Below are 485,519 nucleotides of genomic sequence, written 5' to 3' on the forward strand. Positions count from 1 at the left end.
TTCTAAGGGATTCCTGCCCACAGTAGTAGATATAATGGTCATCTGAGTTAAATTCACCCATTCCGGTCCATTTCAGTTCGCTGATTCCTAGAATGTCGACGTTCACTCTTGCCATCTCCTGTTTGACCACTTCCAATTTGCCTTGATTCATGGACCTAACATTCCAGGTTCCTATGCAGTATTGCTCTTTACAGCATCGGACCTTGCTTCTATCACCAGTCACATCCACAGCTGGGTATTGTTTTTGCTTTGGCTCCATCCCTTCATTCTTTCCGGAGTTATTTCTCCACTGATTGCCAGTAGCATATTGGGCATCTACCGACCTGGGGAGTTCCCCTTTCAGTATCCTATCATTTTGCCTTTTCATACTGTTCATGGGGTTCTCAAGGCAAGAATACTGAAGTGGTTTGCCATTCCTTCTCCAGTGGACCACATTCTGTCAGACCTCTCCACCATGACCTGCCCGTCTTGGGTGACACCCCAGGGCATGGCTTAGTTTCACTGAGTTAGACAAGGCTGTGGTCTGTGTGATCAGATTGACTAGTTTTCTGTGATTAGCACAGTCCTATTGTATTTAGCATTTGGGGGCCATGTATTTTATATTTGAGATATACCTTTCAGATATTTGTATTTGTTTATTCGGCTGTGCCGGGTCTTAGTTGTGGCACACAGGGTCTTCAGTTTTTATTGCGGCGTGCAGGATCTGTAGCTGTGGCATGTGAACTCTCAGTTGTGAAACACAGACTTTTAACTGGATGTGAACTCTTTAGTTGTGGCAAGTGGAATCTAGTTTCCTGACGAGAGGTTAAACCCTGGCCCCCTGTATTGGGAGTGTGGAATCTTAATCACTGGACTACCAGGGAGGTCTCTAGATATAACTTTTTTTTTTTTTCATTGTATGGACATACCACATTTATTTATCTGTTATCAGTTGGAGGCTTATATCTCTTTGGGGCTATTATTAACATTTGTATACAGGTTTTTGTATGACCATATGCTTTCATTTTTCTTTTTTTTTTTAATTTTATTTTATTTTTAAACTTAACCCTGTGTACGAGACAGCAAAAGAGACACTGTTGTATAGATCAGTCTTATGGACTCGGTGGGAGAGGGAGAGGGTGGGAAGATATGGGAGAATGGCATTGAAACATGTATAATATCATGTATGAAACGAGTTGCCAGTCCAGGTTCGATGCACGGTACTGGACGCTTGGGGCTGGTGCACTGGGATGACCCAGAGGGAGGGTATGGGGAGGGAGGAGGGAGGAGGGTTCAGGATGGGGAACACATGTATACCTGTGGCGGATTCATTTCGATATTTGGCAAAACTAATACAATATTGTAAAGTTTAGATATAACTCTTAAAAGCAAAAAAAGTTCTAGATTTTGTTTTTCAGTTTAATCTGAGGCTTTGAAGAAATTTTAGCCATTTATGTTTATTGCCATAATTTGATACTTAGACTTCACATATTTATCCTATATTTATTGAACACCTTTCTGGAAATAAATACATGAACAAAGCAGAATCCTTGCGTTTTGGGAGATCACAGTCTAGTAAAAGACTGTGGTAATCACCACCAACAGTAACTGTAACCAGGGAAAATGAAGTACTGTTATGAGGACTGACTCTAGAGAAAAACTGATTTTAAATTCTAATCTGTTATTCAGTCCAGTTGATATGAGGATACTGCTGCTGCTGCCAAGCCGCTTCAGTTGTGTCCAACTCCTAGTGACCCCATGGACTGCGGCCTACCAGGCTCCTCCGTCCATGGGATCTTCCAGGCAAGAGTACTGGAGTGGGTTGCCATTGCCTTCTCCGATGAGGATACTAAAAATATGCTTATTCCTTGTTTCTTTTTATGGTTACACAGGGGACCTTTTTCCCTATCAAGTAATATGTTGTAAAATAAAGGAGTTTCTTGGATCCTATACTCAGTGTATGATGTTTCTGGAAGAGTAATTGCATCTTTGTAACCACTGGATCATTTCAGTGTTATTTCAATGTACTTTTTGCCTAGAGGTTGAGGATCAGGTATGTAATAGAATACCATTTTGTAGGCCAGTGGAGTGTTTCTACCCTAAAAAAGAAGACCTTTTTCAAATAAATGAGCAAGTTTCCATCAAACAGTTAAGACCTTTTTGATTTTGGTGGAAGTGGGGGGCAGATCTGAGGAGAGAAAAGTTAAAATGTAACTACTTCAGATAATTTGCCTCTGAAGACAGAGGACGTTGTCATTTACAATACTGCTGGCCTGGTCGGTTGATGGGAGGCCTAGAAGGATTTCCGATCTGGTCCTCTAGCCTTGCTCCGGACAGGGAGCATCTAGATCAGTGGATCTGTCACTGTGTCTGTTAGAGAGGACGATGGAGAACGCCTTCACCCTGGGTCTTTGGACCAAAAGCCAAGGATGAGTGAGTATATCTATCTGCTTTGATAGATATCACAGAGGCTGGCTTGCAATTCCAACCTCAGGACTCAGGACTCTGCTGTTCTTTGCAGCTGGAGAGGATGCTGGCAGAACTCAATTACTTTGCTAAGAGCAGCTGGCAGCTCATGCAAGAAAAGTGACCTGGTTTTCTCCAGTCTGTAGTACAGCCCACCTTTCCAGGATGAAAAAATCCCCTTGTTCCTTATTCCCGACTCTCGCGTGGCTGTTAGGCATGCTGGCTGACCCCTGCCTTCCTTGCCCTCTTCAACCCCTCCACCCATCAGACTTAGGGTCACTTGGGTGTTGTATTAAAAAGAAACCAAATGGATGACCAACATTGGACCAGCACCAGTTTAGAGTTCCCAGTTCACAGGGTGACTGTACGTCCCGGTTGCCTGGGACAGTCACCCTCTACGCTTGGTGTTTCAGCATGATTATGAATAGCTTTTCTTTTCACTATCAACAGTGTCCAGATTTAGACAAGAAATGGTATGATTACTCTGACTTTTCATCTGTGACAAGACCCATTCTTTGGCTTATACTGACACCTGTAGGCTTGCAAAATGGCTTTGAAGAAAATGAAAAAGTGCCAGGTTTTCCCCTAACCTCAGCCTCTACGATTTTAGCCCACCTCCTGAGGATCTGAGAGCCCTAACTGTGGGGCATATTCAGAAGGGGGCCAAGGCGGGGAAAGACTTCGCCAGAAAATGCTGACTCTGCTGCCGTGAGGGTCCGGGGTTGTACTGACACTTGGAGTGACTTTTTTTTTTTTTTCTGTTTCAAATTCCTTATTATGCATCCTGGTTGCAGTTTCAGGCTGTGGAGTGATGTTTAGATTACTCCTGTTGGCAACAGGAATCACTCTCGGTTTCAGGTGAAAACGAGAGCCCAAACAGCTCTGTGAGCTCTGACGATGGTGCCTGGGTTGGGAGGTGCGGTACTCTGGGCTGGGGAATCTTGAGGCTGTGGGTTTTCATGGCTGGGGAGCCTTGGAAAGAGAATGTAGGCAGGTCAGTTTCAAGGTCCCCCAGCTCATCTGTTGGAAATTAGGTGACCCTGGGTTTCCTTGGACCAAGAAGATGCGGACAGTGGAGGGCGGATGTGAGCTGCAGTACCCTGGGATCTCATGCTCTCATCTCCCTCAGGCCCCATCTTGACACCTGGATTCCAGTTTGAACATTGAAAACAACACAGTGCACTTAAAAAAAAATTAAATTCAGAGGCCAGGATAGCTTCAGGCAGGACTAATCAGTGTGCTTGGGTGTCACAGCGATGGATTTGAGACAGATTAAACCGTGGGCTCCTGAGACTAACAGCCCCGAGGGCACCCCCTCTCCCTGCGTGAGGCTGCCTTTGAGGGGGGCCCTGTCCCCCCCAGAGGCCACCCCCTCCTCTTGCCTCACATCCCGGAGAAATGAAAATAGACCGTTGCCAAGATAAGAAAGGAAGGCTCGAAAGGGTGTTTGCCTCCTCGGAGTAGATCAGGCTGAGGAAGGGAAACACAGGATGTCTGACTTCCGGCTATTCTTGTAGGGTTTTACTGGCGTTCTTGTTTTTGTCTTCTTCTTTTTTTTTAAAGACACTAATATTGTAAAGTCCCTGGCAAGATAGAAACCTTGGCATTCACCAGTTCCCTTGGAAAGGGCTTGCACTGGATTCTTCCAGACTGTGAGAAAACCCTGGCCGTGCCCCCTGACCTGCATCTCAGGGAAAGGGGGGTGGCGAGCGGGCTGCCTTCTGGCTGTCACTCGCTGAATGAACAGACCATAATGAGTCAATTCTCTGCCGTCTGCTATTTAAAACAACGGGTTCCTTCCTGTTTCCTACGCGCTGACTGAGGCTTCTTCTGTGTTAGGGGAAAAAAAAAGGAATTCAGGGATAAAGTGGGCCCTCTGAGCCTGAATGAGCCATACATCTCGGCCCGCAGTGGCACAAAAGCTCCTAACTGTTTTATCTGTACAGATGGCTCTAATTTGGTGTTGGTGGCATGACTCTGTGAGCTAATTTTCCAAATACTTGGTTCATTAAAGTGGAAGGAAAAAAAAAAAAAACCAACCCTGTAAGCCAAATGAGACTCCTCCAAAAAATAGAAGTCCTGAATGTTTCACCGCAGTGTTGCTTCCGACAGGGCAGGAGGTGGGGGGGTGAGAGCCTCCAGGCCACAACTGAGGAGGCTCTGGACGCTGGCTCCTTTGTCCCCCACCCCAGGGAAGTCCAGGCACCCCCTGGGAGTAAACCTCTCACCTCTTGCCCATGACCTGGTCCCAGGGGGAGCTGGACCGAAGGGACAGGTGAGGCCTCAGATGACGGGCTGGGGTCTCAGTGATGCCACGTTAGGGGCTGACTGGGACTTTTTCTGTTTCCCCAGCCAAGTGTAAGGGATGTTAGGAGGGGTGTGACTGTGGTGAGTATCAGCAGCAGCCGTAGCAGGCGGGGCAGCCCCTTCCGCCTACCCCACCCCCAACCTCCAGGACACTGCCTCACTTCTGCTGGGGCCTGAGACTGCATCATCCCCTGGTGTTCACAGCCCGGTGGCTCTGGGGCTGGAGCTTCCTGGGGGTGACAGAGAAGTTTCGAGAACACTTGGAACACCGCAGGGACATCTGCTCACTCGCTTCTGTAGCAAGCATGCTGAGCCCTGGTCCTGGTCTTGGGACACATATTAGTGACTCCTGTCCCCTCCAGAAGGGGTTGTCATCTCCATCCCCCTGCCTCTCCCATCAAGGCAGACACATAAGAGATGCAGAAGGTCTTCACTCCGCCCAGCAAGCAGGCACGGTGCCGCACAGGGGGCGCTGTGGAGCCTAGTCACAGCCAGTGGAGAGGGGAAAGCGCAGAAAACCCGTGTGCGATGTGCTTAAGAAGTGGTGACAGGTGTCGTCTCCCAAGTGCAAAGACTTGTCAACTCTAAATAATCACACATATGAAGGAGCAGATGGGCGTAGTCTACACATGCATGTGCACGTGTGGGTACATGGGTGTTCGTGTGGGGGTGTGGGAGGAGGAAGGTGGGGTGCATGGCTTTGCCAGGTGGGCTGGGACAAGACTGAGAAAAGCCTGTGGGCAAACAGGAGCCTAGAAAAGTTTTTAGAGCCTCAAAACAGGTAAGAGTTGCTTGGAATGAAATAATCAGACAGGTATTCCCAAAGTTCCTTGTAGATACCATCGGGGAAGTGCTGGAGGGACGCTGGCTGGTGAGGAGGTGGCTGCGGGGCCAGAGGGAGGGACTTGGGGCTGTGGAGACACATCCAGAGGCCAGGCCAGAGCTGGAGCAGCAGGGGTGGTGGGGAAGGCAGGGGTCGATGGCCCGTAGACCACCCATTGGGTGCTGAACATGGAGGGGGCAGCAGAGTCAGGGAAAGAAGGTGAGTTCCACGTTGTTGAACCGTGGTTCTGAGGAGGCAGCAGGACCAGGCCCGTCCCACGGTCACTGGGCCTTGTAAACAGAGGGGAGGGACAGGCAAGACCTTGGAGGCAAGGCAGCAGGGGCCGATGGAGGAGACAGACGCTGGGCAGGGAGGGGTGGGCGTGGAGCCCGCCTGCAGTGGGGATGGGGGCAGATGGCTCACGGTCAGAGGGAGAGGGCACAGGGCTTCCTGCCACAAACGTGAGTCCCTCCTGCTTTTGGCCCTGGTTTGGAGATCTGGACTCAGGGGGCTGTGCATGTTAGTCGCTCAGTCATGTCTGACTCTTTGCAACCCCACAGACTGTAGCCCGCCAGGCTTCTCTGCCATGGAATTCTCCAGGCAAGAATACTGGAGTGGGCTGCCATTCCCTTCTCCAGAAGATCTTCCTGACTCAGGGATTGAACCCTGGTCTCCTGCATTGCAGGCATATTCTTTACTGTTTGAGCTACAGGGAGCTTGTGGGGGCCAGATGAGGGGGGAGAGCACAGGTGGGGGGCCAGGCGAGGCCACGGGGAGGGACGTGTGACCCCCCTAACATAACCACCCACAGTCAGACCCCACGGCCAACTCCACATCCTGGACTTGAGCCCTGATTTCTTGTCTCAGGAGGGTCCTCCTGGAGCGGGTGGGAGTGAGCGTTGGTTGGTGGCTCCTCTTTCCAGGGAAGGGTGGAGAATTTTCTTGGTACCAGTGGTATAGGAATAGGGCCCCTTCTACCATGAGCTTCTCAGGGTACAAGGCTCCCCTTTTTCTCAGAGGCATGTAGCATGGGGTTAGGGATTCTTACAGGGAGAGGAAAAGGAAGAAGATTGTAGTTTGGACCAAGAAGAATGGCCCAAACCGGTGGGAGCCTGGAGTCAACAGTTGTGAGTGGAAAAGCGCCCTTCCTCTAGTTCTACTGAAGGGCCTTTGGCCTTTACCAGAAAGGGGAACCTGGGAGAAGACTTCGAAGAAGAAAGAAGGATAAATGGCCCAGGTGGGGTCTCTGCTTCTTCCCCTCAAACATCCGGGTGAGTCACTGTGTCTGGATGAGGCAAGACCACCTACTGTAGCACAGGGGTGTCTTGGAGGAGCTCAGAGGCGGTCGAGGTGAGATGGGAACCAGGACTGGAAGGTAAGGTCTGAACCTCCCTGAAGGAGCCACGGGCCACCAAGAACGAGGTCAGGGATGGGTCAGTGGTGAAGCAGTCCGGAAGGTCTGAGGTGTGAGCCAATGCCTGAGGGTTGTGTACCCAGGGAAGGGAGTGGGAAGCCAGTCCCATAGCAGAGCACACTGGAGACTCTTGCCTTCATTATGCTTGGAGAGAAGAGAGCATAATGGTCTGGGGGATGCATAAGGGTGGAGTTAGAATGAGCTCGGAGGAGTCATGAAAACACATCAAGCCTTTAGACTGGTGTGTGTAGGCCACCCTGGTCCCCACACTCTGAAAAAAGTAGCTTTGTCCCCTAAACCAGCAGTCCCCAACCTTTTCGGCACCAGGGCCCAGTTTTGGTGAAGACAGTTTTTCCAAGGATGGGGGGTGGAGGGATGGTTCTCAGGCGGTGATGTGAGTAATGACAGATGCAGCTGCCATCCACTCGCCCACCCCTCACCTCCTATTGTGTGGCCCAGTTCCTAACAGGCCATGGCCCAGGGGATGGGGACCCCGGCCCAAATGGCTTGCTGGGAGTGCTTCATAAATAACTCCCTGCAGACCTGGGGGAGCCTCTGCCCCAGGCTTGTGATCTGAAGGAGAAGTTGCTTCAGGGAGTCTGGGGGAGCTTCCCACTCCAGTAAGAAGCCCACACCCACAGGGCCTGTGGGGTCACTTGAAGGTCACATGTTCCCGGTGGGACAGCTGCAGTGCAGGGTGCCACCCGGCCTGCGTTATACTTCTAGAAGTGAAAAAGACTCCCGCATTTCAGGGCCTCTTTTGTTTGTGTTTTGTGTGTGTCTGTGTGGGTACTGTGGACCACTCTGTTGATTTGGTGAAGCCTGTAGATTTCTCCCCAGAAATGTTTTTTTTTTTTAATCAAAAAGCATTTTTTGGGGGGTTATCTGAAAGTGGGTAAAATAGAGTACTAGATTAAAATTCATAGTCAAATACAGTTAGTAAAATATGAAAATTGTGATAATTTAATATGTACACTTCTTTATTAGTCCATTATAAAATAAGATACAGGGGGAGATTTCATAACCAGAATCCTTTTGAAGAAGTGATGAGTATAAGGGTATTTTGATATAGACAAAGTAACTTGTAACTTGATGTGAAAATGTCTAATTTCTATTACAAATACTACCAGTACTAATGTGACTTACTGACTACATTTATTATTGAAGTGCTGAGTTTAGAGAAAATAAAGATTTTTTTTCTCCCATCTGGGTTCACAGCTCCCCTGAATTCTAAGGTTCCTATGGGGATCCTGGGCCTAGATTAGGGGACTTCCCTGGTGGTCCAGTGGTTAAAACTTTACACTTCCGATGCAGGGGGCATGAGTTCAATCTCTGGTTGGGGAACTAAGATCCCACATGCTGCACAGCATGGCCATAAAACCCATAAAATAAAACAAGAGCCCCTGTTATTGTATAAAGCCATGGAGGTTTGGGGGTTCTTGTGTCCCAACAGCAGCTATTATATTAATTATCCTAATACCTTTGGTGGTCTTATTTGGCCTTGACCTCCATGTCCCCTTATTATGAAGGCTGAATAATGCCCCTTCCCCCTCTGGAAACATCCATGTCCTCATGTCCAGAATTGTGAGGATGTGACCTTACATGGCAGGAAAGACTCGGCAGCTGTGATTAAATTAAGGACTTTTAAGATGAAGAGATTATTGTGGATTATCCAGATGGGCCCAGAGTTAACTGCAAGGATCCTTACAAGAAGGAAGGTCCAGTGGTCCAGTGGTTAGGACTCAGCACCTTCGCTGCAGTGGCCCAGGTTCGGTAGTCCCTGGTCCTGGGACTGATGATCATCCTGCAAGCTGTGGGGGTGTGGCCAAAAAAGCAAAGAAGGAAACCTGACAACAGTCGGGGTGTGATGACAGAAGCAAGAGGCTCCAGTGATATGAGAAGGGGCCACGAGGCGAGGGACACAGGTGGCTTCTATAGGCTGTTCAGGCAGGAAAAGGCTCCTCCTCAAAGCCTCGAGAAGGAACTCAGGCCTGATGATGCTTTGATGGTTCATTTCTGACCTCCAGTGCAATCATACATTTCAGCCATCTTAAGCCACTGCTTCTGTGATAATTTGTCACAGCAGCAACAGGAAGCAAATGTTGTTCAGTCACTCAGTTGTGTCCGACTCTTTGCGACCCCATGGACTGCAGCATGCCAGGCCTCCCTGTCCTTCACCGTCTCCCAGAGTTTGCTCAAACTCATATGTCCTTTGAGTCGATGATGCCATCCAACCATCTCATCCTCTCTCGTCCCTTTCTCTCCCGCCTTCAATCTTTCCCAGCATCAGGGTCTTTTCTAATGAGCTCTTTGCATCAATCAGGTGGCCAAAGTTGGAGCTTCAGCTTCAGTATCAGTCCTTCCAATGAATATTCAGGACTGATTTCCTTTAGGATTGACTGGTTTGATCTCCTTGCAGTCCAAGGGACTCTCAAGATTCTTCCCTAACACCGCGGTTCAAAAGCATCTGTTTTTTGTTGCTCAGCCTTCTTTATGGTTCAGCTCTCACATCCTTATATAACTACTGGAAAAAATCATAGCTTTGACTATACAGACCTCTGTTGGCAAAGTAACACCTCTGCTTTTTAATATGCTGTCTAGATTACGGAAGCAAATATGCTCATGTAGGACACAGCATCCCGCTTTAAGATGTTCTGTGGAGGTGCCTGCCTGCCTGCGTGCAGTGCAGTGGTCTTACACACACCCGAGTCACTGTTTAACCTTTATACTCTGTGTAGCCGCCCCCAGACCAAGACACGGGGCCTCCCAGCTCCCAGGCAGTATCCCCGTGGGAGCCCTCTTCCGACCTCAGTCCCCATGGATTAGGTGTCACTTTGCCTTCGGGTGAGTAAGTGCCCAGCTGCTCTCTGCTCGTGTCACAGTGTCGCGTCTGCAAGCGCAGCCGTGCTGCCGCCTCTCCCCGTGCATGTTTCATTTGGTCTGTTCATCTGTTTGGTGTGGTCCCTGGTGGCTCAGATGGTAAAAAGTTATCTGCAATTCAGGAATCCCAGGTTTGATCCCTGGGTTGGGAAGATCCCTGGAAAAGGAAATGGCAACCTACTCCAGAATTCTTACCTGGGAAATCCCATGAACAAAGGAGACTGGAGGGCTACGGTCCATGGGGTCACAGAGTTGGACACGACTTAGCCACTAAACCACAACCTACCACAGATATACCTGTTCTTTTTCAGAGTCTTCTCCATAGGTTGTTACAAGATAGTGAATGTATTTCCCTTTGCTATACAGTAGCTTGTTGTTGTTTATCTATTTTATATATAGTAGTGTATATCTGTTAACCCCAAACTCCTAAGAGAAATCCAGTTTTAAGGCTGTGGCCATAGAGGATTTTACATTATTTCTAGTGTTTCCTTAAGCACTGCTTTTTTTTGGCCAGCACTGACAAGATTTAATTTTTATTTTTTGGAGGTGGTGTTTGCACCGCGCAGCTTACAGGATCTCAGTGCCCCAAACAGGGCTTGAACCTGGGCCATGGCAGTGAAAGTCTGGAATCCTAACCACTAGCCCACCAGGGGACTCCTATTTTTCATTTTTTAAAAAACAATTTTAAAATTTTTGTACAGTTTTTAAAGATGTCTTTCCATTTACAGCGATTACAAAATACTGGCTATCTTCCCTGTATTGTATAAGACATCCCTGAGCCCGTCTTAAAGCCAGCAGTTTTATACCTCCTGTTCCCACACCCCATATTCTCCTTCCCCTCCTCCCCACTGTAACCACTAGTTTTTTCTCTAGCTCTGCCTCACTCCCCTTTTTCATTAAACTGACTCCTCCAAACTTCCAACCCGCCTGTGTGAGACGAACTACAGCCTGTGATTTGAAAATAAGGGCAGCCAACACAAAGTTGGGGCAAGAGTCAGGGGGTGTTTATGAGCTTTATGTAGGGGATGCTCGGGGTAGAACAGAGGGAAGGGAGGAATTCTGCCCCTCTAGGAAAATCCCACCCCCCCCCCCCCCCCAACCAGGACTGCAGACAAACCCCTTTAAGACAGCCTGCAGAGTTTTGTTTAGAAAGCTGCTCCTCATTCCCTCCAGGAAGCTCAGGTGCCTCGGCCTCACCAGGGTTTTAAATAAGAACGATTTGTTGTCCTACCCTTGTGAGTTCTTTTTCTTTTTTTTAAAGAAAAATGAGCTCAAGAAAGAGAAGTCTGCACATGAAAACATCTCTAGGTTGAGCCGGAGGGGCGAGAAAGGAGAGGTACCTACAATTCATCCTTGTAAACATCATAATCCTTGTAACACGGATTTCAACAGACGGCTATAAATAACATCTGATGTTTGCACTCAAGAGTTTCAGGCTCTCAGGTGATGGCCTGGACAAGTGGCCGCCAGCCCTGCCCTACTGGCTTGCAGCCCGGTCACCTAAGCCTCCCTGTTTTCAGAGGTAGTTTCTGCATCTCACTCGCTAGACCCTCACTCTCCAGACCCTCCCTTGCTGGACCCTGGGCCTCCCCACCCCAGGCGATCTGGGGGACCTGCCCCCTGGCGGGAGGACACGTGATGGAGGGGCCGCTGGGTTGCTGGTTTCCTTCCTCAGCGACTCACAGGCCAGCGGCCTCGCACATGTGCTCTCTGGGTTTGTTTTGATAGCTTGTTTGAAAAACAGTTCCCATCCACCAACTGCTCAGATAATAATCTTCCAAGTGGCAAGCAACTGGGATTGTTTTGGTTGCTGTTTATCCTCAGCAGCGTGGCTCAACTGGAAGATACGGGACTGGGGGAGTCCCCTTTCTTGCTCTGGTAACTGTCGCCCACATCGTCCATAAGGAAGTCTCCTTTCCAGCTTTCCTCCCTTGGGAGCCCCGTGTTCCAGGGGAGAAGAGGAGGGACAGGAACCTGATGGAAGCTTCGGGAATGTGGGTGCTGTAATCGGTAACCCTCACCCAAAGGCAGACCATCTCACCACCAACATCAGGGGCTTTTGTATCCACTCGTGTAGGATAGGGGGAAGGCCCTGCTCGAGGGTTGATCTGGTTCTTTGAACTTTCCCTCCAACGCCCAAAACCTTCCAGCCTAAAAATCAAGCATCCCACATGTCCACAGAGCCCCAGCATGCCTGCCCTCTTCCCTAAGTGTGCAGGAGGCACCCACTGCTCCCCAGGCACCCAGACCAGGCCTCTAATCCTCGTGACCTGTCCCTTGGCCTCCAAAGGTAGGGGTTTGCTAGGTCTGGCTGAGTCTCCTGGGGGAATTTTTTTTTTTAATCTCTCACCTCTATTTTGCCTTCCCAGCCTGTCTCCATCCACAGGTGCCCCATCAGCGGTCCCTTCCACTGTGGCAGGAACTTTCCATCCCAGTTCCAGCATCTTTCTCCTCTTCCATCACACCCTCCCACCCCTGCTGGGCTTGGCTTCCTAAAGCCACCCTCTGGTGTCACTTATCTGCTTAAAGCCCCTTAGCCCCTGCCCACTGTTCACAGTGTGGAGTGACAGCACCTTGTCTGGTGTCCCAGGCCTTCTGCACTCTGGTTGCAACCTCACCCTGGCATCTGATCTCCGTCTGCTGCTCTATCCAGCTCCCTTCCTATTTCCCCGATCACGTCTGAGCTTTCCAGCAGGGCAGATGCCAGGCGGCAGACTCAACAGACTCCATGAATGCACTACCTGGAGCTGTCAGCCTGTGCGACCAGGGCACCTCGGGCCTTTGTGCCTGCTGCTTCCTTGTTCTAGAGGGCCATCCTCTCCCCGCCACCTGTGAAAACCAAACCCTTCTTCACTTCTTCCAGGAAGTCCTGGATCACCACTGCTTGAAAGGGTAGCTCATGTAAATGGATCCCTGAAAAAATAAATTGTACCTTCCATTTATGATTTTTTTGTATTTATGTTAATTTTGTTTAGAACATAAACCTCCACATGGATAAAGACTGAATTACCTTTCTGTATATCATTTGCTGTGTCTCATACTGGGGCTGGCACATGGTAAGTGCTTAGCATGTTTTTGTTGACTAACAAAAGAATGAATGATTTCTGTTGGGCTTGGCTCTGCTGCATTTCACTGTGAGCCTCTGGTTCCATTTTAATTCAGGTCCACAACCTCTTCTCATCCTTATTTTCTATTGGAAGTGGAGAAGGAGTGAGTCAAACCCTAAGGATGTTCCCTGCACTATGCGGACTCACATGATGGTGAATCAGGGGTTCTCAGGTATGTGAGCCCATAGAATACTATTATTACCTGGTCCATTGTTCAGGGTCCCAGGATATGTCTCTGGGTGAATGAGCATTGAGCCCCAGCCCCCACCTCAACCAAATCAACTCTGCTTGTATCTGCCTCACACCTTGAGGTCTGGTAGACACTGTATTCAACCAGAGGCCAAAACATGTTTTAACAGAAAACCAGAACTTGCAAAAAGAACACACATACATATATATAGTTCAACTGGACTTCCCAGGTGGCACTAGAGGCAAAGAACTGGACTACCAGTTCAGGAGACATAAGAGATGTCAGTTTGGTCCCTGGTTGGGAAGATCTCCTGGAGAAGGATGTGGCAACCTACTCCAGGATCCTTGCCTGGAGAATCCCATGGACAGAGGAGCCTGGTGGGCTATAGTCTGTGTGGTTGCAGAGAGTCAGACACAACTAAAGCGACTTAGCATGTAGCATGTATAATTCAACTGGGTAGACATTCAAAATTCTTAGGAGAAACGCCTGTCTAAACATATTTGTAAGGATCTTAAAAGGATCTGTCCAGTCCAGAGCCGTCACCCGCTCGGTCATGGGACAGCGCCCCCCACAAAGAGCTGTTGGGTCCAAGTGGCCACTTTGTCCAGGGACAAACAGGAGGATGGGAATCGGTGCCAGGGTTTAGCCGGGTTCTGCCTGGATCTTATTAGAAGGTCCTTTTCTTCCCTCAATCCTGTAGCTCATTTACCAGCGCAAGAGCAGGGAGTGCGCCCCACTGTGGGAAGGCAGGGGGCACAGTGGTTAGGGACACCCAGGTGTCCCCTGATGGGGGCAGGGACTTTGGGGAGAGGGCACCAGGGCAGGAGTGCTGAGTGCTGGGCGCCCCGGTCTCCACCAAGCCTGTTGATCTGGGTGGCCCACTCCAGCTCCGTCACTCGGAGCCTGACTCAGCCGCCAGCCATGGGGCCCGGGTTGCCGGGGGAAATGCTGTCGGCACATTTATTCTGGGTTTGGATATTTAAAGAGCTGGGTGTGTTGCACGACATTTCGGAAGTGCTTGGGGAAAGAGGGGGTTGCAGCCCAGGCTTTTTTTTTTCTTTAAACCGTTATAGATATCCTGTCCTGATCTCTCGGTCCACAAAGAGTGAGTTTCTTCCCCTAAGAGTCTGACGTGGGGCCTGCCCATTGTGTCTGCCTGGCTCTGCAGCCCGGCAGGAAGCAGGTGGCCCAAGGTGGGACCTGTGCCCAGCCTCAACCCTGGCCTGCCCAGGTCCCCATCCAAGTGCACCCTGCTCCCTGTACTAGGAGCCTGGGAGCCCCCCTCTCCAGGCGCCAGTGGAGGGGCAGACAGAGCCACAGAGCCGTGGGCTGGGTCCCCAAGGGCACCTGAAGCAGGTGCTCCTCCACCTGGGGCGACAGGATGGAGACCTCTGGCCTTAGGGGCCTCAGCGTGGGTGGCAGCACAGGGCCCCCGGGGGGTTCTGGGGGCACCAGCTTCCTCTTCCTCAGTGGCTGCACTCACTGGCTCAGGAAACGCCGGCTGAAAGCTGGGACTTTGTTTTCAAACCCCTGCGTCAGTTTTACTATTTGAGTGGCCACTTCGGGCTGCTTTTAGGAGTGTGGTTCTTTTATCACTTCTCGCTCAGGATGTTGTTGCCAAGAGACTTCCTCACAGACACTGTGTGCTGCCTTTGTTTTCCTTTCCAAATGCATATGGAGGAATCTTCCAGAACTGAGACCCCATCGGTGAATTGCACCTGCAGTGTGGTGAGTGGGCGTGGGTAGTTTTTCTCTCACGACATTTATTGTTTTCATTTCTGCTCCCAGAGGTCATTTTGTCCACACGCTCATGATGGCACATTTGAGAAACAGGAAATAAATACAGGTGATCTTGGAGGAAAATTAGTATCACCCATGGTTCCACCTGAGCCAGAGATCTACACTTAGCAGTCTGGTGTTGTCTTTTTTGTTTGTTTGTTTCAATTGGGCTCATCCTGCAGACGGTGTATAGGAATCAGCTTTTCACACCCAGCACCATAGCATCATCGATGTCCCCATCCTTGAAGTTTCATGGACGCAGTTTTCAAGTGTCATTAGCTCTCCTTTGGCTCTGTCCCCAGCAAAGTGACATTCAGGACGTTAGCCCGAGTTAAGGAAGCTGATGTCAGATGGGACAGGGAGACTGCACGGCAGAATCCAAGTCTATGTGTAGAGTCCAGACGGGTGGGACTGTGAGTGACTTTTAGTTAGTCATCATCTCCTCTCTCTTCTAGGTCCTGCACATTTTTCTGTAACAAGCCCGGGAATAGAGGCAGGTGATGTGATCTAAGGTGCAGCCTCAGGTCGCAGGCGGGCTGTGGTCAGTCCTGCCTTCAAACCAGGTGAATTGCTTGGCCACTCTGGGCCTCATGTCCTCATCTCTAAAGCGTGGACGGTGATGCTGCCTATCTCACAGGTATGCTTTGCAGATCAGGTGCATGAGAAAGCCCAGGGAACACCCATGAATGGGACTCATTGTGGCTTTACAGGATAAGCATACAGATTCTAAGAGTTACAGCCCAGTGGGCTGATTTACATCCCCCAAACACTCATTGACATCCTAACCCCCAGGACCTCAGGAGAGTGAAAGTATTTGGAGACTCTTTATAAGGGTGATTACATTAAAATGACGTCCCTGGGATGGACCCTAATCCCATGTGATTGGTGTCCTTAAAAGAAGAGTTGATTAGGACACAGACATGCACAGAAGAGACACCACATGAGGATACAGGGAGAAGACGGCATCTCCCAGCCAGAGAGAGGCCTGGGAGGAGACCTTCCCTGCAGATGCGCTGATCCTGGGCTTCCAGCCTCCACATTGTTTAAGCCTCCAGCCTGTGGTCCTCTGTTAGGACCACCTGCATGAACTCAGTAGCAATGTGCTACTGAGTGAACACACGTGCTAATCTGAACACATGTGCTCAGTAGCAATGTCCGTGTCATTGCTGTTCGTGGTCTCTCTCTCCACCCTGAGTTCCTTACGATCTAAGAGCCGTGCTGAGAGTTCTCCTTCAGGCAGACGCAGCCCGTCCCACCTCCAGGCCCCTGGAGCCCCTCCTCTTCCTGGGTACCCAGGGTCCTGGGCATGTCCCTGGGGGCCCCATCCTCTGTCACTCCCCACCCTCCGGGACTGTTTCTCCCCAGATGATGGCTCCCGACTTCCCTAGAGGGAACGTGAGTCTCTATCCTTCAAGAGCCTCATTCAGCCGTTTTCTTGTTCAAGATACTCCCTCTTGAAGGTGCCTCTGCCCTTCAGTGAGGTGGTTTTAAAACTCTCCAGATACCAGCAGGAGAATGTGTTCATGTAGGCTCCAGTGGGATCACCAACACCATGGTCTTTTGTGGTGGGGTAATTTTTTTTTTTTTTAATGTTTAACTCTATTATGAACTTTTAAAAATGTTGGTGTGTTAATAACACTTAACTTGAGATCCATCCACTTAACAAAATTTTGGTTTTGTTTTTCTGGCTTGTAGGATTTTACTTCCCTGACCAGGGGGGTGCACTCAGGCCCCGGCAATGAAAGTGCTGAGTCCTAATTTCTGGACCCCCAGGGGATTGCAAACAGACTTTTAAGTACATAATCTATTATTTTTTAAAAAATTTATTTAAATTTACTATTATTTTTATTGATATATAGATGCTTTACAATCTTGTGTTAGTTTCTTCTGTATAGTCAAGTGTTTCAGTTTTCCGTTATGGCTTGTTACAGGATATTGGTTATAGTTCCCTGTGCTATACAGTAGATCCTTGTTTATCTATTTGATATATAGCAGTTTGTATCTGTTAATACCCAACTCCTAATTTGCCCCTCCCCCACTCCCTTGATAACCACAAATCTGTTCTCTATGTCTGTGATTCTGTGTTTCGTAAACAAGTTCACTGGTGTTGCTGTATCTCACGTATCCTGTGAGTGACATCAGATGATTATAATCCATGACTGTTGACTGTTGGTTCAGTGTGGTACAGCAAACCCTAGAGTTTGTTCATTTCACTTGACTGAAACTTCCTGCCTGTTCATCAGTAACTTCCCTTTCCCCTCTGTTTCCAGTCTCTCGTAACCAGCGTTCTACTCTTTGATACCATAGGAGTTTGACTTTTTCATTTCACATACCTCATATAAGTGGAACCAGGGTTTTTTCTGATTGACTTATTCACTGAGCATAATGTCCTCAAGCTTCACTTCTGTTGTCCAATTTTGCAGAATTTCTCTCTCTGAAGTCTGAATGGTATTCTTTTGCATGTTCCTGTCGCATCTTCTTTATCTGTTCATCTGTCGCTGGACATTTAGGTCATTCCACATCCTGACTGTCATGAGTGATACTGTAATGAACACTGGAGTGCTAAGACCTCTTTGAGATTCTGATTTCAATTCTTTTGGACAAAAACCCATTGGTGGGCTTGCAGAGTAGGATTCTGAACATGGAGGAGAGGAGCCCACTGGGGGGTGTGTGTGCAGTGCTCCCTCCGGTTCTAAATGCTCTGCCGGCCCTGTACTGGGAGCACAGGAAAGTGGGTATCAGGTGGGGATATTTTTGTGTTTGCAAACTGGAGGCTGGCTGTGTCTCCTGGGCCAGGGAGTTAGCCAGTGCACCTCGTCTGCTAAGTCATCCCCTCTTTTCGCAGGAGACAGTCTTATAAATTTGGCTAATAACTCCCATTTCATTTCCCCAAACTCCATTAGAGGGAAATTATAATGAAGCTCAAATACTCGCCAGGTTATTCATGGGAAAGACCTTTGGCTCTTAAAAAATATATTTTAGATGGCTGGATTAATCTAGTGGCACATTATAATACGGCCCTGCTGAAGTTTGCAGGAGACTCCTGGCACCAGGCATTGTGCCTTCCACAATGCTGCCAAGGAGCATGAATTATCTTTACAGGAAGAGGCAGGAATTAATATGTCAGATGCAAAAGACCCAGGGGTAGCGCCCTATGAAAGCCTAGGACCCTTGTTCCTTGTCAAGGTTCTGCAAGGTTGGAGTTATAATCACATGATTCCAGAGCAAGGTCCGTTAGCCAAACCTCCCTGAGAAGGGCACTTGACTAGGGGCTTAATTTATGACAAGCACGTTGGAAAAAACATGCTGATTTCATTCCTTTTATTACCTCCCTGGCACAGCAAGTTAATTAAAAAAAAAGTATGATGACTGCTTTGTGCTCACATAAGAGGTTGATTTGTAATGTAAATATATTCATGTGTATGGTACATACATTAATATAGAAGTAATAATAACAGCGGGTTAGTATCTATCACCAAATGAGCTTTGGACCCTGGGGAAGGTGTTATGCGCAGATTATTTATAACTCTACCAAGCCGACATTATTCAATTCATTTTGTTGATGGGGAAACTGAGGCTCAGGGTGGTTAAGGAGCTTGCCCAAGGACATATGGCTGATGTGTGATGGGATTCAACCTAAGTTATAAGATAGTGTTTATGGCAGGGTGAACTAAAGCTCCTCTCTGTATGCTCTGCCTCAGCCCTACCATTTGCCTCCATTTAATCCCCATCAAGGTCAAAGAGAAAATTGAGCATGAGTGTGAAGGAAGATTGATGGGCCCTGTTCATTGTTGTATATGTGAAGAAGCTGAAGACTCTAACCAGGAGAAGGCTGTATGCTTCAAGAAAGGCGATGTTATTAAGACACAAGTAGGTTAAGAGTGAAAGGATTGAAAAAAGATATGCTAGCTCCTAATCGAAAGAAAGCTAGAGAGAGAATATTAGTATCAGACAAAGAAGATTATAGAACAAATAATATATCAGGCATTAAAAAGTGTCCTTTCATAATGATTACGGTATCCATTCATCAGGGTGACATAGCAATTCTAAATGTTTATGCACTGAATAACAAAGCTTCAAAATAGATGAAACAGAAACTAATAGACTTGCAAGAGGAAACAGACAAACCCACAATTACAGTCAGATTTCAACACCATGCTGTCACTCATCAGTAGAACAAGTGGACAGAAGATCAGCAAAGATGTAGACAGCTTGGATGACACCCTCCACCAACTCAGCCCAATTGACGTTTACAGATCACATCACCCAACAATAGCGGAACACACTTTCCTTGCTAGTGCATGCGAAGATGTACCAAGATGGGTCACACTCCAGTCTGAGACTAAAAAAAGTCAAGATTCAAGTCCTGTAAAGTGTGTTCTCTGACCGTGGTGGAATTAAATCACAAATCAGTGACAGAAACTTGGAAAATCTCCAAATAATTATACATGGGATGACACATTTATAACTAACCAGCAAGTCAAAGAAGAAATTATATAATTATCTCAGTAGCCATAGAAAAAACATTTAACAAAGCCCAACATTTGTTTCTGATTAAAAAACAAAACTCTGGTAGTAGAAGGGAACTTTCTCAGCAGAATAAGAGGCAGCTATGAAACAAATGTATCAGTTCAGTTCAGTTGCTCAGTCATGTCCGACTCTTTGCGACCCCATGAATCGCAGCACGCCAGGCCTCCCTGTCCATCACCAACTCCGAGAGTTCACTCAGACTCATGTCCATCGAGTCACCTCTGTCGTCCCCTTCTCCTCCTGCCCCCAATCCCTCCCAGCATCAGAGTCTTTTCCCATGAGTCAACTCTTCGCATGAGGTGGCCAAAGTACTGGAGTTTCAGCTTTAGCATCATTCCTTCCAAAGAAATCCCAGGGCTGATCTCCTTCAGAATGGACTGGTTGGATCTCCTTGCAGTCCAAGGGACTCTCAAGAGTCTTCCCCAACACCACAGTTCAAAAGCATCAATTCTTCGGTGCTCAGCTTTCTTCACAGTCCAACTTTCACATCCATATATGACCACTGGAAAAACCATAGCCTCGACTAGATGGACCTTTGTTGGCAAAGTAAAATCTCTGCTTTTCAATATGCTATCTAGGTTGGTCATAACTTTTCTTCCAAGGAGTAAGTGTCTTTTAATTTCATGGCTACAGTCACCATCTGCAGTGATTTTGGAGCCCCCCCCAAAATAAAGTCTGACACTGTTTCCACTGTTTCCCCATCTATTTCCCATGAAGTGATGGGACCAGATGCCATGATCTTCGTTTTCTGAATGTTATAATTAATGGTGAAAGGCAAAATCCTTTCCTTTTCTAAAGATCATCCTTTCCTTTTCTAAAGATCAGAAAGAAGACAAAGATGCCTGCTCTCACAACTTCTATTCGACGTTTGTACTAGAGAAATAAAGGACATTCAGACTGGAAAGTTAAAGTTGCTCAGTCATGTTCGACCCTTTGCGACCTCATGGACTAGACAGTCCATGGAATTCTCCAGGCCAGAATACTGGAGTGGGTAGCCGTTCCCTTCTCCAGGGGATCTTCCCAACCCAGGGATCGAACCCAGGTCTCCTGCATTGCAGGTGGATTCTTTACCAGCTGAGCGATAAGGGAAGCCCAAGAATACTGAAGTGGGCAGCTTATCCCTTCTCCAGCAGATCTTCCCAACCCAGGAATTGAACAAAGGTCTCCTGCATTGCAGGTGGATTCTTTACCAACTGAGCTATCAGGGAAGCCCTCAGACTGGAAAGGGGGCAGCAACAGGTATCGTTCTTTGCAGACAGTATGACCGTCTATGGTCAATATGATCAACTAATAAGTAAATATTGCACGCCTGTAGGATACAATATTAATAATACAGAAATAAAATTTATTTATATATACCAGCAATAAGCTATCCAGAATTGTAATTAAAAAAAATCATATATTGCATGCTAAGTCACCTCAGTCATGTCCAATTCTGCGACTCTATGGACTGTAGCCTGCCAGGCTCCTCCATCCATGGGATTCTCCAGGCAAGAATATTGGAGTGGGTGGCCAGGCCTTCCTCCAGGGAATCTTCCTGACCCAGGAATCGAACCCAAGTCTCTTATGTCTCCTGCGTTGGCAGGAGGTTCTTTACCATTAGTGCCACCTGGGAAGCCCAAGTACAAAAGTACTTGCAGTTTTGCATTGTTGAGTTTTGCTGTTTGGTAATGTATTACATTCTTAAATAAACGTGGTTATGCTATACATGATTTTAATGCACATTTCTCACTTTATCTTTGTTAATGACTTATTACTTGCTGTGTATTTTATATTTATTTTAGACTATGGAAATGATAGACAAAAAGCAAATTAGAGCGATTTTCTTATTCAAGTTCAAAATAAGTCATAAAGCAGTGGAGGCAACTCGCAACATCAATAACACATTTGGCCCAGGAACTGCTGACGAATGTATAGTGCAGTGGTTGTTCAAGAAGTTTTTTAAGGAGATGAGAGCCTTGAAAATGAGTGCAGAGGCTGGCCATCGGAAGTTGACAGCAACCAACTGAGTGCATCATTGAAGCTGATCCTCTTTCAACTACATGAGAAGTTGGCAAAGAAATCAACATGGACCATTCTACAGTCATTGGACATTTGAAGTAAATTGGAAAGGTGAAAAATCTTGATAAGTGGACACCTCATTAGCCGACCAAAAATTTAAAATCTTCATTTTGAAGTGTCGTCTTCTCTTATTCTATGCAACAACCACGAATCATTTCTCTATTGAATTGTGACGTGCAATGAAAATTGGATTTTATATGACAACTGGAGACAACCAGCTCAAATGACTGAACTGAATCGAAGCTCCAAATCACTTCCCAAAGCCAAACTTGCACCAAAAAAAGGTAATGGCTGCTGTCTGGTGGCCTGCTGCCTGTCTGATCCACTACAGCTTTCTGAATCCTGGTGAAGTCATTACATCTGAGGAGTATGCTCAGCAAGTCAATGAAATGCACCAAAAACTGGAACACCCGCAGCCAGCGTTGGTCAACAGAAAGGGCTCAGATCTTCTCCACGACAACACCCAGCTGCATGTCACACAACCAATGCTGCAAAAGTTGAATGAGTTGGGCTACGAAGTTTTGCTTCATCTGCCATATTCACCTGACGTGTTGGCAACCGACTAGCACATCTTCAAGCATCTCGACAACTTTTTGCAGGGAAAATGCTTCCACAACCATCAGAAGGCAGAAAATGCTTTCAAGAGTTTGTCGAATTTTGAGCCTCAGCTTACTAAGCTACAGTAATAAACTTATTTCTTTTTGGCAAAATATGTTGATTGTAATGGTTCCTATTTTGATTAATAAAGATGTGTTTGAGCCTAGTTACAGTGATTTAAAAATTCACAGTCCGAAATTGCAATTGCAATTGCATTTGCACCAACCTAATACAATAGCATCAAACATATGAAATTAGGAATAAATTTGACAAAAGATAATATGTAAGATCTGTACACTGCAAGCTGCAAAACATTGTTGAAAGAAATTAAACAAGACCTAAAAAATTGAGAAATATATTTACCCTGTTATGGTATCAGTAGACTCAATATAAATTTTAAAATGTCTGTAGATTTAAGGCAATATCTACCAAAATTCCAGTAGTTTTTATGTAGAAACTGTCCACTGATTCTAAAATTCAAATGGAAATGCAAAGGACCTAGAATAACCAAACAACTTTGAAAAAGAAAAACTACCTGAAATGGGGACTTTAAGCCCTTTCTTGCATCTCTTTTTAAGAGCAAAACCTTGTTCATGACTTCGCAGAAGTCTTCTCATCGATCCAAGAATGATCACTGAGGTTGTAGGGAGAGTGGGTCCCCAAGGAAAATCTGGGGGCTGTTCTAGAGAAGGGGGAATGGATATGTACTGGACAGGCAGAAACAACAGATTTTTTAAATATTTATTTGTTTTTAATTGTTTGATGATTGCTTTACAATATTGGTTTGATTTCTGTCATACATCAACATGAATTACCCATAGGGGTACATATGTCCCCTCCCTCTTGAATCTGCCTCCCACCTCCCATCCTTTCACACCCCTCTAGGTTATTACAGAACCCCAGTTTGAGTTCCCTGAGTCATATAGCAAATTCCCCTTGGCTGTGTATTTTACATACGGTAGTGTATATGCTTCCATGTTACTCTCTCCACTCATCTCACCCTCTCCTTCCTCTCCGCAGCTGTGTCCAGAAGTCTGTTCTCTATGTCTGCATCTTCCTCTCCGCAGCTGTGTCCAGAAGCCTGTTCTCTGTGTCTGCACCTGTATTGCTGTCCTGAAGATTCAGGTTCATCAGTACCGTCTTTCTAGATTCCATGTATATGTGTTAATACATGATATTTTTTTTTCTCTTTCTGACTTATTTCACTCTGTATAAATAGGCTCTGGGTTCATCCACCTCATTAGAACTGACTCAAATGCATTCCTTTTTATGGCTGAGTAGGCTGCAGTCCATGGGATCGCTAATAGTCAGACACGACTGAATGACTTCTCTTTCACTTTTCACTTTCATGCACTGGAGAAGGAAACAACAACCCACTCCAGTGTTCTTGCCTGGAGAATCCCAGGGACGGGGGAATCTGGTGGGCTTCCGTCTATGGGGTCACATAGAGTTGGACACGACTGAAGTGACTTAGCAGCAGCAGTATTCCATTGTATATACGTACCACAGCTTCTTTATCCATTCATCTGTTGATGGACGTCTGTGTTGCTTCCATGTCCTAGCTGTTATGAATAGTGCTGCAATGAACATTGGGCTACATGTGTCTTTTTCAGCTTTGGTTTCCTCAGGGCATATGCCTAAAAGTGGTATTGCTGCATCATATGGTGGTTTTATTCCTAGTTTTTAAAGGAATCTTTATGTTGTCTTCCATAATGGTGGTATCAATTTACATTCCCACCAGCAGTGCACCCCCTCTCCAGCACTTGTTGTTTGTGGACTCTCTGATGATGGTCATTCTGACTGGTATGAGGTGATTCCTTATTGTAGTTTTCATTTGCATATGGTTTTTCCAGTGGTCATGAAGAAAGCTGAGTGCCGAAGAATTTATGCTTTTGAACTGTGGTGTTGGAGAAGACTCTTGAGAGTCCCTTGGACTGCAAGGAGATCCAACCAGTCCATCCTAAAGGAGACCAGTCCTGGGTGTTCTTTGGAAGGAATGATGCTAAAGCTGAAACTCCAATACTTTGGCCACCTCATGCGAAGAGCTGACTCATTGGAAAAAGACCCTGATGCTGAGAGGGATTGGGGGCAGGAGGAGAAGGGGACGACAGAGGATGAGATGGCTGGATGGCATCACTGACTCGATGGATGTGAGTTTGAGTGAACTCTGGGAGTTGGTGATGGACAGGGAGGTCTGGCATGCTGTGATTCATGGGGTCGCAAAGAGTCGGACACGACTGAGCGACTGAACTGAACTGAACTGAATAATGAATGATGGTGAGCATCTTTTCATTTATTTATTGGGGAGCCTGGTAGGCTGCCGTCTGTGGGGTCGCACAGAGTTGGACACAACTGAAGTGACTTAGCAGCAGCAGCAACAACAGATACTTTGTTGCAGCGAGCCCACTGGAATAAATAGAATTCAGTCTGAGCCACGGTTTTTCTCTCTGGCAATTCCCAGTAAAACATACGGCTTCAGGGGCTGTGTCTGTGCTGGTCAGGCTCCAAACCTCAGGGCCACAGAGCCTGGGAGTCAGTGAAGGGGGTACCCAGGAGAGAAGCCTTGATAAAGAACTTGACACGTTTCCCCTCATGAGGCACATACAGTCCAAGTGAGCAAACCTTCTGCCTCTGTCCCTCCTCCAGGGAGGTTACCTGTGGAATTGTCCCTACCCTGTCCTGCAAAGGTGGGCAGGGCCGTGTGGCTGATGGAAGCTGGAGGGACTTACCTCTCCCTCCTGGTGGAGGGCGATGGGAAAGGTGGGGATCACAGAAAGGCCAGGAACTCAGGGCTGCCAGAGAAAGTCTGAGGGGGAGAGAGAGTAAGACCCAGTCCTCTGATGACGCTGTGCAGTAGACAGCCAAGGGCTGTGGCCTGAGCACACACGGAAGAGAAAGGGACTCTCAGCTTCTCTCAGGAGTAGCTGCTCTGAGGCCACAGACCCAAACCTGACCCAGGGCCCCTTTTCCTTACCCTAGCTTACCCGCTGGGTCCACGGAGCTGGAGAGAATGTGCCCCCACTATCGGAAGCCTCCAGGTGGCCGTCTCCTTGCCGCAGGGTCCAGGGAAGCAGACAGGAGGCTCACAGAGAAGACAGCACTCCCCCGCCCGCCCACTCCAAGCTCAGTTCTTGGCCCCAAACCATCTTCCCAGGCGACACAGAAATTCGTGCATCCTTGGGCCTTTGAGAGACTTCCCCAGAACACTGGGAGGAGGATAAAATTGCAGAGCTTACTTAGCTCCCCTAAGTCTTGGATGCCCACAGCCTTCTGAGGCAGTTACTGTCACTGTGCCCACTGAACAGTTGCAGAGAAGGGCGTGGGCATGTTAGTGACTGAGCCATGACTCCACAGTGCATGGGGGCAGAGGCTGACCTCTGAGTCCAGGCGGATTGGCTGCAGAGCCCACCGTGATCCCATAGAACGTATGGTTCCAGGGTTGGAATGTTCTAGAATCTTCTGTCATAAACAGCATCATGTGTGAGATGGCAAGTCTGACTCGGCCCTCCTGCCCTGTCTCTTTTCCCGGGCCAGGGGAGAAGCAGGCCCACCTGTCCTTCCCATCCTCCTCTCTGTTCAGTGCCGTCTTCTTGGAAACAGCAAACTGCATGCCTGGTGCTGTAAGAACAAGGTCATCCACAGGCACCATGTCGTATGTCGTTGTTCAGTCGCTCAGTCGTGTCCGACTCTTTGCGATCCCTTAGACTGCAGCACGCCAGGCTTCCCTGTCCTTCACCATCTCCCAGAGTTTGCTCAGACTCATGTCCATTAAGTCAGTGATGCCATCCAACCATCTCATCCTTTGCTGTCCCCTTCTCCTCCTGCCTTCAATCTCTCCCAGCATCAGGGTCTTTTCCAGTGAGTCGACTCTTCACAATAGGTGGCCAAAGTATTGGAACTTATACCATGTAGTATACACCCCCCCAAAACAAGACATTTCTCCACAGAAAACAACCACGCCATGCTGTGAACACACACTCACTTCATCTTACTAAGAGAAATGCTAACTTCCATGTCTTTTCCAAATTACATTCAGTTTCCTCAGCTGGTTCTTAATTTTACTGTCTCCAGCCTAAAGTGTTTTTTTTTTTTCCCCCCAGGAAAAGGAGCATTTTGTCCTAAGAGAACTTCATATCTCCTTAGAAGACCAAAACTGTAAGAACTTTGAAAATGATAGTTTTCTAACTGCCAGGTGGGCCAGGGTGTTGGGGGTGTCAGGGAAGCGTAAGAGCGGGAGCCTGGAACTTCACTACAGTTCCCACCCCAGAGCATATCAGACCTGATGTCAGAATCCAGACAGCTCTTTGCAGCCATCATCCCTTCTCTTCCGAAGTAACTGTAGGTTCCTTGGAAGCTGTGAAGATGGTGGAGAGAGGCCTTGGGTACCACTTATCCTGTTCCATCCAAAGGTAACATCTTACACAACAATGGAACCATGTGGAAATCAGGACTTCGACATGGATACAGTTGTGTTGCACATAAGTGCCATCTTATCACATGTGTGCATTTGTGTAACCTTCCCTGCAGCCAATACCCAGAACCTTCCACTCACCACAAAGGTCTCCCTGTTCCTCTCATCATTCCTATCCCTTGATAAGCTCTTTCATTTTATCATTTAGAAAATGTGATTTAAGTAGAATCATCCTGGCAGCTCTGCTGGTAAAGAATCTGCCTGCAACGCAGGAGAGTGAAAGTGAAAGTCGCTCAGTCATGTCCAACTCTTTGCAACCCCATGGACTACATACAGTCCATGGAATTCTCCAGGCCAGAATACTGGCCTTCTCCAGGGGATCTTTCCAACCCAGGGATCGAACCTAGGTCTTCCACCTTGCAGGTGAATTCTTTACTGTCTCAGCCACCAGAGAAGCCAAAGAATGCTGGAGTGGGTAGCCTCTCCCTTCTCCAGTGGGTCTTCCCAGCCCAGGAATTGAACCGGGGGCTTCCCTGATAGCTCAGTTGGTAAAGAATCTGCCTGCAGTGCAGGAGTCACTGGTTCAATTCCTGGGTCAGGAAGATCCCCTGGAGAAAGGATAGGTTACCCACTCCAGTATTCTTGGGCTTTCCTTGTGGCTTAGCTGGTAAAGAATCCACCTGCAATGTGGAAGACCTGGGTTCGATCCCTGGGTTGGGAAGATCCCCAGGAGAAGGGAAAGGCTACCCACTCTAGAATTCTGACCTGGAGAATTCCATGGACTGTCTGGTCCATGGGGTCCCAAAGAGTCAGATATGACTGAGCAACTTTCACTTAAGTTTCTTAATTGCTACCGACTATTTACTTTCATGTAATTTCTGGTATGTGAAGGGCCTAAGTCTGCCCTTTTATTTTTTGTTTTCTGTTCTTTGCTTTTATTTTCCCATCTTAGTATTGGTTACTTGAACATCTGTTTTAGAGTCATGTTTCAATTTTTATATAGTGTTTCTGAGTATATCTCTTTGTATAGCTGTTTCAGCTGTTGCTCTGGATATTATATTATGCATATATGATTTATAGCAGTTAACTGCTGTTGACATTTTACCAGTTTGAGTAAAGTACCCAAACTTTACCTCCCACTAAGTCCCTTCACTCAACCTTGTTTAAAATATAATTGTTTTAAGTATTTCTTCTCTATACATTTAGAACCTCATTGAATAATGTTATAATTTTTGCTTCAACCAAACAAAATTTATAAAACTCAAGAAAAGAAATATATTGTATTTATCTTATTTATATGGTCTTTCTTCTTTCTATGTGGTCTAAGAGTACATATGTAAATATAGAATTCATTTATTTTATAAATATTTAGATGTTAATTTGGAAAATGTATGTTAAATATTTTAATATATTTATTATTAAATGTAAATTTATAAATAAAATTACATGTTAATTCCAGGGTTTCTATTTGTACTTTATAGGAAGAATAAAGAGAGGTGTATCTACTCCATCTTGGTCCGGAGACCTAATCTTTTAAGAAAAGAAAGTCTGAGGGGCTTCCCTGGTGGTCCAGTGGTTAAGACTTCCTACTCCCAACCTAGGGGGCCTGGGTTCAATCCCTGATCAAGGGACAGAGATCCTGCATGCTGCAGAGTGTGGCCAAAATAAATAAATAAAATAAAAAGACACCAATTAAGAAACCCTGAGAAGGGAGAAACAGAAAGTCTTAGCACCCCTCTGCCCCGCTACAGCTTTGAGACAGCACGGATGGCAGCCTGGGAAACCATTTCTGCAGCATTCCCCTTGGTCCTCAGGCATCTTTTGGAGAAGACTTTGGGCATCCTGGAAATACAGAGCAGGACTGAAAAAATGCAGAAGGAAGTGAGATGGGGGGTACTTGAGTTACCTTGTCTCCCTCCTGAGATATGGTCAACCACATAACTTCCCAAACCAGGAAGTTACGGGCATCTAAAAACACTGGGTTTTGATTCAGAATCCAACAGGCTTTCCTTTGTCCACCAAAAGCCCTTGCTGAGGCTTGTCAAGGGACGTTGCCACACACTGCTTCCTCAAAGCACCGCCCCCCCCACCACCCCCGGAGTCTGGGCGTCATCCCCACCTCTGTGTCCCTCATCCCCCCAGGGAGCCATCCACACCAAAGGATTATGCTGACCACTGCCAAGGACCCTGCAGCAGCAGCTCAGTGGACAGACCACCAGGATCGGAGCAGGAACTGTGCAAAGCAGTGACCACCCGACCTTCAACTCCAAACACACGCTTGACCCATTCAGTAGGTTACAAATCCTCTCAGCTGGTTTACTTCCTAGATTTTTGCTTTAAGAAACTTTGGGTCATTCGCAAAAATAAGCCCACTTTGCAAAAGTGAAAATTTGCTGTTGTGTACAATAAAAAAACTTGCCGACCATGAAGATGTTTCTAGGAATATTGCTGAAATGCACACTGGCCTCCGAGGGAACATGTTTATTTGGAGTATCACTTCTGAAGGGATTGTTTGTTAAACAAAACCAAACAAAAATAAGTCAACTTCCTTTAGACATAATCACTCCCATCTACCTTCAGTGGCTCATGGGGACTCCTGGGGGCTTCTGTATTCTTACGACTTCCTGGAGAAAGGCCAGACTCTGGTCTCAAATAAATCCACAGAAATGTGCTGTGTGCCTGGCATGGAGGTGCTGACGAAAGCAAAGGATTTGGTTTTATCCCTGGAAGTGTTTCAAGACTCAATGACCAATTTCTCCTGCAAATAAGTTCCCATCTCTTGTGGCTCAGATGGTAAACAATCTGCCCGCAATGCAGGAGACCTGGGGTCGATCCCTGGGTCAGGAAGATCTGCTGGAGAAGAGAATGGCAACCCACTCCAGTATTCTTGTCTGGAGAACTCCATGGACAGAGGAGCCTGGCGAACTACAGTCCATGGGATCGCAGAGTTGGACACAACTAACTACAGGCCAAGCTTCACAAGAAGCCCCACCTTTCTACCAACTTTCCCCACTCCCAAACCTTCCTTCACTTACTCATTCAGTAAGTGTATACTGAGCATTTATTTTGTACCAGGTACTCTACTAGGTGATGGAGAGTACATTGAAGAAAACACCCGAAATCTTGCCTTTATGGGAACTTACTTTCTCATGGGAGAAACAGATGATAAGCCTAATACAAATAAAGTATATGGTATGTTATCAATAGAAGGTATTAAGTGCTCTGTAGACAGTGAAGCAGGGGTGCAGTTTACAATGAGGGAAGGCCTCGTTGAGAACGCGACGTGCAAACAAGGACTTGAAGGAGGTGGGGAGTGAGGCTCGTGGATCCAGGGCAGGATGCACCGGGCGGTAGCAACAGCCCTGAGCTGAGAGGGCTTCTGGTCTTGTCAGGGACAGCGAGGAGGCAACGGAAGAGACTGTTTTCACTAAGTGAACTTCTAGTCGGGTCAAATACAGACCAGTCATTTTTTTTTTTTTTTTGTAGCTTATTGCTACTTAGAATTTATTTGGCTTTGTTTCTTTTTTAAAATTTTAATTGAAGTCTAGTTGCTTTACAACGTTAGTTTCTGCTGTACAGTGAAGTGAATCAGCTCTGTGTATACATGCGTCCCCTCTGTTGTGAATTTCCTTCCTGTTGAGGTCACCAAGAGCACCGAGTGGCATTTCCCATGTTCTCCAGGCCTCATTAGTCCTCCGTTGTATGCACAGTGTCAGTAGCGTGTACACGTCAGTCCCAACCTGCCGTATCCTCCCACCTGTGTCTCCCCTTTCTCCTTGCTAGCCATACCTTTGTTCTCTACATCTATGTCTCTATTTTATAAATAAGATCATCCATACCAATTTTTTCAGATTCCACATATGTGCATTAATACATACTTGTTTTTCTGACTGACTTCCCTCTGTATGACAGTCTCTAGGTCCATCCATGTTTCTACAGATGATCCAATTTCATTCCTTTTTATGGCTGAGTAATATTCCAAAATAAAGTCAAGTCTTGCAAGCAGGATCTTCCAGGGAACCACCAGACAGGTATGAGAACAGGGTTTTGACCCCCTTTTGCCAGTTCACTTCAGTTGCTCAATTGTTTCTGACTCTCTGTGAGCCCATGAACCACAGCATGCCAGGCTTCCCTGTCCATCACCAACTGCTGGAGCTTGCTCAAACTCACGTCCATCGAGTCAATGATGCCATCCAGCCATCTCATCCTCTGTCGTCCCCCTCTACTCCCGCTCTCAATCTTTTCCAGCATCAGGGTCTTTTCCAATGACTCAGTTCTTCCCATCAGGTGGCCAAAGTATTGGAGCTTCAGCTTCAGCATCAGTCCTTCCGATGAATATTCAGGACTGATTTCCTTTAGGATGGACTGGTTGGATCTCCTTGCAGTGCAAGGGGCTCAAGCGTTTTCTTGGGGACTGAAGGTTGTTGGTTTTCAAGCATACTGGGGAGAGGGGGATGAGAGTAAGTGAAGTTCCAACACCATAAAGGTCACCATTCTTGCTGAGATCCTGCCTTTCCCCACTAGCAAACACTCCCTGACTGCTGCAAGCCTTTTGTTAATTTTCTGAATTCTGCAAAAGATGACTGTGATGATTTTTGCACAGCGGTCCTCAGAGAGGATGTTCAGGAGCTTTCACCATCCTTCCTGCTGACACTACTCTTGAAGGGACACTTGGGGGCTGGAAATTGACATAAACAAACTGGACTGAGTGGATGTGTGATTATGAGAGGGGAGCAAGATTTGGCTGGATTGGGGGCCCCAGGCAGCAGGATGATGGGAATCAAGGCAGGATGCGCAGCTGGGAGCTCTGTGCAAACTGGCATCTGAAGTTTTCAAGGAGAAAAGTGAACATGTATCTTTTAGGAAGGTTAAGCTGGCAGGGGGCCAGGAGATGAGCTGGAACAGAGGGAAGAAGACCAACGACTAGTCTGTGCACATGGGAGAAGCACCATGTGCACATGGGAGAAGCTGGATGGGAGAGCAGTCCTCAGGAGGCTTCCGTTGGTGATGGGTCACTGGGGAGGCTGGTAAGTCCTGTTGCTGTCTGGAGACACAAGTTTTCTTCTTGCCAGCCCAAAAGTTATGTCGGTCCCAATGGGGTCCTCTTGGCCTCACCCTTATACTGTTTGCCCCCTGTGAAGGACCCTGATGTGTTGAATACCTTGAGTATCTTGAAGTTCACAACCAGTGATGCCCCCTCTTGGGTGGGGAAGCAGAGCTGGGTTCACAGAGCTGGGCTTTGCCATAAACACACAGGACGTTCTTGAATCCTATGGGGCCCCTCGTTTAAGGAATCGATACATTAGTCATCCATCTGGTGGGGGGGCACTGTGCAGAGAAAAAGAGGGGCTTGGCACCTTGCTTCTGGGGGATCACTGATGACCAAACTCTCTCTGGTAGGTCCCATCGCCTGAAGGTAAGGGTCGGGGGAGGGCAACACACAGCTGGTGCCTAGAGTGCCCCGGGCTGCCATGTCTCCAGGTGGTAGGCCCAAATCCTTCTTCAGGACATTTGGATCTTTTCAGACAACCTGAGAAATAGCTCAGGTTCCAGTCCAGCTCAGGCCAACAGTAACCTTAAAAGTGGAAAGTGGAAGAAATGATTTGGTCAGACACTGCTCTCAGGAGGGCTTGGAGAAGACCTCAAGCTGGACCCCCACCCCCACCCCATCTGCACCAGAGCCTCCCGCAGCCAGGCCCCCGGAGCCGCCTGGAAAGCCAAAGCTTTGGTTTCCAGGAAGTCCAGCTGGGGCCTGTCACAAAGTTCTGCTTGGTCACTGCTCCACTCCAGGGAGGCATGTGGATGCCAGCTTTGTGTGTCTAGTGGAAGCAACGGAAGGCTTGTGTAGGGTCACCCAGCCAGAACAGACCGTTTCATCCGGTCTTTCCTGGAGGATTAGGCCAGGCAGGCCCAAGCCCTGGGTCTTGCAGCACATTCTGTGTCTGGTGGACTACACAGAGGTTTTAGCCAGGCGGCCGCTGAGGCTGGATTCGAGGAGCTTGGGCAGAACTGTGAGTCTGCAGGTATAGGAGCACACAACACGCGCACGCACTCTCAATACTGCCAGCGGCCTTGGTTCACTGCCTACAGGGAACCACGCCCATCCACACCAGGTGCTACGAATTACGTCAGATTTCAGATAGCCCGCCTCCTGCCCTCCCGGCCCACACACTGACACCCACTTACCAAGCAAACTTAAGGTGTTATTCAAGGTAAGTCACCAAACTTACTTGTAGTAGTTATGAATGTCTAAACCACAGAACACGTGTTAAACAGTGCTGCCATTTTTATTGGCTCTTGTTCTGTCGCTTCGTCGTGTCCAATTCTTCTGCAACCCCATGGACTGTAGCCCGTCAGGCTCCCCTGTCCATGGGATTTCCCAGGAAAGAATAATAGAGTGGGTTGCCATCTCCTCCAGGGCATTTTTCCGACGCAGGAATCAAACCCACATCTCCTGCATTGGTGGGCAGATTCCTTACCGCTGAGCCACCTGGGAAGCCCTTACTAGCTTTTGGGTGCCCCCAGCCCCAGCTTCGCCACAAGAGCAGGATTTTTTAGGAACACCTTTGTTGGATCATAGAACCAACTGTACTGTCATATCCACTTTAAAGATGAGAAAAGTTGAGATTTAGAAGTTGCTGGTCCCGCTCGGTAAGCGTAGGACCCTGACTCAAATTCCTGGCTGAGAAGCTAGACTCTGACTGGCCCTGTGCCCGCCCCTTGCGCCCAGGTGTGGAGCCTCAGCTCTGCATCCTCGTGATGGGAAAGGTCACGTGGATGAAGCCCTCTTGTGAAGGTTTCCTCATTGGTCTTTGCTCCCAGCCCCGCCCCTCTGGTGCAGTGGTCCCGCCCACCTGGCTATGCGTGCCCTGCGCGAGCTAGAAGGTTTGGCTACCTCTCCCTACTGTCCTGGTCCTAGGTGTGCTGGGCAGGGCCTGGGCCCTGACTAGACCTCAGAGATGTTTCCGGAGCCATACTGACCTGAAGACGAGGCTTGCTGCAGAGAGCTGGCATAAGGAACTGGAGCCAGGTTCCTGGGCAGCCTGGGGCAAAGCAGCAGGGCCAGTGGCTGCCCTACGAAACTCCATGTACAGTCAGAACCTGCTCCACTAAGAACGGAAGCCAAGAAGACAGTGCCCTGCGCCTCAGGACGTGGTGAGCTCCCCTTAAGCTCCCCCAAGGTCAAAGTCAGTCCCCCCGACCCCTCCTACCAGCCCACTCATCCTGTATCTGTTGCTCTTCACCCATCTTTAAGGGGTTGGTCAGAACCCTGCCTAGGTATTTCCCTGGTGGTCCAGTGGTTAAGACTTTGCCTTCCAATGTAGGGGTAAGGGTTTGATACCTGGTGGGAAGGTAAGATCCCACCTGCCTCCTGGCCAGAAAATCAAGAAGTAAAATAGAAGCAATATTGTAACAAATTCAGTTCAACTTTAAAAAGGGTCCACATCAGAAAAGAACCTCACTTGCATTTCATAGCTGACCCCACACTTCCTGGGTGTCCAGGGAAACCCCCGTGCCCCGCCACCTGCACTACCGTGGCTCTGTCTCTTCAGTGCCTGTGATTCTTCGGTGCCCTGTGGTTTCTGTGCTCCTTTGGTCATGAGTCATGTCATTTGGTGATGCCTCAGCTTCTCATATACAGGCAGAGCCAACTTCGTGATTTGTGTTCTCAGGTGAATTGTAAGTGGACCATCGGAGAGAACGTGTGTTCTGTACAAGCTGTGAGGATGCAGGGCGGGCCCCCAGATGAACTTAAAAAGGCCTAACAACCCACAATGTGGCTGATCTGGGCCATAGCAGGGTTCTGAGTACTGGGGGGCTGGGGGAGGCATGCAGGAGCAGGTGGGCAGAAAAGAGTTGCTGCTGCTTGAGCTTGAAAGCAGCTGTGGGGGAAAAACCAAACAAACCCAAAACACTGAAACAGTTGGATGTAAGTGCCTCCATCTCACCTGGATTGTTCTTCCATATACTGTCACCCTCTCTTCGGTGCTCAGCTTTCTTCACAGTCCAACTCTCACATCCATACATGACCACTGGAAAAACCATAGCCTTGACTAGACGGACCTTTGTTGGCAATATGCTGTCTAGGTTGGTCATAACTTTCCTTCCAAGGAGCAAGCATCTTTTAATCTCATGGCTGCAGTCACCATCTGCAGTGATTTTAGAGCCCCCCAAAATAAAGTCTGTCGCCGTTTACACTGTTTCCCCATCTATTTGCCATGAAGTGATGGGACCAGAATTGATGGCTGAAGAATTGGTGCTTTTGAACTGTGGTGTTGGAGAAGACTCTTGAGAGTCCCTTGGGCTGCAAGGAGACCCAACCAGTCCATCCTAAAGGAAATCATTCCTGATTATTCATTGGAAGGACTGATGTTGACGCTGAAACTCCAATACTTTGGCCACCTGTTTTGAAGAACTGACTCATTTGAAAAGACCCTAATGCTGGGAAGATTGAAGGCAGGAGGATAAGGGGATGACAGAGGATGAGATGGTTGGATGTTATCACCAACTCAATGGAAATGAGTTTGAGTAAACTCTGGGAGTTGGTGATGGACAGGGAGGCCTGGCGTGCTGCAGTCCAAGGGGTCGCAAAGGGTCATCGGACACGACTGAGTAACTGAACTGAACTGATGGGACCAGACACCATGATCTTACCTTTCTGAATGTTGAGCATTAAGCCAACTTTTTCACTCTCCTCTTTCACTTTCATCAAGAGGCTCTTTAGTTCTTCACTTTCTATCATAAGGGTGGTGTCATCTGCATATCTGAGGTTATTGATATTTCTCCCAGCAATCTTGATTCCAGCTTGTGCTTCATCCAGCCCAGCGTTTCTCACGATGTACTCTGACTTACTTGTCTGACTTACTTCACTTATGATATTTTCTAGGTCCATTCCATGTTGCTGCAAATGGGATTCGTTCTTTTTTTTAATGGTTGAGTAATATTCTGCTGTAAAATGGTACCATACCTTCTTAAACTGATCATCTGTTTGTGGACACCCCTTGTCCTGGCTGTCGTGAATCGTGCTGCTGTGAACAGTGTGTGCATGTATCTTTCCAAATTAAGAGTTTTCACCTTTTCTGGGTGTACGCCCAGAACTGGGATTGCTGGATCGTATGGTAGCTCTATGTTCAGGTTTTAAGGAGCCTGTATACTGGTTTCCATAGTGCTAGCACCAGTTTACATTCCCACCAACAGTAGAGGAGGGTTCCCTTTTTGCCACACCCTCTCTGGCTTTTATTGTTTGTAGACTTTTTATTGATGGCCATTCTGACCAGTGTGAGGTGATAGGTACCTCATTGTGGTTTTGATCTGCATTTCTTTTGTAATTGGAGATGTTGACCATCTTTTCATGTGTCTGTTGGCCATCTGTATGTCTTTGAAAAAATGTCCATTTAGATCTTCTGCCTATTTTTTGATTGGCTTTTTAAAAAAATTGAGTTGTATGAGATGTTTGTATGTTTGGGAAATTAATCCCTTGTCATTATATCATTTACAGATATTTTCTCCCATTCTGTAGGTTGTCTTTTTGTTTTATTTATGGTTTCCTTTGCTGTGCAGAAACTTTAAAGTTTGTTTATGTTGCATTTGTTTATTTTTGCTTTTATTTCTATTGGCTGAGGAAACTGATCTGAGGAGATATTGCTACAATTTATGTCAGAGAATGTTTTACCTGTGTTCTAGGAGTTTTATGGTATCATGTCATATATGTAGGTCTTCCAGTCATTTTGAATGAATTATTGTGTATGGTGTGAGGGAGTGTTCTAACTTCATTGATTTACATGTGGCTGTAGCACTTGCTGAAGAGACTGTCTTTTATATATTCGCCTCCTTTGTTGAAGGTTAATTGACTGTTGGGTTTATTTACGGGCTCTCTTCTATTCCACTGATCTCTATGTCTGTTTTTGTGCTGGCACCACACTGTTTTGCTTACTGTAGCTTTGTAGTATTGTCTGAAGTCTGGGAGTGTTATGCCTCCAACTTTGTTTTTTTTTTCCCCCTGAGGATTGCTTTGGCAATTATGGGTCTTTTGCAGTTCCATATAAAATTTAGGATTATTTATTCTAGTTCTGTGAAAAGTATCATGGGCATTTCGATAAGGATCGCACTAAATCTGTAGTTTGCTTTGGGGTAGCATGGCCATTTTAACAATATTAATTCTAAATATATGAAGGAATTTTAAATTATTTTTGGAAACAGATTGGGCTTCCTTCAAAGATGGCCACGTGCTCCTCATTGCTGTGGTTCAGGAAGCATTAAAAGGTGAGGGCCATCAGTTGGTCAGAAGATGGAAGAGTGAGGGAATGTTTCAGTTGACTCACGTGAGTTAAAAAGTTTGAGCCAACATTAAAGTTGGGGAGATTTTACATACAATATCAAGTTTCTGACTTCTGCTGAGAAAATTGGAGGATCTGTCAGCATAAAGCCCTCTTTTCTGCATACTGACCACAATCAGCCAGAGCTAGCTGTCTCTTTCTCTTGACCCTAGGCGGTATTCTCCAGTTCCTCCGAGTGTTTCCCATCGTTCAGTGCATCCTCCTGACCAGGGCAGTTTAGCTCATTTCTGTCACCTGCCCCCTGAGTTGTAAGCCCTGGAATTGACACCCTGTAGTAGAGGAAACTCAACTGTTAGATTTGGGCACAGCACCCCCTCAGCCTTCCCCTGCTTTCTAATGGGGGCTGCCCACCCGGAGCCCCTGCAGCCAAGGGGCTGTGTTTTGCGTTACGTTCCCCCATTTTTAACTGAGCAGTTGAGGTTGATGCCTGATCCCAGGGCTGTCAGTTCACTGGCTGATGGTGACACATGCTTACTTGGGCCTGGAGGGGGAAAATGTGCTGAGCCAATCAAACCTTCGCTCTTGGCTGTAAAAACTGAGAAGTACAGTGTGAACCAGCAAGTTGGCAATGGTTCTGTGCCAGGGAGAGGCCAGAGAAGTCACAGAGGGCCCTGAGCAAGCTGAAAATGGGAGGCACTTGGAAGAAGTTCATTTTGGGAGGTGTGGGAGGGAGTGTGTGGACTAAGAAAGGCAGTGATACCTTAGGGAAGAGACAGAGAGAGCCTGTGGCAGAGAGAGACAAATCTAGTCCTGGGTCCCAGAGCCGTCTTGGTTCCTTAGAGTTTTTCAGCTTCATAGCCAGTTCATGTGTTTTTCTATAATAAACTCTCAATTCCTTGAGTGAAGTAAAGTGTTCTTTGTCCCTGCACTCAAGAAAAGCTAATCAGGCACTCTTCAGGCCTCTGCTAACTGTAGAGTCTGTGGTTTTGCCAATGAGTTAAGGGTTTACATCCACGGTATGCCCCCACCCCCCACTATTGGCAGATAGCACATGGTGGACAGAGAGCAGATGCATTAGGAATCAAACTTTAAGACTACTTCCTCTTCTTTTTTTTTAAGCTGATTTTTAAAAAAATCAAAGTATAGTTGATTTACAATGTCACGTTAATTTCTGCTGTACAGCAAAGTGATTCAGTTATATATGCATTCTTTCTCATATTGTTTTCATCAGGGATGATCACAGGATATTGAGCATAGTTCCCTGTGGAGTAGGACCTTGTTGTTATCCATCCTGTATGTTCTAGTTTGCATCTGCTAACCCGGAACTCTGAATCCATCCCCCTCTGCAATACATTGGCAGCCATCAGTCTGTTCTCTGTGTCTGTGAGTTTCTGTTTCTTAGATAAGTTCATTTGTGTGTCATATTTTAGATTCCACATATAAGTGATATCCTATGGTATTTGTCTACTTCCTCTCCTTTGGCTTCTGCAGCAAAGGTATGCATACGATTCTCAAGGCACAAACATGCAGGCATCTTAAGATCTAATTTTATTACATTATCATATTCCCAACAAGAAAAAAAAAGTGTAGGTAAAGCTGCTTGTTTTCTTATATACATCTGTCAGCCCTAATCAGACAAACCCCACTTAGGTGATAGAAAACTATTCAGGGGTTGTCATCCTTCTTGTGAACCTGAAGAATATTTAACTTGTTGATTAAGCACTTAACATTACAAATGAATGCAAAACTGTCTGTCAGTTCTGGTGTGATTGTTTTGGAAATGGTGGAAGTGTTTAGGTTGCCGTGACAATGAATGACCTTTGGGATAATTAAGGCTGCCATGTTGCATCAGCTTTTATGTGGAGTTGCCGTGCGTGTTCCAAGGAGAAGAAAAGAATGATGTGTATTCTAGCTCATCATAAAGTCGCTGATTTGTGTTTTAAGCAACTGCTGCCTAGATGAGATGACAAAGAACTTGAGGCTGTAGCTGCCCCAGTGAAGGGAGTTGAGGAAGGGTAAAAACAATTGTGTCATTGGGGAAAGCTGCCAACTATGATGGTGTCTCCGTGGCACCAGCAAACAGTCTGAAACCTGAACAGCCACATAGACTGGGGGACACAGAGATGAAACAGCTGGGAATTGACCGGAGTTTCCTTTGTAGCCAAGTCTTGGCGTCATGGAGATTAAGACTCGACTGATCTCACTGGAAAATTGTTCAAACCTTTGCTGTGCTCTTTCTTCATAGATACTCGTTTTGCACTCCTAGGGAAAAAACAATACACACCTGCTTAATCATTTCAAACACAACAGAGTGCATTTGTTACAAATTAGTTAAAAAAAAATCGTTTCTCCTCTCTTCATTTTTACTAGGATTTCAGAGATTTCATTTGTCAGAAAAAAATGGTAATTTCTAATAATAAAGACAAATTAACAAGAAAGACGGTCAGAACAAGTTTTATTCTCTGGTTAAATTTATTTTTAATTTATGTAAAGTACAAAACAGTAAAATATGCCCTTTGTGGTGTACAGTCTCGTGGGTTTTGACAACTGCATATTTCTAAGAATTGTATATCCATGAGTATAATTAATTGTATAGGAAAAGTTCCAACACCCCAAATTCCCTTCAGAGTCAGCCCTGCCCTCCATCCCCAGTTCTGCCAACACTGATCTGTCCTTTGCCTTGATACTTTTGCCTTTTCTGGAATGTTATATAAATGGAATCATACAGCATATAGCCCTTTTGTTTATTATTAATTTATTAACTTAAAAAATATTTATTTGGCTTTGCTGAATGTTAGTTACAGCACGCAGGATCTTTAGTTGTGACATTCAGGTTCTTTAGCGTGATATGTGGGATCTAGTTTCCCGGTCCCACATCAAACCTGGGCCCCCGGCATTGAGAGAGCAGTGTCTTAGCCACTGGACCACCAGGGAAGTCCCTGTTAACCTTTGCTGAAGTTTTCTCCATATAATGTTCTGTGCAGAGAGAAGAAAAGAGGGGAAAATATTTGAGGCTGGGTGAATCTTGGAAGACAAGATTGAGGAAGTGGGGACGTGACCAGCTTCATCTTCAGAATTATCTTCATTTGTGCAAAGAATATATCTTCGAGGCAGTGAGAAGCCAGTGCAAGGGTTTGGGCACCTGACAGCCTCTACGCACACAGGGTTCAAAGGAAGCACCGTGGGCGTGGCCTTTGGCTGTCTGTAACCAGCGCTGGGATCTGACCCAGGGCTGGGTAATTAACATGCATAATTAGCTCCTGTTTAGTTTTGAGGGCAGTTGGCGGTGCAGGCAGCGTCAGGCTCGTGTAGAAAAGCACAAATTAACACTGCCATTGTGCTCTGGAGCGGCCACCCTTATTATGCTTTATCAACACAGCAGCTGGATTAGCCCTGCATTCAGTTTGCTTTGCCTCATTACAATAATTGCCTGGTGAACAATGGCATGAGTCAGTGTGATCCTCCTTACTGGGGGGACAGGTTTGTTTGTACAAGTGAAACTGCAGGCGGGAGGGGCAGCTGGCTGGGCTAATATTTGGGTCTTGAGGTTGATATTAAGGTTTTTTTTTGGTTTAAAAAACCATTTGAATTCAGGATTGAATCTGGGGACGTGAGTTTATATCAGAACTATACCCAGCCTTCCAGTCATGCGATACACACACCGGTTGAATTCCTGTTGGAAATAATGTGGTCAGTTACATGGTGCCTGGAGTCGGGGTTAGATTTCACCTCTTTTGTGCATGTGCTAGATGGCTTTAATCCCTCTGCTCTGCAGTCCTGCATGTTTATTTATTTAAAAATTATTTTATTGAGGTATAATTTACAGTGTTAATTTCAAGTGTACAGCAAAGTGATTCAGTTATACATACATATATAAATACATGCTTCCCTGGTGGCTCAGACGGTAAAGAATACACCTGTAATTCAGGAGACCTGATTTCGATCCCTGGGTTGGGAAGATCCTCTGGAGGAGGGCATTCTTGCCTCGAGAATCCCCACGGACAAAGGAGCGGGCTATGGTCCATGGGGACCCAAAGAGACACAACTGAGCGACTAGGCACACAGATATAAATATATATTAATTTATTCTTTTTTTACATTCTCTTCTATTATAGGTTATTACAAGATATTGAGTAGAGTTCCGTGTGCTATACAGCAGGTTCTTGTTTATTTTACATACAGTAGTGTGTGTGTGTTAATCCTGAACCACTAATTTATCTTGCTTCTTCCCCCTCCCCCATATCCCCTTTGGTAACTGAAGTTTTCTATGTCAGTGAGTCTATTTCTGTTTTGTAAACAAGTTCATTTGTGACACTAAGTTTTGAAAACCAAGTTAGATCTGCTCTACAAGAGAATCTGGGAAGGCTTGCTCTACATCAGGCGCTGTGCTGGGTGTATCCACACACTTGTTTATGATTAGCCCTGTTTTTCAGATGAAGAAATCTGTGTCCCAAGAATTCCCTCCAGCTTCTCTGCCCTCTAGGTTTCCCTCATGTCTGTGGGCTCTGGATGGTTTTGTCCTTGCGGGAGCTTTGACGGACACTCCACAGGATGGTCACCATGGTGACCAGCTTCCACTCAGAGGTGATGATGCCTTCACAGGAGTCACACTCTATGTTTTGTCAAAATCCATCCCTGCAGGAAGCCCCCTGCTGCTGCTGTTGCTGCTAAGTCGCTTCAGTTGTGTCCGACTGTGTGCGACCCTATAGACAGCAGCCCACCAGGCTCCCCTGTCCCTGGGATTCTGCAGGCAAAAATACTGGAGTGGGTTGCCATTTACTTCTCCGATGCATGAAAAGTGAAAAGTGAAAGTGAAGTTGCTCAGTCCTGTCTGACTCTTAGCGACCCCATGGACTGCAGCCCACCAGGCTCCTCCATCCGCAGGAAACCTGAGAGCTTCGCAACCACCCTGTGAAGTAGACTGAGGGCAGGGAAGCCCCTTGAACTCCTGGGATCCTCCGTAGAATGGCTGCCACCACAGCCTCTCCGTGGGCTCCTCCAGCTGTGGTTGGCAAGGAGGTTTAGGAAACACTACTGAGCCCTACATCACCCCAACAAACTCGGGGGGTAGCCCCAACTCAGACTCTCTGAAGGGGACCTTGATCCTCAGAGCAGGGAGTGAGCCCCTGCCTGTGCCACTGCTGGGCACTGCGCCACTGCTGGGTGGGGGGGCTGTGCTGTGGCCCCTGCAGTGTCTGAAGCCCCCTTTAGACTCTTTGCAAATGGTTATTTCATAAAGACTGTGTGTGCATGCGTGTACATGCTCACATATGCAAATTGGGAGGGAAGGAAGATAGAAGAAAATGGGAAAGACAGTCCAGTCTGTTCCTTGGAAAGTTTGTTGGGAAAGAAAACCATCTCAGATGACATGGTGACACCCATCCTTAAGACGGACACATCCCCAAGGCCAGATCCAGGTAGGAGAGGTGGGACTAGCCTGGCAGGGGATGAGAAGCTCAGGCTGTGGGGTCAGCGAATTGTGGCCTCATTTTCTACTTTGTGCTTACCTTCTGTGGGACCCTGAGTGAGTTTCTGAGAGCTTCAGCTTTCCCATCTATAAAATGGAACACGGCATGAATACCTTTGTAGGGTTAGTGTGATAAATAAAATCACACCCCCAAAGCAAATTATCATTTGACTCCAAAATCCACGCTCTTAGGCACTAGACACATACGTACTGTTTTGTGTATGTGTATTATGTAGATACGGAGAAGGCAATGGCACCCCACTCCAGTACTCTTGCCTGGAAAATCCCATGGATGGAGGAGCCTGGCAGGCTGCAGTCCATGGGGTCGATAGAGTCCGGCACAACTAAGCGACTTCACTTTCACTGTTCACTTTCATGCATTGGAGAAGGAAATGGCAACCCACTCATGTTCTTGCCTGGAGAATCCCAGGCACGGGGAAGCCTGGTGGGCTGCCGTCTATGGGGTTGCACAGAGTCGAACGCGACTGAAGTGACTTAGCAGCAGCAGCAGCATTATGTAGATAACCCTGTGTGCATGTGGGTTTCCATGACAGTGAGGTTAGTTGAGAAAGAAATCCACTGAAGTTTTTTCAATTCTAAGGGTCCCAGGATAAAGCCAGGAGGCTGCACGTGGATGTGTAAGCCCTGTTAAGAACTGCTAATAAGTATTTTGAGTATAAGACGGCACCTTGGCTTCCTCCGTGACTCTACCTACTAGTGCTGAGAGAGGGGTGGTCTGTTGGAGCTTTGTGATTAAGTGGTTTCTACCCAACCTCGGGCAGCAAGCGGTGAGCATGTAGTGATCTGGATGGAGTATAAAAGCCTGATTGTGGAGGGATTATGTGCCCTGGTTCCAGCCAGCTATTATCTAGTGGTTTTATTTATGGTTAGTCAAGTGAGAATGGCAACACAGAGAGCCACCCTGGATATGATTTTTTGTGGGCAGTGTGGTGTGTCGGACACTGTGTGGGCTCCTCCGCCCCGCGGCTACACTGCAGTGAAACAGCATGGCAACAAACACCACCCAACGTCCACCTCCTGTAAGCCACGCCCTCCACGCCTGCCAGTGAAATCCCTAAACTCTGGGTTTTCAATGCTTGTTTTAAGACACTTGCCACGTGTGCTTTTAAAAAAGAGTATAAAAAATGATCCTTTATGTGTTTATGGTAGAAAAATGGGGAAATAGTTAAGAATAGGAAATAAAGTAATAGTCACCGACAGGCCCCTCTCCCTCCTGCAAGGTAACCACAGCTAACGTTTGGCATGTGTCACTTCACAATCTTTTAAATGTATGTACACAACACAGGTAGAGTTGTATGCGTATGTGTATTTATAGGAATGGGATTGCTCCACGCACAGTTTATAAGCTGAATTCTTCACATACTATATCATGACCGTCTCCCAAGTTAGGAAGCCTTTGAGGCTCCATGTCTCTTTATAAGGGGCGCTCCCTACAACATTAGGGATCATGTCCCTGCAGAGTGGTCCAAAGAGGCCTGGCCCTGGCATCTACCCTTTGAGTGGAGTGTGAATTCAGGGAGCTTCTGTGGGCTATGGGAGTGCCACGCCGCCCATGCTAGAAGTTGACTTCTGCAGACATCGAATGAGAACCAGGGCTCTGGTGGCCGCTTCCTAAAAGTGGACTGGAATAGTGATTGCAGCCCAACATCTCAGCCTGCAGGCACCCAGGGGCCGCCTATGCATATATGCAACCCAAATAAGGCATCCAGCCCTGAGCAGAGGATGGACCACAGAGCCTGGGAGGCTGGGAAATGCCTCCTTGTCACTTCTTTGGCAAGGAACCCAATCTTCTTACCTCTGACCTACCACAAACCCACAGCTCATTCCCTCTGCGGGAAACCACCTCCAGCCTGTGGACCTACGACCTGAGCTCAGCTTACCAGCAAGCTCTGTATTCCTTTGCTCTTTTTTTTTTTTTAAATTGAAGTATAGTTGATTTACAATATTACGTTAGTTTCAGATGTACAGCATAGTCAGTATCTTTGCAGATTATACTCTATTATGGATTATTGCAAGATAATACTGAGTTTATTTCTCTGTACTGTAAATATATCCCTGTACCTGACTTGTGTAATTCACAGCAGTCCGTGCCGTCCTATCTCCTGTCCCCCTCCGTCCCTCCCGCTTTCCCTCTCCCCAGGGGTAGCCACAGGTTTGTTTAAAGACCCGTCATGTTGTTTCTGTTTAGCATATACATCCATGGGTATTATTTTTAGATTCCATATGTAGTGACATCATACAGTATTTGTCTTCCTCTGTCTGACTTATTTCACTAAGCATAATATGCTTTAGATCCATCTCATTGCTGTAAATGGCAGAATTTTATTCTTTTCAAGGCTGAGTAATAGTCCATTGCATGTATATATCACATCTTCTTTATCCATTCTTCTGTTGTTGGACATTTAAGTTGCTTCCATGTCTGGGCTGTTGCAAGCAGTGCTCCTGTGAACACTAAGTTGCATGTATGTTTATGGATTTGAATTTTCATCTTTTCCAGATATATGCCCAGGAATGGGATTGCTGGATCACACGGTAACTCCGTTTTTAGCTTTTTAAGGAACCTTCGTACTGTCCTCCATGGTGACTATACCAATTTACACTCTCACCAGTAGTATAGGAAGGTTCCTGTTTCTCCACGTCCTTGCCAGCGCTTGTTATCTGTAGAGTTTTTGATGTGAATTCCTCAGAGAGAGCTTTTGTGTTGTGTCAGACCAGTGAGTCTTGGTGCCTTGATTCTGACACGAGCTAATCCTTGAGGTTGGGGAGAAAAGGGGTTTGGATGTCATTTCAAAGTGAAATTAATGGAATTAACCATAACTATGAACCAGCTATAACTAAAGATTTCAAAAGTTGTCCCTAACAGGTAGACAGGTAGGGGTGGGCTAGTTCTGAGATGTTGGGTGTTTCCGTGATTCCTGGCAGAGTTTCCTCTAGCCTCCTGGGGGCTGGGTGGGGCACTGCCTCTCAACCCGCAGCTCAGCCCCACAGTGGGTGATTGTGTTCCCTGGGCCACCTCACTCTTGGTGACAAGTGATGCTCTGCAAAACCCACTGAGGCCTGAGGAAAGAATACATTGAGGGGACTTCCCTGATGGTTCCAGTGGTTAAGACCTTGCCTTCCAGTGCAGGGGTGTGGGTTTGATCCCTGGTCGGGGAGCTAAGATCCCACATGCCTCTTGCCCAAAAAACCAGAATATAAAACAGAAGCAGTATTTAGCAAATTTCAGAAAGACTTTAAAAATAGTCCACATCAAAAAAGTCTTAAAGGACAGTGGTGCTTGTGGGCCCCCAGTGGCCTTGAGGCCATGGATTGTGCCCACTGCCTGCCTCTCTTGCCGCCCAAAGGCCCATTTCATTCTCTGCACAGGAGCATCTCTGTAGCTTCTGCCAGCAGGGCCCTCAGGGCTGGAGTGTGTGTCCAGCTGGCCTGTTGGGGTCCCATGTCCCTGGTGGGTGGGCATGGGTACCATGACTGCAACCCCTCTACAGCCTTGTGGTTGGAATGCAGGGGAGGGTCATCTAAAGATGATGACCCTTCCTTAGAAGTGGGCAGATGAAAAAGGAGAGAGACTCAAGCCCTCCCATGCAGTTTTATTTTTCAGCTCTGACACAAAAGCTATCTGCATCCCGGTCTCTCCTGGGTCCCCTTCATCCTCTGACCACCTCTGCTCACTTGGTCTTGTCTACACTGGTCCCCAGGCCCAAATCCTCCTGCCCTCCCTGTCTACCCAGATCCTGCCCGGTTGGTATCTGAGGGCTCATCTCGTCAGGCAGCTCTCCCCAGCTCCTCTGCCTGCGTCTCTGCCGCCCACACCACCTTGCCTTCTGCTCCCTCTGGGGCTCCTCTTGAGTCCGTCTCCTCTCCACAGCCCTTCAGGGAGCGTGGACCCTGTTCTAGCTCCGCCTCTTCATTTCCATCTGCAGCTTTAACCCATCTCACTCTGGGGACTCTTCTGGCATCCACCCTCCCCAGCCGCCACCTCTTACTGTTTATCTCACTTGACCTTTCAGAAGTTAAAGTTTTCAACGAAAAGTTGACCCCCTATTTCTGCCTTAGAACTCTCTCTTCTCTGGGTTTTTATGACACCAAGCTCTCCTGTTTCTCTCCACTGTAGATATTCCTAACTTAGTCTTTTTAATTTTTTAAAATTTTTGTTGGAGTATAGTTGATTTACAATAAGTTAGTTTCTGCTGTACATTAATATGATTCATTTATACACACACACACACACACACACACACACACATATATATTTGCACTTTTTAAGAGTCTTTTCTCATACAAGTTATCCCAGAATATTGAGTAGAGTTCCCTGTGCTATACAGTAGGTCCTTCTTGGTTACCGGTCTTAAATTTAGTAGTGAGTATACAGTCATCCCAAACTCCCCATTTAGCCCTCTCCACCAGAATGCTCCCCCTTTGGTATCTGTTAAGTTTGTGTTTGATATCTATAAGTCTGTTTCTGTTTTGTAAATAAGTTTATTCATATTATTAAAAAAAACTAGATGCCACTTATGAGTGATATCATATGACTCAGTCTTCTTTAAAAGAAAAAACAACACTCCTTGTCTTCTCTGACAGCTTTCCTGCTGTCTGTCTCTCACCACATCATCGTTCACCATTTTCATGATTTGACAGACCAGTTACATGCCCTTGACCCCCACACTCACACCTCACCTGCCTCCTCTGAGCTTCAGACATAGGCATCCTGCTATCCATTTGATGGCTCTGCTTATGTGTCTCATGACAGGTTAGTGTAATAAGATCGAGCCGCTAAAGGTAACCGACTGATTCACATGCTAATCTCAGAATTAAGATGGCCCCAAATGAGCAAATTTCCCTCAGGAATTTGGCTCTCTTCCACGCTTCCCTGTCTGAGGAATGGTGTTTCCATGTCTGTAGCCACTCGTGCGAAAGCTGGGCTTGTTACCGCCCTCTCCGCGCTCCCCAGGTCCGTCTCTACATCCCAACTCTGCCCTGTATCATCTCTTTCCCTCTGTCTCCACCGTCACTTCTCATTCGTCACCACCATCCTCTTGCTAAGCTTTAACTCACCTGCTTCCTTCTGAGTCTCCCTTCCCACCCAGCAACCAGGGTCATCCCTCTGCTCCAGGACTTTGCCAGGGGAGTTACTGCTCTCAGAATAAAATCCCCAAATCCAAACCCTGTCCTATTCAGACCTGATGAGATGCCAGCCTCCTCTTCCAGCTTGGTTTCCACGCCAGCTCCTGCAGACACTCCCAGTCTCCCTGCCAGTCTCTGTGTTCCCTCAGCCTCCGAGCTCCTTTGGCCCTAGCCCCTCCCACGGCCCCTCCTGTGGCTCCTCAGTCTGGAACTTTCTTTCCTCACTCTCCACCTGCCTCTCTCAGGTCACCATTTAGGTCACTGCTAAGACAGGCCATCCCTTTCCCCAGACTGAGCTGAGACCATGCGTGATCTCTGTCACAGTACTTCTCCTTTCCTACACAACACTTAGGACTGTTTTTATTCTGTTTTTTTATTATTCTTTTATTATGTATTACTTGTGTGTCCCACTAAATGGTCCACTTCACAAAGGTAGGGAACCAGTCTTGTTCATCATGATTTGCCCAGGAACACGGTGTCTGCGCCACAAAAAAGTATTGAATGAAAGAACGAATAAATAAATACAGCTAGATTTTAATATCCCCCAGGGGTAGAGTGGGGGGATATTTCTTTTCACCCTCAGCCAAAAGTTTAATAAATACTTATTGACCTCAGTACTGTATTATGGAAAAAAAAAAGAACAACAGTAACAACAACAAGGAAAAGAATGACAGCGTTAGAAGTCAGTGTGACTGAAGGAAAGTCGTGGGCTGTAATGTCATTAGTCTCAGCAAATGAGGGGCAGGATTATAGCCACGGGATCCCTGAGTTTGTGAAATAGCGATGTACTTAATAATGGAAGTTTGTTTTGCTTGGAAATAGCAGATGAATTGGATGCACATCTGGATATTTGGCATCGTGCAGACAAAAACATCTGGATGATTGGCTGAATGCTTCAACAAAACTAATGTGTTTCAGGGCTGTGTAAACAGTCAGAGAATGACTCTGAAATTATGTTTTTTGGGACGTGGCCACGTGAATAAGTGGAGGAGGAGAGTTCTCATTCCAGAAAGACGATGGACTCAGAGACTTGAAATCCCTCCTATCCCAAACACACAGGGAACTCAGGATGCATGTGACCCTTGGAAGCTGCATGGCCAAGGCCATGAGTCTTTGAAATCAGGAGGAGACTGAAAATCAGAGCCATGTGAGCCCATGAACTGACCTGGGAGTCTGTTTTTGCTCCCAGTAAACCTTGGGAGCTTGGGCTTGAAACCCAGTTGAGGACAGGAGACAAGGTTTTGGAATCCTGAGAAGTCTTAAGTCAGGACATCTGAAGAGCTGAACTCTCAGTGGAAAGGGGGATTAGAAGAAATCTGGCTCTTGGCACAAGGAGGAGACGAGGAAGCTGGCTTAGCTCGAGTAGAAGGAAACAGTCTCCCTAGAGAAAAATGAAGCCCTGGGCTTGCCCTTGGGCTTTGGGTCCAAAACATGTCTTTACTCCACTCAGAAAGCATGCAAATATCTCTGCAAGGCTCAAGAAAACTCCAAGCAGAGAAATAAACATAACAATCTGTCCCAGAGTGAACACCCCTGGAATGTCTGCCCTCCTGAATCACCCAGCAGTGATTCTCCAACAACACTGGCCTCACTGTGCCTTCTCAGTAAATGAGCCTCATTAAAGATGAGCTCATGAGTTTAAAAAATTAGGAAACATACAATGAAATAATTCGCTGTGAGCAAGAGTCAGCAGACACAACAAACAGCAAGATTCCAGTCCCTTGAACTTGAGCTAATAAAGGCACAATCAGAGAGAGGGGGGAAAGTATGCTAAAAATGCTTAAAAACATAAAAGAAGGAATCAAGTCCTGGAGGGAAGATCAAGACACTGTAAATAAAGAAGGAAAGTTTGCAAAATAATGAATAGGCCTTCTAGAAATGTGAAATATATTAATTTTTTTTAAAAAGAAAAATTTATTTGGCTGCATCAGGTCTTAGTTATGTGGGATCTTCAGTCTCCATCGCGGCATGCAGACTCTTAGTTGCAGCTTGTGAGATCTAGTTCCCTGACCAGGGATCAAACCCCAGTCCCCCGCACTGGGAGCATGGAGTCTTAGCCACTGGACCACCGGGCAAGTCCCTGACATATACTCATTGAACAAAAATCTCAGTGATTTTACTGCATTAGCTTACTGGAGGAGAGAATTGCTGAAAAGAAACAGCACGGAGAGAGAAAATGGAAAACATGAAAGGGAATTTAAATAATGAAAATGTCCAATACAAAGCTAATAAAAGTTCCAGAAGGAGATGAGAGAGAAAGAATTAGAGGAAATATTTGAGGAGAAAATAGATGATAATTCTGAACTGATTAAAGCTGTGAACCCTCAATGGAAGAATTCCAGGAAACCCCAAGCTGGCTAACCCCACACCTAGATACTTCCTGTATGAACATTAAATACTAAATAAAGGGAGAAAACCTGCAAAACAAAGGGAGATAGGAGATCACATACAAGGTAACAGTGGTTAGAATGACAGCAGATTTTTTAATACTAACAACAGAGATCAGAAGAGAATGGAAGAGTATCTTCTTAGACTTATAATCAGGAGTGAGGGAAGGGGACTGGTGGTCCAGGGTTAAGACTCCATGCCCCCGGTGCAGGGGGCGTGAGTTCACTCAGGGAACTAGACCTCATGTGCTGCAGCTAAAAGTTTGCATGTCGCAACCAAAGATTCCATGTGCTGCGACTAAGACCCCGTGCAGTCAAATAAATAAATTTTGTTTTTTTTAGTGAGGGAAAAAAATGACTATGTTAGCTAAAAGCAGTGTGAAGAATGATCAGAAAATGTGTCTATGAAGGAAGTAGGTGGAAGGAGGAACAAGCGTTAGCTGTGCACAAGACTCACACGTTCCAGTGACTGGATGGACATCTCTGCAGGCCACTGGTCTGCCTACCATAGTGTGCTCGGCGCTTTACTTCCAGCCTTCCCAGTAGGGAACGAATCTTCCCTGGTGGAATCTTCTTGCGGTTTTAATTTGCTTTTCCTTAGTGACTAGTAATGTTGAACATATTTTCATTTGTTTATTTGCCATTTACATATTTCTTTTGTAAACAGTCTGGTCAGATTTTCTTATTTTTATTGGCTTATTTTAATTAGTGAGTTTTAAGTGTTTTTTATGAACTTAAGTTCAGAACAAATATATGTTTTATAAACATTTTTCCCAGTCTGTGGCTTGGTTTTAAATTTTTCAACACTGTCTTTCAAAAAGCAAAAGTTTTAAGTTTTGATGAAGTCTAATTTTTCAAGTATTTCTTTAATGGTTCTGCTTAATTTAGCCTACCTAAAAGGTCTTAGTTTAACTCAAAGTCATAAGCATTTTGCCTTATGTTTTCCTTTAGAAGTTTTATAGTTTTGAGTCTACATTTAGGTCTGTGATCCATTTGAAGTTAATTTTTGTATGAGGCATAATGGTTGAATTTCATGTTCTTGCATATGAACATCCAGTTATTACAGCACAATTTGTTGAAAAGACTGTCTTTTCCCATTGAATTATCTTCATACTTTTGTCTTACTTGACCATATATGTGGGGTCTGTTTTTGGAGTCCCTGTTCATTTCATTGTCAATATCACACTATCTTACTTGCTAGATTTTATTAGTAAGTCTCTAAATCAGATGATATAATTCCTCCAACTTGTTCTTTATCAAAATTGTTATGGCTACTTCAGATCCTTTGCATGTCCACATAAATATTCAAATCAGCTTATAAATTTCTACCAAAAATGTCTTCTGAAATTTTATTGGCATTTTCTTGAAATCACAGATTAAGTCCAAGAGAACTGACAGCTTAACAATATTGAGTCTTCTGATCCATGAACATGATATATCTATTCATTTTCTTAGGTCATCTTTCATTTCTCTTGGCAGTATTTTGTTAATTTTAGGTGCATTAGTCTTGAATTTTTTTTTTTGACTGATAAATATCCCCATAATAATGAATACATTTGATGCCATTATAAATGGTATTGTTTTTCAATTTCCAACTGTTTCAATATTTTATGTTGAACTTTATTTATTTCTAGGAGCTTTTTTGTATATTCTTTAGGTTTTTCTCCAGAGATGATCATATTGTCTCTATGCATTTTATTTCTTTTTGTTGCTTAATATTTTTGGCTAGGTATTCCAATATAATATTGAATAGAAATAGTAAGAGTGAACATTATTGTCTTGTTCTCAGTCTTAGGGATAAAACACTTAGTCTTTCACCATTAAAGGCAATATTAGCTGTTTTCATATGTGTCCTTTATCAGGTAGATAAAGTTTGTGTAAAATGGGTATTACTTCTTCCTTTAAAATGTAATAAATGTAGTAGAGTTCACTACTTGGAGTTTTATTTGTGAGAAGAATTATAACTACAATTTATTTAAAAACTAACAAATGTTGGGCTGTTATGGTTATCTTAGTTTTTTAGTGGGCTTTCAGTTCAGTTCAGTTCAGTCGCTCAGTCATGTCCGACTCTTTGCGACCCCATGAATCGCAGCATGCCAGGCCTCCCTGTCCATCACCAACTCCCGGAGTTCACTCAGACTCCTGTCCATCGAGTCAGTGATGCCATCTAGCCATCTCATCCTCTGTCGTCCCCTTATCCTCCTGCCCCCAATCCCTCCCAGCATCAGAGTCTTTTCCAATGAGTCAACTCTTCGCATGAGGTGGCCAAAGTACTGGAGTTCAGCTTTAGCATCATTCCTTCCAAAGAAATCCCAGGGATGATCTCCTTCAGAATGGACTGGTTGGATCTCCTTGCAGTCCAAGGGACTCTCAAGAGTCTTCTCCAACACCACAGTTCAAAAGCATCAATTCTTCAGCGCTCAGCCTTCTTCACAGTCCACCTCTCACATCCGTACATGACCACAGGAAAAACCATAGCCTTGACCAGATATAGGACCTTCGTTGGCAAAGTAATGTCTCTGCTTTTGAATATGCTATCTAGGTTGGTCATAACTTTCCTTCCAAGGAGTAAGCGTCTTTTAATTTCATGGCTGCAGTCACCATCTTCAGTGATTTTGGAGCCCCCCAAAATAAAGGCTGACACTGTTTCCACTGTTTCCCATCTATTTCCCATGAAGTGATGGGACCAGATGCCATGATCTTAGTTTTCTGAATGTTGAGCTTTAAGCCAACTTTTTCACTCTCCTCTTTAACTTTCATCAAGAGGCTTTTTAGTTCCTCTTCACTTTCTGCCATAAGGGTGGTGTCATCTGCATATCTGAAGTTATTGATATTTCTCCCAGCAATCTTGATTCCAGCTTGTGCTTCTTCCAGTCCAGCGTTTCTCATGATGTACTCTGCATAGAAGTTAAATAAGCAGGGTGACAATATACAGCCTTGACGTACTCCTTTTCCTATTTGGAACCAGTCTGTTGTTCCATGTCCAGTTCTAACTGTTGCTTCCTGACCTGCATACAGATTTCTCAAGAGGCAGGTCAGGTGGTCTGGTATTCCCATTTCTTTCAGAATTTCCCACAGTTTATTGTGATCCACACAGTCAAAGGCTTTGGCATAGTCAATAAAGCAGAAATGTTTTTCTGGAACTCTCTTGCTTTTTCCATGATCCAGCGGATGTTGACCATTTGATCTCTGGTTCCTCTGCCTTTTCTAAAACCAGCTTGAACATCAGGAAGTTCATGGTTCACGTATTGCTGAAGCCTGGCTTGGAGAATTTTGAGCATTATTTACTAGCATGTGAGATGAGTGCAATTGTGCGGTAGTTTGAGCATTCTTTGGCATTGCCTTTCTTTGGGATTGGAATGAAAACTGACCTTTTCCAGTCCTGTGGCCACTGCTGAGTTTTCCAAATTTGCTGGCATATTGAGTGCAGCACTTTCACAGCATCATCTTTTAGGATTTGAAATAGCTCCACTGGAATTCCATCACCTCCACTAGCTTTGTTCCTAGTGATGCTTTCTAAGGCCCACTTGACTTCACATTCCAGGATGTCTGGCTCTAGGTGAGTGATCACACCATCGTGATTATCTGGGTCATGAAGGTCTTTTTTGTACAGTTCTTCTGTGTAGTCTTGCCACCTCTTCTTAATATCTTATGCTTCTGTTAGGTCCATACCATTTCTGTCCTTTATCGAGCCCATCTTTGCATGAAATGTTCCCTTGGTATCTCTAATTTTCTTGAAGAGACCTCTAGTCTTTCCCATTCTATTGTTTTCCTCTATTTCTTTGCATTGATCGCTGAGGAAGGCTTTCTTATCTCTTCTTACTATTCTTTGGAACTCTGCATTCAGATGCTTATATCTTTCTTTTTCTCCTTTGCTTTTTGCTTCTCTTCTTTTCACAGCTATTTGTAAGGCCTCCTCAGACAGCCATTTTGCTTTTTTGCATTTCTTTTCCATGGGGATGGTCTTGATCCCTGTCTCCTGTGCAATGTCACGAACCTCATTCCATAGTTCATCAGGCACTCTATCTATCAGATCTAGGCCCTTAAATCTATTTCTCACTTCCACTGTATAATCATAAGGGATTTGATTTAGGTCATAGCTGAATGGTGTAGTGGTTTTCCCTGCTTTCTTCAATTTAAGTCTGAATTTGGCAATAAGGAGTTCCTGGTCTGAGCCACAGTCAGCTCCCGGTCTTGTTTTGCTGACTGTATAGAGCTTCTCCATCTTTGGCTGCAAAGAATATAATCAATCTGGTTTCGGTGTTGACCATCTGGTGATGTCCATGTGTAGAGTCTTCTCTTGTGTTGTTGGAAGAGGGTGTTTGCTATTATCGGTTCGTTCTCTTGGCAAAACTCTATGAGCCTTTGCCCTGCTTCATTCTGTACTCCAAGGCCAAATTTGCCTGTTACTCCAGGTGTTTCTTGACTTCCTACTTTTGCATTCCAGTCCCCTATAATGAAAAGGACATCTTTTTTGGGTGTTAGTTCTAAAAGGTCTTGTAGGTCTTCATAGAAACATTCAACTTCAACTTCTTCAGCATTACTGGTTGGGGCATAGACTTGGATTACTGTGATATTGAATGGTTTGCCTTAGAAACGAACAGAGATTATTCTGTCGTTTATGAGATTGCATCCAAGTACTGCATTTTGGACTCTTTTGTTGACCATGATGGCTACTCCATATCTTCTGAGGGATTCCTGTCCGCAGTAGTAGGTCATCTGAGTTAAATTCACCCATTCCAGTCCATTTTAGTTTGCTGATTCCTAGAATGTCGACATTCACTCTTGCCATCTCCTGTTTGACCACTTCCAATTTGCCTTGATTCATGGACCTGACATTCCAGGTTCCTATGCAGTATAGCTTTTTACAGCATTGGACCTTCTATTACCAGTCACATCCACAGCTGGGTATTGTTTTTGCTTTGGCTCCATCTCTTCATTCTTTCTGGAGTTATTTCTCCACTGATCTCCAGTAGCATGTTGGGCACCTACTGACCTGGGGAGTTTCTCTTTCAGTATCCTATCATTTTGCCTTTTCATACTGTTCACGGTGTTCTCAAGGCAAGAATACTGAAGTGGTTTGCCATTCCCTTCTCCAGTGGACCACATTCTATCAGATCTCTCCACCATGACCCGCCCGTTTTGGGTTGCCCCACGGGCACGGCTTAGTTTCATTGAGTTAGACAAGGCTGTGGTCCTAGTGTGATGAGATTGACTAGTTTTCTGTGAGTATGGTTTCAGTGTGTCTGCCCTCTGATGCCCTCTTGCAACACCTACCATCTTACTTGGGTTTCTCTTACCTGGGCGTGCATATCTCTTCACGGCTGCTCCAGCAAAGTGCAGCCGTTGCTCCTTACCTTGGACGAGGGGTATCTCCTCACCGCCGCCCTTCCTGACCTTCAACGTGGGATAGCTCCTCTAGGCCCTCTTGCGCCTGCGCAGCCACCGCTCCTTGGACGTGGGGTTGGTCCTCCCGGCCGCCGCCCCTGGCCTTGGGTGTGGGGGCGTGGGTTAGGTCCTCTCAGCCATCCCCCCTGACCTTGGACGCAGGGTAGCTCCTTTCAGCCGTCGCCCCTGACCTCGGACTTGCGTGGCTCTTCTCAGGCGTTCCTGCACCATCACAGCCTGGCACTCTCGGCCGCTGCCCCTGACCTCGGACATGGGGTAGCTCCTCTCGGCTGCGCTCAAGTGGGCTTTAGAAGTTTATATATTCCCAGGAATTTGTCTATTTAAGTTGTCTAATATATTGACATAGAGTTATTCATAATATTTCTTTATTAAAATGACCATCTTCTGACTTTATTGATTTTTCTTAATTGTTTTAAAAATTTTATTTTTATTTCTTCTATTTCATTGATGTCTGCTCTTTTGCTGTTTCTTTCCTTTTGCTTTCATTGGGTTTAATTTGCTCTTGTTTTTGCTTTCTTAAGGTAGATGATTAGTTAATTGATTTGAAACTTTGCTTTCCTAAAGTAAGCATTTAATACCACAAATTTCCTCTAATCACTGCTTTGAGTATATCTCATAAGTTTTGTTATGGTGTGTTTTCATTTTCATTCAATTCAAAATACTTTTTTTGACTTGTGTTCTTTAGAAGCAAGTTTTTAAAATTTTGAGTATTTGATAACTTTCTAAATATATTTCTATAATTAATTTTTAGTTGGTTGAATTGCATTACATTCAGATAGAGTACTTTTCATGATTCCAGTCCTTCTAAATTTATTGAGACTTATGGCTCAGAATTTGGTTTATGTTGGAAAATGATCTGTGTACCTTTTAAAATGATGTGTAATCTTACTATTGTTGAGTAAAGTAACAGATCAATTAGATCAAGTTGGTCAATAGTGTTATCAAGTATTCTAGATAATTACTGATTTTCTGTTTGTTCTAATGATTATTAAGAAAGGAGTGTTGAAATCTCCAAGTATAATTGTATACTTATCTATTTTTCCTTTCACTTCTATTAATTTTTGCTTCATATAAAGAGGTCATGGTGAATTGACCTCTTTATCATTATGAGATATCCTTCTTTAATCTCATGTAATCTCTGATAAGGACTTCCCTGGTGGCTCAGACGGTAAAGCGTCTTGCTTACAATGCAGGAGACCTGGGTTCGATCCCTGGGTCTGATAACAGGGCAAAATGAAGCAGGACAAAGACTAACTGAATTCTGCCAAGATAATGCACTAGTCATAGCAAATACCCTTTTTCAATAACACAAGAGACAACTTTACACATGGACATCACCAAGTGGTCAATACTGAAATCAAATTGATTGCATTCTTTGTAGCTGAAGATGGAGAAACTGTATACAGTCAGCAAAAACAAGACCTGGAGCTGACTGTGGCTCAGATCATCAGCTTCTAATAGCAAAATTCAGGCTTAAACTAAAGAAAACTGGGAAAAACAATAGGCCAGCCAAGTATGATTTAAATCCCATTTGAATTCGCAGTAGAGGTAGCGAAGATTCAGAGGACTGGATCTAGTTAACAGTATGCCTGAAGATCTGTGGACTGTGGACAGAGGTCTGTAATACTGCACAGGAGGTGGTGAACAAAACCATCCCAAAGAAAAAAGCAAGAAGGCAGAGTGGTTAGCTGAGGGGCTTTACAAATAGAAGAAGAACGAAGAGAAGGACAAAGCAAGAGAGAGGGGGAAAGATACATCCAATTAAACACAGAGTTCCAAAGAATAGCTAGGAGAGACAAGAAGACCTTCTTCAGTGAACAGTGCTTAATAATAGAAGCAAACAAAAGAGGAAAGAGTAGAGATCTCTTCAGGAAAATTGGAAGCATAAAGGGAGCATTCTGCCCAAAGACGGGCACAATAGAGGATAAAAATTGTAGAGACCTGGTAGACACTGAAGAGATCAAGATGAGATAGAAAGAATATATGGAAGAACTGTATAAAAAAGATACTAATGAACCAGATTACTATGATGGTGTGGTTAGTCACCAGAGCCAGACATTCTGGAATGCAAAGTCAAGTGGGCCTTAAGAAGCACTGCTGTTAAGTTAGTGGATGCGATGAAATTTCAGTAGAACTATTCAGATCTCTAAAGGATGATGCCATCAAGGTTTTGCATTCATTACATCAGCAAATCTGGAAGACCCAGTAGTGGTCACAGGACTGGAAAAGCTCAATTCTTTACCCTAATTCCCAAGAAGGGTAGTACCAAAGAATGTGCTAACCATCGGACAGTCTCACTCATCTCCCATGCTAGTAAGGTCATGCTTAAAATCTTGCATGCTAGTCTTCAGCATTATGCAAACCAAGAGCTTCCAGATGTCCAAGTTGGGTTTAGAATAGAAAGAGGAACTAGAAATCAAATTGCCAGCATTTGCTGGATTATAGAGAAAGCAAGGGAATTTCAGAAAAACTGTTTCATCGACTCCATTAAAGCCTTTGATTGTGTGGATCATGACAAACTGTGGAAAGCTCTTAGATGGGAATACCATACCATCTTACCTGTCTCCTGAGAAACCTGTACACAGATCAAGAAGCAACAGTTAGAACCTTGTGTGGAACAACTGATTGGTTTAAGATCAAGAAAGGAGTAAGACAGGGCTGTCTGCTGAAACCCTGTTTGTTTAACCTATGTGCTGAGCACATCATGAGAAATGCCAGGCTGGATGAGTTACAAGCTAGAATCAGGATAGGCAGGAGAAACATCAACAACCTCAGATATGTGGATGATACCACTCTAATGGCAGAAAGCGAAGAGGAATTAAAGAACCTCTTGATGAGGGTGAAGGAGGAGAGTGAAAGAGCCAGCTTAAGACTAAATATTTAAAAAAATATGAAGATATGGCATCTGGCCCCATTACTGCATGGCAAATAGAAGGGGAAAGGTGGAAGTAGTGACAGATTTCCTTTTCTTGGGCTCCAGAATCACTGTGGACAGTGACTGCAACCATGAAATCAGAACGTAGTTGCTTCTTAGCAGGAAGGCAACTGACAAACCTAGACAGTGTGTTAAAAAGCAGAGACATTACTCTGCTGACAAAGGTCCGTATAGTCAAGGCTATGGTCTTTCCAATGGTCATGTGTGGTTGTGAGAATTGGACCATAAAGAAGGCAGAATGCCACAGAATTGATGCCTTCAAACTGTGGTGCTAGAGGATTCCTCAAAGTCTCTTGGACAGCAAGGAGATCAAACCAGTCAATTGTATGGGAGATTGATCCTGAATATTCATTGGAAGGACTGATGCTGAAGCTCCAGTATTTTGGTCATCTGATAGGAACAGACATCTCAGCAGAAAAATCCCTAATGCTGGGAAAGATGGAGGGCAGAAGGAGAAGAGGGTGGCAGAAGATGAGATGGCTGGAGGGCATCACTGATGCAACGGACATGAACTTGGGCAAACTCTGGGAGATGGTGAGGGACAGGGGGACCTGGCATGCTGCAGTCCATGGGGTTGCAAAGAGTTGGATGTGACTGAGTGACTGAAGAACAGTAACGATCTCTGATAATATTTCTTTTTCTGAAATCTACTGTTTTATAATAGTATAGCTACTCCAGCTTTCTTTTGATTACTGTTTTCATGGAGTATATATTCCATCCTTTTAATCTATCTGTGTCTTTAAACATAAATGGGTTTCTTGTAGACAACATGTAGTAGTTGAGTACTTGCTTCCCCCTTGTCCCCGGTATGACAGTCTCTGCCTTTTAATTGTGGTGTTTGAACATATACATTTAATGTATTTTATTATGTCATTGGATTTAGATCTGTCATCTTACTATCTCTTTTCTGTTCATTTCATCTTTTCTATGTTTGTTTTTTCACCTTATCTGCCCTCTTTTGTATTAGGCATTTAAATGATTGCATTTTTCTCCACTCTTGGCTTGTTATACATGCCTCTTTATTTGTGTGGTTGATCTAGGGTTTAAAATGTACATTGTTAACTTATAACTGTCTATGTTCAAATAATACTATATCACTTCATTTCTGGTGTAGGACATTTACAGCAATAGTGAGGTGTCCCTTGTCCTCCTTTATGCTATTGTTCTTAATTGTCCTACATGTGTCATAAACCACATTCTATACTCTACTGTTATACTACTGTGGGCGAGAATCCCTTGGAAGAAATGGAGTAGCCATTCTAGTCAACAAAAGAGTCTGAAATGCAGTACTTGGATGCAATCTCAAAAACAACAGAATGATCTCTGTTCATTTCCAAGGCAAACCATTCAATATCACAGTAATCCAAGTCTATGCCCTGCCTAGTAATACTGAAGAAGCTGAACAGTTCTGTGAAGACCTACAAGACCTTGTAGAACTAACACCCACAAAAGATGTCCTTTTCATTTTAGAGGATTGGAATGAAAAAGTAGGAAGTCAAGAAATACCTGGCGTAACAGGCAAATTTGGCCTTGGAGTACAGAATGAAGGAGAGCAAGGCTGATAGAGTTTTGCCAAGAGAATGCACTGGTCATAGCAACACCCTCTTCCAACAACACAAGAGAAGATTCTACACATGGACATCACCAGATGGTCAATACCAAAATCAGATTGATTATATTCTTTGCAGTCAAACATGGAGAAGTTCTTTGGTCAGCAAAAACAAGACCGGGAGCTGACTGTGGCTCAGACCATGAATTCCTTATTGCCAAGTTCAGACTTAAACTGAAGAAACTAGGGAAAACCACTAGACCATTCAGCTATGACCTAAATCAAATCCCATACAGTTATACAGCAGAAGTGATGAATAGATTCAAGGGATTATCTCTGATAGACAGAGTGCCTGTCTATCTGTGGCACTATCTAACTATGGATGGAGGTTTGTGACATTGTATAGGAGACAGGGATCAAGACCATCCCCAAGAAAAAGAAATGCAAAAAGGCAAAATGGTTGTCTGAGGAGGCCTTACAAATAGCTGTGGATAGAAGAGAAGCAAAAGACAAAGGAGAAAAAGAAAGGTATACCCATTTGAATGCAGAGTTCCAAAGAATAGCAAGGAGAGATAAGAAAGCCTTCTTCAGCGATCAATGCAAAGAAATAGAGGAAAACAATAGAATGGAAAAGCCTAGAGATCTCTTCAAGAAAATTAGAGGTACCAAGATAATATCTCATGCAGAGATGGGCACAATAAAGTACAGAAATGGTATGGACCTTACAGAAGCAGAAGATATTAGGAAGAGGTGTCAAGAATACACAGAAGAACTGTACAAAAAAGATCTTCACAACCCAGATAATCATGATGGTATGATCACTCACCTAGAGCCAGACATCCTGGAATGCAAAGTCAAGTGGACCTGAGGAAGCATCGCTATGAACAAAGCTAGTGGAGGTGATGGAATTCCAGTTGAGCTCTTTCAAATCCTAAAAGATGATGCTGTGAAAGTGCTGCACTCAATATGCCAGCAAATTTGGAAAACTCAGCAGTGGCCACAGGACTGGAAAAGGTCAGTTTTCATTCCAATCCCAAAGAAAGGCAATGCCAAAGAATGCTCAAAGTACTGCACAATTGCACTCATCTAACACGCTAGCAAAGTAATACTCAAAATTCTCCAAGGCAGGCTTCAATAGTACGTGAATGGTGAACTTCCAGATGTTCAAGCTAGATTTAGAAAAGGCAGAGGAACCAGAGATCAAATTGCCAACATCCATTGCATCATCAAAAAAGCAAGAGAATTCCAGAAAAACATCTATTTCTGCTTTATTGACTATGCCAAAGCCTTTGACTGTGTGGGCCACAACAAACTGTGGAAAATTCTTAAAGAGATGGGAATACGACACCGACTGACTTGCCTCTTGAGAATTCTGTATGCAGTTCAGGAAGCAACAGTTATAACTGGACATAGAACAACAGACTGGTTCCAAATCAGAAAAAGAGCATGTCAAGGCTGTATATTGTCACCTTGCTTATTTAACTTATGTGCCGAGTACATCATGAGAAATGCAAGACTGGAAGAAGCACAAGCTGGAATCAAGATTGCTGGGAGAAATATCAATAACCTCAGATATGCAGATGACACCACCCTTATGGCAGAAAGGGAAGAACTAAAGAGCCTCTTGATGAATGTGAAAGAGGAAAATGAAAAGTTGGCTTGAAGCTTGACATTGAGAAAACAAAGATCATGGCATCTGGTCCCATCACTTCATGGCAAATAGATCGGGAAACAGTGAAAACAGTGACAGACTTTGTTTTTTTGGGCTCCAAAATAAGTGCAGATGGTGACTGCAGCCATGAAATTATAAGATGCTTCCTCCTTGGAAGATAAGTTATGACCAACCTAGACAGCATGTTAAAAAGCAGAGACATTACCTTGCTGACAAAAGTGTGTCTAGTCAAAGGTGATTTTTCCATTAGTCATGTATGGATGTGAGTGTTGGACTATAAAGAAAGCTGAGCACTGAAGAATTGCGCTTTTGAACTGTGGTGTTGGAGAAGACTCTTGAGAGTCCCTTGGACTGCAAGGATATCAAACCAGTCCATCCTAAAGGAAATCAGTCCTGAATATTCATCGGAAAGACTGATGCTGAAGCTGAAACTCCAATACTTTGGCCACCTGATGCAAAGAACTGACTCATTTGAAAAGACCCTGATGCTGAGGAGGATTGAAGGCAGGAGGAGAAGAGGACAACAGAGACTGAGATGGTTGGATGGCATCACCGACTCAATGGACATGAGTTTGGGTGAACTCCAGGAGTTGACAATGGACAGGGAGGCCTGTCGTGCTGCGGTCCATGGGGTTGAAAACTGTTGGACATGACTGAGTGACTGAACTGAACTGCCTGATACTGTTATTTCTTTTTTTAGTTGGCTTTATTGACTATGCCAAAGCCTTTGACTGTGTGGATCACAATAAACTGTGGAAAATTCTGAAAGAGATGGGAATGCCAGACCACCTGACCTGCCTCTGGAGAAACCTGTATGCAGTTCAGGAAGCATCAGTTAGAACTGGACATGGAACAACAGACTGGTTCCAAATAGGAAAAAGAGTACGTCAAGTCTGTATATTGTCACCCTGCTTATTTAACTTATATGCAGAGTACATGATGAGAAACTCTGGGCTGGAGGAAGCACAAGCTGGAATCAAGATTGCCGGGAGAAATATCAATAACCTCAGATATGCAGATGACACCACCCTTATGGCAGAAAGTGAAGAAGAACTAAAGGAAAAAAAAAAAAAGAACTAAAGACCCTCGTGATGAAAGTGAAAGAGGAGAGTGAAAAAGTTGGCTTAAAGCTCAGCATTCAGAAAACTAAGATCATGGCATCTGGTCCCATCACTTCATGGCAGATAGATGGGGAAACAGTGGAAACAGTGTCAGACTTTATTTTTTGGGGCTCCAAAATCACTTCAGATGGCAACTGCAGCAATGAAAAGATGCTTACTCCTTGGAAGGAAAGTATGACCACCTAGACAGCATATTAAAAAGCAGAGACATTACTTTGCCAACAAAGGTCCGTCTAGTCAAGGCTATGGTTTTTCCAGTAGTCATGTATGGATGTGAGAGTTGGACTATAAAGAAAACTGAGCACAAAAAAACTGATGCTTTTGAGCTGTGGTGTTGGAGAAGACTCTTGAGAGTCCCTTGAACTGCAAGGAAATCCAACCCGTCCATCCTAAAGGAGATCAGTCCTGGGTGTTCATTGGAAGGACTGATGTTGACGCTGAAACTCCAACACTTTGGCCACCTGATGTGAAGATCTGACTCATTGGAAAAGACCCTGAGGCTGGGAAAGTTTTAGGGCAGGAGGAGAAGGGGACGACAGAGGATGACATTGTTGGATGGCATCACCGACGCGATGGACATGAATTTGGGTGGACTCTGGGAGTTGGTGATGGACAGGGAGGCCTGGCGTGCTGCGGTTCATGGGGTTGCAAAGAGTCAGACTCAACTGAGCGACTGAACTGAACTCAATTAAAAAAGGTTAAACATAATAAAATCCTTTAGACTTACCCATTTCCGCCTATTATGGTCTCTCTTCAACATCCATCTGCCACCTGGTATCATTTCCTTTTGCCTGAAGAACTTGCTCTGATACTTCTTGTACTATTGGTTTGACAGCAATTCTCTCAGCTTTTATTTGTCTCAAAAATGAATGTAATGAGAAATGAGAGTGATAAATATAAACCCAAATATTTTGCTAATTGTGATACATTTTAATGTATTTTACCACCAGTTACAATATAGAGGCTTAGGCTGGATGTTTAAGAATCCAGTGCTGTTTATAAGAAGCACACCTAAAGCATAGTGACACGGAAATGTTGACAGTAAAAACAACTAATCTCAAAAATATACAAGCAACTCCTACAGCTCAACTCCAGAAAAATAAATGACCCAATCAAAAAATGGGCCAAAGAACTAAATAGACATTTCTCCAAAGAAGACATACAGATGGCTAACAAACACATGAAAAGATGCTCAACATCATTCATTATCAGAGAAATGCAAATCAAAACCACTATGAGGTACCATTTCACACCAGTCAAAATGGCTGCGATCCAAAAGTCTATAAGCAATAAATGCTGGAGAGGGTGTGGAGAAAAGGGAACTGTCTTACACTGTTGGTGGGAATGCAAACTAGTACAGCCACTATAGAGAACAGTGTGGAGATTCCTTACAAAACTGGAAATAGAACTGCCTTATGATCCAGCAATCCCACTGCTGGGCATACACACTGAGGAAACCAGAAGGGAAAGAGACACATGCACCCCAATATTCACCGCAGCACTGTTTATAATAGCCAGGACATGGAAGCAACCTAGATGTCCATCAGCAGATGAATGGATAAGAAAGCTGTGGTACATATACACAATGGAGTATTACTCAGCCATTAAAAAGAATACATTTGAATCAGTTCTAATGAGGTGGATGAAACTGGAGCCTATTATACAGAGTGAAGTAAGCCAGAAAGAAAAACACCAATACAGTATACTAACGCATATATATGGAATTTAGAAAGATGGTAACAATAACCCTGTGTACGAGACAGCAAAAGAGACACTGATGGATAGATCAGTCTTATGGACTCTGTGGGAGAGGGAGAGGGTGGGGAGATTTGGGAGAATGGCATTGAAACATGTATAATATCATGTATGAAACGAGTCACCAGTCCAGGTTCGATGCACGATACTGGATGCTTGGGGCTGGTGCACTGGGACGACCCAGAGGGAGGGTATGGGGAGGGAGGAGGGAGGAGGGTTCAGGATGCAGAACACAGGTATACCTATGGCGGATTCATTTCAATATTTGGCAAAACTAACACAATATTGTAAAGTTTAAAAATAAAATAAAATTAAAAAAAAACAAAACAAAAAACAAACAAAAAAAGTCCCTGCAGATGGTAAAAAAAAAAAAAGTAAAAACAGATACTAATAAAACTGGCGAAGCTGCATTAATAACAGATGTATCTGTTTATATTCAGATAAACTATTAGATGAGTATAAGTATCTACACTATTTATATTTTAAACTGCAGACAAATAATGGGAGAATTCAGCAAGTTTGCCATATAAGACTTATGTACAAAACTTAATAGTCCTTCTGTACACCTGCAATAAACTGTCAGTAAAATGGCACCCCACTCCAGCACCCTTGCCTGGAAAATCCCATGGACGGAGGAACCTGATAGGCTACAGTCCATGGGGTTGCAAAGAGTCGGACATGACTGAGCTACTTCACTTCACTTCAATTCATATGCAATTATAGACAGCATTTTTTATAGCAACAAAAATAGCAATAGGATATGTGACAAAATAATGTCTTTATAAAAAAATTACAAAGTGTATCAAAAGACATCAAAATAAGTAAAGAGATATCATCATGATGGAAAGGCTCAATGTTGTAAAGTTCATATTTCTTCTACGTTAATTTATAAATGCAATGCAATTCTACTCCTGACTGATAAATGTCTAAGTTGATTCTAAAATAATTATGGTAAAGCAGAAAAGGCCATGAATAGTAAAGGTGGGTTTGTGGAAGACTAATGGCTGGGCAGGGTGGGGGACTGTTGTAGATACCAAGGCTTATTTTGAAGCTGTGATGATAAAGAGAGTAGAATTGGTGAAGGTTGGATGAACAGACCAGTGGGACAGATTATCAGTTCAGAAAAAGACTATATTTTGTAACTTGGCATTTGACAGGGGTCTCATTAAGTATGTTTTCATGTTACTTCATTTACAAGTTAGGGACTCATGAGAAACTGTAAAACTTTAAGAAGGAAACACACCAGAATACTTTTATGGCATCAGGGTAGGGGAATCATTCTTAGGATAAAAAAAAACACAAATGACAAAGGACAGGCTTGGTCATTTGACTATATTAGTGTTAATCATGCATCATAAATGAGACCATAGTAAAAAAGACAAGCCACAGAGACAGATAACATATCTACAATCTCTGTAAGTGACAAAGGATGAATCCACCCTGTATAAATGAATCATGTAAATGAATAGTTATTCATTTACAGAAAAATGAGCAAAAGATGTGAACAGATGATTCCAGAAAGGGTCCTAAAATGATCAGTGTGGCGATCTCAGCCATACTAATAATCCAGGAAAAATATTAAAATGGCAGCAAATTATCAGAAAGGCAAAGATTAGAAGTCTGATAAGAACTGGCAAAGATGTAGGGGATGTGGGGAAATGGGAACCCCAGTAGCTTGCTGGTAGGAGTATACATTGATACAGTCCCAGTAGAAAATGGGTGCTCTGTGTGCTTGAAGGTGTGCACATGCTTTAACTTGGCAGTTTTTTTTTTTTTTCTGGATGCACTGTGCAGCATGTAGGATCTTAGTTTCCCAACAAGGGATTCAACCTGCGCCCCCTGCTTTGGGAGCACAATCTTAACCATTGGACATCCAGGAAAGTCCCGTACTCGGTTGTTCTTAAAGGAGCCGTGTGCAAGGCTATGTGTGGCAGTCAGCTCTCTGTGTAGCAGAGTCATTTCACCAGGGATAATACCATGCTGTGTTTAACATGAAACATGTGATCTGAATTACCATCCATGCCCCCTATCCCCAGATACACACTTCTTACCCACTTTTTTTCCTTAAATGATCTCTTTAGCATTTACCACTGCCTTAGTGTATTTTTATATATGCAATATTTCATATAGATCAGCATATGTATTTTACTTATCTTTTTTATTCTGCATCTCATGAGAAGAGGGGTTTTATCTTTGTCCTCTTTTTTTCAATTCTGCTACCCCAGTACCCCAAAAGCTGCCTGGTTTATTGTAGACACCGTATAACTGTTTGTAGCAAAAATAAGTGAAATCACAAAAACATAATAATAAGTGAAAAAAGAAAGATGCAAAAGGGTGTGGATGCCATGCATGTAAATTTGAAATAATAGTGCAAAGTTTATGGCTACCTAATGGATATGCCATTATATGCGTCTTCACTTCAAGATAGTGTCAGGGGAAGTTTGGGGGTGGGATTTTAGTCCTATCTATAACATTGTATTTCTTAGAGAGTTCAGTTGATCTGATATAAATTTGGCAAAATGTTAATTTAACATTTTTCATCTCTGGCGTTTGAAACATTTTATAGTTTGTTTAAAGTAAAAAGTGAAAGTGTTAGTCACTCAGTTGTGTCCTACTCTTTGTGACCCCACCAGACACCTCTGTCCATGGGGGTTCTCCAGGCAAGAATACTGCAGTGGGTTACCATGCCCTCCCCCAGAGGATCTTCCTGACCCAGGGATCAAACCTGGGTCTCCTACACTGCAGGCAGATTCTTTATCATCTGAGCCACCAGGAAAGCCAGTTTGTTTAAAATTGCAGGTAAATAAAGAAGAGAAAGGCTGTCAGGTTATGTCTTTATATTAGGTCTATTCCTGGAGTTCTGATGCCCAGGCCTCTGTAGGTAGATGGAATCCTTCATGTTAATCTCACTCTCCTGAAGGTCACTGTTGCCGCCCTAGGCCATCAAGCACAGGTGTTCCTGGTTCTTTTCATGTTGTAAGATCTAATTCCACCACGTCTTATTTAATCAGGGCTCTCTTTTCCTGGGAGGAGAGGGCATCAAGTGCCAGAAATGAGCCCTTGCCTGCATTCAGCCCCGGCAGCCTGTCCCCTCCCTGGGGGGAGGAGCAGATATAGTCACCTCGTTGATCAGATAATGGGAGTCTGCCAGTGAAACCAACTGCAAGGCTGGAGCAGACACAGACGTTTATTAACACAGATAAGTTTTTATTGTGTTAAGAGCAAGCACTTAGAAGGCAGACTCTAGAGAGTAAAGGGATTAAGTCATTTTGAAACATTGTTCTGTCATGGGGGCTAGTGAACATCACCTCGGTCATCTGATTCTGATCCACTTGAGTTGGTGGCGTGGCAGTCATTGGAGGCGACGGAAAGTGCTCATGGGCAGTTTCCAAGGAAAGGCACCCTTGGTGGGCATCAGAAGTCATCTCCCTACAGGACAGTTCAGTGACCAGAATGTCCAGAGAATACACTACTCTGATTCCAGAGGAGAGTGACTTGTGAGGTACCATGATTTTTTTTTTTTTTTCTATTAAAAATATAAGTGTTGATGTACTTTCCTTCCTTGATCAGTTTCTATCAATAAGGGTCAGCTACCTTACATGAGGTGTCTACCATCTTCAGTGGGTTATTATGATCCTCATTAAACAGAAAGGCATGAAGCTCCAGGGAGGTTAAATAATGCTGATCATGGGGCTTCCCTGGTAGTTCAGCTGGTAAAGAATCCACCTGCAATGCAGGAGACTCTGGTTCAATTCCTGGGTCAGGAAGATCCACTGGAGAAGGGATAGGCTACCCACTCCAGTATTCTTGGGCTTTCCTGGCAGTTCAGATGGTAAAGAATCCGCCTGCAATGCTGGAGACCTGGGTTTGATCCCTGGGTTGGGAAGATCCTCTGGAGGAGGGCATGACAACCCACTCCAGTATTCTTGCTTGGAGAATCCTCTGTTCATGGGGTCTCAAAGAGAAGGACATGACTGAGCGACTAAGCACAGAACAGGGGCAGGGACGGTACTCCAGGTGCCAGAACTTCCACTTCTTCCCACTGCTTCTGTCCCTCCCCCTCCCTCCTCTCCCTTCCCCCCGATCTCTTTCCTCCCCTTTTCCTCCTTCCCTCCCTCCCCGCTACTCTGTCTGTCTCTCTCCACTCTGATGACCAAGCCTCTTTGGCTCACATCCTGAATATGAAATTGTGTGTGAGGGGTGGTTGCATATATACTGAACTGAACTAATACTGTATAACCCTGGTAGTCCCACGATCATTTCTCTTTCCCAAGATTCCTAATCGGTGCTTTTTCCTGTCCATCTTTTCTTGTTTCACTGCTTCCTAGTTCTGTTTCAGAAAGTCTTGTTAATATTCCTGCCTGGTCTTCTTTCATGCCTTCAGGAACCGAATGTGCTCGTTGTAAATCCCTTCTGAGATTGGTTCTGTTTTTCCAGAGAGGAGGTTTCTCTGTTGATTATTGTTTGTGGGAGCCCTTTCTTGAGGCTGTGTTTCCAGCATCCTTTAGATCTTTTGTTTACAGGGTTGCCTGGACCAGGAATTGTTTCTGATTTCTTGATTTTTCTCCCTGGTTTTGTGGTCACCTCTACCTGCGCTGCCCCCCACCCCCACCCTACCCCCGAGAGGGCCAGTGTCCCTGGCTCAGGTTTCTGGGTCCTCAGTGGGAGGAACCCAGGTGAGGCCCTGTCTGATCCTAACTCAGCTATGAGGATGCTTTTTTTCGGTACCAGCTACTCTCTCCCTTCCTGCCTCACTCCCAGGAGCTGGCTCTGGTTTCTTTCCAGGAAAGGGGAGCCTTCAACCCGCTTCTCTCCAGGATTGAGCTTGACTTCCTCTGCCTGGAGCCCCCCAGGCCTGTGACGTCAGCTTGCCCTACTGTGTGTCTGTTCAGTTTCTTGTCCTTGGATATGTTTCTTTTGGTTCTAAATGCGACCCTGTCTTTTTTGTGTAAAGAAAAGTTCATCTCTGAGTGCCCCACTTGGAGAACAGAGGACTCATAGGGTAAACTCACACTATCGCTTTGACCTGCAGCAGCCCCCAAGCTGCTATTAATTTCTTTTTTATTCTTTGAACAGGCACGGATGTTTTGTTTAACTGTTTTTCTTGCTTCCTCTTATTTTTATTTCACCTAAAAGAAGAATGCAGAACATTCTCCACTCCCTGTGGAAAGACTCAGTTTCTAAGGGTATTGCAGGATGGTCTGGATTTTTTTTTTTTTCAGATTTTTATGGTCGCACATTCAGCTGTAATGGGTGGAGCCTGTCCCATTCCTGTATTAAGAGGACTAAAAATTGGAGGAAGGGAGGGAGGGGATGAAAGCTGCATTCCACACCTTATCTTTAGCATTTACAAGAACTCTATAAATGTATTCAAAACCCCTCAAGCAGGAAGAGAGTAGTAAAACCCATGTGTTCATAGGAAATTCCGGGGCTATTTGTCCTCAGTGGGTTTTGGAAAGAACCAAGAGGTAAATAGCCAGCAGGGAGGTGGCCTGGGGGCCCAGAGGGGCCCACTGCAGCTTTCCCCCTCCCCGGAGCCACCATGCCAGGCCCCCTCTCTCCAGCTTCTCCTGAGTCCCTGGGGATGCACAGTGATGTTGGGGAGCCAGGATGGGTTGGTGGCTGGCTCCAGGCCTGACACCTGCATCCATGTGTCTGGGTTTTAAAAGGTCTCAGGATTGAAAAGTTGGAGAGACTGTCTTCCTGCTTGAATGCCCTCCACTTTCCGCAATCAGACAAGAGATCAGAGTCTGCCGTCCAGGGTAGCAGGCAGCATGGCGTTAGAGATCAAGAGCGCAGACCTAGGAATCAGGTTAGCATCGCAGTGCAGTCACGCACTGAGCTGTGGCACAGGCTCCTCGGTCTCCCTGGAGCTTAGGCCCCTTCGCTGATGGTAAAATGGGACCAAGTACCTGGCTCCTGTGAAGGCTTTTGTGAAGATTAAAGAAAGGAATGCGTAGTAAGCACTTAGCACAAGGTAAATGACTCTGATTTGCATTATTTTATCATCTGGGCTCATAAAGGCATGGCAGGCAAATCAGAAAGCCAACATTTTTGTTCTGGGGCCAAGTTCCAAGCACTAAGCTCTTCCTCCTGCAGTCCCCACCCCAGCCCCAACCAGGACGCCCTTTCAAATTAATCTTGTAATTCTAATCGCATGTCTATGTCCCTTAAGGTTTATTGGGTTTTGATTTCTGCTCCCAGTCTGTCTGAAACTCTGCTGTTTCCATAAAAGTCAGTTAAAGAGCACATCTCTTCGGGGACTCAAATGCCTGCTGAGGAGGCAGCAGAGAGGGCCCTGAGCCCGGGGTGAACTGAAATCTCCCCACCCCCAGTCCACTAAGAAAAGACAGTAGTCAAAGAGACCACCAGTGATCACTTGGATCTGCTGGTCCCATGTTGCTGGGCTGCCTGCTCACCGCCTCCACCCTTCAGGAGTGATATGGAAAATGAGAAATTGTTGTTCTTGTCACAAGTTGCAGGGGGCTGTGTGCCACTGTTTTCAGTGTGAACCACAATTGTGGAGAGTCACAAAACTGCCTCTGACGTGACTCCTGCTGTAGTAGAAGCCTGGGCAAGCACATATGTGCCTGTTTGCAGGCACATTTTTGCTATACTTTTTGTGCTCCAGGAATGTAAATATGATTAATCGTCAAAATAGGTTTAATTTTATTTTAATCCGTGGTGTTTTTTCCCAGTACCTAATCATTACTCCTCTGCATTGTCTACTTTCCCTAGTCAAACCTGACATTTTTGTTTTATTAAAAATATTTATTTATTTAGCTGTGCCAGGTCTTAGTTGTGGCATGCAGGATCTAATTCACTGACCGGGGATTGAACCCTTGGCATTGAGGGTATGGAGTCTTAGCCACTGGACCACCAGGGAAGTCCCAAACCTAACATTTTAGAATTACTTTTTTCACAGATTGGTGCAAATTCTCTAATGATTTTCTGACTGCTCTGAAGGCCCCAGAGGTCCAAGGACTAGGGCAAGGGGGAAGGGACAGAAGGTGGGGAATGGCCAGGGTTACCGGGGCTGCCCTGCTTGGTTGTAATCCACTCAGCTCAGGTTTTACATAACTTATTGGACTTCTGGCTACAGCTCAGTTGGTAAAGAATCTGCCTGCAATGCAGGAGACCAGGGTTTGATTCCTGGGTAGGGAAGAGCCTCTGGAGAAGGAAATGGCAACCCACTCCAATATTCTTGCCTGGAGAATCCCAGGAATGGAGGAGCCTGGCAAGCTACAGTCCATGGGGCTGCAAGAGTCAGACATGACTCAGCAAATAAACCACTACACCATGGGACTTCTGTCTAAGATTTTGCTTAGAGGAAGAATTCTACTGTGGCAAAACAGCTATTCCAATGCATTTTGTGTTTTACACCTAATGGATTGTTAATGTATGAGTGTGATTAAAAGAATGTAACTATAAGGACTTCCATTGAGTTAGACAAGGCTGTGGTCCTAGTGTGATTAGATTGACTAGTTTTCTGTGAGTATGGTTTCAGTGTGTCTGCCCTTAGTATGATCTAATTGTTTCCAACACAGAGGAGACTTTAAACCTAAATTACCATAGCCTGGTGTTAGCCAAATAAATCCATCCCATAATTGTGGGAGATTTTTTCCTCCTTTGCTGAAACTTTTCTTGTTGCTCTGATTGAGCTTGAGTAATAGAAAAGAGCTCAAATTTATGGCCAGAGTCAGAGCAAGCATAATTAATTGACTGTGCCAAAGCCTTTGACTGTGTGGATTACAATCAACTGTGGAAAATTCTGAAAGAGATGGGAATACCAGACCACCTGACCTGCCTCTTGAGAAATTTGTATGCAGGTCAGGAAGCAACAGTTAGAACTGGACGTGGAACAACAGACTGGTTCCAAATAGGAAAAGGAGTACGTCAGGCTGTATATTGTCACCATGTTTATTTAACTTATATGCAGAGTACATCATGAGAAACGCTGGACTGGAAGAAACACAAGCTGGAATCAAGATTGCTGGGAGAAATATCAATAACCTCAGATATGCAGATGACACCACCCTTATGGCAGAAAGTGAAGAGGAACTCAAAAGCCTCTTGATGAAAGTGAAAGTGGAGAGTGAAAAAGTTGGCTTAAAGCTCAACATTCAGAAAACAAATATCATGGCATCCGGTCCCATCACTTCATGGGAAATAGATGGGGAAACAGTGGAAACAGTGTCAGACTTTATTTTTTGGGGGCTCCAAAATCACTGCAGATGGTGACTGCAGCCATGAAATTAAAAGATGCTTATTCCTTGGAAGGATAGTTATGACCAACCTAGATAGCATATTCAAAAGCAGAGACATTACTTTGCCAACAAAGGTCCAGCTAGTCAAGGCTATGGTTTTTCCTGTGGTCATGTATGGATGTGAGAGTTGGACTGTGAAGAAGGCTGAGCACCGAAGAATTGATGCTTTTGAAGTGTGGTGTGGAGAAGACTCTTGAGAGTCCCTTGGACTGCACGGAGATCCAACCAGTCCATTCTGAAGGAGATCAGCCCTGGGATTTCTTTGGAAGGACTGATGCTAAAGCTGAAACTCCAGTACTTTGGCCACCTCATGGGAAGAGTTGACTCACTGAAAAAGACTCTGATGCTGGGAGGGATTGGGGGCAGGAGGAGAAGGGGACGACAGAGGATGAGATGGCTGGATGGCATCACTGACTTGATGGATGTGAGTCTGGGTGAACTCTGGGAGTTGGTGATGGACAGGGAGGCCTGGCGTGCTGCAATTCATGGGGTCGCAAAGAGTTGGACACGACTGAGTGACTGAACTGAACTGAACTGATAGGGACTTCCCTGGCAGTCCAGTGGTTAAGACTCTGTGCTTTCATTGCAGAGGGCCCAGGTTTGATCTCTGGTTGGGGAACTAAGATGCCATAGGCTGAGTGGCATGGCCAAAAATTAAAAAAAATTTAAATAAATGAAGTTTTAAAAAAGAGTGTAACTAGTTATCAACCAGAACTCATACCTGGTATTAGTGTTTCTCTTTGAAGTTGTCACATTGACACTGTAGACATAGTCCTGTGATATTAAATTTCTCAAAACATTCTGACATTTTAAAATAATTGATTCCAGGGCTAATTTGTATATTCCTTTGGCTATTTTTACTAGACCCAAAATCTCATATGTAAAATGGAGATAAAACTAGCACGTCTATTGTTGTGACGAAGAAGAATTGCTTAGGATTTACTTGAATGAGTGAGTGATAGTCACTCAGTCCTGTCTGACTCTCTGTGATTCCGTGGACTGCAGCCTGCCAGTGGAATTCTCCAGGCAAGAATACTAGAGTGGGTTGCTATTTCCTTCTCCAGGATTTACTTGGAAAAGTGTAAAACACTAAACAAATTTTATGTTTTAAAAACTTCTCTGAGCATCGGTTACATTTTTTGAATGGCTCCAGATCATTGTGAATGAAAACTATTAAACAAGATGGGTAATCAAACCAGGTAGTATAGTAAATGGTCCCAAAATAGGAGTGATTAATACAGTAAGGTTGAAACTTTCTTGGTGGTTTAGCCTTGATCCTTCCAGAAAGCTTTGAAGATCAGAATAATATTACAGGATGATACCTTTGAAAGGCATCTTTGGTGGATATATTCTGCTTATTGACATTGTAACCCCACAACTGGGTAAGAGGATTTGTACAGTGTGGGTCCCTTAAAGAAGTGAATGTCCCTAATCATTGTCCCTAGAACCTGGCACAGTGGCAGGTAAAGAATGGCTGTTAGTTAAAAATAAAGATTTTTCAAGGCTAAGTATGTGCATGTTGATAGAAATATGGATTCCTAAAAGACTGATTTTATAAATGGCAACTGGATTTGATAACTTATATTTTTCTTATATCTTTGTTCTTTGTCTTGGATTTTCAGATGACCCAGAGACACTGAGTGACTCACGCATAGTCACACAGCAAGCATGGGGTAGAGTGCGGACCAAACCCTGAGCTGTGGACGCCGGGCTCAGGGCTCCCTGCCTCCCACCTTGCTGCCCATGACCCAGGCCTGTTCCTGGACATCTGACCTAAGCATTCACGCAGGGCCCTGAGCTTGGTTTAATAATCTACTATTGCTGTCTTGAAATTTGTAATAATTTTCAGAAAAGGGATCCCACATTTTCATTTTCCTCTGGGACCCACAAATTATATGTGCTGCTTTGCTGGGACCTTGGTGGGTGTGATTCAAGGATTAGTCATGTTTCCTTGGAGAACTGTGTTCTGGTGCTACAGCTTCCTGTGCTCTATCTTGAGGATCAAAGACAGAACTGATAGCAAAGGAGCATCACCCAGGACTCGGTGTCTCCTTGGCCTAGACTTCTGTTTGGTGCTTCATGCATGGCAGCTGCTTACCAGGTGGTGTGTTCCAGGCCAGCTCTTCCTGGGGCTCCTCCCTGTGCTGGATGGTGGCCTGGAGCAAACTCCAACAATGCCACCAGAGTCGACCAGCGTCAGAGTAGCTGGTTGAAAAGTAAAAAATCCTCTCCTTAGACGTAAGCACTGGCTCTTTGGTATATTGCTAAGAGTTTAGCTATTGTTTCTGTTTATTTATTTTCTTACTGACTCAAATGATTTTTCAGTGAATTGCCTGAAATGAACAGTTAGTTTTTTTTAATTTTTGTTGTTTTTTAATATTTATTTGATTGCACTTAGTTGTGGTATGCAGCCGTGGGATTAGTTGTAATACCTTGTCTTTCATTTACAGTTTTATTTATTTTCATCTTTCCCCTTTTTCTTAGTCTGGCTAAATAGTTGTTAATTTTTTTATTTCCAAAAAAAATCCAGTATGTTTTATTTTTGTTTTTTCCTAGTCTTTTTAAAAATTTTTCTCTGATATTTATTATTTCCATCCTTCTGGTCTTTGTTCTTCTTTTTCTAGTTCCCTGAGATGTAAAAGTTAGATTGTTTGAGATCTATTTTCTTAATGTAAACATTTATCTCTATTGGAGCTGAAGCTCCAATCCTTTGGCCATCTGATGTGAAGAGCCGACTTATCGGAAAAGACCCTGATGCTGGGGAAGATTGAGGGCAGGAGGAAAAGTGGGTAACAGGATGAGATGGTCGGATGCTGTCTCTGACTCGGTGGACATGAGTTTAAACTCCAGGAGATACAGTGAAGGACAGGGAAGCCTGGTGTGCTGCAGTCCATGGGCTCTCAAAGAGTAGAATATGATTTAGAGCCTGAACAACAACAACAATCTTTATAACTTTACTTTTGGAGCTGCTTTTGCTGTTTCCCATAGTTTTTCTATGTTGTGTTCCATTTCCATTTGTTTCAAGATAATTTTTTATTTCTTTTTTAACTTCTTTGTTCAGAAGCATGCTGTCAGCTTTCCATATTTGTGAATTTTCCAGTTTTCTACTTTTCTATTGATTTCTACATTGTGGTTAGAAAAGACATCTGACATGATTTCAAACTTCTTAAATGTATTTAGACGTGTTTTGTGGCTCAACATATGATCTGTTCTGGATAATTCTCTGTGCACTTGAAAAGAATGTGTAGTTTGCTGCTGTTGGATAAAATGTTCTATTTATGTCTGTTAGTTCCATTTCATTTAAAGTGTAGTTCAAGTCCAATGTTTCTTTACTGATTTTCTGTTTGGACCATATATGCATTGTTGAAGTGAAATATTTAAGTTCCCTTCTATTATTTTATTGCTTTCTATTTATCCTTCAGGTTTATTAATATTTGTTTTATATATTCAGGTAGTTCAGTGTTGACTGCATGTACATTTATAGTTGTTTTATCCTGTTAATGAACTGACCCCTTTTTCATTATATAGTGACCTTCTTTGTCTCTTGTGATAATTTTTCACTTAAAGTCTATTTTGTCTTGATATAGGTTTGTCTGCTCTGTTTTGGTTACCACTTGCATGCAACATCTCTTTCCACACCTTCACTTTCACCCTATGTATATATTTAAAGCTAAAGTGAGCCTCTTGTAAACAGCATAGAGTTAAATTGTGTTTCTTAATCTGTTTTTTGTATGTAATTGTCTTTTCATCCACTCTGTATCTTCTGATTGGCAACTGTAATAATCCATTTATATTTAAAATAATTGTTAATAGGTAAGGACTTACTGTTGCCATTTTGTTATTTTTTTACTGCTTTGTAGTTCCCTAGTTGGTTTTCTCTTTGTGATTACCATGAAACTTACATAAGCCTTCCTCTATTTATTATAGTCCATTTTGTGCTGTTAACAACTTTAACCACATACAGAGACTCTACATGTTACCTTTCCTTCTCCACATTTTATGTTTGATGCCACAGAGTGCATTTTAATACTGTATACCCATGAGCCAATAATTATAGCTATAGTTTTTAAAAATGCTTTGTCTTTTAACTTTTGTACTAGAGTTTAAAATGGTGTATATACCACCATTACAGTGCTAGAGAATATTCTTACCTTTACAGTGAGTTTTATATGTTCACGTGTTTTCATGTTGTTGGTTAGTGTCCTTTAATTTTAACCAGAAGAACTCCTTTTACCATTTCTTACAAGGCAGGTCTGCTGGTGATGGACTTCAGCTTTTAATTAAAATAATTTTTTTTTAATCTGGGAAAGTCTTTTATCTTTTTTTAATTTCTGAAAGACAACTTTGCTGGATATAGTCATTTTGGTTGGTGTTTTTAAAATTTTCTTTAAAAAATTTTTTTATTGGCGTATAGTTGGTTTACAGTGTTGTATAAGTTTCAGGTATACAGCACAGCCACTCATTACATGTATACATGTGAAAGTGAAAAATTGAAAATGTTGGTCATTCAGCCATGTCCAGTTCTCTGTGACCCCATTGACTATTGCCTGCCGGGTTTCTCTGTCCATGGAATTCTCCAGTAAAGAACATGGGAGTGGGTAGCCATTCACTTCTTCAGGGGATCTTCCTGACCCAGGGATCAAACCTGGGATTCCTGAATGGCAGGCAGATTCTTTACTGTCTTGAGCCACCAGGAAGCCTACATATACATATACCCTCTCTTTTTGAGATTCTTTTCCCATATAGGCCATTACAGAGTATTTAGGAGAGTTCCCTGTGCTCTACAGCAGGTTCTTACTAGTTATCTATTTACATTTTGTAGTGTGTATTTCATATATTGTAGTTTTGTATTTGTATTTTTTTTTTTAATCTTCCAGTTTATTCCCCTCCCCTCCCTTACTCCTTGGTAGCCATTAGTTTGTTTTCTACCTCTGTAACTTTATTTCTGTTTTGTAGATAAGTTCATTTTTACCTTTTTTTAGACTCCACATATAAGCAATATCATATGATGTTTGTCTCTGTCTGATTTACTCGCTCAGTGTGACGGTCTCTAGGTCCATCCATGTTGCTGCAAATGGCATTATTTCCTTCTTTTTTATGGCCAAGAGATATTTCGCTGTATATGTGTACCACATCTTCTCTAACCATTACTCTGTGAATGGACGTTTAGGTTGCTTCCATGTCTTGGCTGTTGTAAATAGTGTTTCACTGAACATTGGGGTGTATGTATCTTTTCGAATTATGGTTTTCTCTAGATATCTGCTCAAGAGTGGGATTGCTGGATCATTTGGGAGTCCTATTTTTAGTTTTTTAAGGAACAGCCATGCTGTTTTCCATAGTGGCAATACCAGTTTACATTTCCACTAGCTGTAGGAGAATTCCTTTTCCCAAACCCTCTTCAGCATTTATTGTTTACAGACTTTTTTGATGGTGGCCATTCTGACTGCTGTGAGGTCATACTACATTGTAGTTTTGATTTGCATTTCTCTGACAGGGATGTCGAGCATCTTTTCATGTGCTTCTTAGCCATTTGTATGTCTTCTTTGGAGAAATATCTATTTAGATTTTCTCCTCATTTTTTGATTTTTTTTTTTTTTTTTTTTACATAGAACTGCATGAACTGTTTGTGTATTTTGGAGATTAATCCCATGTCAGTTGCTTAACTTGCAAATAGTTTCTCCCATTCCAAGGGTTGTCTTTTTGTTTATTTATGGTTTTCTTTGCTATGCAAAAGCTTTTAAGTTTAATTAGATCCCATTTGTTTGTTTTTATTTTCATTTTTGTTTTTACTTTAGGAGGTGGATCTAGAAAGATCATGCTTCAATTTATGTCAAACAGTGTTCTGGCTATGTTTTCCTACATTTAGATCTTTAATCCATTTTGAGTTTATTTTTATGTATGATGTTAGGAAGTGTTCTAATCTCATTCTTGTACATGTGGCTGTCCACGTCCCCCAGCACCACTTTTTAAAATCTTTTATTTATTTATTTTTGGCTGTGCTGGGTCTTCTTCATTCCTGTGTGTGGGCTTTCTGTAGTTGGGGCGAGTTGGGGCGACTCTAGTTGCAGTACATGGGCTTCTCATTGCAGTGACTTCTCTTGTTACAGAGTATGGGCTCTGGGCCATGTGGGCTTCAGTAGCTGCAGTGCACAGGCTTAGTTGCCCCAAGGCATGTGGAATCTTTCTGGGCCAGGAGTGGAACCTGTGTCCCCTGCATTGGCAGGTAGATTCTTAACCACTGGGCTGCCAGGGAAGTCCCTAGCACCACTTACTGAGGCAGGTTAGTTGTTTTTTTTTTTTTTTATGTTTTGAATGTATTTTCCCACTCTCTCCTGGCTTGTAAGATTTTTTATGAGAAATCCACTGATAGCCTCATAGGAGTTTCCTTGTACATGACAAGTCACTTTTCTCTTGCTTCTTTCAAAATTCTCTTTGTTTTTAACTTATGAGAATTTGATTATAATATGTTTTGTTGATGGTCTCTTTGTCTTTAGTCTTTTGGAGTTCTTTGGGATTCATGGCTTTGGATGTTCCTCTACCTCTCCAGATTTGGGAAATTTGCTCTCATTATTTTTTAAAACAAACTTTCTTACCCTTTCTGTGTTCCTTCTGAGACTTAATAGTATATTGGTTTGCTGATGTTGTCCTATAATTCTTTTATGCTTTTTTTCTTTTTATTTCTTTGACTTGGTAATTTCAGCTGACTTATCTTTGAGCTGCTGATTCCTTCTTCTGCTTATTTGATGTTGAAGTTCTCTCTTGAATTTTTCAGTTCAGTCATTGTGTTCTTCAGCTCCAAAAATTGTTTGGTTTTTTAAAAACTTGTTTCTCTTTGTTGAACTTCATATTTTGTTCATGTGTTGTTTTCCTGATTTTGTTTAGTTGTTAATCTGTTTCTCTTATGGCTCACTGAGCTCCTTTAGGATGATTATTTTGAGTTGTTGTCAGGCAGTTCATAGGTTTCTCATACTTTGTGATCGGTTACCAGTGCTCTATTTCCTTTCTTTGATGTATTATGTTTCTCTGATTATTCATGACATGCATTGCCTTGTGTTGACCTCTGTGTGTTTGAAGAAGCAGTCATTCCTCCCAGGCTTTACAGACTGGCTTAGGCAGGGAAAACTCTTCACGAGTCAGTCTGTCCAGAGATTCTGGACAGGTCAGCTGATGGGTTTTATAGGCCGGCTTGCTCCTGGAGTCCTCAAAGGGCTGGTATTTTGCCAGGTCACTGGCAGGTAGGCTTGGTACTGGATCCACTGGGGCCAGCCTGATGCCAGGGTCTGCAGGGGTGTACCTGGAGCCTGAGTGTACCACAGTGGGCCTGACCTCACAGGTGTGGGGCCTGGATCCTGGGTCTGTGGAGATGGTCTAGTTCTGGGGTCCACAGGGCCAGGCTTGGAGACTGGGTCCCCAGGGGTATACCTGGGGCCTGAGTATTCTGAAGTGGGCCCGGAGACTGGTCCACAGGTGTAGAAATGGATCCTTGGTCCACAGAGGTGACCTGGTGCCGGGGGCCATAGTGTCAGGCTGGGAGACTGAGTCTGCAGGGATGGTCCTGGAACCTGGGTCTGTGGCAGCCAGTCTTCTGCTGGGGTGGTTTTAGAGCCTGAGTCTTCAGGCCAGTTTGGTGTTGGGATGGACCTGGTCTTGAGTCCTTAGGGGCTAGCTTGGCACCAAAGTCCATGGGGAAAGGCATGGAGCCTAGATCCTTGGAGGTTTGCCTGGAGTCTGAGTTCATATTGATGGACCTGGAGCCTGAGTCTTTGGGGCCTGGCGCCTGGGTTCCTAGGGGCAGGCCTGGAGCCCGGGGCCACACAGGCTGGTCTAGCACTGAGGTTCACTGGGCCAGGCTTGATGCTGTGGTACACAGCAAAGATGGGTGCTCTTTTTACCCTCCTTCTTCCACGCTGTACTGTAGGGGGTTGGAGAGGGTGGTGCAGTGCCTTAGTCCATTCAGGCTGCTATAACAAAATAGTAGACTGAGAGGATTATAAACACAGTGTCCCGGAAGCTGCAAACCAAAATCAGGGTGCTGGCATGGTCAGCTTCTGGTGCATTGCAGAGTGCTGACTTCTTGTGTCCTCACGTGGTGGAAAGAGCAGGGGAGCTCTCCTGGCCCTCTTTTATAAGGACACTAATCTCACATGTGAGGGCTCCACCTCCCAAAGGTCTCTCAAAGGCCCTATCTTCAATTCCCATCACAGTGGACATTAGGTTTCAGCCTAAGAATTTTGGGAGAACACAGACATTCAGACCGTAGGATATGGGTGATGTGAAACTGTCCTTCCTGCCTTCTTCAGTGCATCTTTTCATGCTTCTGTGTGCACTCAAGTGCTGCAAACTCTCACCTGGATTCCTTAGCCCTTGTGAAGGTATTTCATGTATGGATGGTTGTTCAAAGTGATGCTTTTTGAGGGACAGGTGCTGGAAACGATTCTGCTTCCTTGCTGATATCACTCCTAGTAAGTGTATTTTCTTATTTTATGCATTCTTGATACTCTGGCACTTGGGGGTCTTAGACTCTGAGGGAGCCTGCCCTTTCCGAGCTAGCCAATTTATAGAGATAACAAAGGGCTTAGCCAGGAGCACATCTTTCCCATGAAGAGCAAACACTCCCAAGTCTATGCCCCCAGCCACCTCTTCATCTAACTCACACACACCAGGTCAGTATTTTCTGTGTCCTGAACCATCCCAGGGCCAGGTACCAGGCAACTAGATACCACCCATATTGCCCAAAGCCCACTGGAATTGTTCAGTCTAGTGAACCCTAAGCTCTTTACCCTACCCTCTTCCTGCAGAAGCCCCAGGACGGGCTCTGACTCAGCTTTTCCCTCACTCCTATCTTTTGCCTCCTGCCCATCCTAAGCTTTCCCTGTAGCCCTGCTTGGAGTGGTGTTTTCCTTTCTCTTGGGAAATATATGTCATAAATTCTTCTTTCTATGACATTGGCCTGTCTGTGTCTCTTTCATAAATTAAAATCCTACAGTACATTTCAGAACAGAAGGTGCCTAATAAATACTTGCCTGTCACAGTGAATGAAAGAATGAATGGATGAATTAAAAATAATGTCCAGCGATCTTAAGTGGCTTGCCCAAAAATCGCCCAGCCGAGTAACAGTTAAAAATTGAAATCCTCTGTCTCTCAACTTTCCTTAGGGACTTACCTTCCTTAGGGACTCAGAGTACTTGCCATATTGGTGAACACAGAGCTGGCATATCCAAAGAATACACAAGCTGACAAGATAACAACTCTGTCACATCATACATTTGATCTCTGAAACCATTCTTTCAGGCTGTCATAAAATGTGTATTTCCTTCACAACTATGTTTGCTTTTTCAGAATTTAAGTAATTTTTAGGAATGATTCCTATGTTTCGTTTTAAAGCTGTTTAAGATTCTTGTAAGTGCCCTTAAGAATTTTTAATTTTGACGAAGTTCAATTATCAACTTTAATTTGTTGCTTGAAGTTCTGTTGGCATATTTAAGAAACCATCACCTAGTCCGGGGTCATAAAGGTTTATCCTGTATGCCTTCTTCTGACAGTTTCACATTAAAAATTTTTACATTGGGAAAATGGAACAGGATAGGATAGAACGGAATAGAATAAAATAAGTAAAATTTGTTTCAGGGAGAGGGGAACGAAAGCTTTCTTTTTCTTGCAGTAATTTGCCCTGCAGCAAACAGAAGGTTCCAGAACTGTCCCACTGATGAATCTTCTCAAAGGCAGTTATCGTATCTTCCAAATGTTTGAAGGCATTTCTGAGGGACTTCAGCTGGAAGGGCTCAGAAACAGGGTCTCTGGAATGTTTTTTCGTATCATTTCGGTGCTTCGCCACCTCCCACTACCAAGGGCAGCCTGAGGGGTGATAGTGAAGGGAGATGGCAGAAGCAGAGGTCTTACAGATTGAAGACCATCTCCTGTGGCCTTGCTTTCCCTTGTTGCCGCCTGAGTGCAGGAGGAGACCCTGCAGGGTAAACCAAGGAATGACTGCAGGCTCTGGGGAGCCACTCTTCTATGAGATTATCTGAGTGGTGAAGGATGAAAGCAGGGAAGGGCAATCTAGAAACCAGGGACTGTCTCTGTAGTGTGATGGCTCAGAGAGGAGTTGTCACACAAGCCATACGTGGATTTGGATTCTGCCTGTACAACCTTAAATGTGCTGACTTAGCCTCGGTATGTGCATCTGTAAAATGGGACTTAAAACACCCACCTTTTCCTGTTACTCTTAGATGATAGAGCAACATGGAATCAATTAAGTGCTCACCGAAAGGAAGCTATTGTTGCGTTTCTTGGGCAGGTCTACAGGACAGTGGTAGTCTCACAGAAAAGGCCTTGGATGTTTGATGCCAATAACGGGGTGGCGAGCTCAGTGCCAGATCACCATAAATGCCCAGGCTCTGAGACTTCAAGGTAGAGGAGAGAATTGCAAATTTGGACGCACTTGCAGGGTCACTCCTTCCTGGAGCTGGGAGGCCTGCCAGGGGAGCCCAAAAGACGCTGATCTCATTTCTCTGTTCCCTGTGTGTGTCCTGGGACAGAGGTTGGCTGGCACCAGCTAGCACCACGGTTAATGGGGTGTGCTGTGTTCTAGGCACTGGACACTCAACGAACCAGCCAAACACTTGGCAGACTTTATTGATCACCTGCTGTGCGCAATGCACTAGAGTCTGTTCTTGTCCTTCTGTATGAACCAAGTGAGAAGCTGAACATTCCTGGAAGCAAACAGGCTGGAAACTACCTGCTTCTGTCAAGGGCTGAAGTTGTCCAGAGCACTGTGAAAAGGAGTCATTGTTGATCATAAAGTGACTGGCTATTTGGGACTTTCCAATACAGTTTAACCAAGGTCATTGCGAAAATTCAGGAGGAAAAGGTGGAACAATGTGATTTTCAAAGCTGTGAGTTTCTGAGAAATAAAGAAGTAACAATACAAGGGTAATTTTAAGATAAGATCTCCTGTTGAATTATCTCCAACATTTAAAAATAATTTTATTTCTTATTTTCATAAATTTTTCTTTTCTAAGCTTTAAAAATAGTGTATACACTCTTACTATATGTAAAAATTAACTCAAAATGGATCAGAGGCCTAAACTTAAAAGGTAAAACTTTTTCTTTTAGAAGAAAATTTGGGAAAGCTTCATGACATTGGAGTTGGCAGTAATTTTTGGCTGTGACACCAAAACCATAGGTAATAACAGCAAAATAGACAAACTGGACTTCCTCAAAATGAAAACCTTTGTGTATCAAGGACACGATAGAGTGAGAAAGCAACCCATGGAATGGAAAAAATATTTGCAAATTATATATCTGATAAGGGATTAATATCTAGCCTATATAAAGAACTCCTACCACAGCAACTGGATCTAAAAATGGACTTGAGAAAAAGGACTTGAATAGACATTTCCCCAAAGAAGATGTACAAAGAAGACACACAAATAACCAATAAGCACATGAAAAGATGTTCAACATCACTAGTCATTAGGGAAATGCAACTCAAAGTCATGAGACACCACTTCACATCCAGGCTGTTATTAAAATGCCAGAAGATAGCAAGTGTTGACAAGGGTATGGAGAAATTGGAACTGTTGTGCTTTGCTGGTGAAAATGTGAATGTGTACAAAACAGTTAATAAATTCCTCAAAAAGTTAAAAATGGAGTTTCCATAAGATCTGGACTTCCCAGGTGGCTCAGTGGTTAAGAATCCACCTGCTAAGCAGGAGATGCAGGTTTGATCCCTGGGTCTGGAAGATCCCCTGGAGAAGGAAATGGCAACTGACTCCAGTATTCTTGCCTGGGAAATCATGGACAGAGGAGCCTGGCAGGCTGCAGTCCATGGGTCACCAAAGAGTTGGACATGACTTAGCGACTAAACAAACCATGTGATCCAGGAATTTCACTCCTAGATAATATATGCAAAAGAGCTGAAAGCAGAGACTTGAACAGACACTTACTTACATACCAACGTTTATAGCAACATTATTTACAATAACCAAAATGCAAACGTCCGTCAACAGATGAATGGATAAAAAATATGTGGTGTATACATTCAATGGAATGTTATCCAGCCCTAAAACGAAATTTTGACACATGCTGCAACATGAACGAGCTTTAAAGACATGTATACTAGTGATATAAGGCCGATACAAAGAGACAAATATTGTATAAATATACTAGTATGAGGTATCTAGAGTAGTCAAACTCCTCGAGATAGAAAATGAAATGGTGGTTTCCAGAGGCTGGGAGCAGGGAGCTGGGGAGTTAGTGTTTAAGGGAGATAGAATTAATGTTTGAGAAAATGAAAAAACTCTGGAGATAATGGTGGCAATGGTTGCACCACAGTGAATGTACTTTATACCACTGAAATGTACACCTAAAAATTGTTAAAATGGTAGATTTTATGCTATGTGTATTTAAACACAAAAAGATGAAATTCTGATACATGATAAAACATAAGATGAACCTTGAAAGCACGCTTAATGAAATAATCCAGCTACAAAAGGACAGGTACTGTGTGATTTCACTTATCTGAGACACTGAGAATAGGCAAATTCATAGAGACAGAAAGTAGTATAGCAGTTACTAATGAAGAAGTAACGGAAAGTTATGTTTCATGGGTTTCTGTTTGAGAGGATGAGAAAGTTCTGGAAATGAATAGTGGAGATGGTTACATCACATTGTGAATGTACTTAATGTTACTGAACACTTAAAAAAGGATAAAATGGTAAATTTTATATTACATTTATTTTACCATAATAAAAAAGTCATCTGCTAAAGTTAAAACCATTACACAATACAAATAGTATCAAATGAGAAGGGAACACCTCACCTCCCTTTCTCTCTACCCCTCCTCACTTTTGTGTGTTGCCTGTGGTTATCTCTGTGACTCTGAAATCAGAGTATCTATCTCTGTGTGTTGATTCTCCCAGGGTAGATGGTGTCTGACCTCCTCTCAAGAATGGATGAAGGGTTGAGAATACTTCCGTTAACTCCCATCAACCATCTGCCTTTATCACCTCCTTGTGAATACTTACATTATACTTTTGGATATTCTAGTGGCTAATTTTTAGCTTTAAATAACACACTTAAAGCTCTGTCTTCTAAAACTTTTTTAATTATGGAAATTTCAAACATATGCAAAAGTAACATTCAGAAAACTAAGATCATGGCATCCAGTCCCATCACTTCATGGCAAATAGATGGGGAAACAATGGAAACAGTGAGAGACTTTATTTTGGGGGGCTCCAAAATCACTGCAGATGGGGACTTCAGCCATGAAATTAAAGGACACTTGCTCCTTGGAAGAAAAGCTATGACCAACCTAGACAGCATATTAAAAAGCAGAGACATTACTTTACCAGCAAAGGTCTGTCTAGTCAAAGCTATAGTTTTTCCAGTAGTCATGTATGGATGTGAGAATTGGACCATAAAGAAAGCTGAGTGCCAAAGAATTGATGCTTCTGAACTGTGGTGTTGGCAAAGACTCTTGAGAGTCCATTGGACTGCAAGGAGATCCAACCAGTCCATCCTAAAGGAAATCAGTCCTGAATATTCACTGAAAGGACTGATTTGAAGTTGAAACTCCAATACTTTGGCCATCTGATGCGAAGAACTGACTCACTGGAAAAGACCCTGATGTTGGGAAGGATTGAAGGCAGGAAGAGAAGGGGATGACAGAGGATGAGATGGTTGGGTGGGTGGCATCACCAACTCGATGGACATGAGTTTGAGCAAGCTCTGGGAGTTGATGATGGACAGGGAAGCCTGGCATGCTGCAATCCATGGGGTCTCAAAGAGTCGGACATGACTGAGTGACTGAACTGAACTGAAGACCTGGTGCAGCCAAAATAAATACATACATACATACATGAAGAGATAAAGCATAGCTGCAGTGTCATTCAGTTCAGTTCAGTTCAGTCGCTCAGTCGTGTCCAACTCTGCGACCCCATGAATTGCAGCACGCCAGGCCTCCCTGTCCATCACCAACTCCCGGAGTTCACCCAGACTCACGTCCACCGAGTCAGTGATGCCATCCAGCCATCTCATCGTCTGTTGTCCCCTTCTCCTCCTGCCCCTAATCCCTCCCAGCATCAGAGTCTTTTCCAATGAGTCAATTCTTCACATGAGGTGGCCAAAGTACTGGAGTTTCAGCTTTAGCATCATTCCTTCCAAAGAAATCCCAGGGCTGATCTCCTTCAGAATGGACTGGTTGGATCTCCTTGCAATGTCATTACCACGGCTAAAAAAATTCCTTAATAGCCAGCTACTTTAATATCAATATTTTAGTCTCTCTTTTTTTTTTCAGTTCAAATCAGGATTCAAATAAGACTCTTACATTGTAGTTGGTGGACCTCTCTCTTTAAATTCTAATCTGTAGACTCTTCACTCCTCTTTTTCTTCCCATACAACGTAATTTATTGAAGAAACAGCGCTGTTTGATTTGTAGAGTTCCTACAAGTCTGGATTTTTTTGGTTGCTTCTCAGTGGTGTCATTTAAATTGTCTTTCCCTTGTGTCCACTGTATTTCCTGTAAATTGGTGATTAAGGACTGACTCAGGCTGAGATTTACTTTTATGGCAAGAATACTTCATATGTAGTTTTGTTAACTTTTACCAAGTGGTTGTACCTTTTTTAATGATTCCAGCAGCCACTGATGACTGTTGCCTAGATCCTTCAGTTCTTTAGGAGTCATGTTGATTTCTTGCTCCTTAGTTGACAGTAGGAATGCTTATTTAAAAATAAATTTCTCCTTTGCCTATTCTGTTATCCTAAAGTGCAGAAGAAGCAGAACTAATTGCTTGACCCTTTTAATCACTGAAAAAGTGTTTAATTACCAGTTTTGAAAATGTTTAGTAGATTCCTGAGCATCCTGTAATGGTTACCTTTGAGTTCCTTTTTCTTTTTTTAAAAAAATTATTTTAGAATATGGTTAATTTACAATGTTGTGTTTCAAGTTTACAGCAAAGTGATTCATTATACATATACATATATCCATTCTTTTTCAGATTCTTATCCCATATAAGTTATTATAGAATATTGAGCAAGTTTCCTGTGCCACACAGTAGGTCCTTGTTGGTTATCTGTTTTATATACAGTAGTGTATATATTTGTTAATCCCAAATTCCTAATTTATCTCTCCCCCTGCATTTCCATTTTGATAACCATAAGTTTCTTTCTGAAGTCTGTGAATCCGTTTCTCTTTAATTGAGAAGTTCATTTGTATCTTTTTTTTTTAAGATTCCGTATATACGTGATATCATATATTTGTCTCTGTCTGACTTACTTCAGATGTAATCATCTTTAGACTATCCGTGTTGCTGCAGATGACATTATTGCATTCTGTTTTATGGCTGAGTAATATTCCATTGTATTTTTGTACCACATCATCTTTATCCCGGTTCTTTTTCCTGTTAGGATCATGACGAACCCATATTTGATTTATTTCAAGCCATTCATTTCAGTTCTTACTGAGGTTCAAATTATCCTGTCTTTGGCCCATGAAAAAGCCTCTTCACACTTGGTCCTGAATCCTCTTGGCTGATTCCAAGGGTCTTTGGTAATGTGCTTGTGTTCTATCTATAGTATGAACAGGTGGCTCAGGCTTCTGTGATATTTACATTTGCTGCCCCAGACCTGGATTAACCATTTCTCCAAGGAGTTCTGGTTCCTTTTAGTTAGAAAATAGTATTTAGAGATCACAGTTTGGGCATTTGAGTGCTCATTGCTACTACTAGTTTGGTTATTGTTAAATCTTTATTTCTAAATCCTTAAAATCCAGACCAGATTTGTTAACCCCTTCCACAGAGCCTCATTGCCTGGGGGGTGGGGAGGACAACTTTCTTTCTTCAATCTTGTCTATTTCTGTCAGTTATAACATGACTTTTACCCGTCTTCAAGATTTGTATCCTTGATATTTGGCTTGGAGATGATAATTAATCTTTCTTACTTTGTAGGCTGATTATAAAAACTGTAAGCCAAAACTCAGCATTTGCAAAATTACAATTACATAAATATCATCCAGTTATAAACCTCAAAACAGTATGATTAGATCTGTGGCAAAGGAAAAAACTGTTTCTGTGTCACTAACCTGGAACCCTGGAATGAAATCTTTGTAAAGTTTCATGGCTGAATGGATTCTTTTTATAATTGCAGTCAATTGCTTAATGTCATGACACTCTTTATTCCGATTTGTGTTTGTACTATGATGTCATACAGCTCTTTTCCCTGGAATTTCTAGCTGTGTTAGTTGTTGTGTTGCAAGAAGAGACGTATATGCTTTCATCTGATGAAAATTTTCCAGGTTCCTAATCGTTGAATTGTGTAATGAAATACACTTGCATTTTGAAAACTGCCATGGTGGAGTCCTTTGATGCCTCCCATTTTAATTTTAACTTATCATTTTCCAGGCCTGTTGCAGAGTTTCAAGCTAAGATTTATTTTGATTGCACTTCTGAGTTAATTTCACTTTTCTGGTGGGTCATAAACATTCCTTGGGTTCCTGTTTGCTGTGATGGCATTCATCTTCAAATACCTTTAAAAAATTTTTTTTAAGAAAGTTTATGGAAGGTAAACTTTCTAATTTCTTCCTACCTAAAACCGTGTTATCTCCTCTCTGATAGCTAAGTATAGATTCTCAGGTCTGAAATATTTCTCTCCTAGAATCATAACTGCATTTCTCTGTTGTCTGCTAGCATTAAGTATTGTCAAATTATAAATCTCATATCTGTCTTCATAGCAGCTCTTGGTAATAAACTTTTTACCATCCAGTCTTTCCTTTTATTCCTTTTTACCAAACCCTGATTTTGTTCATGTCTCAAGACCATTGTTTTGAAGGAGGGGGCCCTCTTCCCCAACCCCAGGGAGGGGCTCATGATTTATTTAGGCCAGTCAGGAGAAATCCATTCTCCACATCAGTGATTGACTTACTAATAGGCTTTCAAATGTTTATGCTGGAGGATTTGATGATTCTAAACTGTGGCAGGCATTCTGTGACCATGAGAACAAATGTCAGCGACAGCAGAATAGACTGAAAGAATCTGAGTTATTGATAATGTGATTGCACAGTTGAATTAGCCAACCCTAAAACTATCTGAGTTGACCCTTGAATAAACTAGGGGTTAGGAACACCGACCCCAACACTGTGCAGTGGAGAATCCACGTATAACTTTACAGCCGGACCTCCCATATTGGAGGTTCCATATTTGGGGATTCAGCCAGCCATGAATCATGCAGTACTGCAGGATTATTTAACAAAATATAATCTAAGTATAAGTGGACCTACACAACTCAAAACAGTGTTGTTCGAGTCAGCTGTAGGACTTGCCTGGTGGTCCAGTGGTGAAGAATCCACCTGCCATTGCAGGGGACACTGGTTCAATCCCTGATCTGGGAAGCTTCCACATATGAGGGGGCAACTGAGCTCATGTGCCACAACTGCTGAAGCCTGTGCCCATTTCTCATGTCCCGCCATGAGAGAAACCGCCGCAATGACGAGCCCACTCACCTCAACTAGAGAGTCGCCCCCACTCACCACAGCTAGGGAAAGTCTGTGTGTAGCAACGAAGACCCCGTGTGGCCAGAAATAAAAATAATTAAAATTTTTTAATTGGAAAAATAAAAGATATCCTGGAGGTGAACAAGTTCAAAACATAAAAGAGTAAAGAAAGTGTTGTTTTAAAAAAAAGAATCAACAGTGTTTTGTTAAATTTTTGTTTGTAAATAGATTATAGACAGTCTCTTGGTTTGAGAAGCGCTTTTTCTCTTGAAGAGATCATATTTATCACTATTCCTAGCTCCTATTTTGAATCATTGGCACCTGAACATGGCTGATTTTTGTGTTAAACACTAGGCACCTCAGGCCTAATGTTTCTCCAATGTCTTCTTCACAAAGGGGTGAGAAACTTGAAAAAAAAAAAGAGCATCTGTACAATGAATTTGATAGACTTGCAGAACTAAAAAGACTGTCAGGAGTTAATTGAGTCCACGCCCGGGCTCTAAGCAGGTCTCATGAGAAAGTGCCCCATAAAATTGCTTCCTATGCTTTTCATAGACACAGAAGTGTCATCACCTCCCTTGCTTTGATGCATTCCAGCATGGCTTTAGAGTTTTATTCTGAAAGAAACGGTGTGATATTTGTCTCAACAGAACCAGTTGTTATTCTTAGCATGTGGGAAGCATTTCTTGTTGCAGGAAAACCAACTCATGTGCAAATTGATAAAATAGATTCAGGGAAGTGAGAGTTTGAGCTGCAGAAGTGACTTGGTTTTTACAAAAGTTTTCCTAGAATGTTCTTTAAAACACAAAGCTCACCAAATGGATTAAAAATGGAACTTCATCTCAAAAATAAAAATCCCAGATGCTGCCTATCTAATGGAGCATTTATTTTAAGTGCACATGCTGTTAAATATATGAAACCCCTCTATTAAGTGGTAGCCGAGGAGAAACCTCTGGTTTGGGAGTGGCATTCGCCTTTCCCCACCCGGGGCTTTCCTAGGGTGGGGACCTGCTTGGCTACCCTAATTCCTTCCACGTGGAGGCCCTGGCATCTGCAGTTGTAAACCACGGTTCTCTGACACGCAAATCCCAGATGGTGCTTTGACTTTAACGCCCATATTGCCTGCAGATTTCCACCACATGTGGTTTAATTTTTTCCCCTCACTGTTGCTCAATGCATGCTTGTTGTGCAGGAAGAAAAGTAGATAAATATATAACAAAAATAAAGAAAACTCCTGTAGCCCCACGACTGTTCATATTTTGAAATCAATCCTTCTACATGGTTCCTGGGTATGTTCATTTATATGTATAACTTTATTTTTTAATTTTTTAATTGAATTTTTATTTTATATTTGAATGTTTGTAAATAGTTGATTTACATTGTTGTGTTAACTTCAGGTGTACAACACAGTGATTCAATTATACATAAATACACATATATGTTCTTTTTCAGATTCTTTTCCCATGTAGATGATTGGGCTTCCTGGTGGCTCAGATGGTAAAGAATCTGCCTGCCATATGGGAGACCCAGGTTCAATGCCTGGGTTGGGAAGATCCCCTGGAGAAGGGAATGGCTACCCACTCCAGTATTCTTGCCTGGAGAGTTCCATGGACAGAGGATCCTGGTGAGCGACAGTCCATGGGATCACAAAGAGTTGAACACAGCTGAGCAACTAACACACACACCTAGATGATTACCGAATATTGGGTAGAGTTCCCTCTCCTTGTTGGTTGTCTATTTTATATATAGGAGTGTGTGTGTGTGTGTGTGTGTATGTTAATCCCCAATTTTAATTTATCCCCCCACCTTTCCCCTTGGCAACCACAAGTTTGTGCTCTCTGTCTGTGAGTCTGTTTCTGCTTCATAGATAAGTTCATTTGTATCATATTTTAGATACCACATATAAGTTATATTATATGGCATTTAGCTTTCTTTTTCTGACTGACTTCAGGTCCATGTTGCTGCAGATGACATTATTTCATCCTTTTTTATGGCTGAGTTGTTGTTCTTGTTGTTCACTTGCTAAGTTGTGTCTGACTCTTTGCGACCCCTTGAACTGAAGCACTCTAGGCTTCCCTGTCACTATCTCCAGGAGTTTGCTCCAACTCATGTCCATTGAGTCAGAGATGCCATCCAACCATCTCATCCTCTGTTGCACCCATCTTCTCTTGCCCTCGATCTTTCCCAGCATCAGGGTCTTTTCCAGTGAGTCAGTTCTTCGCATCAGGTGGCCAAAGTATTGGAGCTTCAGCTTCAGCATCAGTCCTTCCAATGAATATTCAGGACTGATTTCCTTTAGGATGGACTGGTTTGATCTCCTTGCAGTCCAAGGGATTCTCAAGAGTCTTCTCCAACACCACAGTTCAAAAGCATCAATTCTTCAGTGCTCAGCTTTCTTTATAGTCCATCCCTTACATCCATACATGACTACTGGAAAAACCTTAGCCTTGACTAGATGGACCTTTGTTGTTATGGTTGAGTAGTTCCATTATATGTATGTACCACATCTTCTTTATCCATTCCTCCATTGATGGACATTTAGCTTGCTTCTGTGTCTTGGCTATGAACTTTGGGATGTATGTGTCTTTTCAAATTATGATTTTCTCTAGATATATGCCCAGGAAGGGGAGTGCAGGATCATGTGGTAGCTCTACTTTTACTTTTTAAAGGAATCTTCCTACTGTTCTCCATAATGGAACTTTATTTTTAATTATTTTTTACAAAAATGGTGTTGGACCTGCACTACTCAGGCTACTCCCCATTCTGTGTGTCATGCTGTGGATGTCATGGCCAACAGGTGACCCAGATGTACCCATCACAGGCTACTGCTTATGAGCTGCTACTGGGCAAGGGCCCATCAGCTCATCATAGTCAGCTGTGTTCACCAACATGAAGGGAAAAGCATGGGGGCCATTGCACCCTAGAGATACCATGTATTGAGCACCTACTGTTTGCTCCTGGAGATTTTACATGCGTTATCTCTGCTTTCCAGACTTACCCCAGGGAGAGCTGGTTCCCACATTTTGTGGATGAGAACATTGAAACTTGGTTAAGTCAGAATTTAGACTCAGATCAGTTTGGTTCCAGTGCCTGTATTTCCTGGGTCCCCTCAGTGCTTCCAGCTGGGCAAACCAGCGGGGTCTGGGGTGAAGGCAGCAGGAAGGGGAGGATGCTGTCCCCGGAGAAGGATGGGAGGTGGGATGGGATGAGCTAGACTGACCTGTAATGGACTGAGCAGGGCGGCTGGGGGCTGTTTTCTGCTCAGTCGAGGCAGGGGTTGGGGGCAGTGACTGAGCCTCAATGGGAGATACTTCTAGGGTAGATGTGTCCAGAGATAGAATGGGTTCCTGTGGGGCAGGGTTGGCCTGGGGAAAGCCATGGGGCTGAAAAAGCTTGGTCTTCACTCATGTGCAAAGCTCTCAAGCTCCTCAGGCCCCTTAAGACCCATCAGGGGTCCCAAACCCCAGGCCTGCCTCTCTGGTCTTCTTGGGTGGGACTCTCCCAGGGTACAGATCTCCATCCTGTGGCATTAGAGCTCCCACAGGCAGTAGTCCAGCTCTCCGAAGGCTTTTTCTGCTGACTAAGAAAGTGCAGGCACTGGTGGGTTAATGGGTATTACTGGCTCAGTATACTTGTCTCTCCTAAATACTCGCACTGGGACAGCATTGTTGGTACCAGGGGCTGGAAATATAAAGAGGAAGCCACCTTCTATTAAGCAGCTCACTGTAGTGGGGTGGCGTGACACAGTGGGGAGAACACGGGTTTGAAAGGACGTGATGGAGGTGCGCGCCGCAGGTTATGCTGCTTTGTTGTTCCTGTTGCTTTTTTGTTGTTTTTCCCCTGGGGAGAGGGGCCTGAGAGTAGCCCTGGAAGGAGATACTGGAGTGGGGCTTTGAGGGATGAATAGGAGCTGTATACCAGGCCGAGGAGTCACTGCACTGAGAAAGCAGCTTAACCAATTCCTGGACACAGTGATGGCCTCTGCCCGGACTGGATCATGTAGGCAGAGGCTGTAGGCTGGGCCAGGCTGAGGAGGGCCTCGGGTGACATCCTGGGACATGGGAGCTCTATCCCTCGGGCAGATTCTAAAGCATTTTAATCAGGAGAGAGACTTAATCTGACTTGTATTCTGGGAGGATATTCTTGGTAACTGTGAGGAGGCTGGATGAGTCACTTGGAGAGCAGGAGGCCGTATCACAGAAAGTGCAGTCATCTGGATGTTTTCTGCAGATGCTGAGGATGAGTTTGGATCAAGGTGGCTTTGTCCCAGGGTTCCAGTGAAAGGAAACGTCCTCAAGGATGTGTGGCAGGTGGTGTTGGTCCCCAGGGAGGCAAGCGAAGCAGTGCCCCCCAGCCCCTGGGCCTCATGCTCGGGGGCAATAGAGCCCGAGGCTGCCTTCATAGCCCCTTAAAGAAACGGAAGGCATTGGGCATTCATGGATTGCAGTAAGTCCTGGTGTTGGCCTGGGCAGGGAAGGAGGCCCTGGACACCTTTCCTATGTTCGCTCTTAACGGCCAGCAGGCTTTGTGAAGCTTTCTTGCTTCCAGAGGTGAGGAGCCACATGGGATGGAGGCCCCACACTGGGCAGGGGTGTCCGGGTGGGCCAGAGGGCTCTGACCCCAAGAGACAGCCAGTCAGAGACTTTGGGGAGACTCCCAGGCTGGGTGGAGCCAGCAATGGGCAGGGCCTGGTCTGCCAGACACCTCTTGGGTAGAGTGTATCCTGTGCTTAGTCGCTTAGTCGTGTGCAGCTCTTTGAGACACCATGGACTGCAGCCTGCCAGGCTCCTCTGTCCATGGGGATTCTCCTGGCAAGAGTACTGGAGTGGGTTGCCATTCCCTTCTTCAGGCGATCTTCAGGGATAGAACCCAGGTCTCCAGCAGGCAGATTCTTTAGTGTCTGAGCTACCAGGAATGCCCAAGAATATTGGAGTGGGTAGCCTATCCCTTCTCCAGGGGATCCTTCTGACCCAGGAGTTGAATTGGGGTCTCTTGCATTGCAGGCAGATTCTTTACCAACTGAGCTGCCAGGGAAACCCTATACTCTAATACAAACCAGAAACTTTTAAAACAAGATAAAAAGAGAGGCCATGGAGTGTTCTGTGGTTCAGAGCCAGGCTGTGGGTTCAAATCCTGGCTTCACCACTTCCTTGCTGCATGTCTTGGAAAAGCCACTTCTCTCTCCATGCCTCGGTTTTCCCATCTGTAATATGGGGGCGATAATGACCCCACATTGCGGGTTTATTGTGAGGATGAAATGAGTCGATGCCTCCACAGCATTTGCAGCAATGAGCATCTTGCTAGGATCAGGTGCCTGCTTGCTTTGCCAGAGACCCAGTGCAGCCTGAACTCTCAGGAGGTCAGCCACCCAGACCCACCCTGGTCCCAGGCGCTTCTTCCTCCTCTGGCGTATGCACAGCTGCACCCTGAGACACCACCCTTCTCCCTCCACTTCCTACAAATCCAAGGACCAACTGGTGCCCAGACACACCCAGTTAGAGGGCAGGGGAGAAGCTGCGTGATACCCTGACCCAGCCCTGGAGCCCTGGCTGGCCAAGCCCCATGCCACCAGGGGAGGCAGCCTCCCCTTCCAGAGCACCCAGCTGTACCTGGACTGACGCCCCCCCCCCCCCCCCCCCCGCTCCCCCCAGTTCTCCCTTTGCCTGGAACTTCAAAGAGGTCTATTTTTTCCTTTTGCGTTTGGATTCCAGGAATATTTAATGGGGCGTGTTAGAGCAAACAGCCCCACTCACAGTCTTCTTCCCGAGATTAAACAGGTGCTCCGGCTTCTTTAGCCAGGCTTGGCAGCTGCCGCAGCGGAGAGCTCCCCCCTGGGGCCTCTGTGGCTGCACTTTCCTCCCGGCTTTGGGCGGGGGGATGGGCCCCAGTGCTCCTCTCCCTGCTCTGGGCCTTCCCCCTACTTCCCCATCAGCCCAGCCCGTGCAGGGCAAAGCCATCTCATCTGTGAGGAAAAAACAAGAAAGCAGGTCCTGTCATCAGGTGTGTTTGACTGAATCCACGTAAGTTCTGAGGGTGGGGTGGGGTGAGGCCCCAGTGGACACCCCCCTAGGACAGGCCTGTGGAACCACTTAGGCGGCCATCTTCCTCTCTCCCGAGGGAGGGGTTGCTGCATCAGGCATTGGGGACTGTCCCTCATCCCCTGCCTGTCCTCTGGGACTTGGCTCAGCTCACGAGCGGGGGTCCTGAAGCCCGTCTTCCCCTGCCCAGGCCAGCAGCCCAATTGCCCAGTGCGGTGAGCCCCACCACCCCTCTCCTTTTTTCTGGAAGTTTCACAACCATGTTCAAATATAAACACCATTGTGTGAGAGCCCAGCAGCCCCTCGGGAGTCCCCTGTGGTGTGATGGATGAGCTGGGGACAGAGCCCACATCAGTCAGCTCTTGCCTGGCCCCAGAGCAGGCCGTCAGCCCCGCCTGACTTGCATCATTTGTCTCCAAGTACCAGGGGATTTTCGGCAGCTGTGGAGCCAAGCATTTCAACAGGGAACATAGTTCTGGTCTGCGGTAAGAATAACACACACTGCCTGTTTGCTTCAGCAGCCTGGCCTCGCATCTCCCGGGCTGGGCGTGTCAGCCCCCCGTGGTGACCCCTTGCCCTCCCCACAGCTCCTCCTGCAAGTGCCTGTGCTGGTCAGGAACCCCACGGGTCCCAGACTCAGGGTGCACTTGGTGGAGGACGTTCCTCCCTCTTCCCCTCGCCCCGAGACCTTATTTCCGCCTGACTCCCAGGGGCTGTGATGCTGGAAGCCAAGTCCTGGGCCCAGAAGGATGTTTCCTTCCACAGATGCAGCATTGTTCTCCTTTCTTCCTCTGCCCTCTCTCTGTCTCTCATTCCATCCCCTCCCTCCTCCTCATTTTGTGCCTTCTCCACCCAGAGAGGCCTTGCTCTGAGGAGGGATGGATGCGGGGCTGGAGGAGGGACCCTAGCTCATGGTGCTGGTATAAAAAAAGCAACTACAGAAAGTAGACAGGGTGTCAGAGGCTGATCATCAGCCGGACACAAGGGCCCGGCAGCGGAGCACAGAGACCCCGTGTGGGAGCCACTGAGAGTCCCTGAGGGGGAGAAGAGGGGTGAGGGGAGAGAGGAGATGGAAGGGGAGGTGGCCCGGGCCCCAGGGCCTCAGCGCAGCATCCCTCAGCCAGACTCTTGGCTGCATTCAGCCAGTTCTCCAGGCAGAACTGGAGGCTGGAATCCCTCGTCCTCCTTCCAGAACTGCCTGCCCACGCTGAAACAGAGGGCTGCAGAGTCTCCCTACCCACCTGTGCACCCAGTGCTGCCTGCAGACAGGGAGCCTCTGGGAGCCGAGCCTTCTCGGGGCCTCCCAAGCATTGTATCCAGTTCAATTCAGTTCAGTCGCTCAGCCATGTCTAACTCTTTGCGACCCCATGAATCGCAGCATGCCAGGCCTCCCTGTCCATCACCAGCTCCCAGAGTTCACTCAAACTCATGTCCGTTGAGTCGGTGATGCCATCCAGCCATCTCATCCTCTGTCGTCCCCTTCTCCTCCTGCCCCCAATCCCTCCCAGCATCAGAGTCTTTTCCAATGAGTCAACTCTTCGCATGAGGTGGCCAAAGTACTGGAGTTTCAGCTTTAGCATCATTCCCTCCAATGAACACCCAGGACTGATCTCCTTTAGAGTGATCTCCTTTAGGACTGATCTCCTTTAGGACTGGTTGGATCTCCTTGCAGTCCAAGGGACTCTCAAGAGTCTTTTCCAACACCACAGTTCAAAAGCATCAATTCTTCGGTGCTCAGCTTTCTTCATAGTCCAACTCTCACATCCATACATGACCACAGGAGAAACCATAGCCTTGACTAGCTGGACCTTTGTTGGCAAAGTAATGTCTCTGCTTTTCAATATGCTATCTAGGTTTGTCATAACCCTCCTTCTAAAGAGTAAGCGTCTTTTAATTTCATGGCTGCAATCACCATCTGCAGTGATTTTGGAGCCCCCCAAAATAAAGTCTGACACTGTTTCCCCATATATTTCCCATGAAGTGATGGGATGCCATGATCTTCGTTTTCTGAATGGTGAGCTTGAAGCCAACTTTTTCACTCTCCTCTTTCAATTTCATCAAGAGGCTTTTGAGTTCCTCTTCACTTTCTGCCATAAGGGTGGTGTCATCTGCATATCTGAGGTGATTGATATTTCTTCCAGCAATCTTGATTCCAGCTTGTGCTTCTTCCAGCCCAGCGTTTCTCATGATGTACTCTGCATAGAAGTTAAATAAGCAGGGTGACAATATACAGCCTTGACATACTCCTTTTCCTATTTGGAACCAGTCTGTTGTTCCATGTCCAGTTCTAACTGTTGCTTCCTGACCTGCATATAGGTTTCTCAAGAGGCAGGTCAGGTGGTCTGGTAGTCCCATCTCTTTCAGAATTTTCCACAGTTTATTGTGATCCACACAGTCAAAGGCTTTGGCATAGTCAGTAAAGCAGAAATAGATGTTTTTCTGGAACTCTCTTGCTTTTTCGATGATCCAGGGATGTTGGCAATTTGATCTCTGGTTCCTCTGCCTTTTCTAAAACAAGCTTGAACATCTGGAAGTTCACGATTCACGTATTGCTGCAGCCTAGCTTGGAGAATTTTGAGCATTACTTTACTAGTGTGTGAGATGAGTGTAATTGTGCAGTAGTTTGAGCATTCTTTGGCATTGCCTTTCTTTGTGATTGGAATGAAAACTGACCTTTTCCAGTCCTGTGGCCACTGCTGAGTTTTCCAAATTTGCTGGCATATTGAGTGCAATACTTTCACAGCATCATCTTTCAGGATTTGAAATAACTCAACTGGAATTCCATCACCTCCACTAGCTTTGTTCGTAGTAAGGCCCACTTCTCATTTCAGGATGTCTGGCTCTAGGTGAGTGATCACACCATCGTGATTATCTTGGTCATGAAGATCTTTTTTGTACAGTTCTTCTGTGTATTCTTGCCACCTCTTCTTAATATCTTCTGCTTCTGTTAGGTCCATACCATTTCTGTCCTTTTTTTTGCCCATCTTTACAAGAAATGTTCCCTTGGTATCTCTGATTTTCTTGAAGAGATCTCTAGTCTTTCCCATTCTGTTGTTTTCCTCTATTTCGTGAGCAGGAATATCCCAGAACCCAGAGACTCAGCCAGGGGTTGGCCAGCAGAGCACTGCCTTCAGGACATCTCCGTTTCTTCCTGCCCTAGCGGGGCCCTGTGGCTGGGGCTGCAGGAGCCTCCAGTGGACACTTGGGGGCTGCAGGATTGGGACTTGCCTTCTGTGCTCCCAGCAGGGTCTGGGGAACTGGAATGCTCCCTGCTAGGGGGTTACCTCCTATGTGGCCTTCAAAGCTGTCTCTGTAGGGAGAAAATTCCAGTTTGGGGGACATCAGCCCACAGTGCAGGCAGGGTCACTAAGGACAGCACTAGCAAGCTACCTGGGACACACGTATCCCTGACTGTGACCCCAGATGACTTTCCCGATGGACAACCAGGCTTTGCTAAGTCCCCCCAACCCCCTTCCTCTCCCCTTAGGGTGTGTGAGGAGGGGGCGTGTGCTGCTCGATACACACACCCACAGGCACACGTGTGCAGTCACAGTCACTGAACATACCACAGTACAGAATACTTAGGAAACAGAGACAGAGGAAACACTCCACCCCCACCGTGATCTCACCTAAGAACTGCTGACCAATATCAGGAGTGTTTCTAAAGAAAGCAGTTGTTGTTGTTTAGTTGCTAAGTCGTGTCCGACTTTTCTGTGACCCCACGGACTAGCCTGCCAGGCTCTTCTGTCCGTGGGATTTTCCCAGCAAGAATGCTAGAGTGCGTTGCTGTTTCCTCCTTCAAGGGATCTTTCCGACTCATGGTTCAAACCATCTCCTGCATTGGTGGATAGGTTCTTTACCACTGAGCCACCTGGGAAGCCCAAAGAAAGCAATATAAGAACGAAAAAAAAGTAAAAGGGTCAGAAAAGAGTATTTCCTACTTACCCTTTAAAAATTGTTTTATTGAAGTATAATTGACTTACAGTGTGTTAATTTCTGCTGTATAGCAGTGACTCAGTTATACATACATACACATGTAAATATTTATATATATTCTTTTTATATTCTTTTGCATTATGGTTTGTCACAGTATACTGAATATGTTAATATCTCCCTGTGTCACACAGCAGGACCTTGTTGTTTATTCATTTCATAGTACCATGTCTGTTAATCCCAAACTCCCAGTCTGTTCCCCTACCCGCCCCCCTTGGCAACCACAAATCTGTTCTCTGTCTGTGAGCCTGATTCTGTTTTGTAGATAAGTTCATCTGTGTTGTATGTTAGATTCCACATATAAGTGATATTATATGTTTGTCTTTCTCTCTCTGACTTACTGTAGTATAATAATCTTTAGGTCCATGCTTTTTGCTGCAAGTGGCATGATTTCATTCTGTTTTATGGCTGAGTAACATTCCATTGTATATATGTACCACATCTTCTTTACCCATTCATCTGTTGATCGACCGACAGTGTTCATTAACAGATGAATGGATAAAGATGTGGTACGCATATGCCATATACTATGATAGCCATGTACTACTTGGCTATAGTAAATAATGCTGCAGTGAACAGTGGGTTGCCAAGTATCGTCTTGAATTCTACTTACCCTTTTAAAAATGCAAATACTAATATAAGACACAGTTCAGTCATTCCCTCCTCTCATCTGTGGTTTCAGTTATCTGTATTCAACCACAGTCTAAAAATACTAAATGGAAAATTCCAGAAATAAACAGTAGGTTTTAAATTGTGCACTGTTTGAGAGGCAGGATGAAATCTTCTGTCCACAATCTGCAGCATCCTTTTGTCCAGCACATCTGCCTGTTGGCCACCGTGGAGCCACTAAGTTGTCAGATCTGCCGTCACAGGACCACAGTGCTTGTGTTCAGGCGGCCCTAATTATACTTCATATTGGCCCCAAAGCACGAGGGCAGTGATGCCAGCAGTTCGGATGTGCCATTGAGAAGCTGTAAGGTCCTTCCTTAAGTGAAAAGGTGAAAGTTCTCCACTTAATAAGGAAAGGAAAAGAGATCGTATGCTGGGCTTGCTAAGATCTACAGTAAGAACAAACCTTCTACCTGTGAAATTGTGAAGAAAGAAAAAAAATGCACGCTAGTTTTGCTGTCGCGCCTCAAACTGCAAAAGTCACGGCCACAGAGAATGATGACCTAAGTGCTTCGTTACGATAGCAAAGGCATTGCATTTATATAATACATTTTGAGAGAGAGACCAGATGTATATAACTTTGATTACAGTGTACTGCTATGATTGTTCTATATTATTAGTTATTGTTGTGCATTGCTTACTCTGCCTGACTTGTAAACTGAGCATTATCCTAAATATGTCAACTACAGATTGGTAGTTGCCATGGGCACTTGCCATCTCCCTCTATGAAGATTAAATCATGTGCTACTGCAGCTGCTGACTTTCAGTACCCCCTGAAAAGAGCTCAAGAAATGAGGCCCTCTGTGCTCTGGGGAAACTGGCAGAACAGGTCTTTGGATCGTTTATTTTCAGGAGCCAATTTTATGAGCCCAATTCTTGCATCTCCTCATATTTAGAAAAGCGCTAAAATCCTTCATGGTGACATCTGCCCCTCCTGCCTGGCCTCACGAGACCAGCAGAAACCTGCAAAAATCTGTGCTTGATTGCATGTTCTCCCCCTTCACCAAAATCCCATAGACACTGGCCTCCCCTCCTGCCTCTTTGGAGCAGTTTCTCAGAGCTGTCTAAGGCGCTATCTCTCGGGCTGTAGTCCTCATCTTGCCCCAAATAAAATTTCACTTACAACTTTCATGTTGTGCATTTTTAAAAATCAACAGGTATTGAAAGGAAAAGCTTGGTATATACACAGGGCTTGGTACTCTTCCAGGCACCCACTGGAGTCTTGGGATGCATCCTCCTTGGATAAGGAGAGGAGGTGACTATAGAAGTTTTATTCTCAATACAGTTTTGTGCACTCCTTTTCTAACTTAACATTTTGCCAGAAGAATTTTAGATGAGTAGTCTTAACAGGGATCACTTAGAACGACAGATTAACATTCCAGGAAATGGAAGTATGGTGGTAATAGTCCACGTGTTGTGTCGGACTTTTAAGTGACTTCTGTTTTTTCGCTGCTCCAAGCAGTACTGCACCACAGCTGCAAAAAATACGTGCTAGATTGAACTGATCTCTGGGAGCCACAAACCACAAGCTTCGTGTTTCTTGCATGAGTCCAGCACCACAGATGGGAGCCATCCCTTGGCCATGGAAGTGGAGTGAGTCAGTGCAAGCCCAGCCCCTCCTGGGAGGGACATTATAGGTCATTGTGTTGTCCCAGGCAGGGGAGACCTTCTCTTTGTCTCCCCCTACCCTGGTGCTGTGCCCCCCCGCCCCCACCGACCCATCGTCTCTGAGCTCACCCTTCCTGCCCACCATGGGAACCCCAACTGCTTTTCTCCTCAATGAAGTGTGAGCCCTTGAACACGGAGACTGTGTTACCTCATCTTTGAACCTCTCGTGCCTGGGGACAGGACACTGAATTCTTCACAAATACTGGGCTGGAGGGAAAGAGGACAGAGGGGAGGTGAGGGGAACAGCCACTTCCTTCAGCATGGTCATCGAGGACATTTTCATGGTCGAGTGGTCTAGTTTTGGGGAGGTGGTGGGGAGCTTTGTTTGTGGCTTGCCAAGTCTTCTTTTGTTTGAATTGGGAGAGTGATGCAAAAGGGCTCACGGCCAGCCGGTCTTCACCATCCTGGGAAATGGAGAGACTTGACCACTCTGTACCAGACCCACAACAGCAGGAATTCTGTGAATACGATCCCCAACAGTGGATATGATCCCTGACAGCGGGCACAGTCCCCAGCAGCACATACGATCCCCAGCCGCGGATACAACCCCAAAGGTGTGTTTCTCAGCTCTGTCCCCTTGGAGCCTCAGTTCCCTAACCTGAAAACGTGAATAATAAAACCACCCACTTCGGGGCTGTCCGAGTGGATGAACTGAGCTGCTCCATGTGGCTCATGCAGAAATCTTGGACACATACAAAAGGTTCAGCCCGTCTTAATTGGACCAGAGTTGAAATGAACCAGAGTCGAAATCTGATCTTCAGCATCTGTAGGTCTGTGCACAGCAGCCATGAACATGTGAGCTGAAATGTGACCTTGGACCAGTTCTGAGGGATTGCCTGTCTCCTCCTGGCATCTTCCAGAAAGGAGATAAGGGGGACAGCCCCTTGTGGAGGCTGCTTTCCTTTGGTTTGCACCTTCTAACACCTTTGAAGAGTGTTGCCATTTCTGTCTGTTCTCTCCCGGGTTTTTCTTTGGTCTGCTCAGGGCTTTCTCCCAGGTGACTGGATCTTTCTTGTCCCTGGGCAGGGCCAGGTGACTCAGCCCATTGGGAACAAGACCTTTCTGGATGGCGTTTTGATGCCCACTACAGCTTCTCTCATTCTGGGCTTTGGCTTGGAGAAAGTGGCAGGAACGGTCATAGCAGTAAAGGCCCTTTCTGTTCCAGTGGGGTCTCAGGATGCCTTTGGGTTCCTGTCTTCAGAGGATTTTGCTGTGGTTGCTACTGCAGATCTTAACTGGTCAGCATGGAGACCAAAGACATAAACATGAAATCTACTGCTTGTAACATTACGAGATGCTGTTGAGGATGTTGGCAAGACAAAATTCTCTGAGGTTTCACAGTGAGATATCCCCTCACACCTGACAGAATGGCCAACATCAAAAAACGTGTGTGTGTGCCAAGTCGCTTCAGTTGTGTCTGACTCTTTGCGTCCCCAAGGACTGTAGCCCTCCAGGCTCCTCTGTCCATGGGATTCTCCAGGCAAGAATACTGGAGTGGGTTGCCATGCCCTCCTCCAGGGGCTCTTCCCAAACCAGGGATCAAACCCATATCTCCTGTGGCTCCTGCATTGCAGGTGGATTCTTTACTGCTGAGCCACCAGGGAAGCCCTCATCAAGTAACAAATATTGGCAAAGATGTGGAGAAAAGGGAACCTTTGTACACTGTTGGAGAGAATGTAAATTGGTACAGCCACTATGGAAAACGGTATGGAGATTTCTCAAAAAAATTAAAAACTACCATATGACCCAGAAATTCTACTCCTGGATATGCTGGATATGTACCCCCCAACCCCCATTCCCCAAATGTACCCAGTGTTCACTGAAGCACTATTTATAATAGCAGTCAAGACATGAAAGCAACCTAAGTAACCATCAACAGATCGGTGGATAAAGAAGATGTAGTACATACATACAATGGAATATTACTCATCCACAAAAAAGAATGATGTAATGCCCTTTGCAGCAACATGGATGGACTTGGAGGGGATTATGATAAGTGATGAATCAGAGGAAGATAAATACCAGATGACCTCACATGTGGAATCTTATAAATACAACAAACTAATGAATAAAACAAAAAAGCAGACTCACAGGTAATGGAGAATAAACTAGTGGTCTCCAGTGGGGAGAGGAAAGCAGGGCGGAGGCATTACAGGGGTAGAGGATTAAGAAGGAGGGGTTATTATGGAATTATATAAAATCACGTATGTGAAACATCTGAAAATTTTAAAGCACTGTAGAACTTGAAGAATTATTTTTTTAAAAAAACAACCCTGAGGTTTCAGCATCAGAGCCATGCTTTCTCTAAACCACGGGTTTGTTTTTGTCCTGTGAGCACCATGGCTTCTGTAACTGATGGTTTCACTTATTACTTGGGCTGCTAGGGAGCTCAGAGCCAAAACTGTGTCTCTCTTCCCTGAAGCTGAGGCAGGACAATTGGTGTGCCCTTCTGTGAGGTCATTTATTTTCCTATTCATGTTAGCCTCCAGTCCCTCAAAGGTTTTGGTTGCTGTTCTTCTGATTGAAACCTGTTGGTCACAGGATCAGTTTTCCATAGTCAGCAACCCGGACAATGAGCACCCAGAATCTGTCCATCCCATTGTCTCCACACTGGCCAAAGGCTCTCAGGTCAGCAGCTTGAAGCGCTAGGTTTGCCCTAGTGTGTTTTTGATGTTCATTTAAAATCCTGCCCTGCCATTTATTTTCTTTCAGGGCCATGTGAGACTGGCCTAATTTTCATGACTCTTCACAGGACTCCACACCAGGTGGTAAAGAGGAATGCAAGTGGATCCGTGTGCCAGGCACATTTCTGTTGAGTCAGATGATTTTCAAAAGAAATTCTCTGAGCCTCTCACAGCCTCTTCTTAAGACCATCCTCCCTCCATGCCTCTCTCTTTCCTTTCTTCTTTCTGGCCCTTCTTGCTTTCCACTGCACGCATATGTCCCTTGGTAGCTGTACAAGTCACTTCACTTATTTGAGCCTCAGGTTTTTTTTTCCTTTTCATCCATAAAAGAGGGACCAAAAAAAGTTATATAATGATTAGGTGGATTAAATGAAATCATTCCTGTAAAGCACTGAGAGGCAGGAGAAGCACAATGAATGTTCAGTTCAGTTCAGTGGCTCAGTCGTGCCTGACTCTGCAACCCCATGGGCTGCAGCACGCCAGGCTTCCCTGTCCATCACCAACTCCTGGAGCTTGCTCAAACTCGTGTCCATCGAGTGGGTGATGCCACCCAACCATCTCATCCTCTGTCGTCCCCTTCGCCTCCTGCCTTCAATGTTGTGTTGAGCCATGAATGTTAGCTGTTATCATTCACTCATTCAACAGACATTTATGAATAGCATCTGTTAAATGCTGGACATACACAAACATTTGTCAAGGAAAGAGAATTCTCCTTATTTAAACACAGACCCAGGGCGGTCCAGTGCTTAAAAGACTCCATGCTCCCAGTGCAGGGGCATAGGTTCGATCCCTGGTTGGAGAAATAAGATTCTGCTTGCCTCATAGCAAAGCCCCCAAAACAGGAAATTACACACATACATGCACACACGCACACCCAAACACAGTAATCCAGGGGCAGAGAAGGACTGAGGTTCCACTTGTGAGACTTGCTGGACTCCTAGGACGGGCTGGCCCTTTGGGAGGCTGCTTTCACTACTTCTCGTTTCCTCACCCCAGTTTATGACATCCCCCTTCTCGTGATTGTGAGACTCACCTTCTCTGGTCTGAGGTTCTCTTTAAGGCCCCAGCCACATGTAAGGCTGGGGGCCTCCCAGGCCAAACCCCACCGTCTACTCCCACCAATGTGGCTTCATTGTTACTACCTCTGTGCAAATCAGCCAGAAAAAGATGGGTCTCCGCATTCACTTGACCCTTTATTCCCCAGCCTGGCCTGATGACTTTCAGTTTCCTTCTCTGCCTTTGTGGACTGGTTGTCCCTCTGGCTCCCACAGGCTTAGCTAAACGCCCTCTGTCCAGCGATGGCCTGAGTGATTAATCTGTGGCTCGTTTCCTCCCCTCTTCCCTGGAGCGTGTGCAGGGCCCATCCATCAAGATGCCCAGATAATTGAAGCAGTCCCCCTTCATTCAGGGCCATGCCTAAGCAGAGATGCTGGCTGGAGACCTGTGCTGTTCTCTATAATTACTCCTTCTGAGTGAATCCCTGGGGCTCCTGTCTGCCTCCTTCAGCTCCTCATCTCCTTGAACCATGTTTCTATAATGGCCTCTCCTCCTCCCACCAAGACTTTTCATCCCAGGCTGGCCTTAGCAATTGTTTCACCTTGACCCCTAAGAAGAGCTGTTCCACCGAAGAACAAGACAGGCAGAATCAATTCAGTGCAGTCTGAGGGAGCTGAGTTGGCCACTAGAAAGAACTTTCTTCCCTGAGGCTTGGAGAAAGTCAGTGGGATCTTTCTAGATCTCTGGGGAAGGGACTGAAGAGTCTTTCTTGAGATCTATTAGAGGAATGAATGCCCTCCCCGAGCCCTTCCCCAGTCTAAGGAGAGTTCTTGGAGTTGGAAGAGACCTAGGAATTATCTATCCCACCCTCCCTCTCAATGCCAATTTTGGGAGACTTTGCTTTGCACAAATCCTCCTTAACTGTTCATTTATTCATTCAGCCACTCATTTCACAATACAGTAAGTTCCCTACATACAAACCTTTAAGTTTCAAACTTTTGGAAGATACAGACATGCGTCTGGTTCCAGTGGGGAACCAGAACCAATTCTATCAATGTCAGGCATTAGTGAAATTGCATCTTGCCCTCCGTTTCCTATTGCTGATGACCCTTCAGCTCTACCATCTCCCACCTCCCCTCCCTCCTCCAGTCAGTAACTCTTCTTGCCTGTCCACTCGATGCCAGCTCCTGGATGTCAGCTGTTGTACTGTACAGTGTACTTTTCAAGGTACTGTACTGTAAGATTAAAAATATTTTCATGTTTGTTTTTTATGTATTATTTGCATACAAAGTATGATAAACCTATTACAGTACAGGGTTATATAGCTGACTGTGTCAGTTGGATGCCTAGGCTAACTTTGTTGGACTTATGAACAAACCGGACTTACACATGTGCTCTCAGAATAGAACTTGTTTGTGTGTAGGGGACTCACAGCATCTTATGACCAGATCTTCACTGTCCCAAGCACAGGGTAGGGACAGGTGACATCAGCAAAGTAGGGTCTGACTAACACGGAGGGATGAGAAGGTTGTTTCCAGACCATCAAGTTAATAAAAGCAATAAACCTCCGTGGTGGTTCTAAGGAATATTCAGTAAGAACGGCTTTGCATTCAAGGGGACGTCCTGTCTTTGAACCAATGCCAGTCAACTTGGCAATGAAACGAAGATGCGTGATCACTCCCACGAGGAAACCTCTCACGCGTGTAGTCCTGAAAACGCGTACCGTGCAACAAAGGATCTGAAATCCTGGATTTGGCTCAATGAGTAACTCAGAGATGCAGAGAATTTGAAGCAGTCATTGTGCTTGGACCCTCTGCATATCAAGACATGTGGAGTCTGGCTGCCTCTCTGGGAATCCAAGTCTTATAAAACATGGTCCCAACTTAATTTTCTCCTGAGAGGCTGCTAATATTAGACCTCTGGAGGGCCTCACCGCTGGTGGTGTCCACCCCCACCCTCCAAAAAAGGTGAATATATAGCATTACTAAAAACCATAACACAAGGGTAAGGAAGTCCGATTCTGTTCCAGTTTTCCCCATAATGTCTTTTTGATGCTGTTTTGAAAATATCAAACGAGAAATGCTTAAACAAAAAGGTTGCCATCGATAGCCTGGGGATGTGTGTAGTATGATGGAAGGCAAGCAAGCATTGTCTACGGTCCCCACCAGGACCCCCATGCACTGTTAGCCTGATCCTGACCCCAAGCTCAGGACCTCGAAGGCTCTTAAGCTTCCTTTGCACCACGCATCTCTCTCTTTCTCTCTTTTCCTCCATAATTCTTACTTTTCATCTAAGATTCCCATTCAACTTCAACTCCCAGACCAGCAGCACCACCAGACCTGTCCCCCAACCAAGGAGGCCTCCAGTGGTTATTCACACACAAAGAAAGCTCCCCCGCCTCTGATCTCCCGTGGAAAGTGTTGTCTGCATCACTTAATAATATACTACTTGTGACACGTTCCACATTCTAGCTTCGAGCTTATAATTAACTTTTCAAGTGTTCTTGTATTGTTTTAATGAACCTGTGAGTGTTTGAGGGCAGGACTCAGGTTTTCATTTCCTTCTGGTGCTGTAAGGAATAGAAACCACCTTCACATTTCAAAGATGCTTCTTCCTTGGGTCAGTCCTTCCTAACATGAGGAAGAAAGAGACTCACTTTAGAAGTGGAAATTCTCTGAAACACTGAGAACACATTTCATTTATGAAATATTGAACTAAAGGTTGGTGATCACGTGGTGCCCATACTATGGCACCTTGAAACGCACCATCAAGCACTGGTTAATGTGAAAGGGGAAGTAAAACCTTACATGTTGTAGAAATGCTTAGATCCTCAATAATATCTCTCTACTTTTCCTTCCACCCCATGCCTGCTCCCCACCAAAGCCTTCAACTCTAATCCATGTTTGAGAGTTATCAAAATAGTGAAATAGCTCACCTATTACCACCTCAATTCCAATTATTTCTTTATATTTATTTGTTTATGGCTTCATCAGTTCTTAGTTGTGTCACGAGGGATCTTTTATGTCGCTGCGTGCAGGCTTCCCTCTAGTTATGGCCCTTGGGTTTAGTTGCCCCATGGCATGTGGAATCTCAGTTACCCAACTAGGCATCAGACCCATAGCCCCTGCATTGGAAGGCAGATTCTTAACCACTGGACCACCAGAGAAGTCCCTTAGCTCCAGTTATTTCGTGCTGTGAGTCAGCCTCCCTTCACAGGGTACTAGGAGAACAGGCAGAGGCCAGTTGCATTTCTATGGGGTGAGAAGAAGGTTGGAAAAGAGTAGAGCTTTAGATCCTTAGTACCTTTAGATCCAGGTACCACTTCTACAGGTCACGTTTCTCTATGTTAGAGCAAGAAGAACCAAGAGGAATAGCCTCGAGAGAAGTGTGCGATTCAAGACCAGATGGTTGCTGATGCCAGGTCTGCAGAGCAACAGCACAAAATGAGCAAGTGTGCATGGTTTGCAATGCTCATGGGAGAAGAGGAAGGCAAGAGGGAGCTAGAGTGTGCTGTAGATTCAGTGCAAAGTAGGAGGCAAGAAAATGTAATTGGCAAGAGTAGAGGGGAAGGGGACAGAAGCTTGAGGAGCCTTTGTTTATTTAGTTTGGGAATGGGGAGATGAACACACTCATAACTAAAATGACCAAAGATTCAAGTGACGCAGCGGGTAAAACAAGGATGGCCGGGGTGGTGACTGTGTTGAGAAGGAATTAACCAGAGGCAGGGGAGGGGAACCTTTCCTTTTGAGAAGCAGATCAATATTGATGTTATAATGTATCATATAAGAGGCCTTTGGTTGTAAGTGAGAAAAGCCAAAATTTTATAGTTTTAATTTCATATTAGAGTATAATTGATGTACAGTGTTGTTAATTTCAAGTGTACAGCCAGGTGATTTAGTTATATATATATATTCTTTTTTGGAGTCTTTTCCATATAGCTTATTACAGAGTATCAAGTAGAATTCCCTGTGCTGTACAGTAGGTCCTTGTTGACTATGATTATTTTATATATCATAGTGTGTATCAGAGGATGAGATGGTTGGATGCCATCACCAGTTCAATGAACATGAACTTGGGCAAAGTCTGGGAGATGGTGAGGGATAGGGAAGCCTGGTGTGTTGCAGTCCATAGGGTCTAGAAGAGTAGGACACAACTTAGCAACTGAACAACAAAAATAGTATGTATATGTCAGTCTCAACCTCCTAATTTACACCCCTCCCCCGACCTTTCCCCTTTGGGAACCATAAATTTGTTTTCTTACTCTGTGAGTCTGTTTAAGAGAAACCAGTTTGAATCAGTTAAGTTAAAAAAAAAGAAAAAAAGCATGGCTGAGCCTCAGGAGCTTCTGGAATGTTCCAGACTCTCCCTCCATAGCTGTCGGGTCTCCTCTGCTTCCCCTTCCTTCTCTCGGCCTCTGCAGGTCCTCAGCATCTTCAGTGTTGTGGGGAAAACAGGACTGAGGCTGCAGCCAAAGGAGTGGGACTGTACTGACTTTCTTGACCCCAAACCCAAAATTCTAGTGAAAGTTTCTCACTGGTCCATCTTGAATCTGTAGGAGCCAAACTGGGGTCAACAGATTGTGCGAGGCTGTGCAGAGGCAGCTGTAGGTGAGCACCTGCCCCACTGAAGAGGAGTGTCTTGTCGATCTGTGTAGTTCAGAGGTAGAGGGAAGTTTAGGAAGTCTCTGACAGGTTCACATCTCAGGTTTGTCTTTATTTTTTGTTCTCAGGGAAGTTAGAGCCTCTGCCAAGAATATGGGAGGGAGGTGGATGGAGGTTCAGACTGCAGAAGGTTTGGCATGCTAAAGTATGAACTGAACAAGTCTGTGGGACAACAGAGCAATGTGGAGAGGCAGTCAAGGGTAGGAAGTGCAAGTACGTGAAGGGGTCAGCCCAGATTTATTCACCGGATGAACATTATTGATGACAGTCTATTATCTCTTAACGCTGGACCTGGCACCAATAAAACAGACAGTTGGGCTGATCCAGCACTGGAGAGAGGAAAGATAGCTGCTTCAGGTAGAGGGGGCACAGGAGCCTGGGGCGGGGGCAGAGGGCTGAGGTCGCTGGAGATGGGTCCACAGGAAGGGACGCAGGGACCTCATCAGGAGAAGCTGACACTGTCGTCTCAGTGGTATCCTGTTCATGGCCCTTCCCAGCATAGATGACCTCAGATTAGGTGAATCCAGTCTGTTTTGGTCAGGAATGTGTGTGTGCATGTGTGTGACATGGACTGTACCCTGCGAAGCTCCTCTGTCCTTGGGATTTTCCCAGGCAAGAATACTGGAGTGGGTAGCCAGTTCCTTCTCCAGGGGATCTTCCTGACCCAGGGATCAAACCCATGTCTCTTGTGTCTCCTGCATTAGCAGGTAGAATCTTTACCACTGTGCCATCTGGGAGAGCCATACTCAGGAAAGTCCCATGTGATTATCCATGGCACTTCTTTTCATTACTGACAGGTCCCTATGATGCTAGATCATGTGGTCAGCCCTTACTCAGCCTCGCAGGGATGTCACTTCTTGTGGGTTGTCATTCCTAATGATCTGGAAAGGCTAAGTCCTGGTTCTCAACCTGTGTCTCTCCTGTTGGTCCCACCCAGGGAAATGGAGACATCTGCAAGTCTCCAGTGCCTGCAGTTATGAGGTCCAAAGAGAACGGATCAGAGAAGGAAACACAGCTACTCCGGCCTCTCCGCCTGCTCACAAGAGGGAGACACCCCATCAGCAGAGGCGAGAGGGAATGGCTCCTTTCCTTGTTGGCAGTGGGCTTGGAAATAGCCACACTGGCTTCCCCCAGGCCACCTGATACACCTCCGGCGCCTCAGGGCAGAAGTCTCAGAAACCAGGCATGGTTTCTGACTGCCCACTTCAACTCTGGTTGGCACGAAAAAAAGAAGGGCTGTGCAGGAATTGTCTCTGTGCCACAGTAGAAACCGAAGTAGATTCTCAGTGCAAACTCACGTGATTGAATGGCTGTCGTCTCCAGAACAGACTGGAGCTGTCCTGTCTTAGAGGTGCTTCCGTTGGTGGCCTTGAACTTGGTTTGCAGACAGAAACTGCACTGGTACACCACAGGAGATGGGGCAACTGAGGATGGGGGTCGACGGGAGATTGGCAGGAGCTGGGGCAGGATTTTTTTCCTGACCCCAGCTGGTGATCAGCTTATACCCTAAAGCAGAAGGATTAATAACCAGGGTAATTTTATCCCTGTTAGAATGTAACTACAGATGTGGGCTTACTGGCTGAAACAGCTAATCCTTTCTACATTTGGCTCACTCATGAAATACGATGCCTGAGGTTGTCTAAAGCACTGTTTGCACACGGGCCTGCGCTGGGCGCGGCCTCTCTCTCTCTCTCTCTCTCTCTCCCTCCCTCCCTCCCTCCCTCCCTCCCTCCCTCCCTCCCTCCCTCCCTCCCTCCCTCCCTCCCTCCCTCCCTCCCTCCCTCCCTCCCTCCCTCCCTCTCCCTCCCTCCCTCCCTCCCTCCCTCCCTCCCTCCCTCCCTCCCTCCCTCCCTCCCTCCCTCCCTCCCTCCCTCCCTCCCTCCCTCTCTCTCTCTCTCTCTCTCTCTCTCTCTCTCTCTCTCTCTCACAGGGGAGGCATCTGTGCTCTGGCCTCTTGGGCAAGCTGCCTTTTCACTGGGCCGGTGATGGAGGCGAAGGCCTGAGGCCTATGTGTCTGTGGACTTGAAGGGTGCAGTTGAAGGAAAATGCCAGGTGTTGGAGTGGGTGGGTGCACAGAGAGTCTGGAGAGGAGAGAAAAAAAAAAAACTCTTGGAAAAAAATCTAAGGTTCATTTCGACCTGAAGTCCCTGAGACTCGAGGGATGGGGAGGCAGCAGGAGGGGGAGGGAAGGGGGAGCCCCAGGTCGAGCCAGCAGGCACCCAGGGATTTACAGCGAGGCGATGGTTGGAGGCTGCAAAGCGAGGAGAGACGATTATTAATAATCAAAGAGCTACTGCTGCTGGAGCAGAGATGAAAGGCTTTCCAGGCCAGTCGGTGATGCGCCTGGAGCTCTCCCCTGGGCAGCCACCTGCGGTGAGTAACAGGAGACACTGATCCTTTGGGCGCTGAGGTCCGTGAGTCCAGAGTCCGAGCTGCCCGAGGAGGGGCGGTCCCCGGGAGCCCTGGAGTGGTGGTGGGTGTGGCCTGAGGCAGAGGGCGTGGCTCCATTGAGCAGGCGCAAGTGACCGCCGCCTCCCCACCTCCTGGTGGGCGTGGCCACAACGTCACCGGGCCAGGTCTCCCCGGGACCCCAGGTAACCCCGTCCTTGACCTCAGCCGCTCTAGGCCCTGTGACCCCGCCACCCACCCCCCGTCCCTTCCCCTCTTCTTCCCACCTCTCACCCCTCCCAAACCTGCAGTCTGGGCTGCAGGAACCTGAGAGGTTAAACCTTCATTTTTGAGCGCCGCCTTCCAGAAACTTCTACGGGCGCCCCAGGGTTCTTGGAAGACGTTGAGAGGAAAGCAGAGCGTCCCGCAGCCCCACCCGAAAGTTCCAGAAGCAGAGATGGCGTTTGCCCCAGACCCGGAGGGGGGTTGGGAAGGGCAGAGTAGTCAAGGGGCTTGTAAGAACACCTTCCTCCCCTGTCCCCTTACCTATGGCCGTCATTGATGTCCCACCCCCTCCTTCCAAGCCCCAGCCCCTAAAAACCTACAACCCTCTCCACCGCGGGGTCGGGGGAAGGATTCTGCGTCCGGAGCGGGGTCCCAGGGTTGGGAAGCTCGCATCTCCATGGCAACGGGCTCTTCCGTGGGAATAACGAACTCTCAAAAGTGCGGCAAATTGGAGAGGGACCTGCTGAGTGCCAGCTGGGGCTCCAGGGAGGCGGGGTATGGGGCGGTCTGCAGGGAGTGGAGGGGTGGGGGCCGCGACCGAGCTTGACAGGCGACCCCAAGCCTGGATTCAGGGCTGCATGCGTTCCCTGGAAGTCAGATGGGGCCACACGCGCGGGACACGTGATGTGATGTGCTGCTCTCCGCTGGCCTCCGGGTCCGGGTCCGCTGACTCACTTAGAAGGGCCGCCGCCCAGTGATAGCCCAGGCTGAGGGGGGCGCTTCCATTCCATGGGTCTGTCCCACTCCCCTAGCAGGTGAGACCAGCAGCTCTTGTGGGAGAACAGGAGGGTTGGCTGTGGAATTCAGTTCTACCTGGCTGAGGCCATTGACATCTTTTACAGTTCCTTTTTAAAGTTTTTAAAGCTGTATCAGCCATTTAAAAAGTCTATATGTTTTTTTCAGTTGAGAAACATGTAAAGAAGGAAATGAACATGAGCCACAGTCCCCATCTTCCCACCCGAACGTAACCAACCACTATTAGCATTTCGTTGTCATCCTCCTGACATGCTCACATGGTCACCTAGGGATGTACCAGTGACAAAAGGAGATTCCATGATGTTTCGTCACGGGAATTTTCACTTAACTTACCAAAGACGTGGAAAGACAGAAAAACACGGTACTGTTGAATATGATTTCTAATGGCGACATAGGGTTACTGTGATTTGTTAGCTAATTTCTTCTTGCTGGAAAAATTTAAATTATTTCCCAATTTTTATTCTTCTACACGGTAGAAGGATAAACATCCTTCTACATACCTATTTGCATTCAGTTTTCTTAAACTTCTAGAAGAATTACTGGGCATTAAAATTTTTAATGCGTATTTCTGAATTATGGTTCTGGGTTTTTTTTTTTTTTTTTTTTGAGAGCCAGTGGACTTTATTTTCTCCCTGTCGGTATTAGGAATCAGGGAAAGATTCATTATAAAGTTTATATTCTCCCCAAATCAAGATCTGAAATGAGTTCGGGTGTGAATAGATTTTTTTCTAGAGGCTATCCAGGAAGCAGGCTTCCCTGGTGGCTCTGAGGGTGAAGAATCTGCCTGCAATGTGGGAGACCTGGGTTCGATCCCTGGGTTGGGAAGATCCACTGGAGGAGGGCATGGGAACGCACTCCAGTATTCTTGCCTGGAGAATCCTCATGGACAAAGGAACCTGGCCGGTTACAGTCCTTGGGGTTGCAAAGAGTCGGACATGACTGAGTGACTAAGCACACATATCCAGGAAGCACGCTGAAGGGGTAGCAGTCGGGTGCACCAGTGAATGGGTTACTCCTGTGGGCTGCGGGGCTGATCCCCTTGGGGATCCTCTGGGAGACCACACAGGACCAGCCTCAGAATTGACCCCCATTTGTTTCTGCAAGGCATCAACTCTCCAGATTGGCTGATTTCCCCCCGCTGTTATGTGGAAAATGTCCACAAGTAAATTCTGAGAAAGACCAAGGGGATGTAGCCAGAGCACTCACAGCCTCAGTGACGAATGAATGATTGCTCCTTATACTGAACCCAAGCCAAGGCATGAGGTTAATCCAGGACACAATTGCAAAATGGGTTAAGATTTCATCGGCCCCTTCGTCTTCCCTCTCAGTTCCCTAAACCATCTCTTGGTGCCAACTCCATGCTGCCCCCAGCTTCCAAGGTACCTGATTCTCCAAAACACATGAAAGAGGTCTTCTCCTGATTAGAGTCAGAGACAAAATGTGCTAGTTACTCTTCCAAGCACGTTTATATTTTAAGATGGGAGAATAGCTCTTCACTGAGGACATTGATGATAACATTGGCATTTCAGGCATGGTGGCAGCTAACGGCTTTCCTGGCGGGACACCCAGCCCTGGGGCTTGTCCAGCACAGGAATTCGGCTCGTCCTTTCCTGAACTGTGGCAGGTGAGAGGAGGTAGGGAGGTGGAAGTGGAGGAGGCAGGCAGGGAAGAGTCCAGAGACTTGCTTTGCTAGTATGGATGACACTGGCCTGTGGATTTTAGAAACTGAGACCGAAAGAGGAAATCTGGGCAGGGAGGGTGGGGGGAGGGAGGAATCAGTTGCTGGAGGGGTCCACATCAAAAACAAAAATCTTTAAAAAAAAGATTGAGCAGTTTGTCTGCCCTCCTTCCTCTCTTGACTCTTCCTTCTTGGTGTCCTTTAGGGATCCTACTTTCTTCTGCCAGTCCCCTCCAGGCTGGTGCTACCTAGAGTTCAGTCCTGGACCTGTTTTCTTCTTCAGCTGCACACACTGTGTGGCCAGCATGCCTTCATGGCTTCTGCTGCTGCCACAGCACATGTGTGCTGGCCCAGCTTGTCGGAGGGGAGCTTGGGTCCCGACTGTCCAGAAGTTGACAGCATTCAGGGTAGTGGGAAGAATCTCGGGGCAGACACGTACTCCCTTTGGTGTGTGTTCTCTTCTTGTCACGTTTGAAAGCTAGTGTCCCTAGTTGAGTTGTGAGCTGTGAGAACAAGGGCTTGACTTTGACTCACTGATCAGTGAATCTGCAGTGACCAGCAGACACTGGTGGAGCTGCCCTCTGTGGGCGTTTCTCCACCAGCACCATTGTGGGGACCTAAGAGAGAGGGCTTCTCTGATAGCTCAGTTGGTAAAGAATCTTCCTGTAATGCAGGAGACCCCAGATTGATTCCTGGGTCAGGAAGATCCCCTGGAGAACGGATAGGCTACCCACTCCAGTATTTTGGGGCTTCCCTTGTGGCTTAGCTGGTAAAGAATCTGCCTGCAATGCAGGAGACCTGAGTTCAATCCCTGGGTTGGGAAGATCCCCCGGAGAAAGGAAAGGCTACCCCCACTCCAGTGTTCTGGCCTGGAGAGTTCTGGCCCTGTATAGTCCATCACAAAGAGCTGGACACGACTGAGCGCCTTTCACTTTCAGGAGGATGGGGGCCAGCACTTTTCTGTGCAGCATCTTTGTTTCTACTGACATAGGGACCGCCCCGCCCCCACCCACCACAGCCATTCACAATTCCTCAGAACCTTCTCACCAAATCCAGTAGATTTCCAGTTCTCATCCTCGCTCCTCTTTTTGCAGCATCTGGCGCTATTCACCTCCTCCACCATCTTGAAACCATCCTTCCCTGGCCTCCCTAACATCACACCCTGGCCCCGTCCTTCTGTCCAACGCGCTGTTTTCTTTCATCTCCTAAACATAGTTCTCCCCTAAGACTCCATCCTCTGGAGCGGTGTGAGGTAGTGGAAAGAATGCAGGTTTGGGAGCCAGAGTGGCTGTTGGATCCTGGGCTGTGTCATTTATTAGCTGGGTGACCTCTCTGAGCCTCCATTTGCTCAACTGTAAAGTGCAGATTAATCAGGAGGGCTGAAGATATGGTAGGTAAAGGGCCTGACACAAAGTCATGGCTAAACACAGGGCAGCTGTGGGTGTTCTTGTGTGACTCTGCCAAGCATTACACAAGCCCCTGTTGACTCACCCACCACTCACCTCTGGGCTGAGGGAGCCAGCACTCTTTCCCCATCCCTGAATCCTCTCCTGCATCTGGTCCTGGATGCCACATATGGGTAAATGTTTCCACTTTTGATGTCCTGCCATGACCCAGGCATTGGCCTGCAGAAACCTACCTTGTCATCCTTCTTTCTCTGAAACTCTTCCTGCCAGGATTTCCCCTGGTTCAGCCATCCACATGCTGCTATTTCCCAGACTTTTGGGATAAAGAACTTGGGAGTGTCTTTCATTCAGCCATCTCTTTGGCTTTTCATATTTGGAAATTGCTTTGATTATTGGTCCAGGGACTTCACATGCATTTCTGACTTCATCTCAACAGAACTTTGAAGCTGGCTATTATAGAAACGTGGCCTGGAGATGCAAAATCATCTGCCAGGAGAGTGAATAGTAGAGCAGGACTTGGACTCAGAGCCTAGCTTATCCCATTTCTTGGAAATTCCCTCCCTGGAATGACGGGAAGTCAGACTGGTCCCACATCCCACTAACTGAAAATGTTGGGGTCTCTGCATCTTAAGAACAAACTGATGAACCTTTCCTAGTGTCTGTCTGCAGCTGTCAGCTTTCTCCTGTCTCCCCCTGGTACCCCTCCCCCTGTCTCCCCTCCCACCAGTCTGTCTTGCTTTCTGCTCTGGGTTCCTTAGTCACTGCCAGCTAACATCCACCTCCCTGGAGTGGCCCCCACCATGTCATTTGGTCCCCAAGACACTTTGTGGCCCTCACCATACCTGAGCCCTGTTTAACCTCTTCACAACCCATCTACCAACATGTTTTCCTTTAGCTTCCCTCCTGGATTTCCTCCCACCTGTCTGGCAGTCCTGCCCTAGTGGCCTTGGCCAGCCCATCACTTGGATGCTGCAAATCCCCAGGTTTTGTTTCCGGGCCATGTTCCCTTTATGAAGCCTTTGTTCACCCTGTGGGCTCATTTTCTCTTGGAGTTCAAGGCTCTCACACGCACCCACCCAGAAATACCCATTTCCCCTGTTTCAGTCTCTCAGTCCCTCTCAGTCTGTATCAGGTGCAGACTCTGATGGAAGACATTCACTTTTCTAAAAGTCTTGAGTTTGGTTCTCAGCTTGGTCTACCTCTGGCTCCAGGAAATATTTTTTGTTTATTCAAAATTGCCAAGGAAGCCTCTGTCTCTCGCAGTTTGCTTTGGGTTAGTAATCAACTGCCCCGAGCCTGTAATTTTCTCTTTTCAGTGCCTCCAATGATGGTCAGTAATGGCTGCCGACACCACCATCTTTTAATTACTGTTTGCTCTGTACCTCTCATGTGCCAGAGATATTGCCAAAAAGTATTCCCTTTTGGCTCACCACTGATGAGGGTCTCAGTAATTACACTGCTGCACCAGGCCAGGGTTTTTCCATACTCCCACTGTGAGGAAAGGAAGCTGAGGTTAGATGCTTTTGGAGATTAGGACCTTCCAAAGTAGCCATGTATTCAGGAGAATTTAGAAACACATGTGCATGTACAGTGAAGATGCTCAGATAAACTCTGAAATGAGGCATTCACTTAGAGCTTATTCCTAGGCTCAGAGAAAGTCTAGGTAAGTGGTGGGGTGTCCCTAGGGCAGAGCTAATCTGCAAAGGCCAGGAAAGCTGGCTGTTTTCTCATTTTGGAGTCTTCTTTTGGCATATTTGTTTGTTTGTTTTGTATCTGTTTCGGCTCCTGGCATTTCAGGAAATCTCTGCCAAAACACTAATTGAACACAAGCTAAAGAAATAGAATATTCACAGTGATTAAGCATGACAAGGCATATAATCTTTGCAAAAATATTTTGGAACAGTCTCAAACAAATGTACTATTGTAGCCTTCAACAGCATCGAAGAAAGTGAGGGAGGGGTGAGAGAGAGAGAGAAAGGAGGAGAAAGGACAGAGAAGACTAGCAAACCTTGAGGAAGGGAGGAGAAGTAGAATCTGATTTCCAGAGTTACTACATTATAATAGCCAAATGCACGGTTTTCAACAACAGCAACACAATTGCAAGGCATAGAAAGAGTCAGGAACAGATGGCCCATTCAGAGGAACAAAATTAATTGACAGAAGCTGTCCCTGAAGAAAGTCAGACATCAAAATCAATAGACAAAGACTTTAAAGCAAATCTCTCAAGTATTTTCGAAGAGCTAGGGAAAACATGGATAAAGAACAGAATGAAATTAGGAAATCAATGTGTGAACAAAATGAGAATATTAACAGATAGAAATTATAAAAAGGAAAGAAAAGTTTTGAGCTGAAAAGTACAATAATTTATATAAAATTCACTAGAGGGGCTTCAGGAACAAATTAGAACAAGAAGAGAAAGAAAATCATGGAACTTGCAGATAGAACTATTAAAAGTATAGACTCTGAGAAGCAGGGAAAAGGAATGAATAAAAATGAACAAATCACAGGGATTTGTGGAATGCCATTAAGTGGAACAACTTATACCTTACGAGCATTTCAGAAGAAGAGACAGAGAATGAGACAGAATGATTATATGGAGAAATGGTGGCTGAAAACTTCCCTAATTTTGGGAAAGACATGATTCAAGAAGCTGCATAAACTCTAAGTAGGATGAACTCAGAGAGATCCATACTGAGACATATAATCAAACTGTCAATAGTCAAAGACAAAGAATCTTAAAAATAGCAAGAGAAAAGTACCTTAGCATGTACAAGGGATCCTCAATAGATTATTAGCTGATTTTATATCAGAAGTCATGGAGGCCAGTGGGTAGTGATATAATTTAAAATGCTGAAAGAAAAACTGTCAATGAAGAATTCTATATCTGGCTAAACTGTGCTTCAGATATGAGGGAGAAATTAAGACATTCTCTGATAAACAAAAGCTAGAGGGGTTTGTTACCATTCGACCCACTCCACCAGAAATTCTAAAGGGAGTCCTTCAAGTTGAAATGAAAGGACTTTAGATGGTCATGCAAAGTGGTTGTGTGTGTGTGTGTGTGTGTGTGTGTGTGTGTGTGTGCGTGTGCCAGCTTCAGTTGTGTCCTTTGTGACCCTGTGGATTATAGCCCACCAGGCTCCTCTGTCTGTGGCGATTCTCCAGGCAAGAATACTGGAGTGGGTTGCCACGCCTTCCTCCAGGTGACCTTCCTGACCCAGAGAGAAAACCAGCGTCTCTTGCATCTCCTGCATTGGCAGGTAGGGTTTTTTACCACTAGTGCCACCTGGGAAGCCTGCAGAAAAAGGTAAATATATGGGCAAAAAGTCCATTATTATTGAAATTTCAGTTTGTAACTCCTTTTAAAATTTTCTATAGTATTTAATAGACAAAATTTATAAATCTGTCACTGGGGATGCAGTGTGTAATAATAAAATTAATAATCAATTTCAGAGCTAATCTGATGTCCACTGAGCCAGGAAAGAAAGCAACAGGAATCAGGTTACATGGCACCCAGGGCTCCATTATTGTGAGCTGAGTCTGTTACAGAGAAGTATGGGACGTACTCTTCTTTGAGTTCCTGATCCCAGACAAACTTTCCATAGCAGTGGCTGCTGGTCTCACCTGTTAGAGGCCATGCACACTTTTCCCTGATTGACCGTTCACTCCTGTGTTCATTTGTTTGTTTACTTATTTGTTCACTCGTTGCTGTCATATGTTTAGAATAAAACCTGAAGTCCTTGTCATGGCTTTCAAGGCTCCTGGCAGTTTCTCCAGCCTCATTTCTTACCACTCCCTGCTCAGTCTGATTTCTGTCTAATTGTCACACACATCAAACATCATTGAGTTTCAGGGTCTTTTCATTGCTAGGAGGATTTATCTGCTTCACGCATCTCTCATGCTCCAGCAGGCTAACCTGGGCTTGCTTTCATAGTAACCTAGCAAGTTTCTGAGAGAGAAAGAGAGAGGACCAAGGTCACCCAAGGCCTAGGTTGGGAAGTGGCACTTGGTCACAGCTTTCACATCTTACTGGCCAGAGCAGGTCACAGAGAAATGGGGATGGGGAAAATGCCAAAGGCTGTATGGTGGAGAGACTTAACAGTGGCTTCTGTAACCCCTGCCTCCTGTTGTCCATGACCTCGTATAATCCCTCCTTGAGGGTGAGCTGGACCTTCTATTTGTATGATAGACTATGATAAAGGTAAAGGAACATCACTCTTATGATTAGATTACATTACACAAGACTCTCTTAGCTAACGGGGTACTAGAGACCCTCCTTATGAGCTCAATGAAAGATGGAGCCATGTTGGAGAAGCTTGTATGTCAAGGAACCGTGAAAAGACTCTAGGACACTGCGGTGTCCCCAGCCCACAGCCAGCATGGAACTGGGTTTTCAGTATAGCCATCGGAAGTGAGCTCTGTGGAGAACCTGAATGAGTCTGGAAACAGATTTTTCCCCAGCAGAGCCTCCAGATGATGACGCAGCCTTGTGAGATCCCAAGCAGAAAACTCAGTCCAGACTCCTAGATATGGAAAGTCTGAGATAATAAATGCAATAAAACAATAATAAATATTGTTTTTGAGCCATCAAGTTTGGAGCAATTTGTCATACAACATAGAAAATGAATGAAGTCTGGGTTCAGCTGATAAACAGTAGCTGAGAAGTGGAGTGTCCTTAAAGGAGTCTAATGGTTCTTTCTGACTTTACCTGGGAACCCAGGAGCCCTGAACAGATGGGTTGTGATGGACCATGTGTGCCTGGTATTGGATTTCTCATGTGAACTGCTGCTGCTGCTGCTAAGTCACTTCAGTTGTGTTTGACTCTGTGTGACCCCATAGACGGCAGCCCACCAGGCTCCCCCATCCCTGGGATTCTGCAGGCAAGAACACTGGAGTGGGTTGCCATTTCCTTCTCCAATGCAGGAAAGTGAAAAGTGAAAGTGAAGTCGCTCAGTCATGTCTGACTCTTCGCGACCCCATGGATTGCAGCCTACCAGGCTCCTCCATCCATGGGATTTTTCAGTCAAGAGTACTGGAGTGGGGTGCCATTGCCTTCTCCCATGTGAAATGACCTACCTAAAATTCTAGTGTGTGAACACATAGAAAGACAGACTGTATTAATGGGTGGAGCCCAGGATGGCTGTTCCTTGTAGAGTGGGATGTTATGAAAGTCCAGACTGACCCTCCCTTCCCATTCACATACACACTCAGACCCAGTTTTTCAATGGAATCTCTAGGGGTGATGTGACTGGGATATGGTATTAATTCAATTAACTTGGAGATATGAGAGGAAAAGAGACTTGTCTCAAATTAGTGATAAAAACAGATATTAATAAAAAAAGACTTTAAAATAAGTTCTGTCTTGTCACTGTCAAGCAGTTAAAAGAAGATGCAGTGGTTAATGTATTCTTGTTAGATATGTTTTTATGATTAGGGAAGTAAACCTTATAATTAGCATATTAATTGCTGATATTAAAGTGATAGCTTGAAGATTTTAGTTTCAAAAAGATGAACATTATCACAGTCTTCTTTATATTATCAATTAGTGTTTTGAGAGACAGAGATGGTGCAGCAGTAAACAGCACAGCCCCTGTTTAAAAGTCACAAACAACAAGTGAGCTGGATGCAGACGATCAAATTTTTACTCTGCTCAAATGACATACCTGAAGCACTCAGGTGACAGAAAAAGGAAGGTCATGATCGTGTTTGTCAACTGAAGCCATGGGAACAGCACTTGTCGCACAGCTCCGCTGGGCTGCCTGCCCTGGTGGGATTTAATGTTTTGTCTTCCTCCGTTTGCAAAGTCCTCAAAGAACAGTCAGCAGTTTACGTACGATGTGGGATACTGGGGCAGCAAATGGCATTGGTTTATCAAATTTTTAAAAAATTTGATGCAAAACCCATGTCAGGAAATTGGTAATTGGAATTATGTGGTTGCATTACTTGATGACAGCATATTATTTGATAAAAAGCAGACACCACTTTGCCGACAAAGGTCAAAGCTATGGGTTTTTTTTTTCCAGTAGCCATGTACAGGTGTGAGAGTTGGACCATAAAGAAGGCTGAGCACCAAAGAATTGATGCTTTTGAATTGTTGTGCTGGAGAAGACACTTGAGAGAGTGTCTTGGAGAGACCCTTGGACAGCAAAGGAGATTGAACCAGTCAATCCTAAAAGAAATCAACCTTGAATATTCATTGGAAGGACTGATGCTAATGCTCCAGTATTTTGGCCACTTGATGTGAAGAGCTGACTCACTGGAAAAGACCCTGATGCTGAGAAAGATTGAAAGCAAAAGGAAAAGGGGCCGGCAGAGGATGAGATGGTTAGATAGCATCAGTGACTCAATGGACATGAATTTGAGCAGCTCTGGGATACAGTGAAGGACAGAGGAGCCTGGTATGCTATAGTCCATGAGGCTGTGAAGAGTTGGACATGACTTGGTGACTGAACAACAACAACATTACCGGTGAAGACAGACAAGCATGTGGATTCTGGATTTGGGCCTGTGTTTCCTCTCCCTTCTTCCACTGTCACTCCATAAACTGCAGAGCTGATGGAGAGCACCCCAGAAGGCTGCTGCAGAGGAGGGAGCAATGCTTTTCCCTCCAAAATCCAAGGCAGTACTTTCCCCTGGTGGAGGGTCCAGGCCTCAACCCCGGCAGCCAGAATGGCAGCCCAGGGGCCTGATGTGAAGGAGCAAAACCTTGGGTTTTGTAAATCTTGCCCCAGGACTGCCTTTCCTTCCAGGAAACTACTTCAGAGGTCACGGTGCTGAACTGCTGGTGAAATGCTTAGGTCTTCCCAGAGAAGAGAGGGAAGGGAGGCCAGAGAGGGTGTCAGTCCAACATAGATGCCCCTGGGAGGCCGGCAGGCTGCTCAGCGCAAACCTGCCTCTCTTGCAGAAATCTCCCTTGCATCACTGCAGCCCCCAGGCCTCTCTGTCATCAAGGTCCTACAGCCAGGGCAGAGTTAAGCACTGCTCAGGGCTGGGTTCCAGTCCAGAAGTCAGCTCTGGCATCCCGGACCTGCTGTGCCCACCTTGCTGTGTGACCCTCAGTTGGGTGTCTGAGCAGCTCTAGGCTTCAGGCATCTCTCTCGCCTGTAGGACACGTCCTGTTCTTATGTGGTCCTGTGTGTGGCATCACAGCAGAATCTCATAACCAAGAAGAAGTCTAATTTTTCTGTGTCTGACATGAAGGAGGATTTATTTGGCTGCATGTGAAAGACTCCAGATAACAGTACTTTGAACCTGGCGAAAGTTTCTTTCCTTTTGATGGCAAAGCCTGAAGGAAGGCCCCTGAGGGCAGTGTGAGGGCTCCAGGCCTGCTCAGCTGTCCAGAGGGTGTGGCCTTGAGCCTCAAGGTCCAAGGTGAGCTTCCGCTGTCTTGTCCATGCCCCCAGGGCAGGATGGAGGAAGAGGGGTAGGGGAGGCAGTGGGGGGTGGGGGAAGAAGAGACATGCCCTCCCCACCCCTGCCCCGCTTAAGGGATCTCGTCCGAGAAACCACACATATCCATTGCTCACTCTCCACTGGCCAGCAGTCACCTGGCTACAGGAAGGCGGAGAAATGTGGCCTCAAACCCGGGTAAATATCAGCAGATCTATGGTTGTGAAAGGAGTGGATGATTATTAAAGGGATGGCAAAGAGCCTTTGACATTTGTTTTTATTAACCTTTTCTATATTGATTTTTAAATTTGAAAATACTTGCTTACAACATATCAAGCAGTGCAAAGATACATATATATGTATACACACAAACATATACTTATGAGAGTGTGTATATATTCTGCCCCTCCCCACCACCCCCTCCCCCCGCTGCCCTCCCCACCGCCCTATAAATTCTAGTAAACTCTAGGACTTCTTGGTGGCTCAGATGGTAAAGAATCCACCTGCAATGTAGGAGACGCTGGTTCAATCCTTGGGTTGGGAAGATCTGCTGGAGAAGGGAATGGCAACACACTCCAGTATTCTTGCCTGGATAGTCCCATGGACAGAGGAGCCTGGTGGGCTACAGTTAATGGGATGGCAGAGTAAGACAGACTGAGCAACACTTAAGCTTTCACATAAACTCCAGGCTCCCGAGGGAACTAATATGAACAGTTGGATATATATTCTTTCATGTCTTTCTTGATTGACATGTAAAATACGTAAACCTTCCTGTCTCCCCACATTTATTTTCTTTTTAATGAGAACTGCATTTTAGAGATAAAATATATTTTTCCAAATATGTAGTTTGCTGGTTTCTAATACATAGCAAATCATTTTATTGGAAATTATATGTGGCTCTAACCCGTTCTTTATAATAGCTGCATAATCGCTCATAGTATGGATTTCATAGTTGAATGCACTGTAATTTCTTTTGCCATTCCCCAATAGAATACATAGATTATTTCCTTTTATTGCCACTGTAAATAATGTTGCAAGAAACAACCTTGTACACTATCCTCAGGTGTGTCTTTCTGTGAGATGTTTGATCCAAGGGCCTGCAGTGAGTTCCACTTGGTCACTTCCTGCTGCTGCTGCTGCTAAGTCGCTTCAGTCGTGTCCAACTCTGTGCGACCCCATAGATGGCAGCCCACCAGGCTCCCCCGTCCCTGGGATTCTCCAGGCAAGAACACTGGAGTGGGTTGCCATTTCCTTCTCCAGTGCCTGAAAGTGAAAAGTGAAAGTGAAGTCGCTCAATCATGTTCCTGAAGACTCCTAATTTGCAGGTGGGTGTGGGGCAGGGAGGGGCTGGTCTCAGCCTTCGGCCCCCTTTCACAGACGTAACTCTAGCTAGTGAGTGACAGAGTGGAGTCTTGAGCTCAGAAGTGACTCCCTCTCCACCCCCCCAAATAAAAACCCTTGCTTCCCCTTCACTGCCAGGGGGCTCCTGCTTCTCTAAGGAGGGGGAGAGATGCTGGGGACAGCCAGCTAATTCTTTAGCCACCTCAGCACTTTGTAGAGCATCCTGTTTTTGTGTTGGGGTGTGTTGGGGAGGATGGGTGACCTAACTTCAGGTCAGCTAGGCAGCCACACCCCCTCAAAGTTACTTCCTCGATTCCTGGAATCCCCACTGCCGAGGTTTCTAGCTCCTGGAAGGATGCAGTGCACCCCTCTCCAATCTGAGGATACACACAGTGTGCCCTTGACCCATGACATACACCGACCACAGCAGCCACCCAGAGAAAGTGACCGCTTCCCTTCCCCACCTGGCTGGAGGGAGGAGGGCAGTTTCTTCCACCTCTAGGGACTCTGTGCATCTTGTGCCTTCTAGCCAAGTCATTGCCATTACTGTCCATGGACAAATCAAAGTCGTCAGCTCTGAAAAACCCCAGTTCAACAAACAGCCTTCCTCACTCCACTTGGTAACATGAAGATTCTCAGTTCTTCTCAGCCTGGGCTTAGCAGTCAGCCCAGCCCAGAAACAGGACAGGAGCCAGCCCCACCTGTCACTGTTGTTTAGTCCCTAAGTCATGTCCAACTCTTTTGCAACTCCACGGACTGTAGCCCACCAGGCTCCTCTGCCCATGGACTTCCCGGGCGAGAATACTGGAGTGGGTTGCCATTTCCTCCTTCAGAGGATCTTCCCAACCCAGGGATAGAACCTGTGTCTCCGGCATTGGCAGGCAGATTCTTTACCTGTGAGCCGCCAAGGACACCCAGCCCCACACTGCTCACCTTTTATCTGCAAGTGGCTTTCACAGTATAGGACATTTTGTTTTTATCAACCTAGCCTCTGTTACTCAGGGGCATATATTTAGCTGTTGCTTTTCTCACGTTTTGGGAAGTGCTGATTTTGTGCTTTTCAGAGTGAAGACAGAGGCCAGAAGCATCTTGATTTTGTTTTTGCATCTTGTATGTTTGATTCAGCAGTTGGAAAGCTGTTGCATGTAAGGATGTTTCTGAGTTTGGAAAAGGCTGGGAACAAGGCTCTGGCAGAGCCCTGGATGGTGGGGGCAGGGTAAGAGTAGAGTCTGTGTTGTCCTTTTAAGTCATAGGATCGCAAGCTCCCTGAAGGGCAGTGACTATGTCCTCTTGCTTCTGAGTCCCCAGCACCTGTGTGAGGTCTGCCCTGGAAAGGGCTTGATAAATAGAACTGGGCAAATGCAGGCAGAAGCTGAGCTCAAAGGCGGGCCCCAGGCCAGGAGTGACTGTGCCAGTCTTGGGGAAAGCCAGTGTCTTGGGGGTGGGGGATCCAAGGTGGCTAGAGCCCAAGCAAGAGGGGACCCCCCAACAGCTCTGCTGTAGCCCCTGGAACAGACTTTCGGGGGACTCGCATGTTGGTACCACAGCTTTCCAGGCTGGGCCTTGCTGGGCGGGGAGGCTGCAGGATGTACCAGGTGAGTAGCTGTGCCCAGTGGCAGCCCTGTGTGCTCCAGGGCTGTGGGTGGGGGGCCCTCCTCCTGCAAAGCTCTCTGGGCGGTTTATTTCTGCAACATCAGTTCTGTTCTGAGAGCTGAAATCCAGTGGCCAGACCTAGAAACAGTCACCAAGAGAAACAAACAGCAGAGGAAGCCTGGGTCATAGCTGACTCCCTTTTGGGGGCATGGCTGTGAGGGAGGTGTGTCAGCTCCTGCAAAATGGTCTTATGGGGGTAGGTGGAGGCAGGGAGCCGACCAAGGACCCTTGGGAGGGCCGTGCACAGGGAGAGGAGCACAGCTATTTGTTCTGTGTAATTAGATTGAGCTTATTTCCTTCTGTGGCACAGAGCCGGAGAGTCAGAGTTCTCAAAAAATGTTATCTTATCTCATTTTGTGTAATGTCATCATGGCACAGCTGGAATGGGAAGAAAGAACATTTTTGAGACATTCCTGGTCCTCTTCACGGATTGCGTTCTGTTCATTCGGCGTTGAAGTCAGTCTGATGCTGAGGTCTCCAGGAGCCCAGGGCAGATGCAACACTGTATTTATGTAATCAGCCCACAGACATACAGGAAGGCACTCTTTCTGGATAAATCTAAGGCCTGAGTGAGAGAGGCTGAGAGATCAGACAAGGCAGTCCCCTGGGCCCCAGCATCTTTGCTCAAGAACCTGCCACAGCTGCTGACCTAGGTTTGTCCCGGAGGGGAAATGAGAGAAACAGAGAAGTAGACCTGGGGCAGCTGAGTTCCCGTTTGAGTCACTGTCCTGGAGTGACTCTGTGAAAGGGGGCAGCCCACCGAGGTGGCGCTGAAAAACGTCAGGGAACAAAAGAGGATGACCATGCAGTTCTTTTCAAGATGAGAAGACGAGACACAGGCGGGGGGCTGGGATCCCGGGCAGGCACTGGCGGCCCTGCCTTCGCCCATGCACTCTCCCCCCCAGATTTCTAGCTGCTGTCTTCACGGAGCGCCAGCTGTTGCTGGATGCGGATGTGTCCTCCAGGGCACTTTGCCTGGGGCGGGCTCCCTAGAAGGACAGCCTGGCTGGAGAGACCAGTGGCTGTGCCTCAGCCCTTCCCGACGGCTGGATGCTGTGATGGCCCCCCAGAGTCTCTGTTCTTGCCCGCCTGCCCTCTGGCTCTTGCAGTGACGTGGGACCCCGGCAGGCTGGGCTCCGAGCACAGTGGCCCCCTGCAGCTCTCCCCCCAGGGGTAGGTCTCTGGGGGTGCTACAGTTTGCTGTACTAGAAAGATCAATGATGGATCCAGATCTTAGGAGTGGACAAGCCACCAGGAAATACCTCTAGCTTCCTGAGGAGGGGGTCTCCATGTCTCGGATGTTGAGGACGACACATGGCATTTTGTAATGTGCTGGCGTTTCTCCTCACGACCACACTGGCCCCTGTGGTCACCACATGCTTGTGTCACCAGGAAGATTGCCTGTCCAGCTCCTTCCTCTCCCTCTGCTCCCCATGTCCTTCTGCCAGGTCATCAAACCACTGGCCCCTCGGAGTCTGGATTTCACAGAAATGTACGTGCATACGGCTCAGGACTGGAAGGGACCTCTGGAAGTAGTTGGTACATCTGTCGTGCACTAGTTTTCCATCACTTTCATGTACATTTCCTCATTTCTTTATAAGGACTGCCATCCACCAGTAGACAGCACAGACACAGACACCAAGGTCTGGGGAGCATCGTGACTTACTGAAGGTCATGCCGACTCTGATCCATGCCATTCCTGGAGCTGCAAACCCCCGGGCCTCCTCATTCTCTCCCTCCTCCTTGGACCAGCCCCAGCTCTGGTGCTAAATGGCCCCTGGACAGGGCTGTGGGGGCAGCAGTACTGCTCGGAGCCTCCTGACTTGAGCAGGAGTTTGAGTGGCAGCAGCTGGTTCTCTTGAGCCCTGTCCCGGCTGGTAAGTCTGGAGGCCTTTGTATAAATGCCCCGCTGTGGGGTCCAGTACAGGAGCAGGTCAAACACAATCTGGAATCATCCTTGGTCATGGCTCATCCGTGGCAACCTGAAACGGCTGAGCACACATGAAGCCCCAGTTGTGGCCCTAAGGTGGCTTAATCACCCTCGTGGGGTGATTTCCTCTCAGAATCTGCACTCCTTTTTGTCCGTGTGTCTGGTGGCCCAGATGCCCGGGACTCTGATTAGCCTTCACACACAGACTCTCCCACAGGCCTCAATTCAGTGAGGTCTGTGTGCTCTGGACCCCTCCTAGAACAGTTTTCAATGAGAGGATGAAATACCCCAGACCCTACAAGGGAAAAGGCCATGTTTTGGGACTCCACACCATGGGTGTTCATAAATCCCAGAGGAAAAGAAGATCCCTCGTCCCTCCAGGCCAGGTCACAGATGACCATCTGCTCCTTGTGGTCTGATAGGTATTTAGTTCAGCCTCAGCAAGTCTTCTCTGCCGCCCCCTGACCCCTGGGAAGCCAGATAAATGGTGACAGGAAGGTGAGAGTCTGATGTGTTTTTGAAGACCCGTTCTGGGCAGGAGCACACAGATGAAGGACACTGGTTTGTGGTGATGCTTCCTGATGCCCTGGGAGTGAGCCATCCAGCTGAGGGACAGTGATGAGGGCCAGGTCCTGAGGGGCACACAGAAGGGGCAGCCACGTGAGCTGGGGAGAGAAGCAGTTGAGAAGTGAGGAGCTTGTGCCAGGCTGGGAAGGAAGTGGGGTGACAGGTGGGGGTTGCTGTGCTGTCTGGGGCTGCAGATGGATGTAGGGGCTGGCAGGGCTGCCAACAAGAGCCTCAGATGTGGCTGGCAGGGAGTCCGTGAGCACTTTAAGTCAAGCAGTGACATCCAGTCACCTTGTGAAGCTGCCGAGGGGCAGGATTGTAAGGAGGGTCAGGCTGCAGATCTCTGGCAGAGCGTTGAAGCCCAACACTCAACTCTAGATCTCACACAAACAAGAGGAGACTTCCTTGCTCCTCCAGGGCAAGACATCTTTGCTCAGAGCCAGGAGGCTCAAGTTGGGCTTCTCCCCACACAGGAGAAGTTGGTGTTATGGAGCCAGTTGCTCTGGCCTGCAAAACTTAGCAACATCGTAGGAGGCTGAGATGCTCCTAGGGGTTATTGAGACAGGAGACCCTTTCTAATCTGTGCTGATAAAAAGAATCAGCTCATGTTAATAGGTGGCAACAGCAGGCTTGGGACTCTGGCCATCACCAGTGGCCCCTCTGCAGTCTTAAGAATGGTCTTTGGTACCAGAAGGATGCTGAGGTTGAGGCTGGGGTTAGTGGGAGGGTCAAGGGTTGCCAGGGTTAAGGGTGTGGCAGAGACTCCTTTAAGGTCAGTGCACTGGGCCCGCCACCAGATACCTATTTGAAGACATACAAGAACCGCCCCCACCCTGGGTGCCCACCCCTGCCCCAAACACATCTGAGTGGCTCTGACTTAGTTTTAGGCTTTCTCCCTGATAGAGTAGGTCCCATTGAGGCCGTGGGTTAAACCCATTTCACCTGCCTTCACTAAGCATGGTCATTTTAAGAACCCAAGGCCGCTAACATGTTTGCCTGAGTTGTTTTCTAGAAACTTGGACTCAGCTGTGTCTAGTTGGAGCTGAGTTGGTTAAGACTGGATGGAACCGCCCATCCTTCATCTGAGCGAGCGGGAACACGTGGTCTGCTACTTCTGGCCCATAGCGGAGTCACACATGCGCAGAACAACCATCCTCACAGCTTTTCCTCATCACCTTTCCCCACGCTCCCCGAGCAAACACACTTTGCTGCAAATTTCAGCATCTCAGCGTTCAGGAAACAAACCTGGCTGGTGACACTGGAAGTTTTTTCTTCCCTCTCGTGCCTGGGACTTTGCATCTTGGAAGAGTTGGTGGGAGACTTTCCAAGTGAGGTTCGTATGGTGAAGGCACCAGGGGGCTGGATACACGAGGGAACAGGTAGGGGGTTGCCCAGGAGGTGGGGGAGCAGAGAGCAAAGGCCACAGTCTTCATCTACTCTCCACTGGCTTCACCGTCTGTCTGAGCTGACGTAGGCCTTGCCATGTTCTCCTTAGGCCCAGCCGAGGACGGCTTGACCCCAGGGCTTCTGCTAGACCTCCCTACACCCTGGTTCAGCCTGAAACCCAGAAGGGTAAGTTGTTCCAAGGAGACCAAAGTACGGGCTGTCCTCAGCTTGGGCCAGGGTGTGCTCTGAATGCTCTTTGTTCATGTGGTTACTTCCCTGTAGAAGCAGTGCTGTCCTTGAGGGTGATCTGGGGACTTGGATCAGCCCGCAAAGGCTTGACTGACCCATGAGGTGTCCGGCGTGGTTTTGACAGTGGTCTTGGGTCACCAGCTTTACTCTGAAGCTCGGCTCTGAGCAGGTGGCGGTGGGGCCTCTCCTGGGGAGAACGTGGGCAACAGGAAGGGAGGGAAAAGGAAAAGGAAAGGGCAGGCGCATGTGTGTGTTGGGGGCTTTATAGGGGTGAGGGAAGCCAGGCTCACACAGTTCTTTGGCTGCTCCAGGAGCAGAAGTCGACAGAGCCAGAGGGGGACGCCCAGCAGAAGGCCCAGGGCGGCTCTCAGGCCTGTTGGGGGCACATGTGTGCCCTTCAGAGCTTCGGGATTTGGTGTACTTTTGAGTCTGGTGATTTTTTTTTTTTTGTCTGCTTAAAAAAAAAGTATAATTCGCATATAGTAAAATGGACCCTTTTAGAAAAAATTATAGTTGATTTACAATGAATGCTGTGTTAATGACTGGTGTACAGCAAGATGATTCGGTTTTGCATATACATTCTTTTCTATTATGGCTTATCGTAGAATATTGAATATAGTTCTCAGTGCTAAGCAGTAGGAACTTGTTGTTTATCCGTTCTATATGTAAAAGCTTACATCTGCTAACCCCAGTCTCCCACTCCATCCTTCCTCCGTCCCCCACCCCTTTGGCAACCACAAGTTTGTTTTCTTTCTTTGTTCATAATTCTGTTTTGTAGACAGGTTCACTGTGTCATGTTTTAGATCCCACACATAAGTGGTATCACATCGTATTTGTCTTTCTGATTTCATTTTGTATGGTAATCTCTAGGTCCATCCATGTTGATGCAAATGGCATTATTTTGTTCTTTTATGGCTGAGTAATGTTCTGTTGTGTACATGTGCTCCCTCTTTGTTGATTCATCCGTCGGTGGACAGTTCGGTTGCTTCCACGTCTTGGCTATTGTGAATAGTGCTGCTATAAACATAGGGTACATGTGTCTTTTTGAATTAGAGTTTTCTCCAGGGATATGCCCAGGAGTGGGTTTGCTGGATAACATGGTGACTCTATTTTTAGTTTTCCAAGCAACTCCATGCTATTATCCACAGTGGTTGCACCAGTTTACATTCCCACCAATCGTTTAGGGGAGTTTCCTTTTCTCCACACCCTCTTCATCATGAAATGAACCCGTTTAGTGGACAGTTCTTGAAATTTGACATAATGTATACAGTTGTGTAACCACCACTGCAGTTAAGAACGTTTCATTGTACCCTCCCTCCAGGTAAGTGATGGGTTTTCTAACTGTTACGAATGATTTTCTATTTTATTTCTCCATTGGCTATCATTGGTAAAGAACATTATATTAAATTTTATGAGTTAATATTTTATCTTGCAATATTGATGAACTCTTACTAGTTATAATGACTCATCTAATGGTCTTGTTGAATTTTCCATGCAGATGATCCAATGTGCAAATAAAGACAGCTTTATCATCTCTTCAAATTCTTTTAGCTCTTATTTTGTTTTCTTGTCTCAGTGATTGCCAGGATCTCCAGATTTATAATAAGTCATCATGATGATGGTAGACATATTTAGGTTTTTCTATTAAGTGTAATGTTTTGTTGACTAAGTATGATTTTTTTGTTATTGAGATATTGTCAAAATAAGAAAATACTTTTATATTCCCAGCTGAGATTTAAAAAAATAAAAATCATAATAGGTATTGAATATTACCTAGTACTTTTCTGCATTTATTTTCATAATAACATGATTTTTTCCCCTTTAATTCTTAGTACCTTAGGTCTTAATGTTACTGATGTTCTGATCCTAACGTGCTTAATTTAAATTTCTAGAATAAACTTCTTGATGCTGTTGCATCATCAATACCTGTTAGACTTGGTTGTCTAATATTTTGTTAGGATTCACAAGTATAAAGAACTTTTTTTTTTTTTTTTATTCTTCTTACTAGTTTCAGAATCAGGCATATGATGGTGATTATCTATTCCTTGGAAGTGTGGTAGATTACATCCACGATATCTGTCTTAATTTCGGCTGCTGTAACAAAAATACCATAGACTTGGTGGCTTAAACAACATTTATTTCTTATAGTTCTGGAGGGTGGCAAGTCCAAGGTGCCAGAAGGTTCAGGGACTTGGTTCATAGGTGAGGACTTGGTGAGGACCTGGTTCATAGACCGTTGTCTTGTTGCTTTACCCTCACATGGCTGGAAGTGAATAAGGGAGCTCTCTGGGGTCTATTTTGTAAAGGCACTAATCCCATGACTTGATCACCTCCCAAAGCCCCACCTCCTGATACCTTCACATTGGGAATGAGGCTTCAATATATAAATTCCAGGAAGACACAAATATTTAATACCTTAAGAATACCCTTTGGGTCTGGGTACTTTTGTGAATGCTCAATTTCCCTAATATTTATTAGTCTATTCAGTATTTCTTCCTGTGCCATTTCAAAATAATTTTCATTGAGTTAAAATGGACATACAGCATTATATTCATTTCTGGTATACAGTTATGATCTGATATTTGCATATATTGCAAAACCATCACCATGATAAGTCTAATTATTATCTGTCACCACACATAATTGCAATGTTTTTCTTGTGATGAAGACCTCTAAGATACTCTCTCAGCAACTTTCAAATGGGCTACTCAGGATTATTAACTATAGTCACTGCTGTACATTGTTATATCAGTGACATATTATTTATAATGGGAAGTCTGGGCCTTTGATCCCCTTTACCTATCTTTCCCATCCCCATTTTTAAAACTTTACATATATCCAGAAATATATTTTGCCTAGACTTTCTATGTTTATTAAAGCTGAGTAGTTAATATTTTTATTGTTGTTATATCACTGTGTCATAGTTGATCGTATTTTTTCTTTTTAAAAAAACTTTTTCTTTTAAAAAAAACTTCTTATTTTTCATTGGAGTATAGCTGATTAATAGTGTTGTGATAGTTTCAGGTGGACAGCAAATGGACTCAGCCATACATATGCGTGTATCCATTCTCCCCCAAACTCCCATCCAGTCTAGGCTGCCGCATAACATTGAGCAGAGTTCCCTGTGCTGTATAGTAGGTCCTTGTTGGTTATCCATTTTAAATATAGCAGTGCATATGTGTCCCTCACAAACTCCCTAAATTAATCCCTTCATCTCCAATTCACATTATCTCTTTTTTTTCTTGACCAGAGGTATGCCTACCTGATTAGACAGATTTATCTTCTGATTTGTTTCTACTAGCCAAAGCAGATCCAATGTTCTTTAAAAATTAGCCAAACCTTTTTCACCTTCTGGTAGTTCTTGTCCTCTTTTCAGGTTTGGGGAATTTTCCAAAAAAAACTATAAGTTTTGGGCAACTTTCCAAATCAGATAATTTCCTGGATATCACATTGCAGAGTTTGAAATATATAAATTAAATGTGATTTAATTTATTATTTGATGGAAAAGATCTACTAGATTCCTTATCTCACCATCCATCCCCATAATTCAGGGAAATTAGGGTCCAAGGGGAAATCAGGCTACTATTTAAGTAATAACACAAATATGAAAATTACATAAGTGGTAAGATTTAGGAGTGGGGAAAGGCTACGAGAAGTGATATAGGAAGCACTGACTCAATTATGACCATCAAGGAAAATTTCTCTGAGTAAGTGAGAGTTATCTTGGTGAGGAAGAGAAGCAACAGCATGAGTAAACATTCTAAGGCAGGGAGCCAATGAGATGGGATGAGGAAGATTAAATGAATACATTCAGGGATTTCTGCAGTCAAGTATGAATCAGTGGTGTTGATAGTATTACGTTGGCCAAAAAGTTCATTTGAATTATGCTGTCAAATGTTATGGAAAAATCTGGATGAACTTTCTGGCCAATCCAATATCTTTAGACAGAGAAGAATTGAGAAAGAGTCCTAGGTTGTAAACTGAAAGGTATATGCATTAAAGTTGGAAAAACCCCAAAAGATAAAACCCTATTTGTATCCTGAGAAAAATAGCTGCAAAGACATATTTCAATAACTGAACATACCCTCAGAAAACACGAAAATGTCTCTGGAAGGGTTTGAATTCTTCCTACAATGATTTGAAATGATCAAAACTCAAAATGTTGCAGGTTAAAATGGAAAATAATTTAAAATGATTCTTTGGGATAATATATACCAAAGCAGTATGTTAGATCTGGAATATATTCAACTTTCCCATCATGGCATATTGAAGACAAATATATTTTCAACTTATGAAGTAGTATTTGCTTTTAATTTAATTGTGTGAAGAAGAGCTGATTAGTTAAATTTCAACTCTGCAACAACCAGCCTTTCCTAAGAGCACAGACTCAGATGTGCATGCCCTGGCACCTCTTTCTGCATTGTGCCCTATACCAGCTTTTTGGTTGAACGATAATGTCTGCAAGTACCACATATATCTTGATGAGAATAAGCTACAGGTTTGCTTAAAGGTTACTAACTTCAGTTGCCCCAAATATGTGACTGTAAGCGACAAATCTGGGCCAAAAAAAGAGGCAAGAAATTGAGATGATGTAATTTATAGCTTTTTTCCCAAAGAAGTTGATGCAAGATGATTTGTTCATCTTAATAACATTTTAATAGATTCTTTCCCATAACACGTATTGCAAACCAGAACATTAAGCACTGCAGAAGCCTTATTATGGCTATGGATTTAGTAATGTGACAAACAGATTGCCTTGGTTATAAAACCTGAGATTGCTTTCTTTGGTTTTGCAGCATATGGAATTCTTCTTGGTGAACCATTAAACATGCACCATGCTTTTCTAATTAAAACTAACGGTTCCCTTTGTCACCATTTATCCCATCATTTCCTGGTGCAGAAACTTTCATAGCATCATAGGATAAAGGCCAAATATCATAGTCTAAAATGCAGTTCCTCCATGACCTTCCTTTCTGCTCTTGCTACCCTTTAGGCTCTCATGAAAGTGAAAGTCACTCAGTCGTGTCCTACTCTTTGCGACCCAGTGGACTGTAGCCTGCCCGGCTCCTCTGTTAATGGAATTCTCCAGGCCAGAATACTGAAGTGGGTCGCTGTTCCCTTCTCCAGGCGATCTTCCCAACCCAGGGATTGAACCCATGTCTCCCACATTGCGGGCGGATTCTTTACCGTCTGAGCCACCAGGGGAACCTAGTAAACAGTCTATGTGATTTCTCCAAATGTGACTGGTCCCTTCCTGCCTCTGTAATTTACTAAATGCTCCTCGCAAAGTTCTTCACTTTCTCTCTTCCATCTTGGCCTGCTGAAGCCCTTGCAGTTCTTTCAGAATCATCTTGGATGCACCATGCATCCTGGAGCTTTTCTTGGTCTTTCTAATTACGCTTCCCAATCTGGGTTCCTCAGAACACCAATTCTATGGACCATAGAAGGACATTGCTTTCTGGAGAGTCACAAAATGAAAGGAGCATCTTAAATGCTCAGAGAAGTTGTACAGTAAAGACATCGGTTAATTTTTGTTCAGCTCAGCACTTCCTAAACTTGGTGTGACCATGAACTTTCCCTCCAGATGATACTTGTTAACATCACAGAGAGAAGACTTTAAGAAATATTCCCCTCCTAGTCTGTGTTCCCTGTTCGCAGGTCCTTATTTATTCATTCACTAGTGAACAGATAAAATAATTATAGACTGTATACTAAGTGTAGAGAAGGATTAAAAAAAAATGACTCAGGCTTAGAGTCTCGCGAGAAGCTTAAAGTCTAGTAGGAGAAATAAGGCAGTAATGGCTGTCCAAGGTTGGCTGTGTCAAGTGCCCCGATGCGGGCACCAATGAGATGCTGTGGAGGCTCAGGGTGGAAGACGATCTTTAAACCCAGGGACTATCCATCTGGGTCCTTTAAGAAACAGATTTCCGAATGTGTGCTTTGTAGCTAACTAGGAGTTTCTGGATGATTTCAGATGGTATATTAATGAACATTAACAATGTTTATTTCAGTTCAGTTCAGTCGCTCAGTCGTGTCCGACTCTTTGCAACCCCATGAATCACAGCACGCCAGGCCTCCCTGTCCATCACCAACTCCCGGAGTTCACCCAGACTCACGTCCATTGAGTTGGTGATGCCATCCAGCAATCTCATCCTCTGACGTCCCCTTCTCCTCCTGCCCCCAATCCCTCCCAGCATCAGAGTCTTTTCCAATGAGTCAGCTCTTCACATGAGGTGGCCAAAGTACTGGAGTTTCAGCTTTAGCATCATTCCTTCCAAAGAAATCCCAGGGATGATCTCCTTTAGAATGGACTGGTTGGATCTCCTTGCAGTCCAGGGGACTCTCAAGAGTCTTCTCCACACCACACTTCAAAAGCATCAATTCTTCGGCGCTCAGCCTTCTTCACAGTCCAACTCTCACATCCATACATGACCACAGGAAAAACCATAGCCTTGACTAGACGAAACTTGGTTGGCAAAGTAATGTCTCTGCTTTTGAATATGCTATCTAGGTTGGTCATAACTTTCCTTCCAAGGAGTAAGCGTCTTTTTTTTTTTGTTTGTTATTCATTCTTCCAATTTTATTTTATTTTTAAACTTTACATAATTGTATTAGTTTTGCCAAATATCAAAATGAATCCGCCACAGGTATACATGTGTTCCCCATCCCGAACCCTCCTCCCTCCTCCCTCCCCATACCATCCCTCTGGGCCGTCCCAGTGCACCAGCCCCAAGCATCCAGCATCATGCATCGAACCTGGACTGGCAACTCATTTCCTACATGATATTTTACATGTTTCATTGCCATTCTCCCACATCTTCCCACCCTCTCCCTCTCCCACAGAGTCCATAAGACTGTTCTATACATCAGTGTCTCTTTTGCTGTCTCGTACACCGGGTTATTGTTACCATCTTTCTAAATTCCATATATATGCGTTAGTATACTGTATTTATGTTTTTCCTTCTGGCTTACTTCACTCTGTATAATAGGCTCCAGTTTCATCCACCTCATTAGAACTGATTCAAATGTATTCTTTTTAATGGCTGAGTAATACTCCATTGTGTATATGTACCACAGCTTTCTTATCCATTCATCTGCTGATGGACATCTAGGTTGCTTCCATGTCTTGGCTATTATAAACAGTGCTGCGATGAACATTGGGGTACACGTGTCTCTTTCCCTTCTGGTTTCCTCAGTGTGTATGCCCAGCAGTGGGGTTGCTGGATCATAAGGCAGTTCTATTTCCAGTTTTTTAAGGAATCTCCACACTGTTCTCCATAGTGGCTGTACTAGTTTGCATTCCCACCAACAGTGTAAGAGGGTTCCCTTTTCTCCACACCCTCTCCAGCATTTATTATTTGTAGACTTTTGGATCGCAGCCATTCTGACTGGTGTGAAATGGTACCTCATAGTGGTTTTGATTTGCATTTCTCTGACAATGAGTGATGTTGAGCATCTTTTCATGTGTTTGTTAGCCATCTGTATGTCTTTTTTGGAGAAATGTCTATTTAGTTCTTTGGCCCATTTTTTGATTGGGTCGTTTATTTTTCTGGAGTTGAGCTGTAGGAGTTGCTTGTATATTTTTGAGATTAGTTGTTTGTCGGTTGCTTCATTTGCTATTATTTTCTCCCATTCTGAAGGCTGTCTTTTCACCTTGCTAATAGTTTCCTTTGATGTGCAGAAGCTTTTAAGGTTAATTAGGTCCCATTTGTTTATTTTTGCTTTTATTTCCAATATTCTGGGAGGTGGGTCATAGAGGATCCTGCTGTGATGTATGTCGGAGAGTGTTTTGCCTATGTTCTCCTCTAGGAGTTTTATAGTTTCTGGTCTTATGTTTAGATCTTTAATCCATTTTGAGTTTATTTTTGTGTATGGTGTTAGAAAGTGGTCCAGTTTCATTCTTTTACAAGTGGTTGACCAGATTTCCCAGCACCACTTGTTAAAGAGATTGTCTTTAATCCATTGTATATTCTTGCCTTCTTTGTCGAAGATAAGGTGTCCATATGTGCGTGGATTTATCTCTGGGCTTTCTATTTTATTCCATTGATCAATATTTCTGTCTTTGTGCCAGTACCATACTATCTTGATAACTGTGGCTTTGTAGTAGAGCCTGAAGTCAGGTAGGTTGATTCCTCCAGTTCCATTCTTTTTTCTCAAGATCGCTTTGGCTATTCGAGGTTTTTTTGTATTTCCATACAAATTGTGAAATTATTTGTTCTAGCTCTGTGAAGAATACTGTTGGTAGCTTGATAGGGATTGCGTTGAATCTATACATTGCTTTGGGTAGTATACTCATTTTCACTATATTGATTCTTCCAATCCATGAACATGGTATATTTCTCAAGGAGTAAGCGTCTTTTAATTTCATGGCTGCAGTCACCATCTGCAGTGATTTTGGAGCCTCCCAAAATAAAGTCTGACACTGTTTCCACTGTTTCCCCATCTATTTGCCATGAAGTGATAGGACTGGATGCCATGATCTTTGTTTTCTGAATGTTGAGCTTTAAGCCAACTTTTTCACTCTCCACTTTCACTTTCATCAAGAGGCTTTTGAGTTCCTCTTCACTTTCTGCCATAAGGGTGGTGTCATCTGTGTATCTGAGGTTATTGATCTTTATCCTGGCAATCTTGATTCCAGCTTGTGCTTCATTCAGGCTGGCATTTCACATGATGTACTCTGCGTATAAGTTAAATAAGCAGGGTGACAATATACAGCCTTGACGTACTCCTTTTCCTTTCTGGAACCAGTCTGTTGTTCCATGTCCAGTTCTAACTCTTGCTTCCTGACCTGCATACAAATTTCTCAAGAGGCAGATCAGGTGTTCTGGTATTCCCATCTCTTTCACAATTTTCCACAGTTTATTGTGATCCACACAGTCAAAGGCTTTGGCATAGTCAATAAAGCAGAAATAGATGTTTTTCTGGAACTCTCTTGCTTTTTCCATGATCCAGCGGATGTTGGCAATTTGATCTCTGGTTCCTTTGCCCTTTCTAAAACCAGCTTGAACATCAGGAAGTTCATGGTTTACATATTGCTGAAGCCTGGCTTGGAGAATTTTGAGCATTACTTTACTAGCATGTGAGATGAGTGCAATTGTGCGGTAGTTTGAACATTCTTTGGCATTGCCTTTCTTTGGGATTGGAATGAAAACTGACCTTTTCCAGTCCTGTGGCCACTGCTGAGTTTTTCAAATTTGCTGGCATATTGAGTGCAGCACTTTCACAGCATTATCTTTCAGGATTTGAAATAGCTCAACTGGAATTCCATCACCTCCACTAGCTTTGTTCATAGTGATGCTTTCTAAGGCCCACTTGACTTCACATTCCAGGATGTCTGGCTCTCGGTGAGTGATCACACCATCGTGATTATCTTGGTCATGAAGATCTTTTTTGTACAGTTCTTCTGTGTATTCTTGCCACCTCTTCTTAATATCTTCTGTTTCTGTTAGGTCCATACCATTTCTGTCTTTTATTGAGCCCATCTCTGCATGAAATGTTCCCTTGTCATGTCTAATTTTCTTGAAGAGATCTCTAGGCTTTCCCATTCTATTGTTTTCCTCTATTTCTTTGCATTGATCGCTGAAGAAGGCTTTCTTATCTCTCCTTGCTATTCTTTACTTAGGTATTAAATATAAATTTGGAAATGTCACTGGCACACAATAACCACAGTGTAGGTAGTTGCCCAGAGTTTTTGGTAGTGGTGTTGGTTCCCATAAATTATATAAGTTAAAAGCTTGAGAGAGACTTTTAAATGAAATAGTAAATAGATAATAAAATGGGAAATACAGAGAAAAATGTAGATTCCAAGACAGGATTAACTGTGCAAGGATTGATTAGTCGGTAGGAGCTGTGAGAAAACAGGGAGGGAACTGAGAAAACCTGGGAGAGCCATCCAGCCACAATGCAGCCTGACCCCTGAGTGAAAGAGAAGTTGAGGGTTGGGAGGAAGAGAGGGCCGCCCAGGGAAGATCTGGCCAGGCCATTGGGAGTCCTTGAGCCAAAGCTAGCCTCAGAGCTGTCTGGAGGCATCTGTTATATTCAGTCATGGCCGGGAGCAGCCCGGGGGTGATATGGCCTCCGCACAGGGACAGCACTGAGTCCAGAGTGAAGCTGCTGGCCTGGAGGTCAGTTCTGTCGTTGCCAGCACATGAAGTGTGTTTCCACGGCTGCAGCTGAGCACTGGGGCTGGGTGAGGGCTTCACAAGCTGGCACTGGTGCCTGACCTTGATGTCGTATTGGAACGTAGAGGTGGGAGAGAAGAGTGTTCCAGGGAAGATGAGCAGTAACACAGAAGCAGGAAAATATGGAATTGCCCGTGGAAAACATCATTTCATTTATGGTTGGAATGTAAGGAATGGGAGAGCTGTTAAAAGTTACTGGTGTGAAATCTGGAGTCAGGCAGCCTGGCTAGAATCCCAGCTGCTCTCTTACATTGGGTGAGGCCCCTCACATCTCTTTCTTCCACTTTCCTCATATTTACTGTGGGAATCATGATGGGGTGGTTGTGTCATTCCAACAACAACCTTTGAAACCAACTAGGTGTCTGGCAGTTCTGTTCTATTCTGAACAAACCCGAGTGAGTGTACACCCCAGAGTTGAAGGCTGAGTAGCACTGAAGTGACCGCCCACACTTAAGATAGCAGCTGCCAGCGAGGTCCCCAGGCTACTTGCACATCTGCCCAGCTGGCTGTAAATTCAAGATTTTCCACATACTCACCCCTCAGGTTCAATAATTCACTAGAATGACTCACAGAACTCAGAATAGAGCTTTGCTTACAATGACCACTTTGCTATTTTTTACAAAGGGTGAAACTTCGGGACAGGCAAATGGGAGAGATGCATATAGGGCAAGGAGTGGGGTGGGGGACAGCGCTTCCATGCTTCTCCAGGCACAGCTGCTCCCCCAACACGATCAGTAAGTTCATTAACCTGTGTGTTTATGTAGCATAAACACAGGTGCGGATGAGATGGGATTGTTAAGAATAGCAAAAGACACTCCTGTCACTCAGGAGTAATGTAATGTTTATGTGAAATAGACATATATGAAATACACTATCTTAACAGTTTTTGTAGTCCAGTTCAGTGGTACTAGATACATGCACACTGCTGTGTAGTAATCACCACCCTTCCATCCTCATGACTCTATTCAGCATATAAAACTGAAACTATACACACACTGAGTAATTCCTCATTTTCGTCTCCTTCAGCCTGTCAACCAACATTTTATTCTCTATCCTTACAGTTTTGACTATTCTAAGTAAAGTCACGTAGGTGGGTTCATACAGCATTTGTCTTTTTTGTGACTTAAATAATATCCTTAAAGTTTATCTCTGATGTTACATATTTCACACTTTCTTTTTTAAGGCTATGTAATAGTTCATATGTATAGACCACATTTTGCCTATCCATTCATCTGTTGGTGCACACTTGGGGTGCTTTGATGTTTTTAGTTCAGTCGCTCAGTCGTGTCCGACTCTTTGCGACCCCACAGACTGCAGCACTCCAGGCTTCCCTGACCACCACCAACTCTCGGGGCTTGCTCAAACTCATGTCCATTGAGTCGGTGATGCCATCCAACCATCTCATCCTCTGTCGTCCCCTTCTCCTCCTGCCCTCCATCTTCCCCAGCATCAGGGGCTTTTGCAAGGAGTCAGTTCTTCACATCAGGTGGCCAAACTATTGGAGTTTCAGCTTCAGCATCAGTCCTTCCAATGAATATTCAGGACTGATCTCCTTTAGGATAGACGGGTTGGATCTCCTTGCAGTCCAAGGGACTCTCAAGAGTCTTCTCCAACACCACAGATCAAAAGCATCAACTCTTCAGTGCTCAGCTTTCTTTATGGTCCAACTTTCACATCCATATGTGACTACTGGAAAAACCATAGCTTTGATTAAAGGAACTTGCCGGCAAAGTAATGTCTCTGCTTTTTAATATGCTGTCTAGGTGGGTCATAGCTGTTCTTCCAAGGAGCAAGCGTCTTTTAGTTTCATGGCTGCAGTCACCATCTGCAGTTGTTTTGGAGCTCTCCAAAATAAAGTCTGTCACTGTTTCCATTGTTTCCACGTCTGTTTGCCCTGAAGTGATGGGACCAGATGCCATGATCTTCGTTTTTTTTTAATCTCAGTTTTATGTATTTATTTATTTACTTTTACTTTATTGTATTGGTTTTGCCATACATTGACATGAATCCACCATGGGTGTACATGTGTGTTGAGTTTTAATGTGTGTTGAGGAGAGTTTTTCACTCTCCTCTTTGACTTTCTTCAAGAGGCTCTTTAGTTCTTCTTCGCTTTCTGCCATAAGGGTGGTGTCATCTGCATATCTGAGATTATTGATATTTCTCCTGGCAATCTTGATTCCAGCTTGTGCTTCATTCAGACTGGCATTTCACATGATGTACTCTGCATATAAGTTAAATAAGCAGGGTGACAATATACATCCAGGACATACTCCTTTCCCAATTTGGAACCAGTCCGTTGTTCCGTGTCCGGTTCTAACTGATGCTTCTTGACCTGCATGCAGATTTCTCAGGAGGCAGGTTAGGTGGTCTGGTATTCCCATCTCTTTAAGAATTTTCCACAGTTTGTTGTGATCTACACAGTCAGAGGCTTTGGCGTAGTCAATCAAGCAGAAGTAGATGTTTTTCTGGAACTCTCTTGCTTTTTCAATGATCCAACGGATGTTGGCAATTTGATCTCTTGTTCCTCTGCCTTTTCTAAATCCAGCTTGAACATCTGGACGTTCACGGTTCGTGTACTGTTGAAGCCTGGCTTGGAGAATTTTGAGCATTACTTTGCTAGTGTGCGAGATGAGTGTAACTGTGCGGTAGTTTGAGCATTCTTTGGCATTGCCTTCTTTGAGACTGGAATGAAAACTGACCTTTTCCAGTCCTGTGGCCACTGCTGAGTTTTCCAAACTTGCTGGCATATTGAGTGCTGCACTTTCACAGCATCATCTTTTAGGATCTGAAAGAGCTCAACTGGAATTCCATCACCTCCACTAGCTTTGTTCATAGTGATGCTTTCTAAGGCCCACTTTACTTTGCATGCCAGGATGTCTGGCTCTGGGCGAGTGACCACACCATCATGGTTATCTGGGTCATGATGATCTTTTTTGTATAGTTCTTCTGTGTATTCTTGCCACCTCGTCTTAATATCTTCTGCTTCTGTCAGGTCCATACCATTTCTGTCCTTTATTGAGCCCATCTTTGCATGAAATTTCCCTTGGCATCTCTAATTTTCTTGAAGAGATCTCTAGGCTTTCCCATTCTATTGTTTTCCTCTCTTTCTTTGCACTGATCACTGAGGAAGGCTTTCTTATCTCTCCTTGCTATTCTTTGGAACTCTGCATTCAAATGGGTATATCTTTCCTTTTCTCCTTTGCCTTTAGCTTCTCTTCTTTTCTCGGCTATTCGTAAGGCCTCCTCAGACAACCATTTTGCTGTTTTGCATTTCTTTTTCTTGGGGATGGTCTTGATCACTGCCTCCTGTACAGTGTCACAAACTTCCATCCATAGTTCTTCAGGCACTCTATCAAACCTAATCCCTTGAATCTATTTGTCACTTCCAGTGTATAATCGTAAGGGATTTGATTTAGGTCATAGCTGAATGGTCTAGTGGTTTTCCCTACTTTCTTCAATTTAAACTGCAGAAGGGAATGGAAAACTACTTCAGTATTCTTGCCTTGAGAACCCCATGAACAGTATGAAAAAGCAAAAAGATATGACACTGAAAGATGAACTCCCCAGATCAGAAGGTACCCAATATGCTACTGAAAAAGAGTGGAGAAATAACTCCAGAAAGAATGAAGAGATGGAGCCAAAGTGAAAACAAAGCCCAGTAGCAGGTAAGATTGAAGATGGAAGTAAAGTCTGATGTTGTAAAGAACAATATTGCATGGGAACCTGTAATGTTAGGTCCATGATTCAAGGTAAATTGGAAGTGGTCAAACAGGAGATGGCAAGAGTGAACATCGACATTTTAGGAATCAGTGAACTAAAATGGACTGGAATGGGCAAATTTAATTCAGATGACCATTATATCTACTACTGTGGCCAAGAATCCTTTAGAAGAAATGAAGAAAGCCCTCATAGTCAACAAGAGAGTCCAAAATGCAGTATTTGGGTGAAAACTCAAAAATGCCAGAATGATCTCTGTTCGTTTCCAAGGGAAACCATTCAATACCACACTAATCTGATTCTATGCCCCAGTCACTAATGCCAAAGAAGTTGAAGTTAAAAGGTTCTATGAAGACCTACAAGACCTTCTAGAACTAACACCCCCAAAAGATGTCTTTTTTGTCATAGGGGACTGGAATGCAAAAGCAGGAAATCAAGAGATATCTGGAGTAATAGGCAAATTTAGCCTTGGAGTACAGAATGAAGCAGGGCAAAGGCTAACAGTTTTGCCAAGAGAGTGCACTGGTCATAGCAAACACCCTCTTCCAGCAACACAATAGAAGACTCTACACATGGACATCACCAGATGGCCAACATTGAAATCAGATTGATTATATTCTTTGCAGCCAAAGATGGAGAAGCCCTATACAGTCAGCAAAAACAAGACTGGAAGCTGACTGTGGCTCAAATCATGAACTCCTTATTGCAAAATTCAGACTTAAATTGAAGAAAGTAGGGAAAACCACTAGACCATTCAGTTATGACCTGAATCAAATTCCTTACAATTATGCAGTGGAAATGTCCATCATTAGATGAATGGATAAAGATGTGTTCTATATACACAATGTAATATTACTCCATCCTAAAAAAAGCATAGTATAAGGCCATTTGCCTCAGATTTTCATAATAAGTGAAGTCAAAGAAACACAAATATTATATGACATCGCTTATATGTGGAATCTTAAAAAAGGAAACAAACGGACTTATTTACAAAACAGAAATAGACTTACAAAGAAAACAAACTTATGGCCATGAAAGGGAAAAGCAGGGGAAGGATAAATTAGGAGTTTGGGATTAAAATATACATACTACTATATACAAAATAGATAACCAACAAAGACCTACAGTTTAGCACAGGAAACAATTCTCAATATCCTATAATAACCTATAATGGAAAAGAAATCTGTATGCAGGTCAAGAAGCAACAGTTAAAACCGGACATTGAACAATGGACTGGTGCCAAACTGGGAAAAGAATACGTAAAGGCTGTGTATGTCACTGTGCTTATTTCACTTATATGCAGAGTATGTCATGCAAAATGCAGGGGTGGATGGAGCACAAGTTGGAAACAGGATTGCCAGGAGAAATATCAGTAACCTCAGATGACACCACCCTTATGTAATAAAGATAAAAGGAACTAAAGAGCCTCTTGATGAAAGTGAAAGAGCAGAGTGCAAAAGCTGGCTTAAAACTCAACATTCAAAATACGAAGATCATGGCATCTGGTCCCATCACTTCATGGCAAATAGATGGGGAAACAATGGAAACAGTGACAGACTTTATTTTCTTGGGTTCCAAAATCACTGCAGATGGCAACTGCAGCCATGAAATTAAAAGATGTTTGCTGCTTGGAAAACAAGCTATGACAAACCTAGACAGCATATTTAAAAGCAGAGACATTTCTTTGCCCACAAAGGTCCATCTATTCAAAGCTATAGTTTTTTTAGTAGTCATGTACAGATGTGAGAGCTGGACCATAAAGCTGAGCACCAAAAAAATTGATGCTTTCAAACTGGTATTGGCGAAGACTCTTGAGAGTCCCTTGGACTGCATGGAGATCACACCAGTCAATCCTAAATGAAATCAGTCCTGAATATTCACTGGAAGGACTGATGTTGAAGCTCCAACACTTTGGCCACCTGATGCTTCAAAGAACTGACTCACTAGAAAAGACCCTGATGTTGGGAAAGATTGAGGGCAGGAGAAGGGGAAGACAGAGGATGAGATGGTTGGATGGCGTCACCGACTTGATGGGCATGAGTTTGAGCAAGCTCCAGGAGTTGGTGATGGACAGGGAAGCCTGGTGTGCTACAGTCCATGAGGTTGCAAAGAGTCGGACACGACTGAGCAACTGAATAATGGAAAAGAATCTAATACACACATATATACATATATTTATATACATGCTTGTATGTGTGAATCACTTTGGTTTATATAAAGATAAAGCAACATCAGAAATCAACTACATGCTAAGTTGCTTCAGTCATGTCTGACTCTTTGCACCACTATGGACTGTAACCCGCCAGGCTCCTCTATCCATGGGATTCTCCAGGGAAGAATACTGGAGTGGGCTGCCACTTCCTCCTCTGGAGGGGAGGTCTTCCTGATCAGGGATCGAACCCGTGTCTCTTCTGTCTCCTGCATAGGCAGGCGGGTTCTTTATCACTAGCGCCACCTGGGAAGCCCTGGAAATTACTTCATTTAAACAATTTTGTAGGTAGGTTCTTTGAAAAGATCAAGAAACTTGATAACCATTAGATGAGCTAAGAAAAATTACTAACACCAGAATTAAAAGTGTGGGCATTATTACCAATTCTACAGAAATAAAAATTATTATAAGAGAGTACTATGAAAAAGCTGTGGTACATATACACAATGGAGTATTACTCAGCCATTAAAAAGAATACATTTGAATCAGTTCTAATGAGGTGGATGAAACTGGAACCTATTATACAGAGTGAAGTAAGCCAGAAAGAAAAACACCAATACAGTATACTAACGCATATATATGGAATTTAGAAAGATGGTAACAATAACCCTGTGTACGAGACAGCAAAAGAGACACTGATGTATAGATCAGTCTTATGGACTCTGTGGGAGAGGGAGAGGGTGGGGAGATTTGGGAGAATGGCATTGAAACATGTATAATATCATGTATGAAATGAGTCGCCAGTCCAGGGTCGATGCACGATACTGGATGCTTGGGACTGGTGCACTGGGATGACCCAGAGTGGGGGGTATGGGGAGAGAGGAGGGAGGAGGGTTCAGGATGGGGAGCACGGGTATACCTGTGGCGGATTCATTTTGATGTTTGGCAAAAGTAATACAATATTGTAAAGTTTAAAAAAAAAAAAAAAAGAAAAAATAGAAAAAAAAAAAAAAAAAAGAGTACTATGAACAACTGTATGCCCAACAAATTGGATAATTTAGATCATCTGGTAAGTTTCCTAGAAACACAAATCCTAACAAGAGTAAACCATGAAGAGAAAAACTGAACAGACTTATAACTAGCAAGGAGATTGAATCAGTAATCAAAAATCTCCCCCAAAAAGAAAAGCTGTCAACCTGAGGGCTTCACTTAGTGAATTCTACATTTTAAAGAAAAATTTCATACCAATTCTCCCCAAGCTTTTCCAGAAAATTGTAGAAGAGGGAACACTTCCTAACTCATTCTATAAGGCCAGTTTAACCCTGATACCAAAGCCAGACAAAGATATTACAAGAAAAGTAAATTACAAACCAATATCCCTATGGATCAAATCAGCTCAGATCAGATCAGTCGCTCAGTCGTGTCCGACTCTTTGCAGCCCCATGAATCGCAGCACGCCAGGCCTCCCTGTCCATCACCAACTCCCAGAGTTCACTGAGACTCACATCCATTGAGTCAGTGATGCCATCCAGCCATCTCGTCCTCTGTGGTCCCCTTCTCCTCTTGCCCCCAGTCCCTCCCAGCATCAGAGTCTTTTCCAGTGAGTCAACTCTTCACATGAGGTGGCCAAAGTACTGGAGTTTCAGCTTTAGCATCATTCCTTCCAAAGGAATCCCAGGGCTGATTTCCTTCAGAATGGACTGGTTGGATCTCCTTGCAGTCCAAGGGACCCTCAAGAGTCTTCTCCAACACCACAGTTCAAAAGCATCAATTCTTCAGCGCTCAGCCTTCCTCACAGTCCAACTCTCACATCCATACATGACCACAGGAAAAACCATAGCCTTGACTAGACGAACCTTTGTTGGCAAAGTAATGTCTCTGCTTTTGAATATGCTATCTAGGTTGGTCATAATTTTCCTTCCAAGGAGTAAGCGTCTTTTAATTTCATGGCTGCAGTCACCATCTGTAGTGATTTTGGAGCCCAGAAAAATAAAGTCTGACACTGTTTCCACTGTTTCCCCATCTATTTGCCATGAAGTGGTGGGACTGGATGCCATGATCTTCATTTTCTGAAAGTTGAGCTTTAAGCCAACTTTTTCACTCTCCTCTTTCACTTTCATCAAGAGGCTTTTGAGTTCCTCTTCACTTTCTGCCATAAGGGTGGTGTCATCTGCATATCTGAGGTTATTGATATTTCTCCCGGCAATCTTGATTCCATTTTGTGTTTCTTCCAGTCCAGCGTTTCTCATGATGTACTCTGCATATAAGTTAAATAAACAGGATGACAATATATAGCCTTGACGTACTCCTTTTCCTATTTGGAACCAGTCTGTTGTTCCATGTCCAGTTCTAACTGTTGCTTCCTGACCTGCGTACAAATTTCTCAAGAGGCAGATCCCTATGAATACTGATGAAAAAATCCTCAACAAAATCCTGGCAAAAAGAATTTGGTAGCATAGTAAAAGTATTATACACAATGACCAAATAGGATTTATTTCTGCAATGCAAAGAAGGTTTGATGTATGAAAATTGATCAGTATAATATGCCACATCGACAACATGAAGAAACTGCACAATCATCTCAACTGATATAGAAAAGTAATGTGGCAAAATAAAATACTCTTTCCTGATTAAAAAAGACTCCAACAAACTGAATAGAATAAAACTATCTCAACATAATAAGAGCAAGTTATGAAAGATTCACAGCAAATATCATACTTAATGGTGAAAGGCTGAAAGCTCTTTCTCTAAGAGCAGGAATAAGGTAAGGATGCCCAGTTTTCACCTCTTTTATTCAACACAGCACTGGAAGTTACAGCCAAAACAGTTATAGCCATTAACAATGAGAAAATGAAATAAAATACACCTAAATTGGAAAGGAAGAAGTAAAGTGATCTGTTTGCAAATGATGTCATCTGATATATATCATCTTATATATCATCTTTTAATATCTTATATATTTATATAGAAAACTATATATATAAACTATATATACATATATAACTTATATATATATATAGAGAAAACTCTAAAAATTCCACACAAAAAAATTAGAGGTAATAAATGAATTCAGCAAAGTAGCAGGATACAAAGTCAACACACAAAAATCAGTTGCATTTTTATACACAAACAATAAATCTAAAAAAGGAAATTATAATAATAGTTCCATTCACAATAGCATCAAAAAGAATAAGATACTTAGGAATTATAACTTAACCAAGGAGGTGAGAGACTTGTACATTAAAAACTACAAAATATTGCTGAAAGAAACTGAAGAAGATATAAATAAGTGGAAACACATTTCATGTTTATGGATTGAAAGACTCGATACTGTTAAGAATGTCCATACTATCCAAAACAATCTACAGATTCAAAGCAAGTCCTATCAAAATGCCAATGGCACTTTTTAAACAAAAATAGAAAAACCCAAACTAAAAGTCACATGAAATCTCAAGGGATTCCAAATAGCCAGAAGTGTCTGGAAAAAAGAACAAAACTTCAGGACATGCACTTTAATTTCAAAACTTACTACAGAGATAGAGTAATCAAGAATGGGAGATACGCAGAACGATAAAATAGAATAATGGAATAAAACAGAATGCTTAGAAATAAACATATACAGGGAAGTGATTTTTGACAAAGGTGGTAATGTGGCCTTTTCAACAACTGATGCTGGGAAAACTGAATAACCACATGCAAGAATTAAACTGGATCCATACATAACAGCATATACAAAATTACAAATGAATCAAGGCCCTAACTGCAAGATTAAAACAATAAAAAAATTCAGAAGAAAAGATAGAACAAAAGCTTCAGGACATTGGACTTGGCAATAATTTCTTTGATATGATATCAAAAGCAAAGGTAACAACAGAAAAAATACACAAATTTGACTTCATGAAAATTTAACATTTAAAGACATAGTCAAAAGAGTAAAAAGGCAAAACCGTATGATGGTAAAAAAAAAAATATTTGAGAATCATATATCTGATAAGGGATTAATAAAATATATAGAGAGCTCCTAAAACTCAACAACAACAAAAACAAAAAACAACCTCAACAACAATTCAAAATTAGCAAAGAACTTGGAATAGACATTTCTCCAAAGGAGGTATGTGAGTGGCCACAAAAAGATGTTCAGCATCACTAATCATTAGGGAAATGGAACCAAAATCACAGTGAGGTACCATCTCACACCCATTAGGATGACTACTGTTTTTTTTTTTAATTTTTTTTAAATTTTATGTTATTTTTAAACTTTACAATATTGTATTAGTTTTGCCAAATATCGAAATGAATCCGCCACAGGTATACCTGTGTTCCCCATCCTGAACCCTCCTCCCTCCTCCCTCCCCATACCCTCCCTCTGGGTCGTCCCAGTACACCAGCCCCAAGCATCCAGTATTGTGCATCGAACCTGGACTGGCAACTCGTTTCATACATGATATTATACATGTTTCAATGCCATTCTCCCAAGTCTCCCCACCCTCTCCCTCTCCCACAGAGTCCATAAGATTGATCTATACATCAGTGTCTCTTTTGCTGTCTCGTACACTGGGTTATTGTTACCATCTTTCTAAATTCCATATATATGCGTTAGTATACTGTATTGGTGTTTTTCTTTCTGGCTTACTTCACTCTGTATAATAGGTTCCAGTTTCATCCACCTCATTAGAACTGATTCAAATGTATTCTTTTTAATGGCTGAGTAATACTCCATTGTGTATATGTACCACAGCTTTCTTATCCATTCATTTGCTGATGGGCATCTACGTTGCTTCCATGTCCTGGCTTTATATTTATAAACAGTGCTGCGATGAACATTGGAGTACACGTGTCTCTTTCAATTCTGGTTTCCTCAGTGTGTATGCCCAGCAGTGGCATTGCTGGATCATAAGGCAGTTCTATTTCCAGTTTTTTAAGGAATCTCCACACTGTTCTCCATAGTGGCTGTACTAGTTTGCATTCCCACCAACAGTGTAAGAGAGTTCCCTTTTCTCCACATCCTCTCCAGCATTTATTGCTTGTAGACTTTTGGATCGCAGCCATTCTGACTGGTGTGAAATGGTACCTCATAGTGGTTTTGATTTGCATTTCTCTGATAATGAGTGATGTTGAGCATCTTTTCATGTGTTTGTTAGCCATCTGTATGTATTCTTTGGAGAAATGTCTATTTAGTTCTTTGGCCCATTTTTTGATTGGGTCATTTATTTTTCTGGAGTTGAGCTGTAGGAGTTGCTTATATATTTTTGAGATTAGTTGTTTGTCCGTTGCTTCATTTGCTATTATTTTCTCCCATTCTGAAGGCTGTCTTTTCACCTTGCTTATAGTTTCCTTTGTTGTGCAGAAGCTTTTAAGTTTAATTAGGTCCCATTTGTTTATTTTTGCTTTTATTTCCAATATTCTGGGAGGTGGGTCATAGAGGATCCTGCTGTGATGTGTGTCGCAGTGTTTTGCCTATGTTCTCCTCTAGGAGTTTTATAGTTTCTGGTCTTACATTGAGATCTTTAATCCATTTTGAGTTTATTTTTGTGTATGGTGTTAGAAAGTGTTCTAGTTTCATTCTGTTTAGAGAAGGAGTGGACAAACTGGAACCATTGTGCACTCTGTGGGAATGTAAAAAGGTATAGTTGGTATGTTGGTTCCACAAAACAATTATACGTAGAATCATTAGTGCCACTGGTCCCACTTTTAGGCATAAACCTCAAAGAAGTGAAAGCAAATTCTCAAAGAGACATTTACACACCCATGTTCATAGCTGTATTACTCACAATAGTTAAAACATGGATATGCAAAGATGGATGTTAGGTCCATGAATCAAGGTAAATTAGAAGCGGTCAAACAGGAGATGGCAAGAGTGAACATCGACATTTTAGGAATCAGTGAACTAAAATGGACAGAAATGGGCAAATTTAATTCAGATGACCATTATATTTACTACTGTGAGCAAGATTCCCTTAGGAAAAATGGAGTAGCTCTCATAGTCAACAAAAGAGTCCGAAATGCAGTATTTGGATGCAATCTCAAAAACGACAGAATGATCTCTGTTCGTTTCCAATGCAAACCATTTAATATCACAGTAATCTGAGTTTATGCCCCAACCAGTAATGCTGAAGAAGCTGAAGTTGAATGATTCTATGAAGACCTACAAGACCTTCTAGAACTAACACCCAAGAAAGATGTCTTTTTAATCATAGGGGACTGGAATGCAAAAGTAGGAAGTCAGGAGATACCTGGAGTAACAGGCAAATTTGGCCAAAATGAAGCAGGGCAAAACTTAACAGAGTTTTGCAAAGAGAACACACTGGTCACAGTAAACACCTTCTAACAACACAAGAGAAGACTCTACACATGGACATCACCAGATGGTCAATATCGAAATCAGATTGATTATATTCTTTGCTACCAAAGATGGAGAAGCTCTGTACAGTCAGCAAAAACAAGACTGGGAGCTGGCTGTGCCTCAGACTATGAACTCATTATTGCCAAATTCAGACTTAAATTGAAGAAAGTAGGGAAAACTACTAGACCATTCAGCTATGACCTAAATCAAATCCCTTACGATTATAGAGTGGAAGTGACAAATAGATTCAAGGGATTAGATTTGATAGAGTGCCTGAAGAACTATGGATGGAGGTTTGTGACATTGTGCAGGAGGCAGTGATCAAGACCATCCCCAAGAAAAAGAAATGCAAAATGGCAAAATGGTTGTCTGAGGAGGCCTTACGAATAGCCAAGAAAAGAAGAGAAGCTAAAGGCAAAGGAGAAAAGGAAAGATATACCCATTTGAATGCAGAGTTCCAAAGAATAGCAAGGAGAAATAAGAAAGCCTTCCTCAGTGATCAGTGCAAAGAAATAGAGGAAAACAATAGAATGGGAAAGCCTAGATATCTCTTCAAGAAAATTAGAGATGCCAAGGGAACATTTCATGCAAAGATGGGCTCAATAAAGGACAGAAACGGTATGGACCTAACAGAAGCAGAAGATATCAAGAAGAGGTGGCAAGAATACACAGAAGAACTGTACAAAAAAGATCTTCATGACCAAGATAATCACGATGGTGTGATCACTCACTGAGAGCCAGACATCCTGGAATGTGAAGTCAAGTGGGCCTTAGAAAGCATCATTATGAGCAAAGCTAGTGGAGGTGATGGAATTCCAGTTGAGCTATTTCAAATCCTGAAAGATAATGCTGTGAAAGTGCTGCACTCAATATGCCAGCAAATTTGAAAAACTCAGCAGTGGCCACAGGACTGGAAAAGGTCAGTTTTCATTCCAATCCCAAAGAAAGGCAATGCCAAAGAATGTTCAAACTACTGCACAATTGCCCTCATCTCACATGCTAGTAAATAATGCTCAAAATTCTCCAAGCCAGGCTTCAGCAATATGTGAACCGTGAACTTCCACATGTTCAAGCTGGTTTTAGAAAAGGCAGAGGAACCAGAGATCAAATTGTCAACATCCACTGGATCATGGAAAAAGCAAGAGAGTTCCAGAAAAACATCTATTTCTGCTTTATTGACTATGCCAAAGCCTTTGACTGTGTGGATCACAACAAACTGTGGAAAATTCTGAAAGAGATGGGAATACCAGACCACCTGACCTGCCTCTTGAGAAATCTGTATGCAGGTCAGGAAGCAACAGTTAGAACTGGACATGGAACAACAGACTGGTTCCAAATAGGAAAAGGAGTATGTCAAGGCTGTATATTGTCACCTTGCTTATTTAACTTATATGCAGAGTACATCATGAGAAACGCTGGACTGGAAGAAGCACAAGCTGGAATCAAGATTGCCAGGAGAAATATCAATAACCTCAGATATGCAGATGACACCACCCTTATGGCAGAAAGTGAAGAGGAACTAAAAAGCCTCTTGAAGAAAGTGAAAGAGGAGAGTGAAAAAGTTGGCTTAAAGCTCAACTTTCAGAAAACGAAGATCATGGCATCTGGTCCCATCACTTCATAGGAAATAGATGAGGAAACAGTGGAAACAGTGTCAGACTTTATTTTTGGGGGCTCCAAAATCACTGCAGATGGTGACTGCAGTCATGAAATTAAAAGACGCTTACTTCTTGGAAGGAAAGTTATGACCAACCTAGATAGCATATTCAAAAGCAGAGACATTACTTTGCCAATAAAGGTTTGTCTAGTCAAGGCTATGGTTTTTCCTGTGGTCGTGTATGGATGTGAGAGTTGGACTGTGAAGAAAGCTGAGCACCAAAGAATTGATGCTTTTGAACTGTGGTGTTGGAGAAGACTCTTGAGAGTCCCTTGGACTGCAAGGAGAGCCAACCAGTCCATTCTGAAGGAGATCAGTCCTGGGTGTTCTTTGGAAGGAATGATGCTAAAGCTGAATCTCCAGTACTTTGGCCACCTCATGCAAAGAGTTGACTCATTGGAAAAGACTCTGATGCTGGGAGGGATTGGGGGCAGGAGGAGAAGGGGACGTCAGAGGATGAGATGGCTGGATGGCATCACTGACTCGATGGACGTGAGTCTGAGTGAACTCTGGGAGTTGGTGATGGACAGGAAGGCCTGGCGTGCTGCGATTCATGGGGTCGCAAAGAGTCAGACACGACTGAGCGACTGAACCGAACTGAACTGAACATACAAACACAGCTCCTATACAGCTTTTACCCCACCTTCTTTGGTTGTTGTTGTCACAAAATTACATCTTTATACGTTGTACACCCCAAGTCACTTACTCCTTGGAAGGAAAGTTATGACCAACCTAGATAGCATAATCACAAGCAGAGACGTTACTTTGTCAATAAAGGTTCGTCTAGTCAAGGCTATGGTTTTTCCTGTGGTCATGTATGGATGTGAGAGTTGGACTGTGAAGAAAGCTGAGCACCGAAGAATTGATGCTTTTGAACTGTGGTGTTGGAGAAGACTCTTGAGAGTCCCTTGGACTGCAAGGAGATCCAACCAGTCCATTCTGAAGATCAGCCCTGGGATTTCTTTGGAGGGAATGATGCTGAAGCTGAAACTCCAGTACTTTGGCCACCTCATGCGAAGAGTTGACTCATTGGAAATGCTGGGAGGGATTGGGGGCAGGAGGAGAAGGGGACGACAGAGGATGAGATGGCTGGGTGGCATCACTGACTCGATGGACGTGAGTCTGAGTGAACTCCAGGAGTTGGTAATGGACAGGGAGGCCTGGTGTGCTGCGATTCATGGGGTCACAAAGAGTCGGACATGACTGAGCAACTGAATTGAACTGAAACATAAACTGATAATCATTTAAAATGCATTAATTAGTCCTTTATATTTTGTAGAAAACAAGATTTGGAGTTACAAACCAAAGTTACAGCAATAATAGCTTTTACACTAATAATTTTTTATTTAAATTTGTTAATTTCTCAAACCATGTTGAAAACAAAAAATGCAATTACACATCATTTTTGTAATAGCTTTTATAATTTCCCATCTATTACCATTATTGAAATCTTCATTTTTCAATACAGCTTCAAGCTACCATCTAGTGTCTTGTCTTTTCACCTTGAAGGACTCCCTTGAGCATTTATTTCAGGGCAAGTCTAATGGTGAAGAACTCCCTCAGCTTTTGTTTATCTGGGAATGTCTTAATTTCTTGTTCATTCTTAAAAACAGTTTTTCTGGATATAGGATTCTTGGTTGAAAGTTTTTTCTTTTAGCACTTTGAGTATATTGGCTCACTGTTTTCTGGACTCTGAAGTTTCTAATGAAAAATCTGATCATCTTATTGAAGGTCCCTTGTATGTGATAATTTGCTGCGCTCTGCCTGCTTTCAAGATTCTTTCTCTTGATAGATTGATTATGATGTGTCTTGGTGTAGGTGTCTTTGAGTTCGTCTTTACTTGGAGATTACTGACCATCTTGGATGTTTACACTCATGTTTTTCATTAAGCTTGAGAAGTTTTCAGCCACTATTTCTTCGGCTGTTCTCACTTTCCCTTTTCTCTCTTCTTCTGGGACTCCTATGAGAGTATGTTGGTACACTTGATGGTGTCCCACAGATCCCTTAGTCTCTGTTCACCTTTATTCAATTTTTTTTTCCTTTCTGATCCTCAGATTTGATAATTTTTGTACCCTGATCTTCAAGTTTGCTAATTCTTCCTTTGGCCTACTCAAATCTGTTTTTGAATGCCCCTTGTGAATTTTAAGGCTTCCCAGATGGCTCAGTGATAAGAATCTGCCTGCCAATGCAGGAGACATGAGAGATGCAGGTTTGACCCCTGGGTTGAAAAGATCCCCTGGAGTAGGAAATGCAGCCCACTCCAGTGTTCATGACTGGAAAACTCCATGGACAGAGGAGCCTGGTTGGCTACAGTCCATGGGGTCACAAAGAGTTGGATGTAACTGAGCATGCACAGTGAACTTTTAAGTTTGTTGTACTTTTCAAAAGCTACAGAACTTCTTTTTAGGTTTTTTTTTTAATTTCTATTTAAAAAAATTATTTACTTAATGTATTTGTGTTTGACTGTGCTTGGTCTTCATTGCTGTGCATGGGCTTTCTCTAGTTGCAGTGAACTGGTTCTCCTCTTTGTTGCAGTGTGCAGGCTCCTCACTGCTGTGGCTTCTCTTGTGGAGCACAGGCTGGAGGTACGCGTACCTCTAGTTTTGCAGTCTTCAGTAGCTGCAGTGCATGGGCTCAGTAGCTGCGCACAGGGGCTCTGGAGCATGGGCTCAGTAGCTGTGGCTCACGGGCTCAGCTGCCCCATGGTGTGTGGAATATTCCTGGACCAGGGATTAAACACACGTCCCCTGCATTGGCAGACAGATTTTTAACCACTGATCCACCAGGAAAATCCTGTCTCTGTATTTAGTTTCCATTTTGTTCACAGTGCAGTTTCTTGATTTTCTTGCATCATCCTTTAATTCTTTGAGCATCTTTAAGACAGTTGTAACATTTTCATCTAGTAGATCTGCTATCTGGTCTTTTTCAGGGACAGTTTATGTTGACTTATTTTACCTTTTGAATGGGCCACTTTCCTCTCTCTATGACTTGTGATTTTTGTTGTTGAATGCTAGACTTCTGAATCTAATAATGTCACTCTGGAAATCAGATTATCCCCTTTTGCCAGGGTTTTCTCTTTGTTATTGTTTTATTTTTGTAAACTGTCTCTGAGCCAGTGATCCATCTGAAGTGTAAACTTAAGGTTTTCTTGAGTCTTTTCTGAGCCTTTTCCTGAGCATGTGAAATTACTTTCTAATTTTCTCCATATATTAGTTGTTTTAAATGTTCTAATGTCTAGCTCCCAGAGTCTTTATTGGTATGGAGATGTGGAGGAAAAGGAGGTTAGAGTTAAGGGTGGGGAATTGAGTCAATGCCAGTGAAAATCACTATGAGATACCATTTCACACCCATTGCTGTTGTTCAGTCACTCAGTCCTTTCTGACTTTTTGTGACCCCATGGACTTCAGCACACCAGGCTTCCCTGTCCTTCACTATCTCCTTGAGTTTGCTCAAACTCATGTCCATTGAGTTGGTGATGCCATCCAATCATCTCATCCTCTGTTGCCCCTTCTTCTCCTTCAATCTTGCCCAGCATCAGGGTCTTTCCCAATGAGTCAGCTCTTTGAGTCAGGTGGCCAAAGTATTGGAACTTCAGCATCAGCTTCCAATGAATATTCAGGGTTGATTTCCTTTATTAGACTGGCTTGATCTCCTTGCAGTCCAAGGGACTCTCAAGAGTCTTCTCCAACACCACAGTTTGAAAGCATCAATTCTTTGGCACCCAGCCTTCTTTATAGTTCAACTCTCACATTATACATGACTACTGGAAAAACCATAGCTTTGATTATACAGACCTTTGTCAGCAAGGTAATGTCTCTGCTTTTAAATATGCTGTCTAGGTTGGTCATAGCTTGTTTTCCAAGGAGCAAGCATCTTTTAATTTCATGGGTGCAGTCACTATCCGCAATGATTTTGGAGCCCAAGAAAATTAAGTCTGTCACTGTTCCCCATCTGTTTGCCATGAAGTGATGGGACCAGATGCCATGAACTTCATTTTTTGAATGTTAAGTTTTAAGCCAGCTTTTTCACCCTCCTCTTTCACCATCATCAGGAGGCTCTTTAGTCTTGCTTCCCTTTCTGCCATTAGGGTGGTATCATCTGCTTATCTGAGGTTATTGATATTTCTGCCAGGAATTTTGATTCCAGCTTGTACTTCATCCAGCCCAGCATTTTGCATGATGTATGCTGCATGTAAATTAAATAAGCAGGGTGACAATATACAGCCTTGATGCACTCCTTTCCCGATTTTGAAACGGTCTGTTTGTTCCATGTCCGGGTCTAACTGTTGCTTCTTGACCTGCATACAGGTGTTGCAGGAGGCAGTTAACGTGGTCTGGTATTCCCATATAGGAATTCTCCACAGTTTGTTTTGATCCACATAGTCAAAGGCTTTAGTGTAGTCAGTGAATGAGAAGTAGGTGTTTTTCTGGAATCCCCTTGCTTTTTCTATGATGCAACAGATGTTGGCAATTTGATCTTTGATTCCTCTGCCTTTTCTAAACCCTGCTTGTACATCTGGAAGGTCTCAGTTCACATACTGTTGAAGCCAAGCTTGAAGGACTTTGAGCATTACTTTGCTGGCATGTGAAATGAACTCAGTTGTGTGGTAGTTTGAACATCCTTTGGCATTTCCCTTCTTTGAGATTGGAATGAAAACTGACCTTTTCCAGTCCTGTGGCCACAGCTGAGTTTTCCAAATTTGCTGGTATATTGAGTGTAGCACTTTAACATCATCTTTTAGGATTTGAAATAGCTCAGCTGGAATTCTGTCACCTCCACTAGCTTTGTTCGTAGTGATGCTTTCTAAGGCCCACTTGACTTCACATTCCAGGATGTCTGGCTCTAGGTCAGTGATCACACCATCGTGATTATCTGGGTCATGAAGATCTTTTTTGTACAGTTCTTCCGTGTATTCTTGCCACCTCTTCTTGGTATCTTCTGCTTCTCTTAGGTTCATAGCATTTCTGTCCTTTATCGAGCCTCTCTTTGCATGAAATGTTCCCTTGGTATCTCTAATTTCTTGAAGAGATCTCTAGTATTTCTCATTCTATTGTTTTCCTCTTTTTCTTTGCATTGTTCACGTAAGAAGACTTTATCTCTCCTTCCTATTCTTTGGAACTCTGCATTCAGATGCGTATGTCTTTCCCTTTCTCCTTTGCCTTTCTTTCACTTCTCTTTTCTCAATTATTTGTAAGGCCTCCTTGAAAGTGAAAGTGAAGTTGCTCAGTCATGTCTGACTTTTTGCGACCCCATGGACTATAGCCTACCAGGCTCCTCCCTCCATGGGATTCTCCAGGCAAGAGTACTGGAGTGGGTTGCCATTGCCTTCTCCAGGGAATCTTCCTGACCCAGGGATTGAACCTGGGTCTCCCGCATTGGAGGCAGACGCTTTAACCTCTGAGCCACCAGGGAAGCCCTTAGACAACCATTTTGCCTTGTTGCATTTCTTTTTCTTGGGGATGGTTTTGTTCATTGCTTCTTGTACTGTGTTCACCAATTAGAATGGCTATTATCAAAACACAGAATAACAAGTGTTAATAAGGACATAGAGAAATTGAAATGCTTGTGCATTGCTGATGGAATATAAAATAATGTACTGCTGTGGAAGAGTTTGGCAGCTCCTCAAAGAGTTTAACTTAGAATTACCATTTGATCCAGCAGTGCCACTTGTAGGTATATATCCAAACGAACTGAGAGCAGGAACTCAACAAGTCAGTGATCCTAGAAGCTTTATTCACAATAGCCAGAAAAGGTGGAAATAGCTAGATGTCTATTGATAGATGAGTGGATAAACAAGATGTGGCATATACAGTCAGTGGAATATTATTTAGCCTTAAAAAGGAATGCAATTCTGATACATACTACAGCATGGATGAACCTTGAATATAAACGGTTATGCTAAGAGAAATAAGCCAGACACAAAAGGACAAATACTGCATGATTCCACTCATATGAGGTATGTAGAGTAGACCAATTCATAGAGAAAATACAGTAGTGCATAATAAGGTTAACAGGCTGGGGAGAGGGAAGGGTGGGGAGTTATGGGTACAAAGCTTCTGTTTGGAGATGACGAAAAGTGGATAGTGGTGATAGTATAACATGGTGAATATACTTCACGCTACTGAACTGTATACTTAGATATGGTTAAAATGGTAAAGTTTATATTGTACTTATTTTACGATAAGAAAACAGACAAGCCCCAGAGTAATAGTAGAACATAGCATTTTCTGAAGATGAGATTATTAAAAAAATTTTAACTTGTAATTTGCCTTGAATATGTCTGCATTTAAGAGTTTCCTTCCCACTTTCTAGTACTCTAAAAAAAAGCCTAATCCAGTAACAGAAATATTGAGTCTTTGCAACACAACTCAATATACTTAGAACACAAAGCCAGCGTTTACTCCCTGTTTTGATCTTCTTTTAATTAATAAAGAAAATGGAGGCATTGAAAAGGCTACTTTTTTTTTTTTTTTTTTTACAGTTTTTGCAAAGGTGTATTCCTGTATGGCCACCACTCTTCATGTTATAGTTAGCATATCTGCTCTTCAGATTCATCCATGTTGTATGTGTTGCTTATTGTTGAGTGGTATTCCATTGTGTGGAATACTGTGGTGTATTTATTCCCTGGTTGCTACATATCTGGGTTATCTTTGGTTTGGCTATTATGGCTAAAACTGCTATGAGGGTAAAGCATCTGCCTGCAATGCAGGAGACCTGGGTTCAATCCCTGGGTCAGGAAGATCCCCTGGAGAAGGAAATGGCAACCCACCCCAGTACTCTTGCCTGGAAAATCCCATGGACAGAGAAGCCTGGTAGACTACAGAGTTGGACACGACTGAGCGACTTCACTTTCTTTCTAACTTCACACAGCTATGTTAATTGAGAAAGTGAAGTCGCTCAGTCGTGTCCAACTCTCTGCGACCCCATGGACTGTAGCCTACCAGGCTTCTCCGTCCGTGGGATTCTCCAGGCAAGAATACTGGAGTGGGTTACCATTTCCTTCTCCAGGGGATCTTCCCGACCCAGGGATCGAACCCGGGTCTCCCGCATTGGAGGCAGATGCTTTAACCTCTGAGCCACCAGGGAAGCCCATGTTAATTGTATTACTCTCTAAAAATGTATCGCTAAGTCTCCAATCAATAATGATAACAAAAGACATACTAATATGTCTCCAGTGAGTAAGAATTTAACTGTATTTAACTTTATGAGACAGTGACAAGCTATCTTCTAAAGTGGGTGTATTATTGTAAATTCCCACTAGTAATGTATGAGAGTTCCGGTTGCTTTCTATTCTGCGCAGTATTTAGTATTACCCATACTCTTAGGTATATAAATGAGTGTGTGCAAGTATTCTTCCAGTCTGTATTCTCTTTTGATTTTCTTAACAGTATCTTTTGGAGAGCAAAATTTTTAAGTTGTAATGTCATCAATTACTTTTTTCTATGACTCATTCATCCTTTTTGTGTCTTATCTATGAACTATTTGCCTAATTGGAGATCACAAAGAATTCCTTATGTTTTCTTCCAGAAGGTTTATAATTTTAGCTCTTGTATTTAAGTATGTTATCCATTTGGAAATAATTTCTGTGTATGGTATGACATAAGGTCAAGTTCATTTTCCTGCATATGGTGTGACATAAGGATCAAGTTCTAATATCAACAGTATATTTTGAAAAGATGATCATTTAACCATTGGATTACCTTAGCACCTTTGGCAAAAATCAATTGGCTGTGAATATGTGGGTCTCCTCCTAACTTTTAATGGTTTTCTTGATCTGTATGTACATTCTTATGCCCACACAACCCTGTATTGACTACTGCAACTTTATAGGAAGGCTAGAAATCAGGTAATCTAAGTCCTCCAACTTATTTCTTTTCCAAAATTGTTTTGCTTACCTGAAGTCCTTTGCATTTCCATATAAATGTTGAATAAGGCTGTCAATTTCCACAATTATATGGCTTCAGTTTTCACTGGAATCATGTTGAATCAATAGATGAATTTGAGGAGGACTGACACAGCAATGACATTCAGTCAATCTTCTAATCAATACACATGGACTATCTTCTCATTTGTATTGCATCTTTCTTTTAGCTGTATTTAGTATTTTTGGTGCCCAGGTTTTGCCCATATTTGATAAATTATCCCTAAATGTTTCATATATTAAAAAATTAAATTTCCATTTTATAAAAATGATAGATTTTTGCATGATGACCTTGTATCTGCAAATAAAAAGTTACTTCTTTTTTCTCAATCTGTGTGGCGTTCATTTCTTTTTCCTGTCATGCTGCACCTGATGGGACCTCTAATACAATACTTTAAAAAAAGAGTGAGAGTAGCCGTTCTTGCTTTGTTCATAATTTTATGAAGAAACCATTCCATTTTTCAAAATTATTGTAATAACTATGGGGTTTGTTGCAGGTGCCCTCTATTACATTGAGGAAATTTCCTTCTATTCCTAGATTGCTGAGGACTTTTATGACTTGGTGTAGAATTTTGTCAGGTGCTTCCTCTACACCTGTTAAGATGATCATGTGGCTTTTCTTTTTGCTCTGTAAATATGATAGAAGTATGTACAAATGGTGTTAATTGGTTTCTGAATGCAAAACAACCTTGCAGTCCTGGGATAAATTCCACTTGGTCATAAAGTATTTTCCTTTTGATACACTACTCAAAATGATTTCCAAATACTTTGTCAAGGATTTTTGCATCTACATTCAGAGAAATATTAGTGTGAAGTTTTTACTTATTGTTATGTCATTGTCTGATTTTCCTATCAGGTTAATGCTGGCTCCACAGACTAAGGCGGGAAATGTGTTTTATTTTCTGGACGAGCTTGTGAGGAATTTGTACAATAACTTCTGTAAAATTTTGGTAGAATTCACTGGTGAAGCCATCTGGTCCTGGAGTCTTCTTTGTGGGAAGATTTTTTAAAAGCTCTATTCATTTATGGCTGCCCCGGGTCTCTGTCGCTGTGCACGGGCTTGCTCTAGTTGTGGCAAGTGGGAGCTACTCTAGTTGTGATGGGCTAGCTTCTCATTGCAGTGGCTTCTCCTACTGTAGAGAACAGGCTCTAGAGCTTGTGGCACACAGGCGTAGTGCATGTGGGGTCTTCCTGGACCAGGGATTGAACCCACATCCCCTGCATTGGCAGGTGGATTCTTAACCATTGGACTACCAGGGAAGTCCTGTGGGAAGGTTTTTAACTAGCGGTTTCTTTGTGATTGGACTAATCAGGTTATCTATTTCTTGTTATAGTGAGTTGTGGTTGTGTCATTTTCATCAAAGCTCTCAAGTTCATTGGCTTAAAAAGTTTACAATACTTCCTTTTCATCCTTCTACCCTGTAGAATTTGCAAGAAGAATATCTTCTCTTATTCTTGATGACGTGTCTTCTTGATCTACCTGGCTAGAGGTTTATCAATTTTTTCAAAGAATCAGGGTCTAATTTCATTGGTGTACTTATTGCTTTTCTGTTTTCTATGCCATTGACTTCTTCTATTATTGCCTTTTCCTTGGTTTGGATTTAATTTTATTCTTCTAATTTCCAAAGGGGGAAGCTTATGCCTTCTTTTCTAACGTAAGCATTTAATATTATGAATTTCCTTATATGCACTGCTTTTACTGGTTACGACAACTTCTGATGTTGGACTTTCATTTTTACTTAGTTCTTTTTGTCAGTGTTTACTGAGAAACATGTTAACATAGTTTCAAATAGTTTTGTGGGGCAGGGGGAGGGGATTTTCCAGATGTATTTCTGTTACTGATTTCTAGTTTATTTTGTAGTCAGAGAAAACCACTTTGTTTTTAATCCTTTAGAATTTGAAGGTTGTTTCATGGCTCATAATATGGTTTCTCTTCATGAATGTCCCATGTGTTGTTAAGAAAAAATGTGAATTGTTGAGTGCACTGTATTTGTTCACCAGAACAGAGAAATTTATGTTCTATTTTTTTTTAAGGTTCGAAGTCCATATTATAGTTGTTCTAATATATCCTCCCATTGATCTTAAGAAGTCTAAGTTTGCATTTTCATGTTTTCATGGCTAATTTTAAGTTTACACAGATTTGAAAAAAAAGTCTTTGCCCTTCCTTCTCTTTTTCTCCATGTTATGAAATGTGTATTAGTCTTGCTGACAACTTCTACTCATATTACTTACAGCCAGGCTTAAGTTCAGATGTAGATAGTGTAGGCTATTCTCACATGAGATGTGATACAGGCTAGTTAAGAGCATGGCTCTTAGTGTCAGATATTTTATTCTGCTCCTTAATATGTGTGTGTTCATGGGCACATGGTGTTTCTGTCTTGTAAGGCTTCTGCAAAATCAGCTTTGACAACAGCAGCAAGGAGTCTGTGCATGTGGCACAGGTCAGTGACACCCTGTTACTGGATTTGGGGGAGTGATGGGAAGTGCTGACACGTTGTCATCTTCAGAACTTCTCTGATGAATCTAGAATTCCTTCATTAGCCATTTACCCGTATAAATCGAGCACGGACTTCTTTGAGCTTCCCGTTAGAGTGATTATAGTATGAATGTGTCCTAAGAAGGGTTACTTATTTATTCTTGTTTCCTAAACCTCTACTGTGCTTATTGGGGAGGTTTTTTCAGTGACAGAAGTGAGGCATCACGCTGGGAACATGAGGCCATCAGAAGGGAAGGGGGTCCTCATGGAATTTGTTAGGATGGGTGCTGGCACTCCTCCCAGAGGCCTTGAGCACCTGTGTCATGTACCTTGAGGTTAAGCACAAGAATACACCTAGAAATAAACTCACAAATCAGAACAGAAAGGCAGGCGGACAGGCAGAGTTTACTATTTGTCTATTATGTCTAGTGTTTAATAGGACCTGAATAAGGACATTACCAAATTGCTGAAATCATTTAACATATACAGAAGCAAAAGAGTAGTAAAGACATAGCTGAGCTCTTTTAACATGCAAATTATATTATCATTCAGCACACACGGCCGCATGGACTTGTGCTGGGCACTGGGGCAGGAGAGTGACCTGGCAGGTGGTCCAGAGGACCCTGGTCCTGGTGGGAGGGGCGTGAGTGAGAGTGTAAGGGCTGAGGTGAGGAAGGCGAAGGCTGTGGGAGCACAGAGGAAAGACTGTGAAACCCAGCTCCCCAAGGGTAAGAGGTCACGGATCCGGAGTCGGGAGTAAAAGCTTCTGGACGAGGACGCAAGCTCTCAGTTGGCCATTCGTTGTCACCTCTGACATTCCCAGAAACACCAGCTGCAGGAAAATCCCTGACTTAGTGGGGAATGTCTAAACCACTGAGTTTACCCAAACTCAGCCCAAGATACACCCAGAGCAGGATGACTGTATACCTACTTTACAGAGTCCTCCAGAGAAAATCTTGACAATGATTAAAAGAAGGACAGCAAGTCAGGCTTGTTGATGCATTTTATTGTGAGATGGGGAGTCTGGTAAAAAACTAGAAAATGACCATGGTGTAACAAGGAACTTAAAAATGAAGAGTCAGATTTGTAACTTACATACATGAATACAGGAACAAATTGGCACAAAATGTTAAACGTTGTTCCCAACACTGTTTACATGAGGTTATCCTAATTTGGCTTCCTAAGGAAATGAGAGTTTTATGGTTAGACTAATCTCTTAATAAAACCGCAGAGCATCATGCTATTAGTCACACAGTGAATTTCAAAATTTAAGAGTTTTATATTAAAAACTGGGTAAAGGTAAAATGACTTGATTGCAGTTGTAAAACTAATACATTCCCATTTAAATTCTGTTCTACAGTCCAAGGCAAGTATAAATGTTAACATAACACTGTTAAATCAAATCTCAATGCAAGAGAACCAATTGCATCTCTACTTTAAATCTTATCAACTTTCCAAATTTTCATACTAAAATATATTATTGTATTAATACAAACTACAGTATTATACACTACACTGTGTAATAAATAAAGAAATATAAAAATAAGACACATAAATATAAAAGTTTTCTAAAACTAAAAGTACATATGTCAGTAAGAAGGGTATTAATACTGCCAAGTTTGAAGACATACAGTACAAAAATGTTGCACAGATCTATAAACTAAAAGAAATAAAATAATACTGATAGGTAAAAATCAGCTAATGTTGTTAATAAACTGGGTCCATAATAACTAACATTTGGAAACAGTTATGAGCCAAATAACAATGGCAGGTCCATGTTTGAAATGCAAGTACATGGATAAAGCAGATTAGAAAATTTCCCTTTCGTTTCAGTAGAGAAATTCTGAAAGTCAATTAACGCAAAATGAATACTGAGGAATTAAAGGGTGAAATGTCCCAGTGTTTGGCTTCTCTGACAGAGTCAGTGGTTTTTAAGTTTTATTTTGGAATTTTGATACAAGAAACAAATCAACAAATGCTAGTTATTGTAGGCCACGCATGAACGGAGGCTGGTCAGAGCCTTGAAAATACTGATAAATGGCACTTACAGCACACAGGTCTTGCTTAAGGCCAGAGGAGATACAAAGCTTCATATCACATCCTTCATATTTGTGTACCACGTACGCAAACACAATTACGAACACTGATTCTGACGTCTCTGCTGTCTCACCAGTATCAACACTGTTAGTCCCTGCAATCAGAACTCAACGGCAATCTCGTCAACTCCATTTTAAACCACATGAGTAAGAAACTTCAGCTCTTCTAGCGGCTGCTTTCTTAAGGCTAACAATACACTTTAAATGAGAATACGCTCTACTGTGACATCTAAATATTAGAAATGACTACCTTCTAGGTTGAATTTAGAAAAGGTAGTTAGCACGGTTTGGAACTGCATTATACTTCTCCGTGAAGGGAATTCTGTAGTGCAGAAGTTCTCACATTTTACAAAACATAATAAAATACTGAAGCGGATTTAGCATATGTTTACCAATAAAAAATTATAAAATTCTCCCAATTGTACAGCTTAAGAATAAACTAACGTAAGAGTGCTAATTAATACTGATAAAATGAAACAATGTCAGGTGCTCATCTAATCAATCAGCTTTCTTTAACCTGTTAAATCTCTGCTTTCTGAGCCATTAAGTTTTCTAATCTGCTTCATATTACAAACTTGTTCCTAACTTTGAAAAATGCATGAAAAATTACTAGGTCTGAGGTTCAGGCACACCCGGATTTTTTTTGTGTGGTTTTTTTTTTTTTTGATTTTGTGTTTTTTTAAATTTTTACTTTACACAGTAGTGAACAGAAATCACAGTATACAGGTTACTGTGTTTCCATGAAAAGCATGTATAATATAGAACAAAACTTCATTACCAATTAGAATTTTCTTTCTTTTCTAGAAAAACTATTAGGCTTCATTTGTTTTCTCTTCGGACACCTGCTCGCTGCCCTCACTGACTTTGTGTTCTAAGCTGTGGGCCTGGCCTCCAGCCCCCGCCCCCTGCCCCACACCTTCCGTTTCTGCTCTCTCCCCGTCATCCTCCGCCTCCTCGTCCTCGTCCTCCTCGTCGTCCATCTCCTCCTCTCCGTCCTCCACCTCCTCCTCCACCTCCTCCGCCCCTCGCGCCGCTCCACTTCCCTTCTCCTCCTCCAGCTCCTCCAGCTCCCGCTCCTCCTCCTCCTCTTCCTCCTCCTTTTCGCTGTCCTCATCCTCCTCCCGCGTCGAGCTCTCCCTCTCGTCCGAGTCGCCCTGCCCCGCATGCTGCTCGGGCGGGACCCCTGGGCCTGCGGCCCCCGGCTCAGGGGGCTCCCGTTCCTCGGCCTCCCTCTTGCAGTAGGAGTAGCGGTGGTTCATGTGTTGGGAGTAGGAGCCCGAGTGGGAGAAGCGCTTCCCGCACTTGTCGCACTGGTAGGGCTTCTCCCCGGAGTGCAGGCGCATGTGCTCGATCAGGTGATGCTTGTGTTTAAACGCCTTTTTGCAGATGCCACACTCGTGGGGCCTTTTACCTGAAAATAAGGGCACAGCTATGAAATACAATGGCATGGAGCCGCTAGGCCTTGGGGCACTTCTGGTTATGGAAATAGTCATCAATTCAACTCTGCAAAACTGGCAGCTTCCTTAATATACATACCTGTGTGTTCGTATTTATGTCTCAACAGTGAGCTACTCTTTTGGAATATCTTATCACACAAATCACAAGCATACATTCCGTTTTCTGTCTTCCGCATTTTCTTTTTGGGGGGCGTGGAATCGGAGTCGTTCTGATCCTCTACGTTGGATACTCCTTCTGAGCTAGTGTCTTGCCTTTCATCCTAGAGAAAAGGAAGTAGAAAAAGTTCGTTTAAGATTACAGGATAAACGACAGACATAAATAAAAGCAGAGCTGAAGGAACCACTTTGATTTCTGCTTTCGACAACCTGACCAAAGCAGGCTCTAAGGGAAGGTTCGGGTGAGGGGGCCGTGCAGTCACAACAGCAAAAGCAGCCCAGGGTCGGCGGGCACCGAAAGAAAGGACGCTGCAGAGAACACGCTTAGTTGCCTCTGGATCATTAATTTATGAGAAGTCTGCCGAACATTTTAACTTACCAGTTGGCTAAACAGTTGTGAATTTCTAACTGCATCACTTACTTACCTTCTGGGTTTTACTAAGTGAAAATCAAGACTCTATTTCTTAAAAGTGGTCTTTAAATTGTATCTTCCAGGACCTTAGAATTTTGTGAACTAAACTTCATTGTCTCCTTGTAAAGAGGGAGGTTTGTCCTATCACTTTCCTAAGAGGCAAGTTGGAAAAACAATGCAGGCAGGTCTGTGTTTTTAAACAAGAATCCTTGCTTGATGGTGAATCTTCAGAGTTTTGGGTGAGGGTTAGGTTGAAAACTGGAGGCAGGGTCTCCTGTAGGTGGAAGAATTCTGCAGGGAGCCTGCAGTGGGATTGGGCTCCTAAGATCCTGTGTCTTTCCTGAAGACTTCCATCCTAAACTCACACATTTTCCACAAGTTTAGAGGTTTCCCACAATTTCTTACAGCTTTGTAAGGTGGGAGAGGACTTTCCTGGTGGCTCAGTGGTAAAGAATCCGCCTGCCAATCAGGAGATGTGGGTTCAATATCTGATGCAGGAAGATTCTCTGGAGGAGATGTCAAACCACTCCAGTATTTTTGCCTGGGAAATACCATGCACAGGGAAGCCTGGCGGGCTACAGTCCATGGGGTTGCCAAGAGTCAGATACAACTGAGCTGAGCAACTAAACAACAAGGGGGGCGAAGTGCTGACAGACGTTCTTCTGCCACTTGTAAGCTGCCAATGGTGTTAAAGGGACTCTCTTCATGTTATTGGGTGTCGTTAACTGAAATTTCCCAGTTTATTCTTCAAAGGTGTGAAGAGTGTTTTATACAGTTAAAATTTAGGTTTCATGAAAAATTTAGCCATGTGAAAACTTTTTCAAGGTTACCACGATTACAGGAAGCCCCATTGGTAGCAATATTTAAGGAGACAAAAATAGCAAAACATACTTGAATAGGATATTGTAATTATTTTACAGTCACATCTTCTTATAGTAAGTATTTGAGAAAAAGATTAAATTTATCTCTAGTATTCATTTGATTCAATCAGAAATTGATGGAAAAAATGGGGACATCAAGGTCAGTGACACAGAAAAAGCCTGGACAGTGAAACACACAACAGTCATGCAAAATAGCTTTATCATAACTGTCATGGACTTGGAGAGTGTTACAGAGGAAAATACAAACACAGATTCACAGCTGTAATTCCTCATGTATTATTATGATTGAACACTAGTTTACAGCTTATAAAATCATCAGTAAACTCATTAGGTGAATTCTTTATATACTTAATTTTTGTTTGCTTCATTAAAGCCTTTTATAAACAGGTTAACACAAAAAGTGAGAGCTAAGTTTGCCTGGTGTAAAACATCTGTGAACAAATTTTCATTTACTGATGATCATAAGGCAGAAACTATGACGAATTCTGGGAACTTAACTATAAAACAGAAGTCTGATTAATGAGTATTTGAATTTTACTTTCCTCTTCCATCTCTAGTTACAAACAGTCAGTCTTATAGCTGAGACCCATTGACCCTCTTTTCAGCAAAATAATACTTAAAACTGCAGCTGAAAACTACACTCTGGAATCAGTAAACAACAAAAGCCAAGATGCCACAGCAGCTAAGGCACATAGTCAGCTATTTCCTTTCAAAAGTGACAGTTTAACAAGCTGCTTGGCTCTCTCATGCCTGGTTTTTATTAGAGAAATTCACTAAAATAAATCAAACTAGCATTTGATCAATGGATTGGGGCTGGGAGTGGTTTTTTTCCTTTTTTACCTGATTTCCACTGGGCTGGATCACCTTCAAGGGTGTTTCCTGGACCGCCGGGCTGACTGCAGTCGAGTATGTGTAGGCAACCTGGGGGATCAGGATGGTCTGCTTGTTGGCAGCCAGTGCTCGCAAGCACGGAACACTGTTCTGGTCAGCGATGGCCACGATCGTGGGTAACTGGGCAGTGACGGTAGGTATAGCAATATTTATGGGGTTGGCACTTGGTGGGATTACATTTACAACTGGTTCTGAGTCTGTAACACAACTGTCCTTTTGTGGCTCCTTTTTTGCACAAGACAAGTTCAAGGGTTCTTCCTGGACAGAATAAACACTGTTCTGGTAAACACTAGTGATAGTTGGCCTTTCCAATAACTCGCCCTGCTGCTTTGGTAGTGAAAGATCAAGAGGTTCGACCTGCGGCTCTTCCTGCGCCCCTTCTGTTGGGTATGAGTAACCCTGTGCGCTTCTGGAGGAAGAGAGGTTCAAGGGGGAAGGGGAGGAGGCGCTGCTTCTGGAACCATTGACGGCCGAGCCCCCTGGTAAGACGGGAGAGCTAGCTCTCTTCAGAGGGCTCTGGCGGTTCCCTGTGCTGTCCTGGGCTTCATCTGCATCTGCAGCCTGAGGCTGATCGTCGCTCTTGGCAGGGGTGTTGGCTTTGCCTGGTTCCGGGGAAGATGGTTCAGAAGACTGCACTGAGATCTGTCCCGCTTGCATCTTTTCAAACCACTTTTTCACTACATCCAGTGGTAGGTTCACGGAATCGGCAATTTTTGAGAGCTCTTCTGCACTTGGTTGTGCGTTCAAAGCATAATATGCTTTCAGAAGAGACAAGAGGTTCTTTAAAGGTGGCTGACTGGGAGACAAACTGCCATCTCCGGACCCCGATGAAGCGGCGGCCTCGGGCTTGGCAGCTTCTGGGGTAGGGGGCGGAGGGGGCTGGGCGGGCTGCTTCAGGTCATAGTGCTTTAGCTCCGGAAGTGCATTGAGGTCCCCGGGACAGTCGTCACACAGGAGGCACGTGCTGTCGTTCCCTCCCCCTTCAAAGCTTTTGTCCTTCTCAGACTTGACAGTAAGATCTTCTGGTAACTTTTCGCTTTTGCAATTGGTGGTGGGGACTGGGGTTTCTTTTTTTAAATTCTGAGGAACAACTTGAAGTTGGCTAGGTTGTTCAAGACTGTAGTTAATGATGATTTTGGTGGTTCCATCTTGATCAACCAGAGGAAGACTGATGGCTGAAATAACAGAATGGCCGCCTTGCTGGATGGATGAAGCACTGATTGTTTCTTGTTCTTTGGATGCAAGATTGGCTTGATTATTCTCCAAAACTTGCCTGATGACGTTACCATCTACCGCCACTTTAAGTACATTCTGAATATCACTTAAATTGATACTGATGGGGGACACCAAACCCACCGTTGGCAGAACGACGGCCTGCACCACACCCTGAGGAGAACTGGTTGCCTGTAAGGGGCCACCACCACTGAAAACCCCGTTCTGTAGAGGGGCTGAACAGTTGATTCCTGAAGCAACCACTATGGGTTTGAACTCATAATCCACAGGTTCAGTTTTAATCTGGTTTACGGGGAGCTGCTCCTGCAGGGGCTTGTTCTCTATCTTCTGCCGCATCTGTGGTCGCGTGGGGCTGCCTGGAGAGGCCGAGAGCGAGGGTGAGGAGCACTGCGAGGTCTTGAGCCCTGTTCTTGGTCGCCCGTTCACAGGCATCAGGCTGATACATTTCTTACTGCTTATGTGTGAGCTGTAGGAACCAGAATGGGAAAAACGTTTCTTGCAGTTTGGGCATTCATATGGCTTCTCTCCTAAACAACAACAAAAAGTTACATTCGTAAATTTTCACATATTCACATTTTCCCTAAAACAAGCAGTATCAATTTAAAAAGGGGGTTACCAGGTGTGCTTGTGATACAATTTTATTTAGAATCATCACTTTTAAGTTGAAAACCTTCATAAATGTCAAGCACCAATAAAATGTTAGTCTGAACTATGTGCTGACCAGTAAGAGAATCTTCTCTTCAGGTGCATGTAACAATTTTGCTCACTTTTAAAAGTTCAAATCTTTCTCAGATACCAAAAAATTATATCCCACTCTTTCAAGTAATTTTTTTCTTATCCTGTGTCACTAAACTATGTAATTCTCTATATTCTACTCTACTTAACCATCTATAGGAGAAATTATTAGACAAAAGGAAGCAAAATCTCCCATAAGGCTTAATAAGTGTGGACATCGATCGTTGACTGTATGAGTCATATGAAGAATATCTATCCTTCCTATATTCATAGGTTTCCTTGAAAAGACCTTTTTCAGTGGGGAAGAAAAGTTTAAATACAAGTATTGTTACAAGCCTTGGCTTATTAAGCTGGGATGTATGTGTGTGCTTAGTTGCTCAGTCATGACTGACAATTTGTGACTCCATGGGATTCTCCAGGCCAGAATACTGGGGTGGGTAGCCATTCCCTTCTCCAGGGGATCTTCCCAACCCAGGTCTCCTGCATTGCAGGCGGATTCTTTACCGTCTGAGCCACCAGAGAAGCCCAATACTGCTGGAGTGGTAGCCTATCCCTTCTCCAGGGGAACTTCCCCACCCAGGCACTGAACCAGGGTCTCCTGCATTGCAGGCGGATTCTTTACCAGCTGAGCTACGAGGGGTGTATGTACTCCTAGATCAGTAAGGCAGTGTTCGCTGTGTGCTCAGTTGCTCAGTTGTGTCCAGCTCTTTGCAACCCCATGGACTGCAGCCTGCCAGATTCCTCTGTCCATGGGACTCTCCAGGCACGAATACTGGAGTGGATTGCCGTTTCCTCCTCCAGGGGATCTTCCCATTGTGGGAAGCAACCTGTGTCTTTTGTGCCTCCTGCACTGGTGGGTGAATTCTTTACCACTGAGCCTCTTGGTACGAAAAGCATCTTGGAGTTTCAATTTCAGTGACAGTGGTTACAGTAACTTAGAACATTTAAGTATTAAAACACAGTATACTTTTGCTGCACAAATACAACATCTTTGTGAAATGTCAGGAAAAAAAAAAGAAGCTTCCTGCTTGCAGAGGCCTCAGTTACGTCACTCCCCAAGACCTTCCAGGGTACAAGGTGATCTTCTGGGTCCCTACGAGTACTCTGACAGAAATTTTTGAGTTGAATGGAATATTTTCATACAACCCCATTTTTTTTTTTAACTTTAGTTTGCATATGTTCTAGTTCATGAATGTATAGTCTAAAGGTACCGATGCCTGGGTTCAGGGAGGTCTGGTCTCAGTGCTGTTTACTCCCACATCTGCTGCGTGCAGGTCACAGCGCTGCTCTGTAAGCCTCTGCCAGATGAATGAGTGGCCAACTGTACAATCATGAAGTGTGGTGATGCTGCTTATCTACTCAGTGGCAAAATAAAGCTCTTTATCTCCCCCTTTCTTTTTAATGATTAAAAGGAAAGCAGCAAGAAAGCATAGGACCTGCTAGTCTTGGAATTTCAATGTTGTAAAGATTAAAACAAGTGCATTATATTTTCTCAAATGTGTCTGCATAATCGAATTAGAGTTGGAAGGAATCTAATAAAGCCCTCTAGTACAGCCTCCTTCCCAATGAAGGGTTCATTTCATATCATCCTTGGCACCGGCTCATCTCTGCTTAACCTCTTTTATTAAAAGGAGGTTACTGCCCCTGGACAGATCGGAGGAAGGCAGTCTAGTCTGGCTTTGCTGAGGGCCAGGATCTAAGTTCAGGTTCTCGCTCTGTCACATACTATGTCTATTTTCTTAACCTGTCCAAGCCTCAGTGTTTTGGTGTGTGAATAAACGTAGATGCATCCTCGCTGGACTGTTCTGCAGTTATAACAGACGATGCAGCAGAGCTCAGTGTGCCCTCAGGAGCTGTGAGTGACTCCTTAGAAGAGCACCGGGACAGAGGGTCGGCACTAAGCTAGAGTTGGCCTTCCCTGTTATGCTTGTTTCTGATGCCGCTTGGAGCTGGTCTAACACTTCCTCGACAAGCCAGACTTTGGGTGTGATGAAGAGCTGTCCCAAGTATCCCTCAATTTCGCTCATGCAGGTTAAATGTGTCCAGGTCTTTCACACGTTCCTCATGGGATGTGTTCTTCAGAACTCTTACCCGCTTGTTAACTCACCTCTGAGTTTCTCCAGTTTTATCAATATCTTTCCAATGGGATGCCTGAAATGTGATTCAATACGCAAAGTGCATTGGATAAAAATTTCCAGTGGGTGTAAAACAAGGGATATGTCTTTGCATTTTTTAACATTCTTAATTATTTGATGACCTTTTTAGATTAACTACATGCTTGTTCCCTTGCTGACTAGGAAAATAAGCATCTATAGTATTGATTATTTCTGTCTTTACAGAGCACAGTGGGGATGGCAGTGGCTTTGGAGTCAGGAGGCCTGTGTCCCAGCTGAATGACTGGGGACAAGGTAAGTTCTCTGAAACTCTATTTTCTCATCAGTAAAAAAGGACGAAACAGTAGCATCTGCCTCCCAGGGTTACTGTGAGAGCTGCACGACGTAAAGCAGTTGAGTGTCCAGCTGGTGCTAGTTACCCTTACTATCATGGGAATCACCCAGTTATTTTACTGCTGCTATAAAAAAAGACTGCAGAACAATTATTCTAAAGCCAAAGTCTGTGTTAGAAAAAGCCGTGTTTCTAATTCTAACTTCATAGCTAAAGCACATCACCTCAGTCACTGACCTAGGTTAGTGTTTGTAACTACTACTACAGGAAGTTGTGCTGCTCAAAGTCTGATACATTATGCACACTGACTTTTTTCTAATGGCTAAGGTGGTGTTCAGTTGCACCTGATACAGAAGTTTTCTAGGCTGAAATGACTATCAGGCTGTGGAACAAACCCAGGTTACTTGCTGGGGAGGCTCCCTGCCTGGGTGCAGGGGCTCTTTTGCACCCTCTCTGTGGGCAGGTGCAGTGGCCTCCACACAGCTCCTTTGCACAGTTCCCATGTGCAAAGTTTATATGACAGTGACACATAGGACTCTGCAGAGGGTTCCCTTCATGGACATCAGAAGAGATCCATGCAATTCCAGGGCACATAACTTGAGGGCCCTGACCTTCAATGCCTTGAAAAGTCAGCTGCAAAAAAACCCCCAGAGTTTCCTGAAGGATATGAGGTTCATTCATTATTATGTAATAATAATAAAAAATTAAAAAAAAAAAAGAAAAAAACAAAACTACCTGTGGTGAATGATCATTGTTTTTTTCATTAAAAAACATTTTCCAATCTCCTATGGACTAACATTGTACAGACTATAATGAAATTGTCACAGCACTGTCTTGATAGAAACTGAGGGTAAGCATTTATAAAGTATTATGTTTATCTGGGATGACTTGGAGTAGCCCTGCTCGAAATCTCCCCCTGAAATAAACCACCAGGGAGCTGTAGACTTGGATGGTATCCACTGGGCACCCTGGGGCAGTGCTCTTTCTGAACTGCATTTTGGTGAAATATCACTGGCCTCTATGGAAGAATCTTACTTTAGAAAGAAAACACTATTGAATCCTCTGCTGTATTATTTTAAGGATATTTTTGAGGATGACGTAAATTATCTTCTGGTATTTTCTTCTTAATGATGCTCCAAGGAACAACTTTCTCTATGGACTTCAGTATCAGAAGAGAGTTGTGCTTTTTCTCTCATCTTCTGACATCTTATCCTTTTTACCTACAAATACTCTAGATTTCCATTACTAACTGTAGTTTTCTTACTTCCTAAAACCTAGGGTCTAATTTGTGGTCTCTTCTAGCATGTGCAAAGGAATTCATAGTATTCCTTTTTTTCTTTCTCGTTTTAACTTCATGCCTGTTTTGCTTTCTTTAAGAGATATAAATATGAATGGACAGCAGAGCACAGGAGTCCGTGTGCCAGGACGTGGCCTGAACCTGCCTCCTCTTTCACAGCAGCACCATGCTGTGAGCTTACTATAAAGCTCTTGACCACGAAAACACCTAAAGGGTTGCTGTAGATAGCACAGGCATTGTTACTTGATTGCAGCTGATTTTTGATGATCAGTGCAGATTTTATGATTAGATATCTATTAACTTCTTGTTTCTGGACTTATATTTTAATGTTTTGTACGATCTGTGTTTCCCAACTTCATATAATCTATAGATCTGCGACTCTCCTCTATGACTGCAATAGGACATTCATTTTTATATACGAAATCTTACTGTTTTATTACCCCAACTTCTTCAACATTAAAAAATGAATGAGCTATAATCTCTATCAACAACTTCAAATCATTTCTGGTGAGAAAGTGAAGTTGCTTAGTCGTGTCCGACTCTTTGCGACCCCGTGGACTGTAGCCTGCCAGGATCCTCCATCCACGGAATTTTCCAGGCAAGAGTACTGGAGTGGGTTGCCTTTCCTTCTCCAGGGGATCTTCCTGACTCAGGGATTGAACCTGGGTCTCCTGCATTGCAGGCAGATGCTTTACCGTTTGAACCAGGGAAGCCCTTCTGGTAAGAAGGGTTATTAAAAATAAATTATTGATGTAACACCTATCCTTCTCAAACTATGTTTAAAAATTGGATAGGAAGGAATACTTGTGAACTCATTCTATGAGGTCAGCATCATCCTGATATCAAAACAAAGCACACACAAAATTGCAGGCCAATATCACTGATGAATACAGATGCAAGACTCCTTGACAAACATATTAGCCAACCAAATTGAGTAATACATTGAAACACCCAGGTATACCATGATCAGGTGGGATTCATCAAGGGATGAAGAATGGTTAAATATCTACAAATCAATGTGATATACCACATTAACAAATTGAAGGTAAAAACCATATGATAATCTAAATAGTCAGAAAAAGCTTTTGACAAAAGTCAATATCCATTTATGATAAAAAAAAAAAAAAACTCACAAAGAAATGGGTACAGAAGGAACATACCTCAATGTTATAATGACCATGTATGATAAGCCCATAGCTAACATCATACTCAATGGTGAAAAGCTGAAAGCATTTCCTCTAAGATCAGGAACAAGACTAAGATATCTACTCTCACTACTTTTATTCAACAAGGTATTGGAAGTCCTAGCCACAGTAGTCAGATAAGAAAAAGAAATAAAAGAATCCAAATTGAAAAAGAAGAAGTAAAACTGTCACTGTTTACAGATATGATACTATATACATAGACAATTCTAAAGATGCCACTAAAAACCTACTAGAGCTCATCAACGAATTTGGTAAAGTTGCCAGATATGAAATTAATGTAGAAATCTGTTGAATTTCTAGACATTAATAACAAATAAGAACGAACAATTAAGAAAATAGGTTTAATGATTCTGTATCAATTCATTCTGCTTATTCAATGTAATTCCTATCAAAATGCCAATGCATTTTTCACAGAACTAGAATAAATAACTCTTGAAATTTGCATGGAAACATAAAAGATGCCAAATAGCCAAAACAATCTTGAAAAAGAACAAAAGTGGAGGTATCACATGCCTCAATTTCAAACTATGCTGCAAAGCTACAGTCATTTAGCATGGTGTTGGCACAAAAGCAGATTAATAGATCTATGGAACATAACAGAAACCACAGAAATGAACTCGTAAGGGTGGTTAACCTATGGCAATATACAGTGGGGGAAAAAGACCCTTCAATAACTGGTGTTGGGAAAACTGGACAGCTACACTCTCTCATACTACGCACAAAAGTAAATTTCAGATTAAAGATCTGAAACCATAAAACTTCCAGAAAAAAACACAGGCAATAAGCTCTTTGACATAGATCTCAGTAATATATTTTTTTTTATATGTCTCCTCAGGAAAGGGGAATAAAAGCAAAAATAAACAAAGGGGACTACATCAAACTGAAAGACTTTTGTATAGACAAAACTATGAACAAACTGAAAAGGCCACCTACTGAATAGAAGATAGGGGTTAATATGCAAAATGTCCAAGGAACTCGTACAACTCAAAATCAAAAGATACAACCCAATTAAAAATGGGCTGAGAATCTGAACAGATATATTTATCCAAAAAATACTTATAGAAGCCAACAGTCACATGAAAAGATGCTCAACATCATTAATACGATATCCCCATACACCTGTCAGAATGACTATTACACACACACAAAAAAGTATTGGCAAGACTGTGGAGAGAAGGGAACCCTAGGTCACTGTGGGTGAGGATGTAAATTGGTACAGCCACTATGGAAAATGGTATACAGATTTCTCAACAAACTAAAAAGAAAACTACCTTTTAATCCAGCAATTCCAGTTCTGAGTATTCATCCAAAGAAAATGAAAACACTGCTTTGAAAAGATTATATATACAGCCCTGTATATATAATACACTGAAACATAATACATTTCAATGCATTCACTGCAGCATTATCTACAATAGCCAAGAGAAGTCAAATCATGCTGCTTATACAGTGCTGTATGTCAGTTATATTTCAATAAAGCTGGAAAAAAAAAGTAGTAGAGGAAACATATCCATTGGATATATGCTAATATAATGTTAACTTATATATATATATATATATATGAAATTGATGAAAATTGTTCAGTAGCACAGGAGCTAAGAAACAGGATCCTGATGCAGATGCCAAAAGACAGCTTTGTTTTCCAGACACATTAACGTATAAAAATTTTAAAAAATGTATGAATCTCAGCTTGAGCATGTTTTAAGAGGTAACATTCTTTAGCCCTCAATGAGCAATTCAGCACAACTTCTATTAATGCAGTTCCAAAATAAAACACACGTATCACAAAGCCACCCAACCGTACTTTTTTTGCAGGATATTTGTAAAATCTATGAATAATTGTCAATATAATAATTTTCACAAAACAAGCATGTGCAGAAATCCATAATTTCCCACTCATTAGTTAACAGTTGTCTTTCATTGAAATTATTTCATATTAAATAATCCATCAAAATTAACCGGGAGACAGGGTTCATAATGCGATGTGAATTTTCTTGGTTGCTTTTGGGTAAGTAAAGCCTCCAAAAAAAGGCAAACAGAGCTCTCTTTGTAAGTCTCTAAAATCGACATAATATTTGTACCACGTATTAATGTTCACTTTTCATGTGAAGCTATAGCTGCTGAGTAGTGCAGAACTGAGGGTGAGATGGGGGAAGCCCTTTTCCGTGAAACCCCCTCTCGTGCCACAGTTCCCACCCCTCCTTGTGCTTCCCTCTCCCACAATCCCCACGGTGCACTATGCCATTTCCTATCTTGAGTTCCATCTCTCCTCTTACGGAAAGAACATCTTCATCTCCTCCTTTCCTTGTGCACACGCTTTATCATTCCCTGTTAACTGTGCAACAGAGGCAATGAAATGAACATTCACTGAAAAGCTCATGTCTCAGGTTGTACATCTTGTAAAACGCTATATTCTTATTAGGAAATTCAAAGTGTGTCCTCTTAGCTTGATATACTTTAGCCAAAGAGTCAGATCCCAATAAAATACCGTTTATAAGCAGAAAATGTCTCAATATTAGTGTTTATCCCAAAACCACTGCAGAGTTTGTAACCATATGTGTAGCTCACATGTGATATTAATTTACTATCACAATCACTATGATATTCAAGGTAGACAAAGAAAACAAATATTTACCACTGTGGATTCTTAAGTGCTCTTTTAGATGGTGTTTGTATTTGAAAGCTTTTCCACATTCAGTGCACTTGAATTTACGATTACCCCCAGACTGCGTCACATGTCTCTGTAAGAAAGAATTGGTATTTTATTTATAAAGCAAAAAATCTTTAGACATAAAGAACATCCAATCTGCTAAAAGTAATGTTTGGGTGGTTCTTTTGTTTCTTAAAGGCCTCAAATCGTAGCAGTCACAAAAATCTAACACTAAATGTTACCAAAAAGGAAGAGGACAGTGGCAACAGAATTTTGACATAAAGGAAAATCTCCACTTCCCAGTTTAAAGAATCAGAATCACTCTATGATGCAATATAGCATTTAGCAAAAATATGTACTTGACCGGGAACTAGAGATGATTTCCCTCTCCTGCACTCTAATTGACAGGTAAAGAAACCATGGTCCAGAATGTCCAGGAATCTGTCTCAAGCACACTTAACTAAACAGAAGAACAAGGTCTCCTGAACAGAAGAAAAGGCTGGGGCTTTTTCAGGACTTTATCCTCTCTAGTAAGTTTGGTATTTCCAAAATCTTAATCTGATGATTTAAAAAATACTTCCCTCTTTTCAGTCAAATATGGATTACTGTAATAGCTTTCTGTCTGGTTTATCGAACTCCCACTTTTACATACTTCGAATTAATTCTGCACCCTTTATTCATCTTACAAAAGCAGTGTTTGAACTGAATTATGCGATACATTCTACCCTTAAATTCTAGAGGATTCCTGTTCACCCATGGGCACAGATTCTAAGGCTACAGATGCCAGGTTTCTAGCCCTGAGTTTCCAGGCTTCTTCAGCAGGAGTCCACATCTCATCATCCAGTGAGTCCCACCTTCTGCAATACACCGCTCTTCACCTCCCTGCTCCCACTGATACCATCCCTTACTTCCTGGCTACGTTTCCCCTTAATTGTGACTATTAAGACTCTACCCATCGTTCAAAGGCTCCAGTTCTGCTTGTTCTATGTTCTCCCAAACTGCAATCTCCCTTCTGTCCTTCACACAGGAAGGACAGAGAATGAGCGTGAAGTATGTGTCAGGCTCTACTTCACCCAAACCCCTGGCTTTGAAATTGAATACATGGCGCCAACTCCAAACAGCTCTCTCTAGGTCTCTCCTCTCTCCATTCCAGACTCTCACAGCTTCCTCGACGTCCCCCCCTGAACAGTGACAGGCATCTGCTAAGAGGACTACACTGACCTCTTCATTTCTCTCCTGGAAATTAGCTCCTCCTCTCCTGTTTTTTGGGGGCTTAATCCACCTGCAGTGCAGGAGACCAAGGTTCGATCCCTGGGTGGGGAGGATCAAATGGCTACTCACTGCAGTATTCTTGCCTGGAGAATTCCATGGACAGAGGAGCCTGATGGGCTAGTCCATGGGGGTCACAAAGAGTTGGACACAACTGAGTAACTAACACTTACTTACTCCTGTTTCTTACCTTTGTGAGTAAACCCCTCATTTATCTGATCATTGCTTAGGCCCTAATTTGGAGGAATCCTGGTCCCTCTCTTTCCCTGATACCCTTATCCAATCCCTCAGCAAGCCAGCCTACAGCCACCATCCTCATGACGTCACATCTGTCACACCAGTGCCTCTGGCCTGGGTTACAGCCACAGCCCTTAAGTGTGCTTCCTGCTTCCTTCTCATTTCTCTTGATCTACTCTCCAACCCACAGATCACCTGGCCTTAAAAATAAGCCATAAACACAAAATTCAGTATCTTTCAAATGCTTCCCTATAATACTTTAGAGTAAAATCACAGGCCTTAGCCACGGCTCATACAAGAGGCCTCATCATCTGCCTCCTCCCTACCCAGCCTCTTCGTCTTTCTCCCCTTCGTGCACCCTGGCTGCCTGCTGTTCCTTGGCTTCTGCCTGAGGCCTTCACGCTCCTCTGCTCCCTCTGCACAGAAGGCCCTTCTCCCAGTCATTCTGTGACTGGCTCCCTCACTTCACCCAAGTCCAGGTTCAGATGTCCTAGTCTCAGAAAGGTCTCTACTCTATTAAAAAAAAAAAAAAAAAGCAGCTTCCGCCACTTTCTATCCTCTTTGCTTTGTCTTTTTCATTCTACCTGTGTTTATATTTTACATCTGTTTTCTCTCACCTATAAGACACTCCCGCTATTGTCAGGGACTTGCTCATTTTCACTACTGTGTCTTAAACACCTACAACAGGCCTTACACAGAATCAAAACTCAGATATCTGTTGCATGAATAAGACAACATGGAAATGCTTACCTTGATTTCCAGAGGCCAGCGAGGTGGACGCTCTGCCTCCTAACCTAAACGGTTCCCAATTATACCCCTCATGTTGCTGGCCTCCACATTCTATCACGGCTCCTTTCTGACCTTGGTCTGACCACATATTTCACATATGAAACTGACCGGCTACCTTTACCTCCCTCAGAGAAAGCCTCACACACACAGTGGCCTTCGTGATCATCAGAGATCTTACGACTTATTTTTCTCACAGCATCTCCGGCTTTCCCTCCAGTTCTCTCTGTCCTTTGAGGCTCCTTCCTTTGACAAGGGCCCTTGGGGTGGAGAGGATGTGGGGGCAGCAGTTGCAGGATAGCTCTGCTCCCAAATGTCACCTGAACAGCTCCTGTCCCAGGGCTTGTATAACACTGTGGTCATGTCCCCAGGGCCTGGCTACCCTGTGGCCACGTCCCCAGGGCCTGGCTACCCTGTGGCCACGTCCTCAGGGCCTGTCTACACTGTGGCCACATCCCCAGGGCTCGTCTACACTGTGGCCATGTCCCCAGGGCCTGTCTACACTGGGTCACATCCCCAGGGCCCACCCACACTGTTGTCAGGTCAGGACACTGGGGTGCCAAGAGCATGCTTCTGTTCTGTCTCTGACGAGACCCATTCAGGGCAGATGAGAAGATGGGGTTTGTCTTCTGTGGGTGAGTTTCCTCCTCGTGGCACTCACTCCCACCCCAAGTGCTCCTTTGTGGACTGAAGCACTGACCTCCCCAAGGAGAAGCTGGCCCTGTGCTCATCATGCCTGCCTGTACACTCCATACCCCATGATTTCATGAGTATTGTCACCAGGGTCCTGGGGAGACAGGCTGACCCATTCTCATCACTGTTTCTCTTACAGATTTTGGCGTGGTTTTTGGTTGAGCCATCATAGCCAAGAGGGTAACTTGCGCTCTCTGGGGTCAGTGATGTGGGTACACACACGGAGCAGACTCGTACACTCAGGTAACAGGTATTCCAAGTCTTTTGACAGAAGAGACTGGACATGTGCCCCAAGCACAGCACACACCTTCAACATACCATGTGCTGCTGAACACTTATTTGATTTTTAAATCTAGATTAACCAGATATTGATTTGATTATTTACAGTTGACCTTACAAAAGCAGAACTGGCAAAAATGTTTCTGACTTTAATCCTTAAGTTCAGAGCCAGCAACGTAACTTAAGGATAGTCTTGGTTTATACTTCTAGAAATTGAGGCAAAGTGACATAGAAACAGAATGAAACCATATGAAAAATTGAGTCCTCAGATTAAAAATGATTCAGTCTAAACTTTAGATTCTTAAGAGGCAACTTCCCTTACATGGGAAAAAGCCACAGTAGCTTATATGATGATAATCAGTGTTTCACGAAAAATTAAACTTGATTATTGTTTGATTTTCTCCTCTACTTGGTCAGTAGTAAGTCATGTGGTTTATTAAATGGTATTTATTTTTCTACATTGAACATTTTAGTAGAATGCATTTTGAAATCCAGTTATAAACTTGACATATTTGTTATGATATAAGCAAAATAAATGAGTTGAAAGGGACCTTGTCTAAAAAGAAATGTAGTCACTTCTAAAATAGTGTTCATAGTTGTTTACATGTGCATTTAAACTCAGAAATGACCCGATCATCCAAACGAATAATCACTGTCCTTTTTACAAGGCTGCAGACCAGACACTGTCTGGTACAGCCCCTTAATCTTTCAGTGTGTGAGAGCTTGCCTTCCATGGAGCGAGGAGTTCTTGGTGTGGACAGTGGGTGAATCTGAGTCATGCCACTTACCTGCTCTCGTCCTGATTTGTGGGAGGTCATGTGGCGCTCGAGCTGGGTTCTGTATGCAAACGTGTAACTGCACAGGGAGCAGCTGAAGTTGTCTTCGTTCTTCTCGTGGCGATACTTAATGTGTTCTTTCAGAGAGGTAAAGCGTTTATATCCTCTGTCACAGTACGGACAGGTGAGCAACTGGGAAAATGCATCTGGTGTTCCTGTGAAACAAGGATCGTAGGTTTTAAAGATGTTCCCAAAGTAGCACCAAAGCGCCCACCGAGGCCCTCTGCTGTGTGCCAGATATTGTGCTTTGTAGCTGATCCTCAAAACCAACACACTGATGTGTCTCTGTTTTATAAAGAGAGGACGTGATGCCCAGAAAAGGTTAAATTACTTCCAAGTCACACAGCCTGTGAACAATGAAGTTGAGAGTCAAATGCAAGCTGACTTTAAAGTCTCATATCTTTTTCACTAAAACGTAATTCTTCCCTTCTTTTGTGTGGTTAATTAGACAAAACAAAAGCAAAATTATAATGCAGGTTATCGTTGTGAATGTATACACATGAAAGGGGTTTGGTACACAATAACCATCTTTCTACAAAGGTAACAATGTCATCATTAGTTATTGAATGTTCATTCTTTCAAATTTGAAAAATGTCACTACAGTCATCAGAGAGTAAGTAGCATACAGTTAGAGCACGTTTCTAAGGCTCCCCTGCAGGTGAGTGTGGAGGACGTATTGTAGGAGGTGTGAGGAGCCGTGGGGGCTGGACTGAGGCTGGCCACTGAGATGCCCCTGCATCTTCGTGTTCTTTCCCCTCCCGAGACACACCAGCACACTTCTTGTTTAGTTTCAGATGGATGACTATTAGGATAGCTTTCAGAAAATAAGCCATTCTAGATAAACTGTAGTTCAGAGAATGAACTACATATTTTTAATACATGGAAACATCTAAGCCTGCCAATCTTAAAATGTAATATCACTTGGCCAATATTATTTAACTACATTTCTATATTGGATTTACTTCTTCAAAGAAAAAAGTTCCTAAGTCACATCTTGCTATAAATGTTATCTTAACTTTATTTTTAACTTCTTATAGAAAAACAGACTACCAGAGAAAATGTCATAATCTTTACTTCATCAAGCTGTCACTGTTATTGAAATTCAAGTCCATATAAATTAAATGTCTTGTTCAAGGACAAGCCTGCAATGAACAGGCTGAACACCTGACTCTACATAGCTAAGTACACTGAAATATATATCAAATATATGAATAAAGTCAAACAACCAAGACCCCAAAGTTTATGATGGTATCTTCCGTTATCAGCTAGCAAGGTACCTGGAACCAGAGACTTTTCCACTGGTGATGACTCTGACATGACCCACTTCTCTGGGGACTAGACTAGCCCCGTGAGGACATTTGGGGGGAATCATGCTGTGTTCTAACGACTTCCTGTTTGTACAGTGTTTTGGACACTCCCCTCGCCTGGCGATGCTGCTGCTCTCGGCTGGTTCCAGGGGCTGAGGTCAGAGGCCCCGTGACAGGTGTTTTATCGTCAGCACCACAATCGGTTTGCTTCCACCAGTTAAGCTGCCCTGAACTCCTGTGTCATAAGCTGTCTGCTCGGCATTTCATTCTATTTTCTTGTCTTCATGATTAATTCTTGTAATTAATGTACAAAATACTAATAATTTTATAAAATGGCAAGTTGCTCATATTTAAACAGCAAGTTCTTTTCATAAATATCTATTGAATGTTCTCACACATATGAGATATGAACTTATTATTTTAGGCCAACAGCATAAAACAATGAAAAATAAATATTTAACATTATAAGTTTATAGAATGAACAGGTTTAAAAGTTAAAATTTTTGTTTTTGTTTTTAAAAAAGTTTTTTTTTAAACTCACCTTTTAGCAATGAAGACCTTTAAGGAATAGATGTTTCTTTTTAGAATTCCTATAATATACCTATGGTAGGAATTCAGTACTAAAAAATCCACCCTATGTCTGACCACTTTTCGAACTATAATTTCTTTATGAGTCTGTGATCATTTATGAATCTGTGACCATAAATAAACTTACTTAAAAAACATTTTAAATTTCTGTGTCTTAAACTTCCTTTAGTGGCAGACTGATACAAAACCTGTGAAAAAACCTCCTTGATTTGTTCCCACTGAACCAGAATTTTGATAAATCAACCTGCTGAAATAAAGCTCCCCTGTTTACAACTTATGAAGTACAGGATGGTATGTTTAATTTACTAAAACAGTAAAAACCTAAGTGCTTCTGAAGATAATTACTTTTTCATGGCAAGAGATGTTGCTGGTGTGACAGCATACCTACTGTGGAATACTGTATTAGCAGTTAAACTACATTACATACCTGAAGGTAGTGAATACCTGAATGAAAAACACTGTATACTTCAAATGTTGTACTGATTCAGAATGACTAAGGCTCCAATTCTTATGGGACTTAACTGCACTGATTTGTTACAATGGACTTTACAAAGCTGAGTTTTCATTATTTCACTGAGGCTTTTTGAAATCCTGTTTGTTACATAATAATTTTACATGTTTATAAACATCTGTATTTTAAGGTTTTGTATTTCCCTTTTATATTTATTGTAACCTACTGCTTCTTCAGGTGAAATGTTAACACATTTTCTTTAAGAGAAAAAAAAAAATCCAGGAAACAAACAAACAAAAAAAAACAGTAGGCAAGCAGGCCCTACAGAATTATGATGCTAATAACTATGGACTCGACAAATCTGCAAATAGATCAACAGTGTCCTCAGGCTAACTATCATTTTCAGAAATGTGTCCTTTTGCCACACTGAAGTAAAGAATTTCTAGTGTAGCCTACTTCTCTTTCCTTTGTCACCAAATTATTTACAGAAATCCTACCTATTCTGGAGTGAAAGCTTCCTTTCTGATCTTTTCCACAGCTGATTTCCTAATTTAAGGAAGGGACAGTTGACTTTCTGTAATGGAATCTGATTTGTTTTCTGATCACCCTTGTAGATTTCCTTCAAAAATCGGAAAGTTGATTGATACAGTACCATTTACATTAGCACCAAAATGCTGAAATGATTAGGCATAAATCTAACAAAATATGTATAAGATTTATTTGAGGAAAACTACAAAACTCTGATAAGTGAAACGAAAGCACTTGATAAATACAAAGATATTCCATGTTCAAGGATAAGGAGACTCAATACTATCAGGATGTCAGTTCTTCCCAACTAGATCTTCATATTCAGTGCAGTCCCAATCAAGTTATTTTATGGATATTGACAAAAATTCTAAACTCACATGGAGAGGCAAGAGACCCAGAAGAGGCAACATAACACTGAAGGCAAGAATAACGGGAGACCGACACTACCTGTCTTCAAGGCTTACTACATAACTTTAATAATTAAGATAGTGTGGTGTTGGTGAGAGAACAGACAAATGGATCAGTGGAATGGAGTACAGGTGAGCCCAGAGAGCGAATGCAATACAGTGGAGCAAAGACAGTCTTTTCACAAACTGTAATGGAACAATTGGACATCCACACACAAAAATATGAATGTAAACACAGACCTTACACCCTTCACAAAAATTAACTCAAAAAGGATCACAGGCCTAACTATAAAATGCAAAATGAGTAAGACACAGGCTGTAACAGAAGAAAACCTATACCAACTTGGGTACTGTAATGCCTGTTTGGATACCAAAGGCATGAGTCATGAAAGGCATAATTGATAAGCTGGACTTAATTGAGAACGTTCTGCCCCATGAGATAAGACAATAAGCGAGTTAGACGATAAACAGACTGGGAAAACTATTTACAAATGACACAGTTGAAGGACTACTATCCAAAATACACAAAGAATCCTTAAAGCTCAACAGTAAGAAATCAAATAATTCAATAATAGGTCAAATCATACCCCCATTCCTCATCCGTCTTCATGACAGAGAATAAGGGAATCACCATTGCAGTGTTGAGTTCAAGAATATGTGCCTAAGATTAAAGTAAGCCCAGAGGACAAGATGGAGGAGTAAGGACCTGCTCTTACCGCCTCTCAAGAAGACGCCCAAATCACAACTAACTGCTCAACAGCCAACAGCAAAAAAGGCTGGAACCTACCAGAAAGCATATTCTACTTCCAAAGACACAGAAGAGGCCATAAGGAGATGGTGTAAGGGGTGTATTCGCAATATAACTCAACTCCATTCCTGCTGGGTGGGTGACGCATATACTAGAAAGTAACCATATTACAGAGGTTCTCCCACAGGAATGAGAGTTCTGAGCCCTATGTCAGGCTCCTGGGTCTGGAGATCTGGCATCAGGGGGATGAGACCCCAGAGCATTTGACTTTTAAGGCCAATGGGGCTTGATCACAGGAACTTCAAAAAATTGAGGAAAAGAGAAGTAACACGCTTAAGGGGCACACACAAGGTACTGGGCACGCTGGGACACAAGGGAAAAAGCAGTGTTTTCAGAGGAGCCTGGGCCAGACCTACCTGTTGGGGCAACATTAAATGTACCCGCATTCACATTATAGTGGTCCTAGAAGGAGAGAGAGAAAGGGCCTGAGAAAGTATTTGAAGAGATTAATAGCTGAAAACTTCCCTAACAGGGGAAAGGAAATAGTCACCTAAGTCCAGGAAGCACAGATAAACCCAGGATAAACCCAAGGAGGAACATGCCAAGACATATTAATCAACTTGATAAAAAATTAAAGAGAGGATAGCATTGAAACATGTATATTACCATATGTGAAACAGATTGCCAGTCCAGGTTCGATGCATGAGACAGGGTGCTCAGGGCTGGTACATTGGGATGACCCTGAGAGAGGGGATGGGGAGGGAGGTGGGAGAGGGGTTCGGGATGGGGGACACACGTACACCCATGGCTGATTCATGTGAATGTATGGCAAAAACCACTACAATATTGTAAAGTAATTAGCCTCCAATTAAAATTAATTAATTAAAAAATTAAAGAGAAAATATTAAAAGCAACAAGGGAAAAGCAACAAATAACATACAAGGGAGTCCCCATAAGGTTATTAGCTGATTTTTTAGCAGAAACCCTAGAGGCCAGAAGGGAGTGGCAATGTATTTTTAAAGTGGTGAAAGGGAAAATCCTGTAACCAAGAATACTCAGCAAAGCTCTGATTTCGACAGAGAAGTAAAAAATTTTACAGACAAGCAAAAGCTAATTTGGCACCACCAAACCAGTTTTACAATAATTGATAAAGAAACTTCTTCGGGGGGAAAAGAAAAGCCTACAACTATAAACAAGACAATTATGAACAGGAAAGTCACTGGTTAGGGCAAACATACGGTAAAGGTAGGAAATCATCCACACACAAACATGGCATCAAAATCAGCAAGCGTGAGAAGAGAAGAGTACAATGCAGGATATTGGAAATGCATTTGAAATTAAGAGACCAGCAACTTAAAACTATCTCGTATATATACAGACTGCTTTAGCAAAACCTGCAGGAACTGCAAACCAAAAATCTACGACAGACATGTGCACAAAAAGGAAAAAGGAATCCCAACACAACACTGAAGATAGTCATCAAATCACAAGAGAACCAAAGAGGAAGGGAAGAAAAAAGATCTACAAAAACAAACCACCCAACAAACAGCTCATGCAACTCAGCTGTTCTTTTAACAATGCAATCAAAAAATGGGCAAAAAATCTAAATGGACAATTCTACAAGAAGACATACAGATGGCTAAAAGGCACACAAAAAGAAGCTCAACATTATTACTAGAGAAATGCAAATCAAAACTACAATTAGGTATCACTTCACACCAGTCAGAATGGCTATCATCAAAAAATCTACAAACAACAAATGCCTAAATCCACAAAAAACAATCCCCAAAGTAACAAAACAGCAATAAGAATATATATATCATCAATTACCTCAAATATAAATAGATTAAATGCTCCAACCAAAAGATTGGCTGAATGGATACAAAGATAAGACCCATATATATGCAGTCTACAAGAGACCCAAATCACAGTAGATGATGACTGCAGCCATGACATTAAAAGACGCTTGCTCCTTGGAAGGAAAGCTATGGCAAACCTAGAGAGCATATTAAAAAGACATCGCTTTGCTGACAAAGGTGTGTATAGTCAAAGCTATGGTTTTTTCAATAGTCATGTATGGACATGAGAGCTGGACCATAAAAAAGGCTGAGTGCCAAAGAATTGATGCCTCCTAAATGTTGGGAGGGACTGGGGGCAGGAGGAAAAGGGGATGACAGAGGATGAGATGGCTGGATGGCATCACTGACTCGATGGACGTGAGTTTGAGTGAACTCCGGGAGTTGGTGATGGACAGGGAGGCCTGGTGTGCTGCGATTCATGGGGTCTCAAAGAGTTGGACACGACTGAGCAACTGAACTGAACTGAACTGAATTGTGGTGCTGGATAAGACTCTTGAGAGTGCCCTGGACTGCAAGAAGATCAAACCAGTCAATTCTAAAGGAAGTTAACCTGAATATCCATTGGAAGGACTGATGCTGAAGCTCCAATACTTTGACTACCTGATGCAAAGAGCCAGCTCATTAGGAAAGACTCAGAGGCCAGGAAAGAAGGCAGGCAAAAGGAGAAGCAGGTGGCAAAGGATGAGATGAGATAGCATCACTGACTCAATGGCCATAATCTGAGCAAACTCCAAGAGGTAGTGAAGGACAGGGAAGCCTGGCATGCTGCAGTCCATGTGGCTGCAGAGAGTCAGACGCAACTTACTGACTGAATTCACACACACACACACACTCACGACCCACTTCAGATCTAGGGATACATACAGATTAGAAAAGACAGTCTCTTCAATAAGTGGTGCTGGGAAAACTGGACAGCTATGTGTAAAAGAAAGAAATTAGAACTTCCTAACACCACACACAAAAATAAACTCAAAATGTATTAAAGACCTAAATGTAAGGCCAGAAATGATAAAACTCATAGGAAAACATAGGCAGAACACTCTTTGACACAAATCACAGCAATATGTAAGATTTTCTCTGACCCACCTCCTGGAGTAACATAGATAAACAAAAACCAATGGGACCTCACTGAAAGCTTCTGCACAATGAAGGAACCTATAAGCAAGGGGAAAAGACAGCCCTCAGGATGGGAGAAAATAATAGCAAATGAAACAACTGACAGAGGACTAATTTCCAAGTTATACAAGCAGCTCATGCAGCTCAATGGTAGAAAAACAACGAACTCCATCAAAAAGCAGGCAGAAGACCTATACAGACATTTCTCTAAAGACGACATGCAGATGGCTAATAAACACATGAAAAGATGCACAATATCATTCCCTATCAGAGAAATGCAAATCAAAACTACAATGAAGTATTATCTTACTCTTATCAGAATGGCCATCATCATAAAGTCAACCAACAATAAATTTCTAGAGGGTATGGAGAAAGGGGAACTCTCTTGCCCTGTTGGTGGGAATGCAAATTTATACAGTACCTATGGAAAAGAGTATGGAGATTCCTTACAAAACTAAGAATAAAACTACCATATGACCCAGCATTTCCACTATTGGGCATAAGAAACCATAATTGAAAAAGAAAGACTCATGTACCCCAGTGTTCATTATAGCACTGTTTACAATAGTTATGACATGGAAGCAACCTAGATGTCCCACTGACAGATGAATGGATAAAGAAGATGTGGTATATATACACAATGGAATACTACTCAGCTATAAAAAGGAACACATTTGAGTCAGTTCTAATGAGGCGGATGAACCTAGAGCCTATTATACAGAATGAAGTCAGTCAGAAAGAGAGAGATGAACAATCATATATTAATATCACATATTAATGCATATATATGGAATCTAGAAAGACACTACAGATGATCCTATTTGCAGGGCAGCAAAGGAGACGCAGATATAAAGAACAGACCTTTGGTCACAGTAGGGGAGGGAAAGGGTGAGATGACTTGAGAGAGTAGTATTGAAACATGCTATTTTCATCTGTTTCTAGTGCTTGGAAGGCAGAATGACAGCTGATTTCTTTACAGGAGAATATGAACACATTACTATTGTATTTTACTGCTGTTTATACACTGGCTGTTAATATCAGAGACGACCAACATAGATACAGGAAAAAAAAAAAACAAAACTGTCTCCAAATTAGTATGTTCTGAACCATACCACCAAGGTTTTCTTCCAGAACAGTGGAGCAGCATCAAGGGGAAGTATGGCTTCTCCCAGAACCTACTTCTGCTGCCTGCTGCCATGTAAGTGAATGGAAGTCAATGTCCAGGCACGGTGCTAAGCATCTCACGTGCGGGGCATCACAGTGCACACATGAGATGCACTGACAAAAGACTACACACTGTTACCATGGACATCACTCCATTCACTAAAGAAATTACTCTCTATTGCCATCTGCAATAAATTCTCGTTTTCAGAAATGTTCCCTATAGTGGGGTGGGTTCCCACACAGTGCAATGGAAGCAATAATCCTTCAGAGGTGAGAACCAAGCGGCCGTGAGCTCCAATTACCGTTTTCATCATGCCCGCTGGCCTCCGGCGTGCCCTGCCTCTGGTCATCCTCGGGTGCCTCGGGGTAGATGACTGCAGTGTCTTGTTGTTGCAGGAACTCTTCAACGTTAGGATCATGGTTTTGTTCATTTTCTGCATCTGAGTCGCATTCATCATCTTTTACTAAAAGAAATGCATACTCTATAAAAAGCCATTTCACCAAGTTGTTACATAGTTTTCCTAAATAAGAAACTATCTTGAGAGAATACAACTGTCCTTGAATCTATAGGAAATATTTACAGGAATATTAAAAACAATTTACTCATTCAGCTATAATCTATTGAGAAGTCTGTTTTTATAAGTTTACAGTGTTCTAAAAGTCTCAACATTGTTACCATATCCTCTTTAAGTTTTAGGGTTGTACTTCTATTCCATCTTACTGGTGAACAAGACCCAGTGGAGGTTGGCTGAATCCTTAGTTTCTCAATCAATAATAAAGCAAGGAAAACAGGAAAAGAGAAAAACATAGTTCCCAAACCTAAGTTCTTCCTAGCAACCGACTGTACCATGTTTACTTAGAGTTGTACTTGAATGACAAACTGAGTGCAAACTGCTCTGAAGTTCAGTTCAATTATGTGGTTTCTTAGAAAACAGCTTTAATAGTTAGCTACAATCAGAAAGATTTCTAATAAGAGTTAAAGAGTATCAAACTGATAAAAGTGCTTTCCATCTCCCCGAGTATTCAGATACAGACAGGGCTGTTCTTTGTCTTTCTGCTCCAGTAACTGTGTCACTGCTGGGTGATGGGAGAGGCATTTCCACCAAGTCAGAAGGTTACAAGGGTAGAGCACGTCTTCGCTTGGAGAAGGGAGCCAGGGCACTGGTGTGCTGCAGGGTGGGCCTGGTGCCCTGGGGTTCCATCCGTCTGTCCTCCCGGAGGAGGGTCCACACTTCTGGTGACTATCCTGGGTCAGTATGGCCTCTGGGTGTCTCATGTATGACTTCTTCACACACTTCAGATTGAAGTCAGTTCTGAATTTGTGAAACAGCAGACTGAACTGGGCCCAATTAAGACGGTGATGTACCAGCATCTTTTTGTTCAACAGATACTACAACACTTGCACGGGAGCAGTAGCTCAGTTTCTCAACGTGGCTGCTGTGTAACACTTTAGCACCAACGACAGAGTAATAAAGGTGACTACTCACCATCTTTTCCTCCTTTTAAACACAGGCAGTAGCTATCAGTTACGTAGTGTCTGCTATATATAGTCAGTCCCTGAACAACATGGGTTTGAACTGTGAGGATCCACTTATACTTAGGTTTTTTCAATAGTGAATACTCTAGTACTATATGACTGTCATTGGTTGAACCCATGGATGTGAAACTGTAGACACAGAGGAATCCAGTATTGGGAGGGCTGCCTGTAAATTACACATGGAATCCACTGCAGGGGGGCAGGTGCCTCCACCACTGTGTTGTTCGATGGTCGCCTGTACTGAGAACTCTTTTTCTTCAGTTGATGCCAGTTGTCACCAAACCTTGGTCACTGGGTCCAGGCGGAGGTGAAGACTCTTTAAGAGGGAAGCCACTACTCTTCACTTAAAGGGAATCCATTTCCAGATCCTCAGCTTTCATGCAGGGCCCTTCCTAGAGTCCAAAAGCTTCTTTCTTCTACTCCTCTTTCACAGTCCTTTGCTCTAACTTCAAAGACAGACAGGTCCCCCCTCCATCCATTACATCAGTACAGTGCATGCCTTGCAGTATAAAACCTCCAGCTGCCAAAGGAAAACAATTCAAAGTACTGATTGGGAGAAGCCTGCTGTCCTGATCAGTTAGGCCAACAAAAGAGCACTCTAGTGTCCAGCCTTCCCAGGATTTCTATCAGGGGAAAGGCTGGTGACTAAAATGGGGATGTTTTGGCCCTGGTTATGAGTCTCTGAAATCCGCTATATGATATGGCCAGAGAAAGTAGAGTAATTTCCCCTTAATGACCTCACCTGTTTCATTCCCTAACTATTCTTAAAAAATTCACTGCTCTTCAGAAGGCTGGTGAGAACAAAGCAAGGAGTATTCTCGAAAACCTTTCCTAGGATCTGATATTAGCTAAAACAATAAGCTCTTCTGAACAGCTAAAGTAGTACAAGTCTGTGTTGTTATATCTTTTATCATTTTATTTTCCTTTTTTATTTTTTAAATTATGAAAGTGTGTGTGATAACACATTTACAGGAGACTTGGAAAACACAGAACAAAGTTACATATAGTTCCACTGTATTACCATTATTTTTTTAAGTAGATCTGTTCAATGTAACTTCAGATATTTGAGTTAAATTAGATTAAACTCACAAATGAAATTTATATTTATGTGATTTCTTATAGAGGAAATATAGATTTGACAAGTTACTTAAAAATACTTTTATCAGATTATATTACAAAATATTTACTTCAATTAAATATTCTCCACTTTCAAAATGTTTATATTTTCTATAGCCTAGTAGCTAAATGGATAAGGCAATGGCACCCCACTCCAGCACTCTTGCCTGGAAAATCCCATGGACAGAGGAGCCTGGTAGGCTGCAGTCCATGGGGTCGCTAAGAGTCAGACACGACTGAGCGACTTCCCTTTCACTTTTCACTTTCACACACTGGAGAAGGAAATGGCAACCCACTCCAGTATTCTTGCCTGGAGAATCCCAGGGACAGGGGAGCCTGGTGAGCTGCCATCTATGGGGTCGCAAAGAGTCGGACATGACTGAAGCGACTTAGCAGCAGCAGTAGTTAAATATATCCTAGATGATGGAATGATGAAGTTTTAAGTAGTGTACATTGTTCAGAATTACATATGTAGTATGTATTTTATACATGAATCTTATGTCTTTAATAAGTTATAATCTTATCTATACACTGGTTGTAAAGATACTCATTTGGAGACAAAGATTTTTATAACTTTTTATAACAAAGATTTTTATAATTCATAATAATTAGATTAGATCTAAATAACCTTAACCTCATTGTTGAATAATCTATTTTAAAGAAGTATTTATTTATACTTTATGCGTTCCTCATTATAAATTGTATATTCTTCATATTAATAGAAAAAATTTTATGAAATCCCTCAAAATGTGTATCAACACATTCATTTTAATTAGAAAAATGAAGACACACTTTATTTTTCTGCCAGAAAGTCTGACTTGGCTGATGGTCTAACAGTGATAATTGGTTTCACTAGTAAGGTTATTAGGTACAAATTTTCCAGAAATTGAATGAACTAATAAGTTTATAGCTCTAAGAAACGGATCAAAATATACTTAGCTCAGGTATTAAAAGAATTTTTATTTTAAAATGTATTGACAAAAGGTACTGATTAGCAATATTTCAATATTCCCAACCATTTCTGAATATATTACACAAGGTGCCTCTAAGTGAGGGTAAACAAGTAGCAAAAGTCAGAACAGACATCATTAGCCTTTTGGTAAGTAAGTATGGGTGAAACCTTTTGGTATACACCCAAGGAAGTGAGGGCCTGAGTGATTCTGGTGACTGAGAAATAAATCCTTTAGTGAAATAGGTGGCTCTGAATTTTTGCTTTCAACAGAACTGAAGGCGCATTTAATAGAACTGATCATTGACAAGTCATTAAAATATTCTTCTTAATAGATAACCATAATTCTTTGCATATAGTTCTGAAGATGTATAAAGAATTTAATAAATCATTTATGAGAAAAAACTGATTTCATCTTTTTACTTATGAGAATAAAGTTCTCTCAGAGCTAAAGAAAAGCCAGAAACAGAATTAATGCTCCACACTCTTTCTTCTAGAATAAGCGACATTAAACTACTGATTATGGGCTAATTAAAAAATACTTTGGCTCCTTTAATCTCATTTCCAGTAACATTTTACTTTAATGAGTAGTTGACCCCTGAACAACACAGTTTTGAACTGCATGGGTCCTCTTGTACTGGATGTGTTCAGTAGTGAATACTACAGTTCTCCATGCTCCACGGTCGGTTGTGTCCATGGATGTGGAACAGCAGACAGAGAGGGGCTCTGTGTACGGAGGAGCTGGGTACTCAGGAGGGCTCACTGTAAGTTGTATGTGGATTCTGACTGGGCAGAGGGGTTGGCGCCCCAACCCCTAGGTTGTTCAAGGGTAAACTGTAGTATTAAAATTTGTCATGTATGTTGTGATCAGTGATCATAGGATAAATCAATCCATAAATTTTAAAAAATCTAGGAGCCATATAGTCCCTGGAAACTAAACAGAAAGTTAAATTTCAATATATATATATGTTTTTCTTGCAAAAAAACGACAGTTGATCAAAGTATCTTCGAAGAGGAAATACACTGGTTAGCATTAAATTCTATATTAGTTCAGGGAGTAAACATTATGATGTAACATTTCTGACTCTCAAAGAGGTATTCATATTTAAAAAATAAATGGTATTAAATTGCTGTTGATTTCAAATATAACAGTGATGTTAGAAATCTCATTTTTAATCTGTCAGATAATAGGCTGTAACTACATCTGACCCTTAAAACATGAGGTTTAGGGGTACTGACCTTCCAGTGGTGGAAAATCCATGTATAACTTAAAGAGTCAGCCCTCACTGTATATGATTCCACATCCTCGGAGTTGGCCAACCCCAGACTGTGAAGCACTGCAGTATTTATTATTAAATAAAATATGTGTGTATGTGGACCTGCACCATTCAATCCTGTGTTGTTCAGGGGTCAACTGTACTTATTAAAGTGGAGAATTCTGTATGTCCATCAGACTCCTGGGAGGCAACACATAATCCGTCTGTATAATATAAAATCTGGAGGATAGTAACAGTATGTCCTAGGATAGTTGGGAGGCTTAAATGAATTAACACAGTATGTGTTTAGTACTGTACCAGGCACATAGTAAGTGCTCTGTAACTGTTATGTTTTCTTCAAAGCAGTCCTGCAAGGTGAACACTGAACTAGAGCAGATGACTCAGTATTGGGGGTCTGCTATCGAAAGCTGGGCTCTTTCCAACTAAAGTACATGTTTTCCATGAACCTGTACTTACCAAGCCAATTTCAAGCTAAGACCAGACATTCCTCAGATTTACCCCTAAAACTAAAAGTGCTTGGAAGTACATGTGGTGAAAAGGTCTATTATAAAGCAAAATTCCTAGTCTTAAGACTAATAAATTGCATGTGTTTAAATATTAAAGAGATGAGCAAATACAGAGAATATGATGACAATTTGGTTTTTCAGGTGTGACAAAACTCTGAACGAACTGTCACAGTATAGAATTATAGGATTATAATCATTGGTCAAAGTGTACAATTGTAGGGTTATAATCACAAATTATACAAAGCAAGGTTAGAGAGACAAACATTTAATATAAAGGCTAAATAACATTTTTATGAGGCTATCAGTGTTTTACTCCCATCAGAATAAAGGATAGTTAGGGTTCCGCCAATCTTTATCCTCCAATTTTGAAACTTTGCACAAGTATCAGCTAAATAAACAAAGAAAGGATGCTTAGAAGAACAAAGGCTGTTTGGGTGACCTTTTCACTCCCTGAATACTAAGCTGAGACTGTAGTTCTCTTCACTTCCTGAACTGCAGAAGAAGTCAGCTTGAGAAAGGAGCTGACAAGGTTCTAAACTAATGATGGTGGCCTCTTGCCATGGTTTTGTTTACTTTGTCAGCACATTATTCCCTGGAAGTGAAGGAAGTAACACAAGCAACGGTGAAGCCGGACTTCAAAGTGGAACTGCTCTCAAGTCTCAAACAGCCAATTTCCACCCTTCTTTGCTGAAAACTGCATTTATCAGAGTTTTATTAAACGTTTGTGTTCTCCTAACTCCCCGAGTGCCAGGAAAGTAACACACAGGGCCCCACTATTTTGGAGGCGGGGGTGCTGTATTTCAGCAGGAACTCTAGTTTACGTACAGTTACACTACCTTCCAGACCTGACTATTTTTGGGGAGGGAGGGAAATTATGTATCACTCAGTACTTCAAACTGAAAGCATGAATTAATTTCATTTTTGTACTAAAGAGCAAACTGTGAGGTGAAATACTGTCAACTCAGAACTCTAGGTGTCTTTTTTGCTGGCACTTTGCCTCAAAGCGCAAATGATCTTCTACAGAAGACCTTCTACTACTCTGGTGATGTGAGTCGTCACATTTTAATATAAAATAGAAGAGTAATGAACAGCATTCTTCTGTGCTCATTAACACTATTTTACTAACAACAAATATAGTTTAAATACTTTATATAATGTATAAGTCAGCTTGACAAATATTTGATAATAAGCATACATACCTGAATACATTATTCATGCAAGTTCAACACAACCATGTTAAAGGCAGAATACACAATCTTTGGCTGTGGCACCATAAATGATCACACATTCCATTATTTGATTAATTTGGAGTGCACTTTCAGTAAGAGTACAAAGGCTTGCTCTTTGTTTTATAGAACTGACAAGTATGGGAGGGCTGATGCTTATAGGTAAAAATCGATTTTTGACACATTACTGCAAAATACACTCATCTTATACAACACAAGGTGATTTATAAGGCTCTGTGGAATACTCCTAAAATGTATTGCAAAGAACAAAAAACTATAAATGTTAAGCCAAAGAAGAAACAAAGAAAATTTAAAACTATATGATAGAAATATCTAATCTATGGTTGAATATACAGAATACAGTAATACTACTTTTAAGTACAGAATTTTGAGGAAATGTTTTAATAATTTGGAATTTCTTTTTGAAGTTTACATTCGAAGACTGCCTTATCAGAAGTAATAAGTGCCTGGTATATATTGGACATTATCATATGAAATATCTGGATTTAAGATTTGCACTTACTCTTTTGCTTCTTAAATCTGATTTGAATCCAATAATAGAGGAATAGTCTCGGGGAATATGTACTAATATAGTCACCTAGAAGCAACAAATTTCTTTGTTTACTATAATTCAACTTCATTTTGGGTTGGGAAGATCCCCTGGAGAAGGGAAAGGCTACCCACTCCAGATTTTGGCTTGGAGAATTCCATGGACTCTGGTCCATGGGGTCGCAAAGAGTTGGACACGAGTGAGCGACTTTCACTTTCAACTTCATTTTGGCCTTTTTCAATCACAGAAATGGTAAGAAAAAGTGTATTCTCTTGTTTGCTGTGACATGTTCACTTATCAATATTCATAATTCTCATCTGGTTTCTAGATAACCCATGATATTTGCTTCTTTTTCTCTCTTCTGCTTTTAGTCTTGTGGGCAATTTCATGTAGATCCTGGTAACTAATAATCAAACTCAAAATAGATCTGTATTTCTGTAACTATGGTAAAAATCTGATAGAAGTTTAAATTATCATTAAAACACTTACTCTGTGGATTACATGTAGATTATATTTGTTATTCTTACAGATGAATACCTGTATTATATGAATATCTAAGCTTGCAGTCTATTTATAAAGAATATAAACATCTAATTTTTCATACAGTGCCCCATATGCTTAGGTACTTAAACATTTAAAGGGGGGCAAGATAAAGAGGAGGAAACAGATTAAATGCAGAACTCACAAATGCAAAAACCAGTCACACAAAGGCTGTTCAAAGATGATAGTGCTTGAGAAAAAGGCAAGAGTACCTGCACATCCCACTTCATCTGCCCGAGCTTCCGGCCCCAGGATTTCTTGTCCTTCCTTTCCTGCTAAAAATCAAAGAACAAAAGCTTTAAAACAGATCCCCCCTCTCACCAACACTTAACGTCTATAAATCTGAAAAGGAAACTTTTAGGTTATATTTGATTTGGATTTTTCCCCCCCTTGTATAAGTACAGTAACATGTCCTACTAAGCTAAAGCTTTTTAAGGAAATTAAGCAGCTTCACAAAACTCATATATTTTAGAGAAGCAAAATGAGTGAAAATGTTTATATATTCTGGACTTCTACATATATTAGAATTATACGCGTACTAGGATTTTATTAATGTATTTTTTTTTTTTTAGGAGAGGCGCTCTATCTACAGGCAGTAGGACTCCTTTTCCATCTCTTCCCTGAAGCACAAATTGCTATGTGCTGGGCACTGTGCCAGGTGCTTTATCAACCCATTTCCTTTAACCTTCATAAACTATCTCTTTATAAATTAAAAAATCTCACCAAAACATGAGGCTTGAAGAGGTTACAGAACCTGCCTAAGGACACACAGCTACTGGGTGGTGGAATATGAATGCAGGTCTGAATGGCTCTAAAACCCGCTCTCTCCTCCACCCTGGCTTATCTCACTATAGACAGAGTCCCTGACAACCTGCAGTGTGCCCAGAGCAAACAGGTTAAGGACTATACCTTTTCTTTCACTCTCTTCATGATTGTAACTACTAGTAAGCAGTAACAAATGATAATAGTGGTGCCAATAAATATTTTAGATGTCTATTATTCACCTTCTCTTGGGCTCATATGGTAAAGAATCTGCTTGCAACACGGGAGACATGGGTTCAATCCCTGGGTCGGGATCTTCCCGACCCAGGGATTGAAGGGAAGGGAATGGCAACCCACTCCAGTATTCTTGCCTGCAGAATCCCATGGACAGAGGAGCCTGAAGAGCTACAGTCCATAGGGTCACAGAGAGTCAGACACGACTGAGCGACTAACACACATTATCCACCTCTGACACCTATATATTTGTAATGAGCTGATAAGATCAGAGTCAACATGCACATTATTTAGGCAAGCAGAAAGTAAACTTTATATATTTAGGTACATTTTATTTATTGAGTAGTTTATTAAGAACGTGTGCACATACAAAAGATTAGAAGTTAAAAACTGCTTTCAGAGTATATAATGTAATTATGATCAGAAGACTTACAAAGTCACGTTAAAACACTGTGTAGTTATCTGCACTCCCATCAAATCCCATTGAATATGTCAATCAAAAATCTTGATTCAGATTTTCCTCGTTTGATAATTGAATTGAGAAATAGAGCACTAATCAAGTAAAATCTGTGCTCACATTAAAGCATGTATTTCTATAAGTGTCTTGGATTACTGGGTGGATTTATTTGGCAGATTTTCTATACTCATTAACTTTTATGTTACTACTTAAAGATCATTATGTGATAGTTAAAATATGCATAAACCTCTTTAGATCAGCATAAAAATCACTGTCTGAAGTGGATAATGATGAGATTAACTTCTGCTGAAGAATTCTGATTTTATATCTGCTATCAGCAAAATGACAATTTAAAAATCCCTGGTCAAATGTTAACAATACTCTATGATAAACACTGGTATTTGCTAAGCATCTGAAAGTCTCCAATGTTTATTTTTTTTCTCTTCCTCCAAAGCATCTACTTAATCTAAAATAATAAACAGTGTGCCAAGTGGGTAATTATGATAGCAATATATTTATTACTGCATATGCGTGTTCGCTGATTCTCCTCACATGAAAACCGAAGCAGGCTGAGCTAGGACTTGCTAAGGTGGAAGGTAACACTGATTTTGGTTATTTATTTTGGAGTTTTTGTTTCTTTTTTTTTCTTCAGTACCACATGGCATGTGGAACTTTCCCCGACCAGGGACTGAACCCATGCCCGCTGCAGTGGAAGTGCAGAGTCTTAAACACTGGACCCCACACTGGACCCCTTAAACACAGGAAAGCCCACAGTATCACTGACTTTAAAGTTTAAAATGTTATTTTGGACCTTATTAATTTTACTGCTTGCAGTTAAAGCTAACTTAAACACTGTCTGCAATTCAATTAAATTTTTCCTTCTGCTGGAGTGACATCCAGGCTACCTACATGAGAATGTAACATGTCAGAATCTGGTCCAATGCTTATTTACCAGTTTGAAACCTGGAAGGCTCCAATCATCCCCTCTTTATTGGGGGCAGAATTTTTGTTCAACAACTAAAATCATGTCAACTAATGAAACAGAAATGGTGCTCGCGCCGGGCTGTCAGGTGGGTACCCTCCTCTCCCAAAACTCACTGCCTGCAGCAGTCCCTCCCCGCTCCATCCAGGGACGGCATGAGGGCATCTTGGAACAGGGGGTGTTCTAAGTATTTCTCAAGCAGCATTCTCCCTAATGTGTTCTGACCTTACTTCTAGTTTTAAGAAATATAAGAGGAATAAAGTAACTGAATCTACTTATTCCTAAGATTTTTTTTCTCCTATAAGACCTTATAATGTCAACATATTATGACTGACCAATCTAAGTGCAACTTAGGAAGGAAAACCAGAGTGCTCCCGAGGGTTTGGCTTTTAGTCTAAATACCAAAGCAAGTATCTAAAGGACAAACTCTGAGTAACAAGACTTCAGTTTTTCAAAGAATGGCAAAAGACAGCTGAAGTAAAGTCATGAAATGCTTCTCAGCAATAAAAAGGAACAAACTATTGATACATACAACTTCAATGAGTCACCAAAAGATTTTGGAGAGTGAAAAAAGCCAATCCAAAGGTTATTACATACTGCATTATTCCAATTATATTACATTAACGAAATGACAAACTTACAAAAATGGAGAATAGCTTAGTGGTTGCCAAGGTTAAGGATGGGGAGGAGGGGAAAGGAGGAGAGGACAGATTGTTTGAAGGCAAGTGGGGAGCCCTGTGGTCATGGATGCTCTGCATCTCACCTGTATCAACATTAATATCCTGGTTACAATACTGTACTACAGTTCTATAAGATGTTACCATTTGAAACTGGGTAAAAGGTGCACAGACTCCCTGTATTATTTGTAAATTTAAAACTATGAATTGTTTGTGAATCTGTAATTATCTCAAAATTGAAAGTTTACTTTAAAAAAGTCAAAGGCAAATAGCACACATTTATATCAAAGTAGACAGCACCTGTTCATTTTGCTGAAGAATGAAATTCCTAGTAAGTAAAAGCAAGTATGACAGATGCAGTTGATTTTAATTAGAGATGCAGATGCCTACTATCAATGGCGAGATAAGATAATTCAAAGTACAGGATAATTTAACACATATTCTAAATTCTAAAACTTGCATTTCTGAAATTAATATCAAGATGTTTCTAACAATTACACATATTTCTGTGGGGATATTTTGTAGCAGCGGCTAAGAAGGCACAGTGAGTGGCTAAGGGAGTCAGATTCTCCTTTTCTGCTCCTGTCTTTTTCTCGATGACACACACACCAAGCACATTTAGACCTGCCTTTTTCTTAAATCTGTGGTCTCTGCTAGAACGCTGTTACCCATTCATCTGAGTAACTGCTACTAATCTGACTTCTTTGAAGCTCAGTTCACCTGTCTCTCAGTTTGTAAGTCTTCCCTGACCCTGCTCTCTGCTAGCCCCACTCCACTGTCCCTGTTACAGGAGAGAAACCTATTACAGTAAGACTGTCCAAAAAGCAAATATTGAGAAATTCCTTAATGCAAACATAAAGTATTCAAACTTTGATTAAGGATGGAATGTTTGTTTCACTGTGTACTTTTTAAGAATGTTTCCAGACAGCTTCATCTTTTTCCTTCTTATATCCATTAGGTTCTACATATGTATCAATCTATTTTTGGTATAATTGTCCATCAACCTCCCAGTAAATATAATTCACAACCTCCAGGAAAACCTGTTACTGTAGACAATGGTAAATAAAAAACATGCCTGCAGTCAGCTTTGGTGAAGATGGAGATAGGCTACCTGTATGTCCCACCAGACACAGCCACAACACCTGGGAGAATGCATGGAGGGGCAGTGTGAAGACTCTGGAAGGTGAACCAGAGCAGGCAGAGGAAGAAGAGGGGGCCACTGAGCTGGAAGTGATTCCACCCACCGCAGCCTGGGTTCAGGGCGGTTCAAAAGCTGGATGTGGACACTGAAGCATGGAAGAAGCATGCTAGAAAAGCCCTCCAGTTTAGGGAGCAGGAAAGGGAGAAATATGCATTTTTCCATCTTTCATTTTGGGTCCCAGCCCCCAGGTCATCCCATAGTGGGAGAGACCATGCTGAAAGCAGGGGCCCCCAGGTACGTAAAAGCCAAGGGAGGGGCACCTTCTCCTCCAGCTGAAGGAGCAGAGCCTGAAGAGGGTGGTACGTGTGTCCACTGAACTTCTTCCTGCAGCTCTTCTCACAGTCATAGTTGCAGGAAGTATGCATAAGGTGGTACGTGTGTCCACTGAACTTCTTCCTGCAGCTCTTCTCACAGTCATAGTTGCAGGAAGTATGCATAAGGTACGGCAGTAAAGTCCCAGGATTTTGGACAGAAGACTGAACAGGAGAGTCCTGAGGAGCTGGAAATACTGAGGAGACCACTGAGCAGGAGGAGCATGGGGAAGCAACTGCACAGAGCTGTCTGTGGACCCCTGGGTGCATCCCAAGTGTCCCTCATGTGGTTCTGATCACAGACTCTGAGAATTGAAGAGTCGGATAAGATCATTACTCCACATGGTACAGATCTGAAGAGCACTGCAAAGGCTTGAAAACGCAACTTATATTGGGACTACAACCCACAAAAAGCTGGTTGGAACTGACAGCTTGATACACTGAATTGCCTGCTAAACCAGAAGTACAAAAATTCTGCACAGGATTTAAATAACAACAAGGGTCTCATAAGATAATACTCAAAAGTGTCCAGGATACAATCCAAAATTACTTGGCATGCAAAGAACCAAGAAAACCACAGCTTCTGTGGGAAAATGTGGCAACACTGAGATAACACAGGTGTTGAAATTACAGGACAGCTTTTATAAAGGTTCTCCAAGAAGTTAAGGGTGAACATTCCTGAAAGGAGTAGAAGGAAAGTCTCAGCAAACTTGCATCAGCAAATAGAAACTATAAAAAAAAGAATCAAAATACAACTTTAGAAGAATACAATAACAAAAAATTTAAAAACCCACTTGATATGCTCAATAGCAAAATAGAGATGAAAGAGGATAGTGAACTTGATGACAGATCAATGAAAATTTTCTAGTCTGAAAAGCAGAGTAAATGACTAAGAAAGTCTTAGATACATAGGATAATAAGGAAGTATCTTTCATGTCACTGAAGTCACAGAAAGAGAAGAGAATGATATAGAAAAAAAAATTTGAAAAAATTATGTCTAAAAACTTCCCAAATTTAACAGAAGACACAAATTAATAGGTTCAGAGGTTAACTGAATCTCACAGGGTAAAGCCCTCCAAACCTAGGCCCATATCATCAAACTAACTCTGAAAGCAAAACAAAAACAAAAACAAACAACAAAAAAAACCCAAAACTTGAAAAGAGTAAGAGAAAATGTAATATAAGGGAACAATGATTGAAATGACAGTAAGTTTATCATTAGGAATTTAGGATTCCATAAGGAAATGGAATGTTTTAAAGTGCTAAAAGAAAATAAAAGTCTCTCAACCCTAAATTTTACATTCAGTGAAAACATACTTCAGAACTGGAGGTAAAAGAAAGATATTAGTAGATAAAAGAGAGCTAGCAGAGTTCATGGCCAGGAGACCTATCTAAAAGAATTGCTACAGGAAGATCTTCAGAAAGAAGGGGAAATGATATTAGAGGGAAACTTGAAATGTCAGGAATGAAGGAGAATATAAGAAATGACAACTACATATACAACTACAATATAAAGGAAGGAGGGCAATGGCATCCATGTGGGTGCACGGTTTCTGTATTTCACTTGGGGTAGTAAAACATTGATTCTAAGTAGACTGTGCAAAGTATGTAACATTCAAATCTATAGAGCAACTACTAAAAACATCAGTACAAAGAGATACAGTCAAAAATGAAATAAATAAGTGAAGATGGAATACTAAGCCATATTCAAATGGTCCAAAAAAGACAGGAAAAGAATAGAAAAATGAAAAAAATGAAAAACAAATAATATACAATTATAAACCTAAATCCAAATACCAAAAGTTATATTAAATATAAATGGTCTAAACAAGGCAATTAAGAGACAGATTTTAAAAACCAAGCTCCATCTATAGCTCTCTACAAATAAGTCATTTCAAATATAATGATATAGGTATGTTAAAAGTAAAAGGATAGAAAAAGATATACCATGCAAACATTAATGAAAAGGAAATAGGGTGATTATTTTAACATTAAAGTAGACTTTAGAGCTAAGAAAATTACCAGAGATATAGAGAAACATTATAATGATAAGTCCATTCACCAAGAAGATATAACCATCTTAAATATGTGTGAAACTAGCAAAGCTTCAAATCAAGAGACTGAGAGAACAGAAAGCAGATCTATGATTGTAACTGGAGACTTCAATACTCCTCCTCACATTAACTGACAGAACAAGCAGAGAAAAAGTCAGCAACAATATAAAGAACCAGGCAGCATTCACAACCACTAGAACCAACTGACATTTATAGAACATTCAACCTGGTACTTTTTAAAAGCACATAAAAGATTCAGGAAGACAGATCACATCCAGGATCATACAACTAAACTTAACAAATTAAATATAATTTAAAGTACTGAGTTGGCCAAAACAACACACTTTTTGGCCAGCCTAGTATGTTTTCTTAGCATAATGAATATAAACTAGATATGTAGGAGAAAGAGGAAAAAGTTTCTGAACACTTTGGAAATTAACACACTTCTAAGGAATCCATGGGTCAAAGAGAAAAATGAAAACCAAAATATCAACATTTGTGGAATGTACCAAAAACACTGCTTAAAGGGTAATTTACATTATTAAATGCCTATGTTACAAAATAAGGACTCAAATAAAAACTCTGTGCTACCATGGCAAACAGGAGGAGAAGAGGAGAAAAATAAATTCAGAAGTATTAAGAACAGAAATCAATAAAAGTGAAAAATAATAGAGAAAATGGTAAAAAGTTCTTTGAAAAGACCAAAACAGCTCTCTCTCTCTCTCTCTCTCTCTCTCTCTCTCTCTCTCTCGTTCCCCCTGCTCCCTCTTATGCCCACGTTCTAGGCTGCCATGCCCTGCTCTCAAGAGGCACAAGTCGTCTCCCCCAGCAAGCGGGCCTGGGCCACAGAGGCAGGCGATATGCATCTCCGCTTTGCACGCCACAGCTCCAACCAAGGGGTCCGCGCGCGCTGTGGGCTACGACCTGTACAGTGCCTATGATTACCCAGTACCACGATGGAAACAGTGCTTGTGGAAACTGACATTCAGATAGCCCTTCCTTCTGGGTGCTATGGAAGAGTGGCTCCTCGTTCTGGCTTGGCAGCAGAACCCTTCATAGATGTAGGAGCTGGTGTCATAGATGAAGATTATAGAGGGAATGTTGGTGTTGTCCTGTTTAATTTTGGCAAAGAGAAGTTTGAAGTCAAAAGTTTGAATTGCACAGCTCATTTGTGAACGGATATTTTACCCAGAAATAGAGGAAGTTCAAGTTTTAGATGACACTGAAAGGGGTTCAAGAGGCTTTGGTTCCACTGGAAGTAATTAAAACGTATGCCAAAAACAGGATATGAGAATGTACTTTTTTCTTGAAAATAAAGACTTTGCTTAAAAAAAAAAAAGAAAAGACCAAAAACAATGACAGACATTAAGAAAGACTGACAAAAAATGAGGGAGGCTATAAATTTCTAGTATCAGGAATGAAAAGGGGATCACTGCAGAGCCAGAAGATATTAAAAGGGCTATGAGTTCAAGAAGTAAACATTAAGATATACATTTCTGACTCTTAAAAGAAGAGCTTATTCATGTTTTTTTTTTAATGGAAGTATTAAATTAAGGTATTAAATTGCTATGGATTTCACATATGAATGGTGTTTAAAAATGTCATTTTTAATGTGCTAGAAATTAGGTTGTTTGTAATTACACTTAAATGAAAAGTTTTATATGTCCATTATGAAATCTGTGAGGCAGTTCATAACCAGTTTATAAAATATAAATTTGGAGGATAACAACAGTAGTTAGGGTAGTTGTGAAGATAAAATCACTACAGTATGTGCTTAGTATTGTACCAGACACTCAGTAAGTGCTATGTAATTGTGAGCTATTTTCCTTAAAGCAGTCTGGTAAGGTTAACATCTCTTAACAGACATGAATTTGAAAACTTTTAAATGGACTATATCCTCAAAAACTAGAAACTACTGCAAGTCATCCAAGACCAAATGGCTAATCTGAATATTCCTATAATTGTTTTAAAAATTTAATTTGTAGTTTAAAATCTTCTCCCCCAAGTAATAGAAATTCTAGGTCCACATGGTTTCCACTTTAAGTTTTACCAGACATTTACTAAACAGCATTAAATTTAAATAATATTTTAAGAAAACAGAAGAGAAAGGAAGACTTTCCTATTAATTTTATGAGGCCCATATTACCTTGATACCAAAACCATGTTACAATATTACAAAAAACAAACCAACCAACCTATAGACCAGTATCTCTCATGAACACTGGCACAAAACTCTTCAACAAAAAATTACCAAGTCATATTCAGCAATATATGAAAACACAATGACTCAGAGGGGCTTTCCAGATAATCTAAAGCTAGTTCAATATTGGAAAGTCCATTAATGCATTTCACTGTGTTAACAGGCTGAAGAAGCAAAACCACACGATCATATCAACTGACACAGAAAACGCATTGAAAAAATCTGACATCTATTCATGATGAAAACTCTCAACAAACTAGAAATGAGAATAGTTTCATAAAGAACATCTACAATAAATCCACAGTTAACATTATACTTTAAAGCAAAAGACCACATACTTTCCCTCTAAGATTGGGAAAATGTCCACTCTCACCACTCCTGGCATTTTCTAATAAAAAGAAATAAATGGTATACAGACTAGAAAGGAAGAAAAACTACCCCAATTTGAAAAGAAGACTGTCTACATAGAAATCTTAAGAATCTCCAAAGACTGTTTAGAACTAGCAAGTCTGCAGGATACAAGGGCAACAAACAAAAATCAATCATATTGCCCAATCATGTAACCCTAATGAGAATGAACAAATGGAAACTTAAAAATAAAATATTCACAATAGTTTTTCCCTTCAAAAATGAAAGAAAGAGGTTTAAGTCTCTCAAAACATGTTAATGATCTGCATTTTGAAACTATAAAATGCTAATGTAAGAAATCAAAGAATACCTATACAGATTAAAAAAAAACAACATTCAAAATCAGTTGCATTTCTATATAGTGAAACCATATGAAATAGAAATAAATAAATAGATGAAATCTTATTTACAATAGCATCAAAACTAACAAAATACTTATGAATAAATTTAACCAAGGAAATAAAAGCACTAAATGCTGTGAGGCAATTTTCCTGCAATTAAAAAATAAATTAAAACACAGTTTCATTAAAAAGCTGTAAAACACTGATGAAAGAAATTGAAAACACAAATAAGTGGAAAGATATCTTGTGTTCATGAACTAGAAGAATTAATACTGTTAAATATCCATACTACCCAGAGCTATTTGTAGATTCAATGCAATCCCCATCTAAATTCCAATAGCATTTTTTACAGAAACAGAAAATAAATGATAAATGCTAAAATTTATGTGAAATTACAAAAGATCCTGACTAGCCAAAACAATCTTGAGTAATAAGAACAAAGCTGGAGGTATCACACTTCCTGATTTCAAACTGTACTATAAAACTATAGTAATAAAAACATGTGGTACTGGCATTGAAAACACACAGACTAATGGAAAAGAATCAAAGGCCTGGAAATAAACCCATGTAATTACTGAAGTCAACTAATACTTGACAAGGGAGCCAAGAAAGCTCAATAGGCAAAAGGTGGTCTCTTCAATCGACGGTGTTGGAAAAACTGGACAGTCACATGTAGAAGAATGAAGCTAGACTCCTATCTCGTATCACTATCAAACATTAGCTTGAAACAGGTTAAAGACTTCAATGTGAGGCATGAAACCATAAAAATCCTGGAAGAAGACACAGGGGAAAAAACTCCCTGACATTGATCGTGGCAGTGATTTTCTAGATATGACACCAAAGCACAAGTAAAAAAATAAATAAAGGCATACATCAAATTGAAAAAGCTTCTGCACAGCAAAAGAAATGATCAACAAAATGAAAAGGCAAACTGTGTGGCAGAAGAAAGCATCTGCAAAGCATACAAGTGAAAAGGGGTTAATATTCAACATGCATAGGGAACTTCTACAACTTGATAGTAAAAAAGCAAGTAATGATTTTAAAATGGGCAAAGGACCTGAATGAGCTTCCCTGGTGGCTCAGTGGTAAAGAATCCACCTGCCAGTGTGGGAGACGTGGGTTTGATCCCTCAGTCAGGAAGATTCCCTGAGGAGGAGATGGCAACCCACTTCAGTATTCTTGCCTTGGAAATCCCATGGACAGAAGAGCCTGGAAGGCTACAGTTCATGGGGTCGCAGAGAGTCAGACATGACTTAGTGACTGAGCACACACACAAAGGACCTGAGTAGACTGTTGTTTTTTTTTTTTTTCCAGAAGACATACAAATGGCAAAGAAATACACATGAGAAGGTGTTCAAAATCACTTCTCATCAGGGAAATGCAAATCAAAACCATAATGAGATGCCACTTCACACCTGTTAGAATGGTTGTCATCAAACAGACAAGGTGTTGGTGATGTGGAGAAAAGGGAACCCCTGGTGCACTGTTTGGAATGTAACCTGGGGCAGCTACTAGGAAAAATAGTATGGAGGTGCCCCAAGAAAATTAAAAACAGAACTACCATGTGATCCAGAAATTCTACTTCTGAGTATGTATCTGAAGGAAAAGAAACTACTACCTCAAGAAATATCTGTACTCCTATGTTCACTGAAGCACTATTTATAATGTCAAGGCATGGGGTCAGCATGACCTGATGCAAGTGGCATTAACCTTCATCACCTGGTTAAGATTCTGTCAGGTTTCTTTACACCAGTTATTATGCCTTTCTTTATAATTATCTGGTGGGAAAATACTTTGAGATTATGCACGTATCTTTTTTCTCATGTTACCGGCACCCACTAACTTTAGCACCCATTGACGGCTCTTGCCCACAACAATTATCAAGGTGTTTGCCTAATGGTGATTTTCCACTCTCCTGATTATTTCTTAATTTACAACTAGAATTATACTATAAGGAAGAGCTTTCCCTTCTCCTCCATGTATTTAAGTACTTATATCCATATGGATGCATTGATATTTATTTCACTTCATAGATTATAATCCAATACTACCATTTATTTTGCTGCCAAAATTGTTCTAGATTTGGCCATGGGGAGTCCTTTAAGTTAGCTCTTGTGTCTCTTGATATGCCTTCATAAATTTTTTTTAGCCCTTTTTTACTCATGTTCCAGGCTTATCTTACATTTACTCTCCCTTGGTTCCAGAATCAGTCATTTCTGCAAGGAGCCTTGCCACAGTCATTCCCCAGATCTGGGCACTGGATATGCTTACTGCTACTGTCTGTCACTGCCGCCCTGCTTTCTCAGCAGACAGAGCTGGGAGACACGTATGTGCACTAACAGCTGCACGTAGGCGTGTGTACTTTTTTATTTGTCTTCATAGACATTAAGAACCACGAGGTCACACGAATACCTCTGATTCCAATCAGACACCACAGGGTTTATCCCAGCCTCCTTTCTTCCCCTTTCTCACTGCTGACAGTGAGAAACCTGGGTCTCCTTATCCTCAACATATTTACTTATTTGTTCAATTTCAGAGTATACTATACACATAAAGTAGTTTCAAAATTATGGAGTCTTCTGTGAGTAGCATTTTTATTAGGGAAAACGGGGACAGGAATGGGTGTGTGACACTTGTCTGAGTGTGTCTTTCTGAACCTTTACAGACAGAACAATCCACCTCCTCCCCCAAATAAATCACCCAGCAGACAGAATACAAAATGAAATACAGACATTAGCAAGGGAACCTAGCTGTATTACAAATGAATTACATGACACACTGAAGGGGGTGGGGAAGACAAGAACCTAAGTAACTTGGAAATCAATACTTGGAACATGAGCTGTAGAGCTGACTACACAGGAGCTGTACACACTGCTCTCCATCCAGGCACACGTCTGATTGGCTGGGATTTTTCAGGAGGGCAGTGGGCACAGCTGAGGTTCCCACTGTAGGTAGAGCCCAGACTCCTCCCCCTGGGCCACCTCATAATGCTTAGGCGTTTAGAGTCACTCAAATGTTAGTGCTGCACATTTAGTGCAAATGGAGTTGGATCCCGTTATGAGCAGAGCTAAAATAAGACCTCTGCGGTCATTCGGCCCAGTTTTTTCATCTTATAGATGCAAAAGTGACGTTCAGGGGACACAGCAGTACAAAGAAGACAAGAAGCCGCATGGTGAGCTTTTCCACATCACACACCACCTTTGGTTGAAAAAGGTTCCAAAGGGTAGGTCAGGCTAAATCTTGAGACAAGGATAATTTGGTTCAATACTGAGTTATTTAGTGACGGAGGCATTCTTTGCATAGATTGTTTACTGTATTTTATTATAGTGTTAGTTGCTTAATTGTGTCCAACTCTTTGCGACCACATGGACTGTGGTCCACCAGGCTCCCCTGTTCATGGAATTCTCCAGGCAAGAATACTGAAGTGGGTTGCCATTCCCTTCTCCAGGAGATCTTCCTGACCTGGGGATCAAACCTGGGTCTCCTGCATTGCAGGTGGATTCTTTACTGTCTAAGCCGCCATTTTATTATAACTTATATTCAAAAAAGCTTTATTGCTATAACTGTAAGATCAGACTTTTATATGTTTTTACCTTAAAGAAGTTTTCATTGACTTGGCATTTTTGTCAACATGTGCATTTCTATAAGAGGTCAAAAATTTTCAAGTCCAAAAAACGGTTAAATCACTCTTACTTGGGATCATTTTAAGGCATTAAGAAATAGCCAGTCTATTAAATGATACTGTATACCATTGGATTAGTTTCATGTAATTTTTAAAAGCTAAAAGAATAAAAGGTCTATGAACAGGTGTCCTGAAAGAGCACACATATTTAAAAACGTTTAACTGACACAAGCATGAGAGCTTCTGGCTGAACCACAAGCTCTTGTCAGATAAGTATGATATGCTGGAACACTGCCAAGTTACACTATATTTCCTACCAAAAAAAAAGTGAAGTTTATAAGTCTTTTAAGACAACAGGACTTAATGAATCTAGAAATCTCATCCTTAGATGTGAACATGTCTTAGTTTATTTAGTTTTATAATGAAAATATTGCTTCTCTTTAATCCTTCTAAGAACTTGATCCTAACTTGAGACTTCATTCACAGGTAAGATTTTAAAAGGCATTTATGGCATAATTAACATTTTGGTAGCATATTTTCCCAGTACACTTAAGACTGACAATTTGTACTCTGGTTGCAAATCTGTACCAGTTTCATGTGCTGATCTCTGCCACAGCTGAATGTCATTGCCTGCTTTCTTTACCGTTCCCCTTTTTTTAGTCTTTAAGGAAACCAACTGGCATAGACAGTGTGGCTCCTGTAGCTTTCCTTCTTTGGTTTTTTGTTTGTTTTACCTTGGGTAGTGGTCGATTAATAGGATGCACCAAAAAGTAAAGAACACGGAGCAGCAGTGGAGCCAGGTCTCCCCAAAGAACAGAAGCTAAGGGGCCCAGGCAGGGGGCCATCTGCCCCTGGGTGCCTGCTCCTCTGGTCACAACTCGAGTGCTCTGTTTCCGCTCCAGGAGCAGGCTGGTTTGGTCAACCAGGTCCAGTGTGACAGATGATTTTTCAAATTCAGCCACAAGGACCATCCTGAAGAGTCATAAAACGACTCAAGGGTAGAAGTGCTCTGAGGCTTCATTACATAAAATTTCAGTGGAATGCATGATTAAAGGCCGGTTAATTGTAACCGACTGAATGAACCATTAAAAGTTACTAACCTGGGTATTCATGAAGTTAAATTAATTTACAGAGGATTCTGAACCAACAGTCCAGCAAAAAGTCTGGGCTGCCTTGCATCCCTGGGCAGGGCTGCAAATCGGCTGTGCATCTTTTTGCAGATGAAATTTTAAACTCCCACTGTTTACCAGAGGAATGGTTTTACGTTTACTGGCTTGTTCCACTGGTCAGGCAAGACTGTTCTGAACACAGTGTGACACACATAAACCTTATGTACTTACTTAACTAGGTGAGGTAAAGCCCAGAACTAGAACTTTATGTAGCTTGTTTATGAAATCAATGTATCTTCAAATTGAGGGCTTATTTTTCAGAGCAGTTTTAATTAGTTTTCACTATCTTCGTAGCATGTTCTCTAAACAATGCACACTGAACAACTGTGGCTCAAATGAACCAACAGTTATGTTCAGGTAGGAATTAATGTGCAACTCTTAATCCCCTATGACTTGGGTAGCAAATTTATCACAAGATTTGGTCAAATACAACTTGAGGGAGCTTATACACAATACAAATTAGAAAGTATTGACGTTTGCTCCATTTCATTCATTTTATCGACCCCTACTCATGTTTTCCACTTTGTCATCACACATAATTGAGAAAATCTGGGAAAAAAAGGATATGCACGTGGCCATATGTTCACTCTCATCATTGTGCTTTCTTCCTTCCTGATGGCCCAAGATTTCTTTTCTGTCATTTCCTTTTTATTGAGAGGCTGCTTTCAGACATTCGTTTAGGGAAGGTGTGCTGGGGACAAACCCCCTCCGTATTCCTTCATTTGATTTCTTCTTCATCTTTGAAAGATCTCTTCTCAGGATACAGAATCCCAGGGCTGACATTTTTTTTTTTTTAATGCAGGAGAAATATACTACTACTCAATTTCTACTGTAAGGCTGGCAGCCCTGAGAACTCCTTTTTTAATGTAGCATGTATTCCCGCTTCCACAGGAATGAGAAGACACTTCGACGTGCAAGACAATTCTTTTCTTTAGCATTTGAGGTCTCCTGTTTCCGGCTGGCTCCGTCATTTCCTATGAGAAATTTTTGGCACTTAAACTGTTTCCCCCTAAAGGTATATGTACCTCCCTTCTCTGCTTTCAGGATTCTTTCTTTGGCTTTAGTTTGCTTATGATACACCGTGACCTGGGTCTCCTTGGATTTATCCTGTTTGGGATGCAGGATCCTGTCTTTTTGCTGCATTTGGGAAAATTTCAGCCATTATTTCTTGGAATAAGTTTTCAGGCTCATCTTGTTCTCCTGGAATTTTGATGACAGGCACATGGCACCCAGAGGAGTGGCTCAGGCTCAGCTCCATTCTGCAGTCTGGCTCTGTTGTTCACACGGGCTCATGCAGGCTCCAGTCCCACTGCCACATCACTGATTCCTCCTGTGTCCTCCCACATGGCTATGGAGTCTGTGCACTGAGGCTCTGTATGTTTCAGTTCTAAACTTTCCATTTCTTTGTGAAGACTGTGTCTTTTCATTTGAAGCATGCTCACGACTGGGAGCTGAAGCACTTTTATCATGACGCTCAGTGTCAGGTAATTCTAGCATCTCTGTCGCCTCAGTGCTGGTGTTTGTTGACTGTCTTTTCTACTTCAGTTGAAATTTTCCAATGAGTGAGTTTTGAATGAAACTTGGGGCTTCCGTGGTGGCTCAGACAATAAAGCATTTGCCTGCAATACAGGAGACCTGGGTTCAATCCCTGGGTTGGGAAGATCCCCTGGAGAAGGAAATGGCAATCCACTCCAGTACTCTTGCCTGGAAAATTCCACGGACTGAGGAGCCTGGCAGGCTATAGTCCATGGGGTCACAAAGAGTCGGACACGACTGAGCAACTTCACTTTCACTGGGACATTCAGTTATTCTGTTGGCAGACAGAGACCCTGGATCTCCTGTGGGAAGGTGTTCAGCGTCTCATTCCAGGCTATGGCGGGCAGGTCTGGGCTCCTCCTTCAGCCTCTATTCCAGCCTGGGGAGAGGGCCTGCTCTTTATGGCTGAATGGGTGGGATCTAGGCCCCCACCAGGCTCTTCCGATTCCACTCTGGCTGAGGGGCGAGGGTGCCTTATCACTGCCCCGTGTGGCTTCCACTGACATCACGGGTGGTGCAGGGTGGGAGCCTTGAGTCCTCACCAGGCTTCCCAGCAGGAGAGGGCAGGACGCCTACCACCACTGTGGGGAGGAGGAATGGAAGGCCAGGTTTCCGCATGGTTTCCAGGGCGTGTCCGTTGTCACTGCTGCTGAGGGGGGAGCAAAGCCCCATCTCCCTACTTGGTCTCTGACATCACCACGGCAGGGTGTGTGTGTGCTCTGCTCAGTGGATGCCAAAGGCTGGGATCCCCACTGGTGGGCATGGGTTGCAGGGCTGCACTCTTCCTGTGGCTGGACTAGAGCAGTTGGTGTGCACAGCCTTCTTCTTACCAAGTGTTGAGGTTCTGATCCCCAAGGGACTCACTACTGACTGTGTTGTTCCTTGGGTCCTAGGAAATCTGCCTGTCTTCTCTCCCCCTTCCAGAGTCTTCTTGGGTTTGTCTACATGTAATATCCAGAGGGTCTGGCTGTACTTAGCACGAGAAACATGGAAAAATATGTATTTCATCTCCCTAGAAGCAGAGGTCTTCACAGTTTTTTAAAAAAGAGTTGATAAAGGATTAAGTTACTATCTTATTTTACTGCTTCCCAGATGCCTTATACATGTGCCAGCCCAGAAAACTCCTTAATCTCTACTCATATTTTACATAAGAAAAGTTTAAGAAAATTAAAAAAAAGAAAAGTGTCACTCAGAAGGAGCTTCCAGGTTGCTCTGATTTCAAAAGTATATTTACAAAAAGCAGGAGAAATATCACCTAACCCAGACTGAATACAGGAGTTTAGACAATGTAAGGTCCAAATGTCAAGAAGATAAAAACTGAAGAAGAACTGAAGCTCTCAAATCAAGTCTAGGAGGGTGCAGTCAAGTTGGGCTGCATGGGCTCTGGTCTGCTACGTGGCATAGTCTGGATTCAAATCCCACAGGCAACTAGGAACACGAGAATTAGTTGTGATCTTCTCTTCCAGAAAGTATGAAGTTCAAGAAGCAAAAGAAACTCAAAACTCAGGATAGAGAGATCACAGTACAAAAACACTTGGGTTTCCTGGCTCATACAAAATTATTTTCAGAAAATACAAAAAATCTTTGAAAATAAATCACTGACCTGATCACTACTCATGATCTTTGAGGGACAGTGGAGATTAGGAGAGGTGGACAAAGTCATTCTGTTTGCATATTGTTCCTTTTGAAACTACAGGTCAGAGATGTTTAACTTCCTTCTGGAGAATGTGTTCTAGACTAGATTATATAAAGGTACTGTGTGTATCTGCACTAAAGAATAAAAGTAAAAATAAAGAACACTGATCTCTAGCACTCAGGATGGGTTCAGTAAAAGAAAAGTCATATAACTGGCCTCATATCCATTTTTTATATTATTCCTAGGAGGCATGATCTCATATGATATTTACTTTTGAAGACATGGATGGCAGAAAATGAAGAGGAATTAAATAGCCTCTTGATGAAGGTGAAAGAGGAGAGTAAAAAAGCTGGCTTAAAACTCCACATTAAAAAACTAAGATCATGGCATCTAGTCCCATCATTTTATGGCAAAAGATGGGAAAAAAAACAGAAACGGTGACAGACTATTTTCTTGGGCTCCAAAATCACTGTGGATGGTGACTGCAGCCATGAAGTTTAAAAAAATGCTTGTTTCTTGGAAGACAAGCTGTGACAAAATCTAGACAGTGTATTAAAAAGCAGAGACATCACTTTGCCAACAAACGTCCAGATAGTCAAAGCTATGGTTTTTCCAGTAGTCATACACAGATGTGAGTTGGACCACAAAGAAGGCTGAGCACCGAAAAATTGATGCTTTTGTACTGTGGTGCTGGAGAAGACTCTTGAGAGTCCCTTGAATAGCAAGGAGATCAAACGAGTTAATCCTAAAGGAAATCAACCCTGAATATTCACTGGAAGGACTGATGATGATGCTCCAATATTTTCGCCACCTGATGCAAAGAGCCAACTCATTGGAAAAGACTCTGATGCTGGGAAAGATTGAAGGCAGGAGAAGGGGATGACAGAGGACGAGATGGTTAGATGGCAACACCAGCTCAAAGGACACGAGTTTGGGCAAACTCTGGGAGACGGAGAAGGACAGGGAAGCCTGGCAAGCTGCAAGTCCATGGGGTCGCAAAGTGTGACATGATTTAGTGACTGAACAACAACAACAAAAATACAAAAATATAATTTGTTGGTTTCTAAACAGATTCTTCATTTGAGGTAATGATATGAAATTAGATAGGTTTAACTATATCGATAGTGTATGAAAAGCTTGATTCTGCTTATAAAAAACTAACAAAATTCAATATATTATATAGATCAATATACTAAATGCAAGTATGGTTGAAATAACTATTATTCTACTTCAGAAATTACTTTTTGGTAAGTAGAAGGAGCCGGTCCTTTTAGGAACCAGGCCGCACAGGAGGAGGTAAGTGGCAGGCAAAGAGTGAAGCTTCATCTGTATTTACAGCCATCCTCATCACTTGTGTTGATTCTCAAAGGAGTGTGAACCCTACTGCGAATTGTGCATGCAAGGATCTAGGTTGCGCACTCCTTAGGAGAATCCTCCAGAAACACCCGCCCCCCAACACACACTGGTCCATGGAAAAATGTCTTCCATGAAACCGGTCCCTGGTGCCAAAAAGGTTGGGAACCACTGGATTAACATGATAAACTGTAATTCATTTCAAACTTATCATCTAGTTTATCATTTCCGTTAATACACTTTTTAAAAAGAACCCAGAGAATAGAATATTACAAGAAAAGCTGAACTCACCATCGTCCTCCCAGCAGCTCTTTGTGCTCCCTTCTCTCGCGCTGCTCCCGGGCAACACTGTCTGGTCTGAGGGCAGGTCATCGTCTGGCACGCCGCCTTCACAGTCGGCTGCATCTGTGATGCTTTCTTCTTCCACAATGTGGAGTTTGTCTTCATCGTCTGAATCTGAGTTTGTTTCTACCACAGTATTATAATTTGTAACTGTAATACAAACAAGAAACAATCAATCAAAACCAACTAGTATAAAAACCAGTTTTTACACCTTAGTAAAAATAAATTTTAAGAAGTGCTTAAAATAGATTGTCACTCAATAATAGTTTATTTTAGACTGTAAAATGTAAACAACTAATGTATTTGATAACATGCATACATACAGCACTCACTAGATACACAAAAAAGGCAAATAATAGTAGCCATGCTTAGTGAACACTTAATTGTATGTACAGGTGTTTTATAAAGAGTAACTCATTTGATTCTTACAGCAACATTTTAGCAACCGTACGAACAGAGGACCTATCTACTGCCTACTGCTTATAGCCCTATTTTACAGAAGTGGGAACCAAGACACAGGGGAAGGTCACTTGTCCATCTAGGAAGTGGCAGGGCAGGGATTTGAACCCCAGGAATCTGGCTCCATATTCTGTGTTCTTAAACATTCCATCAAACATCTTCTCCAGTATAGCAAGTTTATGTTATATGATACTGCTTATACGGAATGAGAGCTTCAAATCTTTCAAGTACTACCATTTAAGAGAAGAGTTCATCTTCCCTAATAAAACAGCAGTGCAACATCAAGTTTAACAGTATTCTCAAATTGTCAATTAGGTCCAGGCATTTTCATTAATCCCATACCAACTTTAGAAAGAATCGCCCAATATTACCAAATTTCCACATAACGCAGACATGATTTAAGTGACATTTATATGTAAGTAATGTTTATATGTGAGTCATTCTGAAAAAAGAAACCTAATGTTCAGTTTTCAAATGGGCATCCTTTCTACCTTTTCAATGAACTTCAGTAAAGTTTAACACCAGCGTTATAAAGATATATAATTATTCTGAATGAATAATTCAGCTCACAGAACCAAAACAAATAATATAGTCCAGTCAATATTTTTTCCTCCAGAGTCTTTGTAATAGTCACTCTAATTGGATTAATTATTTAGAACTTCATTGGATATGATCACTGGAATAGCTCTTTTCAACGATCTGCAGGGTGATTCTTACTTGCTAAAATTTAAGGGGACAAAATAAGCTTTGTTCGTGTAGCCAAACAATAATCACTTTCAGTTATTCTTTCCATTTTTCCCTTAACATTTCCAATCATTCTTGAAAGAAGATAATCACCTAAATGCTTAAATGACATGCATGTAAACACACACAGACACACACACACACCCAAGAACACAAAAGAAGAAACACAATCTAAAAGTAGGGACGTGTATGTCAAGGCAGGAACTAATAACCAAAAGTCTACAAAACTGCTTTGACAGACCTGAGGAAGACCCCTCTGTCCAAAACAGTGCCACAGGTACCCTTCTACTCACATTAGGAACTCTTCCATATCTGAGGAAAAATATCAAGTCTTGTGTCTTTAATATTTTGGAATAAATACATTTTCCCAGATCGTTCCCCAGAGCAAATAGTTTTCTCTCTAGTTTTAATATAAAAGTAATAATGTCACTGTAAAAAATTCGCACAATACAAAACATGTAAAATTAGTAAAAGCCCCCTCCTCCAATTTCTCCTTCCTCAACCCATTCTTTCAAGGTAACAATACAGCAAGGTTTATTAATCAATTTATGCACTAGGTGGACATGGTACTTGGAGAAGGAAATGGCAACCCACTCCAGTATCCTTGCCTGGAGAATCCCGTGGACGGAGGAGCCTGGTGGGCTGCAGTCCATGGGGTCGCAAAGAGTTGGGCACGACTGAGTGACTACTACACACACAGACATGATACTAAGTATTTTATATGATGCTGCTGCTGCTTCTAAGTCACTTGCAATGCTACAGACTGCAGCCTGCCAGGCTCCTCTGGCAGAGATTCTGTCCACGGGATTCACCAGGTAAGAATATTGGAGTGGGTTGCCGTGTCCTCCTCCAAGGGATCTTCCTGACCCAGGGATCGAACCGTTGTCTCCTGTGTCCTACATTAGCAGGTGGATTCTTTACCACTAGTACCACCTGGTACCACCCATTTTATATACTTTATACTATTTAATAGTAACAGACCTCACCTTATACTCTCTTATTTAATATAAACCCTATATATATAAATGTATGCATGGATATCTAAACACATATGGGGTCACATTATACTGTTTTGCCATGTAGTTTTTGGGCCACATAATAACATATCCTGGAAACTTTTCTATGTGAGGACCTATTGAGCTTTATCACTTTCCTCTGGATGGCTACACAGCATTTCACTGTACAGACATAATCTAACCAATCATCTGTAGACAAAATTTAGCTTTTTTCTAGTGTTTAAGCATTGTAAACAATGTAGTAATAAATTTTCTTATAAGTACATCTTTGGACATTCCTTAAATACATTTGTCAGATACACTGGTAGGGGTGGAATTGCTGAATCCAAGGAAAAGTTACATTTAAGTAGCTATTAAAACACAGGAATTCCTTCTACTCTAGTCACATCACGAATAAAGTAAATTGTGAACCTATGTGACAGGTAAAGAGTGTGATTCTCAAAGAACAGTCTACAGCTGGAAAAGCGTTTCCCAATGAGAGTAAGCATTTAACTGAGAGTAAGATACAAATGTGTGTGTTTCTAATTTTACTTATTTTTGGCTGTGCTGGGTCTTTTTTGCTGTGCATGGGCTTTCTCCAGCTGCAGGGAGTGGGGACTACGCTCTGGTTGTGGTACAAGTGCTTCTCATTGTTGGGACTTCTCTTGTTGTGGAGTATGGTCTCTAGGGCATGTGGGCTTCAGGAGTGGTGGCACATGGGCTCAGTAGTTGCAGATCCTGGGGGCTAGAGCTTCAGAAGTTGTGGTTCATGGGCTCAGTTGCCCCGCAGCATGTGGGATCTTCCTGGATCAGGGATCAAACCCATGTTCCCTGCATTGTCAGGCAGGTTCTTTACCAATGGGCACCAGGGAAATGTGTGGGTGTGTGTGCGCTTGAATGAAAGATCTTACTGACAAATGATGCAAAACGCTATTAGTCTTGTTTTTACTTTCCAGGGCTCCTTATTAGTAGCCTACTGAAAGCCTTACTGAAGTCATTTAAAGTTGAGACGGTATCTAAAGGCATTGATATACCCCAAACTAAAATCTGAACACAGCTAATGTCTCCTGAGGATTAACTGATTCTTTAGTCCACTAGACCTGGCTGCCACGGAAGGTCTGGTTCAGTGCAAAGCTCTCACTGTGCTTGGACATTCATCAGTTCAGTTCAGTTCAGTTGCTCAGTCATGTCCGACTCTTTGTGATCCCATGAATTGCAGCACTCCAGGCCTCCCTGTCCATCACCATCTCCCGGAGTTCACTCAAACTCAAGTCCATCAAGTTGGTGATGCCATCCAGCCTCTGTCGTCCCCTTCTCCTCCTGCCCCCAATCCTTCCCAGCATCGGAGTCTTTTCCAATGAGTTAACTTTTCGCATGAGGTGGCCAAAGTACTGGAGTTTCAGCTTCAGCATCAGTCCTTCCAAAGAACACCCAGGAGTACATTCATAGATAGCTGAAATTCCTACTAATTTCTAAAAGGAGGTTTTAGTACCCTTTCAGTGTCTTGCAGTGGCCATGGGTTTGCAGTGATGCTATTCTTGCCTTTTAATACAATATACTCTAGTTTAGCTTTATTATTATCAATTCTGTTGGCCGTAGGTGGTCTGGTTAACTCTAGATTGTATATTTACATGTACAGTTAAGAGTATTTGGGGCTTGAAAATTTTCCAAAAATTGGTCTTTAAGATACACACACACACACACACACACACACACACATTATGGTTTAAATATTTACTTGCATGCTTCATAGTTTTCAGTAAGTTCTTTTTACTCTGAGCTGTTTCATTCCATCTGAATCAACTGTAGCCTGAAGTCCTCTTCGTGAATATCTGTCACTTTCTAGGGTTCTAGCAAAACTTCTCCCTGTGCCCCAGGAGAAGCTGCCTTTGTAGTTTGGATGACTACAAGCCACATAACAAAAACACGGAGACTGCATATATTTTACTGTTACCTTGTGAATTTCCCCCAAGTGTGTTTTGAATAAGTGGAATAAAACTTGAAAAATCCAGAAAAGCAATATATTTTGTTAACGAAAATGGAAAAAAAGACCAATAAGCCTTCTCACTGTCTTCTGCTTCACAGTCACTTAGTGGAGGGAAAGTAGTGAAAATCACTTATACTAATTATCATAACTCAGATAACACACAAGCCTGTGTGTCTGGATCTATCCTTTGGTGGATCCACAGAGCTAATTTCAAACTACACAGCTCCCACATCAGAAACGCAGAGAGAGTAATGCAGGACCTTTATGAACTGTAGAACACAATGAGTGCAGTGATCTCAACTGTCTGCCCATCTATTCCCGTATCTCTATGCTGCGTGCAACCTTTGAACAAAAAGTAATGAAATACAGTTTTTCTAAAGAGAAGCATTTTTAACAATCACAGGTGATCATTACCTCTCGCTTTTGAGTTTTAACCAAAATAATAAAATTTTAAGAAAGAAAATATAAAGGTTTTAAAATCTTTAAATATATAAAATTATATAATTGTATCATATAAATATACACAATGTGAAAGTTAAATTTCAATAAAAACGGTAAAATTTTCAATGCATTCCAGAATGTGGTAAGGATATGCTGACTCTTGGTGGTGATTCTTTTGTGTCATTTGCTAGCATTAATGCCAGATTTAACAGTGTTTCCCACACAATGTGGTTGTGAGGAGCTAATGACTGAGAAATGCATTGTGCTCGGAACAGTACTTTATCAGCAGTAAAGACTACAGAAGTACCTGCTGTTACTCTCAGCAGCAGTGGCATCTCACTGAACCTTTACAACAATTCCTAAGAAGTAGGTACTACTACATCTTCCTTTTATAGACAGAAAAGGAAAAAGTAGCTGAGTAACGGTTTTGAGGTTAAGTAGCTACTAAGTTGAATAGCTGGACTCCGATCCTGGTCTGCCTGATTCTACAACCCATATACGTTTACTACTAAGTATAAAGCCTGCTGGCTGAAGATTTCTGCACTAGTGATAAATATTTTTAAACTTGTATTTCTGTGTCTAGCCTATTATGGGGCCCTGTAATTCCATACTTAACAATTTGCCACTAAAAACATTTTCAAATGACTCAAAAACTTTAACCATTAGAATCTCAATATAACCAACAGTATCCCATGAAGTAATATCATCATTATAATTAATAAGCCTTTACAAGACTTGCACATATTATTTTCAATACTTGATAGCATGTAGTATTGTATCAAAGGTGCTCATTAAACTCTATGTACCTATTTCTTAAGTCACATACAATTATAATAAAAGAATTAGCTAAATTAGATGAATGAGGTTCAAGACCTGAGCAATACAATCCCAGCTTCCATCACAAAGGTAAGAGAAAGATATCTGAAGGCTTTATAAATAGAAGCCCCACCAGACACTGTTTATAATCATGCTGCATAGCAGATTAGGTTCCTTCCTGTATGTAAAGGGGAGGCTGGGGGGTGGGAAGAGGAGGTGGGGTGGGTCAGGTCTGACTCACAGGTCTTCGGTTCCTGTCAGGTTACAGCAGTGGCATGTGTTGATTAAAGCCACAGGCAAAGGCCACGTTTTGACATATTTTCTGATGTACAAAGGCATTTTTCCTTCCAGAGGAGAAGTACATCATGCTGAACTACATCCCACTCCTTCACCAATCCCCAAACACACACATCTGCATGGCAGAAAAGAAAACTTCTCTTAGGAGAAGACACAAGACTGGTCCTTAAAAACTAATAAACCACTTCTAGCAAACTGTTCTACGTACATCAGTCTAACTTACTGTCATAATTTAAGAAAGACCTAGAAAACAAGTACACTGAGTCACGTATGAAGCCATATTTCACACGTGTCTGCACTATGTTGAGAGCAGCACAATTCAGGTGGGAGTGCTATGGAACAGACTGGAAGGTGGAGACGCTGCACAAGTACTTCCATTACTGCTAACATCGCTGTGAGGAAAATACCATCACATCGTGTATTCATACTCCTCTTGACCTGAGCATAGTCCCTGACACACTCACTGCCTTCCCCTTCCACAGAGTAGGTACAGAATTATTTGCTGAACTGAATGTGAGCCCACACTTATTTATTTCTCAAGGAAGAAGTCAGTCAGTATATTTAAGTTCTACTGATAATTCAGGAAGATAAAGACAAAGCTGCAATGATAATCAGATAAAAAAATCTTGTCAATTAACACACAACATAGAAAGGAGAGGTCATTTGACAATTTGTAAGGTTAGAGAAAATTTGTGCAAACAGCATGACTCCAGGAAAGAGGAGTGCTGTCCATAAATACTACATTCAATATTTGTCAATCTGGCTTTTAAACTAATTTATAGATAATGTTAACTTACTATCTAGACATATTTTACTGCACAAAGTTATGATGAGTATGCATATTTAATATAACATACAAGTAATCTAATAAATGGGCTTCCCAGGTGGCTCAGTGGCAAACAATCTGTCTGCCAAGCAGGAGATGCTGGTTCAATCCTTGGGTTGGGAAAACACCCTGGAGAAGGAAATGGCAACCCTCTCTAGTATCCTTGCCCGGGAAACCCACGGACAGAGAAGCTTGGTGTGCTGCAGTACAGGAGGTCACAAAGAGTTGGAGATGACTGAGAGACTTAACAATGATGTTTGGCAAAACTAATACAATTATGTAAAGTTTAAAAATAAAATAAAATTAAAAAAAAAAAAAAAGAGCCACACATGGACTACATGTAAAAAAAAAAAAAAAAAAAAAAAAAAATGTACAAAGTGTAATTAGCTAATTTTAAGTCCTTTAAAAATAGACATCATAGTGATTGTAGAGTGCTCTAAACACTGAACATGCGAGATTTTACTAAACACTAACGGTTTAGCAAATTTGGAGGTAACTTATTTCAATTCCTCTCTAGGTACAATCTTTCTTAAGAGTACCCAATAAACAATAATCACAGACTCTTTTGACATTTTCAAAATAATTTGATAAACATAATTTCAATGAAAGTCAGTGATTCTGAAATTTACCCCTGCAAAAGGGCTGGTGGTTTACAGGGCCTCCAGATACGAGCTATTAATAGACAGACAGCTGAGAGCCACGTCAGCCGGAGGGAGGGCTGCTCCCACGCACAGGACCCCCGTTCTTATTTTCCCCTCTCTCATTACATAGAAATCACTGCATATTCAGAGGATCTGTCTTTGGTCCTCTCTAGTTCTTATTTGGGCCTTTCTCCTATTCTCCATGGGTCCCTCTGTCTGTATCTCTTCCCAAGTTAACTTCCCCTTTTCCTGCTTTATCAAAACTCCCACTCACTCAGGGAGCTTAGTTTAGCCAATGTTTGTATAATTTACTATAATGTTGGCAAAACTGTTAAACAGCAAAATTCTCAGCAGATTAAGTTCAGTCCCAGGAACAGGTGAGGAATGTATATAGACTAAAATAATTCATGCTAAATTATCAATTACTAATAGTTCCTTTCACAGGTAAGCTCTACATTGATAAAAAGGATGCTTTTTAATTTATATGACTTGTTACTTATGTAATACATGCAGTATGACAAAAGTCAATGTGAAGAAGGGATTTAAAATGCATACATAGAAATTATTAAGTTAAAAAGTAGAAAAGCTATATAATCAATAAATCAATCCAAAAGCCAGATTTTTAAATAATTAATAACATAGACAAATCACTAGCCCATTTAACACTAGAAAAAAATTGAGAGGCACAAATATTCAATATTAAAATACAAACAGAGAAGTAACTAACATGACTTACCAACTAAACAAGAGGAATTTAAGAGACAAACTTTATAAATATTTTGCACAAATCTAAGCAAATAAATTTGTAAACATGGATGAAATAACTTTCTTGGAAACTGAAAATGATTATAGCTATATTTATTATTTGATAGAATTTATAAAATTATAGAAGAGAGAGCCAAGGTAGACAGACCATAATATAAATTTGGGAAGATATCAAATAGTTAACCATAAAGTGCCATATGTTTTCCTAGGTGAACTTCAGGATCTTCAAAAGACTGATAATTCTGTTGCTTTTTCAAAGGAGAGAAAAATGAAGAGTCCAAGTTCTTTTTATGAGGCCAGCATAATAACAGTCAACTAGAATCTGAGGATGGAGAAGGCGATAGCACTCCACTCCAGTACTCTTGCCTGGAAAATCCCATGGATGGAGGAGCCTGGTGGGCTGCAGTCCATGGGGTCGCTGAGGGTCAGACATGACTGAGCGACTTCCCTTTCGCTTTTCACGTTCATGCATTGGAGAAGGAAATAGCAACCCACTCCAGTGTTCTTGCCTGGAGAATCCCAGGGACGGGGGAGCCTGGTGGGCTGCCGTCTATGGGGTCACACAGAGTTGGACACCACTGAAGCGACTTAGCAGCAGAATCTGAGGAAGACCACACTCTTCCCCTCCCCACATTCCACCCAATAAAATCAGTCTTAATGGTAATCACTGATGTAAAAATTCCAAATATTAAATCCAGGATTATATTAAAAGAATAAAGCAAGCACTACTCAACAGTAAGAAATATATGAAATTCACTACATTAACACAATAAAGGAGAGACAATATGACTTGTATAGAAACTGAAACACATCTGAAAATATTCCCTATTCCTTGTTGATAAATGCTTTTTCATAAAAAGTAAAAATGAAGTTAGTATCCTGATAAACAATTATGTATTGGGAGGCATTTTTAAGATAAAGATGTTTAATGTCATTAGAAATTAGCAGTATTCTAAAAGAACAAGCTGATATTTTAAAAGTATGAAAGAAAAGCACAAATAATAGAAAAGAAAAAGCAAAATTATTATTGTCAGGTGATATGAAGATGCTTCTTTATGGAGAATGCAAGAAAAATTAAGAAATCATTAGCAATGAGAAAATTTGGTAAATAACTAATTATGAATTTAATAGGAAAAAATCAATAGCTTTCCAATAAATCAACAATAACCTGCAAAAGACATAGCAAAAAAAAAAATTCTACTAATATTGATAACTACTCAGAAGATAACACCTATAGGAAAAAAAGAAGCCTGGAGAGCCAGCAGGGAGCTGGCACACTCAACGAGCATGGAAGGATGTGGGTGAATGAAGACATCCCTCTCTGGGGTAGAACGGTTTCATATGGTAAAGATTCAGTTCTACCTAAAATAATCTACAAACTCAATGCAATTCTGGCCCAAGTACTAACATGCTATTCTAGATTCTAAATCCAGATGATCTGGACCAAATGATTCTAAAGCTTACAAGGAGATACAAGAGCACAGTCTCTGGAGTCAGACTGCTTGGTCCTAATCACAGCTTCCTCTCTTATCAGTTGTGTTGCCTTGGGCACATTACTCAATCTTCTCATGCCTCAGTTTCCTCATCTCTAAGATGGGAATGATGACAGCATGTCCATAATAGAGTTGACATAATGAGAAAAAAACTTATATAAGCAAAAATTTCATACAGTACTGCACATAAGTGCTCAACATATGATATTATTATTATTTTCTGGGAAATAAACAAAAATATTCAGGAAAACTCATTAAACTAATAGTTCAGTGATAGAGAGGCTTCCCAGGTGGCACAGGGGTAAAGAATCCGCCTGCCAACATAAGGAGACACCAGAGACACAGGTTCAGTCCCTGGGTCAGGAAATGTCAACCCACTCTAGTATTTTTGCCTGGGAAATCCCATGGACAAAGGAGCCTGGCCTGGCAGGGTACAGTCCATGGGATTGCAAGGAGTCATACACGACTGAGCGTGCATGCATGTGCGCATGCACACACACACACACACACACACACACACACACACACACATATGGTGGTGGTGAGGCAGGAGCAAATGGAGTTCCCAGGCTGAGCAAACAGAGTTCACCCCCTATGGACAGAAATTCCGTAACAGAAGGATAAATGGAAGGATAATCTGAGTCCTGCCCAGATACAAGACAGAGACCACATATTTCTCATTCTTGAAGTCAAGGAGACCTTCCCAACTAGAAAGCTCCTTGGAGGTCAAAAGGGGAGTGGTGTCAGTCCACCCATAGCCTCTTCGCTGGAATCCATCTTGGCTGAGAGATGCATGCACGCCTATGAGAGGACCCTGAGGTAAACCAAACACTGACTCAGACCCAGGCAAGTCAAAATGACTAGCCAAAGGAAACGGGAAGAAAGGGCTCATGTAAGTGATTTAAACTAGCACAAGGGCGTGACTCTCAGTCTGCCCAAGTGTCTATCTACATACACTCTTCTTCCTCTAATAAATACTTTACTTGTTTCACTACTTTCTGTTCTTGTGGGAATTCTCTACAAAGCAGAAAAGCCAGGGTCTTGTCACTGATCACCAGTCTAGTGACTGGGATTCAGCACTCTCATTGCCATGGCCCAACCTCAATCTCTAGCCGGGAACCAAAACCCTGCTTCAAGCTGCTGCAGGGCGAGGCCACTGGAGATCGGTGGCAGGAGAACATGGATGAGCTGTACCACACAGGAAAGGAATCTTGAAGCCATAGAAATGCAAAAATTTACACCAGCACAGGGGCAGGCAAGCAATCGATGGACCTCACAGAATCCAGAAACAGATCCCCAAACATATGGCGGTCTTGCTCATCAGATTCCCACCTCACAACTTTAACCAAAAGGAAATCTGCATGAGTCAAAGATTTTAATCAACAACTATTAAACCATAAAAGTAACAGAAGAAAGCACAGGCAAATCCTTCTACAGACTTAGTACAAGGAAGGCTGTAATGAAACAGACTCAGAGAATGAACTTATGGTTGCCGGGGGAAGGATGGAGGGAAGGGATAGATAGGGAGATTGGGATGGACAGGTACACACTACTGTATTTAAAATTAATAACCAACAAGGACCTACTGTATAGCAAATAGAACTCTGCTCAATGTCATGTGGCAGCCTAGATGGGAGGGGGGTTTAGGGCACAACGGATATATGTATGTGGACAGCTGAGTCCCTTTGCTGTTCACCTGAAACTGTGACAACATTGTTAACTGGCTACACCCCAATACAAAATAAAAAGTGTTTTTTTTTTAAGAAAGGCTGTTATAAGCATAACACAAAATCCATGATTATACATAGAAAAATTAAAATCAAAAGACAACAAACTATGAAAAATGTGCACTACATGCTACCAAAGGTTGATTTATTACACAATTCTTAAAAACCCATGAGAAAATGACCAACCAATAAGAATATGCAAAGAAATTCACACACGACAGCAAGAGTGGCCAATAAACACGTAACAAGAACACTCAACTCTGCCAATTAAAGATGCGTGTGCGTACTCAGTCGTGTCTGACTCTTCATGACCTCATGAACTGTAGCCCACCAGGCTCCTCTGTCCATAGAATTCTCCAAGCAAGAATACTGGAGTGAGTAGCCCTTCAGTGGGAGAACATTCCCTTCACCAGGGGATGTTCCTGACCCCAAGGACTGAACCTGGGTCTCCTGCATTGCAGGAGGATGCTTTGCTGTCTGAGCCACCAGGGACGCCCATCAATTAAAGCCGTATTTACTTTAATCCTATGTTGTTAACATATCATTACTTCTATACAGAACTTCAACTCTCTTGCCTTTCTCTGACTTCAAAGCCCCTATTTTCATTAAATCTCACTTTTCTAGACTCTATACCTCAGTCCTGCTTTCCTGCAAAACCTCCAGAAAACGCTGCCTACACTTGTCTCCGATGTCTCTTTCTATTTGCTTTTATCTTGTCAGGACTGTAAAAGATGCTTACACTGTTAAATCCAATGACAATCGAGCCTCATGTTACACGACCAAGTAGCAGCATTTGACATAATCTGTCACCCTCTCCCTCTTCAAAGCCGTCTTTTTGCTACCCTCTTGGTTTTCCTAATGCACTGCTGCTTTTCAGTTGCTTCCCTTCATCTCCCAACCTCAGTCTCTCTTAGGGCTCTAAACCCGCTTTAATACCCGAGTTCCAGTTTCTCTTCTGAACTCCAGACTTGCACAACCACTGCCTACTTGATGTCTCCACTTGGATGTCCAAGGGCAGACATGCCATACCCCAGGTCCAACTCTCAGGCCTCCCCTGGTCCTCTCCATTTCAGTCAATGGCAACTAACTCTCTTCTTCCAGGTGCTTGGGCCAAAATCCTTCATGTCAGCTTTGACTCCTAATTTTCTCTTATATTCCACATTTAACCCAGAAGGAATGTATCTTAAAATACCTTCAACATCTGACCACTCACTCCCCTACCCCCACCACTCTCTCCAGAACATTCTAACGGCCCCCATCAGGCCTTCTTCCTTCCTCCTCTGCCTTCTGGCAGTCAGTTCTCAGTACAGCATCCAAACAACCCTCTACAGCATCAGAGGAACCCTGTCACCCTTCTCTCAAACCATGTAATGATTTCCCACCATATCCTCTGTAATTCAGAGGCCCTTCCGGAGCTGTGCCCCACCTGCCACCTCCCAGACGTCACCTCTGCCTTCACGCCTGCTCCTTGCACTCCAGAGGCACTGGCCAAGGTGTCTGCAGTCATGCCGCTCCACCTGGAATGCTCTTCCTGCACGGTTCAGCTTCACCTCCTCAGAGAGGCCTTCCCTGGCTGTGCTGTTTACACACACCCCTCTTCCTGTGATTTCTTTCTGTTTAAAATACTTATTGCCAATTGCCGTATTTTACTAAAATTGTCTCTTCTCAATTGGAGTGATGGGAATGTAAAATCCATAGGGGCAAGATTTTTTTCTGTTTTGTTCACTGCTGTGCTTGCCTGTAACAACAAACTGTTCATTAACTCATGGTGTATGCAGAGGCTAAGGAAACAAGTACACGCTTACATGTTGTGTGAATTTGGCAGTGTTTACCAAAATTTTAAATGTTTACCTGTTGATCCAGTAATTTCTTGGAATTTACCCTATAAATTAGCTTACACAGGTGTGCAAATATGCATACATGTTTCTCTCCAAACTTGTTTTTAATTGTAAAACACCTGAGCAGCCACACAAAGTATATCCATTTGTACTAATACAGAAGAGTCCTTCAAAATAGTCTGATCCCATTCTTGTAAAAAATAGACACAGAGCATATACACATGTATCTAAATATAATTCATGATAATGTCTCGAAGGACATACAAATGAAGAAAGGGGGTAGTGAAAGAGTGATCTGTTTTTTTCTACTTCACTCATTCTATGAGACTGTTTAAATCTTTGTATTACTTAAATTTTGTAAAAGATAAATTTTAAACTTGCAGGGGAAAAGTCTGAAATAAGAGCAGCATATGACTGCTAGTGGTGAACATCAGAAAATTGAACTGGGATCAGGGAAACATTTTCTTGATATTTTTGTTATTTAAATTTTAATAATAGTAGATAAGTATGACTAGAAACAGCATGAAATTTTAAAACAGGTTAAAAATAATGTTTAGGAAGAAAATAAACAAGTTGTAAATATACATCTTGTAGATTTTGAAATAAAACAACTTCTTATTAGAAAATAATAGCCCTACTTTTCTTACATATAAAATATAAAAGACGGCTTCTGTTTCACAGTGTGAGTAGCATTCACCTTTTTAAATCTATAGTTACATAAAAGTATGAAATCATGTAAAATGAAAAGGAAGGTAACACTTGCAGAGGGAGATAAGTGAACACTCAGCCCAGCACTCCCTGCCCTTCCCTGGTGCCCAAAGGCCACCATGCTCATGCTGTTCAGGCGCCCAGGAGGCCCTGAGAGAATGCGCGCCTCCCATCATCAAAGGCAGCTAATGCTCCCAAAGCTCTGGTCAGAGGAACAAACACATCCATACACACAATCGTTTGTTTAACAGCTTCTGCTACATAATTCTAAGTTTTTCTCAATTTACAAAAAAAGTTTTAAGACATATATTGTCCTCTACCAATCCCAGAAGGCACTTTTTCCTTGACTGGTTTTGAGACTCATCCATTTGAGGCTGAACTGGTTATGAAAAATAAGATGAACACATAGGACAGGAATTTTATTCTAAATCCTTCATTTAGGTTTTTCAGAAACCTTTTAACTAGTAATATAGTGTGTTTAACTGAAAACTTTTGGCCATATGCTGGACACCACTGCTCACAATGGGAAAAGAAATCACAGAAGTGCAAGAAACAGGCTGTAGCCCCCAGGACAGAGTCTGAGGCTGGGTCCTCACTGGCTTCCAGGGGAGGTGGAACACAGTAATCCAACCAGGGCTCAAGGTACCCAAACTTTCCTGAGGGCATTTCAGTTACTAAATCCTCAAGTTTAGCCTCATAATGGAACTCTCTTCACCCCTCTATGGACTAGACATGGAATATCAAAGATCATACTAACAAGAGTTGAACTGGAATTGATTTCTTAATGAAGAATTAAAAACAATCTATAGGTAACTACATTTTAGTTTTACTGAGATCTTCTAAACATTACATGATATAAGCTTGTGACTTACCAAATTAGGAAGCAGACTAGTTCTTCTGACCTAAGTGCTCCAGAAGGTGGAAGAATGAAGACATATGTTGTCTACAGTCTCTGCTTTTTGAGATATGTGCAATATTTACAAAACATGAGTGATATACATTGAATATTATGATGACAAATGTGATGGCAAATAAGTGCCAAGAGTGTATGCGTACTAAGTCACTTCAGTCATGTCCAATTCTTTACAGCCCTATGGACTGCAGCCCCTCCAGTCTCCTCTGTTGATGGGATTCTCCAGGCAAGAATACTGGAGTGGGTTGCCAGGTCCTCCTCTAGGGGATCGTCCCAACCCAGGGATCAAATCCAATCTTTGATGTCTCCTACATGGCAGGTGGGCACTTTACTACTGACCACCTAGGAAGCCCAGAAGTTAAGAGTGATGGAATAAATAAATACTACAGGATTCCCTATATCATTGAGTCTTAAATCTTTATGCCTTGATAATAAGCTACTAAAATAAAATTGTTAATACTTCTCGTTTTTAATTTGAAATACGTTGAAAAGTTAAATGGATTTGGATTTTGTACCAAAGAATTTCTAGTATTTGGTTGTACCCGTTTTGAGAAGCAGTAGAATGGTAACTATCTTTGGGAAGAACCTTTTCAGAAAATAAATAATATCTAGTAAACAGGAAGATCATGTGAATTCACTACACTTAAATTTTCATATAAACTTTACCTTAACGAAGAAATGAGCTTAGTGGTCAAAGAAATAGAGATTCTAGGAAAAACATAATAAATGGAAACTTTAAGATCATATACAGAAACAGAAAAAGGGGTATTTTTAAAGTATTTAAAAGACATTATGACCTATTGAATTTCTACTGCCAGTGAAAAGGTAAGCCAATCAAATGTAAATAGTTTTACAATCTGCCTCAAGAATACTACATATTCAGTTATTTTATAAATGTAAATTCAGTTAATCTGTATAAGAACCATATGAAGAGTTATTAATATTCTTAGTGAATAGATAAGAAAACTGAGACTTGAAGAGGTTATGGAATTGCCAAAGGTATACCAGTTGTTCTGGAACCAGGATTTCCAATATAAGCTGTGTGGTTCTGGAGATCCTGCTCTGAACCTATATATACTGCTTCCCCAGGCAAGCAGAATGATAGCACCAACAAATCCTCACGAACCAGGAGCAAAGACAGGGTCATAATGAATTATTAAATACTTCACTGACAAGCATTTAATCAAATCTTTCTGACCTCAGAATCTCAGAAAATAAAACTTAAAAATATCATTATTCATCTTTACATCAAGAATGACATTTGAAGACAAATAATTACAAAATGGCAGTTCAGAGATTGTTTTATTTTCTTGATTTAAATTTCCATTGCACATTCCTGAATTCCAAAATCCTATGCACAGCAAACAAGGGCCTCCAGACTGAATGTTATGGCCTCCAATATCTCTTATCTTTACCTCTTACCAATCTGCCTAATATATTCTATTCCCTAGACATCTCTGATTATTCATGCTCCCCTCTGCCCCTTATCCTCTAATGCCAAATTTCTACTCATTTTTCAGAACTTACATCCAAGCCATCAACAAATCCTGCTAGTCATACCTCTCCATGCCCTTCACTGGATCCTACAGGACCCGCCTCACTGGAACCCTTGCCTCCATCTACCCCATAGCAGCCACAGCGGTATTTTCAAAACACAAAGCAGAATACGCCACTCTCCTTCTTGGAAACTTTCAGTGGCTCTTCCATGATCTGTCACGGCCTGCAGGTTCTGTGTGTTTAGGCCCACACCTTTTTCTGCATGATTCTTACACATCCTCACTAGACTATCATCTTGTTCCTGGCATGTGTCTAGCCAGCCTTGTGCTCTCCAAGCCCTTGTCCTTGCCTTGCCCTCTGAATGGAGTGATGCTCTGCCCCCAGCTCCTTCCACAGTGACTCTCTTCTCCATGTCTCCATCCCAATGTCACAGCCTCAAACCCTCCCATGACCACCCAACCTAACCTGCTCCACCTGTGTTCTCTCTCATCATCCTATTTCTTTCAGAGCAACCAATCTGTAAATCTCTGAACTGTTTAATTATTTGTTTATTTTCTTTCCTTTATATTAGTTTCCTATTGCTGCTGTTAATAGATTACCAGAAACTTAAGAGGTTCAAATTACACATTTGTTATTTTATAATTCTGAAGTCAGAAGTCCAGGATGGGTCTCGGGGGTTAAAATCACGGTGTTGGCAAAGCAAGAGTCTTTCTGGAGGCTCTGCTGCTGCTGCTAAGTTGCTTCAGTTGTGTCTGACTCTGTGCGACCCCATAGATGGCAGCCCACCAGGCTCCCCCGTCCCTGGGATTCTCCAGGCAAGAACACTGGAGTGGGTTGCCGTTTCCTTCTCCAATGCATGAAAGTGAAAAGTGAAAGTGAAGTCGTTCAGTCGTGTCCAACCCTCAGCGACCCCATGGACTGCAGACTTCCAGGCTCCTCCATCCATGGGATTTTCCAGGCTAGAGTACTGGAGTGGGTTGCCATTGCCTTCTCCGTCTGGAGGCTCTAGGGCAGTGTATTTTCTTGTCTTTTCCAACTTTTAGAGGCTGCCACATATTCTGCCCTTCCTACTTCAAAGAAGCAATGGCAGCAGAGACTCTTTAACATCACAACATTCCAACACTGACCCTACTTTTGTCTCTTATCTCCACTTTTAAGGGCCCTTACCATTGCCTGGTGGCTCAGACTGTAAAGAATCGGCCTGCAATGCAGGAGACTCGGGTTCAATCCCTGGATGGGGAAGATCCCCTGGAGGAGGAAATGGCAACCCACTCCAGTACTCTTACCTGGAGAATCCCATAGACAGAGGAGCCTAGTGGGCTACAGTCAGTGGGGTCGCAAGGAGTCAGACATGACTGAGTGACTAACATACCATCAGGACCAACTGGATAATTCAAAATAGTCTCATTTTAATATCAGCTGATTAGCAAGCTGAATTTTTTCTGCTACTTTAATTTTTTTGTCAAGTAATGTGACATATTTACAAGTTCTGGGGATTAGGACACAGGCATCTTGGGAGGCCATTATTCAATCTACTGTACTTTCCCACTAAAGTGTAAGCTCCACAAGGGCAGACATTGTCTTGTTCACTCCAGGAGTCTAGTTCCAAGCATTACAGGGCCTACTGAAAGCATTCAAGAAATTTGTTGAATTATTTAAAATGCTACCGCTTTGGTGATGTTCTTAACTTGTCAAGACTCGTGTTTTAACCTATGTGATCTTATAGAAATTTTTACACTTCCTGTGATAGTGTATACATTCCGTTATGTTTTCATTAGGTTCACATGCTTACATCAGGTCTTTGGTTACATGTGAAGTGTCCTGATAACATAAATGGTTAAGTGCTGTGAAAGAGGTATTCAGTCAATGATTTTTAAAGTGAAAGAGACTTTAAAAGTTTTCAAAAATTTGTTAATGATTTCGTAATTGTTTTAATGATTCCCTAATAGTGTGGTATATTCTAACAATGTGTCAATAAAGGATCACCTTGCTATGAAATGTATGTTAATAAATTTTAAACTTGAAAAGGATTTGGAGTATAAGTCTCAATCCAATATTTTATATTTGAAACCCAAAGAAGCTAAGTAATTTGTCTAGTTATGCACAAAAATCATGAATCTGGCAAAAGATCCAGTGAAGTTTCTATAAGAATCCACTTCCTGAGGCTGCCATGAAGATGAAATGAATGCATTTAAAAGGACATAAATGCAGGACCTAGCACAGAGCAAGTGCTCGATAAATAATGGGGTCAGTAGATGCTTTTATTGGCATGATTATTATCATAAACATTATATATTTCCAATCTCTCAATAACAGAAATAATTTATGCAAAGTAGACTGTCAATGAATACTTGAGTTAATGAATGATTAAAATATAAAATACAAATAAACAAGGTTACACAATTTTTAACAAGCTAATGCTTTGCTTCTTTCATAGGAAAGGACAGGTAAACGAAAAAAAGCAAAGCAGCAAAGGCCTATCAGTATCACACTGACCTGTGTCATGATGCCTCTCCAACCTGTCCTTACTAATGGCACTTGCCCTCCTCCCTTATCATCTGTTTCGGCAAGGATACAAGCATTTATATAACACTGCTAAGGTGCTATGTCATTTACCTTATTTACTCTTTGACATCTGCACTGATAAGAAGGCAGTGGTGGGTAAAACTGTTGGTTCTATAGCACAATTCAAAGCAGTAGCAACAAACCGTGTATCTTTGTGTCTTTCACTGCCACTCATTTCCAGTTTAAAAATAATTGCCATTTCACTTAAGAAGGCCTTCATGAAGTAGTAAACATCATTTTATTAAATCTGTATCCTTTAGTACAGGTCTTTTAAATATTCTGTATCACAAAATAGGATGTACACATAAAACATTTCTGCTGGATACCAAAGCATGCAATTGTTTTGAGTTGCCAGCTAAACTATCTGCTTTGTTCACGGTATAGCAATTTTACTTGAAAGAACAGCTAATTATTATTTAAAGTTCAAGATAGACCAATGGATTTTAATGTAACAGACTATGAAATTCATTATATGGTTTCATATTTCACCCACATTGCAACTAAAGAGTTGCTACTTGATGAATTTTGGTGCAATAATCAAAGAATATCCCCAATTATCTGATAGAGCTAATTCCAACTACATAACTGTGTGAGGCTATATTTTAACATACTTTAACCAAAACAATTTACAACACATTGAAGGCAGAGTAGAAATGTGAACCCAGCTACCTTTACTGTTACTAAATATAAATTTTAAGTGTTTTATTAAGAATAATAAGTATTTTAAGTGTTTTCAGTTTTAATTCTGAAAATAGTAAATATTAATAAACATAACCCACATAAATAAAAGAACTTTGAGGTATTCAAGCATTCTGAAGAGTGTAAAGGGACCCTGAGATCAAAAAATTTTGAGAAATGTGCTGTTTAATAAGGTACCCACTAGTCACATATTATTTTTCATATTAAAATCAATTAAACTTATAAATAAAATATTAATTCATACCAGACTCAGCTCAAGTGCTCAATAACTACATGTGGCTAGTGGCTATTAGAATATAGAACATTTCTATCATCACAGAAAGTTCTATTGGACAGCGCTTATCTATAACTGTATTTGGGGTCAGTTAATCAGCATCTTACTAAATATCTCTGGTACAATTCTTTCAATATTTTCATACCCATTTTAACTCTAAAAAGAATATATATCTAAACACTAAAACATTAATATCTCTTCTACATATAGATGACATGGTAATGTTATACACATGATACTATATTGTAGCCCATAATGCCTTAAATATACATTACTAGAAATTATGCTGAACAAGAAAGATATATGTTCAACTGAATAGTTATTAACTCAATAAATATTTATTGTGGGTTTTACATAAGACAAGCCTATGTGATTATTTATTATCTTTCACATTTCAATATATTCCTGTCCAAATTTATAAGCACTGGGTCTCAGTATTTTTTGTTTTTGTGTGTTTATAATAAACTATTTTGTCAAGGGTCAAGTTATGCTGCTTCACTTTATTTTCATAACTAAGGATTTAAACCCAGTCCTTCCCTCTTATTATCTATTGATCATACAAAATAGGTGTTATAGTTCATAATCATAAACCACTAATTATGACTTTCATGTTTTCCAAAGACTTCTGTACATGTGGCTGAAGAAAGCAGTTTTTAAAGTTATATTAAGTTATAGTAAACAATGAAATTATTAAATTTGTTTTGAATGAATTCCTATCACCTAGGGTTTATAGAAGGCTTTTATCTCCTGTATAGTGTTGTAGGATTTCTAACTTTAAAAAATTTTAGCAGCTAATTATTTTGATTTGACAATCCTTATATCCTACTAAAAGCAGGGAATGAAATTTGGGGAAGCTTATTAAAGCTTATTAAAGTTAAAATTTTAAATACATTTTGTTTAAATACACTTTTTTACATATTTTTACATATTAAGAAAGCTGCAAAGTACTTTGGAATACCAAGAAGCTTGGGCGGGCCTGTATTTGTCCTCTGTTCCTCCTCACTCAGTAGATAAGAAATTTACAGTGTAGTGGACATTGCCTCTTATTTCCTGTTTAGTTTAAGGCAGTGCTCCCTGGCAGGCAAGACATTTACAGGGAGGAGAAGAACAGGAGAGATATGTGGGCTTCTGGCCAGGTAGGTACTTTTCTCTGGTCAATGACTGAGACCTGTACCTGGAACTAGGTGAGAGATTAGCTGTTTGCATCTATACAAAAGCCCTCTTCCATTTTAGGACTATGTATCACCCCCTTCATACACCCCGTGAAAGATTCTTTTTGGAGAAAGAAGACAATAGTTTTTCTTAAATCTTCTTTTTGGGTGAAAGAAGCAAAAACATGATCCATAAAACAAACATACTCTTTGTACAGTATAGAGTAGGTACTAATTTGGGGCTTACAAAATCACCCCTCCTCCATGCAGAAGAATGTGTACCATAAATTGAATTGTAGGAATTTATTTCTTCAATAAAAATAAATAAAAACAATTACTATTTAAATTAAGTAATTTTTGTAAACTATAAACTTTATAATATGCTAGCTCCTTAAGCCTGTTTTCAATTTTGTCTTGCTATATAAGTTCATTCTAAACAGTGTTTCTGTAACCAGAAAGGCTTATGATCTAAATAAGAGCTAACATATTTTCATAAACTGCTTTATTTTCCATATAAACTGTTTGTATGCTTATGCAGCAAATTATTTTCCAAGAAACATTAATCTATGGTTAACAGTAAAAGTTTGACACTATATTGGCAGAGGTAGAATTTTTTTAAAGTAAAATCAGATTTTATGATTCAAATTGGCTTGTTAAATTTTAGTATGGAAAAATTAGGAAACAGATAAAAGTTATATGACTACTTATTAAACTGAAAAAAGAAATAATGTTTACAAAATTCAAATCATGCCTCTATACAGTAGCAATCTAAAATACTAGGTTAAAAAGGTAGTATTTAGGGGCTTCCCTAGTGGTCCAGTGCTTAAGACTCCACACTCCCAACACAGGAGGCCCAGGCTCGACCCCTGGTCAGGGAACTAGATCCCATATGCCGCGACTAAGAGCCCTCAGGCTTAACTAAGACCTGGTGTAGCCAAATAAATTAAAAATAAATGAAATACAAAATAAAATAAGGAGGCAATTCATTAAAAGAAGCCATAAAGGTTAATCTAACAATGTAACAGAGACTTTGGGGTCCAACTGATTTGAGTATAAATCATGGGTCAAACACTCAATGGGTGGTGGTTCTTGAGTAAGTTTTCTTCTTAAGTCTTGGTTTCCATACATATGACACAATAATAACTACTTCAAGGCTGTTTTCAGGACTGAATTAGTCAATTTCTATAAACTGCTTCATACAGTAAAGGATACACAGTAAATAATTAATGAATGATCCTACACATCACACACACAGTTTCCCCAGGACATAAATATACTTGCAAGCATTTTACACTGATTCACTTTAGTAATCCACACCTGATATATTTTATTTAAAAAATTTTACTACGTCAAATATCACTTAGAAGTTTAAATAGGAATACGACCCAGCAATCCCACTGCTGGGCATACACACTGAGGAAACCAGAACTGAAAGAGACACATGTACCCCAATGTTCATCGCAGCACTGTTTATAATAGCCAGGACACGGAAGCAACCTAGATGTCCATCAGATGAATGGATAAGAAAGCTGTGGTACATATACACAATGGAGTATTACTCAGCCATTAAAAAGAATACATTTGAATCAGTTCTAATGAGGTGGATGAAACTCGAGCCTATTATACAGAGTGAAGTAAGCCAGAAAGAAAAACACCAATATAGTATACAAACACATATATATGGAATTTAGAAAGATGGTAATGATAACCCTGTATGTGAGACAGCAAGAGACACAGATGTATAGAACAGTCTTTTGGACTCTGTGGGAGAGGGAGAGGGTAGGATGATTTGGGAGAATGGCACTGAAACATGTATAATATCATACGTGAAACGAATCGCCAGTCCAGGTTTGATGCATGATACAGGGTGCTCGGGGCTGGTGCACTGGGATGACCCAGAGGGATGGGACAGGGAGGGAGGTGGGAGGGGGGTTCAGGATGGGGAACACGTGTACATCCGTGGCACATTCATGTTGATGTATGGCAAAACTAATACAATATTGTAAAGTAATTAGCCTCCAATTAAAATAAATTTGTATTAAAAATATTTTTTTAAAGTTTAAATAAGAAAATTAAGATATGGAGCCTATTATACAGAGTGAAGTAAGCCAGAAAGAAAAACACCAATACAGTATACTAACGCATATATATGGAATTTAGAAAGATTGTAACAATAACCCTGTATACGAGACAGCAAAAGAGACACTGATGTATAGAACAGTCTTTTGGACTCTGTGGGAGAGGGAGAGGGTGGGATGATTTGGGAGAATGGCATTGAAACATGTATAATATCATATATGAAACGAGTCGCCAGTCCAGGTTCTATGCACGATACTGGATGCTTGGGGCTGGTGCACTGGGACGACCCAGAGGGATGGTATGGGGAGGGAGGAGGGTTCAGGATGGGGAACACATGTATACCTGTGGTGGATTCATTTTGATATATGGCAAAACCAATACAATATTGTAAAGGTAAAAAATAAAATTAAATTAAAAAAAAAAGAAAATGAAGATACTTAAATTAAAAAAGTCATATGCAATTGCATAAGACTATCAAAAACAGACTCTCAGAATCCTATGAGACTCTTTCACTTAAGTATGAACTCACTCTACAGTGTCCCAGACCGATTCGTTGACTTTGAAAAGCAAGTGTTTCAAATTTTGTATATTTCAGATGGGGGATAAGGAGGGAGGGATAGGGGGAGAGGAAGGAAGAAAGGGAGGGATAGAGAGAATGAGAAAGGAGGAGATTGAGACTAAGTCCTATAATACAGACTGAGCCCCTGGATCAATCAATACCCTGAAGTCGTCACCTCTTGTTTTAATGTTACACGAGCCAATAAAATTCATTCCTTGCCCTCCTCCCGGCTTTGGGCTTGTGCCTACTGATTAAGTTGGGTATCTGAAACTTACAACCCAATAGTATTTATTAATAAACTAGTTATGGGTGAGAATACACTAGGTAGACAAGACGTAGGTTTTATTTCTATAACATCCATTATAATTCTTTAGTGAATGATGGTTTTAGCCTTTGTACTCAGGACACTGATCCCCAAGCCTGGAAGCGGCAGCACTATTGCACATATCCCTGAGATGTAACCACGGAATTCCTTTCTGAATTAAGACCAGGTTGCACATACCTGTATGCATCTGTTTTTAACCATACACTTTGATAGTCTGTAAAGAAGATCAAATGGCAACAAAGACTACAAAGATGCAAATGAGATTTTTCTAGTCTCAACAATTTAGAAAAGAAGATAAGAAATTCTTTTTCCAGAAAGACTTCTGCTACATTCATATGAGGAGGTGTACAATTCACAACCTGTTGTCTCAGTTATGCAGAAAGACTACAGCTCTGTGTTTCTGTTTCGGGTATGTCTCCCATCCCCATCATCGGGGAGTGCTCATTAAAGTGTGACTGGAGACCTAGCTAATGGTCGCTATTATAATCTTGCCTTTTTGAGCTAAGAGACTCACCTACAAGAGGTGTTTGTTTAGGGAGAGGGTAAACATGCAAACTAGAGATTTCTGTTGTAGAAGGTGCTATACAATCTGGCACTAGAATTTCCAGGCATCTATCCAGTTATTCACAAACAGGATATGGGTGGGATTAGTGCACTAGGAACAGTCAGATCACAGGACGTCCCAGCTGCAAAACCTCAACAATATGAGGGTTTTCTGGACTACTCCCGGGCTATAAAGTTAGGCTGACACTATAATCAGAGTATCTTAGTAGTCTGAAGACTCTGGAGTGAGTTATAGACATAAAACTGTCTTTCAGGAGGAGTGTTTCACAAGGCCAAAACAATCTAGAACTCAATGAATATCCACAGAGAGCTGTCCAAACTGTCCTGTTTCTCCAAGTATCTCTTAACTAAGAACAGCTATCACCCTAAGTCACTCTGGGGAACAGAGAGTGGAGACTCTTGTTTTCTCTAGGTCACGTGTTTTGTAATTCAACTTGAATCTTCAGATTGACAAAGAGTACAGCAACCCACAGCATCTCCAGACCTTAAAACGGATTTACAAATGACAAAGCCCTTCAACCAGAACATCCTCAGAGCAACACCACGAGATTGTATAGTTGGTGTTCTCATCACCACCTTTTAAGGAAAAGGCATATAAATTCACACAGAGAGTCAGCAGGAAAGTAAGGATTAAAAGCAGGTCTCTGGAGTTCTCTCCGAAGTACCATGGTATTCCAGGAACAAATTGAAGCCTCTTGCTAGGTGCTCTGAATTTCTCAATTAATCTTCCATAAAACCTTTGTGCTGTTTATATGCATGCATCTAAAATTCTCTTCGATTCCTGCACACAATTATTTCATCCTCTGGTAAACATTTGTATTCTAATTTCTCAATACATGGGTAGATGTTCAGCTCTAGAAAAATATACCCTTAAGTGCCATCAAAACACAAGTTGCTACACAATAATTTTTCAGACTTGCAAAAATGAAACAAGGGAAAAATCAAGGGAAACAGTTAAGCTTCAAGTCAGATAGTTTAAAAACTTTAAAATGGGCACAATTTACATAATTCAAAATTTGTGGGAAACTCTGATGCTTACAGATCACAACTGAGGAAGCAGGTGATGTAGAGTCATACTGGAGGAAGTCGTCATGCTGAGAAATGCAGGGACTTTTACATTAGAGAATTTCTCAGGTTTATTGAGGAACACATATATACACAAATTTTTCTTATGACTTCCCTAAAGTCTATTTTCTCTGAGATCTGTCCTTCCTGCATTTCTGCCAACCTCACTCTTTCTAGAAACCTCACCTTGTGGCTGGGCAGGAATCACTGAGCTGCCGTATTCAAACAAAAAAAATGCATCTTAGCGCTCAGTCTTGAATGTACCTCAGAGTGTTACCACATGATGAGTGCTTTGAGTTCATGATGACGGTGGGCAAACTATTCAGTTAACTACTGGCTAACTCGAAACTACTAAAAATGTATTCAAAATTTTAAAATAATGTCCTCCATTTCCTTTCATCCTTAAAATACTGTCTCATCTAAATTTAATTCAAATTCATGATTTCTGGTCTTTGTATTTACAATTAACAAAGGTCTACTAAACCACCAGGTACACAACTCCTCCTCTTTGCATATATTGTGCTGGCTCAAATTCCTTCAGGAGTACTGACATTCCTCCCAAAGTAACAAGGGCTGAATGTCAACCTTCCAAGTGTTTTCAAATTTTCTGTAATAAAACATATTTTCCCCACTAAAAACAATGAAACTTGGGTTGCATTTATTGTATAGGAATGCTTCAGACAGAAGGTCAGTGCTGTGCTTAAGGCACAATTCTCTGTCTATACTGACTGTGTGATTGATAACATACATGAGGTTATTGTTATGAAGCATAAAATGTCGATTCGTAGGCTGAAAAAGGTTTAAAACATAAAATAAATCAATAAAACACTATGATTTGGTAAACCACTTTAAAGAGAAAAACCTACGAAATACATTATGCCAATAACCCACATGTCAAAAAAGAAATTCCCACCTTAGAAAAAGAAATTCCTTGTGAGCAGCATGAACGTTCTAACACAAGTTTAGCACACCAGAAGCTGTCAAGTTCCAATACCTATTATTCACAGCTCTTTAATCACTGCCACAGAGTTGATTATAAACAGCCTCATACGTTTTAAAATAAGGTCATTCTGAAATGAAACAAAAGGCAGTAAATATTCTCATATATAAGGAACTTAAATCCTAATGCACCACAGAACTGTGTATGCTCAAACGTTCAATACAGAGTAGGTTAATCACACCTTTTATTAACCATGTCAAGTGTCTGCTCTGCGTAGATTAAGTGGAATAACTAAATTGCAGCATCAACTAAATCCAACAGCTTAAAAAAATCCCTCCCCAACCAATTTTATTCTTGAGACCTTAGGCATTATTCATGGTATCATAAAAGTAAAATATAATAATCAAATTGTTAATCTACTGAAACAATGCCCTGCAAACTCATGACGGAAAGACTAGTCTGTAAGGAAAACTTATACAGCTTCACCGATGACACAGTTGGTGACCTCAAATGTGTGTTAGAGAAGAAGGTATAAAATATTTTAACAGAGTGGCAGAACATTTTTCAGAAAAATATTAAATTAAAATTGAGAATAAGGAGATAAAGTACTACTCAGAAGGCAAGGTCCTAAAACAGTAAGCTGAAACCAGTAACTTAAATAAAGACAACAGAAACAAGAGAAACAAAAGTAACAACTTGGCTTTGTATCAAGAGTCCTTTATGACAGCTGGTCATTACAGAATCTCTAGGAAAAATCTCAAGTAGTCTCATGATTCCAGAGTGGTTTCCTATCATCATGGCCCCTGTTAGCATAAGAGGAGTATGTAACTACAACCCTTCGTTTGGGAACTTTAAGCTAATAGAATGAAAAGACTGGACCTGAAGAACATTTGATTCCAAGAGTCCCATGGACTGCAAGGAGACCCAACCAGTCCATTCTAAAGGAGATCAGTCCTGGGTGTTCTTTGGAAGGGATGATGCTAAAGCTGAAACTCCAGTACTTTGCCACCTTATGTGAAGAGTTGACTCATTGGAAAAGACTCTGATGCTGGGAAGGATTGGAGGCAGGAGGAAAAGGGGACGACAGAGGATGAGATGGCTGGATGGCATCACCAACTCAATGGACGTGGATTTGGGTGAACTCTGGGAGTTGGTGATGGACAGGGAGGCCTGGCAAGCTGCGATTCATGGGGTTGCAAAGAGTCGGACACGACTGAGCGACTGAACTGAACTGAACTGAACCATGTTTGCCTTTAATTGACTACTTTAGGATTTCCCCATGAAGTTTTCAGACTAAAAATCCTGAAGTTTTTTCTGGAAGAGCAAACTTGCTAAGTGAGCAACTTTCCCCCACTTTTCCATTTCTTCCTAACAAGTGTGCCTGCCTATAGTTACAAATTACATTCTGGGAAGAGATAAATTAAAAAGTTTGTGCCAACTTAGCTCCTGAACACTGATCCTTATGCATTTACATTATGTAGTAACACAACCTTTGTGGAGAACACCTACAGCGTAAACTCGTTATCAGAACAATAATTGATAATGATAATAATTTTCCTCTTTTCCTGTGAAAACAGGAAAGAAAAACATGCACTAACATTTTACGATCTTAAAAAAATCACATCATGTCCCACTTTCTACTGAATCATTCACTTCCCTCCACTGGTTTTAGAACTATTAGCTTAAAAAGCATTATTTCTTGCATAATAAACAGTTACTCACCTCCTGGACTTTGTTTCCCATTTAAAATAGATTCATTTTTAAAGAAAAGCTTTTAGTTAATTGTAGTTAGTTACTTTTGACAAGGTAAGTACCAAGAGAAAATGCTGACCGTAGAGAAAGCCATGAGACTACTCTCTGCCCATATTCCAAAACAAGAGCTACATAGAGCTTTCTGAAATTAACTCAGCATTGTTATTCATATCAAATTCTCTTAGTTCTATTCTATTCTACAGTCATCGATATTTTATAAAATTACTTCTCACATTAAAAAGTACACTTGTGATACGGAAGTGATGTTCTTCCAAGGTCAAATTTTTAATGATGCCACTGCACCGTCTTTATTTTTTTAATATAAATTTATTTATTTTAATTGGAGGCTAATTACTTTACAATATTGTAGTGGTTGTGCCATACATTGACATGGATCTGCCATGGGTGTACATGTGTTCCCCATTCTGAAGCCCCCTCCCACCTCCCTCCCCATACCATCCCTCTGGGTCATCCCAGTGCACCAGCCCCGAGCACCCTGTCTCATGCATCGAACCTGGACTGGTGATCCAACTAATGCATATATATATGGAATTTAGAAAGATGGTAACGATAACCCTGTATGCGAGACAGCAAAAGAGACACTGCACCGTCTTTAATGCTGCTTTTCAGCAGTAAATTACATAAAGACCTTCAGTAGAGACAATAATCGAAAGACCCTCTCTGACTTGGCTCTCTGTTAAGTATGAATATAAAATTATTTCCTTAGTAGTTCAAATAGTACACAACCTTAAAAATACAGTGCACATGTCAAAATATGGTGATTTCCAAAGATAATGTTTGGTCTATACCCCAAACCATCACTGATTTGATGGACATGAGTTTGAGCAGGCTCCGGGAGTTGGTGATGGACAGGGAAGCCTAGCATGCTGCAGTCCATGGGGTCGCAAACAGGTGGACACGACTGAGTGACTAAACTGAACTGATACCCCATACCTAAAGATACTGGTGGAATTATTGCTCCTGTTCTTCTATTTCATATCTTCAGAGGTTCATGCAAAGATAAAAAGATTATAATGAAGACCCTCGGCTAGTGCTTCACCCTAATGCCAAGCACTTTGCTCTTCCTCTATTTTCTGGGGTGACTTACAGAGCTTCAGGACAGTAAGACTTTGACCCAACCAAAACATCTTTTTGAAAGACTGGTCTTATAACTTTAAAATATGCTGGTCAGTAGGGGATGGGGGGAGAGGGAAAAAAGCAGAGAACTCTAGGCTAGAGTAACCAAACAAGCTATAAAAAGGATGGCTGTTAGTTCAAGTATCATTATTTACCCACAGAGCAAGGTGTGGTCACCTGAATCATATGAGTGGAAATATGACTTGTTTAGGGGCAATGACTGATTCCTTCATTTATTTAAAACATTCACTGAGCATCTGTCATAGGTCAGACACTACAATTAAAAAAATGAACAAATCAATTTTATTACCAAGGATCTCACAAGTAGGGTAGACAAACATTAAATAAATAAGTTATAATACATTATGATGGGTGTACTTGATATAAACATAACAACCTGATAGAGAACAAAGAGTAAAAGAAGGATTAACTTTCTCAAGGATGGACACTGGGGCAAGTTTCAAGAAATTAAAGTGCTTTAGCAAGAAGATGTCTAAGCTTTTTTTTCCTTAAGCTGGTTCTTAATGGATAAACTGAACACTGAAAAGAGATGAAAATCTTTTCATAAAGAAGAAAAAGGAACTGCTTCTTCCAGGCAAATTCCACCAAGCTATTCCTAAATTAGGGAAACCATAGAAGACTACTCAATTTTGCTAGAGGACAGAAGGTTGAATTCAAGTGCAAATGATATACTTGAATTCTAAGAATGCATTTTATGATTTAAATTCACTGGTGGGTTAATAATAGACCAGGCATGTCCCAACTCATTCATGTCTGGCCCCTCTCAATAAATGCCATGAGGGTACACACACTCTTTGAAGGTGCCAGGTACACCATGGCTCCCCTATGGCTGCATCATCAAGAACCCCCTGACACAACTGCCTAGCCCTTGAGCTGGTCAAGTTTCCCAACCATCCTCAGGGTTTTCGCCACCATCCACACACAGCTGAGTGGTTGGAGCTGTAACCAATCATGGTAAGTTGGGGATGGGGATCTTCCCCCGTCTTCCCAGAAGGATCCAAGAATGGCAGGAAGTAATAGAATAGACTGCTTTTGTTTTATTCATTATATGATGTCTGTTTGTCAGCAAGTGATTGGAAGGAAAAGAACCTATTAGTTTTGTTTTTAGAAGTAGGAAAATAGTCCTCAACCAAATGAAAAACAATAGATACAGGGTCAAGAAACAGGCTGGATGGTTATCAGGATGTTCCAAGGAACACGAACATTTATGGAATGGATGAAGATAATGGAGAAGAAACCACCAAAGACATGGAGAGACTAAGATGGCCGTGTCTGTGGGAAACCACTGTGGGAGAAATTCAAGAAGGGCAGGTGAGGCAGACACAGTTCTGAGTGACTACCCTGTATCATCCCTGCGTTATAAGTATGGACAAGAGACATCTCTCCCAGTATATCACTGTTACATGATGAAAGTGAAGGGATTTTACAGATATAATGAGGGTCTCTAATCAGCTGACTTTGTGTTTTTCAAGAGATTATCCTGAGTGGGCCTGACTTAATCAGATGAAACCTTTAAAAGAGGGCTTAGACCTCAGACCTCCCCTGAGCTCAGAGATTCAAAGCAGAGACTTTCTCTCTTTTACTGTTCTTAAAGAAGGAAAAGGCCATGTTTTTTTTTTATTTTTAAACTTTACAATATTGTGTTAGTTTTGCCAAATATCGAAATGAATCCGCCACAGGTATACATGTGTTCCCCATCCTGAACCCTCCTCCCACCTCCCTCCCCATACCATCCCTCTGGGTCACCCCAGTGCACCAGCCCCAAGCATCCAGTATCGTGCATCGAACCTGGACTGGCGACTCGTTTCATACATGATATTATACATGCTTCAGTGCCATTCTCCCAAATCTTCCCACCCTCTCCCTCTCCCACAGAGAGGGAGACTGTTCTATACATCAGTGTCTCTTTTGCTGTCTCATACACAGGGTTATTGTTACCATCTTTCTAAATTCCATATATATGCGTTAGTATACTGTATTGGTGTTTTTCTTTCTGGCTTACTTCACTCTGTATAATAGGCTCGAGTTTCATCCACCTCATTAGAACTGATTCAAATGTATTCTTTTTAATGGCTGAGTAATACTCCATTGTGTATATGTACCACAGCTTTCTTATCCATTCATCTGCTGATGGACATCTAGGTTGCTTCCATGTCCCATGGAAAGGAGCAGCCTTTCTACAAATGCAAGGAAAGGGATTCTGTCAATAATCTGAAGGAGTTTGGACGATGATCCTGAACTGCATGTGGGAACGTGGACTGGTGGAGTCCTTTCACTGCAACGTCCAACACCCACTGAGGCTGTGCCTGGACTCATGACCCACAGAAACTGTGAGGTAATAAACGTGTTGTTGAATTCATAACATTTGTGGTGATTTACGCAGCAATGGAAGGGTAATCCATTAAGCAGGGTCCCAGCTTTGCTTTTCTTTTGGACATGAAAGTGGGCAAATTCCGGGAGATGGTGAGGGACAGGAAGTCTTGTGTGCTGCAGTCCATGGGGTTGCAAAGAGGCAGACACGACTTGGCAACTGAACAGCAGCAGCAGCAGCAGCTTTTCTAAGAGTGAAGGAGAACTGGGAATCGATCTTTAGGTCATCAGGTCCCTGATACATGTTAGGACTTAGGAGGGGCTGTATTTTCAGCAAAGGCAAAGTAGAAACCCAATAACATAGGTGAGAACCATGAGAGTCTTGTTCATCCAGGACATTCCAGATCCTGAGGCTGGGACAGTGAGGCTAATTTCACATCACACCATTGACAGGCAGGAGGGACAGCGTGCCACTTGCTTTGCTCAGCTCTGTTAGCCAGACTGCAAGTCCCCTGATGACACACTGCATGCCTGTCCTATTCATGATTCTGTATATTCAGCTCTCAGCCACCCAGCACATTTTAAACATTCCAGTATTTACTGATGAATGAATGACGCACACTGGCCAAGATGAAGAAGTCAGTCAGAATATTTGAAGTTCTATGAGGAAAAATTAGTACAAATCAGCACCAGTCTTCACGACTCCTTAAAACTATTCACTTTCACTCATGGTCGAAGTATGAATAATCTGTGATGCTACAGAAGACAGTGGTCTAGTCACTGTGCAGCAAATCCACACCGTCTGCTGTGTGTCCGATGCTGGGTAAACTCCTAATTGATGTCTCTGTGTTCCTTCTAGCTGTGCTCTTGGCCAACTCCACACATCACCCACAGCAACCTTTTTAAGACAACTCATCTTTAATTCCCTTGTTCCAAATCTTTTAATGGCTTCTCATTGGTTCAGTGATAAAGAATCCACCTGCCAATGCAGGAGATGTGTGTCTGATTCCTGGCTCAGGAAAATCCCTGGAGTAGGAAAGGGCAACCCACTTCAGTATTCTTGCCTGGGAAATCCCATGGACAGAGGAGCCTGGTGGGCTACAGTCCACAGGGCTGCAAAGAGTCAGACATCACTGAGCGATTGAGGACATTATACTGAGGATAAAAGCCCAAGTGCTCAGGGTGGTTTCCATCTTCTGGCTCTGCCCACCTCCCACCCCACCCCACCCCAGCTCCTCCCATGCCATCCCTTCATCACCTCGGACTACCCGTGCCTGCTATCCTGGTGTCTGGAACTTTCTGCCTTTGCCCACCTCCTTCTCACCCTTCAGATCTTAGGTTAAGTCTCCACTTCGAGGTCATTTCTTCAAAGTGCTCCCAGCATAACTCCTGTTTCTGCACATTAGTTACCACACGGCCCGTGCGATTTCCTCCACAACACTGAAAGCTCCACTAGGTTAGGGACTGTGTCTGTTTTGCTCAGACAAGAATCACTGGAACTAAGTATATTTAGTTCACATTTTGTTCCGTACATAAAAGTAAAGACCTAAGAGGCTACAAGTCACAAATCATGAAGGCCACTGCCACCAGCAGTGAGAAGTCCCGAGTCCTACCTGGTAACATAACGTCACTGGAGAACACAATTCCCAACCTGAGTAGAGCAGAGGTGAGGCCATCACCCCGCTGTGTGCTAGATACAGCAGAACAATCGCGAAACCACCACAACTAAAACAGAGTACTTCTCCTTCTACCTTTTCTTAAAATATTGTACTAAAATTTTTAAATTTTTAAGAGACCCAGGCCTCCCACGTTGCAGGCGGATTGCGCCTGAGCCACCAGAGAAGTCCAAGAATACTGCAGCGGCAGCCTAGCCCTTCTCCAGGGGACCTTCCCAACCCAGGAATCAAACTGGTCTCCTGCACTGCAGGTGGATTCTTTACCAGATGAGCTACTAGGGAAGCCCTTTCTTAAAATACTGTATTGAAACTTTTAAATTTTTAAGAATTTCACTTACAGGAAAACAAAAGTTTTTAAATCACTTATTTAAGGGATCAGAAGTGCTTTCTTTAAGCAGCACTATTAAGAGTAAGAAAGTATAGGACTTCCCTGGTGATCTAATTGTTGAGAGTCCGTCTTGAAAATGCAGGGGATAGTGGTTCGATTCCTGGTCCAGGAAAATTCCACATGCCACAACTACTGAGCCCCCATGCCCTAGAGTCTGTGCTCCACACAAGAAAAGCCACTGCAATGAGAAGTCCGCAAACAGCACATAGAGAAAGCCTGCATGAAGCAACAAAGACACAGTGCAGCCAAAGATAAAAATTTTTTAAAAAGAGTAAGAAAGTAGAGTCTTCCCAGGTGGCACAGGTAAAGTATCTGCCTGCAATGCAGGAGACCTGGATTTGATCCTTGGTTTGGGAAGATCCCCTGGAGAAGGAAATGGTAACCCACTCCAGTATTCTTGCCTGGGAAATCCCAAGGACAGAGGAGCCTGCTGGGCTATAGTCCACGGGGTTACAAAAGTCAGATTAAGACTTACCAACTAAACAAAACAATAACAAGAGCACAGACTGTCTATTCGTGGCTCTAGTACTAAAGTCCTATGTTTTGGCACATAGTAGATGCTCAACAAAAAAATTTTTTTGCCAGAATAATCAAGTGTTTTAGAAAAACCTATTATGTACAAAGTAGCATTAGAGTAGGGACTAGAGATACTGCTTGGAGAAGGCAATGGCACCCCACTCCAGTACTCCTGCCTGGAAAATCCCATGGACGGAGGAGCCTGGTGGGCTGCAGTCCATGGGGTCGCTAAGAGTCGGACATGACTGAGCGACTTCACTTTCACTTTTCACTTTCATGCATTGGAGAAGGAAATGGCAGCCCACTTGTGTCCTTGCCTGGAGAATCCCAGGGACAGGGGAGCCTGGTGGGCTGCTGTCTATGGGGTCGCACAGAGTTGAACACGACTGAAGTGACTTAGCAGCTTAGTAGCAGAGATACTGCTTGGTTAAAAATATGAACCATAAAATGTTTACAGTAGCTTCAAATAAAATTATCACCAAATATGAAATACAGGGCAAAAACTAGAAATTTCTATTAACTAGTATTCCTATACATGTAAATTTCTAAGCAAAACACCTTCAGGATCATCAAAGTAGCATTAAGGACGCTTCAGTATATTCTCTCGTAATGTGAGTTTGACTAAAAGATGCTGAGCCTTGTTCACCTATAAATTAAATGTGTAACCCACTAATTAACTAGAATACTCAATTTCCTGATAATGCTTTCATATCCAGAATAAAAGGATGATCCAAATTAGATGACTAAATTCAACCTCAAATCTCACCAGGTACTTCTGGCTGGCTGTGTTTTTAAATATTTTAAGGAAGGAGGAAGACATCCTTGAAGAGGAAGGATAAGGCACCAAGAAGCGGAAACAGACATGTACTATGTTGAGAATAAGAAAATGTTACCAATAAGAGACTTGGGCTGAAGACCAAGAGTAAGTGAGATTTGGAAAACTTTAAATTCTAGCTTGAGTTTTGATTTGGTAGCCAATTAAGGACTATTAAAACTCCTAACTTAGAAATGCAACATATAAAAACATTGCTTAAATAAATGCTTGACACATGGTTGGGTCTCAGATGTATACAGTTCAAATACATTCATTATTGAATGTTCCTGAGCAGGGCAAAACTGAGGTATGGATTCCAGCACACAAGATACAATAAATCAGGTGTAAAAAGATGAGAGCCAGAACTAGTGGAGCAGCTGTGGAATTGGAAAATAATGGTTTTGTAAATTTTCTAACAGCCTGAATATTTGCACTGGAACTGATTTCAATGATCAGAGTAATATCAGTGATAGAAATTTCTAGGCCAGTATGGTACAATCAAGATAATATTTGCTTCAGGGTCATTTTATTTGGCAAGTATGTGCCTGTGTTGCTGAGTCCTTGGGTTAACCATCAAGTATGTAGCTGAATTCATTCTTTCTATATACTCCTACGTTTCTCTCTAGTGCTCTAAAAATAAGATTTAGGCATATCTGTAGTATCTCCTAGTTTATAAGGTGCTTAGAATCTTTAGCAAAATATTTTAAAATTTGATCCAAAATCCTCTAGGAAAAATGGCCAAAGGGTTCACTGAGAATTCAATTCACCATTTTTAATGTCTTGCTTTCCACCTTAAGCAGACTGGTGCATTACCATCATAAAGATAACTCCAAGCTTATAACAAGACTAGAAAATATACACTGCCATGTCATCATTTGAGAGTAAGAAATAACTTGGTATTTAATTTCTTGAATACTTTCCCTTGAATTTGTTTTTTACTTTAACAGCTTTATTGAGATATCTTTGACATATAATTGATGTTTTGATATGTGTATGCATTGTGAGACAATCACCACAATCAAGTTATAAATAACATATCCATCTCTACATAGTTATAAATGTGTCCCTGTGTGTGGTGAGATTTAATCGTATCTATCTTCTTTGTGAATTTCAAGTATATGATACAGTGCTGCTATCTGTCATCACCATATTGCACATGAGATCTCTAGAACTTACTTGTCTTGCATAACTGAAATTTTGTATCCTCAGATCTACATCACTTCACTCCCCCATCCCTAGATCCTGGCAACACCATTCTACTCTCTGCTTAATGAATTTGATGAGTTTAGATTCCACGTACATGTGAAAGTGAAAGTGAAGTTACTCAGTCATGTCCGACTCTTTGTGATCCATGGACTGTAGTCCACCAGGCTCCTCTGTCCATGGGATTCTCCAGGCAAGAATACTGAAGTGGGTTGCCATTTTCTTCTCCAGGGGATCTTCGTGTCCCAGGGATCAAACCTGGGTCTCCCGCATTACAGGCAGACTCTTTACCATCTGAGCCACCAGGGAATCCCACATACATGTAACATTTCCTTATTTTTAAGCCCATAAATATATAATATTCCATTTATATTCACTAAGTCATGTACGACTCTGCGACCCCATGGACTGCAGCATGCCAGGCCTCCCTATACTTCACCATCTTCTGGAGTTTGACCAAGTTCATGTTCACTGAATCAGTGATGCTATTCAACCATCTCATCCTCGGCCACCCTCTTCTTCTTTTGCCTTCAATCTTTCCCAGCATCAGGGTCTTTTCCACATCTTCAGTTCAGTCACTCAGTTGTGTCTGACTCTTTGCAACTCTGTGGACTGCAGCACACCAGGCTTCCCTGTCCATCAGCAACTCCCAAAGTTTGCTCAAACTCATGTCCATTGAGTTGGTGATGCCATCCAACCACCTCATTCTCTGTCGTCCCCTTCTCCTCCTGCCTTCAATCTTTCCCAGCATCAGAGTCTTTTCTGATAAGTCAGTTATTTGCATCAGGTGGCTACAGTATTGGAGCTGGAGCTTCAGGTTCAGCATCAGTCCTTCCAGTGAATGTTCAGGACCAATTTCTTGTAGGGCTGACATCTCAGCTACTGTGAATAATGCTGTGCTTAACATGGGTATGTATGGGGTCTCTTTCAGATCCTAATTTCATTTCATCTGGGTCTGTCTCAAGAAGTGAGACTGCTAGATCACATTAGTTCCATTTTCAAATGTTTGAGCAATCTCCATACCATTTTCCATAGTGGCTGTACCAATTTATGTTCCCATCAACAGTGCACAAGGGTTCCCTTTTCCCTGCATTCTCACCAACACTTATCTTTGTGATAACTGCCATTTTGATGAGCGTGAAGCAGTAAACCTGGTTTAAATGGCATTTGCCTGATGATCAGAGATGATGAGCATCTTTCCATATACCTTAGATGTCTGAATTACTTCTTTTGAAAAGATAGGCTATTTTTATTTTTGGTATTGAGTTGTATGAACTTCTCATGTATTTTGAACTCTGTATTGGATATGTCGGAGAAGGCAATGGCACCCCACTCCAGTACTCTTTCCTGGAAAATCCCATGGACGGAGGAGCCTGGAAGGCTGCAGTCCATGGGGCTGCTGAAGGTCGGACACAACTGAGCGTGGTTTGCAAGTATTTCCCCATTACGTACTGTGCCTTTTCATGTTGCTGATTATTTCCCCACTTTCAGTAATGGATAGAACTTCCAGCAGAAAATTAATAGGGAATTTTTCCTTTGCTTTATAGAAGCTTTTTAATGTAATTCCCCCTATTTTTTGCTTTTGTTGCCTGTACTTTTGGTGTCATAGCCAAAATAATTACTGCCAAGACTAATGTAAAGAAGATTTTCTCCTATATTCCTTCTAGGAGCATTTTATGGGGTTGGCCAAAAAATTCCTTCAGTTTTTAAATAAAAATAAAATGCATTTTTTCATTTTCACCAAAAACTTTATTGAACAATGTATTCAACGTTTTGTTTCACTACCTTCTGCCATTTTTCAGGCAGCTTCATAATTCCATCTTCCCAAAACTTTTTATCTTTTTGAGCAAAGAACTGTTACAGGTGCCTTTTACAGTGTTCCAGGGAACTGAAATATTTTTCCATTAAGAGAATTTTGTAAGGACTGAAATCAATGGAAATCCGAAGGTACAATGTCTGGTGAGTATGAAGGGTGAATCAGAACTTTCCAGCCAAGCCGTAAGTTTCTGCCTGTTCATCAAAGAAACATGCAGTCTTGCATGGAAGATGATGCTTTCTCTGTTGACTAATTCCCGATGCTTTTTGTCAAGTGCTGCTTTCAGTTGATCTACTGGGAGTAATACTTGGAATTAATTGTTTGGTTTTCCAGAAGGAGCTCATAAATAGAGGACTTCCTTCCGATCCCACCATATACACAACATCACTGGCCTTTTGTGGTTCATTTCACTTGCCCCATGATCTCTTCCATTCCAATATTATATTGTACAGTATCCACTTATCATTGCCCATCACCATTTATTTTAAAAACGAACCCTTTCATTATGTTTCAGTAGAGAAGTGCATGAGGAAATACAGTGAAGGTTTTTTTTTTTTTTTTTTTTTTTTTTGCTTAAAAGGAAGCTAAACACCAAAGCAATAAACCTAACAAAGCTAAAATAATGCAGATGATTTTCAATGCTTGATTTGGATATTTTGAGTATATCAGCTAGTTCCTATGTGGTATAATGTTGATTGTTCTCACAATTAAAGTCTCAATTTGATTACTATCAACTTCAACTCATCTATCTGACCTGGGAGCATTATCTAGTGAGAAATCTCCAACATCAAAATTCAAAAACCACTTATGACATGTCACAGGCACCTTCTCTATACACTGCACAAGGCTTTTTTGGTGTGTAAGTTTTTACCTTTCTTGACATAATAAAGCCTAATATGCCAAAAATGTTACTTTTTTCTTCAATAAATTTTTACTTTTTACTAAATTTTTACAATTTACTAAAATTTTATCAATTTTGTTAAGTTTTTAAGTGAACGCTGATAAGACAGCTGACATAATATGATCTAACAAAATTGTTTTGAATGAACTTAAAGACCACTAAGTGCCACTAGAACCATATTACGGGAAAAAACAAAAGAACCTTTTGGCCAACCCAATAGTTTCGGGCCCTACATTTAAGTTTTAACCCACTTTGAGTTGATTTTTGTAAATGATAGAAGATAGGAATCCAATTTAATTCTTCTGCATGTAGATACCCAGTTTTCCTAACATCATGTGTGTGTTTGTGGCGGGGAATGATTTATCTTTGTTGGCTGGTTATTACTAATTCAGTCTCTTTCTTATTGGTCTGTTTGAGCTTTGTATTTCATCTTGATTCAGTTTTGGTACATTGTATGTCTATAAGAATTATCCAATTGTTGGCATATAATTGTTCCTAACAGTCCCTTTGGATTCTTTTTATTTCTCTGTAATGTCTGTAATTTCTGATTTTATTTGAATATCCTCATCATGTGAGACTATCCTTTTCCCATCATGTGTTATTGGACACTTTATCAAAGATCAGTTGACTGTAAATGTGTAACTGTGCTTCTGGGTTCTCTATTCTGTTCCATTGGTTTGTATGTTTGTTTTTATGTCAGTCCCTTACTCTTTTGATTACTATAATTTTGGAATGTGATTTGAAGTCAGGCATTGATGCCTCTAGCTTTGCTTTTTGTTTAAGATTGCTTTGGCTATTTGAAGTCTTTTGTGGTTGTATATGTAGGGCTTCCCTGGTGGCTCAGAGGTTAAAGCATCTCCCTGCAGTACAGGAGACTTGGATTCAATCTCTGGGTTGGGAAGATCCCCTGGAGAAGGAAATGGCAACCCACTTCAGTATTCTTGCCTGGAGAATCCCACGGAGAGAGGAGCCTGGAAGGCTACAGTCCACGGGGTTGCAAAGAGTTGGACACGACTGGTTCTATATGAATTTTAGGATGTTTTTTCTATTAACAAAAACAAAATCATTGGAATTTTGATAGGAATTACATTGAATTTATAGATCACTGTGGGTAGTATAAACATTTTAACAATATTAATGTTTGCAATTTATGAATGTTGAATGGCTTTCCACTTATTTGTGCTTTTTAAAAATGTCCTTCATCTATGCTTTATAATTTTCAGTGTATGTCTTTAACCTCCTTGCCTAATATCTAAGTATTTTATTCTTTGCATAGCTAATGCAAATAGGCTTTTTTGGTAGTTTCTTTTTCAGATAGTTTTAGTGTATAGGAATGGAACTGATTTTTTTAATGTTGATTTTATATCCGGTAACTTTGCTGAATTTATTTGTTCTAATAGGATTTTTTTGTGGAGCCTTTAAGAGCTTTCTATCTGTAAGATCATGTCACTACAAACAGGTAATTTTATTTCTTCTCTTATGATTTCAATGCCTTTTATTTCTTTTTCTTTCCTGATTACTCATCAGAACTTCTGTTATTATATGTTAGCTCTATTGTTCTGAGTCTTAGAGGAAAAACTGTTACCTTCCTATTGGTTATGATGTTAATTTTTTTTTCACATAAAGCCTTTGTTGTGTTCAAGTACATTCCTCCTACACCTGTTTAAAGTTTTTATTCATAAAAGAATTTGAATTTTGTCAAAATTATATTTCTGAATCTATTGAGATGATCATCTGTTTTTTGTCTTTCATTCTATTGCACCACAGTGATAGATTTTCATACACTGAATAATCCTTGCATCCCAGGAATAAATTTTACCTTTTAGGGCTTCCCTCATAGCTCAGTAGGTAAAGAATCTGCCTGCAATGCAGGAGACCCCAGTTTGATTCCTGGGTTGGGGAGATCCCCTGGAGAAGGGATAGGCTACCCACTCTAGTATTCTTGGCTTTCCCCTGTGGCTCAGCTGGTAAAGAACCCACCTGAAATGAGGGAGACCTGGCTTCAATCCCTGGGTTGGGAAGATCCCCTGGAGAAGGCAAAGGCTACCCACTCCAGTATTCTGGCCTGGAGAATTGCACGGACTGTTCAGTCCATGGGGTCGCAAAGAGTCGGACACGACTGAGCAACTTTCACTTTCACTTTAATGTGCTGTTAAATTCAATCTGCTAGCATCTTGAGGACTTTGCATCTATGTTCAGAAATATTGGCCTATAGTTTTCTTGTGTTGTCTTTGGTTTTGGAATCAGGGTGATGCTGGCCTCATTAAATGAGTTTAGGAGTATTTTCTCTGTTTATATTTTTTGAGAAGAGTTTAAGAGCTGGTATTAATTCTTCTTTGAATGTTTGGTAGAATTCCTTCCATGAGGCCGTTGAATCCACAATTTTTCTTTGTTGGCTGGTTATTACTAATTCAATCTCTTTCTTATTGGTCTGTTTGAGCTTTGTATTTCATCTTGATTCTATTTTGGTATATCGTATGTCTCTAGGAATTATCCAATTGTTGGCATATAATTGTTCGTAACAGTCCCTTAGGATTCTTTTTATTTCTCTGTAATGTCTGTAATTTCTGATTTCATTTGAATATGCTCTTTTCTTCCCCTAAACTAGTTAAGGGTGTGTCAATTTTATCTTTTAAAAAAACCAACTCTTACTTTCATGGACTTTGTTTTGGTAATGTTTTTATATTCTCTATTTCTGCTCTAGTATTTATTATTTCATTCCTTCTGCGAGTTTTGGGTATAGTTTGCTCTTCTTTGTCTAGGTCCTTGAGTTGTAAAGGTAGATTAAGATCTCTCTTCTATTTATTTATTTATGACTGCACTTGGTCTTCATTGCTATATGTGGGGTTTCTCTAGTTGTGGGGAGTGGGGGGCTTACTCTTCATTGTGGTGTATGGGATTTTCATTGCAGTGGCTTCTCCTGTTGCAAAGCATGGGCTCTAGGCATGTGGCTTCAGTAGTTGTGGTACATGTGCTTAGCTGCCCCATGGCATGTGGGATTTTCCTGGACCGACTGAACCAGTGTCTTCTGCATCGGCAGGCAGATTCTTTACCACTGGACCACCAGGGAAGTCCCTCTTCTTTTTTAATGTAGGTATTTATGACTATAAACTTTCTTTTTAGTATTACTTTTGTTGTATCCCATAAGCTTTGCTAAGTTATATGTTATTTTCATTTATCTCAAGGTATTTTTAAAATTCCCTTTTGATTTCCCCTTTCACTCAATGACTGTTCTAGAATGTGTTGCTTAGTTTCCACTTGTTTGTGAATCTTCCTATTTTCTGTTATTGATTTCTAGTTTCATTTCACTGTGGTCTGAAAAGATACTTGATATGATTTCAGTCCTCTTAAATTTAAGATGTTATTTTTTATAACCTCACATGATCTATCCTAGAAAATATTTATGGGCACTTGAGAAGACTGCATATTCTACCATTATTTGGTGAAAACTCTGCATATTAGGTCCACTTGATCTGTAGTGTTGTTCAAGTCATCTGTTTTCTTACTGATCTTCTGCCAGATGTTTTACCTATTACTCAAAGTGCGGTACTGAAGTCTCCAACAACTCTTCTACTTATCAGTTTTCTATGTTGATTTGTCAATATCTGTTTTATATATTTAGGTGCTCTTGATATTGGGTGCATATATAATTGTTCTACCTTCCTACTGAGTTGACTCTTATTATATAATGACCTTCCTCGTCTCTAGTGACAATTTCTGACTTAAAGTCTATCTTGTCTGACGTAAGTATAGCCACACCTGCTCTCTTTTGGTTATCAATTCTATGTAATATCTTTTTACCTATCCCTTATCTTATCTGACTTGATATCTAAAGTGCATCTCTTCCAGTCAATCTGTCACTAGATCTTCATTTTTCCTTTTTTCTAGTCACCCAGCCACTCTCTGCCTTGATTGGGCACATTAATTCATTTACACTTAAAGTAATTATTCACAGTCATTATTGACTTAACTATTTTCACTTTATTGTTTTCTGTGTGTTTTGAAGTTCTTTTTATTCCTCTCTTCCTCCCTTCTTTTGTTGAGCTCTTTGGTAATGATTTGGTTTGACTCCTTTCTCTCTATCATTTGTTTGTCTACTGAAGTTTTCTCTTTGTGGTTACCGTGAAGCTCATATAAGTCTTCTTGTATTCATAACCACCTATCCTAATTTGATAATGCATGTTAAATTGCATACAAAAACTCTTAGTTTGGGGTCAGAATTTACTTTTTATATTGTGGATCTGTTATTCAATTTTTGTGGTTATAATTAATACTTTTGTCTTCTAAGTTTTATGTTATAGGTAATTTGTACACAACCATTACACTGTTATATTATGCTATATTTGTCTATATATTTATATTGTCTATATTTGTCTGCTGCTAAGTCGCTTCAGTCGTGTCCGACTCTGTGCGACCCCATAGATGGCAGCCTGCCAGGCTCTGCCATCCCTGGGATTCTCCAGGCAAGAACACTGGAGTGGGTTGCCATTTCCTTCTCCAATGCATGAAAATGAAAGGTGAAAGTGAAGTCGCTCAGTCGTGTCGGACTCTTAGCGACCCCATGGACTGCAGCCCACCAGGCTCCTCCGTCCATGGGATTTTCCAGGCAAGAGTACTGGAGTGGGGTGCCATCGCCTTCTCCATATATTTGTCTAGATATATGCTATATCTCACTCTACCAGTGAAATCTATACTTTCATATATTTTCATGTTGCTGTTTTGCATGTTTTGATCCCATGTGAAGAATTCTTCAGAATTTCTTGTAAGGCAGGTCTAGTGGTGTTAAACTTCCTCAGTTTTTGTTTATCTGGCAGACTCTCTCTTCTTTTAAAGGATACTTCACAGGGTATAGTATTCTTAGTTGGAAGGTTTTCTTTCGTTTGGATATTCTGAAATGTATCATCCCACTCTCTGCTGGCCTGCAAGGTTTCTTAAAAAATCCACTGACAGTCTTCTGGGGAGTAAGGGGGTTCCCTTGTATGTGATGAGTCACTTTTCTCTTGCTACTTTCAAAATTCTCTCTTTGCCTTTAACTTTTGACAGTTTAACTGTAAGGTTTCTTGCTGTAGACGTCTTTATGTTCAATCTATTTGGAGTCCTAGTGCTTCCTAAGTCTTGATATCTATTTCCCTCCCCAAATTTGGTAAGTTTTCAGTTATTATTTCTTTAAATAAACTCTCTGCCCCTTTGTCTCTTCTCCTTCAGAGAGTTCTGTAATTAGCATATTGGTTCCTTTAACAATGTCCCATAAATCCTGTAGGATTTTTTCATTCTTTCTTTTTTTAGCTCCAGCTGGATAATTTCAAATCACCTATCTCTGAGTTCACAGAGTCTCTCTTATGCTTTATCAAGTCTGATGTTAGAGCTCTGAACTCCCCATTTTTTAGCTCAGGCATTTTATGCTTCAGCTCCAGGATTTATTTGGTTCTTTTATATTTTTTCTCTTTGTTGAACATCTCATTTTGTTCTTGTGTTATTTTCCTAATTTCCTACCACTGTTTGTCTATGTTTCTCTTGTAGCTCACTGAGCTTCTTTAGGACAATTATTTTGCCTGTTTTTAGGCATTTTGTGGATCTCCATTTCTTTAGGGGTAGGTTATTGGAAGTTTATTGAGTTTTTTTGGTTGTGTCATATTTCCTTGACTTTTGATGTTTCTTGTTTCCTTGCACTGGTGTCTGTGCATCTGAAGAAGCAAGTCACCTTTTCCAGTTCTGATAAAGAAGCTTCCATTGAGTGTAGGAGTAGATGGTAGTTCCAGGTTTGGGGGAGAGACTCGGTGGTGCAGCAGCTGAGGTCAAACAGTGGCTATGAGGCTATGAGGGCTGGTGGGGTCCTCAACAGTAACTCCAGACCTAGTAGTGAGTATCCTTGGGTAGGCAGGGGTTAGGGCTGGCTATGAATGTAGGGGTTCAGCAGGCTGGCGACAGCAGTTGGGGCTGGCTGTAGGCATGCATGTGGCAGCAGGAGCCAAGACCAGCTGTCTACAGTTGTTCTGCTGGAGGAGTTATCCATAGGTACATGCTCAGTAGTGGGAGCCAGAATGGTGGCAGGGGCCAGACACAGTCAAGAGGGTGTGTGTGTAGTGTTGGTGGCCAGTTGTGAGCACTTGTGCAAGGGTAGGGTAGCAGAGCGTATTCACAGCAGTGAGGACTGACCACTGGTACACATATGGCAACAAAAACTGAAGTTGGCAGCAGGAGCTGGGATGACGATGCTTGGCGATGGAATCCAGTAGCTAGGCTTACATGGCAGCACAAAGTGTCTTCTTTTGTAATAGAGTAGTAAAATAAAATAATGGAGAGCTCAGTGTATTTAATTATTCCAATTTTTGCTTAGAAATCTACACCACAAAAGAGAAAAAGATTAAGAGACCACTGATAAGTATAACTAAAATTATTTTTCTTCTTTTCCAAATATGTGCACTATTAAGTTGTAACCAATCAAAAAGAACAAAAATATCTATTCCAGATAGTCTTTAGAACTATGTGTTAGTAGTAAACATATCCCGTCTTTAAAATCTGGGGGAAAAAATCCATCTTCAGATAATCACACTTCTACAATAGGACACAAATGATAACAGAGGAAATAATTTCAAACCTTTCAACACATTTTTATACCAGCAATAAAAAAGTGACGTAGAAAGTCAGTAACACATTAGTATTTATATCTAAGATTATTACAAATAATTCCAGCCTTGCCTATCAATTAGGTATCTCACATTCTGAAGCCATCTTAAAATTTTTGAGTGTCAACTTGGGTAGTTCTTAAAACACCAGGTAACTCTAGATAACTTTTTTGTTATTGTTCATAATTGAGGAGAAATTAATACTTGGTGCCAATAATCATTCATAAAAGGTTATGGAACAAAATAACTAATCAATATTAGTAATTCTAAATTATCTTTGAGAAGGCAAAAAGGGCAACAAATATTTCAAACACTGGTTTACATTCAAATAAAAGCTTCACTTTTCTGGATTTCCCTGATGGTCAGTGGTTAAAAATCCTCCTGCCAAGGCAAAGGACATGGATTTGATCCCTAGTTTGGGAAGATTCCACATGTCACAGGGCAACTAAGCCCATGAGCTACAGCTACTGAGCTGGCGAGCCGCAACTACTGAAGCTTGTGCACCCCGGAGCCCATGCTCCACGACAAGAAAAGCCACCACAGTAAGCCTGCACACCACAACTAGAAAGGAGCTCCAGCTTGCGACAACTAGAGAATACCCACACAGCAATGAAGACTCAGCACAGCCAAAAACAAACAAGCAAGAAAAAAATTGTTGTCCTCACTTTAAGACAACCCAAAAGACTTTAAAACAGATGTGATCCTGCCACCCATAATGGCTTTGACCCCACCCCTATGAACAGAAGAGACCTTTCTCTGCACTCTTAGTGGTAGCTGTACTAGTACTAGTCATGACAGCAGTAGCCAGGATGATTAAAGTGTCCTTGTCTAATTTATATAATATTCATGGACTAAATATTTCTAGCACTACTTCTCAGAAATGTAATTTTTATACACATGTATCACCCCAGCAGTTATTAAGAACGTTTTTTAATATTTAAGTTTCTAGAATTAAGTGAGCATGGTAAAACAAATCTATAAGGACTATGCTGTCTTTTCATAGAAATCACGTTCTCTTTCTCTCTTTTAAACGTTTTATTTTGTATTGGGGTATAGCTGATTAACAATGTTGTGGTAGTTTTAAGTGAACAGTGAAGGGACTCAGCCATACATATTTGAAAAGCTAATTATATTGGAGACACAGACTTTGTATTCCAAGGGGAGACTTAAGGGAATTGGATTTCACCGTCAGGATTGCTGACCAGGTCAGAGTTCATCGTAAGGATCCTGGAGGCAGGCAAAGGGATGATGGTTCTGAATGACAAACAATATAGAATTTATAAAACTATACTGGTTAAAACCTGTGATCCCTGTTTCTCAATAATCTTGTTTAAATAAAGTTGATCCACTCATGGTAAGTTTCAATTCCACCCTTTCATCAATGGTTAACCTTTATAAAGTATGAACAAAACTTTTATCATTCTTCAGATGTATGCTCAATTAATATATCAAAAAGTCTAGTTGACAATGCTGCTGCTATTTATAAACAAGTGAGGACTGAATTTTTCTTTGCTGAGGGATCTTGAAAGACAGAAAGAAGGCAGTTGTGATAGGTAAAGGGTTGGTACTAAGGTTATGAAGTTCAATATGCTGCTGCAGATGCCAGGGATCTCAGGATTCAGATAGTCTACATCACAGGTAAGGATGTGCAAACATTCATTCACAACCTGCAAAAATCACTCAGTCATCGACACGGATGTGGAATTAGAGATGCTGCCTCAGTTTGAGAAGCAAATAATTTCATAACTAAAATTACTACTAAGGATTCGCTCAGTCGTGTCTGACTCTTTGCGACCCTGTGGACTGTAGCCCACCAGTCTCCTCCGTCCATGGGATTCTCCAGGCAAGAGTACTGGAGTGGGTTGCCATTTCCTTTAGAACTAAGTATACCCTGTCTCATGTAACAACCCTCTCAGTAACTTTCAAACTAGTTTTAAGATAATTATGATTTTATGGGTCCACTATAGGACAGTGATGCTATTTTTGTTATGCTACAACTAACCTTTTAAAACAAGGTAAAGATAAAACACTTGATAACATATCTAATGAGAACAAATTTATATACAAATCCACTGTATAAATACATACCAAAATTTTGGCAAACGCAATTCATTTCATTTTTTTCTCTAAATTGTCACTGTTTCAGTAGAGTTATGATTACTAGTTGGTAAGAGAGGAAAAACACACAACATTTTCTGACTGAAGGTCAATGATTGTGTGCCGTGCTCTATGCTGGGTGCTTTCAAATACTAGTTCATTGAATTCTGAAAGTGGCAATAAGGTTTTCTTATCTCCAGATGACATATGTAAAAACCAAGGCACAGAGAGATTAAGTCACTTGCAGAAATTATACTTAGGACCAAAAAAGGTAAAGGAAAAAGAGAAAATAAAAAATGACTCCCAGCTTGCTAGTGCTTGGATACACCACTAAGAGGAAAAGTAATTCCAGGAGGGGTCAGGAGAGGAGCCCGTGGCACTGAACTGGGGCAGCTGGAAACATGGACTGGCACAGGGGCCAAGATGTCTCACCTGTTCACGTTTATGAATATCAAGTTTAACTGCTACAAAATTAGAAAGATGTTCAATCTATAAAGTTAAATTGTAAATGAATCTCGTTTTAAAGATATAAACCATCTCGGTATTCTTGACAGCAATAAAAAATTTCACAGGTAGCCTTAATTAGAGACTTGTATTTTGTCTCTCTCAAATTCTCTGTCCTGAAGGGAGGCCCGTGGAGGTGTCTGTTAGTGAACAATTCTGGCACTGAGCCCACCAACCTGCTTCTGCATCAGCTTCCTCCTCAGCTGTTATCTGTTTGTCCCAATAGTTTTGCATTTTCTTTCTAAAGAAGCACAAGTCCAAGGCCTCCAATTCCTAAAGCCAGTGCTTTCTGCCCTCTACATCTGTAACAATTCCTGTCCTTTCTCACTGCAGCTTGTTAAAATCACCTTCTCCAATCTCTATACCACATCTACAATTTCACCTCCTATGTAAAGTTTTTCTAGGCTAAAGCAATAGAGGCAATTTTTTCTAGACCACTTGAGCAGATAGAAATGTCTATTACCTATGAAGCCCAAAATGCACTTACTACTCAACCACTACATTCTTTTGACTGATGCCAAGGGTTTAGTTGCTTGTGTATCTTCTATATGTCGTGTATCTTTTATGTTGACATTGTCTGTGTTTTAGACTTATGATTGTCAGACATATATTTAACTTCATTTTTACAGTTATTACCATGTACAATGTCATGTAAAACTAATGCTTATGATATAGTTTATTTTCTATATAACCTAAATATATAATCTTGCAATTCTGGATAAAAATAAGTGAAATAATACTTTTGCATAATTTAGACTCTGTAACTTTAAAAATTACTAACTATATGAATCTTTAAAAATCTCCTGCAATGGGAGAAACTGAGGGCAATTAGCTGACTTTAGTTGGTTTCTCCCTCTTAGTTATACTTGCAGGATGTAGGAGAGTCTCAACACCTTCACTTGGCTGAGAGCAGTGAAAGTGAAGTCGCTCAGTCGTGTCCGATTCTTTGCGATCCCGTGGACTGTAGCCTACCAGGCTTCTCCGTCCATGGGATTCTCCACGCAAGAATACTGGAGTGGGTTACCATTTCCTTCTCCAGGGGATCTTCCTGACCCAGGGATCAAACCCTGGTCTCCCATATTGGTGGCATACGCTTTAACCTCTGAGCCACCGAATCTTCATCCCGATGCTTCCTGACACCTGTTTTGGGCTACTTTCCAAAACCAGGAAAGACTTTTCTACAGACTACTACATTTTCAACTAAAGCCAAGGAGATCTAAAATAGAACCTATGAATCCTTAACGTTATATAAGAAAGAATTTTAAAGAAATGTATTTTATCAATTTTAAAATAAAAATTCCACAAGTGTAATCATCTTAGAATTTTGGTAATTCCTGTTAGTTTTAAAAAGTTAGTTCTTAATTAGACACTTCATAAAAGTGGGCACATACTTTAATAAATCTGCAGAGAAATAACAGTGTTGTCAGTTATTCCTCTCCACTCCTATCTTTTTCACAGTTTTGCTCCTAAAAGAAAGTATGATCTTCTGCTATGTTGAATGGTTTTAAATATAATGGATCCTGACTTAGATTTGTGACGTGAAATTCAAATTTCAGAAAATCTTACACTGGTTCACTTAAGTTTGCATCGAACCTTATGAACTCAGGCAGTCCCCTCCCTCACCCATTACTCTGTAGTTTATTAGAACAGAATGCTCAAGTCAAAGAATGTACAAAAGTTTGATTTTGTTTTAGCTCGGTTATGCAGTTAAATGAAATTAGCAAACTTGAACAAAGAAGAGACTGGAAAACGAGTGCAGATGTGATACAAAGCAGTCTGTTCCATCTCAAATACACAAGTACTAGGGAGAAAGACAGCGGAGAAGGCAATGGCAACCCACTCCAGTGTTCTTGCCTGGAGAATCCCAGGGACAGTGGAGCCTAGTGGGCTGCCGTCTATGGGGTCGCACAGAGTCAGACACGACTGAAGCGACTTAGCAGCAGCAGCAGGGAGAAAGACTGACAGGGCTGCCTAGAAGCCATTATGTTTGGGATTTTGCATTTCTAAATTTTAATTTCCAAAATCTTTTAAAATAAACTCTACCAGAACCATAAAGGCAAGAAACCATCATCATGTTAGAATAACAAGAATATTCAAAGGAAAAAATTACCAAGTAATTTTCTTGGGCTCCAAAATCACTACAGATGGTGACCACAGCCGTGAAATTAAAAGATGCTTGCTCTTTCGAAGAAAAGCTATGACTAACCTGGACAGCATATTAAGAAGCAAAGACATTACTTTGCTGACAAAGGTCCATCTAGTCAAAACTATGGTGTTTCCAGTAGTCATCTATGGATGTGAGAGCTGGACCATAAAGAAAGCTTAGTGCCAAAGAACTGATGCTACTGAACTGTGGTGTTGGAGAAGACTCTTGGGAGACTCTTGGACTGCAAGGAGATTAAACCAGTCAATCCTAAAGGAAATTAACCTGAATATTCATTGGAAGGACTGATGCTGAAGCTGAAGCTCCAATACTTTGGCCACCTGATGTGAAGAACTGATTCCCTAGAAAAGACCTGGATGCTGGGAAAGATTCACTAGAAAAGACCTGGATGCTGGGAAAGATGCAGGAGGAAAAGGGGACAACAGAGGATGAGATGGTTGGATGGCATCACTGACTCAAAGGATAGGAGTTTAAGCAAGCTCCAGGAGATGGTGAAGAACAGGGAAGCCTGGTATGCTGCAGTCCACGGGGTCACAAAGAGTCAGACATGACTGAGTGACTGAACGAAAGTACTACACTGAGTACAAAGTATCAGGCTTTACTGGTGAAGGAAGACTATTATGGGTTGTATAAATGTGCAATAAGTTAATTCAGAATGAAATTCTGTGTTTCCAATTGTTTGCATTTCTCAAACTGGGTATATTACATATTTACTTAGTAAAGTCTCAGTTGGAATCAAATCATCTTTGATACTTTCATAAAATCATTTTGGTAAGCTCCTATCTCCCTCCACCCAATTTTTTGTTAAAGTGGCTAAAGTACACATGCGCGCACGCACACACGCAGACACTTTCAACTCAGGCCAAGTTTCCACAACTCTTCAATGTCTGTAAGATACCTTTTTAAAAATCATTCCCATTCTGAGAAAAGGAATGAAGAACCAAGGAGGCAGAAGAAATCTCTACTTTTTCCCCTCTTGTTATTTTCTACGACAGGATCAGCTACATAATTTGGGAGACCCTGTGCATAGTGAAAATGCAGGGACCTCTGTATGCGAATTATTAAGAACTTAAAGACGATGACAGCAGAGCATTCTGCTAAACACAGGGCCCCTCAGCATGCTGGGTCCTGTGTGACTGCTCTCTTCCTTCTGCGAACTTAACCTCGCTTCATCCTCTCACCCAGTCTACTGCTGAGACGTCTCTCAAGGCAGCCCCTCTGCCCTCGCCTCTCACAGCTGCCACACGGTGACTGCAGAGACCACATTCAGCCTTTGATGCTGTCTCCCAACTTCAGATGGAAATAATAAGAGGAGGAGAGCAAAGGGAAAAGTTCAACGTAACAGCTCCCAAAGGTCCATGAGTGATTTTAATTGTAACCTACACTTCATATGATAAAAACAGGATACAAGAGAAGCATAAAAGAACCAACTTGCTAGACAAACTATACAAAGTGATACAAGAAAGCAAGCATGTATGAAAATACAAAAAACCTCCAATAGCCAAAGCAATCTTGAGAAAGAAGAATGGAACTGGAGGAATCAACCTGCCTGACTTCAGGCTCTACTACAAAGCCACAGTCATCAAGACAGTATGGTACTGGCACAAAGACAGAAATATAGATCAATGGAACAAAACAGAAAGCCCAGAGATAAATCCACACACCTATGGTCACCTTATCTTCGACAAAGGAGGCAAGAATATACAATGGAGAAAAGACAATCTCTTTAACAAGTGGTGCTGGGAAAACTGGTCAACCACTTGTAAAAAAGTGAAACGAGAACACTTTCTAACACCATACACAAAAATAAACTCAAAATGGATTAAAGATCTAAACGTAAGACCAGAAACTATAAAACTTCTAGAGGAGAACATAGGCAAAACACTCTCCGACATACATCACAGCAGGATCCTCTATGACCCACCTTCCAGAATACTGGAAATAAAAACAAAAAATAAAAAAATGGGACCTAAGTAAAATTAAAGGCTTTTGCAAAACAAAGGAAACTATAAGCAAGGTGAAAAGACAGCATTCAGAATGGGAGAAAATAATAGCAAATGAAGCGACTGACATAGAATTAATCTCAAAAATATATAAGCAACTCCTGCAGCTCAATTCCAGAAAAATAAGTGACCCAATCAAAAAATGGGCCAAAGAACTAAATAGACATTTCTCCAAAGAAGACATACAGATGGCTAACAAACACATGAAAAGATGCTCAACACCACTCATTATTAGAGAAATGCAAATCAAAACCACAATGAGGTACCATTTCACGCCAGTCAGAATGGCTGTGATCCAAAAGTCTACAAATAATAAATGCTGGAGAGGGTGTGGAGAAAAGGGAACCCTCTTACACTGTTGGTGGGAATGCAAACTAGTACAGCCACTATGGAGAACACTGTGGAGACTCCTTAAAAAACTGGAAACAGAACTGCCTTATGATCCAGCAATCCCACTGCTGGGCATACACACTGAGGAAACCAGAATTGAAGGAGACACGTGTACCCTAATGTTCATCACAGCACTGTTTACAATAGCCAGGACATGGAAGCAACCTAGATGTCCATCAGCAGATGAATGGATAAGAAAGCTGTGGTACATATACAAAATGGAATATAACTCAGCCATTAAAAAGAATACATTTGAATCAGTTCTAGTGAGGTGGATGAAACTGTAGCCTATTATACAGAGTGAAGTAAGCCAGAAAGAAAAACACCAATGCAGTATACTAACGCATATACATGAAATTTAGAAAGATGGTAATGATAACCCTGTATGCGAGACAGCAAAAGAGACACTGATGTATAGAACAGTCTTTTGGACTCTGTGGGAGAGGGCGAGGGTGGGATGATTTGGGAGAATGGCATTGAAACATGTATAATATCATATGTGAAACGAATCGCCAGTCCAGGTTCGATGCATGATACAGGGTGCTCGGGGCTAGTGCACTGGGATGACCCAGAGGGATGGTATGAGGAAGAATGTGGGAGGGGGGTTCAGGATGGGGAACACGTGTACACCTGTGGCAGATTCATGTTGATGTATGGCAAAACCAATACAATATTGTAAAATTATTAGCCTCTAAAAATTTATTTAAGTTATTAATTAAAAAATAAAAAGAAAAAAAAAGAAAGAAAACAGATGTAAACTTAAAACTGATCAAATATATTTCCTATTTCTTTTTTCCTACAAAGGTAAACCTCTTAGATTGAGGTATGTACTTTGCTTTTAACCAGAGTATTAACCAGATAACAAGATTTTAAAAGATATGTTCACGAACACAGAGTTGGTAACTGTTTTAGTAAATTAGTACTTGCATAGACAAGTGCTGTATATAGAGAAGTAGGAAAATGTTTATAAAGGTGGATACACGGAAGTCTACATTTAATATTAACCAATAATAACCATTTATCTCTTCTGAAACAAGAGAATCACTATAATGAAAGACTTTAAGAAGAGCAAAAAATAAAACGGTTGTGGAAAAGGGTACACAGCAGTCAGAGAGGCAATGACTGACTGCATTAAGACACATTCTTCAATAGTAACTACAATCATAAAATGAATTTATCTCAAACATATAGTTTCTGCTCTTAAAAAGAGTTTTACTATTTTCAAATGTGCAGAAGAATAATATACCAGATCTTTCATAATTCAGGTAGAAAATATATTAAATATAGACCTATCTATTCATCAGTTCAGTTCAGTCGCTCAGTCGTGTCCGACTCTGCGACCCCATGAATCGCAGCATGCCAGGCCTCCCTGTCCATCACCAACTCCTAGAGCTTACCCAAACTAATGTCCATTGAGTCGGTGATGCCATCCAACCACCTCATCCTCTGTCATCCCCTTCTCCTCCTGCCCTCAATCTTCCCCAGCATCAGGGTCTTTTCAAATGAGTCAGCTCTTCACATCAGGTGGCCAAAATACTGGAGTTTCAGTTGCAACATCAGTCCTTCCAATGAATATTCAGGACTGGTTTCCTTTAGGATGGACTGGTTGGATCTCCTTACAGTCCAAGGAACTCTCAAGAGTCTTCTCCAACACCACAGTTCAAAAGCATCAATTTTTCGGTGCTCAGATTTCTTTACAGTCCAACCCTCACATCCATACTTGTCTAGGGGAAAACCACAGCCTTGACTAGACGGACCTTCGTTGGCAAAGTAATGTCTCTGCTTTTTAGTATGCTGTCTACGTTGGTCATAACTTTCCTTCCAAGGAGTAAGCGTCTTTTAATTTCATGGCTGCAATCACCATCCGCAGTGATTTTGGAGCCCCCCAAAATAAAGTCAGCCACTGTTTCCACTGTTTCCCCATCTATTTGCCATGAAGTGATGGGACCAGATGCCATGATCTTCGTTTTCTGAATGTTGAGCTTAGAGCCAACTTTCTCACTCTCCACTTTCACTTTCATCAAGAGGCTTTTTAGTTCTTCTTCACTTTCTGCCATAAGGGTGGTGTCATCTGCATATCTGACATTATTGATATTTCTCCTGGCAATCTTGATTCCAGCTTGTGCTTCTTCCAGACCAGCGTTTCTCATGATGTACTCTGCATAGAAGTTAAATAAGCAGGGTGACAATATACAGCCTTGATGTACTCCTTTTCCTATTTGGAACCAGTCTGTTGTTCCATGTCCAGTTCTAACTGTTGCTTCCTGACCTGCATTACAGGTTTCTCAAGAGGCAGGTCAGGTGGTCTGGTATTCCCGTCTCCTTCAGAATTTTCCACAGTTTATTATGATCCACACAGTCAAAGGCTTTGGCATAGTCAATGAAGCAGAAATAGATATTTTTCTGGAACTCTCTTGCTTTTTTGATGATCCAGTGGATGTTGGCAATTTGATCTCTGGTTCCTCTGCCTTTTCTAAAACCAGCTTGAACATCTGTTCATAGTCAACATTTATATATATTTATCCCTTAAAGAATTTGTGGATTTTCAGCAGTAATTTGCCTATCATATTCTGTACATCTATTTTAAAAGGTACTTTTGTTATTTCAGAAAATAACATTATTTCTGCAAAAATGTGAGTTTTACCATTACCATATCATTAGCATTATTGATCTGTTCCTAATTAATGCAAAGCATAGAAGATGTTAAGAAGTATCTAGGTTTAAAGTACTTTTGGGAAATTTTCAAGTAAATTTCATGAAAGCAAACCTGAATATGCAATGGAAATACTATAGCAGTAAACAATCTCTGATACCTACAATACTGGTTATCTTTGACAGGAAGTAGTGTAAGCAAGATTCTACAGCATGCTGCTTCTGCTATTTTGTCACATTTAGTAGATTACTAGTCTACTGTTACTTTTTAAAATACTTTTTTATATTAGTCTCAGAAATAATGCCGTTTGAAAGGCAAAAAATAGAAGGGGAAGTCATCCTAATTTTACACATATAATTCCTCTCTAATTGACAAAAGAGTAATTTTGGCATTTAAATAACAGAAGAAATTAGTTCCAACTTCCTAGAACAAGGTTATTATTTGTCACCATGGTAAAACCTGGTTAAAAAAAAAGTCATGAAATTACCCTTAACGAATATAATTTTAACCATCACTAATTTTTAACTCTTTGTGGGGAAAAATAAAGCTATCCTGTTGTTAGTTAAGTGTAGCTGTTCTCAAAATATGGTCCCTGAAACAACAGTATTAGCACCTCCTGAGAACCTGTAAGAAGTTTCTTGTAAGTTCCGAGGTGCCACCCTAGACCTACGAAGTCAGAAACGATGGGTGAAGGGTCATCCCATCATTATTTAAACAAGTCCTCTGGGTGATTCTGATACAGCTAAAGTTTAAGAACTGGTGGTCAAATATGTTTTCAAAATAGATCATTAAGTATTTGAGACAAAACTGTCAAAATTTCATGTATATTTTATGGATGAAGTGCTCCCAGACCCAAATGAATAGTTAAAGTACAACTTAGAAGAAACGAAAAATTAATTTTACAAATACATCAAATCTACTGTTTTCAGCAATGATGTAATCACTCCTTAAGAGAGAGGGAGAGAGAGCAATGATGATCGAATGTAATGTCTTGGTCAATAACAGGTAGGAAATTTTTTTAAAGCCACCAAAAATGCTTTCAGTAACAGCTGTGTAATAGATCTTGTAAAGTGAGAAGTTGTAAGTGCACACTACTACTGAGCTGGCACCAGGTAAAAAGTGCAACAGAGGAGAGAGAAAGCCATACGCCTGTTCCTTAAGGACCCACATGAAGGCAGCCATCTGAACATGTAGTTATCTTATGATGGTTTCAATCAATTCCTGCATAAAATAGGTCTTCTGATAGCACATCATTTGATATTACTAATATTTGCATGTTTTAATTATTCAAAATGTCTTTTCTCTGGAATGTAAACAAATCTTTCTGCTTCTGTTACAAAATACATATTTAAAGCATTACGGTCTTTTAAAAATTTCCTTCTAATTTTTCATCTTAACCTATTTTGCCATCCTGATTAATGTCTTTCTTGATAAAACAGTTATTTCCATCCATGTTTTCCTAGTTTTGAAACTCATGATATGTCTACATGGTCACTGTTTGCTCACGTACTACTCTTCTTTCTGCCGTATGTATTAGAATAAAGAACTAGTATAAATTAAGTTGGCTTCCCAGGTGGTGCTAGTGGTGAAGAACCCGCCTGCCAAAGCAGGACACATAAGAGACAAGGCTTCGATCCCTGGGTTGGGAAGATCCCCTTGAGGAGGGCATGGCAACCCACTCCAGTATTCTCACCTGCAGAATCCCATGGACAGAGGATTCTGGCAGGCTACAGTCCATGGGCTCACAAAGAGTCAGACACGACTGAAGCGACTTAGCTAGCATGCACGCAAGCATAAATGAAGTCAATGAAACACATCTACTTTCTTTAGATCCCTGAACAAAAGAAACTTTCCAAAAGAGGCCACTGAGAACCACGGACGCCTTCCTTTGATTAAATACTCAGGGAAGTTCTTCTAGCATTAAAAAAAAGAAAACAAAACAACTGTATTTAGTATGACAGTTCATTGTTATAACATTATAAAATACAATCAATAACCTTTGAGAAAAAAATTAGCTCTCCTGATTTCCATCACAAAAACATTTTACATTATTCGACCTAAACTCCCTGAAAAGTGTACCTCTAGTAATTTCATTGCAGTACTGTCTGAATCTAACAAATGTTTTTATAAGAGCGGCATATAAGAGCAGCAAAAGACAAGTATTTATACAGAAAAAACATTTCTTTAAAAATAAACATTATTCCACCTGAGACTTGAATATGTTTAAGTTCTAGAATAAGAATTTTATAAATAATTCTTTGGTTTTACCATATCATTTACGCTGCCAAAAAGTTGAATATTAGAAACCCCATGGTCTCTCTCTCTCTCTCTCTCTGACTCTGACACACACACACACACACGATCCTAAATTACAGGATAGGAATACAGAATAAGTATTTAATACAGTCAAGATTTTGAAAAAGCATTAACTAAGTATACTTTAATTAACTGTTAATGATAAAGGTTAGTGTTTACTGAATATCAGACTAATATTTAGTAGTTTACATTCTCTCTAATCATAACGACAACTCTGCAAACTCAGAATTAACTGTCCCAATTTTCCATGTAAACTAAATCACCCGCTGACATCAAGCTTTTCTTTTCAGTTTGCCTAAGGGTACACAGCTGGTACAGCAGTAAAAGTGGTAACTGAACCCAACTAACTCCAAAGTCTGCTCTTTTATCTACAGGTTATTGCTTCCCCCTAGACTGTATTTATCACATATATTTCATGTATGTACTTATGTGAAATTTTTGTATTTGTATTGCATTACTTTTTCAAAGTAATTTATTGGGATTTATAGCAGCTAAGAAAAATAAGAACCCCCGAAGTAGCTATTATGGAAAACTCCAGAATGCTTTCTCAAAGTCTGGCCTTAAATCCAATCTTCTCTGTTCTAAATTTTAATCTACAAGAAGCTGCTTCTGGCAGACAGAGATAAAATGAAATGTCAGTTTTGCACTTCCTGTGTCAAGTGTTTTTCTATATTAATGAAAGTTTCAACTCTAACACACTCCAGATTGGACATTTTATCTTCATTTTTTGTAAACCAAAGTTTTAAATAAAAGGTCACTAGAAAGCAATGAGAAGACACAGTAATGGAATTCGCATGAAATAAAGACACAGTGATCATTCCAAAATGGGGAGAGGCTTCAGCAACCACCTGGTAGTAGCTCAACGCTTACTTCACAAATGAGAAAGCTCAGAGCTGGAGGACTGGATGGTTGTCCAGGGTGCCATGTGATTAATCAAACTCTCAGGACACAGGCCAGTGCTGCGGCGGCTCACAGTGAGGCTTCCTCGTAAACAAAATTCACCGTTTCAAGAGGACCCAGTCCTTCCACTCAGAAAGTCCTTCTTCCTGGCGTGTCCCTGGTGGTCTAGTGGTTAAGAATCTGCCTGCCAATGCAGGGGTCATGGGTTTGATCTCAGGTCTGGGAAGATTCCACAAATACTGAAGTGCTGTGGCTACTGAGCCCATGCGCCCTAGAGCCTGGACTCAGCAATACAAGAAACCACAGCAATGAGGCTGGTACATGACAGCTAGAGAGGAGCTCGCACTCTCCACAACTTAGAGAAAGCCCGTGCACAGCCATGAAGACCCAGTACAGCCAAAAATAAAGAAAATAAAATTTTTTTTAAAGAAAGTCCTTCTTCTTGATGTTCTGTTCTTTCCCTAGAATCACTACTCCTTACTACAAAGGATAATACTTTGAAGCAATCTTGGACAAATCATGATCTTACACCTTCTTTATCCTGTATTTATTATAGAAAGATAAATCCTACTGCTTATATTTAGACTTTCTTTTCCATTCTTACTGCCACTGCACTGGATAGCAATCTCTAATAGAAGGAGAACAGTTTATTAATAATGAATATCAGGATTTAAAAAAATGGAGAGATATCCCATGCTCTTGGATTGGAAGAATTAATGTTAAAATGGCCATACTACCCAAAGCATCAACAGATTTAATGTGATTGTTATCACATTACCCATGAAAATTTTCACAGAACTAGAGCAAATAATCCTAAAATTTAAATGGAACTATAAATGGCTCAGAACTGCCAAAGGAACCTGAAGAAAAAGAACAAAGCAGGAGGCATAATACTCCCAGACTTCAGACAATACTACAAAGCTACAGTCATCAAAAGAATGTGGTATTGACACAAAAAGAAACATGTGGATCGATGGAACAGAATGGAGAGCCCAGAAATAAACCCACACACCTACAGTCAATAGTCTTCAACAAAGAAGACAAGAATATATTAACACCAGGGGAAAAAGACAGTCTCTCAGCAGGTGGTGCTGGGAAAGTTGAATAGCCGCATGTAAATCAATGAAGTCAGAACCTTCACACTGTACACAAAGATAAACTCAAAATGGCTGAGAGACTTAAACATAAGACAGGACACAATAAAAGGCCTAGAAGAGAACATAGGCAAAAGATCCTCTGACATAAATGGTAGCAATGATTTCTTAGGTCAGTCTCTAAGGCAATAGAAATAAAAACAAAAATAAGCAGATAGGACCTAATCAATCTTATAAGCTTTTGCACAGCAAAGGATACCATAAACAAAATAAAAAGACAATCTACAGAATCGGATAAAATATTTAAAATTATACAAAATACAAGGGCTTAATTTCCAAAACATATAAACAGCACATACATCTCAACAACAACAAAACAACCTAAACAAAAACTGGGCAGAAGACAGACATGTCACCAAAGAAGACATACAGACAACCAATAGGCATATGAAAAGATGCTGACATCAGTAATTATCAGAGAAATGCAAATCAAAATTACCATGAGGTACCACCTAACATTGGTCAAGATGGCTATCATTAAAGAGTCTACAAATAATAAATGCTAGAGAGGGTGTGGAGAAAAGGGAATCCTCTTACACTATTGATGGGAATTTAAGTTGGTGCAGCCACTATGGAGAACACTACGGAGGTACTGCAGACTCTAGAATTACTATATGATCCAGCAATCCCATTCCCAGGCATATATACAGATAAAATTATAAATCAAAATCATACAAACACCCCAATGTTCATAGTAGCACTATTCACAAAAGCCAAGACATGGAAACAATCTAAAAATCCATTAACAGATGAATGGACGAAGAAGATGTGATAACTATATATAACAGAATACTGCTGCAAAGATGGGCTCAATAAAGGACAGAAATGGTATGGACCTAACAGAAGCAGGAGATATTAAGAAGAGATGGCAAGAATACACAGAAGAACTGTACAAAAAAGATCTTCATGATGCAGATAATCACGATGGTGTGATCACTCACACTCACCTAGAGCCACACATCCAGGAATGTGAAGTCAAATGGGCCTTAGGAAAGCATCACTACACACAAAGCTAGTGGAGATGATGGAATTCCAGTTGAGCTATTTCAAATCCTAAAAGATGATGCTGTGAAAGTGCTGCACTCAATATGTCAGCAAATTTGGAAAACTCAACAGTGGCCGAAGGACTGGAAAAGGTCAGTTTTCATTCCAATCCCAAAGAAAGGCAATGCCAAAGAATGCTCAAATTACCAGACAACTGCACACATCTCACATGCTAGTAAAGTAATGCTCAAAATTCTCCAAGCGAGGCTTCAAGCAATACGTGAACCGTGAACTTTCAGATGTTCAAGCTGGTTTAAGAAAAAGCAGAGGAACCAGAAATCAAATTGCCAACATCCACTGGATCATCAAAAAAGCAAGAGAGTTCCAGAAAAATATCTATTTCTTCATTACTGACTATGCCAAAGCCTTTGACTGTGTGCATCACAATAAACTGTGGAAAATTCTGAAGGAGATGGGAATACCAGACCACCTGACCTGCCTCTTGAGAAACCTGTAATGCAGGTCAGGAAGCAACAGTTAGAATTGGACACGGAACAACAGACTGGTTCCAAATAGCAAAAGGAGTACATCAAGGCTGTATATTGTCACCCTGCTTATTTAACTTCTATGCAGAGCACATCATGAGAAACGCTGGGCTGGAGGAAGCACAAGCTGGAATCAAGACTGCCAGGAAATATCAATAACGTCAGATACGCAGATGACACCACCCTTATGGCAGAACGTGAAGAAGAACTGAAGAGCCTCTTGATGAAGGTGAAAGTAGAGTGTGAAAAAGTTGGCTTAAAGCTCAATATTCACAAAACGAAGATCATGGCATCCGGTCCCATCACTTCATGGGAAATAGATGGGGAAACAGTGGCTGACTTTATTTTGGGGGGCTCCAAAATCACTGCGGATGGTGACTGCAGCCATGAAATTAAAAGACACTTACTCCTTGGAAGGAAGGTTATGACCAACCTAGATAGCATATTAAAAAGCAGAGACATTACTTTGTCAACAAAGGTCCGTCTAGTCAAGCCTATGGTTTTTCTAGTAGTCATGTATGGATGTGAGAATTGGACTGTGAAGAAAGCTGAGTGCTGAAGAATTGATGCTTTTGAACTGTAATGTTGGAGAAGACTCTCTGAGAGTAAAAAGATCCAACCAATCCATCCTAGGGGAGATCAGTCCTGGGTGTTCATTGGAAGGACTGATGTTGCAACTGAAACTCCAATACTTTGGCCACCTGATGCGAAGAGCTGACTCACCGGAAAAGACCCTGATGCTGCGGAAGATTGAGGGCAGGAGGAGAAGGGGACGACAGAGGATGAGATGGTTGGATGGCATCACCGACTCAATGGACATGGGTTTAGGTGGACTCCGGCAGTTGGTGATGGACAGGGAGGCCTGGCGTGCTGTGGTTCACGAGGTCGCAAAGAGTCGGACACAACTGAGCAACTGAACTAAACTGAACTCAGCTATAAAAAAGCATGAAATAATGCCATTTGCAGTAATGAAAATGTAACTAGAGATCACATACTAAGTAAGTCATAAAGACAAATATATCACTTATATGTGAAATCTAAAATATGATACAATGAACCCATCTATGAAACAAAAATAGAATCAGGATGTAGAGAACAGACTGTTGGTTGTCCAGGTGAGGGGGGTGGGAGAGGGATGGATTGGGAGCTTGAGATTAGAAGATGAAAATGAGCATAAATGGATAAAACACAAGGTCCTACTGAATAGCACAGGGAACTCATATTCAATATCCTGTGATAAACCATAATGGAAGGGAATATGAAAAAGAATACACATGTATAACTGAGTCACTATGCTATATAGCAGCAATTAACATAATACTGTAAATCAACCATACTTCAGTAAATTTTTTTTAAATGACAAAACCCTTTAAAACAAAATGAACATTAGCAATGTGGACTATTATTAACCAGTTAAAAAGACAATGATGTTAAAAATAAATTTAAAAAAAAGACAATGATGGACACCATAATGAATCATGCAAAAATGGATATAATTTAGAAACAAAATGAACATTATTTCTACAACAGTTTGATACGTTATGCGTGCAGTCAAGACAGAAAATATAGAAAATTTAAAATAGTAGTTATTTGGTGGTTTTCTGATGGTTATTAAAATTATTTATAAAAGCAATAACTTTAACAAAAGCTGTATTAGTAAGTTTAATATCTACGTTATGCTTTTTGAAGCTTGTAAGCTTATAAAACATAAATTAAGAATCCTAAAGAGTATATATTATGTACTATCTTCATAACTCTTCTGTAAATCTAAATTATTTTTACAAAGCTTAAAGAACAAAAAGATTCTTCATATTCTACTAAATGACCAACACTTAAAGACAAAAAGAGTCTTTAAGAGAAATCCATGTTGTAGCACACTCAAATAATGATCATACATAATTTCAAATAATATTTTTTCAGTATTCTATACTTACAAAGTTTCATAAGTAAATGGTCAGAACCAAGGATTTGTTCAAAGAAGCAAGTTTGGCATGCAATAATTATATCAGTAATACAGTCATATTTCTAATACCTTTAGGTCCATGTTGTTTACTGACAGGTTTGAGTGTTTATAAAATGATCCAAGCGCTCTCACAAACTCTGAACTACTTCTAATGTGGGGGCTACTGTTAAAAGATTGGTAACATCTGTTGGCTCACAGAAAAAGCAAGAGAATTAAAAAAAAAATCTACTTCTGCTTCACTGACTACACGAAAGCCTTTGACTGTGTGGATCATAACAACCTGTGGGAAATTCTTAAATAGATGGGAATACCATCCACCTTACCTGCCTCCTGAGAAACCTATATGCAGGTCAAGAAGCAATAGTTAGAATCAGACATAGAACAATGGACTGGTTCAAAACTGGGAAAGGAGTACATCAAGGCTGTATATTGTCACCCTGCTTATTTAACTTATATACAGAGTACATCATAGTGAAATGCTAGGCTGGATGAATCACAAGCTAGAATCAAGATTGCTGGGAGAGATATCAACAACCTCAGATATGCAGATGATACCAGCTTATTGGCAGAAAGTGAAGAGGAACTAAAGAGCCCCTTGATGAGAGTGAAAGAAGAGAGTGAAAAAGCTGGCTTAAAACTCAACATTCAAAAAACTAAGATCATGGCATTCAATCCCATAACCTCATGGCAAATAGATGGGAAAACATGGAAACAGTGACAGATTTTATTTTCTTGGGCTCCAAAACCACTGTGGACGGTGACTGCAGCCACAAAATTAAAAGATGCTTGTTCCTTGGAAGGAAAGCTATGACAAACCTAAGAAAAGTTACGACAAAAGTTGTGGCAGTGTATGAAAAGCAGAGACATCATTTTGCCAACAAAGGTCCATATAGTCAAAGCTATGGTTTTTCTAGTAGTCACGTACAGATGTGAGAGTTGGATCATAAAGAAGGCTGAGTGCCACAAAGAATTGATGCTTTTGAATTGTGGTGCTGGAGAAGACTCTTCAGAGTCCCCTGGAGAACAAGGAGATCAAACAAGTCAATCCTAAAGGAAATCAACCTGAATATTTACTGAAAGGACTAATGCTGAAGCTGCAGCTCCACTACTTTGATCACCAAATGTGAAGAGCCCACTCACTGGAAAAGACCATGATGCTGGGATAGACTGAGGGCAGGAGGAGAAGGGGGCGACAGAGGATGAGATGGTCAGATGGCATCACTGACTCAATGGACATGAGTTTAAGCAAACTCAGGAGATAGTGAAGGACAGGGAAGCCTGGCATGCTGAAGTTCATGGGGTCACAAAGAGTCAGATACAACTTAGTAACTAAACAACAACTTCCAAAATTGCATTCATTTGTTCAGCAAATATTAACTGAGCATGTAACATGAACCAGGCCTTAGGCCTCTATGTGCTAAGGATAAAGCTGTGAGCAAAGTGAACAAAATCCTTGCCTTTACATTCTGTGTGGAAGAGGTCAGGGAAAAAAAAAAAAAAAAAAAAACCCAGAAAAGTAAAATCTATGCGATGGTAGATGGGAATGGTACTCATGAAGAAGCAGAAATGGAGGAAGCAGAATGGGGCTGGAGTGGGGGAAATTTGCAATGTTAGACCAAGCAACTGAAGAAAGCCTGAGTTAACAGTTGAGTACAAACCCCCAACTGATCAGAAAATGGCACAGGTAATAGGGAAAGAGATCTGCAGGCAGAGAGAAGAGCCAGTGCAAATCCCCTAAAGCAAGAATCTGCCTGCACGTTCCAAGAAGAGCCAAGAACCAGTATGAGGAGAGCAGAGTGAGAGTGGACAACAGAAGCCAAGGTCCAGGAAGAACAGAGATCAAGAGGCGGAGCCTGGGAGGAGATTTATCAGGTTTCAGATTTCATTCTGATTGAGATGAGAAGTCAATAGGGGGATTTAAATCAAGGGAGTGACATATTCTGACTTAGATTTTACCTAACTATGTTACACGCTGTGTTAAGAAGAGACCTATGTAAATCACTGGCAGAAACAGGAAGACCTATCATAGGCTTTTTCAGTAACAGAGGCAAAACGGGAAGGGGACCTGGATCAGAAATGCACAGTGGAAATGGCGACTTGTGATTTGATTCTGGACATTTTTAACAGTACAGACAGGAGACTACAGTGACAGAGATGAGGGGAAGGATCAGACATAGATGAAAGAAGCTAGGAATCAAGGATGCACCAAGACTGAGCAAAGAACCAAGCTGCTATTTACTGAGAAACGGAAGACTCAGGAGGAAGTGGGCGTGGGGGAGACAGGGAGTCTGGTTTACTGCAGTACATTCTGAGAACAGAAAATCACTTCTGCTCATCAGCAAACAGGTGGGCATCTAAAGCCATGGCGCTGGGCGAGGTCATCAAGGGCTTAAGTGTGAAAAGAAAAGAGGTCCAAACTCAAAACACTGGAGAATTTCCAGTTCAGAGGTTAGAGAGGAGAGAAGGAGCCAGCAAAGGAGATTGAAACAGAAGCCAAAGAGGTGAGGGAAACTAGCTGAGTGTAGCATCTGGAAGCCAGATAAAGACAGCAGTCAGAGCTGCTGCCGGTCACATGAGCTGAGGGCTGAAAAGCCCATCACCGGGGTCAGTAAGAAGGACAATTCTGGTGAGGTGGCCGGGGCTACACAAACTGAAATCCCAACACAGTCAACTCTTTCAGAGAGATTAGCTGCAAATGAAAAGACCCTCGGCAGTAACTGAAGGGAAAATCAGAACAGGAAATTTTTTAAGGTGGGAGGGGAAAAAAAAAACCAAACAAAACAAAACAGCATTACCTGTATGTTGATGGAAAAGAGCTAGTAGTGAAGGAAAAATTAAACGATGCAAGAGATGGAAGTCAGGTGTTCGATTAAAAATATGTTATGTCAGGAGAGCAAGAGCCGTTTTATTAATGATTTTTTGGATTGTCGGGTCCTTCAGGGTCCTGATAAAGTCAACAAGTCTTCCACCAGAAATGATACACATCTAAACCTCTGTTTTCATTTCAGAGAGGTCCACATTCACTGAAGCTGATCCATAGCTCTCAGGGGAAGATCCTCTGAACTTAAAAAGCATAATCATTTTGTCCCTTCAGGTAATTTCACAGATAAAATCTAAATAGATACCATATGATAACAAGTAAAATTTAAACAATTAATTACTACATTATGACAAGTAAAGTAAAATTATACTTACAGATAATCTAAAAATCAATCATCTGGGCTGTTATATCTGCTGACTTACTGAGCAATTCAAATCCTCTTATCCATCAAGCACCAAATTGGACTCTACCATACCTATCATTTCTTTGATAACCCCATAATTTCTTTCCTCTGGATTCACTGCTTCTTCAACACCATTCAATCAGTTAACCCCATAATAATTTGCATCAGCTCACTGTTTCTATATGTTCTGAGTTTCCCGACTAGAACGCTAGCAGTAAAGGCAGAAATACTTCTTGGCATCATCACCTTCAGCTATAACACTGTTACAAACACATTTATTTCATAAGTATATGCTGAACAACAGACTGGTTCCAAATGAGAAAAGGAGTACGTCAAGGCTGTATACTGTCACCCTGCTTATTTAACTGATATGCAGAGTACATCATGAGGAACGCTGGGCTGGAAGAAACACAAGCTGGAATCAAGACTGCTGGGAGAAATACAAATAACTTCAGATATGCAGATGACACCATCCTTATGGCAGAAAGTGAAGAAAAACTAAAAAGCCTCTTGATGAAAGTGAAAGAGGAGAGTGAAAAAGTTGGCTTCAAGCTCAACATTCAGAAAACGAAGATCATGGCATCTGGTCCCACCACTTCATGGCAGATAGATGGGGAAGCAGTGGAAACAGTGGCTGACTTTATTTTTCTGGACTCCAAAATCACTGCGGATGGTGATTGCAGCAATGAAATTAAAAGATGCTTGGAAGGAAAGTTATGACCAACCTAGACAGCATATTAAAAAGCAGAGACATTACTTTGCCAACAAAGGTCCGTCTAGTCAAGGCTATGGTTTTTCCAGTAGTCATGTATGGATGTGAGACTTGGACTATAAAGAAAGCTGAGCACAGAAGAATTGATGCTTTTAACTGTGGTGTTGGAGAAGACTCTTGAGAGTCCCTTGGACTGCAAGGAGATCCAACCAGTCCATCCCAAAGGAGATCAGGCCTGAGTGTTCACTGGAAGGACTGATGTTGCAGCTGAAACTCCAATACTTTGGCCACCTGATGCGAAGAGCTGACACACTGGAAAAGACCCTGATGCTGGGAAAGATCTCCGGTACTCTTGCCTGGAAAATCCTATGGATGGAGGAGCCTGGAGGGCTGCAGTCCATGGGGTCGCTGAGGGTCGGACAACTGAGCGGCTTCACTTTTACTTTTCACTTTCATGCACTGGAGAAGGAAATGGCAACCCACTCCAGTAGTCTTGCCTGGAGAATCCCAGGGACAACGGAGCCTGGTGGGCTGCCGTCTATGGGGTCACACAGAGTCGGACATGACTGAAGTGACTTAGCAGCAGCAGCTGGGAAAGATTGAGGGCAGGAGGAGAAGGGGACAACAGAGCATGAGATGGTTGGAAGGCATCATCAACTCGATGGACATGGGTTCGGGTAGACTCCGGCAGTTGGTGATGGACAGGGAGGCCTGGCATGCTGCAGTTCATGGAGGTCACAAAGAGTTGGACACGACTGAGCAACTGAACTGAACTGCACTGAAACAAACCAGTTAACTTTTCAGTGCCTTCTGAAAATACAGGTCTGATTTAACTATGTCAACATCGATTACAGGCAAAAATTTAAAAAACAATCATGAAATGAAATGGAGTGTTAATTTTTAAAATAGTACCATCTCATATGCAACAAAGCCCAAAGCTGGGTAAAACTATTAACTGAAAATTGTGATCATGATTGCTTAGGTTTTTTTTTTTTCTTTCACCAACATGATAAACTGCATTTAGTTTAAATTTCGTGGTCTAAGTGCCACACTGAATCTTGATATGGGTACAGGGGTAAATGGACATGTCTATTCGTGATCTCACTGTCAGCGCTATACTGATTACTGTTCTTCCTATGAAACTTCCCGAGGGTGCGCTCAGCCCGGCAGCACTGCACAGCAGGCGAAGCTTCGGGCTCACAGCTCCGCCTACCCCGTGGCATTCTACACTCAGGTTTATCATCCATGCTTTGACACCCAGTGTCCTGCCCGTGGCACCTGCCACGACTCGTGCTCAGGTTGTAGGTTTTACCTCATTCTCATCTTTCTTTCCTCTGCCCTTCCAAAATCTAATGAACATTTGACATGTTAAGATTTGCCAAGTAAACAATCATTTCACAGAAACAAACTCACTTTAAGGTGTGTGTACTGTGCTAATTAAACAAAATACCAACGACAGAAACTCAATTTAAACTCCAAGACAGACAGACAGCACATATAGCTCAATATCAAAAACAACCCAACCCAGAAATGGGCATAAGAAGTAAACACAATTCTCCAAAGTACACATACAAATGGCCAACAGGCACATGAAAAGATGCCCAACATCACTAATTACTAGAGAAATTCAAATTTCAAAACTACAACGAGGTATCGCCTCACATCAGTTAGAATGGTCAACATCAGAAAGTCTATAAAAAAGAAGAGACGGTGTGGAGAAGGTGTGGAGAAAAGGGAACTTTCCTACACTGTGGAAATGTAAATTGGGGACGCCTTTATGGAGAACAGAACAGAGGTTCCTTAAAAACTAAAAAAGAGAGCTACCATACAATCCAGCAATCCCACCCAGATTTATATCTGGAGAAGACACTAATTTTATAAGATACATGCACCCCAGTGACCACAGCAGCACTATTTACAATTGCCATGACATGCAAGCAACCTTAGCGTCCATCAGCAGAGGAATGGTTAAAGATATGGTACGTATATACAATGGAAGACCACTTAGCCATAAAAAGGAATGAAATAATGCCATCTGCAGCAACATGAACCTAGAAACTGTCACACTGAGTGAGATCAGTTAGAGAAAGACAAACATCATATGCTATCATTCATATGTGGAATCTAAAATTTTAAAAACTATATAAATTAAGTTTTTATGAAACAGAAACAGATGCACAGATTTAGAAAGCAAACTTATGGCTACTGAAGAGGAAACATGGTAGGGAGGGATAAATCAGGAGTTTTGGGTTAGCATATGTACACTGCTATATATAAAAGAGATAATGAACAGGGACCTATTGTATAAAACAGGGAACTCTACTTAATATCTTGTAATAATGTATAATGGGAGAAAATATTAACAAAAAGAATATATATGTATGTATAACTGAATCACTTTGTATATACCTGAAACACAACATTGTAAATCAACCAGATTTCAATTTTAAAAAGTCCTCACACACACATACACAAAGTGTGAAGGCACTGCAATGCCTTTCATATCATGTATATATTAACAGGGAAGTGTAACTCTGCTTGCCTATGAAATTAGTACTGTTTTAGGGGGAAGTTCTAGAAGATGCGACAAAATCACTCCTACAAACATTTAGAGACAGTATTTGATGAGATTTACAGGTGAAGAAAGACAAGATTTACAACATTCTCTATGCAAAAGAGCTCTTTTTTAGCACACTATTATCAGTGAATGTAAAATCATGCATCCATTCAACCGACAGGTACTTAGCTGTATAAAGCAGGCCTGGGCACAGGACCTCACACAGGTCAGACAGTGAATTAATCATCCCCCTGTATCACTAAAACACAAACATCAAGATCCATTCCTCTCCAGTTTAGGGCTTAATAAAGTGAACACCATTTCTGCCCAAGTCAGAAACCGTAGATACCCTTGGTGTCTCTGTATTCTTCGATCGCTCACCTAACTACATGTGACGCCCAATAAATTCTCACTCTTAAATCTCTAACACACCCAATTCTCTTCATCCTCACCATCGCCACACTAGTGCAAACCTAAACTGACTGTGAAGCTAACAACCTCCCATCTTTCTATCCTTCATAGAGCAGACGCAGCAGTCTCAGAAAAGCGCAAATCTTGTGGTACATTCATGTGACGGAGCTTTACAGAGAAGCGAGAATGACTGGCAACTACACTCAACTACATGATGACTCTCGTAATTATGATGCTGTGTCTGGCTTCTTTCCCTGAAATGAGCCTGTACAGGATGCTCCCATTTCTGTAACCTATGAAGAAGGTGGGCCAGAGGGAACACTGACGGGAAGGAAAGGTGAGAGGGGACTTCTGTTTCTTCACTCAGGAGATGGTCACATACATGTATTCAATTTGTGAAATTCATCAATCTATATACTTATGATATGGTCACTCTTCTGGATGTGTATGAGGCTTTAGTTAAAAGTTTTAGAAAAAATAAAACATGCTGCTCGATGACCTCCCACCACCCTGAGCTGAAGCCCCAAAGCCAAATTTCTAACAGTGACCTGAAATACATTTCACCACAAGGTCTCTGTAAGTCTTTGTCTTAAATCGTCACTCTTTCTCCCTTTACGGCTTTCATATATGCTTATTCCGCCTCTGCATTTTGTTGGACTAACTCCTAGCAATGCTCAGATTCAGTTAAAATTTCATTTTCCCCAGGAAGTCTTCCCTGATCTGAGACGAGGTTACCATCCCTGTCTCCCCTCTGCATGGCCTCACCACACATCTGTATGAGACTGTGAATTCTCTGAGGGCAGGGCACGTGTTTTATTTACCTCTCTGTTCTCTCAGTTCTCTGTATATTTGATAGCTGGCTGAATAAATTTATTTCCTATACAAGAACATGGCAGGTAGTTGTGGCAAAGTTTCAGTCTATGAACTGCAGTATAAACAGTGAAACTGCTAAAAGTTTTTGATACATAACTTAAAGGAAGTAAGAGTTACATGCTAAATTATTTATACACAGCAAAGTAGGAAGCCATGTATGTGGTAACATAGAGAAGTCACTTTTAATACAGCTATTAAATTTATTTCAAAATTCCATTTTAAATAATAATCTATGGTAATAACTGAAAAAGTTCAGTTTTCATTCCAATCCCAAAGAAAGGCAATGCTAAAGAATGCTCAAACTACCACACAATTGCACTTATCTCACATGCTAGTAAAGTAATGCTCAAAAATCTCCAAGCCAGACTTCAGCAATACATGAATCGCAAACTTCGAGATGTTCAAGCTGGTTTTAGAAAAGGCAGAGGAACCAGAGATCAAATTGCCAACATCCGCTGGATCATTGAAAAAGCAAGAGAGTTCCAGAAAAACATCTATTTCTGCTTTATTGACTATGCCAAAGCCTTTGACTGTGTGGATCATAATAAACTGTGGAAAATTCTCAAAGACATGTGAATACCAGACCACCTGACCTGCCTCTTGAGAAACCTACATGCAGGTCAGGAAGCAACAGTTAGAACTGGACATGGAACAACAGACTGGTTCCAAACAGGAAAAGGAGTACATCAAGGCTGTATATTGTCACCCTGCTTATTTAATTTCTATGCAGAGTACATCATGAGAAACGCTGTGGGGGAAGAAGCACAAGCTGGAATCAAGATTGCCAGGAGAAATATTAATATGCAGATGACACCACCCTTATGGCAGAAAGTGAAAGGGAACTAAAAACCCTCTTGATGAAAGTGAAAACGGAGAGTGAAAAAGTTGGCTTAAAGCTCAACATTCAGAAAACAAAGATCATGGCATCCGGTCCCATAACTTCATGGGAAATAGATGGGGAAACAGTGGAAACAGTGTCAGACTTTATTTTGGAGGCTCCAAAATCACTGCAGATGGTGACTGCAGCCATGAAATTAAAAGAAGCTTACCCCTTGGAAGGAAAGCTATGACCAACCTAGATAGCATATTCAAAAGCAGAGACGTTACTTTGCCAACAAAGGTTCGTCTAGTCAAGGCTATGGTTTTTCCTGTGGTCATGTATGGATGTGAGAGTTGGACTGTGAAGAAAGCTGAGCGCCAAAGAATTGATGCTTTTGAACTGTGGTGTTGGAGAAGACTCTTGAGAGTCCCTTGGACTGCAAGGAGATCCAACCAGTCCATTCTGAAGGAGATCAGCCCTGGGATTTCTTTGGAAGGAATGATGCTAAGGCTGAAACTCCAGTACTCTGGCCACCTCATGCAAAGAGTTGACTCATTGGAAAAGACTCTGATGCTGGGAGGGATTGGAGGCAGGAGGAGAAGGGGACGACAGAGGATGAGATGGCTGGATGGCATCACTGACTCGATGGATGTGAGTCTGAGTGAATTCCTGGAGTTGGTGATGGACAGGGAGGCCTGGCGTGCTGCGATTCATGGGGTCGCAAAGAGTTGGACACAACTGAGTGACTGAACTGAACTGAAGGTAATAAAATCCTGAAATTGATCATAATTTTTTACTCATCTACATTCAAATGTTGGTTATTTTTAACCAGTTGTGAAAACCAAGGCTCTACCAAGGCTCTGAGTGGACTGAGTGAGTAGGTCAATTTTTTCAGCTTCTTTGCATGCAAAGAGAATATTTAATATCTGTCTATCTCAACTTAAAAAAACTATATTTGTAAATGTTCCTAAGAAGAATTTAAGTTTTTCTATTTTAAACACAAAATAATTTGCTGAATAAAAAGTAAAACTATAACTCCTTATTTGTTATAATTACCCATGGCAAGTAATACAGATAGCCTGTTGATTCACAAACTGTTCTTCCTGGAAAAAAAAACACTTAAAAGGTTACTGGCTATAAGGACAGAGAGCACAAGTGATAACCACCTTGAGTGCTAATACCCAAAAGAACAAAGCTGTCATCTTTTTGGGAAATCAATGCCATTTTCTATAATGAGCCTTAGGCTACAAATTTTAGAAATTTTTAAGTGTAATGAGGTTTAAATTAAAAATACAGGTAATATCCTGAGTTGCCTTACTTTTTTCTATTCCTTTTGGGAAGTAATTGCTTTCTGTGTATCATCCCTCAAATTTCTTTGTATTGTAATATTCATTAAAATTCATTAAATCTAAAGTTAGGTAGACTTTACTGGCCAGAAGCAGTAAAAGCAAGGATAAAGACACATCCTTTATTTTGAGAAAGATTAGTTTCCTTAATATAGAACTTGCTTACATAACATTTCTAAAGTACTACTATCACTTTTAGAATTTTTTTGGAGTATAGTTGATTTAAAAGCATCTTACAATAAAGAGAATAACCTTAAAATACTCTATCACTGAACCACACCTTGACGTGTACACCATCTAATCGCAGAATTTAACCAGAGTTCAGAACCAGGAAAGGTCCCAATAATGCTCAGTGTGATGTTTATTAGGGCAATTAACTTCTTTTTAAAAATACTCTGAAAATAATTTAAAAAATAACATTATTTCTTATTTTGTTGAGTCTTAACTCTTTTTGAAGGAAGGATTTGAATGATATTAGATAATTCATTTTTTTCTTTACTCCACCTTCAAGAATCTATTGCACAGTCTCACAATTTATTGAGGAGTCATTTTCACGTGACAGCTGGTAGAGACTGCAGTCAAAGCGGGGAACATGAGAAACTATTAGCAAAGTAAATGTTCCCATTTAGGCTGGTATTTCTCAAGTCTAACTAATTCAAATTAAAGCTTTTTCCTTCTAAAAATAAGTACAATGTTTCTTAGAATTAAATGTTAGTTTTTATGAATATTAAGTTTTAAATGAATGAAGGCAAGTAACATATTTTCTGAACCTCAGTTTGTCAATAAAGAGATAACTTTAGTCCAGATCAGTGTTTATCAAATTTTTTGTTATAAAACCCTTCAAGAAGATGATGGAAAAAGTACAGACATTCTTCCCAGCAAAAAACACATACATAGAAAATTTGATTATAATTCCAGGGTATTCACAGACCCTCTGAAACTCATCCAAGTACCACTTGGTAAAAATGGAGCTAGGTGGTATTTAAAGTATTTTGTAGTTTTAAATGTTGGTTTCAGAAATAAGGTTAACGTCTTTAAACAAAAGAAAGTCAGGCTTGAGAATAAATGTGAAAACCCAAACACAATTCATTAATTTACTCATTGCTACTAAAGATATTAGCTTGGAAAGCCTGAACACCTTATTTATATATAGACACAGGTGCTAATTTGACAAAATAATTCATACTTAAGGCATTAGAAGTTAGGCAAGATAAGATTCTTATGTAAAGCCAGGATATTTCTAGACATGGTAATGTATGACATTCACAGCTTTCAAATCACAATAAGTCGTCTCCTTCCAACCCTCCCCATTACCAGGCTCAACTCCTTGGAGTGAGGAAGAAAACTATTACGTAACGTAAGCTGCATTTGAGGTCTTTTAGGTTGGTGGGCTGCCGTCTATGGGGTCGCACAGAGTCGGACACGACTGAAGCGACTTAGCAGCAGCAGCAGCAGGTGACTGTTTTGAGGGAAAGGGAGTACTTTCAGATCCTTAAACTTACTTTAAAGTAATTGTGGGATCACTGCCCCCTCCAAAAAAAAAAAAAACTTACCTGTAATTCTTGTTCTCTGAAGGAAATGCAGTAATTATAACCATATCCACACTCTTGGGTTCATCCTCCTAAGCATGAGGGGATTTGGAATGCGCCATGGCTTACACCCAGCCGCTACACTGCCATACGCTGCCACAGTGCGCTGGCCTCGGCTCTCCCTGCCTGCCTGGAATGGAGCAGGGCTCACCTAGTCATCCACCCTGGGAGGCAGGTGCTCCCCCACAGGAAGTGTGGGGGTGGTGTAACTACTGTCCTTAGAAAACACGAATTACGAATGGTCCCTCCTCGACAGTTTAAGAGGGATGGAGACACTACTAGACTTGCTGTTACATGCTTCAAAATCGGCATTAAAATTGCAACATTAAAAAATGTTAAAGAAAAGAATTCCCTAGTGATCCAGAGGTTAAGACAGCACTTCCACAACAGGAGGCATGGGTTCAATCCCTGGTTGGGGAACTAAGATCCTGTGTGCCACGTGCCACAGCCAGAACATTTAAAAACTAACTAAATAAATAATATGTAAAATAAATGTTAAAGTATAAGAATGGAAAGCTGTTCCTCTGTAAAAGAAGCCCTGAAGGGGAGTAAGTGATGCAGGTATAGGAACTGACTGCCTGTTGATCAGGGTGACGTCCCATGGTCAACCAGAGAGCAGAGCATCACAGGTACTTAAATATCGTATCTTGGCATTGAGCAACCTAGTATTTTGTATTAATGCCTGCCAAGTCAAGAGTCATGTGCAGAGTCAGCTGCAGTGTAGCCAACAGTAAGAAGGTAACTTGAAACAGCCAGGACCCTAAAAACTGCTGAGATTATCACCAAGGGTGGATGGTTTTTCATAAGGTCTGATACTCATAATACGTTGTTCGACTTCAACAAGCTCTCCTTTATGAACTCAAGTAACTAATCATTCAATTTATAAAATTTAATCAACCTTACATTTTAATGTGATAATTTAGATTTTAAATGTTCAATTATACAAAGACTGAGTCCCTGTCATATATAAATTCCTCTTCTGTCTCTTAGGTGAAGGCAATGGCACCCCACTCCAGTACTCTTGCCTAGAAAATCCTATGGACGGGGGAGCCTGGTAGGCTGCAGTCCATGGGGTCACTAAGAGTCGGACACGACTGAGCGACTTCACTTACACTTTCATGCATTGGAGAAGGAAATGGCAACCCACTCCAGTATTCTTGCCTGGAGAATCCCAGGGACAGACGAGCCTGGTGGGTTGCCGTCTATGGGGTCGCACGGAGTCAGACACAACCGAAGCGACTTAGCAGCAGTAGCAGTCTGTCTCTTAAACATCTTAGAGAATTAGGAAGAGGGGCTTCCCTGGTGGCTCAGTGGTAAAGAATCTGTGGAGAAGAATCCGCCTGCCAATGGAGGAGAATTAGGAAGAAATGGGCTACAGACAGTTTCTGGTTTGCATACTGGTTTTCGGAGGGTTATAAAACTTATCCACAGAGGACAAGATTCTCTATCCTCTGGTCCTACAGACTGGTGTCTTCCACTCCAACCAGGGTAGGACTGCCAGATAGAAACCAGGATTCACAGTTAAATGTGCGTTTCAGAAAAATACCTTTTTCTTAGTATATTCCAAACACAGCATGGGACATAATCACACTAATTTGTTATTTATCTGAAATTCAAATTAAGCTGGGCATCCTGAATTGTTTTTGTCTTCTGCTAACTCTGCACACTGTAACCCAGTGGGGCCTCACAGGGTTACTCAGGATGGTGCTAGAGTGGGCCTTCCACTCTCAGTCCAGATCTGCACCAACACGGTGGTCACAAGCAATGTGCAGCTATGAAGCACTCGAACTGAGGCCAGTTCAATATGAAACATTCCATAAATGTAAAGTTCACACCCGAGTTTGATGCTTAGTGTGAAAAAGGTACAACATCTCATAAACTTTTGTACTAACTGCATGTTGAAATAACAATATTTTAGATATATTAGATTAAATAAAATATAATCAAAAGTAATTCTGCCCACTTCTTTTACTTTTTATGTGGCGACCAAAAAACTCTTAAAATTACACATGTAGCTTGTATTTGTGACTTGCATTACATTTTTACTGGACAGAGCTGGTCTACATGCCTCAAGAAGAGGAAAGTCTAGAATTTCCTTGCTGTTCTTTCTCTAAAAAATCAATATTAGTAAACAAAGGGCTGCCTCTCACTTCTGTCTAGATATGAGAGTGGGCAGGGGACATGACCATACCAAGGAAATAAAATTCTAGCAAAGACTGCTTTCCATATGTTAAAAACAAAAACAAAACACAGCATCCAAATATAACTGAGAGACAATTCAGAAACCTGTTCTTTGATAAGGTCTTATGTACAAAAGAAATGAACTCTAGTATGTGCACGTTGTGTATGATTAAGTTGTGCAGGTGCACATAAAAATAAAATCTCCCGGACCCTAGTTCCAGTGGAAGAATCTCTCAGTACTACCACATCGGTGTCCACTCCTAAATATTATCAAATTTTATAATTATCAAAAAATTATCAATATTTTACTTATTTAATAATATGCAGAGTCTATCATGCTAAATGCAGGGCTGGACGAACCACAAGCTGGAATCAAGATTGCTGGGAGAAATATCAACAACCTCAGATATGCAGATGATACCACACTAATGGCAGAAAGTGAAGAGGAACTAAAGAGCCTCTTGATGAGGGTGAAAGAGAATGAAAAAGCTGCCTTAAAATTCAACATTCAAGAAACTAAGATCATAGCATCTGGTCCCATCACTTCATGGCAAACAGAATGGGAAAAAGTAGAAACAGTGACAGATTTTATTTTCTTGGGCTCCAAAATCACTGCAGACAGTGACTACAGCCATGAAATTAAAAGACACTTGCTCCTTAGAAGGAAAGCTATGACAAACCTAGAGAGAGTATTAAAAAGCAGAGACATTACTTTGCCAACAAAGGTCAATATAGTCAAAGCTAGGTTTTTTCCAGTAGTCATGTACAGATGTGAGAGTTGGACCATAAAGAAGGTTGAGCACTAAAGAATTGCTGCTTTTGAATTGTGGCCCTGGTGAAGACTTTTGAGAGTTCTTTGGACTGCAAGGAGATCAAATCAGTCAATTCCAAAGGAAATGAACCCTGAATATTCATTAGAAGGACTGATGCTAAAGTTCCTATACTTTGGCCACCTGATGCAAAGAGCGGACTCACTGGAAAAGACTGATGCTGGGGAGAGTTGAAGGCAAAAGGAGAAGCAGGTGGCAGAGGATGAGATGGTTGGATGGCATCACCAACTCAATGGACATGAATTTGAGCAAACTCTGGGAGACAGTGAAGGGAAGTGGAGCCTGGCATGCTGCAGTCCATGGGTCACAAAGAGTTGGACACAACTTAGCAACTGAAAGATAAACAACAATGGATGTGAAATTAGAGCACTGGTTCTACAACTACAAAATAAATTTTTCTTTTTAAAAAGTATGGGGAGGGACGAGGGAGGAGGGTTCAGGATGGGAACACATGCATACCTGTGGTAGGTTCATTTTGATATATGGCAAAACCAATACAATATTATAAAGTTAAATAAAATAAAATTTAAAAAAAGAAAAACAAACTACGTTGTCAATACTATAGTAAGACAAAGCTTGTTTCAAAAATGACAGGGGCTGGGGGAGGAGGCTTTTTTAGAATAAAAAAAAGCTAAAGCTTAGGTAAGAAGTAATACTTGTTTATTTTTATATACTCCACCTTACATTTTCACTTGGTTTGACTTTCAACTCAAATTTTTTTCTCAACTGGCCCAAAGAAACAAAGGTCCGTCTAGTCAAGGCTATGGTTTTTCCAGTGGTCATGTATGGATGTCAGAGTTGGACTGTGAAGAAGGCTGAGCGCCAAAGAATTGATGCTTTTGAACTGTGGTGTTGGAGAAGACTCTTGAGAGTCCCTTGGACTGCAAGGAGATCCAACCAGTCCATCCTAAAGGAGATTAGTCCTGGGTGTTCATTGGAAGGACTGATGCTGAAGCTGAAACTCCAGTACTTTGGCCACCTCATGCAAAGAGTTGACTCATTGGAAAAGACTCTGATGCTGGGAGGGATTGGGGGCAGGAGGAGAAGGGGACGGCAGAGGATGAGATGGCTGGATGGCATCACTGACTCGATGGACATGAGTCTGGGTGAACTCTGGGAGTTGGTGATGGACAGGGAGGCCTGGCGTGCTGCAATTCATGGGGTCACAAAGAGTCGGACATGACTGAGCAACTGAACTGAACTGAATTCTGTTCCATGCTGTTATAAAAGTTAAAAATTATTTAACATGTTCTTCCAAATTAAAAATCAAAAGAAAATTATATAGAGATTTCCAAATTCTTAGTAACCTGTGTTTTTCACTAATGTAACCTATATCATCTCCAAAGTAGATTTAAATCTTTTAAAGGTGCCTGCAGTTGTAATAAGCAAGACTAGTTCTAACCCAAATACATACACACACAAAAATTGATTCTCAAGGTTTTTTCATAGAAGGCCTCAGTCGTTTTTGTACTCATTCTAACAGCAAACACAAAGTGTACTTTCCCTTCTTAATATCTTTTCATTACACAGATATAGGAAGAACAATTGCTTTGAAAATAAAACAGAATTATCATAAACCAAAGACAGGCCTAACCAGACAAAAATCAGCAGATTTCTCCTAAATCTGATAGTTCATAAAAAGTTCAAATCTTTTAGAACTAAAGTTTCCCAGATCATTTTAAGAGCTTAAAAAAAGATGAACAAAATTAGATATAGATATTTAATATCTTCATGAGCACCAAGTACTCACTGCCAATACCAATGTCCTGGTGATTACAATCTGAAATGTTCTGTAGACATTAGGTCTCCAATGGCCTGTTACGATCTGACATGAATTTTATGACCACATACCTATTAAAGAGTAAGAAGACATTTGCTTTCACACTTTTTGAAGCTTAGCAGAGATTTAAAAAAATGGTTTGAGGGACTTTCTCTGAAGTAAAGGTAAGCTTCAAGAAGACCATGAAAAGCAAATCTTCAAAGCTGGTTACATCAATTTAAGCAGACTGCTTAAATGCTGTCACTGTGTCAAAATTCTTGAATGCAAATCTTAATACATCCAAGAAGAGTTTTTGAAGGATCAACGATGGTAGTTATTAAGCTGATTTAAATGCAGACTGAAGTGGAAGACAAGTTTCACTGTGAAGTGGAATTTTTGGAAAACAAAACAAAAAGTGCCCCGCATCTCTAGGACGTGTGCACTCTCCACACGGAGAACCATCCCTGCTTGACAGTGCGTGTGGCGTCCTGCCCACACGAGCGGCTGCCTCTCTTCTGTGAGAGAGGCAGGGGCGTCTCCAGGCCTCCGCGGAGCATTCCAAAGCCAGTCCTGCAGGGGCCTCGGCCCTGAGCGTGCTCCCTGCTCGGTGCTTACCTTTAGAGAACAAGGAGGATGACACAAAGTGACCAGGGCTCACAGCCCACACCTCCAAGAACACTGAAAAGACCTGCAGAGCCTTCCCGGTGCAGGAGGGACCTCTTTTTAATCTTCTGGTGGTGAAGTTTAAGATTTTCCTGAAGAGAAGAGGAGAGTCAAATATTACACTGAGATCTTCCCATGTGATTCAAGTTTATCTAGAATACAAATGGTAGGCTCTGAAGAAATACATTAGATAAAATCAGGAGTCTTCCAAAAGCCATATTCTCTTCTTTCACAAAAAGTATTTTCCCTAAAGAATATGACTTCTCTTTAAACCCTAAAACCTTAAGTGACTAGTTCAACTTCTTCCTCTACACTGAACTACCAGTTGGGAGATGAGAAAAATACAGAAAAATTCTAGGTTGTCAAATAATCACAGTCGTAAATGCCATTAAAATACTTAGGAGAGCTAAACTCACTGAAAAGCAATGAGTTAAAAAGAACAAATAGAAATTTTGTTCTGCCTCTGTCTCTCTTTGATGACATGCATTTCCCGACAATTAACAGAGAAGTGGCCCTTTGAGTTAAATGCCACATAATCATACGTGGAGCATCTACTAAATGTGGGCTCCTGGAGGAAAAGGATTTGGGGTGCTTTTACTTTTTTATACTGATTACCTACCTATACAGTCTAAAATAGCTCCAGGCACACAGTAAGTACTAAAAATAAAATTGGTAAGTAGAAAGAATACTAACCAATTAGCCAATATTCTCAAGGTTGAAAGTTACACAAATGAAACAATTAGAAGCCTACAAGTGTTCTAAGGAGTTTGAAACTGTATTATTTGAAAACAATATTAACAACACCAACATTCCTAAACACATATTAAGTAACTTAGGAATATAATGTTTTAAAAATGTTGTATCTTAAAATATTTATGAGGAAATGTTATAAATATATTATTTCAAGCCAAATTCCTGAAAAGGGCTGGAAATCACACACTGTACATTCACAGTACATTATGCAGTATCAGTTGTAAGAATATTAATATAAGTGAAAGAAACATGCCTTTTTAATACTTTAGTATTAATTATTTTTCATCTTTGAAGAGGTCTACATAAACCAAGTGATAATACAGTTATCTATCAATACATGCATAACTATGCTTAAGTAAATCATTAGCATAATTTTAAAATCAGAAGATGCCATTCTATCAGTACGATTTTCATACATATTTCAAGTAAATATTTATGTTTTATTTAATCTCAAAAAAAAACAAAATTTAAATAGGAAATGCTGAATATTATTCATTTATTTGCTTTCCTGTCACTTACAGACTAAGAACACAGATTGATTTCCTTCAAGTAGTCTTACAACTCTTCCCAAAGTTGATAAATCAGGGAGAAAAAGAAAAAATGCTGAAATCATAACAGATACAACAATCATATTGATAAAGAACTAAATACGTATGTGTTGTATATGTTTTTTAATAAAAATGCAAGGCTTGTATACCCATGGCTGATTCAGGTTGATGTATGACAGAAATCCATACCATATTGTAAAGCAACTACCCTCCACTCAAAAAAAAAAGAAAAAATGCAAGGCTACTAGAAGAACAAACTATTACAAAATATGTGGTTTCATTTGACCCCAAATTCTGCAACTGGCCCTCCAAATACACTGGACGGTGCCCATAGGGCCTTTCACCTCAGGGCACAGGCAACTGTTAAACATACAGACAAAACCACAATAAGAAAACAGGCAGTAAATCTAGGACTGATGATTACCAGTAAAACAATGTTTAGCTGACAGATCATGCCTTGATTATAGTAGTAAAGAGCTTTCCCTATTTCACAAAGAATTCAATTTAATATCTTATATCAGGGCATCAGGATTAAATGTGAAAAAAGGAAGAAATTTTAAAACAAAACTTTAAAAATTCACTGAATTTAGAACAATATTTCCTATCTGGACATGTTGCGAAACCTTTGAAACTAATTTTGGGGAGAGGAGTGAACACAGTTACAAAGAACTAATGACCTTAAAGGGGGTAAAGGAAAACATAAAGTTGGAAATTCTGCTGAAAGAAAAAGATTCCACTACTTGGTTGAATCCCAGGCCCAGGAGGGTCAAGAAGAGGACATAAGTTCCCCAGACAGAGGCCCTGCCTGGGAGCTTCTTTAAAATCCTGGCTCCCATTAGAGGGTGAGGGATCCCTTGCCGCATCTCCAAAAGCAGGGGCAATGAAGTTTAAGTTACCACATTTGGAAATTCAGTGTTCAGCGCTTAACCGCACTTGCAAGCACAGATTATTAAGGTACAGTACAAGTGACTTAGCTTCTTACACGACTGTCAGAAGCAATCTGCTTTCTCTTTTTTATCCTGACTAATGTTTCCCATAGCTCATAGCTATTACTCAGCTCAGACCACAGCGGGATTCTCCAGGCAGCTTCCTCAATGAGGTAAGACAGGTGATGTGCTCAGATGACACAGAAGTATCACATGGCTATACAAGGTTCTAGGCAAGTACTGAGGTTGAGAGGAAGCAGGCAGTCAGGGACAGCAGACTCTTCACTAGTCCACTGCCTGTACTTTATGGGATGCTGATCTGGGTTACAAAAGTAGCGTCTTCTGATACTATTCCTTATACTTTCTACCAACTTGCATTTCCCGTTCTAACTCACTTGTGCCCTTCAAAATTGACTCATCAGTTAAGTTATTAAGGACTTGTTCCTGTATATTCCTCCCATCGGTTCTCTCTACAGCACTTACAACAGAACATTTTGCAATAGCTGATTTCTGTATCTGCTCTGTCCAAATGTAAGCATTAGCCACAAAGAGTTACTGAGTACCCAAAATGTACCAGTGTGACTGAGGTACTGAAGTTTTAATTTTTACTTAATTAATTTGTATTTAAACTGCCACATAGGGCTGGTAGCTACCATACTGAACAGCACAAATGTGGAGTGCTGCCATTATTTTCACTTGATTTTCTAATTAGCATTTTAAAAATCACCCATTTCCTTCAAATTTAACTGTGGATACCACTTTACATACGTACATACAAGTATATACACACTTGTAATCGTGGTATGTAAACTTACTAGTTTATTTTCACTTACACCTAACATTTCTCCACATTTCTAGAACTGCAATGCCCAATACTGTGGCTACATGAGTATTTAAATTTAAATGCTGTTAAATAAAATTAAAAATTCAGTTCCTAAGGTGCATCAGCCACATTTCACATGCTCAGTAGCCATGTGTGTGACTAGTGGCTATAATATTAGTGTAAATCATAGGATATTTTCATCAAAGCAAAAAGTTCTCTTGGGAAGTTGTTCTAGAGTCTTCAAAAACTTATTATTTAAAGACAGTATTTTTACAGTGATGTTCTATAATTAGTCTCTACATATATGATTTATAATTAGCACAATATTTATTTCCTAAATTCCCAAGTGAAATATTTAAACATTACTGTGACTCCGAGTATACACGCCTGAATCACTCCCCAAGAGTTTGGCATTACTGCTTATCTTGCAAGATTAGATTTCTTTTAAGAAAATTTAGCCCTTTTAATACAATGAAAAATCTGTATTTCCAAGTCATAATTTGTAGTTTTTTGGTAAGTGCATAGGTAAATATTCCCCCTCATATTACTCTTATTTCTTTATTCTCATAACTTGTCATACTTTTTCTCACTTATATGCTAGGATCTTGAAGTCTAAATTTGCATATTCTGCAATAATATGAAACTATCATATCTGTTATCATTTTCTCTGTAACTTCTGTTTTGGATATTTTCCACAATTTTCAGTGATCCTTTTAATTATAATATTTTGATCTGCCAAACATTTTTAATATTCAAGGGTATACTTTATCTTGGTGAGTTCTACTAATGCTTCATATATGAGATGTAAAAGCATTTCCCATGCTACTTTTTAAAAAAATTCCTCTGGTTGTATAAAGTATGGATGAATGCCTTTTCTTGTCTTATCCCTTTTGCAGTTATACCACTACCTAATACCATTGAATGAATATCCTTTAAGTGGCCTCTCCTATAATGAAAAATAGTTAAGTTGTTGTAAGTAAATGGGACTAAATTTGGATTCCTTATAACACTCCTGTAATCCATGTTTTACAAGACAGAAAAAATACTTTTCAGACTCCCTCTAACAAAGGCAATTGTATTAGTTTAGTAAAGAGTAGAAGCGAGGCAAGGATGTGAATAGTAATGTTTTGCCCAAAGATTAAGATAAAATTTGCTGATTACAGCACCTACTCGAGTCTCTAAACTCACTGAATGCTACATTTTAAAAAAACTAGTAGAAGAGGCTGATTTTCCATCTGTACTGACACTGGCAAAGAAATCACAGTGGCTGCAGAGGCAAGAAAGCTGAGGTCGTGAGGGACAGGGATTTGCTGAGGTCACAGGATGAAGGGCATTTCTCTCAACTCTCACTGACCAAGAAGTCAGGGGCTCAAGGAAAACTTCTGTCCAAATCTGCAAGCGGCAGAGAATTCTCTTCTACTACCTGAGTTACACGTCTGTTCTGGCATCATTACCACTGATGTTTTAAACGTCTTCCAGTATGTAGTAGATTTAGACTTACCCTCATTGTTGAATCACTATCAAATAAAGTAAGTCACTAGAAAATCTGAAAGTCAGAAGTAAACTGAGAAATCTATTAATTGCTTATAGTGAAATAATTTGCCAACAATTCTCAAGATTAAGAAATAGTTTCTCTTCATTTATTTAAATCTTAAGATGCTTTCAAATGTTTTAAGTTTCTTTCAAAAGGTCTAATATCTTTCTTAAATTTATTGGTAAGTATTATGCTTTGTTTGTTACAGTTCTGAGTGGGGTCTTTTCCCAGTGTTTTTTCAGTTGGTATAAAGATACAGTATATCCAGAACTTTATTTTTCCTGTTTATAAAAATGGCTTTAAAGCTGACCGCCATAGGTTTTCTTAATCAGTCATGTCATCTAAAAGTGAAATATTTTTCTTATTTTGTTAACAGTATTAGATGGAGTTACTGGTGGTTGTTAAATAAACTAATAATAAAAATAACAGTTTTGCTCCTGAATTTAAGTTTATAAATCTGGCAATATTAGATCATCCCTTATATGCTACCCACCTATACAGTACTACTCTGCCCTGTGATACTGTTTTGCTTGCTGAAGTTCAACTAATCACTCATGACTCAGCAAAGAGAAACATATTTGACCAAGAAGAACTTGAAAGAAAAGGGTCCCAGTTCCTAAATAATCAATACTGTATATGCTAACTATATAAAGTTGTCCTAATACTGACACTGTTCATAAAAATCAAGTAAGAAGTATCTTTCCTCTATAAAAATCCTGTAATTACATGGTCACTTCAGTACTATGTGATTTTCATACCTAAAGTTACTCTTGGATAGGAAACTAGATATTTAAGAGATGATATTAAGAGCACTGGGTTTATTTCTTGGATGAACTATTTCAGAGAAATCAAAAGTCACAGTTTACAAGGGAAAATTTTTCTTAGAATAAATGTGGATGGTGTAACAGATTAAAATATTTGTTATCCTGCAAACCCTAATGATAGAACCGATTCAGAAACAACTGGCAATGGATTAAACCACAACAGGAAAGGGGGAAAGCCTCCATGGAGAGACTGGGCTGTTGGCACTGACCAATTCTAACACTGTGAAGAGAGTGACAAGCAGACACACCACATGCTCCGTGATGTGGTTCAGCATAAAGGCACAGCTTCATGTACGAGGTATTCCTGTCCACTCCACCTAAACCCTAAAATCAAAGCTCAACCTGGATCTAACCAGGTCTGTTGAGCTAACTTCTAATTTGCAGGAAATGTAGAGGTCAATGGAGTATATTAACTGGGAAGCCACCAGAAATATCCAGAATAGGGGCTATTCTATGGGACAACTTCCCCAGCTCCTTTGAAGAGTCAAGAACAGGAAGGACAGAGAGATGAAGAGAGGAAGGGAAGGGAGGAAGGGAGAGGCAAGGAGGAAGGGAAGCAGGTAGTGAGGAAGAAAAGACTTCAACTATGCAGCCGTCCTAACAACCTAACACAACAAGGATTTTGTGTGGATTCTGAACAAACGGCCCAAATATCATATAACAATTTTGAATCAAAAGCATGGGGGACTGAATAGGGAGATAGTATCAACTGATACACGTAAGTTTTGTTAATTTTGTTTGATGTATTAGAGGTATTGTAGTTATATTAAAAAGTCTTTCTTTCCCTACTGTATAGCACAGGAACTATATTCAATATCTGATGGAATATGAAAAAGAATGTGTGTGTATATATATGTGTGTGTGTATGTATGTATGTGTGTGTGTGTATTTATATGTGTAACTGAATCACTTTGCTATTTGACAGAAACTACCACAACATTGTAAGTCAACTATACTCCAATAAAATAAACTTTTTAAAAGTCCTTGTTTTTATAAAAGAGTTGACTATTGAAGAAGGTAGAAGTAAAAAAGACTTGAGGTCTGGGATATTCTTCAAAATAGTTGAGCAAACAGGAGGAGGTAGATGAAGCAACCGTGGCAAAAATTTCTAATTGTTAAATCCGGACCACAGACGTAGGGAGTTTATTACACTAGTCTCTTTTCCTTTACATGTTTGAAATTTTTCATAATTATAGAAACCCAGGCCCCTAGAATATCACCTATTAAGCCAAATACAGTCTAAGTAAAAATAGAACTATTATCTACTGCCTTGCCACACATCGAACATGCTCACCCTGTACAAACCAAGGGTGCAAAAGACAGCACAGACTGCCCTGTGGTTGGCACGAATGTACCCACATTGTAAAACAGTCATTTAAAAATTAAATTTGACTTGCATATATTGTTACTGTGTATATGTGTATATGCAAGGAAAAACTATAAATTCTAGTCCAATGATACTTTAGGAAACAAAATATCAGAGAAACAGAAAAATCTGTACCCCTAACAATCAAATATAAGATATTATGGTTTGTCGGGTACACTGAACCAATGCAAAGGAAAGTACTTTGATATTATACCTCTTTCATATCTCAATAAACTCATGCTGCCTTCTGATTTTAATGGTACATATTACACTTGGGTTTGCATTTTCAAAACTATTCCCGATTCAAATGACCCCTTCCTTTAACCAACCAATATTCTTTTCTCTGAATGAGGTTGACTGGTCTCAGGTAAGTGACAGGAGGTTGTGTGTTACAGCCTCACTGTGCAAAATATGAAACAGCATATTTTATTCACAGCAGGTACTCAAGTATTCAAGTGAAAGATTTTAACACCCACACAGGTATTTGGATTTATATGTTCCTCAAACATTTAAATGAATCTCTAAGAGTAAAGTATGTGGCAGAGATACCCTGAAAAGTGCCCCTCATACGCTCCACCACATCATCACCACCACGGAACCACAGTCATCATTAATCTGTCCCCACATAAAGTGTCCCTACAGCATAAGAGAGAACTGTCTACTTGTCTTATTTTCACAGCAATTAGAGATGTTATCTTTTTTAAATTCTTGGTTTCGCTTTTTCTGTATTAATGATCGCTTAGTGATGGAGAAGGCAATGGCACCCCACTCCAGTACTCTTGCCTGGAAAATCCCATGGATGGAGGAGCCTGGTGGGCTATAGTCCATAGGGTCGCTGGGAGTCGGACACGACTGAGCGACATCACTTTCACTTTTCACTTTCATGCATTGGAGAAGGAAATGGCAACCCACTCCAGTGTTCTTGCCTGGAGAATCCCAGGGACGGGGGAGCCTGGTGGGCTGCCGTCTATGGGGTTGCACAGACTCGGACATGACTGAGGTGACTTAGCAGCAGCAGCAGTGATGGATAAGACTTTTTCCAACTTGGTAACACAGAAGCAAATCCTCCACAAATTTTGTTAGTTTTATATTCTTATAAACTTAAGACTTCTTTCATAATACTGCATGTTAGTATTTCCTCCAAATAACTTGTAAATTTAAATGCTATGCTTGTCCAAAAAACGTTTGCTTTTAATGCCTTGTTACATTTTAACATTTAAAATGCAGCAGGCGTTCTTAATGTGTGTGCAAAATCACTTCAGTCGTGTCTGACTGTGCGATCCTATGGATTGTAGCTGACCAGGCTCCTCTCTCCATGGGATTCTCAAGGCAAGAATATTGGAGTGGGTTTCCATGCCCTCTTCCAAGGGACCTTCCTGACCTAGGGTTGGAACCTGCGTCTCTTTTGTCTCCTGCATTGGTAGGCAGGTTCTTTACCACTGGCGCCACCTGCGAATCCTATTCTTCTAATTACGACTACAATCTCATCTGTAAGTCAATAGACATACAAACCAACTTCCTACATTCACTTGGCTGGGAACACATTGGGGCCCAGATGCCCGCCACACTGAGGCAGAGCTGGGCAGTACAGGGGACCTTTAACTAGCAGCTTCTGGCCACTCTGCTCCCCTTTAGCAGGAGTAGGTGGTATTTACAGGATTCAGTGAGATCATATGGTAAAGTGTATACATATAAGCACAAACCATGCTTGCTTATGTCTTCTCCCTTCAAAGGCTCTACCTGAATCAGTAAATTACTCTGGGAACTCATGATACAATTTACCTAACTAGAAAACCGTATACTGTTGTAAAGGGCAGAGTTGCTATGAACTACTATAATTATTAACACTGGTTTATAAAATGCTAGTTTAAAGGTGTAAGAAAATAACTTGGTACCTGCTAGAAATGTTTACTGGAAAAAAATTTTTAATCATATAGCAAGGAAATCAGTTTGAAATTGGGTAGACTAAAGCAATTTTACATTTCTCTTATGAAGTTATAGAATAGTACATAATTTATATGGGAATATTTGAAAAGCCCTGAAATAGTATATGTAAAAATCAATAATGTATTTTTACTTGATGGTATCATGTAAAATACCATGTAGGACAGAAATCTTTACTCAGCATATAAAATAAAAAGCTTAAATGAATTCTTAGCTTTTCATTTCAATTTAGGGCAATAATATGGAATGGATATATACATATTGTGTGTATATATGCATACACACATGCATGCATATGCATACACATATATATATATATCACATACACATAAAGTGAGGAGACTTGAGATCTGAGATAGCCTCAACTAGAGTAGTTCATATATCTGCGATCCCTCCATGTATTAGTAGCAGAGCAGGAACTAGGTCTCAGATCTTTGGCTTGACGTCTAAATGTTCTTTCCATGGTTTTAGTCTTCCTAGTTTTTCGTGACACTACTATCAGCAAGTGCTAGACAGCCTAGGAAGTGTTCAGTAACTTACCAAGTTGATTAATTCTATCCAACTGATTAGGGTCATGGGAAATGATACTTCCAGTGTTGAAAGAATTCTCTCTTACTGAGATCTTACAACGGAAGAATTCTATATTGTAAGCAAAAATAAGGACACTGGATTATGAAATACCTATCTTAAATTTAATTCAAATATTTCACCTGAAAATCATTAAAGTACTTGCACTTATTGTGAATTAAATTGAATTAATCTACAAATACAAAAACTTTCTTTGTACACAGAGGGGTTTAAGGATGCAAGCTTATAAGTCTCAGTTAATAGTCAAACCCAACTGATCTGATTCTACAGCCCAACCTCTTAATCACGACAACTCAGAAATGTAAAACCACTTTGTATAATTTTAATTTTATTAAGTGATCATACAGGATAGGCTTTATGAGATCTGCTGATATTCACATTTCTTGGTATCTTAGAAACTTCAAGTTTCCTTATTTTAAGTAAGCTATACAAAAGCCAAGAATTCATAAGTCCCTACTAATTTCTAAGATCCAGTCTCAAAGAGTTTCTGTTCAATTTTTATGTAAAAATGAATAACCTCATTTCATGAGGAAAATAAACTGAATAACGAACACACTATAGATCAATTCTCAAGGTATCCTTAAGAAAGGATGCTTTTTAAAAAAAGCCACAACTTTACTGTAATTACTAGGTTAATGTCTACCCCCCCGACAGACTCTAAACTGAAGGTGACATCAGTCATATTTGTGACTACAGCCCCTATGCCTAGTGTAGTGCCTGACACATACAGCAGACTGTCAGTAAGAATTTACAGAATGAATGACTGGGATATACTCTTTTATCTATTATATTTATTTAGTAAAGATCCCTAGCACATGTGTGCTAAGTCGCTTCAGTTGTGTCCAACTTTAGCCTGCCTAGTTTCTCCTCTGTCCATGGGATTCTCTAGGTAAGAATATTGGAGAGAGTTGCCATGCCCTCCTTCAGGCAATTGCCTGACCCAGGGATCGAACCTGTGTCTCCTCCACTGGCAGGGGGGTTCTTTATCACTAGCACCACCTGGGGAGCCCAAAGATCCCTAGTAGTAGCAACTAAATATTGCTTGTAACATTTATTTTACATAAGACTTAATACATTTTTATCATTATTTAATATATTAATGTTTAAGATGTCACAATTTTTCTTCAAATGATCCTTGTGATTTTTATCAGTAAGAATTCCTTCTTTATAAACTTCTGTCTTAGGTTCTTAAAAGAATGGATCTTGAAAGGTACTCCATTTTATTTTCCACATTTAAAAGCTTCTTTCATCTATGAACTGAAAATGATTTTTCCTTCCCACCATTATAAACAATAATTTTATTAAAATTTACCTTTCTGAAACTTCCAATTCCACACCATTGCTAATCATCATTTATTCTGACAGTGGTAGCCCCCAAACTTCTTTTAGAAAACACTGTATCACAACATACCAAGCAGATACCGATTCACTAAACTGAAAAGTTACAGTTATGTCCATCATATAAATGATGACTGTTAGTAGACTTTTGTTCACTTAGAAACGAGGGTTATTTTTCATTCATTTTAGTAAAAGAAAGGCTATGTATCCCCTTCCATCTGTGATGTTTACATAACTATGTGGTTAAACATCTTTATGTGGCTAAATGCCCAATTCTCCACCTGCCCATGGACCACTCGAAGCTAACTGCATAGAACCTAAAACAGCCATCATAGAAATGTGATGTCGTGAAAATTGCAAGGCTCGCTGCCCAGCCAGGATCATTTTCCTCTAGACACTCCTCCTGGGAGGATGGGAATGATATCTTTCTCCTAGCAGTGACAAACAAACTGCCTTATCAGCTGATAAGATCTTCAAATCAGAATACTTGAAAGGGAGGCTGGAGTCCTTCTTCTGAGTGTACCCAGGAAAAAATTATAATAGAAGTCACTGCAGAGACTGAAGTCAATATCACAATCTTGAGGAGGAAATTAACAACAGACTTACCCTGGATTTTTGCCACTTGAAAAATATTTATAGTTATTTAATTTTTAAAATAGCTTATATATTTTAGTAGTAAATTAGGGGAAAGAACATGTCTCATCTAAAAGTAAATCTTTCTGATTTTAGGTTCTTACTGGATTGCATGCTCTGATTCAATCTGCTTTCATATTATCAGCTGAATAAAGAAAAGTGAGTCTTCAATGAGTTTTTTTTTTTTAATGTTGACAGATCCAACTTAGAAACAAACTAACTTTATCATTTTTTAAACATCACTTCCCTTAGACAAGATTCACTGTGTCCTACAGAAAAAGTGTAAATGTTTAGTCATCCAAATGGTCTATCATATATATTTTCAAAAATCTAATAAATATGCACGTTTCAGAATAAGCTATAAAAGAAACAAATTTTAGTTATTTCTTTCAAAAAGGGATAAAAGTTGATTAAGGAAATCATACTATCATTAAAAAATGTCTCTATGTAACAACTCAATGATATAAAGCGAGAGATAAATAAATCCCTGTGCTGGCCTGACACTAGAATGGAATAGTTGCTAAGGAGAGGAGAGTGCTTAGTTCATGGATGACATCTATTTTAATAATCTTAAATTCAGCTGAAGAAATCAGGGCCATCATTCACTGCATTCAATCTTAAAACATAAGAATTCTCTTCAGAAAACGAAATTCTTATAAGAACATGACTTTAACAAGGCTTTGCTGCAAATTCTTAAGAACATCTAAGAAAACAGAATAGCAGCAGAAAAAAAACTTCCGTGGTTAGAATTCAGTCTTTTTGCGTGTTTCGATTAGAAGATATTCATTTAATAAATGATACATATTTAAAGTTCAGAAGACAAGTCATCAGTTACCTTAGTAAATAAATATGAGATCCCTGCTTCCCTGCTTTCCTCACATACCTGCTTATGCCTTTCTAAAGTATTGGCTCCAGTTGCCATTTTATCTACACTGTAATCACCATCTACACTGCGCGTTTAAGAGCAGTTAGGAAGCACCTCTGGTTTGAATGGCACCATCTTCCTTTGGGCACTCAGCTGTCCGGACGGCATAGAGCAGACTATCCATAGACCGAGTGCAGGGAGGTCAGATGCCGCCATCCAGGGCACTAGGCTCGCTGTCAGCGTGAGAATGTTCATATGGTGACAGACGCTGTGTGAGGCGCTTGTCACACGTGTTAGTCCTGACACGTTTGTTACTAACCTCTAGAAAATACGGTCACATTCAACTAACATCATTTTGACACCTCTAACTGCAAAAGAAAAACTACCCAAACTATGTCAATCTCAAAAATTGTTAAGTCTGACACAGAATCACAATCTATTATTAATATCTGGCCTTCATCACACTGTCCAGTTATCAAAAGCTACTATGTCCACAGAGACACTCAAGTAAGCTCTGATAAACACTGATTTTGGATTTCAACCTTTATAATTTACTAATTCCACTCCTGTCCAAAGTTAATGAATCATGGATCTGACAGGACACAGATATTCAAATAAAAGGGTATACAGGAGCCAAACACAAAGAGGATAAAACTATTAAGTTTCAGGTCACTTGAAGGACATTAAAATGTAGCCAAATTTGAATTACTTTCTCAGTGCAAACATGTGAAAGGCAGAGAGACAGGTCTGATTGTTTCACTACAATTTGATTCTGTGCTATATTATGAACAGCTACTCCATTTTATTTTGGCTACATAAATATCTTAAGAACTTCATATTTTCCACAGAGGTATAGTAATAATGATATGTTTTAAAGGCTTAATGTCACTCAGTGTATTTGATTATTTGATATTATACTTTCTTTCTTCCTCCCTATCATCTTATAATGTAATTAAAAAGGAAGCAGGAATCAACAGGCTACTTCACTGCAAAATTTATGACATTTACTTTGAATGAGGAGCAGCTATGAAACTAATTCAGTTTGGCAGAAACTTTACTCAAGGAACATTTAAAATATGCTATTTTAAAATGATGATTATCTATAGCAGAACTATAAAAAACTGAATGTGTTAAACTGATTTTCACACTTAATATTATTTTCTTATCAACATTAAGCATTATAAAAATCTCTTATCTACAAAACCATTCCTTACATTTATCTTATTATAGATGTAAATCATAGACATATAAATTCAAAACTTGGCATTAATTTTGTCCTAGATTCTAAAAGCTCTAAAATTTTAATTCAGATACAATGGTATCTGTGTGTGTATGCTTCTCACACACACACAGTAAGTTAAAGGGAAACTCTTACCATGGGTTTTCTTTTGCCAGTCAGTTCTTCCACGGCTCTCCCGGCAGGGCCTCCTCTGTTGAGCAGACAGCAGCCAAATCACAACATGACTTTTGGATGCTCACGTCTTCAGATGGGAGTTTTCGGCCAATTGCCAGTTGAGAATTTAAACTGAAACTAAATTACCCAAACTTTATTAAATTGTTTCCACACCCACTAACTGATAATGAGTAAAGACTCTAAGCTGGAAAATTAAGTGAGTTGAGTTTGATTCACCTCTTTTCAAGCAGTCATTAACATGTTTAAGAAGAAATGCTAGGATAGAAAATATTATCTACAGAGAACAGTTTTAGGTAAACTTCAATTGTTTCCAAAAAGTTCCCACAATTATTCTGTAACCCAAGTTAACACATGACAAAGATGGTATTTATTCAATGATGTATCTATAAAACATAGAGTCACAAATTTAAATTCTGTCATTGAATCTACCTGAAAACTAATTATAATATGGAGAAACACTCTGACAATATCATCTATATGTATATAAAGTATTTGTTAAGTTATCACCTACTTGCAGTCCACACCATTAAGAAGTTAAAGGTTACATGCCCTGACTGCAAGCATCATCCTCTGTACTGAGAAGAAAAATGTCTGGCTACCACTTCCAATTACACTGCACCAACAACTCTGCCCCCTTTCTGCACCAGCTGAGGCTCCTTTTCTCTCAATTACTACAGTTGGTCTTTGTAGCACCTGTCAATTATATACGGTCTTCAATCATTGGGCTTTCTGATTAAGTTGTACAGTCTCTCTCTGTTCTGATATTTCTCAAGTATTTGGCATATTACATTGTTCCCACCTGTGGTTAAGATAGTCCCTCAGATCCCCAGGAGCATTTCTGCCTGGTCAGAAGTTGGCCCATTCAGTAACATTTTTTCCCTGACAATGTAAAGCTTCAGTAAGTATACAATAAAGCTAAAATGAAGACAGGAAAGAAAAGGAAAATACTGTCTTACCTTCCCAAGGTATCATATTTACTACTGATTAAAAACAGTTTCTGAATATCACCTATAACAGGTGCAGACTCAGTGCACATAATTAGACAGTCACGCAGGACTCAGATCAGAATGCTGACCGTGACACACCCCTATCCTCAGATTCCATGCCCGCCCTCCTCTCACACACATGAAGGCAAGTGCACTTGCATCTCTAGTCCACCCACACCCTGAGAGGTTCCTCCCATCAGTAACCTGGTATTATATACAAGGTATCACATACAAGAGAACATAAAGTAAAGGGTCAATTTACAGTTAAACCAGGAGAAACTGACTTCAGAACAAAGCCCAAAGCTTACCAAAACTGCTGTGTCTTAAGAGTTAATCACACTGACCTCAAATAGTTTGATATCCTAGAAAAAGGCTTACTCCATTCTATCCAATAATTTTAATCCCAAATCCTCAGCAGCAATAACACTTAAGAACTATTCAGAGATGAACAGAGTTCTTTCCTGGATAGTAGGAGCTACAACGTTAACCTCCTTTCTCAAGGAGTTTTATAATATAAAACTTTGAACATGGGGGTTGTGGGAGGAGAAGACAGTTCATGATGTATGATTGGTAGATTTCCAAGAGAGAAACAAGCACACAGTGGCAGTTTAAATTGTTTGAATAGATTTGTCACATGTGGGGTGATCTGAGAAGACTTTCTATAAAGATGTATTTTGAAAGCAGAAAATATACAACCATTTTATTATTATTGAGCCTGATGAAGCCCACAGAGCAAAACTTAATTAAATATAGACTATGACTGTGGGAGTATTCATGCCCTTACTCTGGAATAAGATCAAAGATAAATTCCTTAGTCAAATGAAATTGCAGACCATGAGATATTTTAAAAATCAAGCCTTCGGTATAAGAGAAACAATTCTAAACTTGTTCGTGTCACTCATCCTAAAGATTCCAATCATCATTGTAGTGATTTAATTTAATTTTTAGTACAAGAGACATAATTCTGAAAAGTTACTACCACAGTAACAAAATCATGAACCAGAAAGCACAGAATGCTTCTTTTGGTGTGAACAACATTATTGATAACGCACCTACATAACAGCTAGTTTCATACTCCAGCAATGATGACTTGTCAAGTGTTTGTGTGCCTATATATAATCTTAAATACATTCAACTAGTTCACTTATAACAGTTTTAACATTTAACGCCACCCCTCATTTTAATGGAGAAACAGGTCCAGCAGGAATATTACTTGTCCAAAGTCACACAGCTAGATAGCAGCAAAATCAAGACCCCTTAAGAACCAATGTTTCTTTTACTATAGTTAAGTAAATAAAGAATTATGCCTAAGAAAGATATAATTTTATTAAAAACATGTAAACCTTTTAACCTCAACATCAAATCTCAAACATACAGATCACTAGCTCCAAAGATGCAAAGACTCAATTCACGAAGTTAGGGGAAGAAGAATGTATGATTAATTTAAACCCCACAGGCATCCAGTCTTATACCCAAATCTTACCCACTCAGAACATGAGTTTGAGGAATGTATAAAATTTCATCTAAAGTTTCTCTACAGGCCAGTATCATTGATGAACATAGATGCAAAAATCCTCAACAAAATTTTAGCAAACAGAATTCAACAGGACATTAAAAAGCTCAGACACCATGATCAACTTGAGTTTATTCCAGGGATGCAAGGATTCTTCAACATACACAAATCAATCAATGTGATACACCATATTAACAAATTGAAAAATAAAAAACAAATGATCTCAATAGATGCAGAAAAAGTCTTTGACAAAATTCAGCACCCATTTATGATTAAGACTATTCAAAAAATGGGCACAGAAGGAACCTACCTCAACACGGTAAAGGCCATGTATGATAAGCCCACAGCAAACATTATTCTCAGTGGTGAAACACTGAAAGCATTCCCCCTAAGATCAGGAACAAGACAAGGGTGTCCACTTTCATCCCTATATTATTCAACATAGTTTTGGAAGTCCTAGCTACAGCAATCAGAGAAGAAAAGAAATAAAAGGAATCCAGATCAGAAAAGAAGTAAAGCTCTCACTGTTTGCAGATGACATGATACTGTACATAGAAAACCCTAAAGATACTATCAAAAAATTACTAGAGCTAATCAGTGAATTCAGCAAAGTCACAGGATACAAAATCAATACACAGAAATAACTTGCATTCCTATATACTAACAATGAAAAATCAGAAAGAGAAACTAAGGAATCAACCCTATTCACCACTGCAGCAAAAAGAATAAAATATCTAGGAATAAACTTACCTAAGGAGACAAAAGAACTGTACACAGAAAATTTTAAGACACTAATGAAAGAAATCAAAGATGACATAAACAGATGGAGAGATATTCCAAATTCCTGGGTAGGAAGAATAAAGGTAGGAATAAATAAAATTGTCACTGTGAAAATGACAATACTAGCACATGCAATCTACAGATTCAATGTGATCCCCATCAAATTACCAATGGCATTTTTCACAGAACTAGAACAAAAATTTTCACAATTCATATGGAGACACAAAAGACCCCGAATAGCAAAAGCAGTCTTGAGAAAGAAGAATGGAGGTGGAGGAATCAACCTTCCTGACTTCAGATTATATGACAAAGGTACAGTCATCAAGACAGTATGGTACTGGCACAAAAACAGAAATACAGACCAAATGGAACAAGACAGAAAGCCCAGAAATAAACCCATGCACCTATGGGTATCTTATTTTTGACAAAAGAGACAAGGATATACAATGGGGCAAAGATAGCCTCTTCAATAAATGGAGCTGGGAAAACTGGACAGCTACATGTAAAAGAATAAAATTAGAACACTTCCTAACACCAGACACAAAGATGAATTAAAAATGGATTAAAGACCTAAATGTATGACTGGAAACAATAAAACTCATAGAGGAAAACATAGGCTCGATGACATAAATCAAAGCAAGATCCTCTATGACCCACCTCCTAGAGTAACAGAAATAAAAATAAAAGTAAACAAGTGGGACCTGATTAAACTTGAAAGCTTTTGCACAGCAAAGGAAATGATCAGCAAGGTGATAAGACAACTCTCAGAATGGGAGAAAATAATAGCAAATGAAACAACTGACTAAGGATTAATTTCCAAAATATACAAGGAACTCATACAACTCAATACCAGAAAAACAAACAACCCAATCAAAAAGTGGGAAAAAGACCTAAACAGACATTTCTCCGAAGACATACAAATGGCTAACAAACACATGAAAAGATGCTCAACATAGCTCATTATTAGAGAAATGCAAATAAAAATTGCAGTGAGATATCACCTCACACTGGTCAGAATGGCCATCAGAGTATTACTCAGCCATTAAAAAGAATACATTTGAATCAGTTCTAATGAGGTGGATGGAACTGGAGCCTATTATACAGAGTGAAGTAAGCCAGAAAGAAAAACACCAATACAGTATACTAATGCATATATATGGAATTTAGAAAGATGGTAACAATAACCCTGTATATGAGACAGCAAAAGAGACACAGATGTGTATAGTACAGTCTTTTGGACTCTGTGGGAGAGGGAGAGGGTGGGATGATTTGGGAGAATGGCATTGAAACATGTATAATATCATATATGAAACGAGTCGCCAGTCCAGGTTCGATGCACGATACTGGATGCTTGGGGCTGGTGCACTGGGATGACCCAGAGGGATGGTATGGGGACGGAGGAGGGAGGAGGGTTCAGGATGGGGAACACATGTATACCTGTGGCGAATTTATTTTGATATATGGCAAAACCAATACAATATTGTAAAGTTAAAAAATAAAATTAAATTTAAAAAAAGTCTACAAACAATAAATGCTGGAGAGGGTGTGGAGAAAAGGGAATGCTCTTGCACTGTTGGTTGGAATGTAAATTGATATAGCCACTATGGAAGACAGTATGGAGATTCCTTAAAAAAAAAAAAACTAAAAATAAAACTACCAGCAATCCCACTCCTAGGCATATATACTGAGGAAACCAAAACTGAAAAAGACACATGTATCCCATTGTTCATTGCAGTACGATTTACAATAACTACAACGTGGAAGCAACCTAGATGTCCATTGACAGACAAATGGATAAAGAAGTTGTGGTACATATACACAATGGAACATTACTCAGCCATAAAAAGGAATGCATTTGAGTCAGTTCTGATGAGGTGGATTAACCTAGAGCCTATTATACAGAGTGAAGTAAGTCAGAAAGAGAAAGATAAATATCGTATACTGATGTATATATACAGAATCCAGAAAAATTGTACTGAAGAATTTATTTGCAGGGCAGCAATGGAGAAACAGACGTAAGAGAATAGATTTATGGACATGGGGAGAGGGGAGGAGAGGGTGAGATGTATGGCAAGATTAACATGGAAACTTACATTACCATGTGTAACACAGATAGTAAATGGGAATTTGCAGTGTGTCTCTAAACCCAAACAGGGGCTCTGTATTAAGCTAAAGGAGTGGGATGGGGAGGGAGATAGGAGGGAGGTTAAAAAGGGAAGGGATATATGTATACCTATGGCTGATTCTCTGTGAACTCCGGGAGTTGGTGTTGGACAGGGAGGCCTGGCGTGCTGCAATTCATGGGGTCGCAAAGAGTCGGACACGACTGAGCGACTGATCTGATTTGATCTGATCTGATGGCTGATTCATGTTGACATTTGACAGAAAACAACAAAATTCTGTAAAGCAATTATCTTTCAATTAGTAAATAAATTTAAAAAAATTACACACACACACACACAAAGTCTCTAATACAAAAGTCAATTTTGTAGGTTTTCCCGTGGCATCACATCTATTTTTATTTTACCTCCTGGCGTTCTTTTTATCTAGTTTTTCTTAGGACTGTCTAGCAATTAAACCATGCTACATGGATGGATAGCATTAGAAATTAAAGTCTTATCTTGATTGCTTGATATAACTCATCTTGACTATATATAAACTGACAGTAAGAAAAGTTCAGAAAATTTGTAAATGAGAAATATAAAAATAGTCAAAACTGCTTATATTTAGTTATAAGGATAAAAGTTGGCACTAACTCAATTTAGATTTGTCTACTCAGTCATAATTCATAAGATGTTTCCAGTCAAACACAACACATTTTTTTAGTTCAGTTAGTCTCCAAAGTCAGAGCACTCATTAGGTAACACCGAAAATCATTCACTAAAATTCTCAGAACAGGCAACGACACCAACATATTAGCGCCTCCCACCACCACAACCACATGCTTACCCAGACCACAGCCAGAGAGCGTGAAATAATCTCACCTAACTTATTATTAATAAATATGATTTATTAAAAATAGAATATTTCTGAATATAAAATCAAGATTTATGCTATTTAAGCAAAAAATATGTGCTTAAGCAGTCTTATATTCCATTTGGTCACAAAGTAACATCTATACATATTAACATCTATATATATTAATATATAACATATATATTCTATGTCTATTGCATATATATATGTACACACGTGTATACATACACATGCATGTATTTATTTATACTAAAGAGCAGTCCTCTTAAAATCATGTGTTTATTAGAATGTGTAATTTTTTAAAATTTTCCTCAATGTACGAAGTTGTGTGTGTGTCTACTTTTTTACCAAGAATTGTAAAATATAGGGTGTCCATATTTAGATCTGCCTGTTGAAGTATTCTACAGAGCTGGTGTATTGATTTGACAACATACATAAGAAGAAATAGTTTCTTTATACCACATGATTCACAGCAACCCTTGAGAAAATAGGATTTTTAAAATTAGCCAAAGAAATATGCCTCATCCTTTTCATAAATTTACTACATTTACAAGAAAGTTATTCGGGGGCAAGTTATTTACCTCTACGGAGAAGGCAATGGCAACCCACTCCAGTACTCTTGCCTGGAAAATCCCATGGATGGAGGGGCCTGGTAGGCTGCAGTCCATGAGGTCGCTAAGAGTCGGACACGACTGAGCGACTTCCCTTTCTCTTTTCACTTTCATGCATTGGAGCAGGAAATGGCAACCCACTCCAGTGTTCTTGCCTGGAGAATCCCAGGGACGGGGAGCCTGGTGGGCTGCCGTCTATGGGGTCACACAGAGTCGGATACGACTGAAGCGACTTAGCAGCAGCAGCAGTTTCTCCAGTGAAAAATGAAGGTAACAACAGCAACTCAGCTCACAGGCTTGCTGTGAACACAAGGTAAGTTAACAGCTGTCCACTGGCTGGAGGAGTGGGCCAGACACACACCAGTTTTCAGAGCGGTCACAGTCATGACCACAACCACCACCACCTTTGAAAGCACCTCAAAGGGGTCTTAGTAAAAACGCAGAGTAAACCCCACTCCCAGAGATTCTATTTCAATATCACACCCGAAGTGTAAAAATAATGTATTAAAGAGAAAGCAAAGAAATATGCAAAACACTGCACCAACACAGCCTTATGCATACAGTACCAAGTAGCAAAACACTTAGAAAAAGCTACACCTTCCAAAGTCCAACAATAGCTTTATTTCCTTCTCTAAAACACACACGAACCATCCCCAAAGCCACGAGCTATTTTCCAAAGAGCCAACTAACCCTAAAGGTAGACAGGAACGCAGAAGCAAGTAAGGGGTCCTGGCTTGAACAACATTTAAAGAAGCTTAAACACACCAGTCCTTCTTGGGTACAGGGTAGCAAGCAATTCTGCAAAAACTCTTGTGAGTAAAGCAATTACCAAACATTTACCCACTCACTCTAAGTGGGATTCTCTGCTAAATGTCGAGGGGGATAGAAGCATGAAGTATGAAACGTTATGGAATCTCATCATGAAAACAGCCTCTCAGCTTCTTCCAAGCATCACAGAAGTCCTGCTCCAGCTCATGAGTAGTGTGTGCTAGGAACTCAGACAAAGGATTCAAGTTAGGGTTGATTAGGAAGCCTTCACAGAAGAAAAAGGTCTTTGCTAGACCTTAGAACAAATAAGATTTTTATAGGTAGAGATAAACTGAATTTCATGCTGAAGAAAACAGCGTGAGCAGGAAGCAGAACCCTGGAAAACTCCCTCTCCCAGGAGAGCACATGCACTGCAGAGCACCCACACTGCGTCCAGGAAGGGCAAGCAATCATCTCATGTTCTCTGCTCAGAAACCCAAGCAATCCTTCAGAAAGCCCGATTTGACAAGGGTGTGCCTAACAGGGTGTGTTAGGACAGTCCAACCCTGGCTTTGAAAAGGGACAGAGACAGGAATCCAAAGGATCATTTTAATCCATCATTCAGCGGTGAGGAACAAAACAGGTATCAAAGATGATTCAAGTTTTAGGGCTGGTTTTTTCCAGAAACTCTCTATCCCACCCTGCCAGCTCAGGATGAAGGAGGTGGTAGACAGCCGAAGCTGCTGAAAGGGGACATGGGGTGGTCTTGGCACTAGGCAATGAGGACCACCCCGTGGCACAAAAGGCAGAGGGTAACCCTGGCAAAGACTAGGCAGTGTGAGCCTGTCTACTGGAGCCAAACACTCACAGCTGTTTTTTCTTGATGACACTTCAAAAGGCCTTAAGGGTGTGACTCAGAAAGAAAGAAAGAAAGAACAAAACAGTTTAAGACTTGGAAAGCCTAAAAATGACAATGATTGGTCAAAAGATGACGTTCCCTGTATTTAGTAGGATGTACAAATGCATTTTAATATGGTTTATAACGTATTCACAAATTCAACCTGTCCAACAAAAAGAATCAACAATAAAACTTTTATTCAGTACAAATAAAGGTATCAAGTACTTGCAAACAAAAAAAAATAATAAAGCTCATTTATTTCATTGAAAGAACCTTTGCTTTTTTGATTAGTTTCACCTTTAAATATCACATTGTTCTTACGTGTAAGAAGAATTTAAGTCATATTTGCTTCTCGTTTAAACCCTGCCTCTACCCACCTGGCACCCTGGCCTTTCTTGGAAAGTTGCTCATAGGCAATGTTCATAGACTTGCCTTATGTCGCGTGCCCCGATCTTAGCCAAGCAGGTCGCATCACTGAGATGGCTCCTCAGAAGCAAAGGCCACACTGTTTTCAGCTTGGCCCACCAAAGCTCAGTGACACTAAATGTGTGCTTATGAAATGAATGATATCCCCTAACCCAATGTGCACACGAATTAAATAAAAGCTATGCCAAATTATAGGATTTTGTAACAATAAACACGTGATTTCCTAGGGCACCCATACAGTACCGTTCAGGTTGCTGATGGCCCTGCAACAGCACCGCACTCACAAGCTCATGAACTCTTTGGAGATATTAATAAAACATTTCAACACAATTAGTTTTGCTGGCTGAAAAAAGGTGCTTTTCACATTTCACTAAATATATTTTTCTTGCATCTGAATTTGCATTTTCAGTCTTCAAAAATAGTCCACATTTTGTTCATTTGCTCAAAATTAATTTACAATATCTTGTCATATACCCTTTATTAGAACAGGCTTATGGACTCTGTGGGAGAGGGAGAGGGTGGGAAGATTTGGGAGAATGGCATTGAAACATGTGAAATGTCATGTATGAAACGAGATGCCAGTCCAGGTTCAATGCACGATGCTGGATGCTTGGGGCTGGTGCACTGGGACGACCCAGAGGGATGGTATGGGGAGGGAGGAGGGAGGAGGGTTCAGGATGGGGAACACATGAGAAATAAAGGAATAAAAAATTAAATAAAAAAATAAATAAATAAATAAAAATAAAAAGTTAAAGCAATATTAAAAGCTACCATTTAAAAGCTATCATATTTTAGGGACAGTCACACATGCTGCTGCTGCTAAGTCGCTTCAGTCGTGTCTGACTCTGTGCGACCCCATAGACGGCAGCCCACCAGTCACACATGGTATCATACTAAAATAGGCAAATGTCAGTTCCAAAGCAAACAGGTCACTTATCTTAAAACATAAGGAAAAACTAGCATCTGTTAACCTCTCTCCTGTACCCGATTTAAGATCCTCACTCAAACCCTGGGAGGCAGATGGGGCACAGCCACTTTATAGCTGTCGGCGTGCTCTAGGCCCCAGAGCTCCTAAATGACCCGTCACAATCCCCATGTCATCTGTCTATGCTCCTCCTTTTTACAGTAACTCTGGAAAACTGTCAGTACCATTTTTTTTTTTAAAGGGCAAGGGAATAGGGGGTAGGCAGGACAGGGAGGGGCAGTAGGTGATAAAGGTAAATACTGTGAAGCCCCACCACTCTCCTGGAAGTGCTCTGCAAGAGAACCTGCTTTTCCTCACTTTGTTCATAGGCAGCCTTCCCCGCATGCCAGCAGCCATATGAATTCATATCATGCCTTGAAAAATGGAAACAGTATTTTCAGAAACTCAAGGAAACAGAGTCTACTGAGAACTGTTTTTTGTGAGGACAGATGGCCCTATGATATACACACACCCCAATAACCCCTGAAGATATTAACAATAGTCACCAACGATCCAGAGTTCTTATATATATATGACTTTTAAGAATTTTACTCTAAGAAAGGTCGAGATGAAATGTTCAAGCAACCAAAGAAGGCAAGCGTTTATTATCTGGAAAACTTACTGATTGCATGTCTAATGATTCTAGATTAATAAATTACTAATTTATCTACAAACTTTCAAGAGGTATTTATGCTATCATTTTATACTTTCACAAGAGGATACTGCAGTGTGAAATCAGCCACTATAAATTTAGTGGAAAACACCAATTATTACAATTTCCAAATAGTATAAAGTTTTTAATTTTAAGAAAAAGAAATCCACAGGCCCCTTTTTAACACAAGCTGGCAGTAAACCACACCCCTGTCAAAGTTTACAAAAAAAGTATCTCAGAATAGAATAGCCTACAGTACTTCAAAAGTGAGGGTGAAGCTGCTGTTTCAGTTTACTCCCCTCTTCCCTCCCGCTTCCTGTATCTCTGCATACTGACAGTTAAGATTTCCCATTTACTTGAAGATGCTACTGTACCATCTAGTACAACAAAGTGAAATGGGTTTACATTTCAAGTGTCCATAGGGTCTTAGGAGTTTTGAGGTTCTCAATACCAAACTGCATGCAGGTTGGATCTTTAAGAAATGCTACAGCTTTGGGGCCACAACACAGTTTGTCTAGCATTTTAAACAGGATTTCACATGATCATTAGCATGGCAGTACACAATTCAACATGTGTGACCCTTTGTACAGCAACAACTTTTAAACACAGTGGTCAAGAATAGTCATTTATTTGCTTTGTTACCTTGATTGAGAGGGAAAAATTCACAAGACGACCTATTCTATACAAAGAATTTATATAACACTGAAAAATTAGCAAACGAAGTTTAGTTGAAGGGGAACCAAATAATGAAAAGTCACAGCCCGGTCAAACAGAGAAGCAAGCTGGCAACCAAAAGGCATCAACCATTTTGGCCTAGATTTGCTTGTAATGACTGTGTGACCCAGATACTGAAATATTTGGCCAATACTTAGAAATCTAAAAACTGAAATAAATGAACTATATGGTCAGCTGGTTAAATATTTTAGTCAAAACAACAGGTACTTAAGATAGCATTTTCTACACAAAGACTTTTTATAATTTTAAAAATAAGTATTTTTTGCTTTGTAAATAATTTCAATAAATTATAATTCACCTTTCTAATCAGATAATAAGGATGATACTCTTTACTGGAGATTATGGTACAGAAATTCTTTGAAGAGCAGAATGAGAATATACATTTTTAAAAGTAAAGCTTATTTAAAGATATGTAACCTAACCTTGCTACATTTATGATCAACATAATAACTTTTTCTACAATGAGACGTCTATTAAGTGACAAGGGAATTTTTGGGGAAAAAAAAATCTTCCACCAGAAGCTATAAAGATTAATATTCTTTTTTAGAGGCAAAATCAGACTAATTTGAAAACTGGCAGTTAGGAAACTAGTAAGTGCCTGGCTTTATTTAAATACTTTTAGAAAATTACAAAATTAGTTTTACCTATTCCTGGCTTTTAAAGAAAAGTGGTATATACACTTTTTTATATTTTCTTAACTGCTTACAATAACTGTATTATATGTGTTATTGAGAGAAGAGGATTTAAAACATCAGAATGTAAAATGTAAAAACAATTTCTGATCTGATCTCTTCCTGATCATGAATGTAAAAGTCAAATAATGCTTTTAAGACAGTAATGCTTTCAAGGATCCATGACCTACTCCTATGGGTCTTAGAGTCAGAGTTCTCTCTGACACCAGCTGTGTCTTGTTTCTGCCGTCCTTTGCTGGGAACTGGTTAAGAGAGAACCACCAAATGCCCACCTACAGCACCTGGGCTCCCTGCTCCCCGCACAGTTTCATCCACTCTTGAGCTCCCAGCCACGCACAGACAGACAGCTGAAGTTGCCAGAGGTAAGCTCTGAGGCACAAATTATTCCGGGGACAGTGAATCTCTCTTTAAACTAAAAATAACACCTAGGTAGTTATGTATTTCTTATGTAAAAAAAATCCTTCATTTCCTCTCTCCTTTTCTTTTTTCCTTCCTTCTTTTGATTTTTGCTTTACCTATAAATAATTCTGATCTTTTATCTTCATATTGTGTGATATGACGTACTAGCCACCCCTCTCCCACTTAGAGGAGCACAAACTCTCTAGAACTCCAGTCTCCAGGTCGTCTCCCTAAATACTCTCACTCTTCGTGTCAGGGCTCTTACAGGTATCTGGTGACGCGACCCCTGATACAACAGACAGCAGCCCTAAGAACACAGAAGACATTGCTGGCTAAGAAAATACAGCAGTAGATGAGGCATTCAGGGAACTGTGCTTCTAAAACGTCCCCCTCCTGAATCTTCTAATTTAACCAGGAAACTATTTCTAGAACCAGTGAGCCAACTGTAAATTCTTATCATTACAAAGGAAAAGTGTTTCTTAATAATATACTATTGAAACAACATGGTTTAGATCTAAGTTTCCACCAATCAATCTAGAATGTGCTGTGTGCTTGCCAAGTTGCTTTAGTTGTGTCCGACTCTCTGCAACCCCATGGACCGTAGCCTGCCAAGCTCCTCTGTCCATGGGATTTCCCAGACAAGAACAATGGATTGGGTTGCCATTTCTTTCTACAAGGGATCTTTCCAACCCAGGGATTCCACCTGTGTCTCTTATGTCTCCTGCTTTGGCAGGTGGGTTCTTTACCACTAGCGCCACCTGGGAAGCCCCAATCAAGAACACTAAGATCCAGTCTTTTGGACTCTGTGGGAGAGGGCAAGGGTGGGATGATTTGGGAGAATGGCATTGAAACACGTATATTACTATATGTGAAACGAATCGCCAGTCCAGGTTCGATGCATGATACAGGATGCTTGGGGCTGGAGCACTGGGATGACCCAGAGGGATGCTATGGGGAGGGACGTGGGAGGGGGATTCAGGATGGGGAACACGTGTATACCCATGGCGGATTCATGTCGATGTATGGCAAAACCAATACAATATTGTAATTAGCCTCCAATTAAAATAAATAAATTTATATTAAAAAATAGTAAGATCCTAAATACTCAGTCACCTTTCAAATCTGATGTTGATTAATAAGCAGTGTGAGCAAAGGAACATGTACCAAATGAGCACACATCATGCATGTACAGACTTGTCTACAAGCTTTACCATATAACTTAAGATGCAGATTCTTTTACAACTAAGTTCTCCCTAGAATTCTTAATGGAATCCAACAAACGATAACCATTAGCTCAATACACAAATTATTTTTTAAGGAGCAAGCTTTCTAAGTTATTCTATATAACAGTCATTGCCTAACATTAAGCCCAGGCTACTAAGAGGATTCTGGAGATGCTCTTGTAGTCGAGTTCTACAGATGGAACGACGACAAGACTGGTGTTATATTTCTGTCAAATCCCTTGTTCACCTCCCAAATTTCAAATCTATCCAACTCAGCTGCTGAATCCATCATCTCCAACCGGATCCACAGAAACAGCTTCTGACAACAGGCCTCTACATTCACTGCAGTCAGATTCATGGTTTCCAGATGAAAACAAATCACATTACATCTCCGTTACAACCTTCCCATGACTTCCATATTCTTTAGGATAAAGGTCGAACTCCTGAACAAAATCGGGTAATCTGTTTCCTGACTTCCTCTCCACTGTCACTTCTCTTCCTTCTCAATGCCAGCCACCCTGGAATCCTTTAACATCTTTCTCTTGCTTTTACAGAGACTATTTCTGCTGCCTGCCGTGCTCTTTGACTCATGGATTCCAAACAACCTCAGCCTAAAAATTAACTTTTGTCCTTCCCTGACTTGCCCATTAGTGCTGCCCACCAGTACAGGGCTGGGTTCGGTCTACCCATTGCTGCTGCTGCTTTTAAGTCACTTCAGTCGAATCCGACTCTGTGCGACCCCATAGATGGCAGCCCACCAGGCTCCGCCGTCCCTGGGATTCTCCAGGCAAGAATACTGGAGTGGGTTGGCATTTCCTTCTCCAACACATGAAAGTTAAAAGTGAAAATGAAGTTGCTCAGTCGTGTTTGACTCCTAGCGACTCCATGGACTGCAGCCTACCAGGCTCCTCCGTCCATGGGATTTTCCAGCCAAGAGTACTGGAGTGGGGTGCCATCGCCTTCTCCGAGGTCTACCTGTTACATACTCTCATATCACCTTATGACTTTCTTCTCCCTTAATGTTCATATGAGTTGTAGTTGTTTAGTTTCCAGTGTTTCCCAAAGTTTCTGGTTTTACAAGGATACAGAACTTATTTACTGTTATACAATATCATTTAACATAATGCCCAGCACACAATAAGAACATTTAGTAAATATTTGTTGAGTAAATGAATCTCAATTAAAGGTGCAAAAGGTAGCACAGTAGACAGTACACACATCTGGACGTCCTGAAGACCTGGTTTATAATCCCATAGCAACCACTTACTGTGTGACTTTAAGTCTCAAGATTCTTGACCTTAATAAGAACAGTATCTAATACCTGCTATGTCTTCCCTATGTAGTTGGAGGGAGGAAAAAACTATAGTCTGTTTTCTTCTATGATGTATTCGAGAATACATGTACACTGGTGACTTCCCTGCCCTTCCAGTGGTTAAGACTCCATGCTCCCAATGCAGGAGGCATGGGTTCAATCCCTGGTTGGGGAACTAAGACCCCGCATGCTGCAAGGCACAGCCAAAAATACATAAATGTATATTTTTAGTATTTTTCACTTTAACATTTTTCAAATAAAGAGGAGTCTTCCAGTAGAAATCAGAAGAACCTTGCAGTCATTACACACGGCATCACATCTTGTCACTGCCTATCCCTGTGTAAACTTGGACATGATTAAGTGTACCTTTTATCACCTCAATTATCTGCATTGCTAGAGCCATATAGAGGTGAATTTTAACTTAATGTTAAGTCCCTAATTACCTCTTAAAATGTCTTTATAAAGAACTCTATAATGCAGCACTGAAATAAAAAGTTATTACACATGCACAGCTGCCTGTAATATGTGGCTAATTTATGTTTAGTGAAGATTTACTAAGTGATAATTCTGAGCAGGTAACAAATACTTGTCTGTGAAATTCTCCTGGATAACTTTCAAGAGAATTTACTTAACTTTTAGTGATGTGTAATGTAACTAGTTAAAAAAAAAAAAAGCTACAAGCTTAAACAGGAGATGGAAACCAAGCCAAAGGAACTCCTTGATGTGCCTCAGAATTATGGTGTCAGTGCAAAAAGTGCTCAAGGTCAAGAACAGCATGCCTATGGCTGAAAGAAATTCAGAATAATCCTTCAATGGAACACTCCTCCTGCCTCCAAAATAAGTGCTTGATTTTTCCAAAAGGAGAGAAAAAAAGTATTAAATCTATAAAATTAAAAACAAACAAAAAATAAAATTAAAAAAATGTAAAAAAAAAAAAATCAAAGGATATGTCTTTCAACTGCTATCTCTTAGGATCAAGAAAACATAGTAACATGTACAAACATGCTCTGCAAATTAAGTGCTATGCATACAGGTAATTTTAAAGGTGGGCTTCCCGGGTGGCTCCGTGGTAAGAGAATGTGCCTGCCAATGCAGGAGACAAAGGAACACGAGTTCAACCCCTGGGCTGGGAAGATCCCCGGAGGAGGAAATAGCAACCCCCTCCAGTATGTGTACAAAGAGCCCTGCTTTCCATAAAACTTAAAAGCTTCTCTCAAAAAGCACATATAAAGTCCATGTTTAAAAATAAGAAAATGAACAAGATTCCAATGTCACTGACTTTGTTTTAGAGGAAATAAAATGCTCCCCCTAACTTTCAAAAGACAAATGCACTTGACAAAACTAAGTCCCCTTCTTCTGCCCTGTTCTTCACCTTCAGCACTTCCCACATAATCCATCACACCATTATATGTTCAACTCTTTAACATATGCTCCTGGGAAACCTATTCTAACATCTAATCATTATTACTGTCCAAAAGTTCTTTCTTACATCTATCTTCATTTTTCCAATTGTCTATTATATTTAATATAGTATTTTATTTGGTTTTGTCTTTGAAGACATTATTTAAAGGCAAATCAGTATCCTCCGCAATCTGATCTTGAAGAGCAAAGCAAGACATGAACTTTCACTTATTTATGGTGACCAAAACTCTGTAATGACAATATAACAGATTGGTGGCACTGGTGACTCCTAAGACAAGAACAAACAGCAGCTGATTCAAATGGAGTCGAACCTTTGGTTGTTAGTACCATGGCTATTAATCCATGTAAGTATTCTGTATCCACACCCTCCTTATAAATGGCTGCTGGAAAATTACATCTCTCTTCAGACTTCTTCTTCTGATTTTATTTGGCGATCCCTACAGCAAGGGACTTGTAAATCAGATCATAAACAAATTCTGGAGGGTGACCTGAAAAAGGGACTTTCCTGGGAAAGTCACATAACTTCTCTGCAAAATGGCAGGCTGGGTGGAACACAGAACTTTGGCAGATGAAAATGGTCAGCTGATTTATTTAGACATTTCTACTGTTCAGCAGCTCACTACATGGTAAACAGCCTATACAGAGCCATTTACAAAGAATCTTTGCATGGAGTAGAGGCTTAAAATTAGAAGATCTATAAATTATATGGCTATTGTCAACTTTACTCAGATTAGAAGTATCAAAATGCCTTGGTAAGACTAATAAGACTTTAGATGAATTATCATTTGTCATTAAGAACACACTTCTAAGTACTTCTAGTACTATCTCAGATACAAATACTAAGCAAACATGCAAGACACGAGAGGAACGGACAGGAGTAGCTGGCGCTCCAGCACGAGGCCACACGCCCTATCATCTCATCTGTCAGGTCATCCTGTAGGGCTGACATTACTATTGTTTGGCTGAGAAAACGGCAGCTAATAGCTCTTAAGTGACTCCAGTGTGGAGCTAGCACACGATCCTCATATGCCTGATGACACCATCTTGTGAAACGTGTAACCACTACCATCTGTGTCCAGCCAAAAACTCCATTCCTCTGCAGCAGTTAAAGTTTCCCAAGATAGCTGCAACCACACATCTCATCCCATCTGCTCTTTTAGTGTCATCTCCCCCATCAAGAAGTGAAGCCTACCTCCCGCCACCTCGCGCCCCACCCTCCCCGCAACCAGTTGTGACCAGTTTTGACCAACAGAATGGGCAGAAGTGACTCTGAGTCTCTCCAGAGTCTGGGCCTTAAAAGAGCTACGGCTTTTGCCTTCACTTTCTGGAGACTTCCTTCTTGGGATCCAGCTATAAAGTGGGAGGAAGCCCAGTCAAGTCCACAGAGAAGCACTTAAGGAGAACCCAGCCCCCACGGGGCCTGCCCCAGCTGCATCCTATATTCCTGCCATCCTTCTGAGCACCCTGACCATGAGCACATGATGCAGAAGACACAGCCAGGCAACCCTTGGGATGATGAGAAATTAAAATCGACTGTTGCTTTAAAGCACTAAAGCCTTGGGGCAGTTTGTTATGCAGCAACAGGTAAGTGACACAGTCAATGGTCACTTTCCCCCTCAGAAACGCACTTCAACAATACAGTATCAGCACGAAAGAGGCCAATAAAACCCCCAAGATATGTGGTCTCCGTGACTACTGAAACACAATTGTGAAAAACCTAGTACAGTCTAAGTTTTACTACCCTGTTGGTCCAGTGGTTAAGACTTCACCTTCCAATGCAGGGGGTGCAGGTCCGATCCCTGGTCCCACATGCCTCATAGCAAAAAAGCCAAAACATAAAACAGAAGCAATATTGTAACAAATACAATAAAGGCTTTACAAATGGTCCACATAAAAAAAATCTTAAAAAGAATTACTAAGGATTAAAACTAATTTCGATTAAAAAAATCAACATCGTTCAGCACTTAAAATCACAATGTGTCATAAAATCACCAAGTGTCATAATATCACAATGACTATTTATGAAGTTAATATTAAGTGAATCACTGAGTCTTAAATAAGGTGTCACCTGAGGTTTGAAAAAGGCAAATAGGTAACATACCAAAGCAGAGCATCTAAATCAGATTTATTAGCCTACGTATTAAAGACTGCCATATGAAGAGCACACAATATACACACTGACCTATACTAATCACAATATTTATCTTATTTAAAAACTTATTCAAGGATAAACATTGGTGAAGTATCTGTACACTAGAGAAGCAGCAAAATATCAATAAATAAATATTTCCAATTGATAGAAGTTTGGATTACAGTCTAGTATTTTAAATTTCTATCACATAAGTGTAGAAAAGGTATTATTATATCATGAAATGTGCTGAATACACACAAGTTTCAAGAAATATTTTTAGATAATCTCTTAAGATATCCAGATACTAATTTGTTACAAAAAACAAGGATGCAGTCGATTTATGAAAGATAACCACCATCTTCAGCTGTGTCACTCTTCAAGAGATTATTGGGCTGAGAGAAATTGCTTTGATTCAATAAAACATGAGTCTCTTACGACTTAAATAGCAAAGAAAATAACCTGGCCTAATTCCTACTTTGGTGCTATAATAAAAGGTAGAAAAATAGAACTTCACATAAATATATAATATTATCTTCATAATTTTTAGAAAATAAAAATTCCCAAATGGCCTGTAAAGGATTAAAAAATGCTCATGTTTTACCAGACTAACTCTGGCAATGTCATAGTCATAATTAAAAGGTTTCTGAAAAACCAGAAGAAATGCAATGATTTCCTCAATTTAAAATTCAATTTTGTCTTGAGGCAAACACTGTGAAAGATACTATAGCCAAAAAGAAGAAAATATTTTGCTAAAGAAGATTCCCCGGGAAACTTCACCCAGGACAGGGCCTGACAATGTGTAACTACTCTGCCCCTTTCTAGGCGCTGCTGGACACACATTTAACACAGAACCCCCCCGCCCACAACAACTCTGGTGACCCCAGTTATGCAGCTACATCCAGGCTGCAACCATGCTGCAGCCCTTGCACATTCACACAAAGTTACTCTTTGGCTGTAAAGGATCCTTTTAAAAGAGAGAAAGCGAATAATGGGGGAGAAAGGAACTGGGGAGAAAGAAAAAGCCGCTTTTGTGCCATATGAATTATTTATTCAGTCCAGCAATGAACTCACTATTTCTACCTCTAACAATCCATCAGGGAACTCTAAATAGTGAACTCAAAGACTAACAAAGTTTAAAAACTATCACTATTGAGCAAACTTCTGATTTTTTTCCTACATGAAAACACTTTTAACACTGTAAATTAATTCATAAATTTCTAATTTATAAATTTAAAAACCAGACCAAAAGTGTCAATTTTAAATTGACAGACCAATAAATCAGCTAATAACTTTCATCACAGGATATTATAAACAATTTTTTGTTATTCTTAGTTTAGAAAGCTGATTACAAAATGCTCACTTATCAACCTTTTAATTTTTATCATTATTTGTGTCTGTTCAATATTTAAATGTCTTACACTGGTCCAAGGAAACCCCTCCCCACTGCTGACAGGTCCATAGAGATTAATTCTGCAGACGTCTCTCAAAGGCAGTCCTGCTCCTGAAGAGCCAGCCAGGCTACGGTCAGGTTTCCCTCACAACCATTCATGACGTCTGGTTGTCTGAATTATTCACAGAGATTAAGTCTTCTTTGAATAAAAGCAGAGTTAAGGTGCTGCTGCTTGAAAAGAGAAATAACCAAGTTTATTCTAAGCCCAGGTCTCCTTCTACATATTTGAGATGATAAACAACTTTTGTTTCCTTTATCATCACAGAATAATTTACTCTAAAAACATGAAGATATTTTGCCTTTTGTGTGAGTATCTGAATCTTTAATAAACTTTTTTTCCCTTGGATTGGATCTTTTGTAATCTACAGTCCACATAGGACACAACTTCTGAAAAATCACATACATGTTTCCTTATACTTCCGTTCTCTACTTGAAATTATTTGAAAATCCTTGTCTCCAGAGAAGCTGTCTTCATGGTACAGTTTGACTGGACCCTGTTTTTCTTCTCAGGTAAACCCCTGAACAGAGTCAGACGTCTTGCTCCTCTGGCCCCGCGCCCTCCCTCTGCCATCGGATTCTCCTGCTTCTGCCTTCCTTCCTGACAAATCACCTGGCAAAACGCCAGCACTCATCCTCCTTGCTCAAATCCACTTTTAAAAAGGATGCGAAGAGCTGGGAGAGTACTTAGAATTCATCTAAGGTTATGGTGAGGAAACCAAGGGCCACACAATTTATGTGATTAACCCGGATATCTACAATTAGTACATGGTATGGCAGAGACTAGAAACCATGTTTCCAGACACCATCTGGTGCTCTGTGTACTAACCTCCCAAGAGGACACGGGAATTCATGCTGGAGAATATAAACTGATAAGGGCTTTTGGAAACAGCACCAGCAATATGTATTAGGAAGCTTAAATGGGTTTGCCCAATCATTCCACTTCTGGGACTCTATCCTAGGATAAACTGTCAGACAAACTTGATGTACGGCTATTCATGTTATAAAAAAAATTTAATAACATATGTCCAATGATAAGAGGGGATAGTATATCCACTAAAAGAACTATAATGGAGTAATTTCAATTGTTTATGAAAGTTTTATAAATTTTATAAAAGGAATTTTCCTATGTTAAGTAATGGTGTGTGTGTGCAGGGGACAAGTTAAAAGCCCACGAAGGTATGCAAAATGAATGTTTTCCATCAAATGAATCCTTAGCTTTTCATTGAGTGAGATTCTACTAAATTAAGACTGATAGAAATAAGAATCTTATTTTAGTAAGAGGAGATTACAGGAGAGAGAGTGATCTTAGCCTCTAAGAAATATACACGCTTTTTTAAAATCCGCATTTCACAATTCAGTTCCTTTCTCTAGCACTTTATAAGGACTAAAAACCTGCTCTCATAATCACTTTAGAGTAGAAATAAAGTGAATTTCCTAAACCCCAAATAAAACCTCAAGACCTTCCTTATCTAAAGCTCAACTGCATTTTACTTAAAACTGGAATACTAAGTGTTTTGAGAATTTTTAAAGTCCTCTTTCAAAGCATCTAATCTCACTTATCAAAGCTTCAAACAATCCTCAGTAGTTAGAGGCCTTTCAAAATTCACACTCTTTAAATTCTGTAAATCTTGTCTAATCTTAACTCCAAGGAAAAGGGTTGAATGAGCAAAAGTAGTGTTAGGGTAGAAAGATATTTTGTGCATTTATTAAATGAGGAATGCAGAAAAATGTGCAAAGGACATTCATTATTTAAGATTCAAAGTTCTGATAACACATTTATTCAGTAACCTATCCTGAAAGAAGACCTGATAACTGACATCATTAAACATGCATGGTTATATTAATGCCTGAAAGACAGAAACAGACTTTGTGTAAGTTGACAAGATTTATTAAGTTCCTTTTTACACAATAAAGAATAGCCAGACAAAAAGATACTGAATTTAAAAAAACAAAACAAAACAGGATTTGTCTATTTTGGTTACTATTTCATTCCTCTGCTCAACAAGTGGTCTGTTCTTGGCTAATCAAGACATAATAGATAGGAATATTAAAATGCTTTATCCACTCAAAAAGAGAAAAGAAAATGGGATATTTAAAAGTTGAATTTATATGTTTTTACCAAATTAGTCCCAAATCCATCTAATTCAAGACAAATTGCTTAAGGGCAACTGTTAAAATATCTCAAAAAAGTTTCTGTTTCATTCAAATTTTAAGTACTAAACTCATAACATTCTACCTTAATTTGGGGTCTAGGGCTTCCATACATCAACAACTCTTTTATACTCCTTTGTCTCCCTAAATAGAACTCTGAAAAACCACCATAAAGTTCCTAGAAATAACTCTAATGGAGTTGAAATCTCAAGTGAGCCAGACATTTCCCATAGTTTGTGTTTATACAAAGGTCAGTCTTACACACAAGTCAATGAGTAGAGTTTTACTTTTGAAGTGTGTAAGGAACAGTGAACATTTTGTAAGGTAACTAGTGGTCCTTAAGGCATATGGTCCCCCATATTCCTTACATTTTAACAATGACTTCATACTTTTAACCAACCAAAACCAAAAAGGAAACTGTAGTTTCTGCTTCAAACTATCTGTATGATCTATACATCAAATCATGTAGCTTTCTGAGATTCTCGGTTCCTATGTACAGATGACCTGTTCAGTTGGATTTCTTTAAGGCCCTTTCCAATTTAAAAATCTAGTATTCATTTCTCTGTCTTTTTCAAGTCCTTTTCAAAAGTGATAGTAAAAGAAAATGTTCTCATCTCTTTCTGTTAGTGTGCACAGAAAAATTTTCTAGGTTCTCCCAGCATTTTCTAAACCCTCCTTATGATCTCAAGATGCTGACTTCCTCACAACATGATGATGCTTGTAAGTGAACAGGCCTTTTTAATCTTCCTCCTTTTAGACTACTGGTCCCCTAGGCATTCCGCTTAGTCAAGAAGAGTCACATCCCTATCAGGGTTTCTCTCTCATAAAAGGTGTTAGGATTGCCTTTTTTTTTTTTTTTTTGTCTTAACAGCTTTATGGGGAACATGAAGGCTTTTGGAAAGTAGTTCTGTGCAGCTGGACAACTTACAGCATGTAGGGTCTGAATCTACCATCTTAGCTAAAGAATGGGACGAAGCTCAAGAAAAAGATTTTAGGTTACTAGTCTACCTTTCTGTCACTAAAACAATTCTGAAAAGTGAAATTAAGGTTTCTACTTTAAGCAGCTTTAATGGAATTTATTACACTTATATAATGAACTATTTACATTATGCATGCGTGCTAAGTTGCTTCAGTGGTGTCTGACTCTTTGTGACCCTATGGACTGTAGCCCACCAGGCTCCTCTGTCTATGGGATTCTCAAGGCAAGAATACTGGAGTGGATTGCCATGCCCTCCTCCAGGGGATTGTCCCAACTCAGGGACTGAACCCACGTCTCTTTCATCTCCTTCACTGGCAGGTGAGTTCTTTGCCACTACGCCATCTGGGAAGTTCATTTACATTGTATAATGCAAATCCCCCCAAGTCTGTTTTCATCTATCAAAATGTATATGCTAATCTTTAGCTAAATGGAGCTGTGAATAAATGAACTGACTTCAGAGCCCTGTAAGTGAAAAGACTAGTCAACAAAAATGCTGAAAACACAAATGGTTTAGTGAACTGCCTATAGATTTGGGTATTCAACATGTCAGTGGTCAATTTAGCCACCTCTTCAACTTCCTTCCCCTTCCTCCAGAATCTTAAAATCAAAACAAGTTCTTTTGGTCAAGTATTTCTTCTGGTCAAATCTTATTATCTGACAAATACTAAATATTTTGATTTTTCTATGTTCTCTCATATCAAAATTATTGGAGATCTCCATGTTAATAGTTTTCATTACTTTAAGTTTCAAATTTATATTTATGAATTTGAATTAAAGAGCTTTAATCACTAAACTGTTGATTCAGCAATAAGAAAAAAATGAATTAGTTAAGTTCTCAACCATTCCAAGAGTCCAGTTCAATATGTTCAGAATAGTCCTGAACAAGTCGAAATATCCAAGTTAGCAAGAAATCTCCCACAAGTCTTGTCTAAAGGGAGGAAGAGTCTTTTCACCCAAGCTATGAATAGAGCTTTTCTTTTGAAACAAAGTGTGTGAGGTACAGTGAGCAAACTGCAAAGGTAACAAGTTCTTTTGTCATATGGTCTCCTACAACCTTCTTGTATTTTAACAGTTAGCGACAGTTTGTAGCTTCTAATCAACTACAATCGATAAGGATGTAACAGCTTCTGCTATTCAAAGTCATGCAAGCCTAGCTAAGCACTAGTCCTAATTTCCTAACAGATTATCAGAACCTAAATCAGAAAGTTTTAGAGATTCAAGAATTTTCGACTTCATTACCGTAAAATTAAAATACTATTTACTTAACTCTTTATATTTAAGCATTTTATAATTAAGAGTTGACAAACTAGCATAAATACCAGATTTACAAAAATCTACACAGAAAAATACAAATATAATCTTTTATTATATAATACACACATATAATACTTTTTTTCATTGAATACATGAAAAACCTCTTACACTAGTAACTACTGTGAGGCAATCTAGTCTAGTTTACTGAGAAAGGGAAAGGGAGATACTCCCAAATACAGCGTCTTGATACAATTCATCAGTTCACACACTAACGATGAAATATAAGAGCCTGGGTCAAGCGGGAACCACAAACACCAGCCAGCACCCCGTCTCCTTTCCCTGACTGCATGGAAAGCAGAGAGAAGAGTACAGCAAGCCCACCTACCCTTGACTCACACTTTCTCCTCTGAAAGAATCATCCCCCTAGCTCCCAACAAACCTCCATAATAGAAAAAGATAAACGTGGGGATTATGCCAAGCTGACCCCAAGCTTTGTTCTCCCGCTCAAGACACATTCAGTAAAAAGGTCTAAACACCCATCTGATCTGACAAGCATTTCAGCTTACAAAGAAGGAGGTGAAAGTGAAATCATACTTGAAGCACTCATGGGTTCTGTGTCAAAGGTCACTTAGCAGCATTTCAGCTGCTGCTACTAAGAACCAATGTAGGCAGAGCAGAGAACAAGATCATGGGAATCTGCTCTAAAAGGCACCTTTGCGAATCATCTCCTCCACCCTTTGCATTATATGAACATATTTTATAACAGATTTTATTAACTCTGAATTTCCTAAAAGTGATACTCACTTGTCAGAAGGACATACATATATACATAAAGGATAGGTGGCATAACTATATAACCACAAAGTGAAAAAAAGTTATCAATCAAAAGCTATACTTTAAATTATACAATAAAGAATAATAACTTAGTTTTAACACAATGCTATAAAAAATTACTGAATTTTTATATTTTCCTAAAGGGAAATAGTCAAGACAGAAATAACAATGCTATCAAAATATATGACAATAAATTAGAGCCTTCCAAAGCAAATGAAATATCAGATTGAACAATCTTTTTTAAAAATGAATCAGGACTGATGGCTTAGGTTACTGAAACATGCTGAAAATGTTCCACTGAAAACGTTAACTATAATGTAAGTGCTAAAATAAATTTTACTTTTTTCTGTGCAACCATGTAATGTAGAAAGAAAGCTCTCAAGAGCTTCTTGAAACAAAAGCATTGGAAAAGGGCCCTGGGGGAGGGGCAGGGTAAAGGGTCAGCAGGGAACTGGGAACAAATGGCCAGCCACTGGGATGAGGGCGGCTGAGGGTGAGAAAAGCAAGTGCGTTTTGTTCCTGCTTTTCTTGGGATGTGTCCTCAACAGCTACTAGACAAAAATCAGAGTTGCTACAAACACCAAAATTTTGCTCTACTACTACAAAAACCCAGGGAAAGGTTTTTAGGGGTTTTTTGTTTTGTTTTGTTTTGTTTTTGCAGGGGAGAAATGCAACATTCAGAATTCATTCCTTAAATATTGCTGGAATATTAGGCAAAATTTACAACTTTTGTATTTTTACTCTGGGGACTTTTGTAGCTCTGCAATAGGACTGTCCCCATCTGAAAAGGAGTGAAGCCAATCTATCCCTGTCTTTTCAGCAAATCAGCTCTCACCTCTATGTTCAAAAGCTGGGTGGGAATTGAAAAAAGAAAATGGCATTCATCACAGAAAGTGGGCTTCCTCATGAGCATGTCTCCACAGAGCAGCACCTCATCTATGAGGACTGGGCCACCACCTTCCTCTCCATCCAAACGCCTACAGAGAACACCTTCCACTCCACTCCACTCCAGACACCTGACCCTTTGTCACCACCCAGAACAACCCACCTCCATCATTTACCTCCCTGACCATCCTCCTCTCTGCATCTGTCAGGACCTTGTCCCCGCCATACCTCCTAGACAGTCCCAGGATGCCTTTGTTCTCCCAGCTCCATGTCTTGGCTCACTTCCTTCTCTACCAGCTCTGTCACTAAGTAACATGAGTTACTGAACCTCTCCTTGCCCAGTTTCTACCTCTGCAAAATGGAAATGATACTTTCTATCCATGGCTTTTCCAACAGTCATGTATGGATTTAAGAGTTGAACCATAAAGAAGGCTGAGAGTTGAAGAATTAATGCTTCTGAACTGTGGTGCTGGAGAAGACTCTTTAGATAGAGTCCCTGGGACAGCAAGGAGATCAAACTAGTCAATCCTAAAGGAAATCAACTCCGAATATCCACTGGAAGGACTGATACAGAAGCGCCAATATTTTAGCCACCTGATGTTAAGAGCCAACTCACTGGAAAAAGACCCTGATGCTGGGAAAGATTGAGGGCAGGAGGAGAAAGGGGCGGAAGAGGATGAGATGGTCGGATGGCATCACTGACTCAATGAACATGAGTTCGAGCAAACACCAGGAGATAGTGAAAGACAGGAGAACCTGGCATGCTGCAGTCCATGGGGTTGCAAAGAACTGGACATGACTTCGCAACTGAAGAACAACAACAAATCCACTCATTTATTCAATGACCATGTGGGCACACTCTGCAGGTCAGGCACTGAGGACAGAAATCCCTGTCCTCATGGAACTGACACTTAGAATCTCCTGGAACAGAGAAGGCTGTTGTGAGGATTCAATGAGTTGATACATATAAAGAATAATGCACAGTACGTAATATGCAATACGTGCCACAGCAGATCACCTAAACTGCTCTGACTTCAACATATTGGCTGCACTAAGCGCCTAAGTTTGTACTGTGCCAGCCTGGTGAGACTTCAACCCTGGATTACTGCTGCATCTCGAATGCCATCACTTGCTTAGGCTACAGAGGGCATCACAACCGTATCAATTTGTTCTATTAAAAATGTGGCTCTTATTTCCTTAGTTGGAGCCTCAGATGGGCTCACTGATTATTTCATTTGTTCTTGGTTGATTCCTTCTCTCCTTTGTGGGGCTTCTCTTTCTCCACATGACTCTGAAACTCCCCAACAGCCTATCTATCTTCTGCCCTCTTCCATGTTCTTAGCCCATAGACGCTGCCTGAAAGGTCTCATGACGTCAATCACCTCTGACAAGCTGATTTTTTCCAGCCCAGGTACCCCAGTCACATCCACAGCATCAGATTCAAAAAGTCAACTGCCTTTCTAAACCTTAAACTCAAAATGTCCCAATCTGACTTGATTAGGTTCTAGACTGGTCCTTACTCATCGTGTATTCACTCTGCTTGGTGTCATCACCATCCATGCAAGCACTAGGCTAGAAAGAGTTAATCTTGTCTACTCCTGCCCCCCAGCTATTTCCAAGCATCAAGTAGTACTGAATTTACTATCAACTGATATCAAGTGTAAAGAGTCTGAAATCTCTTCCTGCTTCTCCATTTTTATTAACACAGTACTATTTAAGTCCTTGTCAACTCTGATTAAGCCAACTACTTGGCCTCCCCGCCTCCAATCTTCTTCACTTCAAATTTACCACCCATAACAGCTACCAGAGTAACCCATTCAACTTGGCAACAATCTATAGCCCCTGCTTAACACTTGTTGATGGGTTCCCAAAGCAAAAAAATGAGAGGAACTTCAGTCTTCTAACAATGGCATAAAAAGCTTCCCGTGTTCTGGTTCTGCAGCTCTCCACCATGTTGGTCCCTTAGTTATTCTCCTACCAACACACACCTACATGTGCTTCCAGACCACAACTGTTGTCTTTCACCAACGTGTCTTCACCTCTCTTCTCCCCCAGCTTTGCCCTCGGTTCCTATTCCCCACCACTCCCCAACACAGACACACGCACAAACGCTCTCTCTCCAATTCTTTTAATACTCAGTTCAGACATTATTGCTTCCACAAATGCTTTCTTTGGCCATTATGTCCATTTTTCTATATTACACTGACTTTACTGTACTTACAAACACCTGTTTTGTGACTCTATCCATCATCCAACTATGAATTCTCTTAGTGCAGGACCACAGCTTTATCCATCACTGGATCCCTAGTAATTACCTCAGTGCCTATGACACAGGTGACAAGCATTAAATGTTGGTTATATTATACCATCTAATCTCATACCAAGCACAGCAAGTAAGTTCATCAAGTACCAGACTGTAAAACTATATAAAACAGAAAATGAAAAGTAAGCTGATTTATTTTTTCCTTTCTGAATATTAAGTGCTATTTCTAAAATGTTATGAATGGGGTTTTAAGATTAGCTGAAGTTCCATTCAACGAAAATCAAGACTTTTTCTATAGTATATCCTCCAAATGGTTTCAAGTTTATACCAAAAGAGTAAGTTAACAATTTCTAAAATGTATCCCTAACTGTTTTGACATCTGAAAGAAAAATATCTTGTGCCAAAATCAGGATGTGCTTGGTAGGGGAAAGAGAGTAAGAACACAGAGTTATAAAACCCTTGAATTTACATGGAAATTTCTATCAGCCAACATCAGATTCTCAAAAGGATGTGGCCCTCAGTGGGTAAAGGACTGTCACTCTAAAGGATCTGAGTCTTCCTCTCTACCTCTGGAGCCTAATTTTCAAATATTACTACTAGTTTCTTCACAAATCACTTACAATTGCCTAGTTTTTTCCTATTCATAGTCTATCTTATTATAGGAATTTCCCAAAAGTATCACATCAACATCCCTGAATCAAATATTGCTTTCCAAAATTCATAATGCTACCATTAAACTTTTTAATTTAAATTATGACTCCATCAACTATCTTCAGAAGAAAGAAAGGTCATTATCACCATCTGTGCATGTGGTTAGACCTGCAATTAAACCAATAGGTACTCTGACCTACCTACTTTTCTCCTCTCGTGCATATATCAACACATTTGAGTCAATTTAAGCAATGTCTAGAAATACATCATTTATTCAGATTATTTTTTTACACCAGATAAAAGGGAATTATATAATTATTTGATCATAGTCTAACAATAAGCTGTCAATTTTCCAAAATAGTACCCTATTTATTAAATAATATTGAAAATGATGTTTCCCTTAGAGATCTACTTCATAAGGTCTTTTGTAGCTCAGTGGTCTGGAGCCAGGCTGCTAGGTTTACAGGCTCCGCTTACTAGTGGTGCCACCTTAGGCAACAGCCTCTCTGTCTCTCTGTGTCCTTGGCTATAAAACAAGATAACAATATCCTTCTCACAGGATTTTAATGCAGATTAATGAGTTAATATTTTTAAAGTGCTTAGAATAGTGCCTGACACATAAAACTACTGTTTTATAAACAATAACAACAACAAAAAAAGTGGTAATAACCTAAAAGAGAGAGAGTCGGTCTGTCTGACTCTTTTCAACTCCATGGACTATACAGTCCATGGAATTCTCCAGGCCAGAATAGTGGAGTGGGTAGCCTTTCCCTTCTCCGGGGGATCTTTCCAACCCAGGGATTGAATCCAGGTCTCCCACATTGCAGGCGGATTCTTTACCAGCTGAGCCACAAGGGAAGCCCAAGAATGCTGGAGTGGGTGGCCTATGCCTTCTCCAGAAGATCTTCCCAACCCAGGAATCAAAACGGGGTCTCCTGCATTGCAGGCGGATTCTTTACCAGCTAAGCTACCAGGGAAGCCCAATATCCTGAAATAAAACATTATATCCACAAATTGTGAGAATAAAATACATCACATATGTTTTAAGTTAGAAAAACATAAGGTAGGGCAAGGGTGTTCTCAAACTTCTTAAAATGAGATCAATAAGAATATATTTGAAAGTAGAAAACTGTAAATTCAGTGCTTAGAAAAATGTAAAAGAATTAAAGTTATCTGTACCTCACAGGGCTTCCCAGGTGGCACTAGCAGTAAAGAACCTGCCTGCCAATGCAAGAGACATAAGAGACTTAGGTTTGATCACTGGGTTGGGAAGATCCCCTAGAGGAGGGCATGGCAAGCCACTCCAGTATTCTTGCCTGGAAAATCTCACGGACAGAGGAGCCTGACAGGCTACAGTCCATGGGGTTGCAAACAATTGGACATGACTGAGCAACTAACCGGAGAAGGCAATGGCACCCCACTCCAGTACTCTTGCCTGGAAAATCCCATGGACAGAGGAGCCTGGTAGGCTGCAGTTCATGAGGTCGCTAAGAGTCGGACATGACTGAGCGATTTCATTTTCACTTTTCACTTTCATGCACTGGAGAAGGAAATGGCAACCCACTCCAGTGTTCTTGCCTGGAGAATCCCAGGGACGGGGGAGCCTGGTGGGATGCCATCTATGGGGTCACACAGAGTCAGACACGACTGAGATGACTTAGCAGCAGCAGCAGCAGAGCAACTAACACATTCCCTCAAAAAAGACACAAATATCATATTAAAAACTCAAGATATTCAAAATAATTTTTCCCAGTTACTATTTTCAATTAAATACTGATTATCAGCAGCTGATTAATTTTATAAGTAATTAATATTAAATACTAAAAATAATTATATAGGTAAGTTTTTAAGGTACAAATAAACATATAACAAATATTTGAGTATTCACCATACAGGATTTTTTTTTTTAAAGAAAAAACATTACCCTTACCTCTTGCATTTACTATGTCCCTCCCCAAAGCAATGTTATTCACTCATCCCTAATTTTATATTTATCATTCCCTTTAAAGTTGTACTGTAATTGTATCCTTGAAAAACATATTATTTCACATATTCTTGACTTTTATATAAATGGAACAATGCTACATCTTCTTCTATGATTTGTTTTGTACCAACAGTACATTCTTCAGATGATCTGAGCTGTTGAGCACAGCTATAACTCACTCATTTTTAGCATTCCATTGTCTGAATATATCACTATGCATCCCACTGTGAATTTAAGGGTTTTGCTGTTATTGTTATGAACAGTGCTGTATGGACAATTATACACGTCACCTAACATGTCAAGTAGAGAGGTTTTCCTAAGACATACTTAGGAATGGAGACGCTGCGTCATAGTGAATGTGCATCTTCATTTAATAACACCAGTTTTTTTCTAGTGGGTGTACCAATTAACATTACCACCATTACTTCCTAATTGTTCCAGCTGCTCCATACTTACGTGAACAGAAGTACCATTTGCCTTTTAATTTTTGAGAATCTAAGAGGAATGAAATGCTTTTTGTGGTTTTAACATGTGATTCCTTAATTACTCAGGGGCTTCTCTGGTAGCTCAGAGGGTAAAGTGTCTGCTTGCAATGTGTGAGACCCGGGTTTGATCCCTGGGTGGAAAAGATCCCCTGGAGAAGGAAATGGCAACCCACTCCAGTATTCTTGCCTAGAGAATCCCATGGATGGAGGAGCCTGATAGGCTACAGTCCACAGGGTGGCAAAGAGTCAGACACATCTGAGTGACTTCACTTTCTTTCCCTGATTACTCATGAAGTTGAATATCTTATAATATGCTTATTGGTCAAATGACTTTATTCTTTTATGAATGAAATGACATTTAAGTCCTCTGCCAAGTTTTCTATTGAACTGTCTTTATTTCACTGTGTGGCAGACTTTTTATGTGCTGAGAACTAATCTCTATGCTCTTTACATATTTATGTAGTGAAAAAATTATTCATTTTGATGTAGTCATGCTTGACCATCTTTTGCTCTATTTATGCATTTTTACCTTATTTATTCAAAGTCCTTAAAATATCCTACTCTATTACCTTTGGAAAGTGGTATGGTTTTACCTTAACTATGCCTTTATCTTACCTATAGGTTTAGATCTACAGTCCAGTCTAACTGATTCTTTAACTATTACGAGGTGATGCTCCAACTCAACTTTTCTCCACTTAATTAACCAACCACCCCAAATATCGGGTCAACCGATAATACCAGTGCTGTTACTGATCAGGTTTCCTTAATGAATATCTTACTATTATTCCTTGAATAGTTTGTACAAGAGAATTTTCTAGTAACATGGTAGCTGGTATTTTTGTGAGCGTATTTTTCCTTTATGTTTTAAGACCATTCAATTTTTTACGCCTTCTTGAGCTAATCAATACAGGCTATCTTTTTCTAGGAACGTGTTCACTGATGTAACTTTCATCTACAGGAGCATAAAGACGGCCACTCCTGAAGCGCCAGGGGAGCGCTCTTCCTCACTCCAGAACCATACTATCTTGTGACTTCTCTTCCCTCTAGTCCTGCAGTAGTTTTCAACCTGGTTAGTCTTTTCAAATAATAGGTTCTTAGTTGCACTGTCTCCTCTAATTTACTTTTGGTTTCAATTTCATTAACTTATATTTCTTTTTTACACTACTTCAAAGAGCATTCTTTTATTCTTCTAATTCTTAAGGATTCAGTTATTTTTTTCAGCATATAGTCCTGTAACATTAAAGTCTACAAATTTCCATAAACTATCACTTTAGTTACATCACACAAGCCCTAATATACAGTATTTTATTACTGTTAAATTATAAATATTTTCTAATGTTCTTTATGAGTTTTTCTTTGGCCCAAGAGTTATCTGCAAATAATACACCTGAATTCCCAAAACTATAGGGAAATTATGTTATCATTATTGTTATATAAATTATGTGTTTGTAGTTAATGGCACTGTAAACAGAGAATGCAGTATGATGTCAATATACAGGAATTTGTTAAAGCTGGCTGTATTCCACCAGAGTATTGTCAATTTTATTAAATGTTCCCCATGTGCTTTAAAAGAATTTTTTAAAGATATCTGACAGGCAATGTTCTATAAATGGCCGTGACAGCAAGTTTGTGAATGCTGTTATTAAAATCTTCTATATCTTTGTTGATTTTTCTCTGCTTATTTGAACATTTATAAGCAGAGAAATTATTGTAAGCATATTAAAAATTAATACTAAGCTCTAGTAAGGGAAACCTTTAAATAACTTACAATGCTGATGGATTTTTTCCTGTGGTCCTATTTTTTGCTTAATATATTTAGAAAGCATATTATCAGGTGCATGGCAGTTTTAAATTACCATTCCTTTTATCTTTTTTTATAATTATTTGCTGACCCTCACTCTCTATGATAGTTTTTTCCCCCAAAGTAAACTTTACACAGTATTCATATGGCAACATAACACAGCTTTTCTTTAGTAACTATAGTCAGGCATATCTTATTTTTATCCTTTTTAAATTTTTTATAATCTTTTAAAAGATATGTTTCTTCGAAAGAGCATATACCTAGATTTTGCTATTTTATCCAATCTGACAATGAGTTTCTGTTAACAAGAGCATTTTTCCAATTTACATGCATTTCATTTCTAATATATTTACATTTATATTACTACTACCTTATTTGTGCTTTCTACTTTATTCCCATTTCTTGTCTTTTAAAAAAAATTGAATATATTTCTCATTCTATTTCCCTATTCTACTAGTTTGGAAGAAACACATACTACTTCTAGATCTTTATTCTTTATCTCAGAAATTTTAACATGAGTACACAACTTACCAAAGTCTATAGCTTATCAATAATATTACCCTACTCCCAAGTTTACAGTATCGCTCTGTCTTCCTTATTTACCATTTCCTGGGTTCTCTCGCCTTACATCTCAGACTTCCCATCTGCAGCTACCTTCCGTATCCATGGTAATCAGAAACTCAAGAGAACACGATGGTGGCAGCATGACCATGACTCGTTAACTGACTGCTGACTCAACCCAATGCTCTGAGGACAGATGGCAACCTGGGCTCTGCATGACTCAGGTGACCAGGAACAAGTGGGATGAGTATGGTCATGAAACCTGCAAACACTAACACGTTGCTTCTTTCCCCACATGCGTCAAATACTGTCCAAGAACAGACTGTCCAAGTCTGCCTTCCTGCCTTAGACTGTTTTTGTAGCACAGTAAAACTCCATACTCACTACTGTGGAAAAAAGAGGATGAGCCTTGTCCAGAAAACCAGCCTGACATGGTAAAAGCCATGATTACAGAGCATTTCACAGCAGTTAAGTTTATCACTGTCACACATGGTATTGAAGTTTACTACTGTCACACGAAGTCAGTTGAACATACACAAAAGGTACAAATGAACATCACTAAGATGAACTTAGTTAAGCTTTAAAAGTTTCTATTACAAAAACAGTTTATAACATACGGAGCACAAAAGCCCCTTAGTTAACACAAAATTAGGTCCAATGTGATATATTTAGAAAACATATACAGATAAAAGGAGAAGGGAATGGCTACCCACTCCAGTGTTCTTGCCTGGAGAATCCCAGGAACAGAGGAGCCTGGCGGGCTACAGTCCATGGGGTCGCAAGAGTCAGACACGACTGAGCAACTAAACCACCACCACCATACAGATAAGATGATATTTTTTACATAAGAATTAATTACTTAGCGATTGAAACATGATGAAGTGTGCTTTCTCAGCACCTGGTCTAAATACAAGCCACTAGTTTTAATCTATCCTTTAACATGCAGTGTGATTTCCCAAAAAAGCTTGACTTTTTTTTTCTGTTTGTTTATTAAGAGAAACACACATCAGTCCTACAGCTGTTCTGAATCAGAAACATTCCCTTAAACTTTTATTTTATTTGGAATCTGTAAGTTTCATATATGCCTAGTTATTTCAATGTAGTCAGTAAAACAGCTCATTTATCAGCCTTGTTTAATATTAACAAGCAGGTAGTGGATCCTGCCAGCCCAAAGAATGGCAAGCACCATTACCTTATTTTATTAATTATCTACAGTAGAGAACTGATCACAAAGTACATATGACAGATTCACAAGACGGAGTTCTACAAAGAACCGTTAATAAGTGCCAGAAATAATCTAGAAAACTGCCCAGTAATAATAAATGCAGAGGATTTTACATCTTCAGAGAATCATAATTAATGGCAGTAAAACCATCTTATTCCTTAAGACTGTAAGTCCACAACACATTTGCATGGGTTGTGATTTACTGATTTGAAAAAGAAAAAAAAAAAAAAATATATATATATATAAAATTCCTCACAATAGTGCAGAGCTCAGAAACAACCAACTTCTTACAGATTTGAGCAATCTATTCCAACCAAGGCCACTTCTGCTTCCAGTGAAGCAAGTCTTTTATTCAGAGATGACGAAGTGGCAGTGGTGACAGTCACGATGGCAGCCACGCAATCAGAGCAGTTACTGTGTGACTCTGTTAGCAGTGCAGCGCACAAGCAAAAACTCAGGAAAACAGGAAAAACATGCTTTCACTTTTATAGCTTTTCCCACTTTTAATAAAGCGGCATGTATGTTCTTCAAGGTTTAATCATTTAACATCTAATACATAAAGAAAATCATATGACAGATTACATAATCACCTCACCCTCTTCCTCAAGACCTTTGGCAATTCCTCATCATCATTGCACCCAAGACAAAATCCAATCACAGTAAAGCACAGCTTTATTTTCTTCATCTGCTTCCAATCTAATTCTCCAGCCTCATCTTAAGCCATTCCTCCTCTTGCCCTACAGAGTTCAACCAAACGTGACTTGCAAACCCCACAATGAGTGCTGGATATGTGTGTGTGTGATGTATTTGCATACAATTCCCTGTCTGGAATATTGCTCTCTACATCTTTACTAAGATAACCCAGACACATCCTGTAAGACATAGCTATCCCCTCTGTGCATGTGGGTCAGAATATCAAATCAGTTATCAAACTATATTCTAAAGGCTGGTTTTTCTATATTTTTTCCATAGGACACTGTAAGCTCTTTAGGGCTACATACTGTCTCCTTCATCCTCAGGGTCTCACTGCCTTTCACACAGATATCCATCATGCTCATTCTACAGATGAACAAACGACCCAAATAAATTATTTTCCCAATTTCATAGGCTGAGTAGCAATAGATTTAATACTAGCATCTAAGACTTCAATCTTCCAGTTCAAAGCTCTTTCTATACATGCACCTAAGGATACCAGAACAGAAGGAATTATGCATTAATATCTATAAAGTTCAAGCCAGATACAAAGCTAAGTGGACTATAAAGAAGTGAGAGCTTTACAAACAAAAAATAAGATACAAGTTAGTTACAATGGATTTTCAAGAAATAGGGACAGGTGATAAAAATAAATAGAAAGGTTAGATAGAAAAATACTATCTTAAAAATAAGAATCACATAGGAGTTAATCCAGTGACATATAGGCTTTTTAGGACATGAAAAAGATAAATAATAAATAAACATTATCTGTAATCAACTTCAAAGAGGGATAAAGTATGTAGGAAAAAAAAAAAAAGATCAAGCATCTATGCCAAAGTAATGGGTATAATGGGGCTTCCCAGATGGCTCAGTGGTAAAGAAGCCACCTGCAATGCAGGAGACACAAGTATAATCTCTGGGTCAGGAAGATCACATGGAGGAGGAAATGACAACCCACTCCAGCATTCTTACCTGGAGAATCCCAAGGACAGAGGAGCCTGGTGGGCTACAGCGCATAAGGTAGCAAAGAGCTGGACACAACTTGGGGATCAAACAACAACAACAAAGGGTATAATAATCATTTATGCTAAGAGGAAAGCAGCTTTATTTGGTATATGTTACCTTTTATGGGAAAAACGTTATAGAAAGCAAGATTTTAACTTAAATAAGAAACACCAGTCCAAGAGAAATGACCTTAAAAAAGCTCACAATTGAGAAGTAAACATAATATTAACCAACTCAGATCTATGTGCTTTAAAATATTTAAATATTACAAAACACAGAAAATTTGAAAATAGTCTTTCAAGTTACCCTAGGGGCAGAGGGGAGCAGGGCAATGACTTCTCCCAGGGTTAGCCTTCACTCCACAAGCACTGATTGCCTACCATGCACAGGTTCACCGAGAGGCACGAAAGGGCAGTGTCCAGGAGAAGGAATCTAAGTGGACTCAGACCCCAGTTCTACTGTTTATTAGCCCTACAAAAAGGGTCTGACCTTAACAGGATCACTGTGAGAATCAAATGAGCTCTAAATAGTAAATGTGAAGCCCTCAGAACAGCACCTGCCCTGTGGAGAATAGTGTAAACACAGCAGGTGCTGAACCTGTCCAGTCACTACCACCTTGAGACCACCCCTGGCATGCCAGGGTAGGGAAGAAAAGGAAACCAAAACAACAATGTAAAGCAATTTTCTTCCAATTAAAAAATAAATGAAAAAAGATAAAGGAAACCAGGGTGGGGTAGGGAGGATGACACAGCAACGCCATAACACAGCAGAATAAGCACAATAATACCAGTATAAACATGGGTCCACAACAGAAGATAATCACCTTTCTCTGGCAAACGGGAAGGGGGCCAGGGAAAGCATTTTAGTGGAAGAAACATCTGAGATGAACTCCTGTCATTTCAAAATGTAACAAAACCCAAGGGATCATGGGGAAAAAGTGTATACCAGGTAGAGGAAACAAAAGGACCTGGGAAGGCATGGAGCAAAAGCCAGGAGTCTGGAGGTGGGATGTGGGAGGGGCCACCAGAAAGAGGGAGAAACAGCAGGCAGGACCATAAACCAGGGCCTGGGATGCCTCTGGAAGGACCTTGGTTTTGTCCAGTACGTTAGTAAAGATCCCAGGAAGGGGTTTAATTAGGGTAATGATTGAATGAGACTTCTTTTCTCACAGATAGTTTTGGCAGCAACCTGCATGGCAGACCAGAGGAAGGAGGAACAACCAGCTAGTTTCAGACTGAAAGTGCTAAACTCACCACCACCACGTAGGAATGCAAGAGTGCGAAGAGAGCATTCACAGGCAGCTCAAGTCTGGTTACTCTTTTTCAGGATCTTTCTCAAAAACGTTAGCCTTGAGTGTCTCCGTGAAATGAAAATGTGTTAAGGACAGAAAAAAATTGAAAACTGACTGGACACAATGAAATGGCTCTCTGTTAAAAAAAAAAAAAAAAAATGTATAAAACCAGGAAAGCAGGATTTGTGTTTCTCTACAATCAAGAAAGAACTTTGGTTCTCAGTTAGGTTCTGAAAAACATTCTTAAAAATCTCAAGTAGAAATTCTTATGCTGTAATTTTGATGAGTAAGATCTAGTTTTTGTCTCCTGCAAACTACTCAAGGCTATCTACATTTGCAGATGAAAATCAAAACAAGATTCAGACAAAAGTTAACCCCAAATGGACCACAGACATAAATGTTAAGATTTCCTAGAATACAAAAAGCACAAAGCCTAAAAGAATAAAATTATAAACTGTACTTCATCAAATGTGGTATAAGCCACAGAAAGGGAGAAAACATTTCACATATGTAAATCCAACAAAGATCTTGGATCCAGAATATACAGAGAACTCATAACTCAATAATAAAAAGGCAAGCAGCCCAATTAAAAGGAGATAAATGATTAGAAGACATATTTCACAAAAGAAAATATCGAAATGGCCAATAAGTACATCAGAAGATACTCAAACATCATTAGTTATCAGTTAAATCCAAATTAAAACCAAAGTACACCTCTACATACCTACTGGAATAGCCTAATCTAAAATGGACAAACGTCTGCAAAGATTGGAACGACTAGAACTATCATTCTTTGCAAAAGATGAAACGGTACAAGCACGCGAGAAACTAGTCTGGCAGTTTCTTGCAAAGTTAAACATGCGTGTACTACATGAGCCAGCAATTCTACCTAGAAGAAACATAAGCATATAACATAAAAATTGGATGTGAATGCTCATAGCTGCTTTGTTCTACAGCAAAGAACCAGCAAACAACCCAAATGCAGGCATAACTCGTTCTACTGTGTTTGACTTTACAGTACTTCAAAACAAACTGAAGGTTTGAGGCAACCGTGTGTTATCAAATGATGGCTAGCATGTTTCAGCAGTTATTTTAATTAAGGTATGCACAGTTTTTTAAGACATAATGCTACTTACTGCACACTTAGAGAGTACAGGACAGTGTAAACCTTCATGTGACACTTTAAGGCGATACTCAGTTTATTGTGGTGATCTGGAACAAAACCTGCAGTATCTCCAAGGTCTGCCTGTAGTAAGCCCATTGCAAATGACAGAAAATCCAATTCTACCACACAAGGGAAGACTGCCCAGCAAGACAAAAGGGATGGACTACTGACACATGCTGTAACACAGTGAAAACGCTGTGCTGAGCAAAAGGAGGCAGACAGAGCACACACCGTATGATTCTGCTCATATAAAACTCAAATAAAGACAGCCAACCTCATCTCTAATGATCAAAACCGGACTGTTGGTGGCTTGGGCCAGAGGCAGTGATGACTGGCAGAGACGAGGTACAAGGGAACTTTTGGAGATGCAGGAAACATTCCGTATCTTGATTCTGTTGTTGGTTACACAGGTAACCACAGGTATGTCAAAACTCATCAGAATATACATGCATACTACTGTACATAAGTTAAACCTCAATAAAACTTAATAACACGCACAAAAAAGAGAGTCATGTTTTAACTTTTATCTTAGGATTGCCTTGATCTATAACCACAAGGACACACTATGTTTTAGGGAGACACACAACTGTCTTCTTCCATATTATTTTCAAAATAAATGAATGAAACCATGAAAAGTTGTGGACGCCACATTCCTTATGCTATTCAATTATGGAATATGAAGCTTAGCTTCCTTGGCCTTACGCTGTTTTAGCCAGCAGAGTAACAAGTTCAGGTCAATACTATACATAAGGTAATACGGTGAGGTCTCTTGCAATAAAATGTCCTTTGAAAAGAGTCCAAGGCAGCCTTTCTAAAGCTAAATGACATACACAGATACCTGTAAAATGAAGCTTCAGGGTATGTTAACTAATCTACTACTGATTTAACAGCCAGCCATGTTCTTAAGGCCAAAACAATTAAGCAATGCTTAAGGTTAAAGCTATAGATACAATAAACAAATTTTATAAATAAATAATAATAAATATAAATAATAATAAAACAATATGCTTTTAGATGGCAGTTATTACTGTATTAGTTAAAGTTAATTATGGACAAGAGAATAAGAAATTGTTAGTTGAGTCAAGATGCATTTAAAGCAAATAATCTTAATAATATAAATAAAATTTTATATGAAATTTATTGAATGCTTAAAACATGTATTAAGCTCAGGGCTTCATACATCTTATTCAATCTAAGGTAAACTCTAAGGTTACCAACCCCATTTTACATATGGGGGAATTTAAGCATATGGAGACTAAGAAACTTCATTTCTTAGTCAAGGCAACTCAGGTAATATATTATAGGATCAACCCAAATCCTTAACTACTGTTTGCTCCTCTTCAAAAAGAAACACCATATTCAAAAAGTGAACTACAGTCTCACCAAAGACCTCAATATGAAAGGTAAAACTACAAAACTATTAGAAGAAAATCTAAGAAAACATCTTTGTAACTTATGGATTAGAAAGGACATCTTACAACTCACAAAGTAAAAAACGTGATGGATTTAAGTATACTACAATTAGGGGTCCCCGTACCATAGTCAACATCAACAGGTGATGGGACTACTATCTCAAATACACAGGAATTCCAGGAAATCAACAAGTGGAAACTCAACCAAAAAGAAGGCAAAGAGTATGAATAAGTCAGACCTGGAAAGAGAAACTTAGATGGCTAGCAAGAACGCGAAGAAACAATCAACCTGCCTACAAAACAGAGAAATATGTTTTATACTTAATATAAAGCAATTACAATATTCTACTTAACAACTGTCAAATTACCAAATGTAGATGCTGTACAATACCAAAAGCTGACAAAAATGAGAAAATGGGAATTATCTAACAGGTGAAGGGAAAAACTGGTGTAGCCATTTCAGAAATAATCTGGCAGAACTTAGTGTTATTTAATATGTGACTAACCTATAACTCAGCAATAAGATGCCTGGATATATGTTCCCAGAGAAACTCTTTCACAGTCATTAGCAACATGTAGAAAGATGCTTTTTACAGAATTATTTGTACCCAAGAGTTGGAGTCAATCTGAGTCACTGTTATTAGGGGAACTGATAAGTAATCGTTAAGTGCTGAAGCAAACCATGAATGAAAGACATGTACTTACAATAACATGAACAGATCTCAAACACCACCAAGTGAAGGAAACATCACAGCCAAGTATCACTTATACGGATGCAAAACAAAGAACTAGATAATTTTACAAGGAAACAGCCAAGAACATACACAAAACACATTAGATTGAGTACAAGTGAGAGTGGGGAAGGAGAGTGAATGGAAGCTGAGGCAGGGAATGAAGAGGGAAAATGACAATCCAAGTAATAGGAATACGTCTCTAAGCAACACGATACCAACGCTGCACCTGCAATGTTTTAGATGAAGTCAGCACATCAACTGTCAAATTTGATGGATGTATTGGAAGAGATTAGAAATCCATTTTTATGAGACAACTGAGTATTCCACAAAATACCTTTGGTTTTTCCTATGATAAATCTTAGAATTCAAGACTTCTACTTCTTCCTTCTTATCTTCATAGGTAAAATGGCCCAATTAAGGCATATCAAGCTACTCGCCTGAGAAGCTGTAACCAAGTCCAAGCAAACTAGTAACAGAATTTGGTAAGGTTCTTTTTCCTCTTTGAATCTGTTTACTTATCTGAAAAAAAATAATTTGGATAATTCTCCCAAATCCCTCCAGCTCCAAGATTTCATTTAAGTAGTATCTGTTCACATTAAATTATTTTCTCTCTGCTCCCACATTCCCTCCCCCCAATTAAAAAAAAAAGAGTATCAAAAGAAATTTAGAAAAGGATGTAGCAATAGGAGTGAACAGCAACTTATTTTTTTAGAGTAGAAACGAGAAAACATTAGAGATACAGTGATGTTCAAAGAGCCTTTTCCCATATCTAAGGTAGAGTAAGGTTAACTGGAACCCAGGCTCAGACATTCTATTTCATGAATGATTTAGGTATTCCACCCATTACCACTGCCCCTTCTTAAAACACATGTTAAAGTCTCTTATGGAGTTTCTACTTGAAGGTTCTAAATTTCAGCTTTACTGTATCAGTTTTCAGATAAAAAATGACGATTCCCTAGAGGTCCCTTCCGTATTAAAAATGTTAAGATTCCAAAAGAATGATTAATTTTTAAATCAACAAACTGGTCACATTCTGAGCACTTAAACAACAAACAAGCGTTCAATTAGATCTGTGGATTGAATGGATATAAGGCCTTAAAAATAAGAGAAATCAGACTATATTGTAGCTTGGTAACCATGAATAGTAACCGAGGTATCTGAAGAATAGTGATGTCACATTTTACAAAAAGAAAATTAGAATCAGTATTTTAAATATTTAAAAGCTGAAATTAGAATATGCCTAAAATTCTCAAACTGGAACATATTAAAAGAGAAAAGGGACGTCTTGCAATATTTTTAGAATACAATAATAAACATGAGAAATTGACATCACTCCCATATTTATCTTCATCCACACTGAAGTTTAAATATGGATGGGGAAGGGGTGGGGGAAGGGGAGTGGGAATTAAGAGGTCACGAAACATCTGTTCCTAATAATTCCAGCACAGATACAGTTGTTCCTGCAGGTCCCCCAGGCCGCCAGCTACGAGGTCTTCCACCAACAGCTACAGTGTAGACTCCAAAGCCCGCACATCAAGTCTCAGGAATCCACAGAGTTGACTACAGGACAAACATGTACGTGGACAATTAACTACATTCTCTGTGTCTACAGGGGACCTCTATTAAATACCAAGAAAATGTTTGAAGAAATAAACGAGAGGAAAATAACTTCTTAGAGAAAGAATAAAGAATCTAATAACATTTCATAGCTATTAACACAAGCATGGACTTGAATACTTTTTTTTGGCTGATACTTTTGGAATCTTTCAATTTATCTACACCCCAATGATATTCTCCAAAGTATGTTTTAACAAAATTAATGGAAGTGGGTTGTAAACATTAATTTTTTTCTCTGAACACAATCTTCTAGAGGGCCTCTTGCTATTTAAGTTACTTCCATACTTTCAAGACACCCAGTTTCAGACTAACCAGCAGCACAAACCACCCCCGTCATGCACACAACATACTTAAAAACTGTATTTGGTAAAACCAATGCCCTAAGAATGTTTCCTTTACAGCTATCATTCTTCAAGCACTGTTCCACAGGGATGTTTGTCAAAGGGACAAACTTCCAATTATAACACGAAGAAATTCGGGGAACTGACGGTTGGTTAACAGTACTGTACACTGTACTTGAAAGTTGCTATGAGAGTAGAGGTTGAATGTTCTCATCATGACAGCAACAAACTGGTAATTATGTGAGGTGAAGGATGTGTTAACTAACCTTACTGTGGTAAACACGCTGCAATACACATGTGTATCAAATTATCACATTGTACACCTTAAACCTGCAGTGTTATGCGTCTATTACATCTCAGTAAAACTGGAAAAAATAAGAAAAAAGCCACTGTCTCATCCAAAGGAAAGATGATTTCCTATAGCAAAGCTTGTACAGTAGGTCCCATTTCATTTTAACCAAGGTTGCTGCAAAACTTTTCCTACTCTGGGTATATCCATTTATTTTCCACTTTTAATACACCTTTTTTAGCTATTATTTAGCTAGTTATACGCATAACATAGTCTTTCAAAAAGTATTTTCACTTTATATATCATTTTTAATATATTGCATTTTATTTCCTAATTAAGGCACTTTAATTTTAAAAATTTACATTTTATGTCAATAATGAACTTTAATTTTACTTAGCTGATAGGTCTGTTGGAAATGAAGAGACATTTCTCCCCATAAACTAGTGATCATACTGCAAGGATTGTGATGGTGGTGATGGTTTCGCCCCTAAGTCAGGTCCCACTCTTGCGGCCCCATGGACCACAGCCCACCAGGCTCCCCTATCCATGGAATTTCCAAGGCAGCAACACTGGAGTGAGTTGCTATTTCCTTCTCCAGGGCTTCTTCCCCTTTTTCACGCCTAAATACTACTATCATTTCATCAAGTCCTCTAACCTCTCACTGCACTTTTGCACATTAACGCATATCTTCTTCCAAAATCTGTGTGATTTTTCTTTACCTCTTCTGTAATTCACGACAAGTAGTTAAGAGTAGCTAGTAATACAATTCCACATCATACTGCATCTCTGTTTACATCTGGCTCTAATCACACGCTTATAAGTGATTTATACAAGGGAAAGCAAAAAAAGAGAAAAAAATAAAAACACATCCAGGAGAAATAATTATGCTGTTATTTCAAATGTATCATTTCCAATTTGATAGAACTTTCTTACCATATGCTTCAAAGCTATCAAAATTGAAAACACAGGGTATGGCATTTTAAAAAATACTGTCTACAAGAAAGAAGAGAAAGTCCTAACCAAATATTCCATATGTTTTTATATCAGAGTCATTTTAACAAGTGATTGATGCTTCCAATTTATAAGATAGTTTAAGTTTTACTCCACGCTACAACTGTACATGTCATGGCTTCGTGGTGAAGTTCCTTAGTTCATTAAAAAAAAAAAAAAGTAAACCAAAACTATTCACTGTTGAGCCCTAGGAATTGGTAGAACACCAATCTCAAGAACTATGTCAGGAAATGTGAAATGATACACACAAACACACACTCTTGAAGAACTATGACAACCTAAAATGAGAAATTCACACAAGTTTACCTGATAATTCAGGTAATTCCTACCTGAATTCTTACAATTCAAGATAAAAGAGTATTACAATTGCATTAAGGTAATGGTGTTGGTGCATTAATAGAGAAACCATTAAAAGTAATTACGGAAATAAATATTCATGACATTTGACCTAAGTAGGAATTCCAAAAGTTTACAGTTACATTAACATAATTATGTAGACACAGGCCAAAAAGATATAAATACATTGAATCTTGTGCAATATAAGTTATATCAATATACATTTGTTGGAAAGAATTCTTTGAATACAAGCATACTAATTAATAAGCTGCAGAGATTTTTAAATGAATTTAAAACTTCAAAACAAATGTACATTCCTTAATTTTCAGTTGATCAATTTAAAATTTATATACTATCTGATTCTGAATCTTAAACAGAAGAGGCGGGAAAGACAAAATCTGAAAATCAGTAACATCTGAGTAACTGCTGTTTAATACCTTCTTCAGAAGTTGTCTGCCAATCCATGTATAGTTTAAGTCTACATAAAGTATGAAAAAATAATTACACAGTATCACCAATTTCAAATTTTCTTACTATATCCAACCACTTACATTTTTAATGTCTTAAAGTATATATTCTGAGATCTTACTATGAATGAAAAAGAGAGTTAAAAAAATATAGTAATTATGTAAAATAAATATGGACAAATCATTACATATTCTTCTCCAAACCTACCAACATAAAACTTTAAGATAGCAGTAATACAACTGGTCTAAAGCAAGACTAAATTGATAGGAACCTAAACAATCCTACTTCTTTCCAGTCCTGGCAGCCTAGAAAATGCTTATGCCTAACTTACCTAGGGCTAGTTTTAAATAACAGTTAAGACCCAGAATTACATCGAAGGTCCCTATCAAAGCAGAGGTCTCAAATCAACAGGAGATACCACAGGTTTATGGTAATACTAAAGCAATAATCATTTTTGTTAGCATCCTCTACTGGTGGTTTCCAAAGACAGCAAGCAGAAATGCAAATGACAGAAGATATGTACCTGCTAGTCCATCCAGGGTGAATTAATCAGTGTTAGTCATTAGTGACTAGAGTACACTTCTCAAGAAAAAAAAAAAGTAACCACAAAGAGAAGTGGAAAATGAGAACACAGATTTTGAAAATACAGCAAAGCATGACATTATAAATGGTAAAAAAAAACAATTTAAGCCATTCTAATGCCACTAACATCATTACTATAAAGTTACTACATAAGGTTTGATGCTTTCCTCAAACCTTGCTGAACTGGTCTACCCCTGTCAAGTCACATTACTTGATGCTCCCATTAATATCCTACTCTGCAGATATATTCCAGAGAAGAAATTAAAATATTTTACTGGAGGCTGAGCAGAAAATCTGCATGCCTTATTTCAAAATGAACAAAACATTATTTACATATAAATTACAGCATAAAGTATCTCCATGACTATCTCCTACTGTATACATCACATCATTTATTCCTTCATTAAAAAGATTTAAGAGTTAACATTTTTTCCAAGCGATTCTCTCCAGTAAACAACTGCAACTTACATATGATTGCGTTGCTAAGAAATCCTAACCAGCACCTATCCTGAGGTTTCACAACACAATGGCGTGTAACTTCATTTTTAATTTGCAAATCAGGAGGCTTAATCAAATAGCGTGGCTGTAATAATCAGCAATGGATGAAATGCATCTGAGAACAAAAAGAAATACAAGGATGGAGCCAAAAGTGATGAAAATGGAAGATACCTGTAGTAGCACACTGCTATCTGAAACACCTTTTGTTTTCTGGGAGTAATGCTCACTGCAGACAAGACGTTTTGTGCTAAACATCCCCAAATCTGTTTTTCTAATATTAAACACAAAGGAAAAACACTGACAGCAAGCGTGATAAATAAATCCCTCCCTTGAGAATGAAAGCAGCAGACAGGAGGGGACTGACATACATGCAGGAGAAAAACTAAACACCATCTTTTTTCTACCTGCACAAGTTGCCATTTGCTGCAGCGATCCAACAGCTCTCTTTCCTGTTGATTTCAAGTACCTTTCAGGATCGCTTTTTCCCCTTAAGTCATCTGTTGATATGCCTGATGGGTGTAATAGTCACATCCCAGGATCTTTAGAAGAAAAATCCATCCTTTCCTGCTCAGGTAAACATGTTTACAGCAGCTGCACAGACGCTGGGTGGTTCAGACTCACATGTCACACACATGTCGTCAGCAACAAGAAAAGCCCCTTTCTCTGGCGATGAACATTTTAAATAAGGTAAAACGCGAACAGCCCTTTCCAGACCAACTTACCTTTCATAAAGCCACATCAGCAACAGCAGCAACAGCTCAATATAGCACACACACTGTTTGACGCTAAAACAGGAAATTAAAATTGCAATAGCCTGTGCTCCGCTCCTGGCGGAGTCATCTCTCCACAACGAGGACGCCAAATATTAGTTATCGATCATCACTTAACAGACGTCTTTAAAATGCAAATGTGTATTTGGGTAACTAATACCGTTCACGAAAGCGGCGGTTTCAATGTCGGCTCGAATAAATTAAAATTACGTTTACATCTTGAAACCGCCTAAAAACCTCCGTATCTGCTGCTAGACAGGAAATCCCACACAAAATCTAAAATTGCCAGGAAAGGTTACAAAACCTCGCGTTTCGCATCCCGGAGGGGAGGGAGAAAGGGAGCCCGGGCCTGGGGGTGGGGCGAGCGCCGGAGAGTTTTGACTTAAACCCGTATTTCCTCATTTTCTGGAGGATACGGCGATCCCGTTCCAGGCGCATTTATTTCCCTACTCTCGGAAACTCGTTTTAAAAATAACGCAGGAACCCATACGAGCCCCTCGGTCCGCTAGATCCGTGCAATTCCTTATATAGACTCGGCCGCAGCCAGCGGCAGGGCCGTAGCCGCCCATTATTCTCCAAACAGGTACCCGGCGGGCGGGGGCCGCGCTCCGGCCTCGGCCCTGTCGCCGCAGGAACTGTCCAGACAATACCCACCAGCAGACGGTCGCCGCGGAGCGGGCGGGCAGGCGGGCGCAGCATCGCCCCCCAGATAAGCAGAAATGCAACCAACTTCCACCGTCTCTCCCCACCGCAAAGGGCGACTGTGCAACCCACCAACACATGTTCGGGGCTCGCTCTCTCGCTCTCCCGTTATTATTGTTATTTTTCTAAACTCTCACGCCAGGCAGATGGGGGGTGTGTGTGTGTGCGCGCCCCTCCCCGCGCAGCATCAGCACTCAGTAAACCCGGCGGCGGGCGCCGCCGCCGCTCGGGCAGCGGCGCCCTGCGTCCGTCGGTCCGGCCGCCCCCCTCCCCCACACTCCTTCCACCCGAGATCCCGAGCGCCGTCCAAGCTCCCTTCGCCGGTTTCACGCCCCGCGCGTCCGGCCCAGGTAACAACTTCCCCAAACCGAAAGAGAACAAGGGAGGCGCACGCTCGGCAGCCCATCCCCGCGCGGAGGAGGCGTCCTCCCGGGCGGGGGGACCTGTCTGCGGTGCTTCCCGGTCCCGAGACCAGGTAACAACTCTGCCAACCCGCCGCTGCCGCCCCCTACACACACCCCCCACGGCTCCCACGGCCGCGGCTTCGCGCCCGCCCCGCCCGCCGGCTCCCCGCGGGACGCGGACCGCGCTCGGGGCGCTTAAGGGATCCGCACCCCACCCCGAGGACCGTGAAGCCCCGTCCCGCGCCGAGCGCGCCTCGCCGGCCGCTCCCAACTTTACCGCCACCGGCCTGGCCCGTCCGCCAGCCGCGCGCTCCGCGCACACGCGCGCACGGACGACACGCAGCCCGCGGCCGCCGCGTCCCGCCGCCGCGCGCCCGCAGCCCGGCCCAGCCGCGGGGCCCGAGCCACCGCGCCGGCGGGGCCGCTGCTCGCGGAAGCCACTCTGCACGGACAAGCGCCGGGCACAAGTTAGTTCCTCGGCTCCGGGGCCTCGGCGCCGCGGGGACGAAACGCCGAGGGCGCCGAGGAGGCGGGGAGGGGGGCGCCGAGGGGGCACAAGAGTGGGGAAAAAGTGCGGAAAGAAGCAACAGCCGCTCCCCCCCGAGCCCAGAAAAGTGGGCGCCGCGTCCCGGCCGCCCGCCCGCCCGCCTGCGCCGGGGATGCGGCGGCGGCGGCGGCTAACGGTCCAGCGAGGCGGCAGGGGCGGCGGGAGCCGCTAGGCGGAGAAACCAGGTAAGAGACATAACGGTTCAGGGAGAGCGGGCGGCCGCGGCGCGGCTCCGGCGGCGGCGGCCCGGAGGGGGGCAGAGAGCACTACTTTCTACTTTCCCACTCCACTTGGCCCGTCCCTGCCCGGCCGCCCCCAGCCCAGCTCGCCCCCCTCGCCCTCGGGGGCGCACCGGCCGCCCGGCTCCCCCTGACTCCGCCGCTCCCCGGTCCCCTCCGCCACTCACCGTTATTGCGCCGCGGGTTCGCCTGCTTTCTGCGCTTACACCTGGGGCCATCCGCCATGATCCTCTCGCTTGTGTCTAAATGCTCGAGTCACCTCCTCCCCCTCCCTCCCTCCCCCTTCCCCCCCCCCCCGCCCCTCCGCCTCCACCCCTCCCCCCTCCCCACCGCACCTGGTTTACGACACTCGCGGCTTTACGACATCACCTTCCTTACACCTAGAGCCACTCGCTCTACGGCCGGAACCTTGTTGCTAGGGAGAGGATGGTTTGCGGCAGACGGGGGAGCAGCTGAGTTTGCATGGAGGGGCGAGGAAAAAGTTTCCTCCAGGTGTCGCGGGTGGGGGTGGCGGGGTGGGGGCGCGGGGGAACCGTGCGGACGTGGTCCGAAGGGCGACTGGCCGTCGGAGCCGAGAAAGGTAAAATAGGAGCTCTGAACTGGCCACACCCGCTGCGGCCGCCAGGGGCACGTTCGGGTCTAGCTGATTCTCGCCGGCATCCCGTGCCCTCGGAGCCGCCCCCGGAGTGGCGGGATCGACCTGTCTTCCTTCGGCCTTACGGGGGGCGGGTTCGGGGGGTGGCGGTTCACGCAACCCCAGCCGCCCGGGGATGCCCCGCAATCGGGGGGCGGGCAGGGGAGCGGCGGGCGGCTGGTTCGGGACACGCGGCGCCCCGAGACTACCTGACCCCGCACGTCGGACTCCCTGCCTCTCCTCGGACGCACGGTTCCCCCCTCGCCCCCCGCCCGCGAGCAAACCGGGGGTGGGAAGTGACTTCAACGAGGTAGAAGTTCAGCTGGACCGAAAGAAGGGCGAGAAGTTCCGCTTGCGAGCCACCTCGGCGGTGAAGCGGAATGAGTAATCCCCACGCCGGCCTGTCTCACTTCCTCCTGCGCGCTGGGCGCTCACCTGCTGTCACCTCGGCCGCCTCCGCCCCCAGGCCGCGCCCTCCTCCCTGCGGCCACGTCCGCCCTGCGGCCTCCCACCCCCTAGTACATCGGCCAGATCCGAGGCCCCCAGACTTAAGGTGTTAACAGGCCACAATTTAGTATCTGGGTGGGCAGCGGTCGCTGTGCAGAAACTTATGGCGTGAAACGAGGGCTGGCAGGTATGGTCTTGGCAGGTGATGGATGGCGATTTTATCTCGAACTGCGTACAAGTTCAGGGATTTCTGAAAGACCACGTAGATACCAGCACAAATACCAAGAAGGTCACGTCTTCAATATTCAGTAGAGACTTCGCTCTCCCCTCCTCCCCTCCTTCAAACGAGGAAATGTCTTTGGGACCAACTTGAGGGAATACAACTGAGCTGTGTTGCGAATAATAAAGAGTTATGAATGAACATTGTAAGAGATGATAGATAAAGAAGTTGAGAAGACTGAAACGTCACAACGTATTAGAAGTAACAGTCAACCTAGCACAGTGCTGTCACAGTAGGTGCTCAACAAATTTATGCCTATGATTTTTGTCATGGCGACAGCAGGACATTTTTTTATTATGTTAATTTTTTGAACACCGTCCAGGCTTTTGGAAGATTAATAATCTTTCCAAACCTTTCATCTGAAATAAATTTACAGCTGAAGTCTAGTAATTTAAAATTAGAAAGTTTAATCCTGAATATACATGAAAATTTTCTCTCCCACGTTTGCTTTGGCATTTTGATAAGTGGATGTGTTATTTATTGGTGCATGAAAGGGGACTGTAACTATTCTTTGCTGTGCGTTGTCTGTGTGTCTGGTCTCTTCCTCAGTACCAAAGCTAGAGTCATCACTCTTAATGATCAGCTTAAGTACAGGCAGTCCTGATCTCAATCCCATGTTCACTGAACTTGTACATGTGAGAACCAGAACGAGGCTCATGCATTGCTCGGTTCAAGTGGTAATTTTTCCCTGCCCTCCCAAAAGCTGTGTTCTTCAGTTGCAGGCTTCTGAATCAGCTTAGACTTTATCCTTTGAGGACACCCCTGCCCCACCTCTCAACACACACAATCACACATCCCTGCCCCGCCTCAACACACACACACACACCATCTCCCTGTCCCACCTCTCAACACACACACACACATACATCCTTTTTACAGCTACCCAGCCAGAAAGGGGAAAAAAAGTACTTTCTAACTCAAGCACACATTTCACTTAAACTTAGGAAGTATCACACTTTTTTCTGAAGTAACCTGTCCTGATCCACCTACTAAGCTTTCTTCTGTGTTCATGGGAGTGTGCTCAGTTGTGTTGGGCTCTTTGCAACCCCATGGGCTGTATAGCCTGCCAGGCTCCTCTGTCCATGGGATTATCCTGGCAAGAATCCTGGAGTGGATTGCCATTTACTCTCACAGGGGATCTTCCTGACCCAGGGATCGAACCTGCATCTCCTGTGTCTCCTGCACTGGCAGGCAGATTCTTTACCAGTGAGCCACCTGGGAAGCCCCTTCTGTGTTCATCCTTACCTTGAAATCAGATACAAAGTGAAGGAATAAACCAAGTAGGAGTTAAACCATCTTTGGTGGTTACTGGTTTAGTTAGTTTGGGCCAGACTATTCAGCTCCTTGCAGACAGATACCTTTTTTCCGCCTTTTGCTTGCTTGTTCATTTTGTGCCCTCAGTACCTGGCAGGGTACCTAGTCACATAGCAAATACTTGAAAAGTAATTTTTTTTTTTAAGTTAGTACCGTTGACCTTTTCTGGATCTGTTCTTGGCTATAAACTAAGGGTGGTTAATCTGCATTCATCACATTAATTCTTAGGGGCTGTTGAAATTATGGATGTGAAAGCCGTTTACTGCCATTTATATCCTGCCTTATTTTGAGAATTATTGCTCTTGATTTTAGATTCTCCACAGTCATTTTTCCCCCAAATGATTAATCCTGCTCACTTCTGTTTTTTTAAATATATGCAGGAAATACTGATATACCAAATTTTCTAATACAAAATTTCAATTTTTTAAAAATCCTATAGTAATGGGTTAGTGGAGGACAAAGGATCCTGGCATGCTACAGTCCGTGGTATCACAGAGTCAGACATGACTTAGCAACTGAACAATAACAACAGTTAGATTGTAAACATAATATATGTTTAAATGCACTTTATTTACTGTGATGTTCCCAAAATTATTGAACTCTAAGCTGAAACGACTGGAGAAGGCAATGGCAACCCACTCCAGTACTCTTGCCTGGAAAATCCCATGGATGGAGGAGCCTGGTAGGCTGCAGTTCATGGGGTCGCAAAGTCGTACATGACTGAGCGACTTCACTTTCACTTTTCACCTTCATGTGTTGGAGAAGGAAATGGCAAGCCACTCCAGTGTTCTTGCCTGGAGAATCCCAGGGACAGCGGAGCCTGGTGGGCTGCTGTCTATGGGGTCACACAGAGTCGGACACGACTGAAGAGACTTAGCAGCAGCAGCAGCAGGATGACAAGAAAGCAGGCAAATCTCAGAGTAGATTGCTGCTTTAAACCTGATGCATATGTGATGGTTGCTTCTTATCTCTTAAATATAACTGAAGAATTGGGAAAAAAAATCTTGTGAAGAACTTTTAAAAAGGAATTTTTTAATGTTTCAAGATTTAAGTTTGTTTAGTCAATTATACTTCAAAATTTAGGTTTCCTTAAACAAGATGGGGATACTAGTTAGAGTTTAACATGTGCCCTGTACTGTTGGTTTTTTGTATTTGTGGTGTCATTATACAGTGTATATTCAATGTGTACTCCTAATTTTAATGTTACTGAAATGTTAACATTGCTTCTGGAGAGCACTGGGATTGCACATGCTGAAGGAGAGGTATTCTGCTAAAAATGAATTACTGTAATCTTTTCTAAATTTACAGGGAAAATGTAAATCGGTAGAATATTTTCAATATTGAGTTTTTTCTATAAATTTTTCATAAATCCTTTGCACCTGCTATTCACATTCCATGTAAGATTCATGTATACAGTAGGATAAAATTTGACATAGTTAAGTTTAAAATGTGCATATTGCATGGTGTTCCACTTGGAGCATATGGTTTCCACGCACCTCACTTTCTGAACACATTCGAGAAGTATAATATTCTATGTGTGTATCTTCTGTTGTTCAGTTGTGTCCGACTCTGCGACCTCATGGGCTGTAGCTCACCAGGCTCCTCTGTCCATGGGATTTCCCAGGCAAGAATACTGGACTGTGTTGCCATTTCCTTCTCCAGAATAATATTGTATAATCTTTGTCGAAATAAGAAATCAGTTATTTTTGTGGAAAAATAATATATCTATTTCATGAAATAAGTTGACTATATTAACTTGTAATTAAAAAAAAATCTTTAAGTCTTGAAAAGAATCCATTTGAGACATGTTATCCATCAAAGGAAGGAATGTAGAAGCCCCACAGAGAGGTGCTCTCAGTCTGTGGCTCAGTAGTGACCCTGGACGTGTGGTTCACAGGGAGTCCGAGAGGGCAACTGTGTCTGGAAGTAAACATGGCTACCACGTGATGCAGAACCAAGGGCTGGCCTAAGGACCCACACACACTTTTCTAATGAAGCCTCCCAGGAGGCAGTCATAGGGACAGGTGTCCCCAAACCTCCATGTGATTTTATTATATATTGCATCATGAAACAGATTTTCCCTCTCTGGGGAATAATGCTCCTATTTTTCATATAAATTTCTGAAATGTTAACCCATGGGGCTCCTTATTTGGAGGACAGTTTTTCAGGAACATTTCTAACAGATGTTAAGTATAAATAAATGCAGACAGAATTGTTTGAAGGCAGTTAATGAACATCTAAAAAGTAGTTTCTATAAAATCACAATACTTAAAACGATTGCTTTCAAAGGCTGCCTCTACAGAAGATAGGTCATAGTTTCTATTACTGAAATCCTTTATGAACATGAGTAGCATTTTTTTCGTATACTTAACAACTATAGGTAGGTAATTTGTACTAGAGATGGGGAAGCAACGTGCATGTTTAGGATTTGAGGGAGTTTTAAGAATCTTGTAGTATCAGAGGTCTGATATCAGGTTTCTACAGCTGTTTTTTTCCCTTTTGTCTCAATGTATTTCTTTTCTCTGGCATCTTGGCTTATTTTTTGCAGCTGACTGGTTCTGCTACAGAATATTGCTATTTCTTTGACCTACAGTTCTGGCCTTCTGTATTCCACAGACCTTCAGTTATAATCATTGCCTCTACTCCATCCTTTCAGTATACATATTAAGAATATTTGCAGTCAGTAACAGGTTTTAGATGTCCCATCATTGTGTTACGCTCACGTGGAAAAGTCGGCAATTAGAAACACCGTGTTCAGATAGATCCACAGCTTTAAGGCTCCTGATCAGGCACTTCTCGTTTTTTCATCTTACATATCAATTTCTTTGCTCCATCTTGTTGTCTCACTTAAATAAATAGATCACACCTGTGCCCCTCTCGACTGTCTCATGTGTTAATCATTCTCTTCATCTTTATCCCAGGTTTAGCCTAGATCTCTTTGGGTCAGTTCCCTTTCTGTTTTTGTTGAAGGTTTTTTAAATCATCCCCGCCCTGTAAAATGCTTTTACAGAAAAATATTATGAAGAATGAAAAACTATGCTGGTTACCCTCTGACCCTCAGAATTCCTTCACTGCATTTGTGTGCTGTGAAAAACTGGTTTCTATGGACCACATCTCCCAGGCTCCTTTGCCCTTTGGTTTCTGTTCGGTTTCAGCCAGTTTGGAGGCATTGGCAGATGATCAGAGGAAGGAAAGAGAGAGAGGTCAGGATATTAATTTCACCTTCCCCCACACGCCCTCCTGCCTGTCTGTGGCTTTTGGCAGAAACTTCATTCCTCTACCTAAGGCCATGGCTCGGATCAGACAGTCCTGTCCCATGGCTACAGGTCTTGGCAAGTACCAGAAACGGCTCCTTCCCTTTGTCCCCTCAGGCCTAGAGATGGTCATGGTTTCCTCCTTACAGTTGTGAGTCCTTATCCCTTGTTGGTTCCCCTAATGCCTTCCCACGTCACTGTAAGTAGTCTCTTTATCAGACTCTCTTCAATTTACCCTTGGAGTGTGCCATCTGTTGCCTGCCAGGCCCCTGAGTTGTACACACCTAGAAATGTGTTTTTATCCTATTTCTTTTTTTTGGTTTCTCCGGGATTGATTGATTGATTGATTTCTATTCAATATTCTTTTTTTTTTATTTTATTTTTAAACTTTACATAATTGTAGTAGTTTTGCCAAATATCAAAATGAATCCACCACAGGTATACATGTGTTCCCCATCCTGAACCTTCCTCCCTCCCCATACCATCCCTCTGGGTCGTCCCAGTGCACTAGCCCCAAGCATCCAGTATCGTGCATCGAACCTGGACTGGCATCTCGTTTCATACATGATATTTTACATGTTTCAATGCCATTCTCCCAAATCTTCCCACCCTCTCCCTATTTCTAATCAAGCATTGTTTCCATGAATTACAACACTAAAGTTTGAATGTGAGGTAGATGCCTTATGTCATCATTGTCAGGCATATACTCATGTCCTAATAAGTGTACATGCAAAATCTGGCAGATGCTGCAAAGAAATGTGCTGGAGTCTATGACATACACTTATTCAGTTACTGTTTTTGTCAGGAAGCCCCCTGCCTTGGTTGATCTAAAGTAAGAGAAACTACTTTTATATACTTCAAACAATGGGCCAGGGGAATCAGTGCTTCAGTATTAAGATGGAGAAGATGGCTGTTCCCATCTGTTTCTTCGTGTTTTAAAAAGGAACCATCCATGCTTATCAGTGGCCCCAGAATGGTCCTTGTACCTACCTCATTGCTACTGTGCAGCTCAGTCCTGGTCTGTAAGTGATGTGCTGGTGGATGAAGTCTCAAGAGAGGTGGTTCACCATTCCTTCTCTTCCTGCTAGCTGGAATCAGACCTGCTGGCCAGAGTCCCGTCAGGTTAAGGAAGGCACACCAACAAGATTAGAGGAGCCTGAGTCCCTGACGCCACAGGAAAGCTTGTAACTTCTGCCTCCACGTCTCTGTTACAGAGACAAGTCAACCGACATCTTTTTTCAGCTGCTGTTGTCTCGGGTTTTCTGTCACATGCAGCCAAAGTTAATCCTGTTTGGTGTAGGTATGTGAATTAGTTTCCTGTTGCTGCTGTTTAAAAAAAACAAACACAAACTTGGTGGCTTAAAACAACACAGATACATTATCCTACATTTCTGGAAATCAGAAGCCAGAATGGGGCTCACTGGGCCAAAATGAAGGTGTTGGCGTGATTGGGTTTCTGCTGAAGGCTCTAATGGAGAAACTATTTCCAGGCCTTTTCCAGCTTCTTAGGTCCCTCCCCATCGTTTGACTCCTGGGCAGCTTCCATCTTCAAAGCCGGCAGCACCGGGCAGAGCCAATGCATGTCATGCTGCCCGATCAACTGGCTCTAATCCTGCCTCCCTCTTCCACGTCTGAGGGCCTTTGCAATTAGATTAGGTCCACCTGGCTCATTCAAGGTATCGTTCCATTTTAAGGTCAGCTGATTATGATTAGGCTTATCCCATCTGCACCCTTATTTTCTCTTTGCCTGATGACCTGACATATACATCCAGTGTGTGCCCAGGGCATTAGGGCATAGACATCTTTGGGGGGCACTATGCCTCCCAAAGGATGCAAGCTTTAAGCTTCATGATTGAGAAGTATGTTTATGTTGATTAATCAGTTCATCTTAATTGATAAGCAGCTGTAAAGTATTTCACTAAGTGGTCATTTTTTATATTAACATTTAACATTGGGCCCCATAGAAGTTCTGATAATAATCCTTTGGTTCATTTATTCACCTAATATTCTTTTTTTTTTCCCCCCACCTAATGTTCTTGACTGTATTCTAACATGACAGGTGCTGGGTGAGGCTATAAATGCCTAATTTTGTCCCCAGCCTCAAGAAGCTTGCAGGATTGTGGGATAAACAAGTTGACAAAGAGGCTGCTGCACAAATGTCTGTGAGAGACACCTAAAGTCACCTGGAGTCAAGGAAGTCTGGAAGAAGTGATGAAATTTGTCAGGAGGAGGAGAGAAGTGTGTTAAAGACGAAAGTCACAACATAGGCAGAAATCTCCAGATGAAAGTACTGTATTGTGGAGCAGAGGTGGGGGGAGGTGGCAAGTCCAATAGAATGAATGCATCGAATAACAAAACTCACATGTTCCAGAAGAGGCTGCAGAGGTGGGTGGGCAGGAAACAGATCCTATGAAGATGCTAAGGTTTTACAGTGACGAGTTGGAGCCATGGAAAGGTTTTTTTTTAAATCAAAAGTGTCCATGTTGTACATGATGTTAATTAGTCTTCTGGGTGTGGGGGATGAGGGGGTGAGCAGAACAGCAAACATCAAGAGAATTTTAAAAGTTTTTTTTTTCCTCTTGAATAATCATTTACAAAGGAATAACTGAGCAAGTAAAAGCAATACAGGCTGTGACTATCCAAACGAAGCACAGATGAAAGGTAACATTTCCAGATTATATTAACAAGTAGTATAATAATATGAAAAGCAATGTAAAGCATAATTATCATTTCTAATGTAAACATCATATATAGTGTTTATATTAGTAGTAGAGTTGTTTCAGGTTATACATTCTTGCAGTGGTCTTACTAGCTCCTAATACTGCCTTAGTACATGGTAGGACCTCAAAATTATGTATTAAATGAATAAATAGTTTTTGAAAGGTTCTCCGATGTATCTTTTAATACTTGCTTTTTTCCCCACTATCACATTTACTACAGCCCAACTCATAAAAGCTCACATCCTCTCCATTCAAATCCTGGTGTCTTCCAGGTTACCTCACATATTCTCAGGAAGGCAGGTCGGTTTTCTTTCCCTAGTTTTCACCTTATCTCAGCAGTTCTCCAGTTGTATCAGAGTTCTTGAGAATTGTACCACCAGCCCCACGTAGCTGGTAATTCCCTCACCCGCTTCAGAGCACGTCGTACCTTCCACTATGGTGAGCGTTGACCATCTTGACTGTTTCACATCTCTCTCCTTGCCTAGTCTGAGGCTCTTCATCTTGGTATTTCTGATACCAAAAGCAATGCCTGTCTAATGGGAAGTACACTTGGTTAATTATGGAGAGACTGAAAGCTCCTGCCATTCATGCATCATGTTGGGGGGCGGGGGCTTTGTGAAGAACAAATGAGATATTACATGTGAAGTTTTACGTACTGCTTGGCGCATGGCAAACAATGATTAGTACTACAACAAAAGCAAATTCTTGGGCAAAGATCAGAGTCAGATGTTAAGGGCATAATCTAGCATTCCTACACAATGCCTTGCTGTTCAGGCTAAAGGATAAGGTAATTTTTATCCCTGAAAATGTCACTTCAGGTGTAGGTGGAATGATTCTAATTAAAAGGCAGAAAGAGAAGATGATATTAACGTGTTGTTTGTTTAACATCAGTTGGTTAGGTTGTCTAGAAATACTATTGGCTCACATTAGTTATATTATCTCTAGAACATCTGTCTACACAGTAAGTGAGCTCCCTTTCCTAGAATGAGTAACACTATTTGCAGTGCAGTTAGATCGTGTGGGGGGCTTTTAAAAATGCAGATTACAGATTATGAAAGGAATATTAAAAATTCTTCATTTCTGTATTTGTAACAGACACCAATTCAAAGTGGGTCAAGCCAAGAGTAGAGGTGGAGACACAGAATGGACCTGTGGACACAGGGGGGAAGGGGAGGGGAGATGAACTGGGAGAGTAGGACTGACAAATACACACTACCACGTGTAAAGCAGGTAGCTAGTGGAACCTGCTGTACAACACAGGGAGCTCAGCTCCGTGCACTGATGGCCTGGGGCCGGGGGGTGCAGAAGTGGGAGGGAGGATGCGTGTGCTGATTAGCGTTGTAACAGCAGAAACTAACACGGCACTGTAAAGCAAGTTTACTCCAGTAAAAAGTAAAAATTTGCTGTAGCCAGCCAGGCTCCTCTGTCCATGGGATTCTCCAGACAAGAAAACTGGAGTAGGTTGTCATTTCCTTCTCCAGGGAATCTTTCCCACCCAGGGATCGAACGAATCCATATCTCCTGCTTTGCAGGCAGAATCTTTATCACTGAGCCATCTGGGAAACCCAATAAAAACAAAAATAGGGAATAATAAATAAAAACAAGGTGGCCCAAGAAAAAAGAAAGGATTTATAATAAGGATGTGAGTGGGATTTTCCCCATGGAATCCTGGAGTTGGGGAGCAGCTGGTCAGGACTGAGGATCCGGGACACCGGTAGATCTGCAGGCAGTGCTGCTCCCTTGCTCACCTCTGCACCCCTGTGTGGGTCTGATTTGTTTTCTCTCTCAACCTCCTGCTCTGCATGAGGGTGAGATGGACTCAGGAGAGGTCTGGCTCGACGCTGTAACATCACACAATACTTGGGGTGAAAACAGTCACCGCTACCCCAGCCCCAACGTAGGACTGTTCACTTTTCACGTGTAATTTATACAGTGATGATAATGCCTGGTTTTTGCCATATATGTGTATAAGAATGGTGTATAATTTAGTGTTATCCTGCCTTCACTGAACATATCAAATACATTTTCCCAGGTAGGCACATAGCCTTTATGATTGAATTTTTTTTTCTCACTCAACTGTGAAGTGAAGTGAAGTCGTTCAGTCGTGTCCAACTCTTTTCGACCCCATGGACTGTAGCCTACCATGCTCCTCTATACACGGGATTTTCCAGGCAAGAGTACTGGAGTGGGTTGCCATTTTCTTCTCCAGAGGATTTTCCCGACCCAGGGATTGAACCCAGGTCTCCCACATTGTAGGCTGATACTTTACCATCTGAGCCACCAGGGAAGCCCTTAGTCCTACTTAACTGTAACATTCCTCAAATTGATATACTATAATTTACTAAACCAGTTATATCTTGTTGAACATTTACATTACATCCAGGTTTTTTGTTGTTATATGAAAAATGAACACTATTGTATGTTTTTTGTCATCTCCTAGAGAAATAACTCTTTAACACTGGAATTATTTAGTCAATGGAAATGAACATGGTTACATCTTTTTAAACCTGTCATCAGCATGCTTTTGAAAAGAGTTGTATCAACTTATGATGCCACTGGAAATATAAGAATTGGTCTCACCAAGACTAAAAATTTTTGAAAATAGGTAGCTTATTCACAGTACTTGGAATCATACAGATCATTCTGTGCTTTAGAATCTATAGGAAGACACTTAAATGAACTAATAAAGAACATATATGAATATGTGTTCCATATAATTAATCCAGTAAATTCCATACTGGATTAAAACATTAATAATTCCATCCCTGAATCTTGAGACCTATTCAAGCGCTTTCATGCCTGGTATTAAAAATATGTGTGCATTTATTCATTTTTTATTTTAAATTCCCTTATTAGTGCAAGAACAGTTTGTATTTCATTTATGTTCTAACTAAGCTTATCACTGGATCTTAAAATAAATGTCTAGTAAAATGAGAGTATTTAGAACTTTTGTAAGTTTCAAAATTCTCACTTGCTGTTATGGAATAATCAGTTAACTGCAAAGATTCCTTTTCTATGATAGCAAAGGTTAGCAATTTTAGAATGCTTGAAAAAATATATTTGGCTATCAAATAAACTGGAAATTAATCCAAAGGCATTCCTAGGAATACTATGCAATCATTTAAAAAGAATGGAGCATGGGACTTCTCTGGTGGCCCAGTGGTTAAGAATCTGCATGCCAATGCATGGGACTTGGGTTTGATCCCTGGTCCGGGAAGATCCCACATGGTGTGGGGCAACTAAGCCCGTGCACCAAAACTCCTGAGCCCGGGCTCTAGAGCCAGAGAGCTGCAACTACTGAAGCCTGTGAGCAGCACTGAAGACCCAGCACAGCCAAAAATAATTTAATAAATTTTTTAAAGTAAAAAAAGAATGGAACAGTTGATCTGAAAAACTCTCAAAGATAAAAAGTAAAATTAAAGTTAGGTAAAATGGCAAGGTAACAGAGTGTATAGTTATCTACCATTTATTTTATCCTCATAATTGTACACACACATATACATGCCTGTGCATAAGCTAGAAAGATGATGGTGCTCAAGAACATGGTAAAGTGATTCCACATAAAGCTGTAAAGTAGGGAGACAGCCAGCTCTTAGCCCTGCTGATGAGCGTAAGGATAGCATGGTCTGACAAAACTGCAAATCTCTGTTAGCCAGTATTTTTACTTTTGATTCATATCCTAACCATACAGTTCTGGCCACTTTCCCATTTTGCTGAGTTTCTATAGTACATTCTTAACTCAGGTGGTTTTTATTTCTCTATCAAGATTGCCTTTATCCAACAAAGAAAACTTAGGGAAAGGAAGCTCAGTTAGCCAAAGATGTATGAACGAGTGAATGAATACATGAGATTTGAGAGTCCACACTCAGCAGTTTATTGTAGGCATGTGAAGTGAAGTCAAGTCGTCAGTTGTGTCCAACTGTTTGTGACCCCATGGACACCAGGCTCCTCTGTTGGTGGGATTTTCTAGGCAAGAGTACTGGAGTGGGTTGCCATTTCCTTCTCCAAATTGTAGGCATAACCTTAGGCAAATCATCTAACTTCCTTGACCCCAAGTTCCTTCTCTGCTGAATTAAACCTAATTCCCCTACATAAACTAAAATCCCCTACATACGCACAGGGCCTTTAAGTATGACATGAGATCATGTGTGTGGACGTTATTTTGAAAAATGTAAGACATCAAGTTTTGAGGTTTTACTGTGCAAACCTGTATCAGTATAAAAATACTTCCTAAAGTCAAATGTTAAGGAATTTTGAATAATTAGCTCCTTTGTATTTTGTTTGAACCTCTAATATTAACTCATTTCAGTAAAATATATTGAATTGATTATTTTTAATTTCTTTCCTTTCTCTTGCTCATGCTCTAATGGAGATGCCTTTAAACAAGGAAAATGTCAAGACCAAAATAGATAAAAAAGATAGAGGAAAAAGAGGTCTGAACTAAAGTGGCATATCAAATATTTAACTATTATTTTAAAACCACCATGATAAACTTTTGAAAAAATATTTGCTTTTTCTTTCTGAAGGCTTTTGCAAAGGACTGGCTTTGGTTTTATGACCAGTTTTGTCTCTGAAATTATCTTCCAGGATTTCAGCCAACTGTCAAATGCAATTGAATTTAGTCACATTTTTCCTTCTAGATTACCTTATAAAGTGCTCCCAACAGACCATTAAAAATGCCCACAAATAACCAAATTATTATTTACTCCTAACTTTGATATTGTTTTACATTTTGCTGTATAACTTTAGATAATTGTGGTGTTTTACTTTCAGTAGCAATATTGTAGTTATAGGTAAAGTCATTCCTATTTAAAATAGTATGGAGAGCACCCACACTTGGAATCAACATTATTCAATACATTTTGCTGTTACTTACAACTAGTCATTTACATTATTTTATTTATATTATTTTAATATAAACAGTTGTGGAATTTAGTCATTTTGTATACATTGAATTAATGAATGTCATTAGATAAGTATTTTTTTCTCTTAAGTAGCTCAACTTATTTTCTGATTCTACCAATCCAATATTATGCTTTTGATTGGTAAAGTCACTGACAAATATCTGTTACTGATATTTTTCAGATATTCAAATATCTGAAATATAATTTCAGATAATATTACAATGATACAAAAGATTTTCTGACTCATATTTTCACATAGCTAACCAGTGACATATTTAGTAAATTCTAAAAAGAAACATATAAATGCATGCGTGCTAAGTCACTTCAGTCTTGTCCTACGCTTTGCAACACTATTAACTGTAGCCCACCAGGCTCCTCTGTCCACAGGATTCTCCAGGCAAAAATACTGGAATGGGTTGCCATGCCTTCCTCCAGGGTACCTTCCTATCTCAGGGATCAAACCTGCATCTCCTGTGTCTCCTGTATTGCAGGCAGATTCTTTACCACTGAGCCACCAGGGAAGCCTCCTAATATATGAATATAAAATATCAAATGCTAGCATAAGCTTTATAAATAGCAGAAATGGTTAGTAGAACAAATTATTCAGGTACTGTCTACTAAGAGAAAAAGATGAGAAACATTGACTATAGGAGAAAAATATAATTAGTGTCATGAGACAGTTGAATAAATTGATTAATTCTTCATTTTATTTTCTGTCCCTACAGAAGTCATAGTAAGTCAAGAGAACATGGCCTGAATTTCTGTTTTCCTTAGTCTCTAGTTTACTTATATTTTTGTCCTCCCTCAAGCTCACTTTCTTCAGACTTTGGGTGCGTTATGGATGTAAATCAAACCACTACAGTTCACTTTGAGCGTTGATGTTGATTATAACGCATGTCCTCCTTTACACCCTCTCCCCTTCCACTGTCAGTCAGCATCGAACTGACCAAAATGTTATCAACCAGACAGAAGCACTTGATGCAAAGAATTGGACAATCCATTAGCTAGAAAACCATTCCCTGAATAATTCAAAAATCAATTGAAGCTCTTCCCCCAGATACAGAATTGTTCTGGAGTTCCATTCATTATTGCATTTCTCCTTTGCAGAGCCCTGGAAAACACAGATCAACGGTGTAACAGCAAAAGACATCATGATACCAAATAGGGAACAAGGGTCTGGGAGATGCTTGGGACCTCTTAATTTCCAGGCCACTTGATAGCAGATACAGTTCATTACACAGGAAAATTGCTTGATCCGGGAAAGGAGGGTGCTGGAGGTGAGGGAAAATGAGCTAGTCCCCAACACAGTTCACCTTGCAATTCAATCATTTCGATCTAACTGGAGAATGATTGCTGTTGCGTTCCAGATGAAGAATGAAAGCTGATTTCTACAAGAAAATGGCGAATCACGTATCCCCTGTGTTTAGATCGGAGAACAAAAAAGAATAAAAGGAAGGGGGAAAAAACCCATGTCTGTTGATGCACACTTATGAATTTAATAGAGAACGCACAATTTGTAGAGCCTTTATAATCTACTCTCAACATGGTTTTATTTGAGCTTCATTAACAGCGCCAATTGACATTATTCCCATCTCATATGTATAGATACAGATTCAGAGAGGTTGCCATCACCCAGTTGAGAATAGTCTAGACTGGGACTCAGCTGACACTGTAACTAAACAAATCCCACCTTCAAATTCTGTTGTACTTGGTTAACATAAAAGCATACCCACGGCTTTGCCAAAACAGAGTTCTGAAGCATAAAGGAAATGTTAGCCTTCAGAAAAATAATGAGCACAAATATTTTGGTGAATATTTGGCTATGCAGTCAACATTTCTGTAAGTTTTCTCATGATGTATACCATTTTGAGTGACTTGTAATTCTTTCTATATCCCCTCTTCTCTACTTGAACAATTCCATGAACACAAGAGATTCCTTCAGAAGGTTCTTTTTCTCCCCATTCCTCCTGATCTGCTGCATTGATTTCTGTAGTATCCAACCATCAAGTTTTTAATTATCTTTATTTCATAATCAATTGGTCCATGTCTTTTCTCTCATGCTCCATTATAAAGTCTTTTATGATAGAGACTATGGGGTGCTTGTAACTCCTGTTACTGTGATGGTCATGTCTGGAAAGTATATGTATTTTCATGTATCTTCCATGATTGATAACTTCCATCAATGACTCATATTGGAAAGGGTCCTGACTGGAAGCTGACATGGAAAGAGCACATTTTGTCTCAGAGTAATTGACCTGAACTTAACCCAATAGGAACCAAAAAAAAAAAAAAAAAAGGTTGGAAGAGCAGTAGCCCTTTTGAAATGAGCTACCAAAGATGAGCCATCACATTTTATATCATTACTTATGGTATTAGTACACCTGACTTCTGAGAGCCAAGGAAGTAAAGGTTGGTTTGGGGAGCAGACATCTTTGACGTGACTAGACCAAAGGAAGGAAAATAGCAGTCAAAAGTTGAAAGATGTCCATCATCCCGAACAACTTAATAAAATTTGGTAGCCCTGGAATAGCAAGGGATCTAGATGGTCCATGAAAGCGGGAACACAATACAGCTTGGGAGTTACAGAAACAGAATAAGTCAAGACTATGTCTTCTAAGAACTTCCCTGGTGTTTCCAGTGGTTAAGAATCCATCTTGCAATCCAGGGATGCAGGTTCAATTTCTGATTGGGCAACTAAGATCCTACATGCTGTGGGGCGACTGAGCCTCTGTGCAGCGACTACTGGGCCTGCACGCCATAACTAGAGAGTGTGTGTGCTGCAATGAAAGATCCCACATGCTGCAACTAAGACCCTACACAGTCAAATAATTTTTTAAGAATATATCTTCTGAAGTGAATACTTCTAATGGGGAAAACTAAGAGTTGGGGGGAAAATCTGACATTACACAGTTGCTAGCATAACCCACAAACATAATGCCAAAGACTCTTTTGAAACACAATTTAAAAGTTTTATGATAAAATAATACATGGAGCCAAGAGTTCATAACTATCTCCTTTTGGACCTAGATAAATTGCCAACCTGATGCAGAATTAATTTGTAGAACTCTCAAGGCACCATGCCTTCAATAGGCACATTTTAAATTAGCCAATAGAAAAATTAAGAAATGGCAGACATATAGATGTAGGGAGAGGAAAAGTTTTTTCAGACATCACAAGATGTTTTACTTGTCATGGAAGGCAATTTAAGCATCAGGGCAAGATCCCAAAAGTATGCATCTCTCACAGCATCTCAGTTAACCTACTTTTTCAAACCAGGATTACCTGGAGTCAAAACAAATGACTGCAGAGCAGGAAAAAAACTCAAATAGCCTACCAAAAAACAGTTTTAAAGGGAAAAATAAAAATGTTTTAAAGTAATCGTGTCTCAGCATTAACACATTCCTACAAGAATAAAGATAGTTTTATATAGATGCACATACACATATGATGTAGTGATTGAGAATTTGAAAGAGTAAAATGAAATAAACATATTGACTGGATATCGAAGAATGAACATCAAAAGGTAAGGGTCTAGTCACACTAAAAATATTTTGGAAAGAATAGAGATAATAACAATTTCCCACAAAGAGATGTCAGCAGAGAAAGAATATCTTTTAAAAGTCATCCAAGTCATTAACAAACAGAACAAAAGAAATCATAGTGAAATTGAAAGATGTTTGAGTGAAGTCAACTGTTGGTTTAAGGCATAAGAATGATTGTTCTTTGAGTATCAAGAAAGTGTGGTAAGGTGATTACAGAAAATACTGCTGGATTGTTTTTAGAAAACTGGACAGAGCTGTGTGCCAAGTAAGATAAAAACAGATCAAATATTAAGTCAAAGATGTCAAAACAGGCCATTTAACCTTATAAGCCTACCTTGGAAGCAAGGGAGAGTGCCTAATCTTTTTAAAGAGGGATTTTTAAGAAGAAATCATCTTTTCCATTCATTGGACAAATATTTATTGATCTGCTTCTGTGTGCCAAGCACTGTCCTAAGTTGTTGGGAGACATCAAGGGGCCAGAGAGACACAAATCCTTGCTCAGCAGAACTTGCTACTGGATGAGACAAGTAATAAGCAATGGATATAGTATAAATAAATAAGCAAATCATTTAACATGTTAAAAAGAATTAAATGCTATGGAAAAGTAGAAGAGGGTAAGAGCGATTAGAGATGCTGATTGATCATGATCCCCTCTTTTAAATTACTGAGCAAAATTACAATTAGCTGGTAACATGGTCTCAGAAAGGTGCATGCTGCAATTAAAAATAAATTTTAAAAATAAAGGTGCATGCTGGCATATCCAGGAGGGTGTTGGGGGAGCTAGGCAGATAGGACTTCTTCCATGCATGACTGTTTGATTTTAATTCCTCCATAATGTTCATTTGGTTCAAAGCAGGTGTTGTCAGAGCACCAGGATGGAAGCAGTGGAGTTCTCATAAGAATATAAGTCTGTTGTTTAGTCGCTAAGTCATGTCCAACTCTTGCAACTCCGTGGACTGTAGCCTGCCAGGCTCCTCTGTTCTTGGGATTTTTCAGGCAAAAATACTGGAGTGGGTTGCCATTTCCTTCTCCAGGGGATCTCCTCTACCCAGGAATCAAACCCGAGTCTCTTGCATTGGCAGGCAGATTCTTTACTGCTGAGCCACCTGTGAAGCCCATATAGTCTGTTATGAACACTGTAATGAAGTCTGTAGTGTCTCTCATTAATTGACTCCCTAACACCTGTTCTCCTTATTTACCTTGCTTTTGTTTTCCATTATGTTAAATACTATTTCACTACTGTTTTAAAACAAAATAATTGAACATATGTGCAGTTACCATTTTAAACCCTGGCTTTCTTTCCATCAGTGTTAATGGTGATACAGTTGCCCGTGTTTGCATGTTGATGAAAACAGGGCTAATGTCTAACCACACAGATGAAAACGCAGAGCTCATATGTTTGCATAGCACCCAATATGGAGGGATTTGCTGTCTGCTGCCAGGGACCATGGGCTTCAAGTACCTTTGCTCGTCTCTTCTAAATTTCATCCAAGTACATCATCAGTAACACTAAACTCCACACCACATCAATGTGGGAACTTCTGCCTCTTTTCTCATCCTTGAAAGATCATTAGAAGTAGGAAGCTGATGTATCATTCTTAAACTCCAGTCATCCTAGTTCAAAGAGCTTTGGGCTCATGACCACTTGAAATCTCCCTCATGATAACATTACAATTTTGCCATGATTGCTCACCTAGTTGGGTGAAGGGCACAGTGTGTGAGGCAGAGCTGAATATTATACTGCACTGTTCCTAAAAAAAAAAAAAAAAAAAAAATCTCAGTTACTTAGGCTTAAGTGACTTGGTTTTGTTGTGAAAACCAGGGCAGTATTTAACAGAACTTAGCAAATCTTGGTATTGCAATGACCTAGGTTAAGTCTTGTCCTTTAATGACTAAATGCCTCTCCCGTTTTGTCCACAGTTGGTTCCTCTGTCCCAGCCAGAGCTCAGCTCAGCTCACCCCAACTCCTTTGCATCGAGGGGTGGGGGTGGGGGGCGGGTAGGACCAGAACTGTTGTAATCTCTGATAGAGGAAGCAACCAAGTATGCATGAGAACTCTGGTTGGCTTATTTATTTTCTGTTTTATTTTGCTTTTTTTTTTTTAACTTTTTATTTTGTATTGGGGTATACCAGATTAACAAACAGTGCTTATTGAAAAATATGCTCACCTAGGATATGAATTCTAGAATTTTTTTAAAATGAAACATCTCTTGTACAGTCATTCTTAATAATTCATGATTTTTTCAAGATGGAAAAAAACTCAAACTGGATATTGCAAAAAATTAGTATTTCCAAGTCAGTGTTTTACTACTTTGTATGTAATTTATGGATCAAGCCAAAATTTTATAATTTAAATTTGTGAAATAGTCAAGTCTCAATACTTGTGTTAGTGCAGAAGCAGAACCACTAAACCCTGAGTCATTTTAGTCCTTGATTGTGTATTAATGCGCGTCTGGAACATTCACTGCTATGGGCTTTGCCTCAGGTCTCTATTTCCGACTTGGCCATTAAGCTTGTGAAAGAATATCCTATCATATTTTGTTTATGCAACAGTATAAATAAAGTCTCCTTGAAATCTAAAGTTTTTTTCCCTTGCTGTTCAAAAATATTCTTAGAGGGATGTGTGTGTGTGTACTCTCTGAGGGATTGATAATCAAGTTTAATTGCATATTGAATAATGAGATAAAATTTAATATTATCCAACCCACTCCAGTACTCTAGCCTGGAAAATCCCATAGATGGCAGAGCCTGGTAGGCTTGTGAAGAGTCGGGCACAACTGAGTGACTTCACTTTCACTTTTCACCTTCATGCATTGGAGAAGAAACCCACTCCAGTGTTCTTGCCTGGAGAATCCCAGGGAGGGTGGAGCCTGGTGGGCTGCCGTCTATGGGGTTGCACAGAGTCGGACACGACTGAAGTGACTTAGCAGCAGCAGCAGAAGCAACAGGACTGCCCTACCCTGCGCCCAGGTGAAAAGCAGATTATTTATGGAGTGTCTCTAAAGATTAAGGTAACTCCCCAGAGAAGGAGACTTAGGCCCTCATTCCAGACTTTTACAGCTTTATTAGTACATTTTTTCCTTATTGCTCAGATGGCTTACTGCTTTTTTAAAAGTTGGGGTATAATTGCTTTACAATGTTATATTAGTTCCTACTATACAGAATGAATCAGCTGTACATAGATCCACTCTTTTTTGGATTTCCTTCCCACTTAGGTCATCACAGAGCATTGAGTTAGCGTTCCCTGTGCTATACAGTAGGTTCTCACTAGTTATCTATTTTATACATAGTAGTGTAAAGCCTTTGGAGAAGGCAATGGCAACCCACTCCAGTACTCTTGCCTGGAAAATCCCAGGGATGGGGGAGCCTGGTGGGTTGCCGTCTATGGGGTCTCACAGAGCCGGACACGACTGATGCGACTTAGCAGCAGCAGCAGCAGCAGCAGCAGTGTAAAGCCTTTGACGCTGTGGATCACAATAAACTGTGGAAAATTCTTCAAGAGATGGGAATACCAGACCACCTGACCTGCCTCTTGAGAAACCTATATGCAGGTCAGGAAGCAACAGTTAGAACTGAACATGGAACAACAGACTGGTTCCAAATAGGAAAAGGAGTATGTCAAGGCTGTATATTGTCACCCTGCTTATTTAACTTATATGCAGAGTACATCATGAGAAACGCTGGACTGGAAGAAGCACAAGCTGGAATCAAGATTGCCGGGAGAAATATCAATAACCTCAGATATACAGATGACACCACCCTTATGGCAGAAGGTGAAGAGGAACTAAAAAGCCTCTCGATGAAAGTGAAAGTGGAGAGTGAAAAAGTTGGCTTAAAGCTCAACATTCAGAAAACGAAGATCATGGCATCTGGTCCCATCACTTCATGGCGGATAGATGGGGAAACAGTGGAAACAGTGTCAGACTTTATTTTTCTGGGCTCCAAAATCACTGCAGATGGTGACTGCAGCCATGAAATTAAAAGACACTTACTCCTTGGAAGAAAAGTTATGACCAACTTAGATAGCATATTGAAAAGCAGAGACATTTCTTTGCCAACAAAGGTCCGTCTAGTCAATTCTATGGTTTTTCCAGTGGTCATGTATGGATGTGAGAGGTGGACTGTGAAGAAGGCTGAGCGCCGAAGAATTGATAATTTTGAACTGTGGTGTTGGAGAAGACTCTTGAGAGTCCCTTGGACTGCAAGGAGATCCAACCAGTCCATTCTGAAGGACATCAGCCCTGGGCTTTCTTTGGAAGGAATGATGTTAAAGCTGAAACTCCAGTACTTTGGCCACCTCATGCGAAGAGTTGACTCATTGGAAAAGACTCTGATGCTGGGAGGGATTGGGGGCAGGAGGAGAAGGGGATGACAGAGGATGAGATGGCTGGATGGCCGTGAGTCTGAGTGAACTCTGGGATTTGGTGATGGACAAGGAGGCCTGGTGTGCTGCGATTCATGGGGTCGCAAATAGTTGGGCATGACTGAGTGACTGAACTGACTGAACTGAGTGTGTGTGTGTATATATATATATGTGTATATATATATATGTGTGTGTGTGTGTCAATTCCAATCTCCCAATTCATCCCATACCTCCTTTCTCTTTGGTACTATACTGACTTACTACTTTTGTATTTTTGCATTTCTTCTGGTTTTCTCAACTGGCAATAAGGCCAGTACAAGACCCCTCTACTGGTAGGCTGCGTTGCACTGCCTCTCCTTCACTCGGGGAAGGAAATGGCTTCCTCTCTTCTGCATCTGTATCCTTCTCAGTAACACAACTGTTACAGCATCCTCAGAGCTGGCGGTTAGTTCTCAGTCCTTGGGATGGCAAATCCTCATGGCTGAGCCTCTGTCCCTGAAAGATCTCATGCGCTTGACCTTTACGATGGCACACTTGTCTGATTTCCCTAATGCTTTTCAAGCAACTCTGTCTCAATCTCTCTGACTTGTTCATCTTCCTCTTCCAACTCTCTAAATATTAAAGTGCCAGGGGTCACTCCACAGCTGTCTTTCCTTCTCCACCTGCATGCCTTCCTGAAGTGATCTCATCCATGCCCTTGGCTTTAGTTCTCATCACTTGGTCAGTTCAGTCCAGTCACTCAGTCGTGTCCAACTCTTTGTGACCCCGTGAACCACAGCACGCCAGGCCTCCCTGTCCATTACCAACTGCGGAGTCTACCCAAACCCATGTCCATTGAGTCAGTGATGCCATCCAACCATCTCATCCTCTGTTGTCCCCTTCTCCTCCTGCCCTCAATATTTCCCAGCATCAGGGTCTTTTCAAATGAGTCAGCTCTTTGCATCAGGTGGCCGAAGTATTGGAGTTTCACCTTCAACATCGCTTGATCAGTGGCTCCCAAATAAATATCTCCAGCCTGGTTCTAATCTGTGAACTCTGAGCTGACTTGGCCTCTCTATTTGGATGGCCAGTAGACACCACAGACTTAAACTGCCCCTAACTGAGCTTTTGGTATCAACTCCCCTCCCCCAGCCTGTTCCTTCTGTCTGCTTAGTCTCTTGTTTCACACAACAATCATCCCATCCTTCTAAAAGGTTCAGGCCAGAATTAATCTTGAGTTAACCTTGCAGTTAATCTTGACTCCCCTTTTTCTTAAACACCTTGTTCAATTTTTCAGAAAATTCACGTGTTCTACTTTCAAAATATATTCAGAATTTGTCCACTTTCCTTCACAGTCATCTGGGCCAACCCGCCATTGTCACTCACCTGGACTATTGTAGTCACCAGTGTCCATCATGGGGTTTTCTCTGTTTCTACCTCCAGCCTGTTTCAGTGGATCAGCCAGAGTTGTCCTGTTAAAATAAATCAGCTCATATTCTTTGCTCAAACCCCCTAAAAGCGTCCCCTGTCAATAAGTTCAATCCACAGTCCTCACAGTGATCTTCAAAGTCTACATGATGTGCCCACAACCCAGCTCTCCAGCCTCACCCCCTGCAGTCCCATCTTCACTCCTCTCCACCACACTGGCCTCCTCAGTTTCCTTGTATGTGCCAAGCAAGTTTCTGCCCTAGAGCAGGGATTAGAACCAAAGTCGCTCAGACTCCAAAGCCTATTCCTAAATCCAAATAATTTAATAGAGTATCCCCAGAAATCCTAATCAGAATATTCTCATAGAGACATAACACCTAAATCATATATACTAATTTTGAAAAATTCCTTTATTAAAAGGAATTCTGAACATATGCTTTATTGTGCTGGGCTATTTCCTAATAATGTGATATAAACAGTTGTAAGAGTTAAAAAAAAAAAGATTTAACAGTTCTGTGATGTATGATGTATGCAGATTGTCTTAATTAATATAAAATCATCTAAATACTGTCAACAAATATTTAGTGTCTATTAAGTGCTAGCACCTACAATGACACCACAGGTGTCAAGCCCATGTTGGAGTAGGGGGATGTACTGGCGAATGAGAGAAACAGAGACAGAAACTGAGAAGGAGGGAGAGAAACTGGAGAGGCCCAGGTGATTTTGCAAAAGGGACTGTCAGGTGCCTTTGTCCAAAAGGGAATAGGACAATGACTGTTAAAAGAATCTGGAATGCGTATCTTATTCAACAATATAATACCAGTTAGTGAATTCATCATGTTAACAAACTGAAGAATAAAAATTGTAAGATAGTTAGTGGGTGCAGAAAAAGCATTTGATAGCATTCAACATTCATTTGTGATTTAAAAAATAAGTCTTAGGAAACTAGAAATAGAAGTACATTTATTAATAGTTAATCTGACAAAGCACCTATAAAAAACCTTATATAAAATGTTGTATTTATTGATGAAATGACGAAAACCTTCTCCTTAAGATTGGGATAGATAATCATGCCCTTTATCAATGTCCAAACAATACTGTAATGAAGGTCATAGCCAATACAATAAGGCAAGAGAAAGATATGAAACATAGAAGGATAGGAAAGTAAAAAATAAAGCACATTGCTCACAAGTGATAAGATTGGGTCAAACAAAGTCCAAAAAGATCTTTAGGTAAATTTTTAGAATTAATTAGAGAATTAGCAAGAAGGCTGAGTATGCAATCAATATACAAAAATCAATTGTATTTCTCCAAACTCCAGAGTAAGTAGGACCTAGAAAAAAGGAAAATTTTAAAGATATCATATAGAATAGTTTTAAAAAGCATCAAATGCCTAGAAATAAGCTTATTGGAAGATGTACACCTCTATATGGAAAGCCAAACTATAAAACATTAAAGGCATGCTGCTGCTGCTGCTGCTGCTAAGTCACTTCAGTCATGTCCAACTCTAGAAGCCCCTTAATAAATGTGTGTGTGCATTGAAAAACTCTGTTGTAAAGTTAGTTCTCCCTAAATTTAGTAAGTTTAATGTAATGAATATATTCAAATGAACCCAATAAAAACTCCAGCAGGTTTTTAGCAAACTGACAAACTGATTCTAAAATTTTATATGGAAAGGCAAAGTTTCTTAAGGAAGGAAAAGAAGTATGGAGGAGCCATGATTTATTTTAAAAAAAAAAAGTAATTAAGAGTGTAAACTGGCAAAAGGATTGAGATAAAGACCAGTAGACCAGAGAAGATTTTTCAAAGCTGATTCATATACATATATGGACTCTTGTTTTATGACACGTGGCATCCTTGATAAGTGGTATTGAGTCAATTGGCTCCCCATATGGTGGACTGGAAGAAACACAAGCTGGAATCAAGATTGCCGGGAGAAATATCAATCACCTCAGATATGCAGACGACACACCCTTATGGCAGAAAGTGAAGAGGAACTAAAAAGCCTCTTGATGAAAGTGAAAGTGGAGAGTGGAAAAGTTGGCTTAAAGCTCAACTTTCAGAAAACGAAGATCATGGCATCTGGTCCCATCACTTCATGGGAAATAGATGGGGAAACAGTGGAAACAACGGCTGACTTTATTTTGGGGGTCTCCAAAATCACAGCAGATGGTGACTGCAGCCATGAAATTAAAAGACGCTTACTCCTTGGAAGGAAAGTTATGACCAACCTAGATAGCATATTGAAAAGCAGAGACATTACTTTGCCAACAAAGATCCATCTAGTCAAGGCTATGGTTTTTCCTGTGGTCATGTATGGATGTGAGAGTTGGACTGTGAAGAAGGCTGAGCGCCGAAGAATTGATGCTTTTGAAGTGTGGTGTTGGAGAAGACTCTTGAGAGTCCCTTGGACTGCAAGGAGATCCAACCAGTCCATTCTGAAGGAGATCAGCCCTGGGCTTCCTTTGGAAGGAATGATGCTAAAGCTGAAACTCCAGTACTTTGGCCACCTCATGTGAAGAGTTGACTCATTGGAAAAGACTCTGATGCTTGGAGGGATTGGGGATAGGAGGAGAAGGGGACAACAGAGGATGAGATGGCTGGATGGCATCACTGACTCGATGGACATGAGTCTGGGTGAACTCCGGGAGTTGGTGATAGACAGGGAGGCCTGGCCTGCTGCGATTCATGGGGTCGCAAAGAGTCGGACATGACTGAGCGACTGATCTGATCTGATCTGATGGTAAAAGATGAAACCTAACCCTTCATATCATACATAAAAATCCATTACAAGTAAATTGTAAATAAATATGGAGTGTAAATGTTAAATCTTGCAGAAAATGAAACAGGAATATCTTCAGGACAATAAGATAGGTGGTTTCCTTGACCAAAAACCAAAAAACACTGTCTAAAAAGAGAGTAATTATATGTCACGTTAAATAGATTGCATTGAAATTAAGAACTTCTACCAGTCAAATCATTAGAGAGTAAAAATGAAATCCATGGAGTAAAAGGCAATATTTGCAACCATATAATCAGCAAGAGCTCATATCCAGAATTTGTGAAGAACTCTTATATCTTATATAGATCAATAAGAAAAAGATTACCAAAAGAATAGTGGGCAGGAGACTTGAACTTCACAAAAGAGGATATCCAAATGGCCAATAAAGATATGAAAAGGTGACATCATTACTCCTCAGGAGAGTGGAAATTAAAACCATGAAGAGATTTTACTTCAAATCTACCGGAATGACTAAAATAGAAATGCCTGGCAGCACAGTGTGGGGAGGATATGAAGCAATAGGTACCGCTGTATTGCCGATAGGGATGTAAATCAGTACTTGTCAGTTAGAAAACGATTTTGAACCACCTACTAAAACCGTGCAGAGTCATACCTTCTGACCCAGTAATTCCACTTCTTGGCAGAAATGCACACATACATGCATATACATCAAAAGGCATGTACAAGAATGTTCGTAGCAGCATATATGAAGGTAACATTGTAAAACATTCATTCAGGAAATGCAAATGAACTAACCACTGTTGTTTGATTTATATAGAGTTAAAAATAAATAACATGAATGTATGGTGGTAGAAATCAGAATGTTGATTATCTTTCAGGAGAAGGGAGGATTTAGAAATGGGAAAGGGACCAAATGGGGGACTTTAGGAAGCTAGTAATGCTCTATTTCTTGACCTGGGGGGTGGTCATAATGATGTCCACTTTGGGATAATTCATCGAGGTTATGATTTTCACTTTAATATATGTCTCTTATACTTCACCCCACTCCAGTACTCTTGCCTGGAAAATCCTATGGACGGAGGAGCCTGGTGGGCTGCAGTCCATGGGGTTGCGGAGAGTCGGACACGACTGAGTGACTTCACTTTCACTTTTCACTTCCATGCATTGGAGAAGGAAATGGCAACCCACTCCAGTGTTCTTGCCTGGAGAATCCCAGGGACGGGGGAGCCTGGTGGGCTGCCATCTCTGGGGTCGCACAGAGTCGGACACGACTGAAGCGACCTAGCAGCAGCAGCAGCATTATACTTCAATCATATTGAAAAGACTTTTTAAAATTCCCACTGCAGAATAGCAAGTTTTACTTATTAGGTACTATTTTTTTTTTTTTTTACCTATTTTGTCAATGGATTTATTTCTGTTACAGTATCTTACAGTTGTTGGAAACAGCATTATGTGAATTTAAAATATAATATTAACAGCACCTCAGGAAATTATACTATTGACCTGAAAAATGACCAGATTCTTTTACTACATATTTTGTGTTAGCAAGCCTAGTTACAAATAAAATTTTAGGAGGCACTTATCAAGTGAATACTTTTTCAAAAAATATTTTAATTCTGAAGTAATACATTGTTTTATGGTGTTCTGTGGCAGCACATGTTACTTCATGCCTGTGTTTGTATCAATACCTGTAAAATGCCTACAGTTTTAAAAAAGTGAATTGTGATCATAACTTATATACTATTTTGTAGTTTATTTGTATATATAAAATACATATGTTAAATCTTTCTAATTTATTTATTTTTATAAAGTAAATGTTGTTATTCAAACTCAAAAAACTATAAGAATTAAATGTAAATTCCATTTACTCTTCCCCTTACCTTTCCCCGCTTCCCAGAATTAAGCTTGTTAACACTTTTGCTTTTTGCATCTTTCCATAAGTGCTCTGTGTATGTCAATGCAGTTTTTGTTTATTTTTTACAGTTTGAGACCATGCTCTTCTTCAACTTAAGTCTTTTCCTCAATATAGTTTCTTGGAAGAACTGTATTAGCCTTTGCCCTGCTTCATTCTGTACTCCAAGGCCAAATTTGCCTGTTACTCTAGGTGTTTCTTGACTTCCTACTTTTGCATTCCAGTCCCCTATAATGAAAAGGACATCTTTTTTGGGTGTTAGTTCTAGAAGGTCTTGTAGGTCTTCATAGAACTGTACAACTTCAGCTTCTTCGGTGTTACTGGTCAGGGCATAGACTTGAATTACCATGATAGTGAATGGTTTGCCTTGGAGACGAAAAGAGATCATTCTGTCATTTTTGAGATTGCATCCAAGTACTGCATTTCAGACTCTTTTGTTGACTATAATGGCTACTGCATTTCTGCTAAAGGATTCCTGCCCACAGTAGTAGATATAATGGCATGGAGTTAAGTTCACCCATTCCAATCCATCTTAGTTCACTGATTCCTAGAACATCGATTTTCACTCTTGTCATCTCCTGTTTGACCACTTCTAATTTACCTTGATTCATGGACCTAACATTCCAGGTTCCTATGCAATATTGCTCTTTACAGCATCGAATCTTGGTTCTGTCACCAGTCCCATTCACAACTGAGTGTTGTTTTTGCTTTGGCTCCATCCCTTCATTCTTTCTGGAGTTATTTCTCCACTGATCTCCAGTAGCATATTGGGCACCTACTGACCTGGGGAGTTCATCTTTCAGTGTCCTATCTTTTTGTCTTTTCATACTGTTCATGGGGTTCTCAAGGTAAGAATACTGAAGTGGTTTGCCAAATGCTGGGCTGGAGCACAAACTGGAATCAAGTTTGCCAGGAGGAATATCAGTAACCTCAGATATGCAGATGACACCACCCTTATGGCAGAAAGTGAAGAAGAACTAAGAGCCTCTTGATGAAAGTGAAAGAGGAGAGTGAAAAAGTTGGCTTAAAGCTCAACATTCAGAAAACGAAGATCATGGCATCTGGTCCCATCACTTCATGGCAAATAGATGGGGAAACAGTGAAAACAGTGGCTAACTTAATTTTGGGGGGCTCCAAAATCACTGCAGATGGTGACTGCAGCCATGAAATTAAAAGACGCTTACTCCTTGGAAGGAAAGTTATAACCAACCTAGATAGCATATTAAAAAGCAGAGACATTACTTTGCCGACAAAGGTCCGTCTAGTCAAGGCTATGGTTTTTCCAGTGGTCATGTATGGTTGTGAGAATTGGACTATAAAGAAAGCTGAGCACGGAAGAATTGATGCTGTTAAACTGTAGTGTTGGAGAAGACTCTTGAGAGTCACTTGGACTGCAAGGAGATCCAACCAGTCCGTCCTAAAGGAGATCAGTTCTGGGTGTTCATTGGAAGGACTGATGTTGAGGCTGAAACTCCAGCACTTTGGCCACCTGATGCGAAGAGCTGACTCATTAGAAAAGACCCTGATGCTGGGTAAGATTGAGGGCAGGAGGAGAAGGGGATGACAGAGGATGAGATGGTTGGATGGCATCATCAACTGGTTGGACATGGGTTTGGGTGGACTCCAGGAGTTGGTGATGGACAGGGAGGCCTGGCATGCTGCAGTTCATGGGGTCTCAAACAGTCAGACATGACTGAGCGACTGAACTGAACTGAACTGAACAATAAAGTTTCAGCATATTCATGTGTTTGCATATCAGTGTGTAAATATCTACTTTTAAATATATAATACATCTTCTTTTAAATATAGTATCTATGTCATATTTTAACGGCTGCATAATATTCCAACATCAGGAAATGTCATAATGTATTACATTTAGCTTTTCTCCTTCTGATAGGTATTTATATTACTTCTAGTTATTTGTTATTACAAAATTATTACAACAAATATGTGTCTCTGTGTATTTGAGAGAATATGTATATAGGAATCTCTAGGTCAAGAGTATAAATATTTTTTGACAATTGAAAATAACCAGAACCATGCTTTTGTGAGTAGTCATTGAGAATTGGATTCAGCAGTATAGCTAGAAATTAATTTCATCAAGAATTAAAGTACGCAATAATAGTGGGAGACTTTAATACCCCACTCACACCTATGGATAGATCAACTAAACAGAAAATTAACAAGGAAACACAAACTTTAAATGATACAATAGACCAGTTAGACCTAATTGATATCTATTGGGTATTTCACCCCAAAACAATGAATTTCATCTTTTTCTCAAGCGCACATGGAAGCTTCTCCAGGATAGATCACATCCTGGGCCATAAATCTAGCCTTGGTAAATTCAAAAAAATTGAAATCATTCCAAGCATCTTTTCTGAACACAATGCAGTAAGATTAGATCTCAATTACAGGAGGAAAACTATTAAAAATTCCAACATGTGGAGGCTGAACAACACGCGGCTGAATAACCAACAAATCACAGAAGAAATCAAAAAAATCAAAATATGCATAGAAATGAATGAAAATGAAAACACAACAACCCAAAACCTGTGGGACACTGTAAAAGCAGTGCTAAGGGGAAGGTTCATAGCAATACAGGCATACCTCAAGAAACAAGAAAAAAGTCAAATAAATAACCTAACTCTACACATAAAGCAACTAGAAAAGGAAGAAATGAGGAACCCCAGGGTTAGTAGAAGGAAAGAAATCTTAAAAATTAGGGCAGAAATAACTGCAAAAAAACCCAAAAGAGACCATAGCAAAAATCAACAAAGCCAAAAGCTGGTTCTTTGAAAGGATAAATAAAATTGACAAACCATTAGCCAGACTCATCAAAAAACAAAGGGAGAAAAATCAAATCAATAAAAGTAGAAATGAAAATGGAAAGATCACAACAGACAATACAGAAATACAAAGGATTATAAGAGACAACTATCAGCAATTATATGCCAATAAAATGGACAACGTGGAAGAAATGGACAAATTCTTAGAAAAGTACAACTTTCCAAAACTGAACAAGGAAGAAATAGAACATCTTAACAGACCCATCCCAAGCACAGAAATTGAAACTGTAATCAGAAATCTTCCAGCAAACAAAAGCCCAGGTCCAGATGGCTTCACAGCTGAATTCTACCAAAAATTTAGAGATGAACTAACACCTTGCTGCTTTTACTATTTGTTCTTTGTGTTTGATCTTTTTAAATTTGATTAATATGTGTCTTGGGGTTTTTTGCCTTGGGTTTATCCTGTTTGGGACTCTCTGGGTTTCTTGGACTTGGGTGATTATTTCCTTCCCCATTTTAGGGAAGTTTTCAACTATTATCTCCTCAAGTATTTTCTCATGGTCTTTCTTTTTGTCTTCTTCTTTTGGGACTCCTATGATTATCTTCCAACAAACAAAAGCCCAGGACCAGACGGCTTCACAGCTGAATTCTACCAAAAATTTAGAGAAGAGCTAACACCTATCCTACTCAAACTCTTCCAGAAAATTGCAGAGGAAGGTAAACTTCCAAACTCATTCTATGAGGCCACCATCAAAGATCCCACAAAAAAAGAAAACTACAGGCCAATATCACTGATGAACATAGATGCAAAAATCCTTAACAAAATCCTAGCAAACAGAATCCAACAACATATTTAAAAGATCATACATCATGACCAAGTGGGCTTTATCCCAGGGATGCAAAGATTCTTCAATATCCACAAATCAATCAATGTAATACACCACATTAACAAATTGAAAAATAAAAACTATATGATTATCTCAATAGATGCAGAGAAAGCCTTTGACAAAATTCAACACCTATTTATGTTAAAAACCCTCCAGAAAGCAGGAATAGAAGGAACGTACCTCAACATAATAAAAGCTATATATGGCAAACCCACAGCAAACATTATCCTCAATGGTGAAAAACTGAAAGCATTTCCCCTAAAGTCAGGAACAAGACAAGGGTGCCCACTCTCACCACTACTATTCAACATAGTTTTGGCAGTTTTGGCCACAGCCATCAGAGCAGAAAAAGAGATAAAAGGAATCCAGATTGGGAAAGAAGAAGTAAAACTCTCACTGTTTGCAGGTGACATGATCCTCTACATAGAAAACCCTAAAGACCCCACCAGAAAATTACTAGAGCTAATCAATGAATATAGTAAAACTGCAGGATATAAAATGAACACACAGAAATCCCTTGCATTCCTATACACTAATAATGAGAAAATAGAGAAATTAAGGAAACAATTCCATTCACCATTGCAATGAAAAGAATAAAATACTTAGGAATATATCTACCTAAAGAAACTAAAGACCTATATATAGAAAACTATAAAACACTAGTGAAAGAAATCAAGGACACTAATAGATGGAGAAATATACAATGTTCATGGATTGGAAGAATCAATATAGTGAAAATGAGTATACCACCCAAAGCAATCTATAGATTCAATGCAATCCCAATCAAGTTACCAACAGTATTTTTCACAGAGCTAGAACAAATAATTTCACAATTTGTATGGAAATACAAAAAACCTCGAATAGCCAAAGCAATCTTGAGAAAAAAGAATGGAACTGAAGAAATCAACCTGCCTGACTTCAGGCTCTACTACAAAGCCACAGTCATCAAGACAGTATGGTACTGGCACAAAGACAGAAATATAGATCAATGGAACAAAATAGAAAGCCCAGAGCTAACTCCACGCACCTATGGACACCTTATCTTTGACAAAGGAGGCAAGAATATACAATGGAGAAAAGACAATCTCTTTAACAAGTGGTGCTGGGAAATCTGGTCAACCACTTGTAAAAGAATGAAACTAGAACACTTTCTAACACCATACACAAAAATAAACTCAAAATGGATTAAAGATCTCAACATAAGACCAGAAACTATAAAACTCCTAGAGGAGAACATAGGCAAAACACTCTCCGACATAAACCACAGCAGGATCCTCTATGACCCACCTCCCAGAATATTGGAAATAAAAGCAAAAATAAACAAATGGGACCTAATTAAAAGCTTCTGCACAACAAAGGAAACTATAAGCAAGGTGAAAAGACAGCCTTCAGAATGGGAGAAAATAATAGCAAACGAAGCAACTGACAAAGAACTAATCTCAAAAATATACAAGCAACTCCTGCAGCTCAATTCCAGAAAAATAAACGACCCAATCAAAAAATGGCCAAAGAACTAAACAGACATTTCTCCAAAGAAGACATACAGATGGCTAACAAACACATGAAAAGATGCTCAGCATCGCTCATTATCAAAGAAATGCAAATCAAAACCACAAAGAGGTACCATTTCACGCCACTCAGAATGGCTGCTATCCAAAACTCTACAAGCAATAAATGCTGGAGAGGGTGTGGAGAAAAGGGAACCCTCTTACACTGTTGGTGGGAATGCAAACTAGTACAGCCACTATGGAGAACAGTGTGGAGATTCCTTAAAAAACTGGAAATAGAACTGCCTTATGATCCAGCAATCCCACTGCTGGGCCTACACACCAAGGAAACCAGAATTGAAGGAGACACGTGTACCCCAATGTTCATCACAGCACTGTTTATAATAGCCATGACATGGAAGCAACCTAGATGTCCATCAGCAGATGAATGGATAAGAAAGCGGTGGTACATATACACAATGGAATATTACTCAGCCATTAAAAAGAATACATTTTAATCAGTTCTAATGAGGTGGATGAAACTGGAGCCTATTATACAGAGTGATCAGATCAGATGAGATTAGTCGCTCAGTGGTGTCCGACTCTTTGCGACCCCATGAATCGCAGACGCCAGGTCTCCCTGTCCAACACCAAATCCCGGAGTTCACTGAGACTCATGTCCATCGAGCCAGTGATGCCATCCAGCCATCTCATCCTCTGTCGTCCCCTTCTCCTCTTGCCCCCAATCCCTCCAAGCATCAGAGTCTTTTCCAATGAGTCAACTCTTCACATGAGGTGGCCAAAGTACTGGAGTTTCAGCTTTAGCATCATTCCTTCCAAAGAAAGCCCAGGGCTGATCTCCTTCAGAATGGACTGGTTGGATCTCCTGGCAGTCCAAGGGACTCTCAAGAGTCTTCTCCAACACCACACTTCAAAAGCATCAATTCTTCGGCGCTCAGCCTTCTTCACAGTCCAATTCTCACATCCATACATGACCACAGGAAAAACCATAGCCTTGACTAGATGGATCTTTGTTGGCAAAGTAATGTCTCTGCTTTTCAATATGCTATCTAGGTTGGTCATAACTTTCCTTCCAAGGAGTAAGCGTCTTTTAATTTCATGGCTGCAGTCACCATCTGCAGTGATTTTGGAGCCCAGAAAAATAAAGTCTGACACTGTTTCCACTGTTTCCCCATCTATTTCCCATTATGTGATGGGACCAGATGCCATGATCTTCGTTTTCTGAATGTTGAGCTTTAAGCCAACTTTTCCACTCTCCACTTTCACTTTCATCGAGAGGCTTTTTAGTTCCTCTTCACTTTCTGCCATAAGGGTGGTGTCATCTGCATATCTGAGGTTATTGATATTTCTCCCAGCAATCTTGATTCCAGCTTGTGTTTCTTCCAGTCTAGCGTTTCTCATGATGTACTCTGCATATAAGTTAAATAAACAGGGTGACAATATACAGCCTTGATGTACTCCTTTTCCTATTTGGAACCAGTCTGTTGTTCCATGTCCAGTTCTAACTGTTGCTTCCTGACCTGCATACGAATTTCTCAAGAGGCAGGTCAGGTTGTCTGGTATTCCCATCTCTTGAAGAATTTTCCACAGTTTATTGTGATCCACACAGCCAAAGGCTTTGGCATCATCAATAAAGCAGAAATAGATGTTTTTCTGGAACTCTCTTGCTTTTCCCATGATCCAGCGGATGTTGGCAATTTGATCTCTGTTTCCTCTGCCTTTTCTAAAACCAGCTTGAACATCAGGAAGTTCACGGTTGACATATTGCTGAAGCCTGGCTTGGAGAATTTTGAGCATTACTTTACTACTGTGTCAGATGAGTGCAATTGTGTGGTAGTCTGAGCATTCTTTGGCATTGCCTTTCTTTGGGATTGGAATGAAAACGGACCTTTTCCAGTCCTGTGACCACTGCTGAGTTTTCCAAATTTGCTGGCATATTGAGTGCAGCACTTTCACAGTATCATCTTTCCGGATTTGGAATAGCTCAACTGGATTTCTGTCACCTCCACTAGCTTTGTTCGTAGTGATGCTTGATGCTTTCTAAGGCCCACTTGACTTCACATTCCAGGATGTCTGGCTCTAGGTCAGTGATCACACCATCGTGATTATCTGGGTCGTGAAGATCTTTTTTGTACAGTTCTTTTGTGTATTCTTGCCATCTCTTCTTAATATCTTCTGCTTCTGTTAGGTCCATACCATTTCTGTCCTTTATCGAGCCCATCTTTGCATGAAATGTTCCTTTGGTATCTCTGATTTTCTTGAAGAGATCCCTAGTCTTTCCCATTCTGTTGTTTTCTTCTATTTCTTTGCATTGATCGCTGAGGAAGGCTTTCTTATCTATTCTTGCTATTCTTTGGAACTCTGCATTCAGATGTTTATATCTTTCGTTTTCTCCTTTGCTTTTCACTTCTCTTCTTTTCACAGCTATTTGTACGGCCTCCCCAGACAGCCATTTTGCTTTTTTGCATTTCTTTTCCTTGGGGATGGTCTTGATCCCTGTCTTCTGTGCAATGTCACGAACCTCATTCCATAGTTCATCAGGCACTCTATCTATCAGATCTAGGCCCTTAAATCTATTTCTCACTTCCACTGTATAATCATAAGGGATTTGATTTAGGTCATACCTGAATGGTCTAGTGGTTTTCCCTACTGTCTTCAATTTAAGGCTGAATTTGGCAATAAGGAGTTCATGGTCTGAGCCACAGTCAGCTCCTGGTCTTGTTTTTGCTGACTGTATAGAGCTTCTCCATCTTTGGCTGCAAAGAATATAATCAATCTGATTTCGGTGTTGACCGTCTGGTGATGTCCATGTATAGAGTCTTCTCTTGTGTTGTTGGAAGAGGGTGTTTGTTATGACCAGTGCATTTTCTTGGCAAAACTCTATTAGCCTTTGCCCTGCTTCATTCCGTATTCCAAGGCCAAATTTGCCTCTTACTCCAGGTGTTTCTTGACTTCCTACTTTTGCATTCCAGTCCCTTATAATGAAAAGGACATCTTTTTTGGGTGTTAGTTCTAAAAGGTCTTGTAGGTCTTCATAGAACTGTTCAACTTCAGCTTCTTCAGCATTACTGGTTGGGGCATAGACTTGGATTACTGTGATATTGAGTGATTTGCCTTGGAAACGAACAGAGATCATTCTGCAATTTTTGAGATTGCATCCAAGTACTGCATTTTGGACTCTTTTGTTGGCCATGATGGCTACTTCATTTCTTCTGAGGGATTCCTGCCCGCAGTAGTAGATATAATGGTCATCTGAGTTAAATTCACCCATTCCAGTCCATTTCAGTTCGCTGATTCCTAGAATGTCGACATTCACTCTTGCCATCTCTTGTTTGACCACTTCCAATTTGCCTTGATTCATGGACCTGACATTCCAGGTTCCTATGCAATATTGCTCTTTAAAGCATCAGACCTTGCTTCTATCACCAGTCACATCCACAGCTGGGTATTCTTTTTGCTTTGGCTCCATCCCTTCATTCTTTCTGGAGTTATTTTTCCACTGATCTCCAGTAGCATATTTGGCACCTACTGACCTGGGGAGTTTCTCTTTCAGTATCCTATCATTTTGCCTTTTCATATTGTTCATGGGGTTCTCAAGACAAGAATACTGAAGTGGTTTGCCATTCCCTTCTCCAGTGGACCACATTCTGTCAAATCTTTCCACCATGACCTGCCCATCTTGGGTTGCCCCATGGCATGGCTTAGTTTCATTGAGTTAGGCAAGGCTGTGGTCCTAGTGTGATGAGATTGACTAGTTTTCTGTGAGTATGGTTTCAGTGTGTTTGCCCTCTGATGCCCTCTTGCAACACCTATCATCTTACTTGGGTTTCTCTTACCTTGAGCATGGGGTATCTCTCCAGGGCTGCTCCAGAAAAGCGCAGTCATTGCTCCTTACCTTGGACGAGGGGTATCTCCTCACCGCCGCCCTTCCTGACCTTTAACCTGGGATAGCTCCTCTAGGCCCTCCTGCGCCTGTGCAGCCATGGCTCCTTGGACATGGGGTTGGTCCTCCCGGCCACCGTGAAGTAAGCCAGAAACACCAATACAGTATACCTATGCATATATATGGAATTTAGAAACATGGTAATGATAACCCTGTATGCGAGACAGCAAATGAGACACAGATGTATAGAACAGTCTTTTGGACTGTGTGGGAGAGGGCGAGGGTAGGATGATTTGGGAGAATGGCATTTAAACATGTATAATAACATATAAGAAACGAATTGCCAGTCCAGGTTAGAAGCAGGATACAGGATGCTTGGGGCTGGTGCGCTGGGATGACCCAGAGGGATGGTATGGGGAGGAAGGTGGGAGGGGGTTTCAGAATGGGGAACACGTATACACCCGTGGCAGATTCATGTTGATGTATTGCAAAACCAATACAACATTGTAAAGTAATTAACCTCCAATTAAAATAAATAAATTAATATATATATATATAAATAAAATAGATACAATCTCTTTCCTCATGGGAAAAAAAAAAAAAGAATTAAAGTACGGCAGCAAAATGGGTACCAGTGAGTCATTGAAGGCAGACAAGTTATGGTAAATGTGAGTGGAATGAGGCTTTAGTGGAAAGGGAGAAACACAGCAGATAGTATTCCGTGCCCAAATACCCAGGCACAGTTCCTGTTTAAATGTCAAACATAGAATGCCAGACAACTTACACAAAGTTATAGTCACTATTCACAAATGGAAATTATAATACAATATAATTAAATCACCCATTTATATACCTAATAATCCAGTAGAATATTTCACTTAGATTCCTTAAATTTAGAAATTGTCTTCTCAAGATCAGGCTACATTTCCTCTGGAAACCCATCATTTTTGAGTCATGCTGTTCTAAGAATTGAGTTTTTCTTCTAACAGAGAACTGTTTATCATTTAAGTCTGCACCTACAGCTGCTAGCAGTTCTTAGTTTAACACAGGAAATGAAGACATCAGAACCTGTTAGAAATGAAGCAGTGGACACTACATGTATTAATATACTTCCTAAATTGTTGAATTTAGAAAGGAACAAATAACATTTTTTCTTCACAGCTAGAAAATTAGTACCGTGGCTCTGTTATTCTCCTACACCGTGCATCAAGATAAAATCTTTCTTTGCCATAATATAAGATTGTTATAAGAGAACAGGAGACATGGTGGATGTCTGTGTACCTGGATGATTTTAGCCTTTGTGGATAATCACAGCTGATATCTGAGTGCTTATTATGAGTGTGGTGCACTTATAAGTGCCCATTTGTATCATTTCATTTACCTGCTGTCATAAAATCCCTGTGAGGTGGGTGTTACAATAAGCACCATTTTGCAGATTGGAAGTACAAAGTGTAGAAATGCGAAGCCAGGCAGACAGCTGCTAAGTAGTCAGTATTCAAACTCTGGTAATATGGCTCCAGAGCCCCTCTCCCTATCCATTTCCCCAGAGCTGGAGTCTCATTTGGTTCTGGTCTTGTGAAGCCCAAGGCCCCACATCTTTTCTTCCTTCACCCACTTCAGAACACACAGCATCAGTTGGTCATGAGATTTCCCCCTGCCATTGGGAAGAGGAGCTGGACAAGGGCAGAGGTTTCTGTGTGTGCGTATGTCATCTGTAAGATGGGTGTCTTCACCTTGTCTTGACTTTCAGCGTGACTTGTTATTTTATTTTATTTTTTTTGCTGAAAGCCAGATGTGATCTAGCTAGTAATAGGAACTGAGTTTATCAGGCTATTAGTGTGAACTGTCAGTTTGTCCAGGAGCTGGGCTGTTTATAATGTTTGCTGTAGTTTGGCCAGAAGCTTCTGTTTCCTCTGGGGTTTTCTGGTTTTGTGTGCAGTGTTTTGTTTTTAGTGTTATTTTTTCCCCTGCTGTTGTCTTTAGGTTTCCTGAAGAGCTCCTTCTTAAACAGTCTCTGTCTCCCCACTGTCTCAATTGTAATCTACCATTACTGCAATGGAGCCTTGTTGATTGGTGGTGAAGTATTGGGGAGGAGAAGTGTGCTGTACCTCTTCTCATGGAAAATTGTGCAGCTATATACTGTTTATTAGATGGTATCTTAAGGAAATGATAATAATGTTCATAAAATGTGGCAGTACCTGCTAGGCCTGGCATGCCTGGCTGTGCCCAGTGGACATATAGAGCAAAAAGGGATTAAAGCCATACATGGTGATGAATTCTCTTCATTGACTCTAACATCATGGTGAAAATTGACCAGATTTATTAAGGAGCTCACATGAAAAAGCCCTTGAGCTGTCAGAATCGCTTCAGGCAGATTTGTAGAGACCTAGGATATTGTGTTAGCAAGTGACAGAAAGATTCACTGAAAGCAGAATTTCCCTAGTTAGCTATAGGCATATTTTTAATTTTAATATTAAAAATTATAGCCTTTAAAATACGTGCTCTTAAACATTCTCTTATTTTTGTCTGTTTTTGCTATCCGAAATTCCCTTACTTGCCGTCAATCCAGTTCTTTGATGGGACTGCAAATCTGCAAAGTACTCTAATTATCTTGATTCAGAGCTCACATCTGCACTGGATCCAGTACAGAAGATAACCAAGGACATGCCTCCAGGACATGAAGTTTCAAATGCAAGCACAGGAATTCTCATCCTCTTTCAAAGCTCTTGGCTCAGTGGGGAACAGAATGGGTTGAATTTTTCTCATCTTTTTTTCTGCCCCTTCCCTGAACTCCATCGATCCTCAATATTTTGTGGGCTTGTTAAAGGTAATGGATGTTAAAAATGTGATGCCAGAAAGTTGATGTTTGCAGCTATGCTTCTTTAGTTATCTTTTTATGAAAGTTTCTGTCCTGAAATAATAAAAAGTTATCTCTTTATGATTAAAGTTTTTGTTCTGAAATAATTATGTGGGTTTTTAAAAATTATTATTTTTCCTGATTGTTGACGTAGGAAGTCAGTGGTTATGGGTGGTTGCCTCCCCATCAGCCATTACTACTGTAATCCCCATGTTGAACTGATGTGCTCTGGGGCACCACAGAGAACTCACAGAAGCCCTGGGAGATATTTTACATTTTCAAGAGAAGCACTATAACATTTGTTGAATGCTGTGTGAACTACTATTATTAAGTTGTTTGGACCTGACCATTTAATAATAAAAGGAACAAAAAAGGAGCTGTTGATTATTTCTTTTGACTGAGAGGCACCATGAAAAAATTACTGAGGCACTAAAGGCACTGTGAGCAGCGGAAGTTTAGCACCTCTGCATTACCTTCTTATCAACAACTCTATGGGAATCCATGTGGATCCGAGACATTGAATGCATCATTGGATTCAAGGGATGGATGATGTGATCAAGCTAAATCAGTCAATACAGTCTGTCTTCCAGACCTTGTTAAGAGATGAATCACTGTCCCAAATCAGCCCAATCAGAGTAAATCTCAGGTCTTTTACTTGCAATGTTTGAGCAGTCTCCATCTCAATTTCTCTCTTTCTGTCTTTGGTTGAGAAAACATGTAGCCAATGGAGCTCTTGATAGTCATCTTTTGACTACAACAAGAGCCACCTTTTGATGAAGCTGATACTGTAGAAGATAGAGCAGAGAGACTGATAGAAGCTGAGTGCTTGTAACATTCTTGAGCCAGTGGATCAAGCCATGCGTGAAGCCTCCTGGTCCTCTTCATTTAAATTTTTCTTGCCTTATTGCACTAACTAGGATCTCTTATACAATGCCGAATAGAAATGGTAATAGTGGACATCACTGTCTCATTCTCAATCTTAGGGAGAGAGCTTTCAGTAATTCACAATTAAGTATTACACTTGCCGTAAGCTTTTGTTTTATTTTTGTAAATACTCATCAGATTAATAAAATTCCCTTTTATTTCTTGTTTCTAAGAAATGATATCATGGATGAATGTTGAATTGTATCTGTTGAGGAAGTAGGACCTTCTTTCCCTCTCCTGGATTGAAACAATGCTCTGGGCCTAGGATAGTCCCTTATGTGGAGGCTGGGTTCCAAGCTGTCACTTAGCCCTAGCTTCTTCTTCCTTATTAGAGAAACCTTTCCCCTGTTCTGGATACACAGTGAACTTCCTTTTATTTCTTAACTGTGTGCGTTATATGGCATGTAGACATCCCCATGTATATCTGCCCCAACTCCTTGGGAAAGGAATGAGGATTTCACCTACAGCATGAGAGAGGTGCACATATCCACAGCCCTGCATTGACAATCAAGAGGGCCATCCTGCTCACTGGGAACCAGCATACTCTGCAGACCTGATTTTTCTGCATATATTCTCCCTTCTGTGAGTGAAACCTTGTTCCAACCACTACCTTATATGCTGAATCCTTCCCAACTGGTAGAAGGTGCAGTGGGCTGAGGTCTGTGGGTTCCCACTTCTGGTGGTTGGTGCTGTTATGATCTTTGCTGCCCTCTGTTCAGTGGGAATCCTCTCTGGGGATTGGTAGCTGCAGTCTTCCTGCTCAACATCATCAGATACTTTTTCTTCATCTACCAAAATGACCACATCATTCTTTTTTCTCCTTTTTTCTCCATTAAGTGAAATGTATTACGTGAACTGATTTTCAGATATTATACTACACTTACATTTCTGTAATAAACTCCACTTAGTCATAATATAATGCTGTTTTTATACATAGCTGGATTTGACTTGCTATTACGTGATTTAGAAATGTTGAATGTTTGTCCGAGAGAGACTGGTTTGTGATTTTCATGTAATATCCTTGCAGATTTTGATATCAAGATTATTCTGGTCTCATACAAAAGTTCTGATCCATTCCGTCTTTTTCTGTTCTCTAGAATGTGTTTATTCACAATATGTCTTCCTTAAAATTTTTGAAAGACTTTGAAGCCATCTGGGCTTGGAGTTTTCTTCATGGGAAGGTTATCAATAACATAATTATTTAACACATATATGTGTGTGTGCATATGCACGTGCGTTTTGACTATTTAGATTTTATGTTTATTCTTTTGTCAGCTTTGATAAATTCTGTTTTTAAAGAATTTGTTATTTCATCCAGACTGACTGCAAAATTTCATGGCATAAAGTTGTACATTTGTTGTTCAGTCACTCAGCCGTGTCTGACTGTTTGTGACCCCATGGACTGCAGCTTGCCAGGCCTCCCTGTCCTTCACCATCTCCCAGAAACTGCTCAAACTCATGTCCATTGAGTCAGTGATGCCATCCAACCATCTTGTCCTCTGTCGTCCACTTTTCCTGCCTTGAATCTTTCCCCGCATCAGGGTCTTTTCTAATGAGTCAGCTCTTCGCATCAGGTAGCCAAAGTATTGGAGCTTTAGCTTCAGCATCAGTCCTTGCAGTGAATATTCAGAGTTGATTTCCTTTAGGATTGACTGGTTTGATCTCCTTGTGGTCCAAGGGACTTTGAAGAGTCTTCCCCAACACCGCAGTTCAAAAGCATCAATTCTTCGGTGCTCAGCTTTCTTCACAGTCCAACTCTCACATCCATACATGACCACTGGAAAAACCATAGCCTTGACTAGATGGACCTTTGTTGACAAAGTAATGTCTCTGCTTTTCAATATGCTGTCTAGGTTTGTCATAGCTTTTCTTCCAAGACGCAAGCATCTTTTAATTTCACTGCTGCAGTCACCATCTGCAGTGATTTTTGAGCCCAAGAAAATAAAGTCTGTCACTGTTTCCATTGTTTCCCCATCTATTTGCCATGAAGTGATGTGACTAGATGCCATAATCTTCATTTTTTGAATGTTGAGTTTTAAGCCAGCTTTGTCACTCTCCTCTTTCACCTTTGTCAAGAAGCTCTTTAGTTCCTCTTCACTTTCTGCCAGAAGAGTGGTGTCATCTGCATATCTGAGGTTATTGATATTTCTCCTGGCAATCTTTATTCCAGCTTGTGCTTCATCCAGTCTGGCCATTTCACATGATGTAATCTGTATATAGGGCTTCCCTGGTGGCTCAGACAGTAAAGAATCTGTCTGCAATGTGGGAGACCTGGGTTTTCATCCCTGGGTTGGGAAGATCCCCTGGAGAAGGGCATGGCAACCCACGCCAGTACGCCTACCTGGAGAATCCCAATGGACAGAGGATCCTGATGGTCTACAGACCATGGGGTCGCAAAGACTCAAACACGACTGAGTGACTAAGCACACAGACACTCTGCAAATAAGTTAAATAAGCAGGGTGACAATATACAGCCTTGATGTACTCCTTTCCCCATTTTGTACCAGTCTGTTGTTCCATGTCCACTTCTGTTGCTTCTTGACCATAAAAGTTGTACATATTAGTACCTTAATACTTTATTTATGTCTGTAAGATCTGTAGTGGTGTTCATTTTTTATTTCTGATGTTGTAATTATATATGCTTATCCAAGTACATTTCTTAATAATTGGTCTTCATAGGTTTTCATCAGTTTTATTCAGTTGATTTCTAACCTTGTGTCTATTATTTCCATTCTTTTACTTTTCTTAGGCTTTAAATATTTATCTTTATTTTAGCTTATTGATATTGAAACTTAAAACATTCTTTTCAGCCTTTTTTTTTGCTCATAAGTGCATTTGAGGACATAGTTTTAGAGGTAAAGCTTTAGCTGTATCCTGTGAATTTTGATATATTACTTATTCTTTTAATCTCTATATGTTTAAATCCATATGTTGAGTTCTTAATTTCAGTTTTTGTCTTTTCCTGTATTTTAGTATATTTTTGTCCTCTTTTATTTCATTGAACATGTTAATTATAGTCATTTTAAAGCTCTTGTCTGCTAAGTCTAGTCACCAAATCTCTAAGAAGTCTCCTTTATCTCTTGAATTTGGGTTGTATGATCTTTTTCTTGGCATGCTAAGTAATTTTGTATTAATTCTGGACACTGTGTGATAATAAACTGTAGAGACTCCAGATCATATCACGTTTGTCCAGATGAGTTTCACCTTTTCCTCTGCTGGGCAGACAGAGTGAAGACTGACCATCTAAATCCAGTCAAGGACTGGACTGTGTTCACCAGAGGTCAGTTCTCCATGACTTCCAGATGGAGGCCTCCTGTGTTCCCCAGACCCTCTCCTTCTGTCTAGTCCTTAACTTTTTTTTCTCCTCAATCAGAAACTCAGGTCTGATTTTTCTGGTCTTTGTTCTTAGTTTCGCACCTTTGCAGCTTTCAGAATTCAGCAGATGTCCAGGGAGAGCCTGCTGCTGCTAAGTCGCTTCAGTCGTGTCCGACTCTGTGCGACCCCAGAGATGGCAGCCCACCAGGCTCCCCCGTCCCTGGGATTCTCCAGGCAAGAACACTGGAGTGGGTTGCCATTTCCTTCTCTAACACATGAAGGTGAAAAGTGAAAGTGAAGTTGCCCAGTCGTGTCCGACCCTCAGCGACCCCATGGACTGCAGCCTTCCAGGCTCCTCCGTCCATGGGATTTTCCAGGCAAGAGTACTGGAGTGGGGTGCTGTTGCCTTCTCCGAGGGAGAGCCTACCCAGCACCCTATGTGCAACTTAACCAAAAGTTTGACGAAGTTGTAACAGGGGTATAAGAAGCACTGGGATTGGGAAGTGGTAGGCTCTCCTTGCCTCTACCACTTGCTCTCCTACCACTTGCCAATCCTAGTGCTTCTTATACTCCTGTTACAACTTTGTCAAACTTTTGGTTAAGTTGCACATAGGGTGCTGGGTGGTGAGCCATGGTTCAACAAAAGGTCACAAGAGATTGAAACAGAGAAGTTTATCACTCATAGGTTCTGGAGGAAGTTCATGGCACAGTTCGAGGGGTTAGAGGGGGGACAGGCAGAGAAAGAGGCAGGACCTGGGCACATACTTTTATTAGAGTCAGTGGGTGGAATGCTTTTGGGGTTCCTGTGCTAAGACCAGATTGGTCAATTTAAACCAGAAAGAGTGGGGTTTGGATGAAGTCCTTAGGTGCCCTCAATGGAGGTGCTGGGGGACAGGCAGACTGCTGATGGGGAAGTCATATCAGGAACTTGCACTGCCTGTGACTCTGGGGCTGTTATCTAGGGTGAGCACTTGCACTGGGGCTGGTGTCAGTGCAAGACCCCTGCAGGCCCCTTGGTGAAATGAAATGTCTGCTGAGGCAGCGATACCGTGGAAGAGCTCAGCTATACTCTCAACAGTCCCTTTTCAATTGACTACTGGCCCTTCAGGTCTCTAATTTTGTGTCCCAGTGCAGCAAGACCACCCAAAACTCTGCTCTTCTCTGCTCAGTAGCTCTCTATCCAGGCAATCCCCAGATTCTAGGACTGAGCTTTGGCAAACTTCTCCAGGGAAAAAGCAGCTACAGACTTACCTGCTCTTTCCCTGGTTGCCTTCTTTACAGAAGCTTCCAAGTCTCAGCCTCTGTTCTTCCTGGTTCCTTCAATAAGTCACTGATGCATTTAAACAGATGCGTGTTTTGTATATCTTATTTTGTATTTGTCCATTTTTTCTCAGTGGGAACATTGATGTACTCTAAGGTACCCCATAATATCTTGAAACGGAAGTTGGCTTTTTTCACATTTATCTTTTGAACCGTGTTTTAGGAGATCCAAGTTTTCTATGTGTCACTGAGTGAGTTCAACCAACATTATTTCTTAAATACCTTTCCCTTTTGGTAACCAGGGCTATGGCTACTTCTAGAATTCTCATGAAAATAATTAGAAATGATTAAAGAATAAATGACTGTGTAAGTTGTGGACTAAGCAGTCATGAGTACACTTACCTGATAGAAAAGATAATGCATTTTTCTTCTTCTTTTCACATGGTTGAAAGGACTTCAGACATCTGGAACAATAACGGTAGCATCAAAATGGTGACCTTGGCTTCAGAACCATCCACTTGTGACCTCAGATTTCCATAGTGCTGCACAGCTTTCAAACTTCACCATGCGTTGGATGAACGGAAACGAGGCTTGAAATATGATTTTACCCAGAAACTCAGAACATTTGGAAACTGATGTAGCACAAATAGCTATTAAAGTATAGAAGAAGGAACAGAGATTTAATTCAAAGTCAAAACCTGTTTCCAATTGGATGGGGTGGGGGGAAGAAGCCTACATTTCCTAGTAGCCCTTTCCCCAGATCTTTACATGCCCAACATCCTCCTCTACCCCAGGGAAGACCCTCTGCAGCCTGGGAATCCCACTACTCACACAGATGGGGAAGAGCTTTCAGGGTCTTTGGAAATGTTCTTTTTCCCCTCTCAGAATATATTAGTTCTCTTTGATCTTTTAGGTACATTCTTTCATGAGTCTCCTGTTTTAAGGCTCAAAGGGGGAAAAAAGAGTTTTTAGTAACTAGTTTCAAATCAACTACTGGTAGTTTTTAAAATGCTTTATTTACCTGCATTACATCTTTTCCTTCCCATTACTTCCTATCTGTGCACATCCAGGTACAGATGACCCACAGAAAACTATAATCTTTAACCCTGAGATCAGAATCATCTAATGTGGCTCTAAAAACAGTTTAGGATGAGCCTTGTATATTTATGTATTTGGAAAGGAGGGATTAAAACTGTCTTTATTTGCAAACAATGTGACCGATTGTATGTAATCAGTAAATTTAGCCAGGTTACAGAATCAGCCCCTTTTAAATGTATTATTAAAAAAAATTTTCACCTGTAAGGTAGTGCACAAGCATACACACATATTTTGAAATTAAAAAGCCTCAAAGTTCAAACACCTGGAACTAAAATAATGTTATATGTCAATTATGTTGCAATTTTTTAAAAAGAAAACAAGCCCTGAAAGTCTTGTTGAAGAGAGTCTCTCTCATCGTCCCCCTTCACCTCCCAGTCTGAACTTGGGCAGCCAAGTTCAATTCTTTTCTCTGCTTCTCTACCTCATAGGTAATGTGCTTAGAATGCAGTTCCTCAGTTTATGAATTCTAGTCAGCATCAACCCGTTTTGTAGGTGAGGCCATGGTCTTACCCTCCCTTTCCATTCCCCCCTCCCATTTTCCCAACAGAGCGAAATTTGAATTTGTGGCTAGATCAGCAGTCATGGTTTGCCTTTATAGTTCTACATTAATCTTTTCTGTTGCTTATACAGGCAATATACTTTGTTTCACTTTCTGTATATAAGTTTTTATTCTTCCTAGAATTAATTTATATTTTTATTTGCTTGGTTTCTGTGTATCTATCACTATATATATATATATATATATATATTTCTTAATGCTGTAACATACTGTCAAATAACTAAAAATTAATTTTCCTAAAAGAAAACAGCACATCAATCAGTTCCCTTTTCCCCCTCTCTGGAGATTTCTCTCCCATGGCTTTCAACCTTGCTGGAATATGGACCTGCTGTCCAGGGCTGCCGCACAGCTGTCATTCTGGAACATTCTTTCACTGCCCCCTGGGAATTTCCATAGGCTCCTAAATCCTCTGTTTCCTGTATTGCATGTCTTCCTTTTTCTTCACTTACTTCCTCTTTTTTCTGGACCAGATTCTCTAGCAGTTTCCTGAGAAAGAGTAGACATAGGAGGTAAAAGTTTTGAGCTTCTGAATATCATAAAAGACCAGAAATAATCAATTGTGTGCCTGGGAGTAATGTTTTAGGTGGGAAAGAATTTTGCCTCAAACCTTTGAGGACTGTCCTCCAGCGTCCTCGAGCTTCCTGTGTTGTTGGGAGTTTGATGCCACTTGACACCTGAGTGGTGTTTACTTGCTTGTCCTTTGTGGGAAGATTTTAGGATCTTCTCTTCTACTGATGTTCCTAAATTTCACTGATGTTGTGATTTGGTGTGTGTCTTTTCTTGTTTCTTGGGCTGGCCCCTTCAAATGTAGAAAGTCTCTTTTAATTTGAGGGGGATTATTTGTTTATACTTTCCCCATTTGCTGAAACTAGCAAACAAGTTTCTAATCATGTCTTTTTAGAACTGTTCAGACCATAAGGCTCACTTATGGCAAATAGTTTGCATGACCTATAACTTTGGAGAATGAGGTATGGGGGAAGAAATCAAGTGTAAATCTAAAGAATGATTTATCTTACCCTTACGCAGTTTTTGTCCTGTATAAATCTTGCTTTCATAATTTTTTAGAGTGAAGAGATTCCTGTTGTTTTACTTCTTTTCCTCACTGGATGTTAATCCTTCTAACACTAATAGTGGCATTGTGATTGTTAATAGCAATGACTCCCATTATGAGTGTTATTATGGCTCAGGTTTCTCACTATAAAGTCAGGATCACAGTAGAAACTATTCCTTAATATTGTGAATACTAAGGGAGTTTCACACATACAGTGCTCAAGCCAAATACTGTACAGAGTAAGTACTCAATAAATAATGCCCCTCTTTATCAGTTTTTGATCCAGTATGTGTAAGACTAGTATTATCCCCATTTCACAGAGAAGGAAACTGAGGCTCAGAGAAGTTAAGTCACTTGTACAAGGTGGCACAGCTAGCAAGGGCTCTTCCTGTTCTGCTGTGTTCTAAATGTCACACAGCCATCCTAGTTTTAGTTATAGAACAGATAATCATTATTTACATTCTTTTGCAAATAACAGTTAAGGCTTTGGAGGAAAAATTATTTGGAAAATGGATTTAACTTACTTTCTACTTAAAATTCTCATTAGAGGCCTCCTTGGAGATCAGCCCTGGGATTTCTTTGGAAGGAATGATGCTAAAGCTGAAACTCCAGTACTTTGGCCACCTCATGCGAAGAGTTGACTCATTGGAAAAGACTCTGATGCTGGGAGGGATTGGGGGCAGGAGGAGAAGGGGACGACAGAGGACGAGATGGCTGGATGGCATCGCTGACTCGATGGACGTGAGTCTGAATGAACTCCGGGAGTTGGTGATGGACAGGGAGGCCTGGTGTGCTGCGATTCATGGAGTCGCAAAGAGTCGGACACGACTGAGCAACTGAACTGAACTGAACTGACCTGTCTTTTCGTCCTTGCGCTTTTTCCCACCTGTGGACACAACTCCTTGGCCCACCCATCTTAGCACCTCACAGTGTGCCCAGTCGGTTGGGTCACCAAACACTAGAGACTGTGGACTTCCTTGAAGACACTCAAGAAGCACATAGAGATCTTTGCCCCAAGTACATCAAGTGCCTGCTATGTGCAGCCTGGGCCTGGAACACACCTTCTCCACATGTGCTATTTCATGACATCACAGATAGCCCTGGGTTTGTCTCAGTTAAGGCTGGGATGATTTCCAGCTGGTGGACAGGGAATACTGGTAACTGATGCCTGCAGCATGTGTTCAGCAAGCAAGACCGGGCATCCTCTCCAAGAGAGTCAACAGACTGGCCATCCGTGTTCTTTACGACACTTCCCTAAAAGAAGAGACTCCGTGTGTGAGTGTACAGGCAGTGACTGCATTTCTCCAGTCAGGCACATGAAGTTTAGCTCCTTGAAGCTCTCCTGAAATAACCCCACATCATGGCCAATGGTGATGGACAGGGAGGCCTGGCTTGCTGCAGTCCATGGAGTCGCAAAGAGTTACTGAGCAACTGAACTGAGCAACTGAACTGAACTGATGGCCAGTGGCACTGGATGCTGAACACCTTGCAGACCCTCAGACTTGCCCTGGGCCCAGGGATGTCCTGGGTGCTTGGCCCAGTGGGCTGCTGTACAATTCCCTCTAGTTTGAGACCTGGAAGATGTTCTTTTTTGATAAACTTGGATCCACTTTTGGACAGGCCCATTGTACCAGGCAATTTTTGAAACTGAAATAATGTATTGGGTTGACCAAAATGTTCATTTTGGCTTTTCCGTAAGATTTTATGGAAAAACCCAAATGAACTTTTTGACCAACCCAGTAAATTACCATGAGAGGAAAAGTACTCTTTGCCTCTCTCCCCATTGAAAACCTCTTAAAATGTTTAACAAATGGAAAAAAGGTCCAGCACCATAGGAGGTTCTGGGCTGTCTTGTTGTGATCTTGAGCACATATCCTGGAAAAGAACATGTCTGGGCAATCAATTCCAGAAAACTGGAAATACAAGAAACAAAAACACACAACCTTCTAAATACTGGTCAATCTGCTTCCTCATCCTCGCCCATTTCTCATGGTAAATCCAGTTTCTCAGGACTGCCTTTGTGGTCTTTACACTAATGAACCACCTGAAAGTCTGGAAGCCAAAGAGTCAGGCTGAAAGAACGGATGTCATTTCTTTATGTGTTCTGACTCTTCTGGCCTCAAGATTTACATTCATGATACTGGACAGACGGACGGGCCAGAGTGAAACAGAGTGGAGACAAGGGTCTAAGTTAGGTGAGGCACCTGCGAGGGGTCCTGCCCACGTAGACCCTTTCCCCACACTTCCTCCTTAACATCTCAGCTCGATGAGGTGGTTATTTCTGTTCTCATATTGTAGGTGAGGTAACTAGGTCACTTAGAGCTTCACCAGAGCATATAGAGGAGGAGCTGGGATTAAACTCAGTCCTGTGGCTTCCCCGGTTGTGCTAATAGTAAAGAACCCACCGGCCAATTCGGGAGACTTGGGTTAGATCCCTGGGTCGGGAAGATTCCCTGGAGGAGGGCATAGCTCCCGCTCCAGTGTTCCTGCCTGGAGAATCCCATGGACAGAAGAGCCTGGCAGGCTACAGTCCATAGGGTCACAAAGGGTTGGACACAAGTGAGCAACTTAGCACGCGTGCAGCACCCAAAGGGTCTGTATAACTAGCTGAGTCCCTCGTGGGAAAATATCAGATTAAGAAAACTGCAATCCCAGGACTTCCCTGATGGTCCAGTGGCTCCCACTGTGGGCTCCCAGTGCAGGGGGCCTGGGTTCCATCCTTAGGGATCTCGGTCCTGCATGCCACAACCAAGACCTAGGGCAGCCAAATAGATAAATGGATAGAAATATATATTAAGCAACAACAAAAATGTTTTTAAAGAGAGAAAAATGCAATCCCAGAGGTAGGCAGGGGGATGAAAGAGCTTTTCATTTTGAATTCTAAATGTCACACAGCCATCCTAGTTTTAATTATAGAACAGATAATCATTATGTATCAAAATTCTTCTTTGAGTAACAGTTGGTTTAAGGCTTTTGAGGAGAAATTATTTGGAAAATGCGTTTAACTCACTTTCTACTTAAAATTCACATCAGAGCAACTATTTTAAGTACAATGAAATGCCATTTTAATAATTTCATAATATATTTTTGTGATGGATAGCTACTTTAAATTTACATGCCAGCGATGTAAATGGCCGTAAGTGATTTTTCATCATCCTGAATGAAAGAATGGTAAGTAGCTTGAGATACCAATGCAAGGGCGATGCAGGCATACCATTTATAGTTGATTAAACTAAAAGGATGCTAATTAGTCTGTATATTTAATACATCACCCATTGGGGAAGGAGGTTGATTTGCTGAGATAAAAAATTGTTTTTTAGAGTTAGAATGTACTCTAACAAGGACTTGTCTTTAATAAGTATATTGGTGGTGAGAACACACAATTATAGTTGCTAAGGCTTATTAGTTTGACCTTAAGAAATTACTGTACCCTTAAAACCAAGTGAAGGGAGGTCTGGGAGGAAGTCTTTATAGGATTTCCTAGTAGACAGACTGGCAATTGATTTTCTCCTCTGGCATAAGGAAGACTGACGCTCATGAACATACCAGCCCTGAAACTCAGTGTTTGTATATTGACACCTAGGCTCTACATCATCAACTCAACAGACATGAGTTAGAGCAAACTCCGGGAGACAATGAAGGAGAGGGAAGCTTGGTGTGCAGCAGTCCTCGGGATTGAAAAGAGTTGGACGCGACTGAACGATTGAACAACAACAAGGGTCTACGCTACATTTCTTTGATTTTGAATTTTTAAAAAGGCTCTTCATTAAGCTTTACTATTAGAAGTAGTGACATCAAAGCAGAAGTAGTTTAGCCTTAAGCAAGCAGCAATGCAACCTTTTAAAAATCATATACTTGTGAAGCAACATGAAATTCTACTGATTCTTCTGCCATGAAAAAATTTTGGCTGGACTTCCCTGGTGGTCCAGTGGTTAAGACATCGCCTTCCAATGCAGGCGGTGCAGTTCCATCCCTGGTGGGGAAGCTAAGATCCCACATGCCTCTAGGCCAAAAACCCAAAACATAAAACAGAAGCAATATTGTGACAAATTCAATAAAGACTTTAAAAATGGCCCACACTAAAAAAAACAAAAACCTAAAAAAAATTTTGGCTGAAATCTTTAATTGCAATGACTAGAGGTGAATTAAATAACATTTTTTTAAAGGAAGTCTACTCTATTTTCACACAGCTAACTTTTTTTGAGGAACCCAGGATTGATTTACAAATTGTTTTGATCAGATTTTGTCAGTAAAGAATCAGGTTTGTTTCAATGAGGGGGGTCAAGCTCTTTGATGTATATTGATCACTTTTATGAAACACGTGTTTGCAGTTAATTGTTATAGCAATGTATTAACTTATTTGGAAGTTGATAACTTTTCTTGGGAAGAAAAAAGGATAAATTTAGATGTAAGATTAGTTTAAATTGTTAATCCATAATTTATCCTTGAGTGTATTATTTTACAATTCTATGATACTTTACAAACTGGAAAAAGAAAAACCCCAAAGCTTTATTATATAGATACCATCTTTAAGTTGTTTCATTTTCTGTACTTTCTACATTTTACCAATTTTAATTGTAGCCCTATTATGATGTGTTATGGTAAAACCGGGCAGAATGTAATTTTGTCTGATATTTAAAAATGAAAAGTATGTAGGATTTTAAGCTTCTAAATATTTCAAGGACAACATTACACATATATGGAGTTCATTTATTCCTTTTTTAGTATGCATCCCAGTAAACAGCTGCTGCTGCTGCTAAGGCGCTTCAGTCGTGTCCGACTCTGTGCGAGCCCATAGATGGCAGCCCACCAGGCTCCGCCGTCCCTGGGATTCTCCAGGCAAGAACACTGGAGTGGGTTGCCATTTCCTTCTCCAATGCATGAAAAGTGAAAAGTGAAAAGTGAAATTGAAGTCGCTCAGTCATGTCTGACTCTATGCGACCCCATAGACAGCAGCCTACCAGGCTCCTTCGTCCATGGGATTTTCCAGGCAAGAGTACTGGAGTGGGTTGCCATTGCCTTCTACTGAATGCTTATTCAGTATAAGCCACTGAGCTGAGTCATGAAGCGGTTACAAAGAGGACTAAAATACAGCACCTTCTGCATGGGGACTGTTTGTTAGGCTAATTATTTAGCTGCTGTAACAAACAGATATAAAATACAGTGCTTTAATTAAGATAGAAATACATTTATTTCACCTCAGCCCATAGGCATATTCAGAGCTATGGGGGTGTTCTGCCACCCTGAACCTGTGGTTTCCCAGATTGATTGAACCATCAGATCTCCCAGCCAGCAGGAATGAGAGGTTCAGAAAAAGCACCTTGCGATTAAGAGGGTGGCCCAGAAATCACATATTATTTCTGCCCGCTTCTGTCATTGGAGTGAATTTAGTTTTGTAGCCACATTTGAGGAATGTAGTCTCTAACTGGCAGGGAAACCACACTAGGGAACTCCATCACTGGTAAGAATGGGAGCTCAGTGATTAAAAGGGTCAAAATAATTTTTAAAAATTGCAATATATTTGATTTACAATGTTGTTTTAATTTCTGCCGTATAGCAAAATGAATCAGGTAGATACACACACACTAGTCTCTATATTCTTTTCCATGTGGTTTATTTCAGGATGCTGAATATAGTTCCCTGTACTATACAGCAGGACTTTGTTGTTTATCCATCCTATATATAGTAGTTTGCATCTCCTAATCCCAAACTTCCACTCCATCCCTCCCCCACATCCCTTCCCACTTGACAACAAGCCTGTTATCTGTGTCTGTGAGATTGTTTCTGTTTCATAGATAAAAGTTCATCTGTGTTGTGTTTAAATTCTATTATACATCTAAGTGATATCATACTGTATTTGTCTTTTTCTGACTTCTTTCATTTAGTGTGATAATCACTAAGTCCATCCGTGTTTCTGCAAATGGCATTATTTCATTCTTCATCGTGGCTGAGTAGTATTCCATTATATATATGTACCACCTCTTCTTTACGGAGAAGGCAATGGCACCTCACTCCAGTACTCTTGCCTGGAAAATCCCATGGACGAAGGAGCCTGGTAGGCTGCAGTCCATGGGGTCGCTGAGGGTCAGACACGACTGAGCGACTTCACTTTCACTTTTCACTCTCATGCATCGGAGAAGGAAATGGCAACCCACTCCAGCGTTCTTGCCTGGAGAATCCCAGGGACGGGGGAGCCTGGTGGGCTGCCGTCTGTGGGGTCGCACAGAGTCGGACAGGACTGAAGCGACTTAGCAGCAGTAGCACCTCTTCTTTATTCATCTGTTGATGGACATTTAGGTTGTTGCCATGTCTTGGCTTTTGTGAATAGTGGTGTATGAACATAGGGGTCCATGTATCTTTTTAAATTGTAGTTTTGTCTGGATATATGCCCAGGAATGGGATTACTGGATCATATGGTAGTTCTATTTTCAGTTTTTTGAGGAACCTCCATAGTGTTCTCCATCGTGGCTACACCAACTTGCATTCCCGCAAATAGTGTAGGAGGGTTCCTTTTTCTCCACACCCTCTCCAGCATTTGTTACTTGCAGACTTCTTTAATGATGGCCATTAATGATTGCTGACAGGTGTGAGGTTATACCTCATTGTAATTTTGATTTGTATTTCCCTTAAGTACTGACCATGTTGAGCACTTTTCCATGTGCCTACTGGCCATCTATAAGTCTTCTTCGGAGAAATGTTTTTCTAGGTCTTCTGCCCATTTTTCAGTTGTGTTATTTGCTTTTTTGTTGTTGAGTTGTATCAGCTGTTTGTATATTTTGGAAATTAAGCCCTTATCAGTGACATTGTTTGCAAATATTTCCTCCCATTTCATAGGTTGTCTTTTCATTTTGTTTCTGGTTTCCTTTGCTGTGAGAAAGTCTGCCACCTGGTACTGTTTTTAAAGTCAAAAGTATTTGCTGCTGCCTTTGGGAAAGAAACCTCACTTTGCCTGGCAAAGGAGCCTAGGACTTGGAGCGTCAGTCAGCATCCTCTGCCCTCACCTCATCCCTTCCTATCTGCATCCAGGCAACTTTCCTTCTCCCCAAATGCTTGTGAAGGTTCCTCAGGGCCCCATCCTTAGCAGTAAGTTACTCTCATTGTAAACGCGGTTTGAGAATAGGCAACGGGATGTCCTCCAAACTACCATCCTCCCACACTGTCCCCCCCCACCCCCAAACTTAAACTCTTGTTGGATCAGAATTAATATCCTGGGCACCATGAGCATCTCCAGTAGATCTGTAGAGGGAATCGCCCCATCTTTTGACACGCCATGTGTCTTCAAGTCAAAGGTGATCATTTCACATTGAAGAGAATAGACTGCGCAGGTCTGGTTTTCTATCTTCTTTAAAAGACTTGTAATGAGAGCCAGGTGGAAAGTTTCTGGCCTGTGATACTGAGCTGTACATGGGGGAGTCTAATCCATGCCGCCCATCTCGGTTCTTTGTCATGATGATTATTCTGGGATGTTCTGAGCTTTGGATTGGTCCTTGACTAACCGCGGAATTGCTACATGCCCTTTAGAGGTATTTTACTGTGCTCCTCCATGTCTAGCTGTACTACTGTTATTATATGATATCAGATTTCTCCACAAAATGCCTTTGCCATTGGCTATTCATTTGTGTGCAACAACAAGATGATTTACTGCACCAAATCCATTCTGTAGTATTTGGTGACCTTCACTGGGAGTTCAGCGTTCTTGGCAGCATCTTTCCCCTTGGCCACAGAGGAGTCCTGTGTTTCCCTGGATCCTTCCAAGAGTTGGGAATGCAACAGCAGCAGCCGAAGGAACAACATAGAAACGAATTCAGAAAAGTACAGGAAAAGAATGATCAGCTGAAGCAGTTCTCTTTTGATGCCAGACATTCTATAGGATTCAGTGATAGGTTGGCTGCCACGTGGCAATTTTGAGCAGGAGAAAAAGAACCATATGTGTATTGACATGCAATTTCATATTTTAAACACAGATGATAGATTTTTCACTACAGATTTGACTCATTGGCCCATGTGAGTGACTACATTTATATGCTGAAACCCATGAAATAATTAGAATCAAATAGAAACTTCTAATATATATATATATATATATATATATATATATATGTATATTTTATTTTATTGAAGTTTAGTTGATATAGGCTTCTCTGGTGGCTCAGCAGTAAAGAATCTGTCTGTAATACAGGAGATGTGGGTTTGATCTCTGGGTCAGGAAGATCTCCTGGAGAAGGAAATGGCAACCCACTCCAGGATTCTTGCCTGGGAAATCCAATGGACAGAATAGCCTGGAAGGGTATAGTCCATGGGGTTGCAAAAAGAGTTGGATAGGACTTAGTGACTAAATAACAACAATAGCTGATGTGCACTGTTGTGTTAATTTCTGCTATACAGCAATGTGACTGAGTTATACATATATATACATATACACGGGCTTCCCTGGTGGCTCAGTTGGTAAAGAATCCACTTACAGTGCAGGAGACCTGGATTCGACCCTTGGTGGGGAAGATCCCCTGGACAAGGGAATGGCTACTACCTGAAAATTCTTGCCTAGGGAATCCCATGAACAAAGGAGTCTGGCAGGCTATAGTCCATGGTGTCACAAAGAGTTGGACACAACTGTGCAACTAAGCATGCACACACACATATATACACACATTCTTTTTTATATTCTTTTCCCTTATGGTTTATCCCAGGATATTGAATATAGTTCCCTATGCTATGCAGTAGGCCCTTGTTGTTTATCCATACTAAATGTAATAGTTTGCATCTGCTAACCCCAAACTCCCAGTCCATCCCTCCCCCGCTCTCCCCCTTGGCAACCCCAAGTCTGTTCTGTGTCTCTGAGTCTGAGAAACCTCTGATACGTTTTTAACCAGACACAAATAAAACTTCACAAAAAGAAATGAATCTAGTGGGTGGATGATGTCAGCACCTAAATTTCTGTTAATACTTTCAAAGTGGGCTTTTAAAAAAATGCTTTTTTTAAAAAAATGTTCCACTGATTAGAAAACCAACGCTTGTTGAGGTACACAGCGTCTTTGAGCGAGCATTCCAAAAAAATGAATATGTCCTCTGGCCTGGATGTTTCTCTCCTCGGCATTCCTAGCTGACGCAGCCACATTTCTCCAGTTATATGTTCTGTTAGCCTCCAGACTCCTGGGCCGTCCCACCCCAACGCATTGACGTTGCCATACTACCATAAAAGTCCACCCTGTGAGTAATATTTAAGAAACAAAGCAAATGGGCTGCATCAACATGAAAAAGCAGCCTCCCCTCCTGGATGGAAGAAAACATACCCTTCACACTCTGGCTGCCGGAGTTCCCATCTTCCCAAAAGGAAGGTGACTTCCAAAGTGCAGAAAGCTTCACCCCAGAACACAGAGACAGCCATGATCTCTGCTTCTGTTTTTAACTCTTTCCCTGAGGGTATTGTAATGCATCAAATCTTAACTTTAAAGCTGTGTTTGAGATCAAGAGAAATATTTAAAACATTTGTGCATTCAGTTCATGATTCAGAGATTTATTTATAAGCCTGTTGATTTGAGGACACCCAGCTCTTGCATTTAAACTGCCGAAGTGAGTCATGTTTGTGGGAGGTAATTACTACCAGAAAGTACAACTAACTTGTAAGCTTCTCTTTAAAATGTCCATTCACAATCCACAATTACTGTAAATAACGGGCTATCAGGAATCTTGCTCCGTTTTATGGCTGTATATCTTTATTAAGCGTGCATTAGGCTATACCCAAACAGACTTGTGTCACAGAGGGATTCTTGAAGGAAAAGTGAGTCCCCTTATGAAAGTATCAGTATAGGTTTCTGAGGATGTAGCATTGGAAAGATGTATCTCTTTTGCATTATAGGGAACAAAGCTGAGAAAACAGCTGGCTCAAAAGAGAAATAAAGATTCCCATTTGTGGAAGTGTGTACATGTGGTTCATCTTTAAAGACCAGATCCAACCCACTATCATTATGGCAGGGACCTCCCTCTTTAACACCCCAGTGCCTCTCACTGGCTGAGTCCTTGTCTTCCTGGGGGGCTCTCTGACTCTCCGCTTAGAGACTGTTGAAGCCCATGCCACTCTGACCAGCAGCACAGTGGGAAGCTTCTTGTGATCACAGTGCCAGAGTTTTTGAGAACATCCTGCAGTCCAAATATCCGTGATGGGGGAGGAGGCCTCACCAGGCAGTGTCTGATAGCTCCCAGAAGGTGTCTAGAGAGCCTGTGTTGTATGGAGGAGAAGGAGTGAGAGGGGATTTGGTGTCTGGATTCAGCTTACACAGGGGACAGGGGCGGGGAAACACCAGGACAAGGTAGAATTTCCCTAGACCAGCTCTGGCCCACTTGATGGTTTTACTCAGCCCTAGCTTTGCCTACCTTTGACCTGACCTTGCTTAGCACAGCTCTGCTGTGACACCAAGGCCTTCTGGTCTCCCCTAAAGCTCTCTTGACACCTGACCAGACACACTTCTTGTGGTGGGTTTGAGACTCAACCAGCTCTATCACCAGCCTCCTCAGGCTGCCTATGACTCAGCTGCCTTCTCAAACCTGTTCACAGACATTCACTCATTCTTCACTCATTACTCACCACTCATTCAATAACCATGTACTGTCTCCCCTCTGTGTGCCAGTCGTGTTGGGTCCTGGAATGCACCTGGAGTGTAACCTAGCCCCTGTCTTTGGGGATCACATTGCCTGGCTGGACAGACAGCCATGAAAAGTGGCAATTTCAAAACCGTGTATTTAGTGTTGGGGTGAGTGGGCATTCTAGGGACACATTAGGAAGGTGCTCTACCTGATTTTGGGAAGTTGAAAACACTGCCATGAAAGTTGAAAACAGTTTCATGAGAGCCCATGTTTAAGCAAAGCTATGAAGGAAAAGTAGGAGGCAGGAGACCTATGAGGAACAAAGGAAAAGAGAAAAGGTGCAATAATCTATGAGGAAGGAAAGGAACAAACCAAACTCTGAGATCCAGGCAGATACAGTTCAGAGAAGCATGATGAGCTCACAGTGGATGGCTCAGAAAGTGGAACAATTAGTGGAATGATGACAGCACCAGGGTAGGGAGACCAGACATGAAGGGTCCCAATTACATTCAGTGTTAAGGTGTTGAATCAGTTGGTGGATGAACCCCATGTACCATGTTTCCATTAAGGCAGCCATTTCCAGATTTGTCATAAGCTTGTGTCTAAGCATCCAAGTTTAATCCCAAACAGTTTAGTGGACTCAAGAGAGCCATTTGGCTGGCTTCCGTGCCCTCCTGTCTGTCCACAGTTAACTGAGGCTGTGACCAGGGCCTGTTTGTGTCCCTTGACTGGTGGTCTTGCCCGATTTGACCTCCTATGTTCAAACACTCTGAGCTCCATCTGGGCCCACTACATAACCTTCAGCGCTTCTATTTTATGCATTTTCATCAAAATGTCTCTCTTGCTTAATTTTAACTCAAAATCTGGAATGTATAAGAATATAGGAGCTTACCATTCACCCCACAAATATTAGAGTAACTACCATGTGCAAGAGAATGTTCCAGGCAATACTGTAATGACTAAAAAAGGCTCAGCCTCCAGCTTTACAGAGTCAAAGACAGACAAACAAGACCTCAGAAAGTGACGGTTGTTATGCAGAAAACTATTATGAGATAATGTTTGTTCTATAGAAAACGTAAGAAGCAAGGGTTTGCGGGTCTATGTTGTTATACTTTAGGATTTTAACATACACACACACACTAGAACAGAAGCAGGCTACCACACTCTAAGCCTGTATCAATGTAAGTTTCTTAATGACCTCAGGGTTCCAAAATTAGAGAATTCATGTAACTAGTTACAGATCATAGACTTGGATAGTTATGTTATTGACACTTGTCAATTTCAGTTTTCAAGAATCTTTCTGATTTTGAGTTTATTAAATTCCAGGTGTGGTTATAGTTTTGGCCTTTTAGTGGAATAAAGAGGATTTTGCCATAATCTTATGGTCTAAATGCCCCTGGTTTATTTTTTTAAGGCAAAGTCTTTTAAATTTATTTATTTATGGCTGCACTGGGTCTTTGTCGCTGCAAGAAGGCTTTCTCTAGTTTTGGCAAGTGGGGGCCACTCTCTAGTTGGGGTGCAAGGTCTTCTCATTGCCATGGCTTCTCTTGTTGTGGAACACAGGCTCTAGGCATGTGGGCTTCAGCAGTTGTGGCACATGGAATTAGCTGCTCTACAGCACGTGAAATTGGACCAGGGATAGAACCCGTGTCCCCTACATTGGCAGACAGATTCTTAATCACTGGACCACCAGGGAAGACTTCCCCTGGTTTAAGTACTGTGACTCAATGCATTTCTGAATTAGGATTTTGCTTTAAGCAAATGATAATTAAGCACTTCAACATTTATATTGTGTCTTAATTTTCCATTTGAAGGATGGAAAAACATTACAACCTTGTGGGTGACAGTAAGGACTTTGATAGGGAGGGACATAGGTCCTCCTGTATATGCCCAGCAGCGTGGACAGGGAAGAGGACTAGAGAAGCAGGACTTAAAGAAAGATGAGCTGAAAATTTCCAGGATTGTAGGACAGTCTGAATTCTCAGGTTAAAGGGAGACCGGTAGCAAGCAGGATGAAGAAAAAATAAGTACAACATAGTGAGGCTGAAGAACATCGAAAAATAAAGAGAAAAATTGTAACAGGGAAGAACAAATCTGACCTGACCCCTCTTTCTTTTATTTTAACCTTTATCCTCTGTTGCCTATGCTTAGTCATGCTGGCCCTGCACCCTTTTGGAAATAGTATTCCTTACAGCCTGAAATATGTCCTATGCTCAAGGCTCTGACCTTTAAAGGTGTAACACTTTTCCATTCATATAGAGATAAAAAGTTGCAGAATAAAGAACAACATTTGTGTTGTTGGAGGTTTACAGTAACATTGCGACCTGATCTACCTGGACAGCTGTAAGAACAAAGTATTCCTACAAAGTTTTCAACAACTGACTACACCCTCTTGACTTTAAAAATGCTTTGCTGAAACCCTTCTGAGAGTTCAGAGTTTTTTGGGCACAAGCTACCTGTTTCTTTGCTTGGCCTCTTCAATAAACTTTTCTCTTTTCCAACTGTGACATTTTGGTTTGTTTGGCCTCCCTGTGCATTGAACACACAAACTTGTGTGCAGTAACAAAAACTTTAAAACCCTCAGAGATAAAAGGCAGATTCCATGCAAAGCAGCACTCAATAGACTTGACAGTGGATGTGTCGTTATTACAGTTGTGGGGAGACAGTAATGTCTTTATGACCCAAGAAAAATTAACCTCCATCTAGGATTTTAGACTGCAAAACTATAAAATGCAAAAATAGACATTTCCATAATTACAAAGATTTAGAATGTTAACCAATCACAATATATATATATATATATATATATAGAGAGAGAGAGAGAGAGAGAGAGAGAGGGGATATATTTTTAAAAAATTAACCCAGAGAAAAAGTATGGACCAGATGACAACAGTGAACACCTATGTTGATAGGAATAAAAGACAATATTAATATATTAACATTTTTAGTCTATAGTCTATCTTTTAGTCTTGTATCTAATAGTCTAATATGACTGTTAGAAGCATTTTTATTGTTGTGTAGGATAAACCTGAAGTTCTAGATAACAGTATGAAGTATTTAGTGGGAGAAGTTTAAAATACTGACCAACTTTACACTTAGCTTTAAAAACATTTTAGCAGGCTTCCCTGGTAGCTCAGTGGTAAAGAATCTGCCTGCCTATGCTGGAGACACGGGTTCAGTCCCTGGTCTGGGAAGATTCCATATGCCATGGAGCAGTTAAGCTCATGCACCACAACTACTGAGCCCACACTCTAGAGCCTGTGAGCTGCAAGAAGAGAAACCACTGCAATGAGAAGCCCACAAACTGCAACCAGAGAGTAGGCCCCCCACTTGCTGCAACTCGAGAAAAGCCATGTGCAGCAACGAAGACCCAGGGCAGCCACAAATAAATAAATATTTTAAAATTTTAGTGGTAATCACCAAAAGAATAGAATCTATAGCTTTCAAACAAGTAGCAGGGAGAAATAAGAAGATAGAAGATGGAAGACCAACAGGAGACAGAAAAGAATATCGCAAAAGAAATGATGGTAAACGAAAAGTACTAACATTAGAAATGTATGCAATAAATGATCACAATAAATGCAAACGGATTAAGCCAGAAGTCAGAAAACTTCTTTTCTGTAAAGGACTGGGTAATAAATATTTTCAGATACTATGGGTCACATACAATGTCTGCGATTCTTTAAAAACCTGAAAATCATCCTTAGCTTGTGTATGGCTTGCAAGCCGTACTGGCTTCCCTGGTGGCTCAAATGGTAAAGAATCCACCTGCAGTGTGGGAGACCTGGGTTTGATCCCTGGGTTGTACAGATACCCTGGAGAAGGGAACAGCTACTCACTCCAGTATTCTGACCTGGAGAATTCCACACACAGAAGAACCTGGCAGGCTACAGTCCATGGGGTTGCAAAAAGTCAGACATGACTGAATGACTTTCACTTTGCAAGCTGTACAAAAACAGATTTCAGGCCAGATTTCACTCTTGGGAGTAGTTGGTCCACTTGTGAATTAATTTTTTCAGACAAATGTTTTTTCCATGTATACTTGTTTATTTTTTATTGAAGTATAGTTGATTTACAATGTTGTCTTAGTTTTAGGTGTACATCAAAGTATATCATATATTGTTGTTGTTTAGTCCCGAAGTCGCCTCTGACTCTTACAACCTCATTAGACTATACCCACCAGGCTTCTCTGTCCATGGGATTTCCCAGGCAAGAATACTCAAGTGGGTTGCCATTTCCATCTCCGGGGGGATCTTCCCAACTCAGAGATTAAACTTGCATCTCCTGTATTGGCAGGCAGATTCTTTACTACAGAGCCACCAGGGCAGGCCCTATATCATATATATGTGTGTGTTACACTGTGCTCAGTCACTTCATTCATGTTTGACTCTTTGTGACCCCATGGACTGCTTCTCTGTCCATGATATTATCCCATCAAGAATACTAGAGTGAATTGCCATTTCCTCCTCCAGGGGTTGGATCTTCCCAGCTCGGGAATCAAACCTGTGTCTCCTGTGCTCCTGCATTGGCAGGGAGATTCTTTATCACTGAACCACCTGGGAAACCCATCACATATATTTAATTTTTCATATTCTTTTGCCATATGGCTTATTGCAAAATATTGAATATATAGTAGATTTTTGTTTTTTATCTATTTTATATATGGTAGTGGATGGCATCACCGACACAATGGACGTGAGTTTGAGTGAACTCCGGGAGATGGTGATGGACAGGGAGGCCTGGCGTGCTGCGATTCATGGGGTCGCAAAGAGTCGGACACGACTGAGCGACTGAACTGAAATGAACTGAAGTGTGTATATGTTACTCCCAAACTCCCAATTTATCCCTCCCTCCCACCTTTCACCTTTGGTAACCCTAAGTCTGTTTTCTATGTAAATGAGTCTATTTGTGTTTTGTGAATCAGTTCATTTATATCTTTATTTTTTTTGTTCCACATATAAGTGACATATGATATTTGTCTTTGTCTGACTTACTTCACTTAGTATGATAATCTCTAGGTCCATCTAGGTTGCTGCAATTGGCATTATTTTATTGTTTTTTATGGCGGGATAGTATTCCAATGTATATGTGTACCACATCTTCTTTATCCATTCATCTGTTGATGGATATTTAGGTTGCTTCTATGCCCTGGCTACTGTAAATATAGTACCAAAGTGAACACTGGGGTGCATTGCATGTATCTTTTCAAATTATGGTTTTCTCTGGATATATGCCCAGGAGTAGGATTGCAGGATCATATGGTAGCTCTATGATTAGTTTTTAAAGTAACCTCCATACTGTTCTCCATAGTGCCTGTGGCCAATAATGTAGGAAGGTTTCCTTTTCAAAACCCTTTCCAGCTTTTATTGTTTGCAGACTTCTTGATGGTGGCCGTTCTGACTGGTATGAGGTGATGCCTCATGGTAGCTTTGATTTGCATTTCTCTAATAATTAGTGATGCTGAGCATCTTTTCTTGTACCTTTTGGCCATCTGTATGTCTTTGGAGAAATGTTTATTTAGATCTTCTGACCATTTTTTCATTGAGTTGTTCATTTTTGTGATATTGAGCTGTATGAGCTGTTTGTGTATTTTGGAGATCAATCCCTTGTCAACTACATCATTTGCAAATGTTTTCTCCCATTCCATAAGTTGCTTTTCATTTTGTTGTGGCTTTCTTTGCTGTGCAGAAGTTTCAAGTTTAATTAGGTCCTGTTTTGTTGTTGTTGTTGTTTGTTTGTTTTTATTGTCCTTGGGAGACAGAGCCAAAAAGAACTTGCTGCAATTTATGTCAAAAAAGTGTCCTCTGTTTTCCTCTAAGAGTTTTATAGTATCTGTCTTACTTATAGGTCTTTAATCCATTTTGAGTTTACTTTTGTGTATGGTGTTACAGAATGCTCTAGTTTCATTCTTTTACATGTAGCTCTCCAGTTTTTCCAGCACAACTTAACTGAAGAGACTGTCTTTTCTCTACTGTATATTCTTGCCTGATTCATCACAGATTAATTGACCATAGGTGCATGGGTATGTTTCTGAGCTTTCTATTCTGTTCCATTAATCTCTACTTCTGTTCTTGTGCCAGTACCATGCTGTTTTGATTATTATAACTTTGTACTATAGTCTTAAATCAGTGCACCTGATTCCTTCAGCTCCACTCCCTGCCCCACCCTCTTCTTTTTTTGGCCATGTGGCATGCAGGATCTTAGTTCTCCAGGTAGAGATCAAACCTGTGTCCCCTGTGGTAGAAGCATGAACTCTTAACCACTGCACCACTGGGGAATTCCAGTTCTGTTTTTCCTTCTCAAGATTGCTTAGACTATTCAGGGCTTTTCATGTTAACATTCAAATTAAAAAGATTTTGTTCTAGTTCTGTGAAAAATGTCATTGGTAATTTGATAGGGATTGTGTTGAGTCTGTAGATTGCCTTGGGTAGTATAGTCATTTTGACAGTATTGATTCTTCCATCCAAGAACATGGTATATCTTTCCATCTGTTTGTGTCATCTTCTATTTCTTTTATCAGCATTTATAGCTTTCAGAGTACAGATATTTTGTTTCCTTTAGGTAAGTTATTCCTAGGTATTTTATTCTTTTTGATGTGATGGTAAAAGTGGGATTATTTCCTTCATTTCCCTTTCCCATCTTTATTTGTTAAGTATAGAAATGTAACAGATTTCTGCATATTAATTTTGTTTCCCACACAGACAAAAATTTTCAGGGTGGAATTTTTAAAGTCAGCTCTATCTTTCTGACAAGAATCTTTAAAAAATCACATAAAAGATTTATAATAAAGGGTGAGGAAGATACTCTATGCATATACAGCTGACCCTTGAACAGCACAGGTTTGAACTATGTAGGTCCAACTATATGTCGATTTTCTTCAACAGGAAATACTGCAGTGCCACATGGTCTCTGGTTGAACTGGGGATGCAGAACCACAAGCAGGGGCTTCCCAGCTGGTGCTAGTGGTAAAGAATCCACCTGCCAGTGCAGGAGATTTAAGAGATGTGGGTTTGATCCCTGGGTTGGGAAGATTCCCTTGAGGAAGGCACAGCAACCCACTCCAGTATTCTTGTCTGGAGAATTCCATGGACAGAGGAGCTACACCCTATAGGGTTGCAAAGAGCTGGACACGACCAAGCAACTTAGCATCTACACAACCACAAGCAGGGAGGTACAGCGAATAGGAGGACCCAGCTGTAAGGTAAATGCAGAGATTGAGCAAAGGGTCAGTGACCTTAACCCTGGGATCACTCAAGGGTCAACTGTATTAACCAAAAGAAAGCTAGTTAACAGATCTCAAAGCAAGGATTCAAGTGCAGGTACTTTATTTGGGAGACGATTCCAGGAAACACAGTTAGGGAGAAAGGAAGAGAAGGAAGCCAGTCAAAGGTATCATCAACCACCTAGCACCATGGCAACTGAAGCTCCACCCCTTGGGGACTCTGGGAGATAGAGCAGAAGGCAGATCAGAGCTTCCACCTGAGGAGCAAGGGGGCAAGAGTGTTTAGTGATCAACTACCCAACTATCCAAAATCACTGCAGATGGTGACTGCAGCCATGAAGTTAAAAGATGCTTACTCCTTGGAAGGAAAGTTATGACCAACCTAGATAGCATATTAAAAAGCAGAGACATTACTTTGCCAATAAAGTTCCATCTAGTCAAGGCTATGGTTTTTCCAGTAGTCATGTATGGATGTGAGAGTTGGCCTATAAAGAAAGCTGAATGCCATAGAATTGATGCTTTTGAACTGTGGTGTTGGAGAAGACTCTTGAGAGTCCCTTGGACTACAAGGATATCCAACCAGTCCATCCTAAAGGAGATCAGTCCTGAGTATTCATTGGAAGGACTGATGTTGAAGCTGAAACTCCAATCCTTTGGCCACCTGATGTGAAGAGCTGACTCATTTGAAAAGACCCTGATGCTGGGAAAGATTGAGGGCAGGAGGAGAAGGGGACAACAGAGGATGAGATGGTTGGATGGCATCACCAACTCAATGGACGTGAGTTTGGGTAAACTCCGGGAGTTGGTGATGGACAGGGAGGCCTGGCATGCTGCAGTCCATGGGGTCACAAAGAGTCGGACACAGCTGAGCAACTGAACTGAACTGAACCCAACTATCATCGTTGAGCACTGGCTCTGGGGACGTTGGCTCTCTGGCTTTCTAGGATTACCTTGTGGGTAAGTAGAGTATCCTGCCATGACCATAAAGAAAGCAGCCTTTGAACCTAGACATGAAGCTGAGGGTATATGAGTGGGGTAAGGAGTGCCTTCCACTATACCAATACAACAGTATTAATATGAGTCAAGATTGAATGTAGGGCAAATGGCACTAATAGGTATAAAATGAGAAATGACATAACAATAGAGGGATAATCCACCAAAAGACCAAATCAATCACAAATTAGTTCAAGACACAGCATCAAAATATGCAAAGCAAAAACTGACAGAATTACACAGATAAATTGACAAGTGCACGATCATGGTTGAAGATTTTAACAAACCTCTATTAGGAATTATTACACTAAGCAGACAAAGATTAGTAAGGAAAGCAGAAGATATGGTGGGAAATAGTCCATTGTGATGTGCCAGCTCAGTTGCTCCGTCGTGTCCAGCTCTTTGTGATACCATGGACTGTAGCCCGCCAGGCTCTTCTGTCCATGGGATTCTCCAGGCAAGAATACTGGGGTAGGTTGCCATGCCCTCCTCCAGGGGATTCCTGACCCAAAGATTGAACCAGGTCTCTTTGTGATACTTTATTAAATCTGCCAATTCTCTTTTGCCATGTAAGGCAAGGCAACATATTCACAGATTCCAGGATTAGCACATAGAGTTCTCTGGGAGGGTCACCATTCTGCCACCACACAAACTATGGAAACTTTTGCAGCATGTATACTGGGGACAAAGAGATGCATTAGTGTACTCTTGGGATCAGGGCAAACATATGAAAGGGCAACCATTGACCTATTTTACTTATGGGCATGGAGGCAAAACGTTCTAAATAAAATAGTAGCAAATGAAATTCAGCAATATTTATGTTCAGATTGGGTTCATTTCAGGAGCAGAAGGGTGATTTCAGAAGGGATTCCAAAATCTTTTGATATAATGTGCTACATTAAGAGATTAAAAAAGTCTTTCTGATCATCTCAGTAATTCCATAAAAAGCATTTGATTAAAAAAATCAACATTCATCATGATTTCAAAAAATCTTAGCAAAGTAGAAATAGAAGAGAATATTCTATACCTAATATCTAAAACTTACAATAATCATGTGTATTGATGAGAACTTTATAAGCATTCTCACTAAAGTCAGAGACCAAAAACAAAAGATACTTTGTGTCACCACTCCATTCAGGAATGTACTAAAGGTTCTAGACAACCCAACAGATTAATTAAAAACATAAAGAATTGGATAGAAAGACATGAGCTATGTTTATATACATATAAAGCCTAAGAAATAATTTTATTCCTAGTAATAAACCAATATAAAATTCTAAAACTAATTTGAAAGTTGGTGCACATTTTTGGATATAACCTCAGCGTAATCAATAACATTCCTCATGATCCATTAGAAAAGCAATACACAAAACATACTTTTTGCAACAACAATAAAAACTATAATTTACCTAAGGCTAAATTCAACAAAAATGTACTTGATAATTAAAGAGAAGACACAGCATGATTGAAGTAATGGAAGTCTCAAATAAATGGAGAAGTCATAAAAACCATGTGTGGGATTGGAAGGTTTACTATAGTAAAGATAGCAGGTTGCTCCAAATTAATTTATAAATTCAATTTAAAATGTAATTCCATTTAAAATATCCTCAGAGTTTTATATAGAGCTTGATGTCTCCTTTATATGTGGAGAAAAGGACAAGAATAGCCCAAAAAATCTTTAAAGAAGAGCAAGGTAAGGAAGAGATCAATACTGTTTGTAAAATTATAGTGATTAATACAGTGTGATGTTAGCACAAAGATAGGGAAGGTACCCGGTGGAACAGAACACAGAGTTCAATCCTATTCATCTTGGAAAGCTTAATATTTGTCAGAAGTTGCATTACTGATCATTGGGGTAATAAAATGGTGGTGGGAAAATTAGCTATCTGTATGGCAAAATGTAAAATTTACTTCTTACCTCATTCCCCTGGCTGGATTTTAAACTCAAGTGTGTGGAGCATTATTTTTAAAATTTAGAAGATAACATAAAATTTAAAAAAGCTGACAAATTTGACTCCTTTAAAATATTAAACTTCTTTGCAAAAGTGTTAGTCCCTCAATTGTGTCTGACTCTTTGCAACCCCATGGACTGTAGCCTGCCAGGTTCCTCTCTCCGTGGGATTTCCCAGCCAAAAATACTGGAGTGGGTTGACATTTCCTTCTCCAGGGGATTTTCCCGAGCCAGGGATCAAACCCATGTCTCCTGCATTGTAGGCAGATTCTTTACCACCTAAGTCACCGGGGAAGATGCATGTGCTAAGTCACTTCAGTCATATCTGACTCTTTGCGATGCTGTGGACCATAGCCTGTCAGCCTCCTCAGTTCATGGGATTCTCCAGGCAAGAATCCTGTAGTGGGTTGCCATGCCCTCTTTCAGGGATCTTTCCACCCCAAGGATCAAACCAGAGTCTCTTACATCTCTTGCATTGGCAGGAGGGTTCTTTACCACTAGTGCCACCTGGGAAGCTCCTCCATGAAAAAAGATGCTATTTAATATAAATGTAGTTAAATTAAAACACAGAATGAAAGAAAATGTTTACAGTGTTCCTAGTTAACAAAGAATTGGTTGTCAAAGTATATAATGATTGCCTTCAAATTAAAGAGAAAGAACTAACTTGATTTAAAAAACAATAGGCAAGATTTTGGGGGGTTGGGGAGAAGGAAGGATGAATATGTGGAGTATAGATGATTTTTAGGGCAGTGAAAATACTGTCTGACACCATCATGATGGATACATATACTTATACATTTGTCCAAGTCCATAGAATGTACAACAGCAAGAGAGAACCCTAAAATGTAAACTGTGGATCTCTTATGATAATGATGTGTTAACATAGCTTCATCAGTTGTAACAAATGTACCTCTTTGGTGGGGAGGGGTTGACAATGAATGTGTGGGGGCTGGGGGTATATGGAAAATATTGGTACCTTCCCTTCTAACTTTGCTATGAACCTTAAACTGCTCAAATACAATTTTTTTAAAAGGTCTTACTTTTAAAAAAATAGGCAAAGTTATATGAGGTGACAGTTTATAAAAGGATGGCCTAATGACCAATAAACATGAAATATTGTTTCACTTTTACTGGTAATCAGAGACACATAAATTTTTTTTTAAGTTGCCGTTTCACATCATGAGGTTAGAAAAATATTTAAAGCCTGACAGTACCACATGGTGACTTGGATGTAGATCGAGGAGAACTTTCAAATATTTCTGTTGGAAATGTTAATTTGTACAAAATATTTGGAGAATAATTTGACAACATCTAGCAGAGATTAAACTTGACATTCCCTGTGCCCCAGCATTCCACATCCTTCCTAGACGGATTCTTGCAGGTTGTGGCACAAATGCGCGTGTACAGGGATGTTCGTCATAGCGGTACCAGTAATGACAACAACATGGAAATCATTGCAATGTTCATCGATAGGAGAATGAATAAACTGTGATACAAGCAAGTGAAAAGGAACCCTGCACAACTTGAAAGAACTAGAGCCACAGGCATCAATATCGATTAATCTCAAACACATAATGCAGAAGGAAAAAAAGTTGTACAATGATATCTCGAGTATGATGCCACTTACGTGAAGCTATATTCCTTCAGAACAATGCTATATAATATTACAGAGTGCTCTAAATAGGCAGTAAAGTTCAAAAACTTGACATGAGAAAGATAAATGCCAAATGATTGACAGCAACAGGATCCAGAAAGGATACATAGGGGTTTCCACTTTATCTGCAATATTTAATTTTTTTTCATGAAATAAAAAAAATGTGAAGCAAATATATTTGATAAATCATGGGTATACCATTGGATCTGCAATATTTAATTTTTTTCATGAAAGAAAAAAAATGTGAAGCAAATACATTTGATAAATCATGGATATACCATTGTGCTTCCTGTTTTAATTTGTGTACGTTTCTGTGTCCATTCATTGAAAATGAGTATCTTGCATGTGCTAAACACTGTTTTTAAAACTAGTGGAAGTGCCAAATATCAACATGAATTAACCATTTGTATAAGTGTTAGTTGCTCAATCACGTCCAACTCTTTGCAACCTCATGGACTGTAGCATGCCAGGCTCCTCTGTCCATGGAATTCTCCAGGGAAGAATACTGGAGTGAGTTGCCATTCCCTTCTCCAGGGATCTTCCTGACCCAGGGATTGAACCCTGGTTTCCTGAACTGCAGGCAGATTCTTTATCATCTGAGCCACCAGGGAAACCCTTTAGGAACTAGGGATAAAGCAAACCCTTTCAGCCTCCTAGACCTTATATTAAAGAAAGTGTTTAAGATATTTCATATTTTTTAAAGGGGAAAAAAAAGAGCAAGAGAAAGCAGTAGACGTGAAGACAACGTTTTGAGAAAGATTGGTTGGAATTGTGTAGATTCGATCGTGCTTAATGATCAGCAATTTATGGTGATTAGCTGTCTGTTCATTAAAATGATTTTCTCTAGAGGGATTCCACTGCTGGATTGCAAGCAAGTACAAGAAGAGTGCCACTGGGTTGGTTGAGAGTTTTTTTGCCAAGTGGGGAAGTACAATTAAAAAGCAAAGATTCAGAGAGGTTTCTGGGAAGGTGGCAGAGCAGGAAGCACCAGGAACCTGTGTCTACACCTAGACAGCAATTGCACTGGTAGAATCCACTCAGTGTAACTATTTTGGAACTCTGGAGTCTAGCAATATCTAGGGAAAGCTCAGCTCAGCTCAGCTCAGCTCATTCGCTCAGTCGTGTCCTACTCTTTGTGACCCCATGAATCACAGCATGCCAAGCCTCCCTGTCCATCACCAACTCCCGGAGTTCACTCAAACTCATGTCCATCGAATCAGTGATGGCATCCAGCCATCTCATCCTCTGTAGACCCCTTCTCCTCCTGCCCCCAATCCCTCCCAGCATCAAGGTCTTTTCCAATGAGTCAACTCTTCGCATGAGGTGGCCAAAGTATTTGAGTTTTAGTTTCAGCATCAGTCCTTCCAATGAACACCCAGGACTGATCTCCTTTAGAATGGACTGGTTGAATCTCCTTGCACTCCAAGGGACTCTCAAGAGTCTTCTCCAACACCACAGTTCAAAAGTATCAATTCTTAGGTGCTCAGCTTTCTTTATAGTCCAACTCTCACATCCATACATGACCACTGGAAAAACCATAGCCTTGACTAGACGAACCTTTGTTGGCAAAGTAATGTCTCTGCTTTCTAATATGCTATCTAGGTTGGTCATAACTTTCCTTCCAAGGAGTAAGCATCTTTTAATTTCATGGCTGCAATCACACATCTGCAGTGATTTTGGAGCCCAGAAAAATAAAGGCTGCCACTGTTTCCCCATCTATTTGCCATGAAGTGATGGGACCAGATGCCATGATCTTCGTTTTCTGAATGTTGAGCTTTAAGCCAACTTTTTCACTCTCCTCTTTCACTTGCATCAAGAGGGTTTTTAGTTCCTCTTCACTTTCTGCCATAAGGGTGGTGTCATCTGCATATCTGAGGTTATTGATATTTCTTCTGGCAATCTTGATTCCAGATTGTGTTTCTTCCAGCCCGGCGTTTCTCATGATGTACTCTGCATAGAAGTTAAATAAGCAGGGTGACAACATACAGCTTTGACGTACTCCTTTTCCTATTTGGAACCAGTCTGTTGTTCCATGTTCAGTTCTAACTCTTGCTTCCTGACCTGCATATAGGTTTCTCAAGAGGCAGGTCAGGTGTTCTCAGTATTCCCATCTCTTTCAGAATTTTCCACAATTTATTGTGATCCACACAGTCAAAGGTTTTGGCATAGTCAATAAAGCAGAAATAGATGGCTTTCTGGAACTCTCTTGCTTTTTCCATGATCAAGCGGATGTTGGCAATTTGATCTCTGGTTCCTCTGCCTTTTCTAAAACCAACTTGAACATCTGGAAGTTCACGGATCACGTATTGCTGAAGCCTGGCTTGGAGAATTTTGAGCATTACTTTACTAGCGTGTGAAATGAGTGCAATTGTGCGGTAGTTTGAGCATTCTTTGGCATTGCTTTTCTTTGGGATTAGAATGAAAACTGACCTTTTCCAGTCCCGTGGCCACTGCTGAGTTTTCCAAATTTGCTGGCATATTGAGTGCAGCACTTTCACAGTATCATCTTTCAGGATTTGAAATAGCTCAACTGGAATTCCATCACCTCCACTAGCTTTGTTCATAGTGATGCTTTCTAAGGCCCACTTGACTTCACATTCCAGGATGTCTGGCTCTAGGTCAGTGATCACACCATCGTGATTATCTTGGTCATGAAGATCTTTTTTGTACAGTTCTTCTGTGTATTCTTGCCACCTATTCTTAATATCTTCTGCTTCTGTTAGGTCCATACCATTTCTGTCCTTTATTGAGCCCATCTTTGCATGAAATGTTCCCTTGGTATCTCTAATTTTCTTGAAGAGATCTCTGGTCTTTCCCATTCTGTTGTTTTCCTCTATTTCTTTGCATTGATTGCTGAGGAAGGCTTTCTTATCGCTCCTTGCTATTCTTTGGAACTCTGCACTCAGATGCTTATATCTTTCCTTTTCTCCTTTGCCTTTCACTTCTCTTCTTTTCACAGCTATTTAGAAAGGCTTCACAGTAAACTGAGGTTAAGTTCAAATCAGTTTCAGTTCATAGTGTGGTAGCAGCTATATATCCTCCATCTTTCCAGCCCCCTCCCTCCCACAACCCAAGAAGCTTGTGTGTGTTCAAGGAGCAGCTTGTGCAGCTTTCAGGAGCCAGAGGTTCTGTACTCTGATTGCTGCTTCTGCTCATAAAGGTGTAGATGAAGAGGTGAGCAGGCATTGTGGCAACTCCCACTCTGGGTGAAGTGACTTCCAGGGCATTTAAAGGCTGCTCCTCCTTTTTCTCTTTGTACACTTTTGGGAGCTGGACACTAAAGATTAGAGAATTCAAAATACACATATGGGGCAATTAGAAAGTTAACACACATATCCAGGGAAAGGCACAGATTCAGAAAAGAATTGAAAAGACCCAAAGTAGTTTACACCTCAGGTTGACCCTCACTTAGCACGGAGACAGCATAAAATGAGAGAGAGAGAGCCTGGGAGGGAGAGAGAGAAAGAAATCAGCAAACCTTTAGAGAAGGGGGAGAATCTGATTTCCATAGTTAGCACATCATTAAATGCCATGTCCAACTTGAAACAAAAAAAAAAAATCACAAGGAACAGAAAGAAATAGGAAAGTATCACCCATTCCAAGGGAAAAATAAATAAATCAACAGAATCTGTCCCAGAGAAACAGCAGATGGTAGACCTACTAGACAAAGATTTAAAGTAGCCATCCTAAAGATACCTCAGAAAAACTAAAGAAAGGTGAGAAAGTGAAGAAAATGATGCATGAACAAAATGGAAATATCAATAAAGATACATAAAATGTTAAAAAGAGGGATAGAAATTCTAGATAACATGTGGAAGCAAAACAAGTGTGCAAATAAGCAAAAAGTGGTATATACATAGCATGGAGTGTTATCTAGCTCTAAAAAGAAAGGAAATTCTGACATATGCTACAAGGATGAACCTTGTTAAATCATGTTATGTCTGGACGTTTTATGTTGCTTCTCTTGCTCGGTGATTTTAAAGAGATTGAGTAGTATGATTTTTTCCTTCCTTTTCCAAGCTGAAGTTCTGTTTCCACCTAAGGCATGCCTCTATGTATCGGCTACTATTGTATTTCAAAAAATGCTTGAGACCTTGTGCAGCATTCCTTAATTCTTTCTCTTGCTTGTCACAACTGCGTGAAAACATTGTGACTTTTTTTTTCTCTTAGCTTAAATAAACTCCAAGATTACTGGGAAAAAAAATATGCTAAATGAGATACACCAGAAATGAAAAGACAAATACTGTATGATTCCATTTATGTGAAATACCTAGAGCACTCAAAAATCATAGAGACAGGGGACTTACCTGGTGGTCCAGTGGCTAAGACTGCTTCCAATACAGGAGGTACAGATGTGATCTCTGATCAGGGAACTAGGATCCCACATGCTGTGGGGCTCAACCAAAAAATAAATAAATAAATAAAATAGCCTATTTAAAAAATCATAAAGGTGGAAAGGAGATTAGTCATTTCCAGGGACTGGCAGGAAAGAGGATGGGTGTGTGTGTGTGTGTTTAACAGGTACACTATCAATACGCTTACAGGGCCATATGTTTTGGTAAAGTTTGAAAATTTTTGAAAAGATTTTATGATTTAAAAAAAAATCACCATTCCCTTCTTACTTCCTTTTTGCTGAAATGGCCAAGGGTGTTTTTGCCATCCAGCCAAGGAGAAGCTGTGCTGAGGATACATCCAGTTGGGTTTATTGAGATGTACGTGTGGGGCTCCCAGATGCTGCACTGTGGAATGAACCACTTTCCACTGGCACTGGTGTAGGAGTGATTTCTAGAAACATGTCACCACCCCGTATGCTGACTCACTGGGCGTTGGTGCAGGTACCGAGCAGAGGCTTTATCATGACAGGAGCGTGCCGGGTGGCACTCAGCACAGGAAGTGGGTGGGCACCAGAGAAGACACGAGATGTGAGGTGAACAGAGCCAGAAGCCAGTCAGTGGAAAATTGTTCTACATCAGACACATCAAACTGTAAACTGAAGATTTGGGTCAGAGCAGTGCCTGGTCAAAACAGAACTTTCTGAAGTCAGGAATACTCTCAGTAACACAGCATAAATAGTTATACAGTTAAATACGTATCACACATTTTTTTTGTCATCATTGATAATTGCACAAAATAACAGAACGTATAGGTGCAGCCTGGTGGCCAGACGACGGAGTGGAAATGTCTATATGTGAAGCTGTATGTTTTATTCATTCCAGTTATCAACAATAATAAAATTGTGACCAACATTATAGAAGAAACACTGGATTATCTTTCCCTTTTCTCTATAAAAATATTACACTTAAATAACTCTGACAGGTAGTTACTTTGTGGAAATGTTATTTTCTAGATTTTATAATGTCTGTTGTCTTCATTAACTTATTAAAACGATTTTTTATTTTGTTTTGATTATTCTAAGCAAATAATCATTTTCACATTTGACCTTTAGTAATCACTGTGATTTAGTGATTTGTTAACTGTTTTCCCCAACTGTTTAAACTTTAGGTCCTACAGAACCTGGACCTACCCCAGGACAAATTAATGAGTGTGATAAGAGGAAAACTTAAGAGGGGCAGAGAGAGTTCTGGAAAGGAAGACATTACTAAAGACAGAGGTGGCTCAAGAAGGGTTTCAGCTGAGCTGTGGTCAAGTGGAAGGATCTGAATTCAGAAATATGGCAAATGGTACTCTAAATGAAGAAGAAAATTCTTCATAGCTTTTGTTTTTACTTTAATTTTTTAATTGTAGTATAATTACTTTACAATGTTGTGTTAGTTTCTGCTGTACAACAATGTGAATCAGCTCTAAGTACACATATATCCCCTCCCTCTTGAGCCTCCCCCCAACTCCCCCCATCCTACCCCCCATCTTGGTCATCACAGAGCACCAAACTGAGCTCCCTGAGTTCAGCAGGATCCCATTAGCTACCTGTTTGACACCTAGTAGTGTATATATGTCAGTGCTGCCCTCTCAGCTCATCCCACTCTGTTCTTCCTTCCCTGTGCCCTTAAGTCCAACTTCTACTTTTGCATTTCTGTTCCTGCCCTGCAAATAAGTTCATCGGTACCATTTTTCTAGATTCCACGTATATGTATTATCTTTGTAGCTTTTAAATAATTTCTATCCCTGGATCTGCCCACTCAAATATTCCTAGTCTGTTACTGACACACCTCATCTACCTTCACATCCTTTCTGATTCCACATCCAAAAAGATGTGGTGTGTCTATGGCTTCAAGTAACAAATTAGTGGGAACTTGGTGAGTGTCAAGGAAGAGACTTTCCTAGGATGGATTCTGGGTCGGTGTTCAAGAAGTTTGTGCCACCTAGGCCCTATGCATTGAATGATGCAGAAACAAAGCAAACTCTCTCCCCTTCTCTTCAGTTGTGGTACAATCCGTGAACAGATCGTCAGAAATAGAAAAGTCCTATATGTAAGCTCTAGCCTTCATCCATGAGAAGGAAACAATCATAATATTCAGAAGTCAGGGCAAGAAGTTTTCACATGGGGTAGTGTGGCCTAGATGGGACTTCCCAGGTGGCTCAGTGGTAAAGAATCCACCTGCCAATGGAGGAGATGTGGGTCCATCCCTGGGTTGGGAAGATCCCCTGGAAAAGGAAATGGCATCCCACTCCAGTATTCTTAGCTGGGAAATCCCGTGGATGGAGGAGCCTGACGGGCTAAGGTCCATGGGATCACAAAGAATCAGATACAACTGAGGGACTGAGCACACATACACTCACACACAGTGTGGCCTGCATACTGTGACACCACATCCTGAACTTAAGATCATGGACTTAAGAACGTGCATGTGCATATGTGTATGAGAAAGAAAGAGACACAGAAAGACAGAGACTGGAGCAGCCATGTCCTGCACAGGGACTCTGGAGGAAGGGCCACTCCCTTCCCCTCCGCAGCAGCTCAGCCTTCAAAAGTCCAGTGACTCACCGGCACTTCCAGGGGCCCTAGCCTTTGGGTGACTCGGCCCTGAGCAGATTCAGCATGAACCTACCTGACATGAGTAGGGAGAGATAGCATCAGTGACATAGAGGGTCAGCCCCTGGGATCTGGAAATGAGGCTGGAGGCAGGTGGAGACTGCTGAGTGGTTGCTGAGTCCTAGAAGGAAGAACCAAGAGCCTTAACTCCTGGAGATGGGACACTGGGAGCAGGGGCTTGGGACCAGGAATTCCTTCTGCCACTGGCTATGCCGTGGATCTTGCTGAATTGCAGCAGTGCTCTTGTCATCTGACCAGAAGGCTAGCCTCATGTCATGCTAATGATTAATGTTCTGCTTCCTCCTCACTGCTGCCCTGGTTTTCCAGGTCCCTGAAGGTTAGGGACTGAGCTCTGGCCAGCTCAGAGCTGTTACGTGTGTCACCATGGCCATGTGCTCTGCCAGCCTCCTCCTATATGACTTCCAATGAGAATGCAGAAGACACACCACTTGCTAGGGGTTTAACCTTATAGTCAGAATATGATTTGCCATTTGATGCAATTTCCTCCTTACAACTATCCTCCAAGATGAGTATAGTCATCCATTTTATAGGTAAGTGAGCAGAGACTCAGAGGTGGTACCTCGTGTGGGTCCCATGGATGATCATCTTCATTCTGGTTTTATTCTTCTGTATCTTAACTTTCATGAAATGTACTTTCTTGGTCATTCTTCAGAACTGGGGAGAATAATAGCTACAGGATTGTTTTGAGGCCTAAATGAAATCCTCAGTATGAAAGTGCCTGAAGTGAAAGTGAAAGTTGCTCAGTCGTGTCCAGCTCTTTGCAACCCCATGGACTATACAGTCCATGGAATTCTCTAGGCCAGAATACTGAAGTGGGTAGCCTTTCCCTTCTCCAAGGGATCTTCCCAACTCAGGGATCAAACCCCAGTCTCCTGCATTGCAGGCAGATTCTTTACCAGCTGAGCCACAAGGGGAACCCAAGAATACTGGAGTGGGTAGCCTATCCCTTCTCCAGTGGGTCTTCCTGACCCAGGAATCAAACCGGGGTCTCCTGCATTGCAGGCGGATTCTTTACCAACTGAGCTATCAGGGAAGCCTACCATGAAAGTGCCTACCACAAGGTAAATACTTAAATAACAATTTCCTTATTTCATCCTATTCTAACTTCTGCCTAGAAAACCAGCTCTGCTGACAGAATCCGGACTGGATACACACCTGGTTCAGCACCAGGGCATGTAGTAGGTTGTAATAAATACAAAGAACTTCCCTGGTGACTCATCTGTAAAGAACCTACCTGCAATGCAGGAGACCCAGGTTCGATCCCTGGGTGGAGAAGATCCCCTGGAGAAGGAAATGGCAACCCACTCCAGTATTCTTGCCTGGAAAATCCCATGGACAGAGGAGCCTGGCAGGCTACAGTCCATGGAGTCACAGAAGAGTTGGACATGACTTGGAGACCAAGCAACAACAATAAGCACAACCTTGGATGGATGGATGAACTAATGGATAGTCAAAGGAAGTGTTACATTTCCATTTAGGGTCTGCAAAAACCTAAAGACCATCATTTTCCCCCTCTACTGGGCTTCTCTTGGGTCTATAATGTGAACTCAGATCTGCTCATTTACTGGATTTCTCTTTCCTCATTCCTCCTCACAAGTTCACAAGAACATGCTTCTCTATTCTACATGTGCCTCATTGCCAGGTTCCAAGTACTCCTAGCTTGCCTCCTAACTTTTCTTTCCATGTTGCCATCTTGATATTCTGGACCAAGGAGGCTGAACAAGAGAGGATGTGTTTCACTGATCAAGAAGGGGTCCCGAAAGGGCAGGTCTACTAAGATGTAGATTTGTGTGGGCGTAGGGTGCACTCAACTGCAGCATGCTCAGACCACCTGCTGGCTCAGCACCTTTCCAAATAAACCATATACTGAGAGCCTGGAGATTGGAATCAGAGGAAAGAGCTTTGGATAGTAGTACAAGCAAGAGTTCTACAGTTGCTTCGTCCACTAGCCAGAAGGTCCATTAAGGAAATTTATTTCAGTGTTTTGGAAGCATGAAGATTTTAGTTCAGTCATGGAGACTTCCAGTCATCATTGTGCTCAGTCAGCATATTCAAAGACTGCTTAGAGGGGAAAACCCAGGGCCCTGGGCCATCTGTAAGACCAGGCACACCCACAACCATGATAGGGAGGTCCTCCATTGAGTATCTGTTAGTGGGTTGCAAGAATGACATCTGGTCATCAAGGCAAAAACCACCTCTGCAACCTGATTAATCTGTAAAATTAAGAATTTAGAAAGGAATAAAAAAGTCCACAAAAAAATTTACTAAAGAAGGATGCAGTGACCAAGGAATTCCTTGCTCTTAAAGCCTTCATGTCACACAGCTGAGACGTCTTAGTGATCACCTGGAGACTCCATTCTGCCTCAGGCTCTGTGATCAGGTCAGGGGGAATGGAGGAACCGTTTAGGTATCAGTTTGGGGGCGTTCAGCATCAGGCCAGCCTTGGTCTCCTGCTCGCTCTGACCTTGCAGTCTTGAGTCTGGTAAGTGGAGTTTCTTTCACCTTACGCTTTTTGATCAGTCTCACCTTATGCTTCTGTGAGTCAGAAGTTCCAGACCTGCATCCTTATCTAACCCTGCATACTTCAGCCTACCTGCCTTGGCATTTTCAGGACTGGAAGCTTGCCTTGTTATCACAAGAATTTGCAGGAATCTGACTCCCCTGTTGCCTGTCAAGCTTAAAGTAGTTTTAGCTCACTTGGAGCTGAAATCTTCTAGGAAAACCTGCATGAACCCATCGCATCAATCAAGTTTTGCACCACAAGCCCATCACACTCCATCTGACCAAACTTGATATGAGACTGCCCTCTGATTGTGAAAGAGTGGAGTTGGGTAGATTAAACCATCCATGCCCAACCTTTCTGTCTGCACATATAATCTGGGGGTTTGGGTGGAAGCTACTGGAACAACAGGACATCCAGGAGTCTCAAGGACATCACAGAGTGTGAAGAAAACAAAATGAACACTTCTACTTCTGAACTAAATCCTACCAAACATTCCAGGAAGCCTGGCTTTTAATTCTGCATGTGTTCATCCACATCACCCTTCCAAGATTTTGGCCCTGAATCATATGCCTTCATTTCAAAGAACCAGTCAATTAAGTATCTTAAACTGCTGTGAAGCAATAAAAATTTCCCTAAACAATAACTATACAGAGGATCACTTCCAAGACTGAGATTTTGTTATCTCATTGCAGGCATTCTAAATTAAGCCCTGGAGGAACATTTTACTGCTAATAAATAATCATTTGTTGTAATGTGTGTTATTGCTGAGATAATAGGCTATGTCAATATCTACTCATGTTATTGTAACTGGGAAATAAGATGGGGGAGTGCTGCTGTGTGTCTCAGTATGGAGGAAAACCAAATGTTAATTTTCATAGTGTCATGTTTGGTTTAAATTATCTATTCTAAAATAAAGGCATGTATTCACCTTCAATGTAATGAATTCATTTGCTATCCAGCCACAGATGATTTCTATCAAATTTCTCTCCAAACCAATTTTATTTGATAGGACACAGAAGAACAAAAACAGTCCACAACTTACCAGTTGATAAATACATTGAAATTCACTAAAAGAGAGTGTTGATGAAATCTTTATATTAAAAAAAAAAAAAAAAGAGCATCTCTGTGACAACCTAGAGAGGTGGGATGGAGTGGGAGGTGGGAGGGAGGTTCAAGAAAGAGGGGACATATGTATACCTATGGCTGATTCATATTGATATATGGCAGAAAAGAATACAATACTGTAAAGCAATTATCCTACAATTAAAAATAAATAATTTTTTAAAAAAGAAAAGCATCATAATAAACTTGGGAAAATTAATATCATGTGTTAGTTGCTCAGTCATGTTGACTGTTTGCAACCCCATGGACTATGACCCACCAGGCTCCTCTGTCCATAGGATGCTCCAGGCAAGAATACTGGAGCAGGTTGCCATTCCCTTCTCCATGGGATCTTCCTGACCCAGGAATCGAACCCAGGTCTCCTGCATTGCAGGCAGATTCTTTATCTTCTGAGCCACCAGGGAAGACCTGAAAATTAATGTCATAAAAGGTCTAAAAAAAATTTAGCTCAGATTCTTGTGTGTGTTTCCTCCCTACTGAGCAGTATTTCAAAAATGTGTTTATTTTTTTGTAAAATCCTGAATATTGTAGATATTCCGATTTTTAAATATTGTCAACTTTTCAGGTGGAAAATCACAGCCTCTGATTGATCTCCAAGATTTGATTTGAGTTTTTAATTCACCAAAAGGGATTGCTGAAAAATTAACTATTTTTTCCCATGATTTTAAAAAAGTATTTTTTTTCCAAAACAAACTTGGATGGAATGTTACACATGAAATAATTGACTTAAGAAGAATCTAAAGCCACTCCAAGTCTTTTGTTTCCAACTTTATGATCAAGCACCCTTAAGGCTGTATAACTTAGTGGGGATTAATAGGGAGTGAGTCAGCCATAAATAATCAATAAAAAGAAAGCAACTTAGTACAATGGTCTTAAATCCAAGTTCACAGTTTGCCTGACAATGGATAGTCCAGTGAGATTCATAGTGGCCAAGATATAAATCTCCACTAAATAAGCTTCCTAAAAGAAACACTAACCCAACTATATTCTAAAAATTGTGATGTTACATAAAAGGACTTTGAGTTTGCTGATCTTTGTAATAGTGGAAAAGCATTAATAAATGGAAAATCATCCTAAAGTTTTAGGTTTTTCTTTTCAAACCATGGAATAAATTTGGCTTCTGTCACTGACCAGCAAAGTGGCCAGGACTTGAAGGACCAATATCCCAGAGAAAAAGGACATTGAGGAAAGTTGAGCATTTGGCATCATGTTTCTCTGACCTTTTCAAAGCTCAAGCTGTGCAGGTCAAAGTCTAGGAAACTAGGCAGAAAACACTGAAACACAGTGTGGAATTTTCAACAGTCTCATGATCCTTGAGAAACAAAAATTGGATTTCAGAATCTGTCCAGAGGGGAGGGGGTGCACAGTAACCTTCACCTGGAATCCCTGGGGGTTAGTGTACTATTAATATTAAGCCTGTGGGTAAGCCAAGCCTTATAAAGACCACCAGAGCACCTCATGTCAGCTCAATCTTGATTGAACTGAACTCATCTGATCCCATTCCAGCTCACAGAGTAGAGGAAAGCTTCTTTGAAGAAAAATAATAGCATCCAAGGCCATAAATTTTTTAAATCATAGTGTCTAACATTAAAAAAATACCAGGTGGACTCATTTGTGACTCAGATATCACTCAGACACATGCTTAAAAAATAACGGAGATTATCATGTTAAAAAAAAAAGTTGAAATCAAGATAGAGAATTTTCCATAGTACTAGATCATTAAGATTGGCTGGATAACACATATATAGGGGTCTTGTTTTTGTATCCATTCAGCCAGTCTTTGTCTTTTGGTTGGGGCATTCAACCCATTTACATTTAAGGTAATTATTGATAAGTATGATCCCGTTGCCATTTACTTTATTGTTTTGGCTTCGAGTTTATACACCCTTTCTGTGTTTCCTGTCTAGAGAAGATACTTTAGCATTTGTTGCAGAGCTGGTTTGGTGTTGCTGAATTCTCTCAGCTTTTGCTTGTCTGTAAAGCTTTTGATTTCTCCTTCATATTTGAATGAGATCCTTGCTGGGTACAGTAATCTGGGCTGTAGGTTATTTTCTTTCATCACTTTAAGTATGTCCTGCCATTCCCTTCTGGTCTAGAGTTTCTATTGAAAGATCAGGTGTTATTCTTATGGGAATCCCCTTGTGTGTTATTTGTTGTTTTTCCCTTGCTGCTTTTACTATTTGTTCTTTGTGTTTGATCTTTTTAAATTTGATTAATATGTGTCTTGGGGTTTTTTGCCTTGGGTTTATCCTGTTTGGGACTCTCTGGGTTTCTTGGACTTGGGTGATTATTTCCTTCCCCATTTTAGGGAAGTTTTCAACTATTATCTCCTCAAGTATTTTCTCATGGTCTTTCTTTTTGTCTTCTTCTTTTGGGACTCCTATGATTATCTTCCAACAAACAAAAGCCCAGGACCAGACGGCTTCACAGCTGAATTCTACCAAAAATTTAGAGAAGAGCTAACACCTATCCTACTCAAACTCTTCCAGAAAATTGCAGAGGAAGGTAAACTTCCAAACTCATTCTATGAGGCCACCATCACCCTAAATATCAAAACCTGACAAAGATGCCACAAAAAAAGAAAACTACAGGCCAATATCACTAATGAACATAGATGCAAAAATCCTTAACAAAATCCTAGCAAACAGAATCCAACAACATATTTAAAAGATCATACATCATGACCAAGTGGGCTTTATCCCAGGGATGCAAAGATTCTTCAATATCCGCAAATCAATCAATGTAATACACCACATTAACAAATTGAAAAATAAAAACCATATGATTATCTCAATAGATGCAGAGAAAGCCTTTAACAAAATTCAACATCTATTTATGATAAAAAACCCTCCAGAAAGCAGGAATAGAAAGAACATACCTCAACATAATAAAAGCTATATATGGCAAACCCACAGCAAACATTATCCTCATTGGTGAAAAATTGAAAGCATTTCCCCTAAAGTCAGGAACAAGACAAGGGTGCCCACTCTCACCACTACTATTCAACATAGTTTTGGCAGTTTTGGCCACAGCAATCAGAGCAGAAAAAGAGATAAAAGGAATCCAGATTGGAAAAGAAGAAGTAAAACTCTCACTGTTTGCAGGTGACATGATCCTCTACATAGAAAACCCTAAAGACTCCACCAGAAAATTACTAGAGCTAATCAGTGAATATAGTAAAACTGCAGGATATAAAATGAACACACAGAAATCCCTTGCATTCCTATACACTAATAATGAGAAAGTAGAAAGAGAAATTAAGAAAACAATTCCATTCACCTACTTAGGAATATATCTACCTAAAGAAACAAAAGACCTATATATAGAAAACTATAAAACACTAGTGAAAGAAATCAAAGAGGACACAAATAGATGGAGAAATATACCGTGTTCATAAATCAGAAGAATCAATATAGTGAAAATGAGTATACTACCCAAAGCAATCTATAGATTCAATGCAATCCCTATCAAGCTACTAATGGTATTTTTCACAGAGCTAGAACAAATAGTTTCACAATTTATATGGAAATACAAAAAAACCTCGAATAGCCAAAACAATCTTGAAAAAGAAGAATGGAACTGAAGAAATCAACCTGCCTGACTTCAGGCTCTACTACAAAGCCACAGTCATCAAGACAGTATGGTACTGGCACAAAGACAGAAATATAGATCAATGGAACAAAATAGAAAGCCCAGAGATAAACCCACACACCTATGGACACCTTATCTTTGACAAAGGAGGCAAGAATATACAATGGAGAAAAGACAATCTCTTTAACAAGTGGTGCTGGGAAATCTGGTCAACCACTTGTAAAAGAATGAAACTAGACCACTTTCTAACACCATACACAAAAATAAACTCAAAATGGATTAAAGATCTAAACGTAAGACCCAAAACTATAAAACTCCTAGAGGAAAACATAGGCAAAACACTCTCTGACATAAATCACAGCAGGATCCTCTATGACCCACCTCCCAGAATATTGGAAATAAAAGCAAAAATAAACAAATGGGACCTAATTAAAATTAAAAGCTTCTGCACAACAAAGGAAACTATAAGCAAGATGAAAAGACAGCCTTCAGAATGGGAGAAAATAATAGCAAATGAAGCAACTGACAAAGAATTAATCTCAAAAATATATAAGCAACTCCTGCAGCTCAATTCCAGAAAAATAAACGACCCAATCAAAAAGTGGACCAAAGAACTAAACAGACATTTCTCCAAAGAAGACATACAGATGGCTAACAAACATATGAAAAGATGCTCAACATCACTCATCAGAAAAATGGAAATCAAAACCACAATGAGGTACCATTTCACACCAGTCAGAATGGCTGCTATACAAAAGTCTACAAGCAATAAATGCTGGAGAGGGTGTGGAGAAAAGGGAACCCTCTTACACTGTAGGTGGGAATGCAAACTAGTACAGCCACCATGGAGAACAGTGTGGAGATTCCTTACAAAACTGGAAATAGAACTGCCTTATGATCCAGCAATCCCACTGCTGGGCATACACACCGAGGAAACCAGAATTGAAAGAGACATGTGTACCCCAGTGTTCATCACAGCACTGTTTATAATAGCCAGGACATGGAAGCAACCTAGATATCCATCAGAGACAAATGGCTAAGAAAGCTGTGGTACATGTACACAATGGAATATTACTCAGCCATTAAAAAGAATACATTTGAATCAGTAATGAGGTGGATGAAACTGGAGCCTTATTATATAGAGTGAAGTAAGCCAGAAACAAAAACACCAGTACAGTATACTAACGCATATATATGGAATTGAGAAAGATGGTAATGATAACCCTGTATGCAAGACAGCAAAAGAGACACAGATGTATAGAACAGTCTTTTGGACTCTGTGGGACAGGGCGAGGGCAGGATGATATGGCAGAGTGGCATTGAAACATGTAAATTATCACATGTGAAACGAATCGCCAGTGCAGGTTCAATGTATGATACAGGGTGCTCAGGACTGGTGCACTGGGATGACCCAGAAGGATGGGATGGGGAGGGAGGTGGGAGTGGGGTTCAGGATGCGGAACACCTATACACCCATGGCGGATTCATGTCAATGTATGGCAAAACAAAAACAATATTGTAAAGTAAATAAATAAATAAAACTGAAAAAAAAGATCAGTTGGAAATAAAAAACCTGAAAAATATAATAATGCAAATTAAGCTATAAATATATGTATTTTATAATTAGTTATATATAACTAAAGAGAGGATTAAGGAAGATTATTGATGTGATAAATAAAACTAACCTAATTAACAATGCACCTATCTTGAGAATATACTTGTTCTCAACTCATCTATGCCAAATTTGATCAAAATTGATAATTTTCAAGGTCATAAGTCTCAACAAATTTTAAAAGATCCAAATCATGTTCTCTTACACAGAAGAATTAAACTAAAAATAAACAAACAGAAATAATCACTAGAAAATCCTCAGGTAAGCAGTTCATTTAAAAATAAACTTTGGGTCAGGAAAGAAATCTCAATGGAGTTAAATGACATTTTACACTGAATGAAAACGAAAATATGGCATATCAAAATATGTTGGATGCCACAAATGCTGTGCTTATAGAAAAATGTACAACCATCAAATCCATATGTTAAAGAAGAAAGTTTAAAAACCAATGATCCCACTGTCCAGCTAAAACAAAACAAATAGGAGGGGAAAAAAAAAAACTCTGAGCAAATTAAGCCTAGAATGTAGGTGGAAGGAAATAATAAAGATAAAAGCAAAAATTAGTAAAATAGAAACTCTAAGTACGATAGAGGAAAATCAACAAAGCTGAGATTTGGTTCTCTGAAAGACTAAATATTTTGAAGATTGAAAAAGGAAAAAAAGAGGCCCTATAATCAATATCAAGAATTTTTTAAACAGGAAGTCATTACAGATCATAAAGATACTTTAAAGATAATAAGGGGTATTAGAAATAAATTTAGGCACAAAATTTACCAGGAAATGGACAAATTCCTAAGAAAACACAGTTTACCATAACTGATAACAAAAAGAAAAGTGCAAAATCTAAATACCTACTTATAGCCTAAATATGTAATTAAAACTTAAATTTGTAATGATAGCTCAGTTGGTAAAGAATCTGCCTGCAATGCAGGAGACCTGGGTTCGATCCCTGGGTTGGGAAGATCCCTTGGAGAAGGGAAAGGCTACCCACTCCAGTTTTCTGGTCTGGAGAATGGCCTGTATAGTCCATGGGGTCACAAAGAGTTGGAGACAACTGAGCAACTTTCACTTTCCCTTTTCACAGATCTTAAAGATATTTAAAGATAAAAAGAGTTATTAGAAATAAATTTAGGCACAAAATGTACCATTTTTGAGGAAATGGACAAATTCCTAAGAAAATACAGCTTACCATAACTAGTACAAAAAGAAAAGTGCAAAATCTGAATACCTATTTAAAACTTAAATATGTAATTAAAACTTAAATTTGTAATTAAATGCCTTTCCATTAAGAAATCTCCAGGTACAGATAACTTCATTTGTGAATATTTCCAAACCTCAAAGAATATATAATACCACTCTTATAAAAACACTTGCCAAGAATAGAAAAAGAGAAAATACATCCCAGTTTATTTTTATGAGGCCACATCAGAATCTTGATATCAAAGCCTGGCAAGACTAGTAGAAAGAAAGAGAATTAAAGGCTGGTTCTTCTCATGAACATAGATGCGTGACCCAAACAAAATTTTAGCTGATTGAATCCAGCAATTTATAAAAACAAAACCAAAAGCACATCACAAAAAGTTGGATTTATTCCAGGAATGCAGAGTTGATTTAACACTATAAAAATCAATAAAATGCAATTTACCATACTAACTGAATAAAGGGGAAAAAATTGATTATCATGCCAGATGCAGAAAAAGCATTTGATAAAATTCAAACCCCAATGATTAAAAAGAGAAGAATTTATCAAAGTCTATACAGAAGGGAAATTCCTTAATTGGATGAGCAAGTATATACAAAAAACTTAGAGTAAGCTTCATACTTAATTTTGGTATATCAGAAGTTTTCTTCCTTAAGCTAGGAACAAGACAAAGATGCCTAATATCACTTTTAATTTAATATAATAGAGGTCCTAGCCAGTAAGTAAGGCAATTAAAAAAATAGAATGATTAGAAAGGGAGAAATCAAATAGTTATTATACATAGACTATTCAAATAATCTACAAACTATTATAATTTAGAAGTTAACTAAAAAAAAAAAAAGAAGTTAACTTAGTAAGGACACTAGATAAAAGATCAATGCAAAAATCTCCTTTATTTCTGTATGTTAGCAATAAAGATTTAAAGATGAAAAATTTAAACATACCATCTGTAATAGCCTCAGAAATATCAAATATCTAGGGCTGTAACTAATAAGAAAATATGGAGGGCTTCTATTTGGAAAATTACAAACATCGTGGAAATAAATTAAAAATACCTAAATATGTGGAGATTTACACTGTGGTAATGGATTAGAAGACTAAAGTTATTAACAAATCTCCACAAGTTGATTTATAGAGTAAATGCAAACTCAGTGAAAATGTCAGCAGATATTTTTTGGTGTGGAAGTCAACAAGCTGATTCAAAAATTTGTGTGAAAAGATAAAAGTCTAGAAATAACCAAAATAATTTTAAAGAAAAACCTATTTGTAGAACTTATACTCTCATACATTAAAACTAATTATAGGTTATTGTAATAAAGTCAGTGTGCCATTCACACAGTGAGAGACAAACTGAGAAATGAAACGTAACAGAAAGCATAGAAACAGTACCAAATATATAGTCATTTGAGTAAATGACAAAGATGATTCTGATGTGCAGTGAGAAAAAGATGGTCTTTCAGTTCATGGTGCTGGACCAATAGAATATCCAAAGCGAAAAAAAGAAATCATACTCAAAATCAGTTCTAGGTGGATTATATATGTCCATAAGGAAGGCAAAAACCAATAAAATTCTAGAATAAATTACAGGAAAATATCTTCATGCCTTTTGAGGTAGAGAAAGACTTTTTAAAAGCACTAAACATAGTGTTTAGAAGTAAATAATAAACAAGTAAATAATACATAATAGTTGATAAATAGGGCTACACAAAGTTAAGAAACTGTTGATCTAACAACAATACTAAGAGAGTGAAAAGGCAAGTTAAGAAGTTGGGAGATGATATTTTGCAATACACATAACCTGGAAAGGACACATATGTAAATGTGTAAAATATATGAAAAATGTTTAAAAAAAAAACTCTTAGATAATAGAGAAATGGGCAAAATACATAGAGAGGAACTTCATAAAAGAAGATATATAAATGACAAATAAGCATATAAAAAGGTGCTCAAAATCATTAGTTATCAGATAAATGTAAATTCAAATAAGATACCCACCTGCAGAGCTATAATAAAAAGGACAGACAATACTGGGTTTTGGCAAAGACGTGGACCAAGCAAAACTCTCATATCCTGCTGGTGTATGTGTAATTTGGTAAAAACCACTTTGGAAAACTGTTTAGCATATCAATAAAAGTAGAATAGATTTATACCCAAGGAGCCAGCAACTTCACTTCTTAAAAGATTAAATTGATAAATACTTACTAGGAAGACTGATTAAGAAAATACACTAGCCATTATTATAATGAAAAAGGAGACATCACTAAAGATATTCCAGAAATTGAAATTAGGATCCAGAATATTTAAAAAAGAATTTATGCCAAAAAATGAAAATTGAGGGAAAAATGGACAATTTTCTATAACAAGACAACTTTTCAAAACTCGTATTAAGAAGAAATAAAAAATCAGAATAGTCCTGTAATTACTAAAGATATTAAATCTGTAGTTAAAAACTTCCACTCAAACAAAAGTCTATGTCTGTATGACACCACCATTGAATTCTACCAAACATTTATCTTAAACAATGAATAAAATTGAGGAAACCACTTAACCTTACACGATGCTAGTAGATTCTTGTTTCAGGCAAATGACACTGTGAGCTTTGAACAAGGGAGAAGGAATTTGGTCCTAGAATAAAAAATAATTTTACAACCATGATAAATATTGTTTATTGATTTCCAATATTAGAATCAATCTATAGGGATTGAGGGCAGGAGGAGAAGGGGACGACAGAGGATGAGATGGTTGGATGGCATCACTGACTTGATGCACATGAGTTTGGGTGAACTCCTGGAGTTGGTGATGGACAGGGAGGCCTGGCGTGCAGCGATTCATGGGGTCACAAAGAGTTGGACACGACTGAGTGACTGAACTAAACTGAACTGATAGGCAAACCTCGAAATAAATATTTAACTATCATGTAGCAGCGAAATGTACATAACATCAGCTTTGACAGTAAAATTGTTGTTGTTCAGTCACTAAGTTGTGTCTGACTCTTCGGGACACCATGGACCAGAGTTTGCTGAAATTCATGACCATTAAGTCAGTGATGCTATCTAACCATTTCATCCTGTCACCCCCTTCTCCTTTTGCCATCAATCTTTCCCAGCATGAGGGTGTTTCCCAGTGATTCAGCTCTTCACATCAGGTGGCCAAAGTACTGAAGCTTTAGCATCAGTCCTTCCAATAAATTTTCAGAGTTGATTTCCTTTAGGATTAACTGGCAAGATCTCCTTGCAGTCCAAAGGACTCTCAAGCACCACAACTTGAAAGCATCAATTCTTCAGTGCTCAGCCTTCTTTATGGTCCAGCTCTCACATCCATACATGACTGCTGGGAAAACCATAGCTTTGACTATACAGACATTTATCAATTAACAGATGTCTCTGCTTTTTAATATGCTGTCTATGTTTGTCATAGCTTTCCTTCCAAGGAGCAAGCATCTTTTAATTTCATGGCTGCAGTCACTGTCCACAGTGATTTTGGAGCCCAAGAAAATAGGATCTATCAAAAGTGGAAGTTTAAAATTGTAGGAAAGGAAAGAGGCAGTAATACCCTCATATTGCAAAGTAAGGAATCAATATATACTGCTGCCAGTTGACGGATCAGGAAACAAAAGTCTAGATGTAGCATTTAATTTACAAAGGTAACCAAAAGAAAGGGGAAAATAACAGTAAAATTATCAAATATTGAGAGAGGAGGGAAAGGAGATAAAATAGTAAAAAATGTGCTTAAATTTTCTGCGCTCTGTCAACTAGTTACATAGTATTTACAAGTATTTACTATGGGGTCGCACAGAGTCGGATGCAACTGAAGCGACTTAGCAGCAACAGCAGCAACATAGCATTTACATTGTATTAGACCTTATACGTAATCTAGAAATGATTTAAAGTATACCAGGTTATGCAAATGCTGCATCGTTTTATGTAAAGGACTTGAGCATCCTTTAATTTTGGTACCCACAGGGATCCTAGAACCAACCCCCTGCAGATACCAAGGGAGAACTGGATGACTTTAACAGTTAAGAAAAAGATAAAATAAATATATATGTATATATTCTTACAGGACGGTCATGAGGATTAAATGCAGTGAAGTATAACAAGTGCTTGAGAAAGAGTAGGCGTTCAATATCTGTCAGTTTTTCCTTTTTATTGCAATTGCAATCTGAACATTGATTCGGTCCTTTGCTCTTCTCCTTCCCTATTGGATAGTTTGGTCTGTTGCCATCACACTTCGCATTTCTTTATAGTAAGAATATTTTAACTTTTAATCAAAATTGCCCTTATTACTAAATGGCTTGCCTATTATTTTTAGAGAATTCCCATTACTTTAAATAGTCCAGAGAGATCTTTAGGAGAGGGATCTTCAGGAGAAGCGCTTAACAGAGGACCTCAAAGCATTCCACAGAAAGAGCTGCTTTCCTTCCCATGGAAATAAGATAAATGCTCTGTTTCTATGGTTACTATTCTTCTTTTATTAATGCTAAAAATCTCCAGTTTTAGCCTCCTAAATAAAAGTAAGGAGATGCGCTGATCTTTAGTAGCATGAATGTATCATTGACATTTTCCAGGCTACTGTTATTTAACTGCACTGTTTTTTATTATACTATGGTGCAGCCAATACTGTCAGACTTTATACACATAAACTCCGCTTTTCAAGAGTTTCTCAAACTGCTAAAAAGCTGCATGCCTGGCAGGAACTTCCCCCTAAAATGTACCATCCATCAGGGTCTTTTCAAATTATAGGTGATTATTTACATTCTGATCTTCAGATTACTAGTCTACACAATACATGAAGTAGAGCCTTTCTCTTCTGAATGTTTACCAGTTTCTTGAGATTCTTCACTTAACAACATGGATTATGCTATAGCCTGGACATGTCTGACTCGTATCAACTTTCCTTTACTTCTTATTATGATCTTGATTGCCTGGTCATTTTAAGTGAAAAGTGACAGATATATTGGAAGGGTATCTGAGGGGTCAACCAGGAGATTTACACTTAGTTTCGGGAGTTGGTACGTGTGCAGAGAAGGACTGAAGGATGGTGAAATACCACCATCATAAGCACATCAAGCACTGGCTTCATGCAGAAAGCCAAGAAAATGGCAAGCAGGAGAGATAAAGCATGATCCGGTTTATGAAGTTCAAGTTCAGGTGGAAGCTCTCTCTGCTGATAAGAGTCAGGTAGGCTTCCCCTGGCTCTCAGCCATCTCTGTTTCGACATCAGCACAAGTCTAATTGTAGTTTTTTCTCTTTGGCTGCTTATAGGACCTCCTATTTTTCTTTGGTTTTCCTGTGATTTTTTTTCAAACATTCATCTCAGTTGGAATTCACGGGACTTATGGCATCTAACGGTGAACATCTTTCAACAGTTCTGAAACATTCTGTTTGAACAGTGCCTCTTCCACACCCTATTATCTCCCTGTGGCAACCAAATTATGCACAGGTTAGAGCTTCTAACTCTATCCTCTTGGTCCCTTAAAGTCTCTTTCACATTCCCCATCCCTCTTCTCTCCAGATGTTATTTATGTCTTGGGGTTTATCTGCCATTCACTTTTTTCTCTGTATATCAGCTGTGTCTAAACTGCTACAAAAGCAGTTCATTGATTTTATTATATTCACTTTAAACATATTAAGTGAGTTATTCTGGGCCAGTTATTTTCAATTCCTGAAGCATTTGGGGATTTGTTTCTGTTTTGTGTTGTTTCTGGTAAATTTCATCTATGACATCTTCTTTCCTTGAGAGTTTTGTGAATGTTGCCTGACAGTCTGGGAAAGTTATCTGTGCAGAAATTCTTCCAGGCTGGATTGGAAGCTGAGTTCCTCAGGAGAAGATTAGCCCTTGCTCCTCAGAGACACCAATCCTGAACCATTTTAAATTAAAATTTCAACCTGAGTTTTCTGTACTGCCCGGGTAGTGTGGATTTAGACTGCTGGCTTGTGGGTATGAATTCTCAGGGGGAGGAGCTGTTGTTCAGTCACTCAGTCGTGTCTGATTCTTTGTGACCCCATGGACTGCAGCACTCCAGACTTCCGTGCCCTTCACCATCTCCCAGAGTTTGCTCAAATTCATGTCCGTTGAGTTGGTGATGCCATCCAACTCTCTCATCCTCTGTTGTACCCTTCTCCTCCAGCCCTCTATCTTTCCCAGCATCAGGACCTTTTCCAATGAGTAGGCTCTTCACATCAGGTGGCCAAAGTATTGGAGCTTCAGCATCAGCCCTTCCAATGAATTTTCAGAGTTGATTTCCTTTAGGATTGGCTAGTTTGATTTCCTTGCTGCCAGTTCAGTTCAGTCGCTCAGTTGTGTCCGATTCTTTGTGACTCTATGGACTGCAGCATACCAGGCCTCCCTGTCCATCAGCATCTCCTGGAGTTTACTCAAACTTATGTTCATTGAGTCGTGCTGTCCAAGGGACTCTCAAGAGTCTTCCCCAGCACCACAGTTCAAAAGTTTCAATTCTTTGGTGTTCAGCCTTCTTTATGGTCCAACTTTCACATCTCTACATGACTACTGTAAAAACCATAGTTTGACTAAATAGACCTTTGTCAGCAAAGTGATGTCTCAGCTTTTTAATATGCTGTCTAGGTTTGTCATAGCTTTCCTTCCAAGGAGCAAGTATCTTTTAATTTCATGGCTGCAGTCATCATCTACAGTGATTTTGGAGCCCAAGAAAATAAAGTCTGTCACTATTTCCATTATTTCCCATCTATTTGCTGCGAAGTGATAGGACTCGATGCTATGATCTTCGTTCTTTGAATGTTGAGTTTTAAGCCAGCTTTTTCACTCTCTTCTTTCACTTTCATCAAGAGGCTCTTTAGTTCCTCTTCACTTTCTACCATTAGAGTGGTATCATCTGTATATCTGAGGTTGTTGATATTTCTCCTGGCAATCTTGATTCCAGCCTGTGCTTCATCCAGCCCAGCATTTTGCATGATGTACTCTGCATATAAGTTAAATAAACAGGGTGACAATATACAGCCTTGACATACTCCTTTCCCAATTTTGAATCAGTCCATTGTCCATATCTGGTTCTAACTATTGCTTCTTGACCTACATACAGGTTTCTCAGTAGGCAGGTAAGGTGGCCTGGTATTCCCATCTCTTGAAGAATTTTCCATAGTTTGTTGTGATCCACACAGTCAAAGGCTTTAGCATAATCTATGAAGCAGAAGTAGTTTTTTTTAATCTCCTTGTTTTTTATATGATCCAACAGATGTTGTCAATTTGATCTCTGGTTCCTCTGCCCTTTGTAAATTCAGCTTGTACATCTGGAAGTTCGTGGTTCACATACTGTTGAAGACTATCTTAAAGGATTTTGAGCATTACCTTGCTAGCATGTGAAATAAGAATAATTGTGTGGTAGTTTGAACATTTTTTGGTATTGCCCTTCTTTGGGATTGGAATGAAAATTGACCATTTCCAGTCCTGTGACCACTGCTGAGTTTTCCAAATTTGCTGGCATATTGAGTGCAACACTTTAACAGCGTCATCTTTTAGGATTTGAAATAGCTCAGCTGGAATTCCATCACTTCCACTAGCTTTGTTTGTAGTGATGCTTCCCAAGGTCTACTTGACTTCACACTCCAGGATGTCTGGCTCTAGGTGAGTGATCACACCATCCGGGTCATTTGACCTTTTTTGTACAGTTCTTCTGTGTATTCTTGCCACCTCTTCTGAAATCTCTTCTTTTTCTGCCAAGTTATTTGTTTACTCGCATTTAAAATGACACCAGCTTCCCCGGTGGATCAAACGGTAAACAATCTGCCTGCAATGTAAGAGACCTGGGTTCAATTCCTAGGTCAGGAAAATCCTCTGAAAAAGAAAATGGCAACCCACTCCAGTATTCTTGCCTGGAGAAGCCCATGGACAGAAGAGCCTGGCTACACTTCACAGGGCCCCCAAAAGTCAGACACAACTAAGCAACTAACACTTTCACTTTTCACTCAGTTTTTAGTGAGGAGGGTCCTTCAGGGTATCTTATCAATCACACCTTTGGAAACAGAAGCCCCAAAGCCTGTTCTGTCGAAGTTGATGATTTTCTGCTAGGTGCTAAGCCTGGAGTTTCCACAGGGCTCCAATTTCATGAATGCCTCATGCTACAAGCTATTACATATAAGTTACTACTAGAAGAAGTGATTCTGGGCTTCCCTGGTGGCTCAGTGGTAAAGAATCGCTTGTCAATGCAGAGACATGGGTTCAATCCCTGGTCCAGGAATATCCCACATGGCGCAGAGCAACTAAGCCCATGCACCACAACTATTGAGCCTGAGCTCTAGAACCTGGGAGCCTCCGCTACTGAAACCACATGCTACAACTACTGAGGCCTGTGCACGGTAGAGCCTGTACTCTGCAACAAGAGAGGCCACCATAATGAGAAGCCCGAACACCAAACTCGAGAAAAAAGCCCAGCAGGGGAGACCCAGCACAGCCAAAAAGAAATAAATAAAAATTTTAAAAAGCAATGATTATTTCTTACCTAACTTCAGAACTCAATTAGGCAGGTGACTGAAACTATTTGGGGGGGCGGAGTTTGAGTGGTGGGAAGCCTCAGTGATATGGGAGCTATATTTTCACATTTTAAAATGGCTCAAACATTCTTCACTGTTGCCATTGCTGGAACAGTGGGAAGCTTGGAATGGGGTTTATAATGCAATCATTCTTCCAAATGCATAACATGGCACCAGTCCGAGCTCTTATAACCAGCTCTGAAATGAGCAGAATGGTTCCAGATTCTACTGCAGCCGGGGAAAGTGGGAAAGTGATTTGTTGATTTATAGGGAATGATAGAGCCCGTTAAAGTTATTGTTCGAGTTTGTTCTGTCCATCATCTTTCCTTTCTTCCCCTTCTGCTCTTTATGTCCTTCTTCTTTCTATCATATTTTTACAAAAGTCACTGGTTTGAAAATTCCATTTAGAGATCAATACCAGCATTCATAAGTCAAGCAAGATGAAACTATACATCCCAGTTAGCTATTTTCCAGAATTAGAATCTTCTTTTTTATAAGGAATCTATTTCTTAACAGTTATTGTATGATTTTAAGTCTGGAAGGCAATCAAATAAAGAAAATGGAAAAAAATACTTAGTAATAATTCTCTGTAAATTAGAAATTCATAAGACATAGTTAATGTTAATAGAATTCAGTTAAGATATGTTCTCTTCTTAATTTTTTGGGACACCTGTGAATTCACTGCCAAACTGTTATTTATAACTTGCTTGTGTTCTATTCTCCCATTTTATCCCCTTACTTCCTCACCCACCCAAATCATCACTATCCTGAATTTTGTGTTAATTCTTCTCTTGACATTTTAGTTTGTAGTTTTATCAAGTACCTTCATATGTTTAAAGAATGTATTGTTTGTCTCGTTTATTGTTTCCTTTGCTGATTTTTGTTTTTATTTTCGCTACCCTAGGAGGTGGGTCAAAAAAGATCTTGCTGTGGTTTATGTCAAAGAATGTTTTTTTCCTGTGTTTTTCTCTAAGAGTTTGTGCCTTGTCTTACATTTAGGTCTTTAATCCATTTTGAGTTTATTTTTGTGTATAGTGTTAGGTAGTGTTCTAATTTCATTCTTTTATATAATCCTCAGAATGGGAGAAAATATTTGCAAATTAAGCATCAGACAAAGGATTAATCTCCAAAACATACAAACAGCTCATGGAGCTCAATATATATTAAAAAACAAACAACCCAATCAAAAAATGGGCAGAAGACCTAAATAAACATCTCTCCAAGGAGGACATACAGGTGACCAAGAAGCACGTGAAAAGATGCTCAACATCACTAATTATTAGAAAAATGCAAATCAAAACTACCATGAAGTATCACCTCATACCAGTCAGAACGACCATCATCAAAAAATTTACAAACTATAAATGCTGAAAAGAGTGTGGAGAAAAGGGAACCCTCTTACAGTGTTAGTGGGAATGTAAATTGATATAGCAACGGAAGAGAACAGCGTGGAGGTTACTTAAAAAACTAAACCTAGAACTACTGTATGTGGGGTGTGTGTGGGGGGGACGGGTGTCTGCTCAGTCGTGTCTGACTCTTTGTGACCCCATGGACTGTAGCCCACCAGGCTCCTCTGTCCATGGACTTTTCCAGGCAAGAGTACTGGAGCGGGTTGCCATCTTCTACTCCAGGGGATCTTCCCAATCCAAGGACTGAAACTACATCTCTTGCATCTCCTGCACTGGCCGGTAGATTCTTTACCACTCTACCACCTGGGAGGCCTGGAGCTACTACATGACCCAGTAATCCCACTCCTGGGCATATACCCTGAAAAAAACACAATTCAAAAGGACACATGTATCCCTATATTCACTGCAGCACTATTTACAATAGCCAGAACATGGAAACAACCTAAATGTCCAGCAACAGATAAATGGAAAAAAAAGATATGGTACATATATACTATGGAATATTACTTAGCCACTAAAATGAAATAGGTTCATTTGTAGAGATGTAAATGGACCTAGAGTCTGTCATACAGAGTGAAGTAAGTCAGAAAGAAAAAAACAAATATTGTATGTTAAAAAACATATGTGAAATCTAGAAAAATGGTGCAGATGAACCTCTTTCCAGGCAGGAATAGAGATGCAGTCATGGAGAACGGACATGTGGGCACAGCAGGGAAGGGGAGCGTGGGACAAACTGGGAGGTTAGGACTGACATACATACACTGCCCTGTGTTCAGCAGAGAGCTAGTGGGACGCTGCTGTATAGCACAGGGAGCTCAGCTCAGTGCTCTGTGATGGCCTGGAGGGCTGGGATGGGGGATGGGTGGGAGGGAGGCCAGACAGGGAGCGGGGCTATATGTGTGAGTATGGCTGAGTCACTTCTTTGTCCAGCAGAAACTAATGTAACACTGTAAAAGCAATTGTATCCCAATAGAAAATTTAAAAAATAAAGTACATTGTAAATTTTCAGAGCACTCTGTTATAGAAATGGTCAAAGGACAGTGAAAAATCCATTAGAAGTTGAAGACATTTGAGCTGAGTTTTCAGAAACCATCTACTTATAAAACATGGATTAGAAACATGCTCTCTAAATTAGAAAAACAATCTTATCTGAAAGTAAAAAAAAAAAAAAACCAAAGAAACCAAAAAAAAAAAAAAAAAAGAATAAAAAACCACCACCACCAAAAATCAGTGTATTGTTTAGTTTCACTCATTGTTGAACTTTATAAAAAGGATATGTAATGTTCTGAAACTTGCTTTCCAGTTGTTGCAAAGATAAATTACAGTCTGTTGACTCTCGGCCCTGCCTTGTGTGTGCGTGCTAAGTTGCTTCAGTCATATCTGACTTTTTGAGACACTATGGACTGTAGGCCTCCAGACTCCTCTATCCATGGGATTATCCAGGCAAGAATACTGGAGTGTGTTGCCTGCCTTTCTCCTGGAGATCTTCCTGAACCAGGGATCGAACCTGTGTCTCTTTATCTCCTGCATAGGCAGGTGGGTTCTTTACCACTAGCACTGCCTGGGAAACCCCAGCCCTGCCTTCCTTATGGACAAACTGGAGGTTCTTTCTGACTTCAGTGGAGAGGGCAAGACAGGGCAGGACTAGCTGTCATTGTCTTTATGTGCATGTGTCTGTGTGTGTTTCTAATTTTTAAATTAATTTTATATTGGAATATAGTATTGGATGAACAATGTTATGTTAGTTTCAGGTGTAAAGCAAAGTGATTCAGTTATACATATACTTGTATCTATTCTTTTTCAAATTATTTTACCATTTAGGCTATTACAGAGTATTGAGCAGAGTTCCCTGTGCTGTACAGTAGGTCCGTGTTGGTTATCTGTTTTAAATATAGCATTATGTACATATCAATCTCAAACTCCCAATCTATCCCTCTGGTAACTGCTCTCTAAGTCTGTGAGTCTGTTTCTATTTTGTAAATAAGTTCATTTGTATCTTTTTTTTTTTAGATTCTGCATGTAAACAATACCATATTAATCTTTGTCTGCCTTACTTCACTTAGTGTGATAATCTCCAGGTCCATCCATGTCGCACATGGCATTAGTTCATTCTGTTTTGTGGCTGAGTAGTATTCCGTTGTACATATGTACCACATCTTTATCCATTTATCTGTCGATGGGCACTTAGGTTACTTCCACATGGTGCTATCACTGGCCTTTCATCTGGGCGGTGTTCCCATTTCAAGGGACTTACTCTGCATTCTAGCTCCCCCAGGAAAATCATGAGCTGTCTTAAAATGAGATCCGATTCTCTGCCATTAGAAAAAACTAATTCAAAGAAAACTAATATTCTTGAATAAATTCAACCCAGTACTCTGAGTATTGTTTCAATGTTTGCTGAAAATTCTCTTGTTAAAAGAGTCTCCTTTAATCTCTTAATGGTAACACATCCACAGGTGACATGCCTGATCTCTCCAGGCTCTGAGGTCTCCCCATTGTACATGGGCTCAGTGAGGTAGAATTTTGACAAAAACTCTGGGGTTGGCAGAGGAGGAACCATAGATTTTTCTCTTTGGAAAGATCACAATATTTTTCTGTAGGGAAAATGTCTTCTTAGCCCTGTTGTTGTTCATTAGCTAAGTTGTGTCCAACTCTTTGTGACCATGGACTGCAGCATGCCAGGCTTCCCTGTCCTTCTCTATCTCCCGGAGTTTGCTCAAACTCATGTCCATTGAGTTGGTGATGCTTTTCAACCATCTCGATGTCCTCTATCATCCCCTTCTCCCGCTTTCAATCTTTCCCAGCACCAGGGTCTTTTCCAATGAGTTAGTTTCAGCTTCAGCATCAGTCCTGTTAATGAATATTCATGGTTGACTTCTAGGATTGGCTGGTTTGATCTCCTTGTAGTCCAAGGGACTCTCCAGAGTCTTCTCCAGCTTCACAATTCGAAAGCATCAGTTTTTCAGCACTCAGCCTTCTTTATGGTACAACTCCATGACTCCTAGAAAAACCATAGCCCTTAGCCTTTACCCTTGAGAATAAAAGGCAACGCTCGTTAAGTAGCTTGAGTATCAGTGAATTCTCCATACAGTAGGTCCCCTATATACAAACCTTCAAGTAGTGAACTTTCAAAAATGGCAAACATGTCACACGTCCAGTCATGTTAAGTTAGCTCACGGTCCGGCACACTGTCACCCATGTGCCTCCTCTACAAGTGGCTGTGCTTTTGTGGGCTTTACTGTGCAGTACTGTATAGAGAGGAGTATCTTTATTTCAAGCCCAGGATGTACCCAGACATCACTGGATCATTTTTTCAAAAGAGCAGACAGAACTGAATCCAGCACAGAATCAGAACCTGTGCCATCCACATCAGACATGAGTGAAATGGCAACTTTCCCTCCATCTCCCATTGCTGACGATCCTTCAGCTCTACCATCTCCCACCTCCTCTCCCTCTGCCAGTCAGTAACTCTTCTTGCCTGTTCACTCGATGCCTGTGTGCCAGCTGTTGTACTAGGGGCTGTACTTTTCAAGGTACTGCACTGTAAGATTAAAAATGTTTTCTTTGTGTTTGTTTTTGTGTTTTTTATGTTATTATTTGTGTGTAAAGTGTCATAAACCTGTTACAATCCAGTACTATACAGCCAATTGTGTTAGTTGGGTGCCTGGGGCTAACTTTGTTGGACTTACGAGCAAATTGGACTTACAAACATGCTCTTGGAATGGAACTCATTCATCTGTCGGGAACGTACTGTATTTGACTTAATTCCCCAGGGGTCAGAGGAACACTGCTGCTACTGCTGCTAAGTCGCTTCAGTCGAGTCCGACTCTGTGTGACCCCATAGATGGCAGCCCACCAGGCTCCCCCATCCCTGGGATTGTCCAGGCAAGAACACTGGAGTGGGTTGCCATTTCCTTCTCCAAGGCATGAAAGTGAAAAGTGAAAGTGAAGTTGGGACTGATTTCCGCCTGAGTGAGGCTCAACCCCTGCCACAGCCACTGCTAACAGTAAACATTTATTGAGTGTTTACCTGCATTCAGAGCTTCCCTGGTGGCTCAGATGGTAAAGCGTCTGCCTGCAATGCGGGAGACCTGGGTTCGATCCCTGGGTTGGGAAGATCTCCTGGAGAAGGAAATGGCAACCCACTCCAGTATTCTTGCCTGGAGAATCCCACGGACGGAGGAGCATGGTAGGCTATAGTCCATGGGGTCGCAAAAAGTCGGACACGACTGAGCTTACCTGTATTCATGAGTATTCAGGGTTTCTGTGTTCACGACAACCATATGAAGTAGTTGTATTCATCTTCGTCCCACAGAGGGAGAGGTCAGGGTCAGGCAGTTTGTCAGGAAGGACTCCGACTCCCACCTTTAGGGAAACCGTCGACACTCCCCACCTCCACCTGACAGTTTGTCACAGTTGGACTCAGCCTGTGAACAAACTGCAGAACCAGGGAGCCTTGGCAGCATCTCCTGGGTGGAGGGTGGTGGTTGGGGTCGGGGGGTGGGTAGGGAGAGGGATGGCAGGGTGGTTGGATGCTGCTGCCAGCAGGTTATCAGATGCCAGACTGACCCTGAGTCCCTGGCCCCACCCCTCTTTGAAAGGTGAAAAGGGTGTCAGTGACCAACATTGTTTTAACTAAAAAAAAATTGAGGGGACTTTCCCGTCAGTCCAAGGGGTTAAGACTCTGCTTCCAGTGAAGGGGCCACAGATTCTATCCCTGGTTGAGGAATTAACATCCCGCATGCTGCAACCAAAAAAAATTTAAAAATTAAACATTAAAAAAAATATATTTGTAACCTTTTTTCAACCAAGCTCTGGGCCTTACAATCTTGTCCCTCGGGGAAGAGGTAATGACAGAGCAGGAGGAAAAGGTTCAGATAACAGTAGTCACTTGGCATTGGCCCTGAATGGCTCCAGCACTTTCTGAAGTCTTCACTGTCTGGCCCTTCCCCCTCGAGGTCCCAGTCTAATCAGCCCGATGAAAGGTGACTGGCCATCCTGTGCCCCCTCCCTGGCTGAGCCTTCCCCTAAAGGCATAAGTGCAGCGCCACCCCTCCTCCCACGCCCCACCTCCGGCCCAAGAGACTGAATAACAGCCGCGTAAGCACCTGTCCAGAGGCTACCCATCATCCTAATGTTTGATTCGCTGTCACTCACTTGCTCGCAAACCTGCTGTGTCATTTGAGGGCTTCCTTAGCACTAAGCAGATTTACCGCAAGGCAGTCATCACAAGAGAGAAAATGAACCTCTCCTGGCTGAAAAGCACAGAGGAAACCGTGTCCCCACCCCCCACCCCTTTCCCGGTTTCTTCCTTCTTTTTATTGTCTGTTAGGTATTGTTCACTGTGAATAAGATTTCCTGCAGCAACTGGCCTCCAGAGGCCAGGTCTCCACTTAGAACCTGTTTACCTTAGAGGGTGTAACATTTTGACTCAATTTCACAGCTCTTAGCATCCAGCCCTAGTTCTCTCTGAAATGTGCATTTGACTTTGTGGCTGTAGGAAGGTCCTTTTATGACCAAGCAAGACTCTGCAGCTGGTGAGTGCAGAGACCAGGAGTTCTGTGGGTGGGGGGGGCTTTCTCTTTCTGTTTACCAGCATCATCATCCTGAGTTTATTAAGGTCTGTCTGTACATGACACCACCCCGGATGTTACCTTTACCTGCCACCTATGAAGAGGTGTCCAGGTCTCTCCTCTGGGATCCTCTAATTTGTAAACCATTTGCTGAAGATAATAACACAGAAATCTGCCAACAAGCGATGGTTAAGGAATGGTTGATAGACATTGTTGAACTAATTGAGTGTTCTGGAAAATAAATTTGGCATGACCATCAGAAAAAAATTTTCAAAGAATTGGAGTTCCAGACATAGCAAAAGTGTGCCAGAGATCATGCACCTATTCGTTGATGAAATCAGGAAACATTTGCAGAGCCTGTAAAAGCAGCTTTTTTTTTTTTCCCTAACAAGAGCGTAGTTGCAGAGTGAGCTGACAGCGAGGTCAGTGATTGCTCAGAGCTTAAGGATGACCATCAAGGAATAACTGATGAGGGAGACATTTGGGGAAGTTTGGAGAAATGTGATCAGTCACCTTAGAATTTATAATTGCCAAGAACAGGATGTGGTATGTAAGCCATTCCAGGAAATGGGACTGGAGTCAGAGCCTGGGCTGACCATCGGACCAGGGCAGGTATCCAGGGGTCCCAGGGGAAGAAAGACTGCAGGAAGAAGCAGTCAGGGCTGCAAGGGAGCATCTCACGAGGAGAAAGAAACCTGAATTGTTAGGGAACCCCTCCATGAGCCAGGCTCCATCCACATCCTGAGAATGGGAGTGGCGGGCAGTCAGGGCCACAGTCCCGGGTGAGCAGGGACACTTGGACGGGTTACAGGACAGAAATACAGGTACAAGGGAAACTTGGGCTAGGGGGTGGGTGTCACCAGGTAAAGCGACTGGTTGCAGGATGGCCAGGGAGTAAATGCAGTCTAGAAAGGGGCCTGAGGGGGCAGACACAGGAGCTACGATGAACACACTTCCTCTCCAGAACACCAATGGCTCAGCCTGACCCAGAGTAGAGGCTGTGCTGTGTCATGCTGCTGCCGGAACTTCTCCCAACCGGGCCTGCAGGAGCTTTTTGGGCGGGAACTTCGCTGCTGAAACCAGCAGCAGGAAGGGCAGGAAGTCAGGCGAATCACAAGAGAAGAAAGAACACTTGTCACAGGAGAACTGCCCCTCTATCCCCAGCCTCCAGTACCATAAACAATCCCCTGGGCTCATCTGAGAAAGAGTGGAGCCATAATAAAGTCCCCAGCACACAGACTCAGGCGAGGTCACCAGAGCCTAGAAATAAGAAAGTGCTCAGAGAGTGATGGAGAAATGTCAGAATGACACAGGGGGCAACCTTCAGTGGCTCCCACTGGCCAGATCTGGGATATTTTGATCATCAAGATACATAATGACATTAACAGATTATAACTCAGTGAGTGAAATAAGAAGGTGTGAGTCCACACTCACGTAAGTAAACGATCTCAGGACGAGGAAAAGCCCTCCTTACCATAAAGTGCTGACTCATCGATGCAAAATGAATGATCAGATCAGATCAGTCGCTCAGTCGTGTCCGACTCTTTGCGACCCCATGCATCGAAGCATGCCAGGCCTCCCTGTCCCTTGATGGGTTTAGAAAAATCACAATTTGCCAACACTCACAGTAATGATTTATTCAGGGGAGGATCATCCATGAAAGCTTAGGAAGTGGTTAAAGTTTGAGGCTGAGATTTACATAATCTAAAAATATCTCCCCACAAATACCTTATTAATTACTAAAGGGAAAAGTGACATCTTTCCAGAGGAAAACCTGACGGACTCCATGTTAACCAAGGCATGGGAGTGAACACACCCCGAATCCAATAAAACAGAAAATCCTTCAAACCATATCCAGGCAAACCACTGTCATCCCCACCGCGGGGTCGCCAGCCCCCTCATCATTGTGCCCCTGCCTCCCCTTGTCCACACAGAGGTCACCGTCAGCACGGTAGCCTGAGGGGTCCTGTTAAAATGGGACTGTCCCGATGGCATCACTTGTCTGAGCAAACCTTCTCACACCCTCGTCTTGCTCACAATCAAAGCCCATGTCCCCACAGTGGACCAAGGGTCAGGTCTTGTGTCTCAGCCTCCCACTGCTGCTGTCCCTGCCTCCTCCAGGCTCAGCAGCCGGCTGTCCCTTTAGCGCATCAGGCACATCCCCATCTCAGGGTCTGGCCCTTTCTGCTCCTTCCCCTTCGACAGTCTTCCTCCAGATTCCTGTTGAGGCTGCTCCTTCATTTCCTTCAAGGTGTGGCTCAGCCCAAACCTCTTTCAACACTGCTTTCCCTGGAAACTATTTAGAATGGCATCTTCCCTGCTTCCCACCTGGGCAGTCCTGCAGTCTCCCTTGCTTTCCCTCCTGTGTATCTGCAGACACTTTCTAATGTACCAAGTGATTAGTTATGTATTTCTGTTAACTCTCTCATACTAGTGTTTTAAAATAATCATATTTATTTATTACTTTTGCTCTTCTGGGTCTTAACACTGCTGTGAGAGCTACTCTCTAGTTGAAATGCGTGGGCTTCTCACTGTGGGGGCTTCTCCTGTTTCAGAGCACAGGCTGTAGGGGGCACGGGCGTCAGCAGTTGTGGCTCTCAGGCTCTAGAGCACAGGCTCAATAGTTGTGGTTTTGCTTCTTGGCATATGGGATCTTCCCAGACCAGGGATCGACCCTGTGTCCCCTGCACTACAAAGCAGATTCTTTACCAATGAGCCACCAGGGAAGCCCTCCCACATTAGCATTTGAGCTGGGAGAAATATATTCTGAGAAACTAGAACACAGTGAACATTTAATCCACACTTGCTGAAATGTTGAATGATTATGTACCTACCATAGGCCTCACCAGGACTGTGCGTGTCCATAGCATGGGATACAAGATAACAAAAACTGAACAAAACCAAATAAAAAACATTTGCCTTGGTCTCTAGCTCTTCAGAAGCTGAAGATTTCATTAGAGAAGTGGAGCAAATACAGACTAGCATCAGCGCGGCATCAGGTGTGAAGTTCTTGGTCCCTTGTGCCCGTGTGAGCTGGGTTCCAGGAAGGGAGTGTCCCAGGGGCTGGTATTCTAGAGGGGGCAGGGGGACTGTTTGGGGGAGAGTCAGAAAGAGGGACACCCCAGACACAAGGAGACATGCTGAGATGCTTCTTCCAGAGCCTATATGGGGGTTGGAGAGAGAAGGCCATGGGGGATGCAGGCACTGAGTGGCAGAGCGAGAATGAGGCCAGGCTGCAGAGGGACTGCGGCTTCCAGGGCTCTTCACTCCCAGCCCTGCCCAGCTCAGCCCATCCTGCCTGTCCTGGGCCAGGCTAGCTTGTTAGTTTGCATCTCCTGGGAGCACACCTGAGACAAGACTGAGGCACGTGCTGCCTTCCTGGGAATAATCCCACGGGCAGTGAGGCAGGGAGAAGGAAGCTGATGCTGGTACCCAAATGAGCAGGCACCACAGGGCACCACTGTAGCCACAGGGCCAAGCCTGCTGGGGAACAGGGCTCCGGGGATTCTCTCTCCGTTGTTCCTGTGCAGATGCTGATGGGATGCAAGAGCATCACCTCCCCCAGAACTTCCAGCACTGCCCCCAGTAGAGCCCAAGACAGCCACCCCCAGAGAGCTGTAGGGTATGGGGGCCCAGGGATGGGGGAGCAGCAGCAGGGACCAAGGAGCTGGAGGAGGTGCCAGAGCATTGGCTCATGTAGTCCATGCATTTTACAGTAAGGAGATACATAGGTTGTAGGCACCGTGGCAGGGCTTTTTTGAAAAATAGAGGGTAATAATTCTCCATGCATCACCACAGTGCCTAGCCCAATTCAGAATTTCTGTGAACCTGGTCCCTGATACTCTATAAAGACAAGGAAAGAGCTGGCCCATCTAGTAATGCAGATGGATGGGACTCGACCATCCTCCTGTCTAAAGACTGTAAATAAGAATCAATATCACGGAGCCTGGAAAAAGCATTCTCCCCCGTGATGACTGACTGGGGCGAATAAATGAAGCACTAGTCACCCCACAATTCATTCACAAGGGCAGTGGCACTTGTAATTAGCATTCAAATTTCAATTCCATAATTTTCAGGTAAAAATCTAGAGCCAAACCCACATGTCTCCTGGCTGACTGTCCTTGTTGTTCAGTTCCTCAGTCGTGTCTGACTCTTTGTGACCCCGTGGACTGCAGCACGCCAGGCTTCCATGTCCCTCACCGTCTCTTGGAGTTAGCACAAACTCACGTCCACGGAGTCAGTGATGCCATCCAACTGTCTCATCTGTACTGGCTGACAGTACATTTCTTTTTTTTTTAATTTAAAAAACCCATTTCTTTACTTAGTTTTGGCTGCACTGGATCTTCGTTGCTGCACGCAGGCTTCCTCTAGTTCTCTGGTTGGCTACTCTCCAGCGGCAGTGTGGTGGCTTCTCTTGCTGTGGAGCAGGAGCTCTAGAGTTTGTGGGTTCAGAAGTTGCGGCCCACAGGCTAAGTTGCCCTGAAGCATGTGGGGTCTTCCCAGATCAGGGATTGAACTTGAGTCTCCTGCACTGGCAGGCAGATTCTTATCTACTGGACCACCAGGGAAACCCCTGACATTTTCAGGAGGATAAAAGAAGATCACAAGGCTCCAGGAAGCTTGGTGCTTGAAGGGAAACTGGGAATCTCAGTGCGGAGGGGAGGAGAGGGCTCTGAGGGCTCTCAGTGTCCTGGCTGGTAGACTCTGGGGGCAAGAGCTTTGACCTCATGAGAACCAGGTCTCCAAGGGACGAACAGTCAGCATAGCAGCCTTACCAGCTGAGAGGGAAACGTCCTTGAACTCGGGAGGTCTGTCCAAACCATTTCTATCAGGAGCGGCCCCACCTTCCACCTGCTGGTAACTGGAGAAGACTGAGGCCCTGCTGGTAAGTTCTGGAGGATTTTTCTGGATTCCCGGACCTGCCAGGAATGTGACTTTGAGGGGCAGCCAGCAAGGCCTGCAGCGTGGGAGGCTGAGGCATTTCAGCAGCTGCTTGGGGGCGGTGGCACATTTTCATTGTCTCAGGGCAATTACCTTGGAGTTTAGTTCCCCTCTAACCTTTATGGTCCTGTTTGGGAATGGGGCGAATGAGTCAATGGCTGTGAGGAGGGAGGAGCCACAGTTTTGTCTTTTTCTTCAGGGATGCTCAGCCAGGTCCTGCCCAGGGAGCACCCTCCTGTCTTTGGAGCTCTGTGCCCAGGGTGCCCAGAAGGAAACCCTCTACTCCTTCCCCACAGCTATGGGCACAAGATGAGTTCCCTGAAGGGAATGGCGCAGCGATGCCTGGCGGTGTGCATCAGCTGGCCTCTGCACCCCATCCTGGGCTGTGACTTGAGGCCTCCAGAGGCGCCTCCCCTCCAGGCAAAGGCACCCCCACACACACCGACCCCCAACACCGCAGGACCTGGTCTGGACTCTCCCACACTCTGCTGGCCTCCTTGGTCTTGTTACTGTCTGCCTCGGAACCTTGTCTTCCCTTCTTCAGCCTTTCCATTCATATTCAGATAAACACCCCCTCACTGGTCCTCATGGAAGCTGGTTCTATGGGGAAGGACAGGGAGGCACAAAGAGGGTTGCAGGTTGGTGGTGGACACACAGCTGGTGAATGCAAGTGATCAGATTGAGAGTCAAGGCTGCTGACTCCAGTCCTACTGCTCTTCCTGTTTCAAGGGTCCTCCCCACAGCCTCCCACTTAAAACGGCTCTCACATATGTATTAGGGAAGGGATGGGCATTCCCCGCATGCATCCCTGTGTGGGCTCTGTTACCTGAGGACAGTTCTCAAGACGTGCGGGAGGGTGGGGTGGGCGGTTGGAGGGGCATTCACAGGTGGGAAAGATGATGAAGACAGCAGTAAACAGCAGCATCACTGACCAAGCACCCATCAAAAAGTTCAGCGAATTATATGCATATTTTTCAGATTAATCCTTTGAACAACTCTATGGTTTGAGTAATACAATTGTCCCCATTTACAGGTGAAGAAGCTGAGGCATACTTAAATACCACGCCCTGGGTCCCCAAGTGATCAACCAGGGCCGCACACCTCCAGGCCCTGCTACTCCCGAGTCAATGCTCTCCTGAGTACTGTGAGATGCTGGGCACTGACCTCATACGTTCACCCACTGACGCAGCCTCACAGTCATTCAGTGGACTCTGTGCTGTTTCTTCCCCATTTTACGGGCACAGAGTCTAAATAACTTGCCCAAGCATGCAAGCCACCAGAGCGAGCTGCACTCTCAGGGTCATGATCTAACCACTCACATTTGTTGCTCTGCTGCAGATGTAGTGAGTCATATGCCTCCTTTCATCCTCAAGGTCAAGGGTGAAGGTGGATCTGGTTCAATCGATGCCCTGTTCAGAAACGAGGTCCTATTTGGATTATTGATGATAATGATTTAAGGCAGAGGGTTTGCTTGGCAGGGATTTGAAAGAGCCTTTGCTTGGTCCAGCCTTCGGATGCTCTGAGAAGCACTGTGCTTCTGGAACTGTGTGGGAGGGGGCTTCACAGGGGCCTGCTGTTACCACCTTTAAAGAAAAGGTGAAAATGGAAGAGAAAAATTTACCCGCCTCTATTTCTCTAAGGGGCTTCCTAGGTGGCTCAGTAGCAAAGTCTCCTGCCCAGCAGGAGACTAGGGTTCGATCGTGGGTTGGGAAGATCCCCTGGAGAAGGAAATGGCAACCCACTCCAGTATTCTTGCCTTGGAAATCCCATGGACAGAGAAGCCTTGTGGGCTATAGTCCTTGGGGTTGCAAAAGAGTCAGGCACAACTTACTGACTTAACAACAACAGAGTTTTCTAAGAGTGTTTATTTCCATGTGGTTATTTAGTCACTCAGTCATGTCCAACTCTGTGACCGCATGGACTGTAGCCCAATAGGCTCCTCTGTCCATGGATTCTCCAGGCAAGAACACTGGAGTGGGTTGCCATTCCCTTCTCTAGGGGATCTTCCCAACCCAGGGATTGAACCCAGGTCTCCTGCACTGCAGGCAGATTCTTTACTGAGTCACCAGAGAAGCCCAATATTTCCATGTTCCAGTTAACAAACAGAGTTGGCATTGGGTCAGTCCAATCGTTACACACTGATTATTGGGTCAGGGCTGCTTTCAAAGGGTGGTTTTGGACCTGAGCTGTTCCTTCCACAGTGGGGAAGCAGTGCTGCTCTCCCTTGGTACAAAACTCTCCTGAAAAATAGACAGTGGTTTTCACAGAAATCAGAACGTTTTCCAACAGCATCAATAATTAACTTCTATTCCTCACCCTCATCCCCCAAGGAGGATGCTTTTAAGGCAAGATTGTCCAAAGAAAACATAGATCCAGGTGGTGGTGACATCACAGGAGTCCAGGATCTCCCTGGAGAAGATGCCCCTTGAGGTTAAAAAGACATTAGTCAGGTAGACCCACTCTCAGGATCACACCTATCAATATTTGATAAGAGCTAAAGCTGAGAAGTGCAAATCGACGAAAAGCTCATCTCGCTTGCTCACTGCCAAAACAGTGCAGAGGGCTACGGCCACACTGGATACACCTAGTCAGGGGTTCATCCATCCAGTCTTATCCTCAGTCAAGAGACTTGTTTAGCTACACATAAGATGCTCTTCTATGTGCTGGAGCTGTATCGAGGAACAAGACAAAAACCTGTCATGACGGTATTTATAGTTTTGTGAGTGAGAAAAAATAATATATTTTATATATATCAGTTCAGTTCAGTTCAGTCGCTCAGTCGTGTCCGACTCTTTGTGACCCCATGAACCGCAGCATGCCAGGCCTCCCTGTCCATCACCAACTCTCGGAGTCCACCCAAACCCATGTCCATTGAGTCGGTGATGCCATCCAACCATCTCATCCTCGGTCGTCCCCTTCTCCTCCCACCTTCAATCTTGATCAGCATCAGGGTCTTTTCCAATGAGTCAGCTCTTCATAATCCGGTGGCTAAAGGATTGGAGTTTTAGCTTCAACATCAGTCCTTCCAATGAACACCCAGGACTGATCTCCTTTAGGATGGACTGGTTGGATCTCCTTGCAGTCCAAGGGACTCTCAAGAGTCTTCTCCAACACCACAGTTCAAAAGCATCAATTATTCTGCCCTCAACTTTCTTTATAGTCCAACTCTCACATCCATACATGACCACTGGAAAAACCAGTGGTTTCCTTGACTAGACAGACCTTTGTTGGCAAAGTAATGTCTCTGCTTTCTAATATGCTGTCTAGGTTGGTCATAACTTTCCTTCCAAGGAGTAAGCGTCTTTTGATTTCATGCCTGCAATCACCACCTGCTATTTATATGTATATGTCACATACATATGACATGGCTCAGATGGTAAAGAATCTGCCTGCAATGCAGGAGACCCCAGGTCGATCCCTGGGTTGGGAAGATCCCCTGGAGAAGGGAATGGCTACCCACTCCAGTCTTCTTGCCTGTAGAATTCCATGGGATCACAAAGAGTCAGACACAACTGAGCAGCTAACACTTTCAATCTATTATATAATAGTATATACTGTAATATTATACATAATTTAATGATAGTAATATTAAATGTTTATTAAATAATCAAATTATTAACTATCAAATCTAAACTTAATGTAAATATTAATACATATATATGTGAAATCTCAGATAGTGATAAGTGTTATGAAAAAAATATAGCATGGAATAAAGCAGCTAGGGGTGAGCCAGGGGTATTATTATTTGTGGATGCTGTCGGGGAGGCCACTGTGATAAGGTGACATCTGAGCAGAGACCTCAGGGAAGAAGGGGAGGGTTGTGCTGCTCTAGAGGAAGAACTCTCCAGGCAGATACTCCAGGGGCAGAGTCTCTGTGTGTGTGTCTGAGGAGCCTCAAGAAGGCCCTGAGGCTAGCGCAGAGGGAGCAGGAAAGAAGTGTCAGCAGGTGAGGCCAGGGAGGTGACCAGCCCCTGTATGGCATGCTGTGGACCACTGTCAGGACCTTGGCTTGTATCTGGAGTGAGCTGAGATGCTTTGGCTGGTTATTACCTGAGGGGTGACAGGACCCTGTCTACTGAAAACAAAACAACACAGGGGCACTCTGATTGCTGAGTAGAAAACAGACCCAGGGCAGCTAAACAGAGCTGAGAGACTGTTTCAGGACACTTGCTGATAATTCAGGCCAGAGGTGATGCCAGATGCTGCTGACAGGCCAAGTCCCATGCAACCAAGAACTGACCACTGGATTCGGCCATGGGGAAGCTCTGGTGACATAATCAAGGGCGGTTTCAGGGGCGAGGATGCAGGGCTGACCCCAAGCAGTTCAAGAGAAGATGGGAGAAGAGGAACATGGCAGTAACAGAAGAGGGGATATGGGGCCAAAAGAGGATACTGGGGGGTGGTGGTGAATAGCAGGCTCTTCAGGTGCTGAGCACAGGATCCCATGAAGAGTGACTTCATGGGAACAAAAGGAAACAGAAGCTGGAGAGATGAAATGGGGCTCTGTTCCTCTGAAGGGGCAGAGCTTAGATAGACACTCCTAGAGATAGTTTGCAGATATGGGAGAGAAGTCAGTGTAGACGAGTGGGTGGGTAGGTGAGATGGTAGGGTGTAAGGAAGCCCTCTTCTGACTGTCTACTTTTTCACTGGAATAGAAAGGTCACATTCACACAAAATTAGCAAAGGGTGAATTTGGAGATTTGGAGAAAGAGGATCTGATGATTTCCAGAGAAGAGCGGGTTTCCCTGATAGCTCAGATGGTAAAGAATTCACCTACAATGTGGGAGACCTGAGTTCGATCCCTGGGTTGGGAAGACCCCCTGGAGAAAGGAATAGCTACCCACTCCAGTATTTTGGCCTGGAGAATTCCGTGGACTGTATAGTTTATGGGGTCGCAAAGAATCAACACAACTGAGCGACTTTCACTTTCACTTTCAGAGAGAAAAGAGGTTGTGAAACTTTCTCCTAGGAGACCAAGAGGGTGAAGGAATCATGGAATCCTCCTGGGGATTTGCAGGCACACAGAGATACTTCCTGAGTCTCAAGGTTGGTTGTGTGTTTTTTCTCCACCCACATTCAGTCCCGAGGTTCAACTACAAAAGGCGGAGGGTTGGATTCAATGAGAGTTGGGATTTTTCTCAGGGGAGCAGGACGTATGGAGTGAGATCATAGGTTATAGGATCAATGGACTGTAGGACTTAGTGGGGTCAAAGCATTGCTAGAATTGAGTACTAGAGGGTATAAATTGTAAAGATAGGAGAGTGGGTTGCCTGGAGGCAAACTGGACTTCATTTGCCACTGGAGGGAAGATATGCTGGTTTCCTATTGCTGCTGTCATAGGTTATCACAATTTATTGGCTTAGTCACTTCTTCAGTCATGTCCGACTCTGTGTAACCCCATAGATGGCAGCCCACCAGGCTCTCCTGTCCCTGGGATTCTCCAGGCAAGAACACTGGAGTGGGTTGCCATTTCCTTCTCCGATTTATTGGCTTAAAATAATACAAATGAGGGACTTCCCTGGTGTTTCAGTGATTAAGAATCCACCTGCCAATGCAGGAGACATAGGTTCGATCCCTGGTCAGGTAACTAACATCCCACATACCACAGGACAACTAAGCCCTCACACCACAACTAGAGAATCCCACATCACATAACAATGATCCCGCATACTGCAAATAAGAACCGATGCAGCCAAATAGATAAATAAATATTTGAAAAAATAAAACAATACAAATGTATTATTTTATCATTCTTAGAGGTCAGCATTCTGAAGTGGGTCTCAGTGGGCTGAAGGCACTATGTTGGCTGGACTGTGTTCCTTTCTGGAGGCTCCAGGGGTGAGTCCACACCTCGGCCTTTTCTAGCCCACAGAGATCACCCACATTCCTCAGCTCTTGGTCCTCTTCCTTCATCTTCAAAGCCAGCAACAGTGGGTCACGTTCCTCTCACATAGCATCATTCTGACATCCTCTTCGTCTTCCCTTTTCCACATTAAAGGGTTCTTGTGGTTGTCGGAGGCCCATCTGGGTAATGCAGGATACTCTCTCTGTGAGGTCAGCTGGTTAATAACCTTAATCCCTCTTTGCCATCTAATGCGCCTTATTCACAGATTCTAGGAATCAGAGCATAGATATCTTTTGGTGTGTGTGTGGGGGGGTGGGGGTTGTCATTATTCTACCTTCACAGGAGCAGTGTAGACAAGATAAAGACAAAGTCTAGGTATGACCATGGGAGTGAGGGCATGAGTGGGGGAAAAGGTCACATCATTGGAGGAGAGAAGGTTCAGGAAATGAGAGGCTAGGCTGTTGCAAGGAGTGTCTGAGAGAATACTGAACACACTCAGAATTAGAATGGGAATAGTATTAGAGAGAATGAGAGTTAATAAGGAAATAAAAACCATTAATGAATGGAGAGTGAATTAATGAATGCTTCACCTGGTGAATTGCTTCATATCGAGTTTCCTCTCTGGCATGCCAGCCTCCTCTCTGTATCAAGGGAAAAATATTTTCCAAGCTCTGCTTCTTTGGAAGAAGTTCCATAAAAGGTAAATGAATGAGAGAGATTTTCATGAATGCAGAATTCCCATATTCCATGTCTCAAGGGAGCTCTTATAATTGTATTGTTTTGTATTTTTCAAAATGTTTAAACATCTATTATCTTCATATGTGCTCAACTGTAAGATGGAAACAGACAAACCATGTTGTTCCTCTTTCTTAGTTTGGAAAAGAAGAGATTGATTTATAGCAAATAAGTGGAAACATTAAACTGACCCTGTGCCCATTCAGTTACTGAGCTGAGTTACTGAATATATTGCAAAAAATACAATAAAATGTATCATCTAGTTTCTGTCCTCCAAGAGGTGGAACTCTCAGGTTAAAAATCCCTTGGAGAATCTGATGAAAGATAATTTTTTGCCCCTAAAAAGGCACATACACACCAAATTTTAGAAAATTTCATGACATCCCCAGTTTCCCTGTAGTCCTAAGGGGTCTATGCATCCCAGGATAAAAACCTCTTGTCTAAATGCTGGAGTAAAACCATACTCAGTAGAAATGGAGTTAACAACAGTAAGTCATAAAGGAAGGTATGATAAGGCACCAAATGAGTGGTACAGAAAGCAGGAGTTGTGAGTCCTGAAACCAATGCATTGCTGAACTGGGGAATAATTAAAGAAAGACTGCATGGGATCATAAAGAATTGAGATGATTACATGAAAAGAGGAGAGACAGAATTTTAGGCAGAAAGAGGGAAAGGAGAGAAATTGGAAATAGTTTAGAATGCTTGGGGGGCTGTCAATAGACCAGTCTGACTATCTGTGAAATGGGAGCAAAATGACTTCTATGGTGTATTTGTGAAAGAGAAATAAAATTCTTGGTGGAAGGAGCCCCCTAAACATTATTAATATGGTAGATGGATTTGTTTTGGGATAAATTAATGTTTTCATTGATTCTGTAGGGATTTCTAAATGTGTGCTAAACACTTTTACAAGGTCTCTTATCTTCAAAAGAAAACAGAAAAAAGTAACCTCCTAATCCAAGTGAGAAGGTTCTCCTAAGATCATATAAGAGCTCCTTGAATGTTACACTTTTTCCTATGACTTTCATGCATCTTTTAAATGTTCTTATCTTTATCTGAAAAACTGATTTATGAATACTAACAAAGGCCTTTGTTTTTAACCAGGGTAAACAATGCTTTCGTTGCTTCAAGAGTTGGGGTAAGATCCGAAGCTCATCTTTTGTTCCTCTTTCCCCCAACCTTCTTTTGCTTTCTACTAGATAGGAGGTGCCATGTAGTCAGGGAGGAAGTAAAGTGGTCAGTGCATTCTGACTACTTTAAAGAGAGAGTCAAATCTTTGACGAACACAATATCAAATGCAAAACAGATGGACAATGGTTAATAATTCTATCTAGAGCTCTGAGTTGCTGCACTGGAATCCAGATTGGAGGCATCACAGGGAAGAATCCTCTACAGGATTCATCAAGGGACTGAACTACACTAAAATGAGATCCAGTTTCGGAATGTGGAAACTATGGCGAAATCCCCTAAAAGCAGGTTTTTCTGAGCTAAATTCCCCTCTAGCAGTATAGCCATTGAGAGTAATTACAAGCATCAAAGAATCATAGAATGTTAGGACTGGAATGGATCTCAGTGTCCTCCAGTCTGACTCCATAACTGATACTTGAGTTTCCTGTCTGACATGCCAGCCTCCTCTCTGAATAGACATCTGGAAAAGGGCTAAGTCAGTGGTGTGCTGGGAAATGCTTACCAACTGGATCCCCAAAGGGGAAAAAAAAAAAAAAAGACCATGACTTGTAGCTTTGCCAGTTTCCATGGTGTAAATACTCCCTCTATGACCTATTCAAGCTTCCAACATGGCATCACCATTATATTTCCACCATACACATATGATAGAAATAACCTCAGGAACATAGGTAATAGTAAAACATAGTAAAATAATCAGGAGGAAGTGATAAACTTGGAATAATTTTACCTTTAAAAAGTATAATTATAATGTTATAAGATTTAACTTATAATAATGTAATAATTTGGCCCTTGGAGCCAGAACAAACTGGCTCCTTTGCACCACTGATAAGAGTCCTTAAAAAGGATGGACTTCACCCTCCTGAGGAAGGCTGTCAGCTGGTTCTGATCCATGGCAACTCCCCACTCTCACTGCCCTGCATTCTCTTTTTGGCCTGTCTTCTCTGCCTCACTTCCATTTCTCTATAGTTGCTTCTAACAACCAACACCACTCAGAAAAATAAACTCCAGCTGGATTAGTGATCTAAATGCAAAAATGTAACTCTTAAAGAATTAGAAGGTAGTTGGATGTTTTTATAAACTTGGGGCAGGACAGACATCTTAAACATGGTATAGAATTGAGAAACTATGAAAAAAAGATGAACAGACTTGATTTAATAATTTAAGACCTTTGTATAAGAAAATATATCATTACTCAAAAGTTCAAGGAAAATCATAGAATGGGAGAAAATAAATGTAAGTACTATATCTAGCAGGTTTGTAGCCGTACCTGATATAAAAGCACTTAGAAACTAATTAGAAAAGATACATGCATACCCATGTAAATTACAGCATTATTCACAATAGCCAAGATATGGAAACAACATAAGTGCCCATCAAATAATGAATGGATACAGAAGATAGGGTGTACATATACAATGGAGTACTACTCAACCATGGTGCTTCCCAGATGGTCAGTGGTAAAGAATCCACCTGCCAGTGCAGGAGATGCAAAAGACAAGGGTTCAGTTTCTGGGTCAGGAAGATCCCCTGGAGGAGGAAATGGCAACCCACTCCAGTATTCTTGCCTGGAAAATTGCATGGACAGAGGATCCTGGCAGGCTACAGTCCATGTGGTTGCAAAGAGTCGGACACTGAGTAAGCACACACACACATACACAGCTACTCAACCATAAAAAAGATAAAATCTGACATTTGCCAAAAAACACAGATGGACCTTGATGGTACTATGCTAAGTGAAATAAGTAGACAAAGTAAGACAAATACCATATGATTTCACTCATAGGTCAAATTTAAAAAACAAAGAAAATAAGTAAAGAAATCAAACCAAACAAAAACAAAAGGTTGATACAGAGAACAGAGTAGTGGTTACCAGCAGGGAAGGGGTGGTGTAAGGGGGTTAGGATGGAAAAATGGATAAATGCGGTCATTCATATGGTAATGGCTGGACACTAAAATTTTGGTCATGAGCTTGCTGTAAGGTACACAGAAGAGGAAATATGATGTTGTACACGTGAAACTTATGTAATGTTGTAAAGCAATGTTACCTCAATAGAAAATTAATTAAAAGCTCTTAGAAATCAAAAGGAAGACAAAAATACAATTAAAAAATGAGTCAAGGAAATGAACAAGTAGAAATCACAATAAAATGATGAGATAACCTTTTCACCTCACAGATTAGTAAACATTAAAATGTTTGATAACCTCCGTGTGGGGGAAGCCATGGTAAACAGACATTTACACACTGTTGATCAGAGTGTAAATCAATGCAATCAACTTGAAGAGGGGAAAACAGTAACATCTAAAACAGAAAAATAAGTATAAAAATATATATCCCTTGACACAACAGTTTTGTTACGAATTAATTTAAAATTTTAAGATTGAGCTAAGGTCTGTGTATAAAATCTTTTTTTCACAGCATGGTGGTATATTCATAATATTGGAAACAATAAATGTTCTTTAATAGGAGACTTGGGCTTCTCTGGTGGCTTAGACAGTAAAGAATCTACCTACAATGAGGGAGACCTGTGGTCGATCCCTGGGTCAGGAAGATCCCCTAAAGAAGGAAATGGCAACCCACTCCAGTATTCTTGCCTGGAGAAATCCCATGGGCAGAGGAACCTGGCAGGCTACAAGTCCATGGGGTCACAAAGAGTCAGACATGACTGAGCAACTGGAAAGTGGTTAGAAAACTATGGGATTGCCATAGAATATAAGGCCATTAAACTGTTATTTAAAGATCTGCATGTGCAAATAAAACTGGTTTCCAAGACTATGTCATTAAGTGGAAAAAAGATGCCAGGAATAGTGTTTAGAATTACTCCACTTATGTAAATTTAAAAGGATATGTGTAGATATTTGTATAATCATGTGTTTTATCTGGAAAGAAATAAAGGGTACTGTCAACAGGCATTACTGTTGGGTAGAGAGACTAGAAGTTTAAAGAGGAACGATGTTAACCTTTCATTTTCTATCTCTATATATTTAAAAAACACCAGGTTCATGCATCACCTTTACTTAGAGAATAAACTCTTTTTTTCCCCCCAGAAATAAATGAGTATCTTAGTTCTGACTCTCCAGAAACAGACACCAGGACAAAGACTTGAGTGTGAGGGTTCATTTGGGAGTTGAACTTGAGAAACCTGAGTAGGGGATGGAGGAAGGGAGCCAGGAAAGGGAAGGCTGTCAATCAAGAGTGTGCTGTCAATCAAGTTACCACTGAGAGCAAAGGAATGGCTGAGATCCAGTGAAAAACTCAAAACACAGAGTTAACCCTTCAACGGGTGCATGTCCATTAACTCCTGTGGGTCACTGATTGAAATCTGCTTTGGGGTATTCGTTCCATCGCTTACACAAAGACAGAGAAGCTCTGGTGGCCCTGGGAAGCCTCAGGCAGAGGTGGGGCAGCCTGCCTGGTGATGGTGAGTGGAGGGATATGAGTGAGGCACTGGCTACCTCTGCTGCAGAGACCACAGCCACAGGACCAGATCCTAATACATCAATTTGTTGTTGCTTAGTCGCTCAGTCATGTCCAACTTTTACCCATAGAATGTAACCCTCCAGCCTCCTCTGTCCATGGGATTTCCCAGGCAGGAATACTGGAACTGGTTGCCATTTCCTTCTCCAGGGGATCTTCCCAACCCAGAGATCAAACCCACGTCCCCTGTATTGGCAGGCAGATTCTTTACCACTGAGCCACCGGAGAAGCCCAGTACATCATCAGTATATGCATATTTGCTGACTTAGGAATTTTGTCTAGAATCTCCCTCCTAATACGTAGTAATCTACCTCAGCCTGATTGAAAATATAGGGAGACAGATTTTTATTATAGAATTTTGATTTTTTTTTAATTGAAGTATAGTTGATTTATAATGTGTTAATTTCCGCTATACAGCCAAGTGATTCAGTTATTTCTTTCTAAAATATTCTCTTCCATTGTGGTTTATCACAGGATACTGAATATAGTTCCCTGTGTTATACAGTAGGATTTTGTTGTTTATCCATTCTATATATACTAACTTGCATCTTCTGACCCCAAACTCCGACTCCGTCCCTCCCCCAGCCCCTCCCCCTTGGCCACAAGAAGTCTATTCTCTATGTCTGAGTCAGTTTCTGTTTCATAGAGTTCCTTTGTGTAATATTTTAGGTTCCACATAAAAGTGATATCATATAGTATGTCTTTCTCTTTATGACTTACTTCACTTAGTATGATCATCTGAGTACATCAATGATGCCACGAGTGGCATTGTTTTATTGTTTTTTGTGGCTGAGTAGTATTCCATTGTGTATATGCACCACATCTTTATCTATTCCTCTGTTGATGGACATTTAGGTTGTTTCCATGTCTTGGCTATTGTGAATAGTGCTTCTATGAACATTGGGGTGCATGTAACATTTTGAATTATAGTTCTCTCCAGTATATGTCCAAAAGTGGGATTGCTAAATCATATAGTAACTCTAGTTTTCTGAGGAACCTCCATACTATTCTCCATAGTGGCTGCAGCAACTTATGTTCCCACCAACAGTGTAGAAGGATTTCCTTTTCTCCACACCCTCTCCAGCATTTATTATTTGTAAACAGAATTATTTTCAATATAGTAGAACCAAAACAAAACCCCAACATGAATGTGAAGCAATAGGGGATGAATTGAATGCATTATGGTGTATCCTCTGTAAGAAGCCAAGAGTAAAAGTGAGATATATCTTGTTAATTTTCATGACAAAAATCTCTGAGACACATCACAATATCTGTATAATAATATCTGTAGCAGGATCTCATTTTTGTAAAGGAAAAAACAAGCAGGTAAAAACACAAAGTCCCAATCCTATGTGTATGCATTTATGTGTACACATAAAAAGGTCAGGAAAAGTAAACAAATTGCAAGAGTGAATGGGGTTTAAAGTATACGTTGTTGTATATTTGAATGCATTGTTATATGTTTTAATTTTCTGTAAAACCCACATTATATTAAAAAGGGGAGCTAGAAATAGTGTATATTTTATAGATCATTGCAGAGACTAACTGAGGTAATACATGTAAAATGCCTAGCACAAAGGCCCACGTATAGTCAATCTTCAATAAATGATTGGTGTCAAAGGAGATGACTTTTCCAGGCTGGAGAAACCTTGGGTGCAAAGTGAGTCAGACATTCTCCACCTCCTCCCACCTCTCTTTATTGGCCCATCATTTGGAACTGCCATCAAGAGCCTCCTGCCAGCCAGGCACTGAGGATGCTTCAGGGAAGAGGACTAAGCTCTACCTTCGCAGACTCACATTCTAATAATCAAATAAACGTGCATCAGCTACGTGGTAACTGATGCTCTGGAAGAAGATAAAGTAGGCAGAGCAGGTAGGGGTATCCGGGGTTGAGCTGCTATTGTTTACAGATGGTCTCTTATGAAGTGGTGTTTGAGACTTTGAAGATGTCAAAGGAGAAAGCTTTGACTATCTGAGGAAGATCCCCTGGAGGAGGAAATGGCAACCCACTCCAGTATTCTTGCTGGGAAAATCCCATGGACAGAGGAGACTGGTGAGCTGCAGTCCATGGCGTCACAAAGAATCAGACACAACTGAGTGACTGAGCATGAGCATGTGCGTGTGCTCACACACACATACACACACACACACCTGAGGAATAAGCTATCTGAGAATAGGGAAGAGCAAGTGCAAAGCCCTGAGGCAGCTGTACTTGGCCAATTTGAGGATGAGCCAGGACACTGGTGTGGCTGGAGCAGAGTGGGCCCAGGGGAGAGGGGAGAGGTAGGCAGGGAGGTCTCACAGGTGGAAGGTTCTAGAGTGTGTGGATCTGGATGGACTTGTGGCAAGGCAGGGTATTTCCACAGAATGAGATGTAAAATGATTGGGGGGTGGGGTGGGGGTTAAGCTTGCCTTGATGTTTTCACATCACTGGTCGTAGTGCACAAAATGGATTGGAAGAGGGGCAGGTGGGCAAGGAAGATGGGACAATGGTCCTGCTTTACAAGGTGGGAGAAGGAAGACCAGGGCAGCAAGTATGGAGAAGGAGGGGAGGGGATCTTGTGAAAAAGAGCTAAAAGGTGAAACAAGCAGAACCTGGAAATTCATTAGATGTGAATTATAAAGATCTTTAAAAAATGGAGCCAAGAATGAAGCTTAGTGACAGAAACTGCTGCAAGAATGGCTCTCAGTCTTGGGGGATAGGACTGCCCAGGATGAAAGTCTCCAGCCTGTTGACCAACCACATCCCTTTCTACCAAGCACACACTTGAATTCTCCAGCTGCACCAATTACCGAGTTACTCAGAATGCCTTTACCCTACTTGGCTGCCTAGGGAACTCCTCTTCATTCTTCAAATCCCAGCTCAGGTATCACCACCACCGTACAGCTCAAATGAATCATTTACTCTTCTGCATCACTTTCAGCCTCATGCACAACCTAGTGCACAGCTTCCCAACCAATGTGAAGTAGTACATTGTGTGAGCAAATAGATCCTAGGTGTGCCCTTGAACTGTCCAACTGGGCCTAGAGTAGC

General features: G+C 41.3%; 1 protein-coding gene, 3 long non-coding RNA genes, 2 other non-coding genes and 1 pseudogene across 10 annotated transcripts; 4 read left to right on the forward strand and 3 right to left on the reverse strand.

Annotated features, from left to right (window-relative positions):
- Window positions 1–12,755: 12,755 nt before the first annotated feature.
- LOC139186471 (uncharacterized) lies at window positions 12,756–15,509 on the forward strand. The gene is made up of 2 exons (XR_011570029.1): window positions 12,756–13,148; window positions 14,774–15,509. It is a non-coding gene; the product is annotated as an uncharacterized lncRNA (long non-coding RNA).
- A 10,016-nt stretch (window positions 15,510–25,525) lies between these two features.
- LOC139186384 (uncharacterized) lies at window positions 25,526–27,377 on the forward strand. Its single transcript, XR_011569926.1, has 3 exons — window positions 25,526–25,764; window positions 26,234–26,288; window positions 26,467–27,377. It is a non-coding gene; the product is annotated as an uncharacterized lncRNA (long non-coding RNA).
- A 98,014-nt stretch (window positions 27,378–125,391) lies between these two features.
- LOC139186472 (uncharacterized) lies at window positions 125,392–185,710 on the forward strand. Its single transcript, XR_011570030.1, has 5 exons — window positions 125,392–131,448; window positions 131,611–131,687; window positions 176,395–176,463; window positions 182,061–182,182; window positions 184,777–185,710. It is a non-coding gene; the product is annotated as an uncharacterized lncRNA (long non-coding RNA).
- On the reverse strand, window positions 161,137–161,209 carry TRNAW-CCA (transfer RNA tryptophan (anticodon CCA)). The gene has a single exon. It is a non-coding gene; the product is annotated as a tRNA-Trp (tRNA).
- On the reverse strand, window positions 167,180–363,985 carry ZEB1 (zinc finger E-box binding homeobox 1). Of its 5 annotated transcripts, none has more exons than XM_070800920.1 (9): window positions 363,890–363,985; window positions 220,856–221,056; window positions 201,834–201,893; window positions 194,223–194,384; window positions 185,705–185,907; window positions 181,638–181,743; window positions 172,037–173,847; window positions 169,827–170,007; window positions 167,180–169,701 (listed from the first exon to the last, which is right to left on the reverse strand). In XM_070800920.1, exons 1-9 carry the CDS (start codon window positions 363,945–363,947, stop codon window positions 169,103–169,105), a joined length of 3,381 nt encoding a protein of 1,126 aa, XP_070657021.1. In that variant the 5' UTR covers window positions 363,948–363,985; the 3' UTR covers window positions 167,180–169,102. The 5 variants fall into 5 exon arrangements, with proteins under 5 accessions (XP_070657021.1, XP_070657020.1, XP_070657022.1 ...); XM_070800919.1 differs by having other exon boundaries at window positions 201,834–201,896; XM_070800921.1 differs by lacking the exon at window positions 363,890–363,985 and adding an exon at window positions 361,783–362,627 and having other exon boundaries at window positions 201,834–201,896.
- LOC109567998 (deoxyuridine 5'-triphosphate nucleotidohydrolase, mitochondrial-like) lies at window positions 209,091–209,636 on the forward strand (annotated as a pseudogene).
- Window positions 216,834–216,956, reverse strand: LOC139186687 (small nucleolar RNA U109). The gene has a single exon (XR_011570360.1). It is a non-coding gene; the product is annotated as a small nucleolar RNA U109 (small nucleolar RNA).
- Window positions 363,986–485,519: the final 121,534 nt, after the last annotated feature.

Source organism: Bos indicus, chromosome 13 (genome assembly GCF_029378745.1).
Source record: "Bos indicus isolate NIAB-ARS_2022 breed Sahiwal x Tharparkar chromosome 13, NIAB-ARS_B.indTharparkar_mat_pri_1.0, whole genome shotgun sequence".
Lineage (NCBI taxonomy): Eukaryota > Metazoa > Chordata > Mammalia > Artiodactyla > Bovidae > Bos > Bos indicus.

What these genes read in the sequence shown, in the direction of transcription:
- ZEB1 (XM_070800919.1), bottom strand. Translation starts at nt 363,947, where the DNA reads ATGGCGGATGGCCCCAGGTGTAAGCGCAGAAAGCAGGCGAACCCGCGG. An exon ending in GAGCTGCTGGGAGGACGATG is followed by an intron (nt 201,897 to 220,855) that starts GTGAGTTCAGCT and finishes TTTGATTTTTAG; the next exon opens with CAGGAAAGGAAGGACAAGAA. An exon ending in GCACTTAAGAATCCACAGTG is followed by an intron (nt 173,848 to 181,637) that starts GTAAATATTTGT and finishes GTTGTTGTTTAG; the next exon opens with GAGAGAAGCCATATGAATGC.